The sequence below is a fragment of the Chamaea fasciata genome, unplaced genomic scaffold (genome assembly GCF_029207755.1).
Source record: "Chamaea fasciata isolate MVZ Bird 193981 ecotype frontalis unplaced genomic scaffold, bChaFas1.0.hap1 SCAF_5, whole genome shotgun sequence".
In the NCBI taxonomy this organism is placed as follows: Eukaryota; Metazoa; Chordata; class Aves; order Passeriformes; family Sylviidae; genus Chamaea; species Chamaea fasciata.
Window position 1 is genome coordinate 20,178,760 of NW_027094090.1, and position 576,716 is coordinate 20,755,475.

At 36.7% G+C, this 576,716-nt stretch overlaps 2 protein-coding genes and 3 long non-coding RNA genes across 7 annotated transcripts; all 5 read left to right on the forward strand.

The window, feature by feature from the left end:
* The first annotated feature begins 450 nt into the window (after positions 1-450).
* On the forward strand, positions 451-19,371 carry LOC136290139 (uncharacterized). Its single transcript, XR_010720993.1, has 3 exons — positions 451-663; positions 5,683-5,762; positions 18,849-19,371. It is a non-coding gene; the product is annotated as an uncharacterized lncRNA (long non-coding RNA).
* Positions 19,372-49,937: 30,566 nt separating this feature from the next.
* On the forward strand, positions 49,938-102,098 carry ZNF800 (zinc finger protein 800). The gene is made up of 7 exons (XM_066182977.1): positions 49,938-50,012; positions 50,085-50,195; positions 52,490-52,585; positions 56,263-56,406; positions 58,619-60,374; positions 94,978-95,236; positions 102,010-102,098. Exons 2-6 carry the CDS (start codon positions 50,135-50,137, stop codon positions 94,994-94,996), a joined length of 2,076 nt encoding a protein of 691 aa, XP_066039074.1. The 5' UTR covers positions 49,938-50,012; positions 50,085-50,134; the 3' UTR covers positions 94,997-95,236; positions 102,010-102,098.
* A 241-nt stretch (positions 102,099-102,339) lies between these two features.
* Positions 102,340-413,865, forward strand: GRM8 (glutamate metabotropic receptor 8). The gene is made up of 10 exons (XM_066182978.1): positions 102,340-102,859; positions 159,089-159,305; positions 241,621-241,756; positions 242,229-242,383; positions 243,333-243,470; positions 293,448-293,648; positions 348,988-349,124; positions 371,383-372,318; positions 408,070-408,316; positions 413,305-413,865. Exons 1-10 carry the CDS (start codon positions 102,350-102,352, stop codon positions 413,352-413,354), a joined length of 2,727 nt encoding a protein of 908 aa, XP_066039075.1. The 5' UTR covers positions 102,340-102,349; the 3' UTR covers positions 413,355-413,865.
* Positions 413,866-466,067: 52,202 nt separating this feature from the next.
* LOC136290140 (uncharacterized) lies at positions 466,068-499,649 on the forward strand. The gene is made up of 4 exons (XR_010720994.1): positions 466,068-466,089; positions 484,646-484,755; positions 487,442-487,658; positions 499,379-499,649. It is a non-coding gene; the product is annotated as an uncharacterized lncRNA (long non-coding RNA).
* Positions 499,650-541,668: 42,019 nt separating this feature from the next.
* Positions 541,669-556,098, forward strand: LOC136290141 (uncharacterized). Of its 3 annotated transcripts, none has more exons than XR_010720995.1 (5): positions 541,669-542,227; positions 551,098-551,184; positions 551,283-551,584; positions 552,046-552,182; positions 554,162-556,098. It is a non-coding gene; the product is annotated as an uncharacterized lncRNA (long non-coding RNA). The 3 variants fall into 3 exon arrangements; XR_010720997.1 differs by having other exon boundaries at positions 541,669-542,048; XR_010720996.1 differs by lacking the exon at positions 554,162-556,098 and adding an exon at positions 552,277-553,029.
* The last annotated feature ends 20,618 nt before the right edge of the window (positions 556,099-576,716 follow it).

Genomic DNA, 576,716 nt, shown 5'->3' on the forward strand with positions numbered 1-576,716 from the left:
CATTTACTTCTTCTCTTTTCCTATTCTTAATATTACAAATAATGGCTCTCATAATTATGAATTAAAACAAGGTTTCTATGCTAGCAAATCAATAATATTTATAAATCTACATTTATTATATAGATTGCCAATGCCTTTTGTCTCAGGGGGAGATATTTCTGAATCCACAGGAACAGGTTCTTGCTACACAGTATTTATTACTGATGATACACAAACATTCCATAAAATAGGAGAAGAAAACAAACACAACAGCTATATTAAAAGGGTACTGTTCAAAAATCTAAACCCCATTGGAAGTGGCAAACAAAAGCATCCAGTCAGCTCCATCCTGCAGCAGATGAGTATGGAATTAGTTGCAGGTGCTCAGCTTTTCAGCGTGTCTCTCTCAGTCTGATGTGTCCTTTAAGAGGCAATGGCACACATTGCTGCACATGTTCAGTTGCTCTACCTTTGTGCTGCAGCCCTTTGCTCTGTAAAATGTTCTTCTCAGTACACAAAAGCAGCTGCTGAAGAAACTGTTTCAGACCGAGGGTGAGAGAACTGGTGGCAGGATCACTAAGCAAACTCCAGTAGAGACTGAGAGAACAAGACGGTGCAGAGACACCGAAGGAACTTCTGTGAAAAACAAAAATATCAGCATTGTTGCCTGTCGTCGAACCCCAGGTGAGATTGAAAAGCCACTAGAGCCTTTTTGCCTGTAGATCTATGGACCTGCATTATGCTTGACTCAAAATGGTTCACCTTAGATTAAGAAAAAGAATATTTTTCAGAAATGATACCAAAAGCTTTTTCTATTTTCTTCGCTTCATCAATGATGATTTTTTACCCTAGAAAAAAATAACCGTGGGGGGACTTATCTGTATCTTTTGAAAGTTTCACTGGTCAATATTTAATTAATTAATTAAAAATTCCACTTGACAGAGGCTTCAGGAATGTCTATAGCTAGCTAAATTATCCAAGTACTACATCAGTGCCTCCTGAAAATTGTGGAGGAAAGCCAAATGGACAAAAATGGATGCTTGGCTACTTAATTCACTTATGTTGAAATACATTTTACTGTAATCATTTGTAGTGAGAGATTTACCCTGGAAAAGCCCCAAAAGCTTCATGTGAAACATGCCCAGCTATTTCTGTTAGTGCTTTATTTCAGGCAAGGGTTTTTTACATTGCTCTGGCCATGCAGCGATCTGTAAAGGGAACCTACTCTGATACAGTTTGAAAAGTGCATTTTGTACTTGGCTCTCCCTTTGATCGAATTAATCTGGTCTTTTTTGTAGTTCTAAATGAGGCCTATGGGCTGACAATGTAGCTGTTTAAAGGGGATTTTAGGGGATAATAGCCAATGCAAATAGTGCCATGAGAATGGCAACTTGCTTTTGCACTTTCAATCACATAATAACAGCAAAGAAAGCTTTTAAAATGAATTGAAATTTTGTGGCTTGCCATCTGGGATTATTTGGGGAAACAGTTCTGAATACTATGGTTGTGTAAAAGAATGGTACTATGGGACACTCTTAAGCTGACATGTTTCAGATGGCACCCTTACGCTAACTACTGCAAAGTTGGCTAGCATTTTTTTTTTATTATTTTCTTTCTTCTGGATTATCTGCAAAAAATTCTCTTTGCCGGTATTTGGGGCTGAAAAACTTTTCTATTGTTAAAGAATTCAATTCAAACCCCTTGCAGCTGCTGATCCCTTTATTGTTCCAAACGTTATGTATACGCGTCTCAGATGAATGTAGCCAAGCCTTTTAGTGCTTTAATAGGTGTCTGTGTAAAGGTCATTTATTCTGCAGTACTTGTTTTAACAAAAGTTTATACACAAACAACAACTATAGCTAAAACATTCACATTAATCAATGCTCTTTGCAGTGTAAAATGCAGAGAGAAAAAGCCCAAGTGGAGAAAGTATGTCCAAACATGAGAACTCTTTCTGTGTTTAACTCTGAAGCAGTGTGTATTTTAGACTCTGTCATCAAAAACTGATGGAAAAGTAGATTCAAAGTTATTCTGAGCAAGTGTTGATAATTCCAGAATTTTCAGGACAAGTGTAGTTTTGATGAGGTCATTGAAAGTTATAATACAGAGGAATCAGTGGATATGTGGTGTATATACATATACGTATACGTATACATACGTACATATCTATATCTATATCTATATATTTATATATGACTTCTCTTTTTCAATTCGTTTTGGAACTGAGCTTTAGGCTAGCCAGCACCTTGACATTTCAGTTGGCATGGTTGCCTTCCTTTCTCTTCCTATTCCTATTCCCTTTGTCTTAGCTCCAACTGGCTGCCCTTACGAATGGTCCTTGAGGAATTAGGGTGCATATCAGATGTTTCAGATGAGAAGAGCTGAGTACACTTCTCTGGCACACAAGATTTTTCTTTTTATAGAAATATTAAAATACCATCTGTAAGTTTTAGGAATGTAGGTCATGTCCATGGAGGGTTTAAATTTGAGGTTATGACAGATGTTGGATGGTAAATTAAATATTTGGCTCCAAGTCTGTAAATCAGCTTGGTTCCATCGACTTCCCTGGAGTTAGTTCTGCTGACACACATGTAATGAGATCAGATTTTGACTATTTAACTACTCAGTTGAGCTCAGTAGAATATAAATCCATCAGTGATATGAGGGATGAGGCTTGTCAGGAAAATAATGTGCAAGCTATGGTAAGGACACAAAAAAAGCAGGACCAGAGAAGCCCAATTGCTTGATCTCTGATCGAAGAAAATAGAGAAAAGGAAAAAATAGAGAAATCTGTATTTCCTTGTTTGCTATTTAGTTTTTTTTTTCATAATTTTTAGGAATAATAGATTATGCTCTGATCTCTAAACATGGAATTTTTAAATGTGTTACAATGAACTTACTAGTGTTGCTGCTAGGGGCATTAGGGTATACCACTCCACAAGTCTGTGTCAAGATTTATACATGGATTGCAGTTACTCTGTACTGAAAACTTAAAAATCAATTGTTACAGCAGAGGTTTGTGAAAAATTGACATGTATTCCACTATGTTGATCATTTGATCTACTGCTGTGGGCTCTGCCAGATATGTGAGGGCTGTTCTGTCAAAGATTGCAGTGAGACTGCCCTATGTCTCCAGTCTCAGATTCCAAGCTAGCACAGCTCAGGTGCTCTAAAATGCTACCTCTGCCACAGAGACAGGCTGCCTGTGGGTGCCTCACACACGACGTGAGAGAGTGTCACTTCCACTTCGCAGCCATTTGAAAATAGGTGGAAAGTTCAGTGTTGGGAAAGTTGTTGTACTGTGTTCCTCTGAGCCAACACTGTTAATCTCATGGATAACTACATACTGCTCTAGCTGAAGCTTCCAGGTGGTCTCCAAACCAGCCACATGTGTAATGTATTGTAATAATCCCATTTGGCAGCAGCACAGACACAGCTAACTGTACCTAGGTCTTCATCCAAGCAAAATGACTGCAATTTTGCCAGAGAAGACCAAGGTGCCAATGCACTTGACTAGTGTGATGACTGGTCAAAATCCCATTTCAGAAAATGCAAATCCTTCTTGCTTTGGCAGGTAAATCCTATTGCTATAAATATTCTAAATATTTCATAATAACAGCACAGTGATTCTGTGGGGGAGATACAGAGTAATCACTACATAATCCACTACAAGAATAGCAAGAGGGATAGGGAATGCCATTATCAGAAGTGGAGGGAAAAATTTCCTCCTCACAGTTAATATAGCCTTAATAAGACTAAAAAACATAAGGAAGTAATAGACCCAAGCAGAATGTGCTGTCAGTCACAGAGGTATGTTTCCTATATGAGAAAACAGAATTTTCTGCTAAATTCATTCCTGAAAGGTGAGAAGCAGTGGGAAGTGTCTATTACAGAAGCAGGAGACCACTAATCAGCTGCTTGGCTGATCAGTACTCTGTTGCAGTGAGAAGTAGCAGGCCCTGGCCAGCAAAGCTGCTGCTGTGTGCAGAAACTCTGGGAAGGCAGCACCTGGCACCAGCTTCTTGAGGACATTCTGAATGAGGTTGTTTTGCCTGAGAACAGGAGGAAATCCAACACTGTGCTTTAGGTTGACATGATCATGCCATTTGGTAGACATTATTCATCTATTTTAAGTCAGGCAATGGCTCCATCAACACTGTTAATGATATTCAGTGTTCTGGATAGCTTAATATAAGAGTTTCCACAGCATAATTTGATTTTTCTGAATAAGGCGAAATGTTTGTAGGATACTATTATGCCCATATCAGGTGCAATTTAATAAAATGAGGAATCAGTCAAATATCTAAATGGCTTTTGTAATGCATCTACAGCTAAGCCTTTAGCTGGTTAATATCCTTTTACCTTGTACTTCAAATTGCAGACCTGATCTTATGAATCTCAGATAATCATTCTTCAATTTTTTTTCCCCCCTGCTTTTTAAGAAATTCTGTTGCTTCAATTTCTACCACATTCATGACTGCAAACTATGTGCAAAAGAGGTGTTTGCATCAAATTTGTGTTTAATATTGCATGATGCAGCAGGTGTAAGGGCAAAATGCATCTGTTATCCCTGAGCAACACCTACAGTCCTTCAGCTTGCTTTATCACTAAATCAGCTATGAGGCTTTGTAGCAACAATAAACTGATATTAACATTAAATATTGTATTCTGAAATAATGATTCTAACTTAAAGGCTGGAGTGACCAATAACCAAAAAAAAAGTCATGCATCATGAAGAAAGCTGGTAACTTGATCAAAAGTTTAAAATAAGTAAGGTTAATACTATCACCAAGTGCTCAGAAATGTGTGTTTACTGATTGGTGACAGGCAACTTTTTAATTTGCTGGACCATCTACAACAAGAAAGTTGCAATCTTGTGTATCAACTCACACAATATTCTTAATCTTTGAGAGCCCTCTATTCTTCCTGATGCAGCAAAGCTAATAATTATAATACAAAAATAGCTAAATACCCAGGATATATATAATTATTTTGTCACTCACAACTCAATTATTTTAGTTCAGCATGAACTGGGCATTTTGCCTTTAATACAGTACTTGCATAATTCCTTTACTAAAAACTCATAACCTCAAATTCAAAATCCTGTGGCAGTAAATGTGGTGAAAGCTTTTGCACAAAAGACGTACACCAATTTGTTTGTAGTTTATTGGAGGAGTTGGCAGGCTATGCAAGAAGTGGAGAAGTGCTGGGACTTAATATTTTCACTGATTTAATATCCAGATTCTCTGATTAAATCTGTAGATAAATTATGATTGTAGCTGTTTCACAAACAGGAATACATGGTCTCTGCATTGATGAGTGTAAAACTCTGCTGATGTTGTCAGTGTGTGTGAGGGTGTTTTCTCAGCACATAGCCCACTAGTACTCTTCATGGGAGATGTTACCAGTTGGGTGGAGTTTTTTCAGTCTTTTCCCAGTTTCATTTGAAATGTTTATTCTCCTGAGAATAAAGCTTTTTTGTTTTAATGGGCAAGGTGAGAATAATAGGTTTAAAGTTACTGACTCCTGTGATTTGGTGCAGGAATGCCATGTTTCCTTGTGACTCAGAGCACCATGCTGGATTCACATTAACCAGAATATACTTCCAGTAAAGAAATAAGAAATAAAAGTGCTTATGCCGTTTCTCTCTCACCCTTCTGTCTAACAAAACTCGATATTTTCTTTGTCTGGTACCATTCACAGATACTATACTCCAGAACTCTGAAACAGACTGAACCACAACAAAGAAAATCTTGCTTGGAGACTTAATTACCTGAATTGAGGTGAATCTTAGCCATTTTATACTTTCTATCTCAGATACCAGTGACTGGCGTAGACAATTACCTCAGAATAAATCATGACAGCTGGGAGGGGAAGAGCCCTGTGAGATAATCAGGTTTAGATCTTACACTGAACACAGTTCAGTTTGGCTAGTCATAGTCTGCCAATCTAACTTGCTTTCTGTAGATTTGAATATCTAGGCTGATCCTATCCCTTGTTTTCTTTCCTGTAAATAGGAAATACGTCACACTAGTGCATATAGCACATCTAGGAGTTACTAATGTGTTGAAGAGATGTAGAAGTGTTCTTTGATCAAGACACCATTCCTCTGAGCAAAGAAGGGTGCACAGGTCACAGGGAGAGTGCTGAAGCCCATGCATGACACAAACGGGGAACTGGGACTTTTTTTAGCTCTCATTTACACTGGAAGAGGAAATGTGTTTTTTTTTTTTTTTTTTTTTTTTTAAATGTGCTGAAGGCTGAAATAATTATTTAACAGTTGAAAAGGAGCCTACCAATCACCAGACAAGTAAAGACGAGACTACCGTGACCTTGAATGACTACAGGATTTGCTGCCAGTTCAGTTTAGTGTTCAATTTGTTGCTGATGTTGCTTCTTTCCAAATATGCAGGAGCCATACAGTAGGAAACACGGGGCACATACTGAAACATTGCTTCTTAGGTCTGCAAGAGTTTAGATGGCTGTTACTAATGTGCCTCTTTGCTTTGCTAAATACACTCTGAAACAGGGTCATGAAAGTTGGCTTTGTCTTTAGATGCTGGACTTGGAAAGCCTCAGTTCTCTAATCACACGTCTTTGTTCTGGAGTGTAATTATAGTAGCTGATTATAGTAGTAAGTCTTTATTATCTGTGAGGGCAACCAGTAGGGCGGTAGGAGAAACTTGTTGTTATGCTAAAAAGCAAGCAGATCCAGTTGTCTCTTTGTTTGTTTTTCTGTAAAGCTTACCTCCTCTTCTAGTAATTACTCATAAACAAAGCTCAGCCCACTGCTAGGATAGGAGGAATGCTGCAGTACAACTTCGCTCTTCACACATCTCACTTTTTTGTAGGAAGGGAGCAATGGAAAAGATACCACATTGCTAGTTTGTTCTTAGACAGCTTCCATTGAAGCTGCTGTTGTCCTGAAGACTGGTATTTAATTTCCAGGTTCCATCTTATCCTTAGAGGGATCCAGATGGAAAAGCTTCTGTGTTTAAATTACACAAAGTCTTTCAGTGCTTTGCAGGATGCATTGGTTACTCTGGTTGACGTGCAGATCTCAGGAAACAGTCTTTAGATATGAAAGATGTGCTGGTGTGTATTTATTTGTTGGAACTGTTGTTAGACATCAGCTGCACATGGATGTCAGCAGATATGGATATCTACTTCCAGAAAGACTGGACATCAAATCTTCACTTTTTGTCTCGCATTTGGTTCTTCATATCCAGGTGACTTACACGTGGATGTAGGTGTACTAGTTTAGATTGAACTCTCGGGTCTTCTGAAAATGAAGGACTGTAAAGATTCTATCACAGTTTGGCACACTTGTTACCAACAGGTGTCAGTGTTGTAGTGTGTTTTTATTGCCCGGGATCTGCTCCTGCTCTGCTTTGCCAGAGAAGCTTTGCTTCAGATGCTTCAGTAACACACCACACACACTGATGCACATATGGCTTTGGCACATCCTGTCCTCAAGAGCTGCTACAAAAATAAGTACTTTTCTCCTGGTCATGCATGGTAATGAAGGCTATTTGGAGAATGTTTCATACTGAAGATTGCTAAATTAAACAAAGCTCATCTAGTGATACAGCAATAGATAATGACAGTGTTTGGAAAGTGAAAGGAAGGATATAAAGCACTGTAAGTCTAGATAATGGCTAAGAAACTTGCAGTACTGGTAGCTACCCTCTTCTTAAATAACTGTTAAGGTTGCCTACAGTCTCTTGGTTTGATCCATTAAAGGAAAACGGTTAAGTATGTTTATGGAAAAAAAATTCCTTATTTTCTGTACAGCAACAAATAGATATATTTTTTTTTCTTTTATTGATAGTGACAACAAGAATCTAGTCATAGGGACTTTTAAGTGAAATTAAGACTACATGTGACAGGACTAAGATTTGCTGGATCATTTTCAAACATCAAAGCCAAAATATTTTAACAGTGGTGTCTAAACTAAAGATCTGCATTCACAGTTAAGCCCACAGGTAACAGATTTATAAAGAGTCTCCATCTCTTCCTCACAAATATTTGCCTTACTGAATCTTCAAACAACATATAGAGCCCATGATTTGTAGCAGAGACCTGGTTTGGTATGTGCATTTCTAATAGACAAGAGCAGGTAAATTCCCATGTTAGCTAAGCAGAACAGCTCGACATCCATTTCTGTCCAGAGGCCTGCAGAATTCACACACTGGGTGTCTGTATGTCACCCTGCCTGGCAGGGATGTTCTGAGCATATCTAGCCCACAGTGGCATCACTGAAAGCAAAAGATAAGGACATCTCCATTTCACATATTCCATATAAGCAAGAGCAAAGAGATTTCTGTTTTATCTTTTTTCATTTTCACTTCAGCATCATATTGAGACACCTTTCCTTGCTTTCAATTTCATCTGCTATGACCTACCAAGCATTTAACAATCTTCTGTCTGGATGAGTCAGGGTACTATTCATTTTTCAAGTTTTATTACTTGCTGAGGGCACTGTTTTGAAAAAAAAACATAGGGACAGGTTTCTTTAGGATATTAAAGACTGACTTTGGAAAATCCTAGGTGGGGGTAAAAAATCCGAAGTTTCACTGGGTGTTGTGCATAATGTTAATTATTTTTTGGTGGTATAATTTTGTGAACCTGGGAAGTGTGAAAGCTATATCTAAGAAAGTATCTGACTCAGAAAAAGAAAAAATGTTTATGTGTAATAGATTATAATCTGAGAAATAATTCATTTGTCACAAAGTCTTCCTGATTTATGCAGTTGTGTGATGCAGGACTGTCAGTCTCAGTTGTTCAAATACTAGGAGCTGAGCTCCCAAAACCTTGTCTTAAAATCGTGATTTAAAAGATAGTGGGTTTGTCGTGCTTTTAAGCCCAGCTGGAAATGAAACGCCATGCAGCTGCTCACTCACTCCCCCTTTTCCTCCCACCTTGGTGGAATGGGGAGGAGAATCAAAGTAAAACTTTTATGTTGTGATAAGAACAATTTAGTAACTGAAAATACAGTAAAATGCAGTAATAGATGTAGATAACAATGATAATAAAAAGGAAAAAAATCCAAGGGATGCACAGTGCAATTGCTCATGACCCACTGACTGATCCCAGACCTCCTTCCAAAACCCAGATTGGCTGCCCTTGAGGGTAACAGAGTAACTCCCCCGGTTTATATTCTGGGCATGATGGTCTATGTTGTTGAATATCACTTTGGTCAGTTGGGGTCACTTGTCCTGCAATGCAGCTATGCTTCCTCCCAGGCTGGTTTTTTTATTTGCATATCTCCTCAGTAGCAGAGCATGAGACTAGGAAAAAAAAAAAAAAAAAGTGCTCAATTTAGAATAAACATGGATTAACAAAACCCCAAAACATTAGTGTGTTATCAGCACCATTCCCACTATAAATCCAAAACAGCACTATAACAGCTCATGACAAGAAATTAACTCTACCCTAGCTGAAGCCAGGACAGGGTTATATTTGCTTACTTATTAAAATTTTTCTTTGTCCATTGGAAAAACATGATTAAAACAGCACAGTGCAAAGCAGAAGAGATACCTTATTTCCCTCCAGAAGTGGATAAACACAAAAGTGTAAGATGGTGGACATCTAGTAAAATTTTCCTTTTTCAGGAAAAATGTTGTGTTTGAGAACTAAGTAATCACTACTGCCCAAGAGTTACCTGCTGCAATGTGCTGACTAGGTGCTGTATACAATACTTATAAGGAAGTAAAAAAACACCCGATAGTTAAATGCAGCAAAGCATGTAAATGTTACATGTGCACAGCGCTCTATTGAGCTGGCTCCTTGGAAAGGAAAGGTAGACAGCCTGTTGCATGTTTGTGTAAAGTAAATTAATAAATATCTCTGATTCAGTGCTACAGAAAATGTGAAAAAGCTGAACTTGAGAACAGAAGTTGATAGTAAAGGATTTTTATTGCATTGTTTAGTGTAGATATTCATGAAGAAATATGTGAAATAGGCAGGTTTATATTGCTACTGCTGATGCAGAGCACATTTGCATTGTATGCATGAAAGAAACTATTCAACAGAAGTTAACTCATGAGAGTCTAACACTGTTTCTAAGTTTAGCAAGAAATCAGTCACAGAAATGTTGGCTTTGTGACACACCTGCAAGTGTCTTACTGAGCTTAAATAAAGGCGGCCGTTGCTGTTTTATGTTGTTGATAGAAACAAAGCCAGGGTTGAACTGAAGCCCAGTACCAGAGTTTCTCTGGCTTAGATGAAAATCATAAAGCTTATGCAGTGAGTTGACCCTAGTCAGCAACCAAGAACCACTAACCTGCTTGTTCACTCCCCTTTCCCCCTAGTATGAGAGAAATTAGACAGTGAAAACACTCATGAATTGAGATCAAAACAATATAATAGTTGAAGCAAAAGCTGAATATGCAAGGAAAGAAAAAAAGGCTTTTATGCATTACTTTTCTGTGCTTGGAAAGCAGAACCTCAGCATGTGTAATGCCCTAAATACAAACTTCACTCCTTAGTCTTTCTTTCTTGAGATTTTGTTGCTGGAAACAATTTCATGTGGTATGAAGTATCCCTTTGGCCAACTCAGGTTGGCTGTCCTGGCTTAGTCCCCTCTTGGTTTCTCACCTACCAGTAGCAAATTCACTGTGCAGGAGGTGTTCAGTCAAAAGTGGGGTACTGTTGTGTCGCAACACTGGTTTAGTCAGAGATCCAAAATGCACCAGAATATAGGGTGCTATGAAGATAGATAACTCTATCACAGCCAGACCCAATATAGATTACTAAGACAGAAAACGTGGGGTGTGAAGGATTAATTAGAAATTTGTGCCACCATTTCTCCCCCTGCCTGCCTCTCCCTCCCCTTACTGTCTGCTGCTTAAAAAATTAGTGGTCTGGAGAAAAAAAAGCATGGTCCTCATCAAAACCTGTCACACATCTCTGACAGAAAGTGACAGAGGTTTGTATACTGGTTTGTTGTAACAAGACATCCTGTTTGCAGTCATCTAAATTCTTTCTGCAATATCACATGTCACAGCTCTTCTGAAGAAGAATAGTAATTCCACAGGACATGCTGAAGCAAATTAAGCAGGAGTGTAGGTTCAACTTTAATAAAAATGATGGAACAGTGCTTGCAATGTGTCACACTTTATATGGTGTATGAAAGAAAATCAAATGCCATCTACAACCCCAGTCTTATTCATGTCACTAGAAGTTACAGACACAAAACTGCAAATACTCAGCAAAAGTGAAACACATCAGTCACTTTATTATATTAGTATAAAAGATGATTGGCATGGTATTAATTATTATTACAGATGATTCACATTAATATAAAAGATGATAAAGCATAAGTTTTATGATTTAGCAGTGAGTTTTATTTATTTTAAGGTTCCAAATGCTATCTAAATCTTCGCACAATCTATTGAGGCATAATGCACCTCATGTCTGTAGTGACACAGTTGAATGTAAATACAGGAAAATCAATAATATCATAAGCATTTAACATAGGACTATGACGATGGCTCTGCTGGGAAATGGAATATGATGTTATTGCCAATGTAACGTGAGGGACTAAATTTCCTTTCTCAGAGTTGACTGTGCCACTTGGGGCTTCCCTGATGGCACAGTACGCAACATAGCCTTGCCCTGTTCCTAGAGTCTACCACTGGGCCTGCCAGGTATATGTTCCTCTGAGGTTTCAAAATGCATCCTCCAAACAGAAACAGAGCTGATCCCCTGAAATACACATTCTAGAAAACATTTTCCTTTTTTTCTCAAATTAACAATGAAATTAACTACTTAAAATTCATATGAAGACACAAGATCACAAGGCAAATTCCTGACTGATGGTCCCTTGTCTGTTCTTGGCTCCTGACATCATTGAAGTTTCGAACTTACAGTGAGGTCTGTGAAGTGCTGCTTCCTAAAGCAGAAATGACCTCACTCACAATAACCCTCAAGTGTGTAAACAGTGTCTCCTGAAACCAGAACTCTCTGGACTTGGGTAGCCAGGAGTTTTGTGCTTTCACAGACACCTCCTTCAAGGTGCTGCCCGTGAGGGTTAGACTGGTTCTGTGGGTGTTTGCCTTTGGGATCAGTGCAATACGTTCCTAACTTCTGTCATATCCACATGCTGGCCTTGAATCTTGTCAAGTAGAGAACCTGATCCGTCTCCTTCATCTAGCTCAGTTTGAAAAGCTGCCAGGTGACAGCATTGTTTCTGGTCAGAAATCTGTTAATGTGGACTAGTTTGATTATTCTTTCTTGCTTTGGCTACCTTTAAAAGGTTGTAATCAGCTACTTTGACCAGGTAAAATGAAAAGAAACATTGAGGTGAAGACGATAGATGGAAGGCTGAATGAGCTGGCTGCAGAGAAATACAAGGGAAAAGGCAAGAAATTAACTTAAAATGTCAAGATCAATACCCAGAAAGAAGGATTTTAAAGTCTTTCAAGATAATAGTTTAAATAACCCAGAATCATTGCTAGTGAGGGGAAGGAAGCAGTTGCATGGATAATACCTCTAACTCCAGCACTGGGCACAGAAACCATGGGTTAACCCCAGATCACTTGCAGAGTCTACCTCCCTTCCAGCCCTCAAAGCCTCCAGCAACAACAAGAACTTTTTTCTTCTCTTACCTGCTGGCATTGAATCTAAATATCATTAATGGCTAGGCTGCTAAACCTGCAGTGTCAGTAGTGGTCCTCCAAAGGCAATACCACACAAGCTCTCAGAACAAGCACAGCTCACCTGCTAATTGCAAGAATGCGAAAGGTCATTAGATGTGTGTTATATGAACAAGAGTGATGTGAAACATGAAGTCGAGGTGCTAGGAATGGGCTATATTCTGAACAGTCTATTCTGAAATTTCTACTGGCACAAATTCAAGTAAGTAGAGTTAATGCAACTGAAGAAATAACTGTACATTCTACAGGAAGTTACTTCTCTTCACAATTCACTGACCATGAGCTCTTAGCCTTTTACAGTGGCAAGAAATTTTTTTTTTTAAACTTAAACACAGTATTTATAGATTAAACTGTCACCTGAATAGGTCACAGCCTTAAGAGACTTTCATCAGATAATGAAATACATTTTAAAGATTAATTTTCTTGCTGAAAGAAGGTAACAGCAATACTGTTTTTAAAACCTAGTAGTAACTGAGATGCTTTCTTTCCTATGTATCTTGGTTAATATAATTTTCTTGACAAGTCTTTTCATCTTGCCTATTTTTAGAATGTATAATCCTCCATAAGTCATGCAATAACTTTTTTTCATGGCTAAAGACTGTGACATAACAAACTTGATACTGTGGTTTATTAATGTCCAGAATCTGATGAAACATATGCTTTGAAGCAGAGAGCTGCTAATTAAAAATGCAGAATAGGAAAACTAAATTAACCTGAGAACCAAAAAAACCCTTCTTCACTTATAAAGAAGTAAAAGAATTTTTTTCTACAATGATCAAATATTTTTCAAAAGGAGGAAATCCAGGAGGCAGACATAACAATTTCCCAGATAAAAAGTGCTCAAGCTTACAAGATGTCACCATAGCTTTTCTTGAGACTTTCATTTCTTTTCCTGATGGAATTGGAATACCAGATTCTCCCTTTAATTTCGTTGTGCATGTATTTTAGCTTAAAGAACAGAATCTGAAGGGAAATCAATCTTGTAGTACATAAAAGATAAATTGTAAAATAGGTGACAAGGAAAGGAAGAAAGCATTCTCCATATTCACTGGAGATAAGAAATAGCCATAAATGCTAGCAAGGGAATTTGGATTTAACATAGAGAAATTTTTAACAGTCAGAACAAATAAACCCTCGGAAAGTTGGCCAAAGGCACTTGTGGTCTTAGGGATTTTTAAGTATGGGCTGGATAAGAAGTTTAAAGAAGTGAGACAAAATTTTAAAGATAAGGTTAAATGACTGTAAGAAATTATTTGGATGCAGTTCATTCTGCTGAAAGAGCAAGGTTGGGTAGGTGGCCAATTTGAGTCTAAAATTATTTGTTGAAAGCACTTCCAGACAGGCCTGTTCTGCCTATTGCTTTGCCCTTCCAGGACAAGACTTAATCAGAGGCTCCTTTTCTCCAGGCTTAGAACCGGCCCTGGAAATCCTTGTCTCCCTAAATGAAAGCAAAATGGGGATATTTTTGCACTCTCTCTTTGACCCAAGAGGACTCAGCAAAATGTAAACCAGAATATGGGACAGAGTTAAAAAGAAATATGTTTAATCTATAATGTACTATAGGTTAAACCAACCAAAATTAAATATGTTTAACCTTTACTGCATTATTTCTTTGACTCTGAGAATTTGCATTGTAGGAAAGAAAATGGTCTTTGTCTCTCACCTTTCATTCTGCACAACAAACATGCACGTTTGGTTATTGAGAAATAGAGTCACCCACAATGTGGAAATTTTCAGCATCAAAATTTTGCTTTACTTTTTTATTATTATGATTTTTAGAGAAATTGGAGATTTTGGGGCCTGGTAGCTCAAGAGCTGAACATCTGGGTTTTTTTCTGAACTTTTGTGTGCTCATAAGTGAGGAACAAAAAGTTCAGTGAGCTAAAACTCCTGACTACTTCCTCTGAGGATGTTTCTGAGCAAATGAAGATAAAAGTTACAGCAGTTTAAACATTATTTGACTTAAATTATTTCCTTTTCTCCAGGCTGAGATTTTCTGCTTGTGAATTTACTCTTCCTGGGCAGGTGGTGTGATTGCATGGAGTAGAAGAAATTATACCACAGGAGTGTTAACCCCTTTTCTGTGATGCTGCCAACAGTTTCATTTTAGCAAGGATCTTGCCACTGGTAGATGACTTGGATGAAACAGATTTCCAGAATTTTTTCTGGAAAATAATATGGAAGTGAGGTAGATTCTACTCTTTTACTATTACTTTTGCTATTCTATTACTTTTTCTTAGTTTTCTAAGGCTATCTGTTCATTCGATGGTAGCTTGGTGCTGAATTTATTTTTCTTTTTTAATGGCATTATTCTAGGTATTACCCCTACTTTACCACACATTGATAATTCTGGAAACGGAAATGAGAAAAGGAAAAGGACAAATGAGAAAAAAAATTGTCCTCATAGACAAGGGATTTTTCCTTATCATACAATAATCATATTAAGTCTGGTTCCTTTCCTGGGCTTCATCTACATTTCTGATTTTCTTTGATGGAGACCTAAGATCTGTCTTGCTTCAAGGAGGAAGGGTTTACATTTTAAGTTCAAATATTAAACTTTGAAAATAATGCAACCTTAAAAAATACACATTTTCCTACTTTCAGAAATTTTACAAATTTTCCATTCCTAAATGTAGGGTACACCATGTACTCTTGAAGAAAATGGCACCTGAAAGCTTTAAAAAATTGTGTAGGAGGGAAAAACTATATAGTTTTAATTGTCAAAGCACCGCATTTGAGTGCTTCAGGATTTTACTGTGTCTACAGCGTACAGAAAGTGAGTGCAGGGAAAACATATCATTGCCTAGATATTTTCACATTATTTATATGCCTTTTTTCACTTAAAAATTAGCATTTGATGTCAACAAATATCTCACATCTAATCCATAAATATATGGTGAACCTAAAAGGTGGAAAAAAATTATGAAATTTTTGTTGCTGTTGCCTTGGGATTATTCTCTGTAGTCTTTTGTAAAGGCAGGAATGTTCACAGAAATGTTGTTGGAGAACATCTGATCAATCTATGTTTTGAGTTTGTAAGTAAATCTTCACATTACATCCTGGATTCTAGGAGCAATACTCACACTGGCACGAGTCAGATCCAATCACACACGACCCACATGAGCAATGAAATCTAACTGAAACTTTTAAAATTGCAGATGAACTGCTTTCATGAACCCTCAGAGCAAACCTTGTTCATCTAATTATCTACTGTGTGACTCTGAGAAACAAATACAATTATATAATTAAAGAAACTGTAAGCTACTCTTCAACAACTCTTGAACAGAAACGAGATTGATCGGTCCAGTTGTTTGAAATGTATTTGTTCAGCTGTAATAGAAGTGGTATCTGCAGAGGTTCCCTGAAGCAAATTATATCACCATTAATATGATGGCTGCTTGCCTACTACTTTATTCATATAAAACTTCTACTAATATTTAGCATGTCCAGAGAAGGGCAACAAACCCAGTGAAGGGTCTAGAGAGTAAGTCATGTGAGGAGTGGCTGAGGGAGCTGTGAGAAAAGGAGGCTGTAAGGAGACCTTATTGCTTTCCACAACTGCCCTAAAGGAGATTGTAGGAAGGGGGGGTGATTGGTCTCTTCTCCCAGGCAACAAGTGATGGGACAGGAGGAAATAACCTCAAGCTATGCCAGGGGAGGTTCAGATCAGACATCAGGAGAACTTTCTTCACTGAAATGATGGTCTGGCATTGGAATAGACTGCCCAGAGAGGTGGTAAAGTCACCATGCCTTGGAAGTGACAACTGGACATGTAATTTATTGCTATGGTTTAGCTGACACGGTGGTGTTTGGTCAAAGGTTGAACTAAATAATCTTGAATTTTTTTCCAACCTAAATGACTCTAAGATTCTATGATCTCCTAATGTCTACACAGAATGTTGAAGCCAAGGCTGGGGCCTCACATGTGGTGGCTGTGATGGAGATGTGCAGATAAGTTTGCAGTCTATTGCCACACAGCTTTTTGTGCCCATGAACACAAATGCAATCTGTGTTCAGTGACAATTATCAGACCTTTCTACAGTGTGCACTTCACTACTATAAAGGTTATGAAGGCTTTTCTCCTTGCAATGTTTTCATATTTCCTTTTTTGATTGTTTAATTATGTTATATATTCAGCACAGGCATATGGGAAGTTCTTCTGCTTTCACAGGTGATGTATGAATGAAAAGTCCAGTCTTTGAGATCCTCAGGCCCAGATGTCATGCTCAGCACACTCAGGCCATGGGCACCCACTTGTGTACTTGGTCCATGGGGATCTGTGTGTAAGATGTTTCATTCTTGGTTCCTGACTGTTGTTCTAGGTCTGTCAGCAGGAGTAAATCTGCTCCAACTCCAAATGATGGAGTTTGGTGTAGGCCCTATCACCTTTCTGCCATTTTCCATCACATCAGAAATGCACTTCACACTTCCATACTTCGCTCTAATGGTATTCATTCTGGTTGATAAATGTTTAGATCATATAACGATGTAATTTTCTTCGCATTTCAATATAACATACATCAACTTGTTTTCTCATTACTCTCTTTGATTATCCTGTCTTGCATCATTATCTGAAGCCTGGTATTTGTGTTCATTATTCCTGCCCTTTAATTCACAATTATTTACATTGTGCCACCATTTGAATGAAAGTAGTATTACCCTGAGAAGACAAGAAGCTACTTGTGTTGGCAGTAGAAGACATTACTAATTCTGGAAACTCTAAGCTGTCCTAGGTGCAGGTGCCCAGGCCCTGGCCATAGGGGCTGTGGAGTGGTGTCTGTGAGGAGAGGCTGTGGCTATGCTGTGATGGACACAAACAGTTCCAGGTGCCTCCAAATGATTGAGGCACAGCTGAGCCTCTCAGCCATGCTGGCAGTGCCTCTGGGAAAATGTATTTTTAAAAGGGGAAAACATTTTGTGGCAATGAGGAGTGAGGGAAAAAGTGTGATGAACAGCCCTGTGACATCGTGGTCAAAGAAGGAGGAGGGAAGGAAGTCCTTCAGGTGCTGGAGCACTTTGCAGCATGTGAAGGACCACTGTGGAGCAGATGGATATTTCCTGAAAAACTGCATCTTCTGGAGAGCCCACATGGGAGTAGATATTTCTGAAGGGGTGCAGCCCCTCAGAAGGACCCACATTGAAACGGGAAAAGTGTGAGGAGTAAGGATTGGCAAAGAGGAGCTGTTCTGGATTGACTGTGACCCCAGCCCCCAATTCTCCATTTCTCTGTGCAGCTTGAAGGTTAGGATGGGTGGAAGAATTGGGAATAAAGGAATGAAACTGGACCTAGGAAAAAGGGATGGGTGGAGGGAAGGTGCTGTTTTAATTTTTTTTTCTATTCAAATCTAACTTAATTGGCAATAAACTAAATTCCTCCCAAGTCAAATGCCACTTGTTAAGTGACCTCCCTGTCCTCATATAGGCTCATTAGGTTTCTTTTTTCCACTTATTTTCTTCCCTTGTTCTGCTGAGAAGGAGGAGGGTGAGAGCATGTGGATCAGTGTCTATTAGGTAGTCAAAGTCAACTCACCACACACATAACCTCATGAAGCCAAAGAACTTTCAATTATTATTATATAATATAAGCATTTTTAGATGACACTGAAGGTAAAATGATGACTGTTATTTTCGAAATATAAAAAAAAATCTACATACCTCTAGGATCTCCTGTGGATTTGATGGATCTTCCATGTTTTCATTTTCCAGTATATTCTCCCTCTTAGTTATCAAAGTTCTTCAAATTTATAATGCTACTTATGAAAGAATTGCAAATTGTTACTGTATGAATCCTTTCTCCCATGCTCCTGCCAATGATTATTAGAAAATCCACTTTCAAATATAAAAAAACAGTTGGCAACAATGGCATGCCTTTCCACTATAAAATCCACATGACTTTTCTTCATTGAATATTGTTGCTTCATTGAAGCATTCTGCATTCTACTGACAAGAAAATTTCCATGTTGAAAATCTCTCTATGATGTCAACGAAAGCAAGAACTATGAAGAAAGATTTGCTTTCCTGGTGCAGGAAAGAAGAAGAAAGCAGGAACAAGAGACTAGGTCCGTTAACTCTGAATACTGAATCAAGGTATTTTAAGAACAACTGCTCTAGGCCTTATTCATGAGGTAGGTGGTCCATTCTTTAATCTGTATGGGATTTTATTTTTTAATGTTTGTAATTCTTGATTTCTATTTCTGTTTCTCATTTTAGATACCTTTTGTAATAAAGAAGAAAGGAATGGGAAAGCAAGGACATGCACGACTGCCCTGTGAAAAACAAATTTGGGAAGGGAGGAAGAGAAATCCTGAGCCTGCTGGAGACTTGAACATATACAACATGAATATGTAATTTCATACGATTTATGCCAACTAAGCAACAATTAGTAAGATATTCTCTTCATATAGTGAAAAGCTTGATGAACTGGCCAAACCCACCTCTCTGAAACATCATAGACTTTTAAAATATGCTACAGGGCTTCCACAGAAATATGTAGCTTATGTAATTTGTTACATATGTAATATGTAACATATTTAATATGCAGTCCTCACAAAGACTGATTTTAACAACAGTTTTACAGAGCTATTATTCCACTAGTATAAGTAGTATAATTGCAGGTATAAATAGTGCAAGTATTGGCCTTGAAACTTCTATTTCAAAGCCTCATTGTTCTTTTGGACGTGGAAACTTTCATTAAAAAATTAAATCCTACCTGACTGACTTCCTTTTCTTTTGCGCCAAGGCCATTTTTTTGATAGAATTACAAATAGTGCTGGATTCTCTGTGTGGTTTATTAATTAAAGAGCTGGAGGATATGTGGCAAAAGACTTCCTTTATAAAAAAGCTGATTGTTTGTATTCAGAAATATAGACTATGATATAGTATAAGCTTACTGTCAGAAATGCAAAGTACCACTGACTCTTTCCCTTTGGAGTTTGAAAAATGCTACTGTTTGATAAAAAGCTCATCAGCTGAGGAGGTGGGATACAGGCTGTTACAAATAATGTAATTCTGCTTTTTCACTCAGCCTGTGAACTTCTTAGTGTGACACCAGTACTAGATTTCTTCATATTAAACTGAAGCCATTTATACATTAAGGAAGAATTCTTACTTCTAGTGAACTGCCGCAGACACCTCATCCTACTGGAGCTAATGAAACTGATCAGAATCGCACATGTAGTGTACCTAGCTCCTAGTCCAACTGTCTAACTTTCCATGACAAAGCATTTAATCTGGTTTTACTCCTGTGAGTGGTGTTTAAGCTTCTAAACAGTAAAGCCTATGAATTATATATATATATATATATAAAATATATATATATATATATATAATCCTTTGGAAGAAAGGTTTTACTCAAAATTTACACATTGTTCGTAGGGGAACTAATTATCAGTGAACTCCCACCCCACCTTTCCTTGGTAACACCAAATCATCCTTGTCAGTTAGGTTTGGGAAACAGGCTGGATGGATGGACTCGTGAGAGGCATCACAGTATCACAGTCCTTAGATTTGTAATGGTTATCATCAATAGCACTGAGGCAAAAGTGTTGACAACTTGTGATGGTGTAGCTGTACCCTTGTGCTGCTGTACAAATTGCAAGGATGTTGAGAGATGTGCTCATTGTTTTATACACTATAGATGTTGTCTGTGCACATTTGAAAAGTTGAAAAGTATTTATAACAAATATCGGCATTTAATAGTCCCCGATACTTCCCTATGTGGCCCTTTTTCTGTTTAAATTCAGGAATGTATGTACAGCTCTATATTGCTAAAGTACACAGGATTCAGAGTATCTCAGCTGTGGTATATGTATTTACAGATGTGCTCTCTAAAGCTATCAGCTCCCCATGTATTTTTTTCATTAAAGAAGTTCCACAGTGCAAGAGCAAATGGAACTTAATGGTGGAAATGTCTCATCTGTTAAAAAAAATTAATTGAATTTTTCTTCATATTCAGGATAAGGGATAGCAATTTGGATACCGTGGAGGATTAATTTCTGTAAATCTCTTTTCACAGGATGCTGACATTTTTTCAAAAATTAAAGATAATGCAATCCAAGGAGACCTAAGGCTTTATGAAACCTTTCTTACCTGGGAGTTGAACAGGGGCTAAACTAGACTAGGAACACAACTGTGAAATCTGTATTGGCTACAATACACCACAACAAACATCTTTAGGAGATGCATGTTTTTCAGAAACACAGCACCAAATCAGATAGCTATCTTTAAAAAATTGTGTGATCCTGTAAAAAAAAAAAAAAATACAAATGACTGGCTCAAATTCAGATGGGAAATTAAATATGGGAAGTAAACATAAACTTGTCCAGGATTCAGTGTAAGAATGCATTGCATAATTTTGAAGAACTATAATATCCTGTATCTTTCAAAATATTACTGTTCCATTTGCACAGAATAAAAGCACAGAGCTTTATAAACTTTATGTATGCTTATTTTATGCAAACAGCTTTTTGAGAATAGCATTTCTATGTTAGTCTGATCTTAAAAATTAGAACTATCTACAGATAGACATGAAATGTAGGTGCTAGTAAGTCAAAAGACTGTACTGTTGAGAACAGTAGTTTTGGGTTTTTTCTCAGGTAAAATCAGTAAAGGGCCTTTCAGTAAAGAACTACTAAGAAAACCCTTTAAAGATACTAAAGGTGTTTTCCTTGATGAGAGTCACAGGCATGTGTGCCGGTTTTGTCTGGGATAGAGTTAATCTAGTAGGTAGATATGAAGCTGTGGTTTGGATCTGTGCTGGAAAACAGTGTTGATAACACAGGGATGTTTTTATGTTTTGGTTATTGCTGAGCTGTGCTTACACAGAGTGAAGACCTTTTCTGCTGCTCACCCAACCCCACCAGCAAGGAGGCTGGGGATGCAGAAGGACCTGAGGGGTCACAGCCAGGTCAGGTGGCCCCAACTGACCCAAGATATTTTTCCAGCCCATATGGTGTCATGCTCAGAATATAGAGCTGGGGGGAGGAGAAAGAAGGAGAGGACGTTTGAAGTGATGTTATTTGTCTTCCTAAGTAACCACTAGGTGTTATGGAGCCGTGCTTCCTGGGAATGGCCCAACACCTGCCTGCCCATTGGAGGTAGTGAATGAATTCCTTGTTTTGTTTTGTGTGCAGCTTTTGCTTCACCTATTAGACTGTCTTTATCTCAACACACAAAGTTCCTCACTTTCCCCCTTCTGATTCAGTCCCGCACCCCACTGGGGGAGTGAGCAAGGGGCTGTGTGGGGCTGAGCTGCCAGTTGGGGTTAAACCACACCACCAGGGAGTACATCAAGACCTGGTTCCTGGCAATGCAAAGAGTAAGAGTTTATGCTCCATAAATTTCAAATTATGCTTAACTTCTTAAGCCCTGACTCATATGGAAGGTGTCCTTTTGGCTGCCACCACAGAATGAGTTTGGCTCCTGCATTGGATATACACAAAAATGTGGCCAGCTGGCCTGGAGTCATGTTGTGTCTCACATCGTCTGAGCCCTGCACATTGCGCATTGTGGTAGGGGAAAAAAGGCTGCTTGCAGACGAAAGCAATCAGTGGATTGTCTTTGAACTTCAGGCCCTTTCTTGCAGAATGCAAAACATTTTTTGATTCCCATTACAATTAGAAAGCATTGAAGGAACTCAGCACCTCACACTGTGTATTATGAGAAATTGCAAGAGAATTTTTATAAATTAAAGTAGTAAACCAGAAGTTAACGTGGAAACATATTGCCAATGAACATGCAGAATATTTCTTGGGTACTTCCTATGGCTAATCAGGTCTCTTTCTGCCTGTCTCTAGGTTTGCTTGGATTCCAGGTTCTTCCCTCTATTGAATCCATTGGCAGGAGCCTTCCAGGCCAATGCATCCTCTCCCCTGCACATCTTGCTGACACTTTGTTTTCTCCACTGTCCTTGTACAAATCAGGATACCAGATGTGTCTGTGGTAATATCACTCTTCTGATTAAGGAAATTCTAGAGTCAAAAGAAATCCTTCAAACTGTGGCTATATATTAATATACCAGGTTGCAGCAAAAGACAATTTTTATTAGATCAATAAATAAAAATTAGTACAAACTATTTGGAAATGCCCAGGAATTTTTTCAAAATCAAAGAAAGATGACACTTCACCCTGCACTTTAGAAACTCCCTTTTATCTTTAGGATGTCCCAACTACTGTTTCTGCTTCTTGCTCTCTATGCTTACTACTGTAATGTCTTTTGCATTTGAAATAGTCCTAACATGACCTGTTTATGAGCTAGACTGAACTTAAAAAAATTACAGAGGTTCAAATGGTACATATATGTTGTGCTAATTCTTGATATTAGGTAAATTTAATCAGACATTTATTACATTTGTTTGAAAACCTCAAGAGACTCTAAAAAAAAAACCATCCAGAAAGGGGCAGCAGACATTGGTATTCAAATGTTATGATGCTTGTGTGGTTTCCTCACCAGTACTGTTTCCTGTTTAGGAAAAAACTCCAGCCATCTGGGAAAATTGTGAGGCTACGCTTTTCTTTTGAGAAACAATCTCCTCTTCACTTTCTTCCTGAAAATATCATAAAAAGATGCATACTTGCAGGCAAAACCCTTTATAATAATTTTTTTAGTGCTTTTTTTCAGCCATTTTTTTCAAGGAGTTATTAGGAGGAGGTGCCTAATATTTAAGTTTAGCTGGGCCTATTATATTACCCCCCTGTCTTTTGATTTTCAGAGATAAGGTTAAAAGAACACACAAGAAATTACTGATCCTCACTGGAAGAGAAATTTCTAGCTTTGTTGTTTCTGCACTAAAGGCATCAAACAAGAACTCTGAAAATTTCTGGAACAAGCAATTTTCCCTATAGCAGATAATTTTTACTATGGATAAGATTGAATGTCAGCTCCAATATAAGCCTGTTACAATGCAAGGGAAACCAAAAAAACTGCATTTCTGAACAAGACTGCCTATTTGTCGATTTTCAGGACAGAAACTTGCAGATATTTTGGTAAACATCTTGCACACAGATACACATAAAATTTAATTTTTATTATGTGCTGTCATTTTCATTGTGATTTCTTTGTTTTACAGTAGAAACTACTATTTTCATTAGTGGGCATGCAACTAAGAGGTTATTTAAAAGAGTTTCAGAGAATTGCAACTCCACTTAGAAACAGCAGCCTATGTACACTTGTATATGGAAGTATCAGCAGCCTAACTTGATAGGATCTTATCATAAACTTCAAATAGTATAGCAGCTTGCATATCCTTTTCTGAAACAGAACTACTTGAACTCGCAGTCATGCAACTTTTTTTTTTTTTTTAAATGTGATTTATTGCAAAGTTTGCACTGCAGGTACAGACCTCTGAATAAAAACACCCTGGAATTTTAGTCTTTCATTTTCAGCAATTTAATTTTTTCCGCAATGTGAGTATATAAGGTAAAATTCTCACATTTATTCCCTCAGATATGCGTATTTCTCCAAAGTTAAAAGAAAATACATTCAGTTTATTTTTAATGATCTGAATATTGTGAAAACCCAGTGGTTTTCATATTTACAGAAACTTGTTCAGTTGTTTTTTCCCCCTGGGTATCTCAGAAATGTGTTAAATGTAACTCTTCAAACTTTTCATGAAATATGAGGTTTACTAAATTTAAGCTGATGTGGCAAACCTCTTCAAACTCTGTGTTTCCAATACCTGCATCTAACACATACCACACACTCAGTATGTACTATTTTCTATTTTCTACTAATATCTTCAGATTTTGATTCTGCAGGCACTGATACTCACATATTGATGCATGACAGAGTCATAACTGTGCACAGAGAGGCAAACAGTAAGCTTATTACTGTGTCTGCGCATCTTGGATGGTAGAGCTCTTTTAGGAGGTACTGCTCTTCTCTTAGCAACAAAATTATGCCATAAGTGTTTCCCCAGTCCAACAACTTGAACTGTCCTCATTTTTGTGCTCCCCATATAGACTCTGTCCAAGCTGGAAGAAAAGAAAGACTTATTAAGAAGGATTTTCACTCTGTTTAAATTCTGAGGATGCTGACAAAGATACTGATAAAAGGAAGCAAAGATTTCTTTTCCAATATAAAAAAGTCAGCTGTGCTGAAGGTACAACTCGTTTCTGACTTTTTTCCCCTCTATTTTTAATGCAAAAATCACATTACTCTCTCAGTGTGATATTGTATCACAAATTAAAAGACAGGTGAAAATCATGTGATGCATTTCCCGTGACCTGCTTCAGAACGTTTGTTTTAAGGTTTATTTTTGCTGAAAGAGTCAGTTCAGATAAATTTACGTTAACTTTCTCCCTCCAGGCAGCTTACCTACTCTGAGAAAAAAGCAGTGACCTACACCAGCCTTGCTAAAGTAAGAGTCACCACATTTTGTGATGATGCAACTGAAAAGAGTCATTTGATTAGCAGCTCAAAATCTTAGCAGATGGATTCAACTAGCCCCTGTTGGTACAATCCCGGTACATGAATTCATATGGACTTACTGTGCACCTACTCCTCTGCAGTATATTCATGAAATGACTTCCCATCCTCTGTTGGTTTCTCACTTGTGCTGTGACTAGGATTTTTTGTTTCTCATGGTAGACCAGAATAGTGCATTGAATAGCTGTTCTTCCTGCCAAATTGTATTTCAGTTATATCAGTGAAACAGTCCAGTTTTCCACACAGCCTTACAAAACATTGGGTCAGCACAATGAAGATGGTAAATAAACGTCTAAGGCTGATCAAGATGATTCTGCAAGGCCTCATTGCTGCAAGAAAAAGGTGCATGGGGTCAAACTCTAAATGAACATTAAGAACATCAAAACACTGCCAGTCAAATCCCACCAAGGTTATTGCACTAACGGACATATACATGACAGCTTGATGTATGAAAATGGAGCAAATCACACTTGTGGCAGCTGCTTACAATAAAGCTGTGCATCTGAAAGCATGAGAAATAAACTGTCTGTGTATTTAGAGGCATGCAATTAAAGTGTGACAAAATCATCCCTGATTTCTCGAAAGGTAAATTTGTCACTCCTAGAGCAGGGCCATATTGCTTCTAGAGGTTGAATTTTGTTTGTGGCTTTTAAAACTTGGACAGCTAAAAATACTAGTTAACCCATTCACATGTTTATGGCTTCTGCTGGATCTGTGGATGCTGCATTCACTGTGGGAATACTAAACTATTGTTAAGGTAGTCTAGCCCAGGTACTTTCATTTATCAGGGCATTCAACCAGTGATTCTGTGAAAGCTATCCAATTAAATGCATATCCAGAAATTTCAGCTATTATTGTTAATATATGAATAAGCATCTACCAAAGGAAAAATTGCTTGCAGCTAAAAGTAAATGGGGGAGAAGAGGCCCTCAGAAATGCAGGGAGAAAGGAACTATTACAGAAAACTATACAGGAAGTACATGTGACTCCATATATTATGACTTATTAAGAAACGTTAATATCACTTAGAAGATTTCCAATGGAGGAATTCAGTCCAAAGCCCTCAGTTTTTATGCATCAATATTCAGAATGAATAGAACCAGAGGAGATGTTTGCAGAGACAGAAAAAAGTGATAATAGAGGATCTCCCATGCCTATAAAGTTTTTTTGGTAAGAACAGGAGCATGTTTTCTGCAAATGCATACTGGTCATGAGTAGGGCATGCAAGTGGGCTCACTAGTTTGAGGATCTATGCTGAATCATAAATGGTAAAAACAGTGCTACTGTAGATGATGCGCATTTGTTCCTGAATCACTTGCCATCCTTTCAATTAATATATACATGTTGTTTGCCAAATGGCTTGGATGAAAATATTTTATTGTATCTTGTTAATAACCTATTCAAACATTTGTTGTTAATTGCCTCCTTTTTGTGAAAAACAAGTTTCTTCGTTACTGTGCCACAAGATAACTGTAACTGTTTACTTTTATGCTAGAGTATCAATTGCTGAAGAAACTTTTTTGCCTATAACAAGTTCTTACCAGGAATAACAATTTCTTAAATACCACCATGAATAAAACTCCCTTTCCATAGATGCAAAGAAACAGTTAATAACCAGGGGCACTAAAAGCATCACAAAATCCAAATGTTTGGAATTTAGATGAAGACTCGTGAATATTGCCTCACTAAATGCCATGCCACATTTATGACTTCAGGGCAAAATATATGAGCACCAGACAATGAGAACATATTAATTAATGCTAATTACATCTCTGCAGTACAGATGGGTTCTATTCTCTTGACATGAGTATGTAATATGTTTGGCATAAATGTCAGTTAACATATTTATGCAGAAAAAAAAATCTGTAGTTTGCAAATATACTATCAGCTGTTTTTTAATTGTAAAGACATTTTGTGCTACAGCCCATACACGTTGACCTGCAATGTGAATGGTGCGGATCTTCACCATCATATGAGCTCTGTTATAGTGGCTACTGTGAATCCTTTGGCTTTTTGCTGTTCCTGCTACGTGACTACTAGTACAGCATGGATGCACATGCAATATAGGCAAGGGTTCCATAGCCTCCACTGTGTCACATAACTGAGGATGGAGGGGAGGAAAGATTTTCTCCTTTAAAATCCACTCTGAAATCCACCCCAGTACACATACTAGAGTAACTCAGCACTATTTCTATTGATCCCAGTGTATATTCCTACACTATAGGCCCAGTCTTCGTGCCAGCTGGTTATACTCACTGGTGTGGATAGGAGGATTCCTGCCTCCATTCCTCTCCATCCCTCTGGAGTTCTGAGCATCACCATTACTAACCTCCAGAAAGTATTCCATTCATTTAGAAACAAAGAAACACAGAACCATAGAATCATACTGTAGTTTGGGTTAGAAGCATCCTTTGAAGGTCACCTAGTCTAACACCCCATGCAGTAAGCCAGGGACATCTTCAGTTAGGTGAAGTCATTCAGAGCTCTGTCCAACCTGACCTTGAATGTTTCTAGGGATGGGGCCTCTACCACCTCTCTGGGCAACCTGTTCCAGTGCTTCATCATATAAAATATCTGAATAAACCCTCTTTTAGTCTAAAAATAATTTTCCCCTGTCCAATTGCTACAGACCATACTTAGAAGTCTGTCCCCATCTTTCTTTTAAGCCACCTTTTAGTACTAAAAGGCTGCAATAAGATCTTCCCAGAATCTTCTTTCCAGGCAGAATAACCCCCATTCCCTCAGCCTCCCTTCATACAGGAGGTGTTCAGCCTGTGCCCTGATGTTCTTCCTGATGTCCTTCATTATAGCAGAGGTGTTCCATCCCTCTGTTCAATTTTATGGCCTCCTCTGAACTCAGTCCAATAAGTCCACATGTTCCTGCGCTGGGGTCCCCAGAGCTGGATGCAGCACTGCAGGTGGGGTGTCACCAGAGCAGAGGGACAGAAACACTTCCCTTGCCCTGCTGGTCATGCTGCTTTGGATGCAGCCCAGGACACAGTTGGCTTTCTGTGTCCACTTTCTGGCTGCAAGTGCTCATTCCCAGCTCGTATCCAGCCTCTCATCCACCAGCACCTCCAGGTTCTTCTCAGGGCTTTTTCTCAATCCCCCAAGCCTCAGCTTGTATTGATACTGGGGCTTGCCCTGATCCATATGCAGGACCTTCCACTTGCCCTTGTTCAATCTCGTAAGGTTCACATGGACTCACTTCTGGAGCTTGTCCAGGTCTCTCTGGATGGCATCCCGTCCTTTGGAGTGTTAACTGCATTGCTCAGCTAGATGTCTGTTCAGTGGATCAGGCCTGCAGATTTTTGCAGCAGATACAGACATTTGCACGCAGATACAGTCTAGTTAAAAGGTACCCCAAAATGAATTTAAATAAAGGCCAAGCAAAACAAAGGCAATTTTTACAGTTTACTCTTACATTTTCCAGGGTTTGGTATTAGGTGGCGATTTACCATTTGACTGAGGGAACTGACCTTCATCATTCTTCCATGCCCTGACATAAGAGCATATTCTAAGTGTCCAAGCTAATGCATACCATAGGGAAACACCTTGATTGTGAGACAGAGGCAACCAGTTCTTGTCCCTCATACACCACCTTCCTGCTCAGTTCCTTGCTAGGTCACTTCAAAGTTCTTGCACAGTCCTGGAATTTGCCTAAAGCTTTCCACTGGGAGAACACCATTTTCCAGCCCAGTGAAAGAAGAAAAGGAGGCAAAACCTGATGGGATTAGGGAATTTCCTGCCTCTGTAATAAGGGGGAAAATGTAATGCTTCCCATTGCTCCAATAATATTGTCTGAAGTTTTCCAGCTTATAACATCCAAGCTTTATTTCTCTTCACATTGCAAGTATTAACTGCTGGGGCTCAAATTCTCAAATTTTGTTGCCTTAGACTGACTAATAAAAATTTTATATTATCAGAGGAAGAAACCTTTTGTTACAGGTGTTTCTTAAAGCCCTTGGTGTGGTGAGATATAAAATCATAATTATTACTGTAACCTAATTCAGACGCATTCTGCAATGACTAATGGGATCCTTAGAGAGCTGTTATTATGTCTTGCTAGTCAGTCATCCTAGAGTTCTACAAGTATTGTAACTCAAACACTCTTGGCATCCAGTTTAAGGAATCCAAAAGTTTGGGTATTCTTGCAGTAAATGGTAGAGAATAAGCAATCAGCAGTGGGAAACAGTGCAGGAAAGAGAAAGAAGGAAAAACTGGACTGGTCTGATGGGACAATCTTAGGAAGTTACTTTTGTTTTCTGTCTCTGTCACATAAATAAATATTATCCAAGGCTTCTCTTATCTTACATGATCTTCAATTCTGCATTTGTTTTCTCAATATTGGACTTGAAGCACTGCAATTTCACTTGAGAGTGTGCCCATAGCAACTGAAGTTAACAAATGTACTTAAAAATTAATGAAGTCGGTATTCTGCTTACACTAAAAAATCACATCAGGAGAGTCTCAAAATGCCTAGTGAAAATTAATAAGTACCTTTGACCTTAATGTCTCTGTGTGTTTAATAGTTGATAAAAGGAGAGCAGTAATCTTTAATCTCATTTGTGAAAATAAACGTTTGGGAACTATTCAACTGCTATACTGATGGTATTATGGAAGAAAGAAAATTATAAATTCAGAGCAGGAGTTGAATTGGGTACAATAAATAGGGCACAAACTACACTGCACAAGGAGGAGAAAACAGTTTATTGGAGAATTGGTTGTTAAAGGAGCTCAGTGTATTACAGACACGAGCTTTGCAACTTCACTGTTCCGCTAATGTAGTTTTTATGTTTAATATCTTCAGCAGTAGTCTGTAGTAGTTCTAGCAGAATTAAGCTCAGGGTTTTAGAAGATGATATTTAGAATCTAATTTTTAAAGAGTAGAATAATTTTAGGTTATAGAAAGGATGGAAGATTATGTCATGACCTGTTTCACTGTATGGAAAATGTTATTTTATACTGTAAAACAAATTTCTGAAATCCCTCTTATTGCCTATACGTATTTTAGAGTTTTGTGATCTGTGCAGAAAACCAAAGGTATTCCTTTCTCTTACAAATAATTTTCTGAAAATTTTCTTAGTTTCAACTACAGAGACTTGTAAGTGGAATTATGATAATGGGTGAGAAAAAGTCAAACAGTCAGAAAGCAACAGAGCATTTTTTGTTTCTATTTGTTTCTCTTACTCTTTTAATCTTGTTATTTACTAATCCCCATTTACATAGCTCCAATAACAAATACAGACTTCAGGGGAAGGTTTGATGCCTTTTTATAGCCTCTGTATTCTACACCAGAATCAGAGAACACCAAGACTGATATTTATATTACTAGTCTGTCAAAATCACATAAAATTAAACAATAACAAATGTAGTCAAAAACATTTCAGGACTAACAGGGAGAAAACAAAATAAAAATATTTATTACCTTTGAGAGTCAATGTAAAGCAGTGGCTTGGAGTAGATGTATACAGATACACTTTTCCTGGGTGTATATGAAAAGGATCAGAGGCCTGCATGGGACAGCTCCTTAAGAATATTGTATTTCAGTGATTACAGGGTTGGCTAGTGCAGCCAAGGAAGAAAGGGTGCCATAAAACCATATGGGACATCTACAAGAATTCTAAATGAAAGCAATTGTTTTTAAAGGTGTGAAAACATTAGGGTTAAATAAACCCAGCTTCAGAGAATCAAAAAGAAAACAGTCAAAGACCTTGATCACAGCTGCCTGCAACAAGGGAACAAATTATAAAAACTTTAAACCTCTTCTGGCACAACAATATCACTGCCAATCACCAAAAGGCAGTAATAGCATATATAATCAAGGAACATTAAGCATGTCAAAGTATTATGTAGATGGAGAGGGATGATTATAAAATAAGTCCTTCTGATTCTCTAGTATGTAGATAGTACTCTTCAAGGTGGAATGATAAAAAATTTCAAGTTTGATGGCTCATTTCTGATACCAGTGCAGTTAGCCTGGATTACTTTTGGTCTACTTGATCCCTCACAGCTATTTTGCCCTCATTTGCTACATCTGGGCTTATTTTAAGGGGAAGCATGAGGTGACACAGATCTCTGAACAATCCTATTGTAGTTTAATGGGTTAGTAGAGTATGTGCCTTCCTGCCTTTGTTTCTAGATGACTTTGTCCCAAGCCATCTGTAGGCTTTGTCCAATTATGAGGAGAAATCATGTGACTTTAGAAACACTTTGGAATATAACAGGTACAGACTGTTACCCACCTGATAGTTCTGCACAAAAATATAACCTTGTTGGTTTAAATTACAGTTTGTAAAAATGACATGACTTATTCAGGCCTGTACTCTGCAGGGAGGTCTGAGTGAAGGGATGCTTGTTCTTTTGAATAATAGTCAAGATAGAAATATATATAGATAATTTTTTTTGTCTCTCAGAGCTAGATTTTCAGAAAGCAGGGAGGGATAAATACCTTTGAAAAACTCATCTCCTTTAAGGGCGTTGCATCCAAAGGAAATAGCTGATATTGAAGATTCTAGAAAGGTTATCTCAGGTTTTCTTCTGTGAAAGAAGGTAGGTGATGCATTTCCTCCTCAGATGAAGTATGAAGCTTGCTTCTGCTGCTGGACTTTTGTCCCCTTATGTCTGCCGATACAAGTAATAGGAAGGAGACTCTCCTGGAGCCTCTCTACTCTGAGAGAGTACTACTCTCTACTCTACTCTCTACTCTCCACACAGATCACTGTGCTCTGCTCTAGGGATCCATAATCCACAAAAAATTCTACCTGTTCCAGTGTGCAGATGTGGGCGTACAGAACATGGTGAATACTAGCTTGCTGTGTTCTCAAGACCCAGTAGATATTTTGTATGAAAGCAAGCATTTAGTTAAATGTGGACGCAGGTTTTAGAGCTTCCTAGAAGAAGAAATCTGGTGCCTGTTCAGGACCTCGTTGCCTGCTCAGGCTGTGCCTGCATGGCTGGCTCAGCCCTGGGCAGAGAATGTGTCCCTGTGGAAGTACCATGCCAAGAGAGCGCAGTGTCTGCTGTGGTACAACCACAGGTAGCTGCTGCCAGTGTCAGGGATAAAGAAACACATCTAAATCTCTGTCATCTTGGCTCTTTGTTACTTGCCTTGTCCTCAACTCTAACCTTAGAGTACAAAAGCTGCCAACACATTGCACTAAATTTAAATCAAAAAGTATTTCTCCCCCAAGCATGATTAAGCAAAATATTTGGGCAGCTTGACCTGAGCTTTTTACCAAAGGAATAAATATCTGCTGAGAGAATACATTGAATCGGGGGATGGTATTGATCTTAGTATAACATGCTCAATTGTTACATATCATACTTTTAAAAATGAATAAGTAAAAAGAAATTTGAAATTGTCCTTATAAAAATGAGAACAAATTACCACTGGCTGTTTGAAAAATGAGCTAGGAGAATGTGACAAAACACAGGGAATAACACTAAACAGTAAGTGTAGAGCCAATGGAGAGGAATTTGACTGTGAGAAACAGTTGCTGAGCATGTAAATAAAATTATAGATGATTAGAGATAGAGTGAGAAAGAAAATAAATATATACAGAGACAGCATGAATAGCTGCATGCCAGCATGCAGTCAAAATAATATGAATTGATCACACACATTTCCGACAAACCATTCCTCAAATGTCAGAAAAAAAAATAGGATTCTAATGAATGTAGAACACATATAGCCCACCTACTGCACTCAAACTGTAAAGATATGGGTCTAACTGATGTCCTAAAACCCAAGGATGATAGAGATTCTACAATTTCTTAGGCAATCTGTATCAGTATTTGGGATCTTTATGTTAAAAAAGTCCTCTCTGTGGTCTAGCTCAAATCTTGTTTGCAACAGCTTTCTATATTTTATTCTTTATTCTTATGACCTAGTAAACAATTTTTCTTCCTTCTTTGATTCCACCTAATACATATTGAAAGTTTTCTGTATGCATTAAGGATCTACAATGCTTTTCATATTTCTTATAGATCATATTCCTTGGACTATTTTTATGCTTATAGATTTTCTTTTCTGGATAATTTTGCTTGGAACACAATGCCAAAACCTGGCCAGTTTTCCAGGTAGTGATTTAGCAGAGTTGAATGGAAGAGAAATATTCCTTCAAATTCATGTCTTTACTTCATCATTTTATACTTTCCATTTTCTCTCTGATAGTTTTGACACTTGCTCTGCTTGGCATATACTATATCCCCAAGAACCTTTTCTGCAGAACTTTTGTGTAGAATATCAGAAGCATTTCATAAGAATCTGTGGCCTGTTGTGCTCGTCTGAAAGGCAGTGCAACCCAGAACCATATTCAAAACTGAAGGCAGAATGCAAAACTGCTAAGAAAAGCATATCAGTGACCCTACCTGTTATGTCTTCTCAGTCAAAGAGCTTCCTGGACTGAAGGCCATAATATTTTAGAGCTACAAATGGATTTTTCTGCATCCGTTTATCCATCAATCCATCACTTTTGGAACTCATTTGTCCATTTAGTTTCCCAAGTATTCTGTGACAATAGGACTCACAATTTACTTATGTAATATATTAAGATTTTATAATGTTTACATTGCTCCCTGATAATTTCTTTAAGGGCTTGATGGTTTTTTGTGAGCTTAGAAAGAATTAATAAAAACTCCTTATTCATCTTATTGAAACCATTTACAATTTTATACTTCTCTATTATATCTCTCTCTATCTTCTCCAAGCATGGAAAATCTTGGTACTTTTTCTTGTTCCTCATACAGAAGTCGCTGCTCTTCTCAGTAACCGTCCCTCTTTTATTTTTATTTATTTTAAAAAAATTCTCTAACACCTCTTTTCAAAACACCGTACTAAGTATGAAATGTTCAAAAGGAGGACCAGGATGAGCTGACAGTGACAAACGTGATTTTCTGGTTGTTTCTCCCTATACCTAGTAATTTCTAAACATTCTCTTTGTTTTTTCCCCACCTCCAGTGGTTTCAGTTCTCTGTCTGAAAGATAATAGATAACACACTTTGAGACAGCTATCATATATTTATAATTACGGTATTTTTACCTCATGTGCATGTTATTATACTTGTCACAATTTTATTTGGTTGTTTTTACTGAACAGACCTTCAGTATTTTGAGATTCCTGTGGATTTCTTTGCAGTCAGTTTTATGTTTGTTTAGCATGCATAATACCTCATCATCTGAAAATTTTGTTCTTTTACAATTCCCTTCTTCTCCATATGGTTATGACTATTTTATACAACAAATATTTTAACTCAGATTCTTAGGAGGATCTTCTCTCATAGTTTTTTCTCACTGTAAAATCTGATTTTTTAACCTTAGTATTATTTTTTTTATATATGCATAATATTGTAAGTTATTTAGGTGCCTTGGATATCTATGCAAAAAACATTAAACAGATGACGGGTATTTTATTTCTTTCAGAGATCTGTAACAGATGCTAAAGCATGACTCCCAAACAGGAGTTCTGTTGGTTGTCTGTCAGTACATTGCATTTATCTATGTATCTACTTATATAATATTTAATTAAATAGAAAGAAAACTGATTGAAAAGATAAATCAGATTCATGAGCCAGCAGTATCCAGAATTTCTCTTGGAGCCTGTTTTAAGCTTGGTGTAACATTTTCTAATTGTCCAGACCACTGGCACTAAAAGGCTGATTTAAACCACAGGTTATATATTTTAATACTACTGCTTAGCAATTTTATGTTTGAATTTCTTTGCAGGTCTGGGTTGATAACCATCTTGTCCTTGTTAGTTAGGATGGTTAATTCAAGTGGTTTGTTCTAAACACTTTTTTTGTTAATATTTGAATTGAGACAGTTCCTCAAATTAATCACTCAAAGAGAGGTGCTAAGAATTGATGTGACCTCTTCAGTGAAAACTGATGCAAAGAATTAGTTTGGTGTTTCCTGATATTGTTTATGTTTGTTGAGTGCTGCATGTGATCACAGATCTGTTACACTTATGGTCTGGTCAGCCACTTCTTTTCAATGTGGCTAAGATGGCTGTGAACATTTATCTAGGGATCCAAAATAGTATTTTTTTACTTTTCTGTGATTATACCCTTAGCATCACAGAGATTCTTCATCTAGTTTTTTTCTCTCTTTTGGACAAAAAAATAAATTTTTTAAAAGTTATTTCTGTATTTTAGTATCTTTGTAGTTGAATCACAGCAATGTTATGTTGGTTTTAAATGCCTTTAATGCTTTTGATGCCTTCTTAGTAGAGGGTATTTATTGACATTTGGTGGATAGCATGATATTTTTATAGTCTTTAATCCAATGTAAACTTTTTAAGACTTCTTCTTTCACATTTTTCTTTACTTCTAAAGATTAGAATGTTGCTGTTGGAGAAGTCTTGTCTCATTTTCTCCATAGCCATTACAATCTCAAGATGGGCTATTCACCACTGATTGCTGGAAATCTTAAGAGCATGACAGCAGATAATTGAAGACTATCATTATTATAATTTTTGACCTCACTAATCTCTTCATGAGTTTGACATAATTGTTACCATTCTGGTAATGTGATAGACTGCAGCACTAATATTGTGCTTCTTTTTGGGAATATAATTCACAGAGGTTCATGTACACACATACTCTGGAGCACCCTTACCTAATTCCTCAGCATTATTTTTTAATTACTAATGCCTGCATGTCACCCACACAGTGTCTACTCTTACCGGAGAGTGGAATGTCTTATTTCCAAATTTGAAATATGCCTAGTGTCACAAGGATGGAGCAGGTTCTTCTTAATGGTGCCAAGCAATAAAACAGGCAATGTGCAGAAACTTCTGCACAGTAAGTTCCACCTGAGCACAAGGAGAAACTTATCTACTGGGTGGGTGATTGACCACTGGAATAGATTGACCTCTCTTCACAGAGAGGTTGTGGAGTCTCCCTCAGTGGATATATTCAAGAAGACACAATCCTGTGCCATTCTGGGATGAGCTGCTTGACCAGGGAAGTTGGACCAGATGAACCACTGTGGTCCCTTCCAACATGACCCATTCTGTGACTCTATGGTTCTTTCCGTGGACTGCTCTTTGAATAAATCAAAATAATTTTCAGTTCTCATGCTGACCTTCCACATGCTTGCAAATCCTCCAACTTGAAATCATCTATAAATTGAACAAACACACCCAGTTATGAATAAACATATTTAATGGTATTCAACCAGGACAGAGTTTTAAAATGCTTTTCTAGTTTGATAGCAAACCATTGATAAATTCTCTTTGCATGTGGTTTTCCAGTCACTTTAGTATGCCTCTGAATGAGAATCTCACATAAGGAAACATCAAAGGCCTTCCTGAAATCCTGCTAGATTCCACACCTCAGTTTCTTGAGGCCTATGTCAGGGGTTTTGTAAAGAGCATATTATTCTATTCCATCTGGGTGGAGCAGAATTGCTTATCTTTGCTCAAATAGGTCAGTGTCACTTATCAGATGGTGGAGTGCTACTTATCTCTCTCCATTGTTTCACTACTTCCATGGGAATGTCTTCTGCTAATGGACTGTTAAGAGCTCATCAATGACATTACACATTACACTGCACTATTGTAAGCTGCTCCACACAGAGAGGAAGAGCCAAACCATCTTAACCTAGATAAAAAGGAGCCACAATCCCACTAGGCATCCAGTTTTTCCACCGGATCCCTGGAGGAAGACCGGACCCATCTCACCATCACTGGACCCTTTTTTCTTCAACGGGACCATCTCTACTCCAACAAAACCACATCTGCCACTCCAGGAGGGCTTACTTTGGACTGCTTCCAACACCCTGACCAACAGGGTGTCAGGTTGTATTTCTGACTCTGTCAGGGTTTTTCTAGGATTTCTTGTTTGTTTATTTGTTTGCTTATCCTTCTGTACTACAGCATCTGTATTTTTATATCCCTAGTAAAGAACTGCTATACCTATTCCGAAAATCTTTGCCTGACAGCCTTTTAATTGCAAATGTATGATAATTTGGAAAAGGGGGGGAGGGGCTTACATTTTAAGGGAGACTCCAACCCTCCCTGGCAGATACCTGTCTATCTAAACCAAGAAAGCCTATTACGCATTAAAAAGGAAATTAGGTGACTGTGGGCCTGATATTTCTGAGTCTGAGAGATTTTAGCCTGCTAACTTTTTCCCACGGAAAAAAATTCTCAAGAAACTGTCTTCTCAAAACAATCTTGGCAAACAACTATCGTTTCTCAAAACAATCCTTCTTCAGGTGATGTTTTGCTGTTTCTCTAGTTAACCAATGGGATTAGAGAGGTGTAGTTCCTATTCACCAATCATGCTAAGTCTGTATTGAAACACCTTATAAAAGGTAGTAAGAATGAGAAAATAAAGCCTTTTTTTTCTAAGCTCTTTGCCTTCTGAAATATTTGGAGTCTTTCTTTCATGTCCCACAGTGACAGGTGACCTGTTAAGATTAGTACTCGGCAGGTATAAGTTGGCTTTTATATATCTCTTTTTGTCTTCTAAATGCTTAGTAATAATGTCTTTCACTACTTGCTTCATTATCTGGGGGGACCAAAGGTAAACAGTAAGGTTTGTTAAATTCTTCTCTTGTCTTTTTCCTCTTTTTAAAAATATAAAGAGTGAGTTTACCTTATTCCAATGCTTATATCGTATAATACAGAATGAGTTAACATCAATAATGAATTAACAGAATCCAATCATTCTTTTGCTGTGCAATACCCCAGGGCTACCACAATCCTCTGTGGGCTGTAGCTTATTCCTTTGCACACAACAAACTGAACTCATTAGCTGTCTAGGATGAAGTCTGGGCTACATAGTCTATGCAACAGTAAAACTGTAAGACAAAAATGTTTACCATTTGGTGATAAGACCAAATTCTCATGGTTTTCAGAACCAGTCTCTAATATATATACTGCCTAATACTAAATGATTACTAACTCTGCATTAATTCAAGGAGATATGTTATAAGCAAAGTAAATGACAGAATTAATTCACCTGAGAGGCACCTGGCATGGTGCTTGGACAGTATATTTTGAGTGGACAATTAAATATCACATACTAAGCTAGCTTGAAGGAAATAACAGAAAAGCTTGCCAAGCTGATGAATAAAAAATGATGGTCTGCTCACCAACTTTTTCTTTAACACATTAAAAAATACAATTAGTAGAAGTTGAGGGATAAGAAGTTCTAACAAGAGTCATGATTGACAAAATATCCTGTGCCAAAATATCCTCTGCCAACCTTAGTTCAGTTCAGTTTCATTAGCAAAAATTTCATTCATTCAAGCACTGTCAAAATGTGGAAGAGAAACCCAGTAGGTCAGCGCCAGAGCAGATATGTCCTGCTCATTACAGGGATTGATTCTCTGTTTGAGGTTTGATTCCTTGGGAGTATTTGTCATTCTCATCCATATTCAGCTTGAATGGAGGTTGCTGAAATATATTGACACAGATATAACTGTTCTCTTTTATTGCTGAATAGTATTTATGGGAATATACTGAATAATAAACTGAATACTATTTATATAATCACTTATTAATCTTCTGATTCCTGATCTTTTAGTACATATCTGTCTTACACATTTGTGGATTTTGAACACTGAAATAGGAGCAGTCTTGTGTCACAATCTTGTCTGTCACATTTGCTGCACATTTTCTTTTACCCAGAATTGGGTTGTGCTCTGTATCTCCCAATTTGTACCTTTAGTTAATTGTGTTGTGCATTGGATTTCCCATTTTTACCTTTAGGTTATTGTCATTGACTTTATTTTGATGAACGTGTTCTTTATTTTGGACTTACAGTCCAAATTAGGCATGTCGTGTTCCGCCATCCAAGAAGCAAATCTAATTCGCAGTGCAAATGTAAACTGCATTTAGCTTTAATGTAGTAGCAATCAACAGGCTGCCTATCTCATTTTGCTTTTCTACAGGTTTTGCCTGCCTTCCTAAGGAAGCAAAATTTACTCTGTTGCACATTCTGTCAGTGTAAATCTTGCAATAAGCTTTGGAACCTTCTTGAAAATTTCAACTGACTTTGACAGCACTCAAGGTCTCTGTGTTACAACATTCCCACAAACTGAGCAGAGCCAGGCAGAGTGCAGAATCCCAATCAGTCTCCCACTGAGGGCAGAGCTGCACCACAATTCATTTACATGGATATTTTCTGCCTTAGACACTGGAGAGTAGCTCATTAGCTGCCTATCACCAGTTTCTCTAGGCTATCAACCTTCCATTTTACTTTCAGTTTATTCTGTGATTTATCATCTGTAGTCCTTCATTATATGAAACAGTAATTTTATGCTGATTGGGTTAATTGTACATTGCATTTCTACAAATGTTTTCTTGATACTTTTTATGGTATTATTTCTGGAATTCAGCTCGCTGCTTTGTTTGTTTGTTTTTGTTTTCATGGCTTATCCTCAGACATCTTGAAATATTTGTATATGTTCCTTGATGTTGAGTAATATCTTGCAAGTTTGCTGCTGGAATCATAATATCTCAAAATTTGAAAGGTTCGTATTGCCCTGCAATATAGGACTTGATTTGTATCCAGATGCATACATAAAAGAACTTACAAAAATAGTTGCTTCCTTTTGAATAGAAATGTTCTTATTTCTGGATTTTCTAAGCACTTTTGCTCCAGTTACACCCAGGACCTGTATGTTTATGCTTATGCTTCTTTGCTTTTACTGCAAAACCTAAGAAAATGGTCAGCAGACAGGAGATAATCTCATTGCAAGTCATAGAACCCCAGGAAACCTGGCTCAATGAATTCTATTGCTTTTTCTTTCTTTCTTGACTTCCTATTTCTTCTTCTCCTTTTCTGCTATGCTTCTTTGCTGTCAGTCTTGCCTGCATTAATCTACTGCACCTTACTGCATCCTTTCATTCTGAATCCTTCCTGTGCCTTCTTTCTTCCCTCTTCTCATGAATCTCTGTCATTCTCCCTTTCTTTGTCTAAGCCTCTTTCTAGATATATTTCTCTCACTCTCCTATTTCTCTCACCTCTCTCACTCCTCTGCTTCCCATCCCTCCCATGCTATATTCACACAACTGTGTGTGGACATACACCACATACGTAAACACACAGAGAAACAGAAGTCCTTGTCCACTTTTCTGCAGGACTTTCCCCTCGCCAGCACATTTTGAGATAAGTTTAGGAACATGGCCCTTTATATTTTCCTCTGAAAGATTAGAAATTCTTACATCTTCTCTTTATGCCTGTCTCTTCTGTCATCAAATCTAGATCGTTTGCCACCATCTACATAAGAAAGAGACAGCTGGCAACACCTTAAACCTCACTAGATTCATAATTGGGAATAGGTTTTTAATACATTATTTGGTAGAGAACATGATCACCTTGTGAATCAACATGCTAGACCAGGTTTGCATTTGGCCTCAATACGCTTATCCAGATGCATTATCCTCCATTTCCTAGTGCACATCACAAAGCCTGAGAATATATATGCCTCAATTAAATGATTTCTGAAAGCATGAAGCTCATTTTGTTGCATATCTGTATGTGTTTTGTATTAATCAGATTAATCAAGGATGAGAACATGAATTAAATTAACTTTATGTTCACTCTACAGGAAGAGTGTACAGGAAAAAAATCACTGGACTGGAAGAAAACAATGTGGTAAGAAGATGCAAATTCATTATATAGTAATGTAAGCAAGTCCTTCATTTTTCCTAATATATTTTACTACATTATTTTGTTAAGTAAACTGTCTGTCCTGTGAGAAGCATACTATTTTTTTTTTTTTAACCCAGCCAGGCAGGTAAGCAAAAAAGTGAGAATATTTACACAGAATAATGCCTTTCTTAAGGAAAGGTATGCAAGACTAATTATTTTAAAGTGGCAAGTCATGCAGTACTTGTTAGTGATCTATGAGGAGGAAAGAAGAATACTTCAACTTCTTGACTAGTTCAACACTTGAGTTCAACAACACAAGTGTCCAAATCCCACTTAAAACACCCAAACTATGTCATCAATTCAGTCAGACCTTTTCTTCCCTGTCCCCTGTAGGACAGGGTTATTGACTGCACTCGTCTTATGATGCAGAATGTATTCTTGGGGTAGTACAATGGTCACTTCTTGTCATCTCAGTTGTTTCCAGCTTCACAGACTTTTTCTCAAACAGAGGATTTGCTCTGTATGCTCTCTAACTCTCCTGCCAGAACCCACTGTTGGAAGGTAAAGCACTGAAATGGGTAGGCTGGATTCCAGCCCCCAAGCAGCCTTGCTGATGACTGAATCACCAGCTCATAATTTCCACAGAACTGCTGTAATCACAAGCTAAATACTTTTAGGCCAGAAAATTCTTCCTGCCTCTGTGTGAAGCTGTGTCACTGTGGAACCAGGAATCAAAGCTGAAGGGTGTAAAGGGAAAACAACAGAATAGGTTGAATCCGTGATCAAATGATGACAAGGACCTCCAGGGGAGAGATGCAATGCAAATTGTTCCCCCTGCTAAACTTTAGAGTTGTGCACCAGAAAGCACAGAAGGGAATTAGACCTCATGAGAAGTCTAATTAATTACGAGTTTTAATAACTTTGTAAATAAATGAATTATGGGAAAGATAATGCACATAGCAGTGATTTTTTTTTTTTTTTTTAATCCCAAAAGGGTAATGAAGCTTTATGTTAATTGGGGAACAGAGCATGAAGATGCAGCTGCTTGTTAGATTGGAATACACATTGACTAAGATTCAGAATTATTCTAGCCCAGGGATTTTCTGTAAGATACTGTCAAGGCTAAGGTATAAGAATAGTGAAAACATTGCAATTATGCAAATGGAGATTTGATGCAAATATAACTGAATTTAATTTTAAGATTTCACCAAAAGCATGAGGCATGTAAGTGTGCACAGCCTAAATACTGTAAGCAAGTTGCATTGGATTATAAAACCATATCATGATAACCAGTTCACATAATTTTATTTGTAGTACATAGAAAACTTTTAATGTACTTTTTTGAGGTGACTGATACTGGAAAAAGCAACATAGAATTGTCTGAATGATGTCACCTTTATCTGAAAGTTAACATATCTATGCTCTAAAGACTAGTATATTAATTTCCCATTGATGCATCTTTGGATATAAATAAATAAACAGCATTGGGAATTGCAACCGGAACTCAATATCGTTTTTCCCCTTCCTCAAGTTAAACTCACTCTCAACAGAATCAGGTTGTCTTTGTTAATTTCACTATAGTCCCCCAGCTCTTGGATTCCTGATTTAACTGTGACTTGTGCTTAAAGGGGGTCTCTAAATCGTAGTTTAGAAATCGTAGTTTTGAAAACAAGGTGTTCTACTTCCTTGGCAAGTGTTCTACCCATTTGGCCATCAGGGTCAGAGAATCTCACAGAGGAGTCTTGATGTGCCCAAATCATGGAATATGCTGAGTAGGAAGGGACCCATCAAGTCGATTGAGTCTGAATTCTGTCTCTGCATAGTAATCCAAATAATCACACCATCTGCCTGAGAGTGTTGGCCAAACACTTCTTGAACTCTGTCAGTCTTGGTGTTGTGACCACTTCCCTCGGGAGCCTGTGCCAGTGCCCAAGTATCCTCTTGGTGAAAATCTTCCCTGATATCCAGCCAAAATCTCCTCCAACTCAGCTTCATGCCATTCTCCCAAGTCCTGTTCACTATTTACAAGAGTGAAGAGATCAGCAACTGTCCCTCCACTTCCCCTCATGAGGTTGTTGAAGACCACAATGAGGACACGCCTCAGCCTCATCCAGGCTGAATAGACCAAGAGATCCCAGCAGCTTCTCACCTGGCTCCCCTCTCAGAACCTTCACCATCCTTGTGGCCCTACTTTGGATGCTCTCTGATAACTCAGCATCTTCTTTAAAATGTGGTGCCCAGAACTGCCCCCAGCACACGAGGTGAGGCTGCCCCAATATAGAGTAGATAGGGACAATGCCCTCCCTTGCCCGGCTGGCCATGCTGTGCCTGATGCACCCCAGGACACAGGTGGCTCTCCTGGCTGCCAGGGCACTGCTGGCTCATCCAACTTGCATTGACCAGGACCCCCATGTCCTTTTCTGTGGCACCACTCTCCAGCCTCCTGTTCCCCAGCCCATGCACATACCCAGAACTGCCCTGTCTCAGGTGCAGATTCAGGCACTTGCGCTTGTTAAACTTCATACAGATGGTGATTGTCCACCTCTCTAATTTGTTGAGGTCTCTCTGCTGTTGAAGGAGCCTGAATTTCTCTCAGGCTTCTATGTCTAAAATTTGTTTAATATGGAGTTTCTGAATATACAGTTTTCATAAGATACTTTCAGCAAGGACATTATATGAAGTCACATCAAATTAGTAAATATATTAAGAGTGATATATTAAGGAATGCAGTGAATATCTGTATTTGCAGTGAAACACTTTATGAATATCATTTGTGATACTTCTTGATTGGCACATATTACAGGTGAGATCCTTCAGGGTTAATGCAACTTTACCTTCATCTCTGCAAAAATGAACTCTGTTCAGTGCAGCATTGCAGCATTAATTCACTCCAACTTACAATTATTTTCTGCTGGGAAAAATGACTGTGAAGCCAGGTGCTTCATCCAAAATGCACCCCAAATACAGAAAAAATGTTAGTGGTCATAGTGTATGAGGAAAAGATTAGTAATGAAATCTTACAGTTCTTGGATATACAAACAGATGGCAAGGCATCTCAGCAGGTGTTACTACCAGCCCTTTGGCAAGACAAAACCTCTCAGTGGATACTAAACCTATTATCACAACTGTTTGAGATAACACTACAATATCCTCTACCAAAAATATACCTCCCTTTCTAGGATACCTCATACATTTTGGAAGCTCAGTCCAGTAACTAAGAGAAATTGTTCTGAATTTTGCATTTTTCAAAGCCATACTCACAATCGAGAAACAATTAAAAAATAAATTATTATCAAGCTGTAACAGAAGCCTTAGTTCAAAACGTCTCCCCATCAGCTAGAAGACAACGAATAAATAAGATTCTGCTTCAAACTCTTCTGGTTATGTGGAGAGCACTAGCCAGAGAATGAAAGCTAAACTCAACCCCCTCTCCTTCTAATATATTTTATGCCTAGAATTTACATGAAATGGATCAAAAATGTTTTCATCCTAACCTTTGTTATATGCAAATGCATCCTGTACATTTTACACTGTATCAGGTTTCACTGTGAATTTCCACGTTCCCTGGATACAAGCTAATTATGGATTGTATGGAGAATTATGCATTGTTCTAAAAATCTTTTTCATTTTCACTGAATCTTAACTATATAAGAAAAAAGAAAATTATTATAAATTTCAATAATTGTTCATATTTTACAGAGGAATATTCTATTTTTTGAAGTCAGGTAACGTCATATGCTTGTTCTTTTTTTACACAATACAACTCAAATTGGATCCAAGTTCCAGTTTAACGTCCTGGATGAACAACTGCAGCAGTGTGTTGTGAAGTGAGCTTTACTGGAATCTTTGCTACCCTGATCCAAATTTCTCTTATTCAATGGCTAGCTACTGGCTGATAGGACTCCACTCTGCAAGCACCCTCCTGAAGGCACCTTCTGCTTGGTCAGGTGGAACTACCAGATCTGTGCTGGCAGCATTTATCAGTTCCAGAGACACTTAGCACTTGACTGGCTGACTGGTCGAAATTTGGGTGTGGTTGTTTGCCCATGTTACCAATCAGTTACATTGTAAACTACAGGAGGAGTTAAACAGCAATATACAGATTAGGGTCTTCCACAAACGGGTTATAAAGTCAGCTAAATTATTGCGATTTACACATGCCTGCGACAGTGCCCATTCATTCACGCTTTTCCTTAAAAAGTGTTGCTACAATTTGGAGACTCTCATCAAATGTTGACTTCCTAAAGACCACCTAATGTGGTTTTTTTAGCTCTTCTCATCCCAATGACATGAAAGGCAGAGTCTTTTTTGGGGTGATATAATTTTCTCTGTCTATTGTCTTTTCAGCTAAATTCTTACAGGACAGATTAAAATCTTCAGTTTCCTTTAGGAAAAGGGATAGGGTATAAGACTTCCTTAGGTGCTTATGTGTGTGTCTGCCTGCAAATGAGCGAACTAATGACAAAACACCTCCAGCAGCTGCTTTACTCCCTCCTAGAGCCCTTTGTTATCCACCAGAACAACAGGAAAACAGTTAGTACCATCATTTAGCATTTAAGGTCTTCCTTAAGTGTGGAACACAAAAGTGACGAAAATGCATTTAAGATAGAATAAGATTTCAGCTGCAGTTTAGCCATCTTCCAAAAATGCACATTTCCACCTCCTCAAAAATACAGCACTAGAGAACTTGACCTTATTTGGAATTTCTAAAATTGGAGAGGGGGGAAGGCAGAGAGGCACATTTTGTATAACCCACATCATGGTCTTTTATGATGAAATGAGTGACTGAAACCAGGAAGTGTCTGACATACTGAAGGACAGGGTTGCTCTGTGAGGACACCTTGAACAAACCGGAGAATGTCCTGACAGGACAAAGCCTTGCACCCAGGGCAAAAACCCCTAGCAACAGTATAGGCTGAGGACTGACTAATGAGATAGCAGCTCTGCAAAAAGAACCTGTGTGTCCCAGTTAAGAAGTGAAATGAGGGTCAACACTGCAACTTTGGGGTAATTAAGACTAACTTAATACTGTGCCACATCAACATCAAAGGGGGTGAAGGGAGATGATTAATCTTTGCTCACCATTTGAGAGAACACATCTGCAACACTGATTCCAGTTTGGGCTCCTAAGTACACAAGGAATACTTAGAAGACGGAAAGGATCCAGAAGGTAATCAACATGGTTCCAGGGGTTGAAGCATGTGACAGAGGGAGATTCTTTATCTTGAAGAGAACATTGAGAGAACATAATCCCAATGCTTCACTGAATGGGGAGTTATTAAGAAGGAGGAACTTCTCACTTTTTTGGAGATGAATAGGAAAAGGACAAGAAAGAATGGCTATTGACATTGTCTGGATGCTAGCTGTCCTCCAAAGCTGCTCCATCTCTTCTCTCCCTCAACTTGTCAAAGGAGGGAAAATATAAGGCAATCTCATGAGTTGAGATAAGGACGGGGAGAGATCTGTCACTGTCACAGGCAAAACAGACCCAGCTAGGAGAAATCAACCGAACACAATCAAAATTAGAGTAAGATAATGAGAATTAAAACGATTTAAAAAAAAATATTTTCCCCACTTCTCCCTCCTTCCAGGGATTAACTTTATTCCCAGAGCTTTACCTCCTCTCCAGCAGTGGTTCATGGGGACAGGTGGTTATTAATATGGTCAGTTCATCACATTATTTCTGCTTCCTTCTCAGGGAGAGGAGTCCTTCCCACAGGCTGCAGTTCTTCATGAACTGCTTTAGCATGGGTCCTTTTTTTCAACAGAGGGGAAATCCTTCAGGAACAAACTGCTCCATCATGGGTCTGCCATGGGATCACAAATCCTGTCAGCAAACCTGCTGTAGCATAGGCTCCTTTCTCCACAGGCCACAGGTCCTGCCAGGAACCTGCTCCAGGGTGAGCTTTCCACAGGGTCACAGCCTCCTTTGGTCATCCAGTTGCTCTGGTGTTCGGTCCTCCAGGGGCTGCAAGTGGATCTCTTCTTCCCCATTGACCTCCATAGGCCACAGGGTCACAGTTGCCTCACCATGGTCTGTACCACGGCCTACAGGGCAATCTCAGCTCTGGTGCCTGGAGCACTTCCTGCCCCTCCTTCTTCACTGACCTTGGTGCCTGCAGGGCAGTTTCTCTCACATATTCTCACTCCTCTCTTCTCTGATTACAATTACTTCTGTGCAGTAACTTTTTTCTTCTTAAACATGTTACCACAGAGGTTTTACCACCATCATTTCCTGACTCTGCCTTAACCAGTGGTGGGTCCATCTTGGAGCTGGCTGGCATTAGCTCTGCAACATGAAGGAAGCTTCCAGAAGATTCTCAGACAAGCCACTCTTATAGGCCAGTCACTACCAAAATCTTGCATGTAAGCCATATAGGCCACAAATTGCAAAAACAGAAACTTTCACTGGATCAGAGGGAGGAAAAAAATCCTGTTGAGAGTGGCTAAACACAGAAACACAAACACAACCAAAAGATTCCAAATTTCCATTGCTGGTTTATGATTTGCTGGTTGATTTTTCCTTTCTTTTTTTGATCACTGAGTAAAATTATATTGGTGACAAGGCTACCAATGTTCACAGTAAATGTCCAAATGTCCAATGCCATAACCCTACTATTTCAATATTTGTAGCGCAGTGCCATCAGTGAGAATGTAAGATCATCTTTGAACCTGATTCCCACATCTCCTGGAAGGTGGGGAATGTTAATTCTCTGAGTTCAATACTTCTCAGGCAAGTACAACAGTCAGTAGGCAGAACTAGAGCTGACAGCTGTGTTCCTTGCACTTTGTTACCCATGAGCTTTACAGTTATACCCAAGTGCTCTCTATATGGGCTGAAGGCAACTGCATGGCTGGCAGAGATTATATCTGTTGCACTGTGTGTCTAAAAGACAGCAGAGCTCAGGATGTAGCTAAACTCAAGGTGAGAACACCTCTGGACACACACAACGACCTGTGTTTGGTTGTCTGACACAGATGTTTCAATTGACCTTTGCTGTATTTCAGAGTTAAGATGCTATTTGGAACTCAGCTGTTTGAACTGTTCTCTGACGCTTAAGGGGCTTCCAGTTTATTAACCAAAATCCAAATGCAACTGATGGACTTTGGTCCCATGTTGCTTTGGAAAAAGACGACTCATTGATTAAATCAATGCCCATATTTAAACAAAGGCATTATTGTTTAGAAGTTAATGGGCACAGACAGTAAGCTCTCTCCATGTCTGATTTGAGAAAGTGTAAGACATCTTGCTCTCACACAGACTTGTTATAAATGATCAATAGCCAATCCAATATCAAAGAATTTATTTAGCAATTTCCAAAATTAATCTGAGACAGCCACAACAAAATTGGACAACATTGATCGAATGCTGGGTGGACAGAGGAGCAGCAGCAATGGTGCTGTCCCACCCTGTCCATCAATGCTGGTTTTCGGCGCACGCACGGATTTTATACAGTTTTTCTGCCTGGAGGCAATGTCTATTGAGAGTCCACAAATTCATGCATTTCTTTATTTCAGTGTTGGGTTTTGAAAGAATTTCCCGGCAGTATGAAAGGCGTTCTGGGAACCTTTCATTGGGGTGCTGATCTGATCAATCTCTAGACCCCCTCCACCTAGATTGACATCAGAAATTGATCAGCCTTGAAGAGGAAGTCCACCCTTGATGAGTGGGCCATCTCCTGTTCAGCCTTGCCATTTCTGTTGCAAATTCTGCCATTTCGCACCTGTACAATGGGCCTGGGAATTTCGGAGACGCCTTGTGCAGCTTTGGGAATCCAAACTTCCAGTGACAATTTCAGATTTATCACCTACAATATTTTATATGCAAATTTATACACTGCATCTACTACAGACTCTAATGTGACTTGGAACTCTGTCTGGAACCATCAGTCCTCTCTCCACTAAGTGATGCCATTACAATGCAGAGCTTGACAGATTGTTTCTCTGTTATTACTATTCCTTAGTATTTTTCCTGTAAGATGTGCTTATTCCTGACATTTCTTACAGATTTTTCTTCAACGGCAGAAGTTTTTCCTTAAGTGTATGAAGACTTAGTCCTACCCTTTCCTTTGGCAAAAGCCAAACATCACCTTTTCAACAACCCGAGGTGCCTACAGAAGCACACTAAGAGAGCACAGGACTAAGCAGGACCTTGTGGAAGCGCATCTGGAGCCACCGGCTGCCCTGCAACTCTCTGCACTGCACCGACGTCCTGTGCCCGGTATCTGCCATAGAGATCACACAATTCTCCTTCAGAACACGGGTTTTTCGTCCAGGTGTTCAAAACATTAATCGATCCTTCTCCTTGGTAAGTCTATTAGAACAACTGGTGGTTTGGTTCATATTTTTTTACATTGTAACGGCACAGACCGGGCTGAATAGGGGCAGAAATGCCAACTCGAGGGATGTTGGCTGCTCCCACTTGTGTCCGGGAACCGGTGCCCTCAGGGCAGCGCCGCGCATCACGGTCGGCGCGGGCCTTTCTCCCTGCCGGGACAAAGACGGCACCGGTTCCCGCCCGGCGGGTCGGTCGTGCGGCAGGCGCCGCGCCTCAGCCCGCCCGGGGCTCCTCCCGAGTCCCGCCACAGCCCCGCGGGCCGGGCCGCCCCCGCCCCGTCCCGCGGCCGCCGCCCGGCACCTGTTCGGCCGGGCCGGGGAGCGGCCAGCGCGGCGCCTGCGCACTGGGCGGGCGCTCGCCGCCAGGACCGCAGTCACTTCCTGCCCCCGTGCCCATCCGGCTCCGGGGTCAGCGGCCGCCGCTCTGGCGGGACAGGGGCGAATAAAGTTTAATTCGGGGAGGGGGAGGCCGCCCGTCCTCTCCAGGTAGGGCCGGCCCGCAGCACCCGCCCGTCGCGCCCGCCCCGTCTGTCCCGTCGTCGGCGCCCGCTGTCACCTGCGGTCGCGCGCCCCTCCCGCCCGGGCTGCGCGTGGCGGGCGCGCCCCGCTCCGGCTCCGGCAGCGCCGCGGGAGCGCCCGGCCCGCCGGGGAGCGCGCTGCAGCCCGGGGCTGCCGGGGACGCGGCTCTTCCCACGGGAGCCCAGGGACACCGTCCCATCGGCGGGGCTGCGGGACGAGGCTGCGAGGTGGGGACGGAACGCGGCGGGGCCGGCCGCGGAGGGGGTGCGGGGCCGTGCGGCCGGGCCGGGCGCTGTGGGGAGGGCGGCGGCCGGGGGCTCTCCCCGCCGGCCGAGGCGCAGGTGGCGGCGGGGCGGGAACGGGGCCGTGCTCGCCGCGGCCGTTGCAGGGGGCGTCGTGAGACCTGCCGAAAACAATAGGAACTTTCTCCTGCGCCAGCGGTGCCGCTGCTGCCTCCGGCCTGCCCGGACGTGCTGCCGTAGGAAGTGGGTGTGCGGGGTTGGCGCGCTCCTGAGCCGCCTGTGCTTCGGCGGTGACAGCTAATTTGCTTATTTTAGCAGAAACGAGCTGCTGGATGTAGAAGGAAAGTAGGTCGTGCGCACGGAAAATGCCTCTAAGGGACAAGTGTTGTCAGACTGACCACCATCACCATGGATGCTGTGAACCAGGTGTGTGATGCTTCGGCTGTTTTGCATATCTCCCTTATGAAAAGCTTGTGGAAACTGTTGTGAGGGTTGCGAATGTATATCATTAGTGTCAGCTCTAGGTATAAAAAGTTCCTGGATTATGTTTGGATTTTTTTTTTTTTTTTAAATCGTTCAACTGTTGCCCCTAAATAATTTCAGGAAGAGAATATTTTGCATCCGGGATGTGGGATAATCGTCAGGCCACCACATGGGCATTGTATGCGGTGAGCAGAGGAAGGCAGGAAGTTGTATAAAACAACTGACTGTTTTGTTTCCAAAAAGGGCAGTGTTCACAGGTTGTTTTTTTTTTTTGTAAAATGGTGTTTCTGGCAATCATTTGCATTTGTTGTTTACATTTTTACTCTGTCTTCTCTGGTGAACTCTGGTGAAATTGAAGATCTTAGTCTCAGAGGAGAAAAACACCACCAAGTCTTAGAACAACTCTTCACATTCCATGCCTGAGTGATGTGAAAGGTGCCATGCGTGGAAACTGTAACGAATACTCTGACGGTTCAGCCAACGTGTTAGATGCTTCTGATATTATTCTGTTTATTGTTACAAATGGTATTTTTAAAGGCAATTTTGTTTCTTTTTGCCTTGTGATAGAGTTTATTTGGATGCTTTCAGTTACGTTTTTGAAAGTAAGATGCTATTTTGATGCTTTCACTTTTGTTTTGAGACGAAAGGCATCAGTTTAGGGAATTAACAGATAAAAGTGTGAGCGTAGTGACTTTGATAATTAGTGAAATGTCATTAGAGTAGATATTGTTCAGTTAGTAGAAACATTTCTTTGTGTTGACAATGAAATAGTTTTGAGTTGTTCTAATGCCTTAAAGAAATGAAAATATTTTTCTTGCCTGACAAATTAACAGTGATGTGTTAGGTCTTCTTCACCTGTGTTATTCCTCTTGATGTCAGTAGGTGTTGTACATGCATATTACAAAACAAAATGTTTTGTTTTGAAGTGTAGGGAGTAGGCAAGTAGAATACAATATGTTATTATGTTAGAGATCCCCAAATGATTAGCTGATTTGTCATGGTTGTTATGTGTTTGTATATATAATAGTGTATTATAGGACCAGGATAGTTGGGTGGAGTGTTCATTCTGTTGTCCATTTTTACAGTGCTTTGTTTTCTGATCTTCTTTTGAGCTAGAATTTATTTATAACCTTTTATCTTTTAGCTCAATTTTCCTGTTAAAATTTGTTTAGTCTTTTTCACATATTGTCTCTAAATAGTTTTATACTATGCCTCAACTGGCCTTTATTAAAAATAAATTTCTTAGAGATCTCAGTGCTTCATTTAGAAATGAAAACCTTAAAATGGTGTTAAAATCAAACCAAATGGTTAAGGTGGGAGACAGTTTATGAAGTGTAAGGCTGGCTGTTTAGTCAATAAGAAATATAAAAGAAGACCTAACTAATGATTTTGCAAACATATGCATCAAGAAATGTTCTTATTCCTGTACATTTGGGTTTCCCTCTGGGCAAAGCTTAATTGCCTTATCTATATACAGCAGTGGAATGCTATTAATTTTCATGTGCATAAATACTGCATATTGGAATAGCTAAAAATTCTGATTAATATATGTTTTAGTTTCAATAGCTTTTGCAAAGAGTATGATGTGGAATGAAACCTCAGAAATAAAGTATTCTGTCAACAGTTTATTTCAACCTGAAGAGTTTATTGAATGCAGTTTTCGTGGTTAAAAATCCTAGGATAGGTTTTTTTTGGTGTATGCTATGTAGCTATGCTTGTGCTTTTTTTCTGATCATTGCTACTTTAAATTAGCTTCAGTGTTTAGGTGCATACTGGCAACACTGAAGTCATATAATGTGCTGTGAAGTATTTGCTAATGCTGGTAATACAGTATTTGGCGATGGCCTTTTGTCCTTGATGGCCTTTTGTCCTTGTCGTTAGGTTTTAACAATGGGAGGCAAGTAGGTTGTTCTGAGGAATTACTTTAATTGATGGACATTTCTAGTGAGTTCGTTTGGTTCTATATATTTATATTTCTGTGTTTGTTACATGTAGCTTTGAATACATATTTTTTAAGTGGTCAGAATGACAGCAAACTGTCAGAAGGTATCATGTCTGGAAAATTCAGGGTTGACTGTTTTTTAATTCAATATAAGTGAAAATTTTAGAGTAAGGCTACTTTCACTGTAGTCCTGGCTGTTCTTTTTAGCTAGTTTACTGTATGTATGGAAAATTCCTAAATTACAGAAATCACCTGAGTGTTTTCTGATGGCTCATTATCTTTTCATATATTTCAGTGCATCTGTTGGAACCTGGTGATCCTCCATTATTGCAGCAGCCTCTGCAAACATCAAAATCTGGTATTCAACAAATCATTGAGTGTTTTCGATCAGGTAGGAACATGCCTGACCCTTAAGAAGTTCATTACCTTGTGAAAAGAGTTATGCTTATTCAATATATTAAAATAACCAGCACCTGACTTAATGCATATTTGCAAAATATTTGTAGATTTTTGGAATTAGGTGTTCCTTTTAATAAGGGTTTTCATAGAAAGCAATGAAGATGCAGGTATTGCTGTATAGTTATGCTTCACAAACATTAATTTTTAAGTTTATTTTTCTACTTTGTGTCATTTCTGCTGCTATTATCAATAAGTTTATCATAAAACTTCTTAGGTGAAGAAAAAACTGTCTTGAATGTCTTAAATTGCCTTATCATATTACTTTGAAGGTGTTTCTTGATGGATCTTGGGAGTTGCAATGCATGGCAATGAACAGCTAAGCTTTTGGAGAGGCATGCCAGGGATGATTGAAACCTTCAATGTTTTCAAGCTGTTTCTACACTTCTGATGTGGCAAACCAAATATTTTATTTTCGCAACTCTTGATCTTAAGTGCTATTATCTATATGTTTCTAGATTTTTTCACATAGAGCTTTTAAGTATATGAAATATGTATAAAAACACTGCTGCTGTGCAATGAGATGCATACCCGGTCTGAGTCTTGTAAAAGGGCACAGTCTTTAAGTTGTCCACTAGCGTTTCAATAATTTAATACAAAAACTGGATGTGAGATTAGTAACCATTTTTAATTTGCTTGAGATTGCTTGAGGCCTCAGATACGTGTGACAGTCTTCTTTTGCTTGAAGTGGATTAATGGAATATCTACTGGTAATAGCACAAGCTAGTTGCAGGTTCTTTGTCTCTGAGCTACTTCCAGATCGTCCTCACTGACAGGTGTTAAATTGATAGCTTACTTTGATATCATCAGTCACCTGCATCAGGGAGGTTGGACAGAAGGCAAGAGGACTTAGACAAAGATTTTACTGGCTAGTTTTAAACAAGCAACATTTTATTATGGAAAGAGACTATTTGATTCTTGTGGTAAAGGAATAGAAATTTAAGACAGAGTACATAACTGTTTAAGTAATTTTATCAAAGGCTTCTGTCATTCAAAGCATTTAGAATAAAAAGTGAATTTGAATCTATTTTTAAATAAAAAAGAAACTGCTTGCAAAAGGCATAAATTTAGGTATTTCTAATAGAGAGATATGTATGACTGTGTTCTCTACTGATTTCTTGTGACTTTGATGTTATTCTAGCAACAACATTTACAAATATTAACAGAATATGATAAGGTATCACCTGCATTACCATCACAATATACAATTAGATGTAACTACAAGACAGAGAAGACTTCGGTATGTCTTCTCCAGTAAGCTAGATGCAGCATATACTGGCAGAAGATTGACTTGCTGCCACAATCTGCAGTTGGTGAAGAATAAGGAGATGATTTTGTTTTCCTCTGCCTGCTGGGTCCACAAAACCAGTGGATGTTTTAAATTTTTTTGCTGTTTCCAGAAGTTTCTGAATGTCTACAGTTTAATTTGAAAGGACCATTTATTTTTCTTTATTCCCACCTGTGGAAAGTTTCACGGTTGCATAAGGATGATTTGAAGCCAGAATGACTACCATGTCATATAGTATGATCTCCAATATACCATAAATCCTTTATTCTCATCTAGTAATTCTTAAAACCAGTAATTTGTATTGGAAAAAACATTTCAGTCCTGAACGGGAGACTGAATACCAATATAACAAGGGAGAGAATGAGTAGCCTGTATGTCCCTTGATTGGGTAACAGTGGAGAATTTATTTTTCTTTTTGAGACTGAATTTTGTGGCTAGGGCATGAATGAACAGCATGGAATTTTATATACATGGAGCATCTTCAGGTTTTTTTCAGCTGGATTTTCTTTATATGCAGAAATTCAAATATTGGTTGGTGTGATCTGAGCAAGCAACTTGCTTTTGGGGGAAACTCTGTACAATTTTTATTTGTTCTTATATCTAAATGTTTGTCCAGTAGTCTGCAAAAAATGCAGGTCAAATGAAGGTGAGGGTAGTAACACTCAAAGAAAGAGCAGTGGATATGGCTTGGGAAGGCATAGCGGGGGCAGAAACTGTGGTAGCCTCAAGTGGTCAAATTTGGATACCATTTTTAAGGGAATGAAGAAGACACTGTGCTTTGCTGAAACTCAGATTTAAAAAGCTTTGTAGTACTACTATTGCACCAAGAAAAAAAAAGTTTTCTTGGGAAGGCACATTTGTATTGAAGAAGTAATGCCTATTATGAAATTTTTAATATTTGAAGGATTTTAATTTAGAAAATAATTCTGCAGTGTGACTCTGAGTTTGATCTTTGAACGGAATTCTTAAGAGAAATGTGATGAAATGACAGAGCACTTGACCTTGTAGTTCAGCTTAAAGAATGTCTTGCTGCTGCTGTTCCATAGGTGCTTGATACTATTTATTCATGGTCCAGTTTTGTTATATTTTTGCTTGTTTGAGTTTTGAGTAATTAAATTCTAAGGAAAATTGAGACAGATAAAGTTGCTGAATTTGGTTAGTTAGTGCTGCTTTCTGGTTTGGGGTGGATAAGCATCATTTAGTAATCTGTTGATAATTTTAGGTCTTACATTCATAATTTTCATGAGATGAGATATGAAGGAGTACGTTTGAAGTGTAAAAAAATGACAAGAGCTGGAATACTTCAGCAATGCTAGATCTGTGTTTGTATATAATGCATAATTATCGGAGATTGATGGAGAGATGGGAACTCCGATTTGGTGATCAGAATTTGATTTTACTCAGGTTTTCCAAGAACTTATATACCATTTCAGTAAGGTTAATAATTTCTACTACAATAATTAGGTTAAAAGATCATACAGGCAACTTACGCATTTTACAACATCTTTATCATAGGGGGTTGATTGAATCTCTTCCCTTAAGCAGGTTTAATCCCATCTTCTCATAATCTCAAAGTTCTGTTTGTCCTTGCCATGGCATCCTAGTCATGATGCTATGCTAATTAAATCTGTTTTACTCTCTGTCTTGTGTATTCCCACACATAATAGTCTGGAAAGCTGGCATATTTTATCATGCTCTCTATGTTTTAATAGAGATCTTTCAGATTTAAGTTGTATGGATTTTCCTCTCATCAGGCTGAAAATATGCATTTCTACTATCTTGCCTAAGTGTCATCGTCTTAGACTTGGGTCTGATATCTATGTGTAGTAACATTTCTTGACCTGTTAGTTATTCTCTTTGGTCTATTTTATGCTTTTTTGCCTTACCAGGTGCCATTTCTATGTGAAATAGCTGTGTGTGTCTTGTTTTCTTAGCACTGTAGGATAACCCTAAAGAAGAAATACTACAGGCTTCTTTAAATGCTCTCGATGCTTATTCTTTCCTATTGGGCAGTTGTATTGCAGCAACCAAATACAGTAGTAAGAACTCTTTTTTAATGTTAGGTGTTAGTTTTTATTGTAAATCTTTCTCTGTAAACTGTAATGTGTGTAACCCTCAAGGGGATTTTTTCATCCTAGTCTTGTCTTCACAGTGAAATTTGGAGCATGTATCATAAACTTACAGTACAAATGAAGTAGGGTTAACAAAAGATAAAATGCTGTTATAATTATTCATGGTTCAAATTGTTTCCACCTTCATGGGATGATGTGAATTAAGAGATGAACAGAAAGCTTTTCTTAAGTGTAATATTTCTTTTATTACAGGAACAAAACAGCTTAAACATATCTTGTTAAAAGATGTGGACACCATTTTTGAGTGTAAACTATGCCGGAGTCTCTTCAGAGGATTACCAAATTTAATTACTCATAAAAAGTTTTATTGTCCTCCAAGTCTTCAGATGGATGATAGTAAGTCTTATTAATTTGAGTGTTAAATAAAGCTATGTGAAGTTAAAAAACTTATCTTTCTTTACCATTTACAGAAACATACCTGAAACAAAAATGCAAAAAAAAAAAGAGATGGATCTAAATTTTGGTCGTAACATATGTGGATCACTTTTATGTTACTGAAGGAACTACAGCAATGACTTTATATGAATTAACAACCAAGAGCCATGCCAATATCATAATTGGATAGCTAGTTTATACATCTAGCCTTTCAATTAAGTGTCACTCTAACACTTTCTATTTCTTCTTCCCCTTTTTCCTTCCCATTTGTCCTTTACTGTGAAAGATACCAAAAACATGTCAAAAGACTGGGAAACCAATCTCATGGAGAACAGTGGCTCTTTTAGGGTTTTTCAGTTTTAGGCCATCATAGCTCTGATAGATTTGGCTGCTCCTGTGAAGTGACCTGGGCCAATATCCTTAATGTTCTCCTGTACTAAGAAAGCCCTTACAGTGCTTGTGTCATGGATGCAGTTTTTTGTTCTGAGTCAGTATGAAACAGACTAAATGTTTACCCTTTTATTTAAGGATCTGTGCTTGAATAATGCTTACTCTTTTCTCCTGCTTCACTTCATTATGTGCTGCTTTAACATATTCTATGTGGTCATGCCTAGCCCAACATCTTTGTTGTAGAAAATAAACTTTGTTATTAAAAGAAGTAACTTAAATGGTGAGGGAAAAGCCAAGAACTATATTTTTTATGGAAAAAGAAATTTACTACAGTCTCATTCCAGTGTTGATATTTTGTTAATCTATGTAAAGTTGGTGTCAGCTGAAAGGAGAAGGTGTAAAGGCTGGTCCTGTCATCTTCCTGAAATGAGCTTGCTTGGCCAGTTGGAGAGTCACAGAGCTTCTCTGTGAGAGGGGATGACTTGTAGTTTCAAAACAAGGTGAGAAGTGCATGTGACTTTAGATGCAATAGTTTATAACCAAAGTAAGATTACCGAGGAAAGACTTCATGTCCAGCACCTGGCATTCTCACCTTCATTTAGCTTTCTGCTTAACTTTCATATGTTAATATGAAATAACATGCAAGTAACATACAAATACAATAACTTCCACTGTTCACTGTGAGAGGTGCAAATAAAAGGAATAATACTACACACTCTGAATTAGACTGTATAAATACTTGTGCTTTATATAAAATTGAGTATAGTTATTGAACTAAGTGGGAGTTTTTTCAATAAATAAAAGATAGTGAACAAGAGGCAGGAATAAAAGTTCAGCACACCATGGTGAAAAATTCATGCACTCAGTATAGTCACAAAGTAGTCTTAAAAGGTGCTATAAAATAGGAAGGATGTTTTACTCTTGGTAAAAACTATATAGATAGGCTCATTTGAAACTGACTGTAAAAGCTGTTAAAAATTCAGTGTTAAAAAATGGGTTTGGAGCAACAGAACAGCCTATTTTTTGTTCTGACACTTTCCATGTATTGCTGGGTGTGTGGAAGGAGTAACTCTGACTGTGGGTTTTTAATTAGCTGTTACCAGGACTCACATCTTTAAAATTATTCACAATAATTTGAACTGTGTCATCTCAGTGCCTCACCTTGTTGCTGTAGGACCCCAGTTTGCTAGTTGTGCCATTGCAGATGCTTTGAGTGTCACACTGGGAACTAGAGCACTGAACTAATTTGGCATTTCTAAAGAGAGTATTACTGAGACCTGTAAAATATTATCTACTTATATCTTCATGCAATGCTCAGGTTACACAGGTGTTTCATTCTTTGGTGAGGATTGTTCAGAATTTACAGAGAAGAGCTTATTTCCAGAATTAGGTTCCTTTATTGAGAGTGCCTGTGTCCCGCAGTAGGAAAATCGGTTTTTAATGATACTTCAGGCTTAGTTGCACACCTGCAGAACAAGCTCAGTCGAATGATGTTATTTTTGCAATTGATACAGTTTTTTAAAGACCAGCTTAATTCCAGTCATACAAATTTTTAGTTCAGGTGGCTTTCACATTAGCATGCCAGGAGGTTTATTTCCGATGTTGGCTTTTAATAAAAAGGCAACTTGTAATGATTACTCAAAGCCTTTGAGTGTTCAGGGAGTACAAAAGAGGATTTGTGGAAATTTGAAAACTGAATGCACGTAGTGGTTAAAAGCTACTTTGAAATTTAAATAATTGGAAATTACCAAATCATTAAAAATACCTTTTCCTCTTTTCACAGACCTTCCAGATACAAAAGATAAGCAGAGTCAAGCCATAAATGACCTTCTTGAAGCAATCTATCCAAGGGTAGATAAGCAAGAATATATCATTACATTGGAACCTATAGAAACTAATCAAAATGCTGTATTTCAATATGTGTCAAGGACTGATAGCCCAGATGAGAACACAGAAAGTAGCCATACCCCCGATCAAGCTCCAGTACAGATACAGGAACCCAGCACTGAGCAACCCAAGACTGTTTCAGCTCCAGCCCCTGTCCCATCTGGGGAGGCTGTGGAATTACCTCCTGCTGATCCTGTCACAAACAAGGTGATACCTACTCCTGAAGAACAGCCACCAGCAGTAAATCCTGACTTGGACTCTCTGGATAATTCTGATTATGGCCACCAGTTGATTTGTTGCCTCTGTAGGAAGGAATTTCATTCAAGACGCAGTGTACGCCGGCACATTCGAAAAGTACACAAAAAAAAGATGGAAGAGCTAAAGAAGTACATAGAAACAAAAAAGAAACTAAACCAGTGCTCTGCAAAAGGACGAAATAAGAATGTTCTTGTAGCATTAGGTAGAAGTTGTCCTGTGTGTTATAAATCATTTGCCACAAAAGCCAATGTAAGAAGGCATTTTGATGAAGTTCATAGAGGATTAAGAAGGGATTCCATTACTCCTGATATAGCTACAAAGCCCGGGCAACCTTTGTTCTTGGATACAGTTTCTGCTAAAAAATCTTTTAAGACCAGAAAACAAAAGTCGTCTTCAAAGGCTGAATACAATTTAAGTGCATGCAAATGCCTTCTGTGCAAGAGAAAATATAGTTCACAAATAATGCTGAAAAGGCATATGCAAATTGTTCACAAGATAACCCTTTCTGGAAAGAACTCTAAAAGAGAGAAAGGACCCAACAATAATACCAATGGCACAGAAATAAAAGTTGAACCAGCAGATTCTGTAGAACCTTCACCCCCTTCCATTGCGCTTTCTCCACAGAATGAATTAAAGGGAACAAATCATTCAAATGAGAAAAAGAACGCACCGTCGGCACAGAAAAATAAAGTTAAACAGGACCCTGAAAACTCTAAATCAACTTCTAAATCAACCAGTAAATCAACCTGCAAATCAACCACTAAATCAACCCCTAAATCAACTAATGCATCTGCTGCAGGTGGCCAGCAAAAAACCAGGAAGCCAAAACTTTCAGCTGGCTTTGACTTCAAACAGCTTTACTGTAAACTCTGTAAGCGCCAATTTACTTCTAAGCAGAATTTAACAAAACACATTGAATTACACACAGATGGAAACAATATTTATGTTAAATACTACAGGTGTCCACTCTGCTCTTACGAAACGCGTCGCAAGCGTGATGTGATCAGACACATAACTGTGGTTCATAAAAAGTCGCCTCGCTACCTTGGGAAAATAACTGCAAGTTTAGAAATTAGAGCAATAAAGAAGCCAATTGATCTTGTTCTAAATAAGGTGACAAAAAGAGGCTCTCAGAGGGATGAAACAAAACAGATTGGTTCAAAACAGGATGTCACCTCTAATTCTCCCAATAAAAAGTATGAAGGAGCTGATGTTGGCATTGAAGTCAAAGTAACAAAAAACTTCTCTCTGCACCGATGCAATAAATGTGGGAAAGCATTTGCCAGAAAAGCTTTTCTAGAACATCATAAGAAAACCCACAAAGCAAACGTATCTCATTCACCTGAAGAAAGTAAAACCAAAGGCAGAAGTACGAGATCTAAAGCTGTTGTCTGGTGAGGAAAAAGAAAAAGTGTTTTGTCCTTTTTTTTTTTTTTTTTTTTTAAGAAAACCCCAACAATACCACTGCATTTCTTTTGCTGTTGATGGTTTATTGCCAAAAACATAGTTTCCGATGGATTTTATGGTTTAGTGGCTTAAATGCAAATGTAGATGTCAATTTTTTTTTATTTTTTTATTTTTTTATTTTTTTTTTAGCATTTTGGAAAAGAGTTTAAATTTGTCATTGTAGAAAGATGGAATGTAGATTAAACTGTACTAAGTCAACTCTTTAAACTGTCTTAAGGCATCCCTTGTAATCAAGCTAATATGCATACATTTTTAAAATAGTAATTTTTTAAAATTAGCAATAATTTTGTTTGGTGTGAATAACTTAACTCATTTAATTAACTTTGCTGTGACCACTTGAAGAAGTACTAAAAGTACTAAACTAAAAGCTGATAACAGAAAAAAATCTCTATGAACTTACTGGAATTAGCATTTGTGAATTAAAATTTTTATTTTAATGTGTATTGCCTACGCACTGTCAACAAAAGTGCATAGAACAGATTTTTGAACTATAATTTGGTTGCTTAGTCACTTTGGTTTAAGATCATTGTGGGTTAGGTGCCTGAAAATACTTCTGAAGTCATCAAATTTGGAATTTCATTCTTTTAATGCCTATTTATTTAAGCCTGGGTTTGAGGACTTGTGGTCATTTAATTTTTTAAATTGTTTAAATCTTATCAAAATTTTTTGCTTTAAGCATCTGTATGTATTGAAGTCTGGCCTAGAATTTTCTAAACTTCTGCTTATGTGGTACTCCGGGAATATTTTACACTTGGAGGGGTTGTATTTGTAGTTACTCAATTTTCCATAGCCTTCATGATAAAGGTGGCCTATTTTTAGAGGACCTTTTGAAAAAGAAAATATTTGTGTGCAGTCACTTTGTATTTCAAAATGACCAACTGATTGCTGAAGGTTGGGGATTGTACAAAAATATGAAGAGAGACTGTAGTGATACTTGTAGTAGTTTTTAACATCCTTATTCAGTATCATCTTTCTAGCATATTTGGTAAAAAGAAAACTAAGTATCTGTGCCTTGTTCTATATTTCAACTCTGAAATGCTATTTTCCAGGAGGTGATTTGATTTGAGTTCAGCTTTCACAGTGAATAGCCACCTAGTTATATTAAATTGTGATGTGGTCCTTTTATGGCTTACTAATAAATCCTGACCAAATTAGGCAGAACTTCAAAAATGAACTGAGTCGAACCCTGAATTATTCTGAATTCTAGAGAGAGAGAGTGACTTCTGCATTTTGAATAAGAATTAAAAATTTAACCTTATAAATTATTTATGTTGTGTAGTTTAAAACAGAATTATATGGGTAAACTCAAAGTATTAATTTATTTTCATTTCTCTTCAGATAGGTTCAAGTGATGTTTGGAAAGTTTGAAGTTCATTTGAATGAAAAAGACTTTAGTTTGTTGTTGGAACTGCTAATTCTTGATAATGGTACTAATAAGGAGGAAATACTTTCATAAACTTTTTTTTTTTTCTTATTAATAATTATTCTGACTGCTTGTAGGACAGTACCCCTTCCCAAAACACTGAAGTAGTTGAAGTGAAATGCACATGCTTCTAAATCAGCAGTTATCTCTATGCAGTTGTAGTTTGACCCAGTATAGAATGAACTTTCTGAAATTGAAAAAGAGTATACCAGAGACAAGTTAATGAACAGCATCTTTGGAAGAAGGTGGTTTTCCCTCATTTAGGAAATCTTCAGAAAACTCATCGTGCATACTGGTCCTCCCTGGTAGTACTAATTGATGGACAGCTCAAACTTTGATGTGATATCCTACTTTGGTAAATGTTGTGTTATGTACTGTTTTAAATTTATTACAAATGAATGTATAAGAGCAAACAATGTCGTGCTTATTGGCTGAATTCTACTAATTTTTAGTATTTGCCATAAATTCAGTTTGTTCATATTGACTAATTTCCCAGTTCAAGGACATTCTGGATTTCACTGTGCTGAAGTTGCTTCAAAGACCTCCATTTTATTTCCATATGTGGTTCATACAAAAAATTTGTAAACATCGAGGAAGTTTACAAGAATATCCACATTCCTCTATTCTTTAATTTTTAAAAAAAAAATTATACACAAGCACTTTAATGATAGTTGCAGTTTATTTTTTCAGTTTATTTTTGAAAGATCAACACACTAATGCTAATATGAAGGTAGTGAATATTTGCTGATGTATTATAGACAATCTGTGCACAACCACTTATAATAGTAGCGTATTTCATTAAATATTAATAAAAAAAGGGAGGATAGTTTGGGAGAAATGCAAAATATATTTTCTCTCAAAATCGTAAATGACCACTATGGGTAGGACTTGACTTTGTAATTGGAAAATGTTTTAGATACCTTTTTTTAACCCTTTAATCAAGATTGTAGTAAAACAGTTGCATGCCTACCATTATGAAGTTCTTGGCAGGTTTCATGCGATCGTGGGTTTTGTTTTGGGGTTTTTTTGTCATTTGGGGTTTTTTGTTTGATTTTTGTTCTTTTTTTTTTTTTTTTTTTTACCTTTTAGAAAACATTTTGTTTAGTGATTTGTGTCAAATTGCTACAATTTGAAAGGTATTGTACATCAGAAGAAATACCATGTTTTTTATATTGGTTCACTCCCTTACTTAGGGAGGTGCCTCATGTTCATATATACTTTTTTTGTATAAAATATATCTAAATGTTGATCACAAGATCAGGAGTAAAAATGCTTTTATGGATAGAGAACTATTTGGCCCTGTTAGTGCATTGCACTAAAAATACTGTGAATGGGAACTAAGATTGTAGCTTTGCTCAAAATGTTTTATATTGAATGTACATGCTTTTGTTTGGATAAATGTACTGTTTTTGATGGAAAATAAAGCAGACTGGAAATGATTTTTAAGTGGGCATAAGCAAAAAGATGTTGTGTTTGTAAACTTGGTATATCTCACTCCACAATCGGAAATTACATTGTTTGCATTTTGTAAAGTTTTATTTGTTGATCATTGAAGCTAGTTGTTTGTAATATTCTGTTGTAATATTTTTTTTTTAATTAAAAATTTGACACTTGTGGAGCGAACACTTCACACTGGTGGTAAACTCTTGTATTTTTGGCAAACACTACTCATACTGGCCTTTTGTTCCTTTTAACGGGATCTCTTCCTTAACTGAAGAGCTCTGGTTGTTGTTACCCTTTTAGAACAAAATATTGAAGAAGATAAGATATGCTGTGGGTTTTTTTTTACATGAAAATAGGATTACCTACTTTTCCATTGGAAAGAACATTGATGGCTGCTGAAGGTTCCTCATTTTCATGGTTGGACATAAAAAGGAACTGCCATAACCATTGTTTATTTTTTTATAAAAGAAGACATTAGGCTATTAATGTAAGTGCATTTTTAGTCCTGTTACTGAGTGCCTGCAGATTTAAGATTGGGAAATTAAAATGCAAACATAGGGATAGAATAACTGTTCATTTCTCAGTTTATCCTTGTGGTTTCTGCTGTCTGTTCTGGGTAAGTGTGTAATCTGCATCTTGAAATACGTGAAGATGAAGTTACTCCTGTATCAAAGGTATGCTTTTTGCTCACCAGCATACTGGGTGTGAGTTTTTAATTAAGATGTAGTCTTGCATCACTGACGGGGCACAGTGGTTTGGCTCATTTCACTTATACTAGCCAAAGACAAGTGTAGCCTCTTTTAGTGGACCTTCAGAACTAATGTTGAGTCTTGTTGAAAGAGTTTTTTATTAAGAGTGAATGTCAGATACTTATTGATACATGAGCTGTCGTGAATCGTAAGGACAGGTAGAACTCCAGAACTCAGATTTCTTCAGAGGGCTTATAGCAAAGTTTATTGAAAGACAGATTCTTTTTGTACAGTGTTTTTGTACAATGAAAAGGATTGGTCCTTTAGGGCACCACCTTTTTGTAAACATCTCTACCAGTAAACAAGTTGGAAAAACACCAGGTGTCAGGAGGAGGATATCTACAAGGTTGTCTTGGGTTCCTCCTTTTGATTGTGCAGGCCAGACTGAGAGAGTTCTGTACTTGACTTTCCCACAGGCTTCAAGCTTCTGCCTGGAGCCTAAGAATCCATGTTCTGACCACTGTCAATTCCCACAAGATACCTTACAGAAAACTTTTGGGATGATCTAAACATTTTGTATTCAATTCTGTCTCTCTTTTTGTTTTTTTTTTTTAATTTTAAAGTGGTATATGTCTTCTAATGCTAAGGCTTGAGGGGCTAGCTTTCAGGGACATGAACTCTTATTTGCCAACAAAGGAATCTCACTGATACGGTGGCACCAGGCTTTCTAAAGTCTAACACACTGATGAATCATCTCAGAATCATCTTTTCTTTATTTGTCTCTCAGCTGAGGTTGTTGGTCTTCCTGGTTTTATTTTTTTTGGTTTTTGTTTTTAGAATGGTTTCTGGTTTTATGTTTTATGCGTCTTTTCTGTCTGAAGTGTTAGGCTTGAAGTCCTTGTAGTGCCTGGTTTCCTCAGTTTTGTAGGAGAGTAAAGAAATCTAGCTTAGATAGTTGATGGTCATTACCACCATTTGATTTTGATTAGATTCTCTTGGGATGAATTTATATCTACTGCGTGAAGTATTTGTGTAACTGGTCGGGTCCTTGAAGTACTTAGAAAATGAGGTCAGTTTTGAGTGGTGGCTGAAAGAGCTGTGGGTAGGTATCATCATTTCCCTTTTTTACACCATTCCCTTTTGCTGAACAGTGAAATACAACAGTTGGTTAACCAAAGGTAGAGCAGTGTGTTGTTTGGAGCATGATGGACCCTCAATGATTTTATTAATGGAGAAGCTGTGGTGTTTGTACTAATGAGGAGACTTGCAAGAGGGACTGCTGGCTGGGTATAAAGGTTCTCTGCTCATCTTGAAAAGGGCATCAGAGGGGAAGCTTTAGTTCCCTTTTCTGGGGAGCTTGCTTCACAGTATCCATCAGTTACAGTCTTAAAGTAGTAATTTCGTAGACACAAGGTGGAATGTAATTTGAAAAGCTAGTTGTTTGCCTTCATTCATCCCTTTGGGTATTATCAAGATACTGGTAATCTTAATAGAAATGTTGTATACTTGAAATAATGTCTCAAATTAGGAAACAATATCATTGACTTTGAAAAATTTAGTGGGAGATGAAGATCACCTGAACCTTTGACAGCAGGTAGACCAAATACATTTTTCTGGAAAACAGATGAAACTACGTATTGTTTCACTGCATTGCCAGGAACAGCACTGTCATGGTTGTTTCAAAGTCTGGCTAGAGAATTTGCTTTTTCATCTTGCTCTAATATTACTCTTCGAGAGTAGATTTCATGGTGTTTTTGCCTCAGTTATAGATAGGATTGAGGTTCTCTGTGTCAATAATCCACTGCACTAAATTTGTTAGCATCTGATAATACTGGTATTTTTTGTTTTGATGCTTTCCTGCTGTTCCAGTCTAAGGCAACTCAGATGTAGCTGGTCTGTGTTCTCAGCATAAGCCTTTCCAGTGCTAGCTGGTTCAGCTCTCTTTGCTGAGCTGGATTTGCTCTTTCACATTACTTATATGCTTGAGCCTGAGAGTCAGCTCCTTTATTAGGGGCAAAAAAGTCTGCTTTGATGATCTTCCACAGCTGCTGATGTTATCTGAAAGGGTTGAGTGGGCTTGGTGGCAGAGCAGAGATCAAAAAACACAGGCCGGGGTTTGCAGCACATCTTAAGTGTACATGTGCTTACATTTTTTTCCCCTCTGTTGCTCAGATGTTTGCTTCTCCAGGATGTTGTGGTTTTTACAGTTCTCAGCTTGTGACTTTCTGCAGCAGACAAAAGGATTGGATTGAAGTTACTGTCTTGGGGCAAGGCAGGTGGGGTGAATCTTAGACTGAAACAGATGTGTAAATTGTAATCAGTTACCTTCATAACATACATCTAAATTGCAACTGCTACTCACTCGTTGAAGAAACAGCTACCTAGGAATGAACAGGCCTAAAATGGACACATCATCCTTTAAATATGTAAATCTGGATTTTCCATCCAAAATATATTCAATATATTGACAGATAAGGACATCAATAATTTGTCTCAGGTATAAAAGTGGTAGTAGATTTCCAAATTCAGTGAGACGTTTCTCTGCATGGTGTCAAACTGGAAGTAGATTAGGTAGTGGCTGGGTTGACAAGGCTTAGGTTCGAGTGTCTGTTTCAGAATACTTGTTTCCATTAGTACAAGCGAGGAAAACAAGGTGCATGACTTTGTTGACCTTTCTCAGAACTGAACAGATTGTGACTTTGGTCTTTTTTATTAAATCTCTGTACATAAATATTACCATTTGCTTCCTCAAGGAACACTTGCATATGTGAACAAATTAGGCATTGTAAAAATGGTGTTTGACACTGAAAACGTGGAAGGGACTGGTTTCTTAAGTGTCAATAATGTCCTGAATCTTGGGCTGGAATCGGTTCAGTTTCTGCAAGTCCCTGTTTTTGCAGGATAACAACGTGCAAACACCTCATCAATTGTACTTCATCTGGCATTTGCTGTTCTGAGTTTGTTTAATTATCATTATTTCATGATTTTAACTCCAGAATTTGCTTTTCTGCTGTTCAAGGCGATACTGGAGATATTCCACTTTGAAGAGTTATTTTCAAATTTTTGTTTTCAGTAAGCTGTCTTTCAGTTTACAGTTACCTTATCTGGGTGCAGTGGTAGAATGTTTGCTTTCCTTGTTTTCTCTGTAAATGTTAAGGCAAGTAACTGATCACAGCAATGCAGAGTCAGGTACTCGGTTATGTTTTGAATGAGACTTTCAGAAAGAAGTTTTGTCTTGGCGAAAAGTACTGAGAAGTGTGGAGGATGCCTATGAAACTCTGAATGCCTGCACAGCTGTGGACTTGAAGCACAATAGTTGGAAATTGCCAGCAAACTCTTAGCATTCTTGGCATCAAAATAAGACTGGTAACAGACTAAAATACTCCTGCATCTTGAAGAGCAGAAAAGACTGTTTTTATATCTTAGAGCTAATTTTCTCATCTTAGTAGATTGTTTGCCTACACCAGTATGACACAGGGCAATGTAATCCAAAAGTAGTAAAATTCCTGATATATTTTAAAACATTTTTTGAGGGGTAAGGCTTAATATGTGAGCAAGGTTCTGTTAACGAAGGAAAGGATAAAAATATGTCACTCTGATAGCTACATTAGCACAGCTACAAGACAATTTTCTTATTCTTTCATAAAAAGCCTCTTCCCTTGTGGAATGTGCTTGCTGTCATTTTTATGTTTCCATTATTCACCTGTGTAGTTCCCAGTTCAATTTTTAATATTTTGCTGTTTGGCTGTGGTTGAGTTATCCCAAATTATCTATGTGCTTATCATGTTAGCTTCTTTAAACCTCTAATTTTTGAAGTAGTTTGTTTGTTTCTATTTTGAAAGCTGCTTTAAAAATGCTTTGCATTTGAATAGTGTTGGGTCGGTGGTTTTGGTTTCTTTTTCTGGAGGATGAGCTGATCCAAACACCACTGATTTGGGTGTTCAGGTTTTGGTTATGGAGTCTGCTAGAGGGTGATTTTGAAAAAGACAAGAACAGATCCAGGCAGGAGCAGTGTGGATTCTCTTATATTTATGCCTTTAAAAATAGATTAGATAAGCAACTGCCAGAAGTAATAGTTCTCTCCCTGCACTAGGCACCTGATAAATGGCTTGAGAACTTTAGGCCCTGTCCAGCTCTATTTTCTCACTATTTCTGTGTGCCTGAATTAGAAGTGAAATGTTTACGTTTCTCTCTCTCTCTCTCTTTTTTTTTTTTTTTTTTTTTTTTTTTTTTTTTTTATTTGCAGTATGGTGCTCTTGGATTGTTTTCTCTTTAGTCATTAAATTGTTTGGAGAGGTTGAAGATAACATGTAACTAAATTCAATCCTTACCAAATCCTGGTTTCTCTGCTCCTAAGGGAGCCTTTGGAGCTACACTTTCTAACTTTGGAGCAAAAAATAATCAATCAATAATAAAAATTAATAAGAGTAACAAGGTAACTATGGCAAGACTCAAGAGAGTGCTTGAGGCTGGTGCTTTTGTTTTGAACTGTCTTACACTAGGTGCATGTGAGAGGAGCAGGGTAATTCCTACAGCATTCTCTGCCTTAAAAATCAATTCTTGTATTTGCCTCGGTATAAAGAGTGAATGCTTTGGGCAAGTGTTTTGTGTGTGGACAGGAAGGGCAGTAGGGCTATAGTTTTATTAGGCTGTGACTGTACACTGCCATAATGCCACATCCTCTTCCCTGGACCAGGGAGAATTTGGAAGAGGAGTCAGAAGACCCTGAGCCTGGAAGAAATCTCAGTTTTGGAATGGTGGATGCACGCGGAGCAGCAGAAGGAAAGTCCTTCTGTGGGGGCGGCTCAGGGTCGGTGAGGAATAAGGTTTTACAGGTTTGCACTAGCTTTTGAGGAAGGGAGCCTGAATACCGGTAGGGGGTCAGTGCCAAGGAAATCCAACAGTACCTGGAACACACCTTGGTCCTTTTCTGGGATGGAAAGGGCGAAGTGAAGTCATCCTGCGCCGCCTGAGCTGCTGCTGCTGCTGTTCTGACTTTGGGAGAATGGCACGCAAATCAGTGGTTTCCGTTTGTGTGGTGGCTGTTTTCGATGGAGGCCTTTCCGCGGTTCCGTTCCGTGTCCGCCCGCCGGGGCTGGGTGTGCGGGGCTGAGCGGGGCGGAGCTGCCGCCAGAGGGCAGCAGGGAGCCGGGCAGCGGGGCCCGCCCGGAGTTCCGAGCGGCCGCTGCCGTCGGGACGGCCCGAGGGAAAGAGACGGGCGGTCAAAAAGCGAAGACAGGTTACTGCGGAAGGCTGGCCTTAGGCCTTTGACACAGGAATGAGTCATTTATGTGATCTCCGTAAACAGGTCCTAGGTTGTGACATTTGAAATTCTTGAACGATGGTTGTAAGACTTAAAGTTTGCTTGATTGCACTTGCTCTTTGTCCCCAAGGCTGAGGAATAGCTGGGGACAATGTGCTGTATGGAGGTTAGGTGCAATCTACCAAGATGCTCTCTCAAAATTAGCACATCAAAAACCTGTGCAACTCAACAGCACTTAAGCTCATTTTTTGTTATTTAGTCCCTTACTAAATATCGAGAGAGGAATTGTAATTTTCTATTGACTTCTACCTCCTCTAAGCTTCATTTAACTTACCTTTATATTTAAAAAGCAAAATGCAGAACACAAAATTATCTCCAGCTTTTAAAATGCAGAAACTTAATCTAGAGAATGGTGGAAGACATATTGTAAATAGAAATTTCTGCACTGTTGTGTTATTTAGCATCTGCTAACATGTTGTTTTCAGACCTGGAATCCTATTCCATTCCCAGACGTACTGTTTGGAAAGGAGAAACATGGGTCATGTCTACAGATAGATACTGTCTCTTTTATACTTTTGGTATAGACGACCACCTAATTTCAAGTTAGCACAACTTCTGCCAAAAGACAGAGAAAAATATTAATTGAAAAGCAGTGTGTTTTCCAAGTGAGCATTTGTCTGATTTTGGTGTATTATTTTGTCTTGAGATGGTGGTTGTTGTTGTTACTGCTGGATTTTTTGTTTATTTTTTCTTCTTCAAAATGGAAAATATCTCACTATCTCATATTCTGACCAGTAACCGCAGGGAATACAGTACTATGTTGGGAGCTATAATGAGGCATATACAGGTCAGTATACAGTATAGTGACTGTTCTGTGTCTTGGATAATGGCTAAAACCAGTAGTGCCATGTCAGAGCCCCTCTTTTTCACAGCTTCTAATTCTGCCTGTAAAAAAACAAAGTGTGTATACTAATTAAAACATCTGCAGTGAGCTTGGTTATTCTGGTTGTACACAGTCAAATCAGACCTTTTCAGGACATACATGATTTAATGTGTAGGTGCTAATCTGTCTGTGGACCCATTTACATGTGCAAGCATTCTGTAGCCCTTTGTGTCAGATTTATTGGGTTCACACAGTTCACAGTTTAATGTTTATGTGAAATGATGAGTTTGCTGCAAATGAGCTCTCTGCAGTGATTATATCTGCAATTCTGAACATCCAGAAGTCTTGAATACCTAAATTGCACACCAAAACTTAGTCCTGCATGGGTACTGTGAGAGTGCATTGAATCAGTGAGGAGGGTGCCTAGCTCACTGGTGTCATGAAGCCAAGTCCCAGCTTCTCCTGTGCTGCTCCCTGGGGGTGCTCCTGCTGTACCCCAGCTCTTCATAGCACATGCAATTAATGTAGGATCTTAGCCAGCTTCCTTGACACTGTGACCCTTTCCGAGAAAAAGGAAAGATATGTTACTTGCTATTCCCATAAATGCCTTTCCTCTTTTGGCCTTTTGTTTACGTGTGCCTGCAGACAGACCCTTTCAACAAGGTCGTATCTATTGCCCTTTATAAGCTTGGAGGTGTACAAGTAGCTCAAGCGTCAGCTCCATAAAGAGTATGCTCCAGGTTCTGAAGAATTTTAGATCATTCCATCCTCATATCCATCCCTGCTTTGTCCCTGTACAGCTGTTGCAACTACAGCATATACCTAACATCAGATGTCTCTAACAGATGTCTGACAGCATAGGAAGGTGTTTGAGTTGCATCAATGCTAGATTAGTTTTCTCACTGCACTCTATGTATTCTTAAGCTGAGTGAAATGCTACTGGTACCACCATGAACTTTCAGTCCTTTCTGTTCACTTGGAATTTGCAGATCTTTCTGTTTTAGCTGAAGACAGCAGTTCGAGTAGACTATCTTACAGATAAGTGGTAGCCTGCAATTTTTAACTAAGATGAGACTATTCCATTAAATTCTATTTTGTCTGAAGAGAAAAGAGAATTGAAATGAGAATAGGCTCTTCTTTTAGGGCTATTGTTGCGATTCTGGGGATATCAGGTGTAGTATCAATGATGGCCAGAGAGAATCATTAGGGAGAAGCTGTTCATCCAACATACAGACTATTTTTGTCTGCAGCGGAGATGAACTAACAGGATGCTGCACCTGCCAGATTGACTGTCATGTTTTCATTGTCAGATGATCCACTAAGATAAGTCACTATCCTTAAGGAATTCTTAGGTTTTGATGATCCCTGAGAAGCTCTGTGGTGTCAGCTTTCCCTCCAAATCACTGAGAGCATATGAGCTGTGGTGAGGTGCACAATAGCCCCTGTTTTTGGATGTGGTCAGTCATGGAGCTACAGGCAGATAAATCCACCCAAGGTGTTTCAGGAGGTGTACAACATGCTCATCGATGCGGTTTGCATTTGTATCTTTCCATCAAAATGGACTTTTAAGTAGATCTAACATGTAATGTAATGTCAGTGCTCATGACAGGACCTTTGACAACTCTAGAAGTACGTGTCAAAGGACCTTGGGACCCCCTGAAACTTACTGGCCTTCTAATGAAGGTCATTCCTCCCTTTTTGACCCTTCCTGATCCTGTATTAACTGCTACAAGGGAAGACTTCAGAGACATGTCAACCTTTGTGTGGACAGAAGTAAGCCAGTTAAGATGCATTGCAATTTGTCGTAGGGAAAAGGCCTGATTGTATGAATAAGTTGAGACTTCCACCTCCATGAGCTTGTGCTGACATACAGCGTGTTAGATACACTCAGTCAAAAATATGTGACTTTTATGGCTTTTAAATAATGTTCCAGTGCTAGAAGTCTGTATGAGGAGATCATATGTTACAAACCCAGTGTTAACCTAAGATAGGAAAGTCAAAGAGGATGATAATTTTGGCAGAGTTGTCCTGTAGTCTTTTTTCAAAAAGATGCCGAGCAGCTACTCCCTATGAGACATAGCACTTAACTGTGAATACTGGTAAAGGGATAAATACTTGGCTAGAGATGTCAAGAATAAAGTTAGTGCCTTTTACATATGCCTTTTGCTATCATGATAATAATGTAAGGGTTCTAGTTCAACTTAGCTTTAAACCTTTCCTTGATTTTGTGCTTAGTATTCACTTTTGTCTTCATACATGTGTAATTTAGATTTATGAGGGTGGAAAAGACCATTATGATCAGGTAATCTGACCTGAGCAGAGTCCATAGACTTTTGCCTAAGCTTGTGCCTACATTACAGTTATCCCCTCTGGCTGACTTCCAACAGGTTACTGAAAAAGATCTCCAGTTGCGATTTTAATATTAACCTTCTGTTGCTCATTCTTTCCTTCTCTCCCCTCTTTTGGTTATATCCTCTGTTACCTGTCTCCTGCTCCTTTTGGCAATTTCTATCATGCTTCATGCAGATGGAACCCCTTTAATCTTTAGTTAATTGCTTTCCTGTTCTTCTAATAAAGCCTGAAGACTCCTTTTTCAGTAAGGAAAAAGGATTTTGTGTTAATTAGCCTCTGTGCATATGGTTAGAGAAAAAATACTAACGTTTTTGTGTGGTGGGACAGTAGGAGTCTGGAATCTAATCTGTGCTGCATGTCAAAGATTCATTAAGCTGTTACATACCATAATTAATTTCAACTTTTATTTTTCATAGCAGGAGCTATGCTTTCATTATAACCTGAGAAATGAGAACTATTTTTTTTTAAATAGTGACCCAGCTTTAGAAAAAACTGTGTTTTGATTTCTGATCCAATTATTTGCTTGATACCTAGTGTCCCTACCTGCTGAAATAATAAAAAAATTAAATACTTTAAATTATCACTTTTCTCCATGATAGTTATGCATGGAGTCTGAAATGCTTCCTCTTGAACGTATTTAAAGTTTACTGAGCTGTGATGCTTGGGAAATATCTTGCCTAGCTGTCTCTCCATTTTCAGTTTCAATTACAAGCACATAGAGTGTCAGGACTCCTAAAGGTGGTCCTAAATTCCCTATCTAGTCAGCAAAAGTGGGTGGCTTTGACAGCTTTAAGAGAAATTGTCTTTGTCCTAAGTTTGGGCATTAAAGTCATCCATGAAGTACAGTCAGACACTTTTCCAGACAGGCAACGCAGCGATGTGGAGTTGAGACATAATTTTACCAAGTGAAAATAGATGTTTAATTGGAGAACAAGACTACTTTGTGTAATGCACCGGAGTGGTGATTAGACTTGATATTCCTTATATGTTAGGAAAATAAGAGGTTTAGGTTTTCCTTGAAATAATCGTTCAGAGTCTCAGAAAAAACTCCAAGTTTTTGATGTAATCCTTTCCCATAAGTGGGAGCCAGTAGGTATTTCACAGGCAGGCTGGGTTTTTGAAGTGTGCAAAAGTTGCTTATAAATGCTAGATCCTTATTTTGTCACTTAATTTACATAACCACCATATGGCAACAGTCCATCTATCACATACTGGCTGTAACTAATTTTAACATTATTATTCATCTTTTTTCCAGCAACAGAAGGAAAGAACTTCTGCCATTTGGAATTGTATGCATTACCTATCGTGTAACTAAATGGTCTGTTCTTCCTTAGATAAAATGCAGTCTCATCATTGCAGAACTGAAAACTGGAAAACAGAACACACAGAACTGTAAAATAGGACTAATTCCTGAATTGTTTCTGAGTCTTTAGAGACAATTTGTTTTGATTAAGGTTTCTCTGCTTACCCATTGGTAATGTGATGGAGGTGATCTGTTGAGTAAAGTGGTGCAGCTTGGGAATAGTTGTCTGAATAGGTGATTGATAATGGAGAAAAATGACTGAAAGCAGGAGAGATGTTGAGCTGAATATTCAGTCTGCCTCTAGGAAAGACCAGAAGAGAGCTGGCCAAGGTCTAGATTAGCTGACTGATCTATAAGATGTAGTTTCTTAGCCAAATCATTAAGCCTTGAAAGGTAGCTATTAATCATCCATAAAGGCTTTTGTGTCCTGTCTAAAGCATTGCTCAGGGGAAGCAGAGGCAGCCTGGGCACACGCACGGGGTACCGGAGAGGGGAGGAAGCTGCTCCGGGTCAGGTACAGCCTGTGTGCTGCTCTGGGGAAGGCAGAGTTATTTAACCTGTGAAAGAGGCCAGTTGGTCCCGATGAAGAGATTGCTTTTAAGGATGCAGGATGTTTGTTAACTCTTTTTCTGACAATATTTAGGCAAGCTGAGAATGATGGGGTTGCAAGGAAGATGTGGAGTCTGTCTTTACTCTGTGGCAAGCTCAGTTGACTTTTTCGAGGAAGATTTGTCTGGCCTCCTCTTCAGGCATTTCATTCTTACATTTCATTATTCTTGCTGACAGAAAATTCTCTTGGCTTGAGGTGGAAACCGTGCTGTTAAAATCTAAGCCTGTTACTTTTTTCCTTCTCCTAGATGAATGTAGGAAACTAACTGTTCAATCTCTCCCTGCAGCAGTGTTTTATGTGCTTGAGGGCTGTTAGCATGTCATGTTTTAGTCCTAAATTGTTTGGACTCAAAAATTCACTGCTCTGTGTTTCCTCCGGGATTGTGTTTCCTGGAACTGTTCTTGCAACTCTCCCATGCATTCCTTCTAGTTGGCCCACTTGAATTTTTACTTGCTTTTTTATTTTTGTATTGTGAGAACAAGGCAGTATCACAGCTGTGCCTTGCAGGGCAAGAGGGTTTTACAGATTTTGTATTCTGGCTCATGCATAAATCTGTGGGTACCTTAAGAAAGCCGTTATAGCTTAATGTTGACTTCTGTTTGGCTTCTCTTTTATAACATCCAAGGTCCTTTTCTACACAACTGAATTCTTATTGGCTGTCTCCTTTTCTGTATTTATTTGGTTCATTTGCTCTGACAATACCTTGAACTTGTCCCTGTTGGAGTGCATTCTGTTTTCTTTTTCCCAGATATTATTTCCTTCTTTTGTCCACAGTATTTTTTCCTTTGCAATAGGTTCATTTCCTTCTAGGTTCTTGCCATCTGTAAATTTAATATGCACTCTCTGAATCATGGAGTAAATACTGGAGTGTATTGCAGCCAGGACAGACCCCTGGTGAACCCCATGTGACACATCCTTCTGTTCTGATGCTTACTCATATATGGCAATGCTCTGGGAGAAAATGCAAACCTAGATTCCCAATTTGAGAATTTTTGCCCACATGATTGTAATTTTTACTTTCTCCTGGCTTTATGTATTGCATTAATGACATTCTCTCAACTTACTTTTGGGAAATGTGTGTACAGTAAGGACATCCAAAAGAATGCAGAAGTTGAAAACTGTGACTTGCTATTGCCTATTGTTCAGGTCTGTTTGCAGAGGAAATATTGGCTGATATACTGGAAGAAAAGGAAAGAAAGACTGTGATGCTGTACTCCCCCCAGCTATAATGTCCTTTTTGAGATACAGTTTATCTCAGCTGGCAGCAGGCCTGCAAGCTTAAATGAAGACAGACTTTGTGATTAAAGAAAAAGGCAGCTGTGACTCTTTTTTGGGTTAAAACTAATTCTTTAAAGTTAAAATCGGAGTTGTACCAACAACTGTGTTTACCTTACAGCATTGGCCCATTCTAAATTTTGTTTTTCATGGGAAGATGAGAGGCATTAGAAACTACTTTTTTTACTTCTTATTGCCAGGTGCTGAGGGTTAAGGAGGAGTTGAGCATTTATGGCATTTTTTTTTTTTTTTAATACAGTTTTTCAAGAAAGACTTCTTCTGATGTGTGATGTGTACTTTTTACCATTTCCAATTGCAGTGTAACATTTTTCTCCATCTTTTGTCACTTGTCTTGGGTGTTCTCATGTCACCTCATGAGAGCAATAGCTGTCTCATTGCTCTGGGACTCACAAGAATCACAAGAACTTGATTGACTCAGTTTAGGATGACGGAGTTGCCTGGATGATGGGAAGGAAAGACCATCTTGTGTTGTTCTGTTACTCTGTGTTTTTCTTTTGCCACCAGCAATGTCATGATTCCCAGCTTTCCTTTATCCTTCATTTCACTTTTGACTGCTCTTTGCTTTTCCTCTTCATTCTCTTTTGTTTGTTCTCTTTTGCACCTGTCTTCTCTGCAGGAGGACATTTGGTGTGTGGGGAGATGAGGAGGCCTGTTACCAGTCAAAATATCTTGTGTTTTTCCACTCCTTTCCTTCTTTCACACTTCCTGCTCCACTTCTGACAGCAGTGAAGCTTCCCAGAGTGAAAGTCTCCCTCCTTGCTCTCATGGTGGGGACAGCACTAAGGGCAGTCATCTTTCCATCCCTGTTGGGACTCTGCATCAGGCAGTCTTTTTTTATATTATGTTGTATTCAAACTAAAGTTGATGATTTTTGCTTTTTTTTTTTTTAATTTTAAACAAGGCAAAGTTTATTTGAATAAAAGCTAGACAATTAAGTTTCTAAATTGAGCAAACTTAGAACTCTTAAGAAAGGTAAACAGGAAGTTTAAAAAATCCCAACAATTTCTGTTCTTTCAAGTGAGTCCTTGCTTTAGCTGATTCAGTAACTTCTTGAGTTGTAGCAAACTCTATCCAGGCTCCTCGTGCCTGGGAAGTTCTTTTTGTTCTTCCCTGAGCTGACAGGCTCCTTGGTGCTCCTTGGCATATTCTCTTTCCATGCAATGATTTCATTGCTTCATCTGTTGCCCTAAGCATCCCATAATCACAAGAAGCAACTCTCCAAAGGTGTTCTTCCCTCTTAAATTCTGGCTGATACTGTGTTTTCAAAAGAAAGTCACAAGAACTTAGAAGCAGTAAATAGAAAAGAATCTGTCCCACAGCACTTGAGCAAGAGGGATTGTCTTGAGCATTGGTGAGTGCATGGGGAAAGAGTAGATGAGCAGGACATGTACGGTTACAGTTGTTTTGTTAGAAGGAAACTCCTGATAAAATAAGATAAATGTAATGCAGGATTCTGAATATCATTACTCATCTGGGATTTTGGTAGAGGAACTTCACAGTTAAATTAGAATATAATTTTAGTTAAGTGTCTCTAGTGACTATGATGTCATTGTTTATTTATGCCAGTGCCCACACTTAGCTGACCTTTTTCCATACATTCAGAAAAAGACAGTCCCTGGCCTGAGAAATTGAAGTCTAAGTCTGGAGAGAGGTATATATTTACAGATTAGCTATATTTGTTGAATTCCTAATAAATCAGGAAGATGATTGCTTATCTGATACTAATGCAAAAATTTGCTTATGATTGATCTAAGAAGATGTGTTTTTACCTAGATTAAGAAAGATTTTTTAATACTGTAATACAGTTTCACAATTTGATCTGTATTTACTAATAGGTCTGATTTCCTGAAACATGAGTTATGCAAAGATTAGCAGTGTGTGAAAATGTATATCTTAATCTGAAGCTCTAAGTAAAGCTATTATTGCTATGGATTTAAGAGGAACAATTTATCAGGCAGGTGTGGTATTTTAAAAAAGCTAAGGTTGCAGTTACACTTGCAGAAGGACTGACTGAGCAGGAAGGAAAAGTAAGGTGCTGGTGTTCAGTGTTTTGAGAGCAGGGTGTGTTTTGATTCTCTTCCCCTTTTTGTTCTCTGTACTTCAGGTTTTAGCTTGTCCTCTGCTCCCCCAGAAACATTGCTGAGTTGTGAACTGAAATAATTTTGCCCACTAGTGGGTCCTGTTCAGACAAGCTTCCCTATAATCTGATTTATTACCGTTAAAAAAATCTGCTAATCTTTTTTTCTTCTTTAGCACTTGCATAGAAAGGTTAAGTGCTTTGCTTGCAGTAGGGTAGGTGGTATGGCTGTGCTTGTTTCACAATATCTCCTTCTGTGCACATCATCTCTTGTCTTCAGTGAGTGCTTCACACTGCAGACCATGGCCCTTTTCCTCCCTGTCGGACTCTTTGGTAAATGATGCTTATTCTTGCAAACATGTATTGGTTACAGAAGGCAGCTGCCTGACCACAGCAGTGACTTGAGTGCCGCTTTTTTCTTTTCCTGTGCTCCTCGGCTTAAACCCAGGAGCTGTGAGAACCTCCCTCATGGTACAAGCTGCAGGACATCCCTGCAGAAATTCAGTATTGAGTCCCATGTTTGTAATTGCTTGAGCTGCAAGCATGCCTTCTAGGAAAGTATGTCATCTGAGAAGCTGCAAAAAATTACAGTAATCCCAGTTTGGTTGTTCCAATGGGTAATAAATGTTCCCTTTATTTTAATCAGAGTTCCTTTGGTGAGTGATTTTCATGTTAGGTTTTGTTGTGCTTCTGTTGGTCTAATAAACTAAGAAAACATACAAACCCTTGTTTTCAAACTGTATTTTTAAGAAATGCAACTCTGGAACATTATTGTGGTTTGTTTATAACTTTTCTTGGCTCTCTATATTCTTAAATACTGACATTGGACTCAGGTTCCAATATCTGAATTACAATCTCAGCTGACAAGGTATGGATTTTCAGAAATTCCTTCTCTCAAAACAGATTAGAAAGAGAAGACATTGACAATTTCTGTAACTCTAGGCTCAACAGTAATCTTACAGCAAACTTGAGACATTTCATTACAGTTTGACTTTTAATAGGTTTTATTTTAAAATTTTTTAAAATGATGTGATGTCACCAAAGATGCAAAAAGCATATTAAATTTAAAACCAAATCATGTGTATTTAAAACGACAAGAGAAGTGTCATGAAAATCAAAATATCTTCTTTTCTAAAATTCTTTTCTTATTTAAACTTCATCTCTGATAATGTTGAATTTTCTGATGAAGAATATCAGGTAAACATCCCAATTATCTCATATCAATTGGGCAGTACACAATTGTCCTACTTGTAACATTCATTGTTATTTACACATCTGAAGATCATACTATCCCTCATAATCACACAGTCATGTTATGAGCTTTTTTTTTCCACTGACTGTTTCCCTTAAACAAGAGTTCTTCTCTAAGGCATTGAATTACAGGATCCTGCTCTTCCAGATCTGGATGTTTGACCTATATTCTTTCTTTGAAGGAAACAAGCACTTCAAGAACCAAAGCCTCTGTGTGGAACTGACCCATTCTTACCACTTCTGGCCTGCTGCTGGAATTTGTACACTAGTTGCAGCGATTCTTTTGTATTCTGTTCAATAATAAAGGTATTACTTATAGTTGAGCTAAGAGTAGAAACTCTATGCCAACACCATTTGATATATTTCTGTTTGGAAATGTATAAACCAAATTTTCAGTTGAAATCCACTTTATATTCAAGAATATGCAAGTGGGTGATGAACTAGATACTCACATGGAGTTTTTTGCATCTTATTTTTCTTCAGACTCTATACTTGTTTTTAAACAGGTCCCTCACCATGATGTAAAATATTTTGTCAAAGCCTGTTATGTCAGTATAATTTACTTTATCACCTAAACTTCTAATCTCTTGCAGTAATGGTTTTTATACGACAAAGCCTGTTTTATATAATTCTTACTGGAGGACCTTAATTATGCTACCATACTCATGGCAAATGGCATCCCTGTCAGCCTTCCCTCATTTTGTGAGCAATCAATACCAGTCTATCCCTTTAGGTAATCCCTTTTAACTTTCTTAATATCTTATTAGCTTTTTGCCATTTTTTTTTCTTCTTTCCACATTTTACCAATATTTCTTAAAAATCAACGTTAATCTTCTCCCCAACTTTCTTGTTTTTTGAATACACTCAAGGACAAGGCTCTTCTGTCTCCTGTGAAATGCTGAGGCTGTCTGAACTATTCACATGTCCTATTCTCAGATGCTGGGAGGCTGTTTGAGCTAAAGCTGTGTTACACCTGGACATACACCATGGGGAAAAGTGTTTCAGTTGAAACTTTATACTTGTTTGACTGTAATTTGGAGAAACAGGTTAGACCGTAACCTCTGTATAGTCTTAGAGTGGTCTTGGTGAGACCTTACACATTTGCCTCTCATATTTGGTGGCATGTGATCAGCTGGACAGAAGGGTAAAGCAGCAGGAAAGGCAGCGTGTGGTAAGTCCCTGAGCATGGCCCCAAGCTGGGAAACAAGAACAGTCCTGTGTCCCAGCTCACTATGCCATGCCTGTTATGTGGGACTTTGGGTACCTTGCAGGTAACAAACTTGCTGCTTCCTTTTCTGAAAAACAAAGGATGGCATCTGTGCTTTTTTGTTATACATCAAATAGCTGAAAATTCTGTAAATAATTTTACAAACAATTTTACAGTTTAAAAATTGTAAAATTTTATGTCTACTTCTTCAGTATGGTCAGGCTTCTGAGGTACAGCCCATTACCTCAGCTATGGTAGGAAAATAGGGAAAACATGCTGTCACTAAATGTGTATGTATGCTTGGAGAACCTGGCTGAGGATTCTTTCATAACAAAGACATGAAGACAGTAGGGGAGAGGAATTTGCTTTACTTTGAGTTTTAATTTAACATTTTGGTACTTTGCAGCCTTGAATTTGGTTTGACCCACTGCAGCAAAGACCTTCACTGTGGGAAGTCAAGGTATACTCACTGTCACTTGCAATTTGAGATTGGTAAGATGACACTAAAAAGACAAGTAGCTGATGGCCCTATTAGACTCAAGTATCAGAATGGATATATTAATATGTAAAAGCCAAACATATACTGCAAGAAGTCAGCACATGGCAGACATGTACAATGATTTTCCAGTTTTCTTACTGTTTTTATGAGCCATACATATACAGGCTTCTTAATCTCCCCTGGCATGAGGAACTGTACTTGTGACTTGTAAAAATGACAATCAAGTTAAGTTAAGACTTAAGTCTGTTAAGTAAAACAAATCCATTTTAGTCACAAGTATCTGAATTGATCATAGTGTCATTTATTGCACATGACAGAAAGTATGATTGACCAGATAAAGACTGTATTCTATGCTTTGGACTATGTAGTTCTATGCTTTGGATTTCAGAATGTGCATAAAATGTTGGCTTTTACAAAGCCCAGGATTGAAATGTTCAGATCTTCAAATGTCCAGTATTCCTGAAGCACATGGGATTAAATTATTATTTTAGTAAACTGATCCCCTTGAAGACAGCAGAAAAAAAATAGGATAGTTGGCTAAGTTCCTATTGATTTCCAGCTGGCAAGTTGATATCATCTCCTTCCTGCTTACATAATGCAGTCACTAAAAAATAATGTCTTGCTTTCTGTTTCATGATTGAATTTGATTTCTCTGAGAGTCTGTTGTTGCAAATATGTGCAATATCAGCCTTTGTGACTTAAAAAAAATTCCAATTTTCTATGCATAAAATTGGATATAATTTCATCTTTGACTTCATTACATTACTAACACATATCTTTGAAAGAAATGTGAGATCCTTTTGATACTTTGACGGCAATACTATGCAAAGCTAACATTGTCACACACTATTTCAACTTGTTTTATTATACTCTAGTCTTCCACAGCCCATTTTGTATCAGCTCTGGAACTGTGTGTGTCATCTGGCTTGGGAATATATTTGCTGTGACTACATTTGCTGTGGAGTTTGCCAAGCTAACCAGAAATTGGCAAAAGCCTTCTCCATCCTGTGTCCAAAACAAACAGCCTGCTGTGGTAAGCGCTTACTCATGTCATTGCTTAGATGCTTATTTTGCTTACAAATCTCATTGGGTGGGCTTTCATTCTAAAACCAGTGGCTTTTCTCAGAAAGACCCATGAACAGATTTCTCTGTCCATACAGCTGTAAAGTAATGCATGGTCTGATTAACCTTAAAAAGAGAGTTAAATTGGAGGCAGCCACACCTAACTATATTCCCACTTGCCACAGGCTTCACAATGTGCAGCTGCAGAACTTGGTCTGGGCTTTGGCATGGAATATTTTCCATAACATTTTATTAATGTAGTAGAATATGTAGGTGAACTCATGAACTGGTTGTTACCTCTAACTAATTGGTGTTTACTGCTGCTGACAGTATCTTCTCAGTGTGCCAAAATCCAAAAGCAAGGTGAAAGTTTGCACTCCCTAATGTGAGGTTTGGTTATTATATAGGCTTGTTTTAGTTGCTAAAACTTGGCCACCACTTTCCATTTAAGATGCTACAGTGTAACTGCTGGCCTCCAGCTGCCACTCCAGAGAAGTGGAGTGGCAGCTTATGGCTGGTGGTGGTCTCCCATCTGCACCGCCCTTGAACAGGACAAACATTCCAAGACACCTTTTACAGTTGAATAACTGGACTGAGCTCTTGGTGCCTTTTATCCAAACATCCTGCCCAATGGCTGCTTGAAGGTTTCTAAATGTCTTTGGAGATGTCCTTCAACTCAGTCTGTAATGCTGCCTCTCTACCAAAGCTTCAATGGATCCCAAAAGTAGGCAGAAGAACATGCAAAATTGCTTTAAATGAGCCTGCCTGGCTCACTGCCAAAACTGTCTCTCCCTAGTGGTAGTTATATGTGAAGTGTTTCTAATGGACCTCTTATACCTGTAGCACTCACCCAGGAGGTAGAGAACATGCTCTCCACCACCTGAGGTACTTCAGGTTCACAGCCCCTCTGCTGTAGCAAAGCACTGTAGCCGTGGGGCAGCATGAAGTCTCCTGGTGAAACCAGAAGGGTGTGGCTCAGCAACCTTTTAAGGATTGAGCTGTGAAGAGGCAGGATGCAGTGGAATGGGGGGAGTAGGGTTCTTACTGATGTTCAGGAGTCTTCTTCCTGCTGAGTGACCTGTCTCAAGTTATGGAAGGAACTGAGGTATCTGAGTCTGAATTTCATTCTGGAAGTCAGCCTAAAAGTTAGGTGTTGGCACCTTTCAATCTTTCATTGGTTCTAACCCAAAAAGGTAGAAAAAATACCTGAACTGTTCTTCTGTACTTCTAATGGTTTCATACGTATCTTTGCAATTGTTCACCCTGTAATGTTGATGGGTAAATGTCAGTGCTGACAGCTCTTGTGATTTGGACTATAACTCTTGTGAAATATGTGACCATTTGTAAAGACCTGGAAGGTGGATGAAAACCAGGATGCACTAAGATTCCATTAAAAAATAAAATAAAAATAATTTTTTCTTTAGTTGGTATAAAAACCTTGAGAATTTGTCTTCACTGGAAAGCTGAGGCCCAGAAGATAAATATGGCTCCAAGTGTAATAAATGACCAACATTCCTAATTTCAGCTAATACAACTCTGAGCCCTGACATGACTTTTTGATTGAATTGTAGCTGCAGAACTGAACCTGGCAGAGTTATAGAACAGTCTGCTGAACATTAGAAGCGGTAAATGGATGGTGTGGGTATCAGACTGATCAGGCTCGAAAACAAGAAATCTCTCAGGTCATTCCAGAATAGATCAATTATTCATTCACCTGGCATTACAGATCACTTAATCATATATAAACTACTGTCTAGAAAACTTTTAAATGAGGCTTTATTGCAAGCTTAAAAGGCCTGTTAACTTTTTCAACTCTAAGAGAATATTTCAGGGTGATTTTTGCAAGGAGTCAACGTCCACAGAAAAGTTTTCTGCTTTTCCCCACACTATTTTACATCATTTTCCTTTCATGCTTTTTCCTACTGAAGAATTATTGTGTTACATGGCACATGCAGGCACTGTGATATCAAATACAATGCACCAGGATGTAGTAGTTTTGTTCGTACCAAGTATGTCCTCAATAGCTGCTGATGACTGCATAACTTTTAAATTTAAAAAATTGTTAAACCCTTCTAGTCTTTATGCAAGCAAGTAGTACCAGCCGATTAAAACATGTTCTTTTAGCTGAGCCATTTTTCAAGGCAAGGTTGTTAATGGATGCAAATGTAATAACCTAGGGCTTAAGTTTTTAATAAGTTGCATGTGTTCTAAATACTCATTGAAGGCAGTGCTATTTTGAAGGGGTGATTGTTAAGAAAAAAATCTTTAAGCAAACATCAAATGTATGACGGGAAAAAAATCTGAATGTCTCTATTAGCTCTTCATTTAATCCCAAAATTAAAATTGGCTCCACTGAGAATGAGCTTTAAAAATTACCTACATTATCCAAATTAACTTCTCTGGAGATTTTAAATTTAATTGTAAAAGCACATTATTAATTGGCAAATACCAGATTAATATTTTTTTTTTTTTTTTAGCGAATGTGTGTATATTTTAGTCTTAACTTCCTTTCAGTCAATTAAACTCTTTTCATGGCTGATGTGATAACTTTATATATTTCAGTTCAGAAGCAGGAGCATTTCAGAATCCCAGCGAGGTGTGCTTGGCTCAAACATTCCTCCTCAAGGCTGCAGTTATGAGTGTTAAGCATTAAAATCCTTTTTATCCAGTAGCTAGTTCATGGGATACAGCTGTACTGCACTGAGAAACCAGGACACAAATGGATCCCCTTCTGGAAATCTTTTAAAGAATACGGATGTGTTGTACACCAGCTTGCTTAAGTTTCAGATTCCTCTCTGGAAGGTGTTGTGCAAGGTTTTCATGGCCCCTGTGGGCTTGCAGGAAGAAATGCTCATGTGCTGAATTAGGGCAAAACCCTGTTTCCAATTAAGTTTTGTGTTGGGATCTCCTTTCCCCAGAGTATGTGAGGCTGCAGAGCTCCTCTATTTCAGCTGTGTGGGTACCAATATGTCTGTGCTGACTGTGGTCTAGATTAGGCAGAGGCTGGATTTAGGTGGAAGTGGTCAGATAAGATGCCCACATTGGCACAGACACTTACGGCTGTGTAATCAGAGCACACACAGCCCACCTGTGCAGTGTCAGCCCCAATACCTGCTGAGTCCCTCTCGCTGGGCTGTGCTCCCTGCACTGAGAGGATGGGTGTGCCCCATGTGTGGTCCTGGGTGGTGGTGTGAGACTGTGTTTTCCTCTTCCTTCCCAAGCTCCTGGAGGAGAGACAGCCCTTTCACATGGGGGGGCAGAGAGCAGGAGCATCTGAGCTGTCCTGAGGTTATGGAGGGGGACTTTGAGGGCAGTGAGGTCTACTCTAAAGCTAATACCCCCCTTGTTATTCTCCTGAGACTCCCTCTGTAGTGAATGGAGAGAGATGGTGACATCTATAAATCCATTTACCACCTTTTTTAAGTCACCTATTTCAGGATGAAGTGGTTACTCTGGAGACGACTATTTCTCCTCCTAGTTTTTTTTAAAAAAGCTTAGGGTTACTGTTATATGCCTAATCCAATGGGGCATGTGAATCTTGGCTCCTGGACTTCCTGGAAGATCACTGTCACACTCCAAAACTTGTCACAGGTCATGGTGCACTATTCAGCTTAGTGATAAATATGTTTAGCATCTTATCACCTGTGACCTGCAAATCCCAGCCTGGAAACCACTGGTGTAACCAACACATTCTAGTTAGATGTTGTAAAATCAGTTATTTTGTAATATGGACAAGCTCTTTCAATGTGTGCTAAAGCTACTGAAGTTTATTTTTGCTCATTGCTTCATGTGTTTTAAATTTCTAACAAGAGACTGTGCTAAAGTTTTAAAAGCTCATAAGTAATTAAGATACATTAACATGCTTAACATATTTTAATCCAATCTTACTGCATATTAATATGAGCATGAAGCATTGCATGTTGCAGTACTAATTTTGTAAACTGTAACCAGATTTTAGTGAGTACAGTTTACACTTATACTGGAATACAGTGCAACTGCAGGAAAGAAAAGTAATTTTAAAGTCTTTGACTCATAAATCCATTGAAATAATATGATTAATAGGGTTTCTGTTGATCAACAAACTAGTGTTTTTATAAACCACTATATGCTGTTGATATGGTTTTCCCCCTGATATTAGGAAGCAGAAGTGGCAGAAATTATTTGCAGCCATTTCTTCTATGGGCTCTCATCCAACACTTAGCAATAGTGCTTATGTGGATCTATACTCACAAAAAAGTTATTGATATTTTAAAACTTTTTTTTTTTTCTGATTTAGAATGAGTGCAAGATTTTAAATTTTTCTGTGAAGCGGCAATAATGAAAAGAGATGTTAGGGACACCTCAATATATAATTATTACAGGATAAAATATCTCTCCTGGCCTGAAACTGATTTAAATCTTTATTATTTTCTCGATGTTTATGAACATTTCTGCAACTGAAGGGAACTGGGGCATTATCACTACAGCCTCCTGAGCTGCTTGAGCAAAAGCCAGAATATCACCCTCAGTCAGCACATCTGTTCGGGCTCTTTTTTGAGCACTGAACACTCTCTTTCTTGAACTCTGCCCCAGTGGGTGTTTTTTGACCTGAAACAGGAAACTGCACAAGAGAGGGAGAGAAGATGTGTAGAGCAAGTAATTTAGCACAACAGGAGCAGATCTTTGACATGGGCACTAGGACTCTGTGTCCACACTGTCCTTGCTCCAGGGGTGTCACCTGGGACTAGGACTGGTCAGGTGATGAGGTCTGGCTGCCCAGTGGAGCTGGGGCATAGCTTGTGTTTTGGCTTCATCCGAGGGGATAATCCAAGACAGCTCTGTGGTCCAATCTGAGTGGTGTGAGCAGTGGTGGAAAAGAGGCTTGCATCAAAATAACAGTCCTAAGCTAAGATGCAAATATAGACATGTGCAATGAAACCCATCCTGGAGCATGTTTTAAATTAGGGCAGTTTCTTGATGTCAGGGAGTAATGGTTTCAATCATTGGGTGCAAGGAGTTGGGAAAAGGATGCCTTTATTGCTTCTGTCATGGCAAATGAATAGCATAGCTACAGGGCTGGAGCTCCCATCAGTTTCTCCTCTTACATAACTCTAGCCCTTTATTTGCAAATTTCCTTTAAGTGTTGAATACAAACTAAAAAAACCAAAACAACAAACAACACAAACTAAAAAACCCAATAACAAAGCAATGTAATAGCACTTAGGGTAAAAAAATATAATGAAGAAGAAATATTTTTTGTCTGATCCTCAGTTATTTGTTTTGTGTTTGTCATTCATTGCTTATTTCATCTTACTTCAAATGTTCCAGCATTTCTAATTTAGTCTGCCAAATAAGATTTAGATTAAGATTTAGGCTTTCCAACTAGATCATCCTCAGTCTAAATACAGAGATACTATGTTCCCAGAGGAATGTTTTATTTCTTGAAAATTCTTAGCTGAATATTTGAATTAATTCTTCTACTGAGGGAAAGGGCTTCAGTTCGAGTTCAGAAGTTTTTTCCTCAATTTTACCTGTTTTATTGGGCAGTGGGCACATGTATTTTTGTAGTAACACTCTAGTGGGCATTGAGAGTTAATATTGAGGGGAGACACAAGGCACTATGGAAGAAGCAGCTAGAGACATTAATAAATACACAATTTTTTTCAAGTTTTACAAGTATAGTTGCTGTAGTAGTTGTATTTCACGCTGAAACAGCTCTATGGCATTCCTGAGTTGCTGAACAAGACCAATGAACAGCATTTAAGAACTGGAAATGCTTCTGCTGCAGAAGCATCATCAGTGTCTGGTACAATAATCACCTAATTATACCATTAGTGGTTACCTGTCTTCAGGTCAGAGTTGAAGCAATGAAGCACAGGAAAATAAATCATTAACCTTAATACCAATGACCTGACTAAGTGGCTTTTAGATATCTTAGGTTATTTTTTTAATAAAATGTCATCATTGTAAGAGTGTATTACAATTGATCTTTCTTGATTGAACTACTAGCATTCACAGTTTTGTACTTTACTTACAGTTTAAAAAATGAAGGGTTTTATTAAGATGACCTGATCACTGACAAATGACTGCAATTCCCAAATTAGAAATGCAGAGCAGAATGCTGGATGAATGTTGTGTCACTGTACACTTAATCTTCCTCCCAACAACATTGATAGGGAGTTTGTTGTTTCAGTTGCACAGAACCTACAGCAAATACGGTTACACACAAGTTTTCTGATCCTCCAGTGTATTAAAAAAGTTCTACTTTATAAACACCAGATAGAATCGTGTATGTTATTTACAGCTGAAAACTATTAATGAAGTGTGAAACTTCCCCGTGAAACATGCCATGCATCATGCTAGCTTTTAATTAGTTACAGGGTCTAGCTCTCTTACAGCTTCAGCGCAGTCTCAACTCTGGCCCTCAGGGAAATACTGGGGCAGTTTTCAAGACTGTAACCTCAGTCTGGCATGGGCTATATTTATCTGGACAAGTCACATGGGCCAGCACAGGTCTATAGAGCAAAATATTTGGTGCTGATGAGTTGATGTCCACATCACATGTGGATCACCTCAGATTAGCTCTAGCTTGGTCTGCCAGTGACTGTAACACTTTGGGCGCAGTCCTGGAGCACAACTTCCGCTTCGGAATTTCCTTGAGAGGAATCCAGTCCATGAGCCCTTAGAGTGCTCTGTTACATCAACCAAAGCACATCATAAGAAGGGACAACTGGAAAGTTTACTTCAAAAGTGTGCTCATGATGAAGAGTTCATGTTAACACGAACTCCTCCACAACAAACCATATGGATGTAAAATGTCATCATGTGTGAATCTTGCGCAGCAGCTCAACTACATCTTATTCATGTAAAGGTCAGCAAAAAACTAAACCCTGACTTTTTTTCACAGGCAATTAATTAAAATGATTGCTTAATTTTGTACCAATTAAGTTTTAGGGAAAAAAAAGCAGAATTGTTTCCTTATAAATATATAATTTCTTAATAAATACAATTTTTTGCTAAATATTTTCCACTTTTAAATACTTGGCACAGAGTTGACTGACTTCTTAAGACCATTTTGACTGTTTGTCAGCAACTCACTGTGGGAAGGGTAGAGGAAGGACTCATTAATGCTGGAGCATTAGCTACCACCGGAACATGCACTATGAGAAGCGAGTCATGAACTGGCAGTGTGTGCTCTCAGACCCTGAGCCTGACCTGTTGTCTGACTGTCTGCACCTTCCCATGCTCCAGTGGTGGATATTCCTCACCTCTCCTTGATCATCTATACTGCAGACATTTGCATCTGAGCCAGTTGTTTAGACTCTCTTTATAGTTCATGGAGAGAAAAAGACACTTCTGAGGCATGATTTACATGTTCTGTTTAGATGTCTATGCTAATATCAGGTGACTCACTGCCTGGAAAGGAGCTATTTCTTTCAATTTCCATATTTTTCTTTTGCACAGGGAGCCTAGAGGAATGTTTTAAATACAGGAGTTTACATCTTAGATGTTTGAGAATCTCTCCTGAAGAGCTGTGTATTTTGCCTAAGAAAAGTCACCTCTGAAACCCAAAAATATATTTACATGATTCTTGCAGAACAATTTCAAGCAGAATTGGCTAATAGGACATGCTCATGTGCTTATTCTGATGGATCTGGGCACATGAAGTGACATCATAATGTACCTAACATCAACCTTGTGAATTTCCATATCTACTCAGAGAATAACTTCAGGCCAAATGCTGGGCTGGATACATATGTGCTGCCTGTATGGACACTGTATGGAAGCTGTGGTTTTAGGGGAATTCTCAGAGCCTTGTCAAAAATGCTCTCCCTGCTCCCTGCTGCATGAGGGTGGGTTTTGCAATATTTAAACTTACAATCGCATTTAAAAAAAAGGATTTTTTTGCTTCAAGTGAGTCTTCATGATTTTGATGATTCCTAGAGCTACAATTCTGTTGCTTCTGCAACAGGCCATAAAAAGAAATGACTGTGCAAAATAACACCTTGAAGTCTAGACAATGGATTATTGGTTTGTTTTCTGGTTGTTTAATAGGCAGTATTAAGAGAAGAATCAAAGTTTACTTTATATCAAGCCTTGAGTATTTTTTTTTTATTTAGGGAGTACACAGAGATTTTGTACACTTAGTTTAGAAAACAGTCTTCTGCCAGATTCTGCTGTCCACAAAAATGACAGGAATACCAGAATTGAAGATTAGCAATTTCCATGCATTGCTAACTGAGAGGATTTTGCCAAAAGCCAACAAGGTGGCTGGAACAAGGCAGAGCCTGATCAGCTCCACTTGCCTTTTGGCAAATGACACTGTATGCAAATAACTTATTTGGAAGGTTATATATATATATATATATATATATATATATATATTTTTTTTTACAACTATGTAAAATATCTGTATCCATCTGCTGTCATTTAAGAGGAAAGGTTATGGCTCACATGTTGAAAAGGTAATGTGGCTTGGCTTTCTGATTTATAAATCTTTTTTGTACCTCACCTCAAAGATGTCAGCATTTCAAAGGCTGATGAAGTAATCACTATATATAGCTTTTTATCAGTTTTTGTAAAGTGGCTTACAGTGAAAGGCACTCTTAGACTTGTTTTTATGTTTCCTTTACCGAAGAATGAAATTAAAGACTAGGGGTTTAGAGGCAGCTGAACTTAGTACCTCTATAGACACTTTATCAATGTAAAACCATACAATCATTATACTAGAGGACGTGCTAGTGGAGATTGTCCCATTATAATGGCATAAGAATGGATAACTCCCTTTGGGGATGTTGTAATTTTTAGTTAATTTGCATCAAGTCTCTTCTCTTTAGGAAATATTTTGCTTCCCAACCCTCACTGCTGGCTTCAATGCTCTGGCTGGTGTGGGAGAGTATTTTGCAGTCTCATCATCCACTTGTATTTTGGAAACACTGTATTTGATTCATAGATATACTATATCCTTGACTTAAATGTAGTATCTGTCCACCATTTTTGACTTCCTGATGTGTCTCCTTCACATTTCAATTACGAGGCAAATTCTTATACTGTACATTAAGAAAATCTGTCAAGTTTTATGACATGTTTGGGATAGATGTGTCGCTGTCATCCTCTAGCTCTGTGCAGAAAAAGGAGATGTAAGAGAATATGACACAAGACTGACCAGTATATAAATAAGGGCCAGGAGCCCTACTTTGCTCCCATGGCTTTGGCAGCCAGTGGTCAAGGCAACTCAGACGTGATGCAATGGTGTGACCCTGGATGAGGCTGCTGAGGAGATAGATTTTTTTTTTTTGAGAAAGCTGTAAGAAATCTCCTTTGGGCTCCCCAGAGCTTTTTTTAAGCTTTGATATTCCTTCTTTGCCCTTCCCAAAGCTCTTTCAGCCACTCTTGTGCCTCACCACGTACCCCTCTAATGAAGATTCTGATCTTCCAGGCTGGCTTCCTGGCTTGACCTCAGACTTGCCTCAGCATTGTGACTTGTCTAGCAGTCTCTGGGGTGTGCTGACTTTGGTTGCTGCTACCAAACCTGCTCTGCTCTGCTCCATAGTTTGGCTGTGGTGGGACTTGGTGTTCTGAAGTTTCAAAGGTTTCAAAAACCCATTTACCAAACAGTGTTCATGTGCTGCTCCTTCCAGCAGAACAATGGTTTCCAGCTGCTAAAGTTTTCTAGCATACTGGAGTTTGTTAGACAGGTTTGGAAAATAGAAACTGAAAGTATTCTGATTCTGAAAATATCTTGCCTGGAAACCAGGCTGCTTTTCCTGCATGATGGCAATCTTTGTTTTTAAAGTTTAAGCTTTTATATCTCCTGTTGACTGCTAAAATGTTTATTTGAGAAAAGCCACAGTTGGGGCCTTCTAAAGGTGTATTCTATTTAACAGACGGTTGCACACTTTCTTTGGCCTCCAGATAATGCTTTCTGAAATAGTTACTGATGTGAAATGCCTTTTCTCCACCTTTTCTTTTTTCTCCACATAACAAAATTTGTAAAAAATTTAGTCTTAAAGAAGTGCACTCAAAGGACCCAAGTTTCAGGTTATTTTCTTTAACGATTATGTTTCTTGAAAAATTCAAACACACTTTTTCTGTAGCACCTTGTAACTCATAACACAGTAGTATCCACTATCACTGTAATGGAAGTCAATGACTTTGTGGTTCTGTTTTCTTTAATGGTTATTAATCAGCAGGCTTTTGCTGAACAGTGATTATTCAAGAGATTTTATTGCCTTTGTGTGCTTAATTCCCATGTTTGAATAACTCAGAAAGTCACATTTATCACCTAAGTAACAACAAAAACCTCATCCAGAACTCAGAGTGTCTTACTTCACACTGTTTCAAAGTCAAAAAAAAATCTCAGCTCCATTTGAATGTCATTAAAAACTGTGCAGGTGATTGCAGTTATGGAAGGGTGCCATTGGAACATGAGTTACTTTGCTGAAATCACTGCCTGGATACACAGAGCTTCAACATCTTCTGTGGAAGAGAAAAAGAGGCACAGAGACTGACTGATGCATTTGGTTTTGCTCGACTTTAAAGAGATGTTTACAGTAAGCATTTATTCCAGACAGTAGTTAAACCTGCAGCCTCTCAGGTTGTGCCTCTATGATCCATTTTAGCATGGCCCTACCAGTCTCATAACATCAGATGCTTTCTGTGATGGTCAGGAGTTCACAAATAAAAAAAGGTAATTTAAGATCTCCTTTATGATAGCTTGGTCTCCAGAACTGGATTTCTTGCCTTCCAAGTTACTTGTGCAGATAGTAGTTGTCACCAGCCCTGACATTAGCCTTCAGTACAAACTGACATTAGCTGCTGTTGGGTTTGAATCAGAACGAATCCTGCTCAGAGAATCATGGACCTGTTTCGCCTCTCTCCTGTGTAATCTGTCCTCATGGAATGGCCACTTTCATGTGAAGCTTCTTATTATCTTCCCTCGCCCAATTGATTTTCTCTGTTTGCATTCAGTTAAAACACAGCAAACTTAAGTTATGCATTTATTTTTCATATTTCCACCAAAAAGTCATTGTGGTACTCACTGTAAATATATGTCAACGATATACCCCCAATGCCCTCAAAATGGTGCTAATAGAAAAGATGTGGCTAGAAGAAATAGGGGGAGGCATCAGGTTACATTCAGGTTGGTGCCCAAGCTGGAAGCACATTGGAGGTTTCTATATCCTAGTCTTTTGACCTCAGCCTGCTTCTCCAGCTGCAGGATTCACACAAGAGTTCAGGCATCACCTGTGCCCTCAGGACACCACTTGGTTTTGCTTTGCGGAACTTTCTGTTAAGCTACTGGAGAGGCAAAATAGAAATACAGTTGGAAATTTGTCTATCCAGCACTGATGATAATGCATGCATGGCTAATTTTCCTGATGGGAGTAAAAAATGATACCTGCTTTTAAATGGAATTCTGTTCACGGTTGAACATCAGGACATAGAGTCACCTATATGACTATATTCCTGATTTCTGAGATAGATCATTGAAACAATATCTCCTCCATCTTCTGTCATGGAAGGTTTTGAGAAAAAACAAATGCAAACATGAGATAATATATCCTGCCTAAGACCTGGCTGTTTTCCCAGTGCCATTTTGCAATTGTAAAAGACCTTTTCCGTAAGAGAAGTTACAGGCTTGAACGACTCATCAAACATTTCCCGTGGTTTGCCTTGGGCAGACCTTTAACATGAACACAAGCAGTAACACACAACAAAGATGATCATGGAAGCATTGGTTGGACATATTTGAGCACTCTTGGAATTCCTCCTTCCGGCAATGATGTTCTAGGTAAGTGAGACAGCCCTGGGCAAAGCAGAGAAAAATGTTATTCCTTTTACGGAAAGTAGTTCAGACTAGCGTGAAATGGGAAGACGGAAAGGATCTGGTTGATGTCAGGAGTCTGACGAACCGGCCATCCTGCCCGTGGGGTTCGGAGCCCCGTCCTCCTGCCGGGGCCGGGGCTGTGCCGCGCCGAGCCGTGCGGGGCCGGCGCCGCGGGTGCAGTTGCGGGCAGCGCCCTCGAGGTGGAACCTTCTCACCGAGGCTGAGCGGACGCTCCTGGGCGGGCGGTGCGGCCCCGCCGGGGCTGCGCTCCCGGGGCCGGCCCGGGCGCTCCCGCTTGGCGCCGTGGGGCATCCCTGTGCAATGGTCGCGTGGTGGGCAGAGCCTTTAGGAGCGGAGCAAACTTCCACAGCCTTCCGGCGAGGTGCTCCCGGCTGTGTCCCTTACCCTCCGGGATGGCCCTGGCTCCGCGCTGCCGAAACCTCCCTGGTGTCGGGGGACAAATGGGAACTCCGCCTCCCGGCATCCGAGCTGCGAGCCAAAACCGGGGACGGGACAAAGAGCGTCGGGAACCTTATCCTGTGTCATCGATCCTATGGCGGGGGACACGACTCCGTCGCCCGCGAAAGGCGGGATGGGGATGGAGGCTCCGCACTCTGGGGGAGACCGCATTAAACAGACCCAGCCCTCTCCGGTGACACCCTCTCTGCCCCCCTCCTTGCTCCCGCTCCCCCACCGTCATAGTCTCAGCCTTTACTGGCTTCCTCTGCTCAGAAATCCCGCGGCACGCTTTTGCCGGGCACCGCGCCCCGGGCGGAGCGGGTGTGCCAGGGAGGGCGGTGCCGACCGCGGGCGGGCGGGCCCGGAGCCGCAGCCCGCGACCAGCTGGGGATTCACGTGGAGCCGAGCCGTGCCGTGCCGTGTCGTGCCGTGCCCTGCCCTCTCCTGTCCTCTCCTGTCCTGTCCTGCCGCGGAGCGTCTTCTCCTTCAGCACCAAGAACAGCTACAAGTGTACAGCTACAATACAACAGCTACAGCCCCGCCGAGCCGAGCCGAGCCGTGCCCTGCCGCTCCCCGGCGGGCTGAGTTGTTCCGTGCCGTGCCCATCCCGCCAGAGCCGCGGTAAGCGCCGGCAGCATCGTGCCGCTCCCGCCGGCGGCTCCGAGCCGTGGGCTCCTGGCGCGGAGCGCTCCGCCAGCGCGGGGGGCCGGGCCGGGGGCGGGGGCTGAGGTGTTTCTTGCTCGGCCGGGCCGGTGTGTGTCCGCCGCTGCGACTGAGCGGCAAGGCAGCTCAGGGTTGGCATAGTCACGGGGGCTGAGCCACTGACCCCAAAAAGTTACCTTGTGGTGGTTTTTTTAAATTTTTTTTTTTATTATTATTTTTTTATTTATTTTTTTTTTTTCAGGCGAGGGGAGGAGAAGTGAGGAAGGAGTCAGTGGAGCAGCTTCGGCTGGGCTGTTCACGAGTGTGAAACAGCACGACTGAAACCGCTCTACTGGATACCTGTCCCAGGCTGAGCTCTCGCATATTAAGCTGACGCTGCTGAGGGAAGCTGTCTGAGACGAGGCTTGTACAGAAATTACCTCATGCTATTCCCGATCGACACCGAGTATAATTCCAGGGACCTCCACAGTAACATGGATATGCAACTCTTTTCGATCAAGGTATTTGTGTATGTGTGTGTTGTCTTTAGTTCTTATTTTAAGCAGACAGGAGAAGGCAAATAATGCGCGTTTTGTCTCAGTTAAGATTTTTGGGCTGGGAATCCCGGGCAATCCTCTTCGCCTGCTTCGTGGCGCCGGGAGCTTTTATTTTTTTGGCGTTAATTATTTATAATTCTTATTGTCGATATCCTCCCCCAATCAGATCTAACGAAAGAGATCCCGAACACGGTGCCGTCACAGCAGAGAGCAAAAAGGGAGAATCTCGGAGCTCCCGTGCAGTGAGGTCTCCCCCTGGCCGTTTTAGCCGGGTCTTCTCCCACCCCCAGGGGGAGGGGGGCACAGGGATTTCCCCCGCACTCCCCTCCACCTTGTTCACGTTTCGCTGGCCAGGAGGGAAGAGGGGTCTGCCGCCGCTCCGGGGGCACGGGCCAGCCCTGCCCCCCGCCGCCAAGTTCTCCGGGGCAAGGGTCGGGCGAGGTGCCGGCAGCCCGCCCATACCTTGCCGGGTGGGCTCAGCTTCCTTGGCTCTGCCGGGGACATCCCCGCGTCCTTGGGGAGAGAAGGGGAGGGAGGATCCCCGTCGAGCTCCGGGGGCTTCTTCCCCCGAGGAGGAAGGCGAGAAGCTGTACCGGCACGAGGCAAGGGCTTAACTGTCCTCGGCGTGGAGCAGCATCCCCAGCGCTGGCATGTGCTGGCTGCAGGAATGCGAAGTGTTGGCAGGTGAATGCATGACACGGTTAAAAAACGCAAACCAAACAAGCCAACCAACAGTAACAGCAGCAAAAAACCCCAGAGAAACAAGAAAACCAAACACAAAAACCGTGCAACACAACTCAAGTAATAAAAATCAATCAGTGCCCCAGAATGCATGGAAATCCAGCGTTGACATTTTGGAGTTTGCAAGCTTCCGACCTCTGGGACCAGGGATTCATTAAAAGAGACTTAGGTTTGCATCGAGGGGGGAGCAGAAGCGCATTAAAGCTGACCAGTTGATGCAAGGAGAGGAAGGAATCACCGGCGGCTGGAAATAAAGGGCGACGCTTGTTTTTGCATCGCCGCTGACAGAGGTGCAGCGCTCCCGGCCGGGGATCAGGGTTCGGAGGGGACCGGCGGAGCCCTGGCTCCAGCCGAGAGATCCGCATGTGCCCTCCGTCCCCCGCCCACGGGCCGCCTCGGCTGCCAGGCCGCGGCGGAAGGCAGCCCAAACCCGTCCTACGGCCGCTCGCTGGAAGGAACGAGGCTGCGAGGAGAGCCGCGACGAGGCTGTGCCGGAATCCCTCCACAGCACGCGCCAGCTGGGGTACGGATGAGCCTGGGAAGAGACAAAAAATAATAAATCTCTCGGCTAAGTAAAGTGGAGAACAATAGGGGGCTCCCTTCAAGGGAGAAGCGCCGCGGTGATGGGCGATGGTCGCGGAGTTGCGCGGGGAGAGCCGGCTCGCCGAGCCCGGGGGCGCTCCCCGGGCCCCTCCGCTGGGCGGGGCCGGCTTGGCTGCGGTAGCCCTTCCTGGGGCCGGGAAAGGTGCCGAGCACGCGATGAGCCGGGAAGGCACGTTGGAGCTGCGCGGAAAGCCGGTGCGTGGCCGGCTGTGGGCTCCCGGCAGTGTGCGCCGGAGGCAGGCGGAGAGGGGCGGAGGGGCAGAGAGCGGCGTGCGGTGCGGAGCGCTGTGCGGGGTGCCAGGCGCGGAGTGGTGCCCGGGGCGCTGCCGAGTGCGCGGGGTGCGGTGCAGGGTCCGCGGAGTTGGCTGCGGGCTGCGCTGCGGGGTCCGCGGGTGCGGTTCGCGGAGCGCTCCTCGGAGTGCTGAGAGGAACGCACGGGCGCGCCATGCGCCGGATACGGGGAGCGGGATATGGAGAGCGGGACGCGGAGCGGTGCCCGCCCGGGGCACTCGCCCGGGGGACTCGCCCGCTCGCTGAGGTCGGGCGTGAACACAGTGGGGGACTTTCCTGCAGGGTGCCCCGGGACGATTTCAGCGGGCGGCTGCGTTTCTGGGGGCAGAGCCGTTCTTGCAGAGCACCGGACTGCACCAGCAGCGCCTGCTCTGAACACAGCTGTGCGGACTGGGGAGCGGGAGTCTAATCGGAAGAGGGTCAAATGTAAGCAGAAACAACAGAGAAAGCTCTCCTAGGGTGTCTGGCAAAATCTTGATCATAATTTGCTAGACCGAAGGTGAAACCTTTTCTGAAGGTGTTAATGCTGATGAGGTTCATTAAGTTTTGAGTCCAACCAAGGGCAGAGGAAGATACTCAATGTAGTTTCCTTTTAAAAAATTGTAGGCTCCTTTTAGTTTCACCCCAGCAGAAGGATCTGTGCTGCATTTTCACAGGGTAGCTTGTTTGGTAAATGGATATTTGCAGGGTAGGAAGTGAAGGCAGGTGTTCTGGGGTATTTGAAAAGGGGCTGATCAGTCTGAGAGTAGCTAACAGACTGCACAGAGAAGAAATAGTTCCTGTAAACGAGATGCTGAGAGTGATTCGCCTTGAAGTCCTGATTATTGTGTAAAGGTTACCTCTGTGGCAGGGGCACAGCAAACCATTACAGAAGAGCCGAGGTAGATAAGACTACTCACATCAGTGAAGAATTCTCTTGCAAGTTAGGAGTTGCAATGTCAAGGCCAAAGGTTTTCCAAATTCCCTTTTGTTGTCAGCAAAACCCATTAATCTTCTATATGTGTTGGGCTACTGTGTGCAGGTGGCAACCCTTTACCTGTTCTGTGTGGAAATTCAGCTATTTTCTCATTGTGGAATGCTGACCAGGAGAATGAAGCTACTTTTGTGAACATTGAAATGAACGTTAGCTAGAGAATTTTTTCATAGTTCTGAGGTGTCAGTAGTAAAACATCAAAATAATCAATTTTTTTTTTTCATTTCCTCCTCAGAACTTTATAATGGAAATTGCCATTGTTTTGCTTTCGTTCAGTAAAACTAGATCAGTTTTGTATTGACCGGACAATCTGATATTTTGTGAATGGGTTTTCACTCTCAGAGCTTCTTGTATCCTCATTTACAGAATATTTGCTTTTTTCTTTTTTTTTTTTTTCTTAGTGCAGTTGCAACCATGCTTTAAATACAATAACAGATTAGTTTTTCTGGCTCAGACAAAATTTTAAACATTTTTCTGTTGTATTTTTTTCCCCTTACTTGATATCTTGTTTTATCCCTCAGTAAAGGGTTCATATATGTCTGTCTAGCAATGTCAGCTGTAAAATGTCCATACTGCCTATGCTGCAGAGAGTACTCCTTGCTCCTGCTGCTGTCTGTAAATGTGAGATTTTTAAAAACTGTACTTCCTGATGAACATACTGAATCTTTCTACATGTTTTCAGCGAAAACTTCAGTGCCAGTCAAAGATAGCTCTTTCAGGAACCTTGTTAACAAAATAGAAACATTTCCTATGTTTATTTAAGTATTTATCTGTCACTCAGCTCATTATTTGGACCTTTTCATTAACATAAAGAGGTATCATAATGAGCCTGTCTTTTAGTGCAATGAGTCTGTGGTTGGAGTAATGACTGGTCTGGGTTCATTCTGATGCACTGGTTCTGGCAGTGTGATACAAAAATACACAACCTTGAGTACCAAATATCTGATAAAGCTGAATGATTTTATGAAGGAAGTAATTTCAGAACCAGACACTACATGCAGAAGTTTCCATCACCCCTGTCTTGCAGTACTCCGCCTCCTTAGGTTTAAAAATAAATATATATTCTAGCAGAACAAGTGGAGGTTTGTGCTGAAATACTGACTTTAAAAATAGCAATATGTTCTGATAATGCCAGATATTTTTAATGAAATAAACCCAAGAGAAGCATGTATTACAAGGTGACTGGAAGAAACGCTTTGTGGTGCACATACTCTCGAGCTGTGCTGGGGAAATACGTGAATTTCTTCTCTGAACTCAAGTTTCTAGTGAACGCCAACTACTACAGTGGGGAACCTGGTAAATCAAGAATATATTTGCATTAATTCAAACTTTTATGGTCGTTTGGAAAAGGACAGCATTTTACTTCAAATGAAATCTCTGCACATGAGAAAAGTTCATTCAGGCTTTATAGCCCAGAGGCCTATGCGTTTTCACTAAAATTCATTGATAAAAATGGAATTAATTTAGATCACATGCTTTCTGCTTAGCTACACAGACTTGAAATGTTCTGTAAAAGGTAGTGTTAATCAATATATAAAAAGCAGTATGCCATGAATAAATTAGGCAGTATAATAGAAACTTTTATTTCTTAGGTAACATTAAAAAAAGACTAAAAGGTCTTAAATTTTTAAAAAGAACACTTTAAAGTTTTATTTCTGTTTTATAGACAAGCAGTGGACACTTGCAGCTAAGAAACATACTTATTCAGGAGACCATGCAAGCTGAGGCAAAGCAATTAATGCTTATGAAGATTATAATGTTGAAAAATGCTAATTGCCAATTCATTTGATATTCAGTCAGTTCCAGATAAAGTATTAGACTGATGACCTTGGGCTCACTGTCGCTTCTCTATTGTTAGAATTTGGGTTGCAATAGCTGAATTCATCACTATTTGTTTGCATGAACACTGACACTTACTTTAATTTCTGGCCATTCTTTGGCTGTAAGGAATTAACCTGCAGCTGAGAAAGAGAAAAAGCAGCGGTTTTTTCCATCAGGAATATTTTCCCTTTTTCAGTGGTACTTTCTTGTTCTCCATATAGTGTTAAATAAGTGTAGTCTTATCTTTTATTCCCTCAGTGAATTTCTCCCTGCCTGGTTTGTACATACATGCATGGACTAATGAGTTCATTGTGGAACCATAAAACAACTTGCCTCCATATCTATTTTAGGTCTGCTCTTTACTATTTTGAACCCATAACTGGGTTTTTTCTACTAAGGCAATCAAAACAACAGATAATTGTGGCTAGTTAGTAGTTCGATCTTTTCTCTGTAGTGTGGACCATATGAGAAACATCCCATGGGCCTGGATCAAATCACGCTGTACTGTGAGTCAAGTTGTTCAGTTTGTGAATGACTCTGAGTTTGGCTCACAGGGCTGAAGCCTAGGCAGCTTTTTAACCAGTGTGCCTAAAAAGAGCCAAGGGAGAGTGATGGGATTATCACAAAACAGCACAGGTTTTGTATCACTTGGATTGAGCTCTGAGCCAAACTCAAGCAAAACTAAATGCCAAGAGGCATGGAAAGCCCTATGTGCTGTTCTCAATTGCAGTGATTTTATTCATACCCATCAAATGTTTCATTTTCAACTAGTTCTAATACCAGATCACAGTGTGATAGTTTTGCATTCAGTAAAAGACTTTCCATTGTGAGTTTTTTTTCCCCAGGTCTTCAAATAGCCATCATATGAACACTCAAACTTTTGTGAGCTTAGTGTTTTCATGTAAGGAAAACGTGACAAAATTAATGTAAGAAGAGGATTATCAATTCAAAGCATTATCAAAGTGCATTTTGAGTTTTGGTAGCGCATGATGTATAAAAGTTATGTGGTTTTGTCTTTAGTTGTCTTCCAGTGTCACCATGTTTTTGGTAGGAACCAGTCAGATCACTCAGGACAAAATAGATATTTACAGATGAGCCTGTACTGGCAGTGATATAGACACTAATTAAGTGTGATCAATTTTCTATTAAGTAAAATTTTTGTAAAGAAAAGGATAAGGTGAATTGTGCCCCTAGGATGTCCACGGCTCTCCATAGCCTGTAACAGATGTATTAAGAGACTGGTTCACATGCAATTGCCCACAGTGTGCCTATCTAGTATCAGGTAAAATTACTTCTCACTTTCTTTTCCTCAGAGGTTTAAAAATTTATTCACGCATGTATAATTTTTTTAAGAATTGAAATAAATAAATGCCTTCACTTGAGAATTACAGTGTGGGCAATTTGGAGGTATTTATAACAGTCAGTCAGGTGTTTAGATATGTGGGCTGAAATCCTCATCTCGTTAAAATCAGTGGGATCTTTCCAAATGTCAGTGCAGGCACAACATTGTTCCCATTTAATGTGGTCCAAATGCAAGCAGAACATAGAGACCTTGTTTATGTTAAACCTCACCTCAAGTCAAATGTTGGAAAAGGAATGTTGGTTGTTCAGCTGTTTTCCTAACATAATATGCTGTGCTCTTTTTACTTGATAAATCAGCTACCTTTTCATAAAAATAATTTGGTGTTAGACATGATCTTGAAGGAGATTTAGCTATATAGTTAGCCCCCCCCAAAGTTAATTCCATTGGAAAGATAATCAGTCTAACATCCAAATGAATTGAATGTGCTTGTACCACATTGGCTGAAGGGTGTACTTAAATTCAGGCACCCTGATTACTCCATTGTCATAAAGGAGACCTCTCCAGGAGTGAGAGTGTAAGTGGTTATTGCACTTCTGTAGGCTGGAACAGAATAATAAAGTTAAACAGAATAATGCAGGAAAACAGAAAATACAATGTGTTATGGTTCAGATCTGTTTCTGGGTGTCACACAACACGAACGTAAATATGAGTTACTGTTCAGAATCTGAACACCAAGCTAAGTTTAGTTCCCCTGATTCGGCTGTTGCTCTGCTGGCATCATCAGTTTCCTGGCTTATAGTATAGTGCAGCCAGGTGTTCAAATTCACTGAAGGCCAAGATTTGCTAACTTAAAGAACATTGAAAGTAAAACCTAGGTAATGTAACTGCTATTCAAAAGTAAATACACTGTGTGACAGGTATAAAACTGCTGAAGTAAATGGTATTTCTCACTTGTTTTTTAAAATTATTTCTTTTTCTTTTTTTTTTTTCCCTTTTTTTTTTCAGAAGTACCTCAGCTGTAGGGCGAAATACAAGGACATAAGCTACTGACCTCCTTTTGGCATCAGGACCAGACGCACTACCCTACTCCTCACCATCAATTAAGAGCAATTGAAAAACCACCTTGGAAAAGCTGGTCAACCCGTTCCATCAGTGGACATCTTTTGTAAAACACATTTTATGTACTTCTGCTGAGATCTTTTTTCCTACCTACCTACCGCATGGTTCTATATTACTTATTGGGCACTGATGGTAGCCCCCAGAAAGTGCAGTTTCAAATGGTCAGCCTCATCCTTTAGCAAGAAGAAAACCTGGATACTGGATAGCAACAACATCTTCAGAGAAAATGGTATACGAAGGCAAACGATTGGTTTCCTGCCATTGTTTCTTCCTGTTAACAGCCAAATTCTACTGGATACTCACTCTGATGCAAAGAACTCACGGCCAGGAATATGCCCACTCCATTCGACTGGATGGGGACATCATCTTGGGAGGACTGTTCCCCGTTCATGCCAAAGGGGATAGAGGGGTGCCTTGTGGGGAGCTCAAGAAGGAGAAGGGGATCCACAGACTAGAGGCAATGCTGTATGCAGTTGATCAGATTAATAAAGACCCTGATCTTCTTGCCAATATCACCTTAGGTGTCCGTATCCTTGACACGTGTTCCAGGGACACTTATGCATTGGAGCAGTCCTTAACATTTGTGCAAGCATTGATAGAAAAAGATGGTTCAGACGTGAAGTGTGCAAATGGTGACCCACCAATTTTCACTAAGCCAGACAAGATATCAGGTGTGATTGGTGCTGCAGCAAGTTCTGTGTCCATTATGGTTGCAAATATTTTAAGACTCTTTAAGGTAAGTAACGTTTTCTATCTTTTTTTAAATTTCAAAACAATGAAATAAGTGAAATGGTTCTGTTGTCATACTTTCAAAAAAGAAAAGATACCTTTCACATTCAAAAATCTGAAATCTGAAAGGGCTGGTTTGCCCTTTCAAAGCAAAGGGGGGGAAAATACCTAAAAGCAGTGTTTGCAGACCATATTTTAAGGTGCCAAGTGTGTCTCCTAAAGTTCTGAGCAATCTGTGCACATTTTAACTCTTTAGGGGTTTGTGTCCTTACTTTTATAATATTCAAATTTGCTCCATGTTGAGCATTTATGCTCATCAGGACTGGGTTGGGCTTGATTTCCCAAATTGCCAGGAGAATGAAAAATATGATTTTAACAAAAATAAATTTTTTGGAGGGCCAGGTAATTTTCTTACATACAAAGATATGCCAGTAACAATCTAGTACTGTTGATGTGCATGTCTAGCCATATGAAAGGTACTGTAATATCTTTGATTTTCTTGAAGTTTTACCTCCTCCATAATTTTTGCAAGGTGATATTTTTTCCTGACTTTTTTATCACTTTGTGAGAGATTATTTTTAGGCAACATTTCTAGTGGCATTAGTTTCCAAATACTTTATGAACCCCAGACATTCTAGATAATGGAAAAGTAAACCTGCCACTTTTAAATTTGCTAAGTTAGATAGGAAGATGAACACATTCTAATCAATCAACTTGCATGGAAATGATCAGGCAGCAGATAGTTATTTTTTAATTCTTTGCAGCAGCAAACAGATGATGGTAAGTTGAGCACTTTATTTCTATGTGCAGGACAATTGTAACTTGTGTCTGAATCTATTACTGTCCTACCACCCACTGTTCTTTTCATCCATTCAGAAACCTTGCCTTATTTCATATAACTTTACAATCACCAAAACCCACTGAAAGACCATTTCTTTGATTTTGGTGCAGAAGATTCTGGTAATGAAAGGTGTTGGTCTTGTTTTTCTAATTGTAACTGAGATTGATTAATAGTAGAGAAAGATTGTCCTTTTTTATGGTTTCTCAGCAAAGTGCGTTTCAGTCATTTGGATGGAGATTTTTGTCCTTCCCTCGAAGGAAATAATGATGGATTTACAGTTCATTGGAGGAGCAAAGTGACTGCTGGGTTGTGGTCAGGTCCTTCTTTCAGTTTCGAAACTGATGCTCAGCTGCTGTTACTGCACAGGTTTGAGTGTAGTTGGCTAGTTCTAGACATATGTTTTACTTGTGAAAATCAAGTACACAAGGCTGAGATAAGACTGAAAAAATGTTATATATAGAGAGCACCTCTGGAGTTGTGCCTGGTGGGGAGGTTTATCTGTCCTGGGAACCATCAGGCATGTTGCAGGAGGTGTCTATTTTTCCGTTCACATCCTTTTTTGAAGTTGTGTTATCCTATTAAATAATACATATTTTTGAAATAATGATAGGTAGAATGGTCACTTGAATACCCATTGTGATGCAGGGCCACATAGACTACAGCTTGCACCCAGTTCAGTTGAATAGGGTTCTATAAAGGTGATTTAAGAAACTAAGCCTGGTAAGACATGCATTAACTGTGGATTAAGAGCAGCAGGAAGGAAAGAGGCCTATGAATTGTCTAAGATAGCAGCAATTTGTCTTCTGAAACCTTGACAGCTACCTCCTGATTTACATTATGCAATAAGATTGCAAATAACATTCTACTGCAGTCTTAATCAATAGAGGGTCATGTGATATCCCCTCTGGGGAAAGATCTTATTTACCCATTTAATTGATGTAACACAGCTGCTGGCAAAAGGAGGAGACATCTCTTTTAGTTTTAAATATAGACCCTGTACAAATATTCTTAATAATGTAAAAAAAATTGATGAATTATACCCTTTAATGTCTGACGATGGATCAGCATGGGAGATCTGTTTTTACACTTTCCTCTCAGAAGTGAATCTCTTAATGAGTAAAGGCTTCTGGATAAGGCTCTGGGTTAGAAGCACCATAGAAACCACTCACAATGGTTATAGTCAAGAGGATTAGGAAATTGAGGGTAATTTTCCAGAAACTTAGATGTATAATCCAGTTTGGGTTGTACTCAGACCAAAGGCAGAGGCTGAAATTCTCAGCTGATGCATCCCCACAGCTTTGTAGCTGAGGACCTGGACCTTGGCCCGTGCTCATAGAGGCTCCAAGCATGAAATTGTGTTTACTGTATCTTGGTAAATGTCAAAGTGGGGCACTCAGCTGAGGTAAACGTCTGTACTTTCTTGAAGTCAGCAATCACCATCATGCAAATACCTGTTTCCATTTTATCCAGGATGAGTGTGATTCATCTGTATTTCTATTTAACAGTACTATTAGAAAGTTGGACCTGTAATTTGAAGTTCAGTATTGCTTTAATACCTGTTCTGAAGTTCCTAAATGTCAGGACTACATATTTGTGAGAACATTATTATCTGGAAAAATTTTAATTTGTAATGAAATTGTGAGAAGTATATTATATCTCTCAATGTGAATACACAAAGATAGCCTAAGTGCTACTCTCAGCAGCCTGAAATTTTATGCTGCTGTTTTTCTTTTTCTTGCTTTTTTTTCTTTCTTTTATTGATTTTACAACAGAAAACATACAGGTCAATAGTTCTATCTGATGATCTGGTCGATTGCATAAACTGATAGTAAATGTATTCTTTTATCTAAGTGTTTCCATGAGAAGAGGGGAGAGAGGCCACCACAGAAAATGGCCTCCACCTACAGCCTTTCATGATCAAATGGCTTGCCTTGAATTCTTCTCTCTCGTTTCTCCTGTGAATTTTGAGGGCCTTGCAGCTTAACAGGTGATCTTACCCTTAGTAGGTCCAAAACATTAAAGGACAAATTTGGACAGACTAAATTTCACCGGTTGATGATTTTAGACTTTCCAGAGGCACTTTACATGCAGGAAACACTGGAGCATGGAATTAATTGTGTGAAAGTGGACCTGTTAGTCCTTGATTATCATCAGGTTGTTGGTTTTTGCCATAATTTTAAGTTGCTTTTTTCAGGAAACATCAGGAGTGGGGTGCTTCACAAAGAGAATTGAGACAAGGGACCATAGACTGGTAGGATCTATTGAAGAGCTGGCTGTCTCAGTTAATCAGCTCTCACTATCACAAAAAATACCTTCATATTGACTCAGTCTGTCAAAATATAATTCTTACATCCTTCCTTATATTTGTTTTACAGAAATTCTGTTTTTCTATAGGGTGCTTAGGCATGACTAGATGGGAACTTGTATCTGTTTTGTGTGACACTTGTGAGCATCTGGGTTGTTTCCCAGGCCTCCCAAACTTGGCCCAGAGGAAACAAGAGACTATGTAACTTAGCTCACTTCATGTGTCTTATTCCCTGTATTCAAAGCTTCTACTTCTTTAATGTCTGAATAACTTATGTCAATGGTTAAAATCTGCTGGAAAAAGAGAGGTGTTTGTTTATGCTTGTGTCCTCACAGCTAAACCCCACATACTATTTCTGAACTCCTTGGTACACTCCATCTGTCACCTTCACACATCTTCTAGCTGGTGTCACACTAGGAGCAGCCTGAGGATGATGGTTTGCATGCTAATTGAGATGGGTGGACAGTATGCTTGGTGAATTGTGATCTCAAGCTTTTATGTATATATTTATGTACATGTCTATAAGGTCAAATATTAATCAACAGCTTTATTCCTTCCTTGCCTTACTTTGCCTTGCCTGGCCTTTCCTTGTCTCGCCTTCTGTTTTCACTGGTTTCCCAAGGCTAAATTACTTATTTCCTCTTTTTGGTCAAATTTTCTTTTTTCTTTTTGCTACAGAGCTGTAGTAGGTGCTGTCTGAAGGGACTAATATTCACTTCGTGCATGTTTGCTTTATACATTTCATACACGTTTACCTTTAGAGGAGTACAAGAACAAATGACATTACAGAGTAACACTTTCAACCTTGTGGCAACCATCCAAAATGCAAAGGATACTTCCTTTCTATAAATCTAGGAGTAAATGTATTAGTTCCACTAGCATTTTGCTTATTCACTTTGATTGTTTCATTGCCTCATTTTGGATTTTAGTGTGTATCTTTGCCTGGTAGCTTTGCACAGCTACTAGGGCTATACTTGGATCATGCTATTTTTATGCTTAGTTGCAGGTCTTTTTATGTTTGGCTGCCATTTGGCACTTTTGCTGCCTTGTGTTCTAGACCTGCATAGAGCAGCAGACAGGCCTCCCAGAAATGAGGGCATTACCATAGTACAGAGGCTTATCTCACTGAACTTCATAAATGCTGGGCTTGGAATTTAAATTGTGGCAATGGAGTGCATCTCATGAAAGGAATATGATGTAAATAAAATGTGATAACCTTTTACTACCTAATTTCAGAGAGTACAAATATATTTTTGTGAGGCAGCCTGAGGCATACACAGATCCTGGTCTAGACTCTATATCAACAGAAATATTTGCACCTCATGAGCATTATAGACTTCAAAGGCTCTAGGAAGATGCAGGAGTCAATCTGTTCCATGTGTGACTGCGGGCCCTTTCTGTAATGCAAAAACTATATTACATACTTTAAAGAAGTAAAGAGGCTCAAGAATTTTACCCAACATATTGGTACTCACTAATAAAAAAATGTGCTGCACTGGTTAAAATATGTCCATTTTCTGTTCACTGTGTCCGGCTACATGTGTCAATATTTTCCACTGCATACCATTTGAAATGTGTAACAGGATGACTTCTTTTCCTGGTAGTTAAAACATATGTGGAAAATTTTGTGTGAAGTGTGAAGAAAAATTGTTGTATGTAGGGAGAAGATGACTAAAACATTTTGCAATAGCTCTTAAGATGAACATATTTATTTTAATTTTGTTCTAGATAATATTTGCACTTTCTGAATAATTTTTAATTATAGAAGAAACCAAAACCTCCCATTTAATTTTTACAGTGCTTTTTTGTAATGTAAAGCTTAGTACATGCATATATCTGTTTAGTGTCTGAGCATCTTGTCTTGTTATTGGCTGGAAAATATCTTTATAATAATTATAAATTTTTTTTCATAATTGAAATTCCTTTGCATAGAAGAAACATTCATCTCTCTATATATTTCCATGGCAGTAGACACTTGATTATGCAGAAAGCCCCTTTTAACTCAATCATGATGCTTCTGTCAGTGCCGGGTTAAATGTGTGTGGTCAAGAGAGGAAAATACCAGGTCAACACCAAGATAAAATTATAGGTACAAGAGGTACTTTGCTAGCATCAATAATGAAACAGTTGCCAATTTTTTTAGTTGCAGCCAGAGGAAATAATAGGTTTTCAGATTCTGTGAAAACTGCTAGCACTGATTAGCATCAAATTTTATTTGTGCTAAGCTGCTTGAGGCAAGAGAGTACAAAACCAACTCGATGCATTCATTCATTATTTTACAGTATATTAGTATATTTCACAATATATTAGTTCCTTAAATACTCCTTCAAGAGTTTAAGAATTTTGGTTTCTCACATTCCTAGATTGAACTATAACCTGTGGTTAGAGCAAAACGGTAATCTGCCTTTCTGTGTTATTTCATTTGTTTGTCATTGGTTTGCTACAAGGCTTGAGAAGCATCTTCTGACCTTTTTGTTCTCTTTTGTTATTTTGATTTGTTTGTGTTTAACCATTTTACAGGAACAATCAGAAGCTTGATTAACATTAGTTAGATTTTGAGATGTCTCCCCTGCTTTTGTTGGCATATTGAAAATGTCTAAAATGCTGAGGGTTTTACGTCAGTCCATAAGTACAGTACATGAGCACCTTACAAAGAGAGTGGAGCTCTTAAAGACCAGCAATCTGATTTTCTTTCTACTTCCCTGAGGGAAGGGAATATATATCTATATAAATATCTCTACATGGTTGCCTCACATGAAGGAAACTGCATATGCAGAGAAAATGATTTCACCCTTTCATGGCTGAGGCCAGGTGACACAGGTAATCCACACCCATATCACACACTCCTTTATTCCCCCAAATCATGGGTCTGCATGCAAATTACCAGGAGGGAATGACTCCTGACCCATGATGACTTCTGAAGCCTGTCAGAAAATTGGGAGACTTGGCTGGCACAGGTCATGGCCGAGTTACAGGCTGTCCTGACAGTCTGACAATGGAGGCAGCTGAGCTGTTGCTGAGAGTTGTGCTCTGAAATAATGTGATTTACCAGCATAGACATTGCTGCTGATTTCTCAGGGCAGAGCTTGTCTGCTCCTACGTCACACTGAAGGGAAGCCGAGACACTGTGAGGACCATTGATGTTTTTTTGGTGCTTTACTGCAGCAATGTTAGTTTTATTAGCAGTAATGAGAATCAAATTAGACGACTTTTCCCCTCAGTGATTAATTGTTTCAGTACAGTAGCAGTTGGGCAATACAAATAGTCCTGCTTTCTGACTATCATCAGAAATCAGGCACTGTTTTGTTACAGCCAAGTGGTAGATTTTGTGTGTTTGCTTATTTCCATTCTCATTATTTTCCCTAAAGCATATTGTGCTTTTAGGATTAAACTGGTTTAGAGTGCTTAAATGTATATCCTTGTGCGTCCTAGCATTTGTCAGAGAAAAGTAGTCATCAGAACAAATGTCTTACTGGAGGACACTAATGCCACAGGAATGAATTAAATAGCCAAGAGCAAAACACTCCTCTGGGCTGGAATCTATATGTACTCCCAGCAAGATATTATGTCCCCTATCTCTCTGACAGGACAATTAAGCATTTAAGTGAGGCCTTAAATTAGGAGGCTGTTGGCCCTTGGCTGTCTGCGTCCTCAGTAGAAAGAATAAAATGCTTTCAGAAGGAGACTGGATTGATACATGCTTGCACTTGCATTGGATAGAACCTCTTCTCACTGGAAGGCTTTGAAAGCCTTTGATGGAAATGATAGGAGGTTTTATAAGAAGATTTCAAACATCTGCAAGGGTGGTGCCAGTTTCTTAAATCCTTCCTCACTTTCCTTTGGAGGGAATTTTACTCATCTCCTTTTCTTTATCTTTTCCCACACATTTATTTCTTTCTCAAGTTTAATTAAGATGGGCTACTTTTTGAATGCTGTTGCCTGTATTTTTGAAGTGACTATTTCATTCCGTAGTCTTCAAAGAAAATTTTTTTCAGACATGCTGAATAAGCAAGACTGACTGAGTCTCGGTTTCTGCAGGATGTGAGGATGAGTGTGTCAGCAGGAGGAAGAGCTGTAAATTAGGAAACTTATGAGAGGGATCTGTCTGTGGGGGTAACAGGAATAAAGGGAAATGCTTGTTGAAGGATTGAACTCTAAAGGGACAAGGGTCTCTATGTATTTTTATCTCCCTGTAGGATTTCTTGTCTGGCACTTCAGATAGATACTGGGCCCTAACTCTTCTCTGAAGTAAAGTATTTCTGGTAGCAATGCTGAGATATTCCATGGTATTGAGAGATGTCTCTTCCTATTGTATTTCTTTTACAGCTTGAGACTGTGGGACATGAGCAGAAGTGATTTCTCTGAGCCGGAATAATTAATCTTTTGAGTTTTGGCTTATGTTTTTTCACTAAAGGTGCCTCCAGCATTTAGTGATGTCGCAATGGTATTTGTAGAGGCAGAATCTCTATTCCTTCTTCACTAGTGCATTTTTCACATGACTCTTCTAGAAATTGGAAAGTAGAAAAAGTATGATAGCCCATTTTGGGTATCATTCTATGAAAAGTGCAATTTCCATAAGATTTTTACTTTGAGAGTGGCTCTGTAACATGTGAAATGCCATTTTATGCCCTTCCAGGTGGGGCATAATTTTGTTAAGCGACTCCATTGCATTACAGGAGCACTGATCCCCTGAAGTGATGATTACTCTTATTCAGATAAAATTTATTTGGTTTTTGCTTACAAAGTCCTGTGAAATACTGAGGTCTTAGTGAAAACTTATGACCACGATTTTACTTAGGTAATTCATTGGGGAAGCTATCGATCCTACAATGGTTCTCTAGGCCTGAGGCTTTGGAAACAAAACCTGGGAAATGAACTGAAGAAAGGGATGGTTTTCTTGCCATTCTGGTTTCTTCTCCTGCTACCATGTGTATGCTTTGGTTTTATGAGTAGTGCTGAAACACAGAAAGTGTCCTAGATGAGCTGACTTCCTTGAGGGCTGCCATCTAGACAAGAACTTAGCAGTCTAGAAGGTGTGTAGTATAATTTTAGGTGAGGTTGCAGGAGGTCTCCAGACTGACCTATTTGGATGATATGTAAATGGACTATTAAATAAAGTGGAGCATGTCGAAATTCAGTGCTATATTAAGACAATGCCTATTGGCTAATAATAGAAAGGAGAGACTATGTAGCACATATATGTATGCTTTTGTAAAGGATGTTTGCTATGTTGTTGTATTACTGTAAATTCATTGGCTGTGGACCACATAGTCCAAACAACCTTTCAAGACAGTGCTGTGGGAGAATATATCTTGGCAATCTGAGACAGGAGCAAATTTATCATTAGGAGCAGCATCAAAAAACCTGGGGAATTCAGACTGTGCTTACTGCTATGGTGTCTGGGACCAAACCAAAACCAGAGAAAGAGACAAATAGGCTGTCAGGGCTGGTATCATATGCTGAATGGAAATTGCAAAGGCCTTGGAATGCCAAGACTGTGGATGTCTTGCTGCAGGGGCATGACTTGTTTTAGGATTCAGATTTCTCTTTTCTGTGTTCATGAGACATAGACAAGTAGGGGGTGTAGCTGTGTTTTTCTGTAGCCGGCTGGATAGGACCTACTTGCTGAATTCTGCTTACTCAAAAGGGAAACAGAGTCTGGTTTTTGTGTGACTTTTAGTCTTGCTTATGTGAAGAAGAATCCCTGAGAGAACAGTGAATTCCAGGGAAGCCAGTGAATGGTACCACTCTTAAACTTGGTTTATCCAGAGGCAAATAATGTCCTATGTTCGTTAAAATATTGTGTCATCACTGTTGGTAGGCTTTGTATTTTGAGCAGGGTTTGTCCAGCAGGCACATAGAAAAAGTGAGCATGGGTCCTCTATTGCTTTATGTAATTTTCAGATATGATCATGTTGATGTACTGTTGGTAGCAGTCTGAAAATAGATAGGGATATGTTCAGTTAAAAGAGATTTTTCTGGTTTTAATATGGGACAATAATGATCTTGGGGGAGCTGGCAATTTGATCTCCACAGATATACCTCTCCAAATAGTAATTTTATAATGTGGATAAGCTACAAAACTAAAACTCCAAATTCCACTCATAAAGAGGAGTAGTAGAGCACAGACATATATAACTAGAGCTAGGATATTGTTTCAGGAATGAAAATATGGGCTGATTTTTAGAAAAAAATATTGCCAAGAAATACTCTCTTGCATATTGTTTAAAGTTTAATCCAGTTGTATATGATGAGGAAAGTGCCAAATTTTCCACTTCCTAGTTTTCTGAAAATTAGGCTGGAGAGAAGTATAAAAATATATATTTTTTTATACCAGTAGGAAGATGATCTAGGTAAAATAGCTGGTGTTTTCCACTCCTAAATTTGATGGTTCTGCTTTCCATCTTTTGCACAACAAAGCACTGGATTTAAAAGTTACCAGCTGCTATATTTGCTTTCCAAAGTGTGAAGAAAACATGTATTGTCCTGAGGATTAAAGGGCTGATTCTCTTTGTGCTCAGTTCAGGCAGAACTGAAGTGTTTGTAATGAAAGTAAAAGCTATTAAAAAGCATGAAACATGAGAGAAAAATAACGAGTTTATGTCTTCTTTGTTGGATAGGATTTGATGATACCCTTAGAAAGTTTTAAGTGTAAACATTTCTCTTCTTAACTAGCATTTCTTCTGTGCATGTTGCAAACACTTCCACTTGCAAATCCTAAGTGCAGTCAGAGCTGTTGTTTCAACCCACTGGGAAATGTTTTGCCCAATATCATCTGAACAACAAAAACTTATCATCTGTGAGCTAGTTCACATCTCCAGTACTAATTAAACAACATTTTGGAAACTGGATGTGTAGGATATTAGACACTGAAAAGAAAAATAATATTTCTAGTGCTAGTTTTGGTGACTGGAATAAGACAGAAAGGTAGCTGTGCAGTATGGGAGCATGAAAATCTTGCAGTTGGAACAGATGCTGAGAGTGCCCTGTGACTCAAGGTATGATTTCCTGCCATTCCTGCCAAGTTTCAAGGCTTGTGGGGTTTTTTTTTCTTTTTTTTTTTTTTTTTTTCCCTTCCTTATTTCTATTTTTGGGCTGAACAGCAAAGAACTTGTCCTTTGGGAATGAAGATTCACCATTCTAGCTAGATTTACTTTGTTGTGTCTTTGCATGCACAACAAATAATTATTCCGGCCTGCAGGAAAGAACGAGAGTAAAGATGTAAAAAGTTGATGAGAATGCAGGGTATTTTTGGTATGGATCACATAATCACTTGGCTCAATGGCAAGCTGCAAAGCTTTGTGTGAGTGTGACAGACTTCCCTTGCTGTGTGGTACTGCTCATTGGAGCCTTACATCCTTGGTCTTGCTTCAGTTCAGTTTTTCTGTGTGACCTTGGGCAAGGCACACGGCAGTGTATCCTCAGCCTGATGGTGCCTGTGGAGCTGAGTGCTCAGGGGCTCTGGAGGACTCATGTCCAGGGCTCAGTGCTTCCCTGGTTAGAGCACTTCTGTGGCTGAAGGGATTTGTGAATATAAAGGCTCCTTGATAATCAGATATAAGAGTAAGGGGTGGGGGCATCTAAGTACTTCAGATAGCTAGTCCTTAACGGGGGATTCCTTGTATCCTCTTACACAGTTCTCTCCCCTGGGTTTTGCTATGAAAGGAGATTATCCAACTCACAGTATGATTTAAATATGCAAGTCATCAGTCTCAGGAGCAAGTGGTGAAGCCTGCCTGTCCTGTAATCAGAGGCTGTACATCCCCCTTAGGAAACCATGGCAGTTAAAGAAAGAGAGCTCCAGAGTCAGGAAAAGGTATTTGGGTTATTGCCCAATAATATTAAAATTGTTAAAATTCATATCTGCAACCTATGTTAGAGTGATTGGGAAAGAAGGAATGTCTGTCATTCTTATGGCAAAGCATGAAATCAAGTTGTGTGGGATTAAAGAAAATTAAGGTAGGTGTGTGTGCAAATGTATGTCCTACTAAGCTGAGAGGACTTGTGTTCTTAAATGTTTGAGAAGCAAAGCAATCAAAACAGTTTTGTAAGAGACTTGTTAACTGAACATTATGCCACTATGTTTCTTGGTGTCTCAGGAACCTTTTTGTTTTCCTTCATTTTTCATGATGATTTCATTAGAAGTTTGTTTGCTTATCTCTAAATTGAGTAAAAATCCCTAAGAATAGGCAACTTCTGTCAGATCTGTGGTGTGTAACTGCCTCATCTATTTAACAGGAGCTTAGAAGAGATTTCACACCTTTTAGAAAAATTAATTTTAAATTTCCTCCTTTTCAGTTGTTTTTAATCTACCCAAAGAGTGAATGCAATATTGTGAGCAAGGCTCTGCAAATAATTAGTTAGTTTGACAGCTGAACTGAAAATAAACATGCATTTTATGCTGAACCAAACTGATCATGTTTTAGAGAAACTTGGGGTTTTCTTTTTTGGGTTGGGTTTTCGTTTCTTTTGTTTGTCTGTTTGTTTTCTTTCTGCTTTGGAGATTTTATAATGTAAAATAAAAGTGATAGGTTTGAAATGTCAGTCTTGGGTACCATTCATTAAATGCCGGTGCCCCTCTTACCCCACTGTTTATTCATGACTTAAACAAGGTTCTAGGGCAAATTCTTTTTAATTCAGAGAAGGAAATAAAATATAACTTAGGAGATGGGATCGCTCAAGTCCAGTCCCCGCAGACACACACAAGACTGCTTTATGGTAAAATTGTGAGTTCTGGACACAGAGGGTGAGAACTCTGCAGAAACTGGACTGCCTGGGCATTTTGTATGCAATGAACTTCCATCCAGTGACTTTTCTTGCTGCAAGAATAGGTCTTATCTCACCAGTCTGCTGTGTGCAGGACTTCCCCTGGAGAGCTCTAATCTCAGAGCTTTTTGTTAAAAGAGGTCTCTGATGGTGCATCTTCTTGAAAACTCTTGCCCGCTCTTCTACCTCTTGACAGCTGGATGCATGTGAATGTTGCTGTTGCCAGATGCTGTCTATTCACTGATGATAAGCTTTCACAATGGGAAAATTTTACTTCATCCATGCTAAAATTCATTAAATGTTCATCAGAGTAATGATTTGAATTTAGCTATTCCCATTCCTCACTGAATACTGGACTATACAGTGAATTACTCTCAGGCGGGTCCAATGGAAGTTTAATTGTTTGTGAAAACATGAACAGCTTCAGCAGCAGAGACTTTCATGTCCAAAACCCCTATAACTCAATAGTTAGTTGTTCCCAGCTGAGTACTTTAACCACCAGGCTATTAAGTATAATTCAGGCAGCTACTGCAGCCTCATTTTTCCTTTTGGAACATACTTTTGCATTGAGAGCAGAGAGTACAAAAAAAAATGACAGATACATGATGACAGAGGCCAGAACCAAAGGAAAACCTTTTAAGAAGTCCTGATAAATGCCATGGGGAGACCTAAGAGTAAAGCACATTTGAACATGAAACATTCCTTTATATGCTTTAGCCATGGATTTCCAAGATTTCTTTTAAAGCTTGAAAGTCTTGGCCAAAGCAGTAACACAAAATCCATCTCATCCCCATTTTCAGCTGCCTAGTTGATCATAGATCTCAAGGACAAAGCCTTGTGTTCATATGAAGGACTGAGTTGTCCCACATGAGTCTGAAGTGAAGTGGACTTCTGGAAGTGTCTATGTATGTTTGCTAGTCATAGATGTAGATGTGGTGGTTTTCAAAGACTGGGAGTTTCTAACCACCTCCTGCTACACAGCACTGACCATCTCAGTTCTGAACTGTCTAAATGCCAAGCAACTCCTTCAGTATTTAGGGCTGATATCTCTGCAGTGCAAAGCCCTTGCCATGAACTGTCTTATTTACTTACTCTCATGAAATGTAGATGGTTTTTGTTCTTGACATATAGGCTGGTAATTACTTTTGATTTGTTTTACATGTAGGACTTTATAGGAGTGTAGAAATTTTTGTTTTGAATAGAGGACATTGGAGGACACTCCCACAGCAGCTGTTGACAGTGATATTTATCATTCTTCCATTCTTCAGACTGTTGTGAATATTGTAGTTACTACAGTTATTTAGGCAGACTGATTTATAACAATAAATAATGTACTTAATTTCACAGTTCCTATTTGCAGCAGTGCTCCAGATTCCTCCCTATAATACACTACAGACCATTAAAATATTAAAACACACAGAAAATGAATCATAACAATAATGCAAAATGGAAAAAGAAAACAAATAACTGGACTATGATAGATTTTTTTGAAACCTAACATACTAGCCTTTCTAAACAGTGATTGGCATTCCTTAACTGAAGGCTCAGGATGTGGAGAGGTCAGGAGGAGGCAAGGGCAGCAAACAGCCAATATTTCTGCAAATCCTAATTAAATAATACAGCAGCAGAAATTATTTGGGACACTTTTCAGATCCACTGACTGAAAAATAATGAAGTTATGGAGTTGGATGTCTACATGAATCTTCCTGATTTTATTAAAAGATTCTGTTCTAAACACTAAAGGTGAAAAAAGTGAGAAAAACATTATACACATACTTATTCCCACTTCGTAAGAGCTGAATTCTGCTCTAGCTGCACCATGTCACTTGCCAAGCACAACAAAACATGATGGCAGGAGCCTGAGAACTGAGTGCAGGCAGTGCTCTGCAGTGCCAGCTGCCACCCCTGGGCACTGCACCAGGGCACCTGAGGACATGAGAAATGCAATATCACTAGATCCAAGTCGCTATACATTTGGACAAGTAGAGCTGCCCTATGCCTCAAACCACCTTCTGCAATGCTAATATTAACATCAAATTTAACCTGGCAATATATCAAATAGGGTCCTTGCTTTGGTTTACAAAAACCAGCCATGTGTGATCTTTGATACGCTGCAGCAGCCTACCTTTAGCCAATGAGTTCAAAATCATCCACCCTGCCTACAGTGGCAAGTTGTCCTTGGTGCCAGGAAAGGCTGTGGCAGCTGAGCACTGGCTTTGCAGGATGCACATCTCAGTACCCTGGGCCAAGGGTTCTCTTGTGGGTATAGGCTCAATTTCCATCCACTGCTCAATTTCCATTCCAATGGGAATGTCTGAAGCTGACGTAAGGGCATTAAGTGACTCACTGAAATTTAGTGCAAAATGATACGTGAAGTTTCCTCTTCCTTTGGTTACTGCTGGAAAGCATTACAGAATGGTGTAAATTTAGATGCATTTATTGTTACCTTAGGAAAAAATTGAAAGGAATACTTAAGTTTTTTCATCACATGGGCCGGTGTAGAACTTTGGTGTGGATGATGATCACATGAATGACTTAAAATTCTCTCTAACAAACCTTGATGGTAATACTGCAAAATGCAAAATGCAGCTGCAGACCTGTCTTAGAAAATCTTAAGAGCATTTAATATATTCTTAAGCAAAGGATTATCAAGTAAGCACCAGCAGAGAAGCAAAGTTAATAAAATTCTGCTGCTGGTAAAACCAAAAGTAACATTACTTCTATGTATCCTTGATGATTTTACAGTCTTACATGTGGGGGTTTTTTTTGAAAATGATTTAACTTGCCGCAAATGATGTCTGAACTGGCCATCTATCACTGCACAGTTTGTCTGCAGTGCTTAGGAATTTAACACACAGAATGACAAGTGTAATTACATGCTTGTGAAACATATGCCATAATTTATGGATATTAAGCAAGTATAAACAAGAGATCAAATCCTAGTGTAAGCAGTCATCCAAGAAATCATCTTGACATTTATTTCATTAAAATCTTTCAGTACGACAGAACGTACCTGAGTTGCACTCACAGCACATCTGCAGATACTTGCCAATTACTGCATGTTTGCAAAGCAAAGGATCAGATACATGCATGCAACTAACATTTAATTTTCAGTTACATTTTGCACACGTAGTTATGTACGTGTTTATCATGCTTATTATTATCCCTTATTATTATCACCATCATCACTATTATTACTATTATTATTAATCTCCCACAGGTGATTAATATACAGGACTTAAATAGCATCAGCCCTTTTCACCTGCTTACGCTGTGTGTTAACATTCACTATCATTTAAATTAGAAAACTGAGTAAAAAAGGCTCAAGCCCTAGGGAGCTGGTGGTTTGTTCACTTGAGATCCTGCTAGGAAGAGAAGCAGAAAAAGAGGAGTGAGATGTGCTGGGTGAGATGTCCCCAAAAGACTGGTGCTGTGTATGTTGAGCATACTCACAGGTGTGAGCATGGGAGCAGGCTGGGCACTCAGACTCCCAGCTGGGGTCTTGAACACCCTCTGGGTTACTGCAGTGCTTAGAAGGCAGTGGGGTTGCTAATATTGTGTAGATTGTAAAACTGATTTTTATTTCCTATTGTCAGGCAATGTCTTTGTCTGCCTTATCCCTCCTGCTAAGTGGTGCTTTATTCCGTGAGCTATTCCAGGGAACTAGAATAAGCCAATATTTTGAAAAGGAGGGAAAAAGAAGGTGAATCTGGCAACCATTCCCTTCCAGGGGCAAAATAACATAACTGATATAAACTAGTATTAATATACAATGAAATATCTTGAATGCCAGCCCACATGGAGGGGATGGAAAATAGGTCTTGCCAAATAAACTTCAATGTCTTTTTAGCAAGACTGTGAGTTGTAAAGGTAGCAGCATTGACTTCTGTAAATCTCAGAATCACATGTCATTCTGATAAGCATACTTTATTTAATAAAACTATCATAATTATATGTATCTATATATGTATTCAATTTTATTTCTTTATGTTCATAGTAAATTAGGTAGCTTGGGGTTTATCTGGATAAGCTTATGCTCAAGGATGGGAAGGAAAGTCCATGGGGAAAAGTCCTCTGCTAGCTACTGCTGATATTGCTCTTATGCCTGTTTCTGTTAAGGAAATATTTTCTTGCCATATTGCCAGTGCTCCTCTACAGCCACTCTGGGCCCTCCTTTCGTTATTATGATCCAGAAACTGGAGGGTTGTTGCAGCCAGTTTTCCTTGAACCTTTTTAGTTATCCAGCTTGTTTCTAAGGTTTTCAAGGAATATCTGTGTGACGTAAACAGAGCATGCTGGTGGGAACTGAAATCACTGTACTAGCCAGAAGGTCTCTGATGGCCTTCAAGCGAGATGAGCAAATGAGAGGAAGAGAGAACATGTGAAAGGCAAGAAAATGAGACACTGTCAGGGAGGAAACCTACAGAGAAAATTGCAATATATTTACCTGGTCTCTGTTGGTTGTGCTATCTTACATTCCTGCCATCAGCTTATCAAGATGATACCAATTGTATCACTTGAACGTATTGTTTTCCTGTTGGTTCAGTCACCCAAGGTATGCACACTGAGACAAAAGAAATAGAATTTGTGGGTCAAGATTATTCATGTTATGTATCCTGCAGTATAAAACTCTGTAACTGAAAACAAAAGTGATTTAGCAAATACTGACTTGATCCAGAAGTTGTTGCTAAAATTGTCCTGTAGTGAGTCTTCTCAAAATCATGATGAATTATTATGAGATTTGGAGAACAGCTACTGCTTAGTTTGGGCCTTAATCCTAATGATTGGTAGTACGTGCGAAGTTCTAAAAGAGTAGTCTGGAAGAATATTTGAAAACTAGTCATAGAATCACAGAATATATTCTTGCAATTCAATGGATAGAAGGCAAAATTGTCAGGGCATGATACTGTCAGGGCACTCCTATTGCAGCAGGAGGCTGAGGACAGAAGACACATCTGTTTCAGCCTGCAACCACCATGTGAGCAATACTAACTTACTACTGCAATATTGTGGCCTGCAGGGTCCTGAGCCAGAGGACTATTTAAAAGATTAATTGGCTGGAAAGCATTTGGCACCTGAAATCTATCTCTGCTACTTGACTTTCAGATAGATAAAGTCTCAAGCTTCTTTGCACTTGAAATGTCTTTTCAGACTGGAAACCCTCCATTTCCCCAACCAGAGAGTATACTTATTTATAATGAAACAAAATGTTATAAAGGATATCATGGAACAGCAAGATACAAACTCCCTTACCTAATGTTTTCTTCACCACACCTACAGTCTTGATCAGATGTACTAGGCATCAAAAAGTTATTTGCCCTGAAATTTTCTACATTTATTAGATGTTTTCAAGGATGCAGTTATTCCTGAAAAGGGTATTAACATCTCATCTGATTATTCATTTCACCTGAGAGGTTTCTGGTACATGCAGGGTGATGGGAAGATAGGAGATTGTTTGCAAAAGTCATAATCCCTCTGCAACTTTCTTTTGCAAGGGAACGAGTACTATTAATGTGGCTGTCTTAGTCCATTCCCTGTAAGATAATAATATCAGCCCTTTCCCAGTACCACGAACGTTATCGGAACAAACAAAATTTGCTTTGGGAATCCCTAGCTTTAACCGGGCCTACTCATTATTCTTTAGCTGTTCTCCTAAAAGCTGTAGGGCTTTAAAGCGCTTTGCATCGCTCTGGAAATGGCTGCAGAGCAATCAAGCATGGTGTAATTTGCCACCAGGATCATTACTTTTTCGGCTCTTCGAGATCTTTCTCAGCTACACCTGTGCTGTGCCTCAGTATTACTTTTAATAAGTCAATGATATGACTCCTGGATTCATCTCTATATGCCACAGTTTGGGTCTCACTGTGACCAAGAGCATGACAGCAATCCAGTGATTGTGTTCAGAACATCATCCTGTATTTAAGAAGGCTCAGAGGCACTGGTGTATGATAGGTTTTAAAATCTCTTTTGTTCAGCTAAAACAATGTTTAGACTTCATGGTAATAAACATTGAGGCTGTTAGGTAAAGAGGAGATTGGTCACAGACAAGCATTCCTGTGTGCTGGGGGACCTGCTTTTGCTCTTGTGCAAATCTTGGCAGCCAGAAATTGCCAGACTCGCTGTTTCAGACATGCAGTTATTTTTTTTCCCTTTTCAGTTAAAAAAATGAAAGAAGCTAGGAAATAAATTCGAATAAAAAAATAAATACACACTGTAGTGCTCTTGCACTGTTTACTAAGAAAGCACAAAAACCTCTTCTGTTTAGCTTTTCTGATAAGCCAAGGAAACATGTAAGTCTTTATTACCTCTGTACCAACCTTTCCTATCTCTGATCTTCTGTATGGCTTTTGATGTTTGCTTGCTTCATAGGACCCATTTGAATAGCTTGATTAGCAGAACATCACATGTGATTTTTTTTTTCTTAAGTTTTAAAAATGAACCAAAACACCTGTCTGTTTAGTTGCTCACAGAAATTTATACATGAATGGAAAAGAGAAATTTCAATGTACGTGACTAATAAATTAGCAGTCTGTGGTCCAGAGAGAAATGGAAAATTGCAGCATTAAATCAGTTTTATGTGATAACATAACAAAACAACAGATTGTTTGGGGTACTTGAGGTAACCACCTTTCGCTGATAATATATGATTTTTAGTAGTACTGAGCAACACATTCTTCATCAAGTTTATAGTGAAAATTTCTGACAGTGGCAGGTGAGGAATTAGTTTTGAGGATGATGTCCTTCTGGTGGCTCATGCTGAGAATGATATTATTTATATTAACTGGCAAAATAGCCTGGCAGCACACAGGCAATTACCTCAATTTTATGTTTAGTGCTCTTCTCATAAATCTGTGTAATGATGGCATCTCTGTTATGAGCTTACATTAACTTACTGGTTACAGTAATTCTATTGAAACAAGTAAATGTCCACTCTGTGATGAAGGTACTACAATTATGGTATTCCAAATAAATAATTGCTTGAGCTGTATATGTAAGAAGAACAGATCAGGACTCTATGAAAGGAAACATTAATTGCACAATTAGGTAGAGCTTTGGCAGTGATTTTTCTTGCATATGTGTCAATTTTGTTCTCTGTAAGGACTTTTTTCTCAAGAAGGCAAAGTGTTAATTGTTAATTTTTTTTTTTTTTTTGGCTGCATCCTGTCCTCCGAAGTGGTGTTTAAAGTCATTAATGGAGGTGAAGCAAAATGCAATATGTCCCCTTGGTATTACCATAACCTCTTTATTCCCCATACTAGCTAAGTCTGAGATGATCTGTTGAGATGCAAAGGCAGTAGATGTGCTGATTATCTTGCTCTTTCATGAGGTATTTGTTGCTGACCACTGCCAGAGAAAGACCTCTGGTTTGTCCCAATATGCTACTGTAAGAGGAACTGCAGATGTTTTGTGTGTGATTTGTGTTTGGTATGAAACTGGAATTTATGAGAGTTGGCATCCAAAATGTTAGACCAAGTAGTTATGGGAGTCACACTCCAAGTAAAATTAACTATATACTTTCTCAGCTAATACTTGTGTTCTTTTCTTGCAATATATTGAAATAGTTCCCTTGGGCATCATGGCAAGATGGGAAATGGGTATCCTTTTAATTATTCCCATACTAGTTGAGAGAGAGGAAGTATAGCTTCAGTCGTCTTAGGGAAAAAGCTAAGTTCCAAAAATATTTTCTTCTTCCATGAACATGACAAATTTATCTTAATGTGCTGACCTTGGCTGTACACACCTAAAGTAGATCCATTCAAGTAAAATTAGCTCATGAATTACCCAATCTGATAGACTACCTAACTTGCTAAGTACCCGCAAAAAATTAATTTAGGTATTTTTTGTCCAGAGTGCTATATTATCTGGTGGTGAGTACTTCATTATCTGATGATAACTGCTTGGGCTGAGCTGTCAAAAGATTTTAACAGAGAACATTAGAAAAATTCAGAAACCATCAATTGCAGGCATTTGACCTACATTTCAAATTTGGCCAAAACCATTGAAAAATGAAGCAACGGAGTCAGATTTGCCACTGGCAGGAGGTGAGACAGACTACTTGAAGACCCTCTGCCTAGACTTAGAAATAGTGGCGGTCATTTACTTGTGAGTACTTCTGAACTCTGTTTCTGGTTTCTGTGCTCTTGAGACAAATTTTTAAGTGTGGCATTTGAGCAGTACTGCAGTTCATGGGTTACTATCAATGGGAAAGGTTTTGAATTGCACACTTTGCGCAAGCAAACCCCTATTTTCCTTGCCAATATCCTCAGGTTCTAGTTTCACTGCTCAGTAACAGCCCAATTAGGATGAACTTCTGGCTTGATGCAGTAAGGGCATCTGGTGTGGCTGGGAATGCTCTGTCATCACCAAGGGTTATGCTAAAGGGGTTGGCAGCTCTGGAAGTCATGTGGGAGCCTCAGTTACTCAAACACGTGAGAGGAATTTGAAAGTTTTTAGTTTTATTTTCTCTTAGCCTTATAGTTCCCATGATGACTTTGGAAAAGGTACAAACCAAAGATGCTGCCCTCTTTTAGAGAAATGGGTATTAATAGGGGTTTTGGCTATCACATGTGTCCAGGACTAAAATTCTAGCTGTTATCATTCACTTGCTCGGTGGCAGCTGGCAGATGAGTGAATATCACAGGACCATGCTAAAGGATATGGTCTGTATTTTCTGGGTGAGGTTGCTTCAAATACAGAGAGGGGTGAGAGAAGATGAAAATGGTGACATTGTTGTAGCAATAAAGAAGAAGGAACAAATTTAAATCCACACATCTTAGAAAACAAGATAATTTTTGGTTTACTCCTGTCTGATAAAAATAATAATAAAAATGATAATATTATGGCTTCAATTTCAATGGGAGAAGTGTCCCTGTGTCAAATGACATAGCCTAGAAATTAAAGTTACTGATGTCTTTGACATGAGTAAAGTTTTACCTTAAAGGATACCCTTCTGAAAATAGATTTATCTCTGCAAAAGCAGAAAAGCAGATTTAATATCCTATAGCATTCAGAGATACTGTGAGGTTATTACAGTAACTTGTTTATCATTTCATCGAGAAATGTTATTCACTGAACTGTCTGGGCCTCTTCTAGTCAAAGAAATTTGATTCTGAAATAGAAGCACAATGGGACTCTGCAAGCTCTGCTGTGTGTGATGTCTGGTTCTTCCCTGGTTTTATTTCTGTTAATGCTTTTCTCCCTAATCAGATGAAAAAGTCTTCCTACCCTAAGAGATCCTTTCCCGTAAAAAATCACTTGATAACCTTAAGCCTTCAATATTAGTCAAATGACTGGTTTGCACCTGCGTTACTTCATGTGATTTGAAAAGTTAGTGCATTTTCTGTGGTTAATGTGCCTGGAGTCTGCCAGTCTCTCAAATGAAGTTGTTTTAAAACTTTTTTGTTTTTTTGACAATCATGTTTGCTGGGAAACACCAATACAAAGACAAAATTAAGGGAAAGGTAGATTGTAGGCAAGTGTTCTTTGACTTAAGATATTGTACAAATAAGATGTTACTAAATTCCTGTAAATCCCTGACATCTATTTTGGAGCTATATTAAATTGCATTAGCATCATTATAACCTTCACCCTTGCCAATATGTCTGTGATTGCTGCAGCACAAAAGCCCAGACTGGAGACAGACAGTACTAAGAAACAGTAAGTAAAAGGTGAAATAAAAAGAGAGTATTGTCTGGAGTACTGGTTGCCAAGCTGGAGAAGGGAATGCTTTTGAGCTGAGGATGGCATTGAAAGATAAGCAGGTGAACCTTCACACATGAAAAGTAGAGTAAGAAATGTATTCCTTCCAAATAGCATAATTGCTTCCAATTTTCAAATCTGTGAGATCCTAAAAAATGATCCGAAGTGGAAAAAGTAGAGAACTGGAAGGGGTAGATATGCAGTTTGACTCTCAGAAATGACTCAGAGTTATACAAAGCTTTCCAGAAGAAACTAAGATAACTTGAAAAATAGTTTCGAGACAAAGGGAGACAAAAAATAAACAAGACACATATATTAAATGTGACCTAAAGCCACTCAAGAGATTGAAGTTCTTTCTTAATATTGCCTTTAGCAAGAAATGGAAAGAAAAGGAAGGCTTGGCAGTTAGAAGACATCTGAGATAATTTCACAACAGCTACTGATTAAAAAAAACCAAAAACCAAAAAACAAAACAGGTTTGGGAATACTTGGAAAATGCAAACAGAGACAAATCAATCATTACAGATGATGCTTAATCACTGACACTCTCTAAATGTCTGACCACTTACAAAGACCACTAGCAATGGGGATGGCAGCAGGGACTCAGGAAAAGAAAAGGCATTGCCCAGTAAGGGAAAGAAAAAAAAAAAAAAAGGGATGAATGACAATAGCAACTACTATCCAGTAAGGACAGCTAATAGATAGAGTGTGCTATGTGATAAAGGTATAGAAAAGAATAGGGTGATTTCATTGTGTTCTCATGAAATGATCACAACACGGAGGATAGAGATGGCAGTTTATGATCTTCCACCTATATTTTTCTTACTATGTGAACAAATCGGAGCAACATTTCTGAGGTGAACAACAGAAATTATTGTGGTCTGAAGAAATCATTGTTAGGAAAGATTTAAAGAGATAAAGTAGTATGGCAGTTATACAGTGACTGAGAGAAGAAAATGAAGCAAAAAATGGCTACTTGGAAAATTTGAACATTGAGATGAAAGAAGAACAGAGGTATGTCACCTTATAGGAGATTATAAGGTCACAGAACATTTCCATGGATCTTTGTCCTGGCTGAGAAACAGATAAGGAAATTCCATAAATCTCATCCATCCCTACTTTCAGTAGGTCAGATCTGTCAACACTTAGTTCGGCTTAACCAGCAAATAATATCATAGACCTCTGGAAATCGGGATTAAGCATAAATCCTGATGGTGAATGAAACTGGATGATCTTGCTCCTTGTAAAATATATACAAAAATGGTTTGGACTATTTTGTCTCTGTTTTTCAGCCTTTAAATTTTTATCTTTGTCCTCTGTGCTCGCAGCTCACACCTATACAGCAAAGTATGGTGCCCTGGATGGCCAGTAGCTGGCCCAGGTTATTCCCAAGTTAAGCCTGAACACAGTTGGTAGCTGTTGAATGAAGTCAAAATTGTGCCATGGGACTCGCTGTGGATTCTACCATGTAGATGATTGTTTGTCAGGATGAATCCCTCCTTAGCCTTGTTATGTTTATTCCAAAAGCTGCAAAAAGACTTTAAAGTAAGAGGAACTGGCATAAAGCAACCAGACTTTCGATGGTACTTGAGCACCCTTTGTGTCTTACTGCTTGTAACTGCTTGACTCTTGGGAACAAAAGTGTCTCTGAGTAAAAGAGAGGGAATTATGTGTGTGATTAGGTCAGATAGATCCACATACGGATGGAGTTCATGTTCCCAGCTTTTAGAAAGCTGCTGGGAAATCCATGTGCACTCCCTTTTGGGAGTGCACATGGATTTCTCATTCCTATTGAGTGTCTCAGTGAAGACTGTTGTATCTCTACTGTGCAGCAGATCTGCAAATTCCAGCTCGAATGCCTAAAAAACTATTTAATGGTCTGTAAAGTTTAAGAGATCTTGTAATGACAGCTTCACAAAGGCAGTTGTTGATCTTGGCACAACTACACCCTGATACAATGAAGCTAGGCATTAGTCAGCTTTTTTACAATGTCTCATGAAATCCTGATTTTCATGCTAATTTGAATAGTCTTTTGCTATGAGTAATAAATATAGGTAAACAATAATAAGAACAGCAATATAATAAGTGATAATGAATATAAAAAATAATTATAAAGAAATAAAATGTATTTGAAAATGGATAGAATATATAAATAAATAGAATACATATATTTTTTATAAATATACAAAATAATTAGGGGTAATTGTCTAGCAGAAGGCCAGAGATAGTATGAAAATGAGCATGAAAATGAGGAAAATTAGGCTTATTTCCCTAGTTTTCAAAATTTAATGGACTCCAGTTCACGGAAATGTGCTGATGTTCTTTGTTATGCAAAGCAAAAGCATTACAAGATTAAGTACCTTGGAAGACGCAAAGATGGGACAGAAAGCAAATCTGATGAGTGATTGCAGTGTTGGAAAAGAGAAAAAGCAGTGTGTTCAACACGAGACTGAGCAGCATCATATAACTCAGGGGAGTATGATGTCTCCTTTCCTGGTCCTGTTTCAGCAGTGTAGCTGGCAGCCTTTCCAGGCATGTTGTCTTCACAGGAGACTTGCACACACAGAAGCCCCAGTTAGGAAACAGGAGAAATCATAGAAACAAAAGGCTGATCAACTTGAAATTAAATTTTACAAGAGTTTATAGGCCTGAATAGTGTATGTCAAAAGAGTCAGTCATTGCAGGCTATATTGAAATTGGTTGGATGCAGCAGTAATTCCAAGAGGGCTTGGGACTGAATCCATGTCATGGGATGAATGGCCTGTTTTCTTTATCAACAAGGAAGATAAGATTTCCTGAACTATATATTTGCAGAAAAATGATTCTGAATGATTTAGGGTGGTCTTAGAGTTTATGACAAGCAATTAAATGAAATAAAGTAAATACTCATTGACCTTGACTATCTTTTTTATGTCTGCAATATTTTCTGAGACCAACTGGCCTTCTGAGAAAGAAATATGTCATATCTCATGTGACTTCTAACCTGGACTGAGCAAAGTGGCAGAAAAACCCCTTTAAAGATAATCCTGTCCTGACAGATGGATGGACTAGATAGATAGTAATAGTAATACTTTTATTGATATATGATCTGCTTAAAACAGATAATAGCTCTTTTTGTTTTTAATTTATCCAGGTCTTACAGTTCAATATAATACAGCTCTTGAAGTAGCAGAGGATTGCCCAGGCAATCCTGAGGACAGAATTAGGCCCTCTTATTCTATCCTGCTTCTTTTGTTCAGTTTAGGCACCTGTCTCAGTGTTTACAGTGCTTAAATTCAATCATATTCAGGCATGTTCTTCTCAACCTGGACAAAAGAATTGTCTAAAAGCACTAGATTCACAAGTGATCAATTTTGAATCAATTTTAAGAAATTAAGATGCATTCAAAAATTGGCAATGGGTTAAAATATCGGTGTTTCAATGAACCCCAAATTTCTTTTAAAATGTTTCAGTATCTGAAAACATCATGACATGGGCTAATTGAATTGTAATTTTTAAGCCTTTCAACTGCACGAAATATTTGCTCATTGTCAGTCTCCCAGAAAAGTTGTGTCTGTTTCTCACAGAAGGTATATACAGGTCAGTAGTAGATCAGTGAAAACAATTGTGAGTCATGATGTGGGGGAAAGGAACTGTTGGCTCTGCACTTCTTTTGTTTTAAGGATCCAGCAAACAGAGGTGTGGTTGAAACATGAAGTCTGGAAGACTCTTAGAGCTGATCAGCTTTGCTCTGAGGTTGTTCACCTTGCTAGTAAAGCTTTTAGTAGAAATAAATGAGAATTATATACCTGAGATTAAAGAAAGAAATTCAAAAGTACAGTTCTTAGTATTTGCAGATACATAATTACATTAATTGCATAATTTTTTTTTAATTGAAATGCATTTGCTTGAATTGTTGGATGAATGTCACAGCAGAAAGGATCTAAATTTATAAGGTCTTAAGAAGTTAAATCTTAAGAAGTTAATTCTTAAGCAGCTAATGTCTAAGCTTTTTAAGTTTCCTAATCAGAGAGGCTGTAGACTCTGTATATAATGAAAAAAAAGCTGGGGAAAATGTGAAGAGAAACCTTTCTACTGATCACAAAAAATTCCAGTAAAGGAGGAAGAAATCCTAACTCTCAATTGTTTGAGGAGTCTTTCCCAGCAGTTTACATAGCTTTTGGCTCATAAGCAGTAATAATTTTAAAAGAAATATTCAGATGACATTTGAACCTTGGATTCTAAAATCTTACTCTATCATCCCCTCAGTGTTCTCTTCATAAGCTTTTCAAGTTGAATGTTGTGTCTTGTGTTTCTATGGTGTTGCCATCATAGACAAACCTTCTGCATGCAGCTGGGTTGTCTTCAACTGAGACTTCATCTGTCCAGCTAAATAAGGTGGCTCATTCTGAGGTGCCTGTGAGGGAACTTGGAAATTTAAAGAGAAGCGATGCCATCTCTAAGTAGATAACCTAAACCAAGGACCTCAGCTAACCTCTGCTACGCTAAGTAACGTAACAGCCACTTGTGAGAGTGCATGGGTGATGTAACCAGAGTATCTACAGCCACATGGTGTGGATGGACTCAGCACCGCTGCAAGAGGAGTATTGCCAGTTAAAAGGTGCCAGGTTGCTCTGAAAATTGGCTCATTTTTCGTAGTTTTAAAACAATCTTATGAGAACTCCTTTGGAGTCTGAATGAGTTATATTTAGAGCAAAACAAAATATCTTTGGGTGTAACAGCATCTGTTTGTGATGTCCAGTATTTAAGAAAATCCATTTAAACTGAGGGGCAAACCGTCTGGCCTGATGAACCTGCTAAACCCTGCCTTTGCTGCAATATGTTCAGAAAAAGAATGTTACCTGAGATAAACTCAGGCAGCCGGTGCTGCAGCAGCTGCCAGGGCTTTGGCTGTGCCACCCGCACACCCTGCAGCCATTGCCCGGCACACAGCCCCTTAGCAAAGCCCCATCCTGCCTTTGCTGTTCCAGATGAAATTCTTGTTTCCCTGGGAGATTTTCCTGATGAAATGCTCGGGGTCCTGCTGATGTGTGCAGTTCTGTTCTGCTGAGTCTTCCCTAGCACAAGCATCTCACGCAGCTTTAAAGCAGAAGGCACTCTTTTTTACTATAAGGCAAAGATTTAACACTACTTTGCAAAGAAATTCCCAGAGCAAAACTTACATGATGTGGATGAGATCACAGTCATAATTTCAAGGGTATTTTAAGCTCCTGTTATTATTTACTATATGAAACGCCCATACAGGATCAGATCACAAAAAAACCAAACCAAACCAACAAACAAACAAACAAACAAATTTGCAATTACTTATAAGCCTGCAGGAAATATTTCGAAAATAGCTGTATTTATATTTAAAAATTAAGTGTGTTTGGGAAAAAAGATGAAAGACAGTGTTTCCAAAAATGATCTCTGTGTATATCTGCTGTGGGTAACATTTAAGAAAGAGGCTATGCTCCCATTTTGGAAGATACATGCTTATGTTTTAGCAGGACCCCCATAAATTTGAGATAGGTTTTCATCCACTTCTTAATTTCAGGACAATTAGGGGAAATAATTGCAATTTAAAAAACTGCATTGATGTTTATTAAAATGCCAGCGATTTCACAACCATTCCATAACATCTACTCCAATGTCAATATTTCAGAAACCCCAGATACTGGATCACATCCTAAAGTGCTTGATTACTATTTTTATGCACTGCAATCAGTAGGAATGTTGCTTGCACTTAGGACTTTGTTGGCATAGCCAGAATAAAGCATATTTGATTGCTGAGAATGACAGAAGAAAACCATCTAAGTTATTTAGCTGTAGAATTAAAAAGTGCTTTCCAAAGTGCAATAAGCTTATCATTCTCTAATGAAGTGAATAGCACTATGAGAAGACAATTGTTATATTTCAGGATATACTTGGAAAAAAGATTATTCATTTGTTGTAGGCAATATAATATTCATAATTTTTATCTGATTCTGTCATTGTGGTTTTGTTGTTAGCCTTTGTAATTGTTCTTTCAAAAGGTAATTACATTCACAGAAATAGAGATTCATTTTAAGTATGTCACATTTTAGAACACTTGGACACAAAAAAACCACAGGCTGATACCTCACATCTCTAATTGGTGAAGTATATAAAGTTTAATGCTTTGATACTTGTGCTTAGATAAAATGGACAGGTTTTGGTACAAGAATGATTTAGTTAATAAAACCATGTTTAAATAGGTAGGAAGCACAGCTTAAGCTTTAAGCTGTACAAGTGGTGTGAACACAGAAGTCAGTTGTGCAACACAAAACGCGTCTTCTGACATAGATAACTGCTTATGTGAATAAGCATTAAGACTGGAGGATAAAGATCTTACCCTTCCTTTAAGGAAGGAGTTCTCCATACTGTTTGTATCTCCTTTAAGAGCTCCATAAAGCCACCTGTTGGATTGGAAAGACCATAACCTTTACTCTGTCTTGCTTAATTTGACTCCTTTCTAACATAAGCACCTTCCTAGATGATCCATTTTCTGTATTTGCTCTGTTTTGGCTAGGATTCTCATTTTTTTTCTTTTATCTCCCTTTCTTGTAAAATGTTTTTGTTCAGCTGCTATTTCTATTCTTTGCTTAAAATAGTGATAAAAATCTGTAATTACAGTGACGGAATGAAGTTAAAAGAAAAAGTAATGAAATGAAAGTATTAATTGCCAAAAAAATTGGTGGGCTAAACCAGCCTCGAAGCAGGAGCCCTTAAATTTCTCGTGGATAGAATGAGTGTATGTTGCTAAACTCACTCTTTGATACAGATTCCCTGGGAGTTTTCTAGGTGCAGGAGTGGTTCTTAGAACAATTTGGGACATAAAAGGGTGGTTGGGAGCCCCACCTTCTTCACTGAGCCCTAGAGATGCACTCAGCTGCAGTGGGACCTGTTCAGGTGGGCTGTGAAAGAAGTGAGATGTTCTTTGCTGTGTCTGCAGAACAGTTGTGACTTTTAACAGGGAGCCAACCTAAAGGGTCTGTCTTGCTGAAGTGTCTGTCAACTGATGAGCAACCACGACATCAACAGATGCTTGGTGAAGATCACAGAGCTTATATTAAAGATTGGTTGAAGCCATCTAGTACGTGAGATGGTGGTCAGTAGTGTGCTGTGCTATGTGTTTGTGCCAGTCTTTGCTAACATGAAGGCAGAGCATGCATGTGGACAACCTGTGCAACAGAAGGCAGTGTCCTTTCTGAGCCCGCTCATATGGCACATGGACAGAGGGTGCATATGCCCTCAGCAGAGTGAAGGAGTTATATTTCTCCCTTTCTGTAGCACAACAAATCCCTCTTCTCACCCCAGCATCCCAGGCACCAGCAAAGCAATTGGCCCTTGTCTGTGGGTGGACTGCAGGAAGCCTGTGTGGCTGTTCCCTGTACAAGAACCAGTTAGATTGGCTATGTTGCTTGAGTTTGTACTTCACATCCATCTGTAGGGCTGTCTAGAAAAAGCAGCGTTCTCAGACACAGATATAATAATGCATTATTACGTTTGAATGCTGTGCTTAAACTACTGTTCATAGGGGTGATTAGGTGCTGAAAATGAGTTTTCTTCTGACACTGAATTAAGGTAGGTAGTACATTTCATGTGTGTATGTTCACACAAGTTGAATTTGAGAAAACTCTGGCAAGGGGAGAAAAGCTGCATCTAGATTAAGGATTTGATAAGATCTTCTATCCTGAAACTATGAAAGACAGGACCATACTATTCTCCATTTATATCAATATCAGTAAAATTAGTGTCCTTTAAGGTTTTTCATTGTACATCTGGGATAGTGGATTATTGTCCCTATATACCCTGCTTAAATTTTGATGCTTTAAAAATGCCATTTTGGCCACCAGAGGGCAATGATTTCTTCCATTCCTCAACACCAGAAGCAATCTATTTTGATTGAGAGTCAGATGTTAATATAACTCCCTGACATTTTTGAGCTTTGTAGTATGCGCACTTTCACCTCCAAGTTCAAAACTGGCCGCTGTATGTAGTGACTCAGGATTCTTCACTTGTGATGGTTAATTAGTGTATGTGAAGTAACTATAGGCTTTTCATTTTTTTAGATGTCTACAACATAGAAGCGATAGTTTGCCCCTGTTCTGGCAGGTCGTTTAAGATCAAATGAAAACATTGATGGGAAAACTGGGCAAAATGTAACATTAAAAATAGCCTCTCAACACTCAAGGATTAAAAGTGTGTGTCAGTGTTCCTTGGGTCTCCTTTACCCCTAAGACTTTAATTTATTTATCTGTCTCTCTGTCTACACAGAACCTTCTAAGCTCTTTGTCTTTAGACTGAATAGTTATCATTTTTACTAAAAACTGTAATAAAATTATTTTCATTTGTGATGTCTTAATGTGAATTAGTTTGAATAAGATTTATCCCTGTTAAGCTGCCCATTGAGTTATTTGTTCTAACTGGCTTTTGAGACATTATCATAGCCTAAGATTAAAACTTCAGCAGAGTAAGAAGTTTTTCAGAAGAAAACTATTAAAGGATGTTATCTCTGTCTTGCAAACTTGCCAAAATGAAGATTTAGTTAACAAGCTGCCAAAGGCTTCTGAATTTTTTGCCACGAAGCTCACAGAGATACCACTGAGCAACTGGAGTCATCAGACTTGCAGCCTTTTCAGGTTTTTAAATTATTTTGTGTGAAGATCAAAGCATGCATGACTGATGGATTCATCTTGACTAATGTTTATTCTCCTAGGCCTGTTTTCCAGAGTTTCTGAGTGGTCAGCTGTCCCATTGTGGTGACCAAGCTTCCACAAATCAGACCACTTGTCTGAAGTGGAACACATACATGGATGTCCTTTGATACAGATTCTTAGTATTTTGATGGAATGATGAACTTGAGATATGTGGAATAGTTATAAATAGGACCAGTATGCCCCTGCTGTTTCTATTTGCACTATCTACTAGGACCTCTAGACAGAGGAGTGTGTCTAGCTTTAGAAAGGTTTAGCATCTGTTTCAGAACAGATGCTTGGCATCATGTGCTACCCAAATTAGCTGGCCGCCAGCCTCAACCTTGCTGGATTCCAGTCCTGTCCTAATATATGAAAGAACAATCCTTTGCAGTAAAAACTCTTGCTGAGTGACCTGTGGATTTATTAATTACAAATCAAGATGAGCTGTTACATGAACCTTCTGTTCCAGAGTTCAAAGCCATAAAAGTTTTCACTTAGGAAGTACTGATTGCAGCTCACATACTTTGTGAGATCCTTTGTAGGTATTATCCCTAAAAAAACATCAGTGATACCAAGAGAGGTTTGGAAGAGTATTTGTTGTATAGAGGCATAACAGATTGCTAAAAAAGAAGGAAGAGGTTAAGCATTCAGACTATTACTGATTTTGAGACTCGCCAAACAGAGTAGTTTGCAGCTGACATGTCAGATTTGTAGTCTTTAGCCTTCTATGTTAGCTCTTTGGTTACCTTGAGACTCAAGTTTGTATAAGACTGATTGGGTCATCCCCCAGCCAGACTGTGTGCCCAGTCTCAGGGCACAGTTGATTTAATTTTATGCAGAGGGATTCATAAATTTTCCCCCTAGCACTAGCCTTGCTCTTGCAGCAGAAAGTTAATGAAGAAGTAATGAACACTTTGCAAGTATTTTGAAGAGAAATCCCCAAATGCTGGGAAATCTCTTCCAGGAATGTAGCTGTTTTCCTGCTCTCATGTCCATCCCATGATGCTGGGAGTACTAAATACCAGTGCCCTGGTAAGAGTCTGCTGCAAAGGAGACAGGCAGAGAACAGAGAGGTCTGTAGGCAGCAGAGATTATGACAAATTAATTTCTGAAATATCCCAGTTTGTTTCACTCTTTCCTGGGGATGGGACCTGGTGGGATTACAAGCATGGAAAATGGGGCACCACAAGTCTGTCTTAACCTGGTCAGAACGGTCCATGTATTTTCTTCATCTTTAGTGGTTGCCAGACCCCTGGCATGGTTGTCAAGCATTGGAACAGGCTGCCCAGGGAAGTGGTTGTGTCACATCCCTGGAGTTATTTGCAAGATGTGTAGGTGTTGTGCTTAGGGATATGGTTTTTGTGCTGGACTTGGCAGTGCTGGGTTAACAATTGGAATTGGTGATCTTATAGGTCTTTTCCAACATAAATAATTCTATGATTCTATGGGGCAAAGCCATTTCAACACATTAGAGTATGGTCCTTTTGGCAATGAGGAGTGCCAGTTTCATGAGGCCAAAGGAGCCACTGCAAAGGCAGCTTGATTCTAATTGGGGGGAATTAGATGATGCTGCATTTGCTTCTATGAATTTTTTCACCAATGGTAAAGTCAAGTAAAATGAATATAGGTTTCCAGGAGCAAGAGCTACTTTCCTGTACTGCACCCTACTAGACAACCTACTGACTTCACCTCTCCTCTTTGCCAGTGCCCCGGTGCTGGGTGGCAAGGGCACTCACTTTAATGTACAAGGTGTGTTTAAACCTAGTCACACTGATTACACTTGAGTTCAGCAGGTACTAGGAATGTATGTACACCAGTGCCTAAATTAGTCATTCTGGGGGTGGGCTTACATGCTGTAACAAAAAAGGAACAGATTAAAATAAATCTGTGTAAAGAAGTAGATTCAGAATGTTAACTATGCATTAGTATTCTGGATGCTTAATTTTAAAAGCTTAAAGCATTTCTCTAAAAAGAAAAACACAGAAACCCTCATGCATTCCTGGATTTTTTCCTATCATTTTTAATGATAGGAAAAATGAACTAAAATCTGAACTAAAATCTATTTTCAGGAATTGGTGATGCCAAGAAACCATGACATTTTGATGTTATCCCCACTATTTTTTTTTTGTTTATAGGAATGAGAATTGTAACTTTTTCAGTCTTGTGAGAAGGAGCTTTGCTATGTCTACAAGTTAGCCTTTGTCAAGGATAAAATGACAGTTTTATTTCTTTTGAATGTAAGAAATTAATGAAAGAGCAGTTTTGTCAGTGATTTTTTGAATGTTTTTCCAGTATTACATTAGAAGTCACAATTTCCTAATAGGATAATATGTGGTAAGTTTATACAATACATTTGCAATAAACCCTCTAAATAAATCACTTTTGATGTCATGATTACTATGGTCTAATGTTCAAAGTGGGAAAAAGGTTTCTCAAGTGAGGTAATCCCTGTTTCTTTTTGAAAGAATCAAAGGGGGATATCTCATTAGTTTATGAGTCATAACGTTGACTACATCTAATTAGATATCTGTTTTGAGTGAGCACCACAGTCTGAAATTGACTGCAATTTTATTTTGATTGACAAATGAGTCACTTGTTACAAAATAATAATAAAAAATTCCACACAGGTAAAATGGGATAAAATGAGTACTACATCAACATTTAGATACTAGCAACTACTCCTTGCCTAGATTTTTGTGATGAACATTTCCTTTTACTTTGAAAATTATAAATACTTGAATCAAAATTTTTAATGCAATCATATAGTTCTACTAAAACTTTAATCTGGAAAGTTTTCCAGATCTATTAAGGAGTTTCTGTGCTTATAAACACATATAACTCCCAGATAGCCCCTAATCCCCACTGAACACTTTTTGCTTCCTAGATAGACATTTAAATTTTGATTTTACACCTTCTGGAAACATCTCCTGTGTTAAAATATAGATTTGGTGGGGTTTTTTTTTGGTGGAAAAACTGGGCATGTTGTGTTTCCATCCTCATGCAGAACAGAAAATATTTTGAAGTCTTGAAATTATTGTTGTGATAGGGAAATGTTTTCCCACCCAGCTCTGATAGCACATAGTTCTAAACTATTTAAATAAGCATGTATCTGAAAATGCTGTATTTATTGTCTTTAGTATTGCAAAGCACCTTCCTTAGGGTTTTTTTGTAATTATCTTCAAGTGTCATCAACAATACTTCTATTTGCAAAGATCTCTCTGCATATAATTTCTTCCTTGTATTTATGCACTAACAACAGAAAAGAATGGCACAATATATATAGAAAAGCAAATAGACAATGACCACGTAAGAATAACATACTTTGGAGTGGCATTAGGAAATATGGATCTTGTAAAAGCTGATGTTATGAATCAAAGTTCCTTGCAGTATGAGAATAAATGCTGTTTTCCCAAACAAGGTCATTAGAGATAATAAGAAACTATTTCATGATAGATATGTTCTTATGGAAGAAATACTTCAAATGCCATAGAAAATTTTAGACAAGCAGAAAAATACTTAAAGGATTATGCATGCAGGTTGAAGAGCTGGATTGCTGTTGGAAATATAAGGGGAATTCGTACACTTGCATTCTGGCAGGATTTGGGAAACAGGATCTGGCCTCAGGTCTAAACTATGATGCCACCAGATATTCCAGGCTGCCAGCATATATTAACATTTTCAATATTATGTGCAGAAAATCTCATGTATCAGACATATTCAGATTGATCATTAAACAGATATACAAGCACTTTAGGTAGAAAAGTCGTGAAAAAGCCCAACCCTCTGTAAAGTTGTACTCTTTTCCCCACCCTGCCTTTTACTGCAATGCAAAAAAGCTAGTGTTGCAATGCTCTTTGTATCATAGTGACCATTGTGATGAGATGAGGAATCTGAAACAGAGGAAATTGATCCTATAGCTAGCAAGTTGCCAGTTTTCTAGCCCTAAAGGGTTTAATGCAAAAAGCAGGACTACTAATTTTAGTTATGGCAGAATGCTTGGAACATGATCAACCTATTAAAAAAAATGGCATTTTCTGAATATCTGTATGGCATGTTTATCTGTCTGTGTGCTCTGATCTCCTTATTCTATGCTCTAGTAAATACGGTCACTTCCTACTTTTTGCTTTTTCACTCTGAGGTAGCACTCACAGGGACTAAAAAGGCTGTCCTCAAGAGATGTAGCTGCAGAAAGAGGATAGTGAGAGATTAAATAGATTAGTGAGGAAGAGGGGAACTACAGTAGTCTTGTTTGTTGTGAGTATATGATTTCAGATTTCTGTGGCACAAGAATTTCTTAACAGATATATTTGTACCAGATAACACAATGAATGTGAAAAACAAGACCAAATTTCAGTACTAGTGTCATATCAGGATTTTTCAGATAACTATATACTCCTCAGAAGAAGCTGTCTCTCAGGCAGCCAGAGCTCAGAGTTACATGTGTATTACTCCCCATTTGTAATCACATATGCAAATCCTTACAGTAAGATTGGTTGATGAGGAGTAATTTGCATAACTCCAGCATGATTATTTCTCAGTAACTTTATCGCACATAAATCCCTTAGTTCTGACAGTTATTTGTCACTATTACCTAATCAGAGTATAAATATTTGTAATAACTGTGATTATGGAAATCTCTGGCTTTATAATCATTGGGATACAGGCAGTAATTTGTTCCAGTTTTTATTTTTACTGGTTAGACACAGTGAGCTCATCCCACTGCTGGGCTGCACCTTGCCGTGATGAAAGCCTGGCTTTGGGCACTCTGAGAGAGAGAGAGCACAGGTTTTGTCAAGAGAGTCATCGCCTTTCAGAAGCGTTTTACCAAAAGCATTTTGCCAGAGGCATTCTGCTTAGCAGGAGATTTGTCTAGGGAGGCATTCCCTGGAAGCATTTCCCTTGCATGGACTTGTCTGTAGAACTGTTCCCCTGAGGCTTTTTCCCAAGCAGAAAGAGTTATTTATGTCATAATTCAAATGTTTTAACAACTTTTTTTTTTTGTATTTTTTAATATGTATTTTTATATAAGTCAATAAAAAATGGACTAGCTATAGTCTTAAACTGATGAATGTAATATATGTCACAAACAGGTTCTTCCAACTGCCTTTTCAATAGCAATATGCTAGCTACAGCAGTGGCCACTTCAGCTTCCCACATCTTTCATTTGGAGCAAATTAACTGCTGCCTTCTCACACTCCAGACGGCGTATACAGAGCCAGACTTGTTCTACCCTCAATTCACATACACAGCACTCATTTCTGCTGATGGGAGTCACACATACAGTCCAAGCAGGAAGATACCACACTGCATTTAGTTCTTTCAGGCAAAAGAAAAAAAAAATTAAATTCATGGTATCATTTTGGGTTTCTGATTTTTCTTGAAAATGATCTGGGTGAAATGTTCGGTTGCATTTTGCAGTTTCTAGAAACTTGTCTGTCACCTTTTAGTGAATATGAAACATCTTTGCAGTGTTTTTACCATTTGATGCTTTGCAAAAGTGTTTATACATGTGATGACAATTGTTAAGCAAAGCTTGGAAGTGAAATGTGCACCTGCTATATTTTCCTTGCTGACTGCCTTTACAGAGCCTTAATCCACTGATTCCTACAGACTCACTCTTTACTTACACAATTAACAAATGAAGAATTACAGAATGCTTTCAGAGTAGGAAATAGGCCATTTCTTTTGTGGCTTCTGGATCACCTGAAATAGCTCAGAGGGGCAAATCTCTCCTGTACTGAAATACGTGAAGTTTGGGAGAGGACCCATGTGTTTAGAATTAGGTAACCCCTACAAGTGCCTACTCTTTCCTGGACTGGACTTCTAAGAGTTTTGACTCCAGTCCTTGAAGCAGTTAACTGTAGATAATGCTTTAATTTGGGAAACAAAGTACAGCCAAAAGTAAGGTAATTCTCTTTTCAGTGTGCTGTTCGAGAGTTATGGTTTAGACAGCTGCATCTTTTCATTGCTGCACCGTATTTACCACTTTCCCAAGATGCTCTTGCCCTATTTTCCGAAGTTTTCCTTGAAGTACTACTGATTTTCTTTGGCCTTTAATATTATGCATTAGAAATATGATTTGCTTAGAAGTTTGTAATGCCTTTTTATCAGTGGTTGGTATGACTTGTGCAGCTGTTCTGCAATTACATACTATGGAGCTGAGCAGAAACTTTAAGACATGAAGCATTTCTACGGAAGTTTGGTAATTGAAAAAGCCTGGCTTAAAAGTGAAACCTCAAATACTGGAAAATGGAAATAGACTTGTCTCTGAAAATGTTATGATGATTTTGAATGTCACTGCATTTGAAGGAATATCCACAAGGAGAGTGCTAGGCTCAGCACCGATTTAAATCATGTTCTCTCCAGTAGAGAAAATTAGTTTTAAATGTCATCTGTTTAATTGTTTGTTATGCCTAATTAAAAATGGTAATTTATTTGATTTATTTGTAGCATAGTTAGTATGTTGCTTTATTAAAAAAAATACAGAAGTTTGATTTCTAATTTTACAAAGACTGAGGATTTATTAAAGTATGTATTTTGAAATATTTTCCTTTGGAAAAAATTGAGACTATTTTGTTAATACAGAATTCTGTCATTCTTGAAAAATGCCTAATGGGCAAAGGGAACATTATATCTTAATGAGATTACTCTTGGTAGATGATAAGCATGATAACAAGTAAATGCTCTTTCTTACCTGCAGAAATATTTAGCAATCAGACCCCTGACTTATTTTCACAGTGGCTTAGCCAAAGAGCTTTTGTTCTGGTCTAGGACACACAGCACAGGGGAAGGCTCATCATGCTGAGGAGGCTAGAGATGAAGTGGCACTTGTGCTGGAATGGTAGCTGTATATGATGACGTTGGAAAACAAAATAAATCTGACTCTATGTATTCTGGAGGAAGAGGTAAATGCTCATGAAAATTAATAAATTTTTTCAAGAGCTTTTTAATCTAACAGTATTAAAAAAAAAGAAATTGATTATGTGAGATGGATGTTTTTTACAAAGAACATCTTCAAAATTATGAGGATAGGGCAGAAATACAGAATGGTTTTTCATCCCTTTGCTGCAGTGCAATTGACCTTTTTAGCTAGTTGGTGGATTTTTTTTTAAATTTTTTTTCCCCAAATAAATAAAGAGCATGTTGCTAAAATATATTGAGTTTTCTGTTGACAGTTTACTGTCATTCTCAGTAAGATTTATATCTTCTGTATATGAAAAAAGAGAAGGAAGATATGGAAGTCCTTCCACGTTCCTAGTGGTCTTTAGGGCTTGTGGTGCCCCTCACTCATGGGAGAACACCATGTACCTCTGGGAACTGGACCTTAGCAGAGAGGGGTTCACACGTGCTTAACGTTATTTTGCTGCCCATGTTATAAGTATCGAAATCGGGATGCATGAGAAGCCAAGAAGTTCCTTGGCATTTTGCTAGTGAGGAATGCCACGGGGGCTGCTGCAGAGCCAGTTACCATTCTTACCAACAGGAAGTGGATCTCACTTTTTGCTCTGGTCTATTCCTAGACGATGTGCATGTGCGTATGTCATGGGTTTTGTAAAGAGCATATTATTCTATTCCATCTGGGTGGAGCAGAATTGCTTATCTTTGCCCAAATGGGTCAGTGTCACTTATCAGATGCTGGAGTGCTACTTGTCTCTCTTCATTGTTTCACTACTTCCATGGGAATGCCTTCTGCTAATGGACCATTAAGAGCTCATCAATAACATTACACATTACACTGCACTATTGTAAGCTGCTCCACACAGAGAGGAAGAGCCAAACCATCTTAACCTAGATAAAAAGGAGCCACAGTCCCACTAGGGATCCAGTTTTTCCACTGGATCCCTGGAGGAAGACTGGACCCATCTCACCATCACTGGACCCTTTCTCTTCAATGGGACCATCTCTACTCCAACAGAACCACATCTGCCACTCCAGGAGGGCTTACTTTGGACTGCTTCCAACACCCTGACCAACAGGGTGTCAGGTTGTATTTCTGACTCTGTCAGGGTTTTTCTAGGATTTCTTGTTTGTTTATTTGTTTGCTTATTCTTCTGTACTACAGCATCTGTATTTTTATATCCGTAGTAAAGAACTGCTATACCTATTCCCAAAATCTTTGCCTGACAGCCTTTTAATTGCAAATGTATGATAATTTGGAAAAGGGGGGGAGGGGCTTACATTTTAAGGGAGACTCCAACCCTCCCTGGCAGATACCTGTCTATCTAAAGCGAGACAGCATATATGCATATTTTAAGTAATCATGGATGTTTATTTCTTGGTTCAATGCAAATTTCCCTTTTTGTGCTTTCACAGCACCCTTTTTGGCCGTACAGTTGGCAGCCTCTTTATTAACTATGAAATCATCCATGTGTGTTTGATTTTTAAGGCTCAGGATATTTTGTAAATCTCCTTTACATTTTCCATTATTTACTACATGAAATTCTATATACTTTCTTTCCTGCACAGGAAGTCTTAGAGAAAGTAACCCCAAAATCTGACTGTGCAGCCACAATTCCTAAGGTAGCAACAAAATCTGCATAGGTTTATGTTCTTGCATGTTTTCAGTGACTGTGTTATATTTACTTTCCTCTGTCAGGACATATCAAAGGACTTAAATCAGGTCAGATGATGCCTGCTTCCATTTAACTTCTATATTTAAATGAGAATCAAGGCAAATATTTGCTGCTTCTTTGGTACACAGAAATATATCTGAATATTATTGAGGCTGTGACTTTAATCTAATCTCTGCAGTTACTGGAGACCTATTTGTCTCCAAGTAAGGAGGTTGATTAGTCCATTTAGATATGAATTGCACATGGAGGATCCTGTCTCTCTTCATGGTCTACAGAGAGCACTTAACTCAAAGCTCGGTCCAGTCACCAGTAAGGTAGGATAACCCAGGCTCCTGCTCCAAGCAAGATCAGCTATGAGATCAGACCATTGCTCAGGTCTTTATCTGGTTGGGTCTTGAAAACCCTCGAGAATGGCGAGATACTCCCTGGGCAGTGTGTTGCACTGTCTGACTGTCTTACAGTGTAAAAGTTTCTCCTAAGGCTACCTTTAACGGAACCTTTATTGTTTCAGCTTTTCATCTTGTGTTCTTCACACTGCCACTTCATGGCTGGGAAGTCTGGCTCTATTTTCTGATGCTGAAGGAGTGGTTTTTGCTTCCTCTCGAGCCAGCTCTGCTTCAAGCTGTATAATCCCAGCTCCCTCAACCTCTCCTCACAGGCCAAGGACTTGCTGCTGTCTCCAGGGGTCTTTTCTGCAGAGCCTCTCCCCATGCGTCAGTTTCCAGCCTGTATCATTGCAAGGACCATTTCCTTCCTAAATGCAGGGATCTGTTTTTCCCCTTATTAAACTTCGTAAGGATCCTTTTGGCCTGTTCCTGAAACCTGTATAGGTCCTTTCATATGACAGCCCTGTCCTGCAGTGTATCCACTGTTTCCCCCAGTTTGGTGTGAAAGTGCACTCCACTGTCTCAGAAGCCTGCAGATCACTGGTGAACACATTAAGCAGGATGAATAAGCACGTTCCAGAATAAATTCCTGTGGTAGTCAACTTTTTAACCAGCCTCCAGATGGGAGTATGGCCCCTTAGTTGTGATCTTCCGAGATAGTCTGACTGGGATTTTTACCTGTCCATTTGTTCACCATCAGATAGTAAATTTGTAACTTGGAAACAAGAATACCATGTGAGACAGAGTCAAAAGCTAAAGCCAATGTAAATGACATCTCCTGCTCTATCCTTAACTGCAGACCCCATCACTGTACTCTAGAGAGATAGGAGGGTGGTCTGGCATGATTTGTTTTTAAACTCCTGTTCCTGGCCCCTCCATCCTCCTCCTCCTGTGCATTGCCTTTTATTCTTTCTATGCCATAAGTTCCCTCTTCAGTCATGCAGATTTTCTGATAAATTTGATGATCTTCCTGAATATTCTTGAGGACTGCTCTTGCACTTGTAGGAGGCTGTCTGACAGACCTGCCAACTTCCCTAAACTCCTTTACTTTTCAGACCTGCCATAAGATCACACCTGGCAGTTTCCTGAGTAAGTTAGTCTGCTGACCTGAAGTCTGGACTCTGTACTCTGCTGTTTTGCACTAGATGTCAAGTACGGTCCAGCAAAGTTTTGTGGTTACTTGCTACATTCGACATTAAATATCTTTCTCTTATTTCTAGTCCTAATGTTTTTTCTCTCCTCATTTTAGCTATTGGATCATGTAATGATTTTATTTTTATTTATAAGGAAATAAGTTTTCTGTTCCGTGGAAGAAACTGATATATTAGACTCTTAAATCACCTCTTGATTTTTAGTTGTTGAATTCACTCTTATCTCAGCTGCAAGGCACTATCATTAAGAAGCAGCTGTACTAACAGGTGACTCATACAAGCAGGTGCAAATTATCTCAGATACAGGAATCTTTCCCTCAAGCAGATATAATGAAGTATTAGAGGAGGGGTGGTTTTAGAAAGCTGCTGTGGCTGTAGTCAGTTGGGGGAGGAAGCTTAGGTTTCTATTTTGTTACTGTTTGAGTTAACAGTAAAAATCAAAACTGAGGGAGTTAGTAGACTTGGACTCCATAGAACATCTGTTGACTAATCAAAGCAGGTATTGCAGGCTCTACCTTCCAACTGTTCTTTAGATTTAATATTTGAAGTCAATAAAAAGGAGAATATGTTTTTTCACATTCTGAGAGACAGTTCAGTATTTAACATGCTGCTTTTTGCGATCAAAACAGATAAAACAAATTAATCTGTTCTAACTATACATCAAGAATTTATTATTAACTGGGAAGTTTGAACATGTTAATTTTTTTCTTAGATTTCATTTCTGCAGCAGGTATGAGCTAAAGTAAGATAAGATGTGGAAATTGATGTAGTGTGAGAAGAATATCAAATTCTTCCTATTTCTCTCCAATATGTAGGTGTGGGTGTAGAAGTTTTTTTAAAAAAAAGATTGTGAGAAAATCACATTTCTGATAATTTGTTTTATTTTGATTTTTTTAACTGCTGCTTTCAGGTGAAGTTCCACATCTGTGAAAAGCTTTGTTGATGTTAATAAACAAATAATGAAATTAAATATATTGAGACTTGAGCATCTTATTCTCTGTAGCATATAGGAAAATTGCATTATTTTGTTTTATATCTTCAAAAACTATAGTTAGGAGAGGTTAATGCCTACGTCATATGAGAGCCTGATTCTTAATTATCTTTCTGGAAGTTTATTCTATAGAGCGGAGACTTCCACAGTCTATGATGAAATGGTAGCATAAGGACAACCCAGTAATTCCCATGCAGAAAGGATTCTTCAGCTTTTTTTATTATGTGACCCAGATACCTCCAAACTGAAACAGGGGTCTGAAGAGGACTTTTCTGTTTGTTTCTTTTCTTTCAGGAAAACATGTGAAAATAACACTAATAATAGCAATGGTTTGTAGTTTGAAGTGAGCAGTCCTCTTGTGGGAGGGGGGAAATAAAAATCATGATGTTGAAAAGTGGTGGTATAGTAGGGTTGGTCTAGCTCTTTCGCAAAGATTCAAATAATCTCCTGTCTAGCCAGCTACCAGTAGGTGCAGAGCTTTTTTGTGCCCTTGTAACTTAGTCTATATACTTTAAGGTGATGGTACTACCTGTGTACTTAGTGACTCATTCTCACTGATACATCCCTGACTAGAAGAGCCTGTCCCAGAAGTGCTGTCTTCCTTCTGTTGCTGCAGATATGAGGTGCTCCATGTGTCCCAGAGAGTGTTATCTCTTCTGTGTGCAGCTCCTGGCTGCAATCACACAGGGCTGGATGGAGCCCTGGTACAGGAAACAGTGCTAGCACCCTCCCCTAAGTGCAGCAGCTCAGTGGGAGGTTTCGTTCTCAGGGCACTAAGGAAAATGCAAAGCCTTTGCCTGCACTCTAGTGGGGTGAGCCATGCAGCTCCAGCCTGCCGTGGCACTGTGGTTGTGCTTTGCCTCCAGCCAGGCTGTGCTGGGATGTAGGACCATGTGCTGCTCCCACCTGTGGCTCTCCAGTTGTTGGCTAGCAGGGAGGGCACAGGGCACCTAGGGCCTGGGTTTCTGCAGCTGTCTGCCTGTCTGAGAATCAGGTTTTGCTCTGCAGTGGGCTGCAGAACAGAGCAGTCTCAAGAGACTCCAGCACTGAGGCTTGTGTCCACCAGGCTGTGCAGAGGATCAGATCTGAAAGTGCCCTTTGCTTTGGCACTGGGGTGGTAGAGGGGATCTGGAGCTATTGGCTTCCAGAAGAGGCACTGGAAGTATCTCTGATTTTGCTCTTGCATATTTTGCACAAAACTCTTATTCTGTGCATACAGAAGTTCATTTGAAACAATTAGCTCTTTGTTAGAGTATGATTGTTGTGACACCTGTGTATATAAAGCTAAAATTTTTCTCTCTCAAGTGAAATTTTGTTAATTATTGGCTCAGCTGTCTCAAGTAAGTGGAAAGGATATCTGCTATAAAATGCAAAATATGGAAAAGGAAAAATGCTCAGAGATATGAAACTGATTGATGTACAAACATGTATAGAAAATAACTTATTCCCCTTGTACGGGGAATTCTGTCAGACAGAAATTCTCTTATTCTACTAGGGAGTGAAATTGCCATTCTTCAGAAATCTGACACAAAAGATTTGCAGGTTCATTTTGAAACTACACAATACAACTGCATCCCTTAATTGTTTTCATAGATCTGAAGAGTTATATTTGGACTATCAAGCCCAGATAGAAAAAGTAAGACCTCACAGAACCCTCTTACATGCCTAAAGGGGCACTTGGGCATCTCAGTCTGTGATCTGTAAAGATGTTCTTTGATCTGTGTAACTTCTGCTGTCTGATTTTTGCCAATGAAGTTCTCTTATTTCCTGGCTGTATTTTCCCATGGGGGCTGTCACCTTGTCAGTTACTTTTTTTCCTACATATCTGGCAAATATTTAATTCAGTTTCAAATGTGCCTCAAGAAGTCCAGGCCAGATCCTGGCATCTGCACCAGATGAGACATACTATGGAGCTCTGCAATTCTGCACTTGTCTTCCAGCTTTACATAACCAATCCATGCAGGGCCTTGCTACCATGGAAAGGTGAGGGAGTTCTTCCTCTCCCAGCCTGGCCAGTGTCTCAGTGTTAGAGCAATCCTTTGGGAGGTCTGGTTCTGGCTGTATGCATGCTAAAGGTGACATAAGAGCCTTGTTTCACACTTTGGCTTTTGCTACAACTCTGTCTGTATTGGTTTCTAACCTAGAGGAAAGGGAATTGATGATCTCCCATTAGCCCTACACAGAAGAAATGCATCTCAAGTGAAGATGAAAGTGTATGAACGTGGACTTAGTGGCAACTAACATTTCTTAACAGAGTTGTCAACATTATCCTCATCTCCAGACTTCTTTTTTGAAAAGATATCTGAACCACTCTGATTTGTTGAAGATAATTTTGAGCTACAGAAGAAATATGATCTTGGACACATTTCTTGCTTAGTGTTTCAACTGGCTAGCTCAGTAAATATCATATGAATCCTATTCCAAGGTAATGAACTTTTGCTATGTAGGCAACCCACATGTTGACAGAACCCATAAATTCTGTTTCAATAAACCTCACTGCTTTGTAGCCCTTGTGATTAAAAAGTAAGATATACAAACTGTGAAAGAGAAGACAGATCAAAAACAAATGCTTCAAAGTTGCGTGGGTTGTTTTTCCTTTTTTTTTTTTTTTCTTTGAAAGAGATGTAGATGACATTGATATTCCATGGGAAAAAAAAAACTTGATATCTTTCAGTTGGCAATTTTAAACCAATTCTTCCAGTGCCTGGAACTGGATAGGTGACACTGATATGCAGAAATATATTTGTGAAGCAATTTCGGTAAGTCGATAGAAATGGAATTGTATCAGTCTCAGCACAGGCTGGCATTCCCACACCACTTGTTGTCAGGAGCATGCACTCAGGCTTTTGATGTCTCCAATGTTTATTCAATGCACTTGACACTTTTAAATCTAGTTTAGTGTGATTTTGCTTTTGATGGGGTCTTTTAACATATGCAGCAACAGACTGAGGGAGGACAATTTCAAAATAAAAGATGTTCACTCATCAAAAGCTGCTGTAGTATTCAGAAGTGGTACAGTGGCACTCTAGTCCCTAAGACAAATCATTTGTGCCCAGAGATTTCCAAAAACTACACTGATGCACTGCATACAGCAGCTGCAGACTGTCAGGAAAGCATTGGGTTATCTTCAGGAGATCTGTACTGAAACTGGGTTTAATAGAGGTGTTTTGCATCAGTCATAAATCTTCAACAGCTGATGAGTATTAAGGTTCCCAATCTTTAGGCAGAACAGAACCAATTGGTTTCTTACTCTGCTAAAGAAGACACAGTTCTGTGAAATACATTGTGGGCTGACACGGGTATTTCAACCATTTTTGGTGGAAAAAAAAAGGTTTATGTGCAGCCCTGGGGCCAAGGTTTACTTGTCTGCCAACAGGAACACTGTCTGGCCTTGCTGAATGCAAAGGTGAGCTGATCCCTGCAGGTGGGAAGGCAGGCAGGAGAGCCTCTTCTCACGGCACTGGAAAGTGGTTATCAGCAAGTTTTGCCACTGACTACTGACACGCTGTCAGAAATGGGAGTTGTTACTGGGATTGCTGAAATGGGATAAAAATTGAGTCTGGGAGTTTCTGAACTTATTGAAAGCTCCTCAGGCCCTCTTCTTTCATCATCCTGCTGAGCTGCTGAAGTAGGATGTTGATGGTGTGCCCAGACTTACAGGATCAAGCTAACTGAGGAAGACTTTTAAGAACCTTCAAAAGGACTTATGTATCATTCTGTACTTGGACTTAGAGATATTGGAGAGTCATAGCTAGGGAGGAAATCTTCATTGCACTAGCCAGGAAGGCTAAGGCTGACACACTCAAACAAGGCTGTATGGTGGTGATAACAGTAAACTGATTTGTAGTTAAATTGCAATGAATAAAAATAGGGAAAAGGAGAATTTGCAGAAATTGTGAAATGCTCATCCAATATAGGCTTTTTTTCCTACATCAAGTACTGCTTTTGCTGACTTTGTGGACATGCAGTCGGAGAGCAGAAATATCTACAGTGGGAAAGGAAGTCTTACTCAGTAGATGAGAGTGAGGAGTGACCCTGTCCAGCCATATTTTACAGAAGACGAGTTCCCCTTTGCCCTTTCTACTGAGTATCTCTGAACATGAGCTGCCAAAGAAGAGAAGCAGAGCTCAAACTCAGTATCCTAAATCGCTCTTTAGGAACCAACTGCTGTCTGCTTTTCTGTCTGAGTTCAGTCAAGTTGTGGTTGAGGAAGAGAGAGTGAGAGGAGGTAGGGAAAGCAGATGTGAAGGAAAAGGGAAATCTGGGAAGAAGGTGTTCATATGGAGAAAAGAGAGCGAGCATCCCAAAGGAAGCAGGAGGGAACAAGAGGCTGTTGAAATGTCCGAGGAAAAAAAAGTAAGAATGAGATATAAGGAAAAAGGAGAAAATATCAGGTATATATACCTATATATAGACATAGGTTCAATAAGAAGTAGAACTATTAAAAAAAAATCCTCCATATTCTAATTATCTTATTTAAATGGAGAATATATTGCTGTACAGGTAAGAAATCTCTGCAAGGTTTCTGTTTCTTCAAGTGATCTTATTCCCCTTAGGCTGTGCTTTTCTTAAAGCTCATCTTGTTCAATTTGAGTCAATAACAACATCAGTTCAGAAATAAAATTTGGGTAGCCTCCTTAGTGGGGAAGAATAAACCACTAACTACTCTAAAAGAAAGGAAAGAGAAAGGCCCCAACATATAGAACATGTGTGAATGGAATATGTGTGTGTGTATGCATATTATACATACATAAAGTACTTTTATATAAAAATATAAAATTTTTTTCTGAATTCCTGACTTTTTGGAAACTTTACTCATGGCTGCTGACAGGGCCAAAACATGTGGTGGATAAGTTCAGACTTCAAAGGTATCTCTTACATCTCTGATCATGGGCACAGCCTCCTTGTGCTGTGATCTATTTGTGTGTGTTGAGTATGATTTGTAAGGCTGTACCTATCCTATCAGAATGGCAACATTTATGAAATACAAGTATGTGTGAAAGTTGATTGTTTCGCTAATCTTAGCACTGTTTGTGCTGCTATGCTTCTTTGGCTGTGGAGCAGTCTCCAGAGAACCATGCCCATCAGCAAGACCCCAAAGTCTGTCTGCAGGATGCCTTGGTGGAAATGGTGGGTACAAAGTGGCTGTATGTACTTGGACATGCAGGTTTCAATAAAGCTTTTTGGTGGGGGTAGAGGACGAGGCATGTTTTTGTACTTTGTACAATGTACTACTGAGCCCGAATTACAAGGCTTCTTTTTCCTGTTCTAAAATTGGATAGTTATTCTTTTGAACAATCCCCAGATGGTGGATAATGCAGTTACATTTGCTTTTCTGTGTTGCAAGCCTAGGATTTTCAAAAGGGACAAGTAAGATTAGCCCCTTGACAGCCAGGTTGTACTTTGGAAGGGTTAAGACACTGACACTCTTAGGTACAAGGAAACAGAGTACTAGGTTATTCCTTCTATCTGAATCATTTGTATCACATAGTTAAAGTAATCAGTATTTTTGCTTTGTTTCCCCCCACCTCCACCTCATTCTTCTCTATAATTGTTTTGCTTTTTTCTTTAACTTTTCTACTGGTAGCAACTGGACTTAGCATTTCACTGTGATAATACAGGAAATATTGAACTTTTTGGAAGTCGCTTGACACTGGCTAATGTTTTACAACTTTTAAGGTTAAAAACTCAAGGTAAAATTGTTTATCAGCCAAGTCTGATTGTTTTAAGACTGAAAGAAAATTCATCTGGACTCAAAAAAAGCAGCAATACTTTTATTTTTCCTTCTTCTAAGTCCGTAGTATATGGGTTTAAGATGATGCTTTATAATCCCATATGAACTGTGTGAGCTGTGAAAGGAATCCATAGCTATGATGACTCATAGGGATTTTCTTAATGCATTCTGATATGTGGTATCCAAGTCCTTAGCATGGGACAGAGAGGTCACTGGAAAGCTGGGCTTTCTGAGCCATAGCTGAAGTGTAGGCAGTGTACTGCAGAACATGTGAAAGCACCCACTAAAGCACTGCACATGTCTGTCTGGCCAGCTGAGCCCAGTTTACATATCTTCACGTTCTCCACAACAGTGGAGAGAGCTGTCAAGAGTACAAAATTTACTTTTCCTCCTCATGATATTTTTTGATCACTTGTGTCTCATGATGTTAAGGTGGCAGCATGGGTAGCGAAAGGGTAGCACCACTGCTCAGGCAGTGGTGTAAGCTGGAGTGGCCTTGCAGCAGTAAAAAGTGAACACAGAGATGAGAGTTGTTCCTTTAGCAGCAGAGCATGCCATCTTGCATCCTGCCAAGAGCACTCCCTCCTTCACAGAATCATTAAAGTTGGAAAAGACCTCTGAGGTCACTGAGTCCAACCTTTGGTCACCACCCTGCCAACCAGAGCATAGCACTACGTGCCACATTGTTGGGTCTTGAACACCCCAGGGATGGTGACACCAATGCTTTTCCCTTTCTTCCTGTATCTCATACTTCCATAGTGATGGTCTCCGTAATCAGAAAAATTTCCACGGGTGAATGCATGTCCCCATGGCCAAGTCTCTGAAATTGCTTGCTGTGCTCTGTATGGTACGAATTATCAAATGAATGTAAAGGACATCTGATTTTGGCTAAGGGATACTCTTAGGTATCCCAAAGGTAAATTTGTTACTGCTAAATAATAAAAAGTTGGCTTTCCTAGTTCAGACTAAAAGGAAAGTTTTTCTCAAACTCATCAAAAGAGATTAGAGTTCCAGACACTGACATGACAAGCTCTAATGAGGAAAGTAGAGCTAGAAAAACTGAAATATCAGAGTTCACTCTGCGCTCAGCAGAGTCTGACACAAGTCTAATATATTGATACACATAATTAAGTGTGGGTTTCCCCGACAAGTATAAAGGGAATTTTAATAGTTTAAGAAGTCCCAAAGCTATCTGACCATCCTTGGCTTTCTCTTTGATCTGATGATTGGAGAACAGAAGGTTCTGTAAAGGAAGAGCTACCAGCAAGTCCCAAACTCAAGGTCCCCTCCATACTCCCTCCTTGTGATTTGATCTCAGTATGAATATTTCTCATTTGATCTGCTGCTTCTTCAGCTTATCATTCAGTGCCTGGACTTCAGCTGGGCTTAAAATATTTAGAAAGAGCCTGCCTAAAGTTGGTGGATAATTTAATGTGCAACTGCTTAACCTGGTTTGTTTTTACAGAGGAAAATGCCAGGATTTAAAGTGATGTGGAAATACTGACATAGAACTCCCATACTGAGGAAATGCCATTGTTTATCAATAGACTTCCTTGCACAGAATATTGATGACAATTCAAGCTGTCCTTGGATAGATTCTTATCCTTCTGGAGTTAGACAGTGTTGCACAGTGTGACAAGATGTACTTCAGTTGTAAAAATGTTCCTAATGCATAAATATTCTTTCAATATTTTGCCCTAAAGTGCAGCCCATACTTTCTGTGGTGGTGAATATATTTTGCAGATGCTGCATCAGTTGTGGGATTTGAAATTTGGGTATCATATTATTACTATTTTCTATAGTATCCCTTGTGTATAATTAAAAGTAATGACTTCTAATGAGTTCCTGACCTTCTTCAACCCACTGGAATGAACCTAATCAAATTCAAACACATTTTATTAGGCACTTTATATTATACGCATTCTTCCTTTGTCACATCCTGTTCTACCAGGGCAGAACGACAGGTCATAAGCTGAAATACACTTGCTGTAATATGTCTTGTTAGACTTTGTGAAAGATGCTTTCTGGCAGGTGGTGATGCCGTGGAGCTTTAGTAGTTTTTAAGCCCATTATCTGACAGTATACAATTACATGTATTAACCATAAAAAATTACTTTTGCTGGGGTAATTCAGTTTATTCAGACTACTGTAGTTGCTAGTCCATTTGACCACCAGCAATATCCTCAGAAATAAGTATGATAGATAATTACTGTGTTTGTAGTGGAGAGGAAAAAAAAGAGAAAATCAGTAATGAAAGAGGATTTACATGTTTGATTTTACCACTGTATTTCCACTGGGGTTGTGATTGCATTTGTCTCTGCAATTTTTCACATACCAGACTGTCGCCAGTAGGGACACAAAAGAACCACACTCACCCGACAGGTTGAAGTGAGGAAAGGAAAAAGGCTGTTTATTGTCGTTTTTGGGTTTAAATAGGATTTGGAGTTTGGTCCAGGATTGGAGGACAAAGGGGACACCCCTCTGACTCCAATGGTCATCTCAGAAGTCTATCACACATTGGTATGTGAAAACAATCTACTTGTTTATGTTACATCCGTGAGAAACTCCACTAGAAATATGTAAACAGTCATCAGAAGACTGAAAATCACGACGACACCAGACCAGCTTATGATGGTTGCAGAAATAATCTTGTTGGCAACAAATGGAGCTGCATTGATCCTCATTTATGTGCTTTCATGAAAATATCAGTGCTGATCACTGAAGTTCAGGACTATGTCTTCAGAAGGTAACTGGCAGCAGAAGTAAACCCAGTGAAAGACAAATAGAAAGAAAAAAAAGTAAAATAATCTACCTGTTCCAGCTCAGAAGCATTTAGGTTGACAGATCCCTTTCCTTTCTGTATTTGGGGCAAAAACTAGCTGTGTTGCATTTTATCACAAAGCCCCATATCTTCGCACAAAACCTGTACAAATGTATATGGAACTTCCAAAATATTTCAAGTGACCTATGCATTACCTCCTCATCATTAGGTGTAGGAATTATGAGCACCCTTGACAGAAACCGCAATGATATTTACTGCAAATAGAATGACTTGGAATAATTCAAATGGGTTTAAAAAAATCCTTCCTACCAAGTGAAATCAGCTAATGACAGCTTTCTGATTATACTTTTCTTCTGTTTCCAAAGCTTTTAAAATTCTACTAAACCTTTTTGAACTAAATGCATTTTAAATTGTATTCATCTGGGCGAAAAACATACTTATGTTTTCTTGCTTTTGCTCAAGTTAATATCAACATTTTGGGGGGGGGGGGGGGGAGGTAGAAATCAGTGGTAATTCCTGAACAAAATGCATTGCTTGCCACATGATAAATACTGTCATTGAGAGTCCTTAACATCCAGGGAGAATGTATTTATTGAAAAAAATAAAGATTAGAATTGCTCAAATTTATAAATATAAATGAATATGTGAATTTATCTACTGGGAAAATATATTGTTGTAGATCATTCCTACTCACAGTAAAATACATGGGACGAGGCTGATTCAAAAAAGTTCATATGTTGAAACTTTTCCATAACATCAGCTCTAGCAGAGTTGATTTGTAGCTGGTGGAGTTGTCAAGGCGTCACCCTGCGCACCTGCTCTGAGAATTGGATGGGTCATCTCACCTCTCCAAAGGCATCACTGAGTCTTAATGTGTTAGGTCTTCACAGGGTGATTTAATATTGGTTTATTCTGCAATGAATGAAGTGAGGCATCCAATGATGGTGTGGGTGACCTCTGCAGTGTTTTCAGAGGGAAGCATGAAGACATCATAAGAGGAAGTTGAACGTAAGGCATCACAATAATCATGTGTAGCCAAAGTGAGTGGGATTGTGAGATTCAATGGAAGACACATAGCTGTTTACACTATTGTTCTACATAGTGTATAGAACAGTTGAATTAATCTCCCAGGCTCCCTTTATAGTCAGTGGAGAGAAATGTTCCAGGGTGCATTTCACTTTCTGCTATAGTTAGTAATAATAAAATATATTTTCGGTATTGTTTGGTATACAGTAGGATGTTATTAAGCTTTAACAAACTCTTTTGAATCTTGAATGTCCTTCCTGAATGACTTTGGCATTACTGTGTTGCAGGCTGATGTTTTTCAGAAGCAAAAGCAAACTAAGATGGTACTCTGGCTGATGGCAATTTAAAAATGTCACTAATAGCCTAAGTATGGTGACCTCAGCTCTCCTCCTGCAACTGTTCAATATCTAGGCCCCAAGGATTTATTTCACTGCTGTGAATTTTTTGTACTCAGAAAGAAGTCTTTCTTGCTGTACAGAAGAGGGAATTAAAATCTTGAAGAGACAGGGCCATTAATGATTAATGATAGACATTTAAAATGCAAAAAATCATCAAGTGGAAAACATGTTTCCACAGTCAAATTTTATTCTGAATACTTTAACTCCTTTGCAAGCTGTATAAGTTGGTGGTAAAAAACCCGTTCATATTGAGTAGTCATTAACTTAAGGTTTATTGACTTCAATGTTTTAGTTCCAATTAGTACTATTTTTAAGGTTCGATTGCTAATATTCCATCTCCCCCCCACCCCCCCAAAAAAAAGGCTCAGTGATGAGAGAATGGAAAAGAGAAATAAATTGGTAGTTGATATGTTAAAGTTAGTAGTGATAGGACTGAGTGGGTAGTGAAACTGAAGATGTGAGTGATTTAAGCCCATTACTCTGGGTGACTGTACAACATAGTTACTGCTATGAGTGTAACTCATAATGTCTAATTTTTAAAATTGATAGTGATTCCTTTCTCAAGTCTTTTTCCTTATGAGCTTTGCTCATTTCACTGTCTGCTATTTTGTTCCCAAATCATGCTTTCAGCTGGAAGACTGTGTAAAGGAAGATGGCATATGAAATGGCCAGCTGATGCATTACATTGTCAAATGTAGCATGCAAGTGGATTTGAAAGCTCAGTAAAAGGGTTCTAGTGAAATTTTGCCTTAAACTTGGAGAGCATGTAATTCAAAAGAAAGCATGCTAAAAACTGCCTGCTTTGGTGAAGACCCTCTCCTGGAATGGTACAACTAGGTCGTGTTGTTTCCTCTGTCATCCTCAGTGCAACCCTTCTGTGTTTTAGGGTTTGGACCCCAGCACTGGACCCCCCAAACAGATCCATTGGAATGTTCTTCTGTGAATAATCCTGGATTCAGGAGTAGAGGGTGGCTTTTGATTTCAGTGTACAAGGAGCTGAAAGTGGTTTACCACTTGGCTGAAATAAATGGAAAGTTCCATTAGCTGCCTTTGACAATCCTGGAGTTACCCACACTTCCTCCATACGGGAGTACAAGTCTGTTTTGTTGTAACGCTTGGTGCTTGTTTTGTACTGATGTCATTCCTCCTTTGAAGAGCTGCCACAGTTGTGCCAGTGGATGGTCATTTCTGAAAGTACCTGCTCTATCTTCTCTAATCCTCTGGGAAGGGGGGGAGATCTTTAAAGACAGATTTTAAATTAGCTAGGAGATGTGTACAGGTAGGTGCATGAAAAACAGACTCTTGTGGACTGCTGATTCTGGCTTGAATGTAACTTCAAGGATTAGGTGTTCTGCTTTGTTGTCAGCAATTTTTTTTTTTTTTTTTTTTGGTGCATCTGTGTGTGTTTGGGTATAGTTTTGCGGTTTTTTGCATGTTTTCTCCAAATTGTTTTATTTTTTAAGCATGCTGAATAGTTTTCTGATGTCAGTGACTGAACAACAGAATCAAATGAAGCCACCACTGACTTCGATTAAAGGACTGAGGGATCACAAATAGTTTCAGCAGCAGTTCAGCAAATATCTGGGTTAAGACCAGTACAAAACTAAAACTGGATATTGTTTTAAAACATTACACTAATTTTATTTGGTTTTTAACATTTAATAGATAGCTTAAGGTTTAAAAATAATAAAAATAAGGCTTCTGTGAATTAATCAAATAATTTCAAAGACCTCAAGTCTGTCACCCACTAAAAGTTGAGTTTATCAGCAGGTTATAGGTTAATGGGAGACAGTGGCCAAACCATAGGGTAGGAAAGAATGGAAAAATCATCAATGAACAGTCAAACATGAATGCTTTTAGCAACTGTCAGTGAATGTGACAGATGTTGTGCAAGAACCAATTCAAATGTGGTTATATAATCAATTTTTTCCCTCAAAGAGAAGGAAATACTCCATTAACACTGATATATACCACTCAAATACAATGTAAATGTTACAGGTATTGTATTTAATTTTGAAAAATTAGATGGAGAAATCTAGAATGAGAAATAAAGCCTCTTCTTTACAGGTTTCTTTCAAAATGCAAATTTATGTCTCAAGAGACCAGTGGAACTTAAAGTAGAAATACAGTCTGTATTTAGGGAGTTTTAAAAACACACATTACTGAATTGATAGAGCATAACAGTTCCTTTGCTTAGGCAGCGTTATGCTCCATCTTGTAAAATGTACTTGGGGAAATGTAAAATGCTTTATTAAACCTACAGTCCATAACTAGAGTTGTTACATTTTAATGTATATATTTTTCATTCATGGATTATTGAACCACTAAATCCAAAGAATTTGACCTCATGCCAAAAAATTTCTTTAAATCTCATTCTGAGTCTTTTCATTTCCTATGTAACTGGAACATAAACAAAATTCTCAAATTTTAAAGATATTTTTCAGAGCTCCCCTGTATAAAATTGTACATTTAAAAGCAGGCAAGGAAGGAAGTGACTATTTACTTTTGCATAAACTGCTTTCAAAAAAAGAAGTCCATGAAGCATTTCTGGGTGGGAGTTCTGCAATTTTGGGGAGAAGATTCTTGAACATGGTGTTGTTTATATAACCATGAGGGATATATGGAAAAAGAAATGAGGAAAATAATTACATATTTCATTGCAAGAACTGGGGTTTTTTTCCTCCAAACTTAAGGTTGGTTTGCTATGTAGAGAGTGTCTTTCTCCCTACTTTCACATAGCATATTGTTCTTTCCTGATAGTGAAAAGCTGGCAGATGTTATAAAACAGCGGTGATTTAAGCTTACTAGTGTGCCCAGTGATTTCAGAGTATTGTGTTTGTGTTGTATTTGCCTTGTGGTTTTTTTTTCCACTGTTTTTAGAAATAACTCTAGGGAGGAAGTTGAAGTGCAAAGAGCTGAAAAGTAGGAAAGGAACATCTCTTCTCTGCATTTTCCAGGGCTCTAAAAAAGTGATATTCATAGTGCATAAAATATCTCTATTGATCTGAAACATCTCACTGCTGTGGTTGAACCAACAGTTCTCCTACAAACACACATCTAGGATTTGTTATTCATCTCATACCTGAAGAAAAACAAATTGAGAGAGTTAATGGATATAAGTCTGTGATCTAGGCTTCAAAATTTTCACTGCGAAAGTATCAGTCTAAAAGATTTTTACTGGTGTTGATTGTGTTGACATTATTGATGAAATAACTTTCAGCAAAGGAACAATGACGTAATATTTGTGAAATGGAACACCAAGGAGCAAAAAGAGTAAAATCACAAAGGTTGTCTTTATTGTTTTTACATCTGCAAGAAAAAAGGACTGTTTTAGAACAGGTTCAGGAAGGCAATGATATGTGCTCTAAATATGCATAACTCTATTATTGCAGGCCAAAAATATTTTGTCAGTAAAGAGGTAAATATGTTTCAAACACTTTCTGAAAGAAAGGGAATTTATACAATGCAAGTTTTGGAAGAACGATTTATCTTTTTGTTTCACTTGGTGTGTTTTTTCTTTCTTGGTAACATTGATTTCCCTGAAATATATGCTCTAACTTTTTCTGTGATCCTCCTCTTTGGTTGTTATAATAACAACATTCCAGATTTTTATTCTGAGGCATTTTCATGTGTAGAAAATTTGTTAAAGAAGAATACAGCCAAGATACATAAGAGTTTATTTTTCTAGTTTCTGACTGAGAAATGATTGTGCCAACCCTTAGGCAATTAACTGTTTATTCAGGCTGTATGAATATATCTGCATTGTCTGTGCATGTTTGGTTAATGACCAGACTCTTTGAATTCCTTACATTTGCCCCAAATCCCTTTTTAAGTTTGTCCTGATGAGGAAGAGGACATAACAGCTGCACCAAAACCTTCTTCTCAAACATCTAGTATGACAGAGAGTATTTACCAGAACACCTCTTGCCTGGTGCTCCTCAGTTTGGCTCTTGACAGAAACAACTTAAGCACTCCATTCAGATTGCTTTCTTGAAAACTGTTACTTGTTTTGTGACATGAATTAAGTACCTCTTAATAATATATTTTTCAAAATAAGTGAGTATTCCTTACAATGTCTCTTCTGGACATTACTGAACCCTCTGTATGAAATGAGAATTAACAGAAACCACCCCTGGATTTTTTTTTTCCTAAGAGAAAAATAATGTATTTTAAAATGTGTTCCAGTTATTTAGGTTTGTTTCTACTAAGAATGTTGAGGTGTTCTCTACAAAATTTAGCATCCTTGTAATCTTTATCTTTCTGTATATGGATATCATATACAGGTAATTTTTAGGTGTGGTTTTTTTTTTGTCAGATAGCTTTTGCTTATTTAATACATAGCCTTCATGTTCTTAAATCATGCACAAGGAACTATTAAAACTGGAAAATGAAAAACCTGTGGCAGTGAAAGCTTGAAAAATAGTTGTAAGATGGGAACACACATTTTCATGTACATAAATAAAGAAATGGAAATAATCCACATTTTACTTGTCAAATTTCAAGGATCACAGTCTTCATAAGTGACCTTTTCATTTTCTGTAGTAATAGTAAGAATTCCTCCTCTTTCTTTTCCCCCCTCTTTTTTTTACTTCACTTGTTTCTATTAGGGTCAGAATAAAAAAAGAAGTTGTTACATTTACATGTCAAGAATCATGACATCTGGAGCAGAGCTGAATGTTATTTCTCAGTGAGAGGGTTGCACAATAAGGCTTGACTGACATTATACAAATTCCGAGATGCTTTCTGATCAGCTGATTTAATTAAAACAAGATATTTGGTTCTGCACAGTGCCTGTGTATAATCTATTACAAGCCTTTCAAAGGCACAAGTGTGTACTGTAAAATGTTATTAGATTGGCTTGCATGACTTGTGGTTCTGTTTGCAGATACCTCAAATCAGCTATGCATCTACAGCTCCAGAGCTGAGCGATAACACCAGGTATGACTACTTCTCTCGAGTGGTCCCGCCGGACTCCTATCAAGCACAGGCCATGGTTGACATCGTGACAGCCCTTGGGTGGAACTATGTCTCAACACTGGCTTCTGAAGGCAACTATGGGGAGAGTGGTGTGGAGGCGTTCACCCAGATCTCCAGGGAAATTGGTGAGTGCGTGTTTGTCAGCTCTGGTATTTATAGCTGCCGAGTTGCAGAGCATCGCTGAGTCCTGATTAGGTGTGTGCAGCGTGATCAGAACACCCGTGGGTGTGCTACCTGGATTCAAAAGTGGGTGATTTTGCTTCTTGCATGTCTGCCAGTGTGGCAATTATGGCAGCAATTTAAGAAGAAAGGCAAAAAATATCTCTTGATTTTTTTGAAAAGGGGCAACTCCTTGATGACTTAGGGGCAAAAAGCAACCAGTTACTGAACTACAGCCAGATTTGAGAAAATGCAATTTTTGATTCAGCGTAGGAAAATTATGGTCCAGTGAGAGCTTTTTCCATGTTTCAGCACAGATAAACCTAGAGGTTTTAATTTTGATGAATTTTAAAAACAACAAAACACTTCCACTCTGAAGTAAAAGACATAACCTTGCCACTTTCCCTTCATAATAAAATGTGCTGTACAAATACAGAAAGACTTACACTGTGAGAAGTACATTTAAATCCCTTTGATCGTTTTAAATTTTTTTTCACACTTCATAGTTTTTTCTGCCCTGAAAAATGGCGGTTTCTCAGGAGCAGTAGGTTTTGGACACCAAGGAATAAGATGATGAGTAGCAGGTGGTTTGAAAGAGGGTGGAATTGGTCTTTCACCAAGTACAGCATTAAATGACAAACAGACCCCACCCCTCCAAACAATTTTCCTGTCCTTCTTCAGAAAGCCTGGGTTAATCTTCTAGATTTGACTTTCAGGGCATGTACATATAAACTCCAGTTCTTTTGAATCAGCATGGGTGAGAAAATATGATAATATCTCCCATTTTCACTAACTTGCATGTGAATATAGAGAGCATCTCTATCATATAAGAAAGCACATTGTGCATTTCAGGTACTTATGCCTGAACCATAAAGGTAAGTGATTACTTGCAAGAACCTGGTTTTTGAACGAAACTACAGCCATTCTTAACATTAGGGAACCAGTGTATGTAATATGCTCACTCATTTAACTGGTAAATGTGTCTTGCTTCTGATCATTGCTGTCAGCTCCTAGGTGTCTTCATGGGAGAGCCAAAGCTGTCTCCTGTCTGTTGCTTTGTTCTGGGGTTAGCAAAGGCTTGTATAATTCTTTCACAGTTCATGTCTAAAAGAAATGGTTTATCTATGGCAAATAGATTGGCTTCCCCAGACACTCACTGAATTCATTGGCTGAAAAATCATTTTTTCGTGAAAACATCTGCAATACAGCTAGTTCTGAGTTCTGAAAGCAACCAAATAAAATACAGGACTTTTTACTGTTTCCCATTTCCAGGAATATGAGAGAACTTCAGATGGGTGCAAGCAAAAATTGTAATTCCCTTATAATCACAATTGCTTGAGTTTGTGTCAGTTGGATCTTCAGTCAGTTGATCCTGGAATAAAAAAAGACCATTGTAATTTGATAAAAATTAACATAAATAATATAAATTAAATAAATATTATTAACAGGATTGTGAATCCAAAGCAGTTAAAATCATGAATAGATGTCCGAAACATTACAAGATCTGTGTAACACCAAGAAGTCATGATTAGTGGTTTGAATTTTTTCCCCTTGTGATTTATGTTTTCTATTAGAACACTTGATTTTTGGCAACCTCTGTGCTCCCAGCAGCTATACCAACTATTGTGGGTATCAGGGACTCTAATGGCTCTGAAGAAGGAAAGCAGAGGGAGGCAGACAAGTAATTTTTATTTCCAAAAAAAATACTCAGGTGAACAATCAGGTAAATCATATGTAACCACAGGGACATGATTGATAACCAGTGCAGAATTGTCAAGAACAAATAGTATCAAATCCATCTAATAATTTTCTTTGACAGGATAATAGCTTATAGCTGGAGAAAAAGCACTTGATGTGTCACATCTCTCCAATTTTGTAGTGTTATCTCAATTGTCACATACAGTATTCTCCTGAGCAAATTTGGCAATTGTGATCTAGGTGTAAATAGGCTGGATGCAGACCTATTTAGAAAACTTTTCTCAGAGAGCAATTAGAAATTATTTCTGTTTAAAGGAAAGAATGTGTTGTGTGTTATTTGGCAGTTGTTTAACCTGGAACAGGTACTAGCCAATATTTTCATGTTTAACCTAGATGGATTTGGAATGAAGATTACTGTAAAATCTGGAGGTTACTTTAAGATCAGAAGGACTAAGACTAGGACTAGGAGAGTATCTAGAAGAAATCCTTAGAGTCCAAATCTGAAAATGTTGTCTGGAAAAGAACAAATTTAAGATGCCAACAAAGTATTTGCCTTCTGCAAGAAGGATCCGTACATTGACAAGTTCAGACAGACTGGTCAGAAAATACTATTTTAAAAAATGATGCAGGGATGATAGTAAATTATAACCTATAATAACGTATAATAACATCCTGATGTTTTAATGGAATGTGCAGCTGGACATACCATCTGTAAAAAAATTTGAGCAATCCTCCAATTTGTCTGTCAGTTGTGGAAAATAATTTTGACTCAGTACGGGTTTTGTGCCTCACTTCAGAAAAGGTGAAACTCCTCAGGCAAGCAAGAACAAAGACAAATCTCAAAAAGGTGGTCTGTGAAGAACAGCTGAGCAGGAAGGCTTAGTTCACCTGAAGAAGTTGACTAAGAAGAGGTGATAGAAAACAATATTTTCAAATAGGGTTTTGCAGAAAAGTAGAGGACCACTTGTTCTGTTCATCCAAATACAGTGTATGTAAATAGGAATAATGGAATTAATCTCTAGGATGATTCTGTCTAGGTTTGGAGAAATCCCCTTTTAATGTGTAAGACACTAGGTATTATATCAGCTTGCCTGGAGACATTTTGGAACCTCCATTGATAAGGATCCTTGAGAATGCATTAGACAAGCACCTGCCCAGTGATTATGTAAGTGTACTTAGCTCTTGCTTGGGGCTGGGAGGTGGAATGGATGATTTCTTAATGTCCCTTCCAGCCTGATCCTATTATCCACTGTCTTCAGACTTTTCATCTGAGCCATAGGGCTGGAAATGCTTTTAAAATGGAAACTGAATTACATCTAACTATGAGGTCTGAGACTATAGAGTCTACGTAGGTTTACAAAAATCATCACAGAGTATACAAGTGCACACGACAGCAAACCTTGCCAGGTCTGTGTTAATAAACTGTGTGTTAAGAGAACCTAATTGGGACACTGTGCCTCTTGTGCAGCTGGCATACAAATGTACAGGACAGCTCAACTTGCTGAGTACTTTATGTCCTGCTTAAGATAAATAGCCAACAACTGGAAGCAAAATGAATGTGAAGATCAGCATAATGAAAAGCAAAAAACAAAAAAAGAGAAAAGGATGTGAACAATACTGATATATTCATTTCTGAAAAAAATTTAGTGTATGAGAGAACATGTGAGATAGTAGAGTTGAAAATATAAATAGGGAAGCTTGCTTCTTTGGTTTATTATTTGTACTGTTTTTTAAAGGAGAGTTGAAAATGGGCTAGGGTTTTACCTAATTTTAATAGACAGATTAATTTAATATACTAATTTAATATAATTTTGACCCTTTGTTTGTAACTTCTGGTTTGATTGGCCCTCTGTTCAACTTCTATTTCTTGATCAGTAATAGAAGCAAAAGGAAGAAACAGGCTCCCAAATGAAATGTGGAATACTGAAAAGGTCAAAGTGGTGCCACCCTGACATGTCACCAGATATATTGCATGTCAAAATCTGCTCTCATTTTAATGACAAAGATCTTGTCTGGGACAAAGCAGAACTGGAAATTAAATATTTTACATGACAACAATTGGAAGGAGATGATTCCGACTCATTCTTCCATGCATTGTTTGAAGACAATGATTAAATTTATAGAATTTTCTACTCCCATTAAAAAGTTAATGATACCACTGTAATCATTTTGACATCATGATCAAATCATTTTGGTACATTGACCAAAGGGATGAATTCATATCCATTGCTTAAGAGTTTAAGCATTAAAATGAAACTTGACTCACTGATACAAAACTACGATGTGGGAAAAAAGGAAGCACATTTTACCAAGTCTCCATTAAACTGTCATGCTAAATATTAGTCTTCTATTTATTTTCTGCTCATTATCTTTGACCAAATAAATGTAGGAAAGTTTCTGATCCAAATTTCTTTTAAAGGTTTATTTTGCCTGTTATTAGAAACCAAATGAATTTAGCATTAGAGAGAAAGTCATGCAATGCTTTCCCCCCCCCTTTTTTTCCCCCCAAAATACAAAAGCACTTGATTCAGACAAATCTCTGATTTCAGAATACTTGCTCAGTGTGATGTTTGTACTGGAAAATGTAACAAGTCTACAAATAATATATGAAATGCTAAATAACATTTTATTCACCACTATTGGTCAACTGATGATAGGTACTGGGAGTGAAACACTTATGAAACTCTTAAAAGAGAAGGGAAAAATGATAAAGACAGATAGTGAAGCTGATCATTAAGTGAGAAACTTCAGCACTTCTTGCCCCTTTTTGCTTATAAATTGATTTTGCATGTCTTGACATAGGTGTAAAGAAGACAGCAATGAGCATACAATCAGAGAGCATTTTTTAAATCTTTGATTGGTCAAAATAACAGCTTCATAGCAGCTTTATTCCAGAAGAGAATGATGCACTTAATATCAAGCTTGAATACATGTTTTTAGGAACAAGGTTCTGTAGTTTTACCTATTCCTTTTATACTCATACATTGCAGCTAAGACAGCATTTTTCTGAGGAGGGACTACAATTACTTTATGATCTTTCATAATATTGTCTCATTACAGTGACAATGAAACCTATATATTAATGATAATGAATGCATGTGCTGGACAAATGCTAGAGTAGCTTTGTTTGTTTCAGACTTCAATACAGGTAGTTGGATTTTGTTCACATAGGAAATGGTCTGTGGCATTTTTTTGACATGATTCTTAAATCATGTTTGTCTCTTGTTAGTTCTTCCAAGGTGTTTACAGTTGTGCATTGAACCACTGCTTCTATCCAAATTATTGGATTACTTCTTCACAGAAGAATCACCAAATAGTTAGGGTTAGAAGTGATTCTGAGGATCATCTAGTCCAACGCCCTTCCAAAGCAAGGTCTCCGAGAGCAGGTTACAGAGGAATATGTCTAGGTGGGTTTTAAATGTCTCCAGAGAGGCAGAATTACCTTTCACAAAATTTGGACTTCAAATTTTCAGTGGAGAAAGTGGAAGTCTGTTGGGAACTGGGGAGGGAACTTTGAGCAGGAAAATAAAACTTAAGGGGTGTACCATTTCCTTTCCACTTAAACTTTGATTGATAATTTAGAAATAAGATGAGTTGCTGTTAAGATTAGTTCACATTTCCTGCAGTAATCTCTGCATATGTTTGATATAAAGCTAAAGCTTTTTTTATTTTCTTAAGTAAGATGAATGCACTTCTCCCACACCCCCAAGATAAGTGTTTAATAGAAGATTAAAAAATCTTGCAACATGAAGATGAAAGAAATACAAGACATAAAATGTAACCTTTTCCCCAGAGATATTTCTGCTTTAAAGTCTGTTTTCAGGCATAACAAATTAATTTTCACAACTAATATTCTAACGTACCCTCGCTATGGGTAAACAGTTTAATTCAATTTTAAGTTTTATTTTCATATTTATGCAGATAAAACTCTATTGATAGCACTGTATTTCAAGCTGCAAGCTGTAATTAATAATAACACTATATAATTGGCTACAGGAGCTTCAAAGTAATGCTGAAAAATTACAAAATCAGATGGTAGGTGTATTAATATTGCAAAAGCTTGAAAATTACTCCAGCAGTTTTTAATATTTGTACCAATTAGTACCTGATAAAGAACAGTATAATTTCTAGGGATTTAAAATGAAGGAATATTTTAATTTCTCTCAGTGGTGCTAATCAATGTGGTATTTTTTAGATACAATTATTTTTTTCTGTAGTTTAAGGGAGACATCTTGGAGCAGTAAGCATACTTTCTGTGTATGGTCTTTGACCCTCCAGTAATTGTAGGAAGACTTTGATACTCTTGAGATGCTGCTTCTTCAGTCAATTAGTTAAGGCACTTTTACAATGTCCTATAGGAAGCTCACCAGCTGTAGTACCATAAGTACTACAGAAGTCTCTGTAGTAATACTTTTTTCTTCCTTTTGCTTCATGTGAGCACCAGATGTTTGCATTGGTTGTGAACACAAATTTAAAGAATAATGAAGTTGTCCAGGAATGTTTATTTCATCAGTGCTATGACTTGTTCGTAGCCATTTCAAATCGCTTAACTTAGTCATGATATCTAATTCAGTTTTAAAAAATGTATAAATACAAACAAAATTATAAATGGGGTGATGCTAATTTTAAGCAAGCAGTCTTATTGGATTAAAATTTATATCCAACAAAAAATATTTTTGGTGAAATATAGCATATGATGCCCAATACTGTTTCATGAAGAAAACTGTTTTTTTCAAATGAGGACATTTCCTCTTTGCAGACTGGAAAGCCTCAGTGTCTATAAACTGAAGTTAGTAGTTTTAGGAAAACCATTTCAAATAAGATGTAAGGTGTGCTTTTTAATATTAGATGTGAAAAGGCATCCTGAAAGTACCAGGGCATAGTGGTATGTTTATTTGAGGTTTAAATCATTAGGTAGAATCTTTCTAAAAGGAAAGGACAAATTTAGAAATCATTGCTTAAATTGTAGTCTATATTATGCTTAAGACATCTGTGATTATGAAGGATCTTTTCTGGCCATATAAACTGTTATTACAATTTTTGAAATAAAAAGGAAGATAAATATATAGGTTTTAATGTGTCGTCTGATCATTGAGATGACAGGAATAGAATTTCTCAAGTGTTGCTCTTTCATGTATTGGTATGTATTACCATTGAGCCTGTAGCTCCTCATAGACTTTGTGACTTTTTTTTAGTAGAAGGAGTCCGAGAGCAAACAATTCACACATAATTAAAAACTCATGTGAAAGTGTAGTTAGGAAATGTCTAAATCAAAATGTAGTCGTTCTAGTTGTTTGTGACCAAATTTCACACAGTCCTATGAACAGGAAGGGGATTTTAACTCAATACCAGTGGATTTTCTTGTGTTAATGAAAAGTGTTTGTAAAGTGGATACTAGAAGGATAATCATCAAGGACGCCCAATAGGATTAGTGGTATCAATAAAGCTACCCCTGATTTGTTTTTATATTATGATTTTTCTAGTGAAAGACAGAGAAGAACTATTGGGAAAAAAAATTGATAGCTTATCTTTCATGGTGGTTGTGCTTAATTGTTTAAAACTAAATTTTAAAAAATCTCTTAATAATAAGTCCCAGAAGCTTTACAGATTTTGCCATAAGTGAGATTTTTCCCCTCCTTTATCAAGAACTGACTGAGTTCCTCTGTTCTTATTTATTTTTTTTTTTTACATAAACTTTTGCTGTTGTCACTTCTGCAGAAAGCTTGTTTTCACACAAGATTCAGCCAAGCACCTTCTGTATTACAGTGGTGTGAATGAACAGGCAGACTGTGGCATAGCCTTGATCAGAGCCTGTGTGAGTGAACTCTACCAACGTTTAATGGTTTTGCTTTCCTGGCATGCACAGGCTTCTGTAAGGAAAGCCTGTATTTAAGGGCACCATCTGAGAAAACTGACAGGAAGGACCATGGTGACATGGACTTGGGCTGTATTTACACAATTCTTTTGTTAACATGTCAAAGGGTTCACGGAATTCGAATTATAGTCTTGGTTGTGCTCCTGTCAGGAAGAACTGTTTCTGATATCACAGAATATACTGAGTTGGAAGGGACCCACAGGGATCATCAAATCTATTTCTTAAGTGAATGGCCTGTGCAGGGACTGAACCTTCACAACCTTGGTGTTATTAGCATCATACACTCACCAGCTGAGCCAGTCTCAGGGTCTTCTGTGGTCTAGAATCAGTCTCATTCATGTTAAGAAGGTACACCTGATAAAGAAAAATTGTTGAGTCTCTTGAGTTTTCTGAGAAATTTTCTTTTGTCTCTCTGTATGTCTTTTTGTCTTGAAATGGTTTTTATTTGTTTTAAATATTTAGCATTTTTTAGAAGGCTTTGCTTTCTACCTGGAGAACTGTAAGTTTTAAAATGTGTGTCAGCATTGTCTCATGATTGATATTAGCAATATACTCTTAGCATCAGCTCTTTTGTGATCTGTAGCTGCAGTTAAAACAAAGAAGCACTGGAACTGTCAGACTGAGCCAGACACTGCGAGTCAATATCTTGTCTCCGGTGGTGGCCTCAATACATGGAACAGAAAGACACCAAAACCTTACTTAGTCACTGGCAGAAACACTTAATCCAAGGAGTGTTCTGTAACCCCAGTGTAGTGGTTTGAAAGCAAAACAAATGAGAGGCTCCAAGTCAGAGATACAATTTAATAGGAATAAAAAGGAAAGAAAGTAAAATAAAATAGATGCAATAATACAAAAGACCACTGACAGAGTCAGAATACAACCTGAGCAGAGTGAGGGAAGCAGTCCAGATGAGGTGGTCTTCCTGAAGCAGTGATCCTGTAGAAAGGTCTGGTAGCTCGGGTCCTCTGGGAATCCAGTGGGTAAGCGCCCCTCTGGTGTTCAGCGTCTCAGCATATATCCAGGCTGGAATGCTTGGTTCCTCCCTCTGGGCGGAGCATCTCACAGCGGGATGGTGAGTCATGTGATAAGGCCTGATGGGCCCATTAACAGGAGATAATCCAGGAGGGGGTTATCTGTGAGCTGTGTGGCAAAGGTGCTGATGGGCCCATTAACAGAAGATAAGCCAGAGTGGAGGAGGCAGGGAGCACTGCCTCACCTGGCTTCAACAGTTCATGAAGATGGTGATAGAATATACTTCAACCCAGGACACCCAGGTATTTAGTGGTTGAGACTTAGATTTCTTGAAGCATGAAAATTTATATCCATTATAATTTCTTTCTGTTACCATTTTACCCTCACTTGTTAAATGTTCTCTTGTTTGGATGCTACAAATTGTGTGCAGGAGAATCCAGTAAACCTCCTTCATAACTTGCTTTCTTACTTAACTCTGGGTTATAAGATATGAAGTAATTGCAGTTTAATAGTTTCTGTTGTCACTTCCGGGATCCTTTATTTCATTTATGTTTATGTCTCTGTTAAGATGTGTAGCCATGACTGAACACTCCAAGTAAAGCTTTAGTGTTGATTTATGTAGTGTCACTGTAATCTCATTTTTTTTCTCAGCCCCAATCTTTATGCATCCTGACAAATTGTAAGCTTTTTCTGTTGGCTGCTGGATATCAAGTAAATTATTTCCAAAAGCAATCTGTTCTGACACTCAAAGTTTATTAACAAATGGTAGCAGCTGATTTAGAACCCAATGATGTGTGTGAACAATCCCAGGTATTTCTGCCAGCCTGTTCTCCACTGTATTTGTCAATAGTCAATATTTTTCTATGACACACTTGTTTATCTATCTTTGTGAACACTTTGTCTCTTCAGTCTGCTCTTGTTTTTTTCAAATAATTTGATACCACTTTCAAAAATTCCAATCTTTCTATTCAATACAGTCCCTCTCCTTTTGAAGTGAGCTGTGTTATCAAAATCAAACCTTAGTTGGCATTTCTAGAGCACATGTTTATTGGCCTTTTCCAGTGCTGGGTTTTGACTTTTTCTATTCCTTCTACTCATTGTTTTTAATCCTCGGGAGTCCCTTCCCTCTCCCCACTCCCCAATTTCTAACTGTTCATCCAAAAGTCTTCTAAAAACTGCATTGTGAATGTTAATATTCTTTATGCAAAGCTGATATGTCAGTTTTGGTAGTAACTACTGTTGCATGCTATCTAAGTACTAAGAGCAGAATGCTGAGAGATTTATATTTACCTTATAAATGTGTCTTGTACAACTGTGTGCCCCTCCTGAATGCATTTATTCTTCAAGGTGCTTTAAACTGTGTGGGATCATATCTGCTACTGAGCCTGTGGTGGTGGTAGTTTGAGGGTAAAGGTTAGTAACTTTGCTAAGTTGAATTTTTGTTATCATCCGGCTGCACATGTAGCCACTGACCCAGTCACATAGCCCATGGTCTTTCAAATATTAGATTATCCCTTAATGAAACTTGGAATTTCTCTTTCTTCAGAACACATGACAACTGATAGCTTACGAACTGAGAGAGGAAAATTGCATTTTGAATTTTGTACAAACTTCTCTATAAGAGCTGAAGCTTATTTTGTTCAGATTTCAGTATTTTATTTTTGAAAGCTATAAAATGAAACAGAAAATGAGTGTTTCATCTGATGATTTTGCAATTATACCTTCTCATATTAAAAAGAAAAAAAATGAACAAATGCAACTGAGACTTTGTTTTCAAGATTTTTCAAAAAATTTGTCTGAATGGTAGTATCTGTCAGAAAAAAATAATCATAAGCATTAATTCTATCCAATAATCATCTTTCCTTCCTTCCATAGGCCAAATACACTTTTTTCTTTTTTTTCCTTTTTTTTTTTTTTTTCCTCTGAAGAGGAAGCAAAGCAAGAAAACAGTTATTCATCATTCTATGTTTATGTAATAGATCTGTGGCTTTATGCTTATTGTTATTTACTGTACTCTGATATGTCTACCTCAATAGTAGGTAGATGATCATAGGAGATGCTTACTATCTTTCTTCCTTTATATTATGGTAAATTTAACATATTCTGGGCTTTACCAGTGAGCTTTTCACTTCTCATTTTACTTCTTTATCACTTTCCCTGCTTGTTCTACTGTTTGTGTTGTCACTGGCAGCTGTTTTTAATATGCCATGCTAATACAGGATTTTTGTGCTTTGCTCTTCTGAGTGATGTAGAAACGTTGACTGAGTTGAATGTTGCAAGGCTGACAGTGTTCTTGCAAGATTAAATGCAAAGAATTTCTGATTGTAAATGTCAAAGAGATATTCTTGTCTTCATTTTACTAATTTTCTTTCTGTTGTTGAAGGGCAGGGGCCCATATTGTGCCCTGAGCAAGAGTAAGCACGTGTTTGCTATTAAAAATGCAGTGAGGTAGCTTAGCAGTAACAGCTGTCTTTCGGATGTTCAGACTGGGGTAACCCTTCAGATACAACTCATTCCCTCCATTCTATTGCCTAATGAACTTTCCACAGGGTACCAGAGAATCCTGTTCAAAGAATAATATTTCAAAGAATTGCTCTTATTTGTTTCAGAAAAAACAGGCATATGTGTATGCCTCACTAATATTTGGAAAGATTCCTGCATTGATTTTTTTCTGTTATAAATGCATGATTTTTATGCAAATTGCAAGCTGTGATACCACCACTTTAAACTGGGATGGCAGAGATGTGCATATTGTGAAAACTCACAACCTATGATAAAGATAATTTTTTTCTCTTGCCAGAAAACTAAGTGTTTCTTAGATCCTCTCAAGGACAGAGTTTTGTACAATATAAACAGAGTTGTTTATTCCTCTACTTTCTTAAATACATAATGATTAGAGACTTTTCATCACTTTCTAGAAGAAACTGAAAGAGAACTAATTGTTTAAAATGCTGACATTCTAACAAAAATGCCAGTCTGTCTTGAATATTCTTCATAAAAGCAGGATATTTTGACTAGACGATTAATCAAGAGAATGAGTTACAAAACAATACCCTTGAGTGGCAGAGGTGTCATGCAGATAAATCTCTGTGTTGCTGTGTCTGTACGCATCCCAAAATTTTCCTGCCACCTCCATGCGGAGCAGACTCTACAGTAGCATACAGGAATGCAGTTGCCCTTCACATGCCTTCATAAGTCATCTTCTCCTTGGGATGCTTGCTGAAGTGCTGTGATTGGGTTGGCATAGAGAGAGGAACAAAATTTCAATCCCCCTGCAAACACAAGAAAAAGGGAGTTGTAGATTTCAAAACTGAAGACCCAGTCCAGTGCAATGCATGCATCTGTGTAATTTGTAAATGTTAGGGGAGGGATGGAGGGCTAAGAAAACCAAAAATGTCTCAGTACCTTGATGATTCCTACAAACATTTATGCTGAAAATGTTTAACTGTCATTAAGTGATCCATGAGAACTGTATGATGCTATCTATCCCGAGGATGTTAATGCTGTCTAAGGTAAGATCAACCACATCTGTTTGCAGGAGTACCAAGTCAGGATCTGTTTTCTTTTGAAAATGGGAATAAAAAGTCTGAACTGAACTCATGTTGAAGTTCTGTATTTTTTGTAGTGATTCCTATTTTCCTTTTAACCTATTTTTCTTTATTTTGAGGGTGGGTGGGTGTCTATTTATCTTCTGCATGGACCCCTTCCTTTGATACAGCATGCAAATGCTGGAACGTCTTAACCCCCAAAATGATGAAAGAGAATGGTGTTTTGTAGTCCCAGGAAACAAGCAACGTTCATTTTATAAAGGTTTAAGCTGAAGTTTGGTAGGATACCATGAAACCATGCCTTCACAGTAGAATGGGAGGCTATATAACTCATCAGAGCCTGCCCAGGTTTTTGGAGACTTTGCAGAGTTCTCATGGATAAGGGGAATAAAGCACAAACTGAGCCCCTTTTTGCTGCTGTGCTCAGACAGGAGCCAAATGAAGGCAGTACTTCTGCATGCCCTCTGCCACGTGCATTGTCATCCATTCTGCTGATATATTGGATTTGCTGTGAGATGCATTGCAACATTTGCTAGGGGCAGTAAATTGAGTTATAGGATTGTAAGTATTTTACCTAATATGGTAATGCACTTAACAAAGTGCAGATAATCATGCCGCTCAATTTATAAGAATTGTCAAACCTCATAATTAATTCCATTATATTGTGGTATTTTATGGATTAAATAATTTCAAAGCTTATTCAGGAGGTAGAAATATTAATCACCTTTGATTAAAATATTTTGATTAGTTAATGTTTTTGATTTTTTTTCACAGAATCATTAGCTTTGTAAACTGTAATTCCCCTTTCACAGAAGTGAAATGCTAGAGCCAACCTGAAAATATTCTTTCTGCTGCTAAAATGCATGCAAAATATGTGTTGCTTTTTTCCTTTCTTTTTTCCCTCCAGTTAAGTGCAAAGAATTTGGTTTAATAATTAAAAAGTAACCTACAGAAGGGTATTCGTGGCATAAGTTTTTACAGACTTAGTTATGAATTTTTTATGGTTGTTAATGTGCATTTTGTTGTTAAATCCCTTAATTTTTTTGATATTTTAATTAATCAGATGTACATGAATTGGAACTGATGACTGTACAGAGGCTTTTAAAGCCATGGAGCTTTGAGAATGCTTTTCCTCCTATGTGGACCTTGGTAGAATCTCAGCTCTAGGTTGGCTGGGGAGAAGAGAATTTCATGTGATGGCAAATGTTCAATTGAGATGTAGAATGACTTTCCGAAGAGAGAGCAATGGTAATGGCCAGTTTTTCACAGTAATATCCATGAAATTGTAAGCTTCGTTAACTAAGATCAGTTTAACTGGGGTTGTCTGATCTTTCTTTGTTTTTCTGTGATAATTTCAAAGGAGACAGCTTTTTGGAAGAGGACATTTGGATGTGTTCAGGAAATGTGCTAGTGATGGAAGAGCATCAGTTCCCATATGTACACCTGCCACAGGCACTGAAAGCTTGTGACAAACCCCTCTGGGCTACCTACACGTCAGGTGCCTCTCAGGAGGAATGGTGAAAGGCATTGAAGGACTTCTGTACTGGCTAGAGAATCACCTTCTGTCTCCCTCTAAGTAACTCTTTGTGCTCATTTGTTATTTCAGTTGTTATACAGGCATAGAATACCTTGTGTAAGGAAAAGATTATGTACAGGCTTAAATGGTAGAATGCATAGTGTTCAAATGCTTTTTTTGGGGCCTAGTCCAATTACATAGTTTACACAGAAGAAAACAGGGTAAATGAAAAGTGAAAGAAGGGAAAGAAAGAATATAAACATAGAGAAATAATGCTTAATGGATATCTTCTGTTATCTCATTATATTTGAGTTTACATTATGTTCAGTCTAATCAAGTGCTTAACAAAACGCAGTTGTGTTTAGTTAGGAAGTGATACTCTAGGCAGTGTAATGTATTGCTGAACAGGGAAGTGAGCCCCTGAATTCTGTCCAGTTTGGTTTAATTTGTGCACAGGAAGGGAAAGAAAATAAAGCAAAATTCAAGACTGGACCTGAGAAGTTTATAAAAAGGACTGCTCAATGCATTTGCTTGAGACAGAGTGGAATCAGACTCAGAAACCCAGATGATCCTTTTGCACACTCTCTTGGTCTTAGAATTTGCTCAGGCTCAGGGACAAAAAAGTTGTGCAGGCTTAAAGCTTTAAAGCTGAGTTTGGGTTCCCTCTGCCCCCTCAAATCAACCTAATTTGCTCAAGCAATTTATCACTTCTATAGGAAGGTATTTTGATTGATGGCTCTATAATTTGATTCTATTTTAAATGGATTTATTCAAATGAAACACAAATCTTGAGTAAATGTTTCTTTTGATGGTGCACAAAATCTGTATGCTGTACCTCACTCTGTCTTACATAACAGAAATTAAATACATCCACAAATATTTTTTTCACTCCATTTTTGAGATATGATTTTCCAATCCAATTAAAAATGTGTACCTTTTATCTTGGAGAGTGTGTTTTATACTAAATAATGGTTTCAATTAGAAAAGGTTGCTCTTGAAGCAGTTGTAGTTGTGGATTATCGGGCATATCAGATGTGACTGCTTTTTTTGAATTTTGGTTAATTTATTAAAAAACTCCATAAGAAAATAAAAAGGTTAATGCAATACCAAACATTCACCTGTTCAACTGAGCTCGTATCTTAGTTATTTGTGCAAAAGCTCCTTTGCTATCTCCAAAGGAGAGGAATCCCAGTGTTATGAGATCTTCATGATTCACCATTTAGCAGACTGTGCCATGTGCAGTTGACAGCATGGTGAGAGAGTTTACACAGTGCTGTTGCTTTTGCTTACCCAACATTATTAATTCTTTGCTTCTACAATCAGTGAATTTCCCTCCATTCTAATTCATTCCTTTCCATACATGGGAATAAATAGATTTTACACAATTAAGCAATTGAAATGAGACTGACACTGCTAAAGTATAGCACGATGAGACACCAAGATTAGCCTCAGCCCTTCTTCAGTTGATTTGCTTCATCAACATTTTTTTCTTATTGAAATCATTGTTCACTCCAAATCTGATAAAAAATAAAGCAATCATTCTATCACAGAGGCAGTGTGAGGGGGTGGAGGGCAGGAACCTGTAATTTTTGTATTAAAGTAATCCTAATACCACTGAGTCTGTAGGAATAAGATAATGGATATAACAACACTAAAATGGCGTGTATTCATCTTATCTTTTGCATTTAATATAAGATCATTATAAAACTTAACACTAGGTTTAATCTCTTGATCATTGATCAATGTTATGCATCAAGAGGAATAAAATTATTAAAGTAAAACAACTTTTGGAAGGCAGAAATAATGTATTTGTCCATTTCAGACTTATGAAAAGAAAGGAAGTAAAGTTATCTTGTGGAATTGCAGTATTTTAATACATTGAACTAGTTGCCAGAAAATAGTTACTTTTGATTTAGTTTTAGATGCAACATCTTGTGCTGTGTTTTCCAATAACTGAGTGGTTCTTGCTTTTTCAGGTTTTGTTATTGATTTTGTTGAGTTGCAGAACTTAGGGTCTGTATATGTACACATATTTGTGGTGACAGTGGGAAGTAGAATGAGTGGTCCTTGTGTAAAAGTAGAGATAGAGATAGAGATCAAAGTCCCAAAGCTGATGGCAGAGTACTAGGTGAAATGAAAGCATTACAGATGTTATATGCTACCACAGGGTCTTTGTCGGGGGGAAAAATGCTTTAACTTCTCATAACTTGCTCATGACAGCCTTTGAGATTAAGAAAGAGAGGGAAAGGGAAAACAAGAGATGTAGTTGCTTGATGATAAAGAAGAATTAAGGATGAATAATAGGTAATTAATTCTGTAGTATGACACATGAGGTCAGAGCCCCAAATGGCCTTCCAGCTGTCATTCTTTCCAACTTCTGGATATCTAAATTAATTCCTTTGAAAGATCCTGCTTGAGGCTTCTGGTTGCAAACATGCCATGCCCCCAACACTTCAAAAATCCTCAGAGAAGTCTGAAACAGTGGCTGTGATGAGGAGTTTGATTTACATCATTTGATGCGGTGATCATCTGTGGCGTTGCTCTAGCACCAGTGGATGCTGATTTTTGAAGATGTGTGAATAACCTTCCCAGGCTGACTGCAGCCAGAGCCTATCTGTCCAGGAGGGTGTCTTTACCTCTAGGGTTGCACGCGTGTACCCTCGCAAAGGTGCAAAACCTGAACATTATTTGGGGAAATTTGCTCAAGTTGAGCCTTTTAATTTGGAATCTGTAAGGTTGAGATTAGCAGGTGTGCAGTCTTAGACCCACAATCTCAGATATACAAACAGAAAAACAATTTCTGTAAATTCAGAACCTTATTTGGCAGAAAATAAAATACAAGAATATTAACCTACAAACTTACTTATTTTCTCATAGCGTGCCTAAAAATAGTTGCCTTTTAAAAAGGATTTCCACTATGAACAAAGTATCACATCTGTATTCAGTCCTTTGGTAATTTAGCAGCTCTTAGTTTCATCAAATAGGAGTCTTCCAGGATTACCTGTGGCAAAGGAGTTACCCAAAATGTGGAAGATCATCCAATTACAGTTTAAAGAAAATTAAAAAAAAAAAAAAAAAAAAAAAAAGCAAGCTCTGAGAGCATCAGGAAAAGAGAATGAAAAGGTGTGACGGGGTTGTGTGATAGCAAAAGCTACTCTTATGTCTGTGATTAAAACAAGGGGAATTATACCTCTATTTTTGCAGTTAAAGTAATCGAGGTCCCTGGTTGGTTGGGACACCTTCCTTTCTTTCTTTTTTTACCTCTTTTTCCCCCCATTTCTTTCTGAATTCTGCTATGAAGAGACCCCATACTTATGTGAAAAATGGACATTTGATTCAAATGAAGTGGTTTTAGATTTTTACATGTTAACAAAACGGGATCCCTTTGGATCTGCTGCAGAAGGAGGGAGGTGTGGTAGGAGAATGGAATCTTTCTCTGCATTTTTCTATTGACTTCCTAAACTCTTTAGAGAGTCAATTTAAGTGGACTGAGAAGTGCCCATTTGGATCCAGAAACTTAAAATTTCATTCAGACACTGCCAAACTTAATCATCCCATTAACAGGATTGTATTTCATCCCATGTGTATTCTGTGACAATAGAAGAGCTATTATAGGAAGGAAATCGGGGAGTTATGTGCAATCCCTTATTTAATATTATGAAGTGTGCATGCCATTTCATTTAAGGGATGTGGTAACAAATACATGAATTTTTCTAGTAAAATCAGTAAGTGAAATTTGATTATGATTAAAGTAATTATCTAGAATTCACAAAACATAAGAGCCTTAATGCATCTGAGTGGGGTCTTATAAAAGGTCTAGAAATCTCAGGTCTCTGTCTGTGGCAAAGGCATTTTGCAGAAAAAAGCCTCTAAGGTTTTATATATGTAGATATATATAGAAACTGATTCACCAGCATTTCCTAGACCGTGAAGTGTAGTTGGGCTATTTTATTAAATAGCCATTTGATCAATCCATGTTTCCTGAATTTATTCATTTTTTGTAGGAGACTGAGCATATAAAAGGCTTTGGGATTTTCTAAGTTCAAATATCTCTGGTTCTAAAATTAAAGAACTAAGAGTTTCAATGAGCAGGGCCATAATGTACTTGTTAACTATGGCTTAATATGTTATGGTTGAATTGGGTGAGAACTTTGATTAAAGTTTTATCTGCCATTGGAGCATTTGAAGTGATTCTTTTTTGTGTGGATGCTCTGGTGTCTACCAAAAACTGAGATTAGCCTTTCCTCAAGGGAGACCACCTAACTGAATTTCGTCTCTAATCAGCCTTTGTGCTTTCACAAAAGATGAATGTACTTAATAAGCTTTTAGATCTCTACCTTTCTGTCAAATTTGGCAAAATCTTGAAGAAAGCAAGAGGTAGACCTCTTGCAATATGCCAGAAAAGGGGTTCATTGATCCACACAGAATACCATAGCCTTACTGTACTTACTGAATAGGTTTTTATTCTTTAGGAAACAAAGACGAAAATATCTGGAATGTGCAAAGCACACCAATAATGTGGTCGGAACTCAAACTGGGGCTTTATCTACCTCTTATTTACCTCTGAAATCAGGGTTCTTGCAGTAAATACTGTTTTTTTCTCTCTTAATAATTACTGGAAATAAAAAGAGAAAAAAGTTTCTTTCCAAAATTATCTCTCTGCTTGCTCTCACCCTCCTGCCCAAGAGAAAAACAAAGGCATCAAGTAACGGCTTTTGTTTTGGTAATTTATACATTGTTTATAAGACACCATCAGATCCTACAACTTTCATACATGGCAATATTTGCCTTCATATAGTATTTGTAACATTCAGAACTCAATATGGCACACTGCAAAGATCATAGTAACTGTAAGTACTGTGTGTGGTAAATGTCAAGATTTTAATTGCACCTAAGCCATAGGCTTTTTATTACTTTTTTGGAGAAAGCACGTAATGAGCATCTCCCCAGGATGTTACGTGATGAAGGGATTCATCAACATAGTTTACCTGCTGCTGCTCTAAGAGTGGAGTGGTTAGTGTAGCTTTAGGCTGGAAAAAACAGATCCTGAGAAAACAAAAGAGGAGAATTGTGTTTCTGTGATAGTGTCTCTCCTACATACGCAGCAATTTAATATCACCACAGTTAAATAAATTGTCAGTGCTGTAATGTGTTTTTTTGCCTAGGTGCTGCCTAACCTTTGCAGGATATAAATAAAGAGGCCATTGTCAAAGACTGCAGATGGAAACAAATGGTGAAGGAATTTAATTCTCTGCACTATTTTCAGCTGGTTTAAGAGTGTTTTCTTCAACTGTGAACAGAAATTAGTTCTTAGTGTGGAAGTCTGACTCAGTCCCTCACAGTTATGACATTTGTGGGCATTTTTCAAAAAGATGTAGACAGCCCAAGACCTGTTACTGTGTATGTGCATTGTAACACGGTCCTGGAGAGCGGCCTGGAGCTGTAAAGTTGCTGACCACAAAGCGAAGGGACTGATTCTTGTTTGGATATCTGAAGACTGTTTATTCAGGAACGCAAACAGTGAACAGCAAAGGAGTCCAGGGATGAGATTAGCTTCGAGTAGGATTGGGCTGAGGGCACAGGGTTATATACAAGACAAAAGGGGCAGATCTGAGGGTCGAGGGCCAATAGGGATTAAGGGAAGTGGTGCAGGGGAGTGACTAGGAACCAAGGGAACCACCAGGGGTGGAGTACTGCGGCAAAATTAGGCCAGTGGGGGTTAAGGATGGGAAGAACATTCTGGAAAGGGTACAGAAATGGTAAACGGGGCTGAACAGGGGTGACATCAACTAACTAACCTATAATATAACAGAACTTAAAAGGTATTCTCCTGTGGCTGCAAAGGCCCATGAGAGGGAGGCTTTTGTTGCCATAATCTATAGGGGTGTTTCTCCATGTTCACATCGGTCTCTCCAGGGCTGAGGCACAACTACCCTGGTGGCAGGCCTCTGGGCCTTCACAAAAACCTGCCTTTGGAGCTGGCTGATTTGGACTAGGGCAGGTAAAAGGTCTTGGTCATGTGCTAAGCACAAGCTTCCACATTAGTTCATCCACTGTAGTTATCAATGCCCAAGGTGGATTCATTATGGGGCTGCGCTTGAGGTGGAGTTGCAGCAGGTTCAATGCTATCTCTTTCCTCTGGCACAACAGGTTAGAAGATAAAACCCTCTTTTATCTGAGTCATTTTTACAGCGCCATACTCTGACTTCTCCTTAATTCTCCAGCCCCAGGGAGTATAATGGTTTTCCTCTGGACTGATCTTGTCTTATGCAAATATTTATTGAGGGACTAAAGTACTTAAGCCTCTTCTCCTTCACATTTGCCCAGGATGTGCTGTCCTGTGTTCCTGTGGTAGCACAGATGTAGCCAAGATTCTGAGTGTTGAGCTGTGGACCACCAGTGTGTTATATTGTGTTTGCTCCTTGCTGTGACACAACATATGGAGAAAGAGCTGGGTGTTCTCCCTCAAGGGTGTTTCTCTCCCTGCATTTATCTCCCTGTTATGTGAATAGAGAGCTGCAGGTATGCCCTGGATGTAAAAAAACCACAGACCTGAACCTCAGCACAAAGATGCCCTAGGAAGCAAATTTGCTAGTGTGCTGTTGAAAAAAATTTCCCTGTAAGCTCTCAAGCCCTGTCAGTGGATTTTAGGTATTAATTCCAGAAGCAAGATTGCTCTTTAAGCATTTTATATTCTGTTGCATTGTGTGAATTGCTGTAATGCTTGCCTGTTATTTCTCCAGCTTCTTGATTTTTTGAAAGTGTTTGGAGACAGGCCTTAAACTTTTGGTTGTTTTTGAATGAGGGCCCAAAGTGATGTTCAGTGAATCTGTTGCCAGACAGTTTGCTGTCACTGGGAATGCGCTTGAGGACCCATCCAATTCCATCTAATATCATGTTCCTGTGCACTCGATCGTAGTGTCCTCTGAATGACAGAGAGATATAGCAAAACTGTTCTTTTCTAGGCAAGCTGAGATTTCCCAGCTTTGTTAGGATTTCTCAAGAGAATTAGTCTGTTATAGGTGACTAAAGAAATACTTATGTTGGTCATATTTTCAGTTAGCATTTTATGAGATTTTTCATGACATTTAAGTGATAGTATTACTCCTTTTCCAGAGCTCTTAATTGCATTATACATCATCTGACTGCATTTAAAAAAAAAAAAAAAAAAAAAAAAAAAAAAAAAAAAAAAAGCTGAGATCTGGAAATGGATGAAATGAATGCTGCAATTAGTCCAATAGCAAAATCAGTTGTTCTAGAGAGAAAAGAACATCTTTAATTCTTTACACCATAGGAGAAGAGGAAGAGCTGGTTTGGATTTACATCCATTATAATTCTGCCCCAGTGACTTCAGCACATTGCGTTATGTTAGGCACTCATGTTCAATTATGGAAATGATGCATTAGAAGAAGCTCTTTTTAATAAAATGCATGGAAGTCATGAAGGAAACAGGCTGATGATCACTGTGAGATGACAGATGGAGGGAGAATAAACAATTCAGAAGTAGCATTATGGTATTCTGTGGGCTACAATTGGAATCTGGGTCATAGACATACTTGAATAGGCTTTGCAAGTACTTCTTGTTGTTGACTGCATTAGGATCCCAAGGCATGACAGCAGTGAAGAAATTGGTTGGACGACTTGGGTATGTCTGTCTCAGTTTGTGTAGACCAGCAAGTATATCCTTTTCAGAAGCTACTAGAAAACAGAGCTGCAGTATAAAAGTAGTTACTGCATAGTTTAATTAAGAATAGTTTTTGATGCTCAGCTGTCTGGGTGATTTTTTCAGACTAATTATTCTGGTAGTGTAAAGAACAAGAGACAAAATGCACTCTTGTGCTGCTCCAAACTAAATACAAGCACCTCTAATAGTCACTCTCTAGAAAGCAACATGTGATCAAAAGGACCTTCTGAGCCTTATTGAAATGAGAGGAGAAAATTGATATCTAAAAGCCATTCTCAGCTTGTCATGATGAGATCCAAGCATGGCATTGAGTTAAAAGGCACATCCTGTAACTGCCTCTTAAAGGCAGCATGGCAAATGTTAATAATGATATCCCCTGACTTGATAACTACAGAAGAGCAGGCGTATGACATTCATTTTCCTTCCTGCAGAGGCACATAATATTATGTGCAGAATCACCTATTGCTTTCTTTGGGATCGTGACCTCTTGATGACAGCAAGATTGACCTAACTCAACACTGGAGTTCAGGATATCTGACATAATAAAATGGGCCATACTGGAAACATTTTCCCTCAAAGCTTGTTGAAAATGATCTGTTCCATCTGCCTGTTGAAACTCTGGTGCTCTGATATTTTCAGTAAGAGCAATTCGTTTTCAATCTGCCTATCAAGAAATATTCATGAAAAATAATTGGATACACCAGTTTTGAAACATGAGTCTAAGAACTGCACACTAATTGTGTCAGTATTCAAGCATAAGAAGAGATAAAATTCAATGAATAAATGATTCATCATTAATTACTGCCATTTCATGGACACTCAGAGTATGATAGGGATGTACAAACCTTTGCCCAAAAATCATCTGATAAAAAAGAATGTGTCCCTGATGATTGCATGAATATTAGGCGTGGGCCTCATCAGAAATACAGTAGTAACATTTATTTTTGTGAGGAGTTTGTTATTAGCCTTTTTTCAATCTAAATCTCACAGTTACTCTCTGAAGTCAGTGATCTCTTTTGCCTCACCCAACCTTATTTGGTTTCTTCTAATGTGCCCACCTGTTCTTTCAAATTCCCTCCTGGGACATTTCTGCAATTCTGTGAGGAGCTCATGCCTTCAGAACCAAAGCAATGCAGCTACAGGTATTATCATTTTTGTGGATGTGGGCAAAGAAATGGGTTTTGCAGAATTATGGGGTACTAGCATTGTGTGTCCAACATTAGAAAATAATTCATACAGTTACCTTTTAAAAATAATGTTATTGGAACAGGGAGGATCTCAAGATCCTTCCCTGACAGCAGTTTACTGAACAGAAATGTCGCAAATTCCAGTATTTCACTGTCTTTAATGGTACTGTCATTTGAAAAAAATAAACAACTACATGCACTTCAAATGTGTACCACTCTGTAGCATTAAATTTTGTTGTTAGTGATTACAACAGACAGTGCATGCAGTGATGCCATGTGTAGCAGCTGTCACACAATATCATTGGGAACAAATTTTCCTCTGACTGTAGAACATGAACTGCAACTAAAGAAAATGTGGAGCTGAATATCTGGAAAAATACAAACTGGGATCTATTTGGACAGTCCTTTCTGGCAGTCAAAGGGATTGTGCACCTGTTGGTATCTTTTAATTCAAACTGAAATTGCTTTCTGAATATACTACGTGCAGATGATTTGCAGCTTTATAATCTGTTATGGCAGTCCCTGGAACAATTCAGTAAAGAAGTAGAACTGGTTGGATTATGGACTAAGATGAAAAAAGTTACATTTTCTGCATTTTAAATCCTGGTCTTTCAGTTTAATTATGCAATTAAGATATAAAGAACAAATGGAGACAATGTATTAAATCTGTGTTGAGACAGCTAAACTGAACCATAAAAAAGACTATGTTGTGGTTTAAGAACTACAAGTCTTCATGGGAGTGAATTTTAAGAGATATTGAAGACTGTTGGACTGTATAAAACTGAGGTCATATCTGCTACTGCAGAAATCAGCCAGGGTGCCCATCTGTCAGGCCCACTGGGATGACCATAGAGCACAGTAATAACCCAAAGGCTTATCTGAGCTGCAGCTCTGTTTGTTGGTCACTGAGCCAAACTCTCCCCTACTAAATTTGAAGAATATCTTTTTAACAGAGGAATCAGTATGTAGAGCATATTCATGTTTTCTCTTTTGAATAACTGGGAGCTCCCATTCATCCATTGCTTGTATAAATCAGAAACATTATAAAGGTAATAAGTAACTTTGTACATTTTTTTCTGAATTCAGAAAATCTTAGATCTTTTGATGATTACTGGCCTGTATCAGAGTAATAAATGTGGTCCTTACCACAAACCCCCCCTCTTTTTTGTTGTTGTTGTTGTTCTTGTTGTTGTTGTTTCCCGTAACTTCTGGATTGCAGAACTCCTGGCTGGTGTGATGATATTTAGACTCTGAAGGCAATCCATCTGGACCTTTTGAGTAGGACTGTGAGAAGACTCTTGATCATCTTGCCTTTGCATCTCTGTCTCTTCTATTGGCTTATAAAAAAAATGAAGCTTCCAGCCCTTTGGTTTACTGAGAATATTTGCATTCTTACTGTTTACTCAGAGGAAAAAGCAGCAACACCCCTGCATGTAGGAAACAATGATGGTTTAGATATTTGTGGTTGTATGTGGCTTTTAGAAACTGCCACTAATCACAGATAAGTTGTGTCTGTTGTACTTCATGTTTTCCCAGGCTGCAAAGCAAAAGCAAAGGGTTTCAAACTGCACTTGAAATATTGTGAAGTTGTGATAATACTGAACAGGTAATCTTTCTTTGAGATGAGAAAAGTCTGTAAATGAGAACAAAGCACTCTTAGTGTTACTGAAAATGAGAACTTGAAAGTGGCAAAATTGAAATACTGGTGGAAGCCCTGATATTTGCAAGAAAATTCCTTAAATTCTCTGAGGAACAGACCATACATGTGTTCTTACAGTATGTCACCTGTTGGTAGGGTAACTGTTCTTTTGAAGATAGCCTCTCCAAAGCCAAATTGCTAGAAGGTGCAGATTAAAATGTCTGCAGGTGTGGAGGTGAAGTATGTACTGAAGACTTCACTAAATACAAAATCTTCATCCTGTAGTCTTTGTGAAAGCCTAAAATTGCTTCTGTCATTAATTAAATTCATAAGTATTTTTTTTTCTTTTTGCTTGATTTCTTAAAATATATTTGCGGAAACAAGCCCTGTGATATATATTCGTTTTATATTTTTTTTTTATTATTGCGAAGACTATTTTAAACAAAAAGACTGTTAAAGCAGGCAGGTAAACAATGAACAAAGGCTAAAAAAGATTCTGTCTGACAAAAGAAAAATAGTCTCAAACCTAAGGGGTTTGTTATTTCAGTTTTATTTGTTGTAGTATGTTAGGGAAGCTACAAAGATATGAATTATTGAAGAACATGAAAAGTTAGTCATAAATGGTTTCAAAAAGCAAAAAATTTGAGGCTATCGAAGCATAAGGTTTTACCTGTCTATTTCAAGTAGAAGTTTTATCATTTGGAGTGCCTTCTGTTACTTCTGGCTGTAGATCTTTAAAGTAGATCTTTAAAGATCTTTAAAATTTTCTTTAATGAAAATTAAACGCAGATAGTGTTTTTAAGTTTCCTGAAGCAAAACCAATTGATAATCTGTTTTAAGAATATCTTCTCTTCAGAAAGGGATCTTTAAATATTTTCTGAAGTATTGTGATTTATTATATGTTTCATGATCATATGCAGGGCTGCCTCCCTTCTGGAAAGTTTTAGTCTTTTTAAGTGGTAGAAATTTGCCTGTGAGAGAGCTAATTGTTACATTTCCAGAATGCAGATACTTCAGGAGGGGAACCTGCCATGTTTTAATAATTACAACACCTAAAGCAACGATTTAGGAGGAAAAAATAACATGTACTTTTGGGTTGGGAAAACAATTCCTGAAGCATTGGGACAGGTGCTATAGTAAAATTTGGCCAAACTACTTGAATAGGTAACCTAATAGCATATATTCAAGCATATATCAGAAGTATAAAATAAAAGCTACCTGTTGAAAGAGGATAGACTGTGTTATCTGTCTGTCTGAGGTTGAGAGAGATTTTTAATAAAAACAAAAGGATAAGAGAAAGTTTTTTTTTTTAAAGGTCTAAGGTAAAAGAACACCTTTTAGGTACATGACTACTGCAAGTAATACAATTTACATGGCAGTGAACTGGCAGCAGAGTGATAGATCTATTAAAAGCTGAGAAAAGAAAGAAGAACAAAATGATTCGGTCTTCCTTAATATTTGGGTATTTTGTTAATTTTGTTACTTCGGCTTCACTGTGTTAATAGTACTAAAAAAATGCCAAAAACTGCAAAGAACTTGCAGCAATGAAATGAGAAATGAGTTGCTGTGGGTGTCGAGAATGTTTGTATCAGATAATGGCTTTTTTTTACATTGCAAAAAGGGGAAAAATTGCCTTAGATAATGTGAATAGTGAACAGGTCTGTTTCCCAAGGGACATATTTTGTCTGTTCCAGTGGAATATACCATGCCCATGGTCAACCTGAAGTTTAGGGAGTACTTGAGAGTAGCAGGAGCAGGAGTAGACCAAGCTGACAGTAGATGAATACCTGTCTGTGTTTATATCCCTTTTCCCTGTACTCACATCACAGGCATATTAATGGTCTTCTGCACATCTTTCTGGAGCAGACCTGATGTCTGGAAGTGCCAGAACTTGTTTTGCCTGTAGATAAAAGTCCTTGTGTGATAGAGACCCACTATCTCAGCCCACTGACCGTTCATTCCACTGCTGGTAAGAGGCTGCTCTGGATGCATTGAACAGTGAAAACTGCTGTTTTCATTTGACAGACTGTGTATTTATTCCCGTGGGCTGTCTTGTCCTGTTATTCTCACTGCCTGTCCTTCCTCTTGCTTTTTCTCTTCCCTCACTGTCCTCCTTCCCAACTCTTTAGCTTTCTCCTTTTAACTTTTTCCTCCTGACTGGCATACCAAAGGCTGTTGATATGCCACTAGCTCTTTTGTATGATTTATAAGTTCTCCATGTTTTTGTTTTGATCTTTTTTGGCTCAGGGGTTGACAAGGCAGATAGTTTGTCCAAAGTATACAGTAAGATGGTACAATCCTGTAGATGTTACCAAAATGCAAATAATCACTTGAATAATAATTCCTCTAGTTCTTGTCTAAAGGTCAGAAAACTGTGATCATTGTGAATGCACAAGACAACTGTACTGATACTATTGGTACACAATGTGTTCTAAATGCCAAAACTAAATAAGAAAACAATATGAAAAAAGGGTGACAGTGACAAAATTACAGGGATGGCCTTGTTTTTTGTCTCATTGGTGTTCCTAGCAGGAGAATGAAGGGTGTTGTGATTTAACCCCACCTGCAGTTAAGGCCTACACAACTCCTTGCTCAGTCCTGCAGCAGGATGGGGAGAGAGAATTGGGAGAATAAAAGTGAAAAGGCTCATGGGTTGAAATAAAGACAGTTTAATAGGTAAAGCAAATGCTGTGCACACAAGCAAAGTAAAACAATGAATTAATTCACCACTTCTCATGAGTGGGCAGGTGTTCAGCCATACCCAGGAAAGCAGGGCACAATCACATGTAACAGTGACTTGGGAAGGTAAATGTCATTAGTCCAAACATCCTTCATTTTCTTCTTTTTCACCCAGCTCTAAATGCTAGGAATGACACCATATGGTAGGGAATATGTTTTGAGTAAATTGGGGTCAGCTTCCTGCCTGTGTTTCCTCCCATGCCCTTATGCATCCCCAGGCTACTTACTGGTGAGCTGGGGTGAGAATCAGAGAAGGTCTTGACTCTGTGTAGTCATTGCTCAGGAGTAACAAGAGCATCCCTGTGTTATCAATACCGTTCTCAGCAAAAATCCAAAACATAGTCTCATACTATGGAGAAAACCCCTATATCCTAGTCAGAATCAGCACATAGGGTAAGAAATGAAGCTGCCTATATATATAGTGAGGAAAACTTTACCTCAGGCATTTTTAAGTGTAAGTCTATGTGGCATGTGCAGTAGAACAGGTAGGCAGGCAGGGTGATGTTCACCTGTTCTAATTTAAGGTTTCAAACACTGTGTATTTGTGATGGTGTTTGTTATTATGAGCCACCTCACATTCATCTTAGAAAAATGCAGGCAGTTTCAGAAACCAATTTATTTAGCTTAGCTTAAGTATTTGAAAGGGGATGAGATTAGCAGCACTCTGGTAGGGGCTAGTTTCTGCCCAATGATAGTAAACAGAGCCTGAATTGCTACTTTGTATTCTATTATCTAACTTTTAGACACTGAAATTTCAGTGATGCTGCTGTCATTTGTGATTATCTGATTTATATATACTTTTTAGAGAAGAGACAAAATATTCAGGCCTAAGGCTAGTGGAACATTTTGACAGTTTGTTTTTGCTCCCTATACGGTCTCGTTCCACTCATACTGCTTCACAGCACAATGAAAATAAGGGCAATGAGGTCTACATGGAACAATCACATGAGTGCCTCTTGGCACTAACAGATGTTCAGCAGTGATTCTGATTTTGATTTGCTTAGGATGCACTCTCCTGCTTTCTACAGCTGTCTGCCCAACCCTACTGCTGTACAGCAGAGTACCCATTAGAAGGGTAATGGAAAGGGTTGTGTTGCAGGGTCTCAGTAACCTCTAGGGTACAATGATGCCATTTCAATAAATTTCTGATAAATATGCATTGTATTTCTATTTTATCTCTGTAGTGGTGTACCATAGCATAAACACATGTTATCTGGCAGAGAAGAAGGGTGGTCTAATGCAGTGATCTCCAAAGTGCGTTTTTCACACCACAGAGGATGTGCAAACCAACCTGTTGAGGAGAAGAAAGATTTTTTTTTTTTAGTATTAATTAAAAAAAAAACCCAAACCAAAAAAACCCAACCCCCCCCTCCCCCCCAACACCAAATGTAACAGTAGTGTTATCTTTTATCTTTAACTTACCCTTTTAAAATTTTTATTTCTGGGTATTTTTATAATAATATTAATACAATATTAATAATAATATATGATATATAAATATACACAGCACAAATGTACATGCTCAGTAGTGCATGTATATAGCCTATAAATAGACTATAAATTGAGGTGTGCCCTTTGAAAATCTTTTAGTGATACAGGTGCATGATCAAACAATCTTGGAGACTACTGGTGTTATTGGATATAAAAATATTTAAAATTCGACAGCAAGATTTGCTGAAGGAAGGTCTGTCAGAGCTGTTCATGGTGTTTTTTGATGGTTTAGTGAAACTAAAGACTTCTGTTCTGCTGATCTCATTAGATGCAGAAACTGTCTCCTGTTTATTCGAGGTAAACACTACCTTGAGCAATGTATTCTCAGGGTGATAGACCTGTCACCACTTAGTGGAAAACACAGTATGGCCTCTAATGAACTCTAGAGAGAGCAGAAGGTAGGCACATCAAAGGAGTTTTAAAATATATTTAAAGTGTGAATCATGAAGAAACAGGCCTTGCTAAGGAGTCCTTGTTATGAGGTTTTGAAAAGTCATCTTATTGGCAGGGTTGCCTATGGGACAGATGAAATTGATTGGGTGGCTACCTATGCCTCTGTCACTTCAGACAGGCAGGCTTGCATCCAAATTATGCCAGTGATTTTTATCTTCTTCTTTGTGGATTTAAACTTAGGACAAAACATAATATTTCACCTTTTATCACATTATGGATTACCACAAATTATTTGTATTTCAAATTTGGGAACTAGGATGATGCTGAGGTCAAATAGGCTAGTAAAGGACAATAGGAAGCGGTGTATGTAGTTCTTATCAAGTGTCAGGGATTGTCAGGAAAGATCAGTGAAGCATCTTGGTGAAAGAATGAGAAGGGTATGCACAGTGGTGCTGTAAAGTGTGGTAAGTTGTCACTGAGCTATTTGTGAGTTTGCCTGTGTAGGAGGAGTTGTCCTGTTTAGTGAGCAGCAGAGCCTATCAGTCCCAATTTCCTACCAGGATACTGTCAACCATGTTGTGTAACTTTCCAATCTTCTAGTGTAGGAAGAGACTGAACTTCTTGTAACAAAGGCCTATGTACCTTCATGCTGTTTTTTTCAGTGTAATCATAACATTTTTAGAGCAGTTTAGGATCTTTGAGTGGGGTTTGCAGGACTGTTTTCAGTTCTGAATTTTCAAATGATGACTTAATAGTGATAGAACTTAATATATCTGAAAATCCTCAGAGATCTGAAATTCTCAGAGTTCCTTTATGTGTCAGTCATTAGTTTTGTTTATTCCTTTAAAGTTTATTTTTTGAAGAATAGTTATAAAAGGATAGCTTTTGTCATGTGGGACAGTGTCTGAATTTTTTCAATAATCTACTGTTTAAAGCTACAGGATGTTGATGTGACTCAGGACCCATTTTCTTAGAATGACGGACATTACTCTTGGGTTTTATTTGGAAACTGAAAACATCTGACAACTTTTCCGTAGGTTACTTCTGCAAAATTCCGAGCTCTGTCTTCAGATCTGTCCAAATTTCTTAATTTTGCTTTTCAAGATTTGAATGATGAAATTCCTCCCGGGAGAGTTGTGAGCTTTCCAGAAAGAGTTTCCATTTTTGCAATTTCATCATTTACGAGATGTCACTTTAGGTAAATGCACATTAACAAATTATGAAGGGACATAAATTTAATAATGCAGCACTTATAATACTACAGCATCAGCCTGGATGTGTGCTTCTGTCTTAATGTAATGTGACTTGTCTCCAGAGCATGTATGTGAGTATCTGTTGTAGAGCAGTAGAAAATAATTTTTTTACATTAATGTACCAACATATCTGATTGTAATTTGTCTTTGTTGCAGTTCCATAGGTAACCAAATGTCCTGTACAGTCCAAACCTGAACTTTTTGTATGAAACTGGTTTTTCAAACTACTCTAACTCCTTTGGTTTTGTCATGATGGCTTGGTTTGTATTCTAATTTTTGCCTGGCACAGTTCTCTCCTTGAAGTGAGAAACACTCATTCTCCTTCTGCTACTGTACTTGGGAGCACTCATAGCATCTGTGTGAGAATCTGTAGCTAGATAACACAAAAAAAAAAGGGATCAAAGACTGTGAAGTTAAAAAGAAACTTAAAAATGCATAAAATACATATTGAAACAAGGGCTAATAAACTTCATTGCTGTTCTGAATTTTGTTGGAGGTTATTTAGGATATACACTTGGTTGAACTGTTTCTGGCTTCCATTTGCAAGTGTGCTCAGGGATCTCACATTTCGTATTAACACATTTAACCTGGGTATAAAATGTACTGTGTAAAAAGAAGTGATGGAAGATATGATTAATGTCATCTGGGAAGCAAAGTGCATCATAACTTACCAGTTGTCTTCCTTCAGTCTGTTCTGAGCCTCTTCCAAGTCATGCAAACATAAGAAAGATCTTCATATATTTTTATGACCCTTTGGCATAGTCAAACTGCTGGTTTTCTTGTGTTGTTTCATAAGAATGAAATCTTCTTAATTCTATGTGCTAGTTTTAGTTCTTTTTTACTACTATTAAATCCTAAAGGTTTCAGTCAAAGTTAGGTTTCTCACGCATTTCTCACTGTTTTGAAGAACAGGTAATGTCCCTCTCCAAAGGCTTCATAGTATATGGAAACAGGATGTGAATTATTATAAATTGTGGCTGGATAAATTGTGATAATGAATATTGAGAAATATAATCACTGTCACTGCATTTCAGTTCTTTAATTATAGTTAAATATAGCTAGATAATCCTTTCTAGTGATGTTTGCATTGATAATCAACAGATGATTTCAGAGGGGTTGTAGCAAAAGTATATGTTCCACAGGGAAGAGGAAGAAAGTTATCTGTTTTCTTGCCTTATGGAGAAGTAAAAAATATAGTAAAACTTGACTGAAGCATTTCTTTTTAGAGGGGGCTTTTAAAAATGAACAGCAAAATTTGGGTGTCTTGCTGGAGTTGAGAAATTGAAAAATATTCAATGTCCTTTTTTCAGAAGGTACAGACTGTCTTGTTTTGAACCTGCCCAGCAAAAATGCTGCCATTTTTTGTGCTCATTACTGAAGTCTCAGGATGATCTGAATCACAACAAGGATCTTGCAGTGAAAATCCGTAATAAAACTCTAGTTCAGATTGATTTTTATGCTGCATTATAAGACAAAAATTGATATATGTTTTTCTGTAGAAAATTTAAAAACTTTAATACTGAAAAATAATTTCGTTTCACCAAGTTCAGCAAGGAAATCACAAGTAAATAAAGGAGAAAGAATTATTTTGTTTTTTCATGTTGCAGAGAAGTTAGAAAAGTAAAGCTTGAAATCAAAATTGCTTTGCCATAGAGATTTGTCAAGGTAATACATTTGATAATAATATCACCACATCAAGAAACAGCTTAAAAAAACCCAATCTGGTAAATCTGTTTCTTAGAGTAGGTTGATTTTGGATTTTTTTTTCTTATTGTATAAGAATGCATGTCTCTAAAAATACGAAGTTTTCACAGTCCAAAAGTAAAATACTCATAATTTATTTTACAACAGTAAAAATCTGACAGATATTACATTGCAACTACCGCTGGTCTGTATGGAAATGAGCGTGAAGAAACTAATGTGTTCTGTATTTTATGATATTAAATAAGACTCTGTATAACTTCTGAATTTCTGGGTAGGAGGGTTCCAGAGATGAAGGCACTGTCTGGCCTCAGCAGTTGGTCCCCTAATTCCCTGCTGTTACTTCAGAAACCTTTGAGTTTCTCATGTGGCTTTCTCAGCTTCTTGCTTGCTCAGTGCTGTGCCTGACATGACCTGGTGAGAGGGGCAATGTCACAGTGCAACCTCAGTGTGGGCTGAGCTCTGCTATTCACACTGGGCCCGAACCCGTCTGGGTGTGTAAACTACTGGAACAGTCCCACTGTTTTTTTGCAATTCAAAAAGGTGGCACTGGCAGCAAGTGACTTTCTAATCCTCTGTGCCTTTGAATCACCATTTTCTGTTCCTCGCTAACAGAATCATCTTTATTTGACCAGGAAAGAATGAGAAAATGGTAATTATGCATACACATACTCTGTGGACTTTTTCATGTAAAACCACTGAGAAAGTGTTTCACAGAACTGCACTGGCAGGATCCTAGAGAAGATTTAAAGACTGGGCAGGACGTAGGATTGATTATATCTGGGGAAAAAATAATCCCAGACAACAGGAAGAAGATTGATGGAAATCAATAATGTTGAAAAGCAGACCTATGGGCGATAACAGACAATTAGATATAAGTTTGTTGTGAAGTATGGCAGCAAAAAGTCAAAGCCATTTAGATTTAGAGGTATCTCTGCTAGAACAGGAGGTGACAATGCCATTTTCTGAGGGCTTCTAACACTACAGTTAGAAAAAATGTTACAGTTCTGGGTACTTTGGAACTAGAAAGACACTAAAAATAGTCAGGAGAGTGACGTGGGTAGCCACTGAGGTCTTTTGGAACCCAACACTATTACCTTGGGAAGGAATACTAAAGACAGAAATTTGTTTTTGATTAATGCTGGAAAATTTGGACTTTACTTGTGGTGGTTATGGTGGCTGTTGGTGGTGTTTCCCCGCCCCCCAAAAATAGCTTTATAGATACTGAAAAACAAGTTGATATAACAAAATCTTTAGTTTTATCAAAATGGATTTTTTTATTTTCCTCCATTTATTGCCTATTTATACTTTAATTTTGTTAAGTAATATATATTATTACTACATTAACAGAAACTGCATTGATATGTGGTATTTTTATTTGTTAAATTACCATTTTTTATTCTGTGCAGTGATTTCCTGTTATCAGAAAAAAGGCACAATTCAGTGGCTGAAAGAAAGGTACTTAGTCATATTTAGGTTTTTTTGGGTAGGTCATTTTGCCTCTGAACGTGGCTCCCAAAAGACATGGGCAGAGTCAATACCTCAGGTGCTGCTGTGCTCACAGGACAGGAGGCATTTGCAGCCCCTAAACCAGCTCTGGGTGTCCATTTTTGTTGACTAAATTTACGTAAAGGTTTTAATGAAACACTTTCAGTTTATTATTTTTTTTCTTTTTAGAGATTGCCTACCTTCCTAGAGTATCAACCTGCATGTTAGCTGCTCAGCCATCACATGGAAGAAATACTGGAATTAAATGATTGTTTTATGTTTCACTTGATACTTCTATGATAGGCTTAGAGCATGCCAGCCAAAGCAGACTTAAAAGGTGGATTTACTACTGCTTTAGGATGACCACGGGAGCCATAAATAGGTCTGAAGTAGGGATGTCCCACTGCTGAGCATACACATGCTCAAGAGGGATGTAATTTTAGAAACAGAAGGAGTTTTGATCACTCTGTACACTTACAGGACTCAGTGTTAAGAGTCCAAGCAAACTGGTTTTCTTGGTTGTTCTTGAGGTATTTGTTCTGGAGACATTAAGTGCTAAAATCTCTGTGTTTCAAAGTAGGATGATGTAGGATAGTCTGAATCTTGCTCAAAGTGACAGATAAGATGAGGCTAGACATCTCATCTACAGTTGTCCTTGTTTTTCACCTGTGAAAAATCTGGACTATTGCTCATTGATTCTTTGACGAGCATTTCTGAGTGACTGGAAGTGGCCACCCTACTGCTATATATGTGGTACTTCAATGTGTTAGAAGGTTAGAGATTGCAACAGTGTTACCAGGAATTTAGTGATAAAGGAAGAAATTAAAGGATTTTATGTGCACAGAGACAATATGACACCTTTTCCCTTTTCTTCCCAACCCATCTACCATGTAAGATAGTCAATTTAAGAACATAGGTTTTATGGGAAACCCTTCAAACAAAGCAGAATAGCATCAACAAAGAAAAATGTTCTGAGAAATGAATTAATTACTGAGAAACAAATTGTTTTCTTTCTCTCTCTGTATGTAACTTATGTCCCCTTGAATTCTCTATGTGAGTGTACCCTCAAGTATTTGGTCCTCTTTTCTTTAAAGGGAATTAAAGTTGATCCTGATTTTTTTTTTTTTTTTTTTTTGGTGCCTGAAGGAAAGGTAATAAATGAATACTAGCAGCATATAAACTTGTTTTCTTGAAAATCTTGAGGCGAATGATTATAACAGAAGTTATTTAGACTAAATAGCAGTGAAATGTATTCTTTGAATAAAAGGAGACATATCTGCTAAATATCTTTAACAGAAAAATATTTGTCCAGCCAATGAATCTTTCCATGTATGAGGACTGGGGAAGAGGAATAAACTACGATGAAGATAGAAATGTCTTTACCAGTTTTGCTACATGAAATGCTATTAATGCAAGGAAGAAGTACTCACATTGATTTAAAAAACATTAAAAAGCATCAAGATGTATGATCAGTTGTGACAAAGTGCCCAACTGAACTGTAAAATGCAGAGGGCTTTGTAACAAAATGGAAGGTTACTCTATTTTAAAAGTTTTCAGGAACATGACAGCAAATGGAAAAGCAGTTGTTTTGTTATGTTTATATGTTTTGTAATGTGCAACATGAGCTGTTTATATAATCGCTGTACAATTGTCGTGGTTTAATCCCAGCCAAGAGCTATGCACCAATGAGCTGCTTATTCCTTTCCCCCCAGTGGGATGTGGAACAGAATCAGGAGGATAAGGATGAGAAAACACATGGGTTGAGATAAAGACAGTTTAAAAGGTAAAGCACACACAAGCTATGCAAAAGAAAGAATTTATTCACCACTTCCTACGGGCAGGCCTTCAGCCATCTCTAGGAAAGCAGGGCCCCATCACGCAGCAGTTACTTGGAAAGACTTAATTCCAAATGTCCCCTTCACTTCCTTCTTCTTCCCCCAACTTTATCTGGGCTGAGTATGATGCCATATGGTCTGAAACATCCCTCAATTCGGGGGGGGTCAGCTGTGCTGTCTTTCTCCCCTCCTAGCTTCTTGTGCACCCCCAGCCTGCCCACTGGTGGGGTGAGGCCAGAAAAGGCCTTGACTCTGTTCAGCGATAATGGAAGCATCTCTGCATTACCAATGTTTTAATCAAAATTCCAAAACAGCTCCATACTGGCTACTATGAAGCTTGTTAACTCTATCCCAGCCAAACCCAGCCCTGCAATATCAAATTATGAAGATGATTTTACTTGCAATTTTTCACGATCTGTTGTATTACTTACAATTTATTCACAATCTGTTCATATAATTTTATGTAACCACACCAGACTTAAGATCTGCAATGCAGCATACAATTATTTAAGGTGCTGGTAAGATCACTCAGCATCATCAACTCCCACTGACATCTTCTCAGCTTCAGGAAGCTTCTCAGCTTCAGGAAAAACTGTAAAATGCTATATGTCACCAGTCAGAATCACTGTGGTGAGCACGGCTAGGAAGATGTTGAGAAACACAGGGTTTTTTTAAGTTTTAACTTTACTTTTTATCTTTGAATAAAACCAAAATTGTATTTGCTTAATAAATTCTCCATTTCTATGTCTTTTCAAATTTTTTGTGGTTGAACAAATGGTCTGGGATGGAAGCCATGTTTGTAGTATGTATGAAAATCCATGTCTCCCTGCATGTGCACATGTAGTAGCCCTTAATTCAAGCTCTTAGTTTGAACAGCATTTAAGCAACACTTTAGGTTCCTCAAAATGTGTGGACTTGTATCTTTAAAGAATTAAAAAAGGAATCCAGAATTGGGAGAACTTGTTCCGCAACCTCTCTTCCTAAATCTACTTCAACTCTTTTCACTTGATGAAATGATCAAAGATGTTTCCTGCAGTGCTGACATTGTTTTGATCAGTTTAATAATCTGATATATAAAAGGTGGTTAATAATCTGGTATATAAAAGGTTTATGGTAGATAACCTCGACCCTCCAGTGTGCCTGCTTGAGCTTAATTGTCAAATTCCGCAGAGATGTTGCCATTCTGTGTGTGTGTTTGTGCACATAAGGACATTCACATAGCATAGGCATTTGGTGATATTTGAGTGTGTTGATATTGCAAAAACATTCTTCAGAAATACCAATCAGGGCTTGAACTTGGAATTTTCATTCCAATATGGTGAATTTAAAGACTTTTTCAAGTCAGATAAGTACCCAAAAATCTGTCTCGTTAATAAATTGTGCAAAATTGAGTAAGGGTCTGCCAGACAGTTTAGTGTTCTAGTTGTTTTTATGCTTGATGTTGCCTTTTGCATCTCACAGTGAGTCTCTTTCAGACAAACCCTAAATCCTTTCTCATCTAGCTCTGCAGGAGTGAAGACAGTGCCACATGCTTCTCTTTGGATGTCTTGTCACATGAAATAGAGTGCAAGTGGAGGTAGGATGAAGAAAGGAGAATCCTGTGGTCTAACTTTCATCATCTTACTTAGTCAAGGTGCAAGGCTGATCTGTTCAGGTGGCCTGTGAAGTCTGGAAAAATCCTGGTGTCTTCTGAAAGGTCTTTTGTCTTCAGTACAGAGAGTTTAGCCTCCTGGATAGAAGCATTACACTGGTATATAAACTCAGACATTATGGAAGGTGTACGGTGTATAACTGAAAGTGCTATAACCTACTCAATTAATTCAGTGAATAAGCTATTGAAAACTTGTTATGAAGGCCCTATGTATGATTTGGACAGAAGCAGAGATGTATTTCCCGTGTATAAATATAAAATATTAAGATTGAGGTGGGAAGGACTTGTTGGATGGGGAGCTGTTCATGTGTATAGGTAGTGCAATGGAAAATGATATGGTAATATAAAGTAAATTACAGAATATTCAGAACAAGTTAAACCAATGAACAATATTGATCAAACAGAAAAGATTTATGCACCAAGCCACATGATTTTGAGACCTTTAAATGCAGGGTAGTACAAGAAGAAAAATATCCAGTAAGGATATTTGGCTAGCTGGGTTAAAGGCATTATTAGGTAAGTAAATGAAGTATTAGAATAGCAAAGAGACATTTCCTCTATATGTGCTAATTAGACTAATATTGAAATAGTATATTCAGTTTTGAGTCCTGCAGTTAAAATAGATGATTCAGAGAAGGAAAGTGTTTAAGAGCTGGAAAGTATACGTTATGATGGGAAACATAAAGGAGCCCACTGAAGAGAAGATCATGAGGTGATTTGAACTAGTCTGTGTGTTTCTTTTCGGAGAGTGAAGCTATCCTTTGTAGAACAAAAAACCTTGCATTATTTAATATCTAAAAAAGTGCTGCAGAAATTCAGGAAGGCTTTTTAAAATCAGTGTTGTTATCTAAGATATGAAAAGTACAGTAGATATAAGATAATTCCACTGCTGGATACTATCAGCCATATCTGGAAATTTTTTTACTGAATGCTGTAGACTGAAAGTAGTGTGGTAACTGTTGTGTAAAAAGATGATTTCTGCATCTGAGAATTCAGAAGCAAAGCAGAAAACAAAAGAAAATAGAATTCATCATTTCAACCTCAAGTTATGGGTTTAAACTGAATACTTTAAAGTGATGTGGAGTATACTGTGCAGGAGATAATACCAGGTGTTAATAATAAGTTCTAGATTTTCTTCAAAATTAAAGAATTGCATCTCAGAATAGAAACTGTATGAAAAAGATTCATATAAACCTTTTCATTTTACAAAATACTCAATGCTGACTGCTGAAAAAGGAGAGAGATCAGACATGAAAGACTTTCTGATCAAGTAGGTTCTCTAAATGAACTGCCACCCACTTTCCAGTTACCAGTAAGAGGCCAGAATGCTGTTTCCATCCAGAATTTCCTCAAGTACCCTGCCAGATAGGAGCATAACATGGGGAACCTCCAAAAAATATCATCAATGTGACTTGGCAAGGAATTTATAATACAATTTCTTTCTATTGACTTAATTTCTGTTCAGGGGTATTTCAATAAAGGAGTGGTGCTTTAATATGCTGCCAGGTATTAACTGTCCAGGCATGAAGTATTGTATTTGGTCACATACTTTGGCAGCAGAATCTATCCTGGACATACTTAAGTGCAAGGAAAAAAACCCTCAGGAGGTAGAAAGGAAAACAATTGCGCACTAGATAAATGGGTAGAATTAGTATACTTCGAAGATGCTGTGAGCTAGGTTCTCATTGCTTTAATACCTGTGCTCATGGGAAAAAATTTCTTGTGTCATTACTTCCTATATGGATGTTAGGGAAGGGAGACTTGGATTTATTGTTTATAATCCATGGAGTTCCTGTCCTAGCTCCTTGAATGAAGATCTCCAGTGACATGCAGACCACATTTACATGTACAGGTTTGGACAGTTGTTCTCCCGTTCCATCTGTGCTCTCAGACAGCTGAATGCCAACCAGCAGCATGTGTTATCATAGTACTAATCCTAAAATGGTTACCAGATAGCATGGTTCTATAAGTTTTGGACTGGAGCTGGCCTGTATCCAGCCAGCTCAGATTTAAAGTGAACAAGTTAGTGCATCTGCTTCTGTGGATATGTTTGTACAATCACACAGGATTTTGTGCACTCGCAGGAAGTTCATATCTTTTGATTTCTTTCCATCTGTTGTTGAATTCAGGGTGAAAAGGTAGGGCAGAGAAAAAAAAGTCATTCACTGATATTGTGTTGACAGTAACTCAGCTATTCCTAAACTTTTTATTTTTGTGCATTACACTTGATGTTAAGTATAGTGCATTTTATCTCACCAGCAGCTCTTTATCATTCTTTCTTTCTCTTAGTGGAGGAGGAGTGATCAATAAGCTCCTGGTTATCTTAGACTGTCAATGAGCAGCAAATTTCTAGCTCAGAATATTTCAATAGATGTTCTTGGAGATGGAACTTGAATATGTGCATATAAAGGCTGTGGATTTTGTTTCTTTTTCTTTTTAAAATTGCCTCTTGGTAGGGTTTCTTCAACTGAGGCTAATAGCATTGGTGGTGAATAAAGAGGAAGTTTAATCAAGGCACATAACACAGCTGCTTGCTTTTTTCTTCTCTAATGTGTGGATGAAGAGTTGTTTTTCTCTAGCCAGCTCTAAACTCTGACCTCCTGTGAGAAATTATGGCTTTTGGCCTTCGGTCTGTTCTGATCATCAGCTGTCACAACTGGGCCCTGTCGATGACCCTAAAGTGGTTCTCAAGATAGGAAAAGAGGGTTTTTAAACGGTGTAGAAGAGAAAGGCAACCAAATAACTGTGCACTATGTGAGCTGACTTAAAATCTTCACGTACCTATCCATGAAGGTAAAAAGGGTCATCCCAGGAAGCAGCAAGGGAGAAGGAAAACCATTTGAGTGTCAACTGCTTGACCTCCTGTTCCAGAAAGAAGAAAGAAGGAGAGACTGGGCTAGAGCATGGGAAACTGAAAAGTCCTTGACTTAGGGTCAGCACTGCTTAGCAACAACTAAAGCATCAGTGTGTCCTCAACATTTATTGTTACATTAAAACCAAAATGCAGCACTGTACCAGCTACTAGGAAGAAGTTGACTCTCATGGCCAAAACCAGGGCAATACATATTTCATGTGTTTTCTGTCACAGCATGAGAAAATCAGAAAGCTGGTGTCAGAGAAGACAGAAGTATTACAAGACTTAGGTTACACAGTAACTCATGCTAAGATGTCCCAATTAAGGGAAGTTACTATCCCCATTGTGAAAGTCATGGCCAATGTGTTCACTGGGAGACATCCTGATTAACCAGATTTCCTGAGTGTATCTCCTAATTAAATAGTGCATCTAATAATAGGTATTGCAACAGGTCACTGGCTGAGTGACAGGATATTCCTCCTGAGCAGGAAGCTTGAAATCAGGTTTATTCATTTATTATGAACCACTGAGAATAGGAAAAAAACCCCATACTATATAATGATTTCTGAATTTCTCGGAAAATGTTCCAGTTTCTTTATTGGATTCAATGCATTCATAGAACTTCAAAAAGAAAATAGAGAGAAACTTCTAAATTAGTGATTAATTATGTAATGGATTAGTAATAGCAATTTCAGCAAAAAGATTGGCACAAAGTGGTGGATCAGCAATAACAGACATGGTTGTCAATAGGTGGGTGGAAAATACTGATTTTACTGGCACTACGTATTGGGAAATATTGAATAGGTGACGGATCTTAGGTAGTAAAATATTGATTTAATATATTTATAGAATTTCAAGGTAAAATTTCATGGAAGGAAGTTCAAGCAAGATATAAGGAAATCTCTGTGTTTTGCAGCTTTCACTGGATATCACAACTGTCTGTTATTGCTGGCTCCTGAGTACTGAGGGAGATGATGATCTACATACTACTGGAAGGCTGACTGCCACTGTGAGCAGCATCAGCCCCAGCAGGCTGGGGAGAGGTTTCTGAGAGTCCACCAGGGATTTTGCTGAATTCCCTGTCCCTTCCTATGCTCCTGAGCAAGCTGAAGTCAAACCTAACATCAAAGACCTGCTGGTGGGGGAGTTATTTAAAAACTCTTTTTTCTATGCTGTGATACCTGATTGCTTTGAGTTAACTCTCTATATAGAGTAAATTATAATAGATGAAATTCTAATGATCCTGGCCTTTTTGAGTCTGAGACATGTAAATTATTTTTATAACCATGAAATATGGAGAAATTCTTGATAGATCCACCCAAGGCTCTGCCCCCGAGGAAGGAACAGTGGCTGTCTCTTAACATTTCCAGAGCTCACACTTAGAACAGTTGTCTAGAAAACAAGCAAGTGGAAACAGGAGGAAAGAGGGAAGATAGAAATTGTAAAAGCCTTTCAAAGACAGAGTGATAATGAAAAAAAAATTGAAAAAAGTAATCAAATACTGAAATATAGCAGTATTTTGAAGTAAAACACCTCCAAAATTATAACAAAGTGAATGACGAACAGTTGACCAAAAAAAAAAAAACCAACCCAAAAAAACCCCCCAGCATTAATCATTCTACTGTAAGCATTAGAAATTACTAAAAAATGAAGGACTCCTAAGTAAAGTACATGTTTGCAAATGAAAACAGCTACCTTCTGCTAGAGCTCCTTGTCATAGTTTGCAGAACTTGAAAAAGCAGCGCAGTTTCCTTTGGTCTGGTTACACCATTTTTTTTTTTTTTCTTTAAATTCCAGATTCCAGAGGTTTCTATTCTTCTTCAAGCTACTTGTGCTTTTGGTATTTCCTGTCCAGAAAACCTTAAAAACTGTTTGAGTCTATCTTTTCCACAGTACTGTTTTTAGGTTTTAAGGATCATACCTGGCTATCTTAAATCTTCTTTATGTTGTAAAAAAGTCTTTTTAGTATGTTCAGGAACAATGTTTCAGAGTGTTATTTGTTTCATTCTTATCCATTTACTGAACTGTACACCTTCAGCATTTTAATGAGTTATATAACACAACCTATTGTATTGTTGTTTTATGAAAGCTGTTGTGTTTTAGTAATTTCTTATAGTTTACTCTTTTACAGGGTAAGATGGAGTGAGCTGTTTATGATGTGCAAGGAGTTCCCCTTTTAGCTGACATAGAAAGGGAATGTCCTCATTGTCGTGATAGGCCTATGCATCACATACTACACGTGGTGGGAAACAAGGTGAAGTTTGCATCGCTGATTCAGGTTTGATCCTCTGCTGAGAAATTTGTTTAACATGACAATGAGTAAAATGCATTTGAAGAGGTTTGAGTTAAAGTCTATTAAAATACCATTTTCTAGGAAAGTGAGATTGTGGGTATAGTGTGCAATTAAGCTGAGAAAATTCAAAGGATAGAGCAGCGTATAAGTTTTCTTACCCTTTTAGCCTGCAGAAATCAGCAGAAAATCATTGTGTGCTTTTCTTTTTTCCCCCTAAAAGAACAGAATTTTATGCTTAGTACAGAAGAACATAATGTAGCTCACAATGTGATGAGGCATTCCCTGAAATACTCTTAATATAAGTGCTGCTAGTTTGAGAATCAACAGAACATCTTTATTAGAAAATTTAAAGCAGCCAAATTAATTTGAATCTTTGATCAACTCATCTTTAATCTGATCATTTTTCTAATAGGAAATCTAACATTTAATTATAGAGGCTTACATTAAAGTATTAAATACCAGAGCATTTTTCTGATCTTTTCTATGTGGCTTTGAAGATTGGAAACCTTGCTTCTTTTGTAACTGTCATCAGAGAACTTTTCTTAGCTTCCCTGTGCCCATAAAGCAGGCAATTTGTCCATTAATCTTTTTTTAAGCACAGGGGTTAGATGTCTTTTTCTTAACTTTTTAATCTTATGGACTGCTTTGTAACCTGAAAATAGAGTTAGAATTTGATTATAGCAGCTTTTAACTGACAGGGGCTAGGAGAGAATAAAAGAAATTATTCTTTGCCAAATAATTCTCAGTAAAATATTCTAAAGTGATAAAAGAATAAAGAAAAAGGAGTGTGTACCATGTGAGAAGGGGAGGTTTCCCTCACTCTTTGTGTGCGGAGATTTACCTGATCCTTATTGTTTAACTTGTCTGTCATGGGGTTTCAGCACCCCAGGAAAGATGGAAAAGACCCTTGTGTCTGGCCAGTGTGTGGTGAGGACCTTTCACTGTGCAGTCCTGTTGGTTGGGGGGTGGTTTGACTGACTGAGGGAAAAATACCAACAGCACAAGGGAGACACCTCAGCAGGTCTTCCTTTTATTTGGGTATATTCCCTGCTGTTCCAGCACCTGTGAGGGACTCACACCAATGGTTTATGGAATAGCATTCTTTAGCAATATAAAATTGTGACAAGTTAAAGTTCAAGGATTGTTGGTGATAGTACTGAGTGCAAAACTGAATTCAAGACGATGCACAGCAAGCTCTAATCCCCAAAAAGTATTCAGCACACGTAGCATGGTTCTTACCCAATAGACATCCCTATGGGGCACAAGACAGGTTCAGCCCATCAACTAATCCTGGCAGTTATGATGGAGTCTTCCTCACCTTTCCCCCATTCTCGACTTACTTTATGTTTATGTAGGTTTGAGTGACTCTAGTCATGTACAACTTTGTTACTGATTCGTGTAAAATTCTCTAGAGCACATGCCCAGTGAGGGGTGGTGGTACCTTGGAGATGGGTAATGTTGGGAAGGAGGTGTTATTAAAGTTGGGATGGACGTGTTAAGCCATTAGGCTTTAATGAAACCAGTACATGTGAGGAGAGCGATTCCACCATAGCTCATCAGCAGGACAACTTCCCCTCTCTCCCCTGGCTACCCAGTGTTACACAGTTTATCAGCTACAAGCTACCATGAAGTTCCCCTCCCTGCAAGGATTTCAACAGTGCCTGGCCATGATTTCTCCACTCTGCTCCATCCTCCATTCAGTACCCCTTAGCACATGCTCCTGGTTGCTGATTGTGTGTATGGGGAATCATTGTGGAATAGGCTCCGAGCATGCAAACCACATTCCATCCAGGAAACAGCAACTATATTTTATCCTATAATTTCCATACAGTTATAACTTCTGTTAGGATGCAAAAGTAGCTTCTCAGTTTACTCTAATTGTATCCCCATTCATCTTTTGACAATGTTGGGGAGGGTTCCAATTTCTTTGTGGATGGACTTTTTTATCTGCCCAGAGAGAAATGTTGCAAGACAGGGGTGCTGTTAAACACAGCAGTGTTTTGCCAAGTTGCATTCTGCTAGCAGGACAGATGAGCATAATCACTTTTTCCTGTTCCTTGGAGTTCTGAATGCACATCCTCATTCAACTGCTGCTGGGCCAGTGGGGAGGGTTATAAGCCCTGCAAGCAGGGTCATTCTCCACCTTCATCTGTTCATGTAACAAAGTCAATTGCTCATGGTATGATGTCCTGATGATAGTGAACTCAGGGTGAGCTTAGCTAGTGCAGGTACTAGTAAATAACGTTACTGGAGTTATGGCTACAGCAGCTTTTATAGCTTGGATCATGCCTTTGGATTTGGGTTATATGGTGCCACTGCAGAAACAGCTGCACTGGCAGGTCAGAAATGCAGTGAAGATACAAGGGGTGAATGTGGGGATGGCTGCACATGGTGATCCTTTTTGCTGGAGGGGAGCAAGCTGTGTGATAGCTGCTGTGGTGCTTTGGCTCCCTGGAACATAGATCCAGATTTCTTTTGGTTACTTCTCCTCCTGGATATGTATGTGCTTTTAAGGTTCTTGTCTTAGTACATTTCAAATGTTTACGATATCAAAATATGTAGTTAATGGCATGAAGATAATCGCTGGAGAAACTGAAGCTGTGAGTACAGGACATATATCTAAGTCACTTTGCTATATGTCAGTGACATTTTCATTAATATTTTAATGAGATCTTGCTATTATGAACGAACATAATATGTTTTCTTTATAATTCTTTTCACCTAGGTCATGTGACTCATACCTTGTATGAGTTTCTAAATCCCAACTGGGCAAGAAGAACAAAAGTGAATATCTCATCAGTTGCACAACTGGTTATATTGGATGCTTTTTCTTTCCCCTGCGTTGTCTCACTCTCTACTTAAAAAGTATCTGTTCCCAAGGGGTGTGCTTTTTCTTAACAGGTGTTTAAAGAATGAAGTAGGTTCTAGAGACAAGTTCAAATAATAATTTAGATAGTAGTATAAACTGTTTTAGCCCAATGTTTGACCTTCATATTTTCCATACTTCTTGCACATTATAGAATGTCTAGGGTAGAAAGGACTACAAGAAGTCTGGCTCACTCACAGCAAGATTGACAAGACCAGTAACACTTCAAGGGAGATTTTTGTTTATGCTCTTAGATATTTCCAATGACAGGTGTGCCACAGCACCCCTAAGCAACCTGCTTGAGTGTTTTAAGTGCCCTGGTTCTTTGGATGATTTTCGGGTTTCTAATCTGAATCTTTCTTGCTGCAATTTAATCTCATTACTTGGTGTCCTTTATACCATGGGTGTAGAGAACATACTGTCTTTTGTGTAAGATATTTTACATAACATTGCATTTCATCTGTCATTTAGCACTGTGAGTTAGCAGATAGGTGTAAGCTTTTTAAGTATGACTAATTTGATTGGAGAATTATTGATTTAAATGTCAGAAGGAAAAAACAGTAGGCAAGATATCTGCTAAAACCAGGAGACTAACATGCACATTTAATGATAAGAAATGCCAGTGGAAATGTAAGATACTGCTGTTTGACAGAAGTCTGCATGATAACAAATGCTATTAGGGGTATCTTGTACTTGACCCAAGTAATTTGCTGGGAAAAGGAGAGAGTCGATACAAATATCCAGTCATGAAGGGAAGGAGAATTTGTATTTTTTGTTTGTTTTGTTTTTTATTGTTATTACAACCACTTAATATAAGTCTTCGATAAGTAGCCAATGTTAAGAAAACAAATTATTATATCTGTATTTGATTATGGTTGATATATTCAGACACAAACTATTCTACTATAACCTGGACCAAGTTTTCTTTCATTATGTATTTCCAATGGTGATACTTTTACCAAAATTGTAATGAAAATTTACCGTTTCTGATGTGAGCATAGTTGAGCTATTTGGCACTGGTGATGTACAGACTCCTTTGTAGTAATTTCAAAAATATCTGTAAGATGATTTCCCTAAACTGCTTCTTAGTTGTTCAAGGGCTATAGAACACATTGTAGGCAGACAGTGAACCCTGCCAGTCTCTGGAACAGATTTTAAAGAAACAGCAGTTGATAGCACAGACAAGATTAAATGTGTGTTCCAAGAATTAACTTCCTTGCAGTCATGATGCTAAAACATGCCTCATCACAACATGCCTTGCACAGTGGAGCTTCTGTTACCTGTAAGGAATAAAAGTAACTAGTTTATTTTAAAGTCTGGTGAAGGGATGGTTTCTGGCATTTTTGCTCTTAATGTGAGATTTTCAGGAGGCATTGCGTATCTCACAGTTGTGTTCAAAGATAAAAGATCAATTATGGGGTTGTATTATTAGCAAAAATTTTTCCCTTCTTTTTTTATATATATAGAGAGAGAATTCTACATAACTTCTGTTCTGCAGAGCTGTTATGAAGCTGAAAGGTTGTTCATTAAGAAACATCGGTCCATTTCTGCAAACTGTTGTAATTTTTTTTAGCTCTACCATGCAGCTTCACAGTAGTTTTCCTGAGAAAGCTGAAAATAGTTTGTGGAGATATTTCTTGTGCTATTTCTGGTTTTTCTGCTGATGTGACATGCTGCTTTGATGTCCCCTGCTACATAACAACTTAATGTCATCTGCAATGACTTCACAGTGCAGAGAAAATATGGAAGTTTGCAATTGTTTACCTGCTGTGCATATTTGATGGAAAGTTTGCACTGGGTTAACTCATTCTGTTTGTCGTGGCTTCCATTAATCTGAGATGCACTTTGCAGCTGTGCTGGCAGCACTTCAAACAAGGGAGATTCAGACCTCTGTACTATGAAATGAAATACTGAATTTCTGCTAATAATATAAAATTAAAAAATAGTGTAACCCTCATTAGCACATTTCCAGCATGCATTTTATGGAGGAAAAAAATAAAATAAAATATCCTGAAGCACTTTGCAAAAATGTCACTTATTATGATACCTGTGTGGGTGCTCTCACCTTGGAGAGGTGATAAAGCCAGTACATATTAACAATGAGGGAATCTTTCTGCTCTGCAGCTCTGTTTTAATACAGTGCTGACAAATGTATTCAACATATTTTCATGCTGTCCTATATTTAGTGATCCTCTGTAGTATTTGCAGCCAGGAGCTGTATGCCTTTAGATACGCCATGGAGAAAAGAAAGGAAAATATGAAAGCAGGGATGAAGACATTTTTAAAATAGAATTTCTTAATGGAACCCAAACAATTCTGTGCTGGTAAGTGGAGCAAATAAAAGTGATGTGATACAGAAGGATTGTTCTAGTCTCTCGTGTGCATTTGCCTTTTTAATTAAAATAAGTTAACAACTATGTACTATTTAAGGCTTTTCTGCACATGCCACAGGGCTTTCAGTGTCCTGTCACGATGAATCATTATGTACTAAAACATTGCTATGTCAGACAGGCTTCGCTGTTTTGTGATAGTGTTGATTCAGCAAATGTAAGATTTGGAGTCAAGCAGTAGGGTACCATTAAAATATAACCAACTCGTTTTAGAGGTGCAATGTCACCTTAATGACATGAGCAGCTGGCAGAATGGCCTTGCATTCAAAATATGAGGAGTAGGTAGTCACTCAGTCCTCATGTCAATCCTGACTCATGCCTTCATAGGCCTCATGACATTCAACTGTTGGTGAAGCGTGTTCTCAAAATAAGGAGCAAAGCTAATTATTTCAAGAATCAGTGTGTTTTGTTCATGTATTAGGACTAGAAATGTGTTGACTCTTCAAGATGTGGTTGACATTACCTACCTCTTTTTCATGTATAACTCTGTGGTGTTAAAAAGGAGATGAGTAAAATCTTGAGATATGCCTAGACACTGCTCCAAGCAGTCATACTTACTGCTACCCCACTGCAGTGAATGTGCTTGTAGATCAATAGAAAAACTGTGGCCTCAGTTTCATAATGTAAGAGCATGTGTGCATGTTGAAATAATACGAACTCTGTGCTCAATTTCGGGCACTGTAATTGACATCCCCATTGTATGACTTGTACAGCAGAACCTGGGTTTATGTGTCTTTGGCAGCACTCTCATGGAATGATTTAGTGTAATTACCATCATCTGTGTAATCAGTGGGAGTTTTATGTAAATAAGAGAGAGATTGAGATGGACACATAGCAGAGTGTGAAAAAACCAATTTTTTAATGAATTGTGTGATTAAGATCAAATTGCTCCGTTTGCATGTCTTCTGCATTTTCTTTCAAAAGTGCTACACTGGACACCATACAGAGACTTCAAGCCAAGCACCAAAATCAATGCTGTGATCAAGGTAGAGATGTGTCTTGTATGTTAGCCTATAACAAGGCTAACAAATTACATGGCAGAGTACAATGAAAAAAACCCAAACAAACCGAAAAACAACTAGAGGTGTCTCTCTATCTTTCTTGCATGAATAGTATCATGGCCTCTTATTTTCCCTGACTTTGACTTAGCTGGTTAAGCAAAGCAGAAACATTGCTGTTTTTCTTTATGCAGCACAGCTGCTGAAAGGACCACATGATTTTTTGTTAAAGATCACACATGCTCCCAGAACTCTTAAAAAATTAAATAAACTGATAAATAAACATGGCCACTCAGACTCACTCACTTTTAGAGCACACATGCATAGAAAGAAGGAGATGTGTACAGCTGCTGTGTTTACCAAGTTTGATTAAAAATGCAGAACAAAGCAGTCCTTCCTGGAAATTTCCTCAGAACAGTTGCATCATAAACTGTCTGTTTGTTTAGCTCACATGCTTCCCTCAGAACAATTTTAGAATTAAAAATTTCTGAGTGAATGTTATAAATTTGTGCTTAGCTTCTTGTTGGACTTCACCATTGTAACCTTTTGGGGTTTATAATCTCTGATTTTGGGACTGATTCAGTAAGTGGACTTCCTCCCCCTTATAAATGATTGGTTTCTGAAAAAATGGGCCCCATGAAAGAACTGCTTCACTACTGCTATTATCAGTAAAAGCAATGGGAACATAAGTTTCACTGAGCAGATGCACTATCTGCTCACAGTAAGCAAATATCAGCTTCAACCCCAAATTTAGATAAGAAATTTAAATTTCTTGATAACCAGACATTCTGTGTTTATCTGTCTAGTCTCAGCTCCTGTCATTACTGTGAGTATTTCAGATAAAAAGAAGCATGTGCTTTCCATGTAAATAAGAGATTAATGGCAGGTTTTCAGTTTTGAAGATCCAATTTGTAATAGCAGTCAAAGGGCTCCTGCAATTTGACTTCTTAATATAGCTTTTCCTCTCCCTCTTGTTCTCCCATTTCCTCCCCTTACAAATTGAGTACAAGTGTCTATGGTTTGTACCCAGCTAAGAGCTCTTCTCCAGATACACTTGTATTGAATGCAGTTTTTCTAGAAGAGATTAGACTCAGCATATGGCTGGAATGTACAAGTTCCTTCCCATCATATTTAGCAATCCTGGGTTTCTTTGGCATTAATCTAAGTGTTGTTTTCCTGTAAGGAATGTTTCTTTCCTTCCTTCCGTCTCCATCACAAATAGCTTTATATTCTTAGGCATTTCACCTAATTCTTGATCTAAAAGATAATGTGGTTTGTGCAGAAGTTGAATACTAATTATTAAAGTTTTTCATTAATAAATGCTCAGTTTTCCGGAAGTTCAGATGAATAACCAAATCCCAATATTCAAGCGCTATTGCATTGATAGCACTTGCTGGTAGTCCTGTTGGTGATGATTTTGTATTTGGAATAATAAAGTCAGTAGTTTTGCTCCCAAATTAAAGCACATTGGCAGATTTTCAGGGTGCAAGCTGCAGTTTTACTGAATTGCTTATGATATTTTGAATTCTCCTTTTGCATGAGGTCGTCTGCAACACAATCTGTTCTCAGAGAGAGACACATTAAAAGCTGCCTCTCTTTTCTCAAAATGGGAAGACATTAACAGGTATAGAAGGCTGCATACTTTATTGCCAGTTCACATGGTAACCATTTAAAACAAAACAAAAGAAAAATCCCAAACCTGAACATAACATAAACTGAAGGAATGAAAAAGGAATGTAGTGTCTATCTTGAGGGATAATCCATCCTCCTCTGCCACTTAATTCTGCTACTGTATAGCATGGAAATATTTCTGAATGTGAAAATATTTTTTTAATTGACAGGAAGAATATTAAATATGATCCATCCGTGTAGTAACAATGGAAATACTCAATTTTGGAAAATTAGGAAAATAATAAAGCTTAAACAAATCTTGCAAGGCAGCTTCCTATTTCTCAATGGGATTATTAAAAGTATGAGGAAAGAGTCTGTACTGCAGTCGCAGCAGAGAGCTTCTCATCATTTACAGTGCAGGGGCAGAACAATCAGAAGAAGTGTAGAAAATTGACTGAACTGTAATTGAACATATTTGAGATTTGAAATATATGCTGAAAATATTAACAGGAAAATCCCTTTGCACTTTATTCATGTGTGAGTATAGTTGGTGGTACAGTAAGTAAGAATAAATTGTTTAGAAAAATTCAAACTTTGTATTTTAGCTGCGAACACCTTCCCCTGCTGGCAGGAGCTAAAATTAGAGTAGATCCATTTATATTGTTATATAAATTCACATTTTGCAACAACTGCAGATGCTGCCTGTCCTTGCAGCAGCTCAAAGAGACATCAGTAGGAACATAGGATGGTTAGGAGAGCTTGCATATGTTACATTAATTTCAGTCAATATTACAGAATTATCCTGTAGTTAGGAAATTTGCTGTATTGTGAATATTTCTTGGCAAATGTTTATCTACATTTACTGACACGTTTTCCAACATACACCCTTCAGTCTCAAGACAATACTTAAATTTTAGTGACTGTCCCTTGACCAAGAATGAATACACTTTATCAATATGCAGGAAGAAGGTGGAATATGACTAAACACAGAATAAAGAGGCCAAGCTTTTTATATATTGAGAAACTCCCAGGATCACCTGGAAAACCTGTCACAAAACCCTGCAGGTAAGAAAGAGAGGAACTGTATGTACATGGCTTAGCTGTTGGTCTTGCTTGCTAAGGTGAGCTGGACTGAAAAGGCTCCAGGGTTCATAAGTAACTCAAGATGGACTGAAGTGTCATGGAGATACTTAAGGTACCGCTTAAAAGGATGAGAAGCTCTGCATTTTTGCAAGACTTACCCATCTCCAGAATCATGTATTTTTCATATTGTAGTGGTTTGAAAGCACAACAAATGAGAGGCTCCAAGTCAGAGATACAATTTAATAGGAAAAAAGGAAAGAAAGTAAAATAAAATAGATGCAATAATACAGATGACCACTGACAGAGTCAGAATACAACCTGAGCGGAGTGATGGAAGCAGTTCAGATGAGGTAGTCTTCCTGAAGCAGTGATCCTGTAGAAAGGTCTGGTAGCTCGGGTCCTCTGGGAATCCAGTGGGTAAGCGCCCCTCTGGTGTTCAGAGTCTCAGCTTATATCCAGGCTGGAATGCTTGGTTCCTCCCTCTGGGCGGAGCATCTCACAATGGGACGGTGAGTCATGTGATAAGGCCTGATGGGCCCATTAACAGGAGGTAGTCCAGGAGGGGGTTATCTGTGAGTCGTGTGGCAAAGGTGCTGATGGGCCCATTAACAGAAGATAAGCCAGAGTGGAGGAGGCAGGGAGCACTGCCTCACCTGGTTTCAACAGTTCATGAGGATGGTGATAGAATATACTTCAACCCAGGACACATATTTACATAGAGAACAGTTTTGCTTTTAACTCTAGGTGTTGAATACCTCCAGTGTGACATGGTTAGGTTGAGGAATAGCTCTCCTGTCTTTTTGACATGCAAACTGGGGAGACAACTGGCTGGCGGAGTTGAGGGATAATCTGTACTGTTAGCAGAGGGACACAAGCAGGGGGATTAGTCACTGAAAATATTCCCCCCACAGCCCCTCCCGGGCTACCTCTGGAGAGGCTTTGGAGGAATATCTCTGAAGGCACAGGACAAAAGATCCAAAAGAGGCTCTTACCCCCTGCTTATTCCAAGGTGTTTATTCCTCGAAGGGGTCCAGGGGCATCAAGAGAGCGAACAAAGAAATTACAGAGGTCTTATCTAGTCTCCTATTTTGGGAGGGTCCTGGCATTCAGCCCATTAGGTATGGACATGTAAGGAGGAAATTCCGGAAGGGTCAAAAGGCGAAAGACCATTCCCCTAAATGGTTACAACAAGTCACCAGGCAAGTTCTTTTACCAGGATGAGCCCTGGAAATACTTAAGGAGGGAGCAGTCGGGTGGAAATCATATGAAGAAAAACTTGATCACATCTGGAGGGAGCAGTCTGGTGGAAATTGTAGGAAGCAGAGCTTGATCAGACCAGTGATGGAGCTGGCTAGTCAAACTACAAATGCTGCAAGCTTGAATGGGTCTAAAATACAAAGCTTTATGGACTCTTCATGATTTTTGCTACTATTTATTTAGCAGTCAAGAGGGTCAGAAATAGTCAGTAACTGATATTTCTCTGTGAACACTTGTGTTATCTCCACACCTCAACACCCCATTTTCTGTAGAGAGCAGAGGGACACTTACAAGTACTTGTTTACAGTACTTTCCAGCAGCATTTTCCAAAGTATTCACTCACAGCTTTACCCTGCATGAGTAGTATTTTCTGATAGGACTAGCATCCCGTGTCTCATGAATAACTAAGCTCAGTGGTATGGGAGGGTGAGTCTGTGGCTCTGTGATTCACCTGGGAGAGAAGAGGCTTTGATCTTGGCTTTTTCTCTGCTTACCTCAGTACATGGAAACGTGCATGCATCTGGGCCAAACTGCATAAGCCTTCTTTGAATGTGCACTGGGGAATGCAGGGGGCTAAAGCAGGTCGGGCTTGTTATACTTCGTTGTTATGGTGTATGCACACAAGAATTGGCCAAGAAAAGGCATTGTGAGAACAATAAGCAAACCTCTGTAAACATTGGTTGTCTTTGAAAACTGTGGCAAGTGTGAATGTCAAATTGCTCTCGTTCCGCTTTGAGATCAGCTCATCTCTGCAGCAGTGAATTCTCATCTGAATTACCTTGATCTACATGTGAGACGCTGATGTCTCACGTCTCACAGCCTCATTGGACTCTCTGTGTTTGAAATCCCAATTGTCCTCTTTTCTGAGACTTGCTTATATTACAGGAATAGGAAAATATGTTCTGAGCAAAAAGTGGTTGGAGTTTTTTTTTTGAATGTTTTCACTTGTGGTTGGGGGATTTTTTTGAGTGGGAGGACGGCAGAGAGGAGGTGAGGTATGGTTTGGTTTTTGGTTTGGTTTGGTTTGATTTTTCTGGTGTTTGTTTGGGCTTCATAGGAGAAATACCCTAAGCCTTAACTTTGAATTTCAAAATAGTGTTTGATTTAAAGCTGATGGATTATCAGGAGAGGTTGGTTTCAGCTTTTATTTTGTGTGTTTTCCTGACCAATATGCAGATGTTATTCACTTGTAGTTACAGACTTCAGCATGATTAGCACACAGCCCTAACACAATTCAGGATGCTCCTCGCTTGCCTGCAGCTCTGTTTAACTGGAAAGCATGGCCTTTTACAAGGTCGAAAAGAGTTTTTCACCTTTCTTATGTAAACTTTAATATGCAGAGAAGGTCACTCTTCTCAATACCACCCTCACTCAACAGAACTAAGTCTTAAGTGAATGCTTATTTAGCCTAGTACCTGAAGCTGAGCCAATACAGGAGTACATGAAAAAAGCCCTGTGATTTGTGTCTCTGAAGATGAAGAAAATAGACTGCAAAGCTTTCCTTTAAAATTACACTGTATATCTGATGTTACATTGACTTATTTAAATAGTATGTCTTTTTTTAATAAAACTGTCTAATGGTGATGCAAAGCATAGGAGCTGAAAGTGCTTACAGAAATTAGCTATTCCTGTTGGATCACATTTTTGTATTTTCTTCAAGGATGTATAGAATAATTTTTCTAAAGTAGTTGGGCATTATTTTTTGGCATGCTGAGTATGGAATCTATAAGGGTTTTTGATTGCTGGCTTTCTCACACATTGTAATCCCTAAATAATGGTGTGTTTGTATGACTGACTGTACTTTTGATTGCTTGTTAATGACTAAATTTGCATGTGCACTGTTGTTGTTTAACCCCAGCCAGCAGCTAAGCTCCACTCACTCACTCATTCCCTGCCACAGCAGGACCGGTGGAAGTGAATTGGAAAGGTAAAAATAAGAAAAGCTTTGGGTTGGGATGAGAACAGTTTAATTATTTTTCTTTTAATAATAATGGTAATAGTAATGAAAAAAATAATAAAGAGGAATAAAACCCCAAAAAGACAAATGATACTAATGGAAGCAATTACTCAGCACTGACTGACTGATGCTCAGCCAGTCTCTGAGCAATGGCCCCTCAGCCAAATTCCCCCTAGTGTCACTGCTGAGCATGATGCCATGTGGTCTGGAATATCCCCTGGGTCAGCTGGGATCACAGCTCTCCCAGTTGTGTTGCTTTCCACCTTCTTATGCACCCCTGGCCTCCTAGCTGGCAGGACAGTATGGAAAGGCCTAGACTCTATGTAATAGAGTCTGCAATAGCTAAAATACCTCTGTATTATCAATCCTGTTTTCAGCAGAAACCGAAAACACAGCCTCTAGCAGCTACTATGGAAGAAATTAACTCCATCCAAGCCAAAACCAACACACTCAAACGTGTTTTAATTATGTTTCCCTATAGGCCACACTACAGTATCAAACTACATAAGTCTTTCATGGTTTTTTTGTTTAATTAGCAGAGGCAAAGTCTTTAGCACAAATGGATTATAATTCCCAGTACTAGATGAGGCTGCTTTAGAACCACAGCATGCTTTTTCTTTTGTTTTACATCCCCTTCTCCTCAGTGTTTTTCTAATCCTATTATTTCCTTTCTTCAGAACTACAGAATACAGTAGTTGCATCCCTGAGAGGAAAGGACAGACTGACAAGATGACTTGCTGCTTATGCTGAGTTGATAGGTTGTTTAAATCCTACATTTGTAATGCAGATGGAAGTAAACAGTTTCTGAGCAAAAGCTGATTAAAGAATTTAGTCAGAATTTTGTATTCTAAAGAAGTTGCTTACTTAAGTAAAATGAAAGCGTTGATGGGGCCCAAGTGATTAACCAAAAATCTTCACCAACCCCCTCAAAAACCAAAAGCAAACCACAAAAAATCATAAAAGCCTTGCCAGATACAAGACCCCCAAACAACCAGTTTCATTATGAAGTCACTAAACTTTCCTAATTTAACATGAAGGTAAAGGATTTTAAAATACTGATGCCATGGGATCGCATAGCATTTAAGAGACTTGAACTTCAGTGCTATAAAGGCCAGGAGGCCCTATGGTGAGAATTGCTTAAACAAGCCCTGAAGCAGGATGTGTTTCAAGGTAAACAATCCAGTGAGTCAGTGTGCAAAAAAATTTTCTTCCTTCCTTTTCTGTTGTTTTGCACATGCAGAAATTGTGGATGTAAATGAGATCCTCAACTGCTAGTTACAGCTGAGCCCTTTTATACTCTCGACCTTTTGGCAACTTTGGGCTTAGAGTCCGAATCCTACCTTGATATTTTGATTATTTGAGTTAGACCTGATTTCTGTATGGGGTTAAGAGATATGGGTGTGAAGTGAACTCTTATTAATCCAGACAGTGAACCGTCTTCTAAGCTGTTGTTTCTGCAATGCTGTCTACTCTCCACTAACTCATCAATAAAGCATATTTATGGAATTTAGTCTATTTTCTTGAATTTTCTGTGGCCTTCCTTTCTTGCCAGTTACTGTGAATTTATAAGCTTTTGTAATAAAGATCGGTTCTTTAATATATCACCTTTGGCTTATTTAGAGTCATCCTCTGAAATGCCCCACAGGGAGCTGTAATTTAAGTTCACTTTTTAGAAACAGAAATCTGAGTATCCTGTTAAAAGTGAAAGTTTAATACTGGAGGCAATCTGTGAATTTTAGGCTAACAAGCTGGATGTATGACTTCAACTGCAAAATACATATGAAAAAGTCTTAATTTAATAACATACTATAAAATCAGTGTTCATGGGAAAAACACAGAAGAGTATTGACTCGTTTGCGTAGCAACAGAGATACAATTTTATAGATAGTTTTTTTGATATTTTGGCTGACTGTTTAATACAGATAAGCTGCATACTAATCCCAGTGCTTTCTTCTGGGGATGCAGTCATCAGACAGCATCCACCAGGCAGTAACAAAGCAGCAGACATGCAGCATGCCAGCACCTGAACTAAAAAGCAGCTGTGACAGTGTCAGTGGCAGAGCCATTGTTTGATGTAGCAGCCAACAGCAGCTCAGTGCCTCCCAGGAGAGCAGGTGAAACTGATTTTGTTCCACCAGAGATGACAGAACAGCCCTGGCCAAAGTCATGCTTCTCTTGGCATGGGCAAGAGTGGAGGAGGATGGAAGTGAATCAGGAGGCAGAGGAGAAAGACCCAGAGAAGCAGCTGTGTTTCTCATGCTGGGGGTTGTGGGAGGCAGAGGACAGCAATCCCGTCTTCTCAGAGGGGTCCAGTTCTGCCCTCTGGCCTGACTCTTCCCCCTGTCAGGCCCACACGGACAGAGACAGACACACACAGTCCCTTTCCCCTCGGTGCAGCAGCCGCAGTGCAGTCCAGGCTCCAGGCTGGTCTCAGTAGGCAGCAGGACCACAGGCAGTGCGTCATCCCTGGCTGCCTCTTGCTCTCTTCTGTGAGCTGCCCTCTTAGCAGTGCTTCTGTCACCTGGCCTGAAATGCAAATGCCTGATAGGTGTGCTAACAGAGCTGAGGAGACTGTGCCCATAAAAATGGAGATTGTGGAATTAAAAACACCCTGTAAAGGTAGTTGAATGTTTGCTATTACCCTGGTATCTTAAATCCATACAGTATTGATCCTTGTACCTACCTCTGATGGTGATAAGTATTTATTTCTGTCACACATGAAAAGGTTCTGGGATGGTGATGTGCCTGAGGAAACATGAGAGATGAATAGCAGAGCAGTGAACTGAATCCAGGTCACAGCTCAGCTCCCTAGTCAGGAGCACGGCCTTTGTTTGCTTGCAGCATCACAAGTCCTCCTGGGTGTGCAGTGAAGGACTGTGGTTCTCTCTCACTGTTTATAATGCTGACTTGAGCTCTGGGAACATCACTCAACTCTGTGAATGTACCTGATTGGAGAAATAGTGGGCCCTGATTAGAGTGATCAGGATGTATGATCCCATGCAAAAACTGGCTTAGATCTCTCTTAAAACCTCTGGGCTTTATTGCTCTCCCTAAATCTACTGAAATAATACTCTCCCTTTCACAGCTAATTAAGAAACTTCTAATTTCTAGCCTAACCATGGTCATATCTCCTTTTCTTCAAGTCTTAGCATTATAATTTACATAAATAGCTCTTTTGTCTTGCAATATTTTTTTCTGTCACTTCTGAGTGAACCAGATTGCCATAGTAGGACTGGATTGAGTATAACTCAGTGCAGAACTTCGTCCTGAGTATTTTTTGCAACTGTTATGCAGAATTTGTGTAGACAGAGATCCAAGGTACTTCAGAAATATCAATTAGTATATCCTGTCAGCTTCACCCTTTGGTAGATAAATGTTTTACCATTTCATAGAGTGTGGTCAAATGCAGCATTCTTGTGTCTCACCCTTGAGAGGCCTTCCATATTGAACTTTAATGTGCTGGGTTTTTAAATATGTAACGTAGAAGCAGAACAGGGTATGAGATTTGAATATGATTTTGTACCTGATTTTATGCTTATTCCAGTAGTATGTGGAAGGTCACTGATTGAGAGTTTGGGTAGTTTTTTTTGGCTGCCTCCACTTTCAGGGTGCAGAAAGGTGTCTTAAAATAAGATGAACATGACATTAGAAAACTCTTAGAAAGCTTTACTCACTTTTGCAGGTGAACTACCATCTGTCTTGCCTTTCCATCTCCTAGTTTAAAAACAGCTTGATGAATATAATCGAATTCTTTCAGACTATTATTTGATTCTAAAATGGCATACAGTGAGACTGCGTTGTTATTTCCATCTTCAACCTGTCTAAAAAAGTTATATTCACAGTGGTATTATCAAACATATCTGTATTGGCAATCAAGGAACTATATTGATTGACACCATCCAGGGTTTATTCCCATTTTGCCTAAACAAAACCAGTGCAGGACTTTGCTAGAAACTTAAAGAACTTCTGTCTTACCTAGGTTGTGATTGGTACAGTGCAGCCCTCTAAGAGTGGCTGTCATACAGTGATCAAGCATTTCAAGAATTATTAGACCACTCTAAACATCTTTAACCTGTGTTGTTTGGCTATTTTGACAATGTCAGAATCCTGGAATTGTTTAGATTTCTTTTTAATGACTGTGGAGCAGACTAGAATGACTGTAGACCATAGACTCTATTCTGTGTCTAGATAGTTGTTCGTGATAAAATGCAACTCTGGTAATGAGAAGGGAGTATAATACACCGAATACATAAATCTCTAAAATATTTTTGGCCATTGTTATTGGTATTGAGGTCCTAAAAGTTTAACCTCGTGATACCAGCAGGACTTACTTTAAATTTAAGAGTATTTCAGAAGAGTATTTCAGAGGAAAAAATGTTAAAATAATCCTTATGGCAGCAGATACAGTGTTATTGTAATAAGTATTTTAAATACAAACTATATTATGCATTACAAAAATATATAGTCAGTATAGTTTGTAAGGTGTTTTGAAAGAAAAAAATATTTGATTTGTTCTGAATTATTAGTTTGACCCTCTGGCTGTTGGTATTCAAGAAATAGTAATTGGCACATTTGGATCCTGGTTTGACTTCTACATATGCCTGTAGGTGCAAAAGAATTTCAAACAATTGAAATGAAGAAGCAGTGTAATGAGGAGGCTCTCCTAAATTATGCAGTGCTAATATTCTCGCTCCCAAGATTTTGTGTTGTAAGAAGGTTGCCAACTGTGCTAAAGCAAAATGGGGTGATTGAGGGAGATATGAGTGGGGATGAAACTTTCCCAGAAGAAACCCAAAAAGAGAGGGTAGGGTGAAGAAAATAAAGTGCCAAAACCCAAAAGTTTTGGATGTACAATTAACTGTCCCAGGAGCTGTTTTTCATGGTGTATGATGATCACTTGTCTAAATCCTGATGCAAACTCATCTGAAATGTGTGAGAGTTTAGCATGCATAAGAGAGACAAGATTTAGCCCCATATGGCTTTTCACTTTGATCTTCAAAGGTCAATTTTGTATTGCTGAGCCAGTATTGAATAAGTCCCCAATTAATTAGGAAGAGAAAACACTTCTGTTCAAAAAAAAGGTGCATCTGCTCAGTGTTACTTTTTTTGCAGCAGAGAAATTAATGACTGCAAACAAAACAATGTTTTGTGTTCCATTCCCTCTGTCATTACAGAACAGCAATAATGCAGGATACACCCTCACTAGCTATTCTTACAATTTCATCATCTACCCTCCCTGAATAACAACAATAATAGATATAAGCCTTGCATGAAGTGGACTTTGTTTTCTCTGGTAAAAAGAAATTAGATTATCCTTTGCTTTTTGTATAACATCTTTCATGTAAACTACATTCCAAAAGATATTCTAGAGAAAGAGCAGCAACAAAAAAGAAAGAAAAAAGCAAAATGGTGAATACTAGCTGTAGACGAGAGAAAATGCAATCTAAAAAGAAATTGTATGTTAATGAGATTGGATTTCAATTTCGCATGACAGAAAAGACATTCACACCTGGAAATAATAACACTAAGTGTAGAAGCAGAGAGACCTGTGTTAAATGAACTGAGGAAAAAGAGAACTAATAATACCTTTCACTGAATTTGCTGTATGAATAATTAAGCAAAACCCCTTTGAAATCCCAAAACCCAGCTCACCAGTACCTTTCTGCTATTTTGCAATGCTCAGGTGGTTTCTGTGGTGGGACAAAATTAGCCTGGGAAAACTGAGGGTTTGTTTTTGTTACTGCCTATTTTTTTTTTTTTAAATTCAGATGAAGAAACCATTTTACTAATATTTTTATTGTGGACACTCTATTTCACTTCTATAGCATCAGAAATCAACAAAACTTTAGCCTGCTTGGTCTACAAGTGAAATAGGAAATACCTTTTTTTTTTTTTTTTTTTTTTTTTTTTTTTTTTTTTTTACATACAGAGGAAGAAGAGGATGTGATTCTTGAGAGTTACTTATGGGTCAGCTAGAAACACATCCTCAGTGTTTTGACTGGAATGACATGACAAAACAATTTCTTCCACTACAGATCACTCTCCCAATTGGTTTTGCATGTCACATGAATCAAAGAGAGGGTTGTTAGCAGATATATTTTGCATTTAAAAAGCTGAGAATTTGCATTTTGTTTATGTCAGACTGCAGAATTTGGACTTCAATAAAGCCTCTGCTGGAATCCTCTTGCACTGCAAGTCAACTTGAAGCAATGGCCTGAACAATAAAAGCTGTAGATTTAAGACCCATTCAGCTGGAGACTGATGTGCACATTACTTCAGATGTATTCAGAATCCCACAGATGCTTCCAGTGCCTGCATGTTCACATGCTGGGAAAAGATCAAATAAGGAAGTCAGTTTGAGATTTATGATAATACCATTACTGCAGACTTCAGGAGTGGTGCAATGTGTCCTTAATATTATGCTTTAATTCTCTGGGAGAAAATACTGTGGGGCATTCTGTGTAATCACGACCTATGTTTTTCCTTGCCCACAGAATGTGTAGGGAGGAGTAGAGGAGATACAGGTGGATTAAAAGAGAATATTAACAGTTGAACTGAGCTCAGCTGGATGCCATAGCTAATGTGATTTACTCTAACCATAGGTATTTCAAAGAAAGGGATTCTAAGTCTTTTGGGAGGCATTTTCTGAAAAGACTTGACTGCAATAGGATTTTACTAATTATTATTATACAAATTTTTGCTCAAAGAATAATAAAAAATCCTGATGTTGAGCAAATGCAGAGATAAACTGAATTTTGAATCAGTGGAGTCCTTGGGTTTTTGTCTTTTCTTTTGTATACTGTATATTTGCCAAGAACGCATGGATAAAAAATGAGTTCCTAAGAACAAATCATTTGTAGGAATGTTATAATGATGAATCAAAGATAATTTGATTCATGTGGCATTTTTCCACACACCTACTCATCTCGAGGAAGAAGGAGAAATGAATCTGCCTTTCCACCTACATAACAACACAAGGCGCCTGAACTTGGGTAAAATAAGCTCCTAGTGTTGATATAGTTGCTTGGATAGATATATTTATCGTGTTCTAAGTAAATGTGAAAGAAATGCCAAAGAAAGAATTTGCTGTCCCAAGGATGGGTTCAAAAATACAAAGTGTCCATACCTCCCCTTGTGCTTTCCTTTCATTTACCATCTGCAGGCTGATACTGGATTTTCAGTAAAAAAAATTTAACCAAATAACTTTTGTTTGTAATTTTTCATCATACTAGGAACTCTTTTTTTGCTATTATCATTAATTGTTCTAAACCACAGTGAACCCAAAGAAGGGTCTTTGAACCTCCTTTCCTTAAAATACAGCTCTGTGACAAATGCTTTCTGTCATTATTTAGCAGATTTTTTTGATTGAAGTTCAGATGGTTAAGATTTTGCCCTAACTTCAGAGAGCTACAGTTGCACACTGTATACCAATGAGGTAGAGTAGTTGCTTGTAAAGTAAGTGGGTGTCTCAAACACAAGGGTATTTCAGAAATTAATTTTATTCTGAAAGCACAGTTTTCTTAAATACTATACAAGAATCACAATTAATCAAACATACATTCTGTGTCTGTGCATCATCTGTTTAATTTTTTTTCTCCTATTGGGCAGAGCTTAATTTACTGTCACAGATCTTCCTGATTTATCAAGCAGTTTATGCTGATGGACTTGTTAAACGAAACTTTTCTTATTCCTTTTCTCAGAGGAGTCTCAGCTTTGGGGGAAAGGGAAATAGAGGTAAGTAGAAGGTTGCAGACACAGTCTCCAACCTTGACCCACCTAGACAAGGTGGGTTTTCTGGCTCTGGACAGTATTGGGATGCTTGCAAGGCAGGTCCCCTGCCACTGTGGTGTGTGCCTTGTGAGGAGGCAGGGAGGAGGCCAGTGTATGGCTGTCACTCCTGACACCTCAGGCTGCCGCTGTGCTCCATCTTGCTGGAAGTTCATGCTTGTCTCTTCATGAGGAGCTGACACCAACTCATTTTGATGCTGATGAGATGGTCCACAGGACCTGACCCATCCCTCTCACCCATAAATGCGTAGCTATTGGATGGAAGGAAGTGATAAGAACAAATTCCTTGCCTTACTGGTTGCATTTAAAATTGGAAAAACTCTTTTTTTTTTTTTCCAAGAAATGAAAAGAAGCAAGGAGAGTGGATGTTTCTACTTCTTAGGGCCAAGACTTCACCATTCCTTGTGCTGCACTCTGGGTCTGGATTGTGGTTTTGCACTATATTGAGTGAAAGGCCCTTACGTTACTGTGCATTTACTTTGGAGTCTCATGGAAACTTTAAAGCACTTTATCCTTTCCTTTATTTTTATTCCTTTCTCTCTGTATGAAGTTGAGCCTATTTTATAGAAGTATGATACAGCCAAAGGGGAAGGAAGTTATAGATGAGGAGTTTTGTAATATACTTTCACTGAAAAATTGTTACAAAAATGTAGTGATGTTAAATGATAAGGTACTTGGACAGCAAATTGTGTTTAATCAAATGCAAAGCACCTTTGAATTAAAAGGACAATCAGAATAATGATCACTTTAGAGATAGTTAAATCTGGTGAATTGTAAAAACTGTTTCATCAGTGGTTGCAATGAGCAAAGGGTTTTGCTTATTCCAACATTTTTTCAGAAGTGTATTAAGAACAAGGTAGATAATTGTAGGGATTTTATATGTTTAACCTTTCTATATTTGAAAAGGATTTTTCTTTATCTTTGTTTACCGCAAGCCTTGAGTAAATTTGATCAATATAGTTTTAGATATTGCACATAGAAGTCCATCTGAAATGAGGGAGGAAGATAATTTATGCTTTCAAATGTAGGTGAAATTCAGGGTGGTATATAAAGTATGAAAGCAATACACAGAGGCTTTGCCTTGCTCACTTGAAACAAGATGGTCATTTCATACCTTAAAGGAAAATGGTGTAGGAAATAGAAGAAAAGGAAAACAAAGAAGTAAGTATGCTAGGAAAGATTTTAAATTCTAAAAGATACCATCATCTAGTTCAATTATGTCTGACTATGTGAACAGTACTGAGAACAGTCTGGACTGAGAAAGGTTGCTGTGGATGTCACTTGAGCAAGGGTGGTAGGCAGGGAGCTGGTTTCACAAAGATACAGACAAAGAAATGGTGATACTGTATTTTTTCCAGTTTACAAGTGAGCGGATGGTTTGATGGAAGGTACTTAACATTTAAATGTATTCTCCTCAAAATAATCTGTCTGTGAGCAAAACTTCTGCCTAACCCTATAAATTACTACTTGGGTTATGCCCTGGAGTATGAGAGTTTACTGCCCTATGAAATTGTTTTTGTTCTATCTACTGTAGCATAATTTGTTCTCATTTTTCATATAAATATCTAATGAACATTCCAAACTATGAAAAATGAAACCCTTTTGGTGACTTCAGAGGTAGCTATGCAGTATGAAATAGGACTTCTAGAAGCAAGCTTAATGAAATTGGTGAACTCAAATCAGTAACCAATTGTGTCTTGTTAAATTTATTGTTATAAAGACAATTATTTTAGATGCATGGGACAAGATTTTATCAGCATCTAATATGAGAACTTCACTTTAAAACACTGCAGTCACTGGATAGGTACAAACAGAAATAGATGTAGGAAATCACTATTTTTGAGTATATAGCAAGAGGGGGTTCAGTACATACCAGATAACTGCTAGGCAATTGTAAAAAATTGCTGAGAAAATATATCTGGGATTATTCTGTAATTAGTTTTTTGAGTCATTCACAAAAAAAAAAATAAACTTCTCTTGATTCTAGAGCGCTGAATTGCTTGTCAGATATATCTGGTCCTTGATTTCAGTTGTCCTAGAAACTAAAGAACTTGTTACTTCAAAAAGACTTTCATGCAGCCTTTAGAGATGTGCGTGTATGCCTGTACATTCAGATTCTTGCATATGCTGTTTTTCTTGGCCAGTTTTCTGGGGTTCATGAAAAAAATCTGCAGACGCACATATGGGGATATAAAAATATATCTACTGTTTTAGATGCTAGAATATTCTGGGAAGCTGAATAGAAATGTATCTAAATATACTTGGCAGATCTGTTCCTAAAAGAGGGGGAAAAGTGATGGATATATATGGTGAATAAGACCACCAGCTTAACAAGAAGTCAAAGCTGCAAAGTATGTGCAATGCTGAGAAGACTTTGCCATGGCATTAGGAACGAACTGTGGTTTTTAGAGCTTGACATTGTAATCATGAAAAAAGTAAAGGGAAGATTGATCTTTAGGCACTGTAGAATTTAGGCTTATTGATGTTGAGGAAACCCCTGGACCATCTACTGTCGCTTTTGTCCAGGGAGACTAAGTGTACTAATGAGGAAAAATTCAAGCAAGGGCTTTTGATGAGCATAAGGGCAGTTTCTCTCAAAAAGCCCTTGAGCTGGAGATTATTGAAGGCTAGAACAATGTGTCAGCACATGCGTTTATTCTTTCATTCTTCCACTATGAGTCATAGCCAGAAAAGGACTTTCAGGGAAGATGAACCTTTGGTCAGACCCAGAACGGCTGTTCTCCAGTAGAGATTCCCTTGCAACTGGAAATCCAGTGAGCTCAGTTATCAAAATTTAATTAAATGACAGATGGCAGGGAATTTTCAGCCACAAATGTGGGAAAGAAAAAGAAAGACTATTCCAAATAAAAATATGGAACTAAATCCTTCGGCAGAGATTCAAAAAAGTATCCTTTCCTGTCACATATACAATTTTATTGGAAGGAAAGAATTTTGTCTGTTCTAGACTTCAATCAATAATAATATTATAATAATAGGCCTTTTCTCTAGTCTCTTCAGTGACAAAATGCAGCAAGTAATTTTTTCGTTGAATTTCTCCTTTTTCATTATTAATTATCAACAAAGTGTGTAGAGGTGATTGCTGCCCATATGTGGTCTGAGAAGTGATGGTGACTTTTCATCTCTTTGTGAAGATTCTGTGAAATCAGCCGAGGAATGAATTTGTGTTCAAATTCCACTGCCCAGGGACATGCTGTTTTCCTGTCATGAACAGAGCTTATTTCTGTCAGAGTATTGGTATTCATCCCTTATGCAGGGTGGAGCTCTGCGTACCCCAACTTACATTACAGTAATTTTTTCCAGGTGCATCCTGTCTGTGAAAACTGATTTTTTGTGAGTCATATAAGTCCCACTGTACTGGTACATGCTTGGGAAGGATGACCCTGGCTTTGTAGACGGAAGTATCTGAGGAGAACTGAAGAGAGATTTTGACAGATATTCTGAAAATAGTTTGAAGGTGCTCAGTGAGAGAATACCAGGAGTCTGGGGTATAATTAAGGTATTTTCTTATCCCCTTCATGGCTATCACTAGATTTAGCACTTGAGAGAAGCTGGGATTCTTCCTGGCTAGCTCTGAGAAAAAAATCTAAGTTATCTATTAAGACATGATCTTGATGATTTCTCAGAACTTACAACTTCAGAAGAAAGCTCTATGTGCATGTCCTTGTGTTAGTTTTTGATAGGTCCTTGCCTGTTTAATTTCACTGCCTCTGTCTCAGGGACCTAGGTTGACTGTAAATTCTCCAATGCCATAGGCATCATTTCACTGTGTCTAGTTAAAAAAAAAAAAAATCGTCTGTTGGCTTTGATTTTAAATCAAGCTCTCATTGTGCCCTAGTCGAGCTTGGCATGCAACTTGGAAGAAAGCATAGCAACACTGTGAGAGCAGGAATTCAATTTAGGAAGTCCCATGTGGGATTGCCTCTGGACTTTTGTCATCTGCAGCATTGCCCTTCAGCTTCTAAAGGACTAACCTGAGTCTAACGGCCACGCAGATGGTTAAAGGTGATTTCTAGGATATTAGTATACTATTTTCCAATAAAAAATCAGCATCAAAAGAAGCCGATCAATAGTTAATTCTATTGCACATAGTTTTGTGCTTTAATATCCTTTCTCCAGATAGGATTTTACAACAAAGGCTTGCTGCTGGAATCTCTTTAGGTTCACGACAGATGCATTTCCTTCCTTAAGTATTTTTGGTCTTGACTGCAGTTATGGTGGTGAGGAGACTAAGCTTTCTGTTCTGTTTCACATGTCACAGCACGTCTTTCTCACGGGACAGGGGGAGGTATGGTATGACACAGACACAGGCTCTGTGAAGCACTGCAGTTCTTTTGTAGGTGTTCTCATCCAGAGGGAGTTTCCAGAGAATAACACTTTGTTGTGGATGTATTTTTTGGAGATACGAGACTAAAAGAGAAGCTGAAGATCCTTAGAGTGCCTTTTCTGGTCTTCTCCTCCCTACCAACTGTAATCTCATGCTTCATGCTTTTCTTCCTCTGCAAGAGATGAATTGTAAGTTAAGTGAGCAGAAGTTTCACAGGAGAGAAAAATTGTGAAAGTCTGAGTGGAAAATGTCTAGACTTTGGTTACTAGGATAGCTATGCACATAGTTGATAAAAACCTGCCAATGACTAGTTTATGTATCAAGAAGTAAAATTGTCATTGTGAAAAGACCTAGCTCAGGCAAAACATTTTACAGTTTTACAGAAACTCAGATGAGTTATATTTGGACACTGAGATCCTTATGCATTCATCCAAGGAGCCCAAATCTGAAGCCTGTCTTGCAGATTGTACACAAATGTCTGGTATGGGTTCCAGCAGACCTCATTTGCACTTGCCACTGTGTGGAAATGCATGAGCACAGCAAGGTCACTCCCCCTGATCTGTCTTCTTGTAAACAGGTGTTCTACACAGTGGCTTGGGTGTCTTAAACTGGTATATGTATATAATGTTGCTTTCTTCATTGGAATTAAATTTATTTTCAGTCAAGCTATCAGGAATGGTAGTCTGCAGTTAATATCTTCTTTTTTTCCTCCCATATTCCTTTTATTTTCATTTTTTGGCTACTCTGTTCTAAAATAAGTTAGTCTCTCTGCAAGAAAAAAGCACAAGAAAAAAGAGGGCAGAAGTTATTTGTGCTCTTCAGAGATGTCTTTTGCTTTTTACTATTTGCTGTGGTTTAACCTCAGCTGGCAGCTAAACCCTGCACAGCCTCTTTCTCATTCAGTCTCACAGCAGGATGAGAGAGAGAATCAGAAGGGTAAAAGTGAGAAAACTCATGGGTTGAGATAAAGACAGCTTAAAAGGTAAAGCAAAAGCTGTGCATGCAAGCAAAGCAAGGAATTAATTCACCACTTCCCATGGGCAGGCAGCTGTTCAGGCATCCCCAGGAGAGCAGGGCCCCATCACATGTAACAGTGACTTGGGAAGACAAACTCCATCACTCCAAATGCCCTTCCCCATTTTTCTCCCCTTCAGTTCTATATGCTGAGCATGACATGGTATGGTCTAAAACACCCCTTTCATCCCTTGGGGTCAGCTGTTCCTGCTGTGTACCTTCCCAGCTACTTGTACGCCCCCAGCCTCCTCGCTGGTGGGGTTGGGGTGTGAGGCAGAAAAGTCCTTGGCTCTGAGTAAGCACTGCTCAGCAATAATGAAAGCATCCCTGTGTTATCAACGTTATTCTTGTCCTAAATCCAAAACATGCACTGCACAGTCTACTACAAAGAAATTTAACTCTATTCCAGCCAAAACCTGCATACAGTTGAAACTGATTTCTTTTCCATCTTTCCATCACTGAAAACTTTCTAAATGGTGGGAAAGGGAAACTGTCTCTTCAGACACTGAATCCAGTAGAACTTTGTACATCTTTGGATGATAGTGATCTTTCTAATACAGAGAAAAATATTGTCAAAGTTGTAGTATCTTGGCTGCTAACAGAAATCAGAATAGGAAAAAGTAAAAATTTTGATACTTAAATTTCTCATAACTTTCACTGAATTCTTCTGGGATTTGAAAATACGCATTTGAATTGAAAATTTCAATGCCAGCTCTCGTAGGTTTATTATAAAGGGTTGAGAAGAGCCTGTTCCTTTACTTTTTCTTACAGCAGAAGTATGTATTTCACTGGGGAAATTTCTTTAAATAAGAAGAGCAAGAAAGTTCTTTGAAAGTCTGGAGAATAAAGGATTTGTTCCTATTGCTTCTTTTTTCCACTTCAAAACTTGACAGTGATTAATCATAAAGCATTGCAAACAAAGGTGTATTATTATTTTAGCAGTAGGCATTTGCCAAAGATTTTGTTTTAGGATCAGCACTATCATTTGCGCGTTACACTGAACAACGAGTGATTGTAGCACATCTCTCCAGTCTTTACTTGCTTTGCCATCTTTTGTCTTCTATGTTATCTTCATTTTTTTATCCTCACTTTTTACTTTTTTCGAAAAATACAGAATGCATTTTTTGGTGCTGCAGGGTGGTGTTTCTTTCTCATGAGTCCATGGGGCTAATCACATATCTTTATTCAAGATATAACCCAGAGTGCATTTAAGTACCTTCATTTTCCCCATTACATCTTTTGACAGATTTGATGTGCATTACATTTCATAAGTAATTAATTTTTAAATCATGTATTTCTGTATTATGATACATAAGATATAAGTGCTCCGTGAATAATAGATTTTTGTCTGGTATAATTTTTGATAAAAACGTTACATGTGATGAATTGTCTCAAATTGCTGAAACAACATGATCAGATGAGCAGTGTGGACAGAGAAAAATCCTTCAGGCCCTTGCTGAGATAGTTTGTTGATCAAAGGTCTGTGTGGAGGAGACTAGATGCACACTGAAATAGGCTTTTATTTCATCTTGTATTAACAGCATAATAGTGTCCACTATTGTGCAATGCTCATAAAAGCAATTTTGTACTTGGTGACTATATTTTTTGTGTCATTGTTGGCGTATTTTTTTGTCTCATTCTCTAAAAAATGTGGTGGATCTATCAAACCTTGTATTAGAAGTTGGTGAAATGCAGACATCTTTTGTCAGTTATGAATACATAATCTATGACAAAGCAACAACTTCCTTCCATTTCTTGCACAGCTAATGACCATTTACTGTAGTACAGGTATTATTTGTGAAAAGAGTTAGATGTGGAGTATTTTAATATTAAATCAGATGGAAATAAAACTATAGACCACTTGCAAGTTTTCATCTCTGGTAAAACGGAGAAGAGTGCTGCTCTGTGGCAAGGAAATAAACTGTGGTCCAAGCACCTTCCTAGTGGTTGATCTGCTTTCTGTGTCTTAAGCCTTTCTTCCATTTGATACCTACATTAGTAGAAGTATCTAGATTTCCCTTTTACTGTAGTGTTAATTCTGAACAGAGTTCATTTATTTGTCTGATGTCACTGAGCAGCTTGCCTTGAGTGAGATCCATATATTCTAGCTGAGACTTTCCAAGTTTGGACTAGAAGAGCAAAACCGCTTCTTCCGCTGGCTGCCATTTTTTCCAGGGGATTTTACATTAGCTGAGCACTTGCATGGAAACAGCAGGTTTTTCTCTTTCTCCTTGCATGGATAGCAGCTTTCTTGCCATGTTCTTCTGGCACTGATATTATGTAGAGCCTTGGTTCCTTTCACAATGTTAGTGAAAACGAAGCCATGTTTCTGGCATCTGAAAAAAGGATAGGTAGGGTTAAATCCTGTCCTACTACAACTGTTGAAGACTACACAACATTTGATTCTGTTTGCTGGTTCTTTCCCAATAAGGCAAGTGCATCCCCATTGTTACAGAAATAGTGATCTGTATCAGATAACTCATCAGACCTCCCATCCAGAATACTTAGTATATGTCTGCTGTATCATTTAAAAGGAAGGATTAATTCAGAAGACTAATTTGATATTTGTGTCATCAAACAGAATAGAGATGTGAGTAATTAGAAATTCAATAAAAGCAAACACTGCTGTATTTCTGCAATTTATTTTATATGTTAAGGAAGCTTTCCTGAATGGCTGTCCTGGAGCCTCTCTGGCAGTCACTGTCAGACCCCCTGAGCTAGGTCTGAAACGCCTTTGCAGTGGGCAGCTCCAGGATGCCCTGCTCCACTCCCTATGCTCACTCCACAGTCAGACAAGGATTCCTTACCTTTTGTGTTTACAGTGCCCAGTCACTTGGCCGTGACACAGGTCCCCGTGACCTTTGTTGTGCAAAAGGTTGGCAGCAGCTCATGCCTCTTGCCTCAGGCTCCTGTCCCCCAGAGCTCAACCTGACACTCTCTCTGCAGCTGCTCACCCATCCACCTGCACTGATGCATGTACATCCCATCTTTTGTCCCAGAACAGGCAACTACCTTTTCAGCATTTATTATACTCCTGAATTAAAACCATTTCAGTGCTTTTATTCTTATCCCAATGTTTCTACATTGTTGTTACATGCTTTACATGCCTGTGTTCAGTTTGTAATCTCTCTTTGCATGCATAGGTCTTCTGAACACTTTCCAGTGGCTTCCTTTAGCTATAAATTCTCAGGCCTGTTGCAGCTGTCTCAGGATGTCTCCGGGTTAGTAATTTTTGTCCTAAGGCTTTTTTTTTTTTTTTCCCCCTCTGGAACTTTATGAATTCGGTTAGACTTTTATGAATTCAGTTAATACTTTATCCCTACATGCTTCAGGAAATGACCAATTACCTGATCTGCTCACTCCTGAACTTCTTCTCAAGAGACATTTAACCAGTTGTTATTAAATGCACAGAAACAGAAGGCTCTTGGTATTAAATGTATAAAGGCAGTGCAGCAAACTTTCTTAAATCTACAGGATCTTTGTGGTCAACTTGAATTCAGTTACATTTGAAAAATGAAGGTACACTTCTGTAAGTTTATGTATCTGGATGGATGCAGAGTCACTAACTCCTTCATTTTACTGCTGTGTTACAGAAGAAGTATTGCTGATTCTTAATATCAATGTATTTTCAACTGGTGTAAAGATATATAAAGACCTGAAGCAATGTAAAAGATTTAGCTTTATTCTCTCAATTTTTTATTACCCACCATGGTGAGAAGTCAGCAGATATTTTTAATATTTTTAGATCCTAATTGTGTTTTTACTGCTATCCAGCTCTACAAGAACTTTGAAGTCAGATAAATATGTGCTAACATCAAAATAGATGTATATAGATATATGAATTTGGAAAGGTAACTTGCAGCCTAGATACTTAAAAAAATAAAGCCAGCCTTCCAAATTTTTAATATGACTTGAAAACAAAACTTAATAATATAGTAGTCATTGTGTATCGAAGAATGAGAGAGGTAGATGTCTGCTTTTGATGAAAAAGGTGTAACTGAGTTGTTTACAAACTGAAGTAAGAAACATTAAAAATTAAACTGATTCAGAGGGTCTTTTTTCAGTAAAGATGATTATAAATTATTTCAGAAAGTTCTACAGCAGTGTGGGACACCCTTCATGCCTTAAAATGCTTGCTTTTTTAACTATCTACACCTCAGCTCACATGGAAACCGCTTGATCCAGACATTACAGGTTAGCATTCTTTTGACCCGCTACATATACAACCACTCAGAAGTTGTATTTCAATTATATTAAAAACTCTGATAATGAAAAGAAATAAAAGCAAATATTGATTTTTTTGGTGAAATTTCAGAAATACACAAAGTTAAACATTTATTTCTCAAGTATTTAATTGCTTTGTCTCAGTAGTGCAGACATGTTATTTTGTACTGAGTTAAAAAAAAATCAAGCAACAAACCTTCAAAACTATCCTTAAAAATAGTTCCATTTTATGTTAGTGTTTTAACATTGCTAAGATAAGAAATTCAACCACCAGATCATTTCATACTTTAAAATATTTTCAGACAAGTGCAAAATATTTAGTTTTTAATGAAACTGCCTTTCCAAAAGCTAAGTTAAGCCTTTGAAAAATATTCTGATAACCTTAAGTGGAAGAGGCCAAGGTAGGTGGTGACAATTGTCCCTTAGGCCTGAAAAATGTTTTCCCTTTTAGTCTAATTTATGAATAGAGCTCCTCATATATGATGTTATCTCTGTAAGATAATTGTTCAGCTTGTTCCTGCATGGCTGAAGTCATCCTGGCTCCTGATGAAAATTTCCATGAAAGTGGACAAGCTCTCTTGAGCACCAGGTTGCAAGTGGGCACTTGAATAATGTTAGCAAGGGCTTAACTTCAGTATAGCTATGTAGAGACTTTATACAATAAACTCAATTTTATCCCTGTGCATCTCCATTTTGTTGTAGGAGACTGTGAATCTATGTAATATTTACTTTCTTGGCATTAGACTTACCTACAAGATTCCCTGTCAGAAGTGATCCCTTCTTGATTTTCCTCACAATTTTTTGTGCATAATTTCGTGTTGAGGAAACCACAGAATTATCCTTTTCCAGTTTCAGAAAAAGAATTAGCTGGCAGTTTTTTTCTTTTTTTAATTTCTAAGTTGAGGGTTTTTTTTAATGTCACACTTAAGCTCAAACATCACTAGTCAAACTTGGACTTATCTTCATTAAAGTTAAGGAATTCTTTATATTCAAACAATTTTGATCAAATTAAGGGAAAATAAATATTGGATTAATAGATATAACCTAATCTAAATAACACATACCTAATTTTAAGAATAATTTCCTGATATTGAATTTTAGGGTTACAGAAATATGTGAAGAAAGATAAAAATTGATTTTGCTTCATATCTTCTTGAAGCTAGGAAAAAGCATAAGGATTTTTTTTTTTTTTTTAATACAAGGAAACTGGGATTATTTTATGACCACAAAGAAGAAGAATGTCTTCACTAAGCAGACCAAGAAGTTTCAGGAGGAGAACATTAATCACAGCTGCTATTTTTCTTCGAAGGCATGATTAAAAGTTGGGTTCCCCTGCCTGTGTACAGAATTTCAGTTCAAAGAAGGTGACGGAATGCAGTCCCTGAACACCGTTACAGAATTAAAAAGCATGCAAGGGAGAAGCAGGATAGCAGCCTACTATTAAAATCAGGCAACCCAGGACAACTTAAGTGAAAACAGTCTTTTATACCACCAGTAAAACATTTAAAATAAACAAGGCAGGTAATGGAATGTCTTGGTTTGGGAAGACAGGTATCTGCCAGGTAATAAAAAAAAACCAAAAAACGACTGGAGTTTCCTTTGGAATGGAGAGTATAACCCCCCCCCCCCCACCCCTTTTTTTCTTTTTCAATTATAAATTTACAATCAGAGGCTCTTAGGCAAAGATTTTGGAAATAGGAATAGCAGTTCTTTACTAGTATGTATTACAAAGCAAACAAACACAAAAAACCCCACCAAACAACTACAGCATTAATAACAAAGGAAAACAGTACCAAGAACCTTGAGGGCTTTGTTTCACAAAACCCAGGGCAGTTTGGTTTCGGTGTCCCTGCAGGATCCTCAGAGCACCAAGCTGAAACAGTGGAAAAGTCCCGGGCTGGTAGCTGGGATGGCAGGGTGTGTTGGAAGGCAGGGGCAGGATGTCCCGGCAGCGCAGGGGGTGCAGGGTCACGCTGTAGCAAGGGGAGCAGCACTGAAGAAGCCAAAGGCGAGGCAGAAGTGGCCCAGCTCCCGCGGGTGGCAGAGAAAACACAGGATTCAGGCCGAACCGGTGATAGTAGATTTCCCAGGATTGGATCCCTTTGGCCACAGTGAAACTCTTCCAGCCAGTAACAGCCGTTCTCTGTCTCCCCGAACGCCCGAAAAAGAAGAGCCCGCAGCTGCCTCAAGCTCTGTCTTTTACCTGCTCCCCCTTCCAACTTTGTCCACATCTTTGTTTCGGTTAAGTACTCTCAAGTATCCAACACTTGGTCTCCTTGGTAACTTATGGGGAAAGAATTCTTTAGAGAAAGAAGGAACAAACCTAACCCCCAACATGGAATAAAAAAGAGACCTGCAGGGAGCAAAGTATCCTGAAAGAAGAAAGGTTATATTTATTTAGAAATAAATGTTTTAACAAAATTCAGTCCTTCTGGTGATGGACTTTCTTCTCCTGTCTACACATATTTATAAGGAATGCTATAAGCTCCTGTGTCATCTTCATGATCTTCTATGAACTATTGTGGATTGAGACTTGGGACCTCTACTTGGAGGTGAACTGATGATTTTTATGCCTGAACCTCCTCCAGAATTTCTTTGAATTTGCTGTTAGCATCTCAACCATGCAGAATATCAAATCCAAATCTTTGTAACTAGTCAAGCCCATTAATATGGAGAATTGTAGAGAATCGGAGGAAAGAATTAGGGCCATATTCAAGCAAGTTTACTTTTAGAGGAAAATACTTTAGGTAATGCCAGGCTTTGAGTTCATGCTAATATTTTTATATAAATCAGAACTAATGTTAATTTAAAAGAAAAATTTGAAAATATTTTTGAATTTATGCAATTTCTTTTTATAACCTAGGTTCCCCAGATCTTTAGAAAAGAAAAAAGAACCCCAAAATATAGAATGTCTCCATTCCTCATTGGGGATATACCTGGCATGCAGCCAGAAAACAGAAAATCACAGTGTATTTATTTTTTCATATTATGCTTCTACAAGTTTTAAATCTGCACATAGCAAGAACAATGCTTCCCCAGAGGGAAATATTTATATCCACTGTGATGGTAAAAAGACATAGCTATGAAAGCATTGCAACAGCTGATCAGTAAATGCAAGTGGAGGCCTATTTCAATTACATTGTTTTGGAGTTTGACTGGGCATGCCATATCCTTTATGAAGTAATTATCCAGGGAGTTACTGTGGAGAGGAAATATCTTCTCTCACAACCTCCCAGGACTCATTCTTTTCAGAATTTTCTTTTTTTTTTTTGAGTGGCTAGATGTTTTTTACCCATTCATAAACTTCACCACTACAGATTTTTCTTTTAGCCTTTCACTTTCAAGACTGTGAAAGTTGACGTTCATTTACACAAATAGCACTAAAAATCAGAGGATAAAAAATGTGTTGATTGTAGGCTGGGTTTTTTTGTTTTTTTGTTTTTTTTTTTTTTTTTAAATCTGAAAAAATAAGAAAATCTGTAGGTTTGGAAATGGTGGGAATATTCTTTGCAGTTATTTTCCATCAGATGCTGGTGTTAACAGAATCAGTAGCATTACATTTGAAACTGTTTCTTCTGGGAGAAACAAAAAGAAAAAATGGAAAGAGAATGCTTTACTTTTCAGAATGGAAGTGCAAAATAGAAGATCTTTCCTGTTTCATGTCACCTCAGAAACTGATGACTGAAGCCAGTAGCCAGTGGTCTCATGCAGCGGCAGAGCTGGATTACTCTCTCTGCCTTTTCTATTTTAGAATTAGCATCTGCTTCCACCACAGTGTAAAGATCTGTGTGAGCACATGGGCTTGTGAAATATGCATGGCTGTATGCCTGTGAGTACATGTTGGAATTTGAAAAACAGGTTCAAGAGGAATGGGTGTGTTCATTCATGGTCTTGCTTAATGCTTTCTATTTTTTTTTTTTTTGCAAAAGAATTAATAAATGTAAGACCCAACAATAAACCCTTTGCTAAAAAACCTTTTCTGAAAAATTGTAATAAAAAAACGCTTTGATCTCCTAACAGCTGTTAGTTTTGAGTAGGAAAGCTCATAATTGTACCTGACAGGTTAGTAAAAAAGCATCACCAACCTGCTTGTGCAATAAAAAAATCTTTGTCATAAATATTAAGGGATTTTGAGCAGATACAGTTTTACTTAAGTGAAGAAAATAAGACACCAATATATGTGCTTTAAATGCAGAATGTTTTTGTCTGTTCAAAGGTTATAACAAAATCTCTCATCCACCATTATATTTAAGTGTACTGGATATTATGTGCCACTTTTGTCAATTCAGAGTAAAGTCCTGTTTATATTACTTATTTAAAAAATATTTTCTTTCGATTACCTTACATCAAAAAGTACTGCCACTGTTGGATGAAGAATTAACTGCCTTTGCAGAAGTAAGTCGGTGAACTTTTTGTTGAGGTATTTGTTCTTCTGGGGAAATGAAAAAACACAAGAATTTGGTTTATTTCTGTAGTGCAGATAGTTTGTGACTGTAACAAAAGAGGTGTGCACTGGAATTGGATTTTATTTAACCAGATTTGGACATAAACAGCAGGTAAGATGCCATGGCGTTGGCTTTGGTGGAAGCAGAGGGCATGCTGAATGCTCAGGTTAAGCTGAGCTACCCTGAAGTCCGCACAGCGGCGTCAGCGAGAGTATAATTTCTTGGGGTAGTTAGTTAAAGGTAGCTCTGTGCAAAATACATGGCTGCATTCAGACCTCCCAGCATCAGCACTTTGGCATTAAGGAAACATTTAATTTTGAATTATTGCTTGAGAAATTTTACTTTCAACTTGTAATTATATCTTCCTAGGTGTCACCGCCTGTTGACTTATACTCTAGAAAATTATTCTTAGGGGAATCTAGGGACACACAAGAGGATGGAAGGTTGATTTTAGTTTAAATAATTGCTAGAAGTGACTGATTATCAACACCAGTAAAAGTCCCATGCAGAACAGTCACTTACCTTATTTTTTTTTTAACATTCTGATTTCTTATCATCCAAGTTCAAGAAATAATGAACTCTTTGCTTAAAAGGAATGTCTGGATGGATTCACTAAATAACAAAACTATTCTGATTTTTGTCAACAGAACTAGAGTTTGGAGCATCTTGTAGTTTTTAGTATCTTCAATAATCTTCATATTGATCTAGGTTCCTTGCAGTTGGAACAATCTTTCCAGTAACTGGGTCTAGATTTTCTAGACTTTCAATATAACCAGTGGAAGGACTGGAAGAGGAGGAGAAATGCACTTGTGTGTTTTTCCTGGTGTTCTTCTGTGTCATGCCATATTGTCAGAAGCGTGCAGTCTTCTGTCAGACAGAGGCTCTGTCTGCCTGCAGCAGCACCCTGTGGGTCTCACAGGAGTTTCTTGCTGAGGCTTCTTCTGAGTCTCTGACATCTGTTCCCCTACTTGGAATAGGAACTTACGTGCCTTCACATATTTCTGTAATGTCTCTTGGAAACTTTCCAAAAACCAACATTAAAATTTTGTTGGCCTAATGACCAGTGACCTATAACCAATAGTAAAAAAGGACATGTGTACTTGAAGGCAGCTGAGAATTTCGTGCCAGGTAGGACTGGATCCCAGATATGGCCTGGCTATTTGTCTTGAGCTTTTTCAGGAACAGTGTGATTTGTGACGAAGCTCTCATGAAATAATCAACTTGCGATGCTGTGTACTGAGCCAGGTGAGGTCTTTCTGCTAACGAATAGATTGCTAAGTGCATAGCTTGATCCCTTCCCTATTACAATGGTAAGGCTATTTATATTTATGTGGGGAAATAGTTCAGGTGGTAAAATTGTTCTGAGTAGTACAGTTGAGGTCCCAGCAGTGATCACTTGAACTGAAAACTGTCTTCACCTTTCTCAGTACAAAACCAGGGACCATTCTTATATATCCTACTTAGCTGATCCATAATGTAGTGCTGAATCCTAGCTGGGGTGGGAGACAATTCAGACCTTGTATTTGCATATAGCTTCACCATTCAGTCTTTTTTTTCGGGAAATTAGTGTTTTTGTACACGTTTTCTACCAAGTCTGCTTGCTATTTTCCAAATACACTTTCAATATCTTCTGACACGATAGTTCATATAGTCAATCATTTAATGGTTTATAATCAGCATGGCATCTTGTGACTTCAAAAATTACACAGGCAAAAATCAGTGTTTATTATTATAAATATTGTTATGCTTACCTACTAAAATTATGTGGGTACTACCTATCCATTTTTTTCCCATTTGTCTCATTGTTGTGAGACCACTGAAAAAGGGTTATTTATCCACTGTCCTGCCAATATATAAAATATCTCACTTTTTTTTTTTTTACAGTGATAACCTGTGCTCCTACAAGCTTTGTTATACAGAGTATCTGTAAGCAAAGCAAGCCTAGCCCAGAACAATTTCTTTTAAGATGTGATTTTCATCTCAACATAGATAAAAATGTGTTGTAGGCCAGGTCTGGTTATGTCTCTGTTTTAAAAGCACATGAATTTCCAGCTGTAAACATGGTGTGGAGTGGCCAGAGTGAGCCTTATCAGGAATAAGGCAGCTACTGCCATGAGCCTGATTTCCAGCTCCCACCTCTGCTCTCCTTCCCTTTATCATCCCCATGCCCCAGGTGCTGGGTATGGCACTTCATAGCTGTGGACAGAAGGTAAATGGATACTTGTCATCACTGACACAAGGTACAAGGTAGTTCATATTGACTGTTTTATTCCTCCAATCAACCTCTGGGCTGACTGAGGAAAACCTTGGCTTTACAGATCTGAAAACAGGTGAAAGAGGCTTAGCAGAATTTGGTGGTAAGACTTTATTTTCTTCCACAGTAGACAAAGAACTGCTTTCCTTCAGTGCCCTCTTACTGTCTTTAAAATGTGTGATAGATGCAAACTCTTAATTTCATCTCTTGTGTCATATCTGACTTAGGGAATGGATGCCATAGCAGTGGGTACAATTACTGATGCCTGTTTGCGGTAGCTACCTGAATTGAGTCTGTCTGGCTGACTCCTTTACTCAATAACTTTTACCACAGCGCTCTCTGAAGCCTCATCATAGGTCCTTTTAATTGATGGCACTTAAACATACAATTTTCTTTTCAGTAAGAGGAAAGTTAGCTCTCATTTCCTTATACAAATGTTAGATTTATCATCATTTTAGCCAAGGGAAATCTAGACCAATGCATTTTTTTTAAAGTGCATCCCCAGACAATGAAGGATCTTAGAAACCAACAGAGACAAGCAGTCACCATGCCAAATCAGTCAGAAATGCTGATGGAGTGAAACAAAATTTGTTCTTGTAATTCAGAGTCATAAGTTCTCTTGAGACCTTAGATGTCTGAACCATCTGCCCCTTGGCACCTCTGCAGCAAGTGGTAAATACATGGTATCACATTAGAGATATCTGTTCTCAAGCCCTACTTATTCTTGATTTGGGGAAATCTCTCTTTTGTTCACACTTAATAAGATTAATCCTAACTACTAGCCTTAAACTTGTATTTTAGTACCTCTGCAACCTATTTTGGTGGAATAATTATTCCTTATTTACTTTGCTGGCTCATAGGAATCCTTTTTCTAGGCACTTATCTCTCTGTGTCTGGGCATTTAGCCCCGGCTGTAGATTTCAAAGGCAGCAGGATGCCAAGAGGTTAGACGCTGTAATGTTGTGAATACCTTTGTGAATCCAGCAATTAATCATTAGCTGAAAATTGATATCCTGTTATGTGTTTGAGCAGCAGTTGTATATGCAGTATATAGGTAAGGATGTATACAAAGTGTTTTGTGAGTTGGAGATAGCTGACACAATTAATTATAAATGTAGCAACAAGGCTGAAGTGCACTTTATTTTGTTCCTGGTAGTACTTAACACATTCTTCAATGCAAAGATGCCAAGATACACAGTACAGTCATGACTGAACTTGCTGCTGCAATGATGGAATGATGTTTCTTCTACACTATTTTCACTGAAAATAGCCTTTTTAGATACTGCAGTTCTTCATTGCCTGATATCCATTTCACACAAACTGTAGATGGATGTATGTAGTTTATTATATATATGCATTTTGTAATATTTGCATTTGATTTTTATGTGTGGAGAATGATTTTTTTTCCTTAAGGGCCATTGCACGAGTAGAAGTAGTTGAAAAATACACTTACAAAATGTATGAGGCTACAAATTATTCCTTTATATCATTTTTAGGATCTGTTTTACTTTTTTGTACCGCATGACTTCGGGGACAGCTGAGAGCTTGGTATTTTTTCTAGCTTTTCTTTTTTTAACAGTGAATTGCTGGTTGTTAAATTTACAGGATATCTGCTAAATATTTCTCTTATATTTCAACCCTGGTACTTAAGAAAGACAGTAAAGGCCTTTGAAGTGTCTATCACTATAGCCTAATATCAGCTTAGATAATTGGTTAAAGCTTTTCACAGTAAAGTGTCCATCTTCGCATTACTGGATTTTCAAAAATACCTGGTAAATATAAGGATCATCTGTTATAAAGGCTAATTTGTTATTATTGGCAAATTAGTTGTCCATCATGGGAAGACAGGATATTCCTAAAAAAATGTAGAAATTTGTTGCCATAAAAAGGTTCTGTATTACATTTTATAGCAAATAAGAGTAAATTATTTATGTTATATTGTTGCACTATTTATGGATGGCAAAGACCTATATACAAACAACTGTTTGTTAGAAATGGGAGGTATTCTGACTTGCAAATATTATTTCTTTCATATAAAACAGAGAAGAATTCAGGAAAAGCTTGCACTACAGAATGAATTTCTCAATTGAATAAAATAATAATGTAACATCTGAAGTAATTGGTGCCTAACTGAAAAAGGTGATATGCTTGCCTGTTAATAGAACTGGATGATGTAATTTGAAAATTGTTTTTACACTGACAGTTGATGACTCTATGCTTCATTTATGCCGTGTCTAAACTTGATTCAAACTTAGGATTTGACTGTTCAGAGAGTTATTGACGTCCATGAGATTCTGCAAAGGCAGCACAAAATCTGATAATGAATTTCCAGCATTTTCTAAAAATAGAATAGAATAGAATAGAATAGAATAGAATAGAATAGAATAGAATAGAATAGAATAGAATAGAATAGAGTGGAATAGAATAGAATAGAATAGAATAGAATAGAATAGAATAGAATAGAATAGAATAGAATAGAATAGAATATTTCGGTTGGAATATTTCAGATGATCATGTAGTCCAACTGCCTGACCAAATCAAGGCTAAACAAAAAGTTAAAGCAGGTCATTATGTGCATTGTTTCAGTGCCTCTTAATCACTGACAGATTTGGGGCTACTTTGAACCATTCCTACTCATTTTTTGAATAAAGAGAAATACCTTCAGACATATATATATATATATAAAAATATATATATAATTTTTTTTTAAGATTAAATGCATTAAACTTAAGGAAGCTTACAGAAGAGACCTTGGTAACACCTTCATGTAGATCTGCATGCCAAGCTTCACCTGGCTGAACCCTTGTTTTTATTCAAATCCTATCACTGAAGGTGTGCAACAACCTAATTTGTGAAGAACTTTGGAAAACCAGAATTCTAACATTTTTATAGGAGGGACAAGTTGGATAAGAATGTTGGAAATCCTCCCCATGTACAACATAGCCATCCAGCTGTGACTTCGGTTGACTAACTGCATTTAATGCAAAGAAATATATGTGTCTCAAATGGTCTTATACATCAGAAGATGAATACCAGCATTTATTAAAAATAGAATTCCTCTTTTAAAACTCATTAAAATTAGAACATGTCTTTTAAAACACATTCTTATTTGCACTGAAAACAATCTTCAATGTAGAAGTATTTAGATGTAGGGATGCAAAATGTGCAATTTGCTTGTGTTTGTCTAGTAACTTGTCACTTTTTGTCTGAGCTAAATATTTTCTCATTTTCTTAATTTTCTGGGTTTATTAGTGATTAGATTCCCCATAAGAAGCTCTTATGGTTGGAATAACAGCATTCAAGAACAAACATTGGTGGGCATCAGATGTAGTAATGAGAATCATGCAATAGTTTTTAGAGAACAAATAATTAAAATAAACAAATCAGCAAACAATCAGAAAGATCACCTATGGTATTGGAATCTGGTTACAATATGGACTCAGTGATTCATGAAACAGGCTCAAGAAATTTTTTTCTTGTATGCTTAAACACAGATAACAGTGTTGTAATTGGAGAGTAGAGATTACCCTGGTCTATGAAAGCTATTAGAAATCACTAAATTTCTGTAGAAATCAGCCCTTTTTACTTGACAGGTAAAATATAAAGATTTCAATCAGCACCATTTGTCAGGAAGAAATATAAACATCATCTCTGTTTGTGTTCATTTGCTGATTGGTAATTTAGAATATTCAATGACAGCTTCTTAAATAGTTAAGACATCTCAAATTTAAGAATGTCATAATAACAATTAAAAGTGATTTGTATGTATTCTCTGCTACATACTCTCTGCTGACAAAGCAGAGGTGTGTGACAGTTCCTGGTACTGAAGAGCCACATCATGAACATAAGGTGACTGTAAAACTGTGGATCTGTGGTGCAATGCAATGCTGTGGCAAGGCTGGATTCTCAGCTGCTATAGATTAGGTACGTCTGGAGAACTTGGTCCACTTGAGCCAGTGTGGTGCTTGACACCAGGCCTCAGACTGTTGTTCAAAAATATCCTTAAAATATAAAGTAAGAGGTAATTGTGCTATACTCTTTAATGCAGCTTCAAGTGTGTAAGCCTGTACAAAGCATGTTTCAAAACACATAAATAATGTTACTTTTGGCTGTGCTGTCATATCTCAGATTAGCACCTTGCTTTCTCTGCTTGCCTGGTTAGCTAAGAATTATTTGAAGTGTGGATATTTACTGTGTTAAAATTCTTTTTTTGTCCTTTTAATTTTTCCTAGGAGGTGTTTGCATTGCTCAGTCACTCAAAATCCCTCGGGAACCAAGACCAGGAGAATTTGAAAAGATCATTAAGCGCTTGTTGGAAACTCCAAATGCTCGAGCAGTGATCATGTTTGCCAATGAAGATGATATTAGGTGCCTGTTTCCTAATTTTGTGTTTTGAAGATGTTCCTTTTCATAAAGATTCTTGGCTGGCTGGTGGAAAATAGACTAACAAAGAAGTTTCAGATTCAATCCTATGTAAAAATTCTTGGAAATCTGATGATAAGAAATTGAGTCATAATTATAGGGTGTGCTGGTCCTTTATCTGTGTGGTTCCAGATTCTCCTAGCTCCTAGGAGTGCAGTGCCAATAGATAGTTTTTTGGTGACTGAAAATGAAAAAACCAATAAGAATGCCAGGAAAATATAGCTAAAGATTAAACAAATAAACTTGTATATTACTATATCTTGAGTTCATTACAGATATTGTTGAATATACCTTAGACTGTAAAAGCTATAGATTAATTATTTATTTTAAGCTTATGCATACCCAAAATAAATGTTGGGTTTCTCAAGTTCTTTGTAAATGGAACTCGTTTAACTGGTAATTTGATGTTTGTTTGCAGGAGAGTACTGGAAGCAGCCAAAAAAGCTAATCAGTCTGGACATTTCCTCTGGATTGGCTCAGACAGCTGGGGGTCAAAAATTTCACCAGTACAGCAGCAGGAGGAGATTGCAGAAGGAGCAGTAACCATTCTACCCAAAAGAACATCCATAGATGGTAAGGACACATGTGGCACAAACATTTCATTTTCTGTCAAAGTTCAAGTACTTTAGGTCTCTTTGAAAATAATTTAAAAATCATGTTGCCCTTGATTACAGAGAATTCAGGAAAAGCTTTCCAGCCAACTTACCTGAGTTGGCCTGATCCAGCAATAATTTCATATATCTGTTGAGATGAGGAGATGCTGAATCTGCAATTAGGCAATCTTGTAATTGTCAAATAATGATGGCACTTGGAGTTAAGAGCTTCTTAACCATAGCCTGGTCATTCTTTGAGACAAATAAGGAGAGTATTGGATTATTGATAATGAATAATTGGATGAATGTAATTATTCGCTGGGGAGGAGACTGATCTATGCCCTGCTTTCCACTCCTAAACTTACTTTAAGAAGCTACTGTTTTAAGAAAGATTCTTACTTGGTGAATGAAGTGGAAGTTGGTTTGCAGTACCTTATTCCTGTGAGGGTACTGGATGTAGTAACATCTCTTAGTGTCTGGGTAAGTGTACTAAACTGGTAATTGATCAGGAAAAATGAACACTATGGATGTTACACAGAGAATTTAGCCACAGGGAAATACTTGCAAGGAGCTAATCCAGATGGGATGTGTTAATCATGATTTCATTAAGACAGCTGGATTGCAGTGGTAAGGCTGCAATAAGGTTTAAGTAGAAATCTTCAGTTTCTCAACTGATGTCACTAACTATATAAATAGAATCAGAATTATAGGCATCCTGGATGTTCTCTTGTTCAACAAAGAGGTACCCTGTGATTTTTATGTGGCCTTGAAATGAAATCAAATCCTTAGATGCTACTATGCTCATAAAATAGTTTGTGCCTAAAGCTTTTTCTTGTTCTTATATTTATAAAAAATCTGATATTGTATTTAAATTACTATTTTTATACCGTATCATATTTTAATGCTTCTTTCACTTCTCTTCAATATAGGATTTGATAGATATTTTCGGAGCAGAACACTTGCTAACAATCGAAGAAATGTCTGGTTTGCAGAATTTTGGGAGGAGAATTTTGGATGCAAGTTAGGATCACATGGGAAAAGAAATAGCAATATCAAGAAGTGCACAGGTAACTGCGAAAGTAAAAAATTATCTGTAAATTGTTTATAGGAGTGCAGGAAAGGAGCTGCTTTCTTTTCATCACTTTTCTATCTCCCTTCAATTCTCCAGTGCATATTGCTGAGTTGTAAGAAAAGTGTGACATTTTTTCTTAAACCTGAAGGAAAAATTCATGGACAATGTATGAAAAATTTAGTAGTTAATTTGCACTAATACTATGACAGTATAGATTTTATTAAAGACCAGTGACAGTGGTTCAATTCCATTTATGTTTTCAATGACCTCCTCTCTCACCTCATCTGTAGTTGTCAATATGATTTTTTTTAGCAAGTGTGTGCACCATGGTAATTCTCATATTGTTAACCCTGAAGTGTATACAGTGGAAATTAAATTTCTCTTTAAACTATTGAGATCTTGTATGATAGGTCAAGTCTTGAACTCCTTATTTAGTTTACAAACTGTGTTTGAGGATGAAGGAAAAAGCAAATCAATATGTTCGTATTACTTGTCCCCATGTGTAAAAGAAGTATCCTATATCATATTAGAAAACTGAAAGCCTCTATAAAGTTTGAGCAAAAACTTGAAGTAATCATCACTAGTTTTTGCAAACCTGCTTGCTCAGGCATCATACCCAGATGCAATTGCCATGACACCTAAAACAGCAGGCACATCAGCAGCTGACTTTGATCTTCTTTCTGAGATGTTGTTTTCTTCCTGTTACTTGAAAAGTTTAATATAAGAGTGTTGCTTTCTGTGGCTACAGCAGATTGTTTCCGTTGCTTTTTGTGTAGACACTTTTACCTAATGTCAGGACTCGTTGTTTCATTTCTTTAGTTACTACCACCCCTGCCAGCATTGCTGGTTGTGACCACCATCTCTGTGAGCAGTGCCAGCAGCAGTACACGATTTTGCTGCACTACATACATAAGTTGTCTGTGATGTGCCTTGATTTTCCTGGAAGTCTCTTCTTTCACCAGATAATATTTTCCCCATGGATCATGAACTTTTTTTGCACTTGCTGTCCCAAGATTTTTGGCTGCTTGCTGACACTTCCGTGTAGCCTCTGTTATAGGGGTGCCCTTCCAAACTTTCTGCATGCTAGCACCCACTTCTCCTGGGCTTGTCAGACAGAAGCATTGTGAAGTCTCCAAGAACATGCATTCCTGCACTTTCTGGACCATCAGATTTATTGTTCATGTATTGTGGCATCAATTCAAACATTTACTGCACTGGGCTTCACAAGTCACAGGTACAACTCACACAGAAATATCAGAGCCACTCTGTCATTTCAGCAATGCCTTGTCTTCTGCCTTTTACCACATATTTCACAAAAAAAGGGTAATATTCAGTTCCTCACTGAGCTAAATGATAGTTCACTACCCTAATCCTTTACTCCTTGGCCTTGATTAATATAGCAGTAAGTCACGGCTGGATAGTTACCCATGTCTGGAAAGGGAGTATTTTGTTACTACTATTTTAAGTGGAAAATATGTATGTTTTTAAGTTCTTCAGGTGGAATGACTGGTGTATGTGTTGTAGTTTGGGAAGCTCTAAATGTTACCACAGATGGTTATATGACTTATCTCAGCCTCATCACATCTGTCAAATTGAATTACCAAGTGAAAAGTAGTGTGTGAAAAGTAGTGTATGAATGCATAGGCTGTATCTTGATCCAAAATAATTTCTAATTTGAAACATATATATATATATATATATATATATATATATATATATATATATATATATGTATATTTTATGAAAAAAAAATTTATGGTGTGTGCTCTGAACCTGAAAATAGAAAGAAAGCATGTTTTCTGTACCAAATTAACATGGTGCCAAGTGATGGGACAAAGACATGGGAGGTCTCATATGACAGTTGCACGTGCATTTTAACTGGCAGGGAAAAAATTAATTCTTCTGCAAAGTACCTATGAGTGATAGGACTCTCACTAAAACCACCTAAGTGGCTTGCCACTATAGAAGAAGTCCCCATTTGAACAGAAGCAGATCTGACACAAATGGCAACTCATCACAATCCCTCTGCTTATCTAACTCAAATTTAAAGGGTTGGGTAGCAAAAGTACCCAAAATATGTTCATTTTAAGTAAACTGAATCAAGAGATGGTGTTGGTAATAAGTTCAAAATAAACCTTCTGTGATTTACGGAAAATGAGAAGTGGAAAATGGGGGAATGACCCCCATTGGACTGAGGCCAATTTGGACTCAGAGAATTGCAAATGATATCTTGGCAAACCCCAGTTCATATGTCAGGGCCTCTTGTGCACAAAGGAGAGGCAGCGATGAAATCCTGGCTGGTTCTTCATACCACAGCCCTCAAACCAGTTGAGTGTGTACTATGATCTTCCATGTCTGCTAAAAATTAAAGAATATCCCACCCATGAATTTATCTTTTCCTTGAGAGGCCAAAGGCATTACCTCATGGCTAAGTCTGCTCTGAAACAATGGGGGTAAGTGAAAAAAATGAATGAATCCCCAAATTTCAATGAGAATATAAGATCTGTTACATTTAGTTGTTTATAACTTAATGTTGAAAGCCTTGAACCTTGGCCTATCCTTATTGCTGTTTTTCCTTGAAGTAGGTTTTCTCTGAAGTTTTATGTGTAGTTTCTCAGTCCTGATTTTCAACTTAATTCCTAAAAGGCTTGTACAGTTGGCCAAGCACAGGAAGAGTTTGTCCAGGGAGACTGTGGAGTCTCCCTCACTGGAGATATCCTAGAACAGTCTGGATGCAATCCTGTGTCTTGTGCTCTGGGATGACCCTGCCTGAGCAGGGAGGTTGGACCAGATGACCCTCTGTGATCCTTTCCAACCTTTCCCATTCTGTGATTCTGTGCTTCTGCATTCCCATCTCTAGTGCAGAACTTGAAGACTGAATGTAAAAACACCATTTATTCTAATTTTCCTGTATTTTTGTCTGGGCACTGCAGAAAATAAGATTCTCTTTGTGTTTTGCCCACAAGTCCAATTTGTAAATCATGTCATTGTCTGTATAAGTGTTCAAGATGTGTCTGGATGTGGCACTTTGGGATATGGTTTAGAGGTAATTATGGTGGTGCCAGGTTGACAGATGGTCTAGATGATCCTGAAGGTCTCTTCCAACCTTGATGATTCTGCTATTCTGTGATATCAGTAGGCAGTAGTACACTGAAAGAAATTCAAAAGCTCAAGATACAGCCACAATCTGAAAATCTCTCTCTCCAATGTGATACTAAATAGCAAATTGATAGGAATAAAGTTTTCCCAGATTTGAAATGTATTTTGTCTTCTTTACTTTCTTTATCTTACTTAGGAGGTACTTGAATCTTTTTCTCATACAACATTTGTAATTCCCAACAACAAAACTGCTATCCCTGTTCTCTATTTATAAAGATTTTCATAGCTTTAAATTTTTGCTACCTGCAGTGAGGATGCTACTGATCTAATCCAATTTCAAGCCTTTTTTTTTTTTTTTTTTCCTATGAAGAAAATGCTTAATAGTGAAAAACCTTTCTTTCATTTCTTTTCCATGTAAAATCAACAGTCTTTTAAGCACTGGAAGTCTGAAAGGAATTTATCTTCCTTTAAGGTTAAGAATTACACAAGGTCATAAGCCTTCTTAACTTCTTCTGTTCTTAAGCATTACTGACTGTTGCAGTCTGGTGTTGTAATAAATTGAACAGTTTATTTGAATTTTAAAATCCTGTTTATTTGTGGTGGGTGTTACTTCTTATTCCTAAAAGAATTTGTGCTCTGGAGATACATAAAGTAATAAGTTTCTTTTTATTTGCTTGTTTGTTTCTTTTCTGATTTTTACCATTTTACAGAAAGCAATAATTCACCTAAACTTTGAAAAAGTAATTTTTTTGCCACTATTGATTTGCAGCTAACTCTGTGTTTCTGAATGTGAGTGTACATTGATCAAACCCTCAATATTAGAATAGTTCATTGAAAAATATTAGAGATTTCTTTTTCTGACTTTTCTGGAATTAAAAAAAAATGTCAAATTGGGCTATTGACTAAGTAAGCATGAAACAATAATTCAATGACTACCCTTAAACTACTTTACTTGAGGAAGAAGAAAGGCATTTGCAGAGAAAACTCATTTGTCTTACTACAACAAAATGGAAAAGAAAGGAGCACTACCAAGATTAAACCATATGTAGAGGTTACGAGAAGCCTTACTGTAGGAATGCATTTCCCACACCCAGCAAGTGTTTTCCATATAAGAAAAAGTTTGACTCACCCCTTTCATTTCTTATGAGGGAAAGAACCCAGAAATTTCCATACCCTCCTGGCAGTGATTGGCTTAGTGCCAAGAGAGAAGCATCTCTTGAACCTTTTTGCTGTTCTTCGAATCCTATATCTCTCCCTATTGGCAGCAGGCCAGGTTGTCCCGCCTAAAACATTCAGTTTTTAGGAAGGAGCACAAAGGAAGAAGAGTCTTTTTGGAGTGTTCTAACAGGGTGTCAGAGGTTTTCTTGGACACCTGTGTGCGGCTTATCATTTGTTTTCTGTAACATTTGTTATTTTGATATTTTTCATTATTAAACCTTTTGCTTTACAACACACCTCTGAAGAGCAGTCTTGCTAATTAATTTGAGCCACTTCTCTGCAAAGGCTGGACCCTCAGAGATTGATACATTTACAAGTGGTTCATTACACTCTGACCGCATGTTAACCTGTATCACCTTACTTTATGCAAGGTGTAGATTTTCTATATTCGGTAAAAATATCTGTAGTGAGACACGATCCTTTCAGGGGTCTTTAGTAGTCTTTCTCTAGCACTGGGTTCTCTGTGGGGAGAAGTGAGGAGATGGAAAGGTTTTCCCTCTCTCTTTGCCCCAGCAGAAAACTGTAAAGGCAGAGACAGTATTCATTCATCCTTTGATTCCTGTTGATTCTGCAAGAGAAAGGGCTTGCATGGTGGTTGCAGGAGATGGCAAAGACTCTATGCCTCTTGCTCTGCTTTAAATTTAACATCCTCATATGGAATTTTTCCATACGCTCAGCTTCCCAGTTGACTCTGCCAGTGGGCCAGTTTTTGGTAGTTGAAGATTTAGCATTACTTAGAATTACTGTGGACTGACCAGACTTGTTCTTAGCTCTGACTCTCGGTTGTTGAGCGGTTACTTGTCAGTTACACCTTAATGTAGATTTCTATATCTAGTTTTCCTTAAGAAGGCCACAAAAGTATCAATACAAATATTTAAAAATCAAAGATATCGCAGAATACTCTTTCAATAATTGCATTGGATAGAGACAATACACAAATCACTCTTTCAGAAAAGCAAAACAGTGATAGTAAAAGAAAGCAGCATTAATGATGTGTAAAGAGGGAAGGGTAAGAATTTAATGAAATCTACTTAGATTTGCTTCCATTAACCTCACAGACTGCTAATATTTGATTTAAACTAACAATTTCTGAAATCCTCTTTTTGTATTTGTATGTATATGTGTTTGTGTGTGCTTATACAAGTAGATATGTGTTTGTGTTTGTATGCTTAAGCAGATAGAAATGTAACATTAAATGATGTTGCTTACTGTATCATGTTTTAATGGGAAAAATCATAGCCTCAACTTGAAATCTGACAAAAGAAGTCACAATTCTGTAGAGATTTGTTCTGGATTTTGCCCATAGAATCCCTTGAAGGCATCCATTATGGTCTTTGAACAGCAAAATGGGGTTCTTTAATAAAACACCAATGTAATATGGTGCTTTCATAAAACCTCAACAGAAATGTTAATTATAAATTTTCTTCATATACATCTCCACAGAAGGAGTCTTCCCCCTGTTTTGTATGGTTAGAATTCTAACTACTCTGCAAACCTAATCAGCCTCTAACTGCCTATAATGTCTGACTGCTGTTCAGAATAAAGATGGAAGAGTTTCCAGAAGTATAGAGACCTGTGTCAGTTGGCCTAATTTCAGTTTGCTCTATTAAAATGAGCTGTTTGTTTCACTGAAAAAAAAAAAAACCTGGTGAAATATAATAAAAACTGTGCATACCTAGGAACTTTGCAGAAATATTATGTTTTTTCTTAACTAACCTCTTTGAAATTACAGTTGCCCCTAAAAATATTAATAGAAAGAAGTAAATTTACTCATGTGTGTATGCAGTCACATTCTGAAAAGTTTATAGGACAAACTGAAAACCAGAATGTGAATCCTTTAGAGGAACAATGACTTGCTATTTTGTTTGAGTAATGGTTCCATTATCATCAAATCACTCCTAAAGTAGTTTCTTTTCTTGATGAGACCTACAGAAAATTAAGAAAACCAGCACAGGTGTAGTTGAGATACATGAATTTAGCACAATTCTAACGAGGCACTAAGGCTCAGGAGGGACTCTTTCAGAGCATACAGAAATAGCTGTTGCCCTTTGTGATTTGTGAGTTGTAACAATGATGTTTAGGCAAAAGAGTTAGAAAGGGCAATTGTTGTTCTTTCGTTGTTGCTTGCCATTTTGTTGATTCCCAATTGAAAAGTATCTTCTGCTCAAGCAGAAAATATTTTTTTTGCCATTTTATTTATATTTCTGAAATATCTATTGCAATTTTGTGTGAATACAGTAATCTCACATAAAAATCATGGTAGTTGTATTTGCAGCCTAAGCAGTAGCCAAGCTGACTGTTGAATCTTTGCTGCCAACCACATCCACTGGACACAAAAGACTTTGAGGGAATAGGGAGTGACTTGCAAAATAAAAGTTTGATACAAAAGTTCTCACATAACTGTATTTTCTCTATTAATTAGTACTTGATTTACGGGATATAAGCAATTTAAAAAATGAGAAAAAGGGCAAAGCAAATGGTAAAACAAAGGAAATTATCTTTCTATTGTGATGTCTTTCCTAATTAATTATATTTGATATTAAAATATATTTCAGCTTATTTTGATCTTGCATACCACTGATACCAGAAGTAAATCTGCATATTTTAATAATTATATTAATTTTATAATATAAATAGTAAGGGTACACAAAGTTATTTCATCAAGTAGCAATGGAAATACCTAGGATTGCTTTTATGTCATGAACATTTTCAATACATTAAGTAATTATTCACCCATGAAATGTCCCTGATTTATAAGTTATTGCTCATCTTTTGTGGAAGGGAGTTCAGACTGGTCACCTCTAAATAGATGTGGATGCTTTTAAATCTACGAAGTAGAATTTTATTGCAGAAGTAGTCCCTGCAAAACCAATGGGACATGCAAAATGAACTTCAGTATAATTCACTGTAGAAAAGGAGGTCAGAATTTGGCTTTCAATGGTCAAGTGTAGCCATTAAATGTACCAATTATAGTTCAGTATTTTCAGGATATTATTTGTATCCGATATTTGAGTTAGGGATTTTTGTATGAAGGGCTCTTATGAAAGGTCAGGTAGAAGCAGAGATGTCCTTAATTTGTGTTAAAATCAGGGTACAGGGGAAAAATATTTATTATATTGAGCTTACATTGGTTTAACTGCATGACTGGGCATAATGATTTGGACTCTGGACTAATGCATGTTTAGGGCTTACAAGCTTCACTTGCAAGGAGCTCATGAGAAAGGATTTTCTTAATTCTCCAACTTCTGGCAGGCCACTTCCATATGTCTCAGTAAATTGCTTAGACTGGTATGATTTACCCTGTGAGGATGCCCATCTCTCTTTCCAGATTGCAAATAGTCCTAGATAACTAAATTGGATCAGGTTTCCCACTTTTAGATTGCACAAACCAGCTGAAAAGGCTCCCATTCCGTGGTTGCACTGATCATCACTTTTTCAACAAAGCCATCTTCCTTCTCAGATCCTGTAAGATCCCAGTGATAATGCTAATACTAATTTATATTAATTATGACTGTATTAATTAAATGTTTAGACATGATTTAGCATTCTTACAGGTACTTTCACACATAGAAACAGAAGGGCAGTCAACACATGACAGTCCTCTGTACACAGATTATCAGAAAATATTCCTCAGATCTCAATATGTGACCATTTGCTTACAGATTTCAAGGATGCAATATCTTGTGGACTTATGCAAAAATATTTTAAAATGACTTGTTGAAAAAGATTTATATTTCTGGTTTATATTTAGGTTTTTCTTAAAAAGCAAATATTTAATTATTCTGTCTGAAGTCCTTTTATGCTGTGAAGAGATGATACCAGGAGATTGAGAAATTAAGGATTTGAAATCTTTGATGAATCTACATAATGTATGTGATCTGTCACACAGACAAATATGGCTGGTTGTTGTGATCTGGCATGCCCTGTGGAAAAATAAATTACTTTCAGTTTATTAAAGCAATACTGTGGAATGAGGTGTACTTACTTTAGTGCTATCTTTGGTGATATCAGTAGACAATGGGTGTTTAAGGCTCGAGTTTTTCTACTCTGACTTCAGCCTTTACTGAAGTTTTGGCAGCCAAGAATGGTCTTGGTTGATTTTTTACTTTGTTAAAATGTAAAACAGTGGAAGGGAGTGTCTGTGCACTACATACATTCCACCTGACGTCACAAAATTAGAAGATACAAATGCCTTCAAAGCTCTGCAGTGATGGCGCAGGTGGTGTGCTGAGGTCATGCTCTTCAGGATTCCCTTGCTTCCAATCTGTTCTTTACTTTTCCATGTGCTTGAATATAATATATTTGGACCAGAGATTGAATTTTTCAGATTTTGTGGTTGAATAGTGTTTCCTGTTCTATTCTTTCAAACAAAGAGGAAGAAAAGAGAGGGAGCATCTGCACATCATAAACCTGCTTGTAGGAGACCACTGGAATTTAAGGGCCGCATAAGCATTGTTTGGCTCAGAAAATACAGGTGCTTTTTCACTCTTAGTGCTAGATTCTCATTATTGGTAGACTTTTTCCTGAGCCCTACTCTGGAAAGAACAGTTCTTCAAAGACTCTCAGGTAGATCAACAATAATTCTTTCATCTTGAAATGAACAAGTAATATCCAGCACCAGAAGCACTTCAAGGTAACTTTTTTAAATTCACTATGGATTTTGAAACTACAGCAAACAAGAAACAAATTCCTTTTATTACTTTTAAATTTTGAAAAATGAGCCAGATCTCTAAAGTGGCAGTTTTAGGAGCATTCTAAGTGCTGGCTTGAAGAGTGATAGAATAATCTCTGCAATTCACAGAACTACTATGAAGAATATGTTAGAATCACAGAGTCATTAAGGTTGGAAAATACCACCAACATCATTGATTCCAACCTTTGACCAAACACCACCATGCCCAGTTGTTCCATTTTCAGAAATGACCTTTTATATTTCATATTAAAAAATCTGATTTTTTTAAAGGTCACTTTCCATTTTATCTGAAATTTAACTTTTTTTTTTTAACCCATTCCTCTGTGAAATAATCTCACATGTAATTTATTATGATAATAAAGGAAACAGGGTTTGAAACACCATACCAAAGATTTTGCAACTTAGTTTTGTAGAGATAAAATACAAAGGATGTGTAGAGGCCAGATCTTCAGTGCTGTACATGAGTGTTGCTTTATTGACATGAACAGTTACGAGATTTGAGAGGATATGGCCCTCCCAAATGAGAGTAATAACTTGATTTTTTTGTGGAAATCACAGGGCAGTCAGTAATCAAATGCTGAGTAGGATAAGAAATGCTTTAAAAGAATGATCAGAAGGAATGCTACATTGCTTTTCACTTCAGAAGACAAGAGTCAGATTCTTATGAGTAGGGTGAAAATAAGCAGAGCTTTGTAATCAAGTTGAACAGAACCTTGAAACAGAGACAAGAAGTTTGAACATCCAATGAAAAGGGTAACCAACCAAGAATTTGATCTCAACAATACTATATTCTGAAATTTTCTCATATCCATGCAAGCAAAATTGTTTGTGAGAGCGGACTACAATGCACATTACTCTTTTGGTCTGCTGTTATGTGGTTCTGTTTTCCACAGTGTACGTATATATAAATATATATATATATTTATTTTTTTTCTTATTAAAATGAATCTCTCATCTGAAAAAAAAAAAGAATTAAAACTTCTTGTAACCTCCTTCTCTATAGTATTTAATCATTTCGGCTTTTACTTTTGGACCCTTTAACATCAGTGCTTTATGTTTACTTCCTGTAATATATGTGAAATTATAAAAAAGGAATTGTGTTTTTTGAATATGAATGATGGTTTTACCACCTTCCTCGCCTTTTTACCATGCTCCTTAAGTAATAATTTTAAAAAATCCGATATTAATCTTTCCCTTGGTTTACATATTTATTTTCTGTCCAATTTTAGAAAGGTGCATCTAAGCATGTGTTGGTTGTTATTGCAAGGGTGCTCATTTGTTGTCATATTTCAAATTGTGTCTATAGCATTCGTCCACATAAAGACCAGCATCCTTTCTCTTCTTGGGATTCTCCGTTCTTGTTGCTCATTTACAGTATCTCTGGCTGATGCTTCATTATTATATTTACTTGCTTGAAATGTGACTATATGAAATTTCAAATGATCATATTTTCATGATGTTCGAGTCCTTAGTAACTCTTTTATATGGCCATGTGCATTTTGATATAGCTCAGTTTATTGATTTATTTACCAACAAGTTTATGATTTTTTTGTTTTTTTTTCTCAAAGCACTCCTTTCTTAAAAAAATAAATTATAATGCTAGTTTAGATTAATTCTTATTTCATTGTGAGGAATCAATTACATTATGATCAAGCATTTTGGGTGCAATTATGCATTCAAATAAATCACTGTGCAATATTTAGAAATACAGCTCCAGTCATGCAAGATAGGCTGTATGAGCACCACTTCTGCATCTGTGCAGGACTGCCCTGAACTCAGTAGCATTTCACAGCTGAAGGATCTTATGAATGATTATGACTACCTGAAGAATGTCGTAAATATATTTTCTACCTGTGTAAAAATGTTCCATAGCCAGTTCCACAAGGAAATTGTCATTTTAAGTGCTTGTACTTTGTGTTTGTTTGATACCTCCCTAGAGAGCAGGGAGTTATTGGAAAAAATGCGTTATTAAAACTTTTCATTGGTCATGGGTTCTTTAACTTTGAATATTATTGACTTTCTGATCAAATGATGGTGATACAACCCTGCTCTTTGGGTTTTGTCACTCATATAGACCTACTCTCTTGATCATTCAATTTTTAAATATTAGCATGGTTTGCAGCATACATGTGCATATGTCTCCTGTATAAAATCTCCATTCCCTTAATCCCTATCTGTATGCAGGTCTTCAGAGGATGCTTTTGGAGCAAAATCTTTTGCCTTTCCCAACGTCCTCTCCTATCTCTAATCTTTGTGTTACTAATCTTCAATTCATGATAGAAAGTCTAAGTGAGAGGTACAGGACTGAGGAAGTTACTAAGTCATAGGCAGCCTGGAGAAAGGGAACCTGGTGCTGTGGGAGCTGGCCTTAGGGCTGGACCTCTGTGTTGGCAAGCACTGGTAGGCCACAGGAGAGCTGTTGTTCCTAGTTCCTAGTTCCCTGTCCCCTCGTTCCTAGTCTTATGTGAAGGAAAGCATTTAAAATGACTGCTGTTACACATCAAGAGCCTGTTTCGGAAAGCGGGAAAAAATGTAATTAGGGCCAAAACCTCTATTCTTAATTTATTATTCACGAAATCCTCTTGAGAAGCAGGACTGCAAAGAAGATCAATCTTCTATTTTAAAAAGGATTTTGGCATTTGGAATTGAAATTAAACCAGTCCATTTTACAATTCAAAGAAAAGGGAATTAAACCTTATTCCATCCAATGAAAATACTATAGTTTGTTATCTAACATAAAAAATCAAGTGCATGTAACCAAAAGTTTCAAACTGTTTCAGTTCTAAAATGCAACAGTCCCATTTTCAACATAGTCCTAGTTTTATCTACCATTTTCCCTACAACTCAAATGTTGCTAAGCATTTTAGAAAGTATATTTACTATTATGGAGCTACATTCTATAGTGAAGTGTAACTCTGTAACAAACCCTCCCCATAAGTCTATAGCTTAAAGTGAGAACAAAAATACATGATTTGGGCCCAGGAAAAGAAAACAATTGTCAGAGCAGTGTATAATATTTTATTGTGTACAGTACATGCATGAACAGTAAATATTTATCTAGCACACAGTTGACAGATACAGTAATGACAGTGTGTATGAATGACATTCTGATTATGATGAATCACACAGATGAAAACATTGACATTGATGTCTAGTAGTTTTCCATGTCTCTGGACAATGGATTTATCCTTCTATAGGGTTGTTTTTCAGCAGAAACCATCTAAATTGGGCATTTGACCTCTTCCTCAAAATCAAAGATAGTATTCTAGAAGTAGAATGTCAGGGAGCTGGGTAAACTCACCACTTAACAGTTATGTATTTCCCAAAACCCAGCTATATCAATTCCTACAAGAGAACGAAACACTGTGAAGAATGCCCTCGTAGAACTTTTTTATTTTAAACATGTCAAAAAATTGGAACATTTATGCTTCTTTTTTTATTCTGACCTATTATCCCTTGGAAAAAAAAATAGGATGAAAACTTTAATGAGTTACTGCACATGTATCACAGGGATTTGTTATTCAGCTTTTTTGAAAGACTAATTCTTGGCAGTATGATGACATCAGAAATGGAACGTGTTTGGTTCCTGATGAGTTATTGTTCAAGAAAGATGTGATTTCCTTGGTTTATTTTTAATTCAAAGTACATTGGTAATTGTGGAAATCTCATCTTTAACATAAGCTTTCCTAGTTCAGAAGATTTCTTAATGTCCTCCCCTATTTATGGGGACTTTTGTATTCAAAGATTCATAGAATTCTTAAGGTTGGAAAAGACCTCTAAGATCATCTAGCCCAACACTGCCACGTTAACCACTAAACCAGGTACATGTTCTTCTGACATTTATTCCAAGCCCCTCTTTCTGATCAATAGACTTGGCCAGGTTTAAGCAGCTCTTTTTAAACTTTGCAGTATTCATGCCATAAAACATAAATTCTTGGTTACTGCAGTGAGAATGTACACAGCTATGTGGACACAGGTACCATTCCAGCTGTGAAATTATATGAGCTGGCAGGCTTTGGTGGAGGGGAAGCATCTGGTGACTGTGGAGGCTGAATGATTTTCAGGGCTCAAAACAAACCAGTCTTCAGTCAATCAGAGAATATTTTACTTTTTGTTAGGCTGTGTACAAACTTTGAGATTTTTTGTTTCTGAAACATGCATTGTATTCATGCTGTGAGATTTCACTGCCAATTGTAATTGATAATTTAGGTACAGAAATGTTCCCACAATTAACAACTGGTTATTAAAATACAGACAGATCAGTAATATAGGCTGTGAGAAATATGCTATGCAAATTTAGGTCCATTGTCCATTCATACCTTTCAAAAAGGAGAGAAAGAAAAATAAAAGGAGATGAAGTTTTACTTCTGTCCTGTCCCAAATCATGTGTTGCCTACCCACTTGACTGTTTATCTGTTGCATGCAGTGGTTTGTTAATCGTGCTACCCCATTAAAAGTTTTTAGACCTGTAGATGCTGCCTGGCCTATCTTCTTCCACTTCTCTTATGTCACTTACATAAATTGACCTTTGTGCGGTGATTCTGAAATTAATTTTCTCTTTTAAGGGTTAAATATTTTCAATAGAACTCAGCTGTGATGAAGCCTAAAGGACTTGCATGGAGATAGCAGCCTGAGCCTTATGTGGTTGTGTATCATACCTTCTATTTCCTAGCACTGTACTGGTAGGCTTTTAGCTTTAGGAAGTGGATCTATCCCTGGTTTTACCTTATTTGCAGCATGTTGCTTCATACTACTTCAAATCATTCTAATTGCAAGGAGAATGCAGTAATTTTCAAACTTGCCCTTTGCAGTTGGTTAGAAAAGCCCACTTGGAGAACAGAGGATGTGCAATTCATAACTCAGGTGCTGAACTTTTCCTTTGAGATGTGAGCGTTTGGGTACAACTCTGAAAGAAACTGAAATTCTGGCACTATAGCACTCAAAGATGTGTACAAGACAGAAATGCAGACAATTCTGACAATGAAAGAGGAACTCCAAACAACGTCAGAGTTTGACACCTGAAGCAGAAATTGCTAATTTACCTCAACTGTGAAATATAGAGTTGGGCCTGAGAACAGATGGAGAGAACTGTACGCATTTCACTGTGAGAAAAGGAGAAAGAATTTTATTTTTATATTGTCTGCTTATTTAATGGTTTAATTTCTTTGTTATTTTTATCTCTTTTCTTCACCTTCTGCTTGCACCATAATCCATTCTTCCTCCTTTTCATTTAATTTCTTCTGCCGAATTTCTTGAGCTGTGTCAAATCACTCTGTAAAAGCAACTTTTGGATTAGCCCATTTGTTAGGTCTTACAGTATAATAGTTGGGTACATTCAGGTAGGCTTGAAAAGGAATAAATAGCATGAGTTTTCTCAGCAGCTATTCAGTGTGACACTCCTATGTGTAAGAATCGTTTTGACTTTTCTTACTTACAGATGCCAGTAGTCTTTTGTGCCAACTGATCCCCAGTTGAGACTTTTTCTCCTTTACAGCTTGAATGCATGACTTGTTTCCATTAGCACTGTCAGGGTGTTTCAAATCGACTTGCAATTTTGTTTCACCTACATGGTGACTCAATGGTAGAATGTATTAATAAAAGTTTAGAAATAATAATGGTGTTTACCCTTGAATTTAAAAGACTTTGAGGATGTACCTTAATAGTGTCACAGAACTGGTGCAGGTTCACACAGGAATAGATTTATTTCTTATGCTCTGTTAAGTTTCCTGTGGAATGCTGAGTGCATTAGGATCCATGGTAACCAAGCCTGCTGCAGTGCTGTATTTCTGTGCTGTTGATAATGCTAGTCCATCTAATTAGCACCAAATGTCAGGGTACTAAGAGGAGCAGGTGGCACCATTTGTATCTGAAGTAAATACAAACACAGTATTTATGTGCAAAACTGGGCAAAATAAAGCTTTTTATAAAGTCTGTTATAGATGGTTTGTGTGATTAATAAGGTCTGAGAGAGAAAAGATAATTATAAACTGTGACCCATGAATGGAACTGATAATTTCAAGTCCAGGTTGAACCAAATGCTACTGATAGAAAATATTTTAGTCTCGAGCCCTTGAAGAAGTAAGATCTATTGCTTTAGGAATACAGACTGTAATATTTGGCATTTTTAAAGTCCATGGTTCATTCTCAGTTCATGTTATGTTTTAAAAGTTGATAGGAATAATGACAATTGTGAATAAAAATAAGGTGAAGAACTTTAATAATCTTGATTTTCATGAAAGATTAGAGACTGCAAGCAAGACCTCCTATGCAGTGTCTTTAGTTGACTTTAAGGACCTAAACCTCTGTGTGACTCATTATATACATAAAGAGAGTGTGCATAGGTTTGAAGTGAAAGGAAACTGTCTAGATGCCTTCACAGACATAAAGAAAGACAAATACCTCCAGAAATCTAACAAAAATCATTGTCTGGAGGTGTTTACACTGTTGTCAAACAAGGAATACATGTTTAGGAGAGATGCAACTTATGGGCTCCAGTAAAAACTTAACTGTAACCATAAAAACTTAAGTGTAACCCATGTTTATGCCACAGAGTATTGCAAGGCCAGGAGCAGGAATAGGACTGAAGATGCATTTCTACCTCAGAAATGCTGTTTCTCCCTTTTCAGGCGTCAGTTTTAGCCTGGAACAAAAACAGTCCAGGATGCCGTGGTCTCTTGTGCCTCATACCTGATCCTATCATAGACAGCTTGATTTCCAGGGTGGGATCCCCGTGGGTGGGACCTTCCCCTGGTGCAGCCAGAATGCCAGATTCCAGCACAGAGCTAGACTGGTCCTTGGGCACCACTTTTATAGCTCCATGGAAATTTAGAAGGTAAATAACTGAAAGGTATGGGGGCCTTTACAGGGCTGATTCACACTTTTCAAATTTTGCCTATGACGACTACATTGTCAGACTGATTGCAAACACTAAACTTCATTTTTATGCTGTATCAGTCTAATTAATCATCTCATACACAAATATTCACTAAAATGAAAGATACCATCTATATTAAAATTTTAAGCTTTTTCTGAAATAGCTCAGTAAATCTGGAAATTGGTACATAAATGTGATTTGCAATTCTGTCCGTGCTATGAAAATACTGTGCTTTTTCCATATTACAATTTAATTAAAAATATGTGCTTTTAACACATTATTAAATGTATTTTATTCCCTTCCATTTAAAAATTAGATATTAAGTCTTCCTCTTCTTTTTCTTTTTTTTTTTTTTCTATTAAAAGCAATTAGATATTGAGACAGAGAAGAAAGGGAAAGCCTGATGAATGCTTTAACTTATTTTGTGAAAACCCCAGAACGTGAAACATAATAATTGTAAGAGGGTGAACATTTAAGGAGCAATAATTAAGTAAAATTAGTTTCTAGCGGGTTTGGAAGTACAGAACATATTGGACAGAGAAAAAAATAAATAAACTTCCAGATGAAAAGAACACCCAAACATATTCAGAAAAGATTAAGAGACTAGGGTAAGTAATAAAGAAAGAATATAAAAGGCAACATTTCCAAAAATAATAACATACTCCTTGCAGCTATAAAGGAGAGCAAAAGAGCCAAATAGCTTAAGGGGAAAAATGTAACTGAGCTTAAAAAAGCAAATAAAGCTTTATTTTTTAATGTAAAAAGTTCTCATCATAAAACTAATATTTCAATTCAAAGCAATTGCAGAAAGCCATCATATCCTTAAAAATACTATCCAGAAAGATAATCCTCAGTACAAAATATCAGTTGGTTAAAAAGGAAGATAAATACAGCTAATTTTTTACATCAGCATAGCACATTCCAACCATATTGTCGTACTCATCTCCTTTGCAGGGTAGCTGGCAGTAATGTGTAACTTGTTCCGCTCTGGAGCAGTTAGGGAGAGAGCAGTGTTGTAGGTCACAGTCTTTGTTCTCTTTTTCATACTTTGGAAAAACCTATAAAACCTGCTGCTGGTTGAAATTTCTCATGGCATCTTCAGTTTGTTGATAAAACCCGGTGCTTCAAGTGACAGCCCCCATCTCCTCCAGTACCTTAATATGTTTCTGAGTCCAGAGAAACCCTACTTCTTTAAGAGTGAAGATAGCAATGACTGACAGCACCTTGCCTCTTTGTGAGGGAGTATTTCCTGCTGCTTGCAATATCAAACACTTCTATTTGGATAAAGTAAATGAGGTTCTTATGTCCTTCCAAAGAAAAGCTTCTGTTCCTACTGGAGTCCAACTCTGAGGCTGTCCAAAGTCATTCCTTTGCTACAGAGAAGTTTTAAAAGACAGTGAACAACAGTGGCCTTCTTGCCTCGCAGTGATTTCCAACTTGATTTGCCCTACAGCACCCTTGGAAACTTACAGAGAATAGATGATTGCTCTTTGGACAAGATTGCTGATGTGTCTGGGTTCCTGTAGTCAGTCTTGATGTAAATGCCCATCCCTCCAGCCCTGAAGAAGTCAACGATATGTTGATTTTCAAAATAATAAGTATGATAAGTTGTCTTGCAACTGTGTGCTAATTTCACAGAGGCCAGATCAGTCACTGGAAATAACTGTGATAAATACCTTCTCCCACTTATTGTATCGTATGTGTACGTGAAGGAATGTGGCTGAGCAGCAGGCAAGAAGGCTTCCTGATATCGGGGCGCACACTGCTACAGCACCAGTATCATGGTACCAGCAAGAAAGTGGGGAAACTGCTTTTTTGGGAGGGACAACTGAATGTGGTTATGGGGGAGAGTGAGATAGGATAGATGGGGAATGATAAATGTCATGAGCAGGGATGCTGCTGCACAAGTACAGGCTGAGAAACTACTGAGGGGAGCATGGAGCTGGCAGGAATTTACAGGAGGGCACGTAGAAACTTCCCCAAAGGAAGGGGGAGCTTGATGGGGACCCTGAGAAGACCACAGAAAATTTGCTGCAGTCCAGGAGACTGATAAAAATTGTTTACCTAGAAAACAAGAATGCAAGTACCTAGTCTGTGAGGTACACTGAATAAGGTAAAGATTTGTTTGCAAGCCCTTTTATTTTACTCTGTCTCACCATGTTATACTTAACTGGACATGCAAAAGTCACTTGTTTTAGTGTGTGTTTTAATAAATCATTGATGCTGCAAGCTATTTTAGTGTCTTTAGTCTGGTCACTTTTAAGGGAAGAATACAGTGGTTCCAACTTCAGAGTTATGGCCAGCTGAGAGCCTGTCACAATAATTTTTCAGTCTCTCTCTCTCCTGTCCTGCTCACTTGCACAAGGGCAAAAAGCAATAGCTTTGCAGAACCTATTAGCCTCTTCTGCACTGCTTTACTACACTGCCTAAAGAAATAAAAGGAACTCTTTATGACTCTCAGTATTTATTTGGGTTTTACTGTGCAGAAATATAACCATCAGGCTTTTATATGGATCAGAATAAACTTAACTGCATGCAAAGTCACATAAAGAGATCTTAGCAGGAATGTAGAAATTTTTAGAGATTCTCATTGATATGTGTCTGTTCTTTGAATTAGATGAATGCAGATTCTGAATGTTAAAAATGTCTAAACTGTAAAAGATAATGGCCACTTTTTAGTGTCAGAGGAAATCACTGATCTGTCATCCCTGTGAAAAATCTACAAATGTGGTTTAGATCACAGATCCATCAAATCATTCAAAAGCAAATTCCTTTATTAAAAAAAAAAATAATCTTAGCAATTCCTGAAATCTAAGTTGAGGATGTACAATGTTCACAAAATTTGAGGAAAAGAAGAAAATCTTGGCTCCCAAATCTGTAATTTGTGCTGCTAGTATTTCATATGCTAACTCTTTGAAGATTTCACAGTGAATTCAAATGTATGAATCTAATATGAGGCATGTCACTTGGTCCTACTATGCTGAAAGTGATCCTTCCTGCAAAGAAGTCTGAAACAGGCAGTATGTTCACACTTATGTAGTAGACAGAAAACCTCGAGGTTTTTTAGAAAGGGGGAGCAGAAGCTTCATTTATAGTGCTATGGAGAGAATTTGTGTCAGGGGAGGTTTAGGTTGGATGTTAGAAAAAGTTCTTTCCACAGAGGTGGTTGGGCACTGGAACAACTGCCTAAGGAAGTGGTCACAGCACCAGCCTGACAGCATTCAGTGGTCTCAGGCACAGGGTGTGGTTCCTGGGGATGGTCCTGTGCAGGACCAGGATCTGGGCTCCATGATCCCTGTGAGTCCCTTTCAACTCAGCATATTCTGTGATTCTCTGAAATCAGCATTTTTAGAACCCAGCTCTAAAAGGGTCGGGAGAGAAACCGAGACTGGAACTCTCTCTGTTCAGTACAGTTAACTGTGCTGGAACACTAAGTGGCTAGCAAATAAGTCTCTAAAAAAAATGCCACAGTTCTTTAATGGCGATGGTGTTTGCATCTGAAGATCCTGTGACTATAATTTAGATGCCTATTATTGGCAAGCAGTTCTTCACCTGAGATCCTGGAATCACACAGCTCTTTTCCCTTCCCAAGAATGTAAGTAGCTAAGATGGTACTTGTAAAAGGGTTGATCAGTATATGCTGAGGGTAGCAGTTGGGTACTCAGTGTAGACTGAGATTTCACCACGCCTTGTTCCTCGCAAATATTTTTTTATATAAATCTTGACTGCTTGTCCTGCTGATAAAAACCCCAAATGAGTAAAAAGACAAAGAATAGAGAGTATCTCTGATGAAAGATGATTTCTTTAGAGGAGGGTCTGTTCTGAGCAGACCTGGGCTGCAGGCAGCAGGTTCGTGGGCTTAACTTCCTCAGTAAGACTCAAGTTGTACAGTGGTCAAAGAGGATTAGCCATGGGAAGCAGAATTTCAGGTAGAAACGTGGTAGAATTGTTCCAAAGTCTCATCACTGATATATATGCATGAGTTAATAATAGGAGCAAAACAGTCTGTTAAGTCCTGAGAATGTTTTACATATTTGGTATTTACAATTTTCAAAATTGTGGTTCCTATTCTTAATGAAGTATCTGACATTTTCCTTTGCTAAATGAAAGCTTAACCATAACAAGTTGTAGAAGTTATCCAACACTGAGACCTCTCCTACTCAAGGAGCAAAACAAGTTTAAGAGTGCCACAGTGTGTGTGCTTGCTCTGCTTGTGATTTCTGAAGGGTCTTAGGAGTTGGCATTTAAATTCTTAGAAAGCTGTGGGAGTCAGTTTGAAGTCTAATAACATCGATGGAGAGGAATTGCCCTGAGTGGATCAGTATAAACAGTGCACAGAGGAGCACAACTTCTGATCCAGGGATTAAATCACAGGCATCAAACATTTCTTTCAATATATTGATATCTGTGTCATCCCTGTCATGTCACGTACACAAGGTGACAGTACAAAATAAGTGAGGTAGGTAGGATGACTGGAAGCAATAGATGAATTTAACACAAGCAGGCACTGGCAAACACTGTGTACCCTTCTTCTGGAGGAAAACTGGAAAGGTTTTAAAGAGTGTGAAGATTTTAAAGCATTTTATAGCAGATTTTGTGTTTTTTAAATAGATCAAGGAAGTATTGATTTTAAAATCCACAGCAAAGAGAAATCTCCAAAGAAACAAATAAAACTAGGAAATGGAAATATTTTTTTAAAAAATATTTAGTTAGTTCAACTAAAAGGACAGGAAGAAAATAGAACACTTTCTTCAGTTTTTACAGAGGGTACCACTAAGGTAGGAATACAGCTGACAAACCCTTGCAGAGGATGATTCAAATATCTGATGGCTTAAAGACTAAAGTGGGTAATGTAAACAGTAATTAAAGAAGTATTGTAACATAACATATAGAATGTGTTACAAAATAGTGATTATATTCTTTGCATAAGAATTTTGTTCTAAATGGGTTCAATAAAAAAGCAGTCATTTACTTTCACCGATTTACTTTTACCTATAAATAGTAACTGTCACATGGATGCAGAGTACAGTATTTACAAAGGATGACTTTTAAAGTGCCACAGCATAAGACCAGTCATTTGTGCCAAGATTTTTTTCTTATTCTGTCTCCAGAATATTATGTTCTTATTCTATTATTAAGTTCTGTTATTATGGTCTTATTCTGTTTTATTAATGTTAGTTCTGTACCTGCGTGTCTAAAGGGCGCATGGAGAATTAATTTTCAAACACTTTTTATCTGCCTATGGGTTACTGTAATCTTCCACATCCCATTAGCAATAGCCTTCACAGTCCCTTTTCTTGAAGACAGTATGGCTACCTCTGCAGCTTTTGAAGCACAGCCCTGTGTATCTTTGATTTTCTGCAATACTGCTTGAAAGATGGAAATGTCAAGCTTGATGACAGCTAATGAACTGAGTGTTCAGTAGCTCACCACACTGGTTTTACCAGAAGTCATTTAGCAACAAATTTGAAATAATTATCTTTGGTATCATGAGATCACTTGCCTTTTCTGATGGAAGAATTGACACTAGTCAGAATGGCAACTGGCACTGGAAGGGGCAAATCTAACCGTGAGTCGCAAAGTGTCCTGTGAAACAAACCCCAGCATCATTGTAGATGAATTAGTGATGAATCTGATCTCTGCAGCTTTGGCCCCAGTGAAGACTCAAAGACACCTGCTCTTCAGCTGTTGAGAGTTACTCCTGTTGAGTGAATTTTTGTTTGGTAAGGATTTAAACATGTATGTGTCATTTTAAGACATGGGGAACCCTTCACAGCTTATCGATGCTTGTGTGGGAGACCTCTTCTACCTCGGGCCAACAGGAGAAGAGGATTTGGTCAAATGCTAAGCCCCTGTGTCTGAAGAGGTGAACACAACAGGAGGTGAACACCTTGAATACTGTACGGTGCTTGTTAGTTTCCTCAGGAGAGGAGACTTTAGTTTTTCTAGATGAGAGGTTTACCAAAGCATTGTCTGCATGTTCCCCAGACCACATGAATCACCTCTGTGTGTCCATTGGCAAACAGAGACTGCATCTGGGAGTGTTTTCCTGACTCCAGGCACCAGAGCAGCTGCTGCCAGCTCCCCCTCATGCTTGTGAGCAGTGTCTCAGCTCTTGCTAGATCCTGCCTAGAAAGAGAGGAAGAGGTCAAGCAGAGGTGATTTGATGCTGTGCATTCATGTTCCCAATCATGAAAATATCCAGTGGCTGCAAGCAGGAGTGTGTGAGGAAAGGGTGACATTGTACTGATCTCCAGAAATATTTTGTTTTGAGGTTTCTGTGACACTTCTCTAAGGGAATGCACTTCAAGTCGCCTGTTGCTCACATCCTTTTCTGACAGAACAATGTGTCTTACTCAATACCAAGACTGATATGATTCCTAATGGGACACTGTCATTGTCTTCCTAAATGAATAAGCAGATTCTGCATATCATGTTGGTTTTATGGCCACAGCACATCATGGGGGAGACTACAGAATCCATCTTATGCATGATTACCAGAAAACGAGGTAATTAGACTGAAATTTTGTTGGAGGTACCTTAATCAAAATACGAAAATATGATTGTTTTACTATATTTACCTGACATTTTTCATAATTTTATTTGGAAAGCAGACACTGATTTCACACAGTGAAAAAATGTTTGTATTAGAAAAGCTTGGCAAGTCTAGCTGAAAGAAAGCACACTAAGAGAAAATTATACTTTAAAAGAGGCTGTTCCATGCACGTCCTTGTGCATTGAGGCCTGATGTTGAACATTTTCTCATTTTATAGGTTGGAAGCTTTATGGATAATTATAAAAAGGTATTTTTCATTTAAATTTCATTCTTCACAAGACCTACAATGTTTTTACTATGTAGAAATATAAAAATATACATCAAAGGCAATGACCTTACATTATACTTGTTCCTGTTCTGTGGTATGACAGCAATCATCAATTACTCATAACAATCAGAAAAAATATCTGTGTAAGATAAAAGCTCAGAAAAGATCTCATGGGTCACTGATTTAAATTCCTGGTAAATGCAGACTCTTAGATCACAGAGTCTAATTTATGAATTTGATGGTTTGTTTTCAACTATAAAGTTTCCTCCATATCTCTGTTTTGCCTGATCTGGGGAAATGAGACATTTGAACGCTCCAAACGCAGCTCCCCTGGACAAAGAAAATCCTTTTTTCAGATTTCTGTATTTTATTTTATGGCTCATGACTCATGCACTCCCTGCTTCATGGGAGTCATCTTCTCCAGGTGCAAGACTTTGCACTTCAAATGGGTCAAATCACAAGAATCATTAACTTTAGGAATGGACACTACTAATTTCTATTTTTTATTTATCTAAAATTCTGGAGCAAATTTGTTGTGAGTTTTTGGCATTAAAATATTATGTTTATTTTTCTGATGAATGAGAAAATGCTTGGAAAGGGTGTCAGTGATTATTAAATTTTTATTTTCTTATTCTTTTTTAGGCATTTTATTTAGGGGAAAAAAAAATCATGACATTATAGTGCAATTATCCAACTGCACTACCAAAAAAGGAGTGTATCAGCACAATTCACTTTAGGAAAGAATTGCCCTGGCGTAGAAATATAGTCACAGGGATAAGAAAAGAATTTTTTTCTATGTTTGATGTTCCGAACAAGGAGGGATGCTACTACACAAATATGGATTTGAGTGTGACTAATGGAGAGGGATGCAGTTCCTTTCTTCAAATTAACATTGGCACATAAAGAGCTTGAATTTGTTCTCAGGTGATGTACATACAATTGTGCAGGTACAGAGCCATTCCATTCACATCATCACTGCCTATTCCTGCTCATGATGCTACTGTCATGTTTGTTGCTTTGTGTTTCCTCTCAACATTGAATGTTTTGAAAAAATATTATCACTATAGTAATTTCCTCTTACAAGTCATTATTCTTCTGGTTTTATTTCCTTTAGCTTCATGGGCATTTTTTTTATGCCCTTACCCCTTCATATTTCCTTCCTCCTGCCTGAACTTTCTGTTTTCCTGATTTTATTAGAGCTTTAGGACTCTCTAGGTTGTGTAGATAGTAAACGTGAATCGGCAAAGAAATAGAGTGGGGTGTTTGTGTGTGTGTGTGTGTATGAGGAAAAATGTGCTTCAAAATCAAGATCATTCAGTATAGTGTTTCTAACTGCATTTGAAATTGAGAAATAGAAAGAAGGAAGGTGTGATGTTAGTCAGCAAGGATTGAAGAACAGAAGTCAGGGTGTTAGATAATACAGGACACCAAACCTCACCTTTGCTTGCTTCCCTTTCCTCGTGCTCTTTCCATGATGGCTGATTTCAGTGCTATAGCTTAAATTCATTGGAGTTATCTGCACATATGGATATTAATTAATCCTCATTTCTGTTTTTAAGCTTTTAACAATCAAAGTCCCTTTTTAAATGAAAGTTGAGATTCTCAACTCATAATGTTATTTTCCGAAAGTTGGTGCCTTAACTTCAAACCTACAGCCTATAAAAGCTAATGTGGTCCTGCTTGACATGGTCTTGTTTTGTCTTTTGTGTTTGCTTTTTTCTTCAATACGATAGTTCTCTTTTGACATGTAGATGATTTGCAAAGCATGAAAAAGCCATTGCTGCAATTTAATTTGTTTGTTTATGCATTTTAATTATGTACCCCTAAGCTCATAAATATGAGAACTTTTAAAATGAGTGTTATCTTAGCAGAACTTTGTTGTTGGATTTGTTTGGGTTTTGTTTTGCCTTTTTTTAAAATAAGGTTAAATAATTACCAGGATTTTGCAAATTTACATAACTGCGGCTTTTTTCGTTTTATATTTTCTTGTTGCTATGGCTTAACTTTTTTCAGCCTGCAATGTTTATTTTTACATTTGAAGGAAGCCTTTCATCTATTGTGATGTATACCTGATACTCACTATAAACAATAAGTCAAAGGAATACATTTTTTCCCTTAGAATTCAGTTGTCTTATAAAATGCTGGAAATTCTGATCTGTAAATTTATGCAGGAATTATACTGTGTTTATCGCTGGCAAGAGTCTTTCAGACATAGCAGCCGCTTGTCTTCTTAATGATAATTCCTGCTTAAAAGCACACTCACATCAGGTTGGTGGATATTTAGAGCTCTGCATTTTTATGATCTCTATAGTCACCTAAATGAGCAAGCTTAATTCACTGAACTAAATAAGACTAGTTAAATGAATGAAATTCCTCTCTGGAAAACTGCCTGAGTGATTAGATTTGATACTGCCCCTAATACAGTATGTTTGCCTTCTTTTTCTGACTCAAACACTTTTGAAAAATTCATGTTCTTTCTGCTCTCATCCTTCTTTCTAATTTTCCTTTTTTAAGATGGAAGGGTTTTTTGTGCTTTTGTTTGTTTGTTTGTTTAATTTTAAAAGGAGTCAGTTTTCCAGGAGATTTTTCAAATGTTTAACATATGCCTGTGGAAATACAGGGACACCTGAGTTACCAGCCCACCAAGAAGTGGGGACAATATACCAATATTACCCCAGCACTACGTGCTAGATAACAAACTCTAATAAATTCGAGGTCATATCCCAGGTGAAAACCTGGAGATTAAGCCACTGTACAGCAAGGAGCAACAGCACCACCACCAGGTGTTGAAAGAAAAGAGCAGTTTTAGAATATTCAACCTTGAAGATGAAGCAAAATGGAAGAAGATGTCAATGGACAGCTCTGGCTCATTCCTGCACTCAGCATTCTAATTGGCTACTGCTGCTTTTGGCGGCTGATTGTCTTTATAGCTATTGCAGATTTCTAAGTGAGCTGTTTTTAAACATTAAGATCATATATATTCCTCTTTTCAGGTATGAACGTGGTTATATTAGGAGGCTGAACATTTTGCTGGGCATAGGAGGATTTTCAAAGGGATATACTTTCTGAGATTCCTTTCTTAATTTTTTTTTTTTTTTGTGACTTTAAGTATTTTGTACTGGTTTAAAGTTCTAATGTTGTCTGGAACTTCACAGCAATAATGTAATCTGAAAAAAAACCCCAGTTTAACAGTAGGAACAGGTTCTAAGATATAAAGCGTCCCCCTTAGTAAAACACATGGCATTATTTCCGCAGTTCTAACAAGCTGTGAATCAGAATAGCAGCATTCATATAATTTAAACTCTGATGCAGATATACAACCAATAATTTCAAGTGTTTAAGTAGCACAGAAATCATAACAACATCTAGAACTACAGTACTCAAGAGTTTCTCCCACTGTCAGCTTTATCCTTGCTGCCATTCTGTTTGCTCTTCAGTTTCGCAGTACAGTTTTATTTCTTCCTTCTTCCACTACATCTGCTACAATCCATCTCACATTAACTTCTTTTCTCCTTTTCTCTTCTCCTCTTTACCATGCTGCTAATGCCTCTCTTCATTCCAGCAGTCTCTCTACTGATGAATTGACTGGCAGATTTTTTCCCTGAATGCTCCAGACTAATCTGATCTGCACAGCCAGCTATCAGTATGCTCTCAAGTACTGCATGCTGGGTGCCAATGTGTAATCTGTGCAAAAATACCATTCTGTTTTATGTTTTATATAGACTAGAGAGTAGAAAAAGGCAGAGGATTCTCAGAGATCTGCCAATTTCACTGAAACAGTCTTAGTAACAGAATGCCTTCTGGACTTACTTGATTTCATTGCACTTACCCCTTTTTCAGGAGTTTTTGTAACTGTTACACTTTGGGGGGGCACAGAGCTTCCCATAACACAGAAAGTTGTAGAAAGAGCCCATTTCTCTCCTCTCCCACCCTCTTAACATTTGAGTCTATGCATTTTGCTTTCCTAAACATAAAGTACTTTGGTAATAGTGCTACTGTTATCCATCACCAACAATATCTGTGAAGCACTGCTTTTTGACCTTCAGATAATGCAACTTTCAGGATTTAACTGAAACCAACTTTTTTTTTTTTTTTTTTCTGCAAACTACCATAATTTCCTGGACCTTGAATGTTTTTTCATATTTATCTTTGTTTCTTTTTACTTAGATGATAGAACTTATGATACTACATGCTATTATAAAAGTGACACAATGAATGTCTTACAGGACCACTATCACTGAAATGACAGATAAAGACTAATGCTTAAAGGAGCGGGATAGATTAATGAAGTTATCAAGATTACTTTTCTTTTGTCCTATTTATTAAAAAAATACACCAAATAATTCAACTTCTCTGTTGTGACTCAGTCTTTTCAATATTTATTTCCATCCATTTGTTGCAGAAACCACAATTTTCATTCTTCATGTTTAAAATCGTACTTGATAGCTCTGTATTTTGTGGCTGAATTTCTTGGAGCTGCCTTTGAGACCTGAATATCTAATTTCCAGCAGAATGACTGGTCATGAGGCTTCTCTAAAACTACCTGTAGTTTTACAGATGCCAGTCTGTATGAAAGAGAAGACTGAAAAGTCTGAATTTTCAGAGCACGTTCATGGTTCTTGACTGGAAAGACACCCCTGTGAGGTTGATTTCACATTTTTTCTTTAATCCATACCTTTGAACAGATTAGTGAGGGGATTGATGGAGAAGGACTCTATCTCAGTTTGGTTTATGAAGTATCTTCATTGATGTGTAATTTCTCTGATAGAAAAAAAGAGACAGAATATTACAGAGGGTGGGGTTTGTTAACTTAGGTCTGCTTATTAACTTAGGTCTGCTTAAAAGGTGCCTAGAGTTATACTACTGTGTTGCCAAAGTATTTTTGTTATACAGCATTTTGTGCCCAAAATAACTTCAGCTTTTGAATCAGCACAATGTCATGTTACAGCTTTGTATCACAACAATAGTGACAATATAATTGAAATAGATTTCTCCCTTAAGGAGAGGTTCTCACTTAAAAATCCAGTCTTGCATTAGATCAAGAGAAGATAAATAGTAAAAGTGCAAAGAGCCTCCACTACACATACTAGTCTCAGGTGCAGTTGTGATCTGGCAGAGATGTGAAAAAGCTGCCAAGTTCTGTCTTTTGCCATTCAAATGGCAAGTTAGCTGAACCCCATAGAGCCTCACCAAGTCATGCATATCCTGAAGATCACTTTGAAATAAAAGACTTGGCATTCAGGTGGGTCTGTAATTTACAAAACTTGATTGCTGCGTGTTTATTAAGAATTTGAAGCTCCATACAGAACTTTAATAAGTTAGTAATTGATGATAGTCAATGACATTTGGTAAAAACAGGGTTCTCTAACTGATCTTAGAGTGAATCAGGACAAGAGGTACCATGTTATTTTTTGCTGTTGATAATAAAAGACAGAATAATAGTGAGAAAAGTACTTTGTTTAACATTTAAGTGGGGTGAAAGTTGAATTATTTTATGTTGAAAAGGACTAATTCTCGACCTACTCTGCAGCTCACCCCCGGGAACAGTGTAAGGCTGACACATTTGGTACCAACATGTCTACTCTCAATAATTCCCTTACTATTAGCTCTCCTACACACTCCTCAGAGATGGTTCTAGAATCATCACAATTTTCAGTTGCCAGACTTAATGTGTTTCCTTCTTCCATAATCATAGAAAAATTAGAAATTCCTTTGAGATGAGTAATAAACAATACTAGTCAGTATGTTTGGTATGGTTAATAGCTTAGTTAATTGTTTTGATTAGCTTTGGGTCTTTGCAAAGAAAGAGAATAATATCTCTGCATAGCACTTCATTTAACATTGACAGCATATTCACATATCAGTGTTCAGTGCAATTTAGTTAAGTGTGGCTGAGCTTCTTTCTCCCTCTATCAAAGCTAAATAGATGGCACTAGAATTATTGCAAGAGCTTTTGTCTGCCTCAGGTACCATCACTGCTCTGCAGTAGAAAGCAGCCATAAACCCATCTCACCTGGCTCCTTATGGGTTCATCCTACAGAATCTGTAGGATGCCACTGAGACAACGGTATTTTACTTGGGATGAAGGCTTGGGGAAGGTGGAGTGTTCATGGGTTACTTCTCATTCTCTGGGTACCCAAACACAGAGAAAACAACAGCAACTTCTTAGTTGTGCCAGACCAATGCATTTGGAGACCAGAGAAGCTGTAGGGGTTTATGGGAGTACCTCAGCTACTGGGGATCTAAGCCTTGCTTTTTAAAATTGTCTTCTTTTTGCCATAGTTTGTGTCAGTCTGAATAAGTCATGCAGGATGGGAATAGGGAGGGAAGGAATGAAAAAATTCAGCACTTCAATACACTAAAAACCTACGTGCTTAGCACTCACTTTGTTTCTAAATGTAGTACAAATACAATGACTTTTACAGGGCTGGAATTATTACACAGAATCTGTATAAAAAGACAGGTTAATGAGATTATCCTGCTAAAAGTCCTTATTCCTCTGGGAGAGTACACAGGGAAACAGAATACAAATGCGTGTAAATATATACATGCAGTATATGCATATGTATACTTACTGCAGCATTCAGAGTATAATGGCTGAATTATCTAGACCACTGAATCTGAAAGAAACTTGTTAGTGAGGAAGGTGGGCTATTTTGAGGACATGTGAGATACCAGAGAGGGTTTATGATGACTGCTGCAACCATAATTCAGAATAGTCTCTTTTCCTCTGCTCTTTACTGATTTTCCATATTACCTGTAAGTCTGTAAAGTCTGCGGAATAATGAGATGAGGACGGTGTAATTGCTTTCCTTAAGTATCTCCGCTTTGTCGTGAAGTTGAGATGAGTCCAAACCAGTAATAAATGTAATAGTCTTGTGGAGTAAAGACAGGTGAATTGAAATGCCTCCCACCTGAAGAAAACCCCGTGCATGTCTCCTGATTGGATACAGTGGATACACTCAGCCCTGTGTCACTGATATCTCTAATGCATTCTTGTCTCATTCTGGTCTTGCAAAGGCAAACACTAGTTTATTTATGTTGTAACTTTGATTAATTATCAAGTCAGAAGGAAATACAGAGAAATTTATATGGCTGTGTAAAATTTGTGGGTTTTTTCAGTTTTTAACTCTTCATTCTTAATCTGTTTGCTTCCCTGTACCCGTGACAATCTCTGAAATATGTGCCTCATTAAAAACACAAAAGAAACTAATACTGTGATATAGATGAGAAAGAACCATGATATTTTCTTTTGACAATCATATTTTCCAAATCTGAAGTGAAAATGAAGCATAGCATGCTTCACATGGCACTCAGTCATTAAATAAGGAAGTTCTAATGAAAATAATTGAGCAATGGCTGCCCTTTTTGTGTCACTTTTGTATGGTCCATTAATTCTGGCAAGTCTGTGTAAGAGTCACTATTATCAACTTCACAAAGATAATCAAGCATTAATCTTAAATCAGTAGCTCATTATTTTAAAACTCATTTTATTACTAGTGGGTTGACTTATGTGATCTAATAGGGTGCTTCTTGGTTTTAATGAGTGAGAAATTTTACTATAGAACTGAGTGAAATGAGAGACCTGTCAATATATTTTAATAATGTTACTCTTAGCACTTAATAATTAGAAATTACTCTAAGAGAAAAAGAAAATCATCTTTCCCTGCTTCATTTTGAAATGGAGAAATACTATCCCTCCAAAATATTATCAAAATATTTGTGGGAATTAAGGCTGAAGACATTTCAGTAATAATTTCAATAAAAGCTGAACTACCTACTGATTGGACATGTTATTCACAATATGTCATCTAAATAGCTGGACTTCCTGTTTATTTTACTGAATTTGTCAGAAGTGTGTCATACAAGGGCTAGCTAATGTACAGCTAGCAAATCACCTAAACTCAGGAATGCTACTACTGATGCAGTGTACTGGAGTGTACTTGATAGAGTTTATTTTAAGTCACCATTGGTGTCATACAGTACGTAGATGTGACTGAGTCTTGCATAATTTTGTCTTCACAAATTCTTCCTAGTAAAGACCAAATTTTGCTCATTCTGAAGCTAGACAACTTTAGGATCAAATTTGCAGGCAGCCTTATGAGATTTTTGGCCCTCTAATGGATATTCGTAACCAAATGTTTCACTGGGCAACTTGAAAATCTTAAACTTTAAGGAGACATGATATTAGTTTTACTGTATTTTCCCAAATACAGTACGTATCTGTATGACAGATATGTACTGAGAGAGCTTGGAAGCAAAATTTCTAAAATTTGCAAGGCCGTGGTTTTTTAGGGCATAATGTAAACCACTGTCCATATTTGGAGTACTTTATCACTTTCTTCTTTTGAGGTATAAGGTCAGATATCTTGATGATATTTTTCTGACAGGTTGATAAAGTTGTAGGCTTCTGATGAAGGACACTATTTAGCAGACTGCATAGGGATCTAGTAGCTTTTGGCTCACATGCTCACCAGCTATCAGTGATTTCCCCACTTGGACTAAGAAGCAGGCTCTTAGATTAAAAAAAATGAAGACTTTGCAATGAAGCTAATTGCAAGCTCCCTTTGTCCTGCTCAGAAAATATACTTATGTTAGTAATACATTATATCTGTCTTACAAAACTTATGGCTTAATTAACTAGAGTGTTATTAGGACTTCACTAACAAGAATATAATCAGAAAATATCTATTAAAAGGCAAACCCAAGCAATCCTTGTGAATTGAAAGAACTAAAAGATTTCCTGTTTTCTGTAAAGCTACGAAGCAATGCTTCCATAGTTAAATGAATCAATGTCTCTCTCAATAGTGTAGTATTTACACCAAGAACCAAAACGTAAATTAGTTGAATCCATTTCCATTGTCCAAAGCAGCTGAAAAGTGAAAAGTAAAAGCTTAAATGAAAACATATAGTGAGAACCGGGAAATTATATATTTATTTTTAAATCTTTGTATAGTGCATAAAATTCTGATAAATTTTTATATATTATATTCTGATAAATATTTACTGCATTTGCATTCAATGTAGCTTGGAAAATCACTGTTCTACAAGAAGGATAGTTATATTATGCATTGCAAAGAAATTATAAATACAGGCGATTTACAGTGGATGAAGATTCACCCCTTATATTGTGTATAAATGTATTGTATCTATACAGAAACAAACCTTTATAACATTTAATGGTGTTGGAAAACCATAAAGCACATTTTTGAAAAGTTCCAGTCCTTTTCATCAGAATAGGTATTTTTCATACATATCTAGAATATGTATGAAGATATATTTTAGTGAAGAAAAGACCTTGTTTGCTGATAGCATTCCATTTTTATCAGAACAAACAGTAGATTAGATTCATATAGTTTTTCCTCTTTCTAGAATATGTTCCATTGCTTAATTCAAGTGTTTGTATGCTTAAGCTTATTCTGTCCCTAAGAGGGAAATTAATCTTCCAGGCAATGAGGAGTGACCTCGTAACCCCAGAGAGCAGGGAAGTTGACACTAACCAGTTGAGACTAGTAGCAATCTCACGCTGTGCAGAAGGTCTAAGTGAACAGTCTGCAAGGTTAATGTGTTAGTACTTCAAGACGGTGTCCTAGGGAAAAAAAAAAAAGAGTAGATAATTAACTCGCCCAGAGCCAAAGGCTATTTTGTGTTCCTACTGTCATTATGATGATGGAGATAGACTAAACACTTTCTGTTTTGAGAGTCTGTGCTCTGATGAATTATAAAGGCTCAAATCAGAACAGTGCTTGCCTGTTAACTTAATACAGTTAAACAGAAGTAGAGCAGAGGGTGTCCTGAAACTCTCACCTGGTGAACTGCTTTTGTCTCTTGGTAGCAAGTGTGGTAACTTTGCCTAACGCACTACTTTCGTAGCATCAATGGGACAATGCACAACAAATTTACACTTTATTTTATTATCAGTAATAATATTTATATCTTCAGTCATGTCGTGGTTGCATGCTGGTATGAATATTTTATGGTAAATTGGATTGAAATTTTGGTAAAAGAATAAACGGCTAAGCTCTTTAAAGAAAGATTACAATTGTTCTTTAAGGAGAGTCTAGAACAAAGAGAAATAAAATAGTAAGATACTTTGATGGTACTAATAAGGATGCTGAAATTAAAAAAAAAAAAAAAATTCCACAGTCCTCTTTGTATTCCCTCTCTTAAATACTGAGTTGTTTGAGGAACAACTATTAGCAGTGGCAGCTTAAATAAAAGGTGAATCTTGTGAATCATTTTTTCAGTGTGTGTGTGATGCTGCCAAAGGAGATTCTGAGTGGTGTAGAAATTAAAAGCAATCAATATTCTTGTGACATCAGGATCATCAGGTTGATTTACTGATAGACATAATTATTTTTGGGTTAGCAATTGAGAACTGTGTCTTGAAAAAAAAATTAGCCTTATCTCAATCCCATGAAGTCAGAAGTGATGCCAATGAGTCTACTAAAACAGTTACTTCCTAATAGCATGGGGGGACTGATGTGACTATTAAGAAGAGTCATCAATCTTTTTACCACAGTTCTCATCCTCAGCCATAGCTCTCCTTTGCTGGCATATTCACATATAGCCTTTGTTTTCGGCTAGAGGATTAATACAGTGTGCTTTCTGCAAAACAATTTTGAAGATTGAATCCTGAGTAAGGATTAGCTAGGTATGTTTATTGATAACACTCAGGAAGAGTTTTACCTAAACCAAAATCTTTGCGTGATAGCAATTTGGTACATTGCATTATAAGATCTTTGTTACTGTTTCACTGAAACCAGACCAATTTTACAAGTCCACTTGAAGTTATTTCCACTATTCAAGATATTGTGGAAATTTATTTTAAATAAATGGATTTAAACTACAGTGCTCCCATTGTCCCTATTTAGCTGCCTTCCTTATGTCACCTTCCCAAATGATTTTATTCATTTCTGCCTGCAAACTTTCTAAAGGAAGATAGCATCAAATATAAGCTAGGCAAAGTTAAGTGTTGTTTGGAGACTTGTCCAACCCAGCAGCCTGGAGAGCCAAGCTGAGAGTTATCGGAAACAGTGGCTTCACCTGACAAACATGTGAAGTCATTTGTGGTTATGGCAAATGCTACTTTCATCCTTTTCATCTGTTGAGAACAGTGTTAGGAACAATGTTAGTGTTTTAGAACTCTACAAGATTTCAATCCTTCTCTTTGTGACTTTCTGTGGTAAAAAGTGGCACATCCTGGGGCAGCAAAAATTGGTTCTTGCCTACGTGGTAGGCTATAGTATTTTGGTTTCACTTAGTTGTCTTGAACTAGCTTTTTACACTGGCATGTCACATACCACAGCTATTCAAACATTTCTCTTCAAAAGCAGCAAGCACTCAGTCACTGATGTCTGGTCTTCTGCACTGATTAAATGCGAACACCTTGTTCAGTACAATGCCTGTTTAGTCATTTTGTAATGGCAGTTGTATAGTTTATGCACAGCCTGACACTCATACATTTTCCATGTCATGCTGGCACACGTATTTTGAGTATGAGCTGACTCTTCCTTACTTACAGTTCTTGTCATCCTTATCACAACTAGCTATGCTTTTTTTATGAACAAATAACATCTCAACAATTATTTCCAGAAAATCGAATAATGTAAAAAAAATACAGGTCAGATTCTGCCACTACATATGCAAAGCTGATTTTTTGATTTGTGAGACATTTATTGTTGGATGTTTCATAAAATAATTCCCACAAAAAAATGCATAGTAAAGATATTCAAAGACTCTGAGGCTTAATAAAAGCTTAATAAAATCTACTCCTCACACGCAAGGAAAAGAGAAAATGTAAACAAATTATCAGTATACATTATTCACTCTATTTGTGTGCATATATATAATGTACATTTAAATTTCATCTTTTTGAGAAGGGATCAGTCTATCATAGATAATTGTGCCATTTTTATATCTATATCTTTGCATTTCTAAGAATGATTTTTTTTTTACTGTGGTGGAAAAATGTGTAAGAAAGCCGACTACATTCTGTTTTACCAATCACGATAATAACTAGTTTTAATGCCCTCTATGTAGAGTACATTTTGTTTGTTTTTGCATCAAAAACTGAGGATAACTAATAAATACATCAATAATAAAAAAGAAATCAATAGGTTTATTAACTTGAAAGAAGCAAATAATCATTCAACTATCTCTGTTTTCTGGAAATAATATTGGCCAGGTCTTCCACTGATGGATGTGGAATGGCATCACGGAGCTTACAGTAAGATATCATCTGTTTTCCTTCAGTGTTCTAGCAAATAAAATGTATAAATCAATGGAGAAAATAGAATTCTGAAAATGTTCCTTTAATTAGAAGGACCTACTTACAAAGTTCCTGTCTCTCTTTTTTTGGCAAATTTTCTCAAAGTCAAGGCTTTAACAGGTTGAAATCATAATAGAAGATACATGGATGCCTTTTTCCTCTTAAGGAGGTGTGATGTATATTTATTATTGGATTTTTTTTAAAAAAACTTTTGGTTTTGGTTTTCTATTGAGTTATTTCTCATGCACAGTATGGAATCACTTTGTCCTCATGCCTTGCCTTATTTAAAACAAACAAACAAACAAACAAACAAATATATTTGTCATTCTGCAAGGTGCTTTTTTTAGTGAACTGGCTTCGCCACAGCATTACCTCCGACTTGTGTCACTGATGAAGAGAGCTGCAGCCTAAGAAATACAGATTTCTAATTCCATAAGGGCAATGAAGACAAAAAAACCTGAAGAGACCACAGATTTATAGCATAGAGCAAGGCACTACTTTCTATCTGTTTCTCTATGTGTTGCCTTGTTTGTGGGGCCATAATTACATACTGATTACTGCCAGAAAAAAAAAAGATTCTCTCTATCCTGAATGGTAATTACTGTGTTACTGTGTTTTACTCCCATCCCTGTCTTTTGCTCTTTCTGAGTGTTATCAGCTCTAATTTAGGTTTTAACATGGCTTAGGGGAAACACAAATTTCAAAATACTGTTTACGTTCCTTAAAATGATGGTCATCTTGTGAATTATGTATCAGCTAGTATATATTACTAATTAACTTAATGTAACTGTGCATGTACCCATGAGACTGGAGAATGTTGAAATGAAAGGCTGACTGCAGCTTCCTTGAGCTACATGATGTAGGTTGTGTTTGAATTTCTATCCCTTCAGGTGACTTCTCTTTGATTAAATTGAGAAAAAATCAGAATCGTTCTCCTGTAAGGAAGCAATAAATGTGCCCTAAAAGAAAATAGTGTAATTTGTCTTAAAATTTTTTTTCTTTACCTCTCTGACATTCTCACATTGCACCAGATTTTGAGGCAACATTGGAGGGACTATAAATTACCCTTATTCAATTGACTTCCATTGGAGCTGATTTAGGCCAGCAGAAGAGGTCAGTGCCAAGAGCTGTGAATGCTTTTAGTCATCAAACAAGTCACTTGCAGATCATTAGGATGGCTTAAAAAGGATCTTACCAAAGCACATTCTGGCTTTTTTCTTTCTGTTCTTTGAAACTTTGGTATCCACTGAGGTGACAGTGAGTGAGCTCTCTACTGATGAAAATGTTTGAAATGTATTTAAAAAGAGACCAGAGTTCTCACCACCACTTTCCATCAATAAACTTTTTTCCTCTGTCATAGAATTCTAGGCTCATGGGAGTGAATGGAAAAGACAGTCATACAATTCTTGCACTAAGAGATATGGCAGTCACAATTAAAGGCATCCAAACTAGCAAAACTAAATGTAGTGTACCCCTATCTATGTAACACATCCTTAAAGATGCAGATACCTTGTCTGGTGAGGTCAAATATAATAATATTTTTAAATGTTAATTCACCTGGTTTCGTCTTTGCTTTTAACTGTTCTTAATCACCTAAGGTCTGAGAGAGTAATCAACGAAAGTCCCCAGAACTCCGTCTGTTGTGGATTTCCACATGCTTGTCTGAAAGAGCATGTGCACCTGTGGATATGTATATGCACATAAGCACTTGAGATTGTTCAGTAGCATTGGCTAAGACATTTCTGGTGCAGTGGCATCTTTATAGTGGATCATAGGATATTTCAGGTTGGAAAGAACTTCAGGAGGTTTCTAGTCCAGCCTCATGCTCAAAACAGGATGCTAATTTCCATCTAGGCTTCAGCCACAACACAGGGTCAGTGTGAGGTTGGGTCTGACTGAGATAGGACTTTATCCAGTCAGATTTTGAAAACCTCTGAGGACCAGGAGAAACTGAATATCTTCTATGGGAAACCCATTCTGTGGTCTGAGCAAGCTTGCCAGAAATAACCTTTTACCAGTCTAACACTCTTGCTTCAAGTTATGCCCATAATGTTCTGCGTCATACACCATTGTGGTTTGTCTCCCTGTTTGGATCTGATCTTTGAGGGACTTCACCCAGCATTTCTTCTCTATGCTGGCCTAACCCTTATCCTTCATCCTTTCCTCACAGGGCATGTGCTTCATCCCTGGGAACATCTTGATGGCTCTCTGCTGAATTTGCTCCAGTTTATTGACGTATTCTTATATAGGATGGCTCAAAACACATTTACACATCTAATGTATTGGTGAAACATTTAAATGGTTTTGGCAATTTTTCCATTAGTCTGCACACTAAAGGTTATGATACAAGTTATTAGAATAAGGAGAAATTAAAGAGGCTTGGTAAAATGAGTTCAAACTGCACCTGGTAAATTGGAACATGAACTGCACAAGATTTTGGCATTCTGCAGAGGAGTTTGGATTTCATCCAAAGTAAATCCATAACTGTAAAATATGTTGTAAGAAAGTAGATGGAGACATTTCAATTTTGTTCAGGACGAGCCTTAGGTTTGACCTTTTGACCAGCCTTAGGTTCCTGTAATAAGCTTATGACAATATAATGTTTATCACAAGTGGTCTTTTTTAAATTATAGTAGCAGAATACCTAAAAATTCCTGTCCTTCTCATTTGATTTCTGAATGCATAAAAACAACCAAGCAGGTCCTCACTGTTTCTGTATTACAGTGACATGCACATTTGAATGAAGATCTGCTTTTTTGGGGTACATATTGCTGACAGGCTTAGAATACTGTTAAAAGAGTGTGCACTGAATTGCGAGACTGAAGCCTTACTGTGCTGATAGCTGTTCATACTAGGGGACTTGCTAATTTAGGTATGCAAAATACGGCAATGTTTGTGCTTCCTATCAAGAGAAAGACTGTGCTTTAACAAGACTTTGCATATTAATAATATTATTATTGTTATTAGTATTAGTAGTAGTAGCAGTAGTGGTGGTGATGGTGGTGTTGTTGTTATTTCTATTACTATTATTACCATTATTATTATGACTATTATTACTATTATTGTTAGTGTACTAGCACCTAAAAAGGAGGGATTTGATTGATGAGAAAGTGCTTAATCACTAGCAGTTTTAAGCAGAAGATGAGTATCAATCAGGTGCTAAACCAAGTGTAAATTTGGTGGACTCGGATTTATTTGTTGGACTTATCCCCTGTGAGGAATTAAACTTGTTGGTACCATGAATTCTTGATGGCCCTTGGCAGAGGGTAAAGCCCTGCAGGTTTTTAAGATGGCTTTGGTTTTAGTTTTGTGAAATATATACTTCAGATGATTTGGTATTGAGTTTTGAAGGTATTTATGTGGCTAAACAAGTTTTTGACTCCTTTTTAAATTAGATGCCGGAAGTGTACTGTGGGGACCTTTTCCGGATTTTTGTTGCTTAGTCACAGGCATCTTGTTCAGCACCATCTAATTTAGCATGTCTCAGCCAAAGTAATGCTCAGTTTTCCTGCAAAAGCCCTGACAGCATATCTATTTCTCTCCAACTCCAAAATACCATCTCCAGACAAGCCTCTTTTCTCCCTCTTCAGCTCTTTGTAGATAACTGTTCTGATTCACACAGGGGGAGCAAATAGAGTAAATAGTTTCTTTCTGTCTGAAAGAACTGCCTGTAAGGGAGCTTTCCTTTGTGGTGCTTGCTGCCACTGTTTTGTCCCGGTGAGGATGGGATACATGCAGCTGCAAGAGTGCTGCCAGTGGAGTGTGTACAGCCAACCTGCTCAAGGAGCAAGCATCTATAATGTCCCTAATTTAGCAGTTTTAGCAGTGGAGCCAATCAGTTCTAATTAGTTTGAGATTAAAGAACTAGCTTTCTTCTAGGCTGTGCGAAGAGTGCTGGGTAAACCGTCTTCCAGTTTTAGACTGAAATCCCCTTCCAGAAGGCAATCGCCCATGTCCTGTTCATGCCATCAAGCAGCCCATTAACTAGCTGCTTAGTTCTAATTGATGGTGCTTTTATTTTTATCAGGTCCTGAAAAAACACCTTTAATTAGACTACTGAGGAAATTAGAGATTTTTACCTGTGGAAAATCATGTGTTTCAGCAGTTGTCTACACATCTTGTAGAAAAAAATGTTTCACCATCTCCAGTAAATCACATAGGTTTACTTTAACAGTAATACATGACAAAATTATGGCCTATAGCAATTCCAAGTTCTTGAACCCATGTTTTCCATTTTGACTCTCAAAAATTATCTCTTGTCAGACAGCCAAATATATTAAAAAAACAGTATTCAATTTTATATAACCATGTAGCATCTTTCCTACTGGCTACACAAAGTGAAATCTACTATTTCTATTCCTCATCATGCCCTACTTCTTGCAGTGTGATGGGTTCATTAAAATGGAACAGAGAAGGAAGAGACAGTGGATAGGGCAAACACAAAAGTTAATGCAACATTTTCTCCAGCTCTTCATATTGAAAAATGTTATTATTGGATCTTTTATATGCTTAAATTCACAGTTGTTCCTTTGCTGTGAAAAGTATGCTTTCATTGCCTTCCTTTTTTGGTTGCAGTTGAAAAAATTCTCCCACTGCTCCTTCCTGAAAAAAACCCACTTTTTTTTCACATAAAAATTCTGTCATGAATACTTCTATCTTGTCTAACTCTAAAAATTTCCTCTTGGAAGTTTGATACTGTGAAATCCATCAGCAATTTAGAGTGAACTTATTTTAAAATTCATTATTACATTTATTTTCATTTTAAATTGTTTTTTATTACATTCGTCTTGAAATTTTCTAAATACTTGTCTCCTTAGCAGTAACATGGAGCCCTGTGAATTAATTTGGATGTAACATATAGCTATTGGCAGTCCTTGCAACGATTGTAGGAAAACAGAACAACTTAATTTTTTTCTTATTCTCATCGCAGCTGACTAAACAGTAGATAGTATGTGAGATACTGTTTTAAACTTGCGTACATATTTATCTGGCACAGCACTAGTTCTCTACTAGTTAACTGTGTAGTTTAAGCTAGTTACACAAGGAAGTCTGTTTAGGGAAGTACTTCAGCTTGTTTCCCTAAATGCTTATTTTTGGAGAGTGTAAGTGTTTTCTTTGGAAGAAAAAAGCTTTTCTTTAGGTTAGACAATTAGCTGTTAGAGCACTACAGCTGCGTGAGATGCATCCTACCTCAGCAACTAACTGCAAATGCACAGAGCTGATGAAAGCTCCCTTCCAGGAGCGACCAAAGTTACTCAGTACTTCATGTGAATCATGACATCAAAACGCTTGGTCTGAGTGGGAATTCACAGTACATTCCAAATCTATATTTAAATCCTCTTCATCAAAAAGCTATCAAATATTCATTGCAGAAATGGCCCTGTTAGGATGTTGCTGCCCCTTAGCTTGCAGACTTCAAGCCAAGCCAGAACAGGCATCCAGCCCACATTACCTTCACGATAATCCAGCCCAGCAGTCTGATATCAGAAAAGGGACTCTTACATAAGGCTCATTCCACTGAAAGAGCTCCAACTGAAGAGGCCTTCAATTTCTACAGTACCTATAGGTGGTGAAAAGGGCACAAAATCATCTCAATCTGCTACTTTGATAAATAGCACACAACAAACAATTTGCAACCTGCATTGTTCCACTCTTTTGGAGTTTGTCATCGAACTGAAGAAAGTTGCTTAAACCTCTGTTTAGTAGTAATTAATATGATTATTTTAGATGTTGCAATATTTTTGGTGAAGACTTGGTGCAGCTTTACTCTTTAGTCTCCAAATAGACTCATAACAAATAGTGGCCACAAGTGCTTCAGGAAGTGATGTGTTTGAATACCTCTTTTTCTGTATATACTTCCAAAAAGTGCTTTCTAATTTTAAGTTCTTTTTTAAGCATAATTTCAATCAAGTTTGTAACTAAAAATAATACTCCTGAGGACTAAAGTCCCTTCAGTTGCTTGTCTGAACCTTAAATTTGAAAACTCTTGTGGTCAACAAGCAGAAGAAAGGACTTTTATATATACTGCTGTATGTGCTGAAGGTCCTCTGAGTTTAAATGCTAGCTGAAAATGAATAAATTCTATTGCTTGTACTGAATCTTTACTCTTGCTGATAGCCTTTGCTGTAGGCTTTGGAATTCTACACTGAAGTCTGCATAGAATTGCTTGCAGCCTGTGGGGTTTTAAAATGGTACCAGTTATTTTAACCTATGTGCCTGGACTAGTTACACATGCAGTTTCTTCCATAGTTAGAAATTCCCATGGGTAATTTGTGTTAGAAAATGTAGATCCTATCTACATACTTACCTCGAGTTATAATTTGTTTCAAACTTGAGAAATTCAGCAAAATATTTGGTTGCCTATTCATGCTAACACTTATACTGACAGTATTCTGAGGGAGAAATAAAGCACATAAATTTTGAACAACATTTAAAATGTTTTTGCTAAGGTAGCCCTTAGGTCTTTGTGTTAGTGAACACTAAGCAAGTTTTTTCCTTTATCTTCATGTTATTTTGTTCAGAAATAACAAAAGTAAAACTTTTGACATGGTTTCATTATGAAAAATGCATATTTTTTTTATATTTAAAACATTTTTCCTGTACTGTTTTCATTTGGTGAAAAATCAGTAAAGCAACATTTCATATTCACAAATCAAGCTGATAAATTTTGAGGTTTTTGCTTAGAATTTGGGGAATGTTAGTGATAAAACTCATCATTTTAGATTTGAAACATAATTTCATGTGTTACTGTATATTGATATATGTACAATAAAATCTTAAATGTGACAACTATATATATTGTCCTTGTGCATTCAATTTTTACTTCTACAAGTATAGAAAAGTAGATTTAATTAGAGGATTTAAAAAGTGGGATAATATAATAAGAGAAATAACTGCCTAACATTAACAGGTACTAACACTAGAAGTATAGACGAATGAAAGAGACAGTGGATCATGGATACTACCAAGTGACATATGATACAAAATTTGCAGAAGTATAAGAGTTGAGAAAAACTGATAAATCTCTGATTTCAGTGTTTTTTCCTAAAATAAAAACAGAGGAAGCAAGAGGGGAATGACTGATATTTAAATGGACAGGTAAATATTTAGGGAACCTTCAGAATACATGTAAATATTACATAGAAATCTTTGCAAAAGTTGGCTGTGGTTTGCTCTTAAAACCTTTGGCTTAAAACCTAGACAAAATCTAACGATACCTATTGTGTTGTCAGATTTATTGATTACTCTGCATACTTTTGTAGTAATGAAATGATCTCTCTCCCTCTGATTTAAACTTCCAGTGTCTTTCTCTTTCTCTGCAGGTATTTTCTGCTCTCAGGTTGTCAGACACATTGAAGTCAGAAAGTGAACCAGTATAGGTGAACAGATATCTACTTTTGTAGTTTCAAAGCCACAATCTGTTTATAACAAGGAAATATAACTTTTGAAAATGTTATACCCAGTATCAGGCTCTGTTCATACTGCATATTATGTTCCAACATGGGCAATTACATGCATACTGACTAGCATGTGCCAGAAAGAAGTATTGCTTATTCCTCAGTATTCTTTTATACACATTTTCTTTTAAATGCATAGTGTGGTTCTTAGTGTGGTTGGCTAAGGAGATAACATATCATATGGTGTCTTTTTCTTATTTTAATGCAGACATTAGTGTTTAGCTGAACGTATTCACCATAGCAAATCTTGGCTCAGCAAGACAATTTACTCAACGTGGTCCCTATTAGATGTAGCAGACTTGTTTTTAAAATGTATGAGAATTCTGAGTGCTTGTGTTCCCTAACTCTGTACACTGTTTCAAGGAGCTATAATTAAGCAATATTAAGGCACTAATTAGGATAATTTTTCACTCTGATAACAACATTCATACTGTTGTTAGGGACTCTCTTTCCTAAATGAGGAAATAGAGAATCTTCTTTTAGCAATGCAACCTTAGTTTGTTTTCCTAAGAGAAAACACTAGTAAATGTCATATAAAGTAAGAGAAGTAAAACATTTCAATATAGCTATGATTATGGTTTAATTCCACTTTGATATATATTACTGTGCATTTGTTAGAAGTGTTTTGCTGGAACAAGTGTCCAATTTAATGTGAACGTTAGGAAATAGATTATGATATTTCCAATGAAAAATGTTTGTGGGTGGGCCAAGAATTTTCTTTTTGCTTCAGTTACAGGATGAAGCAAAAAGAAAAGTTAGTTTTTCGTTTATGGTGGTATTAAAGTGAAAATTATTGGAGCACCTTCACTTAGTGTGAAATATTCTTTTTGCTATTTTGTATGTGAAAAGTTTTTAAAATACGTGAAGTTTCAGTCCAATTCTGAATAGGACATTTTAAAAAATATCTGTATAATTCTGTGAGTTGAAAAACTTTTTTCTCTAACTTTTTCTAATTGGTTTTGCTGTCTTTTGGAATTTTCTTTATTTTGTTTTGTTGGGTTTTTTGTGAGTCAGTGTAAACAGGCATAACCCCCCCAAAAATTACATCAAGGAACAATTCACTAAATCACAAATCCACATCCATCAATTGCTGGAGAACAGCCGACAGTTAAACTGCTTCATTTCACTGTCTCTGCTTCTACATTCTCAATTTTCTTTTTGGAATGGCTGAAAAAATTGATATAATCCTTGGCTTCCTCTCTGAATTGCTTCCTAAACTGACACTACACTGTTACATAGAAGCCTTAGGTTTTGTGATGCTCTCTGCAAACTAACTCATGCATCATTGTTACCATACAACTATTAGAAAACCAACTCCCCCACCATAAACATATATCATGCCCTTAAGTTTCAATAACAGATCATGATCTGCGTTATTTGTTCAGAGAGATCAAACTCTATAATGTGTGAGGAAAACTGCTGAATAATCGGGAAGACTTCAGTAGAAGCAGCATATGCTCCTGGTGCTTCCTGCCGAGCCTGCTGAAAAGGCTTAGTTACAGATGCCAGCTTTCTGTGGAAAAAAATCTTGCTGCAAAGGTGAGGAGTTCTCACCAATTCTGACAAATTGAGGATAATTATGCCTGAGCTGAAGAGTGGGAGACCACTAATAAATTACTGTGTTTTAGTTGTGATCAGGATTGGCCCACAGAAACAATCAATTGAACATAATATTTTTCTTTGACTTAGTTTGCTTCCAAGTGCAGCTTATGTAATGGGGGATAAATAATTTAGCAGTAAATAAAAAAAGTGAATTGCAACTATGAAAAAAAAAAATATTACTAGATATCCAAAATCCAGACTTGTCAAAATAGAAGTTTGGAAAAATACTTCAGCTGTTGCAGAGATGGTCCAACAGTCTTTGAGCAGTAATTTTGCACAAGCGTATATAAAAAGGGCAGGTAAAGAGAGGCAAAGGGATAAAAGCTATTCATGAGAAAATATCCTAAGACCATTGTAACTTTTTCTCCCCTCTTCCACATTACTTTTCCTCCCACCATTATCCCAGAAAGATTTCTCCCCTTATTTAAAGCACAGTCCATAAAAGATTTGTTTCCCAGCACATATGCGAGGGGATAAGGTCACAAAAAAGTGGGAGGGATTGTGGAAAGGAGGGAGGAATGCAGGCTCTAGATAAAGATCTTTCCTTGCCAGTGGCAAATGCAGTTAGGTGTAGCGGTGTGAAATTGACACCACCACAGTTAGGAGATTTTTGGCCCTCCTTGTCACTGCTAAGCAAACTGTTCTCACTGGCTGAACGACAAGACATGCCAGTCTAATACTTTGTTTTGTTCTGGGTTTTTGTCTTTTTTTTTTTTTTTTTTTTTTTTTTTTTTTTTTCTTTTTTTTTCTTTTTTTTTCTTTTTCTTTTTTTTCTTTTTTTTACATTTTACTTTTCCTGATAAATATTGTTTTTGTCCAAGGTTACCAAATGTAAGGGTAAGATACAGAAATCAAACAATAACCAACACAAAAATAAGTGGTTCAAAATAGTATATAGTCCAATCTGTAGTTGGCAGTTGAGTTTGTAAAGTAGAGATAGAATAGGTCCATTTTATTATTAGCCCAGTAGTATTATTCCATTGCTGGATGTATCAATAATCACCCAGAAAAATCTCAAGTATAACATTTTCAGTCTAGTAAAACAAAAGATCTTCCTATAACAGATGATGATGAAAAAGTATTTTCCATTCTAAGTGAAAGACTATGACACATTGCAAGAGGTGAAAGTTTCAAAAAAGAAAGTTTCTATAATTTCTAGCTGAGAGTTTTCAGAGAGGAAAGCCGGAAGTTTTTTGAGTTTTTAACTTTGATTTTTATAAGATTTTGAGAATTAGTGCCCCAAAACAATGGAAGATGGCTTAGGATGAGCCATTATTTGAACTGAGAATGACAAGCGATCTGTGGACTTCCGTTCCAATCAGCTCTGAACATTGAGAAAACAATAATGAAGGAGACTGATGAAGAAAAAACTGCCATTGACTAGAGGTTAGGAGACAACAACTTGAAGCATCCTATTTCTGACGTGGAGCTCTAGCTTTGTATTCATACTGTCTTGTTTGTAGTATTTTTCTAACCTTGGAACATGAAATTTGAAGATTATTTTTTCAATACTAGGATACTATTCCTACTCACACTGCATCCCCATACTGATCATCTCTACTCTTCTAAACTGTAAAGCCCTTCTTCTGTGTCCCAAAGCTCTCTAGTGCCCAGAACCATTCTCAAACCCTGCACCATCACAACATTGCTCCAATTTGAAGCTCTAATCAGCTGTTGTATACAAGATCCTTGACTTCAGCCTTTTGTTTTCAAGTAACATAAATTAAGATTTTAACGAGATGTATTGGATGGAATCTAAAAAATATCAAAATAATCATGAGATATAATGTAGGCTGCATTTTTACATAAATTGCTTTCAATAATACCAAATGGAAACAGATTTGTGAGACAAAAGGAATAGGATTGCTCTGAAACATTAGGAGAACTAGTGATTTCCAGAAAAGAGAAAGTTAAATAAAAGGTTTTTTTCCCTCTATGTCACAATTTACAAGACAGGTATATCCATTTGCTTTATTTAGAATTTTTTTATATTCTTAAGAGAAAAATTGCTGGGAACTTTACTCTGAAGTTTTCCTATTGTCATGGACTTATATCTGTGCAGAAGTTATTTCAACATGAGCTTTAAGATTATCATTAAGAATAAGTTTTCTAAAACTTGGATGAATTATGCAACATTTATCACCCAACAGATTATTCCCCTGCTGGTGAGATCAGCAACTTAAGTTTTGATTGTTTAAGATAGTTGTTTCTCTCTCACAGGTGATATCATGTCTTAATTTATTACTTCAGCTATCTTATATTAATCTTAATTTACTTACTGCATGATCTTAAGTTTTTTATGAAGATACATTTTAATTCATTGTTGTAAAGGCCTAATTTATCTTGATTACATTCCCTGAAATCTCTTGATTCCCAATTCACACCTATGGAATTGACAATACCTCCTGCTTTACCTTCTTCCCCCTCAGACTAGTATCCACAGTCACATCCCTATCCACTTTATCCATGTCTCCCCTTCCTACTGTTGTGCTCCTTATCTTTTCCTGTCATAGCTGAGTTTCACCATCCTGAGCAGGATGCACACTTTTACCTGCAGCATAGAAATACAAGTTGAGAAGGGGAAGTGATGTGTGGGTATGAAGGCAATACCTCCAGCAGCAGTCCAGCTTGTCACTCTTGCTCAGGAATTGCAAGAGCATCAGTAGCCACTCTTTCACATTTACAGGCTTTATGGGATCATTCCTGTGGCTTGCTTTAGTGTTCCCAAAAGAGGTTTTCAGTGGATTGATTGAGGAATGGCTGCAATTTCCTGGGCTGGTGTCATTGCTCTCCTAGATCTTCTCAAGCCTGAGATGATGGTATCAGTACTTATGTCTACACACTTTCTTCATTGGTTGGAGGAAGTCTTGACATCCTGCTAATGTCAGGTTTGCACTTCTCAACAGTTGGATTGGGAGACCTGCTGGAAAACACCATGGCACATTTTCCTGTGTTTCTGTTGTTTGGAGATCAGGAAGAGATGGTCAGGAACTGGTGAGCCCAGTTTTCAGTTCTTGACACAACTGTCAGACCATGGGTCTGACAACTTTGAGAGCTGGAAATACTTTCTCATGCTTTTTGATAATGACACATCTTAAGCAGTTTTTCCAGAGGAAAAACTGTAGGATAAGAAATTGATGTGATCGTTAGGGAAGCATTAAAACATTTATTTTATGAGGTACAAATTTTTATGTTCCTTTAAGTCACCAATGGGTGTAGAAACATGGCTTCTAGAGCTGAGAGTCAAGCTGTAAATGAAACAATTATTACTTGGCATACAAGTCTGAAGAAAAATTATAATCATGTCTTCCAATCAAGTAATATTATATCTGTAGGAGCTGACCATATTTATGCCTTAGACAATATGCATCATTTTATTGCTATACATTAACATTTATTTTGAGTAGTGCAGTGTAATTTAAGTTGATGAATTCTTGTCATCCTTATAAATTGTTAGTTTAGATGTTTGAGAATTCCAGAAAGAGAAAATGAAAAGTCAAGAAGAAAAAGTACATAATCCCAGTTGCTGTGTTTTTAGTTATGCAAAGCACAGAGGCTCCTCTTGCCTATTGCCTTCTGGGGTTGACTGATTTAAATATGATAATTCTGTGATGGTCCTTACCCCTTTGCATGTATAGAAACACATTCAATCCAAATAAATGAGGTTTTTTTCTCTGTAATTTATATGATAAATTGGTTTATAGTAAGATATAGTAACTGTGAAGAGTAAAGGTAAAATCTTATGCCATGGAAGAAATTTATGCAAAAATGTTTTATATGCATTTAAACTACAGTATAACATAGGGAAGAATAAAACTTTTTTTTTCTTTAAAAATCTGTATCACTTAGTACAATATACTTTCTTAAATGTTTGCAGCCTTTAGTGTTTTATGACTTAGAATTTATTAGAGAAAATGTTTCCACTCTGTTTTTCACCAACCACCTACCAATCAGCATACACATATATCCAGTTATGAAAAGGGAATTGTGTTTATCTTGGCAATAAAAGTGGATCTCCTTTTAACTCCTCCTGTCCTGACCATCCTTTTTAGAGAAAATGGAAGCTCTGGGAGTGCATCCAGGTTACTGACTGCTCTGTGTCTGCAGCTGTTCTGTAAACTCTGCCCTTCACTTGTCCCATAGCCCTTAACAAGGCAGGAACAATTAGATTGGAGAGCATGAGCTCTACCCATCATTTGCTGTTGGAGGGTAGTTCCCAAATGAAATAAGTCACTAAATTTGTAAACTAATTAAGCTTCATGTTTTCCATCCTTCATGTCTTCTTTTATGTCTGGGCAATACACTGCAACTAATTGTGTAATTTTCAGCATGTTCAAGGAAAGGTTTTTCCTGTTTATTTGCAGTACAGTTGCATTATTCACTAATTATTTGTCATTCATTAGAGAGCATGTCTTAAAAAGTGTCTGTAAAGCTACTTGTACAAATCATAAAAATGATCTCTGCCTTCCTCTTCAAACGGTGTTTAGCTTTTCAAGAAGTAGTGATTTTATTTTTTTTAACTAATCCCTGAGGAGAAATAACAGCACACCATGATTTTTCAAGGCTATCTATCGCTTCCAGTGCTCAGGGGTGTTTAAAGCACAAACCACTACTGCTTGTCAGATTACAGATTCGTTCATATGTTATTACTATAGTGCAAGATGGAGGTACTGAAGTGCAGCAGACAAACAGAAGAAAGGTTTCTGAGTATGCTCCCTGGCTTTTTTCCCTTCTCGTATGGGCTTGCATACTTTGTCTAAAGAAAGATCTTGTGCCCAGTTTAATTTCAGGCACAAACAATGTACTTTTATAGATTTGGACTCAGCAATATTGATAGCTTGAACTGATAAAATCCTGTGTTTAATATAAAAAAGAAACAACAACAAAAAAAGATAGTTAATTTTTTTTTAAAAAAAGCATAATTTTTTTGTCTCATTTCTAAATAACCTTAAATAATATGATTGAATTATTTTCAACTTGAATGAGTTGATAACCTGGTAGATAACCTAGGTGTCTATTCTTCTGTTCACTGAGGCAAGAAGAGTTTGACAGTAGATTTCAGTATGGAAAATTTCACATCAATATTTGAAATCAACATCTAATAATCTATATAATGCATGACATTTCATGTTGATTCTTTACTTAAAGTATAATTTTTCTGAGCTTTATTTTTAACAATTCTAGTAAGTAATATCACCCATTAATGTAGAACTTCCCTTGTACTTGGACATAGATGATGAATTTGGGCAATTCCTGCAGAATAAAAATTATGTGACGTATTGATTTGCTCTGTGTTCACTCTGAAGGATAAATGTCCCTGTAGGAAACATCAAAGATTACATGGTTCTGAATGTGAAGCATAGTTCACTAGTAAATATAGGAAGATATCTTACAATAAGCACTTTTCACTATGGAGACAGATGGTCACATCACTTGGCAAGCATTCAGATTTTTTCCCTGAGATGTTTAAATAATGTTTATCAAACAATAGGCAGGGATAAAAATCAAGAAAGCCTTAAATTTATCAAAAACAGAATGGGAGGCTGCTCTGGAACTGTCCTATAAATAACAATAAACAACTCTTAAATGAAGATCAATACAGTGGAAAGAGAATTTTTCTACTGGATTGTAGAAACACATATATCTACATATCTTTTTCTTGTAATGAAATGTTCTGTCCTCTTTCCTAGCCTGGAAATCAACATACTGTTTACATACCTGGCAGAGTTTACAATGATTAGAGGCAAAACCAGATGGCCGTATTTTTCCTTGTCTTGTTTATTTAGGTGATGGATAGATGAATGCTGACTTTACCTGTCAATCCAGCTGTAATTATTTACATTCCAGTGTGAATTTTTTTGCATGCAAATGCTCATGCAGGTACACACTTGTGCACACACAAATAGAAGTAAACTCTTTCTCTTTCTTCCACAGGCTTAGAAAGAATTGCGAGAGATTCAGCCTATGAACAAGAAGGAAAAGTTCAGTTTGTCATTGATGCAGTGTATTCCATGGCCTATGCCCTGCACAACATGCATAAGGATCTCTGTCCTGGATATATTGGTCTCTGCCCAAGGATGAGCACAACTGATGGGAAAGAACTACTTAGCTATATCCGGGCAGTAAATTTTAATGGTAAGTTACATGTCCTCATTTTTTGCTCCTCTCTTCTTTAAATGTTCCATAAGTGACAAGTGGGGTTTTATTCTTTATATAGGATACTTTAAGGCACAGTGGAAAACAGGATTAGAAGCAGTTCTCATTTAATCAGAAATGTGAGTTTTTCCACCTGCTCTGAAACCTCCAGTGTATTTTTCATCTTAACATTTTTCATCCTAACATCAAGCTGGTCCCAAAAGAGGCAGATGTTAAAAATATGAATCTGTCGATCAAAATATTCCAGTGAAAAGCTGCTATTATGGAAACAAATTGAGGACTCATACAGTCTTACTGACAGTAAAATCATCTGACAGTGGTTGCTTATGTGTTCACAAGAGAAAGAATTAAAAAAAAAAAACCCCAACCTTTTGAAAATCTTCTGAAATTAATTAATAATATCTTTACATAAGCAAATAGTGAAATTACTTTAAATTTACATATTTAAATTTAAATTAAAACACTCACTAGCAGTTCCAACTTCTTTTCCATTTCATTATTTTTGACTCAGTAATTTAATGAGCTTTAACAAAACTACAATACATATTTTTAAACAACACTACATAATATTCTGTGAAACTGAGATCTGCTTGCTGAGGAAATGTAGTTACAGGTGCTTATGCTGTTAACAGTAGAGGCCAATAACAAACAGTATTAATTTATGAACGTAGATTTGAAATGTGTAGCACATACTTGATGGTGAAATAAAGTTGCCCAATCCCTAAATTATTTCATTAGAAGTCATAATTATTATAGAAAATATTTGCCATTGTTTTACAAAGAAATGGATTGATGTACTTTCTGCTGTTTTGGTTGGGGTTTTTTCCTTACTTGGTGGTAATTCATGACTACACATGCCTTCTAACAATGCAGAGAGAAGCACTCTCTATCACGATTTATTCCAATGTCCTCAGCTGCAAGCACTTTTGAAAAAAGCACAAGGTCATTTTGAATTTAACTTTTGAGTGGAAGCTTCTTTTTTGCTTTAGGTAATACACCAGACCATTTGGTTGATACAAATGTTGGTTATAGTTCAGTTTTTTTCTTCCTATGCAACTTTCATTAAAAGGGAATCTCTGCCTCAAGGACTTTAGAATTAAAAGTCTAAATGATTCTTTAATGATTTTAAGGAACACTGGTATGGAACATAGTATGTTGCTGGAAAATGGGAAATATTGTGATGATGACAAAGGTAGGCAGAATATTATAAGGTTTGCAGTGATAATTACCTACATTTCCAGTAGGTGTTTTTCTGAGTCTGTGTGGTTAAAGTGCAAAGTGGTCTATTTTCATTTGGTGAGGAGGAAAGTTTAGCATAATAAGAGAAGTTACACATTTTTATATGAAAGCTTCCACTCCCCAGATAATTATATTTCATCAATATCTGTCATAATTTCTGTTGCTGACCCTTAAGTATGGCAATAAACGGAGATGAAAGCATTCTGGACACTAACAAAAATGTATTTGATTTTGAAACAGTGATTTACTGAAAGAGAGTGGAGAAAAAGAAGGAAGGTAAAGAAACATTTGTTTGAGGTTAACTTCCCCTCCCATAGGATATGTTAAATATTCCCTGTACTAGGCTATTCCATATTATGTACCAATGTACTAATTTGTTTGGTGTGTTATATGCCCAAACATTTTATTTTCTTAGTCATGCATTCAGAGGCAGAAGAAGAAGATGGCCTTAAACACTTTGCCTTTCCCTATTAATCCATAATTCCTGTTCTGCGGGGCAGAACTACTGCTGTGTCTGACAGAGGTGAATATTTTACAGACAAGACTTCCTGAGCTGGGAGTAAACAGTAATGCTGAGTGTCAGTTTTGTTGTGCATCTTAACTTCAACCTGTAATAATGTCTTACATTAAAAATTAGCTGATAAATGAAAGGAAAACCCTGGCTTTCACAGCAATTCAAGATACCATTTTTCTACCCTAGCAATTACAGGATCACAGCCCATCTGAAGCTGTCAAAGACCTCCACTGGCTCTAACCCTCTGCCTAGTTCAGGGTCAGCATAATCAGGTTATTTAAGACCATGCCCCACTAGGTTTTAAGTAAGTATCTACAGGGGTTGAAAAACCTCCCAAATTCTCTCTGAGTAGTCAATTACAATATATAATCATATTCACAGTAAAAAAAAAAAAAAAAAAAAGGGATCAAGAAGTAACTGGCATTTTTCAAACAGGCAGATTTTCCTTTTGTTCAATATTAATTTTCCCACATGATGTCACCCTTATGCATATTAACCCAACTTCTCACCTCACTTAATTCAGTATATCCCTCTTCATTCATATCGTAGTCAGTAAGTTCAAGTCCAGTTAATATGCTTAGACATTCAACTTCATGGTTTTCACCTCACAAAATGTGATCTGTATTCTGAAGGATCTATATCTGTCTTATGGAGGGTATTTGCAAGAGTAAAAATACTACAAATAATTCTGTTTATTGGAGTAACTGATTTGCTTTTGATTGCAAGAAATCGCTTTGAAGAGTTTTATTTTTGTTTACTTAGCTTGTTTGATTTAAAAATTATGAAGATTTGCTTTCCTGAAGGATTCATCTGTGTAATATTCAATGACACCTTCATGACTGAAGGGTGATCATAACCACCAACACAGATGGAACTGATGTGATTGATAATACACTTATTTCTGCTTAGATATTCTTTCACTTGTATGCCAAATTCAGAAAATCTCATAGTTCATCATGATTTTAAATGGGATAGAACTTAATTGGTAATATAAATTTTATTTGTACACAAGATGTGAATTACTGCTGACTGTAGATTCCTGTTTTATTGTTGCCTGTGTTTTTCACAGGCAAGCTAGGAAAGAACTCTCACTAAACTAAATTAATTTTCATTTATTATAGGCATTTTAAAATTAATTTAACAGGAAAAGAAATTTCTAGCATGTAACTAGTACAGCTTATTACTGCGTACATCTAAAGGGTTTTTACATGAAAATAGAAAAGCAGTGTTCTGAGATATGACACACTTAGAACCTTGGGTTCTTGACGGTTACTTTTAGTAGACCATAACCAGCCCATCTGTTTCTTTGATGAACAAATATTTAGACCTTTTGAAAGCTTCGTGTTTCTATTTATCTTTTTCCCAGGCAAAAAGTGAATATTATCATTTAAGATGTTCTTATTTTAATAAGTTGCCACATTTGAAAGATTTTTTTCCTATCACTCTTTGTATCCAAATGAGATATTTATGCAAAACTGGTGTTTCATATTTAAAATTTTGTAAAGAGAAGAGTTTTTCTGTTCATTAGGTTTATAAGTGGTGATATGCGCAATAGTGTAATTGTAGCACAATTCAGTATCTTCTCCCATCACATTACTCTAGTGTTCTCATTCCATTTAACTTCATTATTCTGTCTACAAAACAAGCAGGTGTTTTATAAGAGTTTTTACCTTGGCATGTGCTGGGTGCTTCATGAGATGTTTCTGTTGAATTCAACATAAGTGCTCATCAGTTAACAGGAACACAACTTGAGCATGCATTTGCAGTGGATGAAAGTGTTTCAAAGGTGGTTTTGTTTTGATTTTAAGAAAAAGATTTATCTTTGTACTTTCTTCCAGGCAAAGAATTGCCATATGGATACAGTGTTATTTCTTGGATGGGAATAAAACTCTCCTTCTTCCCTCCAACTCTTCCTGTGTGTGTCTCTCTCTCCTCCCAAACTCTCTCTTTATGGGCAGTGTAGGGTAGCTGGTTTTTGCCTACCTTTAGTCATACATTTGTATTTATATTTACATTTACACATTTTAGAACTTTTAGGGATAAATGTTACTCTGTAACAATATATTTACAGATATTACAATATGAGTTTTACACTTACAAAGGTAAGGGCAGCACTTGACTTCTATTCACATACTTGAAAAGATATATCTTATATGCTTTGTGGGACTATTTATCCTGGGGATTAATTGGGATACTTGGTCATTTGACTTTTTTTATGCAAGCAGGGATAATTGAGAATGGAGCAGAGAATAGGTGTAAGCACTGACTCCTCTCTGCCATCAATGCTTAAGTAAATGTCTGGTTCTTCAGGATGTCACTGTGACATCACTTCCCTCTCCTGATGAAGAAAAAGACTTGAAATATATTCTAAGTGTGCAACCTTTTCTTTGGTCTTCTCTGAGCAAAGTACAGCAACTATGTTGCTTTCTCAGATTTTGTGACAAATCTACAATAACACTCGAACAGGCTGCTTAAAAAAAGTTGTGGAATGTCCATCCTTGGAGACACTCAAAACCTGGCTGGACACAGGCAGCCTCCCCTAGCTGAGCCTGCACTCAGAAGAGGGGTTGAACCACGTGGTTTCCAGAGTTCCCTGCCCACCTCAGTATTGTTGTGATTCTATAACACTATCTGGATTTTAAAAAAAGAAAAATATTATCTCCTAACCCTGCCTTACAATGTTTTACTTTATTCTTCTGGAACTAATTTCATAGTCTGAGTGGATGAGAAAGCCTTGCTGTTATTTGTTTTTTAGATATGTTAATTTAATGCCTTTGAGAAAAGATTAATTTTGGCTGAACACACAGAGACACAGTGCAGCATTAACCCCATTTAAAAAGGGAACATCAAAAAAATTCATCCTGAAAGGGCAGAATAATACCAGAAAATGAGAATAAAAGAACAGAAGCTAGGGGGCTAACTCAAAATAAGGTGTCATCTAAAATAAAAATTAATGATCACTCTACATTGTAATATTTTTTTTTCTGAGAAAATAGCATCTACAGAGAACATTTAAAGAAACCTGAGAAGAATGGAATTTCTCATAAAGAATTTTGAACTCTCCAGAGAATCATTATTGTGGAATCAGCCATTTACAAAATTAATCTTCTGTTATCTTTTGAAGTTGCTAAGACATCAATCTATGCAAAACTCCCCTGACTTAATATTCAGCTCAGACTGTTTTAAATGTTTTCTTCAAGAAAGCTGACACCTCTCTATTCTTTCACTGAGTACAAAATTTGCATTCTCAGATCATTATTTATCATTAAAACAGAAACTTTTAAATGGTGCACTTTCAGGCTGATAAGTTTTGACATTTTTTGCGGCATTAAGCACAATAGAACCAAATGTCCCACTTAAAATGTACTGGTGCTATGCTCCTCACTCAGATTTTTAAAATCCCTCCTCTCAAGTCTACAATTACCCACAGAGAAAAAAACCTTTTAAAATAGTTTAAATTGGGCAGATCTTGCATTTTTTTGCAAGTTATGAGTTCTTATAGGCAGCTCATAATTTAGAACATTTTACTGTCAGAAACACTTGGGATTATAGGATGCCACTGGTACTGTACTCTAATAGGGTCAAAAAACTAAGTATAATATGAGACAGTAGCAGATGAGTAGATCAGATATGGACAAATAAGAATGAGTTTGGAACGGCTGAACTCTACTGACCTTGCTAGGACTCACTGTGGTAGCAAATCTAGTTTCACTAATCTGTACCCTGCTAAAAAAAATAGAGACAGCTTTCAGCTGCAAGAGTGGGAGTGGCAGGGGGAATATCTTCTGGAGTTTTGTTAGTATCTGTGATTTTTTTCTGTCATACCTACATCACATGTCACAATTTTATGTAATTTTTTACAAATTTTGGTGGCACAGGGAAATGTTTGAAAAATGTTTGAAAACATGGCTAAAGCACAGACCCGAATTCATAAAGTTCAATTCAAAATTCTTTTCATGTACTTTTGTCATAGTTTCACAGGTGCCTGACTTGGTTTGCAAATGCATTACGGACTATGGCACACTAGCTATAACAAAGAATCCTGATGTCTAGTTTCCCAAGCCTTCACATTAAATGAATTAAAGAGTTTTTTCCAGGGTTAACTTATTATTGGGAATTAGCAGGGAAAGATTTAAAATAAATTCTGCTTTGGCATGCTAATTATTTTAAGGTAATTAATCCAGGTGGCTGTACAAGAAACTAAAATTGCAGAGTGATCTGAATCACTCTTAATGGATTTAAGTAATGTACGGCCATAATGTAAGCAGGTGCAGCAAGCAGAGCTTGGAGCTGCTGTGATTCTGAGGTGCTTCATGAATCCATGTGATTAAAATCAGTGATTATGAAAATTCCTGGTGTGAAATTAGAACATAGAACCTAAAAGCAAATGCAATTTATGGCTGTGCTTTTTCTTATGTACAGATCTTAAGTACTGATTAATTGAGCAATATATATGCTCCACATACAAAATTCATGATGCAGAACTTGACTGAGGTCAATTCTGTTTTGAGAAACAAGGTCTAATTCATAAGGTATTTTAATAATTAATATGTAAGAAATGGGGTGATAAAGGATTTACTCTCATTACGCAATGAAAAATTGATTTGCATCTCCTGATAGGTAGGATATCCAGATATATCCTTTCTAATATGATCAAGTGAAAAACTCAAGCTGTAGCAAAGAGGCAGAACAAATTAACCCTTGTCATTTCAAGCAAAGAACTACCTGAGTGAAAAGAAGTTGTGGTTTTTTTACCTTTTATTCTGTGTAAGTTCTGTAGCATTTTTAAGCCCTTCATATATCCTTATCTTTATTAACAGGAAGAAGGCCTGACACATGTTTGGAGGAAAACAATACCTTGGAAAGCTTCCTAACTTGAATGTTAAAAATAAAAAATCTCCTCTTAAATCTATCAAATAAAATGATTTTTACTAACATCAAATGATGTTAGTACAAATTTCTAATTTTCCCACTTGTTGATTTATGACCTGTTTGGTAATACAACTGTTCTGCAAGCCATCAGGACAGATGTGAGGGGATATGGATTGGTTTTAATACCTCTGTAACTGAATAACACGAGTATTTTTTATTTTCCTACCATGTTTACTTCAAAATGAAATAAGACATTAGAGAGAATATAGAAGAAAAAAGGGAAAAAGATTTTGTTCATGGCATTTGATAGTATAAATAAGCTGCATTTATAATTCATTTATGGAAAAAATGATCTATCTAGTAATGACCTGTAAGTGACAAACTCAAAAAATAGAGTAATTCTTTAGGAGGGTCGCTGTCAGTGAAATTATCTTGACAAATCTTACATTCCAATATAAAGAGAAAAATAACAATTTATTTATATTAAAATGAATGGCAGTGAAATCATGTAGGCTAAATACTGTAGCATAGGAATTACAGTGAGGAGAGAAGAATTTTAAAGTTACTGACATCATCTGACGGCACTGTTTAGTTTTTCTGCTCTGGGGAGAAGTACTCGGCAGTAAACAGCCAAGTTCAGGTGTAAAATCAAAGGAGTACTGGATTCAAGAGCAAGTTAGATGTGTTAGACCCTGTTACCAGATGTGACCTTATGCAAAAACAGAGAATCTGAGGAAACTAAGCAAGGTATTCAAGAGGAAAGGGACAGGATTCAGTTCATCATTCAGGTTTCCCTGTTTCAGTAGCTGGTGAATTCCAATGCAAGTGTCTTGTTCCTCATATAACTGGGGAAGGCTGGTACCTCTCAGGGCTACCAGAGAGATCCTGTTCGTTTGCATTTTTAGGCACCATAGGCACTCATCTACTTCTGCATGTTTTCTACAGTCAGCTGCAAGTCAGAGGTTTTCTCAATAGCTGGCTAAAGCATATCTAATAGTATGAAATATTAAGTATGTGGAGGATAGTGTATCTTAGAAGCTTCTCTAACCCAGCAAAGGAAGTATTTATTATTTCTGAGGATTTAGATATCCAATAATTTTGGATAGCGCATTATGTTTTATGTTGAAGAGATTGGACCCAAAATGTTATGTCTGTTCCTGCAGTACTTTTTTGTATTTGAAATTCTAGGTATATGCTAACTACATATCTCCTTGTAGTGTTTCCCCACGTTTTAACTTAAAGCAAATAAGGATTCAAATTTTTACAATTCTAATTTTTAATTAGAATTTACCAATATAACAAATAATAAAGAAGTAGAAAATTGATCTATTGAGGTTAAATTAATAAAGGAAAAATGTTCTTAGAGGATGATTTCCATAATTTTATCTTTAATCTGTGATCTTGTCCTACAAGCACAATCACATTCAAATATCACAGCAGACAGAAATTGATTCTTGTTACTACCATTCAGAAGTTTCCCGTGTTTGGAAGAATTAAAACCCAGTGAGCCAACCTGAATGCTGTGAGATCATGAGTATTTAACTGAATTGAATTGACTCACCCTTTTCATTTCACATTCCGAAATGGAGCAACATCACAGTTTGCACAATTATTTCTTGAAAAGTAGATACTAAATTTTACCTGTTCATTGTTTAGTTGAAAAAAGCAAAAATCTACATTCCAACTACAAGATCTCAGAAATGTTATGTTTATAAACACTATATTTATAAATTTTCAACCTGTAGTGGTTTGAAAGCAAAACAAATGAGAGGCTCCAAGTCAGAGATACAATTTAATAGGAAGAAAGGGGAAAAAAGTAAAATAAAATAGATGCAATAATATAAAAGACTACTGACAGAGTCAGAATACAACCTGAGCAGGGTGATGGAAGCAGTCCAGTTGAGGTGGTCTTCTTGAAACAGTGATCCCATAGAAAGGTCGGGTAGCTCTGGTACTCTGGGAATCCAGTGGGTAAGGGCTCCCTGTACTGTCCCAAACCCCAGATTATATCCAGGTGAGAATGCTTGGTTCCTCCCCCTGGGCGGAGCATCTCACAGTGGGATGATGGGTCATGCAGGGGATCCTTGATGGCCCATTAAACAGAGATAGCTCCTGGAGGGAGTTATCTGTGAGTCATGGGCAAAGCATCTGATGGGCCATTAACAGAAGATAATGACCCAGAGGGAGGGGGTCTGGGAAAAACACTGCCCCACCTGGATTCAACAGTTCATGAAGATGGTAATAGAATACTTTGTGCACATCCTATACTACAACCCAGGACACAACTGTACCATATTCAATAAAAAATTTAGTGTTTATTTTATTGGGTCTGGAATACCAGTGTTCGTCAACCATACTGGACACCAGCTATTAAAAAGTCATCACTTAAACAGCTTTCAAGTATTCTTATAAAGGTAAGAAAACCCAAAATCCAGGTCAACCGGCAAGCAAACAGGTAGAAAAAAGGTTTGCATTTAAAATTATTTATTTTTATTACGGGTATCATTAGTGACTTAGATGTGACTTTGAGTTTGGGTGTTGCTGTATACTGGAAGATTGTTTCTAAGAGCTTGGAAAGCATCCTAATAACATAGTGACTACCTGAGCTGTCTGAGGAATACAGAACATCCTGAGATTAGAGATGTGCTCTCTGCCACATATGTTTATTTGCAGAGTAGAAGAGTGGCACAGTGTATTTGTTCTGGTTTAGGGCAAACTTAGGGAGGGAACTTTCAAAGGGGTCCCACTAGGAAGCAGATTCAAAGGGCCCCTCCCCCAACCGGTTCAGGAGGTAAATCACCTTTGAAAGAAGTAGAAAAAATGTTTATTTGACAAGCAAAATATTCAAAAAACATGAGGAAATAAATAATTTTAAACAATGGAACCTCCTGCTGTTCTGAAGTTATGGCAATCTCAGAGATTCCTTGTCATGGGGTGTAGTTCGGCTCACTCAGTCTCTGATCAGTCCTTCCTGTGCTGGAAAATGCTAATGCCCAGGCCCAGGTGGGCCACAGATGTGAGATCCAGGTATTTTTTGGGGTTTCCAGTCCAGAGCAGGGCTGATCAGTTCCAAGAAAAAGAAAAACCACAGTCAGGGGAACTTCTCTGCCTCAGCTAGCTAAAAACTAGCTAAAAGCAAATGTGAGCTGTCTCCCACTGTCTGTGCTGCAGACAACACGCACTGAGAGAGAGCTGAAGCTCTTACCTCTGTGTTTTTGAATTTCTGCAAAAAAGTTCCACTGTTTCTCCTTCCCCCTTTTGCTCTGAAATCTTATCTCTAAAGCATAAGATTCAATATCTAACATAAGCAAAACAGACGACTGGGGATACAAACATCCTAAAATCACACTAAGGCACACAGTAAGAGATAGTCCTTGGCATTCACTAAGTGGATATTTCCCTGAGAGCTGTGTGTTTTTCAGTGGAAAGACAAGGGAGTTTTTGCTTACTTGGTAGGTATGGGATAGAGTTTGTACAGACTTGGTGGAAAGGAAGTAGCTATTTATTACCCATGAACTATATTCTACTGCCTGCTAAGAATTTCTTTTTTTTTAAGGTTTGCCATACGTATATTCATCAAACTCTTTAAGATGAGAAAAAATGGAAAATTCTGCATCTTATAGAGACATAAGTAATGGATTTCTTTCTTTTGACTGTAAGGACAAGGAAACAGATACAATCACAGAAGACACATTATTGCTCACCCTGAGCTCCAGCTGGATCAATGTCTGGTTTTCCTGTGTAATTGCTCCCAATATAGTTTGATTTTGATTGGAGAGACAAAAATGTATTGGCAGTGTTCCTGTGTCACACATAATCACATTTTATAAATATATCCCTAGGTAGCATTGTCACAACTCATAATATGGCCGGTTATGGTAGCTGTGTCCCACTTTTTAGAGATGATTATTATGCGCTTTAAGGGAAGGCAAAAATGGTATATGGAACCTCAAGTCATCATCTGTGTGCAGAATGTGCAGCTACAGGGCAGGTAGACTCCTCAAAACATGCCAAACTGTGCAAACTTGAAAGGCTTATTTAGTGCAGTCTCTGGTGTGGTTCTTCCAAGTCCTACCCAGAGATCTGAAGAGAAAGCCTCAGGATATTAAGAGTCCACTGCTTATCATGTTAGAGGAAAACAACTAAAGGTGTTTGAAAATAACCCTTATATTGACGTACAGCCACTGTGGGAAGGCTGTTAAAGGCTCCAGCTTTTGATAGTTACAAATTGTTGTATTGATCCTCCTTTATGCATGGATTAATTGCAGCTCAAACACTGATAATGTTTTCTGTTTGTCATTTTCACCATTTCTTACCAGCAAGGGATATTGTTTATGCACAATGTGCTTAGGCAAGGTTTCTTTCTTACCTGGGCATAAAATGCACATGGTTTAATAAATTTCTTGTTTTAATAAGTGAGTTCTTTTAAACCTTGTATAGTGAAACAGAAAATTATGAGGAATGTGTAAAATAAAAAAAGTAATGTTCAAACAGATGTTCTTAAACCCAAGTTGTTAATTCAAGTTCCTAATGCATACATCAATTTGCACAGCAAATATGAAGGGATAAGGTGTGGTTTGATATAGTGCTATCAGTGAATTACTGCATGGTACCTTGACACAACTGGCTGCTGTGTTTGGGCAGGGCTCCCTTGTGTCAAGGTACTGCCGTGACAGCAGAGCTGAGAGTTGCCTCCCTCAGCATCCAGGATCCCTGTGAGTTTGTAGATGCATTTCTCGTGGTTTCTGTCCTGAGGGGGCAACTCAGATCACAGAAATAGGTAAAAAATAATTGTGCCTCTCCCTCTTGGATCCAACCTGCAATGGGGGTGAAGAAGAAGCTGTGTGCCTCACTGGTTGGGCTAAGGAGCCCCTGAAAGCAGACTGTAAGCGCTGGTACTTCAGTAACTTAGAGGTGCAAATTGGTGCTACATGGATAGTTCTTAGATAATTAGATTCAACTCAGATCTTGGTTACTAAAACAGTCATTTGGAGTCCGGCCCTTCCTATTGTTCCATGTCTTGTAAAAATGTCATCCTGTTTTATATAGATGATTTTCAGATTGTGAAGTCCTTGGAGTCTGTGATAACACAGACCTTGTAAATGTTGATGTACAGTGGCTAAATGGGAGATGATCAAAAAAGGGAATAATTCTCATGGGGTTCAGTGTCTTCAGAGATTACACATGGATCTTTTATTAAGGATCATATTTGAAAAATTAACACAGAGCTATCTACCTTTATTTTCTTGATTTTGTGTGCCATTTTTAAAGTTGTGAAGATGGCTGTAATTCTCTTAGATTTTCTTCCTTGCTACTGCTATACTTGCTTCTTTGTCTTCCCTCAGAGATCCCTCTGTCAGAATCAATAACAACCAGATCAATGAAAAAAAAGTCTGAAAATGTAAATCTTTTATCTTCATGGTCCTGACTTGATAATGGTTTCTAATGGAGTATTAAATAGGTATGAACACACATCTTGGTATGAATTGCTCGAAAAATATGTAACAAGAGGGTTTCTGAGTAGGGAAATGTTGAAGGATGATGAAACCTGACAATAATAGAAGATTGTGGAAAAAGCACTGAGGGTGAGAACAAATGAACATGACTCCTATAGAAGAGGGTCACAAGTCTGTGCCTGAACCATGAGATCTGTTGCTAGGAAATGGAAAGTAATAAGGTTAGGCACAGAAAAACAGAAGGGCTTATAACTTCAGCAGATTGACATACTACAAATATGAACAGTCCATAGATTAGAGACAAGGACTAATATGGTATTGCTTTTTTTTTTGTTTTTCCCCCATGAGAAATAACAGAAACAGTACAGACACATGATGATATAGGTGATGAGAGGTGCAGTTTTTCTTAGCATTGTGAAAGGTCATAGCAAAACTACTATGATGTATTTGGTTTGCCTTATTTTGTGTGTGTCATGCAACTAGATAACATGGAAGCAGGGACAAGTACAGAAATGGAATAATACAGGAACATAGAGACTTTAGCTATTCAAATAGTCAAACAGTGTAGGAATAGAATTCAATTTGTTTCACATTAGATGTGATGAGTGCAGCTGTCTACACATGAACTAGTTGATTACAGAGCTTTTAGAGTGAATGGCGAGAAAGTCATTTAGTGGGGTACAGTTTGCCTCATCATTTAATTCTCTAAAATATGCCAGATGAATTGCTCTGTATAGATACCTCCGAAGACAGCACACAAAAGATCTATAAAACTCTGTGAGTTTTCTTTTTCTGTTTCCAAAAACAGGTCAGAGGACTGCAATATTATTCTGGTTTTTTGGAGAAAAAATGAGCTGGAGGATAGAAGCTAGGAATAAAGAGATGAGTTTTTATTGTAAATCACCTGAAAGATGTCTACCAATAAAAAAAAGAAATGGCAGGAACTTAGAATATGTGCAAAATTCATATAATAATACTACTTTGCAGAGAGATATTAATCTAATTATCAGTAAAAATGCAGTAATAATAACCGTAAATTATTTATTACTAAAATTAGACTATTATTTTCTGTCTGCTTTAAAAGCAATCAAAGGATGAGCAAGCCTTATGGAATTCCTTGCATGCGGAGAGATTGTATAGACTAACTAAGACATAACCAAATGCTAAAAGCACCTTACAGATAAAACTGTTAATCTTAAAGAAGATTGTTAAAATGCATCTTGTGAAACAAGATTTTCAGTTATACCAGTATGAAAACACCTTTAAAACTGAAAATAATCTGTCATTTGCAAAGCTTACAAAGGGAAATGATGATGAAAATAGTTTAGGAAAAATAAAATTAAAATTGATCATAAAAAGCCTACCAAAACTGTTAAGAGGAAAGGGTGGATAAAAAGATGTATGCAGACATTTGTGTGTCTGTAATCCATTCAGAAAAATAATTCTGACAGTAAATGACAAGGGATTGACAAGTCTGGGGAACTGAACAATAAGCAAAAAAAATTATTAGGAGCAAGCAGCAGTACTTTCAAAGCTCTTTATTATTTGGAACTTAAGGAAACTAGAGAAGTTACCTGGGGAAAAGGACTGAGTGTGGTAGAAGAGTCTTCTGTTTAATGCTGGAGGCTCTGGGGAGCCCCATGAGATAATGTTATTTTTCAGTTGTCATTTGTCAACAGTCTGCTAAGAAAGGGAGGAACTTTTATAATGATGGCTAGACAAATGAGATGGGAAAAAGAATTACATAATTCATTGTTATGTAGCTTTCACCCTTAGCATCTTGACAGCATCTGTCCACAAAGTGCAAAATGACCAAGCATTTCCAAGAAAGAATGCAGCATATTCTAATATATGCAAAATCATTTGATACAGGCATGAAAAAGTAATAAGAATGAAAATGCATACAGAAATCTGGATGCTAGATTTAGAAGAGATTAATTAAAATGTTTAATGACAGGTTGTCTTTCATGGCTTTATATGATGGTCTATCCAGGGATCTGAGGAGATCTGTATAAAATCATTGCAAGATTTAGCGCTTTGGCATTGTAATAAGGAAGGTCTACACAATAAGACTGGAGAAAAGTTTGCATAATATAAGGTATCCCAATGTAATTATATTAGAGATAAAAATAATTTTATGACATTACAAAGGTAGATTATAAATCCTTAATTTGTCTGAAGAAAAAGACTGAAGAGGAAGGCAGGACTCAGTGTGAGACTTATCTGAACTGTTACACATTTTCTCTTCTCTTGTTTCCAGAAACAATGGCACTCTGTACTCTTAGCAAAGTTCCCGTTATTAGCCTGTAAATGCCTCAGGATAGTCATATAATCTTACCTCAGTCCCTAAGATTACCCAAATTCTGCCATGTGGTGTTTGATCTCATTCCATGTTACCAGTGTATCCCATCTATATTCATGCTATTGTTACATTTCTTTAGTGCATATATGTCCCAAATGGACATTTTTTTGCCCCTTGAGGGCATAATCAATGGTGAAAACACTAAAATTTTCCAAAATAGACTCTGAAGAACTCCACAGGGAACTTACCAGTACCAGGACACTTTCAGCACAACCCATTTGATCTCATTTTTGATCCACTTTACAGTATGGCTTCTCATCCCCACCTTTTCAATTTTAATCAGTCATCTCCTGTGGACTGCATTTCTGAAATCCGGAGAGATTGTATCTGTCAGGCTTTCCTTGTAAATAAGTAAATAACGTCTGTCAAAGTAAGACACCAGGATTTTTGGCATGATCCATTTCTGAAAAATTTATGTAGCTTTTATCCTTATTTGCATTTCTGTTTTGTCTACAGAGATTTCTATATGGGTAGAATAACTATTGATCATGAAAATGTAGACTGAAAAAACACATCAATAAAGTATAAAAAGAGGAATTAAGAATCTGTTTGAAGAAATAAGATATTTACTTGAAGATAAGTGATTTTGGCACAAACCTCATTCTAGGTTTTGTGTGTTCAGAATTGCCTCTTGAGAATATCATGGAATTGTTTTGGGAATCCACTCAAACAATATGTCAGGAAACCTGACCTCAGTGATTTTATTTCAGAGTACAGCAGGCAATAAACAAGGTTTTCTGAAGCACTAATTTCAGAGCTGACTCTGCTTGTTGGCAAACTGGATTTAACTAGTGGTATCTGGAGACATGTTAATGAATTTCAGATTAACACAAGTGCTAAACCTACTGCCATAATTAAGAAAGGCCTGCCAATCACTGCCTCGTTTGCACTGGCACAATTTTTTTCTGTAGATTTCTGTTGCAATATTAGCATCTAGTGAGGACAGCAATTAATTTCTAAATGGATCATAAAAGAGCAGTTCACAGGAATGTGAAAAATGACTAACAGGATTTTTGCTGCCCACTCCACTGTGTATATCCTAAAGTTATACAATTTTTGTTCAATTTTCCACATTTAGCTGTCCAATCTCATTCTGGGAAGCACGTATTTTAAAAGTAGCACTTCTGAAAAAAATGTGTCTGTTTTAATTAAAATGACTTATGTTAATTTCTGGGAATATTTTGTGCATTATCACAGAATCATAGAATCCTTCAGCCTGGAAAAGGTCTCCATCTGTAACATACAAGATCTGTGAAATTGTAACAAAGGTTTTCACTCTGTGTTACATGCATTTTTTTTCTTAATTTCAATGGACCTGTTGCATGTATTTTCTACTTCTTTCTCTGTTGGCTCAACTTACACTGCAAGAGTCATTGTAAACTTCATTTGGCTGTGCTATTATCTATGTTTTATATGCTTTCAAAATTGGAAGAAAATTATGTATTAGTTTCTAAATATAATCTAGATCTGCATTTTTACAGAGAGAAGATTTGTTTCTATTTACACATGTCTGCAGCTATTTAGTTTGTTATTCAATCTTACTTACTTCTAAAGAGAAAGTATTATAAATTTCCATGCCAGAATAAGCATAAGAATCACGCATATCATGAGTGCCTTGACAACATGTGCAATTTTTGAAATGCCTGACCCTTTACTAGTTCTTCCAACATATAATTACTGAGGGGAGCTCCTGAAGTCTTTTCACCAGGCAACAGTTAATAATGTTGGTGTTCCCTGGGTCATCTTTCATTCTCATTCAGGACTGTGTAGTCTGCTTTGTACAGATTCACCATAAGAAAATACATGCATAAAACCACAATATTCCTTTTTTTTTAAAGGATGAGGCTCATGAAACAAACTGTTTATTTTTCAGATACTCTTTGTTTATATTTACTGGCAAGAAATGTGTCATCAAAAAGTGTCGCCTGTGGCTCTTTTACTCCTCTCCTGGCTTGGTGGTGCAGCCAAATGGTGCAAATATGTCATTGTGATTGATCATTTGCAACTTCCTGCAAGTCTGGGATCACTAGATTTCAGAAGCAGTTACTGCTCACAAAACCAGGCTGGTCCTCTGGAGATGTCTAGGACAACCCTCTCTGCTCAGTAACTGAGCTACAGCAGCAGATGGCTCAGATCTGCATCCAGTTGAATTTGGAATATCTCCAGGGATGGAGACTAACTACTTAACCTGTCAGTCGCTGTTTGGCTTCTTGCACACTGAAAAGTTTTGGGGTTTTTTATGCTTAAACATAACTTAGTCTGGCTTGGTATGTGCTCATTGCCTCTTGTCCTGTCGCTGGACACGACTGAGAAGAGTCTGCCTCCACCCAGTAAGATATTTATACACACTGATATAAGATTCCCTTCTCAAGTGTTCCCCTCTCCAAGCTGAAATGTCTCAGCTTTCTCAGCTTCTTCTTGCATAAAAGATGCTCCTTTACCATCTTTGTGACCTTTTGTAGTATTCACTCCAGTACATATATGTCTCCTACTGTCGAGCCCAGAACTGGACACAGTGCTCCAGCTGTGATCTCACCAGTGCTCAGGAGAGAGGAAGGATCACCTCCTCAACATGCTGCTCAGACTCAGCACCTCATCTGCTATCACCACACTGTCCCTTTTGCGTCAGAGAAGGAACTTTTTTCCTGCATTTGTTAAGTCTCTGACTTGGACATGCTGTGAGTCTCCATTTCTGCACCAAATAAGCGCAGACCTTTTTTTGCCCCTGCTTTGTCACAGTTCCCCTCTACTTGGTAGATGCTCCCTCAGCAAGGGGCCTCTGAGATGCATCATCATCCCTTGGGAGCTTGGTATCTGATATGCTGGGGTAGCTACTCTAGTGTGTGCTGGGGACATGCTGTGTCACTCCCCACCACTGCTGGCACACAAACACTCTCCTCAGCAGCAGGGTTTCCAGAAGGCTTTAGCACATCATCTGCAGAAAATGCTTCTCTGGGAACTTCACACTGGGCTGGCCCTTAAACTCACCTCTCCCAGCCCCTGCTGAACAGATACTTGTCTCTCCTTGCTCAAAGCTCAAAGCACCCTTTGATTATGAACAGCCTCATTACAAGCTGCTGGAAGTCACAGGCTCCATGGTTGCTTTTTTCTGATGAAACAGGTGTCCTGACATTCCTCCAGGAGTTCGCAGAAATCCCTGGCTATCCCAGGAGTTCACAGACTATATACAAGTAGAACCCTAAAAACACTGAGCAACCTGCTGTGTCTGATGACTGCCTCTGTTAGCTCTGTTTTCCTTGTTCCCTTGGCTGTTTTTTTTTTTTCCCTCTGAAAATAGATGAAAAAAGAAAATGATATCATTTTCTTGTATCTGTTTTAAGATTCTTCTGTGTTAATGAAGCATTTGAATTTTGCATGAATATGAAGAGGACATGGTAATTATTGCCTCTAGAAATTGCAGGGCATTGCTAAATGGACTTTTACTTACATGGAAAAAAACGAATTCATTCTTCTTTACTATCAATAGTACACTTATTGACAAGGATAGAGGTCTTATTCTAAAGGAACAACCAGGTAATATACATAAAGGTATTCAGATTTTTACCTGTTATATATTGTTAATGAAATGTTGAGACACAGCAGTGCTGGTATACAGTATTATTGTTGTGAAGTCCTTGAGTGTCACAGTGGTATGATAATTTATTTCACTTCATGAATCGCTTAACAGTCCTGAAGAAAAATGAATGTCAAGCTTTTCTTGAGGAATACCAAATAACGTATAGTCAGATTTAAAAATCCAGGTTATAACCATTCATTTAAGCAAGCACTTAAGAGTATTCTTAAGGCATAAAATTGTAGTTAACAAGCAAGCCATCTATTGATTCACTGAATTTAGTGGCATTATCCCTGTAAAGTTATGCATGTGTCTTAACTGTATAGTTAGTGGCCACCTTAATGGAATTGTAAGTAGCACTCTGCTGGCAGAAATGTGATTAAGATGCATTATAAGCATGATAATAACTACTTCTGACACCAAATAGAACTAAATTTGACGATATAAGAGGTTTTCTGGAGGCAATGATCTGAACATCTTTTTTTCAGGAAGTTTTAAGCAACAAAAGAGATACATATAAACAGTAGAGATGACACAGAGGTTGTAGAGGTCATTATATGATTTCAGTTGACAAACACATAAACTTTTTAAAAAATGTGTCATCTGCTCAATATTTACAACTAAAGAACTTTAGTCAGAGTTAAAATTATGCGCTTTAATTAACTTGCTTGAGGTTCTGAAATGACAGGTGCTGATCACTGAACAGAATTGTGCTCATTTGCTGGTAAAGGACAATGAGGTTTCCAGAGACAAAACCATCAAAAGCAGGAGGAAAGAGTAGAGCGCCCAATGAAAGAGGGGAGGAGGGAAAGCAGCAGCTGTAAATCACTGTTGCTGTTTTGAAAAGCCTGTCTTATGGCTCCTTACCTACTGCAAATCTGGCACTGCCAGTGCAGTGAAGACTTGACAGTTTCAGATGTTCTTGGATATTTCATCAGTCGCTGTTATCTGCAGGCTTGAGGAGTTCATCTTCTGAAAAGAGAACATGGGCTCTGTTGTTGGAAGAGAGACAATCAAACTGGTATCTTCATTATGCTCAATATTTGTTCTGGTTATATAAATATTTAATAACAATGTTTATGAAAGAGTCACTTAAACCCATTAAAAAAATAAAAAGATGACCAAAAAAGTGACATAATTAATTTTAAAATTCCTATTGATTTCAGATATATGATTTTCAGCCTTGAGTTCAATGCAAAACTAAATCACTTCTTGTGCAGAGTTACATATTTCCCCTGGGCTCACCTCAGACATAGAAGTGTTTGAGTTAGCAGTCTGATTATGACTGAAATCTCATTCAGAATCACTTTCAAAACTTGTCAGACAGGTTTCTGCAGGTTATAATGTGAGAACTGGAATATTTCTGTTTCCCTTCCAGCCACATAATATTGTTAGTTTCTGAATATTTAAACTGAAAGAAAAAAGAAGGTTTGGGTTGTGGCTAGCTGTTACGGCCTTTTTTATTTTGTTTGGTTGGGGATTTGTTTTTGCTTGTTTGATTTTTCTTGTTTGTTTCTCTCATTTTAATGGAATCGGTATTACAGTACATTAAGCAGTGATGTGTGAATGTAAGTCTGAGGAACAAAAATACATTTTTAACTCCTTTACTGCCTGTTATATGTGATTATGATATGTAATCATTACTCCTCACATCTATATTTAAAATTCAGACACTCAATTTCATGATTTTTACAGTTTCAGACCTTGAGTAAATTCTCTGGTCAAGTTTCACCACAAGCCAAGCCTATTTTAGCAGTTTATTTTAAACTCAGGTCCAAGGAGGTCAAAAATAAGAAATTTTGCTTTCTTATTATTCCTACCTTCTAATATTTTTCATATATCATATTGCCCCTCAGTCTCTTCTTCTCTGGACCTAACCTGTCTGCTTCCCTTAACCACTTATTTAAGATTTTCTTTTCTTAATATCCCCTCTGGAGCTTATCTTGTTCTATATCTTTTCTAAAACGCTGGTCTCAAAATTGGATATAATGTTGCACTGAAGGTCTTGGTACTATTGGATGGGATGGAAGAGTGTTTAAAAAGAAACTTTATAAATTTCAAAATTCCATTTTTACATAAACTGTTGTCATGTTCAGCATGTGACTGAGTCAGTGGTACCGATGGAATACTACTGCTCTCTGCCAGTTGTTTCTCTTCCGCAATGAACTGGTTAATTTCACTACTGTGGAATGCAGATCTTGCCCTTATTTGTATCTAATTTTCTTCAGCCTTCAATCTGTTGAGATTATTTTGAAACAATGCATTTGCATCTCTCTCAGCATGGTGTCTGTCAACTTCTAGATGTAATAACCCTACTTTTGATTTCTTTATCTAAACTATTAAAGAATGTAATGAATGCACTTGACCCCTGTGGAACAGTACTGCAAACCCTTGTCCAGCCTGATGGTGAACTGCTAATAACAACACTCACTGATTCCTTCCAGGTAGTGTTTCCTTAGTTTGCTTATCAAAAGGTCATGAGAGAGAGCATCGGGCAGCTTTCTAAAGGGAAGCACAATGACAGTGTGACTTTGGACACAGCTTTTCCTGTGTCCAAAAGGCCTATTATGCCATCATGAGGAAAAAAAATTATTTTGACATGACTTGTTCTTGATGAATTCACTGTCACTGTTACTCATCTTCACAACTTTCTTTTTTGTAAGTTCTAAAACAGTGTTTGATTATTTGTTCTACCACTTTTTAGGAACTGAAATTGAACTAACCGGCCTTGAATTTTGTGGCTTTTCTCTCCTTCTCTCACTTTAAAATAAAAACTATGTTTATCTAATTTCATTTTTCTTGAATTTTATCTTCCCTCTGTCCCTATTAAGAATTGTGGAATTAATGAGGAAAAGTGTAATTTATTGAAATTTGCTAAGATCATTAAAATCTGTGAGAGCTGACATTATTACATTAAAACTCATAATTCCTTTGTAGTTGAGTAAAGTGTGCCCTTAAGAAATGTGGGTAAAACTTGGAGGCATGAACTAATATCTCTATTCTATACAGCACATTGTTATATATGATACATTATTTGGAAAATCTAGATTTTTTTTGGAACAATATAATATTTAGGAGAAATCTAAGAACCATGGAAAATATAGTAAAAGGGCCCAAACCAAAATGCTCAAAAGTTGCAATATTAAGAATGACATTTAAGGTGTGATCTTTAAAAAGGCAGAAACATCTGCTGTTTCCATAAAACTATCATCAATTTTCTTTTTGTGACCAACAATTTTGAAACTGTTCCATGAGAAAACTTATTTTCTCATTCCTTTCCAGAAAATTTCAGTGCTAATTTGCTTTTTAGATTCCCTACAGAGAATTTCCAGAATATTCATATTTAAGGCTGATAAGTGGATAATGCAGGATAATCAAAGGCCCAGAAGTGGCCAGCTGGTCCCTATGAACTCGGTTTTTTTTAATGGCATCTAATAAAAGGAGATATTTCTTGAATAAACTGTATTTTTAAATGGAGGAAGTAGTCTAAAATTTAATAATTTGATAACATTAGGAGAATAAAATTAAAATAGTATATTTATTCTTCAGTAATTAAAGCAGAAAACAAGGCAAGGTTGGTAACAGATATTCTGAGAGTACACTGAGTTAGGAAATGAGTGAAATGATTGACACCAGTGGTGTTGTACTGCATCTCTGCAGTGTTCTCAGGTACTGTTTGGAAACATATTCACTGCAACATTTCAAGTGGAATTTAGTAGGAATGAAAAAGAAGATTTCAACCACTATTTTCTTTCCTTGCTGTGGAAGTTTACTCCTTTTCAACAGTGATGTTTAATGATATTTTGAGGCAAATTGATATTTCTAAATGATCATATGAATTCATTCCATTAAAAATCTGTCTAGTTTAAAAAGTTGACCAACCAACTAACTAAACAACCAACCAACCAACAACCAGACCTGCATAATGAACATCTGTTTATTCTAAATCTCATTTTATTCTAAATTTCCTTATTAGTTGCTCTTCACTATTGCAAGTCCTGTGCTGATAAATTCTATTTATATTTCTTGTGGTTGAAAAAGAGGAAATTAAATAGGAAAAAGAAAAAAAAGAGAGAGATTATTATTTTTCATTTATTATTATTATTATTATTATTATTATTATTATTATTAACTGTCATAATAAATTTGCGAGATTAAAATCATTAAAATTAATACCTTTGTCACAAACACACATTACATATTCAGGACCTTTCTGGCCTAGGAATTTTAATATAGGAGATCAGACCCTAATTATCTTCATTGGCATCCTTTATGCATGTACATGTGTGAGAACGAGTGGAGGGATGAGGGTGGGTGGGGCGAGGCAAGTAAAGTAGCATTAACTCATCATATTAACAGTATTCAAGATAACTGAATATTTCTGTTTATCTAGATCGTGTTTGACTAGGATTTCATGTAAGTGTATAACATCTGAGCTTTTAGAGAGTTTTCAATGTGAGTTAGTGTGACTGGGTGTTTTGTGAAACCTTCCATGTGAAATGTTTGCTAGGCTGTCACCCCGATATAACCGATGCACTAGGGACTACATGAGGACCATTGCAATATACAGTAGTCTTTAAATACCTTTTTATTTCCGTATCTCATTTTCATCCTGTTAGTTCTCTCTAAAAGTCTTAAAGCTTCTATCTTTGCAAAAGGAGAATGAAAAAGAAAACAGAAAGGAATGAAACCTGGCTTAATTGTTGGGCTGAAAATTGCTTCAGATAGATTTTGGAGCTGCAAATTATTCCTACATGGATGTTTCATGAGATTTTGCTTGTATATTGTCTGATTTTTTGACAGAATTATTAAAATAAAGTAGCACATTGGATTTCTGTAGGAAGCACTTTATGATAGGTACACTTTTACTGTTGAGCTCATATCACTATTAATAATTTTCTTAACTGCCTTTTAAGCTGTGCATTTTCACAGGATTTTCTGCATCTGTACTCCTAAAAATGCTAGTTTTCTGGAAATGTATGTAGATGGGATTTTTAATGCTTTTGTCTCAAGCAAAAATTAATATGTAAGTTTTTGCATATACTTATACTCATCATCAAAATCGCAGATGGGAGGTATATGCCTGCTAGATTTTTACATATGTCTAAGTAATAAAACTCAATCCTTTAATGGTTTAACTTACTTGTTCCATTCCTATTTAGGCCATATAAAAGTGGTGCAAAACCAAAAATGTTTTGGAGGGATTAGGAGCATGCGGTCAGTATGCATGCCAGGGTTTAATCTCCCTAAAGGTTTAAAGAACAGCGATAAAAGCCAAATCCACTTTCTGCTAAAGCTAACAAATAAACAAGAAGGAATACATCCAGGGGAGGAATAACCCTATTTTTTCTAATAATAAATGGCTTTGCATACTAATAAGAAGACCTGCTAGCCTGCCGGAGATGAGACGGGATTAGCATCAATTTGTGTTTTAGCACTACAGGAGGCTCCTAATTCTAGGGCAGCTCCTTTCAGATTCGACCTGGCAAGCCAAGGACTGAAGTATTTTTTCCTACCTAATTCATACCAAATGGCAGACTCTTGTAAATATAAGCAGAGGAAGACTACCCTCAACAGTGAGTCAGCATCACACCTGTTTTTAAAAGTCAATTTCATCCTGCTCACATTGATGCATGTTTTGTTCTTTCATTGCCGTGATAATTATTTCTCAATAAATTTTATATTCTATGTATGCATATTCACCAAAACAGTATTTTGTCTTGTTTCTCTGTTTCTGGCTAGTCAAAACAGGCTTCTCCTTTGTATCATTTTTGACCTATCTGATAAAGCTGTATCTTTTGAGAGGAAACAAAGAAATTGTAAACCCAAATACACCAATTATGTGCCACAAAAATAGCGCTGTATTGATGCTCCAGCACTTCTGCTGATCTCTCTTCTTTGGCTTCTGGGTAGTGTTTTATCTGAAGAATAAACAACCTACAAACTTTCAGTCTATGCGAGCTTTTCTATTATTCTGAGAATAATGAGACAAGGTGGGGCTTAAAGAAGCCAAAACTATTAGGATATTAAGGTAGCATTGTAGTTTGCATATTTTAAAAATAGCTCATTAATTATATGTGACAGGTTCAATACAGAATCTCAAATAGACAGATATGAATAAGAGCCCTTAGGCTCCTGTTTTTAGAACAGGGTGTTTCTTCCTTTTACAAGACCTTTCAGTTTTTAGCAATATAACATCAATCCTTGCTTAACCTTACTATGAAAAATCTAAGTTCCATTTCCCCAGGGTATTTTAGTATAGTCACTTCACAGTAGATGCAGATGGGTAAAAATAATAGAAGGGGGTTTGATGAGAAAAAATCATGTTGCACAGATTAAAAAAATAACTCTTGGACTGGATTGTGTGAGAACTTGGTTCAGAGAAAGACTTGAATTGGTGATGTATTGTGATCCCGTAACACTTAACCTCTCTATCTTGCTTTTTCTAAAGAATCCACAACACCTTAAAATTATTCCACTTTGTGATAAATGTGAACTCTGGAATCTAAAATATTTTCATAAAATTAATAAAGTTTTAGCCAAGCTTACTGTCAGAGGTCTAACTCCTCCATGCTACAGCAGACACTGTGCTCAAGCCAGTACAGCTGCAGGAGAACCTTGATCTAATTAGCCATTTACTTGGTGTTTGACAGAAGGGTGTTCTCTCCTAGAAAAACCCTTTTTACTGCAAAAAACTGTGGCACTGTGTTAACGCTGTATTAGAAGTCCTAGTACAATTTTGAAGGTGATGAAAGCTCTATGTGTTCAGTTTGAACAGTGCTAATGGTCGTATTGGTGGAGTAAGTCTTTATTCCTTACCCCCTAACCCCTCACCCAATCTAAATTAGTAAATACAGAATGCAGTTGTTTATCTTCTGAGTTTTACAGAAAATCAAGTTCTAATGAGATGTTAACTGTTAAAGATGTGCAACACTTAATTGTGTTTGTGTAACAATAATGTAGTTAATCTTCATTATATAAAAACTTTGAAAGAAGGTATTTTGTTTTGAGGAGATGAAACTTAGTTCATGTGAAGCCCCTGGTAAAGTTTTCTGGTGTTCAGCTGTATGTTGTTGAGATGCCTCATATCATTTATGTCACACTGCATAAAAGAACAACAATAATGTAACTGGATATCATCATTGTCTCAGATTCAGAGATTCAACATGACAGGAAATGTCGGAAAGAGTCTTGGGGTGGGGGGAATCAATTATCTTGCTCCAATTTAGAAAGCAGTTTTTCTGATCTTATATGAGGGATGTGAACTGCCCAAGCATCCCTTTAACATCTCAATGGTTATGTGTGACTGATGTTATGCTATCACAATTCTGCACTTCTCATAGCATACTTTTCATTTTTTCTGTTTGTTTGGACATTTAGCTCCAAACTCTCATCCATCTGCACAGAGCTGTGCATTGTGCATTATTTGTATACTAGAAATCTTCATTTATGCAACGATGTTAGTACTTGGAAGATACAATTTGCTTCTCAGGCTGCAAATGGTATTTACAGATCAAACAGAACACAGTTTTCTTAGTAATTTATAAAATTACTACTTGTTTGTTTTTTTGGCTTGATTCTCATGGTCTGTCTCCTCCCTGTTTTTCGAAAACTGCCTCTTGTTGCTTGGAAATGCCTATCTGTTTGTGGGGTTTTTGCTTTTGCAGAACTCGGACTTGAAATCCATGTGTGTTGCTCAGAGGGCACACACTCAAGCTTGAATGTGCTTGTAAATACTTTTTGTTTGCATCTGAACATCCCACAAAATCTGTCCTTTTAAATATAGAAACTGATTTTTGAGCATCCATTTTCTTCAGGGGCCTTTAGCAACAAGTGGGTAAAGGCACTTCCAATGCAGAAAATCCAGAGATTTCTCCCATAACTGTTACAGATTATCAGGGATAATAGATTTGGTAGTAAAAAAAAATAATAAAAAAAAAATCTTCATTTAACAGATCTGTTTCCAAACTAAATATGTACATCTCACCCGTTTTTTCCCCCTGAGCCTATGAACATATAACTGCTCTAATTTTGATCATGAAAATCTAAACTTGAAGTGATATTATTCAAGTCCAGAGAGTGATCTAGATTTTTAAGATGTCATATGTATTACATCTGACCGTTTATCTTCAAGAGACATTAAATTAATTGCATTTGCTTTAATCAATCTTCTTCTCCTTTATGTTTGAAGAAGCCCTTGGGCAGAATTTTTTGTTGTCAAGGCACAGAGCTAATTGCTATCATTAATTCACCACACAGAAAGTAAAAGCCTGGTGTTACAGATAGGAAAAGGGATGTCAGCAGTGTCATTAATAAGCATTTTAAAAAACAAACCGAAATATGTAATAGCCATTGATTGAATAGATAACATAATAATGTAGAAACAGATATTAGAAACTGGTATTAAGGATGCCAATGAAGATAATATTATGAATGATTCATAGTCTGGGATGGAGGTTTAAATTCTCCAAACTAGAAATATCTGAAGAAAACTCAGTCATCACAATTTCCTTGAATTTTTTTCAGGCATGAGACTGTCTTTTACCTCAGCATCTTCTTGATAAACAGTTACACCCACTTTTTACTGATATATTGTTGGTATGATAGTATGTTAGTACAAAGTTTTGCTGGTGGCTTAGGGAGATGACTCTTGCAGTTAGCAATCCACAGTGAAGATGTGAAATAGCTGCTGGTGCCAAAAACTCTGTCAATGGGCATTGTTTAAGCTGAGGCAGACATGAAAATGTTTATAGACTTACCTGTGTGCTGACACCAGCATAAAAGAAAAATATAGTTATTGAAATCAATATGGTTATATCAACATTTTGTCCGTGCTACTTGTTAAAGGATTGTAAGGCCTGACCTTGTCCTATTTCTGCCTGTGATTTCAATAAGAACAATGCCTGCACAAACCTAGTTTATTTGTTTGCTGTATGATCTATTTATATACTGTGTATAAGGCTACAATTTATTAAATACTGCCGAGGTATCCGAGATACAGAGTTCTATGGAGAAAGGTGTGATAAGCTATCATAATTACTTTTACTTTCTTCATCTATGTGATGTCAGCACAGCTCAGAAATGAGATGGATAAATATTTTTCTCATAGCAATAGACGGCTTGGATACAGAAATACCCCAATTGCTGTGCAATAAGTGAAAATTTGCTATGGCCTCTGATGTGCAAATTAAGGACTATTTTGATAGATGCATTTTTTTACTCATAGTGACAACAACTTCAATGACCTAAGATCCTACTTTGATGTCAAAACAAGGAATTTTTAATAGCATAAATTCTGGAAGTCCTTTGGACAAAGTAGATGCCAGGTGATTAATTTCTTTCACTGTTTTAGACTCCTTGAGAATGAGGAAAATTACTTACCAGTCTTAGTTCTTCTGAAGTTATGACAGTTTACCTGAAATTGTAAGGTTTTATACACTCCTTTGGGCATCACAGTGAGTTTAAACAATGGCAGTATGAGCCATCTTATTTCAGTTTTCCTGTCTCTTCATGACTCCTCTTGTTTTCTGAAGGCTGCTTCCTTGCCCAAATAATGCCTTAAACAACATTAAAATCAGCATCAACAGTTGCAGTTGTGTTTTCTTTCTGTCGTCTAGAGGTAATGATCTCCCAGTAATAAACTAATGTGTATGCTGGGCTACACTGCTTAAATGCTTAAAATTATATAAAATATCCTGGGAAAATTTTAATGGTATAAGGAATGCAGGAATAATAAAGATGGTATTTACACTGACAATTGTGATAGTTTCTTGATGGATACATATTCTGCTATGGCTTTTTCATCTATTGATATCCAAGGCAGTATTGAACACAGAGAAATGAAATTCTGAGTGTTATGAAAAGAAATAAGTATGTGGGTAGTGTATCGAAGCAAAGGATATTTTTCTCTGTGATCAAAATGTGAAATCAAATAGTAATTGTAAACTTATGGATAATGTTTATGCTACTATGACTGCGTTTTTCCTTTCATGATCTAAATATTGTGAGGTTGTTTAGTCTATTCTTCTAGTACTGTCAGGAAAAATGTGTTTAAAAGTCTGGCAATCCTGCAATCTTTCCCAAGCAGAGTGTTTTTTAATTAACAAATACCACAACATATAAATCATCCTCTTTTCTCTCAGCCTGCTTTGACAACCTTTTACTGCTTGAGTCAGAAGAACTAATACCCGAAACACAGGTATTACTCTGGACAGGCAGTACATGTTTTGGGTTTTTAAATAAGCATATTTAAGTTGCTTCCCCTGAAAAATATGGTAATATTCTGTTGTTGAATAATTAACTCCTTAAACTTGTTTTGCAAGCCCACTGTGCCATTACTATCATTTTGATATCAAACCTTTCATTATTACCAGCCAGGAGAAACATTTTAAAGGCCTGGTTAAGACAGGGCCTTGAAAATTGGCTTTTGCATGGCAAATTTTTTTGAGTCAGGTTTAGTTTTAGTTTTATCCTAGGCAGAGAAAGTATGTGAGATGTTTATATATAAAAATGCTAATCAGAATGAGCAAAAAGGGGAAGATAGAAGTTTAAAAAATAATCAAGAGCTGACAACTGAAATAAGGTTTTAACTTTGGACAATCTAGATTTATTTTCTTTTATAACTCAGTTCAACATGTCATTGAAATTAATGGAAATTTTTATTTTAGACTGAAACTTAGCCTTTTTTCTAGTTAAGTGAGGTCAGCAGGTAAAACTGCAGCACTCCTTTGTGGGATTCAGGTTGCGTTGTGCCATACTTATCATTAACAGTTCAGTTGAAGTTTCAGGATAAACGTGAGAACAGATTTCTTACCTGCCACTAGTTTTACAAAATTAAATTAAAAGAAAAAACAAAAAACAAACAAACAAACAAAAAAAACCAAAAACAAAAAAACTCTGGAGGAAAAAAAAGATCAAGTAGAAGTAAATATATGTTCTGGTAGACAGAGGAGGTATCAAAAGCACAGCATTGCTCTTTCTTAAGGCTGCCCTGGCTCCCTTCTAGGAAGCTCATGTCAAAGCTAATGGAATTCTCTCCTAAGAGCCTCCTGTGCTGAGGCTCAGTCTCTCTCCTGCTTTAGCCAGGGCCCTCACGAGCTTTTACAGAATTGGATGATGCAGAAAAACAGTGAGAGAAGCCTCCAGGGAAACGGAGAAACAGCATAGAGCTGAGTTGGCATTACTTCATTGCTTGCTTAAACATTTGAGGTTTTTATAGATATAAATTAGACAGCAGATCTTGTTTAAAAATGTATATTAACGTGTTATGCTTCTATTTTTCCAGGTCTTCTAAAAGGCTGATATAAAATATGTGTTCATATGTTCTGTAATGATTTAAGACCTAATTATGTAGTTATCCTCCTACAATCAGAGTTCAATGAAGTGCTCAGTTTCATAGCTCCTTTTGTAAAAATGACTTGCAATGTGAAAAAATCTCATAAAATTCCTTGGCAATCACACTTGCCAGTTAAATTGATGTCAATAATGTATGGTTGGTGTAATATTTCCTACAGCAATTAATGGAGCATACTTCTCTTACTCACTTTTGCTCAGCTTATGATCAGACTGATTTCTTTGTGTCTGTACACATCCACTCACTTTATAAATGAGTATAACAATTTCTTATACATACATCTACTTACACACACACACATACACACATAGATATAAATTTATTATATACATTAAATATGGTACTTCACTAGTCTCTAATTTCAGAGCTTTATCGAACAATGGCTTTCAGTTTCCCGCACAGATTGGGAATCTGGATCCCATTAACTAGCCTTGCAACTCTTACCTTTAGATTATTTTTTAAAGTTTTGAAATTTTGTGAGAATATTGCCCCAAACTTTTTTCTTAAAAGCACAACAAGGGAATGTATACTGTCATTCTGCTGACTGTCAGCTTTGAGGCTGGGATAGTTATTGGCTGTTAAAATAGATCAGAAAACATGCACTCCTGAAATACTGTAATGTAAGCTTTCTTTTTAAAAGCAGCCTGGGAGCTAACCTTTGCCTGTATCCTAAAGGAATTAGGAATGCTGTGCCTTCTTAATAAGTTTTTACAAATATTTAAGTTACTGCCTTCTTAGGGAAGACATTTTCAGTGCATTTGGAGAAAACAGATAAAGTGAGATCTATTAGAGCAGTTCACCAGTCCTGAATTTCATGTTCAGTGGATCTGACTTTTATATTTATTACTACATGTCATCCAGGAAAGCCATAATCCTTAAAACAGTAAAAATCACCATAAGAAAAAAAAAAGGAATAGAGTGCAACTGAGCATTTTAATAAATGATGGGCTAAACAAGATCTTGTTTGCTTTTATATAATCTCAAAGTGAAATCTAATTTTAATTTACAGATGTGTACAGTAGAAATACATGGGAGCTGAAAAATAAACCTGTGACTACTAGTCAAACTGAATGCAACAAAACTAAGAGAGTGTAGTGTGTCAACACTGGCTGGATGCCAGGCTCTCACCAAAGCCCCTCTCTCACTCCTCTCTGCAGCTGCACAGGGGAGAGAAAATAAAAGGGTTCATGGGTTGAGATAAGGACTGGAAGAAATCACTCATCAAATATCATCATGGGCAAAACAAGCTTGAATTAGAGATACTAGTTGAATGTTTTGCTAACAAAATCAGAGCAGGATAAGGAGAAGTAAAATGAGATCTTAAAAAGACCTTCCCCCCCACCCCTCCCTCCTTCCCAGTTCTCTCTCCTCCCTGCCAGAAACACAGGGAGGTGGGAATGGGGGTTATAAGTTCATCACACTTTCTTTTTCCTGCTGCTCAGGGAGAGGAGTCATCATTCACCTGCTGCACCGTGGGATCCCTCCCACGGGAGACAGCTCTCCATGAACTTCTCCAGTGTGAGTCCATCTCGTGCAATAGCTCTCTGCAGACTGCTGCAACATAAGTCCGTCCCACAGGAAACAGCACCCCTCCAACTGCTGTGGCATGGGTCACTCTTCCATGGGGTGCAGTCCTTTAAGGACCGGCTTCTCCAGCATGGGCTTCTCTTTCCATGGACCCTCCACAGGTTCACAGCCTTCTCTCAGGCATCCACCTGCTCCAGCCTGAGTCTCCTCCATGGGCTGCAGGTGGATCTCTGCATCCCCATGGATCTCCATGGGCTGCAGGGACACAGCTGCTTCTCCCTGTCTGCACCATGGGTGATAAAAGAATCTTGTCTCTGTGGCCTGGATCATCTCCCCTTCCTTCTGCACTGATCTGGGTGTGTGCAGAGTTGTTCCTCTCACAGGTTCTCACTCTGCTCTTCTCTGGCCACAATTACAACTGTGCAATAGCATTTTTTTCCTTCTTAAATCTGCTATCACAGAGGTCTCACAACCATTTCTAATTGGTCCAGCCTTTGGCCAGCAGCATGTCCATCTTTGGAGCCACCAAGGATTGGCTCTTCTGGACATGAGGGAAGCTTCTGGCAGCTTCTCACAGAGGCCACCCCTGCATCTCACCCACTACCAAAGCTTGGCCATGCAAATCCAATACAGAGACCTGAGTGAAGCAGCTGCTGTTGGACTTCCACTGTCAATTATCTTGGCAGTTACAACTGGCTGGTGAGTTGCTGGCAGGGTTGCATTGCCCAGACAATGAATTTCCTGCACAAAATGAAATTTCATAAGAAAGTCTGGAGATGCAGTGTTATAGTCATTTGATTGCCTGCTCCTTTTAGCATCTGCAGCTTTTTGCAATGTATAGTGAGAATACATGTATGTATACTGCAGCACAAATTGGCTCTAATTACTATTAGGTTTTTAAAAGGAAAGTTTGCCTTTTGACTCAAAAAAAAAATTTGTGGGCCCCAAATGTCTCTTCTTACACTGAAAAATAACTTTGGTTTTCAGAAGCAAAGTAAATATCTGGGGGGAATCTGCTAAATTGGAAAAGAAAAATGGATGGCAACCATGAAATTGGGATTTGTCATTAATTATTACCAAGACTTGAATTTTTCACATTGTGATAACTACTGCTATACATAATGAAGGAAAGTCTCTAACTGATAAGGGCTTTGCTCAGTTCAAAATACCCTCTTGAAATTAAATTCTATAAAAATAAATCAGAAAATATAGTATGCTTGAATCTTATCTTCCTGACTGGAAGATCTCTTTTTCATCTGCAAAAAAGAAAATTAATTTGAATAACTCAAATTAGATTTTTATTTAAAAAATAGATTAAGAATAATTTGTATCATTTTCAGGTCGGATTTTTTGCCTAGAGAAAACTAGCCATGATGTACATCTAATGAGCTTTTTTAAAAAATTATTTTAAATATCCTAAATATTTAAGGCATCAATTTAATTTCACCTAACTTTAACTGCAAAACCAGGCATTCAGTTTAATTTAGCCATTTAGAATCTTTCAACAACTTATCAAAAATTTAGGAAATTTCAGAGTGGTATTTGCCCACCTGTATTAAAACCAATTTTAGAATAACATGAATCACACTGGCTATCTCTTCCCACTTTACATATAACAATTAAAAATAGCTAAGTGAAGTGATGAATCCTACCTATACTGATTGAGTCCATGCTCCCTTAACTAATTCATCATATGCCATACAGACGAAAATGCCTCTTCTGCCCAGCAGACACATATGTGAGGCAGGTTTCTTCAAAGGCTTTCCTTTGATAATTTCTTACATAGGCTGTAATGTATATGATATTTTTAATCATTTGATAATTGATCCTGATTGCTTTTCTGAACAACTTCCAAATGAATCAGTAGATTGCATTTTATGTTTCCTAGTAATTTAATTTTCTTTACGCTTTATATTTTCTGGTTAAAGAAAACATTATTCTATTGACACTCCCTTACTGCAAGTACAGAAAATATATTAAGCAAAGCTAGTTTATATTTCACAGGCAAATGCATAAGTAAGGGCAAATCTAATCATGCTTGAAGGAATTTTTGGTTATGCTCTAACAGAATCAAAAGTATCTAAGCAGTCACCTTGGGCATTGAACAGGTGTATCTGTATTTGCCCCCTTTCAGTATTTGCTCTTCTATATGCATCAGTGGAATCATTACACTGCATTCTGGTATGGCTAAAGCACTTTTCAAGCAAGCAAAGTAATGAGTTCATTAAAATTTTTGCAATATGCTTATGCATCTTTTGATATAAAAAGACCCATTTCTCTCACTTTAGCAGGGCATTAATCAATTAGTAATTTTGCTTCATTGCTAACATTGCTTAATGATTTATCAACTTCTGTACGCTTAAGAAAAAAATTACTAAACTAAGAAAATTATCCCAATTTCTTTGATGGTTTTGTCTGTGAATTTTTTTCATTCTGGACTGGGTTTTTTTGGTTTCTTGCTTGTTTTTTTAATAAAATCCCACAAATACATAATTAATGAACATAAAATTTTGTCCTGAGAAGTGAGGAACCAGAAAAAATTTAGGACATGGGGCAGATAATTATCTGAATTCATTGGAGAGAATGTTGGTAAGGAAACAAATGTGATTGAGTGTATAAAAAACAGAATAAAAAGTGTAATTAAAATTACTGTCTGGCATTTTAGTGTTATCACTGAAAGTCATTATCCATTTGTAGTCTTTATTGTTTAAAAATGGTGGTTGCATATTGCAGACATTAAAAAAAAGTGCTGCAAGATTTTAGCAAGCACTGTGTACAATGAGACAGTTGAGAAATTTTATCTAAAGAAAAGTTAAGAGGTATTTTGTACTTTTTTCTTGTCTCATGGAGAAATAACCCTGATAAAGAAGAACTTAATTTTATTGTAATCTTGCAAGCATAGCAGTGTTTGAATGCTGAAGCTAGACAAGCTGACACTAGAAATGCTGGTATATTTTTAGAGTGTGAAATTGCTTATAAGTCCCTAATAGCCAGACAAAAGTTAACCTGGGAAACAATCAGGTAAAAGCTGAAAATGGGGCAGAAAAAGAAAAGAGAGGGGAAGCTGATCTTGAGGAGACATCAGCAGAGTTTGCCAGAAACTCATAGATAAGACATGGGGACAGGATAGGTAGACTACAAAGGACTTGCCTGCTTGGTAGGAGAGAAGGTGAATATTGCTCTGCTTGGTTGGACAAGGTGGGGAGAGCAGGGGCATTTTCCCACCAACTGAATTCCTTAACCAAAATCAGGCTTCTGCCTTAGGAGCATGCCCCAATTGATAATTATTGATTTGAGGAATCACATGTTCAAGTATTCTGGTACTTGTCAGGCCAGATGTCACCCCTCTTTTACTACTTGGTACTCATGGCCACTTGCAAAATATATTTCTTTTAGTGCACTGTGTTCATCTGCTTATAGCTCTTCCAGCTCTCTGTGGTGTGCATTTCTAAAGAAATTTTTGTTAAAGACACTTAGAGAGTGTTCCCCAGGGGCATACACTTTCTGTGGAAAGTTGCTTGAATAGAAGACAATGATAATGAAAATAGGTACAATTTCACTTCTTTGTTTTTAGACAACATGTTTTCAGCAGGATTTCTTCAGCTAAAAGAGAAGAATGGATTGCATCCTATGACATTACATCTCAAGCTTGGTAAATCACTTCAATAGCTCTGTTACAGCTCTGTTACAGCTAGGAAATAGGTTTCCATTGCTATAAATTAAAGGTGAATTCAGTTAACTAGATTAACTCAATTATGAGCAAATTAAGAATGGCTTAGGCATCCATTTGTTCATTTCCATTCATAAGCAGTTGGATTAAGTTTGTAGGAAGTCTGCTGTGTATAAGATAAATGCATTGCCATTTTATTCATTTATTCTTGAATTCAATTTGGGGTTTTTTTTAAGGCAAACAAAGGTAAATCAAAGATTGAACTTAAAAGTTACTTCCAGGTCGTAAAAATGTGAGCCCAACAAAGTGTCTTCCTGCATCTTGAATTGAGACACCAAAGTGCAGCTTAAGAGGTCTTGAGTGTTTTAAATAAGCTAGGCAAACCAAATCCCTGCTTTCAGTGGGCTGACCTTTTGGCAGTTGTATCCTTTCTGAAAGTGGTATTTCAGACTCATGAATATTTAGCCTGAGTGACAGGTATTTTAGTGTTAAAATGCCCCTTATATCATAAGTTCTGTACCTTGCAGAATGGCCAGAGAGATGACAGGAATGTGGGAAGTTGGCAATTGCCTAAATTCCTTGCATAGAAGTCTAGGTGTGTTAAAATTGTGCCAGTTTTCATGGTAATATTTGTGGCCCACCTGTTTTAATATAAGACATAAAATGAAAGCAAAGTACACGATACAGCTGAGATATGCAGATATGTTCAGCAAGAGCAAGGGAAGTGTATGCTAATATCTCCCCTGCTACTTTCACTCTGCCTCTTTTATAGGTAATTTCTGGGGAAAAAGATATTTTCAATAAGATATTAAAGCCTCTCAGTTAAATGTCTTGTACTTCTGAAATTTTAATGTTGGCCAGGTGAATAGAAAATTGAGTAAGGAACAAGCATGAGCAAGAAAACCCCAAAACAATGAATATTTCTTTTGGGGTACTAACAGGAGAATAGCAAAAGTAAATTTATTAGCTGATTTTTTGTATGTTAATGATTTTTCAGGTTAGTGTCTGATGTGTACTTTGAATTATGCCAACAACAGTTTTGTGCAACAGAATATACTTTGTTCTAAATGCAAAACTTATATATGTCCAAGATGTTTGACTGTTTCTTTTTTGTTTATCATAAAGTCATGATAAATAAAAAAGAAAATTAGCTTGTTGACTTCAAGATTATTGAAAGTCTTTAGGTTAATAAATTAATTCATATGATGAATATGCATTGTGGATACAGATTAAAACTTGGGACTTAAAAAAACTCCTTACTTTAAAAAGTTGAGGTTTAGGTTTTATGCCCACAGTAAAATCATGACACTTCTGATCCTGAACTGCCTGATATTGAGAAAGAGTCTTTAATGAACTTTCATAAACTGCATCATCAATCTGTTCAATATGTATGAAAAATGTTTTGCTATATTAGCTAAACTTTCAACAGTATTAGCTAATATTTCATAAAAGAGAATGCTTAAATCACTTTCCTCAATTTTAAATTTTAAATTTCAACTTATTTCTTAAAATTTCTTGATAAAAATTATAAATTCGGTATATTTTTTGTGGGGGTGAAACACCAGCCTCCCTATTTCTGTAAAAAAAATCAATTGAAAACAAAACAAATGAAAACAAAAGTACTTTAAAAGACTCTGAGAATAATTTTATTGGCAATATTCTTTACTGCAGCCTTCTCTCTTCCCTTTCTCTCAAAAACTTTTGGATTTAGTTACATAATTTGTCTTTTAGAACATACATATTTGTAAAAGTATGCAAGTATATATTGTATCATTCTGTCCTCATTTCTACAAGTTTCCATTTAAGAATGAAGACAATTGGTTTGGGATAAAATCATTGTGAATACAAAAGGGCTGCAAAAATGTGGAGATATCCATTATAATTTGAAATATTTGTCCTTAAGCAGTTAATATTATCCTAAGTGTATAGTGAAATTTTATACCCTTCTGCTTCTCCTTCCTTTTATAGTTACTTCAAACTTTATTGTAAAACAGGAAGTGTTTCTTTACTTGTCTTTCAATCTATAGCAAATATTTTTAAATTTGCCTTCCCCTGGAAGCATGCAAAAAAATCAGGGCTTCATTTTTAAATAGCAGACATTTAACTTCTCTTAGAAAAGAAAAAGAAAAAGAAAAGGAGGTAAAAAAAAAAAAAGGGAGAGTCATTTCACCTAGATAAACTACTTCTGATAAGAATTTTGAGACGGAGAGCTAAAACTGAAAAAATAGCTATTTTACTTTTCTGTTTCAGTGAACTTGGCATTGTCCACAGACTGGAGTTGGTTATGAAATCACATTTTGCTACCGTGTGCTACAGACTCTGTGCTGCCAAATGAGAAACAGCTCCTTACTAGAACCTAGTTAATCACGAATTCTGTATTCAGACAAACTTCTGATAGAAGACAATAGCTTTATTGGTTTCATTTATCCATTGTAACAGTTTTGGGGAAAATACACCTGTTCCAAACTCTAATGCATGTGTTGTATCACAGTACATTTTATGTATGATATCTGATGTATCACAGTACATTTTCTTAATAGTTTGTCTATTCTTTCTGTTTCTGCTCACAATGCATTTGGTTCTGCTATGGTTTAAAGCCATCTTTCATCTATACATAGATCAATGAACAGGGATGTTATTCAGCATAGCATAGGCACATAAATATCCGTCATTTTCATGTATATTTGGATTCACTTTCCTTTTCTCTGCACTAAACACGAAGTGCACTCTAGTCTCAGTATAAAGCCTTCGTCCTTTAAAGCTCCAGGAAAGCATGTTCATTCTTTTCCCTGCTGTTGACATTACCAGAAGAAAACCTCATTAGCTTTCTTGGTAATCCCTGGAAAGTACAGTCTAAGGAGTGCTGCTTTGTCCCTTATTATATCCACAGAAAAATTTCACAGAATGTCTTTGTAGCCCTATGCTGGCAGTGGGCTTTTGCAAAGAGGAAATATGCAGTAAATTTTAACAAACCATCATGTTGAATTTTGAAGCCTATCCAACAAAGATATATTTTATTGGCCTTTCTGTGAGATTTTTGTGGACTTAATTCTGAAATTTGGTATTAAATATGCTGACATTAAAAGATAATATCAGGGTAATGCATTTTTTATTTGCACTTGAACAATTTTACCTGAAAATGATAACTTTTTTTAATGGTTATTATATATTTTCTATGTTTGATAATTCATTGCATATAAACCAAACACTAAAACACCAGGAAAACCACATCCTTGGATTTCTCAATTAAGAATAAAATTATGAACTTATCATGGAATCATAGAATAGCCTGTCCTGGAAAGGACCATAAAGATCACCCAGTTCCATCTCCCCTGCCATGGGCAGGGACACTTGTCACTAGAACAGGTTGCTCAGAGCCCCATTCAACCTGACCGTGAGCACTTTCAGGGATGAGGCATCCACAACTTACCTGGAAAACCTTCTTCAGTGCCTCAACAGCATCACAGGGATTATTTCTAATCTCTAATCTAAACCTATCCACTTTCAGTTTAAAGCCATTCCCCTTGTGCTGTCACATGCCCTTGTTAAATGTTCTTCTCCAGCTCTCTTCTTGGCCCCTCGAAGTACTGCAAGGTCCAGTTAGGTCTCCTTGGAGGCTTTTCTTCTCCAGGCTGAGCAACTCCCTCAGTTTGTCTTCAACAGGAGTGGTGCCCTGTCTCTCTGAACATCTTCATGGCCTTCTCTGGACTTGCTTTGCTACAACAGGTCCATGCCATTTTTGTGTTTTCTTATGGTGAAAAGGGATTTGTTTGAATAACCCCTGTTACATTGCACAACACCAGGAGAGTGAAAATTCATTCATTCCTTTTTACTTTTTGCAGAATATGGTACATGTGACATTATTATGAAGTGGGTTACTGTCATAGGTCCCAACAAAGAGCTTTCACAGTTGAATAAAATATTCCTTGGGTACTATAGGAAGGCCAGAAAAATGGCCTCCATGGAGTTTCATGTCTCTGAACACCAATTTCTGTGTATTAACTTCTGATAAAATTTCACACAAATTGCCTAATGATTCTGAAATTGGTAATAAGCAAATAGCTGGAGGGTTAGATGATGTGTGTAGTTCAAGAAAGCTTCCAAAGTTTATTCTGCATACTTCAAGATAAGCTCAACCTTTTGCATTTTGGTTTGGTCTAGAAAACTCAAGCATGTGAGGATGATGTTTGTTTGCTTGTTTTCTGAGATGCATCCAGTCTTAAATAGATTTATTTTTCTTTAAATATACATAGTTTTATATTAACTTATGTTATCTTAATAAAACACTTTTTAAAAATTCATAAGTCTTTTAGATTTTCACTGAAAAAATTTTAAAATTTTCAGTGAAAATCCACAAAAAGATTTTCAATGAAAAAGAGTTTTGGTTGATAGCTTTCTTAATAAAAAAACTTTTCTTTAAATCTTTTATTAAGTTCTAGTTTGAAGTGTAATCTGATGGGTATTCCTTTATCTTTAAAGATATTTACTCTGGGATTAAAAAATAATCAAGAAGGATTAGAAAATATGAATTGAACAATAACATCCTAAATCCAAATGCAGTTATTTTTTGAATTGTGCTATTAAACTTAGAGACCTTTAAACTTAGAATATATTGCTAAAGAGTATTTTTTCTCATCATGATTTAAAGCTATTTTGCAGAATATTTCATTTTTTACTTTAACATGTACATTATATGACAATTCACAGAAAAAAGCTGAAATTTTTTCAACAGAAGTAAATGGCAAAAATTCCTCATTTTCCAGTAAAATTTTTGATGTGGAAGAAATAAACAGTTTCTATGGACACTGAGGGAATATTTAGATAAGCAGAATGTGATTAATTAAATAGGACTGGGAGACTACTACCTGCAGCCTGTCACAGGTGAGATGTATTGCTGCAGGTGTTAAGGACTGTGTTTTCATATATTACCAAGCATCAATGATCAGATTTATGTCATTGTATTAGGAAATGATCATTATAGACTTAGATGGATACTGTGATGCTCTCTTCATGGTGTTTTGAATCATTATCCTGCTCTTCTAAATGTTCTTTGTTACTTCACATCCTCAATCCTGGAACAGATGGTGTACAGGTGGATTTTAGCTCCCATGTGTAGCTTGACTGCAGCAAATTAGGATCTTCTTTTATAGAGCTTACAGTAACCATGGGGAGTCTGTATAAAAAAGTTTGAAGCCTTTTTTATTATGTTGGATTATATCTATAAAGAAAATCTTCTCAATTGCCAGGCTTTTGTAAGTGCCTTTTTACAAAATAGGTTTGGGTTTTGTTTGGTTTGGTTTTGTCGTGGTTTTGGTTTTTGTTTGTTTTTGTTGTTGTTGTTTTGGTTCGGTTTATTTGGGATTTTTTATTTTTATTTTTAACTTTAATAGCTTAACCTCTGGACACAGTTTAGAAAATATGATACTGTGAAAAAAATTTTTTCTGGACAGACTTTTCAAAAGGTTATGAGTCATTTATCAGTAATTATTATCTTTGATTTTCTCAATAAATGCAATTCTTTTCATTTAAGTGTGTCCATCAGAATATCAGGTAGTGGAAGTCAGTTTAGATGGATGGGTTTCAGGAGAATATTTCTTAAGAAACCAACTCAACATGATTTTGGTGATTACCTGTATTTATACTTGTATTTATTCAAGAACTCTTTATGAAGCTGAGCTCTACCCCACAACATGATTTTGCTCATTGTAAAGAAACAAGCAACAAGAAATTAAAGCAGAGCAAAAAAGCAGTGCAATGACCACAACAGCATTTTCTAATATTAAAACAAAAAATGTCATAGTGAGAAAGAGAGTGGAAAAAGAGTGATTGAAGACAGAATGTGAAATATCATCAGACAGGTATGAGGCACGGTCTTGTATTCACATCAGGTGAGACCACTCCATCTGAGGCTTGGCATGTGAGTGCATGCACTCTCACTGCAAGGAGAAAGGTGAAGAAAGGTGAAAATTCTCAGTCTGGCACTTGTATTCCTGGAGGATTCACACTGGTTGCAAATAAATAAACATGTAAATTCAGCAGAACTGCATATAATGCTTTCAGAGAGCAGAGTCTGGGTGAGAATGCAGCACTGGGACATGTGGGTGCCTCACCCTGACCCAGCGTGATGCTGGGAAAGCTCTGCTGGTTGTGGAGGTTGTGCTGCCAAGGTAAAATGCACTGTACTGAGTGGGTGTGTTGGCAGCTCTGAAGAAGCTCACGGATACCTTCCTCCAGGCTTTCCTGCCTACATGAGTTGGGACAATCATCTGCAAAATGACCTAATACTTCCTTGGACTGTAGAAATAGAAAAAAATCAGATGAGTTTCAAGGAAACAGAATTTTATGTGCATTACTTTTTTTATTTAACTAATGTTTGCAACTACATGTTTCATATGTCAACTTACCCTCACAAGAAACAAATCTTAATGGGCTCCAGATAACTGCAGAGATAGAATTAAGAATCTGAAAAGGGTTTGTAATAGTTTCCTAAATTAAAAATCTTTTTTTAACCTTTTTTCCCCTAATTTTATTGGAATTTTGATGGGCAATAAAGCCACTGTTTCAGTGGGGGTTTGATATGGGCATAGAAAGCAACAATATTTGAGTGGGCTGAAGTATTGGAGTTTTCACTTTAAGAGAAAGCAGCACTTTAAGAGAAAACTGACAGGCTGTGGTAATGATAAAGTATTCTTTCTCTTGTCTAGGATCCTTCCTTAGAGCAATTTTTGTAACTCTTAGGCAGTTTCTGTAAGATCAGCATCTAGAGTCTTGTCTTTGTAAGTATTTGGGAATTAGTCTGTAAATCATCTTTTTATGAAATCATTCAATGGGATTAAAAATCTCAAATACAGCTTATGTTGAGTGGTAGCTGTAGTTTACACAATGGGATCATCAAATCCTGAATCTTCTTTTCTTAGGACTTAACACTAATTTATAAACAGACAGATATAACTGTGAAGGAAGCTTGTTCAAGTTGTAGTAATTAACACAGGCTGTGTCTTATTGCAGTTGCTCAGGCTATAGTAAACAGAGATTCCCACTATCACATCGTACTTTTACTTTGTTTTTAATCACACCAAGATTTGGACGATTTTATTTTTTTTTTTTTTGGTAAGGGGATTTGTTCTGCTCTGAAGACTGCAGATGCAATATTGATTTTTACTCTTATGGGCTACAGAAGTCCAACTTTCTTACAGGGAAACAGCAAAAGGAAATGAGAATCTGTACGAGGTCCTTTCCAGTTAATGTCTGCCAGGTACCTGGTGCAGTAACAGATTTGTACAGCATTTCCACTAACCATCTGCAAGAATGATTAAATTATTTTAAGCAGGTAGAGCTACAGTTAGGAAATTAGGGGGTTTATGTGGTCTTTGAAGTAATGGTAGCAGTTTGATCTTCATATTGCGTCACAGTTACCAGTGAGAACACTAGGTCTACTGACTTTTAAAAGATCTGACTTGTGCATGATGGTAAGTAAGCACACAATGCTGTTTTCTGTGGCTATTAGTAGAGGCTTCACAACCTGGCAATACTCTGCTTGTATTAAATACCTGAGAAAATATGGCTACATGAGTTCCAACAACTGCATTGAATCTGTCATTGAATCTAGGTACTAAATTTTAGATTATAAATTATTTTTTAATGCCCTGACCTTAGATTCTGGATATCCAGACATAATCAAATGAAGTTGAAAACTCAATTAAAACTACATTTAAGTCAGTCCTAGAAGCTGATTTTTTTTGATATTCTGAATAGCACCAGAAGCAAGATGCTCTTTTTCTTTCCTACATTTTTAACTTCTGAGTCTTTTTCTCAACCTAGTATTGCTGGGTTCAGCCTGCTTGCCAGGTATGTCTTTTGCCAGCTCAAGGTGTGTGACTTCATCACTTGGCAATTCAACAGGTTCCTGCACTCCATGAGCTTCCGATAGGCTGACATTTAAGTCAGATAAAAACAACCCCTTTGTCGCAAGCAGGTAATCAGGACAGTGTCATGACTGTGGTTAAGTATGTGTTCAAAGGAGAATGGTGTCTGGTTTGCCCAAAAGTGAAAATAGTATCTTTTTAAGGACTTCAAGCCAAACCAGCATATTAAATATTAAAAACCTTGATAACTGTTGCAAAAGGAAAAAAAATGTGGATGTATGTTTGTATATTACTCTCATTGTATGGTGATAAACTACAAAGATTTATTTTGGAAATTTTGAGCCAAACCAAACAGCACATCTATAAAATATATCTCTTGGGTTTAAGATTTTTTTAAGGTTTTGTGGTTTTTTTCATAATGAAAATCTGTTGCAATCCTAATTTAATTAGGTAGCTAAACAGAATTTAACTGTCTTCCTTATGATACTGAAGGAAGAAATCTGTATTGTTTGGTCTGTATGACTTTCAGTCATTACATATTTATATATGTATTACATATTACATATTTTATATGGGGAAGATAATACCAAGATTTGAAGGATGTCTAATATTACAATTTTTCATCATATCACTTGCAATAACTAAGTGTCCCAATGCCTTGAGTGCAGATGTCTTGAGCAAGGGCCCCAAAGAAGCCCTTAAAATTTAAGATTAAAAATATTCTTGGAGAACTTCTTTTGCACCATCTGGGGTTTTTTGACTAGGAGTTTGTCTGCAAAAGAAAGCTTTTCACCATGGTCCTGAGGATTCAGAATTTTTTAAAGCAATCTAAAAAGATTATCTCACGTTACATGAATTTAGTATCTTGGACCCAAAATGAAGTTTTTTGAGATTAGCCATAAAATTTCAGCAATACTAAAAATGTTAGTAGTTATTATTTCTGCTAACAGTTTTTGGAATGCGAATTTCTCATACCAGTGGAGGAGATTGAGATGTGCAGCCTCAAGCCTTACTGCATTAAAAATATGGCCAATGTTCCCTAATATTAATACAGAAGAGTAACTGTAAACAATATCTTACCAAAGAGCACTCATCACCAGTCTCCTTGAATGGAGAGATCAGCTGTTCAGAGAATATATTGTTCTTCTGATAAAGACTTGTTTCCCTGTCAAAAAATTATTCTCATTTGTCTTCAATAAAAGTAAATCACATGCCCAGATATCAACAGCTTCAAATATGATCCATTTAAACAGAGAATAACCTTTTATCCTAGGCAAGAGTCAGCGAAAAAGGTCCAGTTATACTCCTTCACAACAACCATAAAGGTATAAAATTAGTATAGAAATTGGTATATAAGTTTCTGAAAATTTAGTACTGAAAGATTCCATGGAATGACCTCCCAGATAGTCAGTATGATCTCTAAAGTAGGGTCTTTAAAAAGTGGGAAGCATGGGAGTGAGTATATAGGTTATAGGTGTTTTAAATTACTTTCAAATTTAAGTCAGTTTTTCAGTAAAACTGTGACCCATGAACAGATTGTAAAACATTGTAAACTAAAATTACTTCTTAAATGTTTTATAGCACTAATATAGTTTTATGTCTTTGGACATTAGTAGCTTTACAATTGCCTTAAAATAACCATGGCAACAGTGGACATCAGTTGCTCACTAATGGTTGTTGTAATTACAAAGAAGCAAGATGGTAAAAACTTATAAATTACTTATCCTTTGATGCAATGTATTAATTATTGCTGTGCAGACTTGAAGGACTCAGGAATTTCAAGCATTTTTTCCTTGCACATCAGGCTTCTCAGTAACTGCTTTGTAGTCTTTCCCTCCTTCTGGCACAAGGTAATACTTTAATGAGTAACGTAGCATTTGTTGTGAATTGTATTAGGTGGTTTTGCATTCTAGAAACATCAGAGAATAAGACATGACAAAGTCATAAGGCTGAAATAGCATTACCTTGTGTACTTTGAAAAATTTAAAACTGTGATTCAGATAGTGGTGTTTCTGCTTGATGCCTCTCTCCAAATATTTTGTGGTAATTGAAGGGTGGCCTGCAGCTCTGTGTGTGTGTACGTGTGCACAGTTGTGTGACTTAGTTCATTTTTGATGTCGACCACACAGAAGAAATCAAGCTACAAAATGGTTTATGGATATTTAACAGTTCCTCTTCAGAGCTTTGTCCTCACTAAATGTCAGAGTTTAAGCCCCAGCTGAAGCACTGGAAGTAAGGTTGGTTTTCATCCCTGACAACTCACAGAAATCAATATTAGGAAATGCCCTGATATACTTTTAACCTGTTTAATTATTTTAATTAACACACAGCTGATTGCACTCCAGGAGAAACAGGAAATAGCTCAATGTCAAATAGGATCTTGTTCAGCAAGATGAACTATCCTCATGGGTGACTGAGAGTACATTGGTCATAATAAGCTGCATGTGAGGCTTGGTTAGACAGAGAAGAAAATGGCATTTATGATTCAGGTGTCTGTTAACCAAATGTTAATGGACTAATGTCTGTTACATAATGACAATCCCAATGAGACAATGTTAAGGATGCGGATGTGTCTTGTTTGAGAAGTCTTAAATTATTCATGTGCTTTCAGAACATTCTTATAGCTAATTGCTTTTGGCTGTGGGTTTGTACCCTGGGTGTTGGATTTTTTTTGTAAACTGACTACACTTCAGGTAAGCCTTAAATAGGAAATTATTTAGTTCCTTCATTCTCTCTGCAATCCATTATTTCAACTATGATTATGTGACACTGATTTTGTTTGCCTGTTTTCTGTTCATTTTTATTCTAGCAATATATCATATCTGGAAAAATAATGAAGGCTTAGAAAAGAAATAACAGAATCAGAAAATGTCAGTAATGATATCTGAGAACTATGGCCATGGTCTAGGACTTCCAAGAGCCTGGAGACAGAGGAGCAAAATCACAAATGAAAGCTCTCTAGGAGTTTTCCAAGAGCAATCCTTGTATTGGGGATGAAGCCTGTTAGCTGGACTATTTCCCATTTTGATGACATTTTTACTATTACTCTGTGGATGGTTATCTTTACTCACCAGGATGCTGCCTCACTCCCCATGCAGCTGTTACCTGAGGCAAAGAATTTTTATTTGCCTTTCGCTGGCCTTAAGAACCTATTAATACAGAGGAGTTGCTTGAGGGGCTGGAGAAACTCTAAAAACATTTGTCCAAAAGCACCTAGAAAATAGATGGCTCTTCAGATGCTCACTTTTTCTGCAGACAGCCCTTGCAGCTTAACTAATTCCTGCACATCACAGTCAGCGTTGATTCCTATAGTGGTGTGTGGCTTTCTTTGATCATCTTCCTTGTAAGAGCCCCACTACCTTTTGGGCACAACTTTCATTGAGCTCCACATTTCCTTCTTCTCAAGCGGTTCCATAGCAGGGGGATTCTTCTGGAGTAGAAAGGGAAGAAATCTTTCTTTCTGAGACTGTACAGGCACTTGTGATTTACTAGCTTTAACTAAGTTGTTTCCTTATCTGAAACACTTTATCTTAGTGTCTTTTGACTTCTGAAATTCACAGAGGTATGTATGTATCTTCTTGGCATGTTTTCATCCTGGCATGAAATGCTCAATGCTCAGAGTGGAGTCTGAAGCGAGACAGCTGTAACTCATCTCTGCCTTCTCACATTCAGTACGTGCAAGCTGATGAGAAAAGTCTGGTATCATCTGAAAGACTCTCTGTCAATTGTCAGCTTTATAGACTCTTACCTGAAATGTGACCAAAATGGTGAATGAGGTCAGCAGTGCTGAAATAAGTACATCTTTCTAGGATTAGTAAAACAAAACCAACCAAAACAACAAAATCAAAACAACAACCTTCCCCTCCAAAAAAAAATAAAAGGAAAAGGGGTTGAAGCTCAACAAAACCCTTACCAAACAGTGCCACACAGCAGGAAAAATGAAACAAGTAGGATAAGGAGAATCCTCAGTATCTCACGACAGTTAATGGGGAAGGGTGCACCAAGCTCTTCATTCCATGTAGTTCTCAAATATGTCTCAGTACATCCTTGTATACATTGAGATAAACTGATGATTTATGGTCAGAAGACAATTATTCTCTGCTTCCTAGGAGTATAATAATTAGAATTTTAGGTAAAAAAAAAAAAAAAAAAGTAGCAGAATGTCTTGGACACTCCCAAATGTCCTCAATCTCTTCTGATCTCTTTGAATGGTTTTATATAGCTACAGCTTCTTGAAAGAAGTTTTTTTGCCACAAGAATCATGACAACATAAATAAATGGTATGAAACCTCTTTTAATCTGGGAATATATTGTTCCTATAGCATGGCTCTGTTGCTGGGGTCTGCAGGTGATCCTGATTTAATAGGGAAATTCATGTCTACTTAAAGTGTATTAATTTTGATGATACTAAAAAAATTACTTGTGGTTGTATTTGTGGAAAAGATTCCTCACACTTTCACTCCCACTTACATCCCAGCCTGTCAGCTACCTTTTTTTTTTTGAAAATCATTATTATGAACTCTTCTCAAAAGGACTATAAGAAATGTGTTTGCTACTACTTGTGCTGCAAAATATATTTAAAAGGAAAGAATTCCCAACCACAACATTTAAAACCAAAATATGCACATGTACTTGATACATCTTCTACCAAAGTGCATTTGATACTATCCAGTCTATAATACTGTGCAAACTAAACTTTATGCATCTATTCACACATTTTTATATGAGAAATCTAACCACCCTCTTATAACTTCCTCTTATGGTACAAACTGTTAGCTTGTACTAGATAATGTCATATCACTCAATACATACTATTTTAGTATGTTACTAGAGTAGTATTTATCTCTCAGTTGAATTTTATACCATGTGTTGATCTTTAGGGGATTGAGTGATCTGTTCCCATTGCATATAATATCCGTTCCCTGAGCCTGTCAACTTTTTTGACTTTCTGGAATCTTCAGCTGTAGAACTGAATCAATCTTCTCTGGCACACAATGTATGCTGTAGATTTTAAGATGAAACCTGTCTCTATGGATTTTTCGAGTACAGAATGAAAAGAGCCTGTATTCTTTCAAATATGCTGCTTGCACTGAGCTTTTTGGCTACATGTATGGAACAGCAAGCTTTTTGTCTCACTCTCTCCCTCCTCTCTTCTCCTTAAAACCCCCTCCCATGAGTGGACAGAGCTGTCTCTTTTCCAGAGGTGAAAGGAGCAAAGCTAAGGTGGCAGGGGAGGTTCAGAGGTGATTGTTTTCTGTTCTTCAGTAGCTCCTTCCCCATCAGAACCTCTTTCATCCCATTCTTTTCCTAGGATTGATGGATGCTTCTGACAAGGCTGCAGTGATAATTCCTGCCTTGCTGTAGCACCTACCTGTGAAGTGGCTCATCTACTTCTCCTACCCCTCCCTGTTAGCAGTGGAGTAGGGAAGGTCATTCACATAGCATTGCCCCACTACTGGGAGCAGGCAGTTCTCTCCTTGTTGAGGAGAGAACGGGCTGAGTCTAGACTGGGAGATACAAAACTGCCTTCCCAGTTCTGTGTCACCATAGCAGGTGACAGACTGGTGTCTACCAATTGTAATTCTTTATCTGGTAAAATTCAAAGTTTAATCTGTGATATAGTCATATTTCAGGTATACATAATTTCTGATAGTAGAATCAAGGTGCTGGAAGGAGAGGAGCTTGCTGTGTTTTTATAGTCTGGGTTGAGTTATTTGTTAAGAGGGTAAGAACAAAAATTTCACCACTGTAGTATATTTGCTGAGAGTGGCCAATGGTAGATGCTGCAGGAGAGAATGTAGGGAACAAAGAAAATGTTGATGAATTTTTTTCCTGTGTATTCTTAGTGAAGTTGTAGCTGAAGTACTGCAGGAACCAGAGTTTGCATTAAGATCACTGCTTTTAATAACCACTGTAACACGAACTAATTAATGATGGGGCAAATTGCTTTTTACTACTCCTATGCTGTTGATGGCTAGATTTCAGTCTCCTTTTTGAATTTTATTCATTTCAGAGTGAGTTTTATGATGCAAATCTTTTCTTGATGTGGGAATAAGCTCTAATAGATTCTGTAAGGAAAAAAAGCTCTATTTGTTATTTGTTATTTTAAATACTATGTCCTTATGGTACTTGCTCTGGCTGATGTTATCAAAGAGTAGAATGAACTGTTCCTTTCACAGAAATACAAAATTTTAATTTTTCACTATGCTGAGAACCAAGACATCAAATAATTATACACTTCTATGCAAAATCACAGCTGAGTTCTTGTCCATCAGCTTCAAAAATGTAAAGTTGTACTGCCTTACCTAGAATTGCCTCACATCAGTTTATTTCAATACAAATTTTTTACTTTCTCTATAAGCCTTGTAAAGGGTACCACCATAATTTGTATTACATATGCCCCAAATCTGTATATAATTCATTTTTTGTAGCACTCCTAGTTTCTCTTTCATTCTGTTTTATGCATTCATACATGAACAGCCAGAATTTGCCCTGTGGTAAGTAAGATAAATTGCCTAAACATGGGCATCAAATGCCATTTAAGATACCCCAGGGTATCCATCTGGCCTCCAGCTGCTGCCTCAGAAAGGCACAGAATCTCTCTCATATGCATATTTTGCATATCTGCGTGGATGTATCCAATATCTTCGGATATTTAAAATGTCAGTAAAGGTCTGTGTTTACTGCAACTGGATGAAATCCTGTTATATTGCCTTAATCTTGAACTGAGATATGTAGGGTAAGCATGAAAAGAAGTCTTTTCAGATTTTGAATAGCTGTGAGGTGAACACCATTTTTTATTTTAGTAACCACGTTGCTCATTGTTTGTAAATGTCTGCTGTGTGGAGATTGAGCAGATAACGGCTTCGTTTATCACAAACCTCACAGAGCTTGGTACACTGGCACTTCTTTCTCTGACAGCCTAACATTCACAAATTAACTTTTGCTAGTTTTGATTAGTTGTTTATAATTTCCTGTGGGGTTTTTTGTTTTTTTTTTCCTGTTTGTTTGTTTGTTTTGTTTTGGTGATTTTTTGTTTGTTTGGTTGGGTTTTTTTGGGGTTTTTTGGTTTTTTTTTTTCTTTTTTCGTATTAAATGTTATAACAGCCTGTATTTACTCTTTCCCATTTATTCCATTTCAACCTTCTATTTCATTTGTCTCATTGACCTCTTGCTTAATGTTAGAAATGCATTTTCCTTCTCTGGGAACTCTTGGTATTGAAAGTTCAAATGGTTATCCTCTCCCTCTTTTTACTTTCCTGAGAATGATTTAATTCATGTACATCTCCCTAGTACTTTTTTCTTTTAAAAATTGCTTAGAATAAAATGATCATTAAAAAAACCTGAAGCCTTAACTCTAGTACTTGAAACTATTTGCATGAAGTAATGAAATAAGAGTTGATCCTATAATCTGAGGAGTATTTCCATAAAGCTGAATTCTAAGAGATGATGCATTCTGAAATTTTGATACACAATAGTTAATTGTATTTTAATGCACTACACAACTGCTTGACTTCCATTCTCCTAAGTGAACCTTTGAATCCAGGCTTACTTCTTTTGGTTCATAGAAGATAAAGTAGTTTATGTAGAACAGCTCAAAGCATGAAGACTCATCTTAAGTAATTTAATTTCAGATTAAAAAAAAAAGAAATATCAATCCATAGACATATTATTTCAGAAATAAAAGATTTGTATCTGGTATCAAGCTTTATAATGAAATTGGCTCCACTAGAGTTGGAATATTCTGTAAATGACAGTTGTGAGACTTATCAGCATAACCACTTTTCTATACTTTTGTCAAGGTACTGAAGTAACAGGACCTCATAATAAAGACATATTTTTAAAGATTTTCATACGAGAAGAATCCAAGTGCATTGATTTTTTTAGGCTCAGCACTCTTCTTAAGGCTCAGTGCTGTTCTTCATTTAAGAACTTCAATGTATTAATCACTTCTATATACACTTGGCTAGTACTACACATGAATTTGTGGTTTGCAAGTCAATCCACTACTTTTCTACTTCCTGAAATGTAAAGAGAATTTCACTGGAAGGCATTGGCCAAGTGCATGCTGTAACCTCACAGGGATCTAATATTACAGTCTGCAGTACAAGAGGAGATGTTTTGGAATCATGTGAAATGTAACTTGACAAAATAGGCACATGAAGGATTAGGTAGTTGCTGAGCAGCCTCTCAAGGTACATGTTTAAAGATTTCTTCAGAAGAATGTGAATTTTCAAGTCCAGTGCCCAAAGGACCTGTACTGCAACAGTTGCTTATCAGAAAGGGTCTTCCTTGATATCTGTGTAAGGTGTTGAAAATTCAAAAGGGTCCATCACAGCCTTGAATCTGATTTTAAAACCTCATACATTTTACCATTTTTTCCTCTCTAAATAACTTCTCTGGCTATTTAACCTGCATTTTGAGAGCCTCATAAACAGCTGAGGTCACAGAAACATTCTGAGATGTCTATCTGAGGTGCTAGTTTAACACCTAGGGTTGTTTAATGCTGATTGCTGCAAAGTGGGAAGGAGGAGGGAGAATTTCTTTCAGTACCAGAGTATTTCTTTACACCTAAAAATTGTAAATATTTGCTCAGAGAAGAGATACTTATGAAACAGATCTCAAAATAAGTTAGTAACTATGTCTTTATATTAAAAAGCCCCAACTCAACCCAACCCAAACCAAAAAAGATTGGCACGAAGGAGAGATGAAGAATGTAAAAGCTCACACATGGTTTTCCATAGTTAGCCAAGCTTATTATGTAGTCTGGAAATTCTGCCAGGCATTTCTCTTTTAGACATCCAGAATAAATTAAAAATTTAGTAAAAATGGTGACAGATTGAATACAATTACCTGAGTCATTCGTAAGTTAAAATTACATATGGCAACATAACCAGATATAGAATAAAATGTGAAAATGCTCAAAGACATAGTTTCCTCACTTCTCTTTAACTATTTTATTAAATGATTGCTTTAAAAAGTTTTAAAAATTTAAATCAGTGAAATTGTTTTTGAAAAACTAGCCTGCTTTCTATTCTCTATGGTCGTCTACACTAGCATTCTAGGAACATTTATCCTAAGAAAAAGTAACATCTTGGTTTACGATGAATGTGGTTCCCAAATGAAGCTAGCCAAATTCATTCTCTAATATAAATGCCATATTCTGGAACTGTTTGTTGTGGTTTCCCAAAGTACTTTTTATCTAAGCTGGAATTTATGTAGTCCTGACTCACTCCCTCAGGTCTTTGTTGTATTCTGTGTTATTTTCTCTCCACAGTGTGTTAAATTTCAGTTTAGCAGGCAGACCTCAATGTTCAATAAGAGGAGCATTTAAATGCTCTCTGTCTTAAACTTGAACTACGATGCAATTCCCTGCAATGGTAATGATAGAGTATATGTGGCAGTACCAGATATCAAGAGTGCTCAGTTCTGCATATCTGGTTGTGAGAAAAAGAGACACTTGTTTACTTCCATGGCATTTGTTAGAGCACTGTATACTGAATCCAGGTTTGTCTCCTCACATGAGATTAGTTGTTTTGGTCAGCTACAGTGTTTCTCCACATGGTTTATTACGTGATCTCTATACAGTGTTAATCAGTTTTTCCACAGAAGTATGCACTTTAATTTGATGGACTATCCTTCAAAGCATATTTTCTTAGAAAATCTTTTCAATTTGAGGACTAACCATTCTCAAATGCACTGTTCATTCAGATCATTCACCAGGGCATATTTTTCTTCAGATGAAAATAACATTTAAGGATACTAGTTTACCCTTAGTAGTTTGTTTATAGCCTTGAGGCATCTAGTTTTTATACACTTTCATTCTGTCCTTACATTTTCAGGACTCCTGCTACCATCTTGCATTCATTATTTTGGGAACCACTGGTCAAATCCACAGGTTTTCTTCAAATGCCTTTAACTTTGCTTTCCTGGTTATGCAGCTAATGGTTTATTAGCACAATCCAGTCATTCATACCTCCTAGTTATAGTTCATTAAATGTTTCATTCCACAATGGAATATGAATATAATAGGACATGGATTAAAATAATAGTCTCCTTGTTAAAAGAATATACAAGTTATGGCAGCATTGCTAAAACACAATCAAATATACTTTAGAGCAGTTACTATGACTGTTACTGTATTTTTTAAAAAATACAGTAACAAATCTGCTGTTTAACAAAAGGATAGTGTGTTTTTCTCAGTATTAGGGACTGTACATCTTCTGTGACTTATTCCAGCTTTTAGAAAGCCTGATTTTATTAACTTGACAGAGGTTGTTTGACTTTTGCCTCATGAGAAAAATCTTGGTGGACTCATTTGGAGAGGCTGCTGAATATAGCAAGTTGCTTTGTCCCTGTTGACTGTGGTGTGCAGGATAAGATGCTGTTGTGCTGTAGCTGAGAGCAGCATTACACTAAAAAAGAAAGATGATTCTCATCTGGGCTAGTCAGTGTCTTTGTATGTTGTGGTTTAATTCCTGCAGCTGAGCATCACACAGACTTGCTCTCTCCCCCACCAGTTGGGTTGGGGAGAGAACTGGAAGGGTAAAATTGAGAAAACAGGTGGGTTGAGATAAAGTCAGTTTAAATAGGTGAAGCAAAAGCTGCACACATAAGCAAAGCAAAAGGACTTCATTCACCGCATGCTGTGGGCAAGCAGGTGTTCAGCCATCCCCAGGAAAGCAGGGCTCCATCACACGCAAGAGTGACTTAATGCCGTTTCCCCAAATGTCTCCTTCTTCCTTCTTCTTCTCCAGCTTTGTATGCTGAGCATGATGTTAAATGGTAGAGAATATCCCTTGGGTCAGTTGGGGTCAGCTGCCCTGATTGTGTCCCCTTCCAACTCGTTGTGCATCCCCAGCCTCCCCAATGATAGAGTGGGATGAAAAGCAGAAAACACCTTGACTGTTTGTAAGAACTGCTCAGTAAAAGCTGAAACTGTATTATCCACAGTTTTTAGCACAAATCCAAATCAGAGCCCCATACAATCTACTACGAAGAAAATTATCCCAACCAAAACCACCACAAGATATTTCTAAAGCCAGCCATATATTATAAGCTCACATTCTTAGTGCTGAGTATAATAATATTTTAAGTTCCTTTTGGTCTTAAGGGATAACAAGGACATTTCCTATTTGTTCATAAAAATCACAGTTTTTCCATGAGGTCTTCAAATGCTGCTGAGTGGAAAGATGAATTCTGTTGTCACTATAGAGAAATGTTTTGAAGGTTACCTCCATAACTATGTACCAACAACAGCTGAGTATGTGTTTATTGTGTGGAAGAAATTTATTGCATCAACCTGCTGTGTAAGCAGTGAAGAATAATTTCATTGCTTGAAAGATTGTAGACTGGGATTTTTCTTGCCTTTTATTCTGTCAAAAGTATTGGGAGCAAAGCATGAAGAACTTTCCAAAATTTTCTCTTGAGTCTCTTCTATCTTCATGGGGTCTTAAGTCTTTACCACACATAATTTTTGATACTCTTCTTCCATGGTTGCTCACATTCAATTTTTTGCAGCCAGAATTTTTCTGGCAGAACTGTGAAATTGGCTCAGTATTTAATGTGCCACTTGTCACTCGTAAAACACTGTTTATTTCACTGGATATCAATTTTATATGAAAGCTGTTATACAAAACAAGATGTTTTAGAGAACAAAATACTTTATGGGAGAAAGACAAACAGACATACAAGAAGAATTTATGTTGAAATCCTGGAGTGTGTAGACTGCTCCCACTTTTCCTAGCTTTCTTCTTCTTGATAGGTATCCAGAATGTCAAGTTTGTGGTTTTTTGGTTGTTTATTTTTTTTCATTCTATGGAAACCACTCACAGTGAATTTAGTGCCTCTAGGTGATATATTAACATGTGTTATAGTGTAGGAATTTACTATGAACTGGCTATTCTTTTCTTGGATGTTCACATGGAGAAACATGAAAACATTGTGGGGGCATTTTGTAGTGGTTTGGGTTTTTCCCCCAGTAAAGATAAATTTCATCTCCAGTAACTGAAATAGAACATTAGCATACTTGATTTTTCTTTATATATATATATATATATAAATATATATATATAAAAATTTGGGGAAGGGGTGTAATTTTTGAAAAGTCTCTGCAGGAGTGCAGGTCCTTGATGTCACCTTGAGGGAATCCATCAAAATGTGTTTTAATTTGGCTGGTATGGCTGCCAAGGTAGATGTGTAGTTTTCAATCTTTGAACATTTTGTTGATCGAAGTAAGAACAGTGTCAATTTATAACTTCTGACAGCTTCAGCAATGGCCTTTTTTGTCAGGCAGGATCATGTATAGAGGAGAGAGCAACAAGTACAGCTGATGTATCTAATTTATTTTGATAAAATACTATTGCATAGGTGGTCAGTGCTAGAAACAGCATACTAACTGTGTCACAATTTAAACATTTGTATCTCAAGGTCCTTTATTAGTATTGGCTCCTAAGTTGATATTAATAATATTTTTGTACTTAACGGGGGACTTTTAATGTAGTTGCTATTTTTTGCCTACTGCCAAGTATACACATCCTAAATTGAAATTATGTCTTTATTCATGTAAAAAGAAATTTCTTCATTTCTGTTTTATCCTAGAATTTCCTAATGTTCTATAATACACACACAAAACACCCCCAAACAAACAACCAACCAGAGAAAAAGACTGCAAAGGATTGTATTTTAAAGCTATTTTCATAGAATCCTAGGGGTAGGTTTTTTGATGATGTTAATAACATACATTTTGTCTTTGGAAGGTTTTTCAGTTTATCATACTAGACTTGCATTATGAATAACCTGTTCAATTTCTAATCAGTATTTTTTCTTTAATAGATACTTTTAAAATTGCTTTAAACGTATTTATTGCTTCTTAATATTTTTTCAGGGAGTGCTGGAACACCTGTAGTTTTCAATGAAAATGGAGATGCTCCTGGACGCTACGATATTTTTCAGTATCAAATCACCAACAAAAGTACAGAATACAAAATAATTGGTCAGTGGAGTAATCAACTTCATCTAAACGTAAGTACACTCTTTCCCTTAGTATTATCCTCCTGAAACTGGCTGCTCATGGCTTGGATGGGCACACTGTTCACTGGGTAAAAATCTGGCTGGAGGGCCAATCCATCCAGAGATGACAGTGAATGAAGTTACATCCAGTTAGCAGCTGGTCACAAGTGGTGCTCTCCTGGGGTCAGTACTGGGGCCAGTCCTGTTCAATGTCTTTATCAATGATCTGGACAAGGTGGTGAAGTGCACCCTCAGTAACTTTGCAGAGGAGACCCAAGTTGAGCAGTCTCTCCTGGAGAGTGGGAAGGCTCTGTAGAGCTCTCTGGAAAGGCTGGATTGATTGCTATGACCATTTGCATGAGGTTCAACCAGGTGAATGGATGAGTCCTGCTCTTGGGTCACAACAACCCTAGGCAGCGCTTGAAAGTGGCTGGAAAACTGCCCATTGGAAAAGGTCCTGGGAGTGCTTGTTGACACAGCTGATCAGGAGCCATAGTGTGCCCAGGTGGCCAAGAAGACCAGTGGCATCTTGGCTGTATCAGAAATGGCAAGGCCATCAGGACCAGGCCAGGGATTGTTCCTCTGTACTTGGTGCTGGAGAGGCTGCAGATTATAGAATCATAGAATCATTAATGTTGGCATAAACCTCTAAGGTCATTGAGTCCAACTGTCAATCAAACACTGCTAGGACCACCAATAAACCACATCCCTAAGCCACATGTGTGACTTAAAATATCTTCAAAAGTGTTTAAAATATCTTCAATGATGGTGATTCCGTCAGTTCCCTGGGGAGCATATTCCATTGCTTGACCACCCTTACAGTGAAAGAATTTTTTCCCTATTAATGAAATCTAAACCTGTCCTGGCACAACTTGAAACACTTCCTCCTGTTCTATCACTCATTACCTGTGAGAAAAGACTGACCTCCACCTGTCTACAACCTTCTTTCAGGTAGCTGTAGAGAGTGAAAAGGTTGCCCTTGAATGCTACAAGGACACTGAGGTGCTGGAACATGTCCACAAAAGGGCAATGAAGCCAGTGAAGGGTCTGGAGCACACGTCTTGTGAGGAGTGGCTGAGGGAGCTGGGCTTGGTTATTCTCTTAGGTAGAAAAGGAGCTTCAGAGGAGAACTTACTGCTCTCTACAACTACCTGAAAGAAAGCAGTGATGGGACAGGGGAAAATACTCGAAGTTGCACCAGGGGAGGTTTAGATCACACATTAGAAAAAAATCCTTCACTGAAAGGGAGATCAAGCATTAGAACAGGTGGCAACAGTGGTCACCATCCCTAGGGGTATTTAAAAGATATGTAGATGTGGCCTTTAGGGACTTGGTTTAGTGGTGGACTTGGCCATGTTAGGCCAAGGGCTGGACTTGATGGTCATACATATCTTTTCAACCTAAATGATTCTATGGTTCTACCAATTTGATTATGATATTGACATTGGAGAATACTCATTTGAGTATTAAATTAACTTAAATGCTTAAAAAATATTATTTATCCTCTGTCAGTTGGCAGGACAAAGCACTTCCCCTCTGTTCTTGAGAAGACAGTAAAAGATAGCACAACAGCCTGAACCAGATTCTTTATATTTTCAAGTGTGATGGGTTGTGTAGTTATCAGCTCCTTCAGATGATATTTTCGAAAAATTTTGTATCTGTTTTTCCTCAGAGTGATTAATAAGTTAGGCAGGGAAATAATAACTCTTACTTTAAAAAAAATGTATCAGACAAAACGATGGGGACAGGTAAATTGCCGTGGGATTTCAAATAATATGAGAGGATGGAAATGTATTTCATAAAAGACAAGTTTGGATTCTAACCACGTGTGATTTAGTTAAAACATTGGGATGATGAACTACTGCAATAAAAATATTCCTTGAATATAAAGAGAGGCTTTGATCTTTTTCTATATGAATAACTAGGATTTGTATTGTCCCTTATTTCTTCATAGCAGAAGGAATAAAACCACACAATTTACCTATCCTCAGATGGTGTTTTCAATTTCCGTCTTAATGCGTTTCGCAAGTTTTGGGGTAGCTAAGTTCCACCTGTGCATGGAATTATATTTGGGTTGAAAATCGCCATCCCAACAAAATTCAGAGGATATCTTACATAGTATTTGTATGATAGATAGGTATCAAAGGTTGAGATTTTTTTGTGTCCAAGGAACTTTTTTCTGGAAGAAGAAGTCTTCATGCAAAGAGACAAAAAGAAAACTGAAGTTAATATCTTTTCTTATTAGATATGCAATATACTTGAGTTGTATTAGCTATTTAGTTACCTCTGGCAATGTGAAATACCGGTGTTGCTTTGCTAAAGGCTGATGAGAAGGACAGCAGAGTGAATTGATGATTAAATCCACCAAAGCAAGTCTATGCAGTGAATTCAATCAAACCACAAAAAAGGTTTCAAATATCTCTGGTTTTCCATGTGAAAGGTTCCTGATGAACAGTAACAAATACAGTGTAGGAAATATTTACAAATTATTCTCCTGTTCAGACTATTTCGCAATAATTATCTGAGTGCTATCCACAATAACTCATTTGATAGCTCCCCATTTTCATCCACAGCTGTTAAACCACTTTAGCATATCCACGATTTAATATCTGTAACTACTTGTCAGGGACTCATTTATTTAGTTATTCTGCCCAAATAAAAAAATCCTACCAACAGAAGCTGTGTGCTGCAGATTGTGTGGCAGTGTTATTTTCCTTCACTACCCTGATATCTGTCTTTTGAAAGGCATGAAAGAAAAAAAAAAAGGTTAAACAAATTTAATATTAAACATTAATTTCTGGAAAATACTACGGTTAGATCCTTATCATAACTACTATGGAATACATGCCAGATTTTGATAATTTCTACATTTTTCTGAAAAGTTAGTGTTTATTAAATGAACACAAAAACTAATGCACACATTTTGCACAAATGCTAGTACTAACATAACAGTTATATAGTAATAGCTAAAAGCTACCTAAAAATTTGCTTCAATTTTAGTTCCATTATGATCTGCCTTTTTCTATCTCCCCCTAGACTTCTAAATTTTTCCTTAAGACTGCAGATTTTCAGTCCCATTATTTCTGCCTCATGTATATATACTCGGGGGAACTCTGAAATATGATTGGATTGATGGGTACTCATACTACTGAAACCATACCATGCTAACCACATTGACCACAAATCCAACAGGAAATATCTTAGATTGCCCCTCATTAACTCTCATTAGTTAAGGATGTGTTAGAAGGTTGTTTAGCTCTCTTTTTTCACCTCCATGAGCTCACGTGCAGTTGATACAACTGGTTGTTCAAACTCTCAGGCAACCTCTGTCTAGTCAGTGGGGTTGTGAAGATAAGAGTGGGCTGGCACAGCTCCCTGCAGTGCCAGCTTCTGCTCCCAGCCTTGTGTTAGGGCCTTGTGTTAGGGTCCTGCTCTTGCTCCACCAGCCCCTGCTCTGCTGCAGACCCCCTGCTCACATGGGCCAGGATGCAAACAGGCACACAGGGCTCTCTCTCTTCCTGTTTCTACATTCACTAAACTCTCAGCAGGTGTTGATGGCAGTTATGACAGATGATGATCTGCTGTGGCAAAGATGTTGCCTCCTCTCACTAGACAAAATATATTAAAACCAAGTAATCTTTTTGAATGATTGTCAATACTGCAGATCATCATATTGCAAATTAGGAAGTGCTTTTGATTGCCAATGAATCATAGGGAACACAGTGGATGTTTTCATTAGTTTCTGTGAAAACATCTATATTTATTGAAAGTGAAGCAGTATTAAGATGGCAGAGCAATTTTTAGCCTGCTGCTCTTTAAAGGAGATGCTTTTAAAATATAATGCTTTTTCCCTTGTATCCTTTGTCCTCTAGTTTCCTTTTAATGAAGACACGTATAACTATGATTTTTAGTGAGTATTTGTAAGCTCGATAGCCTCTGTAGATACCTCTGCCCTGGTTTTTACAGATATTTCTTCCTCAAATTGTGTGGTAACATGTTGTAGCTATGATGTATGATTATGTTCATCTATACAGCTGGTATTGTGCTTCAGAAAATTCATAGTTTCTATTCATCTGTTTATTTTCCCTGTCAGAAAAATAAATCATGAAAGTATCAGATTTTTAATACAGTTCAACCCTTGGAACAATTTATGTAAGACAAACTGGAACATATCTTCCATCTAAATAACTTAATTGAAAGGTTTCCCTTTTCTATTTCTTATCTCATCATTCTCCCTACTTTTCCATTTTCCTTTTCTTTAAGATGCTCTTTGCTAATCTATATCAGGTTTTGGCTGCAGGTTTGTTGTCTGGGCTGTGGCTTCTAAACTGGTAGCCAGCCCCAGTCTGTCTCTGGCTCCTCACCACCCTCAGGATTCAGGGTTGCTCTGCTGATGTCTCTGGCTCCCCAGAGTTTCACTGACTCTGCAGGATCCATGTCAAGCTTCAGACTTGTTCTTTCTTGTTGCAGTGCTGGTTCTCGCTTTGGGCGGAAAGTTCTGACTCTGGCTGGATAAAGCCTCTGTATCAGGCTCCCTAAGGGGCTCTTTCTCAGCAGGCTTCACCTGCTGCAGAGACCCTTCCAGCTGTGATGCTGGTTTCTTCATGGAGACTTCAGTAACATTAATGCTCTCCTTTATGTTAACTGACCTTTTAAATTTCCTCTGAAGCAACTATAGCTTCCAGATACAGACATTTCATGGCTACTGATCAGTGCTACTCTTGTAATTCTTACAAAACAAACACATGAAAATGCTGATACAGTAGATAAATTAAATTAAGAAGCAATAATGATCTTCCAAATTTAAATTTTTTCATGATTCCTAAGTTTGAATAAGGTATTTCGATCTTTGACAGACACAAGGAAACTCTGAAAACAAATATTTAAAAATGTCCAACAATACTCTCGAAGAACTTGATTGTCTGGTTATTCTGACCATGTAAATCTACACCTCTTTCAGTGAAGTCCTTTTACTCTCCAAGATTTCCTGACTTTAAGTGATATTAATGTACTGGAAACAACCAGACCTTTAAAACTTTAAGTATGATTTTAAAGGAAGAAATGATTGCTTTAGAACTTCTGCTCATTGATGATACATTAACTATCAGTGTTTTCTGTTGTTTACTTTCATAATTTTCTTTTATTCATCAGTAGAAAATGATAACTTAATTTTCAAGGAAGTCTAATAGTTAAAATGCTTTCTTCCAAAAAAAAATTTCTGTTTTTTATAATGAATAAAAATCCAGGCAATGGTAGATGTTTCTGCAAAAGTTATGTTTTATTCATATTGCAACAGTATTTTGCATACCAGGTCACACGTAAAAGTTCTCTATAAATGTGTGGGTTTAGCAAGTTTGAGCTCTCAACCATGTAATATCTGTACAAGGAAAGTTGTTAGAAACAAGCTTGCTTCTCCTTGCACTTATGATTTGAATTCAAGTTCTTTTTATGATTAATAATGAATTCAGCCTTAGAAACCGTGTTATGTATTGCATGTGCTGTTATAAGGGCTGGTCAGAGATGTTGACTGGTGGCTTTTGTCAGTGGCAATAGATTGAAATAGTCCCAGACCTAAAGTTTTAATAATGAGTTCCTGAGTTCCTTTCCTTAGAAACCCATTCAGTTTGTTCTGGTTCTTTCTGAACATCTCTTTTTCTCCTCTTAAAAATGCTCCATCTTTGAAGCTAAATACCAGTTGGAAAAAGGAAAGTTTAAACATTAATGAGTTTTAAAAATCTAATATTTGACTTTAAAAAAAACCCCACACACGTATTTTTAGATACAGTTTGAAACAATCTCAGGTTGCATTTCAAGCTTATACATTATTTTGGTCTACCAAAATCTGTGTTTAAAGACCCAAATATGAAAATATATGTAGATCTAAATCGATGTTCTTCCAAGTTAATGACTTTGATTGATGAGTCTTCTGGCAGACACAATTATTGATGATTTCAAAATCACACATTTAGCTGATGCAGTTAAAATGCTCCAGTGGATATCAAGTTACGTGATAGCATTCCTTAAGAAGATTCCAAAGCATGTAAAAACCCTGTATGTTTCCTTGGAGCTGTTCAAGGCTAGGTTGGATGGGGTTCTGAGCAACATGGTCTAGTGAAAGGTTACCCTGCCCACAGCAAAGGGGTTGGAACTAGGTGATCTTTCAGGTTGCTTTGAACCCAGGCCTGTCTATGATTCTGTGTTTCAAGTGAAAACAGTGAATTTTAAAGACAGAATTCACTTGTATTTTTTTTGTTGTTTGGTTTGGGATTTTTGTGTGTTTTGTTTTGTTTTGTTTTTCACCAGAGCACAAGAGTTCTGTTAAAATAAAAAAGAGACTTTATAATAACAGATTTCTAATGTTCTCTTAGAAATAATAAGATGCATAAGATTTCGAATTTATGGAGTGTATGCACTGAGGATATAAATGACTCAGGGGCATTCGTTTTTCCATAATGATCTTGATTTATGATGAAAACTATAAATTAAAATTACACTGATGTGATGAACTATCAGAGAGACAGCCAAAACCATCATAAGCCTTAAGCATAGTGATTGGTGAACTAGTAAAAATTGGGAACCTCACACTGACAGTGAGCTTCCCTTCAGGCAGCTGGATCATAAAGAGATTTGAATCAGTATTTGATTTCTCTTCTTTTCTAGGCCTCAATGTCTTGTATCTAATACTGAAGGAAACCATCAACACACAAATTAGTCAATTATTTTTGGAAGTTACAGGTTCAAAATGCATTAGTTCTCTTTCTTGTGACATGGTAAAAGAAAATGACTCAAAAAACTTCTGATGTTTTCTGTAATTGTATTAAATAAATTTCAAGCTTTGCTGTAGGCCACTATATTTCATTAAAGAAGTCAGAAAGCCTCTTTTTTTCCTGTGGTAGCTTATATAATTGATAGATGTTTTCAAAATGCTGAACCTAAGCCCTGTGTTTAACAAAAGAACACAGTACAGTGCAATACACAACAAAAGCACTTAGTGCTCTATATGATTGTATCTATAAACAAAGTATGACAATCATATGGCCTGCAGGGTGTTCTTCTGCCTGCATGTGACAGGGCAGTAGAGTTCAAACTTTCATTCTAGAAAACCCATGTTATCTGACTGAAAATTGTTGATGCTGGGTTAAAAGTAAAACTCAACGCAACAAGCAAAAATGTTTTAGGTTCTTCTATTCTTCTCAAAATTATACTGCTATCTTCCTTTATTCTACACATGGCTGAAAATAGAAACTATTATGGTTCTTAGACTAGTTAGGTTTCACAAATCTAGTCCTGATCTTAGCACTGCTCAAGTAGTATGACTCAGGATTTGTTCTTCCCTACTGCTAGTGTCTTAGGTCAATATGCAAATTGTATCTGCTAAGGACCAATTCTAGATTAAAAAGAAAAGTCAGCAGTAGGCTACGGTAGATGAGAAGTGGAGACACAAAAAATACAAGAAACATGGCATAAAACTGGGATTTTATGGTATTGAAAGGTTATGGCTTGTATTGATATAAAAAGCTTTGTAATGGAAATAGGCTGAATACAGATGTTAAAAGAGCATTAAATGATTTTAAGAAGTGTCCATATTAGACAGAAACTATTTCAGACATGACTGAAAATCAAAATAGAACCTGGTCTCAAGAACCAATGACCTTAGAAGAACCCAATAATAACATCTTGTCTTCCTTCTGAAGTTTTTTACTTCTTTGGTCCTAATAATCTTTTTCCCCCCTCAATGAAATAGACTTCTTGACTGATGCTCTAGAGGAAAACAAACAAATAAAAAATAAAATGGATAAAAGATAGCTGCTGAGAAAATACCCTGAAATTTGATAACCATTTTTTCTTCATTAGAATGATAGTAAATTGCTGCAGCAACAGTCTCTGCTTGAGAGTTAGGATGAATAGTGACTTTTTCTCACCTTGTCAGGGTGAGTGAAAGTCAGGTTCCTCAAATGAAACATGAAGTTGCGGCTCTATGTTTGGCTGTGAATTTGTCACAGGATTCTTGAGTGGGTGGTAGATATTTTATAGCTTTTTGTGTTCATCCTCTGTAAAAGTGGTATGATTACAGTGAATTGTTTTTTTGAATAGCCATAACTAACAGGACCAAGAGTATTTCTGTTTTTTCAACAAACTAGAAAGGAATGACAAGCATAGCACTTGTGTTTTAAAATATTCTTTTCTCTTTCACGGTAAAAAAAAAAAAAAAGGTGTGCAGTGATAGAACAATAAAAATTCAGGAGCTTCTAAATGAATTCCTGAAGAGTTTTGCATTCATATATGGGACTTCAGAGCAGGGTTAGCTACTCCCCTGGTACAAGCTAATGTGAGTTTTAGCATTGACAAACAGCTACTTGGCAAAGCAGGTATTTTCAGCAGGACTGCAGCAAATTGTTTTGTGAGGTTTCTGTGTGAAACAGAGTATGAGCAGGTTCCTTCCCCAGCCTCTTCCCCCCTTCTCCTTCCCCCCCACCCCAGAAGTTATGTATGTCTTGTCATTTGAAAACTAAGCTGCCCTTTAAACCTTGCAGCAAATTGTTTAAAAGTCCTTAAAAGCAAAATGTGTAGATTGAATGATTAAAATAATTATTGTTCATTTGTGTTGTATAAGTTTACCACTAAATTAAAAATCATTAAATGGAAAATGAAAAAGGCCTTCAATGGTTATTATATGATGAAAGAGAATAATCAGCAGTTAGGAGAACATTACTGTAGGATTATTTTTTTCTATTTGTTTTGCTGCCATTCTCTTAATCTTGCACTAATATTATTTTAATTACTTTAGGATAGTCATCTAATATTTATCCAGGACTTTTCATCCTGATAAATCCCCAAACACTATTTAAAATAAAAATAATTAAAGATAGGGAATTAATTATTTTCTGAATATCCAAAATGGTATCACTAGATTTAGTGGTGATGTCAATACATCTTAAGACAGCGAATGAAGAATGCATAGCTAATTTAATTGTAACTTCAGCTCGCAGTAAACAGATTTACTGTGAATATGTCAATAAAATACGCTTGAAATGAGTGGGTTAAAGAAGGAGGATTGAAGTGCTCTTTCTGGTAGCTGCAGGAATTGAAGTGAACTCGCCTTTTATGGAAAACTTAGCCATAAAGCTAAGCAATAGCTTTGGAATGGTTAACTGATTTGCATCACCAGAGGCCATTGCAGCAAGGAACTCCTAGACCTGTGATGTAATTTATCTGTTCTCTTACTCAGTGCTCTGAGCTCCTTAGCAGAACTGTGACTTCACTTTGAAAAGTAAAGTAGCAGGAGAGAGTCCAGCTGCAAGCAATTATAATGATCAGCCATCTAAAAGTATGCCTTTAGGGAAAGATTGAGCAAACTAGGGTTGTTTAGTCTGAAGCAAACTGCACTGAGGGGGGTTATCTTAATCTCTTCCAATACAGAAAGGATTATTCAGGAAAAGAACAAACTGTTAGGCATAGTTAATTTGGCTATTAGGAGAAGTAGTGGATTTGAATTACAGTGAGAGATATCTAATGCAGACATGCTGGAAGATTCTAAGGATGAGGATAATTAAGTACTGGGCTGCTCTAGGAGGCTGGACAATCTCCAGCACTGTGGGCTGGTTGGAGCAGGTGAGTTGTAAATATTGATTTTGTATAAATGATTCACATAGGAGGCCATAACTTCTAAAGTTTTCTGGCTTTCATTTGGTTGGTGGGTTTGACCTGCTAATAATCGCCTCAGAGGCAATGTCCTGTATCCCTTAAGTAAATGCTAAGAGGCATACAAACAACTGGACTCCTATACTTGGTTTTGTGAGTGAATACAAGACTGTGTCTTTAGCAAGACATCTAGAAGAAAGCCATGAAAGACTTACTGAGTTATAAACCTGGTTACTTATTTAGGATCTTCTTTTGCTTCAGGTTGTGCATCACTTAATGGAAAAGGACAACTTCTCTACCAGTTTTCCATTCACATATAGGACTCCGATTTGGACTTCTTTTTTACATGCTAGATGCTTAATATGTCCCAAACTGATTTAAGTTCCCTTATATGGGAAAAGACAGCCTTAAAGAATTTAGCTGCCGAGAGAATACATTGATGTTTTCCTATTTTGCTATTTATTTAGCCTAGTTACGATTTTTTTATTTGTTCTCAAAATATTTAGTACCTGAAATCTGCCTTTGCATTACAGAAGACAGCTAAAGGGATCTCAGGAGACTTTCTAGCCCTTGGATAAAGTTAACATCTTGTACACTTATGTTGTTTTAGGGGTGAAGATTTTGCAGCTTCTGAAGGCATTGTCTTTCATTTTTTAGCTACCCTTAAGTCTCTGTCTTATAAATACTGAACTTTACTCCTTATTGCTATAATTTAAGCCTATAGCTCATTTTATTCAGTGTACATCATGCACATCCTCATCCTTTTCATGTATTTGAAGACTGTTGTTTTACCTCCTAGGCTATGTTATTTCTTCAGGCTATACAACAGGAATTTGTTCAATTTAGTCACATAGATTGTGTTTTCTAGACGTGCTTCTAATCTTTGCAGATTTCCTCTGGACTCCCCATTTGATTCTTCTTCAAAGGGAAACACAATGACCTAACCTTCAGAAAGTGTTCTGACTGCAGTCTCATTAGTGCAGAGTACAGGAGAAACATCATTTCATGTAGTCAAGAGTGGAAAGCAGAGGGGGAAGGCTGTTGTATCTATCTGCATTTATCTGGCATTTGCCCCTTTTGCAGCAGCACGACATTAGTTCAATGTATCACAATCTACTGGAGCCCTGAGATCTCTTTTTCTTCTGAAGAGCTGCTCCCTCCGTCCTTCCTGACCCATAATGTACTGCTAGTTGTCCCTGTTAAACTTTATGCTTCATTTTTTCCGACTCTGAAATAAGTTTTCTGACCTTTTCCAGTGTTGCTGCCCAAATCTGATCACCATATACTCTGTTCTATGATCCAGACAAAATGAGTGGTTATTGCAAATATTGAGTAATAGCAGGGTAACAAAAGACCTTACTAGACCACACCCAGTTCTATGCCTTCCATTCTGACAGTAAATCAATTACAAATTTTATCTTTCCTCAGCTTTCTGATATAATTTACACCTAGCCCTTAGGGGCTAAATCTGTTTCACTAGGTTGCTTATGACTGAGAGTGTAATTTGAGATGTTGTCAAAAATCTTTCTAATGTTAAGATAAATGACACCTGGCTGCTTGTCTCTCATCCACATTGCCTGTTACCCTCTCACTGAAGGAAATGTGACAGCTCATTGATGACATATCCCTTTTGGCTACTACTTGTCTTGCTTGTTTTCTCTGGGTTTTTGAAATGTGTTTGTTTATTTCTTTCAGGATTTTTCTTGGAATCCAAGTTAAAGTGAATGATGTATAATTCCCTAGCTTCTTCATTCCCTCCCTTTTCAGAATGTAAGCACTAGGTTTCCAATTTTCAAATTCTCCATACTTCCCATTAAGTCTCAAGGGCTTTCTGTCTACTTAGATCTGTAAATATTATAAAATAAATCCCAATATTTTCAGTCCATAGAAGACCTCTCACCTTCTCTCATTTTGAAAATCCTCACCTTTATTTCTTTAGTAAGAAGTATTTTTTGGGGTTTGGTTTTTTTCCCCCCCGACTAAACATGTGTGCCATTTTCTCTAGGCTAAACTTCTTTCTCATGCTTGTTTTTTTGTTCCTGCCAGATCACTAGGTTTCTCTGCAGAATTTTAAATTTAATTATTGACTCTTCATTCTAAGTAACAGCACAAACTTGGCAGCGAAAGATTTTTCCCTGCTGCTTGAAATCTCAGTAAAAAATACAGTCTGTTTTCTGCTTGTTCTGAGTTAGTTCAGCCTTTCATGCTTTTTGTGTATATGGTTTTGCTACCTGCCTGGAACTGTGTTTAAAAGGCTAGTGTGACTTCTTTTGTTTATGCAGTACTGAAAATTCAAAATCTTACCATGAAAAGATCTGGCTCTTCATGAAGAAGATCTGGAAAATAAGATATGTGCCATTTAACTGGGAAACCATCTTAAGGTAGAGTCCTGGTGTTTAGGAGTTTGATGTATTTCAGGGTATCATGCACTACAGATTTTCTTTCCTGAAAACAGGTTGGACAAATGTGTCAGGAACAGTTCAGGTGTTGTGCCTTTTTTTTTTGAGACAAGTAAATAAATTTGATCCCTGCAATTCAGCTGAGTTTGTCTGTTCCTCTCTAGGAGTCAATGAAGGTTGCTGAGGTGAGGCAACTTTTCCCAAAATTTCAAGTGCTTCACTTTGCTGAATTTTTTTTAGAAGCTAAGATACACAGGATATTTTGGCTCTGTTTTATGTTACTCTTTGAGAGGTCAGTGATGAACCAAATGCCTTTGTGCTGTCTGTCTTAATGTTGTTTGTGCTTGGATGTAAGTTCAGTAAATAGAAACAAAATTGCCCTGATTTCTTCTTTCAGTTATCTCATTAAAAATCTTTTTTGGCAAATTTCCTCAGAAAGCCCCTGTTTGACAGTATGAGATGGCTGCTGACTATCATGCTGATCTGTGTTGCCTTCTTGGTTTTAGGATCGTCTGTTCTGTATTCTGCCAATACTCTGCTCTCCTTTATCTTATAGTTTGACCGTGAATTCTTTGGGATTGAGACCATAATTTTTTTCTTGTAGAATTGTACAGCCCTTAGTACAATTGACATTTTGGTCTATGAGCAGTGTGGGAATAAAAAGAATATATTATCTGTGTGTTGGTATTAATTTGTAGGAAGGGTTGTTGTGCAGGATGAAATTTAGAGGCATTCATTTTTCATTTCCATGTGCACAGTGCCTTTTGCTCTGATCAAGAAATAGGAAGTAGATTAAACCATTTTAAAATAGTGAGGGAGAATTGAAACTAAAACAAACTTATCAGTATATTTTTCTTCATATTGAACTTAAGCTTTTTGTGATTGGCTAATTTCTAGTTTAAAAATAATTAAATATTAAAGATAACAAAAACTGTGACAGGTCATCCCTTTAAGAAATAACTTATTAGCATAACAGTACTAAACTTACTGGGCTGAACCAAATCAGCTGAAGGTCTAGCCCAGTACATTTGTTTCACAGCCCATCATGAAGGGGTTTGGGGACAACAGCTCGTTTTGATAAACTCACCTTTAACCAATACAATAATTAAAAGCATGCCATGGTGAATATTTTTCATTAAATGATGGGATTTATGAAATAATCTTAAATAAAAAAAAAGAATCTATATTAAGTCTCTTTGAATTCAAATGGCAACTGTTCTGAACCCCTTGTGTTCCTTTTGTCTATGCTGAGCTGTGAAGTGGGGAAGAATCTGAGGACCACTGGGGTTGAAAGGCACCTGATACGGATTGGAGGGAAATAAGGTAGCTATGGAGCACTAGGCTTGGGAAAAGCCAACTCTTACTCAGGTAACTGTAGCTAAAAGAACTGGATTTGGGAGGGAGCATGTTTGTTATGGGTATTAAAGCTTTTATCAAGAAATGCAGCTAAGCTATTAAACTAGGGCCTTGGGCAGAACTGAGGAGATTCTGCAGGCACGAAGAAAGTGATGTCAAAATACTCTTTGCCAGAACTATGCTCCTTTTCTTTTCTCAAAGCACTAATTTTTTTAAGGTATGCTTGCAGGCTATTTCTGCATGATCAATTACAGGAAGAAAAAAAAGTACTTTCAAGCATTATGGTTCACATGGCCGTAGTACTAGAACTGATCAAAACCAGTCAGTTGACAAAAAGTGTGATGGTGGAAGATTTCCTGTCAAAAGCCCATTTATTTCAAATCTAAATCTGACCAGTTTTTGGGGAATTTAGTTAGTTAGTTTGTTTTTAATTTGAGTATTTGTGAACATAGAATCATAGAATAGAAACCTAGAAACATAGAATCATCTTAGTTGGAAAAGACCTTTGAGATCATGAAGTCCAACCTATGACATAACAACATCTTGTCAACTAGACCACGGCACTTAGTGGCACATCCAGTCTTTTCTTAAACACCTGTTTAATTATATATGTAAAACTACGGTACAGTCTGCATTTGGCAGCATATAATAACTTGAATCCCTGTGTATACATCATGAATTTTATTTATAAATGCTCATGAAATTCTCGTCAAGTGCATGTCAGGGACGTGTAAGGGCAGCAAGGACCTTTAGGTAAGGATATGCGATAGAGATTGTTTATATGGAAGTGCCCTCATAAAGAATAACTTTGGAAACCTGATTTTCAGTCTGACACATTGGTACTAATTTTATGTTTTTAAAATATAGAAAGTAGACCACTGAACGAGCTTTCAAAAAATCTGAAGTCTGCCAGTATCATCTAGAATAGGATATTTCCATGGTGGTGTGTTTTGGTTTGTTTGGATTCTTGATTTGTTTGGGGCTAATTTTTTTGTCTCCTTTATAAATAAAGTGGCTATCTTCAGAAAAATGTGCTTGAAAACTTATTGTGGTCCATGCTTTCAGTAAAGAAAAAAAAATGCATATATTGAATAGAAGTGCCTACTTGATTTCTGTAAATTTCCATTTGGTGGTTACACAGTGCAGTAACAGTAGCTATTTGTTTGATGACCTGCGAATCATTGCACTTTGTGCTGTCTACTCCCCAAGGCATTTGAGAATAAAGTGATGTTTCCCAAGTATTCAACCCCCATTAATGTTTCCTGTTTGGCAAATTGACAAAGGTATTACACTGCAGCTCCTCCTACATTTGTACCAAGTATCTGCTAGGGCCAGCAATTCTGAAAGAATCAGAAGAAACCAAATTATGGGAGGAGAAAAGTAAAAGTAAAAAAAAAAAAGGAAAACAAAAAAAATGAAAAAAAACCCACAAAAACCAAAAAACTAAAAACAACAACAACAACAAAAGTAATATAGATCCCAAGCCATATAAAAGCTAGCATTTTAAGACTGTATGGCACTAATAAACACTGTCTGTATATTGTCATACCGTGGTATGATTATTCCCCCTTCGAGGTTAACACAGTGTGTTCCTCTATGTAAGTATTCAGCAGCCATGAATTATATGACTTAATTAGTAGGGTTGGTTTCATTGAGGTAAAATTACTGTATCAGTATCACTAAGTAACGTAATTGCATTAATAAAGCAAGGCAAGTATTTAAACTTTTCTATTTATGAACATAAAAGTCTTTAGATTTTTTGTAGCATTCTTTTCAATTTTTATATATTACCTTAGAGCATCCTTCCCTATAATTATTTTTCCCTATGTGAGAATGACTTATTAATGTGTTCAGAGCAATAAAAACGCATTCTCTTTATTTTAGTAATTCCAGAGACTGGTGATACTGCCGTTCTGAAAACTGGAGATGACAAGAAAGATTATGACATGCTGAGAAAGCACAGAATTATGATGATGTTTTTGGTATTGATTCTTTGAAAAATATATTGCTCAGTTTTAGAAGTAAATGTTGCTTTAGTCAAAATTTCTAAACTATAATTGTTGGAAAAAACCCCTTCTAAACCTTAGAGATGATCATTAGTTATATCATCACTTGAACTTTTTACACACATTTTCAACAAATTGTCTTCACTCCTGTATGCATGATGGCTTCCCTCCAGTGGACTGAAAAGCTGAGATTCAAGAAGGTTGAATATTTTGCGCAAGGTCATGGACTCAGACTATTTCATAGCCATATAGACTGTGTCTTGGCTTAGAGACCAAAGCTGCACCACTAATAATATCAGCTTCCTTTCTTCTTGCCTTCCTTCCTTCCTGTAGTCCAGAACATTTTATATCGTACTTGCATAAAAAAAATTGTACATACATACATGTAAATAGTATGTAAATATTCCAATGTAAACATTCAAATAAAAATTATGTTACATTTAACTGTTTTCCCCTTTAAAAAACCTGTGAGAGAGGTAAGGTTTCCTCTTTGTTTACCTAGGAGGAAATTTGGACAGGTGGATTTACAGTTAGGAGAAACCAGCTTCCATCTGGATTCTTGCAACAACCTGTTGCAAAAATTATTTGTCTTGTGGTAGTCAGACAGATCCTTTAATACTCATCAAGCTTCTCAGACTCCTTCTCAAACTCATATTAGACTGCAATAATTTTCAACCACTACATTGTAAAACCAAAGATATAATTCTGTGTTCTTAGCAGAACTGTTGGAATATCTATGCCTAAAATTCCAAAAAATGACATCTCAGTCGTTAGGAAATACATCTGTATAGAGTGAATGATATAAATTACAGCAATTATGGCAAATTTGGTAATGATAGTGATCTTGTACTGGCATGGCAATCTGGAGTAATTCTCAGTTTTGTTTTATTTTGTTTTAATTTATTTTAAATTATATATATTTTTTGTCATTGACTTATTTGCCCTCTGCACATGCCTGCTTAAATAGATGCAAGTTTAGTCTGTGGGTAAAGCTGTACCAAGCTTTTCTCAAGTGAGATGCATCTATCTGGCAAATGGAATGTAATGATCATTATATTTAGACTCATAATGCATTCCTTTAGTTGAACCAGTTTCAGTTTAATTTTGAATTTTAATGGTTCAGATTACTTGATTGGACAAGGTACATTAAAGACTTTAACTTTTACTGTGAGAATAGATATATAAGACAATTTAAAAATCTAAATACCAGATGAAGCTCCCTTAATTCATTCACTTGCTCTGCTCCTTTGATGGACTTTTTTGTCAGAAGGTAAATACTTCTAGGAACTTGCATTACTCTGTCCAGAGCTCACATAATTCCATTTGTTAAAATAAGATGATTAAACATTAATTTTTCATTTTTAAAATTAATATCTGGCTCTCAGATTTGAAAGAAAAATGAAAATTCTTGCAAGAGGTAATATAGCATAATCAGAAACATTTAAATATTATCCTAGTGATGAACTCTGAAAAACCCTCTAAAGGTTGTCCAGGTGTCTTTGTATTGTTCATGGTTTGCTGAATTAAGTAAGTTACAAGTTTCTCCATGATAATTAAGAACAGGAAACAGAGTAGTTTTGTACATACATATTGGACACATAATTCCGAAATTATATTTTACCTATTAATAGCATTTTTGATCAGTCTCCTTCAGTTGCGGAGGGCATTGCTAAATGAATGAATTGCCTGATTGTTGGAAGGATGTGGGTTCCAGGAATGTGAATGTGCTATTTGTACCATATTATGTTGGTCTTGTATTTTTTTAGCCGAGCTCTCACATCATTAATTTTTTAGCTCTATTATTAGATATTAGAGGAAATTGTGTTTGTAATGTTCATGAAGGACAGAGGTGTTTATTTGGTTTTGAATTAAATGGCATTTTGTCTGTATTTTAATGGTTTAGTGAACTGTGAATCTTAATGCTGCACATTAAAGCAAATTGCACCCCCATCAGGAAGCTATCTCATGTAGAGACACTTTTTATGTCCATTGAAATAGCAATGACGCCATTCTCTTTTTTGTATCATGATGCATTTCATAGAAAATGAATACACATCTTACAGACATGCTGTCAAAGTATTTCTGATGTTTTCATCCTGGTAAGTATTGGAATAGTAGGAAATGGAACTGCATCTTAGAGAAATGTGAGGTATTTCATGATAGCACGTCAGCCTATCAGACACTTTCCAAATTCAGAGAAGCTAGTCAAATAAAATTGAGATAATGTTTAAACCATTACTAATAATAGATACAAGGCTAGGCTTTCCTAGTCCAGCTGAGCTAGATGATGTCAGATACATTTAGCAATGAACTTTGCCTTGTAATATACTGTAGTGAACCAGATCTGGAAGATGTCACATGAAAATGAGGTGACAAAATAAGTCTTCCAGAAACCATGGCTACTGAACAATCTGAGATCGGCTCAGCCTTGGTAGGGTCTGAGCTTTATAAAGAAGGCTGCAGACCCAGGCATTTTAATCAGTATGAGCTGTAGACATGCAGAACTTAATCCTTTTTCAACGTCAAAAAGCACCTTCTTTTCTGTGTTTCTTTTGTTTGACTTTGGCCTCTTTGACAGTTTCTTTCCCCCATGAGAATTTTCTTTAGAAAGTGTGCCCAAAGTTAAGATCCCTTAAAGTTAGTTTTGTAACATTTAAATTTCTGGATCACTTTAGGGCAAGTTTTTCAAAGTATTTATATTGTGAAAACTGCAGATGGAAGCATAGTGGGATTTTCAAAAGCAGTTAAACAGGCAAGACACTTAACTCTCATTTAAATTAATTAGCTATATTGAGCAAGTTCCCCTTGGCACTTTTGAAAGTTCCACTGCTAAGTGTTTATGTTTACATAAAAAAATTATGATTTTCAGAAAAGGATGAGCATCCGGCAACTCCCTTTAAGCTTGACTATTACAGGTTTTCAGTAGTTCTGAAAATTATAATTGTCCCTTGTTCTGTGTTCCCAAATGATCCTCCTTTGTTTTGTAGTTCCTTAACACTTCCTGCTGTCGTTTATTGTATAATCTCAGAGAAGAAGTAGCATCAATAGTACTAGCTCATTGAGAGAAAAAATGGGTGAATCTTCTGTACAAGTTCAAGAAACTGGAATCTTTGATACATACAATCTGGGAAAAAAATTGATAGAGATTTAAGACTATTGTAATTATGTTTTGTACTGCATTTTCTTATTACTTTTATCTTATGCAAAATAGTAGCTCAAAAATACATTACAGGCAAAGACTACTGCAGGTTGTGGAGTGCTGGGAATGAGCCAGATGACCAGAATTAGTATAGCTTTTCAGTTATTAAGGTCTGCATATACAGAAACACTTAACAGGTTTGTTCAAGTGTAATAAAAGCACAGTGCTCACTCTGAGATAGAATTTCCCCTGCCCTATCCTCTGCTTCTACTACAGTGTTATCTAAGTAGCAGTCTGAGGATATACACACATCAGCATTTTGGTTTCAACCAAGAGTCAGTTTATGAAATGATTCATTAATTAATTACTAATTAAATAATAATGACTAATTATTCCCAGTTAGCACACTCAGTCGTTATGGGGCAGGTCTTGGGCTAAGTGAACTGGGTTGCTTCAGGCTGAAATGAAAGCAGGGTATGCTTTCCAGAAGGGCAGTTCATCTTCGTTAAAGATTACCACTGTTCAGTCCACTGAACTATGTCAAAATTAGGTCAATACAACCTTCTTCTGAAGACTCTAATTTCAAATACAGACCAATGTGAACATCAAGTCCTCAATTAACAGCTTTACTCTGCCGATTGGTTCTTACTGTGGCACATTGCTTGTTAATGTAGCTATAAACTGAGTTGTCAGATGGTTGTGCTCATGAGAGAATTGCATCTTTCCACAGACTTCCAGACTTATCATCCTACAATGACAGAATTTTCTCAGATATACAAGTATTTTGAAGGGATTTTCAATTTCAAACACTGGCCAATATTTCTTGGGACTATATCTCCTCTTCCTTCTTAAATAGAAAATGAAATAGAAAACTAATGAGCAAGAATTCAACATTTTTTTAAAGCTTTTTGATAAATCAAGGTCACCCTAAATGTACTTTTTTTTTGCCTAGAAGATTAATCTAGATCCAGATTTTAAAACATAGAATCTATACCTTGTGAAATCCACCTGCCCCAGCCATTCATTCTGGTTATTTTCTACATTGATTAAGAACTTTTTATGCTTTAAGATTCTATTTGTGTTTGACTTTTTCTATCACTAACCAGTCAATAGTGCTTATATTCATAATTAATTTATTAGGTAAAAAATTCTTTATCCAGTGAGTTTTTCAACATCCATAACTTTATATAACTTTGCATGCTGGAAATGATACCAATTGTGTCAGATGTGTCAAAGTGAAAAATATATGAATCTTCACTAGTTAGATTCAGAAGTAGGAATTTATTATTAGTTGTTGCCACTGTTAAGTGTAACCTGAAGCACTTTAATGTTTTGCAAACCACAAAGAGATTTTAAGTGTGTTTTTAGTCAATTGAAACACTGTCAAGGGTAAAGTATGTGAAATCATAAATATGTGTAAAATTAAGGTGGTTTTTTGTTTTGGTTTGGGTTTTTGTTGTTTTTTTTTTTTTTTTTGGTAAGGTAGAGGCTCTAAAAGACAAAAGGGAACTCTCTGTACATATCTAAGCCATTGATTCACATTACAGTGAATGTGACCTTAGGATGCTTAATGCCGGATAAGAACCACTGTAGACCCATGGTATTAAATACTGATCTGGTATAAACTCACCTTGCTAATTCAAATGTGTTTAAAAATTGGAAACCTAAGCTTTATCCTGTCAGGCTTTCTGCTGGATGAGATATTGCCTGTCCATGCCATTCTAAGTTTATGTTGGATAAGGTGCTGTCTACTCTCCTGGTGATTATGTATTGTGTGCTATAATCTATCCAGTAAGTAGTATTGTGGCTTTCTGAGTCATCCCAAACTTATCCACACATCTGGATTAATGACCACGGCCTACTGTTGCCCCCATTATTGTAGTATGTGACTAAATCACAAGCTTTGTATTTATTCTCCTAGCAACAATGTGAAGGAGAATTGTCTTTACCATCATGCTGATTTCATCATAGCATGTTCTTTCTCACATCTAGTACATGAAGCAACAAGGGGTTATTTGGGGGGATTTAGGATTTCAGTGATTAAAACCAGCAGATTGTAACAGAGGTGAATTTTTTCTTAGTGTATCCAGTGCTCTGCTGGAGCTCTGTCAAAGCTGTTTCATACAACACTGGGTTATGCTTGTGCTTTTAGGGAAGCTAATTGCTTAAATGATTTTCTTTTCCATAGTCACCAGATGATGCATTTTGCATAGTCATCACAATTCTTGATATAAAATCTGGTTGACTTCTGGGTATTCAGAATTCCCTCCCACTGAAATCCTTGAGTGACTCTGAGCGTTCACAGAGCTGGTTTTACAATCGATTCTTGTCTCCTTGTTACTCTGTGGTGTCTTGGAGTGGAGAACAACATCAAAGTCCTGCACAGAAGAGAGGAGGAGTCTGGCTGCTTGTTGCTGCTTTATTCATCCTGCATAGTGTGTAACTGGTGCTCTGGCTCTCTGGGGAAGGCAAATAAGGCCAGAAATGCGACATTGTGATTTCCTCTCAAGTCTGTTGAAAAATTGCTGAAAAAATAAACTTTAAAGGCCAAAATTACCCCTCTTTATAAGCTGTCCCCATTCTGTCCTCCTCCAGAAGGAACTGAAAACATTCCTGACGCCTGAAGTTTTGTAACTGCTGTTTCACTTATGAATAAACCCTCCAAATGAAACAAAAGTGCTAACTACTTAATAGGCAAGAAGGAGGAAAGTTCTTTGTCCTCGAGTGCTCACCACCTCACAAAGGAATGAAAGGTGGGGCCTGGAGCAACAAGGAGTGGTTCTGGTGCCCACAGGGGGCTCCGCTCTACCCACAGCTCTGCTTCACTCAGAGTGACCTCTGCAGAACAGGGTTTTAATAAGAGTGCGCTAAGGACAGCTGCCACCAAACTGAGTAATAATTTTAAGTAGAAAATTCTTTAATCCAAGAGTTCCCTATTCAGATTTCATTTGCAAGGCATGCAGGAAGAATACATAAAGTATATTTTGCTAATGTGCTGCTGTGGAGAAAGCTAGGATTTCTAAAACAAGATTGCATTGTTCTGTGCTACAAAAGGATCCCTGGACTTATTATATCAGGAGAGCTAAAGCAGTAGTCATGACAACTTTTTCCATTATTATTCAAAAACCAGTATATACTTACTTTAATCTTCTAGAAATGTAAACACAGCACTTTTGAACATTTCAAGGCTTTGAAGGTGAAAAAGTATGAAATATCCACATTCGTGGAAGGGGTAGCATCACAGACCATTCTTTTCTGGGACTCTTTTCTGCCAGGGCTGATGTATGGAGATTTTAATCTATTTCTTTACTGTACCAAAAATTGCTCTGAAGCTCACTCTGAAAATAGCCTTATTTTGTAATTAAATGTTTGAGAACTACCGATATTTATATTTGCATGTGATTAACTTTTACAGCACTGCATATGGGGCTTTTTGCTTTAAAACTAGCCTGGAGTCAATAAATATCTTTACAGATGTCAATTTGGTCAGCAGTAAAGGGGTAAATAGAAACTAATGACACTCATCAAGCCTGTGGCATGAATGATTTATTGGACACAATCATTTAACACTTTTTTAAAGTCAGTGCGAGGGAAAGAAACAGGTTTCTTATTATGGTAAACTGTATTTGTGCTGTCAGCATGTAGTGATTTATGACAAACCTGTGGCCAGGATTAGGATATTATAAATGAAGGAAAATAGAAGTCTCATTAATTTTTTATACCCACAGGTAGAAGACATGCAGTGGGCTAACAGAGAACACACTCATCCAGCATCTGTCTGCAGCCTGCCCTGTAAAGCTGGGGAAAGAAAGAAGACGGTGAAGGGAGTGCCCTGCTGCTGGCACTGTGAGCGCTGTGAGGGATACCACTACCAGGTGGATGAATTCAACTGTGAACTCTGTCCCATTAATAAAAGACCAAATGCCAACCGCACGGATTGCCAGCTTATCCCTATAATCAAACTGGAGTGGCATTCTCCTTGGGCCATTGTGCCTGTCTTCATAGCTATTCTGGGTATAATTGCCACCACCTTTGTGATCGTGACATTTGTCCGGTACAACGACACACCGATCGTCAGGGCCTCTGGGCGGGAGCTCAGTTATGTGCTCCTGACTGGGATTTTTCTCTGTTACTCCATTACTTTTTTAATGATTGCAGCTCCTGATACAGTGGTCTGCTCATTTCGAAGGATCTTTTTAGGACTTGGCATGTGTTTCAGCTATGCTGCGTTGCTTACCAAAACAAACAGGATTCACAGAATATTTGAACAAGGTAAAAAATCTGTCACAGCTCCCAAATTTATTAGTCCGGCTTCTCAGCTGGTGATCACTTTCAGCCTCATATCCTTGCAGCTTATTGGAGTCTTCATCTGGTTTGCTATTGATCCACCACATACCATTGTAGACTACGGAGAGCAGAGGACACTTGAACCAGAAAATGCCAGAGGAGTTCTCAAATGTGACATTTCAGATCTTTCTCTCATTTGTTCCCTTGGATATAGTATTCTCTTGATGGTCACATGCACTGTTTATGCTATTAAAACAAGAGGGGTCCCAGAGACCTTCAATGAAGCAAAACCCATTGGATTTACTATGTACACAACCTGCATAATTTGGTTAGCTTTTATTCCAATCTTTTTTGGTACGGCCCAATCAGCAGAGAAGGTAAGTGATGATGTGTTTACATATCAAAACACTACTCTTTTTCTATTTTCATCTCTCAATAATTGCAGCATTAAAACATTTTCACTCTTATGAATGTGTAATTCTGAATGGCAGAAAAACTGTCAGAATTCATGGACAGTAAAATACACATTTCAAAAGGTAGGTTTCCTAAATATTAACACAAGAAAGTGATTGTTGTGTGACTGGCATAAAAACATTGACAATTTTTCAATATGACCTTAAATTACTGTTTCTTATAAAATTGTTGTTGCCCTTCAGTGATGCTGATGCCTGTTACATGAAGTACTATCAATCTTTGTTATCATCCACAGATCTGATAGAACTGGTTGCATTCCACAAATCTAAGAAGATCAACTTACATTTGTCAAAAGTAATGAAGAAAAATGCTGGGGCAGAATGAAAAGAATTACTTTAGTCTCTGGTTGACACCATAAACTTTAAAAAAATTAAAAATAATAAAAAATAGAATAGGAGGAGATAAATGGTGAATGAAGTGTGTGTAAATTCATATAAGGCCTAACTCACTAATTATTGTATCAATGCAAAACCAAAACACTTTCCTGATAATTTAGTAAGAAATTAAATGATTCATACTTGGATGCAGAGCACATCAGACATGTAACTCTCCTCCTCTCAGTTTTAATGGGAAGGCAGAGGTAAATGTTGACTGTCAGTATTTATTGAGGTGACAGTGGTGAAAATGACAAGTTAGGCAGGGAAAAGCAATAATACTAGCATCAATCTTCAAAACTGCAAATATTTGATATATAAAAAATCTTAAAAATAAGAAATTAAAGTCAACACTTTCACATAAATTCTTGTCTTTCCTTCTAGCAGGTGTTTTGTGTAATTCTTTAAAACATTTGTTTTAATTTAATTGAAAAGTCACCACGTGTTCATTTATAATTGTGCAAAGGTTTATGTCTCTAGTTTAGAGGGCACCCTTGTCTGTGGATTTAAAGAACAGTTCTGTATACTGTGATGAAACACTTTCAAGCAGAAGGATTGTGTAGGGCAGAAAAAACCATTTTCCTCACTGAAAATTGAAGCAGACTTACTGAATTGGATCAGGCTTATTCGCGTGTTTTTTTGGATTAAGTCGGGAAAGTGAGTACCAAGGTAATGGCTTATCACAGACAAAGTTAAAAAAACCCATTTGGCATAGGGAAACATATTTAGGTAAACTGTTTTTCAATTCTGACTTTTTTGTACTTGTAGGCTTAAGTTACAAAAATGCTTTGTTGCATAAATGAGTGGCACTTTTAGCAGCAATCAGGTTTATGACGAGTACTGGGACCAAAAGAATTGAGTTGTGGAACAGGAAATATTTCTCTGCTGGCAGTGACTTCGATTTACACCATCGGTTCACCTTGGCTTGTAGTAAAGGATGGTTTGGTTTCAACCTTTAAAGACAAGATTAATAAACGCCTCTTTTGCATTTCTTGTTTGAAACCCAAGACTGAACACACAAATGATGTTAAATCACACAGCTTCTAACACTGAATTTTACTTGTTAATTGCCATTTTTTCTTTCTAAATTATTTGATTTTCTTCCCTCTCCTTTATGGAGGGAAAAAAATGCTAATACAAGAGCTCTGTAATTCCAATAATTCTTTTCAAAGTGCTCCTTCTTTTTGCTGCAAATAAAAACATGTTTCCACACAGTCTTACAAACATCTTCATAACAGTTTACATATTCCATACAATTAAAATGCTTCTCTGAACGGGATAAAAATGTAATCTCTTACTGCACACATATGCATGGTCTGAATAAATGTATTGTTTTTCAGTTAATGCTTAACACCATAAGAAGCAATTTAAAAACAAGCTAATGTATTCTAGAATATTTCATTTGAAATTTGATATTATGATCTTTTTGGAGGGTGAAACAAACGAAAAACTTCCATGGACTTTTTTTGGTGTTTACTCACATTGCAGTTATTTTAGAATCCTGAAATTATTTTTTTTCATGTCTTGAGCTTACTCACAGAGGACAGAGCAATAAAAGCTAGGGATTTTAAAGTTCTGTTTTAAAGCAATGTTTCCCTTATGAAATGTTGACAGTAATAAATTTATTATGAAATTCATTACTTGCTAGGGATACTTCCAGTTACTAACTTTAGAAATACTTCTGTTTGAATAACAAGTAGTTAAAACTTTTCAAAAATGTTTTAAGGAATTTCACTTTTCCTAGACATTAGGAGTGCTTACTAAGTTACTAAGCATTTCTTGAAAAAGAGATTGTACTTAAGTATTTAATTAACGCTAATTGAATAACAAACCTACTGAGCAGCTTTTATTTTGCTGTCAATACCTCTAAATAAAAAAAAAAAAAAAATGCTATCAATGCTGAAAATGGATGTCTAGATCCAAAACTCAGAGCTCACCCTAGAACAGTTAACCTTAAAATCAAAAAATTTATTGGCCTTGGGCATCAATTCCCAAAAGCAGAAGTTTCCTAAGTGATTCTGTATGACGTTTAGAGGAGTGTAAACCTGTAGGATCAGCACAAGTCCATAAATTGAGTGTTGGCATCAATCAAACTTCAAATACACATGATGAAGGTAATTTAAATAAGCCTAAGTACTTATCTGCAGACAGACTAGGAACCTTGATGATATGTTCTTACTGTGAAGCACAGAATGGGAAACTGCTCTTCTTCTTCTGTGCTCATGAAGAATCTTGGGTCTGGCTGGTGAATGGAGCTGAGTTAAATGCCTGAATTTGCATGCAGTGACATATCCATAAGAAAAAATGCTAAGGTAACTTGACAAGATGCAATGGGAATATGTTGATTTTTAATCTTGACATTTGTAACATTTTTAACAGTCCTTTATAACAAATGCTATTTTTTTTAATTTGTATTATCTCAGTTTGCATGTAAGTTTGAAACTAATATAAAATTGAAAAAAACTACCATATATTATTGAAAAATTGAATATACATATATATGGATAATAAAGGAATGTTAAAGTGTTGTAAAAAGTATCAGTACAAAATAACCTGGCATAATTCAAGCTTAGTGGCTTGTATTGATCTCCATGTTTATTCATGTGTCCTTATTTTCAAGCACCAGAATATAAATGTTCTATGGTATTTAACATGCTATTTGGAGATTGTAGTTCTTACAGATGTCCTGCAGAGAAAATATGAACATTGACTTTAGTTCCTGTGTGATTTTTTTTTTGTCTAGTTCATGATTTTGTCCATTCGTGTTCATGCCTGTTTTGACAGCCACTTCTTTATGAAATGAACCTACCACAAAAAATTAAATTATTCCAGTTTGTCATTAAGCTGAATGAAAAATGGCCGCCTAAGACATAAACCATTAATTTTCTAACACTTACATTAATGCCAATAAGGTACTTTAGAGTCAAAGGAGAGAAATTCTGTGAGAAAGAATTCTGTGAATATAGCTTTCCTCTATTGTCGCACACAGGTATACAGCAAAACACTGGAAGTACTGGAATCATCTAGGATAGAGATGTCTGAAATGTTCTAATGACCAAAATGCCGCTGAAAAATATATTGAATAGCTGAGTGATTAAAACTGGTATTTCAGTTCCTGTGTAAAATTAGGTTAAAATGGCAGATTGCACGAAAACCTTCTGAGGGTAGATGGCTGTTTGAAGTACAACAGTATTTAATAAACTGAACTTTGTAAATTTCCTTCCTTTTAGCATTTTTGACAGGTAAATAAACCATTTTTATTCACAGATTATTATCACACATCTTTGTTATCAGACATAATTTATTATATTAATCTGGAAATGCTTTGCTTGAATGAGAAGATGAATACTTGGTCCCCATATTGTGAAAGAAGAGATGTTTCACTTTCTGCTAAGGAAAGACCATAAAAAACACTCAATAATTTTTTCCTTCTCCTCCAACTGGAAACAATTATAAGGTGTTATCTAGCAAGGCAGATAAATTTTAATGTATTTCCAAGTATTCTGACAAGTCTGACCTCTGTTATCATAACTGCAGTATAGACAAATTGTAATTTCATAATAGAAATTTTCCCATAAATTATTATCATTATGATCTTACTATTCGAGCTGTTTTCATGCTGGATTTATTGTTCAGCAGATCTTATGCTTATATCCATCTGTTTGTTAGTAACACTAAAAGAAGTTAGGAACAATACTAAAAGTATTCCACTATTAATTTGACTTGTAAATTACTGCTGTAATTGTCAAGATAAAGAACTTCAATTCTCAGTGGGAGGAAGAGGTAGTTCTATCAGTGTAGTAATATAGTTCAGGTAGAGACTTCTTACTTCTCCCATATTTCTAAAAATTATGCAAATCTTTTTGTGTGTGTGTGTGTTTATGTAATGAATTCTTGATTAAATGTATTCCTGTGACTGCAAGAAAACAGCATCTAAATGATTCCTCAGGCTGTGTTAATGAAGAGCATAGCACTGAACTTGTTCTTCACCACAAAGCATTCTTTTCTAATCCTGATCATATTTGGAGATCTAGCTCTGCAGGTAGTCCATGCAATACGCATCATAGAAAAAAGTCGAGAAAGTCAACTTATAAATTTAGCATTTCTTTCATTTAATGAATAATGTTTGGCTTGATTAAACTAGAATCTCTGCTGCCAACACTGTGCATAGCATGAGGTTTAATCTGAGGGATATTTGAAACAGTTTCTCATTTTCCTTATTACAGGAGCAGGAGATAGAAGACTGCTGAAGTTCTGCATTCCATATTCAGCAATTTATGATTTTTCAAAAGTCCATTTCTGCACTTCTAATTTTTTTTATATTCAGAATCTTTAGAATATGGGAGTACTTGCAAGATTGCAAACAAACTATCAGTACTTGAATTTTTGCATAGTCTAGTCTAAAGTACTAGATTCCTAAGAAGCAGCTCAGACAACTGGACTTGTTTATCTTGTTTCCACAACTTTCTGTAGCAAGGAGGGTGTTGTTGTTTCTCCCAGGCAGCAAGTGATGGGACAAGAGAAAATTGGCTCATGTTGTGGCTGGGCAGGTTTAGGCTGGATGTAGGAAAAAATTCCTCCCTAAAAGGGTGGCCAAGCATTGAACAGTGAAGTGGTGGAGTCGCTGTCCCTGGAGGTGTTTACAAGATATGGTTTGGTGGTGGAATTGTCAGTGTTAGGTCAGGATTTGATGATGTTAGAGGTTTTTTCCAACCTAAATGATTGTATTATTCTATGTCTTGGAGCGGAAAATTAGTTAAAATTCACCAGATTATCTGATGGAAATATCCTTCCCTCTCACAGGAAATCATGTTAAGAATGGAGAAACTTTTTGTCCTTCTCATTTCATGTTTTTTCAAATGTAAAATTTTATGAGCAAAATTATTTTTATGCTTCATAATTTCCTCCAACTTTTGACCCAATCCTTGGCAACAATCCTTTGTTGTTCTACTGTAGAAGCATAGTGTTAAAAAAGATGTGAACAAGAGGATGACTAAATCACAATTTATTGCCCAATCTTCCTCTGCTCTCTTTCTGTCTGAGAGGAAGTTCCTCACTCCTTGTTTTTCTCTGAGGCAGCATTCCCCTTCAGCTGGAAGATACTCAGTGCACTGCAGGCCAGGGTCATTTCGCCCCACTGGCTGAACAAAGGCTTTCAGCAGCCCCCAAATATGTTTTCCCCTCCAGCCTCCCATTAGCTGCTGTTGGAGGACAAAGGAATAGTCACACTTCTCCTGGGTGGCAGCATAAACTGCAAAAGGTACCTGCAGTGAGAAACCAGTTAAACAGAGAGATCCTCTTTTCTCTCAAAAGTTGCTTTGTGGGAACCCATTCCAAAAGTTATTTCTTAGGAAAAGACTGTGATTCTATTTTTTTTTTCAAGTTTATTTGCTAAGTGAGACAGAACTGATGAATTAGGTAATTTAAAATACTGTAGGCATTTTCAAAGCTTTTTTTTTCAGTTTCAGCCTTTTCTATACTTGTAAGTTTAAATTGAAGTTTGGAAGCAGAGTAGTTCTGATGTTTAAAGATCATAATTTCACAAGTTTTAAACTTTCCATTTCTTAAACTGAGAAATGTCTGGATTGTTGACTGTAACACCAGCCTTGTATTTAAAAAAAAACATTTATGAAAAGATTTTTGATGAGTTTTCAGGACAAGTACTTTTTAAAAAAATAATACTTTTTAAATCTTCTAGCCCCGTTTAGATTTTTTTGTTATTCAGCACAGTGTTTATCTGAGTTTCAGCAAGTGTTCTTGCTGAATGACTGACTGTACAAAGGTAATACATATATAATTTTAAAGACTGGACTTTATTGTTTTAAGATATGCCTATTACCTTTAGAGCGAGTTTTCATTTCTCTGTTTACTTTTATATTAACGAAGCTACTTTGAAGGACTTTGAGTGTGTATGCTGAGCACTGATTTTAATTAGAGAATCACAGAATGAACTAGGTTGGAAAAGACTTTTAAGATCATCTAGTCCAACCTATGATAAGTTTTCTAGGACGTATCACAAAGACAGACAATGCCAGCTCCTCCAAGAAAGACGTGGAGTATTTAGTAAAATACATTTTTGAAATTTTAGCCCAGTGAGATGCTAATGTGTGCACCTGTATTTTCATTTCTGCATAGCTCTATGTCTGTTCCAGCATGAGCATCGAGCTGACATACCTAGATGTGTACATGGAAAAGATGTGCACCTGCCACATAATGGAAAACGCTGGCATTTTGTTTGTCTGACATGCTTGCTTCTGGCCCCATCATGAATGATAGTTTTTGTCCCAAAGTCAGGAATGAGCTGCCAGAAAAATTAAATTTTCCTTTGATGAGCTTCCTACCCCATCCTGGGGAATGTCAGAGAGTTGCTAACATGTAGATGAAGATGGAATTGCATGCTAAAGAATTTTAAATATATCTTTTTGGAAACCTGTTGGCTTCTGTGATAAGCAATTAATCCTAACTGAGAAGCAGAAACAATTTTGTGAAGCACAGATAGCTAAATATCTCATCATTTTTTTGTTAAAAAAATCAATAATCATGGAAAGCAGTTTGTGATAGACCAGAAATGTTTCATAAAGATAATATTGAAAAAATTATACCTTAGCTACTGTATTTTTAGGAATCAGATTCATCTCACAAAAATATTGATCTTTTGTCTCTGATTTCTTCAGTGCCAAAAATCTGGTTGTCTTCAACAAGTGCAGTTCGAGATAAACCTTCCAGCATTTAAAAAATCTTAGGTTTTTAGGGCACTGTAAGGGCTGGTTTCATTTGCATATAATAAAACCAGTGAAAACACAAACAAAACATCTTTAAGCAAATTTATGACTTACTGAAAAATGTTTGTAAGTAGACAGGAAGAGGGATTTTTTTTTCAGCTAAGAATGATTGGATAAACCCACATCCTGGGGGGGGGAAAAAAACCAACCTATTGATAAGAGAAAGCTAATTGGAACTATCTCTAACCCTTATACTCTTGATAAAACGAATAGAAAGTCTTTAAATAGAACAATGTCTAGAAATTGTGTTGGAACTATTTCTGGGATGCTCTTGGGAAACCTCAGGTTCTTGCTAGCTCTTGCCAGGTAGGAAGCAGTACATTGATAGCCTTTGTTATAGCTTTAACAAAGCTTTTACCTTACTGAAAGTGAGTAAACACAAGGATGAAAGAAGAAACAAACTATGAAGGCTTTTATTTTGACTCTTTGAATTCAGCTTCTTGTCTTTCTTATTTCCTCCTACAAGAATTCCAACTTTGCATAGGATTCATACCAAAATATCAATATTTTGATCTTCCAGATAGGATAAAGTGCTGTGGACTGGTAAGTTGTCATGTGTAGGCTTAGCCTAAACAGCAGTGCTTATGCAAGGTCATCACATACCACATCTTGAATTGACACCACCAGTTCCCCGGTGCACCAGGAAACTTGATCCCCATTGGGTGATCAGCACCTAATGAGAGCCATATTACCTTGTATTTCCTTTAGACAAACAACATTTTGAAGCACAGTTATGGTGACTCAACTAAAGTGTTTGCTATGCACAGTAGGTTGATATATGTTTCAGCCCCTTGTGACCATTCTGTTAAAGAATTGTCATAATTTGTACAGCTGGGAGGATGACAGTAAACTGGACATCCTATCCAAATACCAGATCCAGTCAAAAAAACCTAAAGAGATATGAACCCAGTAAAATTTGTAACAGAATTGATAAATTCAATAAAATTCTAAAATTTCATGTAAGGGACAGTGAATTTTAAATTCATGTCTCATATAGACAGACATACCAGGAATGAGAAATGATGGAAGTCTGCTTATTCTTAAAACATAAAACTAAGTCTATGGGATAACTATTTCGTTAGACTGTTAATACTGAATGTGCATGTGAGTGTGTGTGCAAGTATTTCTTTTCACAGAACTATGAGCTCTTTCTTGCATGAAATGAGAATAGCTACTATATAGTATAAAGCCCAGCAAAACCAATAATTTTAATACATATATAAGAAATTGCTATTAAAAAACCAAAAGAAGTCTTTAATTGGTCATATAAACCTATTTTTTTAAAATTTATCTTTCAGTTTACAGTGAATCTTCCTGACAGGGAATGAAATGACAATAGAGAGATCCATGTAAGCTCATCCAAGAGAGTCAAAATTTAACTATAACAGAATGTAATTTTATTATAGCAGATCATAGTATTTTTTTAGTAATCAAAAAAAAAAAAAAGTAATTATGAAATATCTTCTTAAGTCCAGACATTCATTTTCAGTGTGTACATAGATTTTGAATTTTTCCTTTCCTAAAATGGTGCTTTCAGACTTGACAGTGACTTCATAATCAGTCAATTTACCAGAAATATCACTCTAGTAGAACGGTCAAATGATTGTTTTCATGGTGATTACCAAGGTCATGTTCATTTGATATTGTGAAGCATATGGATAGGATTGGTGTTATCAGACTCACTGATAGAACTGGTGACACAGCACCCGCATAAATCTATTTTCTACAGAAAACATCCTTATTTCTTCAATTGTACAATAAGAATAACTGCACAATGAAGGGAAGAAAGGCAAAGTACTCGATTTTCTTTTTTTAAACTCCACTGAATTTAGATGGAATAGATGAAGAGCACGTATTCACAGGTATGGTGAATGCCATTCGTTCAGGTATTGAAAAACACTTCCCAATTACAAAACAACAAGTTCAGAAGGAGATTAGAAGAGGGGGACTACTTACAAGACAGTGTTCAATGGAAAATAAAGGAAAAGATTTTTAGCTCTGATTCTGAGGAACACAGTACATTTTGCAAATGTCTTTTCTAGAAAGTTAGAAGTCATAATTGAATGAGGTATAGCAGAAGAGCTCACAGCAGGCAAAGCATCTATCTCCAAATCTAGTCATCAAAAAGACAGAGGCAAACCAATGTGGCATAATGCTGAAATTGGTCCCAAAGCCCAAAACTGCTTTACAAACAGTCTCTGTAAGGGAATTGTTTGCACCATATGTTTTCCTTAAGAACTGATCTACTGAAAGGGTGCTTTAGATTATGGTACAAACGGAAGCAGCTTCCCCCAGAACACATCACCTCCTATCCTTTTGAGCCATTACACTGCATAAAATTTTTTGATCTACAAAGATCATATACCTCCATCAAGGCTTCCAGGTTCCAAGTTGGAAATTTCTCTGCTATTTCTCCAAACTATTTGTCTTGTCAATGAGGCTTGTAATTTCTTTGTTTCCAACCACCACCAAAGATATAAACTTTGTCCTTTTCAAACTTCAATTTTTTGCTGGTTAAATTCTCTCTTGTTTCCCTGTTTGCTTACTTGATAGTTTGTCCAAGATACAGCAGTCATTGCAGCCAGTGCTGCTTTTCTTTCTATATTCCAATATCCTATATCCTGAGCATCTTATATCCAAATTCCTAGTTCTTTTCTGTGTGACTTAGGACTTAATCTCTCAACGTATCTCTGCTTCTCTTCCTCCTCTCCCTCACTGACATTGATGATGGCATTTTGTTATTGGTGTTTTCTACTTCCACTCCTAAATTTAGAAAGTGTTTACAAACATTTCCTCCTTCCCTTCCCCTCCCCTCCCCTCCCCTCCCCTCCCCTCCCCTCCCCTCCCCTCCCCTCCCCTCCCCTCCCCTCCCCTCCCCTCCCCTCCCCTCCCCTCCCCTCCCCTCCCCTCCCCTCCCCTCCCCTCCCCTTCCCTCCCCTCCCCTCCCCTCCCTTCCCCTCCCCTCCCCTCCCCTCCCCTCCCCTCCCCTCCCCTCCCCTCCCCTCCCCTCCCCCTAACACTCTCAAATTTTTCCAAGTTCTAGCTCCTTTTTTTAGTGCTCTACTTCTGAAAGGTTCACAATCAAGTGAGTGAGAGTTTTGCCAGTGATGTCAAGAAACATTAATGCTTGTGCTGTTCCTTTAATGCTTCGTCTGTATGCATCCCATCTGTGTTCAAGCTACTAAAAGCTTTTCTAAAGGGACCTGTGTAAATTGGAATTTTGTGCATCTGTGTTATATAAGAATATAGCTATGGAATTTGATAATACATTTTTGATTTTTTATCTAAAATGTAGGTGGTAGTTGACTTGGCTTAAAATTGAGCTGGCTATCCTGTATTTTTGTGTCATTTTAATAAACAACCCATGTGTGTTGGAATTCTCCTGCACACAAGAAGACATAAAAAATACATTACAGGCAGTTCTGGTTTTCTAAGTACCCAAAACAGGGAAAGTGTTAAGTACATTACGTCCTTAAACATCGCTTTAGCAGAGAAGCTTTTAAGCACAAGAGGGGCATAAAAGGAGGAGAGAAATATGCAGTGTGCCTCCTCTTATCTCCTAGGCAGAGATGTAACAAGCAGATCTGGTTGACTGGCTGTTTCTTTGGGGCTTTTTTTGGCTTTTCTCTTTCTCTTTATACCCACATAGCTCTGTATGGTAGTTTGGCAGGTAGTTTGCCAGAGGGCTGGGGGCTAGAGGGAAGCACTGTCAGCTGGCATTGCCGTAGCTGCACTTCCTTTGAGAAGGTGGTTCAGAGCCAGACATTTCAGGATTTGACTATATTCATTTCCTCTCAAGGTCACCAGAATATACACGGAAATGTCAAAACTGCAGTCCAGCAAGCCTCCTCTGTATGACATAAGTTAATGTGGTTTCTACATTTAAAAGTTATTTGTGTTTCAAAACAGTGAGAGTAGGCTGAAGATCTACTCAATAGGATTTATTTTTAATTGCAATGAAGAGATTTATAAGTGCTGTCAGTTTCATCTTACAGGGTACACTAATACCTTCCAGAGCACTGTTAGACTATAAACCTAATTAGTAATTTCTATCTCCTCTACATGAATGAAATAAAGGCTTTTGTAAAATTATACTAGACTTTTTACCTATTGAGTGAAAGGATTAAGCCTGATTTGAATTGTCACCTGAATATTAACACAAGCTCTTTGGGCGTCTTTTCCTGTGTGTGAACACAGGCATTCCTCTTGGAGTTGTTGTGCACACATGTTGACAGAAGACCAGACCCCTACAGTTGTAAAATGAAACCATCAGCACCTCTCCAACACATGTAATGCCTGAGAGCCAGTGCCGAGACCTATTTTTTACTGCAGTTAACACTACCATGCTGTTTAAAATGACAGAGTGTAAGGAAGTAACTTAGATCTAACCTGTCAGGTTAGCCAGAAGTGATGTGATTCTGAGCAACAGAGTGCTTATTTTCTCAGTGATTTTTCCTTTTTTATTCTAGCTTTTCCAGCACTGGTAAACAATACTCTCTTCCTCCTACAAAGCCACCCACTTGGGTGAAGTATATTTCACAGAGGCCCCAAATTCTATGCCTTATTGACTTCTTGTTGAAATTACTTTTTCAATATATTCACAGCTCATCTCTCCTTTTTCTTCCCTTAACCAAGGCCTATTTGACTTATATTGAAGAATCACACTCTCTTTCTGTAGGAAGTTTAAGCATGCATGTTTTCTTATTCAGGTGATGACTGTATTTTGCTTACTATCCAATTAAGTGTGTGAGTAATATCTATGTTAAAAAAGATAGAGAAAAAGGAAAGAAAGCCCTCTTACATCCTGGAAGCTTCAAGTACTTAGATTTGTCACAGAACATCAAGGAAACTAGAGTACATGTAATTTCCAAAGGTGGCCCCTTGTTGTCCTGTTTCTTCACTTACACAAGTCTCCCCCTGATGCAGTCTATTAAAAATATACTTGTCTGCAGTTTCAGATATCATGTCTGCTTATTTCAGATGAATAAACAGCTGTCTAACAGGAAATGTAGCTATTTCACAGATACAGAACAGTTGTTGAGGAAATATTTTAACAAACTGTTTGTGCTTAGGGAGCCATTATGACTGGAGAGAACCTTAACAAAAGGTGCTCATTTTCTTGGAAAGGCTAAAAGTCTAATATTTTAGTATGCCCAAGATATTCTTTTATAAATTCAGCCATCTAGCACTTGATTTCCTAATTCTGACAATTTTCTATCTACTTGATATATACACTTCGTGCAATGTCCAGCTCCTTTATATTGTTTGTTTACCTGTGCTCAATATGCAAAAATGACTTATTTCTTTGTCTTTGTTTTGATATATTCAGTTGTCTTCTAAGATTACTGAACAATTTTGAGAGGAAACAAAGTATTCAGTAGCTGTTCTGGAAAGTTTATGGAGGCAGCGAATTTCTGTTTTCACTGAACAACCTTCCTGGACTTTTTTCAAATGAGTGACTAGCTAAAGATTGTTATGAGAGGTCTCCTAGGATTGCACAGGGAGAATGTTTAGTAATGGCTTTCTTTTTTATTCTTGTGTTCTGATTTGGTTATGCAAATGAGGAGAAAGTAGCTGTCAGTAGATGGAAAATTACGAGTGGGAATATTGAATTAATTCTCAGCAAATTGTGTTTGGATCACTTATAACGTTAATTAAGGTGGGCAGGACATTTGGTGGAGTCATTGTCCTGAAAGTTTGCCACTTGGACAGACTTTCACATGATCACTGTGCAGAAAATGTTGCTTCTTTGTATATAGACCTCTTTTTTTTTTTTTTTACAGCACAAGAATGCCAGGTTAATGATCTTCACCTCTGTTACCAGTATTCTTACAAGTCCAGGCATGAAGCTTTACTTTTAAATTTCAGCTTAATTAACAGTTTTTTTGCTTTAACGTATATTAAGCCACTTTTTTAAGTCTCTATGGAAAATTATAATTCCACAGTGCTCTGTAGCAAGTTTATGAAGCTACTGTTCTGGGAAATATGGGACTTGGTTCCTCCTTTCTCAAGAACAGTTATGAGGCAAAACAACAAAATCTTAAAAACTTTTATGACATAAAAGGATGCCACCACCTCTTCTCTATGAGATTTAATTTGTTTTTCTTTCAAGGGCCTGAAAAGAAAATATATTATGCAGTGACAAATAAAATATTTATTAATTAAAAATGGTTAACATTATTGATTTGTTTTTTCTGTGAGCAAAACCAGAATAAATGCATCCGATTCAATCCCAACCAATTTTTAAATGATAGCATATTCGCCGAATCAGAGGTAAAAAAATTGTCATTGACTTAAGTTCATTATCTTGCATCCTTTCTTCATGAAATGCTGTATACAACATTTTACACCAGCCCTAGGGGAAACAAAGCCTTCAGCTACAGCTGCTTGTAAATGGAAACTGATGACTAACACAGAAAAGTTACACAGCTCCTTTCACAGAAGATAAAGGATATCTCCACTGAAATGATTGCTGCCCTTGAATCTGTTAGTGACACTAAGAAGTGTGGCGATAGTCTTTGTTACTGGTGATTCCATGCAGAATTCAGTGCAGTCCTCTCTAAATCCACTGGCACCCAAGGCAGTTCTTGTTTGCTTGCAGCTCTGCCTGGCATTCCCAAGCAGTTCAATGCCACATTCCTCAACAATCTCATATAGCTTCATGATCAAAAATCCAGATGTACCTGAATATAAAAATACAGAATGGGTGCTCATCTGCAGTGAACACTGAAAGAATTCTACTGTGTTAGGAGTTTTATCTATCCAATGGGTAAGTGTTTGGCTTTTATAATGAGTACAGGACCTGAATGCAGATGAATAAGAAACCAAACCCTTGAGTGCCAATGCACATCCCCGTGGTATATTATATGCTCATGAAAGTGTGGAGGTAGATCCCAAAACAATTATTAATTCTGCAGATACACAAATAAGCCTTCACACATCTGTCAGAAACCAAGAATCTAATGATATTAAAAAAATAATAACCATAAAAATACTGCATAGTATCATTTTCTAGTGCTAGAAAAAAATTAAGAGATAAAATATAATATATTAGTAGAATAGAACTGTGGGGTTTTTTTGTGTCACCATTTTTTCCTTCCTGTTGGTTTCCCATTATATGGCATTGTTGGTGGTGTTTATGAGCTCCTGAAAGGCTTTTATGAGCTTTTGAATTTTTGTTCCCCATCTGTTTTTGAAGCCCTACTTTATGTGAGAGATCTGATCAATCATTCCATACCAAAAAAAAAAAAAAAAAGAAAAAAAAAAAAAAAGAAAAAAAAAAAAAGTAAAACTAAACACCACCACCTCGTCCACAATCATTAGGTAGCTGTGGTTATAAAAAATATTAATTCCTATAGGATCTTGTCTTCATTTCTTCATGTCTTCATCCTGAAGTTTGAAATTTTTTATTCTCTGCAGCTAAAAATTTATGCATCTGTAAACATGCTGTGATCTTCCACTTGCATAGCAACAGTATACTTTTTAAGTGGAAGCAACAAATGCTCAATTATTTGTGATTACTCCAAGATGCTTTCATCTGATAATGCAAACCACTGTGTTTAATACCTTTCAAATGTATAATGTATGACTTTTCATCCTAGTGGAAGCTTTTAGGTTTTATGCAGTTCATGAAATTTCCTAATCTGACATAATTGTTGTGGCACCAACAGTTTAAAAAGTACTTCTTTTAGAATCCTCCTAATCTACAGGGGGCCTGTTCTGACAGAAAAGTTCTGTGTGGCTTGTGGACAGCCTGCTTAGTTACTGCCCTGGAAGTAAAATGGGGACACAGCCTCTCTCACTTGGCCTTTCTTCTGGCTGTGTCTCTCTCACAGAGGTTTTTTTTTCTTAAAGGGCCTGTGTCCTGGTTTCAGCTGGGGTTGAGTTAATTTCTTCTCAGTAGCTGTTACAGCACTATGATTTTTAAAAATATTGAAAAAGTATAATTACTGTAGGAAAACCAGTTTGCAGTGTATTTCAACAGAAAAGGTACATGAGAAAACCCCCATCATGCTTAATGGTCCTATGGTATTTGTACAGAGTTGGGCAGAGCTCAATGAGTAAAGGAATACAAGATCACTGTGACCCCCTTATAAGGGAGCCAGATAATGCAGTTTCCTTATGGCAGTATTTGTTTTCCAGACAGATAAGCTGGGATTTATTTGACAGCAGGCAGATATGTAGGGTATGTGAACACACTGACCCTAGCTTCTAGTCAGTATTCTGAGTTCCAAGTCCAGGTTCTTACAGAAATTATGTTTGTAAGGACTACACTTGCCCCTGGCTTGTCTGTCATCTTTTTACATTTACAAGTGCAGTATTTATCAAACATTGTGTCTCTGAACATGCAATGTATGGAGGCTTTCAAATATTAAAATGTTCCAATAGCACAGAAGCTACCCTTTTATATCTGCCAAAATGTTGAATATACAGTAATTACCTGGAATTTAAAAATATATATAATAATTAGAGTCCTTACACTCATAGGGCTTCAGTGGTCTGATATAGTGGCCTTTAGACAAGCAAACACTTACTAAATTGTACAATAATTTTACTAAATATCTTAGCCATGTCAATTTTTTTAACATTTGCATAAGCCATAAGCATCAACTCTGTAGCTTCTATTTTTTATAGAGAACATTACTGTGGCTATTGAATTTTTTTGCAGGAAAAAAATTAGCTCTAAGGAATATTTAAATTTTTTCCCTTTTTTGATTATCAGAAGATATGATTTGATGTGATGTCCAGAAGGCATTATTATGTCTTTGCATGTCTCTGATATTCTGTATTACTTTGCTATGGTAAGTTTTTTGGTAGTTTATTCCACGCACAGTTTCAGTCAATCGTATTTGCACACATATAATCTGTCCCTTTAAAATCCTGGTTTTATTACCAGATTCTTTAACAACCTGTAACTTCTGATGGTTTGTAGCTCTGAATTATCTGACTTTTTAGCATTGACAATGAAGAAAAATAAAAATTAAAAAGAAAATGAAATAATGGAAGAACTCTGGTGGCAAAAATATGAGTCAGCTTTGGCAGAATGCTGGGAAAATTACTTCTTGTCAGAGGGTGATGATGCAAGGAAACTCCCAGTTTTGTTATCTGTGTATTAGAAAGGCTTGACTGTTGCAGAGTCACAGGGTTTTGAAAGAATGAAAATTAAGGTACTTTTCACCCCCAAAGGCATTGTCAGAAAACCCTCACAGTGTGGTACTCATAGAAAAATAAAAACTTGAAATGATGGCCAACTTGAAAGGTTTTCACTGAGAAGAAGGGAGACAGCTGTGATTTTAAAGTACACTGAGAGTCATGATTGAGAGTTTAAAGAGTTTTATGATAACATAGCACCACTATTCTGTTGAAACTTTGAGATTCAGAATGTTCTGAGGTAAAATTTTCTTTATTGCTTCATTTCAATTGATTTCAATGTTCAGTTAATTGGTGCAAATAAAAACTTTTATATTCACACTCCCTTCAGTCATGTAATCAGTGCCATCAAAATCTTTAGTGTTGTCCAGAATTACGAACAATATATTTCAGGATCTTCATATATAACTTTAGAATCCGTAATTAAAGGGGTATATGTAGTTAGCTTAGCAGTTATGTAGGCATATGTAGCTAGTTAATCATTACTTTGTACTTCTTTTTGTCCAAATTTTAGTTTCTCTTCCTGAATAGAAGGAAAATATGAGTAGACATAGATATATTATTTTTTGGGGAGAGGAGGTATTGTTTGTGGGATCATTTATAAAGTATTAGTAGCCTAAAGCACAAACCCACAAATGTAATGTGTAAATTCCTTTTCTCTGAACAGAACTGCGCTTTTGTTTGTTTCATGGACTTCTATATAAAGTGATAAAGATCATCTGCTATAATATGATCTAGATTTTGGAATAAAGCCCTGAGTCTCTTACGAAGAAATGAAATGTCTGAATCAACTTTGCCCATATATTGGGAGCAAAGACTGTTTCAAATATTTGATTGTTTTATAAATTGTGTTGATAAAATATGAAAGAAAGCTCTTTTGGTCCACTCAAAAAATATATTTTACTTTTTAAGACTGAAGTGGTACAGAGAAGTATTAATGAAAAAATACCTATAGACAACATTTAAAACTATGAATTCCCTTGGATCTCTTCTGTTTTCAGAAACTTTCTTACACACTCCTAAAAATGGTAGCAAGGAGTTACTGTTTCCTTAGAAATTAGAAGTAAGTGTTACGGGCTTCAGCATCTGCTGTTGCAAGTTGATTTGTCCTGAATGAGGATGCAAAGGTAAAATGCATCACATTGTCTGACTAGTGATCTGGTTTTTATTTTTGGAAGACAAGTGCACATAATGTAATTTTAAGGGCATTGATTGAGTTGCAGTCTCCTCACAAGTGACAGCAAAACTATAGACATTTCCTCCTCTCATCCCTTTTGGTATCAATACTACATATACCCTTGTGATGGGGATCATCAGTAATCAATATGATGAAGTCAAGAAAGTAGGATGACCATGACTTGACTTGTGCTTCAGTCAAAGCTGTTCATCATGAAATGTAGTGTAAATAGTGTGGACATGAACATTCAGCATTTAAAGAAACAAAATTAAATGATGCATCTGAAATTAGGCAGGTCGTATGTTGGCAATGTGAGATTACGACATGGTAGTCTATCACTGAAAAAAATTCAGGAGTGTCTGATTCATGTGTTGCAAACATTCACAGACAGAATGCTTGCTAAAGATTCCACTAACTGGCTAGTGGAATATGTTCCAGAGGGTGATGCTCATGTAGAGGTCAGTCTTTCAAACAGAATGGTCTGTCAAATGACTAGGCCCTTGCAACGGCATCATCAGCTGGTTTGGACAAGGCTCCCTGAACTACTTTTTTTTATGAATTCACCTCTTCAGCAAGTTCATGAAATTTTCCCATTTTGCAAGGGATAATTGGGAACTGATGACTAAGTATTCTGCATGTCTACCAAAACAGAGCCCTGCTTATTCAGCTACATCACGATTACATGGAAAGTACTAACCTGAATTTCCCCCCCATCCAACAAATTAATCTGAATTCCGTAGATCTTGCCACACTGTTAAATATTTTTCAACATTTTTAGCCACTTTCTGTGAAATGCATGTGAATAAGGTGCTGAAAGCAAAAATGGAGCAAAGCACTGCAGCTAAGACTTACATAATGTGTTGTGTTAAAAATCCTCAAATTCATTTTCCTGCCCTCTTGGGCCAAGATGAAGAAGCACATATGGTGAGGAAAGCCACTTGCTGTTGGGAGATCTCTGCATTCCCTCTGCACAGGGAGGAACAATTTAGCCTCATCCCTCACTCTCTTCTGTTAATCTGGCACAAATCAAATGCAAGAGACAGAGCGTGAATGTGGATAAGTGAGAGGATTCAATTTCCTGTCTCATGTGGCTAAATGTTTCTTGTTAAGTGTCAGGTTTAGAGCTGAGTAAACAGTGGAATAATATATTTATGGTTCCATTTATACAATTCAGATTGTGATTCAGTAAGCATTCTCCCTATTTTCTTACATTTCTGTTACAACTACAAAAACTGCAGTTTTGCTTGGCATATATACATGGAGACTAATTGGGCTTTCAACCCCTCGTTAGCATTCCTGTTTTTTCTTAGATTTTGTATTTTCATATGGGTGGAGGAAAATTATGAGTAATATGGATAAAAAGTGGATTAATGCAAAATATATGCAACACAACATCAAATAAAAGTATGTATGGCATCCATATGTATAAGCAATAGAAAAATTACTTGTGAAGACAAAAATTATATCCTACCTCTTTCTTCAATATTATGGTGCAAGAGCTTATCAGTTGAGAGCAAATACCCCATGGACACTTTTGACTAGCTTTTAAACACGCCTTGGAAATATCTGAGTAAAAGCCAGAGGCTGCCAGGGATTAGGGTGAACAACGCTGGCAAAGGGAGGCTGAGAATGGTGGCAGAAATAGCAACTGATTGGTGAGAAAATGACAAGAGAAAGGGTCTGCAAAATCTGTTAAATATGGTATCTGATTTAGATTTCACTCTTCTTTTTGCCTTTTGAAAGTGGGAACACTGCTAATATAAACTCTAGACTTCCTATTTACAGTCCAAAAGAAGGGAAAGAAAAAAAAAAGTGTTGTTACAGGGGTGGGGGGAAGAGGCAAGGACAGGAAATTATTTTTGATCTTCTAAGTGTTCCCATACTTTCTGTCTCCTATTATATCCTCCATTCTAAAGTACTCTTAGCCTTTACCTGAACAGTCTCAAGGCATTAATAATGACTTCATTCAGAGCTGTTGGAAAAATTGGGCCATCCAATCAGGGAAGGCAGTGAAGGCAGGATACTGTGTCAGGCAACCTGTCAGATGAAAACAATCTAAAAATGCCTTCAGAGATAAAAGTGGAAGAGGTTACAAGGTAGGACACAGGGAAACAAAGTGCCCTGAGGTAAGGGTTCTTTCAGAAAGGGTTGCGAGGGAGACAGTGGCGAGGATCACTTGTGCTATTAGAGGATTTGTGTAGCTGGTAGATAACAGGGCTTTCCTCTTCATAGATATTTTATCATGCAATATATATTATTTTACCTCTTAGTGAAACTCAGTCGATGGAATATGATGGGCTTAATAGCTATGTAACACTAGCAAAAATATATTTTAGTTAGAGTTGTCATGGGTCATCTGTTACTTCTGTACAAAATATTGCCTAGTACTATAATAGTCTGTCACACACAATTTACACACACTACTACTGCATAAAAACAATGGTGTGCTAAATTTGACTGGACTGTTCTTACTCCAGGCCAGATTACTTATGCCGTTATAAAGCTAAATAATGTAGAAAATAACTGCATACATCTTACTGCACCATGCCTATTCTTTGTTTGCTATTCATGGTGATTTCCAAAGCATGAAAAAAAAAGTCCATTCCTTTTGGAAAATTATTATTTTAAATGCCTGAAATACAGGCCATATTTACTAACCATTGATAAAATAACAGCAACAACTAATTGGTTCTCCAGATTTATATCCATGATTGAAGGAAATACAATAAAATTGGTGAATCTAACATAGGGATTGGCTGAGGTTCTTCCAGATAGAATAAAGTATGGAAAGTATATGCAGTTGTATATATATAAAAAAAAATACTTAGAGTTTACATATGACCAGCCCTAGTTATTTTATTTCCACCACAAATTAAAAAAAAAAAAAAAGAAAAAAAAGAAAAAAAAAAGAAAGTTAAGTTGGTTCAGCCACTTTTATGTAGAAGTGGAGTTCCTAAACAGCAAAGGAATAGACAAACAAGCTGTGGTGTGAGCTACTCTTGACAAGATATTATGGGATATTATCCCTCCACTGCGGGAAAAAACTATGAATAGTCCCATATAGGAAAATCATCAGATAAAGACCAGGACATTTCTCTTCAAACAGCTAGAAGAAACATTTCCAGTGAGCTGGTTTTTTTGACCAAATCAAACAGAAGTTTGTGGGCTTTCAGCATACTTCTTTTAATCTTCCAGAACATCTTAGTAAGTAAAATACCTTATAGATGGAAGTTGTTTTTAGCTGCCATTTTGATCATTAACAGTAATATTCTTAAGCCATGTCTACAAAGTATTGCCGACATATCTGGAGAGCAGAAAATAAAGTTAACCAACCCACACTCACATACCAAACCTGACTAATGTAGTTACACTGGCAACATCCCAATGTGTGGTTATGCCAAAAGAGGAAAGCTAATGTTAGTTTTGCATCTGTCATTCACTGAGGTGATGTAACTGTGCTGGCAGGAGAGTGTCTCTTTTTGGCATACACTGAGGGGATTTGACAGTGCAGCCCCAGCAGACTGACTAGTGATGGAAGCTTTTTAGTTTAGACAAGCATTAAATTTTGCATGGAAAAATGAGTGATCTGGTAAGACAAAGTATTTAACTTGGAATAGTCCAAGATAGCGGTTGAGGGAACCAACAAGGTTGACTCTTTTGTCTGGCCACCATTTTGCAGGCTGCAGGCTGTATTCCAACACATTGAGACTGGTTCACTGAAAGCAAAGCTAATTGATAATTTCATTAGTTTAAAAGAAAAAAAGAGTGTTGATCCCTCTATTTAGATTCATTGGAACCATAACTAACAAATCTAGAGATGGTTCTTTTTTTTTAAAATGACAGAAAAGCACTATCTAGTGACTGGTAATTGCATGGTCATCTTCCCTTTGACATGCAACTCCCCTTTGTAATTTTGCTATGCAACAGCAGGTATTAATTATAGTTTAAGAGTAGAGAAAACAAGAACTGCCGTTTAAAATTTGTTGTAAGGAAGAGGAAGGAAAACTACCTTTTAGCTCTTTCACTTAACTGAGTTTGTTTTCCTCCAGAGATGGAATGTCCTATTTAATCGTTACAGCAGCTGGGCAGCAACAATCTGAACATACAGGAATATAAACCAAAGGGATTTTCTGTTTAAAACATTGGCAACATCTTAAAACATACAATCTGTTGAATTCTGAGTTGGCTTTGAGCAATGGATATGGAGGAACAAAGAACTTCATATTAATAAGTAACGTTTATGTAATTCTTTGAGGACTTGAAATCCTTAATTTATGTAAAGTATCCAATTAAGATATACCATAAAAATAAAGATAATTAATCAAACTGATCAGAATCCCATGTACTTTATGCAGGTTTCACCATAGTTCATTATATGACTTTGAATACTAATTTATAATAACAATTATTGAAATATTTGTTATTTAGGTTACTTAAATATCCATAATTAGCAAGTTGAATACAATTAAATCAAATTAAAATATGGTCCTTATCTCAGTCTTCTTTATTTGTTCAAGAAGAAAGAAGGAAAGTCAAAATGTCAAGGGTATACCACAGAGACAAAGAAAGCAAAGTATTAATAGAGTCATTAAAATGTTCAGTAACACCACTCATTTTTTTATTTCAGATAATTCAGCAACATGTGTTCATTACTGCTACTACTACTGCAGGACTTGTAAAGTAATACCTAATTATAACTACTATTATTATCTGATTTGTGGTGGCACATTTTCTTTTCCCAATTTCAGATAAGTAACTAGGTAGTACTCAATTTTAAGAACACTTTTGAAAGCTAAAAATATTTAGCTATATAAAAAAGTCAATTTGTCTCACTGTGGTGCCTGGAAAAATCATTGAGCGAGCCCTCTCGGAACAAATCTCTGGTCTCATGAAGGAGAAGAAATTTACGGAAAATATGCAACATACCTAACCACCCTGACTGCCTTCTTCAGTGGGACGTAGGTATTTATGAATGAGAGGAAAGCTGAGGATGTTGTTTACCTTGATTTTAGCAAGACCTAATACACTGTGTCCTGCAATATTTTGGTACCTAAGTTTAGGATGTTATAGTCTTGGTGTGTGTGCATCAGATAGGTAAAAGTCAGTCTGGATAAAAGGGATCAGAGGGTCATGGATCTATGTCCTGCTCTATTTGAAGGCCACAGGAGGTCTGTTCTGAAACCTGTTTAACATCTTTACCAATGGCCAAATTTTAGATGGTGTCAAACTGGGGTATAATTGCTGATTTGCTAAAGGAAAGGTTTGTCATACAAAGATACCTAGACTGGATGGAGGAATGAACCAACAGAAAACCAGATAAAACTAACAAGGCATGATGAAAAGTTTGGCATCATGGAAAGCTAGAGACCTTGCAATGATACAGGGTGAAAACTGATTGGGTAGAAATTCTGTAGGAAAGGCCACAAAAGCCTCACAGACATCAAACCAAGCATGAGGTAACAGACCCATGGTCACAAACAAGGCCATCAGCCTCCTGGGTTCTGTTTACAGAAGCAGATGGATAAATTGAGGGAAAAGATTACCTCTCTCTACCTGGTCCTCATGAGGAGTCATCTGAAATACTGACCTCCCCGTACCTACTAGGACACATAGCAACAGACTGGAGCAAGTTCAGCACAAGGACCATCATATTTGTTGGTGTCTGGGGCCCTTGCTCTGTGAGGAGAGACTGATGAAGCTGGGCTTGTTCAACCTGGAGCAGAGACAGCTTTGGACAAGCTGAACAGCAGCCCCTTGTGCCTGTATCTTGGTCGCGGAGTGAATAGAGCCTTCACAGTGGGGGTGGTAGGAGAGCAGGAGAGCAGGAATCCATGGATATAAATTGAAACAAAAGTAATTTAGTCTGGCTAAAAGGAAAAATGGCTTTTTCTCTGAAGGCAGTAAGGTTCAAGTGGTTGCCCAGAGAGGCTGTACAGTCTCTCTTCATGGTGGAGGTTTGAGAGACTTGACGGGATAAAGACCTGAGACACTAGGTCTGACTGCACAGATGACCTTGCTTTGAGGAGAATGTTGGACTAGAGACACAAGGTCCCTTCCCCCCTGAACTAACTATACTTACAAATGGAACAAAGTCTTTTGGAAAGAATGCAATCCAATTATTCAGTTAAACTGATTTGGATTCTTGTAAGGTTTTATGGATTGTTAGCTGGAGGGAAAAAAACAGGTCTTGATTTGGTACAAAGCCTCTTTTTAGCACTGAGAAGTCTCACACGTGGAAGGGATGAGCCATCTCCCTCCCAGCAGTAATGCTGACACTATCATATAACACAGTAGATCAGAGTATTGCAGATGTTAAAAAGCTAAGAGAGGATTTTACACCAACTTCTCATGGCTCAGGCCAACATATTCCCATGTTTAGAGTTCAAATTTGAACAGCTAGAAACTGATTTCATGAAAATTAAATCTCTTGGTAGCTATACTTCACATTTTGATTGAATCTAGGTCTGTTCTGCCCTTGTAGACAACATCTTTTCAGGCTGACAACAAATCTCTCCTAGTCTTGTGGCAGATGATAACAGTGACTGTACAGGAAGTATTTCAGAACTCTAAAGGGAAACACATGGCTTGTCTTCTCTGTACAGTGTTGCCATAGCAAGAGCAGATGGATGTCTGAACATCCTAGTGTGCCAGATTAACCTTTTACAATTAACTGCATTTGTGAGAGTTTAGGTCACTCATATTTCCCCTGAGTTTACTACAGCCTAGACATACTAGAGTCAGTTCTGAGTCAGTCACAAGCCCACCTTGTTGTTGGTTCTGCCGTGCAATTTATGCACATTTACTGCTGCATACCTTATAGACATAAGTTTTTATCATCTGGCATTGCTCCTAGAAAAGTTAAAATGCTAGAGTTTTTATTTCAGGGTTAATATTCTTGACAGGTAGGAATGGCAGAGGAAAAGCAAATGCTTGACATCAGAGATATTTTAATGCTGAATCTCGCATTCCATATTTTAATTACCTATTGTACCTATTATGCAATATTACCTATTGTAACAGGTAACAGATTGTATCTGCTGAGGGTTCAAATATATAAATAATAATAACATTTAAAAATTGTGGAAGGACTATTCACTCTTTCATTATCTGGGATAAACTAATTGAAACCTCACCAGAGAAGGCTGCCGTTACATTGAAAAACAGAAAACAAAAAACCTCAAACCAAACAAAAACCCAAAACCCATCAACCCAACCCAAGAAAACCCTATATTCAATTTATCCTGAACATACAAATAACAAAAAGAAGGTGAAGGTTAGAAGGGTGGTTTGCATGGGCAGGGCAGAGGGGTGGAGGGGGAAGGTGTATCTGTCATCACTGCTCTACCTTGTTGCTCTCCTGAGATCCTCTTCTGAGATAGCACAGAGGTGGTCCTCTAAGATAATATTGCTCATTTCTGTGGGAGTCGGCAGAATCCTGCTTTGCCTTAAGAATCCTCCAGGTAGACAAAGAAGAAATTTCAAAACTTATCAGAGTAGCACAGAACAAATCATGTTTAGCATGCAAAACAGGTTCACTCAAAAGTCTTATTTGAAAACACTTATTTTGAAAGTTTTTACAGTGGACTTTGAAAGGGCTGTGGGTTAGTTGTAACACAGAACATATTGTGTTTAGCATGCAACATATCTACCCTCTGCACTGAAGCTAAGAACTTGGTGTCTGCTTCTAAAATCCAGTTCAGGTTAGTGGGTTCTTTTTCCTGCTCTAGAGCGTGTTAGGGAATTCACAAGGGTCTTCTGCAGTGAATAAATCTAACAGAAAATCTGTACTGGAGTAATGTCACAATCAATTATGGAACAAAATAAATCAGAATGACACCAAGGCAAGTAAACACTCAAGTGAGACCTTTAGAGATTAGTAGCAACAGAGAGGAAATAGTTTTATAATATACGGATTTCAAAGTCTAATTTATACTGCAGTTTAGTCAATTTATTTTTGCTAAAATATCCTAGAGAAAATTAATGAAAAAATATTTTTATTAGTTTATAAGTTTTGGTCAGTTCATCACATGGAGTAATACGGTGTTAATTCATTGAAGCCAAGGAAGCAGCCATCAGTGGATTCATCTGGCTGCCATTAAATTTATTCTGACATAAGGAATGAACACAGCGAACATTTCTAGATAAGACTAGTACTTGAGTACCGCCATTGTAAGATTTCTGTTCACAAATTGCAGTTGAAATGCTTGCTAAGGGCTGCAGGGACATGTTTGATTGTTTGTTTTTCTTTTTGTCATTCCGTTTTAGCTGCTTCCTTGCTCATTACATTGTTCCCATTAGCATAATGTATTGATTGTGTTTGCACAGCTTTTCCTGCCAAAGGCTGCCCTTCAGTAGTACAGCCATTGGGGTAACCAGCTGTTACTTATTTAAGTCTCCATCATTTTGTATGACAGAGTAACTTAATTATGCCCTGCTTGAAGATGCTAAATAAAATTATCTTCTGAGCAAGTGTACTTCACTTAATATTTGTCTCTATCAGGTACTTAAACTCTGACACTTAAGCTATGTGCCCTAAATAAGCAAACACATTTTAAAGCAAAACCTGGTAGCAATTTAATTATTACAGAGTTAGAGGCTGTTTTACAGTATTTCTAGACAGTTATCTCTTTAGCTCAGGTATTATGCATATTTAAGAGACTTCAGAAAAAAAAGAAGAAACTAAATGTAGTTAGTAGCGTAATAAACCAGCACTTAGGGTTAACCTTTTTCTGTGCTTTATGAGCATAGGGAATAGATCTTCAGGAAGCATTGGGAATTTAAAAAAGACGGGATTGTAGTACTCTATGTATTTCAAACCTGGACAACAAAAAATTTCTACTCAGTGATATATATCCTGATTATAAGAATGTTTCAGTCAACATCAATGGCTTTTGTGTTATACAGAACATTTAGTTCTTATTTTAATCCTGGTATTTGAATTAAAGTCAGACAATATATTTTTATTTTTATTGGCAACATCTTTCCTTAGTTCACTATAAGGCAGTTTTCTTGCTTTCCCTTTGTCATCACTATACAATGATGCATATGAAAGTGACAATTTTGGGGTTGACAACTGGGTCCTTGAGTGTTAAGTGTTCTGAAGTGCAGCTCTTTTGTTTTCAAAGGGATTATAATTGAAAATGTTTGAATCGACATGAATTTATTTTAAATTATCTACCTGCAACTTTTGCTGGTTTTTGAGCTTTAGGGTAAGTTCAATCTGCATTCCAAGTCAATACCTGAAGACCTAATTAATAATAAACCACTTACATAAAACAAATTTTTGTAAACTTGATAAAAATTCAAAAGAAAAATTATTCTCTAAATTCTGCTACATCTTATCTAGATAGGCTATGCAAATTAGAATATATTTGACAAAAGAGAATTTTAATTTTGATGTATTTGAAAGTAATATGAAAGTAATTTGAAGCTTCTTTGGAAATCTTGTAATAAAGGAGTATTTTTTATCAAATAAAGTTGTAAATAATGTTTTACAGAGCACCCAGCTATTGCTCAATAAATATGTATGAGGGGTGTGTTGTTACTAGAAACAGGCTGCAGGCTTTATCTTGCCGTTTCAGTGTGGAGTTTCAGATATTTTAATATCTGGAGCTTATGATGGCTGCAGTAACAATTCTCTAGCAGCAGGGAGAGTACTGCCAAACATGTTTCAGCTTAGGTCTCTGAATACTGTGTATGGTAATGATCTAAGATACCTGTAAAAGCACTCCATAACAAATGACTGGGACTTAATTTCAAACAATAAGCAATTAATGGGTGAAGATAGACTGAATTTAGAGGAGAACTCATTTTAAAAAAGAGGACATAAGGACACAGTATTAGAAAATGTCTGAATACAGCCTCAGCTGGATCCAAGACTAGTGGAGAAGGAATACCAGACATCAACATCAAGGACTTGGGATACTGGCTTTTAACATCATTTCCCCTTCTTTCTAGTTATCTTGTGGAGGGCTAAATTTGTTGGCCTTATGAACCAGAGAAGAAGGGACCAGGTGTGTATCACTGGGGAAAAGTGATTGGTACTCAAAAGTTTACATGTACACAGATTTAGCTATATTAATGAGATTTTCCTGTAATAATGAAATAATATGAAAAAAAAAGCTACTATAATTGTAACTGGATTAATAATAAGATTTGCTATGGCTTTCAGCAGTCTGTTAAGATTTCAATTAGACAAACAATAAATTCTTTGTTTATCATTTTGTCAATAAGATCTTAAGTGTAACACAATATACCATGAAATCTTACTTGTACATTATGTTGAAGATTCAGTTGATATATAAATAAGAATTCATTTAATTAATCTCATTTCTCAGTTTTTCAATGAAGCACAGTCTTATTCCATTACATTTTTATGTTGTTTTTTTTTTTTTCCCCTTCTATTTAGAAGTTCTTTTAGCTAAGCTTTACAAAACAACAGTACTAAGTTTCTATTTGATTTTTGGAGTTCAGTATTCCTAAATATCAGGACTGACATACACATTACAACAGACATAATAGAGATTAGTCTTTGGTCAATTACTGAAAACTGTGACTCTATTTGCAGGAAGGTTGATGAAAGATATGGCTCACATGGACTTTAAAAACCATAATACTGCAATAAATTGTGTGCTGGGGAATATGCAAGCTATATGATAGTGTGATATATGAGAAGAAAAATGAGTTATAATATGAGAACTTAGGAGAAGAAAAAACTATTTACATACTGATATTTTAAATTACTTTGAAAGTCTGCAAGGGGGTACTTAGGATTTTCCATGACATCGGCATCCCGAGGATGGACCAGAGTGAAGAATCAGACTTTAGTTTATTACTAGTTTAATATAACATTGTAATAAATGTTGCAGATGAAGTAAAGCTGAACATTTCTTTCCCTTCAGAAATGTTGGTTATTTCCAATGAGCAGAATGTTTGATAATACAACGCTTGTTTGTCTAATCTTATCCAACTTTAGCCAAAAATCAGCATAATTTCTAGTGCCAGTGTTCTGTGATGTTATCTTTAAATCTGCCTACGGGGGTTACACATCAACAGAAAGCTTTTTGAAATTAACAGTTTTGGAGAAGCTAAAGCATCTGAAACTGGCATATTGAAACAAGCAAAGGGAAGAGAAGAAAAACAAGGCATTAAACCAATCAAAAAATCTGATTTTCTAGGATGTTATGCTAAGAGATTACATTTGCTGATAGATATGACAATGAACATTATTGTCTGCCACGTTAAGAAGGTACCATGTTGCTATGAATCATGGAATCATAGAAAAGTTTGGGTTGGAAGGCATCTTTAAACATCATCTAATTCCCACACCCTGCCATGGGCAGGGACACATTTCACCGGGACAGATTGCTCAGGGCCCTATCCAGCCTGATCTTGAACACTTCCAGGGATGGGACAGTTATGACTTCTCTGGGCAACCTGTGCCACTGTCGCACCCTCATTGCACCCTTCCTGAACACAAGGAAGAAAAAAATTCTTCCTTGTGTTCAGTCTAAATCTGTCTTCTTTCAGGATAAGACACGTTCCCTTGTCCTGTCACTACGGGCCTTGGTAAAAAGTCTCTCTCTGTCTCTCTTACAACCACCCCCTCACCCCACTCCCCCTTTACAGATTGAAAAGCCACAAAAACATCTCCTTGGACCTTCCCCTCATTCTCCTCTCCCCCCTCCCCCTCCCCCTCCCCCTCTCCCTCCCCTTATAAATATTGCAGCTAAGGTCAAAATTAGATTTAAGAGGAAAATCTGAAGTGAAATACTACCATAATTCAGTTTCTGAAATGCAAGTATATACATATTCCACCAAGACTCCTCCAAGCTTTTATGGTTTCTCTCGCATCCAAGATTTAATGGAAGTTCATACTTTATAGATGTGGCACACATTTTAATTTGAAATCAGTTATTGGAGTTTTCCTTTCTCATAACTTTCTGAAAGCAGCAAAAGTTTTAAAATGAAAATAAAGATCATAGGTTTTCTCAGGATTTGTTTTCTTCTGCTGTGTGAAGAATCATGGCCTACATTTGCCTATTGAGATAATCATCTTATGAATGCGTACTTTCATGTTTCTGAGAAGGCTTTCACTTTTCTTCTTAAAGGCTCATTTTAATTGCTAGTTTGGTAAGGAATGTTTTTAAAAGGCTAAAAGATGTATAAGTACTTTAGCTTCCCATGTTTTCTAACTGAACAAATGTTTGAAGAAGTTTATCTTATACCTGGAAAATAATCTTGTTAGACGAGCAAAACAATAACTGACTTGTACCTGTTATGTTTTCCTTCAAAAAATTTCTTTCCGTGGGTAAGATAGCAAAGTATGTTTTGCAGTGAAAGCAATAAAAACCTGTAGGTGTCATCTTATGGGGTACTGCAGAGAAGCATGAATCCTTTGGTTAGTTTTTGGCACCTTGACAACATTGTTACCTCCTGTTTATATTCTCTTGGTTTCAAATGTATGTCACGTGTTTGACTGTATCCAGTCTTTTCCTCGATGGTTTTTGGTGTGGAATCCATTGCATGGCTTTTCTTTCTAATTTATGAACAGGACTGTGAAACATAATTTTTGTCAGCCAGTCAACTCTCCAGCAAGCAGCAACACACACACAAGCAATTGTAGTGCATGGCATGTGCATTACTTTAAAAAATGAAAAGGACTGTCTTTTTTCTAAGCCTTCTACATTCTCCAGCACAGGGAAGATGGCTATGAATGCTTTCAGTGTTTTCCTGAAAATAAAAAGACTCATCCTGTCTCCACCACAAAGAAGGAAGGCCCATTTTGCTGTCTTTCCCAAGATGAGGGATGTCTGTCTATAGATGATGTGTAACTTCATTTATGATGTGTCATTTATCTCCTGGATAGAAATGATCTGGTAATGGTTTCTAGCACCTGAGAATGAAGGAAAGAGTGGAAGGAGGGAATGAGATCCAAAAAATCTATAGGGAAACAAAGCTTTTTGCAGCTCTGTCCTTATGATATGAAACTGGCTGGAGCAGCTGAGAAGATTCACATAAGAGACATATAGAATTTGATAACAGACATAAAGGAAAAATTAAATCATAATTCAATCTTCTGCTCTATTTCCAGCAATGTGGGACATGTCTAAGAGTGCCTGTGTTTATCTGTCTCAGCAGGATGGTTCAAACTCCAGTGTTTGATACTGAGGCTATTGCTCTATCCTGTGGAGAAGGAGGCTTCTAAAGGGCAAATTGTATAGAATTAGCCAATGAGAATCATTAGACCAGCTGTGTCTTTTCAAACATCCACTTGTCTTTGGACTGCAAGTGGCTGAGTTCAGTCTATGCTAGGCACACTCATAGCTTGAGATGTACCAAGACTTCCCTCAGTGGTTTAGCACTTCACTCACTGCTGGACTTTTTCATCTGTGTTACAACTACCAGGACTTAGAGAGCTTGTTACAAAGTGGAAAACAGAATAAATTTACTCAAAACATCACAATACCCATATGTCCTGCCTTTCCAGCATACACTATTAAAACCAGATTAGGGAACAGACTAAGATTCTGGTCTCAATTTGACTTATTAAAACTGAGTAGAAGAGAAAAATAAATAGCAGGAGAAAATCAACACTTCTGGAGAGACTCTGAATATTATCTTACATGTAAAAATAAGGGAGGACTCAACAAGGAAGCAGTCTAGAGAAGGTCGTGACATTACTACGGTTTTTTTCCCTTTAGTGAAAGTAGTTGGTTTGTGTTGAACTTTGCCTCAGCAAACACCAAACTGATGGGAGACTTCTGGGGACTTGGGGGATATTTTATTTCAAAGCACTGAGGCGTAGCTGAGAAGAAGTCATTCAGCTACCTGCACTGGGACAATTCAGTGCACACACCTGCTTTCATGCACAGAAATTTTTTCAGGTTACCAAGGAGACAATTCAATTTCAAGTACTTTCAAACTGGAGAACTCATTAGAGTATGTGTTTTACTAAAATAGCATGTTTCATTGGCCCAATGTTTCCTGTGTAACATTTCAGGTTTCATTATAGACAGACATACATAGTCCTACAGTCAATGGCCATAATCCATTTTAGCTGCTGAGTTAGGATAATCTGAAGGCTGTACTACCAAGCTTGTAGGACCCTTCTATGAGGAAAGGGTCCAGGTCACTTGTGGGATCGATAAATCATGTGTCTAAGCAGGAATTTAAATTTTTTGCACAAGGATTTCATCTATTGGGATGAATCCTTTGTCAGTTGTGGAGGTTAAAATTGTACATAAAAAGTCTTGTATCAGTTCTGGGATGGGGTTGGGGTGGAGGACAGAGACATGAAAGGTATTTAGGCCTCAAGTATTTCCGATAATTTAAAGGGTATTTTCATTGCAGTACTATGATTTTAGTTTTTTAACATATCCTCTGACTGTCAAGTACAAGAATAGATATAGCAGTCTTTTTTACATTTGTGAAAGGCATTATGGGACAAAAAGTTTGTAGTTCAGAAGGGATTTTGGTGTGAGGAGTGCTGAAATTCATTTCTGTGTAGCTATGAATCATTGTAAAAAAGGGACCTTTATTCTCCTGTAACTTCGAGTGAGCTACCACTGTGAGACACACTAAAAATTATTCAGACCTCATGTCTTATTAAACTGAACTACTTTTGTTGCTCCTTGATTTTTAGAGCATCTAATTCTGTAAAAGTTGCAGGTAGTTACGTTCCCAGAATAATAAAAGTATCCAGAATGCACAGCCATAAAGCATCATTGCCCTCTTGTCAGGAATAAAACAAGGTAAGAGTCAGAGAAAAGTCAAGCCAAGTGTGTGTGGTATCCTGTTTGCTAGACTTGGGCTTCACTGGGCCGCAAGAATGGGGATTCCAAAGATAGGAAGAATTAAATGCAAGAGATATTTCTGTCCTATAGACTCTCAGCCTGCAAATGGCCACTTAAAAAAGTAGTAGGGCTTGTTGAGATAGGAAAAAGGGTAATGGTTTTAAAATAAAAGGGGGTTGACTCAGACTAGTACTAAGGATTTTTTTATGATGAAGGTGGTGAAGTACTGGAACAGTTTAGTCCAGAGAGTTGGTGAATGCCCTATGCCTTGAATGGAAACATTCAAGGTTAGGTACTTTGAGCAACCTGATCTAGTTGAAGATTGTGCTCCTGAAGATCCTCCATGCTCACTGCAGGGCCACTGAACTAGAGGGCCTTTAAAAGTCACTTCCAACCCAAACCATTCTATGATTTACAGTAGGAAAAGGAATCGGATTCAAACTGTCATGAACAACTCAGCCTTCAGCTGAGTATGCAATTATGTTAGCCTATGAAGTCAGATAGATGTAGACCTGCACACAAGGTGTGCATGTAAGAGTATGTTCAAAACCTTTCCCTCGAGGTCTAGCAAGTGTCTTGAAATGCTTCTTCCTCACTGGCTTTATTAAAGAGTAAGTGGTAAGGGGGATCCATGTAAAAGAGGATCCCTAAGTCTGAAGCTCTTTGAAGACTATATTCACTATTTGAAAACTATCCTGTGAGAAAACTCCCAGTTCACCCTAGTGTTGATATTTCAATAATTACAGTGGCTGATTCGAAACACAGCAATCCTTAGAAATAAACCTTACTGCATATGAACTGTAATCGGCAATATGAAACTAACTGTGATTTGGATTTTGCAAAATAGGCTGTTGTGCTGGTCATCTGTTAAGTCCACAGAAAATAGATTAGATTTAATGACATGTCATGAAAAATACCTCAGCTGAAACCCATGGGATCTTAATTTTTCAGTATATGATGAGATTCAGAGTTGTTTCACTTATGTAGCTTAGCTGAATGTAAACCTTCAAGATGACATTGATGCACTAAGAGAAACCTCTTTAGTATTTGTAAGACCATGGCATTGTGGCACCTCTTATTGCTAGAAAGATCATTGAGATCTACTATAATGTATAAATTTGTTAATGTTACTAATAAAGTAATGTGTGTATTTTATCGTGTAACATTTGGAGCTTTATCCTTTTTATCATGTCACACTGAACCATGAGAGAAAGACAAGTCTTATAACTTGGGTACTTTGATAACAAATAAAAACCCCAAAATATATTTAAATGCCGAGCACTGTTACAGAATGCATGGGTAAGACTTAGGTAGCACTTAACTGCCATGACTTGGATTTTAAAAAATGGTAAGGCTTCAAAAATAATTTTTATGTTTAATGCAACTTTCATACACAATACAGTTTTAAAAATGTATTCCTTACAATGATTTCAGTTGTGAAAATCCTATTAGGAAATATATTCATGTTTAGGAACCAAAATAGTTTTGCTTTTAGATGCCACTTAATACAGTGCTTAATCCTAAAAGCCACTGCTGTACCAGTTTTTCTGGAGATCGGTCAATTTGGTTCAGGGAGAAACAGACGTGTTGGTGCTGTCTGCATGTGAACATGCATCTGCACAGAGGTTCTTCCTCGGGAGTCTGAATAAACCTCTGTATTAATGTGCCCATGTAATGTTTTCATTAGAAATGTTCATGCACAATATAGCTCTGATTTCAGGCACACCACTGTCATTTTGGAGATTGAAAGGAATGGAATTATTTCACTGGTGTGAGAAAAGAGTATATTATTTCTTCAAGTACTGAATTGATGTATGATTGAAATGAAAGGAAGGTGTTGCTTCTGTAACTTTCCTCAGCACAACAAAGACAGTCCATATTATCTTTTCAGGCTGGTGCTGTCCCTCAAAGCAAGTTGAGCTTTTCACAGATTTTAATGAATTTTTAGTGTTTTCTTGAAGAGTAGATTGAGCTCTCCTTCTTCTTTTGGTAGTATTTGGCATAGTATTTTTATTTCTGTGCAATTATACAGGTGCTTTGTAAGGTCATTCAGAATCCATGTTTTTTTCTTACCTAAGATTGTTTTGAGAGAGTACAGTTTATTTGTGATGTCTAAGGAGAAAGTATCTAATGGAAAAACTTTGTAGGCTGAAAGACATTAAAAATGTTCGACTGTAATAGTGCACAACAGTTTATTATATCTCTACTTTTCTGCCAAGGGCCAAGTCACCCAAGGGCACTTCATAAAAAATGATGATCTGAGGCTGACATTGCAGATAGACTTACCACTTTATCTTCAGGTTGATATGATAGTGTTAGCCAGTGCTTAAAATCATGCCTGACAACAATGTCACTGAATCATCTGCCAAGGCACTGAGCACGTTTTACTTCAGTATTTTTTTCAGTATAACAAGGATTACTGGGAGATTTCCTACTTAACACAGAACTGTAAAATAATTTTTCTTTCATAATATGGCTAATAAAAATAATTTCATAAGAAAAATAAATATTGAGCAGAACTACAATTAATATTTCTAATATAGTAGCCGAATACTTCTTCCAATAGAAATTTCTGTCTGCTGTCCTTATGCTGTGATCATTGTCATTTTCTTTTATGGTATTATGGAAGACCAGAACTGCCTTCTTTTTGTAGATGACAACAAAAAATAGAGAAACTCGCACTGAAATGCCAGATTTTCCTTTGTATCCAAAGGGAACTGAGGTCTTCTGTGAGGTAATTTCATGGTTCCTCAGTTTTCTGATTTCTTAGTTAGGACCATGACTTATTAATAACTTTATTGTGTGACAACAGAGCATTGTGATTACAATTCAAAGTAGGATGGAAAACAAACAAACAAAACTAACTCCCCAACACACTCAGGAATATTCAAACATCACTATGGAAAACTATTTTTTTTTTCCAGCTTGAAATTCATAGACTCTACAAAAGATTCCATTAGATGCTGTATTATGCTGCTGTCAGTTGAGCCATGTTGCACACACTGTCGAATCACGTGGCATATTGGTGTAGAGGCTTCTGTCTGCTCAAATAGATGATACTAGGTTAAGTCTACTGTCATTCCTTTTTTCTTGTCCAGACAAGTTTTTTTTCGAAAAGTGCTCTTGCTGCAGCATCTTTGTTACTTCTATGAGAATGAAGTTTCGTGAATATTGTGTTGTTTCTACCACCTACTCTTAAGGTTATAAACCCAACAGGAAGCGGCCATACTCAGCTATAATTAAAAACAACCTAAGCCAAGGGTTGTTTTGATGTTCCCTTTCCACCTAGCAATTTTAAGATAACTGCTTTGTTTTCCTTCTTATATTAAATCAATATAACAATGATTTTTATGTTGTTGTTTCTTTCCTTCTCCAGATGTACATCCAGACAACAACACTTACTATCTCCATGAGTTTAAGTGCTTCTGTGTCTCTGGGCATGCTCTACATGCCCAAGGTTTATATTATCATTTTTCATCCAGAGCAGAATGTTCAAAAACGGAAGCGGAGCTTCAAGGCTGTAGTGACAGCTGCTACAATGCAAAGCAAACTGACACAAAAAGGAAACGACAGACCAAATGGCGAAGTCAAGACTGAACTGTGTGAAAGTCTTGAAACCAACAGTAAGTCATCTGTAGACTTGGTCAAGAGTGGCAGCACATCTTAATAGATGTACGTTCCCAAGAATGCACTTTCTTTTAATAATAAACTTGATTATTTCTGTTGCTTGTTCTGCATGAATCCAGAGATGTGTCAGAATTCATGTACTGCTGAATGCAGGAATGTCTAGAGTTGTTTCAAAGAAATTGATTTTCACAGGAGGCTAGTAGGAAAAAAAAGCACAAGCAGATTTTGAAACGCCGCATCTTTTAAAAATTGTTTGTTTTAGCTAGTGCTATTCTGATGTGTTGTACATTGCTGTGCCAGTGGTATGTCCTGACAGTTCATGAGGTGTATTTATGGTCATCATTGTATATTCAAAATTCAAAGGCTGTTGAAAAAAATCTATGAGGGAAACAGCTAACATTGTTTTTATTTTGAAGTCAGATATGGAAGTGAAAATAATACTTTTTACATTTCTACCTTAATATTTGTTGGATTGTTCATTTATCATAACTCATGAGTAACATTTCCCAGTAAAATGCTTCCCATCCAGGTTTTTGTTCTGGTCTTACTCATCTTGGTACAAAATCATAATTCGTATGAAGATTAATCGTTACATGTTCTGATATACCATAGGTTTCTAATGGGAAAACTATTCTTTCCCACGTCAGGAAAGTCTTTGAATCTTGCTGCATCTCTAAGTTGCTCTGGCATGGAAGAAAACAGAGGTTACAGCTCCCATTCCACCACATGATAGATCATCTTATAAACTGGACTTCGTAATAACAATAATAATCAAATATGAGCAAAGACATCAACCTGATAGCCCGTGCTTAGAAAAGGACAATTGTTTTCTATTGAGAAGTTAGATGTCACATCAGATCGGCAGCAGCTGTGACAGCTAAGTTTTTCAGTGATTTTACTGCAAATGACATGGTTTATTTTTAATTTTTATTGCTTTTGTATGATGTTGGTGTTTAAATAGTACAGTTTTGATTAAGCACATTGAGACAAGGCAGTACCAAGTTTTCACTAAAATATTGCACTTATTTCTGAAAAATGAACCCCCCCAGTGAAATCTATCAGAGTTTGCCAGATTGAAGACTATATAAAATTATTCCATAACTCTACCATACTATAGATGCGTGGACAATGCTGAGTACAAACAGTTTCACTGGAAAAACTCATGACCCTTCAAAATGAGTAAAATTGCTAGTGAGTTATGGGATTATACAGCTTCATATTATGACATGTAACAAAGGGCAAACAAGAAAGGCATAGAAATTCTTTGTGGATCAAATAATAAAATAGGAATAAAAAAGACTCAGTAATCTTCCAACTCTTCTGAAGTCACCAAATGAAAACTCAGAAGGAAAAGAGACATGGATTTTGCTGAGAGTGCAAAATCATAAACTTCCTAGGAGAGGATAAAGCAGGGTTTTCACAGTAGAGTGAGAAAGAGTGTTAATAAGAAAGTCTTGGGTATCTGATGTTTATCTACTGTACCTAATTAAGAAATGCTGTGACTGGTATTCCTTAAACTATGATTATACATAATTTATAGAAACAGATGCTACTGGAAGCACGTTGGCTTCTCCAGTAGTGCGTGTATGCAGGGTAATGCTTATTTACTGTGCTCTAAATAGGACTTTAACAGTAAAATGTCTATATAATTCTGAGCTCACTGGGAGTATATCCTGACTAGGTTTTCATCCATCATCATGCTTCATAGGCAAAAATTCAGTCAAGTCATTTGCACTCTAGAAAGCTCACCCTATGTAATTGAGTTCTAGGCCTCAAGATGGGTTTCTCTCTTCCCTGAAATTATTATTGTCAAGGCTTTTGAAGGTTCCTGTGAATTTTAAGTGCACAATGCAGCATAAGTCCTTTTCACTGTGTCACTTGTAACAACTTCTCAACACCACAACATTTCTTCTTGCACTGACTCTATGTGAGATAGATCTTTCTTTTCAGTGATAGCATATGAAACTAATTGCAAAATATCAGTCTACTCCTGGTGCACCAGAAGTGGACAGTGAGTGTTTCCCCTCCCATTTACCAACTACAAGTACTTGTAATAACAGCAATGCTCACAACTAGGTGAGAAACAGGATGAGATAGTCACATCATCTCTTTTGCTTCCCATCCGGAGACAACTCTGCTCTGTGTAGTTTATCCTGTTCCATGTAACACACATTATTCTATGTTGTCTTCCACATGCATTGTTCATGGATTTATTTGTGGAAACAGGTCCATATTCAGTGGAAAACAAGGTGTTTCTGGGAAACAGGTGTGATTACAGAAGGCCATGACAAATACATTTAATGAATATAGGTCAGATGATAACAGTCGTTCTACATTTCTTTAGATCCCCTTTTATTTTCTTCTTCTTCTTTTCATTTCATTCCAACAGAAAAGTAGTAACTGGAGCTGTAAAAGAGTGTTTATTCTCAAAAATATTTTGAGCCAAGTCCGTTGTTTTTTTCTGACCATCTAGGCTTGCCAAAAGTGGTTCATGTTATTGTGAAATGCTAACAGTCTTAAGGAGCAGGACAGCAGCTGCTGAAGCTTTCAGGTCCCCAAACATGAACTCCAGACTTATCCACAGAACTGTAAAGACACATGCAATATTTATAAAGTAAAAACCCCACAAACATTATATGGAGATGAGATTAGTTTTAATATATTTCAAACTATTCTCTACATTAAATTCCTGTACTATCATTTTTTGAAGTAGAAACACTCAGAACTCAGCTGGATAATTTTTGTTTCTTGATCAACTCTAGATTGATTCTAGCAAAACTATTTAATTCTCAGATGCAGAACACAGTTACAGCAATTTAACAAATTATATCAGCTGAGGTGTGGTAACTACTGTTTTTGTATTTTGTATTGTATTCTTGCAAATGTCCTCACATAATTCAGCTTACTGAGTTGTGATAAATCTGATTATGTTACATTGCTGTGGGCTAAAAACATTCACATGTAAAGTTATCACAGAACTCATCTCATACAGGGTAATGTGGTGATCTAACTTAACCTGATCATGTATCTGACCCTACTTTCAGGGAAAGGGGAAAAATAAGCTCTGATCTTTCTGTCCTTTTGTTCCCAAGTATGCAGAGTTTTCAGATGTGCACTTGTCTGTTATTTATTAGCTGGGAAAAAAGAATCCCTCTATGCTTGAAGGTCTTGGTGCCATTTCATCAGTTCTGCATTATTTTGAGTAGGAACTTAGCAGGCCAAAAGAAAAAATAGAATCCTCTCAGAAATCCAGCTGTGGGAGCATGAGAGAGTTCAGACAGGAGCAGTACATCCCATCTGAAAGATCTGAAAGATGTAGATGAGGCTATATTTGCTTCAAGTGTCCTAATACATGCAAATAAAGCTATTTCACGTTGGTGCTCGAATATTGTGATCAACAATGAGAAAGACTTGCTTTGTGTGCCAAAAGCAGTCCTTTCATGAATTAGCTTTTTCCAGACACAAACTACTGGAACTACCTGTGCAAGTGAAAGTAAGAAAGATTTCATTTTGCAGCTTTAATTTGATTATTCATCCTTTTGTATACATTCTTATGGAAAAAGATTATAGTAATATGTGAATTAAATGGTCTGATTCTGTTGTGTCTTTAAAAAAATGCAAATGCAGTATTAGATTCAAATTCCTCAGAAAATCTAAGAAAACATGACAAAATTCCAGAAGTAAACTTATTTATACTAACCACTAATTATTTGCATCAATTTTAGTGATCCTTTATTTAGTTTAATCTATGATGCAGAAGACAGAAACTGTCATTTTTCAGTTTTCAGTCTGTTCTTCACAAATCATCAGATTGGTGGTCTGAATTTAGGAGTTAGCATGAAGAATGCTTTTCCTATCTATCTCAGCTGTTCTCACCATACTCTATATAGAAAAAAGAAAGAAATTGAATAAAGGTATGGAAATAGAATATTTGAATCTATAGACCAGGCAACCTTTGTGCCATCCCGTTATTTTCATCTTGCCAGCTGCAATCTTCACTATCATAAGCAGAACATGTCTGTAGCAGACGGAATATAAAACATATTTAGAAAGTCAAATTCCTCTTTATGCAGTGTAACATAGACCTTATTATAGAGAAAAAAGAGAGACTCAATCCCCCAACAGTCTGTTTTTTCCATGTACCCAGCTGATTTAAAATTAGAGAACTAACTATGAGACCTTATGTAATCACTTTCCTCCTCCAACCATTACATTAACCTTGAGTGATATGACTTGAGACATATTTTTATAGCATATTTTTTATATTCCTTAATAGCAAAGATGTATGGGCTTGAACCTAAAGAAAATTTCATAAAAGATTTCTAGTTGTTCAGTTTTGCAATAGTAGAGCTGTTTAATTCTCTCAATATATTGCCTCGTCTGAACAAGGAGTATCAGGTTTGATCAAAAGAAGACATGATCATCTGACCATCAACATAAGGAGACCTTAATTTTCTCCAAATATTTTGTTTTGTAGGGACTATCTGCTCAGTTTCTCTTACTTGGAGAGGGTTAGGCATTGTTCCTTTCAAGGAGCATAAGTCTCCTAGATGGACAAACCACCACTAGCTCCAAAGTTGTATTCAACCAGTAGAAGAGAAAGAAAAATCCAATCTCTAAAGTAAAAAGTGTCTATATGGAATTCAGACAAAATAATACCAGGTGTTGAAATTCTGTTGTGGGTATGCTGAAACCACTCATCATTTTTCCATTTTTTTTTTTTTTTAACTTTTCTTTCCCAAGTCATAAATAAAATAAATGGTCATGAACGCAGAAATTGATATCCAGTGTAGACACTGCTTATATACATTCTTAAACATTCTTTATTCCATGAACACGGACCATATTGTTTGGAAATATAGTAGGACACTATCTGAGTTCAAATGCTAAATATGGGGTTTTTTTCTCTTCTCTTAATTCTAAAAATCCTGAACTTTCTTTTTTGTTGTTGTTGTTGTTTGTTTTTGGTTTTTTTGATTTACAGCCTCCTCTACCAAGACAACTTATGTCAGTTACAGCAATCAGACAAACTGAGCAGGGATGACATTCACTGGAAGATCTGCAGGACTGGATCTTGCAAACATAGACTTTACCACCACCAGAATTCAGTCTTGAAAATATCAGTAGACTACATTCAAATCGATAGTCAGTCTCCTAAAGAAAAAGGATTAAACAAAAGCAAAAGGTAAAAAAAGACAGGGGAAGGAAAAGTCCAGTTTTATACCATAGAGACAGAGTGTCAAGCTTCTGAACTATTCACTCACAAAAGGAAGCAAATCACAAAAGGAAAACAAATGTTAGCTTGTGAAAAAAATGCTGTTGAAATAAATCATGTCTGATGTTATATTTGTAAGTACTTTTTTGTGATTGTGACAATTTCCTTTCCTGTCCTACATTGTTCAACTCGTAAAAGAAGATGAGTTTGTTTCTCGTGACGGCTGACTGAATTAAGTCCTGGGTTATGCTAAAATAAATGCAATGGTCAATGCATGCTAATTTTTATACAAAATAATTTATTTCTAATAATAAAGGAATGTTTTGCAAATGTTGAGACTTGTTTTGTTGCAATTTTAAGGAAAAAGAGTCCTTATAGTGTTGTCTATTGTTTGTTTAGAATGTGCAGTAAAGGTGGGTGTACAAATAAAATAATAATCATGGCATCAGAAGAATGCAGTGTAAACTCTAAGCATGTGTGTATGTGTGCGTGTATGTGTGCACCTGTGTGTGTACATACGTGCATGCCTGCCTGCATGCGTGCGTGTGTGTGTGTACTCAGCAGTGTGTGAATTTATTTGTTCAAAGCTTTGTGACCATATTTTCTAATGGAAGGATTTTTTCCCTCTTCTCACTCTCAAAGTAAGTTCATTTTATATGTTTGTAAAGTAAAAGAGTCCTGATAGCAATTATTTTGTATGATTGTATTATATTTTTGAGTCTCCACTAATAATTTTGATCCTTTTCATTTCTGGAACTTACAGTTTGTAAAACTTTATGACAGCTAGACTGGATTAAGCTGAAAGTCTATTCAGCCTAGTATCCTGTCTCTGACAGGAGAATGTAGCAGATGTATATCTCAATAAAGGTGACTTTGAAATAACAGAAGAGAAATCAATGGAGAATTTGGAAAGCAGTAGCCTAGTGAACATATGTACTATTGCCTTATGAACACTTACAAGTCAAAGAAATAAATGCCAATCTGCAATTTAGTTTTCTTCACATCTTCTAATTCCCATAATTGTGTAAGGTTAGAAACAACTATGCAAAAAGAAAGAGAAAACCACATTTATATCTATCATGTTAATGAACCCTCCAAATAATTAAAAAAAACCACAGATAGAGACTGTCCCCTTTGTCACTGTACATGTGACTTTTCCCTCCATCCAGTACTCACCATTCATCAAGTCAATGGGTCTTCACATGCACCTGATCATTAAATGTTATGTCTCCTGACTTAGCCTGGTTGGTTCCTGGTGATTTTATCCTCACAATGGATGTATTTTTATAACATATCTTATGGGAGCTGTGATGCATCCTAAATTACATGAGTGAAAGTTGATGTATCTGAAACTGAATCTCTTTCTATCACAGTGCCAATATTTAAACTTCAGCATAGCTGGCAAATGTATGACACTGAGTTTCCATTTTCAAAGTATTTGATAAACCATACTTAGTGTTTCCCAGAAATTGCATGTCTGAAGAATTATCTGATGGTTGCTTTGGTACGGTATGGTATTGTGGGCTTGGTATGAGTGATATTTTGTGTGAAATTTCCTTTTTTGACTATGCCACAAACACACCAAAGCCAAAACTATAAAGTAACACATGCTTACTTTTTAGCATATGGATGATGCAGGTAATGCAGTGAAACCTGGAAAAAATAATAAATAAAACAGTTTTAGTTGTTTTTTCTTATCCAATATATCATAAAATTTAAATTTTCTTGTGAAAACAGATTGATTAGATCAATTTTTAACAAGACAGACTTTCATGTCTAGGATGGGTTTCCTAAAAGAGAAAGAAAATCTGCTTTATCTGAAAAGCAATATTTTGACAGAGTTTCTCTTCAAGAAGCCTTTGAAAAGTTTAAATTTCAATACACAACAAAAAAATGTTTCAAATACTTTGAAATATCTATACCTGTTAACTTAAGCATAACCCTATATGCATTTGAAAAAGCAGTACATGGGAATTGGGTTTAAAGCACATTTCCTGTACACATAAACATATGTTACATATACATAAAGATTAGTATGTGATATATAAATATCTTCTAGTTTCACAGTAGTCTGAAGAAAATGTTATTGTGAACAGATTTGCCAGGATCAATGTACATTTTCCTTTGGTTGAACAGAAGGTTAAAAATGGAATGTAAATTAGTTTGTGCATTTTCTGTGTAACTCTGTCTGAAACATGGAGTATATTAAGGCTATAAGTCTCACTGGCATTAATGTAACTAATCAGATAAATAAGCACACAGTATGAATTACAGAACAGTACTGATCTACAGGTTTCACTTCAATAGAGTGGTTAGGTGCAGTTTGTGAAAATGCACAGAATGGTCCACTCAGATTTCACAGTCATTCAGTAGCTGTGATCTTGAAATTTAATAACTAAACTCTCGTTTAAGTACAGTAATTTTTTTCCCTTCTAAAATTAAAAAAAAAAGTCTTAAAAAAAGTAGGGGTTAGTTCTGTTCATGGATAAGCAGGCTATTCAATTGCTCTTACTGATAATTTGTGTGTGATTATGCTGAAACAACTCCATCAGGGCACAAAAATTTGTTTTACTGACAGCAGAAGCAAGTCCTTAATGTTGTTTTGTGACTGCAAGATAGATACAATGAGATCTGAATGACTCTGTATCAGGTCAATGAACCAGGAATCAAACAGAACTAATAGACAATACTTTAATGCTTCTATAGAAAGAGTAATGAGCCATTGCGTCTAAAATCCTCTTTTCCAGAAATACCCAAATAACAATTTCCACAAAAGGGTTTTTAACTAATAACATTACCTCTCTTCCAATTAATAGATAATTTTTATTACTAAACAGGGAAAAAAGTAAAGTAAAGCATTACTAAGATACAGTTTGTAAATCTATTTTATTGGAAGAAAACTTATTCATTTATACATCTACTTCAAGGCAGAATGTGAAGGCAGAAGATATAAATGGTGCAGGGAGCAGTAGGCTTTGGTCTGAAAATGCACATAAATGATCCAGTATATTTCACCATCACATCAGCCATTAAATAAAATGATAGCTTACTATGCTTTCAATTAACTTATGTGCCATGTGGAGTAATTAGGAAATTACATATTCTGGTTGAATTTTGAAGAGCAAAATTCAATGTCAAAAGAGGGAAACATTACTTTTCCCAATTTTGGTAGTATCTAATCTAATGGCACCTTTAGCACTTGTAATGCTGCACTTATTTGCATCCAGCAAACACCTTTTACATGCGTGTTTCATTTGCTGTGGATTATTGCCTCTTGCAGTCTAAATGTGAAAAACATCTTTTTCTCAGCAAGAAGTCATTTCTTTCAGACTTTCTCCTGAAATTTCAGTAGCTAATAGGAGAGCAAGGTATATGTATCACTAATCCTTATTCTCCTTCTGGGAAAGTAAATTATTGTTATTAATGGGTTATAGCAAATACAAGAAGGAACAGATCTTACCTGTGGACTGCATCCTGTATTTCTGAATATATGTAAATTGTATTTTCTCCTACTTAGCTTAAAATTTAGCGTCTTTCTTGGCTTAAATTTACTAGTAAGATCATGAGAACTTAAAAATATATTGATGGAAATAATCGGTTGCACCTGTGCAATGAAAATAAGCTGGCTGACATGAAAGACAAATTATTCTGGAAACATTTTGGTTATAAGAACTTAAAGGAAATTGGAAACCTTACTAATGAGTATATTGAGTCAGGAACTTAATATTTAGGTGGTACAGCAGCAAGGAAGAGAAAACAGCATTGTCCCCAAAGCTGAAACAATGTTGGAAGTACAGTAAGATGCACAGTATCCTTAATGACAAACCAAGCTCCTATTTGTATTAAACAAATACTTTGTCTCTTGGTAGATGTGAAGTAATATGACATGCAGAGGAGTATGGACATGAAAGAAAAAAAAGAGCAGTGACAGAATCACAGTGTACAAAACCCTTCCATAAGCAGCACAAAATATTGAAAAATGTCACTTTTGAAGGACTTTATCAACTCCAGATACTGACCCCTGTAAAGCGCACACTCCATCACCAGAGTGGGTGTTCATCTTACATACTCTACAGAACTGCAGTGAGAAAACATGACAAAATAATCAATGGAAGCCATCAGTTAATATTGGATAAGGTAGCTAATAACAAAATAAACTCATTTTTCTTAAAAATTCAAGAAAATATTATCATGGTGCCCAAGGAATATGCACAACCTCTACAAAGGCCTGCAAATACAAGTATGTTAACATTTTTTTTCATGAAGTGTAAGCTGTGATCAAAGGTTGCAACATAGCAAATAAGACAAGCAACTGTCTTTCCACTAATGAATTATTTTCTTTTGTCAATGACTGATTCAGTGCCAGGATTTCAGAAAAACTTCAGAGATTTCCTGGTCCATCATAACCTTCCTGAGAAGGAACTGGATTATATTTTCCAAAATAAGGGGAAAATTTCACTGGACTGAAATTTTTTTACTTAACTTTAAATTTCCGGGTCACCAATATACTGAACAACACTGCAAGTGCACTAACTTCATCGTCATCTCAGAGGAAGGAAAATATAAATAGCATGGCTGGTATCACTTCCTGCTTCATTTACATGTGTCTTCAAAATTCCTTGAATAAATGACAAGCCAAAGTTAAGCATTATTCTGTAAAATTTTTCTGCAAGATTGGTAACATTAAGAAGTGCTATATACTGTGCTAGTTTGAAAGCCTTTTTTTGCTTCCTGTTTACCCGATACAGCATTTGCTCTGTTTCTGGAAGCCTACTGTACTCCCCAAGTTAGTTGCAGTGTCTTTACTGTCTTTGTGATTGCTATCACATCAATATCAAAGAAGTATGACCTTTAATAAAATAAAATAAAATATATTCATTTAACTTATAAGTTTTATTCTCTCCTAATCTTGCTTAAAAGTTGATGAACTTTTCAACAGATATGGTTTGATTTATGACCGGTAGCAATCTTTCTTCAATATAGTTTCTAGTCTCTGCCTTACTCCATTTAGAGCTTTTTATTCAAGTACCGCCTTTAGTATCATGGAAGAAAACTCATCAATTGAGTAAATATATGTCAAGGAAAGGAAAAATATGAGGAATAAGAGGGTGAAAGCTGCTTAAAGAAGGTAACACAACTCTGAAAAACTGATTTCTTTCTTTTGAGGAACAGAATAGCCATCCATATCTAAAGATAGTTTCCATAGGCTGCAGCAGGAAGTCATTCTCAGTGGCTGTTTGCTTAGAAAATCTTATCAACTGGATTAGACGTTGAATGGTGTTTTTTAAATGGAATTTCAGTTTAAAAAAAAGAGACAATGAACAGGTGAACAGATGAAAATGAATGTTGGAGATTCATAAGATATATTGAACGGCAAAGTTTTGAGAACTTGCCTGTTACAACAAGAGCAAAAATTAAATAATTAAAATAGTAAATCAGAGATAAACCTATCAATACTTCTATTTTTCTATCCATTTTTTTACATCTCTCACATATTACAGGCTGTAATATTACTTGTTTACTCCTCGATATTATTTGTGTACTCTTTTTAAATCAGAAGTTTGGTTCTTACTGTGTGCATAATTCTGGGAAGATACAGAATAGTAAATATGACTGTATGCATATATTCTGTCCTAGCTCCACATAGTTTTTCATCAGAAGTGCTAAACATTTCTGCAAAAATTACGTTATTTACTTCTTCATTTCTATGGTTCGTACACTTACCTGAAAATACAGAAGGAGTTGCAATCATTTTGATATAAGGTTATCATTTCTGGTGAGAGCTTTCATCTTTTGTCATTGTTTGCAGTGTGACACTAAACAAGGAATGACAGAAAGATTAGTTTTATACAAAATTCAGGGTATTCTTCACTGAATGACAGCTATGGAGCACAAAATTTGCAAGATAAAATAACAATAATGTGATTATTTCAAATGCCAGACTGAGGGTACTTTATAAATTACTGTCTAAAGCACTGAAAGTTTAGGATAGATGTCTGAAAGTATGTTCTAGAGATAGTTTCAAATGTCTGTTTCAGAACCTGTTGTTTCACTGAAGAAAAATGATCTGTTACTTCAGGAGACAGACCACACATAAAACCAGAAAAGAGAGAAACAAGAGCACTGGAAACACCATAAACATTGCAGGTGAAAGAAAGGAACCGCTTTTTTTAGGAAGTCTGATTAATTCAGTGAATTTTATAGTTATGTATATTGCTTTGCCACAAAACCAGAAATGAGATAGTATAGATAATATGCTCATGACCATGCTTTCTGCTTGTTCTACACACAGAGCAGAGCTACAGCTAGACATCCTTAAAGTCCTATGACTTCTATGGCTTTTTTTCTTGAAAGAATCATGCTCATGATCCCCTTGTAATAAGTTTCATTAAGATACATCATGCTTTCCTTTAAAGAACAAGAAAGGACAGCTGTTCGCATGCAGACAACCCTTTGTGTCCATTTGAGGGAAGTAATATTGTTGAGGCAGGTTGTTGCACTTTTTCCATCACTGCATCCTACTGTATCTTGTCTCTTAGCACCAAGACACCTGACACAGTTCATGACCTATGTTTGATGAGGTTTTGCTCGAAAGCCAGGTTTTCCCTAAGCAGCACTAATGACAGCAGAATGTTTTTTGTGGTAGGAAAACATCACAGAAGCTCTTTCCCATGTGGGTGAATTTCCCATAGATATGGAGTCAGGAATCAAAGCAAGATTTTTTTCTGGAGAGTAAAAGTGTAATGTCAGCTTTCCTGCCTGGTACAGGGGAGCTGAACTACCAGCTGCCAGGGCCAAAGGGCTGGTGTGCTACTGATGCAAATGAGACTCACAGCTCTCTGATATGGGGAAACCGCACAAATCATCTGAAAACATTTGCATAATGTCGGACTTGCAGCACATCCTGACCCAGCATGAATATGTTACTGTTTATCGGGTAAAGTGACAGTAACAGGTAGATTGTGGGTTTTCTTTCAGTGGGATAGTGAAATTTCCAATAGATAACCCCCTCTAACCTCACAGGGGAGTTTATGAAGTTAATTTTATAATAAATGAACTCAAAATTACGTGTAGACACTGAACTGAAGAGACTAGTATCAAGTTATTATCATGGTTCAGCAATGTCTTCACTCATATCTGTTTTTCACTGAAAGCTGAATTGGACACAGTCAGATTTGTAATACACAGCCAGGATTTCAAATTTTACTTTGGGTAGACTGAGTCAGGCTTTCATAAAGGAAGGCAAAAAATATGACAATGTAGGTTGATTGTCATACCAGGTATCACTGCTTTCTATTCCAATATAAAATGCAGCCAGCAATGTTCTGATGTGCAAAGATATCAAAGTATTCAGTAAGCCAGGTTTAAAAATTACTTGAATTGTTTAAAAATTACGTGAATCTACAGAGGTACTATCCTGAAAAAAAAAAAAAAAGAAAAAAAGAAAAAAAAAAAAAGACATAAAGTCTCCTGCAGTAAGATAAAACAAATTATCCAGCTTTCTGTAAAATGATTAGAATATCCTACAAAGAATTTCTGCCTGTTGGCATTTTGTACATGGTAATTTCCATATTTTATTTAAAATATGGCTGAACCTGATGAATATTTTAATCATAATAAAATAGAAAATTTTTTTTATACTATAATTCTACTCCTTACTTACAAACTTTTAGCCTATATCAGCAAGTGGCAGTACTGACAGTAACAAAAGCCCATAGGCAGAAGTGGATCCACGTAGAGCTGAAAAATTGCCAGCAGGAACTTCGCTGTATGTAAGGATCATGACAAATCAGCATGAGCAAGTCAAGCCTCAGAGAGCTCCAAGAGAAGATGAGTTTAGAGATATCAGAAGCTGGTTCTTGCTTTCTCTATAAAAGTCTCCATCACCACTTCAAAATGTCTTGTTCTGGCAACAAGCAGCCAGTCTGCATGCTCAGAAAACACATAAATCCATGGAATCTGTTCTAGAAAATGCGGTCTATGAGAAGTTGAAGAGGAGCTTCAAAATGGAGCATGTACTGTTCACACCATTGAAATATATGTTTTAACTTTTTGATGTAGGTGCTCATGGTTGGAATACTTTGGCAGGATGATTTATTCTAATTATTAGAACTCATTATTATTATTATTATTAATCTGTATTTCATCAGCACTTTTTATACATTATTCTGTATTTCATCGGCAGTATCTGAAGAAGGTTCTTGGGCTTACAGAAAGTGCATCCAGAGAAGCACAACTGGTGAGTTAAAGACAATTGTAGCAGTACTGAGACTCTCAGATCTTTTCCCATTATTCATCACTGCTGTAGTGTGTCAATTTTGATTCACTTTCTGAGGCTAATCTGTGGTTTAACTTGATTTTGGAAGCATTCTAGCCTACAACTGAGACACAATGGATTTGCAGAACTCCCTGTGTGTGATTCAAAGGAAACAGGACAACAAGTGATTGGCAAACATCAGCTCCATTCTGTAACGGTGCTATCTGCTTAGCTTGTCTGGAATCAGAAACTCCAAGACAACCCAGGACTAAAGAATTTCTCCAAAGAAATACTATATGGTTGGGGTAGAGATGTCTTTCTGCCTGCCTGCTTCTTTAGAACAACCTAGGCTTATCAGGCCGCAGTGATCTATTTGCAGCAGACCTTAATTAACTGACCTTGTCAGAGTAAGCCTGTATTTGGAAAATGTAAACCACTAACTTTTAACTACAATATGCAACAGGAGTCTTAGGGACTGAAGACTTTTCATCCTGCAGGAGTTTATTCCTATTCAGAGCTCCAGTCTCCCCCAGGGAGCCATTCAATGTAATTGTTTTTTTGGATGGCTTCAGTGATTTTGCTTTAATAGAAATGCCCGCTAGGACACTCCATGTACTTAAATTTTTTTCCATGAAAAATTCTTTGTAGTTTATGCTTGGAGTTTGCTTTTTTTAGAAGCTTATTTCTAGAAGCTAAGAAAAATTAAAACTTATGATTCTATGTATATGTCATTTTTTGATTATGATTTACTGAGAATTCTTCTATAGACGAAACATGTTTCCCAGAAAGCAACTAGCTTTATCATTTATGGACAACTGAATTCTTCTCTCTGTGGAGCTAATCCAAGGTTTTCTGTACATTCCAGTGTTTCCTGAGAGATGAGGGCATCTAGTTCTCCCTGAAATGTCCAAGATACAAATTTAATAGGAAGGGTATAATTTCCAGGTCACTAAATTATCAACATCTAAAAAAATAAACCTGGCTGTTACAATAGCTTGCCTGCCACATCCAGATCCTGAAGTGATATTTTCTGAAAAGTTGGGAAATAGAAAGAGAATGAATACCTGGGAGCTGTGATGAAGGTTATGACTTGGGCAGACTGCCTGGTACCTGTAGCAGTGCTGCAGAGTTGCTGTTGCTTTGAGGTAAATGCACAAAACAATTTAGATCTTACAGTGCTTCAATCAAAGGATCACATTGAAAATTAAAAACTACTAAAACCAGTTCAAACCAGCCTAAAACTTGTTTTCAAATGGCTCTGAACTGGACTGAAGCTCTTCACTGAAGCTGAAGCTAAACCCGCAGTATTTCTCCAGTATTATAGTTCAGCTAAAAACATGATGATTCCAAGGGCAGATGGCTTGGATGCTTTCTCTGTGTGTATATGCATTTCTGTTCCATAAGAAAAAGCCTTTCTCACAAGCAAAAATTCGCATAGATGTTCCTTTATCAACCCTGTGGTTTTAATATGTAGTAAATGAACTAGTTCAGCAATTCAAATCTTACCAAGAAACTGTAAAATAGTGTTCAACTCTCAAATAGTTGCACTTTTTCAGTTACACTGACAAAATTGAAATATCTTTTGTTCAGTAAAACTAGATCCTTGTAGACTGAGAGGTATCCAGAGAGCAAATCTGGTGCAGACAGACATTTCCATTGTGAATACAATTATCTTTAATTATGTAGAACTTGTATGAGAAAAGAAATCTCTTTAGAGCAGAATAAGATATTCTTTCAGTAAACAGAGCAGCTTAAGGATAAGAAAATGAAACTATAATTAAGCTGAATGACAAAATGGTGGCTAAGAATATAAAGCTTGTGAAACATAGATAAGAAAGTCTTAAATTTGACAAAAATTTTGATTCTAGAACAAAAATACAAAAATTTATTCAGTTTGCAGGCCTAAAACTTATCACAACTGTTTATAATGACAAACTAAAAGTACTGTTGGACATAAAAGTTATGCAAAATGTATAAATTACAAGAATGCATAATGAACTAAAAAACCCCCAAACTTACCCACTGTGTATAGGGGTTTTCTTTATGAAGGTGATTATCTGCAATTAGATCTGAAATCTCACAGCTGTTACACAATGAATTACCCACCTTCTCAACAACCTCTTTGTTATAATTTTGTTTAAAATGTTGATAAAAAACATGTCTAAATGTTCCTTTAACAATTAAGATGAAAACCATCACAAACTTGTTAGTAAACTACATTTACTTAAGAGATATTTGCTAGTAAATATTTTCTTAAAAGCTTCGTTTTAGCATTTTTTGTCTGTTCAGTTAGATTAAAATTCATGGTAAAATGGAACACTCTATATATTTTCCAACATCACCTAATCCACTTTTCTGAATTATCTCAGAAAACTGGGGACCTGGAAGTTCTAGAAAGCACCAATTTGAACATAAGGCAAAGAGGATGGAACCACGATCTTTTCAGTGGTGACCAGGTAAAGAAGAGGAAGCAATGAGCACAAACTGAGCTCCCTCTGAGCACCAGGAAACACTTCTTTTACTGGGAGGGTGTCCAAGCACTGGTGCAAGTTGCCCAGGAAGGTTTTGAAGCCGGAGGGATCTTCCAGCGCTGTGTTTCTGGCCAGCTTGCCATGGGTGGCCTTCCGTAAGCAAAGGGCTGAATCAGATCATCTCCAGAGGTGCCTTCAAACCTCAGCTATTCAGTGATTCTGTGATTCTGTGAAACATTACCCATTAAATTTTTACAAACCTCTTTGAACACAAAAACAACTTTTTAAAAGCCAAATAACTGACGACATTGACAGTAGCTGGGAAAAAATCAATGTAGTTTCACATGTACAAATGTGATGGGCTTATTCCTGGGAAGAAAATCTTGTAAATATCTTTAAGCAGAGAAAATATTTGTAAAAGTTTGAAAACTTTTCTGTTAAAGCCTCATTTTTTTTCCCTCTGAATGATATAAACAGAGAAACAAATAGCTGGCAGCTTAAGTCTGTTTTAAGTCTCTGGACTTTACCTGTTTTTGCTTCAAGGTTTTGTGAGGGAATGTTGTGGCGAAAGAATAAATTGAAGCATGGAAGAAAATTTTTCTTACAAAGTAGGAAAGCAGCATATATTCTGTAGGAATTCATGTCTAAAATCAGTATTAAAATCCCACCAATAAAAATATGTATCAGCAGTATTTCTGGCTGCTGATAAGCACAGAAGCACAAGGTTATATACAGCTAATATCAGTAACAGACCATCTTCAAATTGTTCAGGTTCAAAGCTGGGATTGTAATAGACCTTGATTGGATTTTACCAAAATAAAATGGAGTACCCAATGACAGTTTCTTTATTCTTCTTCACATGCCAATTTAATTAATTTATTTATTTACTTATTCATCTGAAGTAACTATAAAATCTTTAGAAACCTTGATGGATCATAATCTGAATAGCTTTCATATGTGGAAGAAAAACCTTTAAGAATGAAATCAGCTCATTGGCTGATAGTGGATAAAAGTGACCATGAAAAGCAGTATGTTAAGGAAAAGAAATGAATAGTGTCAACTAGTTATATCTATAAGTCCATGACTTCAAGGAGGCAAGTTGTTCCACTGAAGGCAGTAGGAGTTTCACACTTACCTGTATACTTGTGCTTCTTACTGTACTGCACAAACAGATGCCTCATCAAGGACATGCTCATGTATTTGAGATGTTCACAATGCCAAAGGGAAGAAAAGCACAGTGCAACTGGATCTTGGACATATCATAGAGATTAGAATACTACCTTGGGTTTTTAAAGACTTATGCTAACTTTGCTTTATTGAAGGTACCATCAGTTGTAAAGACCTGGAAACCCTTGTGGAGCTATCTGCTGAATTTTTACCATAGAATGGACAGAGTCATGTTTCTTTATTCTACATGGATTTAACCAAGGCAAAAACATGAAAGCTGTAAGACATTCTAATACTATAGCAAGTGGGGCCATATAAATATGCTTCTGACTGGTCACGGAAACTCACTTAAAAGAGGCAGCAGAATTATTTTTCTATTGGGTATAACAGCTGAAGTCACAAGCTTGCCCGAAACAGGAGAAATGGCATTATGTTTTCCAGTACCATAGAAGATAAGCTTGAGTACTCAAATTATGTGTGAAAGCTTGAACTTGACAGAAATTAAATTACTTATTACAGGTTCTTTATTATATTGGTTGCACTGATACTACTTATTTAATTTCTCTACTGAATAGCAATCCCTCTCTCCTTTCTCTTCTGAGAAAGTAGGTATTTGTGATTTCTCTTTGGTGATAGGAAGTGGGTCAGGTTTATTTCTAAGCTTTTTAACATGTGTTCTGTGAATATTTAGGAAGGTGTTTTCTATTTGAGCTGATGTTTTGAAACTAAGAGACATTAAAAACCCAAACAGCTAATTGCCTGTCTAGCTGGCACACAGCATACAGTTGAATTTGTACATTTTAATGTCTTTAACACTTAAGAATATTAAAGATATAATAAATTTAAATGAGAAATAGTAATAAGTGCATCATCTACTTTAAAATTATTAGGTTAAAATCTTGTATAAAATGTTAAAGGAGCCAGTCATTTCCTAATCAAAAACTATTGATTTGATAAAACTCTAACCTACTTGTTCTATAACATATGACCCTTTAGTTGTTCTGTTCCTAATTCAATTCTTATTTTGGCAGAAGAGCTGAACACCTGGAAATACAAGAGATTTCTTTTTCTTGTAAACCTAAGGAGCTGTCGACAAGAGCATGATACTAAAAGGGTACAGGAGATAATTTATCCAAATCAAACACCAACAAAAACTCCACGTAGAATCTATTTTACATGGGAAAAACACTACATAATATTGATAATGAACACAGCTAGGAAATAAAGGTTAAAAAAAAAATATAATTTGCAATGAACTGTATTCATGCAACTCTGCAAGCATTTATTAACCATGCATTTAAATGGTATATAATAAAAGTCACTTTAGGTTTTCGTCCGTACAGAAGAATCTAGAAACTGAAATCTGCTGCATGGATTCCTCCAGGACAAAACTGGGACAGTGTCACTGAATGGGCCTTGTAAAAAAACAGGGTCCCATGGGGGAACATGATTACATTAACTAATACAAATGCATAAGACAAGGGGGTCACCAAAACCTTTATCACGGCAGCATGAGACCTTTCAGCTGCCAGGGATTTACAGCTCTGGCCTCTCATCAGACTCACCTTTTTAGGAATCTAAGATATGGAAATCTAGTTAATCTTTCTGAGAGACATGAGAGGAAGATGTCAGTGCTGAGGCACTCACATTATCAATGGAGTAAGGATCCTGTGTTTGGAAGCACTCCATGCCACAGTTCCTCTTCACACAGTGTAACAACTCCTAGGCTATAGAGAGCTATAAATATGAGGGTAGGGAGGACAGAGAAGGAAGCATGATAAGCTTCTGAAGTGCTTCACTATGAAGAAAATAATGATAGATTTGTTTGGTTTCAGAGAGGAAATACTCTATGGAATGCCTCAGGTCAAACAAAAGCAGCCCCAGATGTAACAAAAAGATAGCTCCATGGAGCATCCCTTTGCACCACTACTGGGATATTGAGACAATCAAATGCTTCTATAAAGTACACCAATGTGTGCAGTATGGGGAACAAACAGGAGGAGCTAGAGAGCTGTGTGCAGTCACAGGGCTTGGATCGCATTGCATTTGCGGACACTTGGTGGAATAGCTCCCGTACCTGGAATGTTGCCATGAAGGACTACAGCCTCTTTGGAAGAGACAGACCATGAAGGCATAGTGGTGGACTTGCCCTCTATGTGAGGCAACACTTGAAATACAAAAAAACTCTCTTGGGACGTCTGGTAAATGAGCTGAGACCTGACATTTTAGGATATAAGAGCAGACTTGTAAGGGTGACTTTGTTATGGGTATGTTCTACAGGCTGCCTGAGCAGGAGAAGGAAATGGATGGGGCCTTCTGCAGGCAGCTTGAGGCAGCCTCACAGTAGCAGTTCTTGTGGGGGACGTTAACTACCCTGGCATCTGCTGGAGAATCTACAAAGCACTGACCAGGAGGATCCTGGAAAGCACTGATGACAGCTTTCTGACACAAGTGGTGGAGCATCTCACAAGTAATGGTGTACTGTTCAACCTCATACTAACAAACAGGGAAGGCCCTCTTTGAGATATAAAGGTTGGGGTAATCCTAGGTTGTAATGACCATGAGGTTGTGGAGTTCAGTACTGGGCAAGGAGGAAGCAAGGTAGCAAGTAAGATGTAACCAAGGATTTCAGGACAGTTAACTTTGGTGTCGTCAGGGATCTTTTTGGCAGAATCCTATGGGAAGAGGCAGTGTAGGGAAGCTACATCCAGGAGAATGGTTGATATTGATTGATAAGTTGGTTGATAAGGTTCACTTTCTCCAAGCTCAAGAATAATGCATTCTGATAAGCAAAAAGTCAGGCTAAGGGGTCAAGAGAATATGGTAATGACTAACTCAGCAGTTCATCTTCTCTGGGGAACATGGTGTGACTCTTGGGGATGGTCCAATCCAGGGACAGAAGCTGGACACAATGATCCATGTGAGACCCTTCCAAATCAGCATGTTCTGTAATCTGGCATGTGTGCTAGGGAGTAAACAACTGTATTGTATTAATGAATTGTTTTATATGCTGACGAACAGTGATTTCATGCAGAAGAATATTGAAAGTGTAAATTTTTGTCATCTCAGAAACTATTTTCTCAATATATCCTGTGTTGTCTTCTGCTTTCTATTCAGCTTGTTAACTATTTTGGGATAGAAAATCTTTCTTCTGCACTTGGCCAGTATCAACCATACTTAACATTTTAGCTCTCAGGTTCAGTCCCTCAGTACTATTCCCATACAAAAAAGAAATGGATACTATTAGGTCATGAATCCCTACAAGCTCTTTGTCTCTTTCTTACAGAGCTAGAATTGGAACACACATGAGGGCCAAGCCAGAGTCATTCGAACTGGCATCAATCGAAAACTGATATAGAAATCAAAGCAAGACATCACTTGTCCAAAATACATCTTATGAGAAGTATATATCAAGGCAAAGAAAAGATATGGTTCACAATATGGATAATATTCTTTGGTGAAATGCAATACAAAGTCTGTGAACATAAACCTCACAAGAGAAATCTATTCAAAATGTGCATCTGAGGAAAAAAAATAGTTTTATTCTAATGTGAAAATTATAGTTAGGTCATGGAATATGTAATATCCTGTAAGTTATGCTTAGTCAGAATTACAGAGAACTATATAAATTGAAAAAAATACATTATTTCAATCAGCATCTTAGATAACGCTTTTCTAAATGTGCCTGACTGATAACTGAAAAATCTGAGTGGTGTGGACACTTTCCATATGTTTAGAGAAAATAGAGAAGTCCTACCAAAAAATCAAAACAATTTAAAATTATATTTAGTTTTTGTACTGAAAAATTGACAAAACTAATGTCACTGAAAAGTAATCAGAAACTCAAAGGACATATATGCACTGAATCTCTGTTACAGAAATGGACTGTTCCTGTAAAAATTTAGATCCCTCTTTCCATGGCTCTTTGGATAGAGCAATGTGAAATAAGAAAAGCAAATATCGAAATCAGGTCACTCCATCCCAATTTCTGAAGCATCAAGTCTGATTGCTATATTTATGAAAGAAACTGAAGGGGATTTTCAAGTTAGCCAGACAAAACTTCTTTCTGTTTTCCCTGACACCTGTAAATGGCAAAACTAATATTTTTTGTTGAGAAAATAGCAAATCCATGCGCAGAATAGTAATTCATATATAATGTCCTTTATATAGAGGGTTATGAGATATGGCAGATGAAAAAAAAGAGCTGTGTAAAGAGATTTCTGAAACTGATTTGTTGTAGTCATACCATGTTATGAAATGAAAGAAAATTGGAGGAAAACAATGTCTCTATCAGTTCAACACATGCCTTTCGAAATCATGTAAACTTAACTTTTCATGCTTTAATTTTTTGCTACTGCAAACTCAGACATGCTTCTTGTTTAATTTTTCCCTGAGAGAGAGATGAAAGAAGTTATGAATGAAGACATATATACATATATACATATATACATGCATTCATATGAAAATCTTGTTTTCATGTGCCAGATTAAGTAGTAATCAGATATTGACATCAGTTCTTTTGTTTCTATGCAATAGGATGAGTTTCAATCATGCAGGACAATCTGAAATTAGCAAGCTGGGAGGAAAATGTGAAAGGATGAGAAAATATGTATTCTATATGTGGTAGATTATATCTACATGGAAGTGATAAAAGTGCGCTATTGAATGGGAGACATAAGTAGTACAACAGAGTAGGTCAGAAACCTGAATTGAAACAGGGTAGCATGTTGAAGGTGATAAGTAGATCCAATTGAGCTAAAAATAACAAAGAAGAAAACTATTAAAACAGATTTATTATTATAATTATATCACAAGTCTCAGTAACAGTATGGAAATAAATACGGATTATGTGTAAGAACCACAAAACTAGGATGCTGCTATTTTGTGGGTTATACAATAAAAAGAGATGGTTAATCAGCCCAAAAGGAAGAATCTTAGTGATTAAAATTAAATGATGTTCTATCATCATAAGTCTAAATGTTATAGAGCATGGATCCTATCAACAGGACAAATGGCTGGTAGACTTCTACCATCAGCATTATTTGCTGTTATATTAATAGATTAATGGATTACCCATCAAGAAAGGGTCATGCAGTCTGACCTTCTGTGAAGGAAAGAACTTTCCTAAATTAATTCCAGTTTGAACTAGGACAAGTCCTCTGGAAAAATGAAATAAAATCTTATCTCAGTTTAAAAAATATGAGTGATGATAAATCTAACACTCCTCTCAGTAATATGTTCCAAAGGTTAATATCTTCACTATTAAAAAAAAAAAATTTTTTTCTCCTAACCTGAATATATTTATATTCTACTTTCTGCTTTGATGTGCTGGCACACCAACATCTCTGGTCTCTTTGTGACTACTTATAGGCTGTAATGAGGTTGCCTTTTAACCTCCTTCTTGTGAAGCTGAAGTCTGGGGTCTTTCACAACATGTCTTTTAATTACTCTGTTAATCATTGCTGCAATTCTGCCATGAGCAGAGTATCTTGACTATTCTTGAATGGAGGCACCTGATATGACAGAAGCTGTGGAAGTCATTGTCTCAGTGACAAACGCACAGACTATACTTGAACTGCTAAAGATGTGCTGTCAAGGAGTGATTCCAGGCCTCCAAGCCAAGAGTTGCAGATTCTCCTGTGTCTGTATGAGTGATGAACCCTTCATCAAGGAGCGCTGTTACACTGCACTGTATTGGACTAAAGTGTCTTTTGGATTTCCTGTGACACGCTCTCGACCTCAGGGTGAAACTCCAGTGCTTGAAAATTAGTATTGTTTCATTGGCTTTCAGAAGTGATATTTTTGTGTTTCAGGTATAACATTAAGTATATGTTGAATATAGGTACCTATTTTCCTTTCATGAAGGAAATCTGAAGAATCAGGGTTGGCCTTATAGGCTAAGGCAGGGTGAATTTGGCAGTATTCTGTGCAGTTCAGTTCCTTTCTCTCCTGCACAGAATAGTCCCTGGAGCAGAATAATGAGAGTTCTATAATCTAGATTATATCCAAAAGCAACCAGTTGGTTTGCTTCAAAAGAGAATTCAGGAATGAACAAAGTTACATATAGAGTGGACCAAGGAATCAGACCCCTGGGAACCAAGCCATTTCGCAGGTGTCTCGGTTTAGGAAGACAGGTATCTGCTAGGTAAAATTACAATTAGAGGCTCTTTGGCAAAGATTTGGGAAATAGGAATAGCAGTTCTTTACTAGTATGTAATACAAAGCAAACAAACACAAAAAAACCTCTCCCCCCCACCAAACAACTACAGCGTTAATGACAAACGACAACAGTACCAAGAACCTTGAGGGCTTTGTTTCATAAAACCCAGGGCAGTTTGGTTTCAGTGTCTCTGCAGAATCCTCAGAGCACCAAGCTGGAACAGTGGAAAAGTCCCGGGCTGGTAGCTGGGATGGCAGGGTGTCCCGGCAGGCAGGGGCAGGATGTCCCGGCAGCGCAGGGGGTGCAGGGTCACGCTGCAGCAAGAGGAGCAGCGCCGAAGAAGCCGAAGGCGAGGCAGAAAGCGGCCCAGCTTCCGCGAGTGGCAGAGAAAACTCAGGATTCAGGTCGAACCGGTGATAGTAGATTTCTTAGGACTGGATCTCTTTGGCCACAGTGAAACTCCTCCTGCCAGCAACAGCCGTTCTCCGCACGGCGTGCTTTGCGGCGGCTGAGCTCCTCGAGGAGCGGCAGACACGCGTCTCCCCGAACGCCGGAAAAAGAAAAAAGCACGCAGCTGCCTCAAGCTTTGTCTTTTACCTGCGTTATCTCCCCCTTCCCCCTTTTGTCCACCTCTTTGTTTCGGTTAAGTACTCTCAAGTATTCAACACTTGGTCTTCTTGGTAACTTGTGGGGAAAAAATTCTTTAGAGAAAGAAGGAACAAACTTAACCCCCAACAGCAGGGAAAACACATTCCCAATCCCCTTCATTCATGCCAGTCCTTGTGTGTGCAAGAATGGTATTGGTCTGTTTGCCCAGACAGAAGCTCCACTAAAAGTTTAAAATACTACTGCCTCTTTAACCAGCATCTCACACACTGCCAGTAGACCCTAGAAAACTGTTTACAGTCTTCTATTGAGAAAACTGATATTCTGTGTTAAAGCCTATAGCTATTTCTCTAATGGAAAAATTTGCCTAGAACATTTTCCAGGTGTTGTTAAATGGATGGCTCTAGAGTGTTAGCCTCATTTTTTTTGAAGTTAGGTAAGATGGAAGAGCAGCTGCATTATACTTTTTCTCATTTTACTCCCAAAAATGAGCAAAAATGTTATTTCTGAGCTGAAAACTATCGACCTCATTCAGAATTAATATTCTTAAACCTTCCTGTTTAAAGGTAGAACATGCTAAAAGCAGTCAAATCCTTGAGCTCTGTATATTTTACAAATATATAGTAATAAAATTTATTTAGCTTTTATCACAGAATGTTTATATTTATTTTATTGTCATTTAGCATGACATTTTCAATCTTCTAAGCAGTCAGTCATGTTATTACATCTTCCGGTAAATTGTTGGATACTCAAGGGTATAAGAGTCTACTATAGTTCATTGAGATATCAAATACAGAAATCAAACACAGAATTTACTGGTTTACAGCAGTAAAATATTCCAGCCACATGAAAATTGAAGTGCATGGGGTTCTATGTCAACTTATGTGACAAGAGCTGATGTATGTGCCAAGGATGCCACAACCCAGCTGTATTGACGAGGGGTCAGAAAGTTGCTTTTCCTTCAGCTTCATCAAAGGCTAAAATAATTTTGTGGTGAACCTTCTATTGCTTCCTATCTGATGAACTCAGAAGAGAAGCATTCAGAGGAGGTCTTGCCTGTCAAACAAGGAAAAAAGTTGACAGCTATGTGTCCCTACCATAGCTGCAGAGTTTTGGGTTGTAAGAAATCCATTAACTATGCACATCAAATAAAGAATTTCATCATTTTGCACATCTAGAATTATATTACCTCCAGCATGACTGTCTGTCTCCAGAGCAAGAATTTTTTCCTTTTGTGGGAGCTTTTGTGTATTGCCTCACCTGTACAGCAATGAAAGTACATGTCTGAGGTTTGAATTTGGATTTAGACTACTCACAGATGTCTTCTTGTTTGGTTTTAAACATGATGTTCATCACTTCAGGGTAAATTGCCTCATCTGCTTGTTTACTACTGCTTTTTAATTTTGCTTAATAAAAAAACTGGACCCTTTCTTTTAAGGACTTCTGCATTATCAGCAGTTTTGATTTGTTTCCTGTAGTACTGCTCTGTAGGTCATTTGTGTTATTTGAAAGTAGCACAGGACCAAAGAGCTACATCTAGTAAGTTCAATTACTATAACCCAAGTTAGATACAATTTCTACTTTTTGCCCTGTTTGCATTTTCTAACTCAGACCTTCAAGCCCTCTTTCCATTTGTAGTCTGTCCATGCTTTGGCAGAAATGAACAGTAGAGCTGTGATACTGTTAAATTCTCAGAAAATGATGCATCAGAAGTATTTTCCTAGTGAAGCAGTGAAACCTTTCACCGATATATTTCAGATTACTGGGTAATTAATGATGATAAAAGACAGAAATATACTTTTATGTGATCAGTTTAGTAGGTTTTCTTCCCTTAGTTGCCCGCGATCATCTCTTCTGATTTAATAGTGGTATTTTTTGCCTCAGGGCTTGAAAAATCAATGCTTTACAGTATTTTCTCCTTTCTGGTATTGAACTCTGAATTTTTAGTAATTTTATGTGTTTTTAGCATTTGATTTGAGTATATTAAAGACATTTTCTTGTTTTGAACCCTTGGCTTGGGAGTATTGATATTTCAAAGCATTAGCTGTTCACTGCCATACTCTATGATGAAAATACGTCAAAAGGCAGATCCTATGCTCACATAAGAATGGGTTATTTCTATACAATTTTTTAATTATTTTAATTTGTTTTTTCTCTTCTTACACTACTTATTTTGCATAAATTATGTCCTTCTATGCAACTGAGTGAAAGCAATTTCCCTTAAATGTACTGTAAGACATCTAAAGTATACACACACCCATAGATAAGGGTCACATACAATTTCATAATGGATGCTTTATTTCTCACTTGACCTCCTGGGGGCTGATCAGAAGCTTTACAGAAGAAAAATGCAGATTTTTGTACCCAAATGTCTCACATGGACATTAGATATACATAAAATCCTGTCTCAAAGGGTCTGTTTCTTCCTCTACCTTATTCCTCTGTTAAAACACAGCTCTGCACTAAAAGTAGCTATCCCTCCATTACCTTTTTCTTCCTTTTAAGGAGAAAAAACCCCAGCACTGCTTTGTAAGACTATTTAAATAAAAGGTTTTATGACAAATCCACCCACTGCAATTTGGCAGAGGTCTTCCCTGCAATCTTCCTAGCTTAGAAATAAATTTACCCAGTCATACATAGGTTCCTAGAATAAATTTGTTTCTTTTAGTTTAAACATGGTTCAAAGCCTTGGTACCTACCAAAAGGTTTGGATTCTGTGAGGGTTTTTAATCATTATTTTTAATTTTCTATATTTTTTTGTTTGGGTTTTATTTATATATCCCAGTGAAGGTTTTTCTTGCTTTTACTTTCCTTCTTGCTCTGCATGACAACTTTTTCACATCATTTTCCCTTTACAGTGCACATCCCTTTGCCTCGAAGAATGACACAATTGTGTCTGCCCTCCACAGATTTCTTCTTGTCAGTTGGTGCAAATACTGATCAATACTTCATGTTACCTGGCTAGATTTCTTTCTCAGGATGACAAAATACAACAAAATCCATTCCACTAAGGAATCCATAGTGGTGTATGAGGCACTATGCCCTGTTCACACCATCCTTTTGTACCTCCTGGACTGAGCTCTGAACCTTGAGCCCAGCCAGTTCCAGATGCTCGCTGCCACGGCACCACACCATGCAGGAGGGAGGTGGCTCCCTCCTCCTCCCTCATGGTGCCAAATGCCTGCACAGGGCAAATCAGGGTGTTTGCATGGGTATCAGTTAGTTGATGAGACCCGGTCAGAGGGAAACAACTGACACAGGGTGAGATCTGGGTAAATGCCTTGGCTTCAGCAGCTTAGACAGGATCCATTCCATCCCCATCAGCATGCAAAATCTTTTCTTGGGGCAAGCATAGCCCTTAGTGAGTTAGAGGTGGGGTTTATACAGCAGTTTAAATGTCAGTCCACGTTCCAGCTTTTAAGTGGTTTAAATATAAAGCAAGAAGGTAACACAAGAGGGAGCAAGTCTCCATTCCACCTGTTGAAATACTGGAAATATCCACCTGAGGATACTGATGCTTCAGAGCCCAGGAAGAGAGCCTGCAGGAGGAACCTACTGTAAAGTGACCAGCTATAGGCTATATACTGTTGCCTACTGCTTGCCCAAATTCTATAATCCAGGTGAAGTATACCAATGATATTTACATGTGAACTGAAAATTCTTTGTCTTCTTTTCCACATGCTCTGTATGAGAGCTCTTTGTTCTCTATATAATGTAATTCTCATGCTTATTAGGAAGTAACCAAACACATTCATCTGACAGAACAAATGCCTTCTTCATTGTCCACCAATATTCTTCTTACAATATGTTAGAGTGTTGTTTGTAATTTTGCTTTCATTCATATAACACAAGAAATATGATTTTTAAGAGTAATTTTAGTTTTTAGCACCTGTAGTTCACAAGATTTCTGTGATAAATTAGTCACTTCAATTGACCTGTCTTACATACAATACAGCTGAGGCTGGTACTTAACTCTATGAATATTCTAATGATCAAAGATGGAAGAAAATCTCATAAACCATGTTATGATGTATTGAGTACTGTAGGAGTAGGCTTCCTGTTGCACATTCTCTCACTGTAAAATTTAATCTCATCTTCTGTCAAAAATATCTTGTCCGAAAACCTATCCTAATCAAACAGCAAGGCAAGAAAGCTCATGTCACTGGGCCAGTACTAGGTCTACAGAAGCTGGAAACCTTCTCAGAAGTGTCCCCCTTCCTGAGCACCTCTGAGAGTGCTCATGGGTCAGAGCAGCCAGTTGAGGGAAGGGTGCTGCCAGCTCATCAGTAAGTTCCTACACACCATCGGTGACAAGGGAGCCCTGTGGTGGCAACTAAAGCTTCCCTCGGCACTTCAATAACTAGAGAGAATTGAACAACATAGTACTGTCACTCACGTATGGTGTGAGTGACGTGTGACTGTGACACATCAGCAACTACAGGGCATATCATATTAACTCTACATCTGCCCAGGTGTGACCTGATTTTACAGATACAGGAATACACTTATGTGATTATTTGTATATAGCCTATATACCAACTGCATCCTGGCCTGTATCAGAAATTGTGTGGCCAGGACCAGGGAAGGGATTCTCTATGTGGCACTGCTGAAGCCACAGCTCAAGTATGTGGCCTGTTCCAGGCCCCTCAAAGCAAGAAGGACATTGAGGTGCTGGAGCCTGTCCAGAGAAGGGCAATGGAGCTGGTGAAACATTTGGACACAAGACTTGTGAGTAGTAGCTGAGGAAGCTGGAACTGTTTAGCCTGGAGAAGGCTCTTATTGCTCTCTACAATTCCCTGAAAGGAGGTTGTAGCTGGGTGGGAGTTGGTTGGCCTCTTCTCCCAGGTGACCAGAAATAGTACAAAAGATTTAGTCTTAAAGCTCCACAAGAGGAGGTTTAGGTTGGACATTAGGAAGATTTTCCTCACAGAAAGGGCAATTACACATTGGAATGGACTGCCCAGGGTGGTGGTGGAGTCACTGTCCCTAAAGGAGTTTAAGAAATGACTGGATGTGGAGCTTAGTGCTATTGTTTAATTGATATGGTGATGTGAGGCCATAGATTGGACTCAATGATCTAAGAGCTTTTTCCAGCCAAATTGATTCTGTGATTCTGTGGTTTGTGGTTTACGTGTCATAGTCAGACACGTTCTGTCTTCCTCTCTACTCCTGGACTCCCACCCATCACTCAAGATGACATGCAAAATTTATTCTTCTATGATTTAGGGGCTTTATCACATCCACCTGGGACAGCCAACTTTCTCTTCCATTTTTCCTGCTTCTTGCAGCCTTTCCCCACCCCATGTAGCTTATATAATAATATAGGTAAAATGAAATTGAGGTATTTTTACAAGGTAAGTTTTTCTCTCTTCTCTGCCTTGGTGCTCTGTGTCCTGTTGTTTCAGATCCTACAACACAGTCTGAATAATACTATTTTGTACTGATTAGGTGGGATTGTGATGTGTTGCAAAGACTCTTAGGGAATGCAAGTCTACATGCAGTTCATGATAAGCAGCATGGACATGTTAAACTGAGCAGAAGTTTACATGTTTAGAAGAATGTGTAGTTGCAGAATCAGTGTTTCATTAAAACATTCAGCAGGAGTGGCCAACAGGACCTATAAACCCCTTTAGAGCTTATAGTCAGCACACTGTGTTAGGCAAGTATAGCTTAATTCCCTCCCCTGTTCTCTTAAGTGGAAAAATTGAATTTGCTGATTGAATATCCTGTTTCCCTGCAGATTGTTATAATAGCCAACATGCAGTATGAAAAGAAAAATGCAGACAAATAGCTATAGAGTTTTTTTCTGCAGGCGAGACTAGCTTGCCCTGAGGTGGATAATAGAGTTTCCATCCTTACCTGTTTAGCTACCTTCCTGAAGTAGCTTTAGAACTGCCACAGTTAAATGAATTGGAATTTTGTTCATGGATTTAGCAATTAGGAGAAGTGGAGTTTCTGAAGCCAGATTGGTGCAGCACACCTGTTTTGACTGATTTTAGAATGCTTGGCTATAAACTTCTTGGCACCTTTTTCATAGGCATATCTGTCAACAAACAGGACCAAAGACATCTAATACCAATTTGATGCAAATAAGCAGATAGTTCTTTACTGGGGGCACTGGGGACACAGAAGATAGTTCCTCTGAAAAGTGTCCCACTCAACCAACAACCCCCCCTTTTTATATACTTTTTCTGCTTAATCATCATTACATCAGTTCTTTTGCATACTATGCATACTATGCCCATTCTCTAACCTTTACACTAATTGGTTCCAATAATTAATAACTTCATCAATATTCTTATCCTAAAACAATCATTGGCTTTTTCTTCTGAGGTCTATGGGTAGGAATCCTTGATATAAAAATCAAGAAGGGAAGGGTAACAGGTTTCCAAGCAGCATAACCAGTGAGCATGATGATCTCCATAGTTTCTTAGCTGAAACATAAAGGTTCAATAACTTCTTGGCAAGGCTTCTATGTTTACACATTCCAAAAACAGCACTCCTGATATTTCTATGCCTGATACTTCACAGTTTTCTACTTATAATCATAGCTCATAGTCATAATTTTTTTTAATTATTTGATTGATTATTTCATCAAAATATTCATAACAGTTCTGTCAGCAGGCAGAGGAATGAGCAGAGATGAGTTGCAGTCCAGTAAGTCTTCAGAAAGAAAACTTTTAGTTTCATGAGGTGAAAGTCTAGCTTCCCTCACAGGCTCTTCTGGAAGGCAGGATATCCCACTGTACTCCAGGGCCAGTTTGGCTTTGAAGCAGATAACATTTAACTTGCTTTTTGGTGGCTCTGACCTTGACAATGCTGCAATTTCCAATTGCAGTACATTTCTTTTCAGACACAGTTGTCCTTTTTTATACGGTGAAAATTGCTCTGACATGAGTGACTGCTTGAAACTGTGCTACACAGTTTTGATCAGGGTCCCAACCCACATTAATGCACATAAAATAATAAAAAATAACGACCTTTATTAATTTGTGTCACCTCTAATTACATTTTGACTCTCTTTATTTTATGAAACAAAATGTAAACTGTATTTTCTTAACATATCTTATGAATTGTACGCATTTTAGGAGAAGAATATATAAAACTACAGCTTCTTATGGTTCTTCATTGTTCTGAATTCTAGCTTTTACAGAATTTCATAAGGTACCAAGATATTTGTAGCATGAATTATTAGGTCTTGTCAGAAGATTCAGAACACAATCAATCCCATGGTTCTTCATTTTTTTCCCAGTTCACATTTTGAAGGGTAGTGCTAATGACATTTTTACTTAGAAAATAAATAATTCCTAAACAAAGGCAATGGCTAAAATCTACAAACAAGCAATAAATAGGAGAGGATATGCAGAGTCAGTTTAAAAACAAACAAGTGTTTGAAATTCTTTCAATAAAAGTTTTGAATATTTTAAATTATACAGAGATCTGAAATTGTAACATTGTTTGAGATTGCTGAAAGAATTTGGAATTTTTGTTCCTAACTATGCTTTTCATTTCATCCTGTAAGCTACCTATTACATTCTAGCAGGTATTTAGTTCATGTGAGATGATACAAGTCACTCTCAGTTTCATAGTAGTAACTGATCAAAAATTTATTATAATCACACATACTTTGCAAGCATATTTGTGCCCATTGAATGAGAAAGTGTGGTAGCATATAAAAATCTGCTGTTTAGTTGAACTTTCATTATTTTTAATTTTGATGAAATGGAAAATTTTAACCTGAAAATAAGTATCAGAGTTCACAGGAGAGAGTTAAAAAAATAAATTGGTCACTGACCTCAATTTTTGTACCAAAAAAAAAAAAAAAAAAAAAAAAAAAAAAAAAAAAAAAAAAGACTTGCATGTTTTTTATGAGGAAATGAACTATGCAGTCAGCTAAAAACATGATTGCTTGTGAGCTGTGTCTGGAAATGCCAGGGTCAATGTTCATTGTCCCAAGTGACCAGATAGAGTTTCTGACCAGGGAAACTATGGGATGCGAGAAAAAGCTAAAGGCTCTACCCCAAGGTCTCTGCTCTTCTGCTCTTTTCTGTGTATCAGCAGCAAGCACAGTATCCAGCACCTAAGGTCATTGTTTTCAAAGAACCAGACAACCCTGAAAAGGTGAACAGATTATGGAAGTCAACTATTTATGAAACTAGAGTTCTCCTAATGGCACAAAAGGGCTGAAGCTTGCTTTGGCCCCTTTACTTCTCAGGGTAATTGCTTGTGCCTGGAACTCAGTGAGCCTGTATCTGTTGCACTGCTAACTGTGGAGCCAAGTGTGAAATGTCGAAGGATGGGAGGTTGGCGTTCATTAAATTACCTCCCAGTTTATCATCTGCTCTACAGCTCTGTGAGACACTTTAGTTTCTTTTACCGTCTGACCTTTCTGTTAAAATAGGTTGGCCTGCCATGGAGATGGTCTTCTGGGGCTTTTGAGGTCAGAAATATTTTGTGCTTAGTGGGACACTTTAAGATCCTTGAAGTTAAAACTTACATTTGTAGTCATTCAGATTACTTTTAGCTGTCATTTACCTCTGGCACTTATCCTTGCTTGTCCAGCCTATTTCTTTCTTGATTTTTAAATGCGTTTCTTGTGCAGAAAACTTCCTAAAGAATAATCAGGATCAGACATGGAAAATTGCTATGCCTTTAGGCAGTTTCTCATTTTTACTTCTTTTCCCAGTTACCTGGGAATCAACCAAGAAGTGCATTCCCTCCCTACCCTTTCAATAGAGTGCTCAGTAACTCCTCCTGTACCTTCCCAAAGAGGTTAATTCACCGTTTTCAAACTCAAGAGTAAGACCTTACATGTGTGATTTATATCTTGTTTCTGAGATAAATGGATATATACATTTGCATATATAGATACACATATACATACATATACAATTTTTTAAGGTCCCATCTGTTTCTTTACTTGATTTTTTAAAAAGCCTTTTTAAAATGCCTTTGTTCTATGCTGCATCTTTACAACAAGCTACTTCACGAGGAAAGGCAGAAAAAAACAAGAAAAAACCACAAAAACTTGCAAAATAAGGAGCACACAGTACAGCATATAAAAAATTAAGAGCAACAACAATTAAAATGTGGTCCACATTATACCTAACTGCATCAAGTTTCAGAAATAGCAAGCAGTCCAATCACATTTAGAAATAATTAATGGGAACTCTGTAGTAAATTAACATAATAAATAACATTATAATTACAGGAATTATACACACAATTACTAAGAAACAATCAGCATTAACAAGAGACATTTGTTACTGCATTTGTGTTTACATAATTCACAATTGCATCACTCACTGAAAGTTATCCCAAGACAAATGGCAGCTAACCAGTATTAGAAAATATCAAATCAGTATAGGGATAGTAGGCAGCAACAGTGGTGTTTAATTATTGGCTTTCCTTAAATGGTTAATTCAACAAAAGACACCCTATAAAGCAAAGAGTTTATCTTGTCTCAAAGTTGCTGGGATTGAAGCTGTAGTACTTTATGCTTCTCATACAGCATTTCAGAATTCAGCACATTTGCTCAATTTAGGAAAAAAAACCAACCAAACAAAGTTACATTTTTAATCCATACTTCAACCAACCCCACCTACCTCACCCAAATGCATCCCACCTTCTCTTGCTCTTCTTTTTCTGTGGAGGGATTGTGTTAGTGGCTCCAACATCTCTGTTGGACCTATGGAGGCATTGCTTTTCTGCTTTCTGTAAGTAAAGTGAATGTATAAAATTGGAACTCAGTTTTTCTGCTTGTGTGTTCTAATCACCAGGCTAGTTCACTGCTCCATATGAGACATCTCACCCATACCAAATTTGAAATTTTCTGAAAAGAAAGACAAGCCGTTCACCTGAAGCAAAGGATCTGAGTTCAAATTTGTTCTTCCTTTGATGCAGGAGAAGGAGCAGAATCTATTTTTTCTTACATTCTCTATATTCTAGTAAAATGGATTGAGTATTATGAAACATAAAACCCATAATAATCACCTCATGGAGTTTTTTCTGTTCTGGGAAATACTTAAATAGTCATTGTGATACCTGCAGGAAGCTGGCTGGACCCTTGTATATATTACTGGCATTTAAATAAAATTCTCATTTCCCATCTCTCAGCAACACACTTAATTCAAGGCTTATGTATCTTCAATTTTCATTCAGTTCTCTAGTTATGTTGAAGTTGTTATGCTTTCAAGACACTAAATCTAAAAAAATATACTGTAGTTCAGCAGAGGCAAACACAGGGTTACTTGTAGGCTGTTAACTTCTATCTGTAATGAATTTCTAGAGATGTATAGGACTCCATGCCAAAAGCTGTAGAAGTAAGATTAGGTTTTCAGTTCATTATGCTTTTAAACTCATAATTAAAGTATTGTCCATATTTTAATTTGTAATGAAAGAATTGGAATTAAAAAGAAATAGAATAGTTACATCCATGGAAAGACAACAGGTTTCTGTGTATTTTATATAAAACACAGTAACCCTATCATCAACTCTGAATTTTTGCACAGGGGAACTTATATTAAATACAAAATATATTAAATGTGAACAGAGAATACCAAGTTAGAGTTGATGGAACTGAAAATTAATTTTCCCACTTTGAGAGGAATTCAAAATATACTTTCAGTTATATTAAGGGGTAATATAATGCTGGTGCTCCTTAATAATAAAATCACACATCAAAAATCACCATGCTATGCTGAATTGCTTTGCCCACAATTGAAAATTCTCAAATGGTTTCTACTGTTACAATAGCAGTCTGGTATAGTAACCTAAAAGTTAAAAATATGTATTATAAGGTCTACTGACTTGTGGAACTTTCACTACTTGCTTTAGCTAGGTAAGGTAACCAGCCAGGATCCTAGCACTGAAAACAATCCACCCCAGGATCCCTTGAACCACCCTCTGCAGGAACTTACACCAACCTGCTGATGGTAAAGGCTGTAGAGAGTGCCTTAGCAAATGGACAATTTGGATGGCCAAAACTGAGTGTTGTCAACGTTTATCCCCATTTCAGCACCCAGTGTGAGCACACTGGCTCTATATACAACAAATGTCAAATAACCTTTGGAAAAAGTCTTGAGTTCCTGGTGTCTGTTTCTTCCTTGTTTCCCACTTCCTTTTCTTTGTGGTTTGCTGTCACTGGTAGGGACACGAAAGAACCACACTCACTCAGGTTCAGAGGTGAGCAGAGAAAAAGGAAGTTTATTATTATTTGCGATTTAAATAGGATTTGGAGTTTGGTCAAGGATTGGTAGATGAGAGGAACACCTTTCTGACCTTAGTGATCAGTTCACCAGTCCATCACAGACTGGAATGAAAACAATCTATTTGTTTATGTTACATTCGTGAGAGATTCCACTAGAAATATGCAAACAGTCATCAGAAGGCTAAAGAATCAGGGCGACACTTTGCTAGATGTGTAGAACCAAGAATTAAAAAAAAATTAAGTGCCTAAAGTGTCAAACTGGTATCTAAAGGGATTTTCAAAAGTGCTCAACTGCAGTCGAAGTAAAAAGGTGTCTCTTCAAAGTAACCTGTGAAGAGATTTTTCCTTTAAGTCATTGAAAATCAGAAAATACTTGGAAAGCGCATGTATCATCCATGCTTTCTAGGTCTCTAAACACTTTCTAGGTACCTGAATACTTCTACAAGTTTGTCCAACAGTCCTTTGTAAAGGTTCTCTGTCATATTGATGTTTTCCACAGATTTTGCCAAAAAACAACTCCAAAGGTGTGTAAACTCCTCAAGGCTATTTTCAATTTCAAAGATGGGTTTTCTGTGACAGCATGAAGTATTTTAGTTTATTTTTGAGTGGTGGGATTAGAGAAAGATCAAAAAGGGGACATCAACATGTTGAAAGGAGTTATATTTCCTGTCCAGTGTGATAATGGGTGTGCACATATAACACATGTAGATCAAAAGCCTATTGAAAGAAAACATAAAGTTTTTCACTTTTCTGGGACTTTATGTCATATTTTGAATTAAAATAAAAACCAGCCTGTTTTTGTTCAAAACCAAATCAGTACAGCAAATCAAATACCTCCTTTCATGTGCTGCAGCCCTTCATTTGACATTTCTGCCTGTATTGGTTACCATAAAGAGCTCCATGAGGGATTCCTCCTAAGAATGTGATAAATTATAGGATGCTAGGCAGCTGAAGAACAGTTATACAGCAAACCCTATCTGTTCTCGTGGTTTTAGCCATAGCTAGTTAGGTTTGACTGTGAAGTAATAGGAAAGTCCACAGCATTCTTTCTGATGAGAAGCCTTTCCAGCCTCTGTAAAGAACTTTGGTAAATATTGGGCACTTCACCCATTCACCCTACTTTGTTTCTGACATTGCTAATCCTGTTGCTGTATCTATGTAGCATTTTTTTCATTTAGCTTTGCGAAAAATAATCTGTCATCTCTTCTGCAGAACAGGCTCAAGAGTTTGGACTCTGTCTAGAAAAATTAATTACTGTGATAAACCCCCAGATATCAATTGTCTTTCCTGGGAGATCTTAAGCATTCATTATCTCTAAGAGAGGGTTACACCAATTTTTGTTTTCTTGCTAACTGCTTACTGTTGGCTGTGCTCCGAAACCTTAGTGGCAGAACAGTATATTTTATTTTTGTTCTTAGGATAAGAACAAAAATAAAATATAGGATAAGAAGTTGATACTCTAACATTCATCTTCTGATTGTGTATCACTAGGCACACTTGTCAGCAAGAGAAATTAAAAGTGTGTTTTAATAGTGGCTATAACAAACAAAACAAAACAAAACAAAACAAAACAAAACAAAACAAAACAAAACAAAACAAAACACAAACCTCCTGGCTTGCCCAGTTCTTTGAGTACAGCATCTTGTGGTTAACTTTCAGAGCTTAACTGGCATTCAGGCATGAAGGACGGCAGTCACTCAGGTCAGAGGGAGAATCTAAAGAGTGGCAGAACAGTTACTGCAAATAGTCAGAAAAATGCTCAGGAATGGCATATACTAGATTTACTTTGTCCAAATTTAATTCAAAACAAGTTGCTGCTGTGTAGAAATAATAGGAGAAGGACTGGGATTTAAAAAGATTTGAGGTATGATTTAGGACTAGTAAACAATATTTTTATTCTCATTAAATTAAATTGATGTGTATGTTGCTACTTAAGGATGGCTATTTACACTGTCAATCTATTATCATAAAAACTCTCAACTGTCTGCTTTTCTGTATTATGTTGAACATCAGGGTAGGAAATTGACACTCCTTCCATTTACCCTCTCACTCCAAATTCTTTTCTAGGGATGCTTAATATGCATCAAATTCTTATTTGAACTCAGTGTCTTGAACTCAGAAGAATAACCAATTGCTCTAGGCAGTATGAAGAAGCAACACTAACTAATATAGTTACAAGAACTTATTTCTGGGTAGGTGATGCAGATGCAAAGGGATAGGTAAATTTTGCTGCCTAGCTCACCTGTAAGTTCCAGAAGTAACAAATTATTCCTCATTAATTAATTGAAAAATAAAGGGAGAAGGGAGAAAAAAGTACTGATTAAATAAATACTGCAAGAGTTAATGAAGGAAAATATCACTAAAATATCATCTTATTGCTGGAATTCAAAAAGCAGATGGAATTGAGATTCCCAATAAATCACTATCCAGTAGCTGTTGGAGAATCTACTAGACGGAGAAAATAGGCTTCAGGAGGCAATGTCATTTTTTTCTGTAACTTGCTCAGAGGGAGCACAGAGAAGCCAACTGCAGGAAGAATTATTCCAAAGGGCTTGTGCTGCTGCTATCACCTTATAGGTCTTTAAAGTCCTAGTGGCTCCAGTTAAGAGCACAGAAAAAGCATGTTTCTTTTTTTTAGCGTGGACCAGTGAATGTGTCCTTGCAATTGGGAAGCTTGAGATGTAATGAAGCCCAGAAGTCCTCTGATTTTTGAGCACAGTTTAGTCTTATATAACTGGCACATTGTTTGTGGAAAATACGTAAGGAAGCTGAGTGTCTGAATTCTGTTGTTATCAACTAACATAACTCAGATTTCTGGATTTTTTCCTTTCTTTTTCTTCTTTTCTCTCTTAAGTTATGACTTGTGTTATAGCTCATTAGCTAAAGTCAACTCTTCACTGCAATTCCTTCAGTAAGAAAACCCACATATTTTCTATTTTTTAATTTATTCTGCCTTTTTATCTGTACAGAAGTGATTAGTCCAATCACTGAAAATATTTTTATTTCTCCATATAATGATAATAGATAAACAATTCTCTTTTACCTTTTCTGATGTACAAGCTTTTGCTCAGGCTGGAAAGTAATTATCAGTGATGGATTTTTATTAACGGCAGTTGATTCTGCTAGCACTATTAAAAGGTCTGTTAATTAAATTCTTTGCATTCCTGTGTTCCATCTAAACTCAAAACAACCTGAAGTTATTACTGTTTAGAGCAGGTTTACATATTTCTGTAGACCTCAATTATCCTATTAAGCCTTCTACCAATAAATCATTTGGAAGAAATGGGGATGGAGGTGGGGAGTAAAGATCAAAAATAATAATGAGGGAATAAGAAAATTTAAGATGAATATGTCTCACGATTTCTGCATCAGACAAGGTGTGAAAATGTCTACTCTGGTGTCATTATTTCAGCAAAAGCTAGCGTGGAAGTCCTTTGTTTTCAAGTTTCGATTTTGATCAGTTTCCAGCAAACAATGGACTTAAGAGTGAGAGAATGCTGACTTGCGTTTTAGGAGCATTGTATCTGTTCTCATTTTCACCACAATGAGGGACTATGTACAATAGAATCTTAAAATGGCCTGCTGTATCTGCGTAGTTCAAAAGTGAGATCAAGCATATGTGGCACAGAAATACCACAGAGGACACACATAAATGGTTCAACATTCAAAATGAAAAGATTGTTATTCCACTAAATGTACATTCTTACTGCAAGAATCTTGCATACTCCTCTCTAATCATAATATGAACTTCCACTTTGTTAAAGTAATATTGTTTTCATGCCTTTGGGTCAGCTAGAACTCACCCAATATATCTGGTAAGGAAATGAAATGGGCTGCAAATTTGTGTTTCAATGTGTAGGTATTATGCTTCTTTGTACAAAAAGTTAATTCACTTTTTATTAAATAAAAAAAAGATACAGGCTACAAAAAGCTCAAGTCATTCTTAAAAATGGAGAATAGAACATAGTTCATTCTCCAAAAAAATACTTTTATCACTGGGTCAGAGAACCAATTGTCCTTAGGAGTGTTCATTCTTCCTCTGATTTCAGCTAATCCTCTAATTTACCAAGAAAAGATGATCAACTGCTTTACCTCTTTTTTTAAAAAAAAATAAAAAATTAGCTTAACAGTTTTAGACTGACCTTACTGAGTCAAAAGTGTGAATTTGATTCTGGTCAAGAACAGAAAAAATTTGGATGCAGGTGTACAAATACCTATCTCAATCTCATAACTGTTGAACTGTTGGCTAAAATCACATGGCCTTGATTTGTAGGGAACATTTAACCTCTGCTTTTGTCAGAAGAGACTTGGGCTACAGCCTTCTTGGGAGGCCTGAGTAATGCAAGGACTGAGTGAAGTGAAGAGTCTTTACAGTTCAGAGAGGCCCAGAGAGGGGGAGGATTTGTGCAGTTTCATTAGCCAAGAACTTTAACTTGGACCTCTCTTGTGCCACCTCATCTTCTCCTGTCAAATGGTTGCAACAGGAGCTGGTATGATTCTGACCACACCCCAAAGCAGGTGGGGAAGATAGGGCATTTTCTGCTGGGGAGCAGGTGCAGTCTTCCTTTGCCCCTCTGCAGAAAGGCAGAGTGGAGTCATCCTGGCACAAACATTATCAGGCTCCAGCTCAATCCACGAGCTGGACCATATTAGAACACGTTCTTCAATTCTTGCTTACCATGTTGATTCTGCAGGATTTTTTTTTTCTGAAATACATGATTCTTCCTCTGTATTATATATAAACTGTGTAGCTCAGGGATCTGGATTTTGCTTTTTTTCCCCCATCTCATTTTCTTTCTAAATTTTAGTTTTCTTCAGAAGATATGGGACTTGGGCTTTTAAGTGCAATTGTTGCATCAGGTGTGATGATGAACCTGATGAGAAGAGTAAAGCTGCCAGGAACGTTTTATCAACTTTTTTACCCATTAAAAGAGTAAAGTTGCCATGAACACCGTTAAAGAGCAAGTATCGCTCATGGAATCAAAGAATGGTTTGAAAAAAATGGTTGGAAAAGACCTTATACATCATCTACTTCCAACTTTGTACTATGGGAAGTGAAAACTTCTATCAGACCAAGTTGCTCAAAGACCCACCCAGCCTGGCCTTGAGCCCTTCCAGGGTTGGGGCACCCACTTCTGGAGCCTGCCCAGCTTCTCTGGTCAATGTAATTTCAATATGATTCCTTCTGTGGTATTTAAGGAACAAACAAACAGATGGAAATTTTGCATAATTCACAAGTCTTATGGCAACTGTTATGATATTACAACATGACACGTTACATGTCCATACTCTACTGGTATGATTTTATCATTTAATCTATACTATCACTTTCTATATTTCAATATGCTAGACAATTGTCTAGATCTTGTCTAAAGGTCTAGACAAATGAGAGAAAAAACCCATGTAATTTCTTCCTTTTCCTCAGATTCTTACACAGCTTCAAATGAGTCTTTTGTTTTAAAACTTCTTATTGTTAATGAAATCAGGTTTTGTCTCATTTTCTTGGAAATTTCTCTTATAGCCAAAAACATAACATTTTCCTTACCCAGGTTTAAGTTCAGAGTGGGTTTTGATTTTTTAAAAAAGAAATTTTATTTTCCCCCTTCAGGGCATGTAAAAGTGAGCACATCATTGTCTGCACAATTATCTTGTATCATATTGCATATGCCAAAGAAAGATATTAGTAGCTGACATTAATAGAAATACTCTATGTTGTTATCTTCTACTACACAGAGAGGTCTTGACACTAAAATTTATTTGTTACCTACTGGTTGGGTTTTTTTTTGGGGGGGGGGGGTTGCCTATAAAATATGTTTTTCCAGGGGAAAAAAATAGAAAGGAAAAAAAAAAAGAGAGAGAGACCATTCTTAAGTCTCTACAGTCATGCCATGTGTCTCCAGCCTTTTCTAAATCAGTGGGAGTCCTGAATATGGGAAGTATACAGCTCCTACTGAATTTTAAAATGTTAATTCAGTGCTTTTTCTATATTGGTCGTGCCTGAAACATTTACGGTAACATGTTATTTTCTCTGCCAGAAATCAAATGTATTCCATACAGCATAATGAAGGACTAAGTGTGTTGATTTCAAACTTAAAAGAAATTGTTCCATTTGACACTTTGAAATATTATTTTGTACATATGAGACAGCAGAATATGGTGTGCATAAACACAACACTATCTTTGCCAAAAGATAATCACAAGCTTTGAAGCACCACAGCAATAACTCTTCCCAGGATGTTGTGATTAGAGGTCTCCTAAGCATTTATGGAAAAGAAAAAAGATATTATAGTTTAGATGAAAAATAATAATAAGTTAAATCTAGAATTTCCAAAAAGAAATAGCCTTTTTATTTCTCCATATATATTTTAAATGTTATGAAGTTGATGTTTATTCAGCTCTACCTGAAAAAAAAATATTCCTGTTGAACTTTTTCAGAAACTAACAATATGCCTTCATTAAAAACCAAGCTATTTTGTCTCTGGTTTAGAACTGTGTAAAGACATACAGATCCAAACCCTGCTGCAAAGCTACAGTCCCAGAGGCACTCACCATGTTGCTATCATGTGTGGACGGAATGAATTATTACAGACTTAAAGGTGTCAGATTGGTTACACCAGATTTTGAAAATGCTGACTGTGTTTTTACACAATCTATAGCAATAGCCAGGAAAGTTACTATATCTGTTTGTCCAAATCGACACCAAAGTGACTATGTTGTCTTGGCCCTTGTTGCACACATGTAAGTTTGAAATTTAGTCTGACACTAATGAAAGCAGGGGTTTTTTTTGCTTTATGAAGAAGCCAGTTATAACAAGTTTCAGAATTTCAGAATTAAATAATTACATTTGTTTTCTTTGTCACTGAGAAAATTGATGTTGACACTTAAAACCAGCTAAGAGTGAATTTTTTAAAGGCAGAAGGTGTAGGTCAGACAAATTATTTCTGTTTAAAATACAAATGATGGTTGTTTTGTATATATACTCACATTGAAAGAGTGGATGTGAAATTAATGTACACCATGAAGAGGAAATTGTTTCATTTTTAAAGTACACATGCACATGGGGTAGTGATAGATAAATTCAATCTCATGACACCAAGCACATTGCTACTTTATGAAAAGCAAAATTCTTCCCTCTTGAAGTAGTTTTAAAATGGCTGAAAATTGTACTACTAAAAATTTGATTAAACGAAGTAGACTGATGCAAATTTATAGGTCTTTAGTCTACAGTACTAAGATCAATAAAATAGTACTGATATGCCAATAAATGATTTAAACACCCTGGGCAGCGGGGGGGGGGGGGGGGTGTGGTTGGAGCCAAGCAGTACGAGATTCACACTATCATAGAAAAAAGAGAAATGATCTCATTTGAGATATTAAAAGCATAGCTCTCACGCTATAAACAGTTTTAATGCTCTTTGGAGGTGGGCATACTTATAAGAAACAGCCTAGGTAACGTGATGCATGTATATGTTTATAGCACTGACAGTGCAACAAGCTGCAATATCTAAAATTTCTCATAAGGGCTTTGCATTTGTAACTGTGTATCAGAAAATGAAAAATGAAGCATATAGTACTACTTCCACTGAGAAATTATACATTTAAAATAGCATAGGGAGGCTTGTGGTGCTTTCATATTGCTAGTGTTTGAGGGTTTTTCACCCACAATTTATTTTCTTCAGGTAAATACATTTTCCTCCAGTTGCTGAGTATTAATTTAATTTATTCATACTGTAATAAACATACCTGATGTGCAATTATCTTTTTATGTGCCTTCATAGTGTTAGTCAAAATAACAGTTGCTGTGTCATAGATCTCTCTGATATAGGTGAAAGAGGAGAAAAGGAAAACCTTGGATAAAACAAAATCAATAAATGATTTGCAGTACTGGCAGCTAGGTGACTCATGAGGGTCAAGAACGAAAAAAAGAAGGTTTTACTGCAGGCATTCTAGTTTGTAATCACTTAGTGACACTTTTTTGAAGTTGTCCTTTTGCCTAAGGTACAGTTAGTGCATGGACACTTGTCATCACGTAGTCTATTTTTTCTGACAATTAGAAGAGTATATACGAAGTAGAAAAGGAAAATTCACTGTACAACACTTTGAGGTCACTTCTGAGAGATTAACAGGTCTTCACTATTTGATGATCACTTTGTAGAGAAACCAATCAGATGAAACAAAGGAAACCCCAACAAAATTAAGAGAAAATCCCATTTGCTTTAATTTACAATATGCAGTAGATAATTATGTGTTACAAACTTAATCAAGCCTTCTTGCTGTTATGTAAAAAAATAAAATGTTATGTTCTAGTAATTTTTAGTGCTATCTAAAAGAGAGTATAACTTGAAGTTTAAGGCATGTTCAGAAGAACTCTCAGCTGTGGTAGCACTGTGTTAATGATACTGTGCTGCCTGATTTTCCACCCAATCCATTCTGTGGGAGTTGTGTTACTACTTCAAACACAAAACAGACAGGTCAGGAGTTCATGTTTCTGAATATATTTCAGGCACCTATATAGTACTGGCTTTTGTGATTTTTAAGGTAGAACTAGGAAAAGGAGAAGAAAAAATACAGTCAGATTAGGCCATGTTTAATATGGGGAACTGACCTCTGTCCCAACAAAGGAAAATTGTTACAAAACCAATATTATATAAATATTTAAAATCACAGTATAAAGGATCATAATATTAAAAAGCAATAGGCATGCCTTGTTTCTAAAGCAATGTCTTCCTGTTCAGAACTGTAATTGTGACTACATTATAGAGCATATCCCAAGTGCATCATGAGACGAGACTGCCCTGAGCTTCACATCATGATGTCCTTGTGTTTTCTTCCAAAGGAAACAGAGAATGGCAGTAGAGAGGGAGTGATGGTTTGTTGTGACTTATCTCCCAGGATGGATGAAGGCTGGGGGCTGCAGTTCAGAGGTCTTGACCAGGACACTCATCCATGGATGCAGGAAAGATTCATCCTGGGAGATGCGATTTCTGTTTCGGTTTGGTCGGTTTGTTTGTTTTGTGGTTTATTTGGGGATCTTGTACTTTTGGTTGGTTTTATTTTTTTTTTTTTTTTTGTGTATGGTGTTAATTAATTTTTCCATACTGATTGTTTACTCAATTTGGTGGAGAAATATATATTTTTTAAAAAGTCTATTTTTTAACTTCCTCAGAATATTACAGTAAACTGATCATTGTCATCTAGCACTGTCAACAAGAAAAAAAATACAAACAGAAGAGTTCTCTGTCACCAGAAACTGGTTTGATAATTTTGCCCAAAAAAAAAAAAAAAAAAAAAGTACAACAGCAAAACAGAAAAAAAAGAAGTTCATTGCATTGCCAAAAGAAACAAATGAGTATGCTTCACATCCTTTTAAAAATATGCTATGTTTATGCTTTCTTTGCATTTTTGGACTTCTGTATCAATGTTAGGTAATGAAAGGGCTACAGGGCTTGATGTCATGTTGCTACTTATCCTATCACTATAAGATCAGAAGACGGAGCTTCTGCTTTTTACACAGAACCCAGATATGTAGGAAACCTTACACAGAGCTTTGATTTCACCTTGAACCCAAGGCTCTTATTCAAAGACAGACAGACAGATAGATAATGTGTCTTATGATTCAGCTCCTTCTGATGCTCCCAAAATTTAAATATATCACTACATTGTCTAATGTGGGTTTAGGATTCTCTATCCATTAACATTGACATCCATTTTATGCATCATACTGAATTAAATTTTAAGAGTTACTTCCATGAATGTTCAAAAAATTTAACTTGGAATTTCTGATTTGGTTCTAACTTGCTGATGACTTACTGGTCTGAAGATGGTACTGTATTTATAAAGTTTCTGAAAATAAATACCACTGTCTTCATACTCCAGATACAGTTGACAGCAGTTTCATGATTTTCTAAAGAGGCCAAGGTCACAGAATGGGTGGGGAGTAGAATTCAGATTTCATATGCTATTCAGAGTGTGGCTTCTAGTTTAGATATGCCAAGCAAAGAGGGTAATTCACTCCCCAACGACTGTATGGCAAGCTTTAATATTCTGCAGGACCAAAACTAGACATACAATGCTTAGAAATTATTTAAAATCAACTGTTCTCAAACTGTTTAAAAAAAATATCATTCTTTGGAACAGTATAACTTCTTAAATGTAAGACTGGTAATTTACAAGATCTAGGCACTAAGAAGGATTTTAACTATTTTATAGAGTTAAAAGCATAGGACATCTGGATATTTTAATAACGACTTCTGGTATGTTGCTAGCTAAAAAGTGATACAGCTTTTACCTTGATTAAAAAGCCTGTCTAGGCTCAAATTTCAGGTTGCACCACAGAGAGAAAAAATCAAGGACTGTGAAATCATGGCTTGGAATAAGATACAGCCAAAAAAATTAAGAAAATGATCCAAATTTTGACACTGAAAAGGTGATTTCTCTGACAATCTTAAAGAAAAATTGTTTTCATTCCCAGATTGGGATTTCGTTGTGATCATAACTTGCTGACTCAGTCAAAGAAATGAAATTCTTGAGACACTGTTTCCTACTCTCTCTGTAAACTTTAGGATAGTCTATTTAGTGCAAAATCTAATGTTTCATATGGATAAGAAAAGAAAGAAAGAAAAAGAACCTGGTTATTTCAAGTCAGTCCTACAGGAAAAGAAGGAAAAAATAATCCTGACTCCTACAAGAACCAAGCTGAAGCCATGAAACACGAGATTTGATTATACCCATGTGTGTTTTGTGTTTGCTGGCAGTACAGGTGATCACATACTCCTTGGGGGCCATGTAGAGCAACACTAATGGGGACACTTGGGGGGAAATCCATTTGCAGTGGTGAAAGAAAGGTCTACCAGGAATACAAAAAACTATTCTCACCCCAATTTTGTACAAATATTTTAACTCAAAACTTGAGTCCTCTATTTCTTGGGTGGGAAAAAAAGTATAAATACCTTTTTGGGTAATTCACAGTGCCTTTCTATGAACTTCAGTGAGAGGCAGTATGATTATGCATTGAGAACAGAGTTATGACTTTAGGAAGGATATGACTATGCCAGTGAATCCAATGACCACACAGTATACATTAGTAACTTCTCCTTCTCAATATTTTATATCCTTTAGTGTGTAATTTTCAAACTTTTTCAAGTAAGATTTTCTATATTAATTTAGATCATAGAGGCAAGAAGTACTAAAGAGTTAACCACAAATCTGCCACTTAAGGATGCCCAGCAGAAATGTCCCTGCTCATTATTACCTCATCTGTTACAATTATTGTTGTATTTCTTTGGGGAATGGTTTTTTCCCCCAACACTCCTAATGCCTGTAACCATATGGTTTGACCTTTCCTTCCTTTCTTGACCTAATTGGCTGAGTGCCAGCCATCCTCCTTGAGTGAGAGACTAGATAAGACCCCTGTACTTCCTTGTTCTTTCTCTTGTCCCCTGGAACCCTTTGAGAATAAATGCTTTGGAATAGTTGTGGAGTAAGAGCCTCTTTTGGAATCTTTAGTCCTGTCTCTCTGAGATATCCCTCCAAAGCCTCTCAAGAGCTAGTCCAAGGGGGGGATATTTACATATTATATTTTGAGATATAACAATGAGATAATTTTCAGTCCCTCTGGTGCATTACTGATTAATCCCTAATGAAATCTTATTAATAAAAATGTTATGTAGAAATAAAATGCCTTGGAGGAGATGGTGTGTCAAAGCAGAAGAATTATGAATGCGCAATTTTGCAAAAAAAAAGAAAAAATCCTACCAAAAAACCTGAGACCTCCCTTTCCTGAAACCATGTTGGCTTTAAATCTTTATTAGTATAGTGCAAAAACCATTTGGCTATTTTACACAGGAATAACACCAAACTGCTGTCCTCTGGTTTATCTTCTTTTATCTTTTTATAGGATTAAGCATATATTACTAGGCTTTTATTCTTTAGCATTTTTCTGGTTTTCTAAGACTTGCTAAAACTGAGTTGTGCAAAGAGCTCCCAAGGTAATTGCTTTATGATTCTTGACTAAAATATCAGGGATTTTTGACTTAATGGGATGAAATCTTAACACTGTATCACTTCTTCCTTATTTACATAAGCATATTGTATAAATACATCTTTTTTTCTTTTGTCTGAGAACAGAAATCAACATTCAACTTGTGGACTTTTCCCATACTGTTTTTGCAATGCCTAAAATCTTTTATTCTGAAAGTGAAAAATTGTCGGTGCTGTATTTGCCATTTTATTGCTAACAGAAACAGAAGGGAGAAAAAGAGCAAAAAGGAAAATCAGAGGAACTACTGTTTTGAATTTTAATATAAATAATACCACTATTAATTCTTGAGAACAATTTAGGATTTGTAAAAATAATTTGGAGGCTGAAAATGTAGCTCAATAATCAAAGCCATCATGAGTTTAAGAAAGATAGGTTTGGTCTTTTCTGGTGTTCTAAAACAGATATCAACACTGAGGAAGCTTTATAGTAATAATTAGACTAGGTAAATCTCTCTCACCTGAGGTAACACATGTATACTGCTATTAAGGAATTGCTTAGTAAGACTCTAGTCTTTTTAAGATTCTAGTTACCCTGACAAGTATAATTAGGAAATGGAATGAGAAAGGCATCTATAGAGAATGAATCACAGGATCTTAACCCATTTCTGCTGGTGTCAACCTTATTCTGTATAGTACGGAATGTTTCTAACACAGCTGACCCAAGTACCAAAAATTTTATGGGGGAAAACATCTAAGAAACGCATAGAGAGACACCTGTACCAAATGGATATTGTGTAACATACGTTAGTGGAGACCTTTTAAATGTCACAAATAAATATAATTTCAGAAAAAAAATTGTTTGGTATATTTTTAATTTAACCACTTAAATAAGTATTGATATATCAAAAATATTGTTACATAATACTGAGAGCTTGATATGATGCTTTAAATCAATAAGGTTTATGTTTTGCAGCATGAAGATGTTAAGTAATTCAGACACCTTTTCAAGTATATTTGGTAGTATAATTTTCTGTTCCTGAAGGACTTTAGGGCCTTCAAGGGATTTTATGCCATCTGTTGCATATGGTATGGTTTTTTTGCCTAGATCCTTCTTGATATTTATTTATTGTTTGAAACCACTGTTTATAGATGTAATGACTTTATTCTCTAAAACCAGAATTATTGTATAAAATGTGTGAAAACTAAATAAAAATTAGGTTATAAGAAGTACACCTTTGTACCAGGAGAAGAAGGTAAAAATGAAAAAAAAATGTGGACAGTATATATAAACAAATATATATATATATACATATATATGTAGTTTTATAACATAGAAAGAATGTCAGCTTCAAACTTGTTTTATAATTGCAACAGTGTCTATTACTTTGTATTCACAAGGGTTATCAAATATTTTTGTCACGGGGATCACATTCTCTTTTAGTTTCGTATGTCTTTAAATATACAAGTAATAATGCTTATTCATTTGCAACTCAACCTACTTCAAAACAATAAGAAAATAAGTGGTATTCAGGTAAGCAGGTTCAGATTGTGTTTGATTAACAGAAGAAAGAGCAGAAGTAGCAACTGTGGAATGATCTTTTTTGTTGCCCTCCTTTTGCTTCCTGTTGAAGGAAAAAGTTTCAAGCATAGAAGACAAGTTAAGGGTTTGGTCTTCAGAAGGTAAAGAGTGTTTAGATAGTGATTGATAAATCAGGGCCTTCAATTCAACTTCTAGACCCTACAGCCTAACTCAGTTCTGTAGCAAGAATTAAAAATAAAGTGTAAAATTCAGATTTAAATGGCTGTCCATAAATGAAATAGTGTATTTGTTACCTGTTCTTAATTTAATTTCCTATTTTGTTCAAGGAATGTTATGATAACTGTGTGCTTTGAGATACATAAGTCACAGAAATCATGATTTCACCTATATCAAAGTATAACACACTTCTTTCTGCAGAGCATGGTCACTCTTCTATCAGTACAAATCATACTCTGCTTTCTGCATTCCAGTGCCAAATCTTGAGCACTTTATATATTTCACTAAACATGACTTCTGCACAGCTCTATAATAGAGATGTGAACTTGATAAAAAATTTTAAGAACATTAGCCATAATAACATTATCTTGCTGTACCGGCAAAAAGCTTAAATGAAGAATAGATACAAAAGTCTTTTATTATAAATTTTCTTACCTAATGATGATTGGATAGATCACCAGGTCAATCTGGTAGACAGGTACCAGATAATAATACAAATTGTCTATCTGGTTCATGGAGATACATTCTATAATTATTAACTACCATATCTATATCTATATCTATATCTATATCTATATCTATATCTATATCTATATCTATATCTATATCTATCTATCTATCTATATCTATATATATCTAGATATAGATATATCACTAACTGATTTCACTTCCACAATTTGGAAAACAGGATAGAGTCAGACTGCTTAGTGCATTTTAGGATGTTGAATCGAGAAAATCAAATCTGTGAAATTATCTTTCCAGCCGTGGCCTCTGTGCAGTGATGAGCTGACTGAAGGGTCCACAGTGTTGCACCACACTCTAGACCCATCTGAAACCTTGCTTGCCACATCCTGCAGTAGAACACTGGAATACAGATATTTGGTGACAGAGCCAAATTTTTTGTGCATTCCAAGAACATGGAGTAGAAAGAGATGAAATGCAGTGAGATCCTTAGCAGTGAATATTCAAGTGAGGAATGCCTGAATTAAATCACGAGGATTTTGAGACCAGTGACTATACTTAAAAAGTACTTCATCAACAAATGGGAAGAAAAAAAATTAAATATGTTTCATTACTGAAACATAAGTATTTTTGCAGTGCAATAGGGCTTAGATCAGTTTATATAGAAAGCCAGTGTCATTCATTCTTCATGCAATCGAAATTATAATTTCTGCCATGAGGATAAATGGATTTTTAGGATCTACTTCACAGTAGCAGTGTGTAACTTGTTAAGAAATCTTACTGAATATCCTTATAGCTAGTTGCTCTTTTATTCTTAGAATAAATTAAAATTCCATTTTCTGAATCACATTTAGAAATTAGAAGCTTCATACCATTCTATGAGGGTGCAGGTTCAACTGTTAGCTGCTTTATCAAAAATCACCCTAATTTATTTTATTTTTAATGCAATATGGCACATTTACAATATATTTGTTTTAGTGTCATCAGATGGAAGAATAAATGTGACTACAGAAATTGTTTCTGCTTTCCTTAATCAGACAAAATTTGCATTGCTTTTCAAAGGACTGGGAAAGAGAGAAAGTAGGTTTAGGCTAAGCAGTAATGTTTTATGTAGTTGGAAGTACCAGGAAAGTTAGATATATTTTTTCAGTCATTCCCAGGAGGAGGTCATATGCCCATTTATCTCGAGCGAGGAAAACCCCTTATGCAGTTAGTTTTCTGTGATGGCACTGATGAGCATTTGGTCTACATCTTTCCTTGTTTAAAGTTCCCACCTAGATGCTACTTCAATTTGTATAAAAATCCCAGCTGAAATACCTATTATTATTCTTATAAAGACATACAGCAATTTAAAAAACTCTTTAAAAATAAATATATATTTGAAGAACTTTTCCTGTTGGCTCTTTCATGTAATGTCCTTAAACCTTTATACATACTGAATGTCATGCGCATAGTTCCAGCAGGCTGAGAGATATCCATGAAAACCAATTCCAATATATCTTCTCAAGGTGGATTTCCCAGTACCTTACTTAATTAAAAATGTTATCCTAAGTGAATCTAATTCTGTTAGTCCATATAAAATTTCCTGCTTAAAGAACATTAGGTAATTCTGAAGTTTAAGCAATCAATGAGAAAGGCAGAAGAAAGTGAGTTTGTGTTGGTTCCTTTATCATAATGCTTCAGAACATATATCTGCAAGTTTCTGCAGGGCTTCACTTGCTGTTTTCCAAGGATATCTGTGCTGCTAATGAGAGCTAATAAAGGGTCTAATATTTTGTGTGTAGAATCCAGACTAGTACCTGCTACTGTTTGTACTAGAAAAACTGAAGGCATATGAACATTATAAGGAGCTTTTTAAGAATCATTGCTGATACCAAAATAATATTTTTTATTTCAATTGTATTGAAATAAATTTTCTCTAGAAAACAGAGAGAACCCATCTATAATTTCCAAGGTGGAAATTATTGATACTTAAATACATTAAAAGATTACACCTATTGAAATAAAAAAACCCCTGTTACACTACTAAATTTCTATAAGAACATCAAGTTTCTAATTCAAATCAGAAGATGCATGCAGGACATATGTTGTGACTTTTCCAGTAAGATTTTAAAGACATTTTTGGCATGAGACCTGTGGAATGTCCACCAGATCTTTTCCTGCAGTATCAGCAATATATCTGAACTTCAGAAAGGGAATTTTATTTATCCTCATTCTGTGGCAACAGTGGCTCTTTACTGATATTTGGAAACTGGATTATATATTCTCTCTTCATATTGCAAAACCCCAGCAGTTCAATATATTTTTTAGAATTATATGTATGTTTCAAAGTGGCATCATGTGGTCACAAATGTATGACTTTTTTCAGAAGTTATGCAGATATAAAGTGCTCCAGTTTTTGTATGCTTAGTGTCATAGAAACATGTTTGTCATAAAATGTTTTGTAATATAAGTTCTTTATCCCTCACCTGGTCTTTCTCATAAAATAATATGCAAAAAGTTTCAAGCTTGCACACAAAAAACTTAGTTGGAACAATTGTAATTAGTACCTTGTATTAATTAATAAACAACACATCAAATTGGTATCCAGAGCAGTCTGAGGACACATAGCTAAAATATACATATTAGAACAGACAGAACATGGGAAATACATTAACTTTAGAGCAGCAATTAATGCTTTGTTGTTGAAGGTAAAATAAAAAATTAATCTGTTAATATTATACTTATGAAATCAAAACTTATAATGGTCTTCATATTTAAATTTAAGTGATTCAGCCCTCTTGGGATTAGAAGATCCAAAGCAAAAAAAAAGAAAGAAAAAAATTAAACGCTTGGGGCAAAAGAGTTATTTCACTTTTCCAAAGATTCTCAGACTTCAAAAAGAGAAACAGGAGTGTGAAGAAGGCATTATCCATGGAAAGGAGGAATTAAGTTCAGTACTAATAATATTTTGGCCCTGCCAATTAAAACAACAGGTGGATAACCTGAAAATTCAATAGGAAAACCAAAATTATTTTCAGATGGCAAAAAAAGGGCAAAGATGATGAACAGAAAGTAGAAACCTCTAGATGCATAGAAAACAGAAATCAAATCTCCTTGAAAATAATGCCTATTTCTTTGCATAATGTCCTTTTTTTCAATAGCTGCAACATTCCAGAGTTATAAATTATTTTTTCCTATTCATGGGGTCTCTGGTCTGCTTAAAAGAATTCACTTGATAAGATGAAGTTCATTGTTGCGCAGGTAGTATTTTAGAACTTCATAAATGTGGAATGTGTGGAATGAAATTCTAGTTCCTCTAGGGAGAGTGGAATAACTCTCTTCTGATGAGTTTAATTGGTGCAGACTTCAACTTTCTGAGTGTAGACCCTCCATCTAATTCCCCCTCTTTCTGCTGATATTTTTTTAAAAGGGATGAATACAAAATTTTTCTTATCATAGGAGCAAGGATAGATTGGTTTCTGAAACAGATGTGAAAGACAGGGTGTCATAGCAATAAAATGAAGTTCTCTTTCTCTTTGCTTTCAAAATAGAAAAAAGTTCTCTTTGTAGAGGAGACTTGCATCCTTGCTTTACAGACACATTCTATTCTCCTCAAGGTGAATACTTTCCAAGCCTTTTGTTGAAGATGTACTTGAACGATATAGAACATTCTCATTAGAACCTATAAAGTTTACCAGGGCTTGTCTTGTCTCAGAGGTACAAATGTAGAACTCATTTTAAGAGTTTTAAAGTGTTTCTTGTTGTTTGCATGATTTTGTGAGACTGGAATTTAAGAATGGAATACTCATATATAGCTGTGTTTGCACATGTGACATGATAGGGTGTCCTGGTTTAGGGCAAATTTGGGAGGAAACTTCCAAAGGGGTCCCTCTAGAAAGCAGATTCAAGCGATCCCTCCACCAACTTGTTTGGGAAAAGATTTCCTTGGAGAAAAGTAGAAAAAACTGTTTATTTAACAAGCAAATATTCACAAGAGTAAAAAATGACTAATATTAAACAATGGAACCTCTCGCTGTTCTGAAGAGATGGCAGATTCAGAAAGTCCTTGCTGTGGGGTGTAGCTCGTCTCGCTCAGTCTCTTTTCAGTCCCTCCGGCGCTGGAAAATGCCAAGGCCCAGCCCTGGTGGGTCACAGGTGTGAGGTCCTGGTGTTTTTCTGGGTTTTCAGACCAGAGCAGTTCAGTTCCAAGAAGAAGAAAAGCCACAGTCCAGGGAACTTCTCTGCCTCAGCTAGCTAAAAACTAACTAAAAGCAAGGAGAGCTCTCTCTCACTGTCTGTGCTGCAGGCACCACTGTCCATAAGAAGGAATGCAGGGGAGAAAGTGCAGTTTCTGCAAACAAACTGCGCACTGCTTCTCCCTTCCTTTGCTCTCAGAACCAGTCTTAAAGGTGCAGAACTCAATATCCAACATAAACAGAACAGAACAGACTGTACAAGCATCATAAAGTCATAGTAGGTCATATTTATTCTATATAAAAACAATTATAAGACTTAAGCTCCCATATAGAACAAATTTTCTGAATCAGACCCCACTATTGCTGATTATTTGGACTCATCTGTTGTGTTAGGTAATGTAACATAAAGCAGCATTTTACTGGTCTGATAGCTCATCATTAGAGTTAATTGAATACAAAAATGCATTTTGTCAAGTCTGGAGTCAAGTGTTTACAATGTGTCAAAACTAAAACCACTCACTACACCTTTATTGTACCAGCCTTAGGAGATGGGTTTTTGTAGTGTTGTAAATATATGATGTTATAATCAGCATAATTACCTGGAGAATCAATGCAAATGGAAGCTGTTTATAGAGTCATCAAAAGAACATAGCACAACTGTTAAATTAATTAGTATAATTATTTTTAGAGTAGGAGGAGTAATAAACTTGTGCACCTTTTTCCATCCTCCAGTCTCAAATAAAAAACTGAAAACAGCTACTTGAGATTTTTACACAATACCATTTTAAAAGGTGCTTTTAATTTTTTATTCATTGGTTTACATAGAAAATGGAAAAAAATAATTTTGGTATTTTTCAAAACATATTGGTTCTATACACTAATAGTATGCTCTCTATTAAAATGTATTCTACATATATTCTATATTTAATTTGTATTTTTTATATATGTCTAAATAATATCTGGAAAACATTTTCATATCTTACAGGCACTACCTACTCTTAAGGGCAATAGGCAACTACATTAAAAAAAGTCATAGAATGGTTTAGCTTGGGAGGGACTTTAAACTACATTTAGTTCCAACCCCTTGTGCCTAGGGCAGTAACACCTTTCACTGGACCAGGCTGCTACACAACCATTAAAAGAAATCCCCTCTCCAGCTCTCTTGTAGCCCCCTTTAGGTAGTGGCAGGCTTCTTTAAGCTGTCACTGAAGCTGTTATATGTTTCAAACATCTTTCACACCAAAGTGAAAATTGTTATTAAACTCTGGTGCTCCTAGGAAATCCATAGTATGAAGTTTTGTGGATCATATTTTTCCTGTTAGAAACTAATGATGCCCACATTTACTTTTTTGCACCGTAGTAGATGTTTTAAACATGCTTTTCATTATTTTTGTGACACATATTCCCAAATCCTGTTTTCTTGGGCAAGTAGATGAGGAATAAGCTACCCCAAAGGCTGCAAATGAGACAGCCATTTACTTCCTCTATAGTCTGATCCAGTAGATTCCAATCAACCTAACCCTTCCCCTAAGGTCCTCAGGTATCTGCCCTCAATGCACTCAATCCCTTATGTCTGCTCAAACTCTTTTTTCCTCATTTAAACACTGAAGACCTTTCTTGTCATTGTTGCTGTTATTAATTAGACATCCATCTGTGATTTCTTAAATCTTTTACTAAACTTATTTTATTTGAACCAATGAAGCACAATTCTCCTTCTATTCAATTAGTTGTTTCTAATTGATCTAACTGAAGCAAGTTCCTAACCAGTTAGCTAATTTCTTCAATTAATGAAACCAGCTGTCTCACAGTCATGTTATTGATCATTTTCAGGCCTAAGCATCTGTTATTCCAGGCATTTTAATGGACATTTCCAATTGCCTTAGACATCATACACAATCATTGCGCTGTCTTTTAACTAATTTAATTAATCCAGGCATTTTCACTTCTCTGATTACTCGAACACTCCAGCCTGTTATTCTTAAAAAAGAAGTATCCTTCCATGGCTAGAAAATATAAAAGTACTCATTCTCACTTCTCATGTAGTTTTTTCAGAACATATTAATGACCCAATGCTTAGAAAATCCATTCCTTAGTAGGGAGCTACTGCACTTCAATGTTAAACCAATGCTTCACTCTTTCTGCCTTCCAACTTTTACTGCTTTACGTATTAAACTGCAATAATTTCTGGATATTCACTCTCCCGGTAATTTTGAAAATAACAATTGTCCTTTGATTACTACTAGTGTCCAAAATATTCTGATGAATAATGTTCGACTAGCTGGAACATCCATGAACACAGGAGACAAGAATACAGACACCTTCTGCTCATGAAGATCAATTATTCTGATCACTGGTCCATAAAAGAGGATAGAAAAAGTAAGTTTATATTTAATAACTTTCAGCAGTTTGAGACCAAGACTACCTAACTGTAAATCTCCTTTACTCAGTGCTCACTTAGCCAAAGAATGAAAAAAAGAAAAAGGAACTGCAACAGCAGATTAAGTTATTATGAATGCTTAACCTCACCTGCAAAGTCAAAAGGATAAAACAGAGGAATGGACTGCTGTGTGAATCTGGTATCTTGCACAGAGGTATTTTTCAGGATAGTTATATCAAGACCCCTGTGGCCCTGTATTTTTTTTAAATTAGGATTCAGGATTAATCAAGGATTAAAGTTGCCACCACTTTTAAGAATAATGTAAACCCAAAATCTTCATTCAGCAGCCACCTGAGTATTGAAAGCAAAGATTAAACTCAGACTCTACATGTTACTTAAGAACACGTAGCATTTTAATTACTCAAATAATCCTTGTAAACTGCATAGGACTGCAAAAGTAGTAGAAATAAACACATTTACTGACTACCATTTAAATCAGAACTTGAGAGCAGTCTCCCAAGAACATAGTGGAGTACTCAATAACCTTATTTAACCAGCCACTGGTTATCCAGAATTTGCAAAATAGATTGCTAGATTCTGGTAGCCAAATATAATTATCATATTATTTTTGATGCTTATCAAATACTTTAGAGGACAGAGGATAAAATAGAAGCAAAAATAGACTCAGTTTTTCTGTCATTAAAAAATAAGTAACAGAGAATTAATTTTACTGCTTTTGTTGTAATGCTACTAGATCTAGACGAATTACATTGCTAATGCCTTATTTCTATCAAAGAAACACAGTAGACAGTTTGAAGAATCAAAATAATATATATATTCTTTAAACAAAAAAAGAACAAAATTCTCTATGTAATAGCAACTGGGTAGTACTTAGTGTTGCAGACAGTGTATGTGCTAAATGATGGCTTTTTTTACCCTATTTAATCTTCCGACCACTAGAACAATCCAGCAAGATACAGAGTACTCTTTGGCATGTGCTGAGTGCTCCAAGTGTTATTACAGTACAAGCAGGTCCTTCCTTCCACAACTTTTTGCAGATTTGAGCTTTTGCACTTATGGACATCCCAAGGCACATCACTGACACTGTACTCTTCGTTACAGCCTTTGAAAGAGTCATTGCAGACACTGCTCTCCTGCAAGACAGTAGAATGATCAATGAACTCAACTTCAGGAACAACATCAAAGTACAATCTATTTATAGTAACTTTTCCACAAAACCAAGGACACACGGGAGATGTTTGCTAATGCATTTTTTCTCATAAGATGAAAGGAAAAAGAGGAAAAATAAGTGAAAATAATAATTGAGTTTAGTTTTGGAATGATCACTTTTCTTTCATTCTTTTATGGCTTCCCATTTTCATCAATTTGAATATAAATTTAAACTCTGAAAAAATGCAAAGTCTTAAATGCTTTTAAAACAATCCTTCCATTCTCTGAGCATATCCTAAAAGGTATGTGCCTGTGTATGAAAGCCAGCACTGTGATACTGAGTCTCAAGGGTTAAACTAATACACCTTCAACTGAAATCAAAAATGCAAAGTGATAAGAAAAAATGTTTAGTATTCTTATTATAAACTGTAGTTTTAAGTGGGAAGTGTCAAGGGTCAAAAGATCTAAGGATTGTCAGAAATCCTCCGTGTAGAAGAAATTGTGAACACTCCAGCAAAATTCTGTTGTTCAATCACTTTTGCAAATGCCTCTTGCCAATGCTCTAATATGTGGCTGATTGCAGTGTGATATCCCCTAAGTAAAAACTAATATTCTCCTTCCCATTCCATAGTTGCAGTTGACCCTATTAAAAAGCTGTTAATGATTAATTCTATTAGCATTCCTTGCTGTTAAAGCGGACTCACATGATCATTGAACTGAATATGTCAGTAGCATGCAGACTTCCATCTGACACTTCATGAGGTAAGACATTAAAATACAGATGAAGATTAAACCAGACTGATTATATGCATAAATTGATATAGAATTATGCAATATTTTTTAATGCAAATATGCAATAATACTGAGTACTTATACTTTAAATTTCACAGATGTGTTCAATAAAGAGAAAAGACGGCTGAATATTTTTCAGGTGCCATATCACTGCAGTTAAAAAATATGTAAATATTTTAGTGTTTAGTGTCGCTATTTGCAGCACGTATCTATTTCTTTTTCCCACAATAGCCTCTACATTGTGTCCTTCAGTGAATCCAAAGCCTAGTGAAGTAAAAGACTTTTGTCTTACAAATTTTAAATTTCTGGTGTATAGGTCACTCATGTTGAGTGATATTTTTTACCCTTTAAGTCACTTGTCTGCCATCCCAAATCAGCTGACAGCATTGCCTTGGGTAGAAAGCTCTTTGGTATTCAATGATGTACAGCAGCAAACACAATGGTAGAAAGCAAACTTGTTAAAACCTTGTGGTTAACCTTTCCTTGTTAACTACGATACTGTAAAGCCTTTATGTCCACAGGAATTGCACAGCCTTTGCTGACACTGAAACAGGCAATGGTTATTGCTGAAGGCATCTGACCTAACAAAGTTTCTTTGGGAATAATAGAACAACTAGGATCCTGAATGAAAGAATGTTTTCTTATTGCTTTATGGAGGATATTTCATCCAATAGTCTTAGCAGCCTGTGAGAATATTATGTATATCCACTTCCTTTTTTCTTGCACCTGTTTCCATATTGTCAAATACAAATAATTTCATGCCTCAGTGTTTGAAAACATTTTGCATTGGATCCTATTCAGTAAATTTTAACTAGAAAACTAACAACAAATTCTAAATTTGTCCCCAAAACAGGCAAAAAAATCAAACCACTAATATTCTTTTCAATGAAATGGTCTCATTACTGTGTAGAAGAATAATATTTTAATATTTTTTGTGTTAGTTACTAGTAGTTGAAGTTTCTGAGTATTATAAAAAGAACCATATATGTCAAAATTAAACAGACTGTTTTTTCTTCACAAGAAAGTCTCTAAAATTTACAATGAAACAACTGAAAAACAGAAAAGCTAATAATTGTTGACTTATAACTGCTGCGTAGTTCTCAAAATGAATTGTGCACACAATATAACAAAGCAATAGCATACTTTAAAAAATCAAATTTTAATTTATATTATTTTATAAATTTCATTATGCTATTTTTAAACTGCTTTGTGTTTCTGGTTACAAATTTTCCAATTATTTATTTGCTGGATAATGTTCAGAGAATGAACTTAAAACTGTTGGAAATTGTTTTTAGAATCAAAATTCTGAATATCAAAATAGTAGAGTACACTGTATGTGATGTTATAATGGAAGAGGAACAAGGTAGGCTGTTTGTGTAGTCTGTGATACTATGTGAGAGTGATGTTTATTTTTTCACAAAACAAAATGTTAAGAAAGAAGAGAACAGAGTCAAATAATTTGTCCTCATTTCAGAGACATTTCCCAGATGGATGTGGTGTCGATAAATTTTTAAATAACTTATGAAAAATGTGTAACTTTGTATTTAATTTTTAAAAAATCCAATCAACTATTCATGGTTAGCCTAGTGACTATTTATTTCAGATTATTCACCCAAACAAACAGGAAATCTTCATAGCAAGACAGTCAATAGTTTCTTATATCAACACAGAACAAGAACATTTGTACAAGATTCTGAGTTTTTGTTATTTTTTTGCTTCGCCCTTTTCTTATTTTTTCTTTTTTTTTCTAGAAGTCAATAAATCATGCTGTCCTAGAAAACATATGGTTTTTCTTTATACCTCACCTCTTGTCTGCCTGACTGTAACATAAGCACATTTATACTCTGTTCTGGCAAAACTTTTAGAAATACTGCAAGCAGCTCTCATTCATTTTGTGGAAAAAACCCATGGATGCTGGTATGAAAACACCATTGGGAGACTTCCAAACCTGTTTCTTTCTGCTTGTTTTTATCTTTGATACCTTTTCATCCATCACTAAGATCACAGAAGATTATGGCAAAGGATTTCAGATAATTTTCAAACCAAAAAAAAGGAAGTTTGAAGAGTGCTTGTTTTCTTAATTGGAAAATGGACACACAAAACATTGTTTTTAATTTATTTTATGTCAATTCCAATTAATTATTTTCTGAACAGCCCAGTGGGAACTGAATTTACGGATACATGTGTAGAGGAGTTGTTCATCTAAGTATCTTAGCTATTCATCTCATGGTATAAGCAATTTCATGTTGTTTTAAGCTTTGCATTACTAATATGAAGACTAACGTTAAATATGTGATTTTTCTGAAGAATTTATTCTTCATATGACACATTTGAGGTGTTTTGATGAATTATATGAAGGGAACTTCCATAAGTTTTTCTTTTCAAAATGTTATAACTAGATATTCTTATCCACATTATTACCATGTGCAAATTCTGATGGACATGGGATCTCTGCTATGGGTGGGATTCATGAGTTTTAACCTTGTAAAGTTATTGTTGGATCCAGTAATGTCATACTTTGAATTCCTGGCACTAAATGTATTGCAGGCTGGAATTTTTGTCTAATCTCTTCACTTTTAAATGACTGATTGAAGCTTTGATGAATAAATCTCAGTAGAACATAATGAAAATTATATACTGATGATTTTTAATTAAGTAGAAAACCTGTAAGCTAAACTACATGCATCAGTTGAAAGTTAAAATTCAAATTAAATATCTTAACCTGTTTCCTTGGGAAATTTAGTAATTAACTCTTCAAGTATTAGAAGCAGAGGGACCTCAGGGACCTAGTGCTAATCTTGTAATCTTGACAATGTCTACTGCCTTAAAAAGTGCCTAAATCTGGAAGTGTTTGAACTGCACAACATTGGTGATATTTTAAGTACTGAAGGTGCTAAAAGGTTCTCCTTCTGTATTTGCACAGCACTGATTGCACACGGGCAATAATTGGAATCTCCTGTTTGTCTAAAAACAAATTGTGCTTTCAGTGTAGAAACACATCAGTTCAAGTAGCCATTTTCTGAAATTGCTGGATACATGCTTTTTGAGATAAACACGTAAGGTAAACATGATCACTTGTTTTCTTGAAGTGAGTAGTTAATAGCAGCAAAGATGTACAAGATATTCAAATATTAGTTTCTCATATTCCTGTTACTGTCCAAAGCAGAGAAAAATAGGAAAAAAATCAACCAACCAACCAACCAAAAAAAAAAAAAAAAAAAAAACCCAACAAAAAAACCCAAACCAAACCAAAAAAAAACCACCAAAAAAACCACCCCCCAAAAAACAAACCCAAAACTAAAGCTTAAAGAAATCTATTTCCTTTGTTTCAAAATTCAGGGCTTCTCATCCACTATTTCTATTTAAAATTTACAATTTTGTGTGTCAATTTTATGAAGATCTCCTACACTGAAATTCTCTATCAGGTATTGTTCTGACTGCTGAAGTACATATGAAACAAACACAGCACTACTTCTCTCCAGGGCTCTGATTTTCTTTGGTGATATATTTTTCATTGCTTTGGGGCTTGTCCCCAGGAATCTTTCTTCTACTTTGAAGTTTCTCTCTCTCTTTTGCATTGAAACAAAAAAATACAGAAATACAATTAGCTTTGCAATCTCCACTTTTTTTGTTTTGTTTGAGACAAATAATATACTGAAGTTTATTAAAATTAAATTACAGATTATTCTTAAACATGTTTTGCATTACTGCTTGAAACTTTTTTGCTCCATTTAAGATTTATTAGTGTTTTGATTTTATTCACCATTAGAATAATCTAGGTAGCAATGTCAGTCCATATTCTCAGGCTAGGATTATGTTCTGCCAGTGAATACATAAAATTTTGAATACATTAAGAACTTGACCTTAATTTGTTTTGGAATTTCCATTTTCTGGAAATTTCAGCATTTTCTTCACATTAAATAATAAACAAAATTTGTTTATCTTGACAGCGTTGACTTCTGAAAATACTATTGAGATTCTGTAATACAACAGAATGTTTTCATACAGATCCTATACCAGTAAGCAGCTTTGCTTTCTTGCTATCTCTTTATACCCATTTGCCCTTGCCATGTTGCTTGTTTGAAGTAAATATATAAAGCAAGAGCTAAAATAGTGATCTGGGATACATCTCTCTATGTTTTGTGACAGCTCAGGATTCAGCATTTCTTGTGTAGCTTGTCTGATTGGTTATGCCTCACTGAGATCTAGACTGCTTATGATGCTTTGCTAATAATATCTGAGTTAGCAATATAATCTCATATGTCTGCACTACAGAACTGTTTGTGTTACAGTACAAAGATATTCTCAGTGCTGGCTGGTGTACGGAATAAAAAGGCTAAATCCTAAAGGATTTATTGTAAAGGAAATAGGATGGAAGGCAAGAACATTCCAATTTAACAATTAATATAGGATTAGAATAATTCTGTAAAAGAAAAAGGGTTACTGTATTTTTTTTCTTTGTAGCTAAAAAGGGTGTCCAAAGCTTTCTGAATCCAATTAAAATATTTTGTACTACACATATATCTACATGTAATTTGAGAATGCTAACTTACTATATAGAAGAGGAAAGTAAATAAAGGAAGATAGGTTGTCTTCCAGTTCATTAGAAACTCCGTAGTGGAAAATCAATATTCACTAAATGAAGCACAGGAAAGGTAAAGGAAAAAAATCTGTCTCAAAGCTTCCAGCTTAAAAATACTGAGTATGTTTCATTAGAAGTTGAAAACACAGCCCTGTATAAGTCAGCTAGTATAGTAAATTCTTGTGAAATTTAGGAAAAGCTGATGTTCTGCAGAGTTTAAAAAGCCACTATTAATTTTCATGATATAACAAAATTTCAGTGATTATGAGGGTACTACAGAAGAATTATCAGTATGTCTTTGGTATATAAATTGAAAGGAAGTAGAAAGAAGCTCTTTGAACCAATTTGATTCCACCATAAAAGTTTCATCATTTGATTCCCAGACTTGGAACATGGTTTTATGCATGTCAAAATCTTCTCTGTAGATATACTAATCTGAAAGGCATCAGTGGCAAAAGTCCAGTTCATTCCACTGAATTAATGATTTTATCCATAAAGTTCACTCTAAAGTTAAGTATCTTTGGGGATTTGTTTTGTTTTCTTTTGTTGTAAGTCAGACTGCATTAAATCGGAGTTGGATGTCATAAAGCTATGCCCTAAAGCTAAGCAGAAGATAGTGGTTGAATGAGGGAATTCTGTGTGAGATTTTATTGTCTTGATACAGTAGATCAGAATAGAACCAGAAAAATATTTTATTGACTTAGGAAAACTGCACACTATTTCTGCTGGTTTTTATGAAGTTTTTACAGTACAATCTTTTTATGGATTTCTTGAAATGCTTTGATTTATCATCATAAATAAAAACTTAGGCTTATCTTTCAGAAATAAAGTAAGAAATCAGTTTTCATTCAATTACTGCTAGCAAACTATCACTTGCCATATTAATAGTATTATCTTCTTCAAATAATACTAGGTAAGGTGATTTAAATGATTACTATTTTAAAAAACAGCAGCAGTTACCATACAATGTAATAGAAGTCATAAGCAGATAAATGAAACCCTAAACCTGGAAGCCTAAATCTAGGACAAAAATGCATCATTGAGTACTGTACATGAATGATCAGGACAAACATTTTTAAATCTGAGAAAGAAGAAATCTATGTATTGAAAAGTCAGTAGCTACAAGCATCAACATAAATGATAGATTAAATTTAAATTAACTAATGATCCATCCAGAGTGGATTTAAAATCAAGACAGATGAATTTCCAAGGGTTGCTCCATGTATGCGTATATCGTCTACAATATTAGACACTTCAAATTCTGATTCTCATGGGAAGGTAGAACAGCCACTTGAAAGAGCACTCATGTCACTTCTTCAGCCATTGCATTGTTGAGTCAGCTGATTATTTGTCTTCCTTCCACAGTAGACAAAGCAATACAGGTACTTCTAGATCTTGATTCATACTTTCCTAACCTACGTGTCTTTGGTAGGATGAATGATCTTTTGAAGGTTGCTTCTTAAGGGACTGGAATTACCTACATTGTGGCATTAGGAACAAAAAAACTGTGTGAATTTAACAGCAAAGTCTAGGTGATATGAATCATACCTCAAGAATAGTCATTTTAAAAGGTGCTTATTTTTACTTTTTAAAACTGATTCTAAACAAGATTTGATAATAACTGATAGCTTATTCCCAGTATTTAAAAAATAACTTCTTTTGTGATTTCAGATTTCCACTGGGGATAGAGATCTTTCCTGTATTTAAGCAGAAGCATTTTGTGGTGATTATTACGGTCTCAAAAACAGGCAGTTGACAAACTTGACCGATTTTTGAGTTGTCAAGGATGTAATGGTTTAACCCCAGCTGACAACTAAGAAACACCCAGACATTCACTTCATTTCCCCTGGTAGACCACAGTAGCTACTATGAAGAGAATTAACCCTATCCCTGCCAAAAACCAGCACAAGAGACAAGACCCTCAAGTTTTTCAGAGAAAAAGTCGTGATTAATCCACTTTTTGGTCCTTTTTTTTCAACTAGCATAAACCACTGAGATTTGTCTAGCAGGTCTTTAGATATGGATCATAAATCCTACGTAGTGGCATTTTCCTATCATTTCAAGAATGATTATATTTTTACAGTAATTAAAGGAAGATGCCCTGTTTCTCCAGGAACACTAGTTCACAGTGCACTTTTTCTCCTTAAATATATTTGAGGAACAGGTGATATATTTCAAATGTTGTTTCTGTCTAATTTTTTTTCGTCACAGATTGTCAAAAAATCTGGAAAGAAGAGTAAGAGCACAGCAATAACAAAAAGGTACTAGAGTAATTCTATAGCAGCTGGTAGTTTATAAAAGTATGTGATTTAGTTGTTTGCCTTTTCTACTGATCTTTGGCAGCCATAAAATTATAAACCACGGAAAAGCAAAATTGCAGATTTTTCTGTGGATCTTGGCACCCAATGTAACAGAAAAATTGCTAAATGAGATGTTTGGAAGAATATACTTAGAATATATTTAGAAGACAGAGAAAATGTATTTTTTCTTTACTATAATAATTACGAAGTTTAGAAAGTTAAGAGAAGTGAGAAATTTTAAAATGGAATCGATAAAAGGAAATTTACAAAATTATTCCTGAGCTTACCTGACTTTTTTTTTTTTTTAACTGCAAAATACTAAACAAACACAGAAAATCTTTCTGGTTGCTTAGTTATTTAGTTTCAGGTTTGGTTTTTTGGGGTTTCTTTTGAGTTTTCTTTAAGGAGGTGTCTGTAACACATACGTAAAAATTTACTTTTAACATGGAAAAAGAAGAGAGATGGTAGAAGATTCCACAACAGGAGGCGATGTTGAATACAGAGCAGGTTTAGAAAGGGTTCATATTTTCTCTTTCTTTACAGTGTCAGCATTGGGGGTTTATCCTTTAAGATAGGTAGCCAAATGAAGAGAAACAGTGCTACTTCATTATTTATCCTTAGTATGAGCAATCTTCTTTTGTCAATTCTTCCTTCTCCTTTTTTCCATCCATTTTCATTAGCTACTGCTCAATTGTTATTGGTTTCCTTTGTTCCTGACAGTGTTTCCTATTGCAATTTTTCTGTTTCCTGCTGATTTTGATTCAGTTCTCACACTGAGAAATAACACTTATACTGGACACATGAGACACGCCAAAAGCCTTCATTTGACACAGAAAACACACTTACGAAAATGTATTTTTGTAGTCTGCTATCCTTCTTCACACTGATTCTTAAATGCTTGGGACAAGAAAATAGGTCACAGAAATCTATCTTATATAGAGCTATATAATATCATTAAAACAAAATATTACTGACACATGAGATGAAGTATCAAATTAAACACAAATGCATAGTTTCATTCTCATTTCATCCTAAGTGCTAAACAATTTTCCATTCAATATTCAGTTAGCAAATATAAATACACAAATGGCCAAACTAGTACTACATTTTGGCTACTGCATTAAAGAAAAATGTAAAAACTCTGTGATAGGGATCATGAAACAACTTTATCTGCTGAATACTGAGAATCCCATCTAATCCAGTTGTTGCAACTTCCTCTATGGTTGCTGGAGAGCAAAGAAGATTTACAAGGTAGTTTATACTCTAAATTAAATGCACAAAGTAGATGGTATTACCTGTTCTCTTTGTCTTCACTGATTCTATAGGGAGTTTTAAGTTGGTGGCTTACAGTACATGTATTCAGCAATATAAAATGCTGTGTGAAACACAGTCTAGTCCTAACCTTGTTAGACATTTGTTTAGCACTTCACACTGTAGCCATCTGCAAGGTAGATGCATTATGATCATGTCTCATTTGCAAAGCTGTCTCAGGAGATCTTTTGGGTGAACTCTGCCGGTCTTATTTACAAATAATTACCCTCACACTTAAAAAAATGCCCAACTTCTACTATTTCAAAATACATGATGCTCTTGTGAAAAAAAATAACTGTCAAGCACTTACAAAACTGTGGTTGGCATTCCCTTTTCAATCTGCAATGTTTACATGGGTTCAACATTTGGTCTTTTGAAGCATAGTGAGGGAAACCAGCTAAGATTGCTAGGATAACATAAAGGGTTGTAGCAGCTGCAATGATCATGTTTCTCGCCAGAAACAAGGAAGGATATTTTGTATACTGATCTCTAAATAGAGAGACTGAACAATAGAAACAGTTAAACGTTCATATGATGATAACAATTTCAGAATCTTTCTGAAATTTCAATTGAAAACATCTTTCAACATGTCTTCATGTAGGCTTTCTTGGAAAAAAGATGTCTCCTTAACTTTCATAGCACAACCTAGAAATAATTCATTGAAGCTAAAAGCCACTAAGTTTTGTATTCCTCCTGTCCATTTCAACTTCCTGTGTAATTTCATAATAAAATGAATCATAAAGCTGGAGATTCTTCATTGCAATATTTTTGTAACTTTCAGTCTCTGTGCATATATCATAGTTGTGGTGGTTCGGTGCTCTCTTCGGGGAACTCACGTCCCATTCTCTGGCCAGCTCTTGCACCCAGCTCACATTAAAGATACAGTTCAGCAGGCTAAGATACCTTCTGATCCAGTGGGTCTTTGCCTTGGGCAGAAGTGTGGCAACGGCGAGGAATGAAGAGCGGACTCTTGTGGGTTTGAACAGGATTTTATTCACCAGAGCCGGGAACCCTCAAAAACCCCCTTTCCCCCTCTGTTCTCACCTTAATTACCGGGGTGAGGACAAGGGAAGGGCACAGGTTGGAACTAATCTGGAAGCGGGGGGAGTGACCCAGAACAAAAGGAAAACCAGGAGAACAATTAGATACATAAAAAGGAGAGTGGAAAAACTGAGAACCTGCCAAATCACACGACATCTTCTCTAGAATTTTCCAGGCTTCAGGGTGGGGTTGCAGAGTGTTGGTCAGGACTCTAACTTGGGAAAGACCAAAGGGGGTATCATGGGGTTACAGGGACAAACCATTTTAAAACAAGGAACAAAAGCATGCATAACTTGGCAAAACCCAAAATACACCACAACACATAGTGTGAGTGCAAAGCTGTGCAATTTCTGCAAATTTTTAGAGGAGTTATTTAGGGAAATAATTTAGAAAAGATTTAAAACAGGAAACAGTTTTGCTAAATTCTCTAAAAGTTGGGGTTTTTTTTTTTTTTTTTTTTTTTGGGGGGGGGGGTTGTTGGTTTTTGTTTTTTTTTTTTAATCTTACCTTTTAGACCAGAGCCTTCTTTGTTTAATTCCCATTTTCCCCTCTCATTTTCTTTTTAAATTAATGACTTCACCAATTTACTGATGGAAAAAAGTTCTCCCAAGTAAAAAATCAAAATCTCAAACTCAAGTTCAAACTGCTCTTTGAACTGTGCATTGGACATCAATTCTTATTGAATAGTAGCTTCCCATATACTTTACTTCAAGATGATAAGCACATTTTCTATTGGACAGTTTAAAGAATTAACACAATAAAGATTGTTAAACACTATTAGTAACCTGTCTCTGCCAAACCACAGAGTTAAGCAAGTTTTTCTTGATGAAGATCTGCCCTTTCCTTAACCTGGGAAAATACGGGACTGATTTTTTCCCATGCTTTACATCATTAGCCACAAACAGAGAAGGATGCTCTTATTTCCAAGTGATGCTCATTTTCCAAACTGTGCTTCAGATAAATGGAATCCCATATTAGCTACCCTCCCAATGCCAAAATATTCAACCTAGAATATTCTGTCATAAGAAAAAAAATCAATATTTTTGATTTTTATATTTTTGATTGAAAAGTTCTGTGTATGTTTCCAGGTTTGTCATAAGGTCTTAGTCTTTACTTGTCTATGCTGCCTGATAGGATTGCAGAGACAACACTCAGCACAACTAACCTGAGCATAAGGACTTTTTAACCTGCTTTTACCAAGAAAGACACCTGGCTATTCTTATCTTTCAACAGGTGTTTAATAGTACTCCCCAACCAAAGTAAGCCATAACCACAGCTTTACTGAGGAACTCTGGAGGGAATCTTTCAGGTACAATAAGCTCTCATATCTAAGACAGTTTCAAAACTTTCATGGAGACAGGTGCCCAAGTAGGTATAAACATATTAAAAAGAATTTTGTCATTGAAGAATGATGCGGGAGTGGATCAAAGCAGGGAGAAAGAGTAAAGGAAGGTCAATGTTTGTGGCAATTTATAATTTGAAACTACGGTATTTGGTATCTGAAATTTTTGATCTAGTATAGTCTCTCTTTTAAAAGGCAGAAATCACTTTTTAAACATCTTCTTCCCCATAAAGTAATAATTGACATTAGTCTTGAGTTGTACAAAAGACTTCACTAAGACCTTGCCCTAGTAGTTCTGTTTGTGAAGTTCTGAAGGGTGGTAAAAAGTGATTTATTTGACTAATGCTGAGTACATTGGGGTTTTATATAGTTAACAATTACTTGATATAAACCTCCCATCAAGTTTTTATAAGGTTAAGGGGTTTTGTAAGGGTAGTATGAATTACTGACCATATATTACCTTTATTCAAGCTCAATTTAAAAGTTTAAAAGAAACATTGACATATTTTCAGGGGATTTTTTCACATCCCTAAGAATGCAGAAAGCAATAGACATGGCTTCCTGGATCTTCTAATAAAATGCCATAATATGCCAATATTTACCCTCATCTTCATCAATTAGTTCTAGGCAGTTTCACACTGAATATGTTCAGTTCAGACAACCCTATGGCTGTTATGGACACCATATCGGTCAGATGTATAAACAAGTGTTTTAGGTACTTCAATTACTGTTTGCCTGGCAAGTAACAATAAAATGAATAGCTCCTGGGTGGGGAGGAGGTCACACCGCAGGAGCTTTAAATGAGAGCACTCTAAATATGTTCTGACACAGCCTTTGAAAATTATTGTGATAATAGTCAGCACTGGGATCAGATCCACCTTTAGTTATTTGTGTACTCCAGTTTAATTCTTTACCCTTATGCTGATCTAAGCCTGAGATATACATGCAGTTTGAAAATGGTGTGACAGACCAATTGGAAAGAAAATGAGCTATATGCTTCTATGACATAACACAATAAGTATGTAAAAGGGAAAAAATATGTTAAATTAAAGCACCTTTTTTTCTCCATAAGTGAGTGTTACAGGTTTTTTTTGGTGGTTGTAAGTGGAAAATACATTTTATGGATGGCAACTTTATTACTATTATTACTATTATTACTACTACAATTATTTCCCTTCACAGTGTGGATTATACATTTTGTTTCATGGTGATAAATTTCAAATTTTAGTGTTGTTGAGTGAATAATTTCATTGCTCAGGGGAGGTATTAAAATTAGTTTCTTCTGCACAGTTTCTCTTTAGAACTATACACCTAGTAGAAATAAAAAAAAAAAAAAGGATGAACATTTTATATTTATTATTCCTTTTATTATTTACAATGATATTGATAGTGATAATTTTGAATAATAGTTTGCTGTGCAATTCCATTTTTTTCTGTAACAGTAATGTGAAGTAAAATCCAAGGTCATCGTTATGAAATTGTAGTCATTTTTTCACACTGATAGTGCTCAAAGTTTCCATTTTCCTGTTTTTCTCTGAGTGCTTATTGAATAGCTTCATGTAGATAATAAAAAAAAAGTTATAGACTTTACATATATTTAATTCATGTAAATATTCAAGGAGAATAAGCATATTTATGGACTATACAATTACCTGACTCTTGTTGACTCATGAATACTATGAATTTGATACTCAGAAGATAATATTTTCTAGAGAAAGAAATGTATTTCACCTTTAGTCAAGAAGAAAGGGTTTTTTGTTTGTTTGTTTGTTTTCCAGTGTTTAACAAGGTTATTGGTGCTTTAATTCACCTTATATGCTAATGAATAGGTGTAGATGCATATAAAAATATGCAAATAATATATAAAGAAATCCACATTATAAAGGCTATAAGGATTAAGGCAGCCATAATAGGTCAGAGAAAGCATAGTTTTTCTATAAGTTATTTCTACTTTATACAATCTTTTAAGAAATTTTAGTTGCTAAACATTTCCATATCAAGATAGATTTAAGTAAAATGCTCTTTTGGAAGCCAACTGGAATTCGTCTGTGCTGCTACACATTTTGAAGAAGCCTAGTTTCTTCTGTGATGTAGATGTACAAGCAGTTTGGAAACAAATTAATATTTTCTCTTCTCTGTGCATAGAAATGAAGTAGATTAGTTTTGGATTTTAGAATTTCTAGCCTTTTGGTTAGATGCACATGTTAATGCACTACAGTCTGATATAACCTTGGGTCCCAAATTTAAAGGCCAAGCTTCTTATGCATAGTATAGAAAACAAGGTGTCTACAAGTAAGATTCACAAAAAGCTAAAAGCTGTTCACAAAATGAGACTGCCAAGGTATGGGAGCATTTTAAGACAGGTATCAAGAACACTTGGTATTATATATTCACAATAAAATATCCTCTTCAGGAAAAAAATATCCAGTTCTAGTTCATCTGTCTCGTAAATCCTCTGCTCCACAAAAAAACTTTTTATTTTACTCTGCAGTCCAGAGTTCAAAGCATTAGGAGAGAGTATCTGTTTCTAAGCATTTTTCCTCGCTGATTTGGGGCTCTGATTTGACGAGACGGTTGAAATCAAGTCTGTTTTAATTGCAAATAAGTATTCTAATCTTTGCAGTACTGGCTCATCTTTTGTGAGCTTGTCTTGAAACAATTTTATTGTGTATAAATTATTAAATATTCACTGGCATAGGAATGGAAAGAGAGGTTTCCAGTATCCCATGGGAGTATCCTAATCATCAAGATATTGGATATCCTAGTGCGAACTCCTCTCGGTATACAATTGAACCTATTTCTCTTTGTATAAATAATTAAACCAGATTTTGAAGCAGAAACTTGTAACCTGACTTTTCTGTATCCCAAAGGAGAACACCAAACAACAAGCTATACAAACAGGTTTGCAGTTTCTCCTCTTTCTCAATCCCATTGAATGTTCAATTATTTAATAGGGAGGGAAAGAGTCTCAGCTAAAAAAAATTCTAATCATATTAATTAATAGTCTAGATTGTAGTCTAGATGTAAAGTTATTGCTTTGGAACTTTAGCTTTCTTAAATTCAGCTGTCTTTATAAATTGGACAAAATAGGAATTTTATGTTCCTTAATGACAGAATCTGTTTATTTCAGTTTCCTCTAAATAAAATCTCATATAGCTCAGGAGTGAGCTAGTAGGAGGGAGGAAAGACTGGGAAAGACCTTGAGCTCTCCCGTGGGAATGTCTAAACCCATAGTGATTTTGAAATTGTAGAATAGCATCTTCAGGGCCTACAAATCAAATTTAAGTAGCAGAAAGGAAGTAAGGAAATGCAAGCAGAAACTTATTTTAAAATGCTGTTTTTTAAGATGAGGTGTTGCATTCAATACCTCTAAATATATGCATAGAAAGTATGCTTCAATAATCTCATATTCTTCATTGATTTGTGCCTATAAATTGTAGATGAGTATACGCGTATCTCAGTAAGAGTGCCTAAAATACAAACAGGATGTTTGTACAGTAAAACATGAATTCTGTACATGAATGTAGACAAAAAAAGAAGGCATTGGCAAGTCTGAGTAAAGAGAAGGAACTACTCCAAACTCTAGTTTTAAGCAATTGAGACTGATATTCCAAAGCAGGGCAAGTTGGCTGGCAGCTTTAAATGTATCAAACTAATGTTTAATTGTCTAATGTGCAAAAATTTACCAATCCACTCATTTTAAAATGTAAAATATGAAAGATGGAATTTTATACATAGTTAAAAATAGAAATTATAGCTGTAGCCTGCTGAATTATTGTTCCTAACTCTGCTTTGGTCAGAAAAACACCAGTACTATAAATTGCATAAATAGAAGAGAATTTCATATCAAAGTGAGTTAGGGTCTACTGAAGTCAAAATCTTTGTGATAAAGTGACTTTCTTGTCCTCTGTCAAAAGAAGAGCAAACATAAACTACATTCCTTTAGTGAAAGTACACAATAATCTTGTTTCTTATCTGGTGTTCCAATGGAATCCAGCCAGAAAAAAGATTTTGACTTGAACTGAAAGAAGCAGACTGTTTTCAGGAGATTGTACAAATGAACTTACTTCAGACAGTTCAAACAATTCTGGAAAAAAAAGAGAAGTTTGGAAATTAGCTATTGATTATAATTAACAGGAATTAAAATTTTAAATATATTAAAATATTAAAATATTAAATATAGCAAACACTAACAGCAGTTAGTGTTTCCTGAATTATGTTTAGACAGATATAATAAAACAGACGATTCAGATGCTTAATCAGTGAGCTTTCCTTAGAGAGGAATTCTGCTCTGGCAGTTTTTTTATGTCACCTTGCATTGCATCAGAACTTTGGCTATTTCAGGCACAACAGCAACAAGTTCTGTCCAGATTCCCAAAACGTTCTCTGAATGTTTTGTTGAACAGATCTTGTTAGAAACTTTAACAAGATAAAATGTCAGTGGAAATATGAAAAAAATATTTTGAAAGAAACACGTCTCTCTAGCTAAAATAATAAAAATACGAATGCCAAGTATTAGGATGGAAGAGGAAGTTCTCCAGATGCTGCAGTCTGTGATGAAAACCATGGTGAGGCAGGCTATCCCTCTGCAGCCTGTGGAGATCCATGATGGACCAGATATTCACATGCAGCCCATGGAGGTCCCCAGCGGAGCAGAGATCCACCTGCAGCCTGTAGGACATCTCACACAGGAGCAGGCTCCTGCAGAACCTGTGGATGCATGGAGGGAGTAGACCACAGTGAACATGTTTTCTGGCAGGACTTGTGAGTCTGCAGGAGACCCACACTGAAGCTGTTCATGGGGAACTGGAGCCAGAGAAAGGGGCCTACACTGGGGAAGTCCATGGAGGAAGGTCTCCTGTGAGAGGTGCCCACAACAGTAACAGGTGAATGACCTCCATGTCCTTATCTTGACCAATGAGTCTTTTGCTAGATTTTGTCTCCCCTGTCCAGCTGTGGAAAGGAGTGATAGAGAGGCTTTGGTGAGCACCTGGCATCCAGTCAATTTCAACCCACTACATCCAGCAGGAGCATAGGATCTGTGGTCCATAGCACAATAGGATTCACTAAAGAAATCATGGGGCTTTCCATGTTTGTTTATTCGGAGTTTTTTAAATGGAATTTTCAGAGATATAAACCCAAACCAAAAAAAACTATTTTCTTTTTAGAGGCAATCCAAATATTTAATGGTTTAACCTGCAGGACGTATCAGTTTATTTCCACATTAAGATAAGACTTCTCTACCACTTTTTATTGCAATTTTTGACTTTTAATGACCAATCTGGGCTATTAAGACAACTTGTGGAAAATATGAACCAGCCAACTGCAACACCATCAAATTCATAAATCACATTGACTTGCCACTGCAAAGTCTGCTCTGCTGCTGTCATAACTAGAGAGCATATAATTTCCAGTAAGTTGCAAGGAAATAGGCTTATGTAAAAGAAGCAAACTATTGTTTTACTTGAAGAACTTATGTTTCAGCCTGTCTGCCTTTCTTTCTGGCCTCACACAGCCAGACCTACTGAAGTCAGTGAATAATAATAATATGCCACTATTAAATATTTTGTTATATTTCTATATTTTAGATGCTTCCAGAAGTAAATGGTGTAATTTTATGAGAATATATTTGCATCTCAACTGCACAATTTTCAATTCACATTATAGGAGTACCTTGGAATTGTGCATGTGAATTCACTGCAAGGGTTGCATAATCTAAAACCAAATGAGCAGTTGGGTGAAAGGTTAGTATCTTGTGAGGACTTCATGTTCAGTTAAGTCCTGAAGGACTGTGGAGTTGTTTTTTCACCAGTGGGAGATTCTACTTGTATTTCAACAAGTTGTCATTCAACTTGTATTTCCAACAGGACACATAACTTAACAGAAAAATATGACTTCATTCCCAAAATACAATGGAAAAGCTTATTCAAGCAGGCTGTATAGGTACTCTCACACAGTGTAAAATCAGAGCTAAGAATCCTTCAGACTGAAGAAGCTGTGTCTAAAAGGAGCTTGAAAACAATTCAGCATAATTCACTTTTGAAACATTTTGAGGTAAACTCGAAAGAGTGCAGCATGGATGGAGATACTAACATATAGTTAGTTCCAGGGGTCTCACTAATGGTTGAAATGCTGAAGGTAGCCAAGAAATTAATTATTAAATACATAAGGAAAGATGTCATCACAGACCAGTACAGAGTAAAAAAGAATATCTTGGCCTAGCTCTAAACTACTTAGTTTGGGTGTTGACTTATACTGTGGTAGTATTCCCATGGGGATCAATGAGAAATTGGGTAAAATAACTTTAGAAAAGCTCCATGAAGACCAGATACTCATCAACACTCAAACTACTTTATTTAGAAGTACCTAGAGTACTTCTGAAGAACCTCAGTCTTGAAAAAAAACTAATTTAAAAATAAACCAAATCTTTTTATTTGCTTATTCTGTTCATTTACGGTGGTTTCTTTTCTTTACTAAAATATTTTTCAGCTCTTTGAGATCACACTAGGTTGTTAATTTTCTTCTAATTTTTGCATAAATTTCTTTGAGACTGAGTATTATCTATATATCTTCCTCACTTAACTAGTGCTACAAACCGCTACACAAATTTTGTGCAGTGCATTACATGATGAAAATATCATATCTCTTAAGAGGCAGATTGAAGTATTTAAAAGTCAAAGTCCAAGTGCACGCAGCACGAAGAAAACAGTCACTATTAGAAGACATTCTTTGATCATGGTACCCCCTAGATTATGTCTGTACACATGCTTGTGTTTGTACATTGTATAATGTGAGCCTAAAAGCTTTTAGAAGTGCAAGAATCAGCAGTTGCCAGAATAAAGATTTTCATCTCTTTTTGGGCTCATCTTTGGATATGGATGTTGTCTTCAGTTATCCATGCTTGTCACACTTGCTCTATAAGTTTCTGATGTTCTCACAGTGTACATATTCAAAATATGCAAAAGGCCCACCATGAATGCTGTCTACCTAATTCACATTTCTAGCTGAGGGCAGGCTATGGCTGAAGTATCCTGGCTTCCTGCCCATTTTTTCGAGTGCTAATTTGGAAGGAGTATTGCTGTAAAAGTTCTAAAGATTTGGAAGTCTTGTCTACAGATGAGACTGATAAGTTTTTAGTCTGTTTCTGTAACTGCTGTCATCTTCCAAGGAACTTAGGCTAAGTCTGTGTTTTGAATGTGAATATTTAACAACACTAACAGGTAAATAAGCTTATAAAAAACCTAACACTCTCTTGATAAAAGGCAGGTATGCATATCATGTCACCTAGCATTCAGCTGTCCAAATAGAGCTTCTATTTATGGTCAGAGGCAAAAATCCTGACAAACTCTTGTCATCAAAAAAGATCTACCTCAGGAACATGCCAACCATGTCTCTATGTGGCCAACTCATTAAAGTAGGAGTTATACCTGAAATGAATCTTTCCTTTTGTTAATGTCGAAACAAATATTTTTTCCCTGTTACATGATAAATTTAGGAGTGAAGAGGCTTCCAACGTTTTACTGATGGTCTGTTAAATGGTGTATTTAGGTACAGAAGATCAATATATCTCTATATCCTTGTGGTCTCTTATCTCTCTTTCATAGCATCATAGAATCATAAAACTCTTTGGTTTAAAAAGGACCCTAAAGTTCATTTACTTCCAACCCATCCGTCATGAGCAGGGACACCTCCCACTAGACCAGGTTGCTCAGAGTATCCTCAGACCTCAGATTAAACAATTTCAAAGATGGAGTAGCTTCTCTGGGCAATTTATTCCAGTGTATCACCATTGTTATGGTAAAAAATGTCTTCCTTATATTTAATCTATCTCCTTCAGAACAAATCCATTGTACTGTGCTCTACCACTATAGGTCCTTGTAAAAAGTCTTTCTCATCCTCTTTTATAATTCCCTTTATATATTGAAAGCTCACAAAATTCTCTCTATGCAGCTTTCTCTTCTCCAAGATGAACAATGCCAACTCTCTCAACCTTTCTTCACTGGAGAGGTGCTCTAGCCTGCTGATAATTTTCTTGCTGTCCTCTGAACCCATTCTAACAGGTATACTTTTATTTTTTTTTTGACTGGGGACCTCAGCTGGAATCAGTATTCCAGCTGGGGTTTTATAACAGTGGGGTAGAGGGGTAGAAGAGCACATAGAGGGAGGGAATAAAGTCCTCTTGTCTGCTTATACAGGTTTTAATAGGGAACCAGGATCTTTTTGTCAAAGGCCTCAGTTTAATGTGGCTTGTAGGTGCTACTGAAACACAAATAAATAACAACTAGGTTAACAACATTTTTATATTTTGTTGAAGATATTTCACCAAACCAGCTAGTGACACACAAAGCAGTGCAACAGTTTTAAGGTATATTTATGCAAGAAATTTGTGATCTCATTAACATAATCACTGCAGCCACTTTTTTCTACAGCAGCTGTGTCATCATAGTCTCTTTAGTTATATAGATTGTAGCAGCAATAGTAGGTAACTGCTGAGAAAAGGACTCATAAAGAATGATGAACCTCTGAGGTTATGCAAAAGTGGTTAGATGCTTAACAGGAAATATGGAGGCCAAATGGGAAGTGAAGTTACGTTTCTGCCTCTTACCTGGTAAAATATCACAGGGAAATGTTTGATTTATAGCTTGAACTTCTCTGAACTTTAAAAAAAAATTTTCTCTTGACTTTGATTTTTTTTCCTCTGCTAGCATTAGTGTAGATTTTATCACCTATATAAACAAATACGTATGTCCAAAGCCTGTAATAATAAAGTATATTTGTAAAAATACTTCAAAACATCTAAAAAAAATTATATGGAAATTCTGACCTTAAAGTACTTTTATTTCCTGGCAGTAAAATTTCTTTTTTTAAACTGAAAATATTTCATCCTTCTCCTCTTGAGCTATTAGTTCTGGCTGTTGTCAGAAGACATATTCAGGACAGGTACAGGAACATGACTTCTGCATTAAGGAAGGCTGCTTTTGAAGTGTAGCCACTTTTTACAGGGTCCAGCTGCTCCTCATTATGTGAGGACATTGTTTAGGTTAGATTATTGAGTCCTTCCCTATGAGCATGAGGCAGAAGAAAACTCTACTGGCTGCTTCCCAAGATAATATTTTACTGTGCCAAAGAGTTGACATAGACCTTATGCGGTAGGATGAAGTGGAATCACGACTATCATCAGAGTTAATAGGAATTTTACCATTTTCCTGACTAGACATGACATTTCATCAAGAGATTTTGGGGAAATTTTTTTTCGCTGGTACCTTGTTATTTTAAGCAACAATCTGTCTTTTTTCTGAACTTTTTCCTGTGAGGAACACATTTTATTACACTTAGTAAGTAGAACAATAATCACAAATAATGTTAATGGCTACTTTAACATCAGCAGGCTGGCTGAGCCACTGTTGGGAAAAGGACCTGAGTGCGCGTGTGGGCAGCAGAATGAGCAGGAGCCAGTAGTGCCTTGGCAACAAAGATGCCCAACAGCTCCTGAGCTAGCAGGACTTGTCAATAGGTCAAATTAAGAAATGTTGTTTTGCCTTACTTGGAATTGATCAGGTTTCTTTTTGTCTGAAGAAGTAAAAAAATGTAGAGGGACAGTAAATAGCAGCCTTATGATACCTATTAGTAGGTAGCCAAAGAGAGAGAGCCAAGCTTTCTACTAAGGGATGAAAGAATGAGAGACAGGGGATATGAATTGTAACAGAAGAAGTTCTGAGAGCCTAGCTAGGAAAAAAACTAACCAAACCAAGAAAACTGAAACAAAACAAAATCCCTATCAGATTTAATAAGGTTTTGTATATGTTGCCCAGAAAATCTGAGTTCTTTGAGTAACTCAAGGCTCTTCAGAAAAAAAGTTCTAAATCTCTTGTCTGAATTAAAAGTTGTCTCTGTTTTGAGAAGGAATGTGGTTTGGGTGACTTGTCAAAGCTCCTTCCAGTATGAATGATTCAGTGATTCTACAGTTTTTATGACTGTTCAGTAAGACCAATTTGACTCAGTAGCATGAAATGTCACATTGTACTGGTACTCTGAATGATTATCAAAATATAAGCTGAAGGAAATCAATGAAAGTTGTATGCGTTTATCTTCAGGAATAGCTGAGTCTAATAAAGCAGCATTTATCAAGAAGCTCCAGGCAACATGGCATTTTTTAATATAAATGTTTTATCTATTCTGTCACCTTTGCCTGGGATGTTTCAATTGAACCAGAATTGAGAATTTGATTTTCATTTCCTCTTCTCAGAAAGATTACCTATGGCTTCCTTCAAGTTTAAGATCATTTCTTATGGTCTGTTTAGATGTAAGGCAACTCATTCTTGACATTATAGAAAATAAATTAAATTTTAGCTGTCAGTAGTCTTTGAAGTGTCAGTTTTACTAATACCTCCATGTGTTTGCAGAATAAATTTTTGATTAATTTTTAAATTCAGAGTAAATCTACATCAATGCCAAATGCTACTGTGATTTTTACTTCTGTATGTTTATGGTGTTCAGATATATACTTAGTATATTCACATTGCAAGACTGAAATCCAGCCTTTTGTTCTTTTGTAGACTCTGCATAAAGCAGAGTGAGACACACAAGTTTGCAAGCACAAAGGGCTGAGCTAATATCTAGACCTAGCACCTGAGGCCATGCTATGGGTTGTCACTTATCACATCAGAACTGGGAGATAAATTGACACTGCTTAAAGTCCCTTTCCTAAGCCACATTGAGTCACATTACCTCACTCTTATGTCCCAGACTTCATCTACTTTGCTCTGAATTTGAGTCTCTGGATGCCTTCTGGACCTGGGTCCTCACTTGCCATATTTGCATCCCTTGATGGACCAGTTACCAACATCTGGCACTGCCTGTTGTGCCCATACCTCACGGTACTGTGCTCCTTATGGGGACACAGGACAAGCTGAGTTTGACCTGTCCTCCTGCAGCCGCTGGTTCTTGCTTACTCAAGTCACAGGTAAGTTTATATCCCGAGAAGTGTCTAAAAGAGCCCACGAGGCCAGACCTCAATAGTTATCACAGTGCAGATGACTCACGGCTAAACAAATAAAAATAGAACATATTTCTGGTATCAAGGGGTTTCTTCATTTTTCCTATCAGAAACTGTGTCCAATATTTCTGACACTGAGTCATAAGTGAATGTCTGGGAAAAAGTGCAGGACAAACAAGAAGACAGTTACAATTTTTCTGACACAACCTTTTAAAATTTGTTTCTGAAGTGCTTGAGACAAAGGTTTCTCTGAAACTCCTCAATGAATTTGTACAATCAATTTTTGAAGCCATGTAAACTTTTCATGTTTACCATGCATGTCTTGTTGTAATGAACTGTAGATTTCACCTTTTGTTTCCAACCTGCCACAGAAAATATGGTTTGGTTCTTGCCTACTTTTTGAGAAACTAGGATAAGTAATTTCTCTCCTTCTCTGTGCAAATCAGACTTTGATACATCCTGTTTTTGACAAACAAAGCCAAAGAATCTGTGTGACTTCTATTTGTATGGAACTCACACCACAGCTGAAGTTATCCCTTTTTGTTCCAGTTAAACCCACCACAGTTTCTAGTAATATTCTTTACTTTCAGAGACTAACTGTCAAATATTTATATCTGTTATTAATTTATGTACTGGCATAATGATATTTCATATTTTATTCTCTGTCTTGCTGTATTAACTGCACAATATTTGGGGTTTTTTGCTTACTTTTTTGGGGGGTTTTTTATTGATACTGAACAGTCTCCAAAGAATTATTATATTATTATAATATAATATAATATTATTATATTATTATATTTTCTCTTTTCGTTTTCCTGAAGAGGCAATATCTAGTTCAGAGTTCTCTTTCCTCATACACTTTATTTGTAATTTATTGGCACTTAATGTCATCTGTATTAGAGTGATAATTATTAAGAAATCTTTCTACAGCTTCTCATGGCCATCATCAGGCTTTATAAACTTGTTATTCCCACCATTTGCTAGTCCATTTATGACTTTTGTAAATAAATATGCTATTCTGTTCTATGAAATGCTTCTTGAGCTATGTTTTATATAAAGATTACTAAAAGTTTCCTTAATATCAGTTTTTATGAGTGAAGGAAAATTAACAGTGAGAACTGGTACAAAGCAAATGGAGAATAAATGCATTGAGTCTATAACAGACTATTTTAATTTGTGGTTTTTTTGCACTAAATTAAGAGAAGTAAGAGATTAAAATATTTAAAATTATGATAAATTGGCTCATTCACAGAAACACATATTTAAATATCTTCTACCATGTGAAGTACTAATTATCGAGATGCTTTTCAAATACAGTATCCAAAGTGACTTTGTTAGTAAAAAACTTATCATCAAATTCTGAATTTGAACAATTCCCACATACTCTAATAACCAGCAAGTATTTCCACAAGGGGACATTCAGTATCCTAGTTAAATAGAAGATACTGTTAAAAAATACCTTGAGAATATCTTATTCCTCAGGTGGTCCAATTAGTGTTATAATTACATGATTAAAGAAAGAGAAAACAGCTTAGTGAAAATAATCATGATAAATACATATCCTATTTAAGAACTTTTGCGTTGCTTTATTTCCAAAGTAAATAGAAGATAATGTGAAAGCATGTAAGTGTAGGAAGATGTGTAGAGAAATTAAATGTTATTTGCAAATGTGGGAAGACAATCCTGTTATGATACTTGAAGGAACTGAAGATCGAGTTGGTTTGTGCTTGGAGCTTCAGAGAACCACAGAATCATAGAATCATAGAAAGGCTTGGTTTGAAAGGGACCTTAAAAATCATTTAGTTCCAATTCCCCTGCCACGGGCAGGGATGCCACCCACTAAATCCAGTTGCTCAGGGTCCCATGCAACCTGTCTTTGAACACTGCCATGGATGGGCCTTCCATAAGTTCTCTGGGCAATCTGTTTCTGTGCCTCACTACCCTCTGAGTAATTCATCTGTCCTACGATATAATCCAAGCCTCTTAGTTTAAGACCATTGCCCCTTGTGCTGCCACTATCTTCCCATGTAAAAATCACTCCTCCTTTTTCTCAAGAGCCTGCCTTAAGTATTGGAGAACCACAATGAGGTCTCTCAGAGCTTTCTCTTCTCTAGGCTGAAGAAGCCCAACTCTCTCATCATCACAGAACTGCTTCTGTGTTTTAATTGTTTGCAAGATACAACATCTTTAGTCATCTCTTTCTAATAATTTTTAGCCATCTTCCTCTAGACTTTTTTTTCTTGGACAAGTAAAACAGACTAGTTGATATTTGTTACTTTTCTGTCTTTGCAATTACATGGGCTAAAACCAGTTTAACAAGAACATCAACAACTTCATCGATGAATAGCATCCAGGGTTTTTAAGAGTTCAGAATAATGTCACTTCTTTTTGGAGTAAAGAAATAATGCAGTACTGATGCACTGTTATGATCCCTGCACTTTGCAATTTGCAACTGCTAGAGTGACCCACAGAGGGACTGAAAACAGAGCACGATTTTCTATGTTTCTGAGGCTATCTTAGGAAAAGAACTGCTCTGAAAGCTTATTTCTCTTAAAAGCTGTTTCATTGAAATTGAACAGATTGCTGCTACTTCCACCATCAGCTTGAATTCCTCTCCATGTAGGCAGTTACCTACAATAATGGATGCATTTGTTAACAGTGATATTGCTCTCTATCCTGAGTCCCTACCTGGAATGTCTTTGTGATGCAAAGTTTGCTAATACAGACATCTATTCTCCATTTATTTTCACTCTGTCATGAATGTCTCAGGTAAAACTTTAAAACCTAAATTTTTATTTAGAGATTTTTATTTTTTATAGCTTATTAATTTTTTTTACTTCTTTCTCTCTCAGTTTGTAAATTCCTATTTTCAAAAGTTTTCTCAGACTTCTTAGGTGCATTTAGCTGACAATGTATAAACAAGAAAAGCTGTTTGACTTTATCTTTTCAAATGACAATTAGAAAAGCAGGATTTTTATTTTTTCTTTTTTTTTTCAATAGATGATGCCAAACCCTTCCAAAATATATTGAACAGCAGTTTGATTGTTCTTTTACTTCTTTTAAACTTATTTTAATTATTAAACACATTGTGACATGCTGATAGTATTTGCTGATAATATCAATTCTTATTCTCAGGAGGCATCCAGAGAGCAACCTTTGGATTTTCAGGTCTCAAGATGATGGAAATATACTTCCAGCTTCCAAAGACAGAACTGTTGGCACAAAAAACTTTCAACTCATTTAATGAGAGATGTCAAAAATGGAAGGATATACATGGTGTTCACTTCTGATAAAGGTTCAAAAACCCTGACACAGGAGTTGTTTTAAAATAACTTCAGAAAACAGACAGTAAGAAACCTGTCAAAGGAAGCATATCATAGATCAATTTAAAAATAAGCTGGAAAAAGAAATCACCTGAATTTTCTTGTAAAGAAAAACATATTAGAGACATTTTTTCTCTTTTTTAATCTATGTAATATGTTTTTATTAAAGTTCACACTTGACTAAGATTACAATGTTAAGTTTACACATTATAGCTAATATTTGGCAGTATGAAAAATATTTTGGCTGATATGAGAATATAAAAATTTACAAGCTCATGAACAGTAGCTTCTGGGAATAAAATCCAAGAACACAAACATCTGAGAGAGAATAATAATATAAATAATATTAAATTTGAAAATTTGAAGCCAAATCAAGAATTGTTTTAATAACTGAATCTGTTTTTTACTTAGAGACTGATTATTTATTAGATTAACTTATCTACAGTTGATCCCAGAGACAGTCCAACAATAAATATCATAACATAGACACTTAAAAAGTATTTTAGAGAGCTAACTTTTGCTGTAGAGTTATAAAGCTAAGAAAGGGAAAAAATAAAATAACTACAATTGAAGCATTTTTAAAACTTTCAAGACCTTCAGTTTCTATCATGCGTGAACATGTTGCTTTTTCTACACAGTTAGGTTCAAGACTTTCTGGAAAGCAAGAGTCCTTTTCACCATCTTTTGTAAACTTTGATTACTGGGTGCATTGTGATGCTGAACCCCACAGATTAATGTTGACTGTAAAAGCTGCATTGCCTATATGAGGATTTTGAAAGTAAAAACAGCAAAATAGATTTTTTGAAACTTGTCAGTTTGAGTCATGAATATCTAACACTGTTACAAACGTAATCCCATGATGTTCCGTGTGAGTATACTCACTATTCACATACATTGATTTCATAATCCAGATGAACTATTTTTAGTCTGTTATCTGTTTGCAAATCGTAAAGTTTGGCTATGCATTAGTGCCTGTCACATTGTTCTTTTGCTTTTTTAGAGATTGAATGAACGTTTTAAGAGGTCATTTCAGAGGGTGAACAAAATTGGAAAAATTCTTTACTCTTGCATAAAACTGAGAGTTCTCATGATCATCAACTCTTTTCAATCATCAACTCTTTTCAATCATCATGCTTGAAAATTCAATAACAAATGAATCCCTTTAATAACAATAAATAAAATTTTATTTATACCCGATATATAATTTTTCCCTCCTCCATAAATCTATTTTAATAAATTTATGCTATTAAATTCCTAAATTGTATTTTTATCATTACTTCTTTGCAAACTTCTTCTGCAGCTCTTGCAAAGAACTTCAATAGCATAGACTTTAGAAGTGTTTTAACAGCAAGGCAGACACGTGCCAACTATTACAATCTGCTGAAAAAGGCCTTATCTATCAATTTTGTCCTTTAGAATGCAAAGATCTGGTTTTCTTGAAGTTATCTCTATACCCACATTGAGTTGGTCAATGTTTGGTTAAAAAAAATGGGGAAGAATCACAAACACTTTAGGGCTTATTTAAAGTGAGACTTTTCAATTATTGGTTTGAAAGAAAAATATTTTAGCATTTGTGTTGGAAGGCAATATACCTTTTAATAAGCATATGGAACATAAAATCTATTCTTTAATCCAAACTATTTCCAGTTAACCAGCAAAGTTACAACAGAGCACAAACTGCTGCAAGAACAGTCATATGTGTATATTGGGTATAATTTGTCCTTGTATAAACCCATACATTTTTGATCTGCCCTCTTTTTCAAAGTATAAATCACAGAAGAAAAATCCCTACATTTTCTGCTTGGAGCTAGTCCTATTGCATTACATTTCCTAACTCAGTCAATGTACCTTTCATATTCCTTTCAATAGGTCTCTCAAGCGAGTAGAAAACGTTGATATTATAACACCTGTGTTGTACAGTGAGCAAAGAATAAAACATTCCTGTGGTTTCCAGCTGCCACTATAAAAGGAAACTACTGAGGAAAATACACTTTGGCAACCTGCCTGTCTCAAAAAATTAAAATATATGAAACATACCAGAGAATCAGAAAAGACCAATTGAAGAAATGGTATCCTTCATAATTGAGATCTTAAAGTGTAGGTGATCTTCCAAAAAAAAAGAAAAAAAGATTTTGTACCAGAATACTTAGAAGGCTAAATAGCAGCTCTTTTATGGCACCAAAGGGAGCTTTAAACCTTGATTGCAAAGCTCATTTTTCCACATATAGGTCTATATGTCATTGCCTTACATTCACAGTGTGCTCTACTCAGCTGTCCCTTCTGATGAACTGACATGCACAGAAGCTCTCTATTTGGTGATGATTCATCTGTGCCATCTCACACAGAATCTCAGTACCACTTTATTTCCTGTGAACAATTTATCATGTTTGCTCTTAGGTGAACTGTGATTCATGGATGCCAGCGTTTCCTTTTTTTCTTTTTCAGTTTAGCACTCCGTTACTTGCACCTTTCAAAAGTGCAGCTATGGCACAGTTTGTTCAGGCAGAGCAGTTTACTGCTGTAGGGTGCAGGTATACTTGGAAATATGGATCAAGAGTTTTACCTCTTTTCAGAATAAATAAATAACGTCCAAGAAAGTAGAGAAAACTGGACTCAAGTTAATAACTTTCTCTCCTGAAAATCAAGGTTTGTGAGTATGTGATTAGTAGAAGAGCTGTGCTAAAGCTATTTGCTGGTGGAATTACTTAGGAGGGAAACTTCTATTGGATAAAAATGAGGCTTTTAATTCAATAAAATAAAAACATTTTTTAAAATCAGGAGAATATTATAGTAAAAATGTGTTATTAATCAATCACATCTTTTGTTTTAAATGCTCATTATTACTCTTGTTTGTATGGCCAGAACAGAAAGGTGATATTCCGAAAATATTCTAAGTCTCCTAGGAATATACAAATTATTGGAATAAAAGCCAATTAGTTGTATTTATAAATTTCTTTGCAAGAAATTTAATGGCTCCCCAAAAGCCACTAATGGTCATTATTTATGTCTTCTCATCATTCAGTCTCAGATCTCTAGAAAATTGAGAGCCTTTTTTTCTCTGCAAAGGAGATTTGAGAATGGCATAAGAATAAGATTCTGACTCTAGAGGAATTAAAAATTCTTCTTAAATTACCTCTTCTGAGTAAATTTTTCCAGATGAAAAGAGAGGCTGTGAAGCAAATTGACTTTGCATTATATGGTCATTATCCAGTATGATTGTGGTCATGCTCTAAACAATGAAGGTCTGCCTCTCAACTGAGGTAGTAACATTTGGACAGGTTATCAGAATAAAACCTAGTTGTTCTACTGCAATTACTGTGTACAGATGAGTGCTCATCACATCCTCTCACTGCCCTTAATTAAACTATTAGTAGATACTGCAGAGGGTTTTCTTTGTGTAATATACATAGCTTACTTAATGGCAGGGGGGGATTATGCCATAGCACAGTGAGCAGTCCTGTTCAGCACTACCTTCAATTGCCGCATTCCGTTAGTAATTGCCTGCTTCCTAAGCTCAAGTTAGATCTTACCTCCAAAGTGTTTTCTTGAAATTCACTAAAGAAGATTTTTTTTTCCCGACTGATTATTATGTTTCATGTAATGATTGGACCTACACATAGGCTTTCTAGCAAATTCTGAGGGGAGATATTTTTCCCTTAAGGTACGTCTTAGGACATCCAGACATGAAGATAAAACAACAAGCATTGCCAAATGTGTGTTGATCTGTACAGAGAAAGATTAAAGACTCGAAGCCATAACAAGGAGTGAAAAACGCTGCCTGATCAGAGTTACTTAAGCCTTCTAACTCTGAAGAAAATATTTAACTCAAATACTGGAAGTTTCCTACTTTCTTTTGCTGGCTGGACTCACAACTCCTACTGCCTGCACTTTTCTACTATATAGAACATGAAAATGGAATGTATGTGCCCTTCATAATTAAAATAGGAATTCGTATTTGAGGACTTGCTTCAATAACAGTGTAAAATAATGTATTTCTCCCTTTGTTTCAGGCATTAGAATAGTTGAATTGACTTTATGTATAAATGGCCTAAAGCATCTCGTGGATTAAGTAATATATAATAGAAAGTTGAGTAGGGTTGTAAGAATGCTCTGCCTATTCAATTAAAATACTCAGAAATCTTTTAAAAATCATAATTACAGTAAGAGTTATGTTGGTTTTTCATAAGAGAAACAGAACAAAAATACAGAGAAACAGAACAAAGAAAATAGCACCACTGATAACAGCCTATGCATGTTTTTTCTTTGGCATATTATGTGAAATGAAACATAAAACGATGAAAAATGATGCTTAGAGTAAGACTGTATAATGTGTCTATCTTCTCTTTTCTCTAGAAATTTATACAAAAAATCATCACATTTACTCTGGGCTTTCTAAATTGTACCATTGAAGTTGAATCTAAAATATTGAAATACTAAAATATCATTATATATTTTGGAAACTATTAAAGTGAATATTGGCAGAGGAATCTGCATTTAGTGCTGCAACTTTCAGTTACTGTTGCTTGAACCCTCGCACAAATCATTTCTGGGTTTTAGAGAATCAAGTCATGTATAAACAGTGCATGCACTTTCCTTTGCTTTTAATGCTGTTGTCATGCATAATAATAACTCATCGTTCATTAACACCTTCAGAAAAAAATATTTTGCAGACTGCTCAGAACAATTTTACACAAAATTTCTACCTCCAGAAAACTCTGAGCTAAGTTCCCAAATGAATTTTAAAAGTAGGATCTTAGTAAAAAGTGATATCTACAAAACCAAATCTAAAAGAGATCATGAATGCTTTTTTATCCTGAGGTTTTGGTATTTTTTTTAACTTTGTTGCACCACAGATATTAAACTTGGTAGCATGAATGTCTCAGCGTTTCTGCATTTTCAGAATATACAAAAACACCTTATCTATACAGACAGATACATAGCAGAAATAAAATATAGAAAATGTTGAATATTTTCAATTGCGCTGTGTTTTACTCCAAGTTATAAAGTACATAATTATAAATGGAGAAGAGTGAAAGATAGAACAAACTGAAAGATAATCATTGAGGTCCAATGAGTTTTACACACACAGTTAAAATTCCTAGGTGACAACTGTCCTGATGTTTCCATAGACTTTTGAAGACAGATGATTTAACATTATTGTTCAAGAAAAAGCATGGATCTGGTAACTGACTATAATATATAGTCACTTTAGTTGGGCTGATATGCAATTTTATTATGTGAATTATCTCAGTATTTGGGCAATTTCTTTCATTAAGTATTCACAAAATGCCTGTAAGTTTTGGGAGTCTCAGCCAGGTGAGGCTATAGAAGACCCATGAAGATTGATAGAGTAAAGAACTTTGGAGTGCAAAAGCGCTAATTGTCCGTTGACATTTGGATTAACTGACAAAGGGGCCAGGGAGATGAATTATTTCACTACTATTGCTTCAAAGAGGTCCAGGTTCATGATGATCATGAGTGCAGAAACATGACTAATTCATACTCTTGTGACATTTGGCTTCATCTGATATCCAGGGTTCGACAGACAGAAGTGCTTCAGTAGGGTGAATTTAGTACTATTGAGTTATATTCCAATGTATATTATGCTAGAACAAAAAACAGAAGGACAACAGGCTTATGACCCAGACCTGTAAAAGTGTAAATATCTTCTCCTTTACCCCGAACTACTTCCTGTTTTCAAATAATGCATTTTGTGTTATTAATAAAATGAAATGTTTGTGGCAAATATTTAGGCAGATGTCTCCATCAAAAACAATATCTTGAGCTGAATTAAGTGGATGAACATCCTGATCTTGTCTCAAATTCAACTCTTCAACACAGCACTGCTATGCAACCCCTCTATTTTATGGTACCAGTCTCTAGTAAACCCATAGAAATGCTGAAATTTTCACTAAAGAAGGATACTGATAAAGTAGCAAGGAAGTTTTATTTCTTGTGCCAATTCTACTGTTTCAGTAACTTCTGTCAAATCCAAGATTAATTGAATCCTTCTTTTTGTCCTGTCCTTCAGCTGTTTTCTTTTAAACCGTAGTAATCCACTCCATAAAGATCACTTAATTTATTCTCATCCAAAGACAAAATAGACTTTGGATCCACAACAACTAATTTCAGTCTGGTTCCAAAGTTAAGCTTATTTCTCATGAACTTGGGAGTTGGGAGAATCACAGAAATTAAGGTTAGATGATTAGCAACATGCTTCTTATTTTATCTTTCACGCTGAATAAATGACTCATTAAATACTTTGGGCCCTATCACTGCAAAGCACATAAACACCTCACATTTAAGAAAGCCAGAATGTCTAAGACAGTGAACTTAAAATCAAATGAATATTTATATTTTAGAGAGTGGGATGATTATCCATCAGCTTCATTTTTGTGTTTGCTGAAATGAATATGGAAAATTCAATTTTGGGCAATTGATATAACAGAATCATAGAATGATTTGGGTTGGGAGGGACCTCTAAAGGTCATCTGGGTCCAACCCTCCTGACACAGCAGAGACGCCTTCCGCTAGACCAAGTTGTTCAGAGCCTCATCCAAGCTGACCTTGAACACTTTCAGAGATGAGGCATTCAAAACTTCTCTGGGCAACCAATGCCTCACCACCCTCACAGAAAAGAATTTTTTTCTGATATCAAATCTCACCCTAATCTCAGTTTGAAGTTATTCCTTCTTGTCTTGTCCTTACATGCTCTTGTAGCAAGTTTTCTTCTAGGTTGTCTTCAGGAACTAGAAGGACACAATTAGGTCACCCTGTAGTTTTCTCTTCTACAGGCTGAACCATCCAATTCTCTTAGTCTTTGTCTGAAAGGTGCTGGGGACCCCAGAGACAGATACCGATCTGGACTACATGCACGTATATATTAATATTAAATAAACCAATTACATTTTACTATGATAACATATCTCTAAACAGAATTTAGCCAAAGAAAATCTTCTTGATTATTGAGGAAATACATGGCAAGACAAAGGTTGAATCTATTTTGATTAAAAGCAGATGTGATGTTTAGCGGTTGAATATTAGAAAATAATATTTATCAGGTAAAATAAATGGGACCTCACTGATCACACATAAATTTCCTAGATAAAACATAGCTGAGAATGGTTTATTTGAAAGATGGACAAGTATATCGTCAACCTTATAGTTTTAAAATATATACTTAAATTACAATACTTAGTATTTAAAAAATATATATAACATGCAATTTTAAAAGCATGGCCCAGCCTTTTCTGTATTTTGATATCTATTCCATTCTTAGCTCTTCCATGTGGGTTGCTACCACTTTAATATGGACCCGTTAAACAAAACTATTGAACATCAGTAAAATCACATAATTGAAGTTTACTATCAACTGTCAAAGAGGGGATGTGGCAAGTAATTAGCATACTGATATAGCACTTCTCTGGCAAACTGTCATAAGAACAATGAGGCAGAACGTCTATTGTAACAATAATTAGAATAATGAAAATATGAAATAATACAGATGTAATTGCCATCCATTATAATTCCTAAAATTAACTTATAATTTGTCTCATCTGCATTGAGCAGTGTAAAATATTTAAGGAGATGGAAAAAAAAAAAGAAAAAGAATTCACAGCTATATTTTGTAGTATTTAGCTGGATTGGCATGAAATTTCTAAACCCATCACTAACCCAAGCTGGCACCATGAAATCACTTTTATCAACCTTGTTGTTAATGCCTAATACTGGTATTTACACATATGATGTGTAAAAAGTCGGTGTGCAAGCAATGAAATAATTATATAGAGTAATATAATAATTATGGGAAAGCTAGAACATTTGAAGATAAAGTACCATTTCAGTTTGAAAATATCTGCTGTAAATTTTAAATGAAAGTGTTGTTAATTTCCAGGACATAGCTCTGTGTTTCAGTTTTTCCAAAAATTTTGCTTTGTATTCAACTTTCTGAATTAATTACTTATAACATTATTTTCTTCATAGTAATATATATAATGAAGCTGGATAATAAAATCACCTAAAAGCAGAAGTTGAGACCGAATAAAATTGGAAGAGTTTTTACTCTCACCTCCTTTGCAAATTTAGGGTCAGCTATATCTGTGCCATTTCTGAACAAACACCTGTACAACCTGCTCAGAGGAAGAGGATCTAAGGGAGTTGCCACAGCCTCCCAAGAAAGGGCTATAGTACTGCACAGTCCTTGCTGCTGCACATCCCAACACAGACCTTCTTTATGTCTCATCTGAAATGAGTTTTGAGAAGGGAATAAATTCCTTAAATGCTATGTTTTATATATATGAACACTGCTACTGTCTTTTCCATTCCTTAGTCTAAATATACTTAAACCTTTTATCTTCTTTTCAGTGTTTGATTTTTCCAGACCTTTGAACTGCCTCCTGCTCTTCCGGAGAAACTCCTTAGTTGAGCCACTCCTTTGAACGTGCATTGCCCCACATTTGAAATGCAAAGGACTATCAGCTCTGAATGCAGTAAAATCACTGTTTTATACCAAACATTTCTACTTGTGGACCCAAGAATAGTGTTTGCCAGCTAATGTTGCAACCTGTTACTCTGGAAAATCCTGTTCTCTGCTGATTTTAAATATCCCGTCTTATGTGGCTACTACTAGTGTTATCAAGGGCAATAGGAAGAATATATTGTGATTTAGATTTTAATTTTGCTTGCAATAATTTCTTTTTGTGGAAATATGCATCCAAAACAGTATTAATTTTTTTCCCAGGTATCTATTTGATGACATTACAATTTCCTTAGCCTTTTAAATGAGAAAATCTATCTAGGTAAGGTCTTTTAAGAAAATAGGTTTTTTCTTAAACTTTAAAGCATACGCACAGTATAGCATATAAGTTAAATATGAATGTTATCAGTTTCTGTTGAGTAATATTGCTTGAGTAATATAGTGTCTTTTCAAAGTTGTAGTGAGGAAGGAAAATAAATTTTATTTCATGTTTTGTGGAAATTTTTTGTCATTCAAACAGTGGATATATTTGCTGAAACCTGTAATGTTTTCTAGTACTATTTTAGCTATTTTAATCCAAACTAGAAACAATCTTCTTCTGTGCTAACCTCTCCCTCTGAATCAAAACTCCAAAGATTTAATACCAACATTTGACTGTGTCCCCCTTATAAATGGTATAAGGGCCATAGTGCAAATAACAGAAGCATAAGATAAAGAGGTACATAATTCAAAAACTGTTTATTAAAATAAATAGCTGAAATAAAAAGAAAGTTCCTGAAGAAAATATTTTGACTTTCTCTTCACAGTGGTCAAGAAGTAAAATCATGGATAGAAAAGTTTAAAAGTGGAGGCACTGACTGGGACAGTAACTTTCAGGAGCCATTTCGCTGCAAAAGCCTCATAGCTCATTAAGGTAAAATAGCAATTATTGTGTCAAAAAAGAAAACCTCTGCCATTTACATTTAAAGGACAGGGTTTATAGAATGACTCAGCTACCTCTCCACGCCAGACTCATCTATTTTAGTTCTTTGTTTACGACTGACTCATTCATATTCAAACACAAAATAGAAGATCTCAGTTTTTAAATTTAACCATGCAGCGAGCACAAGTTCCTCCAAGTAGCTACTTTTACACCTGACGTTGTAAGCGGGGTCACAACTGAGTTTTTAGTAGCAGTGACAGAGCACTGTGCAGAAGAGGTGGTAGCTGTCTCCTTGGGGACTGCAGCTGATTGTCACCTGACTAATTGAAATTCCTCTGCAATGCCAGCTGCCGCCGGGCTGCTGTGGAGCTGATCGTCCCCTTCACTCATCGGTCTAGCAGCAGCTCCTATGTGTCTCAGCCTGTGTCCAAGCGGAGCAAGTTCGCGACAGCCGCGTCCCTCGGGCACGGCGTGAGCACCGCCCGCCTGCCCCGTGGCTCGGCGCTCCACCCCTCACCCCGGCTGGGAACTGCTCATCTCGCACACCCAGGGAGGGAATCAAGACCTGTAAGATGCACACGAAACGTTAGGAGTGTTTACCCAATTAAGTCCCACATTTTCATTTATAAATGTCACACAAGCGGTGGCAGGTGAGGAGCCCAACCTAGAAAATAAAGTGGCAGTTTGAAAAGGAGGTTGAAAATGAATCATCAGCACCACAGTCTGAGAGTTAGTCTTTTGTTTGTTTTGATTTAATTTCATTACATCTCCTTTTTTTTATGACTGCATTCCCTTGCTTGTTGAGCTATAAAAAAGAGGATATATTTTGCCTGTTTATACTTCTCTCACTCCAAGACGTTAACTGAGTCATCAATAAGCATTTATCTCAGCACTTCCCAAGCATTAACTCTTCACATTTGTCAAAGAAAACAGGAAAGATTTTTCTCTTTTCAAAGCTGAGCTGAAGGTTATTCTTGGAAACGGCATTCTGTTTAAACATCAGCACTTCATGGAAATTAGCATTGAAATTTTTACTTTTTAAAATGGCATTTTAGTTTCAACCATCTGTAAGGAATAGTTATTGACAATGACATCAAACCATTTTGGGTTGCAAATCTATAACTTCAGCAACTGTTAATATGAGTTGTAAACAGACTATGTCAATGTAAAATCAGCAAATGTCATTGAAAATAGCAGTACTTTCATGGGATTTTTAGTGTTAATTTGTGTGCATGTGTGTATTTTTGAAACAGCAGTAATACTGGATTAATTTATGGGAAAGTAAAGATAAAAGAATTGGGACTTGCATAACTCAGTATCTCAAACTGATCTAAAGTATACATCCAAACTTCAGATACCAAGAGACCATATTCAATATCTTCTTCTGCCAGAAGGAGGAAGATGAAAGCTCTGTCCTCCATATGAATACCCTAACAACCAGATTTGGGGCCATAGAGAGGAAATACATACACATAACACACTGTTTAAGCAAACACATTTAAGTATTCATTTGACCACAGAGATGAAATAGACCAAAAATTATTTTCTATGATCATACTTGGGACATTGTTTTAGAAGTCATGAAACTTTTTGTCTGATGCTAAATATTGAGAGTGATATGTTCTTTAGGAAATGATCATTGGATATAGTGTTACTGAAAACACTGTTGAAATATACATATTTGAAGTTGGAACAAAATTCAGATGTTTATTTACAAAAATTAATATGTTCTAAAAACCTTATTCAGTCTCTTATTTCAATTTCTTTTTCCATATATTTTTCAGGCTTTTAATTTTTTTTCCCTCAGCTGTAAACTTTTTCCATAAGCTTTTCAGTGACAAAAGTATAACTTTGCAGGCAGTCTGTTTAATGTTTACCACCCTTATTATTAGCAAGAATTGAATTGTCTCACTGCAATTTAAGCTGTTTTTACTTCCCATCTGCCATGAGAGATTATTCTATTACTTTTTGAAAGCATTTCCCGATCTTGAAAACTGGAGTATCTTCAGGGTTGGAAGTCATCTGTCTGTGTATTGCATAAAGCAAGTCTTTCTTTCTTTCTTTCTTTCTTTCTTTCTTTCTTTCTTTCTGCTCTCTCTCTCTCTTTCTCTCTCTCTCTCTCTCTCTCTCTTTCTTTCCTCTATTTCTCTTTTTCTCTCATTTATTTCTTCTTTTTTAAAATATTTTTTCCCTGTTCATATACACCTGTGTGATGCTTTTTTTATTTCTCAACAGCATGATACTGTAGACTCATGAGCTAAAATATTTTCTGAAGAACTATTAACCAAGCCAGTCATTTCCTGTCCGGTGTTTATGCAGTCAACACTTCCTGAGGACATCTGTGAGCTGTGAACCCTGCTCTACAAACCACCTGCCAGTAAATTATATGTTGTAATGTTCAATACCAATGCCAAAGTACTTTTTGGAACTCTACGTGGATTGTGGCATGATTTTAACCTCCTCATATTAACACTGAATTGATTTTTAGACAGTGTCATTCTGGGCCTAATATTTTGCTGTTTAACAAAATTTGGAAAAGTATAGGAAAGTGAAGCAAAGTGAGGTTAATGTCTTTTCTGCATATATAAAACACATCCAGAAAAGTAATCATGTTTTAAGTTCTTTTCTAACAGTTCGGTTTCCATCCTATAAAAAGCCATGATGATTTTACAGATTCATGCGGACAGGACTATTATAACACCTGTGTCCATTCACTAGTAGGTTCTAGTGCACTCTCCTGAAGTGTGTAACACAACTCAGTGGTGAAATATCTCCAGAACCTCCATTAAAATAGCGATTTGTAAACTTCTGGGGAGGTTTTCTGTGTTTTATTTACCATGCAGTCATCTTTGTTCTCTGAAAGAGTTTTAGTCAGTCCAGAATTGGTACAACTGCTCAGTCACTCTCTGTATATGCAGCGAGACAGAGCAGTATTTTCTGGCTTGTGATCATGGATGTGGAACTGGATCCAGTACCATGTGCCAGCTCCATGGCAGTGAACAGTTCTTTGCTAAAGGAAAATCATAGGCAGGAAGAGGCTGATGGATCTTCAGAGTATTCCAGGGGAATGCTGACCTGCATACCTCCTCCGTAGTCTGAGGATACCCGCAGCAAGCACTCCAGGCTTTCATTGTTTCAACGTGCTGTAGATCAGCTCTTTTTATACTCCTACTCACTCAAAACCCAGAGGGGATTTCTCTTTTAATGAGTTCTTTTGCTCAAACCTCAGTTTTACACCCAGAAGCTCTTGTGACAGCAGGGAGTGGTAGAATACAAGATGAACACTAGCAAAGCCCCACAATAATTGCAACTGCACAAAAACAGAAGTACAGCCTATCTTTTTATCAAAATAGTTACAGTACAGGCTGTAACATACAACCTCGGGTACAGGCTGTACCTGGACTGCGTGAACACAAGATAACAACAAATGCTTTGAAAACACAGGCACAGACGAACCTGGGGTTCTGGACATGTAGCTGAAAATCAGAAACTACCAATATCTGTTCACTAGAGGAAAGCAGTCTTGAAAGCTGGGCAGAGCTGGTCTATAGAGTAATGAAGACAACAAAAAGCACACATGCAGCAAATGTTAACTACCCCACATGCTGTCAAAACAATGGTAACAACATGGAAGTTAAATGATGAGGGAACAGGTGATGAATGTAAAAAGGAGCGGAAATATCCATACCTCTAGCATTGCCCCTACTTTAAGGATGTTATGCCTCATCAATGCCACTATTTATCTGCAGCAATTCTTTTGTTCTCTTTGCCAGACAAAGAACATGGTCTTTTTCACCTGCATGCACTCTATTTTTCTACCTAATTATATATAGTGTGATCTTTTACACTACAACTTGATAAAGAAATCAAGAATTCTTAAAAGTTGATCATGTGTTTTACTCCAGTTTTTATACACAACAAGGTGATTTATAGCATAGAACTGACTCAGATGGGTAATGTCCTATAGATAGCTAGATCAATACATATTTCAATAGATTAATACTTCCCCTGTATTTTATATTTGTTTACCGGAATGGAATCCTACTCTCTATACCGATTAAGTTCACTGATTTAATAAAACTAGAGGGATTTATTAAATACTATAGACAAGGAGAGAAGTAAAACTCAGATATTTCAAAGATATAATCAACATATATCAATAAGAAAATATTACTTCTCCTTTATTAAAAGAACCATCCTCTGTACATATGTTTTTTAAGGCTGTAAACTAAGAAAATTTGTTGGAAAAACAAATCTCTAGAAAACAAAGTTTATAATACTAAAGAAAATGTCAAGGATTAATAAGTTCCTAAAAACAAGACATAGATTTTCTGCAAGGATATTAATTTGATATGTATCATTATCATGTCAACAAAATTCAATTGAGAATAATAATAATAAAACCTGAAACCTGAAATCACTAACTTGATGAAACTCACTCTTTGTGAAATACAGCTCCTGCTGCTTATGAAATACTTGTGCAAGATTTTGCTGCTGTAAATGTAAGTAATTTAAACTTTCAGTGAGAAATCTGGCACGTAATATTTCTCTCAACTGCCCTCTCAGGAGCATACTGAAATGGAATCGGAGAATCACGCAAACTGAAAAATACCCTTAAAATCATTGAGTTCAACCATTGACATAACACTAACAAGTCCATCACTAAACTGTGTTTTAAATACATTTTTGATACATTTGGTATTATTATGTTTTTAAGATGGGGAGGTGATATTTGATAATGGCATAGAATTTCTAAGATAAATAAAATTTTTCTTCTACTACAAATAATCTTTATACACGTATATATGCACACCTATGCCTCTGCAAAAGAGCAGACATATGCAAGACAGTGATCAACAATAATGAGAGATTGTTTCTTTTCTACAGTACTGCATTTCTTGGAAAACCCGATTAAGTGGAAAATGTTAATATTTCATACTAGCAATGATCATACAGTCTTGCAGGGGAATTAAGCATAAGTAAAAGAAAAGTATTGCAGAAGACAATGATGCAAATGTTGATGTTTCAAGCAACTGAGTAGTTAGAGCAATCTGAAAGAACACTTTAATCATTGGTACTAGCACAAGGTACTGCCTCCAGCATTCACTGGGATCAACCATGAAGCAACAGCAGAACTAAATTGTTCCCACCAAAATTATGAGAGAGATTTTATATATCTTAACATTATATATTAAGATACATATTAAAAACATGAGATGAGATGTTACATATCTTCTGTATGAGAAACTGGTAACAGATGATTATTTTTTGGACTGTGAAACACCCAAAAGAAGTCACCAGTCTTTGAACCAGACTTGATCAGGATGGGAAATGAGCAAAACCCATACCTTAGTAAATAGATAATCTGATGTTTCTAACTAATTTTCTTTGACTATTTTGAGAGGATTGGAACGCCAGACAACACAGCCTGAGTGGTACTAGAGTGTCACCATTAGGGACATGAAAGAACCACACTCACTCAGGTTCAGAGAGAACAAAGAAAAGAGAAAGTTTAGTATGATTTGGGGTTGAAATAGGATTTGGAATTTGATCAAGGATTGGTAGATGAGAGGAACACCTTTCTGACCCCAGTGGTCAGTTCAGCAGTCTATCACAGACTGGTATGCAAAAACAATCTACTTGTTTATGTTACATTCATGAGAGACTCCTGTCCAAGTATGTAAAAAATCAGAAGGCTTGAAGAATCAGGGGGACACTAGAGTTTCTGAGGAACTTGATAATCAAAACACATAAACTACTTCAAAGACTATTTTGGTTGCTAAGTTAGCTTAAAAACTGCAGCCTCAGTAAGAAGTGATTTTCTCAGTTGAGGAATATTGCTCATTAGAAATATACTGCTTACATGCCAGACCTGCTTCTGGACTATCTGCTGTGAAGTGTGACCACTTCTAACAGAGGCATGTCCACCGCCCTTCTAAGTCTCTGCGTAATTTTACCTCCACTTAATGTTTTCCACAAATCATTTTCTCATATCCATGTGTCTGAGCTAACATCTATTTAAAATTATTTATATTTAGATTTCATTATTTCACTCACTTGTGATTTCTTTGTGAAGTAACAAAGTACTGAAATAGTAATGCATCAGTTTGAGCTGGTGTGTTTCATAAAACCATTCTCTATCTACCAATCTGCTATATATTTGTTTTTACTATTGAGTCTGTTATTGAGGGATCATACAAGGAAATACCTAAATAAGAGTTAATTGAAAATTATTGTTACTTTGCATGTTTTCATTTTTATAAGATTATTTATAAAAATGGACATGTTCAAATTCACCCAAAGCCTTTTTAGATCTTAGCAATACAAGAATGTATAGTACTGTAATATAATCTATGAAAAATATGCTGTGTCATTCTGAGGATCCTCAGCTGTTTTTTTATTCAGAGAAACATACCTTGACCTTTAACAGGAGCCAAACTAAAACTGATAAAACCCCAGGAGTACATATTGTTTTGCAACACAAATATTGTATTATTTGAGCCTGCCTATCCCAGTAATTCAATTACAGTGTCAGAAAGAAAAGCTCTGCAACCTCCCTATGTTTCAGTCTTTCCACTTCAAGTTGTCCTGACTTTAGCATCATAACAACGGTAAGAGAAATGCTAATGACATGTACATGACTCTGGCTAGTCTCATTAAACTCTCACAATAAAATAAAATTTAATACAATTTAATGCAATAACAATTGGAAAGAATATTACAAAACAGAATAATTGTGCTCTGTAGATAATAGGACAAGGCATAATGGATATAAATTGAAAGAGGGGAAATTCAGGCTGTATATTTGGAAGAAATTTTTCACAGTGAGGGTGATAAGACACTGGAACAGGTTGCCCAGGGAGGTTGTGAATGCCTCAACCCTGGAAGTGTTCAAGGCCAGTTTGGACAAGGACTTGAACAACCTGGTCAAGTGAGAGGTGTCCCTTCCCTTTGTGGGAAATGGGAGTAGATGACTTTTATAAGGTTCCTTCCAAACCTTTACATTTAACCAGTATGTAATTTTATAATACAACTTTTGGCTTATACACCCAAAGGTACAGACAAGGGTAAATTATTTGTGTAGGGAACTGCCATTTACACAGCTGAAACTAGTTAAAACTGCATGAGCTGCCATCCATTGATTCCCAGGTTTTCTGCCTTTGCTGTTAAAATCTGTCCAGGTTTGCAGTTATTTTAGTATGTCTGGGGAAAAAAAGGACTATTATTATACCATTTCTATGTGTCCCTGTATCACTGGAGAGTTGGAAATTTGAAGATGACAATTTTCTTTTTCTTCTCACATTTTTCATCTTGATTCCATTCATCTCTATGATGATACATATGTTCAATCTAATTTTGCTACCATGTTCTTTTGCTTTTGAATCAATGGTTTATTTTCCCCTTCAGGATGATCAATTTTCTCAAGCACTCTTGTCCCTGAAAAATAATTTGTTCCATGTCAGTTCTGCCTGTGTCCTCAGCTCTTTTTCTACCTTATTGTGCTTCCTTGTTTCTATATCTTCTCAATTTTTTTTCCTTTTACATCACTCAGCAGCTTGATAGCCCTAGTTAATTAGTGCTATCAGTACACTATTATTATTCACTGTTACTCTCCCATAGGGGACCAGCAACACAACAAAAGTGTTATCCCACTGTCTTGGCTTAGACAGACAGGTGTCTGCCAGGGAGGGTTGGAGTCTCCCTTGAAATGTAAGCCACTCCCCCCCTTTTCCAAATTATCATAAATTTGCAATTAAAAGGCTGTCAGGCAAAGATTTTGGGAATAGGTGTAGCAGTTCTTTACTAGGGATATAAAAATACAGATGTTGTAGTACAGAAGAATAAGCAGACAAATAAACAAACAAGAAATCCTAGAAACGCCTGACAGAGTCAGAAATACAACCTGACACCCTGTTGGTCAGGGTGTTGGAAGCAGTCCAAAGTAAGCCCTCCTGGAGTGGCAGATGTGGTTCTGTTGGAGTAGAGATGGTCCCATTGAAGAAAAAGGGTCCAGTAACAGTGAGATGGGTCCAGTCTTCCTCCAGGGATCCGGTGGAAAAACTGGATGCCTAGTGGGACTGTGGTTCCTTTTTATCTAGGTTAAGATGGTTTGGCTCCTCCTCCCTGTGTGGAGTAGCTTACAAAAGTGCAGTGTAATGTGTAATGTCATTGATGAGCTCTTAATGGTCCATTAGCAGAAGACATTCCCATGGAAGTAGTGAAACAATGAAGAGAGACAAGTAGCACTCCACCATCTGATAAGTGACACTGACCCATTTGAGCAAGATAAGCAATTCTGCTCCACCCAGATGGAATAGAATAATATGCTCTTTACAAAACCCATGACACCCACCTTTTATTTTTCTGCTGCTTGTAACATCAGAGGGAATGGCTTTGTAATATCTCTGTCCAGCCACTGTTAATCATATTTAGCAGGTTTTGTCTGTTTGAGGAGAAATTCTGTCAGTTTTTCATGAGACAAGAAACATTTTTTCTCAATCTTAGGACTCTAAGGACCTAGTTCTGAAAGGAATTTTCTTGCTTTCAGATGATAAATTCCCATTGTATCTAATGGGACTTGAGACCACAGTCCTTGATGCTCATGCATTCATCTCTGTTACAACTGTTCATATTCATAGTGCACAGTCAAAAGCAGTCACCCAGTGACTGAAATCCATCAAGTCTAGTCATACAAAGAACAGAAAAGTGCATCAGCAGGCATTTCTAACATTGACAGCCATGTACATAATGAGTACAATAGGAGACAACAGTAGCAGTTTAGAGGTAATTAACCAGTGAGGCTACAATACCGGCAAAATCAAATCCTATTAATTTTAATGAGGTTTCTGATTCCTTATCAACAAACTTTCAAAGACCTGATTGTCTATAAGGACACTAATAAAGTGGACAGTGTATGTGATACTACGTTGTAAAGAGACAATTAAATGTGATTTCACAAATCAAATTTGTCGATTTAAATGTAAAAAGAACAATTTACATGTTTCAGAGGATTTCAGCTGCATGTGGCTACGATTCCAATTTTGATAGAGATACACCTTTGCAGGGTTCAGAGATCTCATATTGCTGTCATGTTATAATTTTTTTCCCTTCCATTTTCATTGTTTAGCAGCAGAGATGGCTTGAAGACAGTGATACAATATGAGGCAAAGGGAAGAGTTGTTGGCTAGTTAAAGACTAGCAATGAGAATTTAAATACTATATAGCAACTCTAATGGAATGATAGAGGAAAAAATAAAGGTTGCAGAAGTAAAAATGTTGTAAGGAAGCCCCGAAAAGAAGCACAGATCTAGAAAGGTATTGACTGTTACCACAGTCAAACAGTAAGTTGTTTTCTTTTCAAGGAAAAAGTAAGGATTCCCTTTCCAGAATTATAGAGTATTTTATGTTACAGAGATGTCTAGAGATCTCCTAGTCTGACCCTCCTCTCACAGAAGGTCCAATTAGATCAGGTTGCTCAGGCCCATGTACAGACCAGTTTTTAATTCAGTGATTGAGATGTATCTTGGATTTTGTAACCGAAAAAAGTATTTATTCTATTCCATCTATTGAAAACCGGGTGGAGCAGTGTTGCTTATCTCTACTCAGATGGTGCAGTGTTGCTTATCTCTGTTTGTTGGTCCACTACCCCCATGGAGATATCTTCTGTTAATGGACCATTAAAGCTCACCAATGACATGAAACATTACATCATGCCACTGTAAGATGCTCTACCTAGGGAGAAGGAGCCAAACCATCTTGACCTAGATAAAAAAAGCCACAGGTGTCACCAGTCATCCAATTTTCCACCGGATCCCTGGAGGAAGACTGGACCCATCTCACCATTACTGGACCCTTTTTCGACAGGACCATCTCTACTCCAACAGAACCACATCTGCCACTCCAGGAGGACTTTGGACAGCTTCCAGCACCCTAACCAACAGGGCATCAGGTTGTATTTCTGACTCTATCAGGTTTTTCTAGGATTTCTTGCTTGTTTGTTTTCTTGCTTATTCTTCTGTACTACAACGTTTGTAATTTTTATATCCCTATTAATATTTCCTAACGTCTGTATTCTGCTGAGCCCTGAAGAGTGATAGTTTTGTGGTTTTTTTCTAGTGATGTAAAAAAAAAATTCTTTGTGTCTGTGCGTTTTTTAAAAGAAGAGCATTTAACCAAATAATTTATTGTAATACATCCTTGAGTTCAGAGTGTTCTAAAATTTTATAAAAAGAGTAAATTTTAAAAAATTAGCAACTTAAGCTTCATATAACTATGTGTGTATATATAAATATATGCATTGGGAGTGAAAGAATAAAAAGCAAGAAAATATAAATAATTATTTTTATTAGTTTTAGTTAAGCATGTTTGACCTGAGAATATTTTGCTGCATGGCCAAAAACCTAAATACACAACTTAAGCAAATACCCTCCGTTCAGAAAAAGAACAGAAATTATTAGAGTGTGTTTTTAAAGTCCTTGTGCTTCAGAAGTTCTAATTCAGTCCACTAGTCTTCTATAAATCATGCGTCTTGAATGACTAGAATTTCAAGATGTAATATAGCTGATTTAGCAGCAAAAATATATGAATAGGATAGTAAAAGCAATGCCACACAGCTCTACTTCTGTTATGGAAAATATAACCAATGTAGAGAATCTACTTTGCACCTGACATTTCTGAGTTCTCTTGATTTGTTATAGGTAAACTGTAGTTGCAACTTTTTATTTGTCTTTCTATAAATGGCAATAAAAGTTGAGAGAGACAGAAAAATCATTTTTTTCTCAGAAAAGAATTTTTTCCCCCCTAAGAAAATAAACTGAAAAATTATTGGATTTTAATAATACAAATTAAACCCATATTTTTTAGGCCTACACTGTGAAGAACATCCAGAGGGTGGTGACATGACCTCTAAGATTATCCATGTTCTGGTTCTGAATATAAGCACGAATGCCACTTATGTATATCCTCTGTGTCTGAATACCAAGATCTCCCAGTGGACACTCTTCCACAGAGATTTCAAGACCGAAAATAATAGAGTAAATAAATGCACTAATCCATGTGACACATCATGTTGTCTTTTCTGTAGAAATCAATGATTTTTGTGAATGTTTTTCAGGTGCAAGTGTTCATGGAAATTTAATTTCCCTCACTTTCTCTAACAGCTTGCCAGTATTTAAAATGCCTATTTATAAGGTATCACTGGCTTTTTCCACATCTTGTAAGCTGCTTTTGTGGCTAAGCTGGTGTGACACTGAGTAACTCAGACTTCAACCAAATGAAAAGAAGCTGAGCCATTAACCAAAAGCAAATAAATAAATAAGTGAATAAATAAATTAATAAAATGGAAGCTCTGAAAAATAAACAGGAGGAAATAAAGAAATTAGGCAAAAAAGAAACAGAACCCCAAAACCAAGAGCGAAAGGATTTACTGTAAATACATACATATCAGTTTCATATTCACTTATTTCAGGCATAAGGGACTTTTTAAATAGCAATAAATCAAAGACAGAACACTTATAAGTCTGAAGCAATTTTTTGAGTAAAAAAATCTCAATATTAGTGACACTTAGGAGATAATTAATAAAATGCAAATTAGAGAAATGAGTAGCCTTTCACAAACTTATTTTTAAAACATTTCCTTCGGTATAGTATTTCTATAAAAAATTCCAGGAGACATTATTTGAAAAAGTAAAAAAAGTAATAATATTTTAACAGCATATTAGTAGGCTGTTTAAAGTTTTTGTACTAATAAATTACCTTTCTACTGCAGTTCCAAGGAAAAGAGTTTCAAGCCAGTATTAAATGAATACCTGCAGGTGATAACTCACATTGCATAAAGAAAGAGAAAATGCCTCTCAGGAAGTGTGATAAGTGTCTATATAGTGCAATACTTGTCTTTTTTGCTTGTTCATGCACAAATCTTTGATAATCTTGAGATGAACATGAACAAATGATTGCTTCCATGCTTTCTAGACTTAATTTAAAGAAACCTCTTGGCTGCCCATGTGGCTGCTGGGAGGGGGAGCACAAAGACACCTTGTCAGCTTGTGTGCTGAGCTGGGACTGCCCCTGGAGACCAACCTTCCTGTCTGAGCTCCCCGTAGCTGGAGGTCATCTCTGCTGCCCTCACACACCTCTTCCAGGAGCTGGCAGACATGACAGCGTGCAGAGGCATGCTGGCACCCAGAGCACAGCAGAGGCTGCCACATGGCTGCTGCAGAAGATGCCAGCAATTGGGACCAGGCAGGGAGTAGAGCCCCACTGGCTGAATTTCATCTCCAAGGCAACAAATTTGTTGGCCTGAGACTAACACTTGTAAGATTTCACCTGTATATAATTAAACCCAATGGCAAGCTAAGGATCTATTTCCTGTGAATACGTGGGGAAAACTTTTAGTGATATGGTTTTGAAAATGGCAACAACAGATTTTGGAAAATCTGGTCTCCTAGGGTGCCTGGGATGAGGCAGCCGAAAAATAAGAGTGGAGGATTTTGTGATCCTACTCGTGAGAAAAGGGTGTGAACAAGTGAAAAACTAACAAGCAAAAAAGAAGGACAAGACAGCTAGTAAAAAACAGATGGGAAAGTGAACTTCAAAACTGATTTGTCTTTTTAGCAGGTCTCATGGAAATATCACGTTTCTCTGCAAGTTTGATCTCTACAAATTCTGGCAGAATAAGGTTGCAGTAAAAGAGGTTCTAGTGGTTTTTCTAGTAAGCAAGACACAGAATTGAAGAGTGGAGTTTGGGGAGTTGAACAATGACCTATACTTACTGTGCCATGAAGCTGCATGGTATGCTAGGCAAAATAGTTACCTGAATTTTTCTAAGTCTCTACAGTCTATATGCTGCTTATGAGTGCCTTAAAAACCTGGATATTTGCCGTAGAAATTCTGACAAAAATTCTGTCAATGCTTTTAAGTTATGCATTTTATTTAAAGAAGAGGAAGATGCAAAAAAACATGCATAACTTGTTTAAATAAGGACAGAACTATTCATTCTAGCACCTATCTCAGTTTACCTAGTGGAGGGATAATGGAAAAGTAGTGTTATAAGAGTAGATTCATTGATGCCTTTAAAAAACTTTAACATGCTAGCAAGTGATGAGTGCCAGGAAAAGTGCATAATTCTTATTCTTTCTTCAAATAATAGATTGGATCCTGGGCAACAGAAAAATCCCTACTCCTAAAAACTTAGTATTAATAAAATACAGCTTTCTATGATGTTAACTGAATGAGAGACTAGGAGGGAAAATAAGTAGAAAAAAATGTGACTGTATAAGAGAAGACTGTATCAAAGTGTAAGTGCATAAAAATTATGCTGTTTTTACTGCCATATAAATTACACTTCATAACTTTTGAAATCATTTGGGGGTTGAACTAGATCTGTAAAGGTCCCTTCCAGCCTGTACAATCTATGATTCTATGACTGTGATCGCATTGCCATGTTGATTATGTTGTTTCAGGTTCAGGCTTTCATGTCTTGATAGATATTTGCATTCTTTGGGGAGAACCTAGTAACAGGCATGCTCATCATTACTGAAAGGAGGATTTTGCTGTTGGCAATACCTACCCATACAGATTCACAGGTGCCCTCTAATAATTTCTCATTTGATATTTTCAGTATTGTTTGCATTTTCACAGATTCATACTAGCTGTTTTGTTTAGAGTTCTTTATGAAGTACAGCAAAAGATTAAAAAAAAAACCCGTTTTGAGGCTAACCTGGCTGTTGGTGAAAAAACAGATTTCACACACAAAATTGTCAAAGCATCAGGGGATTTGAAAGTGCTTGAAAGGAAATATGGAAAAACAGTGTATCAGTAACAAATAGGGGATATCAGGTACAATAACATCTCAAATTCTGCCCTCATTTGAGCTTACATTACTGAATCTTGGGCCACCTACTATGCAGAGCACTGAAATATCTTTGGAGAATGAATATCTCTTTGAACAGAGCATAATAATGATAGTACTCACTTTTTTTATATATATATCATCCGAGAAATGGGAGATTTGGGTTTTTCAAATTAATCATGAACTGCATTCCAGGACAGTAAGTAAAGTATGTTCTACAGTACTCTAGATATAAATAAAAGAGAACAGGTTATCTGTACAGGTCCTGTATATGACACTCTATGAAAAAGGACTTTAAGAGAACAAAAGGAAGTTCTGGATTCCAGGAATTTAGTGTTCAAATATACACTGGCAACCTGACTTCAATTACCTTCAATGTCAATATTTAATATATTTACATTTTTGAAAATAGATATATTCAAAGATCACAGAATAATATCTTTATCCCAAAACGATAGCCTCAATACTAAGGGATCAACCTTCCTTGGTGAAAGTGATGCCTTAAGTTTTAGCTTTCATATTTTTCAGATTCTGTGCTGCCTAGAGGTGTAGTTCTGAGCCTCATATTAGTGCTAGTAAGCTCCTGTCACAGACTAGGTAGACAAAACAGAACGTTTTCCTGCTGAAGAACAAGGACAACTTTCAGGCCCAAAAGCATAAACAATGGTGGACTGAAGAGAGAAACAACAAGGATAAGAACTCACAACCTGAGGCTGTAACCAGACAATTAAACCCCTACATGCAAATGAACCAAAACTTATGAAAGTGTAAGACCTCATGACTGGTCGTCCATTTTGTGACCATTCTTAGTCCACCTTGGGTGTAGCCCTCGTCAGGCTCCTGTCCTGCCCAAGGTGGATCCTAAGGGCTTTTCAATAAATACCTACTTTATTCTCTAATTCTGTCCAGTCTCTGTTTCAGGTCAGCCTTCCCAAGGCATCAAAAATATTAGACAAGATCATTGTTTTAGGAAATCCAGTTTGGAATCCTTTCTGTACCTATTTTTTTTTTTTATCACTTCCTTCCTCAGAGGGACCACTAAACCAAAGGCTGTTGTCCAACATGTCCAGATCTTTCATCCAGCTTGACAAAGTCAGCCACATCCCCTCTGCTTTGTTCTTTTGGCCATGGCTTTTGCTAGGAAAGAACAGAAAAGGCCTGGTAAATTGCCCATACAAAGAATTATGGTGTGCTTAGATTAGAAAAGGCTTTGTCAAGATGGTTGATGTTCAGACCAGGATTCTGAAAAGTCACAAACAGATAAGTTCTAGACAGCTCTCAGTTTGAAGAGGTGTCATCTTAGTCAGTTTTACGTGCTTTGACAATTAGGCAGCAATTCAAATAAGCATGACAGTTTTTTCTCAATATTGTTACAGTTGTATTCTGTATCTATGTCTAAATCTATATCTTTTCTATCTCTAGCTATTGTAGAATCTGTTTCTCTCTATTTCAATTTTTTGTCTCTGTCTGTTGGTATTTACATGTAAGTGGGGAATTCATTCATTAATAATGGTTTTGAATATTCTCCCAAAGTTGAATGAGTAGATATTCAAGGCTAAACAAGTCACCCTACAAGTGCTTCACATTTAGAAGAGTGGGAAAAGTACCACCAGAATTTGATTTGTTTGATCCTAAAAAAGCACCTAAAATGGACTATAAAACTTTTGCTTGACTTTTCTTTATATTATTATTCATCTAAGGCCTTTAAAATGCTTCTAAAGAAGTGACACACACACAAACAGAGGCACACACATATGTACATATCACTATACAAACAGGCTACAGTTGATTATGGCCTCTGAATTATTTTTCTTGTAGAGGGAAAAACACTATTACATTTATGTATACAATTATATATGGTCATAAATATATATAGATTGATATAGAGTCTATATATGCAACTGAACTTGTTTTTTGCTTGGTTTTGTTTTGTTTGTGTTGCATATGCACACAATATATAAAATAGTTGTCAAAACAATGAAAATAGTCTGAGGTACCTCAGCAGCAACTAATTCCAAATGTGACATTTAAGGGTAAAGTACATTAAAGTACAGCATTCATTTGGTCTATAGACTGCCAAAATCTTACAGCTACACTATTTCTTCAAACAATAGCATGCTGTGCTCATTATATATTGGCCAGCATATAAAGTAAGTTCCTATAGTTATATACATATTGCTTCTCCCCAGATTCACACTGTGGAGCATCAGGGACTTCAGCTTATTTTAACTAATACAAATTAGGTTAGAATCCCGACAATAGTTGAAGTGCAGTTGTGCTTTTCTTGGGTAAGTAAATATCCATTTATTTCTAAAAGTCAATTTTTAGTGACAGAGAAAGTTTCATCTATTGGATAAAATGATTTCTACATCCTTAACATGAAAAAAGCTGGTGACCACAGCTCCCTCAAAGTTGGCTATAAAATTGGTTTTATTTGCTTAGTCTTAACTCTGTATTGTGTGTATGTGTCAGAATCACAAAGTTCTACATAACTTTGAAAGCACCTTGTCCTCAAAGTAAAAAAGAATAATATTGGCTTCAATTTTCTTCTATTTTATTTCTGCTTTTCCCATCCAGCAAGCTAGTCAAATAGACTCTGCCGCATGAGTAAAACAGATGACAGAAGAAAACATCACACTCAATGTCCTTGGGCATATTTTGTTGACTTTAAATAGTATCTAGCACTTCATGACAGAAAATCATTTCCATTTCAGAACTTTAAAAGCTTAAATAACAGAAGGATAGATAGGCCTATAGCGGTTCACTAAATATACAGTATGAAATGCTTCAAAATGTGTCCTTGTCTGAAGCCTTTCATGCATCATTTAATAAACTGAAAACCTGAATTACAGTTAATAGTAAAATATAACTTCTTTAATTTTAATGGCAAAAAAACCCTCTTGTGTTCCCTCTCCTACTGAACTATACAGCAACATGCTAACTAGAACTGTTCACATTTCATTGGTCTGGGAGAACAAGTACAAGAATCTGTGACAGCATATTGTTCTAAAACTAACAGTTCATTAGTGAATATGAGTCGGTACTCTTGTTATAGCAAACACTTGTGTATATTTGTCTGTTGAGGAAAAAGAAGAATGGAATTTCCATTCTTTTTTTTTCTTTTCAATAAAGCTCTTCCAATGTAAGTTATTTTATTTCATTAAAGTTTGGAAGTATAACCTTTCCCACGTGACATATGAAACATGCTGCAAATTGTTACAGACTGCTATGCTTGTAGCTTGTTTATGGCAGTTAAACAATTTTCAGCCATTATAAAAAAAATTTTTTCTCTTGTTGAGCATTTTCAAATAGACACTATAACTCACTCAGATTTAGAAAGTATCTGCATCCAGGAAAGTCACTTCTGTCATGCTACAAAGTCACTGAAGAGAACAGGCTCTTTTAAGGAGTCATCTGATAGATAAGTATGTTCAGATGACATCACATTAATTTAATTCTAGTGTTTTCCTGTTCTTATTGACTATAAAGGAACTTCAGATGTCAGTTTCAGACACAGCTGCATTTTAGGCTCTGTGTTGGTCAGATTAATCCTGTTAAAAATGTCCACTTTCCATCTACAGGGTCAGTCAAAAGGAGTCAGTACAAATGGAAGAAAGAAAAACCAGACACTTGCTGAAAATCGAGCTCATGGCACCTATCTGGCATTCTCTGCCCTGCCTGCTGATGGAAACTTTGTGCAAAGCATATGCAGCTTTAGAGTGTCTGTCCTATCACCAGCCAAGACATTCACCAATATTCACGTGACTTGATTTCAATGTTCTGGATCCTCACAGACAGAACAGTTTAAAGCTTTGCCCTTTTTGACTAATGAGCAAAGAATTCTCAATGTGCTTTTTCTAGATAAAACTTAACTTATTATAGATTAGAAACAGTGTCACATGTGTTTGCATGAAGGGAAAGTCAAATACCAATCAAAAGCCATTAATTCTCTAAGATACTATTTCCAAAGAAAATTTTAGAAATATTGATCTTTTGGAGAACAATAAATAAATTTTAAGAAAAGTGAGATAATATAATCAAATAAGCAATGAATTATGAAGTACTTTGTGAGCTGCAAAATATCTTTAAAGTCAAGTTTTCCAGACATTTGAAAATTTAAATTAAGTATGTTTATGAAGTAAAATACTTACTTTACATAATTTATTTTGAAGCTACTGCTGCATATTCTTAAACACAAAATTAACCATATGCTGACATGCTCTTTTGACTAGGTATAATTTATCTCTTTGATATGTGGGTAGACTGGAAAAAATATAAATGAAAGCATCTAATACATGACCAAATTTTCTACAGTATAAAAATAAATCTCTATTACAAAGTATCAGGTTTCTAATAAGCTATAGCAATGAACATTAAGAGATATTTGGATATTTATAGGTGACCATTGGAGAACAGCTTAAAAAGTTATTTCTCAGTGAAAATGTCATTTCTCTAACTACCATATCTAATCTAGTGCAGTGTAAAGTAAAATGGATAAAATGGAAAATGAAATTATTCTGAATGCAAAAGAAATCACTTTTATTTCTGCTTTGAATGTGTTAAGAATGATCTGACATTCTGTTACTTTTCATAGAATGAATAGAGATTTAAAAGAAAAGGACTCTATACAAACCAGGTATAAAGATTGATTTTTTTGATACTTGGAAAGTTTTAGATAATTTTCAATGCATCAGAAAATGTGAAAAACAGTGCTACCTCAATGAAATCACCTCTCCTACTAAGAATAACGAACGGGGAAGCATTTAGCCTGTTGTGGATAATACCCCAAAAAAGTTTATCTCTATTCACAGGATGCTTTCTCTGTGCAGAGCATGACATTACTTTTCCTGTGTTTTGAGCCTCTCATGTAATAATTTGTATATAGTTACAATGGTGGAACTCTTCAACCTTAGCACATTAGCCTCAATCTCTCAATTGTAAATTGTTTCATTCTAGTGTTAAAGAGACTGGCTGTCAAAAAATCCTACTCAAATCTTTATTTCAAATTAAATATAAATAGTTAGGTGTACGAGAAGAAAATCTAATAAGAACAAAACCCCAAAAATAGTGAAAGACCACGTTGTGGTTTATTTTCTCAATATGCACATTTTTAACCTCCTGAATTTCTGTCACAATATATTCATAGAAGCTTTGAAAAATGGCTCTTTCTGTCAGTAGTGGAACCAACAACACTTAGATTACTGTAGGTTTTGTTTCTTTATACTGAGGTTCTGTGTGGATCTTCAAAAGACACTGTCTTTCAGTGTTGCCCGTGGGAATTAGTGTGTTTCTTCTCAGTATTTAGCCAATAGTTCTAGTAAAATTTGCTGTAATCTAGTCTTTTTCATTTGTTTCTTTGACTTATATTCCTCTGGAAAAAAAGACTCAAACTAGTCAAAGGTTCAAAAGGATCTAGGTTTTTCAATGTGGTTTGTGGACTTTTTATCTTTGCTCTGGTTGTTTCTGAGGATTTTTTGGGGGAGGGGGGCAGTTTGCTTTATTTTTTTTTTTCAACGAGAAAGTATATCATGGTGTTATTAAAAATATTTTATTTACCAAGGGGGAGAGGGGGAAGGACAGACGCCCAAGCCCATTGAAAAGAGAAAAAATACTCACTATTATTACTGATGTTATAAAAGCACCACTACTTTCCTAAAAAGCCTAGTGTGCTGACAGCATAAATGCGCATTTAGAGATCACATTTCTAGAACCTGCAAGACTTCTCACTCACTAGTAAAATGTTTTAAATTACATAGACAAACACATAATTCCTCTTCTAAAATCCTTTGACAGTATCTTGAGGTCCATATAATAAATCTGATTTTATTTCTGGGTGACTCTCTACCAAAGGTGCAAAGATATTTACAGTATTGCAGGCCCTGGGACCCCTTCTTGTCTGACTTATTCATCTTAAGATCATTTATGAAGCACTCCTCAATTGATTTTACTTTTTAAACAATACCAAAACATTTTAAATTTGTAATCAGAGTTCTTTAGAAAATCACTGAGAGCTTGGACTCTCCAGAGATATGACCTAGATATAGGTCATAACATATGGTAGAATGGGATGAGTTGCTGAAGCTGTGTCTACTGAAGCTGAAAAAATAGGTAAAGAAGTGATGTCTCTCTATCTGTCTGAGCCTACTCTCCTTCCAAAATAACCATGAATGAGACAAGGCAATAATCATACAGCAAATAGGATGTTGTACATTCATCTTCCACCTGGATCTCCAACACTGGGGACTTCCTTGAGTGAGGAGGCAGCAGAGTCCCATAAGATTACTGCAACATGCATCAGTTGACAGATTCTTTGGTGCTGTAGAGCTGTTTTACATCAGATCTCCAGCAAAAGCTGAGATCACTTAAATAGTGAGCTCAGGCCCTGTGTAAATGTAAACATGAAGTGTTGTGATTGAGCAATATATACAGAGAAATGGTTTGGGTGGTCTGTAGACTGCATCTAGACCCCATTTGAACAGCTATGACTCCCTTAAGACAGGTTTGTGGTTGTAACTGAGCTCAGTTGCAGAGGTCACACCCCCCATAGTCCCACCAAATACCCCCAGGGGAAACTGAGTCAATCTCTGTCCCAGTGGTATGTAGTGTCAGATTACACATAGAGATCATAATTAATCTCTCCCTTTTGCTTGGACTCATTCACCAGTGGTGGCACTAAATAAGATGAAAAAAATTTATCATAACAATTTTAATGTGGTTGTTTCTCAGAGCCTGGCCCATGGGTTTTTAGTTGGGCACAGCTCGACAGTTACTGAAATTGCACTGTTGACTTATACTACCCTCACACTGACTGACTGATTAAACCAAAGTTGACAAAATGGCCCAGTTGACAAGCTAATGTACGCACCGAGGGGCACACGGACCAGTCCTTCAGACTGGAATGGCATTCTGGCTACACATGACCACAATCCACAGTGAACTGGTGGAAGGCAAAATTGTTTTGTTGAGACTGGAGTTTTATAACACTGTGGATGTTGCTATGGAGGGATATTCGTCCTTCCATCGGGTGAGAGGGCTTGGTCAGGTGTCCTAAGGTTTGTGAGGTTCCCACCTCTAAATGTGCCATGGGAAGAAACACCAGCCATGGTGAGGGAGAGTAGCAAGGAAGAACACTCTCTGTTGCCCACCTCCCCTACCCTGGTGAGCACAGCACAGATCTGGCATCAGAGGACACCAAAGGGGAAGGTTCTGGACAAAAGTCCATCATGCCCATGCTGTGAAAACCAGACATTCCTAGTGCTAGGGCTAACTGATCATTTCAAAAGATGCCATGGGAGATTTTGTTTCGATGTGCAAAATGTGGGAAAACAATTAGAAAACATCACGGTGTCATCTGCCATTTCCCACCATATAAAGGGGCTGCAGAAATGGCTCCCATTGGAGAATGGACTTTTGAGGTGTGCAGGAAAACTTTAAAAAATTAAATAGTGTGGGACAACATAAAAAATTAGTGCAACCTGTTGTAATTAAGTAACTCCTTGTTTTGATAAGAGTTTTATCCCCTAAAATTCTTTTCTTATACTGAGTATAGAAAAAATGTTGGTCATTTACAAGAAGACCCAAATATAAGAGTATCATAAATGGTTGCATTTCAGTAGAACTGATTACACTACTTGGGATATGTGTGAGACAGTTCTGTATTATGATGAACACTAATAGAAAAAGGCTGTTTTTCCTGTACAGTTCCTAAAATAACATGATGGTCTTCTCTAAAGAAAAGTTTTCATAGTTTAGGAAGTGATTTTTCTCATTTAAAAACACGTTACAAGGCTACATGGTCCAGAAAATAAATAAAATTACTTTCACAACATCATTAATAAATTAGTAAACAAATTGCTTGAAAACCATGAAAACTGAAAAAAGAAAGTCATTATTAAAAATTTACCGCAGCATACACTCTATGTTTTCTCCTTATTGCAACTATCTGCCAGTTCTTTCTTTGAGGAATAGTTTGTTTAAAGGAACTGATTTAATAAAATCAGTTAAATTAAAATTAAAATCAAGAAAAGTTTTATCTTCTTGTGTTGGTTTTGGGTAAATGAGTAAATTTTCTTCACAGTGGTTTGCATGGGATTACATTTTGAATTTAAACACCCAGAACACAGGGTTGATAATATAGAGACATTTTTGTTATTGCTGGGCAGGACGTACACAGAGCCAAGGTCATTTCTGATTTTTGTTCAGCCACAGTGGCACAAAAGTTGGGAGAGCATGGGAAGCTGGGAGGAGACACAACTGTGACAGGCTATCCCAGCTGACCAAAGGGATATTCCACACCATATGGCATCATGCTCAGTACATAAAATAGGAAAAAAAACCCAGGAAGGAGAGGGTATTTGGAGTGATGGCATTTTTGTTCCAAATCACTGTCATGCATGATGGGGCCCCACTCTCCTGGGGATGACTGAACACCTGCGTGCCCTTGGGAAGTAGTGAAAGAATTCCTTATTGTGCTGTTTGTGTGTGTAGACTTTGGTTTCCCTGTTGAACTCTCCATATCTCAACCCAAAATTTTCTGGATTTTACTCTTGTAATTCTCTCCCCAGTCTCACTGGTGTGGGAATGAAAAAACCATTGCATGAGGCTTGGCTGTTGGATGGGATTGAACAATGACACTTGTTTGCTAGATGCTTAGGCTACATCTTGCAGTAATAGAGAACAGTCTCTGCTGTTATTAAAGGTATGTAAGGGTTTCACATTCCTGGGAAATGAAAACTAAATTGATATTATAAATCACATTATTCATAGAGTTGATGTGTGGAAAATTTTTTTAAAATATTCATACCATCACATACTGTGTTTTTATTTAATCTTACAGGCACCCAGAACAGGCTTAAATTTAAGTTCACAGTTCTGTGTCACATTAGGCTTAAGTAGGTTGTAATAGGACACTGTTAATGGAAGTGTTGAACATGCATTGTGCACTTACATGTGTTTGTTTTCTTTTATTATAGAGAGTGTGAACTAAAATAATTTGTTCCCAAAAATCTTGCCTAACTATAGATCCTTGGTCCAAAATGTAAGAAGTTTTCCTATCCTGAAGATCCTGTGGGAAAAGATACATCAGAAAACATATACATCTGATTAACTGTAATTTAACAGTCTTAAAAACAGAATGAAGTTTATTCACAATAATCAAGTTGCTGGCTCTAAAATGAACATTTTACTCATGAAAAAGTTTAACAAATGGTGGTTTAAAGAGTGTGCTGGTAGATTCTTCTGTGCCTGAATACAGAGCCAGATATGTACTCAAGTTAACAGATGTCAGATTCATTTGTACAGGGATGTTTTACAAGCATTCCAATGACTCTGCCTAAATTTCCATTTACAATCTTTCTCTTGTGTTGAAGTGGAAATTGAGACATCCAGAGACAAATTTATTCATAGCTATTTTCTTCTAGCAATCTAAAATCCAGACAATACATTCTCAGTTAACAAGTAGCCCAGTTTCTACTGAAGAATCTGGGCTTGATTATCTTTCAAAAATATATCTCAATTAGGGAAATTTTATGTTGCATATGAGTCTCAAAGCTCAGTGGCATAAACCTGTCTTCCACAGGTTCATAAGACGCATGACTGAGCAATAAAAAATGGACAGAATAATTTTAAGTTTCATAAATAACTTGAACTCTGCTAGAAAAATAAAACAAACTAGGTGTGTGCGAAGTTTATTGTTAAAAATGTGACCTCTAATTATTACTAAGATCAGCAAATCAAATCAGTTGAAAGCTTTAGCTTGTGCAATTAAAACTGGAAGAATCATGAAGTTTTTCAAATTTAGGATGTGGATGCATATTAAAAGAGTGTTTGGTCTTTGTACTCATAAAAAGAGAAAAAGTGAATTTACTAACGGAAACTCAGGCGAAGCAAAAGTAATGTTACTTGGTTCAGCTTAGTAAAGATATTTGGATTTTGCCATCTGAGAATAAGAGATTTAATTAGAAGCTTTCTGACTCCTCTAGTTTGAATAGTCTCATGACAAATAATTAATATACAAAGGTTTAACAAATACAAAATGAAATATGTACTCTTGGTTTATCAATCATAACCTAGTCTATCATAAATTACCATGCTTTTCTGGGATTTTTTTTGGATAGATGAGACCTGCAGTACTTTTAGTATTTGGACCAGAGGAGAGCATCTCTTTCAGTTTTTTATGGAAAAAAGTAGTGAAGATTGAATTACACTTTAATTAAAAAGCAAAGGAAAAGCAACCTGAAAAGAAGAGACAAAGGATTTTGAAGGATCAGTTCAGAGGTATTTCACAAGAACAATTTTTAGGACAGAGTTATTTAGTATTTTTACCTAAAACAGAAAGGGCACAATTTGCCTCAGAAAATTTGTGATGAAATAAATTTGGAAAATGTTGTCTACAAAAACTAATTAACATATACAGGAGGAATTAACCATTAGGATGACAGGAATTTTAAGATGCAATGCAACTGGTAAACCTGCAGGATTATATGATTATATGCTTCAGGTTTAATAAGATAAACTTCCGTGACATCAGTCTAGGAACTTATCTATAGAAAAACAGATGACAGGACTTTAGTGCTGCCTGTTGATTACAGAATAATTTCCAGCTGCTAACTTGATGTAGCTGTGAAAAAGACAAAAAAAAAAAAAAAAGAAAAAAAAACCAAAACAAAACTAAACAAAACTAAACAAAACCCCCAAAAAACCCCCCAAAAAACAAAACCAAAAACAAACAAACAAAAAATCTTAGTAAAGCAGAACAGAGATTTCCAGTGGAGGCAGGAAGATGTTGATCTCACTGTAAATTTATGCCAGCTTAGTTTCCTTGCAGGATGCATGTACAACTCCTGTTACTCATGCTCATGAAAAGAGAACTCAGAATGGAGCAAACACAGGAGGGCCAAGGAAGACACTCAGAAGCTTGACAGAAGGCTAAAGAATGTGACTTTTTAAATTCAGCTAAGGATGCAAAGAAGTTACCTGATGGCTTAGTATCAAAGTTAATATCAAAGTTGTTAATATCAAAGGAGTATTTTTAGGTATAAGTGTAGCTAACAAGAAAAACTAGGTACAGTTTCTAGCTGTTATCTATTTCATGTTAACAGGGCTGGTTATGCATACCTTAACAGATTTTTGAGGTGCTAGGTAATGTATACCTTAACAGATTATAGAGGGGAAAAATAACCCAAAAGCCAACATGCAATTTAACTGCCCTAAAGTGGACTTGGAGAAAAGTATTTACTTCCAGTTGGATCTTTTTACTGCTTAACTACTACCAGTTTACATCTAGTTCAAAAGATCATATTGAAACAGTAGCTAAGAAGTAAAGGCTGAAACTCTTCATCTGGATTCCTGGGCTGTGTAAATAACATTTGGAGCTCCAAATCTGCAGACATCTCTTTATAAAATATATTGTAGCACATGTTACAGAGAAAGAAAAATTTGGCCTGTCACATTCAGATTCTCGTCATTGAACAGTTATGTGAGATTTTCCATCATTTTGCCAAAACAGCTCTGTTATTCTAGCCACATTACCACAGTTAAAGAAAAAAGAGTGACGTTTCTGGTGTCCAGGTAATTTGGGCTTCTGTACTTTCAGGTCTCTAAATATGAATTATTGGAAATTGCAGACCTTGCAGAAAAGTACAACAGCTCTGAAAGTTCTTAAAGATCAGTCAGATGTTCAGGAACAGCTTGTTGGGACTGAGAGGAGGCACTAAACTTGCCACTTATGAGACAGAACTTAGTATGTTAATGACAGGAATAGTGAGATGAGTGACTAGAATAGCAGGGCACAATTTCACCCACATTTTTTCCCAGTTTTTTGTTTTGATTTATTTTATTTTATTTATTTTTTTTTTTTTTGGAATGAAAGGATAAATTGCTTACTGATAAATGTAGTTTCTCATGCAGGCTTTTCTCCCACCTCCCTTTCACATGCTATTACATTAATCCTTATCGCCACTCATTAAACTGAGGCTAATTTAACTGCTTTATTGCTTCATCATTTTATATATAAATAGTCCCTTCAGTTACCTCTCTGTCCTTTCTGTACTCCTCATCTGCACTTCCCATTTGGAGAAAATTAACACTTCAAGTGGAAAAGCAGAGCTTTATGAACCAGCTTTGCACAAATCTGCTGATTTCCATTTCAACATCTGAAATAAGTTCAAAGAACACATCCAACCCTTTTCTTCCAAACAGCAGGAAATATGGATCCAATCGTTAGCAACCCTTTAAAATAAGAAACTCTGTTATTGCAAATCTTCATTTCTAGCTGTAACACACTTCCAGTCTAGGAAGAAAATTCAGACCCTTGGACATCATTGATACTTATGTAATATGATTTTATAGTCCTAATTTTTGTTAAAAAGATTTCATTGTGCTAAAGATAATGAAAAAGTTCAGTTAAAGATTTAAATGAATATGTTCTACAGATGGATGTATACCCTCAGCTGATCCCAAACTGAGTTCTGAATGTTTAGCTGGAGATTTTCATGTGGTGGACAGGAGGAAGCACAAAAATTTCATAGAACTCTTTTCATCAAAGGACTTTGAAGAATTCTTAAAGGTAAGAAAATATGCTATTTAGACAGGCCTTTTACTATATTTTGATTGGCTACACATTCTGGTTTTCTTCTAAGAAAGATAATAAAATCAGTTAATCAGTTCTAAGCATTGAGTAAGGTAGTTGTGTACTTTCCCACTTAGAGAGAAAAACAGAAATCTAAGACTCTGGGCATTCTGTGACATTACTGATAAACCTTAAAATATATACCTGTCAGCATTTGTGACATGCATAATTTGTTCTTATATGTTGAAAACACCAAATGTAAATTAATCAAAAACAGTCAGGAATACATATTCTTGAAATATTTTTTAAACTACCAGTGAAGCAAAAGAATTTTTGTTCCTATGAAATCTTGTTTGAGCTTTATATTTAGTTTCCCACAAGTGAAGTCAATAAAGCTAAAGCTAATATTACAGATAGCTAGGGGAAAGAGAAAGCCATATATGTAGATGAAACATAGTTCATAGATAAAACAAATACAAATAATCCAGGTTGAGGTAAAAGGTAATCTGACTTTTTAAATTAAATTTTTAAATTTTCTTATGTAAGCCTTTATGTGGTTTACTTTTACAGTTGATTGCAGAGCTCTCTATCTTTTCTTTCCTACACCACAACTTATTAAAGCTTTCTCACTGTGACAAAGGGTTAATTCATTGGATTTGATCTGACTCCCTATATTTAAATAGCATGAACATATATTGACCCATTGCTCTTTTTAGGAAGAAAATGAAAATTTGTTATTACATTCTAATGTCTAAAAGCTACTTAGACCTAAATGCACACATATTCAGGATTTTTTTTTTTGTAGTTTGATGCTGTTCAGTGTTGTATGTGAATATACGGTATAGTTGAGTATAGAACTCAGAAATATAGCCTATATTTACCTATGTTGACTTGTCATACTTTACAGAATAAGATTCTTCATGAGAGCTGAAGCAGTATACATGCCTCACAATTGAAATGATCATTCAGCCAGATAAATAAGCAGTGGATACAATAAAACACAATTTTAATTTTAATTTATTTATTTATTTTTTTAAAATAAAACTGAAAAGTGTATCAGAATCTATTACTTAAGTCAGGGGTGTCGGGGTCAATGAGGTAGAATTAGCAACTGGATTACATTTAACTAAAACAAACAGAGAAGTTAAAAGAGCAAATCAAGGTCATATGCATACATCTCATATAGGTACTACACCAAAAATTTTGTTGCAACTATTCAGTCATTTATCAATCATTTTCATATGCAAATGATTATCTGCACATGTTCACAATTATTACAATATAGTGTTTCTTGATCAGCTTAGAAAAGTTGTAATCAAAACAAAGTCAACAAAATCATGAAACTCAAAGGTGGACTAGAAATTCAGCTGCTTTTTAACAGAGTGGTGCTCTTTGATACAAAGAACTAGTTTTTCAGAGATTAGTGATGTACATTCAGTCAGTTTGGATCCATGAGCTACTGGTTACTAAGCCATTTAGAGAAATCCATTTGATTACTGAATATGTAACCGTGTGTCAGTATCTTCTGAAATGCTAACCTAAATTCTTTAAATTGAAAAATTAGTCTTTAGTACCACAGATGTCTTTTAGCCTTCAAAATGATCTATAGTTGTACATGTAGTCCAATCATTTTGTAAGCCTGAAATGTGTGAACCTGAGAGATGTGCTTGTTTAGTATGACACATTTAGGCAAATGGGTTTACAGTCATTGAGATACATCTCAATAACAGATAAGGAATTCCTTAGCTGCACTTGCATAATTTTGAAAGTTCTTTAAAAGGTCTTCATGAAAGTCAGGCTGTGCATTCTTTCTTATTAGGAACCTTGTAACAGATCCTTCTTCAGCTAGGAAAGGAAGGATTCATTCACTTTGACTTAACTTTGAGTGCCAAATTAGAAATAGAGTAGACAACAAAAATACATAGTGTCTGTGGGAGAAGCTTGAAATAAAACCTTTTATTTCAGTCTGATTATGAGTGCAGTGGAAACTTAGGCAAATAACAAACATTATGATGATGCTATCAAAAATATTTAAATGATTCAAGGTGATTTTGTATATTCAGATAGGCTATTAAGTCTACATCAGAAAACTTACCACAAAATCTACCTTGCCCTGTGTTCACATAATTTAAATCCTAAAACCAGACATGAATTTTCCTAGACTAAAATCAAACAAACCTAAACAAACTAAACCAAAACAAACTAATCCAAACCAAAAAAATGTGTCTACTGACTACTAACCAACCGAACAGTTGCTTAGTTTATGAAGGAAATGATTCAGCAGGATGAAGAGAAGAGGGGACAGAAAAAAATGTTCAAGCTAAAAAATTACACTCAAAAATGTGGGGTTTTTTTCGTTTTTGGGGTTTTTTTTGTTTGTTTGTTTTGTGTTTTTTTTTTTTTTTTGGTTTTTTTTTTTGTTTTTTTTTGTTTTTGCTTTTTATATTAGAATAGAAGAGTATTTATTGACACATTCATGTGAAAGCTTTTAGGAAGCCCTTACATTAGATGATGTGTGCAACTTAGTGACAAAACTTGCCACTGTGGTGGAAAATGCCAGAGTCAAAGAAGTATTCATAAATATATAAAACATTGAACTTTGTAACTACGGAGATTTTTTTTAAAACCTCCTTTGATGTAGTCAATGCAAAATTTATTTCTTTATAATTCTTACTGGAAATTTCACAAGAGATAGGAAGGAGTTTTCCTCTAATGACCATGCAATACCTCAATTTTTTATTGAAAGTAGAAAAAGGCAAAGGCAACAGGAACAACCCTGTATGCTGCTCTGGCCCTGAAATTGGGGTTCCCAATATTGCTACCTATAGCACAATCAGTTTCATCTCTATTTTGGTGTTTCAAATTGTTCCACATTCAAAACCTACTATTCATATTTCACAAAATATTCTCTGGATCAAATTCAAATGGAAACCAGAAAGAAATTAATATTTTTTGCCTGCACAGAAAATTTCTCACTGTTCAAACATCAAAAATGGAAGAGGAGGCTCTCTGATTGGATTATTTAATTTGATACAGAAATCTTGTTGAAACTTTTGATTTCTTACATGATACAGGAGTTTAACAGCCCAATTCTCTCTCTGTTCCACATGAAATAAGGTCAATATATTTGCATTACACTCCTTTTCCTCCTTTTCCTGTTTTCCTCCTTCATTTTGCTTTTCCTTATTTCAGGAGGCACAAGAAGCTAACATTCAAGCATTCATATATCAAACTGATGCTGCAATCTGCAGCATGTTTGCACAGCATTTATGATCTTTTCAGAGTTTAATCCAAAGTGCTATGTTCTCAGGGAAGGGTGCTTTGAACCACGAAAGAAAGGTCTAGATACTTGGAATAGCCAGGTGACTTGACTGCCTTCTTGAAATGGACAGTCTACACCCATTGAAAAATAAATGTGATCCATAGCCACTCTGAAAGAAAATAAGCATTGTTTCGATTTCAGTAAGTTTAGGCAACTAAAAGGTACGCGAGTGTACTGTGATTTTCTGCTGTGGAAAAGATCAGCACAGCCCTCACATTGCTATAAATTATAGCATTTCTTATAATTTCAGGGTATTTGATGGAACCAATACATTCTCACTGAAATAACATGAATGAATCTGTGCATTTGTTGGTGTCTTTTTTTCACAGATCTGTTATTATCTCTGTTGTTGAGCATCTGATATAAATAGGTACTAATGCACAGTAACTATAAAATATAGGCTCACATCAGTGTTATGGCAAACAAACCATAATGAAATCCAAATAAGATCAAATGACATAATTTAAAAAAATCAAACGAAAACAAAATAAACACAAAAACCCCAACAAAAAAAAAGTTCTCACAGAAATCACAATTTCTGGAGAAAAAATGGAATACAGTGGGAGACAATGTGTAAAAATAACCCAAACCAACAATTCGTATTGGCTTTGAATTCAATTCCATTGTCCCATTGAAATACCCAGCCATAATAAATGAATAATACAGAGTCCTTTTGAAATCCAGAATATCCAGACATTTCTAGTGCAGTGACATTACATTTATGTGAAGGATACTCTTGAGAATGGCTGAACCTCTGCTGAAATACTTCCATTGTGTTATCTGCATTCATTTATGCTCTTGCGAACTATCTGAAATCTGTTTTACAGATACAGAATATATCTTTTAAAGAGTATTTACAGAGACCAGAGATAAAAACCCCACAAAATCTCAATGCCAGTCTGTGTTTAAAGGGAGAATAGCACAGTTATTCAAAGTTATTTATCACATTATAATGTTTTCAGCTTATACAGAAAGATTTATTGAATAAAGGGCAATGAAAAATTACATTTCTTTTGCGGAAAAAAGAATCCCAAAAATATGACAATTCAAAAATCAGGACTTTACTAGACAGTTTCTGTTCTTTACACCCAGCCTTTCAAGTTATAGAAACATTGGATTAAATAAAAATCAATATAGATTAAATAAATCTCATAATTATATGGATTATTAAAAAGAGAAAAATGCATATTAATGTACTTCAACTTTCTCCTGGCAGTATAGATGGAGCTCTTAATCTATAGAAATATCTTTCTTTTAATGATGGAGTCATTAGCTGAGTTACTTCACCAATGTAATTCCACTCTTGGCAGCCCTTTCCAAAATAATGTTGAGAACAGATAAATATCTCATAAATAAGTGCAAAAGCAATCAACAGCATTCTCCATTTCAAAAGTGTATCTCATCAGCCCAACAAACTAAAAATGTTAAAAAGAAGCCAGGCAAAGCAGCTTTTATTCGTCATGCATGAAAGAATATCTCAATTAGTTTAGTGTGGATTTTTGTTTGCCAGTTGTACAAAACTGTATGTGTTTCCTGAGAACATTTGTTTTCCTACTGAAAAGCCTTGCTTCCCAAATTATAGACTCCAGAATCAGTGTTTTGGAAATTTTTAGTTGGAGCAGAGACTGCAAATTCATCAAAACTAAAGTGTTTGCAGGAGACAGTTCAGTTTTGACAAAGTTGTGACAGAAAGGAGGCAGGTTTCCAACAGGAATCCACGATGTTAGCTCACCCAACTGCCTTTTATGAAAGGAGGCAGGTTTCCAACAGCAATCCACGATGTTAGCTCACCCAACTGCCTTTTATGAAGGTTGTTGGTGGACTTCCAGGCTACCAGCTCTTCAGTATCCACATGGAATGCTGTTGAGCTGTGAGTCCTGGCTGCCAGGTTGCTCTGTCTAGCCAAGGCTTCAAGGCTCTTGGCTTCCTCTCATCTTGCCTGGTGGAGAGTTGAGAACCTCCCCAAAACTTGCATTTCCAACTCTGAGTACACAGCTGCTCAGCAGACAAAGTTATGATGGGCTGTGATCTGGGTCTACCTTTCCAGGTGTAGACTCAGATACTTTATAACATCTAGGATCCTTGACATCCCAGCCAGTGAAGTTTTCTGTATTGGGTTTGCATGGCCATGTTTTGATAGTGGGAGCTTTACAGGGGTGGCTCCTGTGAGAAGGTGCCAGAAGCTTCCCACTTCAGCAGGGCCAATCCCTGGTAGCTCCAAAAATGGACATGCTTCTGGTCAGGGCTGGGTCAATTAGTAATAGTGGTAAAGCCTCAGTGATAGCATATTGAGGAAGAAAAAAAATGAAGTTATTGTGCAGCTGTAATTGTGGTCATAGAAGAGTGGAGTGAGAACCCATGAGAGTAAGAAGTATACAGATACCTAGTCTACAGAGGGGAAGGATCTGAGATTCCCCTGCAGGCCGTGATGAGGGCCATAGTGAAGCAGCTGTGCCCCTGCAGACCATGGAGGGCCATAGGGCTCCAGGGATCTACCTGCAGCCCCTGGAGCAGACTCACGACAGAGTAGGGGGATGCCCAAAAGAGGGCTATGACACCATGGGAAACTCGTGTTGGGTCAAGGGCCTGGAAAGGACCTGCAGATCTGTAGAGAGAGGAGCCCATTCTGGAGAAGGTGAATGTTTTAGACTCCACAAAACACCAAAAACATAAAACTGCTTATTGCCACAGCTGTATAACTCAGTACTCCCAGAAATATCTTTCTCGATATTTTCCATTGTCTGAACAATAACTTATGACTTTGACACAACTCTAAATGACATTGAAATATCAAGATGGTATTCAAGATTTTAAAGAAACCAGCTTCTCTAATCAACAGCATTTTCTTGCTCTGTAAATTGGTTTTGCAATACCAGTCTTTGCCTTAATGATTAAAGACAAAGAAAAAAAAAAAAGAAAAGAAATCAAGTTGTGTCCTGTAGTTTCATTAGAATCTTGACTTTTATTAAACTTAAATTAATAATCCCATTCTTTGGTGTCTTCAGAGGAGTATCAATTGTGGTGATGACACAAAAGCTCCTCTAACTCAATTTTGTTTCATGGCTTTTTTCAATTAATGAACTTACACTCTGTGAAAGCTACATCTGTCTGTTTAAGTAAAAAATAATTTGTCCCTCAAAGCTATACAGCAGGAGAAGGAAAAAAAGCCGCTCTGATCATTTCCAAATGAATCATTGGGAAAAAAAAAATCAAAGGGAAAGAACAGGCTGGTTTTCTTAAGTTACGTATGTAGGCAGATTTTTCATCTCATACCTCATTCTACTGCAATGTCATCCAGTTTCTCAGAGAGTACTTCCAATGTGCTCTCATTTCTGTTCTTCAGTCTACTCTCATTTAAGAAAGATCTTTATTAGAACCTTCTAGTAATCTTTTTCCCTATTTGACTCCTTAACTTCCTCTTACAACATGATCTTAAATAAGAAATGACAATGAAATCCAAAATATACCTTTCAAATAATATACAGACCTAGTAGACTCTGATCTGTTAGAAAACTTTCTCTTATTTTCTTTTCTCGATTTTGCATTCTAGTTCACTAGTTACTAGTGTAACACTAATGCATTAAACATACCTAGTTCTCCTGAATAAGAAATGTTAAAACAGAAAACTGAGTGACAATAAAATCCAAGTGGCTTTTGCATCCAACATCTTGCATGGCAGTAGCACAATTTGCAAAACAAAGAGACAGACCTCTTGCCTGGTCTACCTCCAATGCTGCTGCCTTCCCTGAGAATTAGAGCAATGCTCATGTTCTCATTCACTTTTTTCCCACTTTGTCTGTTTCCAGCTCTCACTTCTACAAGTGGTCTATGGTTAAAAAAATTGCTTTGATCTGAGGAATTTTCAGAGAAGTTTTAACTTCTGTACAGTAAGAAAGAACATTATGAGAGAGAGAGATCTTTGGCTGCTCTGTCAAACACTTAAAACCAAGGGATGCCAAAACTGGGGTCAGGTTTAAATCCCTATTTATTTAAGCCAGAACATTATTAAATCTTTAGTAGCTAGTTACCCTTAGAAATTATCAATGGTTAATATTATGGAGTTAATTAACTCTATTATCTGATGTACTGAACTAATTTGTGGGCCTTGCATCGTCTTCTCTTGCTCTGTTGAGTAAGCTAGCCCATGACTATGAAAGAATGAAATAGCTTAATAGGAAAAGAAATCCTTTTTGCATTTTTCTCATGTTTAAGTGCAGAGTTCTTTTACTTCTGCCCCCCTTGTAATGACTCTGAAAAAAGTAATAACATTGGGACTCTGTGTTCTTTCATTTCTGCTCTAGATATGATGAGAGGCAAACTGAAGTCTACAGAACTTTTGCAAAAATAGGTATACCATAGGAATTAGCTTCTTTTTATCTCCAGCTATGAAAGAAGCATGCTAGAGAAAGGAAAGGATTTTCTAGACAAAACAAATTAGAAAATACCTAAAATTCATTTCAGGTAAAATTCTCTGCAGCAAAAAGAAAAGCAGTCACAGCTTGCTTGAAAGGAGAGGTAGACTCAGCTAAGCCATGAAAAATAGGAAAAAACCAGAAACCCCTGCCAGTCCAGAGGGCTCACTTGCTCTGTCTTGCACATGGGGAATTTTCAACTGAAACAAGTTATCAACAGCTAGGGAAATAGGGATTTCACGAGACTTATCAAGGATTGCTGCTTTTCAGAGTAAAGGGAGTAAATTGTGAATTAATCACAAGGCATAACTTCTACTATACTAATTAGGTAATAGAAAAATTTTATTCAACATTCATTATTATTCTATTCTCATATATCAAGAACAATTATTTAGCACCTCTAATTATGCTTTGTAGTTTAAATCTTTGCTAAATCAAGATTCAGATTTCTTTAAAAAAATTCCATCTTCATCAAAAAATTCTCTCTTCGTGATTATGCAATTAAATGTCTGGACAATTGTGAGTATCAAGATTTTTCAAAACACCTTAATATTATTCTTTTTCTTAGTAAGCGAGGATGTAATAAGAAAGAAAGAAATAGAGTAATAAAAGAAAGAAAACTTCATAAATATAATTCAAATCACAATCACTTTTAAATTCAAAAGTTTTAGGAAGCTAATTTATGAGCATTCTTTGCTGCACAGCTTCTTCAAAACAGAAGGTTAACAAAATATTTTTAGTTCCTCACTTTAACACACATATACAATATCTTAGGTCTTTCTCTCTGTTGCCTTTCAGGTTGAGATGGCTTCTGAATCTTCATACTCTGGCTATAACATGTAAAATTTGTCAACTGGACTATTCAGAGCTTAAAATATGCTGCCTTAGTTTTTAGAAACCATGTGAACAAGTAACCCTTGTGAGAATATTCAAACTTAAAAGCATTAACCCTTGAACACAATATTGCTTGGATCGATTGACTGATATCAGTATAATTCATTAGTGGACATGTTTTGTGCCTAACATTATATTGTAATAGATTATCTGAATGTGTTACCAGAAGAAAAAGCTATGATATATTTTCCTGCCTAGTCAAAAAAACCCCTGTTCTTTACCATTTTCACTACCTCTCTGTGGGTTTCCTGTGGACTGCTGCTTCCCTTATTCTGGTGTTACAGAAGTACTAAGCAAACAAATAAGGAGTGACAGCATGTTATAGAAGAACAAAGAGAAGAATGCAGGTGATAGACATTATCACTTTCTGCTTCTCAGAAAATGATTTTAAAAAGGCAAATTTTAATCAGGTTTTCTTACTTTAACTGAAGGCAGCTTTTGATATATTACCATTACCCTTATTAATGATAATTTATTAATTTGCTTTCTTGTCTGTAACATTCAGAAGTGTTTTGTGGATTCATTGTTGGTGCAATATAATGTGTCTATGAAATATTTGTCCCACTTGTTTTTTACATCTGTGATTATTTCTTGCATTGTGTACAAAAAGTTGTGTGGATATAAAGGTTGCAATCTTCCAAGTTTCAATTTATAAGTTGCTATAGGTATAAAAATATCTGAAATTTTTCAAACATTCATGGAAGAACTGTGTACTGAAGAGATGTGTCTAGCTTAATTTTACACATCTGTGCTGTACACGTCCAGAGAATAGCTAATTAGAAAGGTTGTTTTTGTAGAAAAAGAGAAATTAATGCTTTTCTTGTATGATTAATCTAATCTATTTTAGCTATTTACTTTATAATGAGATGAATTTATTATTCTGATTCATCTCCATTTACAGTAAAGGGAACCGTAAATGACCAGCTAAGGTCCTGAAGTCAGCTGTTTTACATCAGATGAATTTCAGCCTCAAACTCTGGTTTCTCTAGTTTCTAACAGGAATGCATCTTTTTTTGATGTGGATGGCTTTGAAAACTATAATTCCATTGCTTTACCACAATCCTCCTATATCCACCATTTTTTATGACATATGTAACCTGGTTTACTACAGCTAAGGTTTCATTTGCAGCATCTAATCTCCTAGAATACAAGCCACAGTCTTCCTAGCTCAAAATTATCATGGTTTAGTCTTGACCTTTTAACAGCACTCATGTCTACATGGTAAAAACACATGCAGGGTACTCATAGCTGACATGTTCCATAAATTTTCTCCTCTCTTTGTTTAGACTGTTTCAGGCTACCATATAATAAGACAGAGAACAGAGAGAGTAAAGTTTTTCATACTTGTTTTTATTTACGTACCTTTAGCTACTGTTACGCCTTCTGTGGGATAAAATAATTATATTTCCTTTTTAATTTCATACAGAACACCATATAAAACTTACTCTGAATATCCACCTATCATATGTACAATATGAGTCATTTTTCTTTGCAACAAAGATGGTGGTTGCCTCTTCAGAGACTAGAAAATGAAACTCAGTTACCATAGTGTCCATGCTGCCTTCATGATGCTGACTCGTCATCTGGTGTTATCCAGTAGTGAGTGCTGTGGGAGTTAAAATATAAATGGAGAATAAAATAATGGAGGAAACCAGAAAACATGCAAATTGATTATATTTCATGGGAAGTAATTTCACAGGACTGGAAATGGCTCTATGCTCTAAATCTGTAATAACAACTTTACAGCCATTTGCTATGTTGAATTTGTACCTCTCACATCTTGCATTAGGTCTGAATTTTGAAATACTGAAGGCTTGAAATTTGCCTTATTAAAAAGTCAACATACTTCCTTAAATTATAATTATATTATTAAGGCTCATAAAGGATTGAGTTAGCTGAATCCTTCTGGAACACAGGGACATGTCTATTTTTTGATCCCTGATTACAATTCCTGAATAGTCAGTAAGAGTTTATAAATCTCTTCTTCTTTTATGACCAGAAAATACCCTGTAAGATCTCTGCCATTGCCTTAATAAAGTAATAAAATTATGAATAAATAAGACCAGGCCATTGATAATCATCCATAAAAGAAAAAAATCAAAAAGAAACAAAACAAACAATAACAACAAACATAGTGAAGAAGGGATTATAAAAAGAGGGAAAGAGATATACGATGTGAAATACTTTGGCTTCTCTAAGAAGCCATGCGTAGGAGGAAAGAGAATGAAGATAAGAAAAGTAGTGTAAAATAGTCATGGAAAACCACAAAGTTATCACAACAGGGTGCCTTTATAATGCTTTCCCTGTGATGTTGTATCAATACAAGAGTACATAAGGTCGTGTCAGGATGACATATTGCAAATATGTTATAATTCTCTGTGACTATTAATTGACCTAATCATCTCTTCAGCTCTTCACTGTTGTATTCCACTCCATAATGTATTCAAAGCAATGAATATCTTCTAATATCCTTTAAAATTTTACACTCTGTGTGGTCAATTATTTTTTAGATCACTCTTTACAGAACTAGTTCTGGAGTGAATTGCCTTGATGTTTGGGGGAAAAAAAATGCAGTTCATTTCTTATTTTATAAAGCCATGAATACATGAAAAATTAGACAAGAATTGACAGAGCAGGGAAAAAGTACTTGAATGGAGTTTTAAAAATTTTTGTCTCAAGGGGCAGCTGTAGGTTAATTCGAGACATTAGTTAGAAAAAAATAGAATTAATGTCTTTAAGCATAGCATATTCTTTTAAAATCTCTTATACTTGTTTTAATTTGAATTCATGGCCCTAAGAGAAAAAAAGTATTCTTATGAAGCCCACAAAACAAAGCTCTCCTGATCAAATTTATCTATGAGAATTATTTGTATCCCTTGAGCATTTAGAAGTCAAGAAATATTTAATTTATTTCAACAAAATAAAGTGAAACGGGTCTAAGTGGTGACAGATAATGGAGCCATATGCTCAACAGAGTAAGAATAGCTCAGGCAGAGTATTTCCTGCCAATTACTTACCCATTCTTTCATTTGCAATGATCTTGGTGGGAAACAGAAGCTGAGTAACATCCAAACTAACAGATGTCTCTCAAGAAGTGGCCTTTTCTATGCTTAGCAGATCTGCAGTTCAGAGCACAGTAATCCCTCTGCATCATAGACAAACGTGGCACCTAATCCCCTTTCTTTGCATGGATATATGTTACTGGCACAACCAGTAAATATTCTTTTGTCACTAATCAATAATCTTCAAAATTACATATCATTATTATTCCAGCTTCAGAATGAGAGGAAGATTTAGCATTTCCTTGTCTGCAAATTACCTGTTTAAAACAGTTCTTTGCTTACATTTTCCCCCCCTAGCAGAAGAACTAATTTGGCCATTGCTGCCAGAAAATAGGTCTCGCTGATGCAAATGATATCAAAACCAAGTTTTCTATTTTCACAACAGCTGAGTTTTTTAAATTGATACTTAGGCTCCTGAAAACAAATCCCAACTTTTAAAATTATTAAGAAGCAAAATCAAAGTCATTATTTAAGAAGTTATTAAGTAGTATGGACAATATGGCTTCGAAAACAGATATATTTTTAAGTGTTAATAAAAAGTCATTCTTAGAGATAGTTATACCAGGTTAATAGCTTTTGTTGTAATAGAGGAATATGTTCCTTGGCTGAGAAGATAGTGTGTTTTCTAATGACCAGATGAATTCGAGAAGGAGACAGAGTGTAAGCATCAAAGCAGTTTAAGGGTATGTATATGTATAGAAGAACCAGCTTCCTTTGAGTTAGACAATATGTTACATGGCTGAAATACTGGTTTTTACATATGGAGCGAATAACAGAAGAGAGAAATGAAGTTTTTGGGGCCCCTTCACATATGTTCTATAGAGACTTGATATCTTAATTTGTTTTTATAATCATTAAAAATGAAAAATTATAATAAACACAAATTTAAAGAAGAAAATCCTTAGCAGGAAAAGCTACAATGCAAATTACAACAACAGCTCCAATCAGCTACACTTATCCTACAGTGCAGGTTCCTAAATCCTTTCAACAGTAATGAAAGTGTTGTACACATATAACTGAGAGAATTCAAACCTTGTAATTTGTTGATGACTTTTCTAATGGTTTTCAAAATTTTTGTAAATTTTATTGGGGATGTATAATTATAAAAGCAATTTTCTCTTCAGTAGTAAATACTCCAGTGAAGCAATCCTCTTACATTATGTCACATTATTATTAGAATAGAAATACAGCAAGTCCTGGCCTGTAATCTGCCAAAGTTGGCTTTAAATATGACTGAAACTGCCAAGATACATTTAATTAACTAACTTGCTGTGGATGTTTTATTTTTCCCCTTTATTGACCCCCCTTTTTTTTACTTATCTGAGAAACAGAATTTTGCTCCAGTTTAAATACCAAAACTGAGGCAAATCATTATCAAATTTCCTTTACACTGATTCTGAATTCATTCAACTATGACACATGATTAAGTGTGTACTTTTCAAAATAATCCTCCATATTTTATGTCACAGCAACTATGACTTTGTTTCACGTGGTAATTAATAGCAATAGGAGTTCCTGTTAGATACAAACTATATTTTGAATGCAGAAATAGAAAATCTGCAAATTGCCTTGTCAAGACTCATAAATCATCTGCTATCCAAAGTGTGCAACTCACGTGCACTGTTTTCCCTTTGTGCTTTGAAACACACTTTGTGTTTCCTAAAAAAGAAACAGAAAGAAAAAACATTAGACACAGCTTCCATTTAAAGAGTAGATGAAAATTATTGAGGAACTCATAGACAATGAAACATCAGACACAAACAAGGACAAGAGAAACTGCAGCTGGCTGAACTGGTTGACTGTCAGGTTTATCATCAACATACCAAGAGCTCAAGGGAATTTTCACTGACTGGACAATGAACTTTGTCACCGTTAAACCTCTGTGTGTAACACGCACCTAATTACATAGTGACATAGTTTGCATGTCACTATTTTATTGTACTCCAAGTCCACCATTCTGACAGGCAGAAATTATCAGAATGTGAGAATGTGGTAAGGGCATGCTCATTTATTCTGGAAGAAATGCTTCACCACAAACTTTGAAAGACGTACCATAACTCCCTGTGCCAATTATCAGCCCATGCTGGACCTCTTCTTTTAAAGGAGAACATTCAAGTTATCCTCAGCTGGGCTTTGGTAATGACAAGAGCACCGCTAAGACTGAATGACAGTTATGAAAATCATTGCCATTGAGTGTGAGAGCTCAGTTAACATTTTGATCATTCCATATTATTCTAATTTCAATATAAATCTGCATCATATAAAAACATAAGCAATTAACGTTTACTCCATGCTGCATGAAAGCAGACTGTGAAGATCAAAGCCTTAGGGGAATATTGTGGCACAGGAACTCAGCTGGCTTCTGATTTTTACCTCAGATCAATGAAAGTGTGAATTAACAACATATAAATAGTTGCATGATAATGTAAAACAAAACAAAAAACCTGGTAGTGAAAGAACAATGCAGGAGAGGCACCCCAGCCCAATTTCTCTAGGAAATCAATCTTACGTCTGCTGTGTGTCTACATGTCAGTTGTTTGGACATCAAGTCATCTCATCCACCCTCTCTCATCATTCCCCTGCCAACATTAGGGAAAGCAACCCAGGTGCCTGAGCCAAAGGGTGAAATCAGATTCAAATGTCAAAGAAATTAAAGATTTTTTTTCTGCTGTAAACAGAACTCCACTGAATTTGCACAAGGTTGCTTAACAAGTACACCTTACAGTCACAATCATGCAACTTGCTATTTTCTCCTCCCAGGTTGACCCTGTTTACCACCTTCATTCCCTCTAAAATAATGGCCAACCTCTGTTTCACTTCTCCCCATTTGCCACAGTTTTATTGACTTTATGTCTTGGTTTCATATTTTTCATATAGTTGTTCACATAAAAGCTTTATGGTTTAAAAAAAAAAATAACCTGCACAGATTTTTTGAATTGATTCACTGAATGCTCTTAGAACAAGAACCAATAAACACCTGGTCCTTAGGTACACAACTGATTGCAGGTTACCTTTTAATGAACTGAGTGCAGGTGGACTAACACATGACAAATTACATGGTTTCTGGGAGGTGGTAGCAAACAAGTGGAAAGGCAACTGGCTTGCAAGCTTGGTTTTGGGTATAAAGCACATGGTGCTGAGAGGACTGGAGTAGAGGGAGGTCTGCAGTTGGCAGGATGGAAGTTTCAGAGTCCACCTGCTCAGTGAAAAATTGCTGCTATAAGACAGGGCACCACTCCTACTGAGGGAGGCTGTCCTTAGAAAGGACTCAAAGCTTCCCTCTATCTACTATCCAGAAGAGGCTTGAGAAAGACAAGATTGTATAGATATGACTGCAGTGATACTTTTTTTGATCTGAACAGGAAAAAATCCTCAGAGTATTTTTGTTTATAGAGTAACTGTAGATCACCTGTTATGAATCACACAATTTGAGCTCTCCTATACTAGTATTGTAGGATAAGTCTTCTACTCCTAAAGATGTAGACAACTGTAGGAAGTGATTCATCCTGTTCTAAAATGAATTTCTGAGGTCAGTAATGTAAATAACTCTGTAGAAGCTCATTTCTCTCTTAATGGAGCATTAGGTCAGATGCCTATTTATTTAGCTAAAGCTTGTTAAGAGGAAACTCACCTGAAGAGTGTTTTCTTTATATCAGCGCAATTGTGCCTATACTAGAACTTCATATTCTGACAATTTGTAAGACATAGGTAAGCATAATCTTAACCATAGGTAAGCATAATCTTAACCATGAATTTGAAAGATAGAGATTGTCAAAAGGACTGATTAAAAGAAGGCAATTTTATGGGAATAACTAAAATATGAAAAACTGTAAATAATAGAAAATGATGTCTTGCTTGAAAAAAGGTTGTGCTTAATAATTACAACAAAAATTAAGTTACCCTTTAATGACTTACTATAATTTCAGCTTATAAGAAAATAACACTTTTTCAAATGATAAAACTAAGATGTTAAATAGCTTACTATTTTGTTGCAAAATAGAAAATAAGCTTACATCGATACTCCTTACAAAATAAAAATATTCACTGTTTATATCAGATTCAGCTGCTTTCATCATACCAGATAGTAATTCATATTTCATGAATGATTGCATTATGGTCTTCACGTCATATTGGCTGGTTCTGTCACTGTGTTATTCGGTTTAAAATACATCTTAGTGTTTATTGATGACAATGGATTAAATCATCATCGCTCCATGGTGTAGTCATAGATCAGCAGAACCTGAGGATTTAGCTTATCAGTGGAAAAGATTCCATTGAAAAGAAACATTGGGAACATATGGATTACAATGAAATTTTACATCTTATTTTGTATCTAAGTTTTGAAAGCTTGAAGCATTTAGTGTTTTTTCTGGTTTTGAATTATTTCTTAATTGATATTGAACATATTTTCATTACTGTACTCTCTCTGTAATGGAAAAAACCCCTCTGACAAATTTTTAATTTTCACCCTTATTTAGACAGAAAGTACATTTAAAGAATTTGTTATTTTCTATAAGATATGAGTTTCCCATATTTTAGTGAGAACCAATTAAGACATAAATACTACCTTCTCATATTCATTTGAAAATTATGATTATTACTTTTTCTGAGAAGCAGAGGATAATGTGAGAGAACATAACTGTCATTGCTGATTCTAATTTTCAAGTTCTTTGACTTAAGACACATAAAGACTAATATGTTTATCAAAGTAGCAGCAAATAGTTCTTAATAATGTTGATGTATAATAATATATTTTCTTCCATTATACTTGCTTGTTGTCATTGGAGATATTTTAAGTCACATTATTGTCAGTACTTATTTTAGCATAATAACAATATAAATGAATACTTGCAATCTGCAATGGGGCAAGTTACCTTTCTAAGCCCTGCTTTAATATTAGATATAAATGTATAGACATATATTTCATCAGATTTCTTTTGCCTTGAAAAGTCTCTCTTAGAAGCTCATATTCATATTGGCTGCGAATAACACTGCCAAGGTTGTCTCTCATTTATTTGTATCAGCAGAGGCATTTTGCTTGACACAAACCTATGGTGAAAGAGCATCTGTTTTTCAAAATAAGACCTTACCATTTGATTTTAGTTATCCTAATTGGAGCTTTAGGAACGAAGGAAATAAAAATATTGCATGTCCATGGTATGAAAAAAAAAGATATAGAAGTTCTTTCTTTTATGCTGTATTCTACTATGTAAGTTACTCTATTGTGCAAGTTCTATCATGAAAATTGTGCACAGAGAATTATGTGCAATTTATATTGTAAATATACTACTGTATTATTTCTTACACTCCAAATCTGGAGTTTACTGCAACATGACAATATGATGACAGCAAAAGAAGTCTGATATTGTTTTTGCTGCTGTGCCTAAAAACTCTGGTCATGAATAAGGATGTATTAACAGAGACTGAATCTATGTTGAATAAATATTGTCTGGGTTCAGGTGCTCAAATGAGGCTAGAGTAATGTAGTACTGATATTTAGGAGTCTACGTAACAGAAACCAATGGACAAACCTGTACAACACCATGTGTCTAAGAACTATTTGAATTATAAGCTCCATCTGAATAGTCCATCTAAAGCACTACGAACTATGCAGATAAACATTTACAGGGTTATTGATCTTACGCTCAAGCATCAATAGGCCATGAACATCCCATTTTACATAAGGCTTGTGCCCATGAGAAAAATCCTCTTGATCGTTTGGCTGGGTTAATGCAACCTTCTCTGTAGAGACAATTTTATTCTCATAATATTAAATTTATTGACATTGAAAATTACTTTTCTTAATCAAAATCAGTGTTAGGAATTCTTTAGCAAAATGAACAGTTATTGTGCCTATGCTCTTGCAATGAGTACAATTTTGAAGTACGTAGTAGGTCAATTTTTTTTAGATAAGTATAGAGTGTAAATTTACAGATTCAGAAAATATGGCACAAAAAGCCAAGTGTTTCTAAATTGGGTTTGAATGGCCATAGTTTGGAAGGGTAGAGACTACAAGGGCGGCTTCTGTGAGAAGTTGCCAGAAGCTTCCCCCATGTCTGACATAGTCAATGCCAGCCAGCTCCAAGACAGACCTGCCACTGGCCAAGGTCAAGCCCATCAGTGATGGTGGTAGCAACTCTGGGATAACACATGTGAGAAGGGGAAAAAACCCTAGTGCAATGGCAACAACAACTGCAGCCAGAGAAGAGAGGAGTGAGAATGTATGAGTGAGAGAGAAACAACTCTAGAGACACCAAGGTCAGTGAAGAAAGAGGGGGAAATTCTTCACTACCACCCTGCAGGCCATGGTGAAGCAGCTGTGCTCCTGCAGCCCAACCAGGAGAAGAGATTCCTCCTGCAGCATGTGGAGAAGCCCATTCTGTAAGAGGTGGACACCCAAAGGAGGCTGTGACCCTGTGGGAAGCTGATGCTGGACCAGGGTCAAGTCAGGACCTCTGGGCCCATGGAGAGAGGAGCCCATACTGGAGCAGGTTTGAGAGCAGGACTTGTGACCCTGTGGGAGATCCACACTGGAGCAGTATGTAAAGAACTGTAGTCCATGGGAAGAACTCGCACAGAAGTTCATTGAGATCTGTCTCCTATAAAAGGGACACCATACTGCAGCAGGGGGAGAGTTTGAGGAGTATTCCCCGTAATAACGAAGGAACAGTAGGTAACTGACCTCAGACCATATTTCCCACCCTCCTCTGCCACTGTGAGGAAGTGAGAGAGAAATCAGGAGTAAAGCTCAGCCTGGGAAGAAGGGAGAGGTGAAGTGAAGGTGTTTTAATTTTCATTAACCTACTTTGATTTGATTGACAATAAATTAAACTAATTTCCCCAAGCTGAGTCCATTTTTCCCCATGTTGGTAATTAGTGAAGATCTTTCCCTGTCCTGGCCTCAACCTTGTATTTTCTCTCCCCTGTACAGCTGACAAAGAGCAGCTTTGGTGGGTGCCTGATATTCAGGCAGGGCCAAGCAAACAGTTTCTCTGCACAAATCTGTGGATTTATTTTTTAATTCAGAATACCTGGTTAAAACATTTAATAACATAAAATCTTTCCCTATAAACAAAAGTGGTAAAAGATTACTGGTGGGAAAAAAATTAGTGTTAATAAAGAACAGATAAACCAAAAGCAACCAAACCAGTGTTACCCACCACCTTTCCTTATCTTATATATTTCTCTTTCATATTTATATTATATAATATATTTCTTTTCTTTTGTATTTCTGTTTAAGATTTCCTTTTTTAATCTTCACTAATCTTTTTCTCAGCTTCTATATTAAAAGAGGGAAAGACTGGCCTATTTCTGAAACTGCCAAATTATTTAATGTATTATTTAATCACAAAGAAAAACAGGAGCAACTTCCTAATAATTCCTCCAAGTATTATTATATATTGTGTTCTGAGATATTTACCCATCCATGTGTAGGCTATATTCAGACTTGAAATGATCAATTGAGTACTTGCCTTCATTTTAGTTTCTGATTTTTCTTTAATTATTAAAAAAGATTTTTAAAAAAATCTGACACTTTTTATAACAAGCTCTCTCTGTACAGAGTTGCATAGATACATCTACATCTGATGAAGCACTGTTTCTCCTATCTATTCAAAGGGACTTTTTTTGAAATAAGATCTAATTTCTGCACAATAACTTCATTTAAAAATTCCTAGCTTTTTCTCACTTATTTATTCTTTAATTATGTTTTGATGTTCTTTGACTCAGTTTATCTAAAGATGTTTTTAATTTCTGAAGCCTCATTTTGTCCCTTAGCTTCTTAATGGATTTTGAATAAGTTCTTATGCTTTTCCAGTTAAAATTTGCTGTGATTATGAAAAACCTTCACTTGTTAATGTTACATTTTGTTTAGTAGCAGACTTTCAGAAGAGATTGGAAAATTTATCCACTGACTTTCTTAAATTTTTCCCTCTAATTTTCTACTGATAAAGGTGTTAGTAAATTATTGTTCTGCACACATCCTTGTCTGAAAGATTTGTTCATTCTTCTTAGTTGGTTCAATTAAGGTATTGAGTCAAGCAGTGAATGTAGAACAAGAATTAAAATCTTTCTTTTCTGAAAAGGACAACTGATTACTCCTTGTATGAATAACCACCAGCATAATTTTTCTTTTCAGCCTCAGTATTTGCCATGTCTGAAGTCAATGCAGTGAAATTGCTCATGCTGAGATTAGGACTGCATTTTTCTGTGCTACCACCTCTACTTAGCAAGAGGAGAAAGCCACACTTGGCAATGTTTTGAAGATGTGATATCACCTGTAGGATTTAGAAGCTTTTTTTATGCAGACTAACAGGAATATTTTCTAATGAATAGTTAATGAATATGCATATTTGGAGGGGCTGGGTGGGGTTGGTTTTTTGTTTGTTTGATTAATTTATTTCCTTTGGCTATGAATTAATAGTGTCACAGTGATTGGTGTCAGTTGTATCCTTACAGGTATTGTATATTGTATATGTGTGGTAGGTGGCTTAAATATTTAAAATCAAGAGTTTTGAAGGCTTCATGATTAAGAAAAATACCAGCTAAATAAGATCAGAAGTTTTTAGACCATAGGTCACTTAGGTGTGACAAAGTGGTGTTTAACAACTTTTTTTTCTCCCATTATTTGTGGAGGAATTTTTCTTTTTTCTCTGAGAGGTATTTTCCCAAAGAAAAAGGTTTTATTTTTCACAGCCTTTATGAGTTTGCTTTTTTGAATGTGAAGATTTTGAATCAATACAGTACCTCATCTTCTGGCTTCCAACAACCTGTGGAAATCCAATAGGAAATTCATTTAACCATTTCTGGCCCTCTGGCAATATTCTTACCTTTTTCAATTCCTGTATAAGTGGTGCTCATCACAAAGGACACAATTTATCTAGCTGTCTTGGCTGTCCAGAGAGGTGGTACATGCCTCATTCCTGGAAACATTTGAGGTCAGGTTGCATTGGGCCTCAGAAAATTAATCTGGTTGAAGATGTTTCTGTTCATTTTGGGAGGGAGGGGTTGGAGCAGATTACATTTAAACTTCCTTTCCAACCCAAAATATTCCATATTTCAATGATTTTTATTTTTTTTTATCAACACTGAATGTATACTCATGACATACCTTATAACATCACATTCTGCTTACCACCCTGTCTTTTTTCCCCTCTGTTAACATGCTCTTTTATTTTTTCTGAAAACAGTAAATATTCCTTCTTATTTTATGTGATTGTTAGATGACAAACTGGTTTGGGCTGGGACAGGGTTAATATTCTTTATAGTAGATATGGGACTCGGGTTTTTATTTGTGCTGAAAACTCTGTTGATAACACAGGGATGTTTTAGTTGCTGCTGAGCAGTTCGGCACAACATCAAGGTTTTTTCTGCTTCACAGACCACTCCTCCAGCAAGGAGGCTGGGGGATGCACAAGAATTTGGGAGGGGGCACAGCTGTTCTCAACTGACCCAAGGGATATTCTCTCCCATATGGCATCATGCTCAGAAATAAAAGCTAGGGGAAGAAGGAGGGGTGTTGGCAGTCACAGTGCTTGCCTTCCCAAGTCACCATGATGGTGCCCTGCCCTTCCTGGGGATGCCTGAACACCTGCCTGCCCTTGGGAAGTGGTGAATTAATTCCTTGTTTTGCTTTGCTTGGGTCTGAGACTTTTGCATTACCTACTACTTTGTCTTTATCTCAACACATGATTTTTCTTATTTTTGCCCTTCTACTTCTCCTCCTCATCTCCATGGCGTGAGGCAGTGGTAAGCAGACAGCTGCATGGTGCATGTTAACCCACAAGTGGTGATTAACTCTGATACATTCAGTGTATTTCTTTCAAGTTTTTGCTTATTTTCCTCCTCTTCTTATAATTGTTCTTTTATACTTTTTCTTATAATTTTCTTTTCTGAAACCTGTTTCATATTGATTTCATTTATTTCAGTGTTATTTCATTATGCTATGTTATACAATGGGGGTTTTCCCTTAAAACTTGATAGATGATAATACATCATGACTTTTATCGTATCTAGTAACTATCCAAGGGGTACTATTCTATATAGTTATACAACATAGATTTAGTGGTCAGTGATTCCTGACTAGTTATTTTTGTCTTAATATTTCTTACTTTTCTCTGGATTATTCTAGAATCACTCTCATCTTTTCAAAGATTCTGGGAAAAACACTGCTTTTTCATTTCAAAGTACTTATCCATACACTATGTGTAGTTGTTTTGAAAGAAAACTAGTGGTTCACAGTCTGTGAACACAGTCATTTCCTGGGGCAAAATTTTCAGTGTAGATTGATTGCTTGAGTTTTAATTTTCTTGCTTTTCTTTTCCCTGAGTACTTTACCATATTTCCAGTTTCCTTTATTTTTGCCTGCATTGGTATCCCTATGTTTGCATAAATCCAGCTATTAAGCATAGGAATTGGTTTGTTATCTGTAGGAGATAAGCTGTAGTCGAATCATCCGGACTGAGCCTTATTGCTGAGGCCTCCAGGCCATGGCACTGAGGCCTGTAGGGGTTTGTGGCTCAGATAGAAATTCAGTGCCAGGAGTGTGGTGCAGTTAGAATTATAGCTTAAGGTGTTAGCAAGGGTCAAAGGGTTTTATAGTAGTTAGCAAGTATAGTAATTGGTGTGGACACAGTAGCTGCATTAAAAAGTTTGTTAAACAATGAGTGTTTGGACTCTTCCCTGCTCTGTATGCCAGTAAGAATTCACCTGTAACTGTAAACTATGTAGAGTATATAAAACCTGCCATCTTTCACACAATACAGAGAGAAATGTAGCATTGATCATATTAGTTGGATCTGCGTTTGCTTTGCCAACTTCCCTTCATTATCGGGGTTCCCCTGCGTCTTCGGTTATCTTTAATCAGAATAAGACAGCTGAAAAAAAGCACCTTAGTTTTCATTTATCGCCATTAAGATCATCATGAGGATGCTTGCTATCTGTTTGAATACAGAGCATAAATGAAAAGACATTCTACCTTTCAATCTATCTGACTAATTGTATTAATGATTATGTTGTGTTCTAAGTGATCTCTGCAGGGTGTCAATTATGCATCATAAGATGATATCTGAAAAGGTAAAAATCAAGGAAAAAGAATGAAACATTTGAACAAAACTGAAGAAAAATAATGTAAAAGGGGGAAAAAAAGTAATTGATAATTACTGCAATCTTAGGATAAATTTTGTCTTTTAAATTAAAACTACCAAGATTCATAAGCTTGTTCTTGGAATTTTTTTCTTCAGAAGCATGATGACCTTCTCTTTAAGATTTAAAAAGCATGATCTATTTGGAATATCATCCACTGTATGTCTATACAGTGAAAAGCAAACCAAGAAACTGGTGATTCTCAAAAATCATGACAAAAGTCTCTAAAATCAAAGTAAACCCTGAGTTCAATAGAGTTGTTCTTAAAACTAAAAAAATTGAAAAATATGAGGCTAAAACTCATAGCTAATTGTAGTATAGAGTGAACTTTAGGTAAAAGGAAAGGTATTTATAACCAGGCTGGGGTATTGGAAGAGGAAATATGAACAAAAATTTGGTACATGTGGCAATGATGCTGACAGAGACGAGAGACTGAACAGTGAAGAGTAGAGCTACAATGAATCCTAAAGACAAGAGAAGGTTTGAACCTCTTTTCAATGAAAAAGAACAAGTCAGGAAAAGGCCGAAGATAGAGTAGGATATGGGAGTGGACATGCACAGGAAAAGAATAGAAGCATCTTAGGTGAGCCTGCTTTGTGGGTCTGAGTGGCAATGTCCATGTTTCTATCACCAGTACAGATTAATATCTAACCATGGGGTATGCAGATTTTGAAGGAAAAAAGCTCAGATTTGACCATATTGGACTTAAACTGAGGAGAGGACAGTATCATGTTTTCTGATGAAAACAATGTAAGAACCCCAAAGGCTACATACGTGATCATACAGGAGTATTGAAAGTAAAGAAAAAGGCAAGGGTTGTCTGTTTCATTAGGCAGAGATCACTGTTTCATTATGCTAGTATATTGTGCCTAATACATTTGCCTATGACACTGTCACAGAATCAATTAAAATATCTATTTGAAATTAAATTAATTTGAATTTAAAGCTTTATGTTTACTTTATGTTAGTTTAAATAAAAAGCCTTACAATTATTTCAAATGTATTAGAGATACTAAAAATGTTTCTTGTAGCCTATGGTAAAGTCATTAAAGAACATTCTCACAGTTACTGCCTAGTGATTTTATGGAAAATTCAAAATATGCTAATTTCTCTTCTTCCCTTATATCTTTGCTCTAAAAGTGCATCAATTTTATTTGTGGTACTGTTTTCACCTTTTGCTACAACCCTTCATAAGACACTGAAATACTGTGACAACATACCAATATATCAGTACTTATGCATAATGAGTGTAATGTTTTTACAAACATTTCTTTGAGTTTTCTTCATTGTCTATAAAACTTAGACGTTGAACCAAGACTTGTTTTCCACTAAAAACTTTGATCAGGAGTAGGGAAAACCTTCAAGACAAGCAGATGGCAGTTTCCATGATGATTTAGTGGATTTTTTTTCTTTTCATTCATTTCGCCTAAACACAGGTTTGCACAGGTTACCACAGTGGTTCCTGGTACAACTCCCCTGTCCCACAGGGGACAGATAAGCATTTCAGGAGGAAAGTCTGGCAGGTCAGCACAGCTCTTTCTAGCCTAGTGATGCTCAGTCCAGGGCCAGGGTTTTGGATTCACTCAGGGTGTCTTTGGTTCTTTGTTTCTCTATTCTTCAGTTCCCAGGGTTATTCTCTCCCTCGAGTCTGCTCTCATGAAACCCCACCCTGAATCCTGTGTCCAAATCTGGGGTTCCCAGCTGAAGGATTTGAGCCTATTGGAACAAGTCCAGAGAGCCACCAAGATGATCCGAGGGCTGGAGAACCTGTCCTGTGAAAACAGGCCGAGAGAACTGGTGTTGCTCACACTGAAGTAGAGCAGTCTGGGGAGATCTTAAGGCAGCCTTCCAGTATCTAATGGGGGCTACAAGAGAGAGCTGGAAAAGGACTTTTTTACGAGAGCATGTAGTGAATTCTTACAGGTAAGACCAGTATATTTTACTAGAGCTTATCTTCAGCCTTTTGTCATGGAAACCTGGGTTTATTACACACACAGGATCTCAGTTTTTAAAGTAATTCCTTAAATTAATATCATTACACCTATTTTGTTATCCAATATATTTTTCACTAAATTTTTCAAAACATACATTCTCTCATGTTGTATGGCTGCATTATAGCTCTATGTTCTGGCCTTAAATATCGTTCAAAATATTCCATATAAATAATGGGAAGAGAAGGAGAGGGAACTCAGAAAAACATCTGAAAACTCAGAAGTTTAGGTTTTTTCTGTAGAGATTTCAGATTCTGATAGGCAGATCTTATTTTCCGTCTGTGGTAATTTCACATAAAAAGGATCACCATAACATAGATAATACAGACAAATTTTGTGAGTTCAAACCTGCCTATAGAATGTGTTCTCTTAAAATAATGTTTTTTTATTCAGGGAGGATAAATTTCCGTGCAATATTGCACAAAAATAGTTGTATTATTTGAAGAAGAAATAAAAAAACATACCATACAATAACAATGAAGGATGTACAAAGATAAATTCAAGGCTGCAGGAATAGTTATTTATTTGCAGTAAGTATGTTGGTTTTGTGCCTTTTTTTTTTTTTTTTCCCTTTCTTATTTTAGTTCCTGTTCAATGTTTACTTTCAATTATTGCTTCCTACAGGAGACCAGCTTATCCCTGACAATAACTTTGCTGGAACAAATTGAATAATCAGTTTGAAGGGAAAGAAATTGTTAGACCCAACCTTTTTTCCTCTTCAGAGGCTTCAGAGGAGTGAGCTAGAGTTTAAAAATCAGCAAAATAACATTAAAATCTGCTGCAATTAACATTTGGAATCTATCTGGATGAAGAGATATGTTTTTCTTCTGTATTAATGAACTGTGTAACTGTCAAACAACAATTGGTTTGTGCTTAAAGAACTGAAAAATCAAACATGTATACAAAATAGGTGACATGCCTAAATAACAGAGGAAAGCAGTGATAGGGCTCCTGAGTCCAAACCTTTTGCCTAATGCAATGACTTACTTCAATAAATTAACTAAAATGACAGTTGTGCCTTGTATCTTCACTTTAGTACCCTTCTTCCTGTCTGCATACATTAGCTGTCATGAATAACTTCTTTTAAGTGTAATATATTAAAACATTTTTATAGAAACATATATAGGCAAATATATAAGCATAATATAGGCAAAAAAGTATCTGATCATATTGAATAGACCCTGCTCCATTATTTTTCTACCCGTACATTTCCGGTGTCTACTAATTAAGTGCAGATAAGTAAAGTTATATTCATGTTTTCAATACAGAAAGCATGGTTCTGTATTTATTTTATTAATGTACCTATAGAAATTAGTACTTCTTGGATTTGGATGGGTCCTTTTTCACTTTGATTACTCTAAGTCTCAGTTTCTTTCAGGCAAGTTGAAAATTAACACAAATTTTTACTTGTATCTATGACTAATGGAAGGAGTGATTTTGTACTATGTTTATAAAATCAGACTTGATTATATTGAGGTCATTGCAATACATAGTGTCATAAAAGGACCATGAAACCAAGTTAAATGTAATTGATTTGTTCAATTGTATGAAAGTATTGCAACACAGAAAAAATATAATACTTTTGGCAATGGAAAGTGAGTTTCTTTGCCAGCATTTGCCAAATTTCAGTCACAATTTTCTAAACTAGCATCCTTGTATACAGTACTAACAGTCTGCCATTTTTATTGACAATATTTTCTCAATAAATTAAAGTTATATAACATCCAAAATTATGTGGAATTATTTGCTGTAGCCTGTTAAATTACAGCTTTCTTATTTGGCGTGGCTTATTAAAGATTAATAGCAGGGCATTCTCTCTTTTAAGACTTTAGTTCAGTAGTTCAATCATGCCAACAAAAAATGTTTTCTAAGTGAAGGTAACATACCACTTCACATATTTTTTTAGTTCAGAGTATGTTCTTTAATGAAAGGTGAATTAATTATTCATATGATTCTGATGTGAGATTGCTTCTATTTTCCATCATGGAGATGAACTTGTTCATGTTTTGTAATGCCAGTTTCATTTAGTCTGAGCTTTCTCTGCTTGTCTGTTTTCTTTTCACTCACTATTGCAAGATTAATTCTCAAGCAAATTTGTGATTCATGAACCTCTATGAAGTCCAAGACTATGAGAGTACAAATTCCTCCAAGAAGCATATAACTCAGATTACATATATATATATATACACACATATATATGTTTATATGGCTATATGCGGAAAGTTCCTGAACTGTTAGATGTTGATTCAGAACCTGGATTACTTTTAAAGTGCAGCAATGTACAGGCAGCTGACTCATCACAGTTGCTCAAAATTAATGGTGTTTTCTAATTAAGTATCTGCTAACTATCTTATCCAGCTATTGTGTTCACTGGAATACAATGGCTCTTGGCTCAGCTTTAAAGTTCTAATGAAGAAGAATGTAAAATACTCTCCTATTTCTCTGATTCACAACATCAGCAATTAATAGGTTTCATTCCATCCTTTGAGTGATTCTTTTCTCATTCCAGGCTCCCAGATTAAATGTTTGGAATTCGCAGACTGAGATCACACTGGATTTCCAGCTATTTATCCTCACAGTTAAGAAGACCCACCCCCCCCTCCCATAGTCACCACACCTTGTTACCTGATGTCATCTAAACTACATGATCAGTAGAGCAGTTCTGGAACTATGGACTTGAGGGAGGAGACTTCTTGGGTTTACCTCATCAAATGTTTCTAAATAATATAATGTATGTATAAATTCCTAAAAATATGTAATAATTTTGCATGGAACTGCATAAGGTTTTTAATTCAGAGCTCAAACATGATGACTGGTCTGGACCACAGTGTTTTCTTTGAATGACCAACAACAGAAATGGTGCCAGGAAAGAAGAGAGAAGACAGAGAAACATGTAAGTGTAGAAAAAAATCACATAAGAAAGTACGAAAACCCAGAGCCATTACTAGGTTTAAAACCCCTAAAAAGTAGCTATTTCCAGTAGGAGTTTAGGGAAATTTGGCAATGGGCATCACATGGAAAGAAAACATGTTCATCACACCCTTTGAAAAGTGAGAAGGGAGTTGATCTAGGATATAACTCTCAAAAGGTAGAAGACATCTTTAGGTTGAATCAACCAGTTTCTTTCAATGTTTTGTGCTGTATTGCATCCTAGTCTTTGTGAGACTTTGAATGACTGTACTCTAACTTTCCTCAGAATATAAACACTACTCTAAATAATAATCTGTATGATTCACGCATGAGGTGCAGGTTAGAAACAAAGCAATATGACAGTTGATAGTGTAGAAATAACAAAGTAAGCAGCAATAAATAAAAAGCCTGCAAAATGCAGCAATGTTGTAAAGTACAGAAAATACCTCATTGCTGTATGCCCTTTTGTGGTAATGGCTTCCAGATTCATGATTTTCTTTACTAATTCTGACACCTATCTGCAACCTCTGTTGTGATTCTACTTTTTGCAATTTGCTTTGAACATTCAAAACTGAATTTTGGTAATTGTCTGTTATTTCTTTACTACCAAAATCCCTTTTCCTGTTGTAAATTGCTGCTGATCTAGAGGGACAAGAGAAGTTACTGTTCAAAGCCCCACCCAACATGACCCACCACTTCAAATGATGGGACACCCACAACATTTTTGGGCATCGTATTCCAGCATCTCACCAACTCTCGTTGTAATAATTTTTTTGTATGTCCAAACTAAAGCTACCCTCTTTCAGTTTAAAACCACTGTCCCTTGTTCTGCCACTGCAGACTTAGAAAACTGTTCCAAGTGCTGAAAGGTTGCAACAAGCTTACTCCAGAATCTTCTCCAGGCATCTCCCTCCCTGTCTGCCTTTCCTAATCAGAGAAGTGTTCCAGCTCTTTGAACACTTTTGTGGCCCTCCTCTGACCCATTCTAATGGGCACATATCTTTCTTGTACTGGAGACCCCCGAGTGAAAACAGTACTCCACAAGGAGACTCACCAACAAGGAATAGAGGGGCAGAACCACCTGCCTTGAACTTCTGGTCACTCTTCTCATGATGCAGCCCCTTCCTGGGCTGCAAGGGCACATTTTTGGGTCATCCATCAGTATCCCCAAGTTTTGCTCTGCAGGCTTACTACCAACCCATTCATTCTCCAGCCTGCATGAATATTGTACATTGGCCCAGACTAGGTGCAGGATCTTGCACTTGACCTCGTTGAACTCTGTGAGATTTCACACAGATTCATTTCTCAAACATGTCAAGATCTCTCTGGCATCCTTTCCCTTAAGTGAACGAACTGCACCACTCACCTTGGTGTCATCAGCAAATTCGCTGCGAGTGCTCAATCCCACTGTCTCTGTCACTGCTGAAGGTATTAAGAAGTATTTCAGCACCCCTGAAAGACACCACTCCTTATATGTTTTGGCTTTGACATTGAGCCATTGACTGTAATTCTTTGCATGTGGCCATCCAGCCAACTCCTTACTCGCCTAACAGTTCATTCATCAAAACAACATCTCTCCAATTTAGTGATAAGAATGTTGTGGGGGCCTATATCAAAGGCCTTACAGAAGTCCAAGTGACTTTTCTCTTTGATATAATCACTTTACCATAGAAGGCCACCAGATTAACCTGTCACAATTTTCCTCAGTGGAGCCATGTTGGCTGTCACTAACCACCGCTCTTTCTTATGTTTTGACATATCTTCCAGGAGGATCTGCTCCATGTTCTTACTGTTCTTAAATGCTATTTAAATAAAGGTTTAGTTCCTCATAGGTAAAACCTATTTTTTTTAATTAAATGCAGGTTTTATGTTCTGGGAAAAGGCAGGCTGATAGTAAAGGTACAGCTTCAAATTTTCAACTATTGCAACAATAAGTTCAGCTGAGGTTGACAGGATTTGAAGCCTACTTCACCTAAGAAAGGAGGCCAGAAAACCAACAGCAGTCACCACCTAATGGAGAGAGAACATTAAAAGAAGATAGAGTGCTCTTATGTTTTTACATCCCAAACAAGATACACAGATACTTCAGTTTGCAGACTGCTATAATTGTCCAAAAATTTCAAACCTGTCACTGTCGCAAGATATGCATGATACTTGCTCTTTATTGAGTATTTTACTCTTTACTCTCTAATGAGTATTAGGAGAAAGGTATTTATATGAGACTAGTTAACAGATAAAAGTTCCTGGGTAAGAATAAGAAGTCTACATTATTTCTTATATACACTTTTTTTCCTCAATTAACATTCAGTTAATAGCTAGCTGGCATAAAATTTAAATATACCTCTGTGGTCCCAATACTGAAAATAATTGAGAAATTGCCTTTAAAGGGAAACTAGGGAGAAAAGTCCACAAACCAAACAACCTTTCTAATATAACCAGCTAACAATTAGCATCATTAAATCAATTACATAATTGTAGGAGATCATAAAAGTGATTATTATTTCTTGTGTTAAAAGGGAAAAAAATTCTGAAAAAAAACCCAACTCTTTTTGATTGAAGTAATATGCTGTGCTATCAGATAGAAGCACTTCTGGCATGGTGTGGAAGAAGAAAAGACAAGAAACTAAAAAGCAGAAAAGAGTGGAAGTAGATTCAGAAACAAGGAAGTGGAGAAGAATGTAACTTACTGCCTGAGATTTTCTCCTTCTCCTTAATCTTAAAGAAATAGAGTAGGAAGATGAAAAATGTTTGTAAGCATGATACATACTTCTGCAGAAAACATAGTCACTCTGAATTTCAGCAAGTTTCTCTAGATGCAACAAATTCAAAAGCTCTTCTCTTACATTATTTTGCTCTTATCAGTGGAGAAGCTCCTCACAGAGGTCAAAAAATATCCCTAGTCTGAGGGAACATTTTCACTTATCAGCAAGATACAGAAGTTAAAAGCTCAAACTTTACTGTTAGAAGCCTACATATAGGGGCTTTTCCTTGTAATAGAGGTATTTTCATGATCAAAACAAGTGTTTATCATGTTCAAGGAAATTGCCATAATTTTATTTTGTGTGTTTCTTCTGTATGAAATGAATGTAAAACAAGTGTAGCCTTTAATCATTCTCTTCCTCCTTAAGAAATTGATGAATTTGAAATATTCGGTTTCTGTCTTTTATCTTAGCCATTCCAACTGAAGTTGTGTAGTTAAAACTGTGTTTTTGAAGAAATATACAGCTTTCCATTATCTAGACTTTCAATCGTATAATTAATTTTTTAAAATTACCAACCAATCAAAATGTTTATGTTATATAATCACTGGTTTGGTATCACATGCGTGAACAGATCTTGGAGCTCATGAGAGGCTTCTTAATGGGAAGTGGATAACTGCAATAATAAACCTTGTTTGCAAAGGGCACAATCTCAAGACCAAGTAAAATTCTGTGATTCCCTCAGCAAATCAATAAACATAAAGTTCCTTGGCTCAGTTACTTGTATTTCTGCAGCAGTTATGGCAATGTCAGGAAACAGAAAAAGAATAAAGACTAATGTTTGGTTCAGAGTATTGAATTTTCTGTCTGATGGAGCTCGAAACTATATATACGCAAGTTTCTGCTATGTTCCAGGAAGCAAAACCATGAAGGAGCAGGATATTGATATTACTGATAAATAAGAAAACACACAAACACGCATATATAGCAGAGCATTGAATGTGTCAGTCACTGTCTGTTTTGTGGTTACATACTGTGTGTTTCTGTGTGCTAGGAATTTAACGTGTGAGTGAAATGAATAGTTGTGTCTGCCCTTAACTCACACTGTGGAAAGACTCAAAGCTATCTGTCAGGCAAAATAGATCTGCTAATGAAAAGGGGTCAGAGGAGACTACTTAATGCCCAACAGCAAAATTGACTATAGAAAAAAAAACAAACCCTGCTGTTCTCTTCTGGCCAGACTCTTCAAGCTTTACTCAATATAAGTAATGCTTGCTTACCTAAGTGAGTCTATTAAAATCTATTCAGTACAGGGCCTTGAAAGCAACAATCTTGGAAAATGAAACTTATTAAAGTGTTAAAGGTTTGCCATTAAGGGGTTTGGAGAGAGAAGTGAATAGTAAAAGTCAGCAGGCAAGGAAAAAACCTGCAGTTGGCTGCAGCTTTAGACATAGATTACCAAGCTGGTCTGAACAGCTGGCAGCAAGGATTGCTTCTGCTGGGAGAATGACTTACATACCAAAGATATGTTCCCTGCATATGTATGTTTGTTTATATCCAACAGCAATAGGAACCCAATTACTCTTTACCCAATTGTGACTGAAATAAAAGATAATTTCTTTGCTTTGCAATCTGTAAGACAGAGAACTGTTTATCCAGCAAATTGGACCTCGAAACACTGCCATTGACAGTTACTTCTGGTCTTTCCTAGCTTCCGATATCTAAACCTCATCTTTTTGCTACTCAAATGCCTAATGTCTGCAAAAAGCCAAGTATCACTCTCAGTCAGGCTTGTAGATATATAGAGAAGCAATATTTAGAGCATTAAATATTATACAGATTACACTATGCCAGCTGCATAAAACTGAACAGGCAGTGCATTGAGAAGGATGAGATTTGTGCTTGCCATTTACTAGGAAATGGGCTTTTAGAAACAGGATGCTCAGTTCTCATTTACCCATAAAGTGTGACATAACTTTTTGTATTTGTCATACTCTCACTATGTTAAAAATTAAGAGATTACTGGAACTAAAATAAATTAATCAATTCATACGTCCAAAGCCTGTGTTCAAACTAACTCTGATCTGCTATTTGCCTTGGATGTTTATTTTATTGCTTCCAGTGATCTTTGACATATAAGAAGACTTAAATGTTCCTTTCATTAAGCCTGAAACTGTTTGACAGACCCATTATCTTCAGCAATCATTGTGACTCACTTGCTGACAGCAATTAGGACTCCCAAAGATATTTGGATAAGCCAAAACCTCAAGAGTTTCATAAGGTGAGAAGAAGATCCTGAGATTTATTTTTGCTAAAATAGGGCTTAAAATCTCCTGGAAAGAAAATCGGGCTAAAATAATTAAAACTTCTTTCACTCCAATGAAAATACTATTCTGTTGCTAAGTATCTGATTTGAACAGAGGAATTTCGAGTGCATCTCCCTACACTTTCATCTCCTTCAGGTAAAATTTTTGCCACTATTGTTGAATTTGCATTCATTTTTTTTTTCAAGTTCTCTTTCAGAGAAACAGTTACCAATTTATTAGATTAGATAAAGAGATAGGAAACTGACAGTAAAGACACTTGTCTGGGCACTATATCTGAATTAATGTTTTTGCTTAGAAATAATAAACAACCCATAACTTAACTCTGATCGTCTGTATCAATTTGAGTAGAAATAAGACATAAATCCAGAATTTTCCCCTTCGAATATTTTAGATACAGTATATTTGATTGTAAATTTATTTCCTTTTTAAAAAATGTAACTAATTTTATATAGACTGCAGAAGAATGGCATACCAACTATACAGAAAAGATAAACTGAGAAGAAATAGCAATAAAAATATCATCAAAACTATACAGAAAAGATAAACTGAGAAGAAATAGCAATAAAAATATCATCAAAATATCATCAAATTTAAGATTTAAAAAGCTCAGGTAGAACCTGTTAGTAAATTATAGGAACATTTTTATCGGGTTTATATTTTTTAGTCAGGAAAAAATTAATATCAGATATGCTGAATTAAATTTAATTTTACCTATTGAAAAATAAATTAAGTACACGTCCCAAGTCTATTTTTGCTTTTTGACATATAAGAAAGTTGAGTAAGTATTCATTGGTCTTCTAATATGTAATCAGACAAACTGTTCACTGCACAAAGACTGACAAAACATCTCTAGTTTCACACAAGATACTCACTCCTTCAAGTTCTTCATCACTTTCAACATTACTCTTTTGAGACCAAATTTTGTGATGTCAGGGTTATTTTAAACAAAACAGTGACTTAAACTATTATGCCTGGATTCCTTTCAGCTGCTTCCAAAACACTGCAATTAAAGCAATGTGTTAGTCAGTAATTAGCTTGAAATATAAACAGACACCAACTTAAAATTGCTCTAAAATAAAACCAAACAAAAATGGAAAATTAATTGTAATTTATAATTCATTATTTTTGCTAATGCATCTTTTATAGACTAGATTCTCACTGGAGCCATTGGCAACAAAATACCTCATTAACCACTGAACATGACCCCTGGGAACACTGGTAGTCACAGAGACACCAGCTCCTTTATGTTTTTTTTTCCACCTACAAAATCCTTTGGATATGCAAGTTAATACAGCTGCAAATGTGTGTCACAGCCTTTGTGTCTACACTATTAGGAGCTCCAAAGGCTGATCTCTTGCAACCAGGGCAAGACATGCAGGAAGTGAAGGTATTATTATTTTACACACATAAGCTTCAAAGGTAACAGTTGGCATCTCAGACAGGAGTCACTAAGCTTTTCATTCTCATATGGAGGAGGCTAAATTGATTAATAATTACAGGATGACTTATTCTGCTCTAATTTTCGATGGCTGGGTACTCAGGTCAGTTAGAATGGTTTTGTTTTCTCATATAAAGTCCATATCAAGACTTACATGATATAAATCGTATTGTAAGTAAAATCCATTTCCTTGAAAAGGAAACATTCTTGACTAGATACTGAGGCCCAGAGAACAACTGGTTTGAAGCAGGGCTGTTAAATAAAGGAAGCAGTCTGCCTCATCTTTCACTGACATTCATTCAGTCCCAATCACGCTTTTTCTGCTCGCTGCACTGCACCAACCATTTCACTGTCTATCCAGTGAATTATTCAGGGAACAAATCCAGCTGAAAACTATCCCAGCAAAAACACAATGGCTATTATTCTTTGGGATCAGACATCCTGGGTGGTTTGCCACTAAGGAAACCAAATCCCTCTGCTGGTGTTGATCTGAGGCTCAAAACAGTAAGGTCTAAAACGCTTCAAAAAATTAAATTGTAACAAAAGAGAACAGTAACAAAGTTTGGTCATGATGTTATAGAAAATATTCTGTTTAGGAAGGTGTGATTGCAACTGTATAGAAAAATAATTTACTCACGAAGAAAAAAATTTCAGTTTTAACAATTCCCAAGACCTTAATTCTGTGAAAGTCTACTGCTTTCATGGTTGCCTTAATAGGAACACTTTTAAAAAACTTATTTTTATTGGTATGGGGTGAAAAGTAAATTTCAAATAAAGCAGATAAATAATCACAACTACTTTATAATAATTGGAAGAAGATTTAAAATAATGTTTTTCCTTGTTGTCTTGTATGCAGTCACATTAACATGACTGTCACCACTCAGTTGAAACTGGAGTACCTTAAGCAGGCAGTGCATTTCTGCTTTTGATCCCTTAACATTAGATTTATGATTTAGTAATAGCCAAAGCAACGCTTTTGCAATGCATGTCCCAAAGACAGTAGCAGGTAACCCAAAGGTGTAATCAAAATAAACCAACACATGATGAATTTTAAATATGAAGGGCTTAGAAAAACTGCTCTAGGCTTATCTGTACTTCAATAATTATTCATGGAAGATTTGCACATTATATTATCTGTGAGGGGATAATCTTCAAACAAAAACAAAAACAAAAAACAAACAAACAAAAAAAAGAAAAGCAAAACTTTTCAAATAAATCAACATTTATGAATTATTTGTTCCACTGTTATTTTACCTTACTAATTTAACTTTATTAAAAACTTGCAAGCATTTTCAATTTATAAAAGTGAATTGAACTTGCAATAATAATTTATCTGATCTAAATAAATCAGATCAAGTGTTATGATGCAGGAAAATTTCTTTTAACAAGAGCCATTAAAATATCAGAAGGATATCTGTGTTTTAAACTATGCTTTAATCCATTGTATGAATTCACATTCAGTAGACACATTGAGCATACTTTGTAAGGCCCTTAGCAAAGTAGTTAAACTTTTTTTTTTTTAAGCTGTGAAAGCATTCATAGCATAGACGTTGTCTGCTTTGATCTAAGAATTTTAAGATTAGATGTTTATTTCCAAACTGATTTTTATGCACTGAAAATTATTGTGCATTTCTTATAGATAATCTATCACCTCCTAAAAGAGGTCCCTAAGACACAAGAGCAGACATTATTATTTTCATCTGTTCTCATTCAGTAAGGCAGGATTTTTGTAAAAAAAAAAAAAAAAAAAAAAAAAAAAGGCAGAAATTCACTGAAAGGAGAGATGAGGAATATTGTAAAAGTCATTTACATTCAAAACATTTGAGTATATCTTATTTTCATTTTTAACAGCAAGAACTCTTTTGTATATTCATCTTGTAAAACACCAGATGCAGAGAGTAGCTAAATTCACAGACAAAATAGGTAACCTGCATTTTTTATAAATTTGATCAAATTCTGAGCTTCTATTGAACAAAACAAGGCTGAGTGAAAATGTTGCAAGAAGAGAAACCAAAACCAGCATTTGCATGGATGCTGAAAGCCAATGCCAATAAATGTTTAATGACTTTGCTAAAGAATTTGTTGCCTCATAATTTCTCCAGAAGGTGACTTACTTTGAAAGGTATTCTTCCCCCTCCTAAATATTTTGAGTGGATTCAAGTCCACAAAGCACCTGCCATCCACCATGAAGAATATTATATATCTTCTCCTTTAGAAGGTTGTTTCATGCAGTGCCTCGGGAGAGTTTTTATATGGGATCAATAATATTTTTGAATTTCTGAGTGATTAAGAAATGTGTCTGAATTGCTCTCAGGGACAGATAAATATAACATTTATGGGAATAAAGAGATGAATACAGTAGAGATGAAATGAAACATAGCATCTAGAAAAAAAAATAGCGTCAAGGCTGGTATGACTATATTTTGTCTTCCAGACATTTTGGTTCATTGGAACAAAATCGTGTGCTGAATTCACCTCAACCCCCAGAATATACAGACTCACACACACTACACTTTTTAAATTCTTTCTTAAAGAAAGTGAAAATGTAGAGGGAAATAATTTCAGGCACATCAGTAGAGGAGGTAAACAGACCATGAGGAATGTAGGCTGCCATATCCACAGGCTCACCGCCACTTGTATAAATCCAGCCTCCATCATCCAGATCCAGTTCAGCAACTTTCTTGAAAACAAATTTAGCAGCCTTATGGTTTGAAAGGAGCAAAGTAACAATATTTTTGGGCATGATTTAAGGGAACCCCTTCTCCACTGCCAAGATGCCTTATTCTCAGACAAATGTATAGATATGAAATAGATTTTATTGAAAACAAGAACAAAAGAAATGTGATCAGGAAATGTTAACACTGAAAACATCACTAATCAAAGGGCTTTGCCCATTCCAGCTGTTGGTCACAATGGTGAGTGATGTTAATAGCAACTACACTGAAGAAGAATGTGGATCAAATTGTCCAGGAGAGAAAGGAGACAGGAGTGCCTCACTGTACATGGAAGCTAGGGAGAGATAGCAAATAGGTGAGGAATAGGAATTTTTGTGCCTGTCCACACTGCTGTTAAAGAGAGAAGAAGATGGAGTGGCTTCCAGGCAATATATTTCCTTTCTGTGGTCTCCAAGACATTCAAATATCCTGGTAGAAGTATTATGTTAAAAGTACACTGATGAGCCTGGCCTACACCTGAAGGCTGACAGCTTTTGCACAGTAACGATGTGAAACAAATAATTCATTCAATTTTGAAATTACTTAATGAATGTTACTCCAAACATAGTTCAAATAGTTTCTCTGGGTTAAGACACATTCTCTAAACAGTTTCTCCTTGGAAACAGTGTGGGGACAGCAGGGTCTATATATCTTGGAACGCTAAATAAATTTATGTTACTTTGTGATCAAAGTATGCTATGAATGCCGAATGCTAATTATTTCAGGGAGTCAGCACAGTGTGATCCACCCTCATTACTCTGCCTCACTGCAGAAACCCACAGGGCAGGGTTTAAGAATTCACTTGTCTGGATTATTCCGCTCTGGTTCATGATACTGCCACAGCCAGGTCCCAAATTCAGAAAATAGCAAATAAATATTCAAAAAAGGAAATTTAAAAACAAAGCAAAACTATATTTTTAAATAAATTACATGGCAGAGAAGTGTCTTCAGATCTTGTTGCTGTAAAAGTAGAAAGAGTATAAATAATTTTCTGTTTTTCTTTAAATTTCTATGAACATTTTCTTTTTCAATTTACCACATAGATTAGGTTACTAAAGACACCAAAAAAAGGAAATCTTCAGTGCGGATTTCAGTTCTGCCTAATGCTTTGCTGACTAAATCCTATTTAATTATAAATTAAACAAGAAGCCACAGTAAATCAAGTCCAGTATTCCTGTCTTCTTCCCTGCAGATATAATTACATGCCCCTTTAAGAGCTCATTCAATCCATTGCCAAAATGGGAAATATTTAGGGGAGTGGAAGAGTGGAAGACTTCTTATACAATCACAGCATGTGGCAGCAAAAGCTTAGTGGCTAAGAAGAAAAAGGGAAAATTTACTGGAGGTGGTTATGCAGTTCCACCCATATAAATTCTAAATGATTTATGTGCCTGCTAGGCCTTATAAAGCAATTTCTTCAGCCATATCCTTTACTCGGAATTCACTTAGAATCCTGTTGGATTGGGGTAACTTTTTCAACTAGCACAGCAACAGACTTCTTGTGAAAGAAATTAAATAATCTCTGTCACAGAGAGTCTCTTTCTTGGGAAATTAGAAGAAAAAGTAATTCTACAGTACCAAGTGTTGAAATAAGTGGTTTAGAGGACTATGTAAATGTGGCCACAAAGTTTCTGAGTGCAAAATGCTCAAGAGGGAAAATTAGTATAGTGGCTGGATTTCTATACTGATTTCCCCCCTATTTTACTCCTTAATTGATTTACTTCTGTTTGGTCTGCAACACAAATTTGAATTTTCTATGCACTTGAATAGGGAACAGACATCCAGCAGACAGAACAGATCATCATACTCTGAGAAATAATGGCAAAACTGAACAAAACCCTGGGCTATAAAAAGAGATTTGCCTAGAATGTTTTCTGAAAGTGTTGAAAACTGGAGTGAATAGAAAATTGAGGCTTTCTTACCTAACCTTGAATTTATGTTTTGTGCTGATGCACTCCACAGACATTCAATAGCCTAACTTGTTGGCTGGTCATAGCAGCTGCAAGCTCTTTTTGGAAAGAGGAGACCAGGAAAGATGAACTGTAAAATTATAATGGAAATAAGTTTATAGAGGAAGAAGAAATAAAACAATTGCTATTGATTATTACACTAAATGTTAATTTGTAGCTTTAAATCATTGCTGTCAGGGTCATGCTGTGGAAAAAAGGAAGAAAAAGTACCCCATCTGGATTTATTTAATGATTTTGTCTGGCTAACAGGTATTTGAATCCATTTGTAAACCTGTAGTGTGGTTTGTGTGTGTTCTTACACGTACACACAAAAGAAAATATTTCTAAATGGTATATTTGAGAATAATGGAAAGGAATAAACTAAGGAAAAAATATAAAAGGTATAATAGCAATTTATTTTGAATCTCAATTTATCCCAACGTAAACAAGTCAGGGTAGAGAGTATAAGAAGGAAGGTTGTAGCAGGTAGTAAAAACCCCCAAACCAACAACAAATAACCCACAACAAACCAGCAAAACAGCAATATTTTACTAACTGTTACTAAGTGTTACTAACAAAGCTTAGATCCTCTTTCCAAATGTGACATAAATGGTGGGAGAGGCTTGAAAGAAGACTTGGGACTCAGAAATCCCATTGTATTGACTTTTCTTCTTTGTAGTGAAAATCTCAGCCTGCTGAAGACCCAAAGTGAGTGTGTTAATGAAAGGCACAAAGGAAGAGATTACCCAGGCTCTTATGACACGTGACAACTTGTCAATTTACCATAGCATAGTTGCACATCTGAGCCACACAGTTTTTTTCAAATATTTCTAAAAATGTAAATTAGATTTGTAACTCTCTTAGGACACCTGAATATTTTATTCTTTTGGACTTGTGAGAAATTCTGCCTCTTTTACCTTTCTTACCTAATATGACTATGGCATTTCACATCAGTGATCAGTTATTTCTCAAAATGTAAAGATCTTGCCTAAAAAAATCCTGAAATCACATTAAAGGCATATGCTCTTACAAAATTGCTGACTAATTCCCTTTTCAGATTAATAATCTTGGAGTTTACATATCTCCTTAAATGTGAGATGGTGTAAGAAGTGTGTCGTTCAATATTTATGGTTTTTCCAGTGTGTCAGAGGCTAACTGTAAGTTGCCATGTTTCACTTCACATTAGAACATCTCTGAGAAAATTTGTTGAAACAGCAACTTGATACTTCATGTAGTTCCGGAAAAAAAAAAAAATCTATTCTCCAGTCTTTTCAAAGTCCTAAGTTATAAAACTAATATAAATCTTGACATAAAGAACAAAATGAAGGACATTTTCTTGTTTTGTACTATGTAGCTTAGCCTAATGGGAAACTTGCCTGTAATTTACCTACATTGACTATTTCTTTAATCTTTTATCTCTGATACACAGATGGATACATATTTGTTGGGAAAAAATCAGACATCTGGAGTATCATAAAATAGAAGAAGAATCAGAAAATATTTTAAATGGATGATACCCTCTCTTGAAGATAGTGCTTATTTTGGCGTGCTACAACACAATTACAATATACAGATACAGCTTTTGAAAGAATTGACGTTAATTTCCTATTGTATTATTTCTCAAAAAATGAAGATACTTTTCTGTGGGAACTCTAAGTAAATGCTGCATGTGGATAAATGATGGCATTTTAAAGGTGCTACTGCTCCAAAATGTTTTTAATTTCTCCATGGAGGGTGCTCCACCCTGTCAGTGATTTCTTTTTTTCTACCTATGTCTACAAACACAGTTCAGATACCTGGATATGCTAAGCATATCAAATGTTCAGTATAAAATAAGACCAAAAAAATCCAATGAGTGTATAATTGAATCTTCATTTAATTAAAAAAATCCTACAAAAGAGGAAGTGTTTTCTAATTTTATTTTTGGTATCAAATTCTTACATTATTTTAGGTGTACCAGTTAGAAGGAGGAAATTTATATTAAAATTGTACTCAACTCAAGCATAAATACAAAACATAAATTTCTTAGCTAAGCCGACTACTGTAATAAACAACACTCTCAAATTCAGAAATCCAACCACAAGTGCTGTATCCGTTAATATCCCATCACCCAGAAAAACGCCTTAAAGCTTATAGCTCTTCAAAAATCCTAACTAGATATGGCCTAGAAGAGAAAAGGCATTTGAGACAAAGTTTGGGTGCAAAGCAAACTATCCCATATAGTCCATGGAAGAAGAGAAATTATTATCTTCCATAACCTCTCTCTCCAGTCTTGATATAAGTTACCATCTGTCTCAGTACCCTTCTTCAGACTTATGGCATTGTTCAGAGCAACTGTGACTCTTCCCTATATTTTTCACCCTTGCACTTAAAAGTGACTATAAATAGTTTTGTTTTGGTCAAGCCAATGTCTTAAAACATACTTTAAAATCAGTTGAAAACCAGCAGATATTGTAAAAAGATTGGTTTAGAGTATTTGCTCCCTGCAATTCATTCAAATAATTAGTCCTTTAGGAAATCAGATATCTAAGGTAAAAGCTCAGCAATTAGTCCAACATAAAAGCCAAACAGTGATTTTCAATTGAGCTCTTCTTCATGGTCAGAGAAAAGGCAGAAAAGCACCAAATACAGATGGAATGGATCACCCTCTGGAGATACTTATCTTTCTTCATTAATCATGGAGGACTGCAAGAGCCTAAATTAAAGTGCCTAAATGTTAGGAAATTTATATTAGACAAGATGAATAAAAGTCTAAATACAAACATTGTTAGGAAAAATCATGTATGTAAACTTTTTCTAACTGCTTTAATAGGGACCTTTGTCATCCATCCTCTTGTGCCATCACATTTACTACCTCTGCAATCAACTAATTATTTTAACATACTATTTTTTAAAGTCTGATTTTTTTTCTAACCTGTTCTATTTCATTCTTCCTGTCTCTAAGTGCATACTGGTGGAAATGGGAAACATGAAAATAAATAATAATATTTTTCATGTTTATTAATTCTGCATACTATTTTTCTTGTTTGGCTTATTGATTAGTTTATTTACTTTGAATTTTCCTCCAGTCTTGCTTTAATTCTGCTTATACAACAGCATGAAATGATTTAACTATTCTAACCCCATAAGTGTATGGTCTAAAATAATTTTATACTCTGCTCAAACAATTTTTCATATTCCTAAGGAAAGACCAGGTCAGGATTCCATACATAGAATAAGAGCAAGATTTCTGAGCTATCTACACTCTGTATGTTTATTTCCATTGTTTGTGATTAACCCACTGGACACCCACAACAAAAAACTGTACCACAGAATGACACACAAGCCTATTTTGTTATATCATCCTAAAATGCTCGTATTGCTTCCAACATAAAATAATAATATTTTTATAAGAGTACATTCCTACTAATACAAGATCCTTGACTTCAAGGAGATGAGGATAACTTATCTACTCTGAAGCCAATCTGTATGTTTTAGCCCATCTCATCAACCCTGGAAAAAAAACTCTCATCTTGCTTTAAATGAAGCGAGGGAAGCACATTTCTTTTTATTCTGTTAACTAATTACCAAATAATTGTTTTGTAGATACAAGAATCTTGTATACTGCTTGTATCCAAGCAGTAATTGCTGTTAAGAATATGCTTTCAGTAATTGGGAAAATTATGTCATTCTTTAGCAGTTTGTCAAAGCAGATTTGAAAAAAAGAAAAAAATAGTGTGAGGGTTATTTTAGAGAAGGCAGCACTAGACAGCTACACATATGCAATAAATGTATTCTTTTATTCAGTATTGCCACAAGTCTCTTATGCTGAGTCTTCACATTGTGAAAATGTATTTTTCTCCTAATTTTAACATTTTAAGGGGAATGTTTACTGTTGTGGACATAATACACAATAAGTCTAAAGAAAAAATGAGCTGGAAAATATTCCCCAAAATCCTGTTATTAGCAACTGAATTGAGCTATTCCAATATTTTCACTAAGTATGAGGTTACTGATAAATGCACAGAATTGAATTTAAATGTATTCAAAATTCATGGTGTTTGGCGTAAAATATTGAAAAAAAAAAAAGGCACTTGATATTTCCAAGATATTTAATTCACATCTGTTCAAACTCAAAGATCAAAATTAAAAAAAAAAATCATAGGACATGTGGGAACATACAGATTGTACTTGAAAGATTAATATGGGTTTTGAAATATAAAAGATATACAATAAGTAAATACTGTAGAAGTTTATTGCAACAACAAAAAAAATGGCCTTCAGACACTGAGCCTGTGCAGCTTGTTTCCTTCAGCGATTTGATCTTTTCTACTTCTTTCTTATGTAAGAGACACAGCACATTCTAATGAGGTAAATGTCGACACAGCACAGTAAGGGATCAGTCCCAAGAACCAATCTCTATTTAATAAAATATAGAAACCTCTTAAAAATAGTGCTACTGCAAATTTTATTAGGAAATATTGCATTTCAATGATTGTTGTAGAAAAAGATTTTTTTTTGTAGACATAATTTTTTTTTTTTGGAGGGCAGTTTTACATTTGAAGTTATTTAAGTTTTAACCATTCCGGGATTAATGTTTCTAAATATGTATAATTAGATTTTAGGGATGGCTAGTGTTTCACATCTGTGGTCTAAATGCTTTTTAACTCTAACTAGTCAAAGAGCAACAAAATAATTCCCAGAATTTTCTTTTTCTTCCTTTGTTTCAGGAAAGTCTTTCTTTTATGAAAACAACCACAAAAAACCCCACAACAACAAAACAATGCCAAATTTAGTCTCAGACAAAAGTATAATAGGAATGATTGTGTCCAGAAACAAGGCTATTTTTTAAAAGGAAGCCCATTCAATATTTGATGAAAGAGGTTATACAACTTAGTATGCCCAAAATAGCAGAGGTATTTCTGAGGATACCCCACTCCTCCTTCATTCCTAGGTAGCTGCAGAAGCCATTCTGGAAGCAATTATGCCATTGTTCTCAATCATTGCTACCAAGGTTTGTTGTGTCTTCTGCTCCTACACAGTTATTTGGATCTTCAAACACTTCTCCCAGCTTTAGGGTCTTTTCGTATATTTTTGTGTTGTTTTTGTTTTAGGGTTTCCTCTTTACAGACGCCTCTTTCAATATGATTTTTCTTACTTGGCACTTATCTGGGAAATGGAAAATTAATATTAAGCACATATTACAATACTGTATATTTCTTTAAAATTTCTTTAATTACACTGTATATCAGTTTACTGCGTGATCATGATTCTGTAAATGGATTGTGCCATTCTGCAGTGTTTCATAGAATAACTACTGATTATTGTTTTCAAGAGAAGAAAGAAACCTTTTCTTAATAAGTCATCTAATAAAATTATCTGCCTAAGTGTCCCTGTTCATTTCCTAGTTAATCAATTCATTCTTAGTAGAACACTGTGAACTGAGAGCATTAGGAGCATCATGACGTCATCATCAAGATTTGGGTAGAAGCTATCCGTTGAATGGTAAATTAACAGTTTCATACTTCTTTTTGAGAGAGTTTCCAATCAAAATTCTCTCCTGTTTTTACTCTGTTAATTTTTCAGCCTTATTAGCATATTTCCATTTCTTTATTATCCAATTAGGGGCATTTTTTCCATGTAAAATAAATATGAAATATGAAATTTCAGGGATTAAATCATATCACTATAAAAAGAGCAGAGGTGTTCCCATCCATAATGTTCTTTTTACAAAAATTTATGCAGCATTTCACCTCAGAAACAAGCAATGCATGTCACTGATTAAGAAAAGTTAAAACTATCTTTTCAAATTCATATCTCATAAACATTAGAAGATTTTAAAACTAGTTGTATCTTTGGGTCATCATAGTTGTTTGCATTCGAATGAAACTGGGAAGTTAGATCAATTGTTTTTCTGAGAAATGCTTTTATATGGGAAATTCCTGCAGCAATGTAGAGCTGTTAGGATAGCTTTCCAGTACATAATTTCCAGCACCATTAGTGAAAAAGTAGGTCCCAGGCAGACAAGGTTATTGCCTTACTGCTATATCCTCTGCAGGTATCAGATAAGTACCTTAAGTGTTGGGACATGTACGCATATTAGAAACCAGGGTTGCAATTTCTCTAAATTATGCTCAAATCATCATTTCTTGATCACTTAAGAATAGTGAAATGCAACTATGGGTATAGCAGAGCTCCACAAAATGAGCATACTTCAGTTGGAGCTAAAGATCTGGAACCAGATACAAAACGTAGTGGGCATCAAGGATAGCAATGGGAGTTAGGTGCTTAAGTAATTTTTGTGTTTTCTTCTAAAGTTCAAAATGTTTTATCCCTTGCATTTTACTCTGCTGTGTTTGTAACACTGCCTTTATATAACAGAATATTTTTTCTTAAGATTGTAGTAGTTTGAAGGCAAAACAAATGAGAGGCTCCAAGTCAGAGATACAATTTAATAGGAAAAAAGGAAAGAAAGTAAAATAAAATAGATGCAATAATACAAAATACCACTGACAGAGTCAGAATACAACCTGAGCGTAGTGGTGGAAGCAGTCCAGATGAGGTGGTCTTCCTGAAGCAGTGATCCTGTAGAAAGGTCTGGTAGCTCGGGTCCTCTGGGAATCCAGTGGGTAAGCGCCCCTCTGGTGTTCAGAGTCTCAGCTTATATCCAGGCTGGAATGCTTGGTTCCTCCCTCTGGGCGGAGCATCTCACAATGGGATGGTGAGTCATGTGATAAGGCCTGATGGGCCCTTTAACAGGAGATAGTCCCGGAGGAGGTTATCTGTGAGCTGTGTAGCAAAGGTGCTGATGGGCCCATTAACAGAAGATAATCCAGAGTGGAGGAGGCAGGGAGCACTGCCTCACCTGGTTTCAACAGTTCTTGAAGATGGTGATAGAATATACTTCAACCCAGGACAAAGATTTATAATTAAATTTATAATTATTTAGTGAACCTAATAGCTGTTTCACTTTAATAGCAAACAACAAAAATTTTCTTAGCTCTCTATTATGTCTACCTTTTATATTCTTCCTTTTGTTTTATTTTTTATTGTTCCTTTTGTCTGCCTCATTATCTTCACCATGTATCAAACACAGTTACGGAATACATAACATTTTTTCAAGTTTTGACAATTGTGATTTAATGTCATCATTCTTGAGGATTAGAATGCCATCAAATTTACAGATTTGTGCTTTGAATCTCCTTGATGTCTGCAACTGAAACCTGCATGCAGATATGCAAGTAATTTTCTTGCTTCAAGGTAAGACCAGATCTAATTAACTCAATACTGAAGTACAAGAAATATTCTCTGAGGTGAGGTGAAGTATAAAGCAGGAAAAAAAAGACTAGATGTGAAAATTTTTCAGAACATCTTACTTTGGGGTATAAAAATATGTAGGTAAATTATTCAATTTTTGTAACTGCTCACTCAGCTTCCCACTATAAAAAAACATAAAAAATTGTTTGAATATCATACAGCAAAGGAACTGAAATTCAATTGCCCTTGAAATAAAGCATTGGCACGGGTGCAGTGGGAGCTTCAGACAAAGTTTATTAGGGAAGCCCTGGTGTTGGCTCATGAGGTGCAGAAAGGACCCCATTGCATTCTAAACTCCTCCCCAGAGAGCAGCCTTGACACAGCTGGATCCAGTGATTGCACCACTGTACATCTTTGTCCTTCATGATTAAGGATGGAAAACCAGATATATTTACATAAAACCAGATATATTTTTATAAAAATGAATGATTTATTATGATAAATGTTTAGAGAAAAAGATCTTAATCAGAATCGTTTGCTACACAGTAGAGAAACTAAACCCAGCAGTATAGTATAGTGTACTGTATCAAAGCAATTATACTGAAATCAGCAACAAAACCCCACAATAATTAGGAAGAGATTGATGTTACTCACTCATACTGATGACCATAGGCAACTCTTTTTCACTCAGCCTAGAAGAGTAACTCATGGGGTGTCCCCATGCTAGGGAGAAATTTCCACACACAAGAAGGGGTAAGTTAGAATAGCAATTTGAAAGTGAAACTGGACTTTTATACAATAAAGTGATTGACTATCAGATATATGTCTCCAGATCAGCTGTGTCAGCTTAGCATTTTTTGATGTATGTTTTACTCTATCTGACACACCTTCACCTTACAATCAAAATGATTAACTTTGGGGCTGATGAGTCAGCATGGTTTTAGCATAATTCAACACCAAAAGCAGCATTACACCACACCCCAGTTCAACCCTGAGAGCTTTACAAATTGTGCATTGTTTGTGTTTTACTGCATTACAGGCAGAGAGTCTTTCTACAGCCATAAAATATGGATTCATAGAATAAAACGTTTAAATTAACTCCTTTACAATTTAAGCACTTATAAAATATTTAACATATAATGAACATTCATTACAATAAAGGCAAAATATTTAAACATTAAACTGAGTTCTCTTTTTAATCATTTTATCCTGATTCTTACTCTATTCCACTGATTAATGCAACCACAGGAAAAATAAAATAAAATAGATTCACATATGGTATCTAAGATATAAATTAGTGATGTCTTCTGCCATGGGGTCAATTAATCACTTTCATTTCCTCCTCAGATATTGTGTAGAGGAACAGCACTGTTTTGTTGTTGCAGTGTGAATATATCATAAAAGTGTCTATAAAATCCACAGAGAGTTAGAAGTTACTACTAAATATAAATTGATATACAGTAGAGAAGTCGATTTATAGCTGTTCTCATACACTGTAGCTGCCAGTAATTTGGCTGTATTTTTTTTCAGGACATTTTAAACACTATATAGAGAAATATCTTCTTTTTGTAGTGTCCATGTATTGTTTATTTGTTTGAAGATAAATCACATTTCATTGTATATTTAATTTCATTTTTTTTCTTTTCAAAATGAAGTTTAAGATTTCTTTAACATAAGGTATGATCTTTCACATAAGGGTCATATACTGCAGCAAAATATTTCATCACCCAAGGCTACTACATGTTTAAAACAGCATCTTCACAGTCCTCTGAGAAGAAAGTGTTTACATCCAAAGTTTAAATGAACTGAATATCACAGTCTTCGTTGCAAACAGATAATCTAGAATGATGACTCTTGAAAGCCTGTATTTCCATGGCTAACATAATAGGTTTGTTTAAAACCCATTGACATAGGTATGTGAAGTCGTTCAGTTCATTGTTCTTGAATGTTAAGCAAAAGCCATAGCCGAGCAAGGTGGGAATTTACTGATGATGATGGGAGAAAATAAAATAATTCAAGTACTTTTAAAACTACCAAAAGTGCACTCAGACAACTACAAACATCTGTTTCCAGTAATGATGAATGAGAAAATGGTAGGAATTTTGCCCCCTTGAGAAAGCACAGCCAAAGAAACAAGAAGCAGAGGACAGAAGGTAAAATGATGCAGTAAATCTACCTTGCTGATTTTCCCTTGCTGCTTAATGCGCAGTATTTTCTGAACTAGTCAGAGTAAATAAGTTTCTGGGAAACAGGAAGGATTGTGAGAATAAACAGGAACAAACATTAATTTGTTCTCAATTTCTTCTCCTCTAAGTTCTTATAATGAAATTTCAGCAGCAAAAAGATTTTACATTTATTTTCATTTTTTTTCTAAACATTCCCATTATATTTTCTCAGAGTTCTTTAATTAAAAATAATCTTGATTTGCTATGAAAGTACTAACTAAGAGCTGAGAAGTGGAACATATTTGAGAAGAGTGTTTTTGAAAGTTCTTCATTTTTTCAGTGTGTAGCTGTAAAGGGGTGGTAGCAAAAATGGGAATATATTAATGAAATACAGAATCAAAGAAAACAATTTGAAGAACTCTTTTTCGCAGAAATAATTGATAATCTCTATTAAATACAAGATATGTCACATGGCTTTTAGAATAAAAAGGCTTAGTAAACTAACTGTGACAAAAGAAAGGCTGATAATTTTGGCCTCAGAGTGAGCAACTATTTAATATTTCATTGATAAATTACAATATTGCAATAGTCATTGAGCTTTGTATATAAGCAGAAAGTGTTTTACTTTTTCTAGAATGAATGAAGAATATTTGAGTGCAGATCTTGCAGATAATTTCCACTGAGTGGTTAGAGGTCACCTTCAGAGTTATTTTTGGATAGCCTTAGGTCATAACAAAATAAACCAGTCTTTGTTTGTCATGATTCCCTTCAATTTCTCTTTTGTTTTTTATAAGAAGCAGAAGCACCTGAGATCATCCAGAAGCCTTTATTGGCCATGATAAAGGCCATATGTTAAGCCGCACAAATCCTTTCCAGCTTTTAGCATTTGGTTCCTTGGCATTTCCCCAAGGAAACAGTGTAGCAGCTTTGGAGTTGCCTGCAAAATTGTCCTATGATTTCTCAGTAAGGCAGTTGGATGCACTATTTTCTTGCCTCTCTGAAAACAAGTTTATTTTCATTTATCTGATTCTCATGAAAATAGAAACATTTACAGTGGCATTCACTTTATAGACTTCAGAGTGATCTCTTTATTGTCCCAAATAAAAGGACAATAGTTTCTTTATTTGATGTAATGAATTAAGAAAGGTCAGTGAGAGAGTGGCTACATCATTTCATATTAAAATTTTCATTGTATAGAGTTTTTCTTTCCCTATGTTTATAAGAAATTTAGTTTCTTCTAAGTCTATGGTTTTAAAACTTTCAGACATAATTTTCCTTTTCAATAAGTGTTGAAGAAGTAGGTATTACTACAAATAATTAAAAGAAAATGATGGAGGCTGAAGTAGCTCAACAAAAGGATTTGGAGAGAATGAAAAAATATATTCTTAATATATGAAGAAACTGTATGAAAAATACATGATAAAAATTCCTTTCTATACATATATTTGCTTTTGTCAGTGTTTTGTTTCACATTTCATCTATTGGAGTCAATATACCATATTTTAATGAAAGTTTTATAGGAAGATATGGCAATAATTCCATCAGAAAGATTATCCCGTCTTCTTCAGACAGTATTAGCATGCACTACAGAATTTTTCTTTGAGCACAGATTTTTCTCATATTAAT

What these genes read in the sequence shown, in the direction of transcription:
- GRM8 (XM_066182978.1), top strand. Translation starts at nt 102,350, where the DNA reads ATGGTATACGAAGGCAAACGATTGGTTTCCTGCCATTGTTTCTTCCTG. An exon ending in CAAAAGAACATCCATAGATG is followed by an intron (nt 242,384 to 243,332) that starts GTAAGGACACAT and finishes TCTTCAATATAG; the next exon opens with GATTTGATAGATATTTTCGG. An exon ending in CAATATCAAGAAGTGCACAG is followed by an intron (nt 243,471 to 293,447) that starts GTAACTGCGAAA and finishes TTTCTTCCACAG; the next exon opens with GCTTAGAAAGAATTGCGAGA.
- ZNF800 (XM_066182977.1), top strand. Translation starts at nt 50,135, where the DNA reads ATGCCTCTAAGGGACAAGTGTTGTCAGACTGACCACCATCACCATGGA. An exon ending in CCATGGATGCTGTGAACCAG is followed by an intron (nt 50,196 to 52,489) that starts GTGTGTGATGCT and finishes CATATATTTCAG; the next exon opens with TGCATCTGTTGGAACCTGGT. An exon ending in AAGTCTTCAGATGGATGATA is followed by an intron (nt 56,407 to 58,618) that starts GTAAGTCTTATT and finishes CTCTTTTCACAG; the next exon opens with ACCTTCCAGATACAAAAGAT.